At 47.8% G+C, this 541,574-nt stretch overlaps 5 protein-coding genes, 4 long non-coding RNA genes and 1 other non-coding gene across 44 annotated transcripts; 5 read left to right on the top strand and 5 right to left on the bottom strand.

The window, feature by feature from the left end:
* Positions 1–15,105: 15,105 nt before the first annotated feature.
* ZBTB34 (zinc finger and BTB domain containing 34) lies at positions 15,106–41,661 on the top strand. Its single transcript, XM_086325122.1, has 2 exons — positions 15,106–15,429; positions 35,113–41,661. Exon 2 carries the CDS (start codon positions 35,123–35,125, stop codon positions 36,641–36,643), a length of 1,521 nt encoding a protein of 506 aa, XP_086181248.1. The 5' UTR covers positions 15,106–15,429; positions 35,113–35,122; the 3' UTR covers positions 36,644–41,661.
* A 16,235-nt stretch (positions 41,662–57,896) lies between these two features.
* RALGPS1 (Ral GEF with PH domain and SH3 binding motif 1) lies at positions 57,897–356,896 on the top strand. 18 transcript variants are annotated; one of them, XM_086325105.1, is made up of 21 exons: positions 57,897–58,127; positions 71,274–71,352; positions 90,799–90,920; positions 94,576–94,683; positions 106,754–106,804; positions 161,303–161,386; positions 176,821–176,910; positions 179,777–179,869; positions 198,513–198,639; positions 306,033–306,170; positions 308,525–308,618; positions 313,084–313,151; positions 331,653–331,779; positions 333,016–333,173; positions 335,314–335,365; positions 347,340–347,420; positions 348,722–348,827; positions 350,615–350,707; positions 350,886–350,991; positions 351,583–351,674; positions 356,149–356,896. In XM_086325105.1, the coding sequence occupies exons 3-21, from the start codon at positions 90,864–90,866 to the stop codon at positions 356,176–356,178; spliced, it is 1,755 nt and encodes a 584-aa protein (XP_086181231.1). In that variant the 5' UTR covers positions 57,897–58,127; positions 71,274–71,352; positions 90,799–90,863; the 3' UTR covers positions 356,179–356,896. The 18 variants fall into 18 exon arrangements, with proteins under 18 accessions (XP_086181231.1, XP_086181225.1, XP_086181232.1 ...); XM_086325099.1 differs by having other exon boundaries at positions 347,337–347,420; XM_086325106.1 differs by having other exon boundaries at positions 57,897–58,189.
* LOC147362518 (uncharacterized) lies at positions 100,606–101,329 on the top strand. The gene is made up of 2 exons (XR_015136322.1): positions 100,606–100,716; positions 101,140–101,329. It is a non-coding gene; the product is annotated as an uncharacterized LOC147362518 (long non-coding RNA).
* ANGPTL2 (angiopoietin like 2) lies at positions 217,335–253,259 on the bottom strand. Its single transcript, XM_086325120.1, has 5 exons — positions 252,890–253,259; positions 239,113–239,978; positions 223,417–223,610; positions 221,512–221,782; positions 217,335–219,038 (listed from the first exon to the last, which is right to left on the bottom strand). The coding sequence occupies exons 2-5, from the start codon at positions 239,927–239,929 to the stop codon at positions 218,839–218,841; spliced, it is 1,482 nt and encodes a 493-aa protein (XP_086181246.1). The 5' UTR covers positions 239,930–239,978; positions 252,890–253,259; the 3' UTR covers positions 217,335–218,838.
* On the bottom strand, positions 306,440–308,693 carry LOC147362516 (uncharacterized). 2 transcript variants are annotated; one of them, XR_015136320.1, is made up of 3 exons: positions 308,560–308,693; positions 308,126–308,210; positions 306,440–306,577 (listed from the first exon to the last, which is right to left on the bottom strand). It is a non-coding gene; the product is annotated as an uncharacterized LOC147362516 (long non-coding RNA). The 2 variants fall into 2 exon arrangements; XR_015136321.1 differs by having other exon boundaries at positions 306,555–306,692.
* Positions 322,015–324,079, bottom strand: LOC147362515 (uncharacterized). Of its 2 annotated transcripts, none has more exons than XR_015136318.1 (2): positions 323,829–324,079; positions 322,015–322,567 (listed from the first exon to the last, which is right to left on the bottom strand). It is a non-coding gene; the product is annotated as an uncharacterized LOC147362515 (long non-coding RNA). The 2 variants fall into 2 exon arrangements; XR_015136319.1 differs by having other exon boundaries at positions 323,799–323,923.
* A 5,782-nt stretch (positions 356,897–362,678) lies between the features above and the next one.
* Positions 362,679–527,416, top strand: GARNL3 (GTPase activating Rap/RanGAP domain like 3). 13 transcript variants are annotated; one of them, XM_086325052.1, is made up of 31 exons: positions 362,679–362,858; positions 381,518–381,636; positions 381,985–382,155; positions 409,127–409,196; positions 438,150–438,224; positions 451,747–451,846; positions 453,453–453,571; positions 462,227–462,291; positions 464,656–464,719; positions 465,705–465,731; positions 475,826–475,901; positions 476,541–476,639; positions 477,706–477,809; positions 484,218–484,326; positions 486,468–486,513; positions 487,507–487,613; positions 488,631–488,746; positions 490,917–491,021; positions 492,173–492,247; positions 494,768–494,879; positions 503,630–503,728; positions 504,083–504,199; positions 504,760–504,935; positions 506,435–506,593; positions 512,761–512,827; positions 518,270–518,377; positions 519,595–519,713; positions 522,082–522,220; positions 523,233–523,448; positions 524,902–525,028; positions 526,947–527,416. In XM_086325052.1, exons 2-31 carry the CDS (start codon positions 381,611–381,613, stop codon positions 527,122–527,124), a joined length of 3,171 nt encoding a protein of 1,056 aa, XP_086181178.1. In that variant the 5' UTR covers positions 362,679–362,858; positions 381,518–381,610; the 3' UTR covers positions 527,125–527,416. The 13 variants fall into 13 exon arrangements, 9 of the variants coding, with proteins under 9 accessions (XP_086181178.1, XP_086181180.1, XP_086181183.1 ...); XR_015136313.1 differs by lacking the exon at positions 381,518–381,636 and having other exon boundaries at positions 512,777–512,827; XM_086325054.1 differs by lacking the exon at positions 381,518–381,636 and having other exon boundaries at positions 381,990–382,155.
* On the bottom strand, positions 431,517–431,623 carry LOC147362513 (U6 spliceosomal RNA). The gene has a single exon (XR_015137529.1). It is a non-coding gene; the product is annotated as a U6 spliceosomal RNA (small nuclear RNA).
* Positions 527,417–527,728: 312 nt separating the features above from the next.
* Positions 527,729–530,592, bottom strand: LOC147362511 (uncharacterized). The gene is made up of 3 exons (XR_015136317.1): positions 530,027–530,592; positions 529,808–529,917; positions 527,729–527,917 (listed from the first exon to the last, which is right to left on the bottom strand). It is a non-coding gene; the product is annotated as an uncharacterized LOC147362511 (long non-coding RNA).
* Positions 530,593–530,784: 192 nt separating this feature from the next.
* Positions 530,785–539,747, top strand: SLC2A8 (solute carrier family 2 member 8). Of its 4 annotated transcripts, none has more exons than XM_086325095.1 (10): positions 530,785–530,871; positions 530,967–531,129; positions 531,384–531,590; positions 533,408–533,507; positions 534,938–535,137; positions 535,857–536,000; positions 536,099–536,207; positions 536,938–537,111; positions 537,528–537,605; positions 539,141–539,747. In XM_086325095.1, the coding sequence occupies exons 1-9, from the start codon at positions 530,816–530,818 to the stop codon at positions 537,584–537,586; spliced, it is 1,212 nt and encodes a 403-aa protein (XP_086181221.1). In that variant the 5' UTR covers positions 530,785–530,815; the 3' UTR covers positions 537,587–537,605; positions 539,141–539,747. The 4 variants fall into 4 exon arrangements, with proteins under 4 accessions (XP_086181221.1, XP_086181220.1, XP_086181223.1 ...); XM_086325094.1 differs by having other exon boundaries at positions 537,460–537,605; XM_086325097.1 differs by having other exon boundaries at positions 530,967–531,249.
* The last annotated feature ends 1,827 nt before the right edge of the window (positions 539,748–541,574 follow it).

Here is a 541,574-nt window from a genome sequence, read left to right as displayed (position 1 = left end):
ACAGGAGTTCTGTCTAAAAGGTGCTAAGCAGTTCTGCTAGAAACTTTCAGAAGCATCTCAGGGCAAATCTTCTCAATCTTTTCAAGTAGAAGGATTTTTTTTAACTTTATTCCTTTTTTCGGCTGTGCCATGTGGCATACTAGATCCTAGTTCCCCAACCAGGGATGGAATCTGTGACCCTTCCAGTGGAAGTGCAGAATCCTAACCACCAGACCACCAGGGAATTCCCAAGATCTTTTTTTTAATATTAGAAAGATTTGCAGAGCCCCCTCCCACCATGACAATCGTTTATCAAGAAAAATTCAAAATTGCAAAACACTATTATGAATTTTATTGTATGTAAATGTATTTACATTTATTCTTTGTAAAGTGTGTGTAATTGAAAAGTATTAATGCAAACGTGGGATATCTCAAAAGTAGCTTTATATCCTTCCAGGGTCTATTCTTTGGTTTATTCATTTGCTCATTTATTTACCAAGTATTTATCAACCACCAGCTCTGGCCCTAGACTGAGCCTCCAGATGGTGATTCCTTGCCTTCAGTTCAGTTCAGTTCAGTCACTCAGTCATGTCCGACTCTTTGCAAACCCATGGACTGCAGCATGCCAGGCCTCCCTGTCCATCACCAACTCTCAGAGTTTATCCAAACTCATGTCCATTGAGTCAGTGATGCCATCCAACCATCCTATCCTCTGTCGTCCCCTCTCCCACCTTCAATCTTTCCCAGCATCAGGGTCTTTTCAAATGAGTCAGTTCTTTGCATCAGGTGGCCAAAGTATTGGAGTTTCAGCTTCAGCATCAGTCCTTCCAGTGAATATTCAGGACTGATTTCCCTGCCTTCAGAGATTGTGAAAAACACTCTGGGAGATGAGGAAATGGACATTTCAGGATAGGTCCTTTGCTGTCTGTGTCATTAGAATTGGTTAAATCTTAATGAATCCAGGCCAGTAAATAAGATTTTACCATCAATTTCAAGAGAATACTTCTCAAACAAACCTAGCTGTGGATGTGGTCAAAGCCACTGACCTTAATTCATCTGTAAGACAAGACCCAAGTTACAGCCATTTCCTGTAATAGCTACCCTCAAAATCAGTTGCTTCTCTGGGTTTTCTGGGTTTTAACTCATCTCTCTCATCCTGAGGGTAAAGAGGGCAAACCTTCCTCATCAGTGATTCCTGTTTCTGCCTCCCAGGATTTTCCCATTCCCCACTTTTGAACAGAGTCCTTTTCTCCTAGTTTGTCTGCCACCGTTCAGGACACTGAATTCACAAGGATAACATGGACACTATAGAATAAATCATATCACAGGTTCCCAAAAAGCACACTCTAGTGAGAAGAGTCATGCTTAAAAAATAAACCAACACTATGTGTTGTTCTGGATGCTGGGGATATAGCAATAAACAAAACAAAATTATTGCGGCCCTCCTGGAGTTCACATTCTAGAGGCAGGTAAGACTAGTACCTCTCGAAGTACCACAAACTCCACACAGGAACAGGATGCCAAGGGACATGCACGAAGCCTTCCTAGTGCCATCAGCATCTGAGCAGGGCCTGAAAGGATGGGTGGAATTCTGGCATGCAGATCCATGAATAAGAGTGAAGAAGAGGCCAACTTACCCAGAGTGAAAATATAAAGAAAGGCAGAGGGGGGAAGTGAGAAAGGAGCTGTGGCAATACAGTAGGAAAGGTAGGTTTGGGGGGGCCAAGTTGTTACTATGGTGATGGATGTCAACCATCCAGCATTTACTGTATGCCAGGCTCTGCGCTACATTCTTTACGTGCGATACCTCTTTAGATCTTTACTACAACCTGGCTTCAAAGGTAAGGGGAAACCAAGGCTCAGAGAGGTTAAATAAGTGGCAGAGCCAGAACTCTGAACTAGGTCCTCTGACTCTGGAACCCAAGCTCGCAGCAGTTACACCATATTGGTACTCAAGGTCATGAAGGACCACGGATCCTAGGCTGAGGATCTGATTTCATAGACAATGATCAGAGCTGTTAGGAAAATGAACCCAATGGAATGATATGACCCAGGACATGGTATTTGTGCTGCATTCCCTATGTGGGTTGAGTGACAAATAATAGGTTTGCCAGTGTGGCCTCCTGGGTGTATAGCAGGTATCTGGTGGGAGGAGCCAACATGAGCCCAGGTAGGTCAGGTTCAAAGTCAGTGATACAATGGGGTAGGCTGGACTCCTAGCAGCCTACTGAGGGGCTGTTGTTAACCAAGGTAGGGTCATCTGAGAATGAGAATTGCAGAGGCTCCCTCTACACTTGCTTTTCTTCCATGGGATTTTGGCCCTTGGCACTGAGCATGCACCCTCCTGCCTTGTGTGCCAGTGAAATTCCAATTAGCAATTCCTTCAATGTAATTCAACAATTGCTCCACCAACATCCTCATGAATGGGCAACACCTTCTTCCTTACATGAAGGTCACGAGGGGAAGGATAGTTGGCAGGGAGTCTCAAGAACTCCACCCACACATATACTCAATTAAGTTCAATTCTTTGAAAGGACTTCTGTGGCAGTCCAGTGATTGGGACTTGGTGCTTTCATTGGCGTGGCCCTAGGTTCAGTGGCTGGTCAGGGAACGAAGATCCTATAAGCCAAGCAGTACAGCACCAAAAAAAAAAAAAAAGTCCCATTTGTTTAAGGTTTGGAAGGTGACTGTCCCCACCATCGTCCTCCTCGTCTCTCACCTCGATGACTGCGCCAGCCCGCTGTCCCCACTCCACTCCCTACACACACCCATCAACCTCACTGTTCCCTCAGGTGACCACACTGCTCTGAAACACCCCCAGGGGTCCCCGATTCCTACCACAGTTGGTGCATCCTCTCCAGACCTTAGGCTTCGTCTCCGTTTCTGGTTTGTTTTCACTGTTTCTCCTGCCTATTTTACTCTCAGGCCAAATCCCACATTCCCTTGAAATTGCTCTCAGCTTCCCTATGACCATGAGGATTACTGAGACTCCCTCTGCCACCAATTCCATTATGTCCTCTCGTTTTGACAGAATCCTGCCCATTACTCCTGCCCCAAACAAAGCCCACTTCTGATGCCACCCCCCTGGACTTCCTTGGTGGTCCAGTGACTAAGACCCTGCGCTCCCAATGCAGGGGGTCTGGGTTAGATCCCTGGTCAGGGAACTAGATCCCACATGACACGACTGAGAGTTTACATGCCGCAGTTAAAGATCCCGCAGGCTGCAACTAATTAAGACCAGGCACAAACAAGTAAAAAACAAAATAAATGCAAATATAATGCCACCTCCTCCAAGAAGCTTTCATTTTTTCCATCTCAGTATCATCTGTTCTTCCTTGCTGCTGCTAAGTTGCTTCAGTCATGTCCGACTCTGTGTGACCCCATAGATGGCAGCCCACCAGGCTCCCCCATTCCTGGGATTCTCCAGGCAAGAACACTGGAGTGAGTTGCCATTTCCTTCTCCAATGCATGAAAGTGAAGAGTGAACGTGAAGTCGCTCAGTTGTGCCCGGCTCTTAGCGACCCCATGGACTGCAGCCCACCAGGCTCTTCTGTCCATGGGATTTGCCCCCAAAAAACTTACAAGGTGTCACCCCTGCAGACATCATTTGTATGCACATTGCTAAGCTCTGTGAGGCCCAGAAGGTTGTAGAGACCTGCTTGTGTTTGTTCATTACATGTCTGTGTGACAGCAGAGGGCCTGGCACCCAACCAGTTCGTTCAGTTGAAGTCAGAGCCGCCTCCTACAGTCTTTAGCAAGTCTTGAGTGTCAGTAGCAAGATGAGAGACTGGAGACTCTGGAATATTCACTTGAGGTAGATACCAAATACCAAATGAGAATGTATGAAACTGTAAATACTGGTTGAATTTCCTCTTGTAAATTCAGTCATCTTGAAAGTGAAAGTGAAAGTGAAGTCGCTCAGTCGTGTCCAACTCTTTTCGATCCCATGGATGGTAGCCTACCAGGCTCCTCCATCCATGGGATTTTCCAGGCAAGAATACTGGAGTGGGCTGCCATTTCCTTCTCCAGGGGATCTTCCCAACCCAGGGATCGAACCCGGGTCTCCTGCATTGCAGACAGACGCTTTACCGTATGAGCCACTAGGGAAACTTACAATCAGTCATCTTACAAGGCAGATTTTTTTTATTATACAATCAGCCACCCCAAGCCAGGAACTGCCTCAGAAGTCACTGGCAATTGAAGGTTGGCTTGGCCACATTCAAGTTGCTCCCTTCCTGGTGCCTGTGATGTGCCGATTCACTGAGGGGACCCTGCTGACCTCCAGCACCCATGAGCAGCTATCACAGCTTAGTGCCCAGGACAGGAACTGAGCAGCCCAGGAACCATGGTCACACCTGCAGCCGAGCTGCTTCTGCTCCTTGGGGGGTCTCTCAACCCTCTTTACAAATGGAGGCCGATGGTAATTCAGTTGTATTCTCTTTTTGAATTTAGGTAAATGACTAGCTTATCTGACTTTAAGCACAGTCTCTTCCTTGTTGTATGAGTCACCAACTGCTCCTTTCAAAAGTCCAGACCCCAAAGAATCATCCTGCCTTGGGCAACATGAAAGTCAGCTTATTGTTCTGCAGAATGCCTGGGAGGCAGCTTGTCCGGTGATCAGAGTGGCACTTGGGGGAAATTCTTCAAGATGGCAGGGCAGCCTCAGACTCTGTGGTTGGAAGCCCCTCCCCACAAAAGATCCTTATCTGCTCCAGGGGAAAGTGTTACATGTCTTAAAGATCTTTTCCAGACAACAGCTATACTTTCTAGCAGCTGCTGACCCCTGGCCTCCATCAGAACTCATGATACACAGAACTTAACAGAGAGTGATGGAGGAAGACAGCCTGGGTGAGGGGTTCTCTCCTGTTCACTAGGAAAGGAGAATTTCCTCTTGGTAGAGTTTAATGACCCCAGTGTTCACAAGAAAGCTGGTCGGGGTGTGCTAGTCTTTTCACTGCTCTGTGAGTGAGTTTAAACTTAAATTTACCCCAAGGCTTTGCATTATCATTGTGCGGTTCAGTCCTGGACCTCAGGATTTCCTGCTGGCCATGTGCATTTTTTATTTTTTATTGGTAACTAAAGTATGGTCAAGCATAAAATAAAAACACAAATCATAAATATACAACTCAGTGAATTTTCACAAAATGAATGTACCCATGTCATCAAAAAACATGAGGCTGAAAACTCCCCTCCTTCCCTTCCCTGGTGGCCCAGTGGGTCACTCCAAGCTCCCAATACAGGGGGTCTGGGTTCAATTCCTGGTCAGGAAGCTAGATCCCACGTGCTGCAACTAAAGATCGCATGCTACAGTGAAGACTGAGAGTCCCACGTGCCACAGCTAAGACCCGGCACAGCCAAAATAAATACATAGATAAATAAATGTGGTTTAAAAAAAAAAAAAGCTCCCTCATTCCTCTTCCCACTTCCTGACTAGTAGCACTGTAGATTAATTTTGCCTGTCTTTGAACTTTATATGAATGGGTCGTATATTGGTCACACTCTTGTGACTAGCTTCTTTGGGTCAACATTATGTTTCTGAGCTTTATCCACTTGTGTATGATCGTAGTTCCCCATATTCATTTCTTTATTCATCTGTTCTGTAAATGGGATGGTCTCCAAAACTGCAACTCAAACTGCATCAAAGTGCCATTCCCTCCAGCACACCATTTCAGCTGTGAGCTAGATTGTCATACAGAATCCTCTCCTCCTAGAAACAAGCAAATGATGGATATATGGAGGGACTCCTGGGCCAACAGTATAGTTTCAATTTGACTGAGCAAAGAAAGGGCCATGTTTACATTTTTTCCTCCAGTTCTCAGTTCTTGGGTCTCCTGAGAGAGGGCTAAAGTCAGGCTGTCTTTGGAATGTGCTTTAGAATTCAAGAGGGCCTTTCTGCTGAGGGCATTTAACTGGGAGAGGATCTAGAGGCTGAAGTTATCAGTAACCCTTAAAGAAGAAGCGCTCTGCACAATTCATTGAAAGGAATGGCTGTCTAATGGGTGGGTTTTTGGAACACATTGTTGGTACAAGATGGTCGATGTATTGAAGGAAAAAGGTTTTCTGAGACTATGGATTCTCCCACTGGGAGAGGGAGCTGCATCAGCTACACACTTCACCTAGCACCTGGAGCTTGCTGTTGCTCACTTCTTAGAGGTAAGCTCTGCCTGTCTCTCAGCTCTGTGGACAGGCAGGGTGAGCAGCACTTTTGAGAGGAGGCTGAAGTGAGGACCAAAGAGGGCTGGCATGGTAGGGGATGATCGCTGGGCGCTGCTAATCTGTATTCCTCATCCTGAACCATCTCATCCTCGTGGGAGCTAGCTAGAGCCTGACCTCTTGATCCTTCCTTTGTTCCTTGGTTTTAAAACATTTATTGAGCTTGGTGCTAGGCGCAGGGATCACAGTGGGAAACAAGACCGTGTCCTTGCTCTCAAGTCACAGGAAGTCCCTGACAACAGGAAATGCTGGTAACTTCTAAGAACTGTGTGAGAGCCAGACAAGGTCCTTGTCGTTAAGCTGCTTATGACTGGCGAATCAGCAGATAGCCAGGGTTCAGTGTGTGATAGCTTCCAGGTAGCCAGACACGATAGAGAAGCCTCAGCAGGAAAATAAGACTTTTTCCTTACAGACTTCACCGTGGACATAGGAGCTTCTGGCTCTTGCTTGTTTATCACTCATGAGGCACTTTGCGAAGTACATTACAATCTTTATCTCACTGTACTGCTCCCCACCACCCTTTCGGATCAGAACACTTATCTCCATTTCACAGATGGGGAAACAAGTTCAGAGAGGTTAAGCATCTTAACTTTGTTCAGTGAGTCTTTTTTTTTTTTTTAATGAGCTACTCATCACCCAATAAATTTGTCTTTATTTTTAACTTTCTATGTCCCTGGTTTCTGCAGTGAGCTTTCTTTTTTTTGGCCTTGAGGCATGTGAAATCTTAGTTCCCCAACTAGAGATCAGCTTGAGTCTTAATCACGAGACCACCAGGGAAGTCTTTGTTCAGTGAGTTTTGACCATAGAAACTGTGTTCTTAATTTATCACTTGACCAGAAGTTGAGCCACCCCTAACAAGCCTTCAGGCCCCAAATTTCTGCCAAGGAATCCAAACAGATGAGCATGTCCAATTTGGTCAAACTCAGGCAGCTCAAGGAAAAAGAAATGAGAAGCTCATTAAAGGAAGAGGAGAATGGGTAGAGGTTACTCGCTTATCTGCACGTCTTGTGAGCATGGGGAGCGGGTTAAAAAATAGGCATTGTTACAGTGTAAACTGTAACTGTCAGCTGGGCCAGGCTTCCATGCTGGGAGATAACAAAGGGGCTTTGATTCTCATCCGGCAGAGATCCTCTCCCCAGAGGAGGACCCCGGACAAACTAACCCACTGACTAGTTTGGCCGCGAGTGCATTCAAAATAAAGAAAGGTCTAAGATAACCCCCATCTTCTTGAGTCTTGACTGACAAGGAAGGCATCATCCCCTTTGAACAGAGACTGTTCTTCTGGCGATGACAGTGGGAGGGAGGGAGCTGATCAGTGGGAAAGTCTTTCTCATTAAATGGCCAGAGGCAAAGATTCCGTGGAGCTAAACTTGGTGATGAAAGGGGAGCCAAGAATGACAGAATGTCAGGGGTTGGGGGAGGACAGGGGAGATGCAGAGGAGGCCGGGAAGGGGTGCAGAAAATGAAGCCAGGGCGCACCCCCACTCTGCGCTGCCCCCTGCCTTGCTGCCATTAGCTCAGTCCCTCTTGCATGAACAACTCCGGCTGATTCGGCACCCACTAAATGCAAGCCTCTGAAAACCACTTTGCATCTACTGTCTCATGAGATTCCCCTAACAACCATCTGGGACAGGTGCACTATGACCATGCCCATCTTACAGATGAGAAAACTGAGATTCAGAGAGTGATTAACTGGCCCAGGTCTCATGGTCTTTACTACGGGATCCACTCTTAGATGGTGAAAAGGGGCAAGTGTCTAGTAACAGTGGATGCTCTGAATCTGAAAGCAAAGCCAGGCCAGGGACAGTGGGCAGGGCTACAGAGATGAGACCAGGGGACAGAGTAGACACAGGAGCTGCTGAGGAGCAGATCCTCAAGGAGCGCAGCAAAAGAAAATTGACCAGAGCAGGGCAGGTACAACAGGCAAACCCCAGCTCAGGGTCAGCAGGGGGAAAAGATTCAGGTCAGGAAGGCAGGTAGAGATGCCATTTGCCCCTGCTCACCCAACAGCTGTGAGGATCCTCTGGTTTGATACAGAAGTCAGGCAAGAATTTCGAACTTGTATGAAGCTCTGTCATCGAGCCCTTTTTACCACCTAACATGCTATATATAACTTTCTCTTTTCCTGAAAGCACGTATGTTCCTGAAGGGCAGGGATTTTTTTCCCCCCTGTCCACTGCTACATCCCCAGGGCCTAGAGCAATGCTGGCACTTAATTAGCACTCAAGAAGTACTTGTTGAATGAATAAATAGATATACAACAGTTATTGTTGTATATCTCCCAGGCACTGTGAACCTCCACAGCCCCGCTGATCTGGCCTGAGTATGGTGAATTCACCTCCTCCTAATAATTCCCCTCTTCCTGTTAGGGTTCCATCCCAGTCACTGATTTCTGCAGTGTGAACAAGCAGGGCAAGAATGCATGGGACTCTAGGAAGCAGGATTAACACCCAGATGCTGAGTCCCTTGTTTGTGCTGCTACTGCTACTGCTAAGTCACTTCAGTCGTGTCTGACTCTGTGCAACCCCATAGACGGCAGCCCACAGGCTCCCCCGTCCCTGGGATTCTCCAGGCAAGAACACTGGAGTGGGTTGCCATTTGGTGGCAGTTAACAGATGTATTTGTTGTTGTTTAGTTGCTAAGTTATGTCCGATTCTTTGTGACCCCCTGGACTGTAGTCCACCAGGCTCCTCTGTCCATGGGATTTCCCAGGCAAGAATATTGGAGTGGGTTGCCATTTCCTTCACCAGGGGATCTTCCTGACCCAGGGATCAAACCCAGATCTCCTGTACTGGCAGGAGGATTCTTTACCACTGAGCCACCAGGGAAGCCTGTTAACAGATGTATACATTGACCAAAACTCAATTTATCTCATTAACATGGACTCTCTTCTTTGCTCTGCAGTGCCTAGAACCATCCCAGGGAGTTGATTCCCAAAGGGCTCCCCTCCATTCTGACTCTGTTGTAAGAAGGGAAAAAGAGAGATTAAAGAGACACCGTGTCTCCAAATCCTCATATTTGAAATCTTTAGTGAAGCGATCAAACAATCAGATGCCCTGGCTTTTATTTTTAAACAGCTTTCAACTCTAGAAAGTGCCAAACTCATGTCTAAGGTCAGGGGAACTATTTTTTCTGGGGAATTTTACTGAGGGGAAAAGGTTCCATCTCCCCGTGCATCCTTTTTTAAAGAGTCTTGGTCATCAAAGTCATCCTGCAAAGCCCTCTGACTTCTGAGGGAAGGGGAGCAAAGCTTCTGGTCTAGAGTTTGATGGACAGGATGTGGGCTTTACATTAAACACATGTGGCCGCAAGAATGCTCTTCACATGCAGCTTGCTCACTTCATTGAAATCCAAGGCATGCCTGGTGGGTTTGAGCCTGGTTTAGAGCACTTAGAGCTCAGTCACCTTTTGAAACCAGCATACATCTTTACAGATGTCTTCATTTTACCAAGTTTAATCAGACATCTGCCTGTGAGAAAATGTGATGTGAGTTGCCTCAGTCCACCTCAAGACATAGCTTTCAAGAAATGCCACTGATTTTGAAATATACTCTGGATCTACTGACTGAGTTTGAGGCAAGAAACCCAACCAGATTAAATATACTTATTGATTGTAAGGTATCTTCTGATTGCAGGAATGTCTAAATGTAAACAAGAGTGTTTATTAAAAGAGGAAATTCAGGAATGTTAGGCCCCATTGTCCTATGAAAAAGTAAAAAAAGAAAAAGGTTAAGTAATTCACCCAAAGCAACTTCTTGACTTCTTTCCTGCTCTTGACCAAAGTCTCCTCCATTCTCTTGATCAGAAGTCAACACTGCCAACCACAGTTTGCATGAGTGTGAGTGTGCATGAGCCATTAATAGCAAAGTATGAAACTTTGCTATTAATGGCTTTGATGAAAACTGGGAGATAAATGCACAGGGCCAACAAGTGGTGTGGATCTGTGTAACTTCTCCTGAAGGGTAGCCACCCTTTTTGATGAGGTAGATGTGTTCTCTGCAGGAACTGGGGTGGGTTTCCTGAAAACCTTATTTTCCAAATGAGAACTCCCTACAAATGTGGAAGAACTTTCTCTTCTCACCTGTTCTCCCTGTGGATCAAGGGATGGTACAAGATGAGCTGTTCAGCACCATTCACACTGACAGGGTGTTAACCCAGTCCAAGCTCGCTCTGCTCACCACATGACAGGTCAGTGGATCAGAGGGATCAAAGAAGAGGTATTGAAGCAAGGAATTCGACTTTATTCAGAGAGCTGACTGATCAAGACGACAGACTAATGTCTTAAAATAACCATTGTTGTGGTCTGTGCTTGGGTTGGAAAAGAATTTCCAGACAAGAGGCAGAATGAGAGGAGAATAAAATTTATTAGAGGGGGAGAGGCTATTAGAACAATGGGCCCACTCAAGGGAGAGATGACCCCTTTAGTGGGCTAACTGCCAATTTTTATAGCCTCAAGACGGAGAAAATTCCTAGTGGAATGGTGGCATTAGGTGATTGGTTAGGATGATACAGGGTGGGTAATAGGGTGAGTATTTTACCTAATATGGATTCAATGAACATGAGTTTGAGCAAACTCCAGGAGATAGTGAAGGACAGGGAAGCCTGGCAGGCTGCAGGACATGGGGTTGCAAAGAGTTGGACACGATTGAGCAACTGAACAACAATATGGCATCAGGGAACTGGCTGGTTTAGATCTGGAGGCTCATGGCAACAGTTGCTGTGGGGCTTGGTCAGTTCCAGAGTTTCTTGTTCTGTGGCCTTGGTATAGGGTTCCACTACCATCTTATCGGGGGTCTGGCTGCCAGGTTCTTTTATGGGTCAGAGATGGGGTAATGTGAAGAAACAAAGTCAAAAGGATGTTAATCTTGCAAATAGCTTCTAAAATGGCAAGCCTCAGGCAGGGGATATGTTAATGTCTTCCTTCCTGCCATCTACAGATGTACAGGGTTCCGAACAAAGGCATTTTTAACAGTCAGGTAGAGGGGCAGGATTCTCTGAGGTAGGCTATTATGATTACACTAATAAAAGCAATGAAGAGCAAATCAAAGAAACAATTCCAACACAGAGTCAGAATTGACTTCTCCCTGCAACAGGGGGACTTGGCCATGATACAGGGAAAAGGGGAAGAGAAACAGGTTCATTCTCTCAGTTCCTCCTCTCACTTACTCATGCTTTGTTCCCCTCAGTAAGTCTTCACTGCTGCTCATTTAGTGCCAGATTCTCTGCAGGGAGCAGAGGAAATGGATCAACTAAAAACAGCTCATACCCTCAGAAAACAGGAGCAAAAACTGGTAACTGCTTGTTATCTATTAATTCAACAAATAATTATTGAGTACCAAGCACTGGGGAAAGAGCAGGAAAGAAGTCAAACACAGTCTCATCCTCATGGAGTTTACAGGCTTGTGGTGAGGGACACAGATATTACTCATCATTGTACACATCATTAATTAATTGTCATCATGGCTACTACACAGGAGAAGTAGAGAGTGCCAGGGGAGTACGTTACAAGAGGTGGTGTTGGGAGAGTCAGCAGGAAAAGGAGAGAGCAGATGAGGAAGAAAGAGACAGGAAGGAAGGACTCCAGAGGCATCGCCCGGACCCAGTGGGCGTCATGACGCACAGCTCAGGTTGGGCCCACCCAGAGACTGGACAGGGGAGACAGGAGGAGGGGAGAGAGCAAGCCCTCTCTCTAGGAAGTGAGAAAAGGCTCATGGAAATGGGTGGAGTCTTGAAGTCAACCTTTCTCCCTTGCTTTCTTGCTCACCAAGAATAATAATTGAGGGTGCCATGTTGGAAGCATTCTATGATCATATTTACCACTGAGGTCACTGTCATCACTCTCTATACAGATGAAGAGGCCAGAGCTCAGCAGGGTGAGTGCCTGGCACCCCCTCAGATCACGGTGCCCTATGTGGGTGAGTGAGGACCAGGACCGGATCCGCCTCACTGCTCAGCCACAGCGCTCTGCTGCCCGCTCTTGGCTGTGGGAGGGGAGACTACAGCTGAATCACCATTTAACAGATGAAGGAGAGAGGCTCCTGTCACACAGGCAGTGAGGACCAGAGGAGTCTCCCAGGAGTGGCCTTCCCGGATTGGGTGGAACACCCACTCTACCCTGGAAGGTCTGCTGCGTGCAACCCTGACCCTCCAGAATGCTCTAGAAGTCAGTGGACACCTTGGGACTGTTTGGAGATGTGGACGCCCCCTGCTGGCCCAGAACGATTCAGGTGGTGAGACAGGTGGAAGGGGCACACCAGTGGGTCCTGGTGATGGAAGCAAGAGTGAGAAAATTCTAAAGAATTCATCTAATTTTGTTGTTGTTTAAAGGATATTCATGACTTATGTCGGAGAAGGCAATGGCACCCCACTCCAGTACTCTTGCCTGGAAAATCCCATGGATGGAGGAGCCTGGTAGGCTGCAGTCCATGGGGTTGCTAAGAGTCGGACACGACTGAGCGACTTCACTTTCACTTTTCAATTTTCATGCATTGGAGAAGGAAATGGCAACCCACTCCAGTGTTCTTGCCTTGAGAATCCCAGGGACGGGGGAGCCTGGTGGGCTGCTGTCTATGGGGTCACACAGAGTCGGACACAACTGAAGTGACTTAGCAGCAGCAGTAGCAGCATGACTTATGTCGTAGAAGGCAATGGCAATCCACTCCAGTACTCTTTCTTGGAAAATCCCATGGGCAGAAGAGCCTGGTAGGTTGCAGTCCATGGGGTCGCGAAGAGTCGGACACGACTAAGCAATTTCACTTTTCACTTTCATACCTTGGAGAAGGAAATGGCAACCCACTCCAGTGTTCTTGCCTGGAGAATCCCAGGGACTGCGGAGCCTGGTGGGCTGCCGTCTATGGGGTTGCACAGAGTCAGACACGACTGAAGCGACCTAGCAGCAGCAGCATGACTTATGTGTGTCCTGGAAAGACTCTGACAGGTAAAAACAGACAATAAGCTTTGCCAAACTCTGGGGATTTCAAAGTGGACCTGAGCTTTGGCAGAAAGGGTCCCGTTGTGGAGCTGGAAGGAGGAGAGGCTGGGATCAGAGAACCTGGCTAACTTGTCCAAGTGCTCAGGAACGGCACAGATGAAGAGTGGAGATTTGGGCCCTATTTGTCCAAAGGAGGAAGAGGAAAAAAGAGGGGGAGCAAAATGAACTTTTACAAACATTTTTACCTGATCTCAATTAACACATGATATGAAAGATATGTTTTAACTGTGTGCCTTGGAAGAAGGGAAGGCAAAACACCGATATTGCCTGACACCAGGTGCCACTGTTGCATACCTTCATTACGGCAAAACCTTCCTTGACTGGATGAAATGTGAGTTTTATCATTTCACAAATACTGCTAGGGAGCCTGGGCAACTGTGAAAGAAGGCCCATACATCACCCTCTAGGCTCATTTCGGATTTCAAATAGGCAAAGTTAAGTCATTAAAAAATGCCACAAAGATTATAGGAAAACAGAAAACATGTACCCTAATTGTGAAATGATGATTTTTGAACTAAAATAAGTTAATAGAGACTATGACACATAATCAGGCAAATGACAAGGAAAAAAGCAGGGCACTGGAAAAAAGTATGAGTTGAGTGAATCAATGAGATGAGGGAATAAACATAAATCTATGAGGGAAATAGTGTCCAATGGACAGATGGCTAATAACTTTGACACTTGGCACAGAGGTTAAATACTAAGGAACATGTCAGTCTGTATAATCCTTTCTATATTACAGGTGAGAAGACCCCAATTTAACAAAAAGCAGTTAAAGTGATAAGCCCACAGCTGGTCTGTGGGGAAACAGGAACTCACTTATGTGGTGTGTGAATCCGCCCAGTGTTCCTGACGAAACGTGGGCTGACAGGATGATACCTTCCTATGCCTCTGGGCTCACAGACCTCACTTTGGGGGGCAAATCTCAAGGAAAATAGCTCAAGAAGAAACAGCAACTAGAGGGCAAGATTCTCTACCCAGGTGCCTGCAGTTAGGAACCGGTTACCTAAAATTCTGTTCAGAATAGTCCATTGCTACAAAAAGTTCCAGTTTGTGGTCAGAGGGACAAGGGAGATCATCCCAAGTAGACATTTGGCTGTGTGACTTTAGATTTGACACTTAACTTCTCTGAACTTCATTTAACGTCCCTCCTTAATAAACTGGGGATATCAACAGGTCACTACCTCCCTGGGTTGTGTATTAAAGGAGGTCACGTCTCGAAGTGTCTACACAGCGCCTAGCCGGGTGTTCAACAAGGGGTGGCCGTCTCCATTGGAAGGTGACTACTGGACGGGGCCTGGAGAGTTCTCGCCCAGAGGCAGGATCAGGGCGTCTAAGCTTTCTAACTTGAAGAGGAGCTGGTTTCTTTGACTCCTAGCTTTTTTTAATTACAAAGTCAGAAAAAGGAAAATAAACCTCTGCCACAACTTTGCAGGCGTCCACCAAAATGCAAAGGTCTTCAAAGGTGTTAAATTCACCTGAAACAGAAAAATGCTGAGCGAGGCTCCCACTCCCACCGGAGTATCAAGATTGGGCGCCCTCCAAAGATCTGGAAATGCACGTTTTTTGGAGACTTGGTCTAGGACAGGAGTTTCATATTCCCGAAAGTTCGGAATTTTCATCTCCTCTTTGAGGGAGATATCTGCCCAAGGTCCCAAGTTAAGTGACCCGGTCTGGCAGGGAGTAGTAACCACCGCACGGACGACCCATGCGCGGCCCGGGTGAGTGGAGGGCATCATAAGGGCTGTGGGAGCCGGGGTTCCGGAAGCGGAGGCTGGGCGCAAGTCCCCGGTGACGGTTGTGGGTCGAGCGTCCTGGCTGTCTCACCCATTCCGCTCCGGGAGCCCCGGGGCGCGCCCCGCGGAGCAGCCCTCCTCCAGCCAGCAGGGGGCGCTGAGGAGAAGGCGGGTGGGGAGGTCGCGGTCCGAGGAGCTGCCACTCCCCGGTACTCTCCCGGAGTCGGGACCGAGGCTGCAGCTCGCCCATTCGTCCGCAGCTAGGCTCCCGGAAGCGGCCCAGGCGGGATACGGGACCCGGAGTCCCGGAGAGAGGTCCCGACCGCGTCCGCAGCACCGCACTCCGCGCTTGCCCGGAAGCGCAGGCGCCGAGGGGGCGGGGCCGGGAAGCGCTTCCGGGGGCGGGGGGCGCGGGCTGGGGCGGCAGCCGGAGCGGCGGGGACGGGCCTGGCGCCGGCGGCGGCGGAGGGGGCGCCGCGGGAGGGCGATGTGAGCGCGGCGCTCTCGGCAGGTGAGGCGCACCGGCGAGGGGGCAGCGGGCAGCGGGCGAGGCGCGGGCGTAGCCGGCGGGGTCGGCGGCAGTCCCGGGCCGCTGTCCGGCTCGCTCTGGGCGCGGCGGGGCTGGAGCCTCCGCGCCTGGTCAGTCCGGCGGGTGGGCGGGTGGCGCGGACTGGAGCCGAGGCCGGGCGGGGTCGGGAGGCCCCGGGCACCTGCTCCGGCCAGGCGCGCGCCCCCGACGGGCCAACCCTGCTTTGGCCCCCGGTGTCGGGAAGCTGCTTGCGGTGCTGAGGGTCGAACTCAGCCAGCTGCCCCGGACTCCCCCAGCCTCCGCCCTGGGCGTCTCGGGATCTCCTGCTTCCGGGCTCCTCGGCCCCGGGGGGCGCTCCCGCTTTGTACCGGGAGGCCGGATGGTTAAGTCCCCTGGACAGCCGTGCCGGGCCGTGGGGTCGGCCCTGCTGGTGGCTGCAACCGAGCCCCTGCCCCCATGCCACCCCTTTTCTCCAGGTAAACAGGCGACGGCGCGTTGTGCTTGGCCCTGGACGTCTCCATGGTCACTCTTGCCCTCGGAAGGTCCTGCCGTTACGGAGGGCTGGGCTGGCCTGAGGGGGGTGTCTACAGTGTCCTTCTAAGCTAGGCGGCTTGTGCCTTGGGGCGTCGACAGTCTGCGAGTCTCAGGCTTGAGGTTTCAGCAAGCCTCTTCCATGTTGGACCTCAGATTCCCACTTTGATCAGTGAGGGTATTTAGATGAGCTCTCTAGAGACGCTTCCAGTACTGTCAGTCTATATATGTCTGAAATTGGAAGGGCTGTCCCTGGTTCAAGATACTGGGCAGTTTCACCGAAGAGTTTGCAGATCTGGACTTTTTAGCCACTTAATACACTTGGTTTCAGACAGTCTTTAAAATGAATCCAAGAAGCCTTTCTAAACCTTGCCTTATCGTAATTCATCCCTCGCTTTTGTTCCTGGCAGGAGTCAGTCACGTCCTGCAGAGTTTTTGCACGCACAAAATTTTTTGTTGTTTATATCTGCCCATTTTCCCTTTGTTCCCTAGTCAGGCCCTCTTTGCTTGACATCTGGATTATTGCAACAGCTTCTTAACCCGTCTCAGACTTCAGAAGTACCCCCACCTCCCCCACCCTTCCTTTATGCTAATGCCAAACTTAATGTTGGAAGTCAAAAAAAGAGTTGAGTGCTTGCTTATTAAATGTCAAGACGCTGTTCCATGTGGTGGGGTAAAGTCGTGGAGGCACACTTACAGTATCCAAGCAGCTTTACATTGGGTGCAAAGACTCTACCTGTGCAAAGGTGACTGATTTGATGAGAAAAGCCTGTGAGCTATAGAATTAAGAGGGAGGAGGGATGTAGGTCACTGTAGGCTAAATGGTCAGGGAAGGCTTAGTGAGAGTGGTGGTTTTGAGCTGGCTGTTAAAGGATGAGTAGGACTCAAGTAGGAAAAGAAGAGTCAGGTCCAGTGATCCTATGGAGTTAATGAATAGACCAGTCTCCTTGTGGAGAAGGGTGCATATAGGAAGGGATAAGAGGAAAAGATTGTCTGGGCTGGTTCCTGAAAGAACTTGAGCACTAGGCCAAAGTTGAAACCATTCTGAAGTCAGTGGTGAGAGGCCAGAGACTAGAGGTCATGATCATTTGCAGGAGGGGAAGGGAGAGGCTCAGGGCCAGGACATCAGCTAAAAGGCTATGGTATTTATACCACTTTCAAAGTCGTCTGCCTGCCACATTGTGTCCAGTCAGTGCCCACCCTGTCTTTTCAAGGCTCTCCTTGATTTGGCCCCTGGTCGCCTCCCTGGACCTTATTCACTGCTTCTCCTCCCTGTCTGTCGTCTGTCTCCTGCAGAAGCGAGTTTGTGACTGCCTCTAGGGCCTTGCTCCTCTAGTTCCCCCTTCTGAAGTACCGGCCTCCTTTTTCTTCTCTGTGTAAATTCTCCATTTCACTTCCTTCAAGCCCCTGCTGAAGATATACTTCCTCCAGAGGGTGTTCCCTGACAGCCCTACCCCCATCCATGCCTTTGTGGCACTCAGAATCTAAAGCACAGGACTCAGCACTTGTTCCTTGGTTATTGAACTTGCTCTTGTCCCAGTTGGAATGGGTGTTTTTGGAGGGCATTTTGTCTTAATACTTATCTAATATTGTAGCTGTACTTTTATAACAGGTATGTAAACACTTAATGGTTTTTGTTGGTAAATGACTTATAAACATTTTTTTGAATCCCCTCTTTTTAAGGGAGACTTTTATTATCAGTTTTCTCTGTCATATGTCATTGATGTCTAATGCTGCTATTTAAGGCAGGTGTTTTCAGCTTTCCTTCTTTGAGTGCAGATAACATAAAACAAATCTTTGAAACATTAAAATATTTGCTCTTGATTATGGGAAAAGAAAAAGTCATGTAATTCTTCAGTGGGAGGTTGTGGAGAAAGAACATGAGCTTGGGCATCAGGTCTGGATTTGAATCCCAGCAGGGCTCCTTACTAGCCATGTGAGCTTGGACCATTTATATAATGTCTTTGACTCTCTTGTTTTCTCGTTTGTAGTGTGGGGATAATAAAAGCCATTTCCTAAGGTTCTGTGGATTTTGAAATGAAGAAAAAAAGTATGTGAAGGAGGTGGCAAAGTTTATAGCACTTGGTAACCGCTTAGTAAGTTCTCATCATCATCATTATTGTGAGGTGTAAATGTGTCAAGGTGGGGACATGCCAGGTTGCTGACCTTCAGTGTGTCTACTGAGCTCTGGGTTTCTGCATGTCTCTGGATCCTCATTCTACCTTCCAGCTGAAGTAGTTGTCAGAAATGTCTGTATCACGAATCTGGAATGCGTCATTATGTTTTATTCCCATTAATTTCCATCTTTCTCAAGTGTGAATTCTGCTTCATGTTTTTCAGACTTCTTGATTGTGTCCATTTAATGTTTTGTAGCTGACAAACTGCTGAATTTAGCTTAGTGAAGCTCAACTGATGTCAGTTTAATTTCTAATGGTTATTTTCTGGTTGTATTCATGGCATGGAAAACCTCATGGAAGAAAGCGATTCAAGGTGAGCTTTTCTAATCCTTTCAGCATAAGAGGTTCGGATTTAATCTATTTCCCAAGTCCAGTGCCCCTTGACATGCCAGCAGCGTGCAGATAAGATGCAACTCTTTGACTTGATTGGGGTCTTTGCCCCAGGAAGGCATATTTATTCGTTTTTCTTTTCTACTTTTATTTATTTGTCTGCATCGGGTCTTAATTGTGGCATGGGGATCTTCGTTGTGGAGCTCGGGCTTCTCTCTAGTTGTGACGAGGGCTCTAGAGCTCAGGCTCGGTATTGGCCATGTTTGGGCTTAGTTGCCTTGCGGCATGTGGGATTTTCCTGGACCAGGGATTGAACCCACGTCCACTGCATTTCAAGGCGTATTCTTAACCACTGGACCACCAGGGACGTTCCTTATTTATTCCTTTAACTGAAACTAATGTTTCTATTTCATGATAGGATTTTAAACATCTAATTGCCCGCTTCATAGAAGTAAAAATAATGGACTTTATGCAGAGAAATGGCTGCAAAGTACAAGAAATTGTAACCCCTTAATTATTACTGTGTTGGTGTAATGGTGTAATGATACAGCCTTAAGTGAGAATTTTTTTTTTTCCACTCATAGGTGATCAGTAAGGCTCTAGCTCCAATAAAACCCCTAATTCTCACCACTGTGCCTGGATTAAAGTTTTCCTGTTATAGGAGAGAAGAATCCTGGTTTTGGAGACAGTCAAATCTAGGTTCAAATCCTGGCTTAGCCATTAGTGAGTTGGGATGAATTGGGATAGGGTCTTAGTTTCTCTGAGTGTTTTTCCATCTGTAGAATGGGTGCAGCTGCAGAGTCTGTTTCATGGAGTTGTCATGAAGATTCGGTGAGCGGGTAGAGAGCTTACTTAGCGTACAGTACACAGGTGGAGCTCAGTGACTGTTATTGCCAGGCAGGTTACAGAGTGCATTCCTACCTTGCTTGGAAAGCTCAGAAGAAGCTTCTGATGTTTTGTACTGACTGAAAGACAATCCCCACTGTCAAAGCACACTGAGCTCTCAGAATTAGTGTAGCTGAGCAGACTTGGAGAATGTTAGCGCCTTGGTAGGAAATCTCACAGTTTGGATAAAAATGTTCTTTCAGGCTCACATGAATTAATGCAGTAAGAACTCTAGACTTGTTTTCTTTTAAATTAGGATGAGTGCTTCATGAATATCCATCACGGAATGCCATTTTATTTATTTTTTTTCCCTTGCGTTGGGTTTCAGTAGCACCACAATGTTTCAGGCAGGCCTGGTGTTTTTCGGCTGCTACTTTCTGAAGGATTAGATTGTAATTCATGACAGCTCAATTTTAGTTTTGACCTAGACCCAGGCAGAAATACCTAGGAAAGTTATTTTTATAGTGTTGTTACTGCTGTTTCCATGCCTGTTGTCCCCAGTGCTCCCATCTGCAGTCTTTTTAATGACTTTTTGTTTAAGAATGAAAACTAGGGATCTTCAGGGTCTTCAGTGCCTGATGAAGTCTAGCTTGAGTTGTGTCTCCAGTATCAGCAAGTGACTGAAGCCAGCAGGTGCGAATCTGGGTTTGGAATCATGAGCATCTTGATGCAGAATAATGGTACCTCCTGGTGCCTTAAACAACTTCCAAATTTGTAACCTTGCTTTCCTTTCTTGGAAGTGTCACTGGGTATTTTTAAATGAAGTGGAGCAAATGAGAGTGTTTATGGGTTAGATGGGAGTGAACTACCTTGCTAGATTTTTCCTGCTGGTGAGACGATCCTACATCTCTTGGGTGTTCAGCGGGAAAAGTTGAAAGCTGAGCCACCAGCTTGGTTGGGGTTGCTGAGGGCCTCCCTCTGCTAGACTCTGGGCACACAGTCACTGACCGCAGAGAGCTCACCCCCGGGGGCGTGCACTCAGCAGCACAGCCGGCTCAGAAATCAGCACATCGCAATTGCTTAGGTTTTACACTTTTACTTTTGTTCATGTTGTCATTATGGGGAAGCAGTTCCTGGACTTTACCCAAGGATTTTGTCGAGGGGATTTCAAGACTCATGTGGGTATTTTGCCCAGGTGATGTGCAAGTGTCTTTTCTTATCTTTAGGTTCTCTTTGGAATGGGTTAGCACTGTGGGAAGATGGCACTCATCTAGGTTCTGGTTTTCATCACTCAGTTTCCTTACAGCTTAACAAAGGGCATGATGCAGAATTGTGCTAGTTCAGTGAAATGGCGTGTTGGAGGGAGGATAGATGTGGATGTTTCCTCTTTCATGAGATACCGTGTTACAGTAGGAGCAAGTCTGTTCTCAACTGTCTTGTCTGTTTTCTCTGTCTGAGTAACCACATGTTAGCACGTGGGTCCTTGGCTACTACAGTTTTGGTTTACTCCCAAATGGTTTATTGGTCAACTCTGTTCAGTTGCCCAGAGGGCAGCCTAAATGCAGCTTGTCTGAGGCAGAGCTAACTTGCCTTCCAAAGTGGATAGCATCCCTCAGTCTCCAAGTCCTACTGAGTCCTTCTTTGGACTCGTGTTCAAATTGGCAGCCACCAGGATCCAGTTTGAGATTTCCAGTCTGGTATTCAGGGACGTCCATGTTCCCACCGTGGCATTCCTCGTTCCCTGGTCACTCCTTGTACCTGGGGCCTGCCTGGCCACTGCCCCAGACACCATACATTTTCGCCCCGCTGTTCTTTGATTCTCCCAGACTTCTGCCTGGAGTCTTCTTCCTGCCATTTGAAATGCAAAGTCCTGTTCAAATATTGCTTCCACCATGAAGTTTTTCTTTTTCTGTTGGATTAAAGATTTTTCTTTGGTCAAAAGTAATCAGTCTTTTCATTGCTCTCTCAGTTCTTTGTTTCTGCCTCTGTAATTGTCTGCTTGATACAGTAATTATCCATTTGCAGCCTATCTTTCTCTAGATTCTTTGGTTTTAAAAATTACATCTTTTTAGGTAGAATCCTATAATGTATCTTAAAAAAAACTTTTAGTGAGACTAATACAGCTATATGATAAAAAATTCAAAAAAGTATAAAAGTCTGTTCCCCTTTCTTCTTCCCAGTCTGTAGTCCTCATTCCCAAAAGTCACCAACATCAGTGGTTTCATGCGATTCCTTCCAAAATCGGTACAACAGCATATACTTGTTCTTTTAAGAAAAGTACGTGAAGGAAATCAGATATGTACATACATATTTTTTAATATCTTGTTGTTCAGTTGCTCAGTCGTGTCCCATTCTTTGCGACCCCACCATGGACTGCAGCATGCCAGGCTTCCCTGTCCTTCACCATCTCCCAGAGTTCGCTCAAACTCATGTCCTTTGAATCGGTGATGCCATCCACCCGTCTCATTCTCTGTCATCCCCTTCTCCTCCTGCCTTCAATCTTTCCCAGCATCAAGGTCTTTTCCAAGGAGTCGGCTCTTTGCATCCGGTAGCCAAAGTATTGGAACTTCAGCTTCAGCATCAGTTCCTCCAATGAATATTCAGGGTTGATTTCCTTTAGGATTGACTGGTTTGATCTCCTTGCAGTCCAAGGGACTCTCAAGAGTCTTTTCCAGCACCACAGTTGAAAAGCATCCATCCTTCGGTGCTCAGCCTTCTTTATGATCCAACTCCCACATCCACCGTTTTGGCTAAATATTAGAACTCCTTTTCAGGTCAAAGGATACAGATCTGTCTCCTCCTTTTTTTTTTTTTTTTTTCCTGGCATGTGGGATCTTCCCCAACCAAGGATCGAACCCATGCTGCCTGTAATGAGAGTGAGGAGTCTTAACCACTGAACCTCCAGGGAGGTCCTGTCTATTCTTAATGTCTGGGTAGTGTTTCATTGTTGATTGGGTTTTTGTTTTTTTTGAACCAGTCTTCTCTCCATGAATTTTGAGCTCCTTTCCCCTCTTTTTTTTGCTACAGTGAATAAAAATGCTCAGCAGACATCCTTGTTTCATATATCCTAATATGCTATTGTAAGTACTGTGTATTTGTAGGCTTAATTCTTAGTAGTTAATTGTGGACTAAATAGTAAATGCTTCTTATATCTTGATCAGTGTTACCAGATTATCCCTAAGGATTACACCTGCACATTTTTTTTTAATTAATTTTTATTGGAGTATAGTTGTCACACATTTAAAAATGTGTGCAGGTCTGATGGGCTAGGAATGGTATGTCATTTTTTCTTTTTGTAATTCACATTTCTCGATCATGAATAAAACTAAACATCTTTTCATATGTTTTTTGATCACTTTTTCTCTCAACTGTTCATATCTTTTGCCCCTTCTTCCATAGGATTATCTGTGTGAGCCCAAATCTCTTTGAGTTATAACATAAATTAAGGAATTTGGAAAGTAGCCCTTTGTCAGAGGTGCGTGTACTTTCCCTCAAAATGTCGTTTATCGTTTGGCTTTGATGGGGAGGGGGGTTATCATGCATTTCTATGTTGTCAGATGTATTTGTGCTTGTCTTTGTTGCTTCTGGGATTTATGTCATGCTTGCAAAGGCCTCTATGTCTTTATTGTAAATAAACTCACCCATGCTTTTCAGTTAGTTATTTTTCGGTGGTAGTCACGTCTTTAAAAACTGTCATACTGGGGGCGGTGGGGAGGGGAGGGGAAAGGAGGGTTAAGGAGTTTGGGCTGGACATGTACACACTGCAATATTTAAAATGGATAACCAACAAGGACCTACTGTATAGCACAGGGAACTCTGCTCAGTGTTATGTGGCAGCCTGGATGGGAGGGGAGTTTGGGGAAGAAGGGATATATGTGTATGTATGACTGAGTCCCTTTGCTGTTCACCTGAAACTTACAACTTGTTAATTGGCTGCACCCCAATACGAGATAAGTTTAAAAAGATATTGTCATAAGACTGTAATGACATTAAATGGAAATAATAGGGCCCTTCTTACATGCCCTAGTGCTGTATAAGAAATGGATAAGGGTGCAGTACCTTTGGAAACTTGGGGAGCTGTATTTTCCATGAATCAGGCGTTTTGTGTGAGCCTGTAGTGATCACAGAGAAGCGCACTCATGGCCCTTTCACCTCATTTGCTCACACTCAGTGGACGGAGCAGGCTGCGGGGAAGAGCAGAGTGGTGATGAACGGGTGTCTGTCCACCCTTCCCAGGGTCAGCTGTGTCTATTAGATTATGGTCGGCCAGTTTCCCTGTCTTTGTGAAGTGGCTCTTTTTAAAGCTCCTTCAGGTAAAATGTGTGTATTCCTAGTGAGCTTTGGACTCTTGATTAGGGGGTATCATTCCCTTTTTTGTAACATTTCAGAACAGCCTCTTGTCCTGATGCCTGGATGTGGTCCTGTGTTCCTTTTTTGGGTGGGAGCTCGAAAAGATTTCAGGCAGCTTTACTCGCTAAGCCTTGTTGTCATATGGTCTTGCATCAGATTTTTGTTTTCTTTTCAGAGCGTGCGTGCACATTTATTTCTAGGATCCCTCTCCTTCACCTTTTACTTCCAGCCTGCCGGTCGAGTCTCCCTGGCTGACTTGAATGGTAATTGATGGGCCAGCACCTCTCCCCTGTGGCTTGTGCCCACATTGCCTCGCCGAGTGAATGGCCTCCCTTCTCTGGCTCTCCAGTCTGTCCTAGCTCCGCAGCCTGTGGTCGTGGGCTTCGAGCCTGCCCACTCTTGGCCCCGCGTGGTTCTGCTTGCCCTGGCCTGCGCTGGCCTTGCCACTCCCTCGGTGCTTTCAGAGCTGGCTTCCTCACAACTTGGTCAGTCCTGGGTAGCCCCTCACACCCTGCTTTTGCTTTGCTTTTTAAAAAAATGTTCATTTATTTGGCTGCACCAGGTCTCAGTTGCAGCACACAGGCTTCTCTCTAGCGGCGGAGCGCAGGCTCCAGAGCTTGTGGGCTCGGTAGTTTGTGGCTCCGGCTTACCTGCCTGTGGCATATGGGATCTTAGTGCTCCAGCCATGGACCGAACCTGTGTGCCCTGCGCTGGAAGGCGGGTTTTAACCACTGGGCCACCAGGGAAGTCCCTGCTCTTGCTTTTTGAAGTCCAGTCTCAGCGCTGCTTTGCATTCTGTTGAACTTGGGCTGAACTTGTGTCTTCTTGGCAGCATGTGCTCTCTGTGACTTTCACCCTGGAATACCAGAAGGATCGCTGACTTGAGCCCGAGATCCGTGGGTTCTAACGAACAGAGGCTTTAGCATATAAAGATAGCTGTTTATTTAAAGCAGGTTAAAATCAGCCAGGGTGCAGGGCTCTGATGGGGAAGAGGGAGTAAAAGCTGTAAGTGTGGAGGGCATAATGTACCGCAGCTGGAGGGCCACCTGGGACTTTTTTTTCTGCTCAGGGCCCTTCCTTCTACTCATGGCTTTGATCCAGAAAAGAGGGAGATTTTGATCTTGAAAGAGGGTGCTGTCGTAAATTCCTAGAACTAAGACTGCTCATTCACCGGGTACGTGCACTTGTAAGTTTGGCAGGCGTTACTAAAATGCGCCCCTTTGCCTTCTCCACCTCCCTCCTCTTCACAGAGGAAGGAGTCAGAGCCCTGGGCAGCAGTGGGAGGATATTTGTCACCTGCCACTATCCCTTTCTCTGGCCACCACCCTTGGGCAGGAGTGTAAGCTAGGTCAAGCTTTCTTTTCCTCCTGCCTTTTCCTCAACTCCCCTGCCTCCCTGAGTGGTCCTACTGTTACCCTTGGGAAAATCAAACAAGGATAAGGGATTATTGTGTAGGGGCTCTAGATGGCCAAACTTTGCAACAGTCCTGAAAAAGTTAGCCTCTTCGAGCCTCAGTTTCCTCACCTCTCAAGTGAGGGTGATAGTACCTGCCTTCTCGTGGAAGGTCAGGATGATTCAGTGAAGTAATACACATAAGGCCTTTACAACTTGCTCAGCATGTATGGAGTATTCAGGAAACGCTGGTTATTGATAATGGTGGTGACGGACTTTCCCAGGTATCGAGGGGAGGCTCAGAAGTGTGGTGGAAGATGGCAGGGATTCCCTTTTACAGTTGCCGAGGCTGGTGTGGGGGTGGTTGGATGGATGGCAAGGGTGCCCACATCCTTCCCAGAACCCACTGTTTTGACCAGTGGTGGCTGAGTCTCCTCAGCTGGCTGTGGCAGGGGCTGTGTGCAAGGTGAGAGCTGCCTCCAGAGGTGTGAAAGGATTCCAGTGAAGGTGGAGAGCAGAAAGGTTTGTGTATCCATTAGTTGAATGAGCAGAAGAGGATTATGAAGAAATAGAGGAGCTGACAATTTTGAACTTTCCAGCAGACCATTTTAACTAATATCCTCTTCAGGTATGTTTTTAAAAAGAAGTATTTCACATTCTTATCCAAAGTATAATTTTACAAACAAAACCAAAATAAGTATTGTTAAAATTAAGTGTTAATGGTATTGAAGAAAAATATCCAGTTTATATATACTTGTTTTTTAATTAAAATATAGCAGCGTAAATATCTAATTGGGGGTGGTTTTGTCATGTATGGATGTGAGAGTTGGACGATAAAGAAACTGAGCGCCAAAGAATTGATGCTTTAGAACTGTGTTGTTGGAGAAGACTCTTGAGAGTCCCTTGGACTGCAAGGAGATCCAACCAGTCAATCCTAAAGAAAATCAGTCCTGAATATTCAGGACTGATGGAAGGACTGATGCTGAAGCTGAAATTCCAATACTTTGGCCACCTGATGCAAAGAACCGACTCGTTGGGAAAGACCCTGATCCTGGGAAAGATTGAAGGTGGGAGGAGAAGGGGATGACAGAGGATGAGATGGTTGGATGGCATCACTGACTCAATGGACATGAGTTTGAGTAGGCTCTGGGAGTTGGTGATGGACCAGGAGGCCTAGTGTGCTGCAGTCCATGGGGTCGCAAAGAGTCAGACACGACTGAGTGACTGAACTGTAATGGGACAGAAAGAGCTGTGATAAATCTGCTGAGTGAAAGAATACTGATTCTGATGTATTTGGTGAGTGGCATAATCAAATTCATTATTGTTTTCTGTAGCAGCTGCAAACTTAGTCTAAATGAAAAACAATATAAATCACTCCTCTGCATTATCAAAAATGAATTCCATTCCCCTATCTCTCAGAGTTGGGAGGAATCTGCAGTAAGCCTGTAACAAACTACAAGGCTGGGACTCTTATTTATCTTTGAATTCCCTTTGGTCATGTGCATGTAGAAGATTGAAATTGAATATTTCCTATAAATGTAGAAAAAGAATTTAAATTCCCAGTCAGTATGCCATTTAGTGATTGCAATTAAATCTAATACTTGCAGCACGTTTGACAGAAGGCTGATTTTCTTAATTTGTAAAGAACTCTGACAATTCAGTAAAAGAGTCAGATATGGGCAAAGGAGATGAGCAGAAAGACAGACAAATTGCCATTGAACACCAGAATAGATGATCTACCTCACTTATAATTAAGTCACAGCACAATGAGATGCCACTTTTAACCTGTCAGCGTGGCCAAAGTGAGAAACTTCGATACTCGTTGTTGGCAGTTATGGGGGGTACAAGCACTTCGTGCGCTGTTGGTGAAAGGACAGTTGCTGCTGCCTCTTGGGAGATGAGTTGGCATTATCCATGGATGTGAAACTAACCCAGCACTCCCTCTGCTAGGAGGAAATGCTGTGACCATTTAAATGGTTTCCTGCTTTTGGCATCACCTGGGGACCGACTGAGCACATGGTGACACAGCTATCCATGGAATACGAAGAAATCAGAAAAGAGGATGAAGTCGATGAATTTGCGCTGCTGTGAAAGGATTTTAAGGAGTATCAGATACTTTTTTTTTTTGGCTGCGTTGGGTCTTCGTTGTGGCACGGTGGCCTTTTTCCTGTTGCTCAGCACAGGCTCCAGAGCACTCGGGCTCAGGAGCTGTGGTGCATGGGCTTTGTTGATCCTGTAGCACGTGGGATCTCAGTTCCCCAACCAGGGATCGAACCTGCATCCCCTGCATCGGAAGGCAGATTCTTAACCACTGGACCACCAGGGTAGCCCCTTAAATACATGATTAAAAAGCAGCCTACGGGACAGTTTATGCTGATATGTGTTTATAGTTTTCTCTGAAAGAACACCCGCAAATGCTTCCCAGTGGTTATCTTTGGAAGAAGAGACCAGAGGAGAATGAAGATGCCCACTTTATATTTTTCTGTACTATAGTTTGAAGTTTGACCATATGCATATATGTTACTTTAAAGATAAAATTAAACGTTGATCTAACTTAGGTGTGGGCCCGCTGTCATCCCATTCACAGGAGAGGTCAAGACCCTCGAGGAACCAGTGATTAGCCCATGCTGGGAAATGGCTAATACAGAGGATACAGAGGAGTATGGAGGGTTCTGCTTGAATTTGATGTCTCTCTAAGAAGTTCTGACTTCCGTTGCTTCCGGACCGCTGGACCTGATAAGTCAGGCCTGGGTGTAGACTTGTGATTAGTTATGCCTTTACTCCCTTTAACCTGGTAATGTGACTAGGACTTAAATTCCCTGTAATTTCCTTGTGTGTCAGTCTCTGAGAATCTTCCTCCTTGAGTGTTGGCTTGTTAGCAGCTTGAGGCTGGACTCTGAATGTCACTGTCACAGCCGAAAGGAGGTGTCAGTGTCAAGGAGAGAGTGGAGCACTTCCTTTCTCATTTTGCAGAAAAATGGAATTCCTCTCTTAGGTGTTAGTCGTGGTCTTTTCATTTTTCTCTTCAGTGATTTGCTTTCGAGTGCAGTTCTCTGCTTTCTGAGAAGAAGAGAAAAAGCCACGTAGAGGAGGAGGAAGCCTCATTGTGGAGCTGTTTTCAGTTTTAGACTATTTCAGAAATGCTTTTTTGTTTTCCTTTTTCTACTGGTTTTTGCCCAGGACTCTGTACCTTTTAAAAGCCTGAACCCACCTTCCTTTTGCCCTTTAATTCCAAAAGTCACTGTTTACACATCCTGTGTGTCCTGAAAATGCTGTAATGAATAGGTAACATTTGACCACTGGCAGGTGCCAGGCAGTGGGTGTGTTCTAGAAAGCAGTCTGGTGTAGTTATGAGCCTGACCTCTGGCTCCAGACTAAGTTCATCCATTAGCACTGGGACCTTTGGCAAGTGTCTTAACTTCTTTTCTTCAGTTTTTTCATCTATAAAATGGCAACAATCATAGTATTCCCCTCAGATTGATAAGAGAAGTTAACATATGTAAGATGTTTAGCACGAGATAGGCACTCATTATACCTAAGCTATTGTACTCATTCATCGCATGAATTTCCTTCATTCAATTTTACATCAGTCGTGTTGGGTAATAGTTCTTCCACAAGCTTTTCATACAGAGATCAGAGTTAACTGATTTGTCTGCTGCTGCTAAGTCGCTTCAGTCGTATCCGACTCTGTGTGACCCCATAGACGGCAGCCCACCAGGCTCCCCCGTCCCTGGGATTCTCTAGGCAAGAACACTGGAGTGGGTTGCCATTTCCTTCTCCAGTACATGAAAGAGAAAAGTGAAAGTGAAGTCGCTCAGTCGTGTCTGACTGTCCGCGACCCCATGGACTGAAGCCTACCAGGCTCCTCTGTCCATGGATTTTCCAGGCAAGAACAGATTTGTCTGAGGCCACATAATTATTTAAACGTTCATTGTTTTTATTTTTACTAGAAAGTAGCACAGCCAGGATTCATAGACAAGTCTAATTTCAAAACCAATTCTCTTTGTTACACCATCCTGTCCCCTAAAAAAAGTCTCGGTAGCTAATAACATTGATTGCCGTGTGCCAAGCATCCATGGTACAGATTGCTTCTTACATGTTTTCTCATAACAACCCATGAGGCAAAGACTATTACCATTAAAAAAAAAAAAAAAAACTGAGACTTGGAAAAGTTATAAAGTACCTTGCCCAAGGTTTTATAAACGGAAATCCGGCATCGTTTGAATCCACATCTGACTCCAAATTCTTCCAATGAATATATTATGATCTTATTTTTTTAAAACTAGATGAAGTGCCTTAAATTTTTTTTTAATGCTACCTGTTTTAGATAAGTAATACATCCACATGGCTCAGAAATGTTAAAAGTCTACAATGATTCACTGAGAGCTAATGGGTCTTTCAGCTACTCTGTGATTTCCCCCTCCCAATAGGCTGTTTGTTTTTGTGCATCATTTCGGAAATATTGTGCTCGTATCTGTATATGTTGACACAGGTATATGTGTTTTCACTTTGCTTTGTACAAATATAGTATCATATATACTGCTCTGCATCTGATTTTTTTCATTCAGCAATATATTATAGTGATGGTTTCATAACAGTATGAAAGGGAAGTCGCTCAGTTGTGTCCGACTCTTCTCGACCCCATGGATTGCAGTCTACCAGGCTCCTCCATCCGTGGGATTTTCCAGGCAAGAGTACTGGAGTGGGGTGCCATTGCCTCTTCCTTATTTATTTTTTTGTTTGTATAGTAGTCTTTAGTATGGACATATCATAGTTTATTAGTCAGGCTCCTCTTGATTAGAATTTAGTTTGTTTCCAGTCTTTTGTCATGAACTATGCTGTAATGAATTCCTAGAGCTAAAATTGCTCAGTCATGGAGGATCATTTGTAATTTTGCTGGATACTATTGAAATGCCCTCCATAGTGTTTGTACCATTTTATATTCCAATGTCTGTCAAATTATCATCTAGTTGGGATTTTAATGTATGTGTGTGTGTGTGTACACATATATATATATATGTATATATATATGTCATTCCAAGAAATGCATGTTCGCTATAGAAGTTTGGATCATACAGAAAAATACAAAGAAAGTAAAAACATCTTGACTGTTTCATTAATGTAAATTTTTTGTATATATTCTTTAATATTATCTATGTTTATTTAATATTTGTAAATACACACATACTTTTAGAAATACCCTTCTTTATATTCTGTGATCACCTGATTTTTGTGACAGCTTTGTTGAGGTATAACTTACATATAAAAATGCCCATCTTAAGTGTACGACTCAGTGACTTTTTAGTAAATGTAAAAAGTTGTCAGACTGTCATCGTAATTCAGTTTTGGACTATTTCCATCACCCATGAAAACCCTTCCTGGCCATTTGCAGCTGATCTGGTTTTTTGCTGTGTCACTGTATATTTATTCAGCACATTTTTACTGAGTATCCACCATGTGCCAGGCAGTTATCTGGCAGATGGTTAATATAACAGGTAAAAATTTCTACCCTCGTAGTACTTGTATTTTGTGGAACTCTGAATTCTTCTTTAACATCATTTTAGTAGTGACTTGGTATCTGGTATATAGGTGTGTCGCACTTTAATAATCCCCTTATTGAACGTTTATTCAGGTTGTTTCCATTATTTGCTTTGTAATTGAATGTAGTTATGAGTAAATTTTTGTGCCTTTATTCATGACTTTTTTTATGGTACAGAGTGCTAAGTCGAGAGAAATTCCTGTTTTAAGGCTTTTGTTTTATTTGTTTACCAGAGTATATGAGAGCATCCCTCTTCCTATAATCACTGCCTACTGAGTTGTGCTTTTAAAAGCCTGGGCAATTTGAGAAAGAAGAATTGTGTCTTGTGTTAATTTTTATGTTTTGGCTTATTGATGAAGTTGTTAAGCATTTTATCCCTACGTTTAAAGGCTATTTTAATTTTTTTTAAGCATCTGTTCATATTCTTTGCTCACTTTTCAGTTGTCCTATTTGGCTGTTATTGATTTGTAAGAGTTTTATAATTCTCTGCCATGGATGTTATATATTTTTCATAATTTATCTCTTTATGATAAAAATATATTTTTTAGATGTAAAGAAGTTTTCTATTATACTTAAATAGTTAAATCTCCCTTTCTTCTGATATCTGTCTTTGTGTGCTCAGAAACGCCTTCTCAAAGTTATTTTTGAGTGTGTTATGAAGAAGGGATCTGACTTTATTATTATTTATTCATATTATCCCAGCAGCATCTATTTCCAGAAACCTTCCTCTGTCACTGATTGAAAATGGCCCCTGAAGGCCATCCTGGTCTGATTTCTGCCCGCCTTGGTCGCCCCACGTGTCCTCTGCCCTTGCTCCTCGTCCTAGCTGTGCTACTGTGCTCCAGCACTTCTTTCCTTCCCGACTCAGCCTCTCCTCCTCTGTGCGTGTGACTCCTCCTGTCTGGAAGACTGGAACGTTTCCCTGCAGCACCCCCCAACATCTGGCTAACCTTTACTCTTCCTTGAGGTCTCAGCTGAGATATCATCCTTCTATCCTCCATTATGAAAGATCTTACAGCTCTTACCACAGTTTACAACAAAAGAATTGAAGCTCACCTGGGTCCCTAGTGGCAAGCATACTTTTATACAGTGTATAAATACATACACTCAGTGTATATTTACAAGATGAATGAATTATAGCTTACTCATCCATTTTGACATCTGTGTGTTTGGCTGCAGTTTTCTTTTTCTATTATTTTTTCAGGATTTATTCTTCTAGATCTTTGCTGCCCAGTATGGTAGCCACTGCCCATTTATGGCTATTGAGGACTTGAAATGTAGTTATTCCAAATTGAGATGTGCTATAAATATAAAATATACATCATGCTTCAATGACTTAGTATGACAGATATGAAATTCTAAGAGTGTTGTGGAAATAGCTATGTAACCTTGAGTAAGACCCTTCTCTTGTATCTCAGTTTCCTAATCAATAAAATGGAAATAATAATGGGAAAAAAAAGACTTAGTGTGGAAAGAGGAATATAAGATATCTCATGAATAACTTTCTAATGTTGATCTTAAAATGGTAATGTTTTAGCTATATTGGGTTTAAAAAATGGTTTAAAGTTTATATTTTTACTTTTAAACAATGTTAACTGCTAGAAAACATTACACATGGCTTACATTGTATTTCTGTTGGACAGCAATGTTCTAGATGAATTTTAAAATCATTTTGTCAGATTTCTAATAAAATACCCCATTGAACTGCATTATATTTATAACCTAACTTGCAGGAAATGTGTTCATCTTCATAGGATCAAATCTTCCCACCAGAAGCGTGTGTGTGTCTTCATTTGTATGTGTTTTTGTCTTATTTAAGAGCTAGCGTTTTCTTCTTGTAGATCCTATTTTTTGTTTATCCCCCAAGTGTTTTATAGTTTTTGTTACTGTTGTTGGTTGTAACTTGTCATTAGCTTACCTAACTGGTTTTTTATGAATAATAATTTTTGGAATCCTCCTGTTATTAGATCCTGATTCTAACAGATTTTTTTTCAAGCAGTTCTTTTGTATTTTCTGTGTAAATAACCGTATCTCCCTTGAAAAGTAATTTCACCTCCTCTTTTCTAAAGGCTATATGCCTTAGTTTTCTCTTTTTGCTTTGCCTGGAACGTCAAGAACAATGTTAGGTAAAAGAAGTAGTGGGTAGACAACCTTCTAGCTTTGCAGGCATTAACAGGAATTCTACAAAAGTGTTTACCAGAATGTGTGCCCGGGAACACTGATTCTTTGGAATATTAATATGTGTACCTTGAGAGAAGAGCTTCATGGTTAAATAAGTTTGCAAACTGCTGAGTTGAATAGAATTCTTGTCCATAGGACTTTGCAGATGGGTTATTATGCTAATATTTTTAAGTCCTAGGAGGTTGTGATGGTGAGCTTGGGGCTTATGTTCTACTGAATACATATTGGGAAATGCAGATGTGTTTCCTTTTTCAAGGTGATGTTGCCATTGGTTTGCAGTAGACACTGTTTATTATATTAAGAAAATATTGTTCTTGCTTTACTAGCTTACTGAGTATTTTGTTCCTTACTTTGAAAGTAATTTAACTTTCTAAAATGCATATTCAACATAGAATTGATACGGCCATATGGTTTTTCACCTTTGACTTATTGAGATTGCAAATTATATTTGTGTATTTCATAATATATAGCCATCCTTGGAGAAGGAAATGACAACTCACTCCAGTATTCTTGCCTGAAGAATTCCATGGACAGAGGAGCCTGGCAGGCTGCAGTCCATGGAGTCGCGAGACTCGGACACAACTTAGCGACTACAGAGAGCCATCCTTACACTTGATCATAATATATTATTCCTTTAATGAGTTATTTTTGCTAGTATTTCCTTTAGGATATTAAAGAAAGTCTGTTTAGTGAAGTCTCTTTACTGAGGTAAAGTTGACAGTCGTCTTTATGCCGTTTGCCATTTCCTGGTATCAGACATATGCCCTATGAACAGAGATGCTTTACCGGTTTGAGCATGCGTCTAGAACAGTGTGAATGGCCTGAAGGTCATTTGTGCTTTAGCACTTCTGTTTCTTTTTAATTTAATCCTGCCAGTTTTTGTTATCCTAAAAATATATTTATGCCACTCAGATTTCAGATTGATTTCAATCATAAATCTAGAATAAATAAGGGCACAGGATTCCTCTCTAAAATGTTTTAACAAATTCTGATGTGATTAAAAAATATTCTAATGTGATTTATCACACTGATGGATATTTTTCTGAAGGAGTCTTAAATTTAGTTGCACGTTGTCTTATCTTAAAATTTAAAACTTTGTGATTAAATACTCTTCTATATTACTTTTTTGTTTCCTTTGGATTTAACTTATTGTTCCTTTTCTAACCTCTTAAGTGATTTTATTTTTATTCTTCAATGGTAAAAGTGTTGTAAGGCATTGATATTGCCTGTTAAAATTTGTTATTTGAGAACCCCAGCATTTCATTGTGAAAAATATCAAGCATACAGAAAAGTTGAATTTTATTATACAACAAACAACTGTATACTGAATCTAGATGCCACACTTGTTAACATTTTGCTCTGTTTGCTTTATCACATATCTATCCAGTTCTTTTTGGATGCATTGTCAACTAAGTTGGACATATAAATAAATTTCATTCCTAAACCCTTGTTACTGCAGATTTGATGTGAGTTTTCTTATTTTCTAAACAGCTTTATTCCTTATTGATTTTTCTCTTTGATTCAGTACTTATTCAGGAGGTGTTTAAATTTCTATTGATTGGGCTTTAAAAACAGAAATATAAATGTCAGATCTAATTTGGTTGTGGTCAGAGAATGCAGCCTGAGGTCTACACCTTCTGTAGTTTTGAGTAATCAGAGCTGTGGATTCTAGGCAGGGGGGCAGTTAACATCATAAGCACTGGCAGAGGATGATACACTCCTGGTATGTCCATCACTCTTGCTCCTACCCTCTAAAACCTCTTCACTGAAAGAGATCGAGCATTGCTCTATGAATTACCGACCCCAAAGGAGATAAAGGTGTGTAGAGCTGAAGGGGAAAAAATGTACATCAAGACAGCAACTCAAATTCTAAACTCAAAAGGGCTTATGCTCCATTCAGTGTATCCGGTGTGCCGTATACTTGAAAAACACCAGTTGAAAGTATGCACATAAAGCAGAACATTTTAAAAAATGAATATACTTATCTTTTACAGAGTACAACTCCTCAAAGGTAGGTGAAACAGGAAAATATGTTTCTCAAAAGGATACCAAGTTCTCAATTAGAGCAAAGATGGTCCTACTATATGCAACATGTTTTACTTCTATCAAGATGAAAGGCAGCTAAGACTCTAGGCTAATTGATCATTATTTAGCTTTAGGTGAATTAAATGAAGACATGAAGGACTGAAAATAAGTAAGAGGAAAATTGCTCAGGCATACCCTAAGATATACAGTAGCTACAGTGATGACGGTGGTGGTCTTTTTTGTACATTTGTGTTTATACGGCTTGTACTTAAGTGAGGAGTCACTGGTGAATTATGAAACTCTCTCTTTCCTCAGATTACGCTTCATGTCAGTAGAAATGGACAGCAGCAGTTTTATTCAGTTTGATGTGCCCGAGTACAGCAGCACCGTCCTGAGCCAGCTAAACGAACTCCGCCTGCAAGGAAAACTATGTGACATCATTGTCCACATTCAGGGTCAGCCATTCCGAGCCCACAAAGCCGTCCTCGCGGCCAGCTCCCCCTACTTCCGGGACCATTCAGCACTAAGTACCATGAGTGGCTTGTCAATATCAGTGATTAAAAACCCCAATGTGTTTGAACAGTTGCTTTCATTTTGTTACACTGGAAGAATGTCCTTGCAGCTGAAGGATGTTGTCAGTTTTCTGACGGCAGCTAGCTTTCTTCAGATGCAGTGTGTCATTGACAAGTGCACGCAGATCCTAGAGAGCATCCATTCAAAAATCAGTGTGGGAGATGTGGACTCCGTGACCGTCGGTGCAGAAGAGACCCCGGAGAGCCGCAACGGAGTGAAAGACAGCAGCTTCTTTGCCAACCCGGTGGAGATCTCCCCGCCATACTGCTCTCAGGTACGGCAGCCCACCACAAGCAGCGATCTTCGGATGGAGACCACACCCAGCAAAGCTCTGCGCAGCAGCCGTTTACAGGAGGAAGGGCACTCGGACCGAGGGAGCAGTGGGAGCGTCTCCGAGTACGAGATCCAAATCGAGGGGGACCATGAGCAAGGGGACCTGCTAGGGAGGGAGAGCCAGATCACCGAGGTGAAAGTGAAGATGGAGAAGTCCGACCGGCCCAGCTGTTCCGACAGCTCGTCCCTGGGAGACGACGGGTACCACACCGAGATGGTTGATGGGGAACAAGTCGTGGCCGTGAATGTGGGTTCCTATGGTTCTGTGCTCCAGCACGCCTATTCTTACTGCCAGGCAGCCTCACAGCCGGCCGGTGGTGTATCTGAGGCGTTCGGAAGTCTGAGTAACTCCAGCCCCTCCAGATCCATGCTGAGCTGTTTCCGAGGAGGACGGGCCCGCCAGAAGCGGGCCCTGTCCGTCCACCTGCACAGTGATCTGCAGGGCCTGGTGCAGGGTTCCGACAGCGAGGCCGTGGTGAGTAACCCGGGCTTCGAGAGTAGCCCACGGGAGAGGAGCGCGCGAGGTCACTGGTACCCGTACAACGAGAGGTTGATCTGCATCTACTGCGGCAAGTCCTTCAACCAGAAGGGAAGTCTTGACAGGCACATGCGACTCCACATGGGAATCACGCCCTTTGTATGCAAGTTCTGCGGGAAGAAGTACACGCGGAAGGACCAGTTGGAGTACCACATCCGGGGCCATACCGATGACAAGCCGTTCCGCTGTGAGATCTGCGGGAAGTGCTTCCCTTTCCAAGGCACCCTCAACCAGCACCTGCGGAAAAACCACCCCGGCGTGGCAGAAGTCCGCAGTCGCATGGAGTCCCCCGAGAGAACAGACGTGTATGCGGAACAAAAACTAGAAAACGATGCCTCGGCCTCAGAGATGGCCCTGGATTCCCGGATGGAAATTCACACGGTGTCCGATGCTCCTGATTAAGATGGTAAAAAAAAAAATAGTGCACCCACGCAAAGCACATTAATCAATGCCTATTTGTGATTTGCTTTGTTGTCATCTTTGGTTTTCCCAACCATCTGCAAATCCCTTGGTCTCTTGGCAGTTTTTCTAAGGTTTCTGGAAGGAACACTCCATGGTGTTTATCCTTTCCCGCCCCCCGCCCTCCCTTCCCCAAGGAGCTCAAAGCATGAAGGGCAATGTATCCAGGGAAAACAGGCTGACAGTATTCCTCTTTGGCCGAACTCTTCATCCAAAATCTGCCAGTGATTTAGCTATGCCAACTGGTCGACCCTCCGTCTCTGCCAAGAGGCATACTCTCTCATTGTGTGCACTGGCGCCAGTGCATTTCCATGGAGAGAGACTGGGATGCCGTCAGCTGATACAAATGGGTAACCTTTTCTAATTTAAAATTACTTTTAGGGGGTAGTTAGACAATTTATATATATATATAATAAAGCGATTATTATATATATAGTATATATACATTCTCAAATTTGATTTTATTCTGGTTGAGGTGAATGTAAGAGGAATATATAATTTAATACAATGTGAACAGGGCTTTGGACTCTGTCTCGTCCCTACCTAATATGTTAGGGTTTTGCCCCTTTATTTCCCTTATGAAAGAATGTTAATAGGTTTTCATATATATATTAATCATTGTGTCCAAAAGCAAGCAAAGCAAATCACAGTGTTCATAGCTCTGCTTCATAACAAACACATAAACCAAATGCCATAAAACGTATTCAACTCTAGTTGGAAACCATTTGGAATTTTGTTAGTTGTCCAGTTAGGTAAGCTGGATGACCCGTGGTGCTGACCTTTTTACATAATGTAGTGTTATATTAGCCAACCCCAAAGGAGCAGTGGTTTTCAATGTTTTTACTGGCCTCTGAATCTACCTTCATTCCGTACTGTAGAAACACACACACCAGGTAACTAAATCGAATCACTCTACCGTGAGTTAGTACTCGCAGTAAAGGAAAGGAATTTGTAGTTCTGTCTACAAAACTCTCCAAGCAGTGTTGTGGTTTTTTGTTTTTGTTTTTGTTTTTAAACCTTCTTTCTCTTTTCAAACAGCCAGTTCAGGTGCACAGCAACTTTTTCTACATGCAGTTCCCAGGGAAACTGCAGAACTTGGAATTTGTACTTTTTGTAAAGATATACTCTATGGGAATTGCAAGCAATATATCTATCTTAGTATTGTGTGTGCTGACAAGAGCCTCATTGGCTCCCCCACTCTCAGTGTTTCCTGCTTAAAGAAACCAACAGTTAAAAAGCCCTCTAAGATACTCTGTGTGTCACCAAATCTCTGTGTGTCACCATTTTTTTGGTCACGTGGTGCTATTTTTTATGTTATGTATCTTTTAGGTCAGTATAGTTGTAGAAAATGTGAAATGTAATGGTAAAAGTGAATTACAATTTTTTTTTCCCCTTTCCTGAGTTTATAGCTTGAAAAAAAGACCTCAAAAGCATGTGCTGGCAAACACATTACTGTATTAAAAAAAAAAACCCGAGTCCTATTTGGATACTGTTTTATTAGTGCTTGAGGAAATGTCGTGAGTTTTATATTTTGTTCACCCATGTGCTTCTGGTATACAAAACAGGATCTATAAGATTGCTCTGGTACTGTATACTCCAGCAGAGAGTAACGTGAGCAATTTAGCGTTGAGTTTGTGCCATGGGCCGCTGGTAAGATATCAGCACTCCAGACTCTTCTGCTTTGAGAACCTTGGCCCTAAAACTCACAATCAGTGTGTCTCCCCAGGAGAATAGCACAAACCCCCTAAGAGGAAAAAAAAACAAAAGTGAAACCTCAGAAGCAAGGAGTTAAAAGGAATACAGAAATAGATGTTTGCCGGTTTCCCATGCTTTTTTGGCTCTTAAGATACCAAGAATGGAGTTGGGGTGGGGGAGTGTTTGGGGATTTTTGTTTTGTTTTGTTTTTTGGTTCTGGGGGAAAAAAAAATCATTCAGGCCCTTGTGTGTGACCGCCCCCCAGGGTGGTAGCTGTGCAGTAGCGTCTCTTCAGCACAGGGGGTCTGTCCACACGGCGTGAGCCACCACCCTCCACATCAGTGTTACTACGTCCAGACACACGCGAGTCCTGCTGCTCGAGGAGCGGCTTCTGCTACCGGGTATATAGTATGCCTTTTCCTGTCAGGCTGCCTAAGTCCGGGGCCTGTTCTCTCCCTGAAGCACTTGTTCAACTCCTATGAAAGCCCTGTGCCTCGAGGGGAGGCTGGACCCCCTGTGTTTACCCACTTAAATATGTTCTGGGGTTTCAGGTAAATGTTTGTAATTTTTTTTTCCTTACAAGTTTGGTTTTGATTTTTTTTTTTTCTTCAAAGAATTAAATGCAAAAAATTTGTGTTGTGATACAAATTAAAGTTTGTGACAAGAAACACCCAAATCGAGGACACGAGAGGTCAGGCTCAGGGAAGGAACCTCCTTTTCACTCAGGCTTGGGGCCTTCCTCCTGAGAGGTCTCCAGAGCATTCTGTGATACACGAGACAAGTGAGGAGGGAAGGCACTTGGGGCAGGCGCCTCCAACGTCCTGGTTCTTGTCACCGTGTCCGTCTTAACCTTATGTACATGGAGTTCTTCGTGTGTGTAAATTTGTTTAACTGGTTTGAGTTTACCAAAGAGTGACTTATCCAAAATTGTCTTTGACAAAAAAAAAAAAACTACATTGCTTTGATTGTACAGTTCAGGTTCAGACATTGTAATGGGACTGTTAAGGGGCAGAAAAATTGATTGCGTTTCTCTCGAGTAATGATTCCACATTTTGCAAGTTCCACTTGCTCCCATTCACGTTGCTAACACTTTACCTTCTCCACTGCTAGCAGTGCTCAGAATGAATTCTCAAGCCATAACCCAGTACTGTAAGGTTCCACAGGGCTTCGCGGGAGGCCGCGCGCAGGCCAGCGCAGAGCTGGGCGCCGTGCTCCTCGGTGTGCACGGCCAGTGAAAGCTCAGCTCCGTTCAGACCGGGCAGCAGCAATTAATTGTGCCTTGTCACATGAGGATGTGCCAGGAGGATTGACGTGACCACACCAGAAACATTCCCTCCCCGAAGTTCACTTCACGTCTCCACAGACGAAGTCCGCTGTGTAACTCTTTAGAGCGACTCTTTTTTTTTTTTTTTTTTGGAAAGCGAAATCCCTATTTCTGTACAGTTTTAGGTTAGATGTTTCACTTATAACAAATGCAAAAACTTAAGACAAAAGTGATATGTGAAGAAGTCTTTTACAGTAAAATATATCCTGAATCCATATAGGTTCGTTCATAATTGAGTCTCTTCTTGAGCTACCTTTTCTAACACGTAGACAATGTGAAGACAGTGACAGCGTCCTTTTCTAGAGGTGTTTAACCTGTTCTTACAAACTGTGAAAACAAAGAATTTTCTACTTTACTAATGTTTGTGGTTTTAAACAGTTATTTTCATTCTAATCAGTTCTCTACCCTCTAATTTCTACTAAAACTGTAAATACATTTAGAAATGATATTTGTAAATACAGTATATGAAGTCAAGTTAATTTTGGGGACAGTGGAGAACCTCCCAATTGGCTCTGCCTTGGCAGTTTTGTTTTTTGTTGTTGCTGGTTTTTTTTTTTTTTAAACAGCAGAAAGGATACTGTCGGTTCACTGTTAAGCAGAATATACTGTAGAGCTAAATTGATAACTTCTAAATCTTCCAGAGCATGACTAGATGTCTTTTCTAATGATATCAGTTATATAACCAAGTCTTTATTTGTCCCTTAGCCCAGACCATAGGCCTGCATATTTTTGTGTGTGGTTTTGTTTTTACTTTTGTTTTTATAGCCTCTAGGAAGAGTTTGCAGGAACACAAAACAAGGGCTGGGATGGGGTAAAATCATCTATGTGAACGAGCTTTACTTTAAAGAAATCAATGTATTTTATTTTAACAATGTTTCCATTAGTTACTGTGATTTTCTGTTTTGTTCTTTTGTTGTTGTTGTTGTTGTTATTGTTCATTATTGTTAAAATTCTGTAATGGTTTCCTGTGAAGCCTCCACTGAAAGGGACTCAAATATGCAACACCTAAACTATTTTCCAAGGGCACATGCCCCTTGAATGGTGCTTCTAGACTGGTCAGGGTTATTTATTAAATTTTATATATGAAAGTATTGGGGAATTATGTAAATTCTTTATATGAAACTATCTAGTTCATAAATCATAGATTTCATATTACTCAGTGCAACTGAACTGAAAGTTCAGAAGAGTCATTCACATTGTTCGAAATTTGTAATGGTTGTCACACATCACGTACGTCTTTTCAGTAAGTGCCAGAGTCTTTGCACTGTTTCTGCCCAGTGCTTGACTCCTCGGCCACAAGAGACCCTTTTCTCTCTGGTTCCCTTGGGTCTGGCACAGACAGGGCTGGTGTAGTTCTCGATCAAGTCCTGGAGTAAGCCTTGCAGCAGATTCAGTAAACAGACCTCTTGCTGCCCCCTCAGTGACAAGTATGCTGTGAATTCAACCTTTGGACTTGCTGCCCAAGCCTTTGGTTGCTGCCCTGACTCTAGTAAGAGGTAAGCGTATAGTTCGAGAATGACCATTTTCCTAATGTGAAAACCATCTCTCTCACCACTTTGATTAGTAGGGCTAACATTTTTTTCCGTTATAAATGGTTGAGCAATTTGAATGACTTAACACAGTGTCATTATCTTGCAATATATAAACTGGTAACCTCACAACTCCACACTTCATCGCCATATGAAGTAAATGAAGCTAGCTAAGCGGATGCTGTATCAACTCGTAACTTGCCATTAAGGATTATTTTATAGCATGAATTTAAGACTATTTATTCAAATGATATTTTACTCTTGTATTCATTTTGTTTTAGATTTGTGACATTGAATATTTCAGTGCTGCTTAATTTTGTTCTGAACTCTTGCTTCTTGCTTGTAAATGGCTTTTTTATGGTATAAAGTCAATGGAAATTGCTGTTTGTAAATAAAAATGCTGCTAGAGCAAACGTGCTGTGGTCTCCGTCTGCATCTGCCCCTTCTGGCCTCCTGAGTTTCACTGGCCCTAACAAACATCCGCTGGTGTCACAGTTTCTGTAACCACTGTTTTTGAAAGGCTAGAATTTCATAAGAAGCTCTTGTGCCACTGTGGTGCTGGAAAGAGAAAGAAGCAGATATCTCTCTGACCTTTCTCACGTGTGGCAGAGACTGGATTGCCAGGGGGCTGAGGTCTGCTCCCGAGATATCCGGTGAACTCTTTTTTCCCCATCTTCCTGCAGAAGTAGGAAGTGTCCACTCCCAGCACAGAACTTTGAGGTGCACACACCCTGTCTGCTGCCTCCAGCTGTTGCAGGAAGGGGGACCCCTTCCACGGCCCGGGAGTGGGCTCCTGTCTAACACTGAAAATGAGTTGTCTGAGGAGATATACGTGCTGCCAAAGCATTTATTGGGAAGGGGCACCCGGGTGGAGAACTGCAGGTAAGGGAACCAGGAGAACTACTCTGCCGAGTGGCTTGCTATCTCAAGTTTTATGGTGATGGGATTAGTTTCCTGGTTGTCTCTGGCCAATCATTCTGACTCAGGGTCCTTCTTGGTGGTGCACACATTGCCTGGCCAAGATGGATTCCAGTGAGAAGGATTCTGGAAGGTGGTAGGGCACATGGCATGTACTTTGGACCTTTCCTCAGTTCTTCCTGTTGATGGTGGCTTGTTAGTTCCCCGTTCCTTACCAGGACCTCCTGTCGTTAAATAACACACAAGTGGTTTCTGTGGTGCCTGGTCAGGGTGGGCGGTTTCAGTCTGTTTCTCTTAACACAGCTATCTGAAACCCAATGAGACCCTGTGGGGCCCTCCTGGATACAGAAGCCTTTCCGTGTCCCCTGTTTCTTGTTTACAGGAAGAAGGCTTCAGCCTCCAAGACTGTCCGCAAACACCAAAGTGCGGATTGAAACATTGCTGATCACAGAAGGGAAGGATTGCAGTAACAGGAGCAGTCAAGAAGCCAGTGCAGCTACCAAGAGTTCTGGTTCCTCTAGGAATATACATAACAATATATACCTTTCAGTTCTGCGGAGCTAAGGCCCCCACCCAGGTGGAGGACTTCAGGCTAAGCACCGGAGTCCTGGATTATGGGCTGCCATCTATGGGGTCGCATAGAGTCGCACACGACTAAAGCAACTTAGCAGCAGCAGCAGCACCAACCAATCAGAAAGAAATCACATGCCCTGCAGCCCCCCCACCCCAATTTTGCCTAAAAAACTTCAGGGAAGTTGGAAGTTTTTGAACACGAGCCACCCATTCTCGCTGCTTGGCCCTAAAATAAACCTTTCTCTGCTCCATACAGGCTTCCCTGATAGCTCAGTTGGTAAAGAATCCGCCTGCATTGCAGGAGACCCTGGTTTGATTCCTGGGTCGGGAAGATCTGCTGGAGACGGGATGGGCTACCCACTTCAGTATTCTTAGGCTTCCCTTGCGGCTCAGCTGGTAAAGAATCCACCTGCAATGCCGGAAACCTGCGTTCTATCCCTGGGTTGGGAAGATCCCCTGGAGAAGGGAAACGCTACCCACTCCAGTATTCTGGCCTGGAGAATTCCATGGACTGTGTAGTCCATGGGGTCGCAAAGAGTCAGACACGACTGAGTGGCCTTCACTTTCACTGCTCCACAGTCTGTCATTTGGCCTACAAACTTGGGTTCTGTAACAGATCTTCCTCAAAGCCAATTAACTCCTCCGCAGTTATAGCTCAGGCCTTCCTCCCTGCAGCAGCCCTTCTAGGTCAGGCCCCTTTAACAGAGCCGCTCATTGAGCTGTGATCCTCCTGCCCTTCAGCGTAATTCATTGCTCTGAAAAAATTGGTAATTGTATATTGATTAGTGAGATGATTCAATTAATGTTTCTCCTAGCCTGCAACCTCCATGACAGCAAGGATCCTGGGCTGTTCCCTTACCTGTATATCCCTCAGCACATGGCCTGGAACCCCAGCAGGCGCAGTTGGGATTGAATGAATGAGCAAACACATATTCTGGGAGGGTCAGGCAGGACAGTGGACTGGGAAGCAGGCCAGGATGAAACTTGGCTTCTGTGCTAATAGAGCTGACTTGTTCCTTGCTGTAAAACAGGTTCTCACCTTTACAGTCAAGTGGGCAGTGCGACTGCAGCTGGTGTAAGAGGTCCACCTAGGAACTGGCTTCCTTGCCAGCTGGGGACCCCACATTAAGGGTGTGAGGGAGAAAGTGCAATGTCTTCTGGGAATCTGGAGGTCTAGCTTTTAGCCATACCTTTGCCTCACAGCCTCTTTTGCTGCAGTTTGTCTAAAAACTGATGGAGTTGGACTTTTATGGCTCAGGTAAGTTGTGAGGTAGTGGCTTCTGTAGGTTTGCTTTTTTCCTTTTGGGCTTCTCCAGTGGCTCAGTGGTAAAGAATCCACCTGCCAAGCAGGAGATGCAGGTTTGACCCCTGGTCTGGGAAGATCCCCTGGAGAAGGAAATGGCAGCCCACTTCATTATTCCTGGCTGGGAAATCCCATGGACAGAGGAACCTGGCAGGCTACAGGCCATGGGGTTGCAAAGAGTTGGACACAGCCGTGGCTGAAAAAGTTGCCCAACACGAAGAATTGAGCAAGCCTCTTGGCAGAGTCGAAGGAATAATCCCAAGGGGACGTGGTCCTGGAAATGGGAACACCACCTGAAGCAGAGCTGACTTATTGGAAAAGACCCTGATGCCGGGAAAGAGTGAGAGCGGGAGGAGAAGGGGGCAACAGAGGATATGGTTGGATGGCATCACCAACTCAATGGACATGAGTTTGAGCAAACTCCAGGAGATGGTGAAGGACAGGGAAGCCTGCTGTGCTGCAGTCCACAGGGTCACAAAAGAGTCAGACACGTGTGAACAACTGAACAGCAACAACCTGAAGCAGATAAACTGAGTTGGAGCAGATGTGATGTAGACAGCATTGAGCTGCCCTGCCGGCAGAAGCCATTGGCAGTCGCTGGCCATTTTTCGTCCTGAAGTCACGATCTGTGCTCACTTAGGTTTCTTCCACTTGTAATTCATAATTCTCCCCACCTGGCTTCAGGGATGTCTGTGATGTCCTTTACCATGTCAGTACCCACCAATCCCCTGACCATTCCTTGAAAACCCATCAAGCCTCTGTGACTCATAATTAAATATTTCTGTGACATTTTCCTTTTGTTCAGCAGGGCAGGCCTAACTAGCATAATTTTGGCCAGCAAACAGGGCTCCAAAGTTCAGAATACAAAGTAAATGGCCGAAGGAGGCCACCTCAGAGGAAACCAGTGTCGCAGAACCTACCCTCTTGGGGTAATGCTGGGGAATGCTCCCTGGGTGACTGCTCTTCTCAACGATAGGTGTACAACAAAGCTTGCTGCTCTAGCTTTCATTGGTCGAGAACATGTTACGATTCTAAAGTGGCAGCTGTGCGGGGAGGTATGTACTTAAATTAACAGTGGATTATAATGCAGTCACGCATGGGGCACCCTGCCTGAGTCTGTAGAGACAGAATTGTATCTCTTTCCAACTCAGATAGCAAACAGGTGCCCCTCACCTCATCTTTCTAGGAGGTCATTTATTAGGGCTTCTCTTGTTCCTGCCTCTGTCCTAAAGGAGCCCTTGAATCTGATCAGACTGGCTGTGAGAGCTGGACCATAAAGAAGGCTGAGCACTAAAGAATGGATGCTTTTGAACTGTGGTGTTGGAGAAGACTCTTGAGAGTCCCTTGGACAGCAAGGAGATCATACCAGTCAATCCTAAAGGAAATCAACCCTGAATACTCATTGGAAGGACTGATGCTGAAGCTCCAGTACTTTGACTACTTGATGCAAAGAGGTAACTTATTGGAAAAGACTTTGATGCTGGAAAAGATTGAAGGCAAAAGGAGAAGGGGGCGACAGAGGATGAGATGGTTGGCTGGCATCACCAACTCAATGGACGTGAGTTTGAGCAAACTCTGAGAGCTAGTGAAGGGGAAGCCTGGTGTGCTGCAGTCCATGGGGTCGCCAAGAGTCGGACATGACTGAAAGACTGAAAAACAAAGGCTTCTAGGGACTAGGGACATCCCAGTTTGTTTGTTTGGGGCAGCTAGCTAGGTGTCACTACTGATCAGGCTGTCCCCTGAGGCTATGCAGACAAGCCCACCTCCTTTGTAGTGGTAACAGCAAGATTGCTGGCACTCAAAACATGTCTTCAAAACATCCCATTTGGGGATTTCCTTGGCAATCCAGTGGTTAAGACTCTGTGTTTCCAATGCAAGGGGCACAGGTTCGATCCCTGGTCAGGGGAACTAAGATCCCACGTGCCGCACAGCACGGCCAATAAATAAATAAGTCTTGGTAATTCCCTAGTGGTCCAGTGATTAGGATTTGGTGCTTTCACTGCCGTGTGCCTGGGTCAAAACACACACACACACACACACAAAGTTAAAAAAAAAAAACCCTGAATCTTAAATAAATCCTGAATCTAAAAAAAAAAAAATCCTGTTCAGTTTCAGCCTTGGCACTGGTGAGCCTTGGGCCTCTTCTTTGTATCCTGCCACAGGATTTTCCCTGTTGTCCTTCCCTGGACTCCCTTGGACTCCGCTAGTGGCTGTGCATAGCCTGGGCCTTTGAGCTAGGATGGATCCTGGAAGCTTGCGTGTAGCACTGTGAGGTGCCTTGGAGCAGCTGGGCCCAAACACCACAACTATTGAGCCTGTGGTCTAGAGGCTGGGAGCTGCAACTGCTGAAGCTCTTGTGCCCTAGAGCCTCTGCTCCCCAACGAGAGAAGCCACCACGAGAAGCCTGCACACCGCAGCTAGAGAGTAGCCCCCACTCACCACAGCTAGGGAAAAGCCTACCCAGCAAGGAAGATCAAGCACAGCCAAAAATAAATAAATAAAATTATTTTTACAATTCTTAAAATGTGCAAATCAGAGGATAAGTCATTTCAAGTTCCTCCCCCTTCCCCACCCTTGCCCTCTCTTAAGAATAGGAAAGCCTCCCCCACTTCCCATCTATTCCCCGCCTCTCAGGACCAGGACTCCTACCCCAGTCCTTGTAAGTAATCTCCAGTTTCTACTTGCTTGTGGGAACTGGCTGACTCCCTTTGACAAACAACTTTCTAGAAAGTCCTTCCTTATCCTGAGCCCCAAAACTGCTTCGCTGGAGTTGGCCCTTTGGCTCTTTGTTCCGCTCTGTAGATCACAGCCTCCCTGACTCCCTCCAGCCCCCTCTTTGGGCTTCTCTAGGCTGAAAGTGACTCTGAGCTATTTTCTCTAGAGTCTAAGCCATGGGAACAGTCTTCCTCTTTCTGTCTGCCCACCTCCTTCCACTTCAGGGCTTCAACAGATATTATTAGGAGGCATGTTTCTGACAATTTTGTTGGAACTGAGGAATCCATAACTTGGAAGAACACATCTTTGGCAAAAGAATTGCTTTTGTGGGACTGTTAGTTTAACTAGCCTGTCTCTGCCAGATGTTCCATTCATCACACATCTGGGTCCCTGGAGCTATTTTCAGCTGTGTGTTTTGTTTTGATTTTTGTTTTACTCCCCAGCTCCTTCACTCTCTCCCTTTACTTCTCCAAATATTAATGTGAGAATCAAAAGCTGCCTTTCATTTCGTAGATGTGGGCTCTGAGGCTGGACCTTTGCACCTGAACTTCCCGGGAAGCCTCACACTGCTGCCTCTGACGACCTGCTCTCCCTGGGCCTGCTGACTCTCCTGGGCTGGGTGCTCAGGCTGTCTGAACCTCACAAGGGCTGGTGCTAACACAGCCGGAGCAGGGCATTCCTGTCTTGCATGTCTCATCCTTGGGAGGGGAGGCACGGGTCTGGTTGCTGGCTTCACTCCGCTTCCTCTTTGCCGTTTTCAGCACAACTGCATCCTCCCCGAGGGGCCCTCACTCACTCTTTCCTGCCTGCTGGCCCCTGGCCAGGCTGGTGGTCGGGTGCGGATGCTATCAGTGTTCACTAACTAAACCGCTAGTCCTCTTTCCGTCTTCTGCATGGACCCTCTTTCCCCAGAATAGGGCTCCAGGGACCTCCTGCCACCAGCTGCAGTCCCTGTAACGACTATAGACTTCCACCCTGAAGTAAGTCCAGTGCCTTTTTGCTTAAGATTTTTCCTTGTGGAAGTGTTTCCCTTTATCAAGTGTCAGTTGCTATCTGGATATACTGTCCTAAGCCCAGCTGGAAAGAATTGAGTGGTGTCCTTCCTGGGAGTCTGTGTGGATAGCTAGAGCCTCACCAACTCCCCCCAAGAGAGCCAGCAACAGGGCCTGGTAGCCTTGAGAACTCTTGGAGGGCAGAGGACAGGGTATCCTGCACGTTTGCTCTGGGCACTAACACGACCACTCTCTCAGGCTTTGGATGGCAGAACTCAGGTGCCCCGATCTTGATTTCAGGAAACCACTCCTTTCTACTGTCTCTGAAAGGACCACAGTGTCATGAACTTTGCCAGTCCTGGTGCGCTGCAAAACAGCATTGAAATGCTGCTGCTTCTGCATTGGATATAAGTTGCATTCACTGGTTGGAGCCAGTGGATATTTTCTGTAAATAGAGACTTCAGCTTTAAGGCTAAAACTGCCTGTGAGTAATTTTGAGCTTCCTTGAGAAGCCATATCCTGCTGGTGGGAGTGGGGACCTGGACAGACTTAGTCTGAGTGAGGAGGCCCAGCTAAGTGAAGAGCAGGGAGACCAGAAGCAAAATTCAGGTGAATTAAATAGTTAATTGTAGAAAAATGCACCCATGAGAAAATTAGTTTTAAAACAAGGAGGTGATGGTTTATTTGCTTTTGCAGTGGGGAAGATTTTCTTTAGACCAAAAAGAAGAAATCCTAAAAAAAAAAAATTGGTTTGACTATATACAGTGTAAAATATGTTCAATAAAAGCAAAACAAGAAAACACACTACAGGTTTAGAAGAAAAAATTTTGCAACATATTGAACAAGAGCTTTTTAAAATTAATAAGAAAAAGGTGAATGGTCCAGTTTTAAAAAGAGAAAGGACCTAAAGAAAGAACCACAGAAGAAACACTCAAGGCTAATATGTACAGAGTAAAGATATTTTACATCTGCAGAAAGCATTCAAAGCAATAACAAGAGACTGCTTTTCTATTATTTTGTTGGCAATACCCAGCATTGATGAGGGTGGCGGAAAATTGGGCACTCACACCCTGATGTTGGTTTTATAAGTCAGCATAACATTTCTGGAAGATAGTAGTTGGTACCACGCTTCAAAATTTTAAGTGTATATTCCCTTTGGCACCGTGGTACTATTTTAAAGAATTTAACCTAAGAAGATAGTCTAACAAGTAACAGAAGATGTATAAATATAAATATCATTCATCCCAGTGTTAATTATAATACTGAAAAGTTGTAAGCCCTTATAAGGTCTACCAGTAACTCTGATACATTCCTACAATGCTATTGTAGAGAATCATCTAAAATGATGATATAAATGTGTAAAACCTTTAAGGCATGGAGAAATAAATACCCATGACATATTGGTGAGTGTGGGAAAGCAACTTACAAAAGAACATACATTGTGTGAGACTACTTAGGTTAAATACACACATGTATATACAGCATATGATATTACATAATAACATGTACATACTGATCTCTGTATACATGCAGATATCTATATTTTTGAATGAGATCACATATTTGATGAGATGAATCATAGTAAATGTTTTGCGAATGCTAACAATTAGGAGATGAGTATAAATAGGGAGCTAGATCTTCAAGTATATTTTATTTCAAGCTAACAAATTTGGATTTTTACCCTGTGGCCATGGGGAGGCAGTAGAACTCAGTTCAATGAACATTAATGGAGTGTCTATTACAGAAACGCCAAAGTTGAAAAAGGCTTTTTTATAGAGAATATTGCTGAAGATGTTGAGGTCTGTATCAAGGGAAAGTCAGCCAACTGGGCTTCAGGATAGATGGTCTGGGGACTCCACCAAGGTCTGGAGCAGCCCTCAGCCTGGTCCATGTAGAAACCTGATTTTGGAATACAGGGCAAGTGGGTCTGAATCTAGCACTGACTCACAGTCACTAAAGATCTGATGTCTAGAATTAGGATGCTCCTATGTTATATTTTAATGAGATCAAACCAGTCAACCCTAACGGAAATCAATCCTGAATATCCATTGGAAGGACTGTTGCTGAAGCTGAAGCTACAATACTTTGGCCACCTAATGTGAAGAGCCAACTCATTGGAAAAGATCCTGATGCTAGGAAAGATTGAAGGCAAAAGGAGAAGGCGGTGACAGAGGATGAGATAGATAGCATCACTGACTCAATGGATTTGAATTTGAGCAAACTCCAAGAGATAGTGAAAGACAGAGGAGCCTGGTGTGTTGCAGTTCATGGGGTCGCAAAGAGCTGGACATGACTTAGCGACTGAAAAACAACAATGGGTAGGTGACTGCATACCTGTAACAGCCTAATCCTGCTGTATGGCCTCCTCTACATCAGTCTCGAACTCTGCCTGTGCTGGCACCCACTAGCGGTGGACTGCTGAAAGATCTCAGCCATTGCAAGAGATGGTGTAAAGAGAAATCCTCCCAGCGGATGATGCATTTGGTTGCCCATTTTTTTGTGGACAAGAAGTACAGGTATACATAGACTCATGGGCAATGACTAACGGTTTGGGTAGATGGTCAGGGATTTGAAGGAAAAGGACTGGAAGATGGTCACAAAAGGACTTTGGGAAGAAATATGAAGACTGACCTCTCAGAATGCTCACAGAGTGTGAAGATATTTGTATCAGTTTTCTATTTCCACATAACAAACCACCCCCAAACTTAGTGCCTTAAAACAATAATCAGTTCATTTCCTCATGATTCTGTGGATCAGCTTCATTGGGCTCTTAGGTTCTGATGACTCAGAATCTTTCTGTGATATTGTGATTTATAAGAAATATATATTTGATCTTCGTCCATGATTCCTAGCTCACAGCTCCACAAACCCTAGAATTTCCTAGGCAATTAGAGCAATTGTAGCATCTTTTGTGAAACTATTTGGTATCTTGTCTTCAGTTTCTGGAGGGAAAAAAATGCTTCAGGGCCATATAGATGAAAGATGAAGTGGACATCATGTTATCATAATGATAACATTAGCAACTGTTATATTAATAAGGTAGCTTTTGGGAATCCTCCCCAAATAGGGGGCTGATTGCCAGCAGAACCAACGGATAGAGGATTGGAACTTTTAGCCCCACCCATCATGACTTCTGGGGAGGAAAGAATGACTGGAGGCTGAACTAGTCACCAATGGCCAATGATTTAATCCACGGTGCTGATGTAATGAAGCCTCCATGAAACCCCAAAAGGGTGGGGTTCAGAGAACTCACAAATTAGGGCACTAGAAAACTTCCATGTGCTACCATGGCAGGCCCCAAACTCCACGAGGACAGAAGTTCCATTGTTCAGGACCTTGCTCTATGAATCTCTTCAAATGGCTATATCTTTTAAAATAAACTGGTAATCTCATGAGCAAACTGGTTTCTTGAGTTCTTGTGAGCCACTCTAGCAAATCAATCAAGCCCAGGAGGGGGTTGTGGGAACCTCTGATTTATAGCCAGTTAGTCAGGAGCAGGTAACAATCTGGGCTTTCGATGGTGGCTGAAGTTGGGGGACATTCCTGCGGGACTGATCACTTAACCTGTGGGATTCGATGCTATCTCTGGATAGACAGGATCAGAACTGAGTTGTACTGTAGGACACCTGGATGGTGTTGGAGAAATGCCAGTTGGTGTGCGAAAAACCACACCCCTTCCCACACAGTTAATTGGTGATGAGAACCTTTACTTTCCTTTGTCCCTTCAGCCTTGGGAACCGGAACTGCTTCCTTCCATCATTACATGTTTCCTCAGGGTCATTAGGTCCTTACCCTGCATGAGAAATGATGTAATAGTATTTGAAGATAGACTCTGAATAATTATCATAATATTGGAAAACTTAAGGCAAACATGAGATGGTTAGATAGCATCACCGACTGACTGGATATGAATCTGAGCCAACTCCGGGAGACAGTGAAGGGCAGGGGAGCCTGGCATGCTGCAGTCCACAGGGTTGCAAAGAGTTGGGCATGACTTAGCAGCTGAACAGCAACAACAACAAGGCAACCATTAACATCTTTTTAATGTCTGATGATTTAACCTACTCTACTGGCTTGTCTGCAGCAACTTAGAATCATTCCCTGCTTCTTCTATACCCTCCCCTCTATCCCAGGGTCTGGATACTTATGAGAACTACATTTCCCAGCATTCCTTGCAAGAAGGGTTAATAGACTTTACTCGTGAGAGGTATAGTTGATCTATTATTCTCAAGGGTTATGCCCTATAAAGTCACTGAGAACACTTGAGTTAGTGAATACCGAACCACTGCTCCTAAGGGAAACACAGAGTTAGGTTCTTTTCGAGTCAATATTTTTGCCAACCAGTCAATACATATCCTTGTTTTATGTGTCTTTCTGTTTAAAGGCACTTTATATGATAAATACTGGTGATCTGTTCACAGGAAACTCATGACCAGCAGACTGTATCTCATGCCTGAGCCAAATTCATCTAACACATCACTTTCTCAGTATGGCACATCACAGCCTTCCTGTGCTTAGAACCCTGGACAGCACTTCAGCACTATTCCTGGGGGCTACTTTAAACAGTAAAACCACTACGAAAGAGTACCCAAAAATGTGAAAAACGTGGCACTAAGTAGACTGTGAAAGGGACAGCTGTTTACAGCGTGAGAACTAAACAAGAAGGCAGTGTTACCTGGTTTGACCTCTGCCCAGACACATATTGGGTGACTCAGATTTTTGCCCATCTGCAAATGACCTTGACAGCACTATGAGTGTTGATTCTGGATTGCAAATAAATTTTAGCAATAGTCTAATTCACAAATATGGAGACCATGAATAATGAGGATTGAGTGTATGTTCATTTCAGCACAGCCACTCCTTTTACCATCTTCCAGGGCAACTCAGGTATTTCCACTTCCCTGAGAATTGGTCACTTCCACCCCCCAACCCTCCCCAGGCTTCTAAGAGCCATTCCAGTAGCTTGGGTCCTTGTTAGGGCATTAAATCCCATGTCCTGAGAAAATATCCCCAAGTCAATAAATTCTTGTTTATCTGGTCTTACATTCCAGCTTCCTTGATCAAGCCCTCTCAAAATTCAACCCTAGGGGTACTCCCCTGGTTCCTACCCGTACATGTTGGCTAATTCTTGCATCCTCTAGGCATATCATCTATTTCTTCCCTTATCAGGCCCTGGGCATCAACAGACAGATTATGTTGGAATTTAACTCTGATTATCAGCCTGGCCCAGAGAAGGCAATGGCAACCCACTCCAGTACTCTTGCCTGGAAAATCCCATGGACAGAGGAGCCTGGTAGGCTGCACTCCATGGGGTCACTAAGAGTCAGGCAGGACTGAGCGACTTCACTTTCACTTTTCACTTTCATGCATTGGAGAAGGAAATGGCAACCCACTCCAGTATTCTTGCCTGGAGAATCCCAGGGACAGAGGAGCCTGGTGGGCTGCCGTCTATGGGGTCGCAGAGTCAGACACGACTGAAGCGACTTAGCAGAAGCAGCAGCCTGGCCATGTGGAGAGGAGGTTGGGACAACACTGCAGGTAGGAGCAGTTGTTGTCCGCAGGGAAGGGCTTCTATAGAACCAGTAAGCACAGTAGTAGCTCCAGTCCTTACTAAGGAAAAGTGTCCAAGCCCAGAGGGGCCTGAACTGCATGTTGAAGAGTCAATATCCTCAGAAACATCCATCCAAATGTCTACACTCCATTACTCAGAGTCCCAGGTTTTCCCCACCAGGGCTCTGACCTTCACCAAGCAGACTTGCTTGGCTGAGCATTCAAACATCTCTGGAGCTCTGGACTAACAATCCAGTTTTCGGCCTCTGTTCAATGTGTCTTTCCTTTCACTTCCTTAGGTGATCAGAGCCTTTTTGTAAGCTACCTCCAGAACACTTTGGCTCACACTCTCACTCTTAACCATTATCTTAATATCTTCTGACAGAAGCAGAAGATATTAAGAAGAGGTAGCAAGAATACACAGAAGAACTGTACAAAAAAGATCTTCACGACCCAGATAATCATGATGGTGTAATCACTTACCTAGAGCCAGACATTCTGGAATGTGAAGTCAAGTGGGCCTTAGGAAGCATCACTATGAACAAAGCTAGTGGAGGTGATGGAATTCCAGTTGAGCTATTTCAAGTCCTAAAAAATGACACTGTGAAAGTGCTGCACTCAATATGCCAGCAAATTTGGAAAATTCAGCAGTGGCCACAGGACTGGAAAAGGTCAGTTTTCATTCCAATCCCAAAGAAAGGCAATGCCAAAGACTCATACACTAGTAAAGTAATGCTCAAAATTCTCCAAGCCAGACTTCACCAGTATGTGAACCATAAACTTCCAGATGTTCAAGCTGGTTTTAGAAAAGGCACAGGAACCAGAGATCAAATTGCCAACATCCGCTGGATCATTGAAAAAGCAAGAGAGTTCCAGAAAAAACATCTATTTCTGCTTTATTGACTATGCCAAAGCCTTTGACTGTGTGGATCACAATAAACTGTGGAAAATTCTGAAAGAGATGGGAATACCAGACCACCTGACCTGCCTCTTGAGAAACCTATATTCAGGTCAGGAAGAAACAGTTAGAACTGGACATGGAACAACAGACTGGGATCATGGTCCCATCACTTCATGGCAAATAGAAGGGGAAACAGTGACAGACTTTATTTTTTTGGGCTCCAAAATCACTGCAGATGGTGACTGCAGCCATGAAATTAAAAGATGCTTACTCCTTGGAAGGAAAGTTATGACCAATCTAGATAGCATATTCAAAAGCAGAGACATTACTTTGCCAACAAAGGTCCATCTAGTCACAGCTATGGTTTTCCAGTAGTCATGTATGGATGTGAGAGTTGGACTGTGAAGATAGCTGAGCACTGAAGAATTGATGCTTTTGAACTGTGGTGTTGGAGAAGACTCTTGAGAGTCCCTTGGACTGCAAGGAGATCCAACCAGTCCATTCTGAAGGAGATCAGCCCTGGGATTTCTTTGGAAGGAATGATGCTAAAGCTGAAACTGCAATACTTTGGCCACCTCATGCAAAGAGTTGACTCATTGGAAAAGACTCTGATGCTGGGAGGGATTGGGGGCAGGAAGAGAAGGGGACGACAGAGAATGAGATGGCTGGATGGCATCACTGACTCGATGGACATGGGTTTGAGTGAACTCCGGGAGTTGGTGATGGACAGGGAGGCGTGGCGTGCTGCAGTTCATGGGGTCACAAAGAGTCGGACATGACTGAGCTACCGAACTGAGCTGAACATAATCACAAACATCGAAAAATCTTTGCCTTATTCTACTGATTGGAAGTAAGTCAGGTCCTGCCTACATTCAGGGAAGAGGATCCCACAAGCCCATAGACTTGTGAGGTGAGGATTATGGGGGCCACCCTGCTGCTACTGCTGCTGCTGCTAAGTCGCTTCAGTCGTGTCCGACTCTGTGCGACCCCATAGACGGCAGCCCACCAGGCTCCTCCATCCATGGGATTTTCCAGGCAAGAGTACTGGAGTGGGGTGCCATTGCCTTCTCCGGGGGGCCACCCTAGAGTCTGTTTATACAACTTCCTTGTTGATCAGCAGCTCTAATGAAAAAATCTGCTTGAACTGTCCCAAAACTTCACTCTGCATGATATACAAGCCTATGCAGAGGCAGCTGGCCTGGCCTTGGTGATTTTTCCAGCCCTCCTTTCCTCCCCTAGCTCCAAAGTTCCTTCCCTTCATTGAGAGCCCACTTATTCCACCAGCACATCACACTTTCACTGTAGGTGATCTGAATCCGAGCAGATGCAGTCAGGATCTTCTCTACATCCTGTTACATGGTGTTTGAGCATGAGACTGACATGCCTGACCAGAGTTTCTGATAACTTGTAATAATAGTTTTACTATTATAAATTCGTATACTATATAATTCATGCATAAAAAGTATACAATGCAATGGCTTTTAGTATATTCACAGAGTTGTGCAATCACTGATTTTAGTATATTTTCATTATCTCAAAAATAAAGTCCACCTGCCTTAGCCATTACCCTCAATTCTTGCACCACCCCCCACCGAGCCCTAGACAACCACCAACTGTTCTCTCACTATATAGATTTGCCTATTCTGAACATTTTATATAAATGGAATCATATGTGATCTGCCTTTTTGACTTACCATGGCTTCAAGGTTCATCCATGTTAATCGAAGTATTGGAATTTCATTTCTTTTTATATTCCGTTGTATGGATATACCACATTTTATTTATCCACTCATCAGTTAATGGACACTAGGTTATTTCTACTTTTTGGATATTATGAACATTTGTGTACCAGTTTTATACATGGACATATGCTTTCATTTCTCTTGGGTATATACCTAGGAATTGTTGGGTCATATGGTAACCCTACGTTTACCTTTTAAGGTACTGTTTTATAAAGTGGTGGCATCATTTTATATTTCCACAAGCAGTGTTTGAGGGTTCCAGTTTTGCCATCTCCTCACCAGCCCTTGTTATTGTCCACCTCATTTGTTATAGCCATCCTCATGGGTGTGCAGTGGTATCTTATTGTGGTTTTGATTTACATTTTTCTGATGGCTAATTATATTGAACATCTTTCCACATGCTTATTGGCATTTGGATTCAGATCCTTTTCTCATTTTAAATTTGGGTTTACAATAACTTTTTGATATATTACAAAAGAATCTATGTTAATTGAAGAAAACTTAGAAGTTATGCATAATCATTTTAAAAATAAGAGATGCCATTTAGCAAGCATATATTACACACACTGTGCTGAACTTCCACGCTTGCCCTAAGTCACACAGGTAGAAATAACAACAGCTAATGTTTACTGAGCTACTGTTAGGTACTAGGGCTTCTTCCACATGTCATCTCATTTAATCTTCCCAGCAGTCTTTCTGAAGAGGGTGCTATTTTCAGCACACTTATTTTTCAAGAAAGAAACCGAGGCCCATAGACAGTAAGTAAAGTGCTAATCTACACACAACTTGCTGGTGGCAGAAGCAGAGTTTGGACTCAGGTAGTCAAAAGTTCCCAGCTTTAGCACTCAACCCCCACCCTGTGCATTTCTGAATACAGAGGTTCTGAGCAGAATGAATCATTGCATTGTATTGTCTCCTGTTCTCTTTCAGTAAAATAGCTAAGTAGCTTCTTTGACAATTATTCTTATCTTAATGCAAGATGGCAGAAATTTCCCTTGGAGATCCCTGAAGATTTAGAAATGCATTAATTTCCACTGACCCTGTTTCTCTTCTGTTCATTTGTTTCTCTCTTTTTCTTCCATCAGCTATGGGAAGACAGTAACAAATCTTTTCATACTCTGATATTACTGCAGAATGAATTCGAAAGTTGTCAGAAATGACTTATACTACTTGTTTGTGCATCCAAGAATCATTCAGAGTAACGTAGGACATAGAGCCTCCATTCTGTGGGAGGCAGAACAGAGATTTTCTGTGGTTCTGACTTGCAGGGCTTCACAGAACTGGCTTCCGCCGCCTTTACAACTTATTATCTCGGGGGTCTTTTGATCAAATGACTTAACCTTTCTGCTCATCTCATCGTGCGTGGCACAGAGAAAAGGATCTGGGAGCCGAAAGATGAGACAACTCCATTTCCCAGCTTTGTACTTGTGTGGTCTTGGGCAAGTCTTTTTACCTCGAGAGGCCTAATTTTGCCCAGATATAAATGAAATGGATTGGACTCGAGGCTCCCGAAGGTTTCTTCTGGCTTTGATGTTCTGTGTTCTGTGCCTACCTCCGAGTCATAAAGAATGGGCATTCAGGTGATGTTTCTCACAAAGCCATTTTTTTGTTGTTGAAAAACAAATGAATCTTAGGTAGGGATTTCAAAGGGAAACTGTATGAGGCCTGGAAGGATGTATGGGGAATAAGATGCACTGCTATTTCTAGGAAGAAGATGGGCGTGGCGGGGCGCTGATCGGAGTGTGCAGGCTGCAGAGCATCCTTGCAGGCGGAGACCGCGTCTGAGGGCTTCTAGCGGAGGCCGAGGCCAGGGAGGACCTGGGTTGCAGCGGCTGCGCACTGGAGCGCCCAGCCGGCCGATTTGCGTGTCTCTGCCTCTGCAGTGAGCTGATTGGGGAGAGGAGTCCGATTCCGCGCGCCTATTGGCTGAAAGGCCCGCCGCTCAGACCACCCCCCCCTCCAGGAGCGGACGGTTCCTACTGCGGCTGGGCACCGGCTCTGCTCCCGCGTCGGCCCGCGCTCCAGCTGCGCCCGGCCCGGCCCTGGCCCGGCTCGGCCCGGCTCCAGCCTCCGAGCGAAGTCGCCGCTGCCGCCTGGGCCGTTCCCAGGGCCATGAGGAGGCGGCGGCAGCCGCTGCGGCCCGCGTCAAGGTGACCGGCCAGGACTGCGGCGGCGAGAGCGGGCGGTGAGAGGAGCGGCCGGCGGGGCGGGGCGGGACCCTGAGGGCCGGGCCGGAGAGAGCTGCAGGTGCGAGGGGCGGGACCCTTAGGCGGGGGTGCCTGCCGCCGGGCAGGGGTGGGGCCTTGGGGAGGGAGGCGGGGCTGGGGGGTGGTGGTGGTGGGGTTGTTTCAGGCGGTCTGGGGGGCACTGGGGCCGGGCCGGGGGGCTTTAGGTGCGTGATGGGGATGGGGGTTTTGGTCTGGGGGACGGCAGGTGTGTGTGTGGAGGGGCGGGTTTGGAGTTGGGGAAAGGCCGCAGGTGCGTGGGGCGGGGCTGGAGGAGGCAGTTAGGAAGGGCTGAGGGGCTGCAGGTGCGGGGGGGGCGGGGCCAGGTGGGAACCACAGGTTTGCCAGGGGGAGGGGGCTGCGAGGTGAGGCCGAAGCGGCCGGACCGGCCGGGCCTTGAGGACACCACAGGTGCAAGGGGGGCGGGGCCGGGGAGACCTGCAGGGGTGGGGGGGGGGGCGGGGCCCCGAGTGGTTGCAGGTCCGGAAGCGGGGGCCCCAGGTGAGCAGCGGCCAGAGGGTGAGTGAGGGGTCGCGGGGAGAAGGGAATGCTGCTTTCTCCTCTGCCGGGATTTTTTTTTTTTTTTTTGAGGGGAAGCAGGAGCTTTGGGCTTTCTGAGGATTCTGGAGGCTTCGAGGGTTGCCGCCGCTGGGCCGGAAGGGCCAGCTCGGCCTTGCCTGTGCTCCTCCTGAGTCGGACTTGGGTCTCAGCTGCCCTGGTTACTAGGCCGGCGGCTTCCCCTATGCCTCGCAGTGGCCTGACGTGGGGCGCACTGGTTTTCAATCTCGGGGAGGCTTTTTCGTGTCGCTGTTGCAGGGGGCATGCCTCGATTGGGGCGGAGTGGGGTGGGGGCCGCCCGTTGGCTTTCATTCTATCAGCTGTTGAGAAATGTGTGTGCTTGAAGAGTAGTTAGTGTGAAGCTGGAAGGGTGGAAGGGTTCTTGGCCGACTGGCTCCTGGGACCTGGAGGCTGCTGCAAATCTTAACAGTGGTCGTCTCCAGAAGATTGAAGTGGCAGCCTGGTGAGGGGGCAGAACAGGAATGAGGGTTCAGAGGCTTTTGCCTCTTTGTTGCCTGGGACAGTCTCTCACCTCTGAGCTTTGTTTCTTCCTATGCGAGGTGTGCATCCTGGTACCTGCCTTGTGTTCCCCTCAGGGGGCTTGTGAGGGTGGGACAGACTGAGGACATCTTTGTGTAAAGCTATGAGTCTGCTGCCTCTGTGCTAGTGGGCAGATTGTGTTTGGAAACTGAGGGTCGAAAGAGGAGGGGATTTTTTTTTTTAATTTAATCAATCAATTTAGTTTTGGCTTTGCTGGATCTTCATTGCTGTGCAGGCTTTTCTCTAGTTGCAGCGAGTGGGGGCTACTCTTTGTTGTGGTGCGAGGGCTTCTCATTGCTGAGGCTTCTCTTGTTGCAGAGCATGGGCTCTAGGGCGTGCAGGCTTCAGGAGTCGTGGCTCTCTAGAGAGCTGTGGGCTCTAGAGTACAAGCTGTCATTGGGTTGCACGTGCTTAGCTGCTCCGAGGTATGTAGGATCTTCCCAGATCAGGGATAGCACCTGTGACTCCTGCAATGGCAGGCGGATTCTTTACCACTGAGCCACCAGGGAAGCCTGTGGAGGGGATTTCTAATCGGTAGACCGCTTTCTTGTTCGAGGTGGGGCTGAGGTAGGTAGTGGGGATGAGGTTTGTGGTGGGATGGTGACTCCTGCTTCCTATGAGGCCTGTGAGGCAGCTGTGGCAGATGGAAAGCACCAGAACATTTAATTGTTTGCTGACCTTTAGACCCCAACTCCAGTGAAGACTCTGAATTGGAACACGAAGCTCAGACTTGAGCCTTATGGAATTTCCCTTCCCCATCCGAGTATGAACACTGATTTTTATCACATTCCAGAAGGAAGACACCCAAAAGAGGGGAATGCCAAAACTTGGTTAGGTTTCCATGTGATGGAGAGAGGAAAGCAAGATGATGGGACTCCCTCCTATTTGGAAGAGTATCCCATAGCCAAGCGTGTGACCTCATTGCCTTTGCTCACCAGCAGTGTGACCAGTTCGTCCCACCTGTGTTGCATGGACAGAAGAGCGGCAGGAGGAGGCTTCTCCTGAATGAACCTGCACTTTTCTTCGTTTCAGGCACTGGGACTTTGGGGAACCAACTGCCATGGTGCTGGCCTCTCTCACTACCATTTGGTGTGGCATGACCCAGTGGCATCATGGGGATGTTGTCTCAGATGTGGGTCCTTACTGGGGTCTGTGCTCGTGTGGCAGGACCCAGAGGCTCTAAAGGCATCCCGTACTGTCCCAGCAGAAACTATGTAAATGACTCAGAGAGTGCTGTGCTCTGGGTAATGATCGTGCTCTGTGGGTTCAAAGGAAAGCCCAAACTTGGTGGTCCACGAGAGCTAGAAAATGTATTGGGTAATGAGAGAATTGGCTTTTTGGTTGGTAGTGTTTGAGTGACCGCATCCAAGGTTGAGAGAGAAACTTCATTAATGAAAATATCGCATCCAGGGTTCTCCGTGATATGGCTCCAGTCTACCTTTTAAACTTGATTTTCCTTTTCAGCATGGAGGGTAAGAGCTCTGGCTCGGAAGTCAGACAGAGCTGCCTTCGAAGCCTCACACACCAGTTTCTTGACTTCTCAGAGCTTTAGTCTGCTTATTTATAACACAGGGATAATCATGCCCACCTTGAGAGGTTGCTGTGAAGAGTACACGTGGCTAGATACGTGAAGACACCTGATGTATTAGGCCTTTGTTGTTAGGGTCTGTTTCTGCCCCTCCCTGACCACCCATCTTTCAACACAACAAAATAGAACGTCCTATGTAAGGAGAGCAGGACTGGTCATTGTGAGGCCTTCGCTTCTCGTGTGACCTCTATCAGGCCTTCCCCTGTCCAGGCCTCAGTTTTCTTAGCTGAGAGAGGATATGTGAACATCAGGCAAGAGTGATCCTAGCTCTGGCATTCTGATGAGCATGTTTTCCCGCAGGGCAGGAGGGAGGACACTGATGACCCGTTACTTAGTTCTTCTTTTAAAAATACCTGTTGAGTGCTTTGCCTGGCACATAGTGAAAGTGAAAGCCGCTCAGTTGTCCAACTCTTTGTGACCCCATGGACTATACAGTCCATAGAATTCCCCAGGCCAGAATACTGGAGTAGGTAGCCTTTCCCTTCTCCAGGGATCTTCCCAACCCAGGTCTCCCACATTGCAGGCAGATTCTTTACCAGCTGAGCCACAAGGGAAGCCCAAGAATACTAGAGTGGGTAACCCATCCCTTCTCCAGTGGATCTTCCCAACCCAGGAATCAAACCAGGGTCTCCTGCATTGCAGGCAGATTCTTTACCAACTGAACTGTTTATCAAAAAATACCTGTTGAGTGCTTTGTCTGGCACACAGTAGGTGCTCATTAAATACTTGTTGAAGGGACGAATGAGGGACTTTCAGAAGAAGGTGTGGCATCTTATCCCTGCTGCTTATATGGATGTTGTATCTGTACCTTCAAAGTGCATTTTGTTTATTGAAGAAAAAAAAGTTGCAACAGCTTTATCGTGAAATTAGTGAAGCTCAACATGAAAGACGAAAGTTATTTCACAGTCCTCTTTCACTACAAATTAAGTTCACTCCAATTTTCACAAACATACAAGTTTTTTTTCATGGTTGCAGTCATATGTACGTGAGCATTTGGAAAAGGCTTGGCAATAAGGAGTTTCTTTAAATGATGTTTTTATCTTATTTTTTTTAAGAATTAAAAAAAAATCACACATAGATTTTTTTTTTTTTCTAAAAGATAAGTATTTCAAGGGGGGAAAATTGTAAAGTAAGTGTCTTTCTTGTCTCAAGCTTCCAGTTCCCAGTCTTCTCTCTAGTGGTAACCACTATTATCATTTTCTTGTTTGTTATATATTCTTTCTCTTACGCAAAGAATAGCATCCTATACATACTTTTGCTCCTGTGTTTATTTACTTGATTTCTTTTGGAAAGTGTCCCAGCATTGGAAAATGTTCTAATTGGTACATACAGTTCCTCTTTAATAGATGTTTTTTTTCACCGACGCCTTGAGCACAATTTTGTGTCTCCACTCTCCCCCACTCTCCCTGATGTTTACTCAGTAATGGTCAGCAGTCATTGTTTAGAAGACTAACAAGAGACAGCCCTTGTTTTTCTCGAGGGAAGAAAAGGCTCCAGTTCCAGTGAACAGTAGACTAAAGGGCAGTCCATGTATCTGGATGCAAGGCAGACACAGAAAGAGAAAGGAAAAGGGATTTGTTCACTAGTAATTGAAAACTGGTTTTCCCTTCAGCCCATGATTCAAAGTCCAGCCCTGTCACTTACCAGCGATATGACTTGGGGCAATTTACCTAATCTTCCTTCCTTTCAGTTTCCTTATCTGTTAAATGGATGGTGATAATAGGATCTGCCTTTGGGGGCTTTTTGTGAAGAAGAAACGAGATCATGTGTGGGAAGTACTTGCAGGAATAGGTCTTGGTAGATGCTCCACAAGGGGTAGCTGCTGGGTTATTAATAATCTTTGTTAGCAGACACTTACTGGGCGGTGGAGGGTGAGCCACAGGAGATGCTCAAAGTCCTTGCCCTCATGAGGTGCTCACATGCTCTGCAGGGAGACTGGCACACAGGTCACTGAAGCTAGAACAGGGCCCAGGGGTGCGGAATTGGGCAGTGTGGGGGTCACGGAGGCAGGAAACAATGACTTCTCCCTTTGTGGTTTGGGAATGGCTTGCCACCTCCTCTGTGAAACCCACTGAATTCTTCTGCAAGTGACCACTCCTGTCTGCGCTCCCTTGGCATTCTTGTGTGAGTAACCTGGATTGGAGCATACACCTCGCTATTGCACGCGTTGTTTTATGCCCGTGTCTCCTCTGCACAGGGAAAGTCTCCTACTTTCTTTGCTCCCGCGTTTCCAGGGTAGACTCTTGGTGGACCTCGTGATGGACCTCTGCTCAGACAAGTCATGCTACCAAATGCTGGCACACTCTTCTCGATAGGTCTTCAGGTCTCTGATGAAACCCAGACTCTGGACTCTGTTGCTTCATTCTCCAGGTACTTGAGTGCTGACCGAGACACACACAGCTGTCTGCCAGCTGTAGGTTTTGGGTCTGAATGGTGGTACTTGTCCTACTGAGTCTTGGGAGAGGGAAGAACTATTTGCTCCAGATAGTCCAGGACAAGACGGGGAAACAGAAAGAAGGATAAGTCTGAAAATGAACTGCTCACGCTTGCTGAAGCTCACCTCCCCCTTCCTCAGAAGCGTGGCTGCTGAGGTGGGCTAGTGGAGGAGCAGGCCGCAGGGAGCTGAGTAGGTGGTCTGTAGTTGCTGATGAGGGATGGGGAGCAGTGGTTGGGTTGGCCTCCTCGAGGGGCATCCTGAGGCATTTCTGGGGCCACTTCCTTCCTGTGGGCATTCATCCACCAGCCTTGCTGTGCTCTTGCTTTGGGCCCAGCTCTTTGCTGAGTGCTGGCCACGTGGAGATGGAAGAGTTGTGTCCTACCCTCGGAGCTGACGGCTAGTGGAGGAATCAGGTGCAAACAGAACGTGACCAGAAGGGGAGTGGTGACGACAGAGGACCCCAAGTGATGTGGCCAAGCAGATTCCAACTCTGGCGCTAGACCTGGGTTCCGATTCTGACTCATCCACACACAACCTTTGTAACCGTGGGCAAGCGTCTTTCCCATTGTTAGTCTCAGTGACGATAATGGGAATGGCAGGGTTACCTGCCTGGAGGCTGTTGTTGGAGATTCTGTGAAATAATGCTGTGGGTTGCTCAGCGCCCTGCCTGACAGAAACTTATGCTTACAGAGTGCTCATTGTACTTGATTATCCTTAGTGTTGGGGCAGCACCAGGAAGCACTTGTTTGGCTGTTTTCTCTGGGTTCCAGTGTAGCGGTGATGGTGCCAGTCAGTGGTGAAGGTGAAGGTGATGGCCACGGCGTCTGAGAAACCAGCTCTGAGGTCATAGAGTGCTCGAGGAGTCCTTGGGGCTTTCCTCACGGGCCCACAAGTGATTCTTCTCCCTTTTCTGCTTGGGGCCTTCTCACAGGTGGTCCCAGCCCAGCACCACCCCGAGCCCCTTCTCTTTGATCCCCTGCACTGATCAGTTCCATGGCTTTTCCGCACGGGAGGCATGAGTCCGGCTTTTCTCACCTGCACTTTCTGAGGAGAGCAGACTGTGCAGACCCGGAGAGGCACATTCCCCCCACCCCCATTATTTTGCAGAGCTTTCAGGTCCATTGTGTTCTTTACAGGAGACACCGCCTCAGTGTCGGCGAAGCAGACAGGGCAGCACTTCTAGCAGACCTTGAAGTCAGGCTTGTGTGGGTTTATGTCCCGGCCCCACTTGCTAGCCCTGTGGCTTCAGGCAAATGACCAATGCTCTGTTTGCTAATCAACACGGGAAGCACAATGATACTTACCTCCCCCTGGTTCTTACCTGACTTTAAGGAGATGAGAGGAACAGGGCTTAGCATAGTGCTCCACGTCATGAACATTCAGTCAGGGTGAGCTCTGTTAACCTGTTGACATCCAGGGCTGTCAGGATGCCTGTTTGGGGGGATGCTCACTTATTGCCTATGAGTTATGTGAGTTATTGCATGTGGAAAGTGTGGAGAGGGTGGCAGGCTGCTGGGAGCACCCCGGCTAGCAGGCAGTGCTCAGCCTGCCTTGGGACTGTGCACGCAAGCCTGGACCCCAACAAAAGCAGAAGATGCTGGTGCATGGGAGGATGGAGTCAACCTCGTGGGTGGGCCTGTCTCAGACCCGTCCAGGAACTGAAGGCTGGTTTCCCAAGTTCTTGCTGTCCCCCTGTTCTGTGATTCCATGTGAATAATGGGACTTTAGTATAAACTCATATATAATATAAACTCATGCAACATTATACTTTTCCCTCATTAGGATTTAAATGTTTTTATTATCTGATTGTATTTTAAGGTTAAGACAGTTACTTGAGTAATCAGAAGAAAATGTAAATATTTGGCCTCAACTGTCAAAAGTTTCCTTGAAAAAAAAAGTTCCCATGAAAATCATCTTATTAGAGACGAAAGAATGATGAATAATTAAGTTCGTATTTATTGGATACAGTAATTCTCACCCACTCTTGTATGAGCTTGATAAGTAGGTCAGGGGAAATCTGTGCTTTTGATACATTTCTGAGTTACTAAATATTTATGGAAAACAAATTAGTGAATTCTGGAGAATTTGGTGTGTCTCTTTTTGTGGCAATCAAGTCTGTTATGTGGAATTAGGGACTTTCACTATGTTGATATTTCTTGTTCTGTGCCCTCTCTGTAGCTGTTTTTTTCCCCCCCCCCTCTCTAGGCCCCGTATCTCTAGCACTTTGAGTCCACTGGTGTCTAGGGTTGTTCCCACTGGGTTCCCACAGCGCCCTGGTGTAGCGGGTAGTAACACTGTGTGACCGGCCTCAGCTTCCTCTCACCCCGATTCCAGACTTTGCAGAGTCAGTCTGCATTTTTTCTCCACGTTCAGGGCCTAGCCCAGGGCTAGTAACCGGCAGCCAGAACAATCTGAGTGTGGTGTTCCCTCTGCTTCTGGTTTCTCTCAGAAAAAAGCCAAATGGTTTACGTGGCCCGCAGGTGTAACAGCTTGCTCTTCAGCGTAACTGTGAGTCCCCCGGTACGGTGTGTGCCATCCTGTCACACCACGGACTGTGGCTTCTCTGCCCACCATCCGGTCCTCCGTGCCTGGCGCAGCTTCCGGCACGGAGTAAGTAGTCCATAAATGTTTGTTACAGGGACACATGGAATAAAGGGCGAGAGCCCAGTGACTGATCTGAACCTGTAAAACGAGAAAGCTGTTGGATCTGAGGTCCCTTCATCATAAAATATTTGAGCACTTTACAAAGTCTCGACACCTTGTTTTTTAGCCTCATATTGATTCTGCGGGGTAGGTGGGGGTCGACTTTGGTCTTTGGAGGAGAAAACTGAAGCTCAGAGAGGGTGAACAGATTGCCCAAGATGGAGCTATGGGAGACACAGAGGGCTCCTCAAGTGTCTTTTCTCACAGCCCATGCTGCCTTGAGGTGTGGTTTCTGACACACATTGGAAGAGCCACAGGTGAGACAGGTAAATAGATTCATGGAGAAAAGGTTCTTGCAGCAGTTCCTCTTGGTTTTAGTTGTTTTTTCCTGATAATTTGAAAAGTTGAGTTCAATTTGGGACGATGGCTTTAAGGTCTGAGATCAGGAAACACTGATCTTTCGTGTACACAACGAAGGTTAAGGATTGGTGTATGTGCTGATTGGTCGGTGACTAAGATTAGAATTTGTTCTTTTTGGGAAAATTTTTGGTAAGAGTAGAAGTTACTTGCTGACTGATATGTAGCGTTGTTGTCATTGTTTAGTCATGGAGTCTTGTCCGACTCTTTGCGACCCTATGGACTGCAGCACGCCAGGCTTCCCTGTCCATCACTAACTCCCAGAGCCCACTCAAACTCATGTCTATCGCATCAGTGATGCCATCCAACCATCTTACCCTCTGTTGTCCCCTTCTCCTACCCTCAGTCTTTCCCAGCATCAGGGTCTTTTCCAGTGAGGTGGCTCTTTGCCTCAGATGGCCAAAGTATTGGAGCTTCAGCTTCAGTCCTTCCAATGAATATTCAGGATTGTTTCCCTTTAGGATTGACTGGTTTGATTTCCTTGCAGTCCAATGGACTCTCAAGAGTCTTCTCCCGCACCGCAATTCAAAAACATCCATTCTTCAGCGCTCAGCCTTCTTCATGGCCCAACTCTCACATCCATATGTGACTACTGGAAAAAACCATAGCTTCGACTATGTGAACCTTTGTCAGCAAGGTGACATCTCTGCTTCTTGATACACTGTCTAGGTTTGTCATAGCTTTCCTTGCAAGGAGCAAGTGTCTTTTAGTTTCACAGCTGCAGTCACCATCCGCAGTGATTTTGGAGCCCAGGAAAAGAAAATCTGTCACTGTTTGCACCTTCTGTTTGCCATGAAGTGATGGGATCGGATGCCAGGATCTTAGTTTTTTGAATGTTGAGTTTTAAGCCAACTTTTTCACTCTGCTCTTTCGTGATTGTCAAGAGGCTCTTTAGTTTCTCTTAGCTTTCTGTGACTTTTTATGACCCTATGGACTGTAGCCTGCCAGGCTTCTCTGTCCATGGGATTCTGCAGGCAAGAATATTGGAATGGCCATGCCTCCAGGGGATCTTCCCGACCCAGCAATTGAACTCTCATCTCTTACTTCTCCTGCTTTGGTAATCAGTTTCTTCACCATGAGTGCCACCTGGGAAGCCCTGATATGTAGCATTATTTTGATGCTTTCAAAAGATGCTAATTGCTTCAGTTAGCCTGTTTTTCTAATTTATCTCTGGGTGTACCTGCCTTGGGCTCTTTTGCTGTGAGCACTGCTGCAGACTTTGTGCTTATCAGATACAGTGTCAGTCAGATCTGAAGGTGAGAGGTCATCAGGGCTGCTCTTCCTGCTTTCCACATGAGGGTGGATGGACTTTGCCAGGGTTTTCAGACTCAGGCGTCCTGATTCTCCACCTGTAAAACCTGTGGACTTCCATCTGTGTGTTGCAGTCTCTCAGCAGCTGCCTGCCTCTCATGTAGTGTTGCTCATAGACCACGTCCATCAAAAGGCAGTTTCCAGTGAGGCTCTGTGTGGTGGGGGCATGATGGCTGAGCCAGCTGCCCAACCAGGAAAGATTATTCTCTTTGTGTGTGTGTTAGTCACTCAGTTGTGTCCAACTCTTTGCAACCCTATGGACTGTAGCCTGCCAGGCTCCTCTGTCCATGGCTGGAGTGGGTTGCCATTCCCTTCTCCAGGGGATCTTCCCAACCCAGGAATCAAACTCAGGTCTCCTGTATTGCAGGTGAATTCTTTGCTGTCTGAGCCACCAGGGAAGCCTACTTAACGTATAAAATTGGGAAGTACTAGCATTTGAATGGGAGAAGGCAATGGCACTCCACTCCAGTACTCTTGCCTGGAAAATCCCATGGACAGAGGAGCCTGGTGGGCTGCAGTCCATGGGGTCGTGAAGAGTCGGACATGACTGAGTGACTTCACTTTCACTTTTTACTTTCCTGCATTGGAGAAGGAAATGGCAACCCGCTCCAATGTTCTTGCCTGGAGAATCCCAGGGACGGGGGAGCCTGGTGGGCTGCCGTCTATGGGGTCGGAAAGAGTCGGACATGACCGAAGCAACTTAGCAGCAGCAGCAGAGGTATGTAAGTGTAAAAATAAGTCCAAAATAAAACAAATAAGTGTTGGAAAGGTTAATTAGAGCACTGACAGTGGCTACAAAAGAAGAGTACAAGGTGCTCAGAGGCCATAAGCCAGATGGCTTTACCTGGCTGGGCGATCAGAGATTGCTTCCCAGAGGAAAGAGGAGTTGGGGTTAGCCAGGAGAAGAAGTGGCTGCAGGTTGCAACAGTAAACTGTTTGGAGTCAGAAAACCTTGGTTCCTGCTCTGAGTCGCTTAGTTTTGTGAGCCTCGAGAGAGGCACTTAATTTCAGTCTTCTTTAAAGGTGATCATAATACTGACTTTGTGATATCTTACTGATCAGGGCCACTAAAATAATAATAATAAAAAAAGAAGACTATTTCAAGTGCTGGCACAGTGATAAAAAAATCCACCTGCCAGTGCAGGAAATGCGAAAGATGTGGGTTTGATCCCTGGGTTGGGAAGATCCCCAGAGAAGGAAGTGGCAACTCAGTCCAGTGTTTTTGTTGTATGTTTTGTTTTTTTGGCTGCGAAGCATGTGGGATCTTACCTTCCCAACCAGGGATCAAACCTGCACCCCCTGCATTGCAAGGCGAAGTCTTAACCACTGGACCACCAGGGAAGGCCCTCATTCCAGTGTTTTTGCCTGGGAAACTCCATGGACAGAGGGGCCTGCAGGACTGCAGCCCGTGGGGTCGCAAAGAATCAGTTGATTGGCATGCAGCTGAGCATGCCAGCACTTCAAGTGCTAGCAAAGATGTGGAGCACCAGAATGCTCACAGCCTGCTGCTGGGTGTGTAGATCGGTTTAGCCAGTCTGGAGAACTGCTTGCCATCATCCAACAAAGCTGAACATTTAATCAGCTATGACCCGGTAGTTCCACTCTTGGGTGTCAACCCAGCATGAAGGCATATGAATGTACCACATGGCACCACTCAGAAGGCTTACAGTAGCACCCCTGTGATGGCCCAGGCTGGAAACAGTCCCAGTGTCCGTTGGTATAGAGTGGACAGGAACGGTAAACTCCCACAGTGGGAAAACAGTAAGTGAACAACCATGGAAAATCAGGATGCATTTCACAAACATAATGTTCATTCAGGCACAAAAGATCATGTCCTGTATGGCTCCATTCATAGAAAGTTTAAATAGGCAGATGTAATCTCTGCTGTTGAAAACCAGAGTGGTGGCCACCCGTGGGAGGCTGGTAGAGATGGAAGGAGGTGTGGTGGGTTTTTGGAGGGGATCATGGTGTTTTCGCCCCATCCGGGTGCTGTGACCTGGGTGTGTTCACTTTGTGAGACCCCTTTGACCTGTGCACTTGCATTGTGTTCCTGTATGCATTCTTCTGCACGCATGTTGCATTTCCATGGGAAGTTTGTTTAAAACGCTGACGGAAGGAAGCTTATCAGTCATGTTCCACTCAAATTATGATTAATGGTGAGAATGGAAGTTTTTTTGTATTGATGAGTAAAATAATCATTTTAACATACTTCATCTTTATCTCTTCCTTTGATCTTTGCATTTGTTTTGTAAGGTAACGAACATATCAGTACCTTAGAACATATATTTAATTTACAAATAAGCTTATGTATGTAAGAGGTACTTGCTCAATGCATGTTCAGCTGTTAGTAGTGAAGGACTGGAGAGTTTGATGAGCTGTAGCTCAAGGTCATAACAGAAGGGGCAGCCCAAGCAGGGGCCTGGCTGCGAGAAGCAGGTGGTAAGGAGGGAGCCTCAGTCGGTTTGGGTCAGCAGCCTGTGTTTGGGTTGTTTTCTTGCTTCTGGAACACGAAGTGTGGGCTGCGGTGGGGGTGGCCTGAAGCCAGAGAGGGAAGCAGAGCCTGGCCTCTTGAGCACCTTGGGTCCCAGGGACCCCAGGGGAAGGGCTGCGAGGAAACTCTGGAAGTGGGAGGACTAAGGGAAGGGGGCAAGCAGAGGAGACAGGAGGAGAGGGGGAGAACGAGGTCGTTATTGAGGCTGAGAGATGAGGGACTGGTGCACCATGTTCAAAGCTCAGCTGTTAGGTCCTGCTGACCTAATGGGTGGTGGGAAGGTGGTGTGGTGCGGGGAGGATGAGGCCTGGAGCTCAAGGACCGAAGCTGTTTGAAAGACTGGGGAGAACTTCGGGTGTTCTCAGGCATGGGGAAGGATCAAGAGAGTGGAGGAGGCTGAGGGTGCAAAGTGGGCTGCCGGAGGGGAGGTGGCGGTGCCCTGGGTAGCCCTGGGTCTCAGGCGGACACCTCTTCCTCAGAGTTGGGAGTCGGGTGCCAGGAGACGATGCGGAAACTTCAGGTTAAAGGAGGGACCCAAGGGAGGTGAAGTCAGCTTTCCTCAGTGGAAGAGGTCATGAGGTTGCCCTCCTGGGGATGGTGGAGGATGCGGAGAGGGGGTGCTCTGTAGGAGGGAAGGCAGACTGGCCCCAGGGCCCTCTGCAGCGGCTGTGCGGGATGCCTGTCCTGTGCCACGTGGTCTGCCTCCCTGACCACTTGCTCTGAGGGTTGGGGTGTTTGTGCCAGGTACTCCTGAGTTTTCCCCATGGGCCCCTTCCTGAGGTCTTGGCCGGGCTTTGCAGCTGCCAGAATGCATCTTCCTGTGGAGTCTCCTGGCAGACCCTCCCGTGCTTCCACCAGCGTGTATCCAAAGCATGATGGGAAAGGAGAATAGTGACCACAGAGATTTAAGTTAACTTTGGTGATTTTAGGGCAGGCTTTGCTACCCAATCGGCTAAATGGTATCGCATATTGATCTATGGGGAAGGCTTGTGACATTTCACAGAACAGGCTCAGAATCAGATCTTGTTGTACTATATTTGGTCTGACCTTGTTGAGTGTCGAGAAACAAGTCTCACCATCTGGAACATCGTGTAAATCGAATTACCCCCCTGCTTTTTCAGAGGCTCCTGTTTGGAAAGAGACCTGCTGGGACGGTTTATCCTGTTGGCCTGGGATTATGAAGCCCAACACGTGTTCCTGGTAAGTGGGTTCACTGACCCTGGTGCCCTGTGCCCTCTTGAGCAGAGGGCCAGGGTGTGGCACCCAGAGGTGCGGCTGGTTTGGGTGTGAGGTCAGAGAACCTCCCGCCGCGAGCCTGTGGGGCCGTGGAGGGCACAGGGGCTTCTGGGACTCGGGTGTCCTCAGTGAGCCACACCCAGAGACTTGGGCTCTGGGGTTTTCACTCCTGACTCTTGGATCAGGGTTTTTTCCTTCCTCTCTCTCCTCCTCGTGCAAAAGCTCTTGTTGCCACACTGTTTTGGTGTCATCCTTTTGCTCCTGTTGGTCAGAAGACGAACGTTCTGTGTCATGCTCCCTACAGTTGGGGTGACTTGGGTGATCTCCTTTCTCCAAACCTCAGTCAAGTCCTTGTCTCACCCCACAAACCTCTGCCCCCTCTCTCTCAGTTCAGCTTCCCTCCTCACTTTGGGCTAGCCTTGCTACAGAGCCTTCGTCAGAAAGGGCCAACCGTGGTGTGAGTCACGCTTAGCCCTGGGAGGATGGGGGAGGGAATACGAAGGTGAGTAAGACATGATCGTGGTCTTCCAGAGACTCTAATCTACTCGTCAACCCCTGTCTTCCTGCCCACTTCCTCCCCCCCGCCTCGCTCCCTGAGGTTCTGTCCAGCCTACCCGACACCTCTTCTAAGCATGCTTTTCTGCTCTCCTGACTCACTTAAGCTTTCCTTCTTTTAAACTGTCATGACACTTGTCATGACACATGTCATATCAAGGCCTCTTGTGGCCTTGGCCACAGTCTGCATCGCAGTCTGCTTTTTTTTTGACCTCCCCCTTATCTCCTTGACTAGACGTCAAGCACTTTTAAGGCAGGGGCTGTGTCTGGCTCATTATTGTGTTCCATGCAGTGCTTTGCTCCATGCCTTACACACAGTAGGTGCTCAATAAGTGTCACCAGACGGGAACCAACGTGGACTCGCTCATGGTTCTCAGCACCCATCCCCTCTGCAGCCATGGTTCTCAGGTCTTGAGACAACATATGACCACAGGGGAATATCTGCCTAGAAGAATCCTAGGAGATCTTATTCAGATTGGAGTAGTCACAAAAGTGTTAAAAGCTGAAATATTACAATATTTTTCAGATTCTTCCTAGTACCTTACCCTTCTGTCAAGCTACTCTCACAAAGTGGTAGAAGGTAAAGTTTCTGATGCTTTCCTGCCAGGGCCCTAGGCTTCCTTGATTACAGTACAAGTAATTCATACAGTGCTTAGAAGAAGCAAGTTCCCTGAAACTTATATATCAGAGGGATTGGTTCCTTTAAGGAGGTTGCTGGAAATACTTGGTTTAAAGGTAAGAGGACGTGAGAAAACTGAGACTGGGAGATAAGTCATTTTCCCAAGATCACACAGCAAGTAAGTGGCCGAGTTGAGTTTTGACTCTAGGTTAGTCTAGTTCTAGAAATGGGGTTCCTCTTTTCTGTGCTTTTGAGTCGGATGAGAAATGGATTCCATGGGCAGGGCTGCAGCTACCTACTTGCTGCCTATGCCCTCAGAGGGACTGCTCAATTTCACAGATCCCAGGGGGTCTGGGCAGAAATGCTCCTAGCCCCTGTCATCACAAGGGGACCAGAGGGCAGGGGGTCCTCTCCGCATGTCTCAGCAGGAAGATCACAGTGTGCCGGCCCATTTCACGTGGGTCCCCTTGAACAGAGGCTGGAGTTGTCCAGGCTCACCAGTGCCGCTGTAGCTCGAGCAGTCTGCCGTGAGCATGGGCTACGTGAACCTGCGCCCTCTGGGAGGCAAAGACACATGACAGCTTTGTGGGGACCTGGCCAGTGAAAGAGGGGAGCCAAGCTTCACACTTGGAGCAGTGGGTCCTTTGAGGCAGGATAGAAGGAGAAGATGTATAAGAACTTTAGAGAATTCTGACGAGGATGCAATTAAAGTGTACCAGAGGCTTGCTGGAACTAAAAAACATGGCTTTAATTGGTGGTTTGGAAGGTCCAGTAGAAGAAAAGCCTCAAAACCCAGAAAAATAATAACAAGAAATGGAAATAATGAACTAAAATGTGAGATGCTGTCCGCAGGGAAAGGCCTTGGAGACCTTATCCAGGGGACCTGGCATGGAGTCATGGGAGTTTCAGAAGGAGAAAAAAGAATAGATGGAGGAGTAATAGGAAGACAATAGAAGAAAATGTCATTGAATTGAAGAAAGATTTGATTCTTCAGATTAAATGGATCCTTTCATCCCACACAAAAACCAACACTCAGACCTACTTTCTAGTAAAAGTCCTAAACTCTGAGAAGAGAGAGGAAAATCTTAAAATTTTTTAGGAAGAAAGAACAGATTGTTGTCAAAGTAGAGAGAATTAGGCTGACATTGGACCTCCTATATGCAGCCTTGGAGGCTGGAAGACAGTGGCCCGGGGTCTCCAGACTGTTCAAGGGAGAGGGCTGCAGTCCTTGCTGTGCCCATTGAGTTGTCACTCATGGTCATTCTGAAAGAAAGGCATTTCACACATGTGAGGACATAAAGCATAAGTCATCTGGTAAGTGTGCCTGAGGGAAATGTCCAGCGAAGTTCTCTAGCCTAAGGACAATTAGAGCAGAGTTCCTGGGGTGGGGGATGTGGAGACTGAGGGGGCAGTGAGCGGCAGTGCACCCTTTGGCTCATAGAGACTAATCTCACAGGATATTGCTACTGTGACGTGGAATTTTTATTTTGTGTTATTAAGAACTTTTAAAATAGAGGAGAGCTGTATGAGAAAACATAATAGACTGAAAATTCTAAACCATCTCTGTAAAACCCAAGCCTGTGGGAGAATGGATAGGAGAGTTGGGAAATGAGTGTTCCACTTTTAAGAGACTTAAATAAACATAGGGAAAATAAAAACCAAGGCATTGTTATTTATGTGTGTTACAGAAAGAGAAATAAAGGCTCAGTTTTGACTTGGGGATCAGAAGGTGTGTTAGGACTAGATTTTGTCACATGTAATAGATAACCCCAGAATAACAATGACTTAAACATGTAGGAGTTTATACTATTTCATGAAAGAGTAGAGAGGTTGGAGTGATGGAATCAAAGTCACCACAGAGCCAGGTTCCTTAATGTCTCGATGCTCTTGCTGCCATAGCAGATTGCCTCCTGACTCAAAATGGCTGCTTGAGCTCCAGTCATCACATTTGCATTCTAGAAGCCAGAAGGAGAAAGAGGAGAAGAGGCATGCCCTTTCACATACTTCTCAGAAGTCTCACCCGGCACTAACATTTACATCTCACTGAGTAGAGCTTAGCCACACCGAGCTACAAGGGGCCATGGGGTGTGCTTAGCTAATAGGAGTCTTCTTGCTGGAGAAGTAAAGGAGAAAGAAAGAAGTTGGGACTTTCTGCCTCAAAAGATCATCACTAGCAGAATGCAAATAAAAATAGTTCTGTTTTACCTTTTTAAGTGGCAAAATGTTAACAAAAATTGATAAAACCAATGTTAGCAAGTGACTGAGGGAAATGAGTGCTCCCTTACACTGCTGTTGGGAGTATGAATTGTTCTAACTTTTGGGGAATATAATCTGAAAATATCGAATGAGTATTAAATATCCATATCTGTCAGCTGAGTAGCAAGACCTGCAGAAGCCCCAATGCAAAAGGCAGTACAAAGCTGTTTTCTGCACCACTGTTTGTAGTGGCAAAAAGTGGAAGGGATGGGAACCCCCATCAGCCACATATTAGGCATTTATTAAAAAGCAAGAAGAAGGCTGAGCGCCGAAGAATTGAAGCTTTTGAACTGTGGTGTTGGAGAAGACTCTTGAGAGTCCCTTGGACTGCAAGGACATCCAACCAGTCCATTCTGAAGGAGATCAGCCCTGGGATTTCTTTGGAGGGAATGCTGCGAAAGCTGAAGCTCCAGTACTTTGGCCACCTCATGCGAAGAGTTGACTCATTGGAAAAGACTAATGCTGAGAGGGATTGGGGGCAGGAGGAGAAGGGGACGACAGAGGATGAGATGGCTGGATGGCATCACTGACTCGATGGACGTGAGTCTGAGTGAACTCCGGGAGTTGGTGATGGACAGGGAGGCCTGGCGTGCTGCGATTCATGGGGTCGCTAAGAGTCGGACACGACTGAGCGACTGAACTGAACTGAACTGGAAAAGCAACCAGATCTCTCTCTCCACGTTGACGTGAGGGAAGCCCGTGATACATCATCAGGTTTAAAAAAAACAAATTGCAGAATAATTTGTCTCCAGCAGTGGTTGCAAACTGGTGACCAGTAGTAGTGTGTCCCAGGCCAGTGCAAAGTGCTTTTTACATAATTTTCTTCTCACCGTGAACTGACAAGGAAGGGACTATTGGGTCACCTCTTTTCAAAGGAGGAATTAGAAGCACAGAGACTAAGTGACTATCTTGCGGTCACCTAGCCAATAGGTACAGGGCTCAGGAAGTGACCAGGCCTCCAGAGTCTAAGCTCCTCCCAACTCTGCTACCCTGCCCAGGAGCACTATCTAGTCTGCCTCTCCAATGCTTTTATGGCTTTTATGGCCAACTCAGTGTTTCCCAAATGTTCAAAATGGAGTGGTGCAGTTAGCCACTGGACCCATCTGTCCTCATTCCAATACACCTGCAGCTTTGCCAGTGACACAGTCTGCTGGGCCCCACAGGCCTTTGTGGTTCAACCTTGGCTTCTGGTCTGAGTCCCACTTAGTTACATGTATTTATGTTGCTTGGCAGAGAAGGCAATGGTACCCCACTCCAGTACTCTTGCCTGGAGAACCCATGGACGGAGGAGCCTGGTGGGCTGCAGTCCATGGGGTCACTAAGAGTCGGACACGACTGAGTGACTTCACGTTCACTCTTCACTTTCATGCATTGGAGAAGGAAATGGCAACCCACTCCAGTGTTCTTGCCTGGAGAATCCCAGGGACGGGGGAGCCTGGTGGGCTGCCGTCTATGGGGTCGCACAGAGTCGGACATGACTGAAGCGACTTAGCAGCAGCAGCAGCATATTGCTTGGCACAAAAACTTGGAGGAAGACACTCCTGTCTGCCCAATGGGATTACCTTAGTGTGTGGAAGGGGGTTGGCTCTGGGGGAGGGTGGTTTCATGGCTTTTTATTTGTACACCCCTGTTGGGTTTGGCTTATGGCAACAAAGATACATTATTTTTGTAGTTTAAACAAAAGTACAATAAAGTTTAATTTAAAATGATGAAACATCAAGAAACAACCCAGATAAATTACTACACTTTCCTTTTTGTCGTTTGTTTCTTTTGAGGTTGTCTTTATAAACGCCTGAAAGCAAGGAGACTGGAGTTTTTCTTTTTTATAAGATGAAGGTTCAGGTCATCCACTGTGTTTGCTTCTGACACCTTCTGTGTTTGAACATCTCATTCTTGAACCAAAACATTATAACAGGAGCAGCAGTGGTCCTCCCTGATCAGGAGGAAGGCTCTGCCCCGTTGTAACCTCAGAGTCAGACATGGGAAGCATGTGGAGGGAGGGTGCTCAGGAAAGGGCTTGTGAGCCCCAGAAGCCGTGGGCTGCTCCTGATGCTGCCGGCGTGACCCTCTTGCTGGACATCTTGGGGAGGCAGCGGAGCACGGCCACAGCTGTGACGCACCGGGAAGGATGAATGTAATTTAAGACAAATAGGATGAGTGCTAAGAGGCCTGGGCGCTCTAAAACCCTGTAAGAGGAGGACGCAACACTGGGGTCCCAGCACGGGTCCCAGAGGAAGTAACATTGAGAATGAGACTGGAAAAGAGAGGAAGGAGGAGAAGGAGGGACAAGGAAGGTCCAGGGAGAGAACCAGCCCCTGAGCACACCTGGCTGTGGGGGACAGGGTGGGGTGGGGGCTGCGGAGTGTGGCCACCAGTCTCCTCAAAACCCTTTTGGCACGTGTTCTAGCCTGCACGTCCTTGGCTAGAAGCCACTTCCAAAAGGCCGGGTCAGGGAGGGGTGGCAGAGGGCCTGCACACGCCCAGCACCGAACACGTCCTCCCCACCCCAGGCAGAGCCTGTGACTCTAGGTAGGTTGGGCACCTGTCAGCCCCCCTCCTTCCCTCATACCAGCTTTTCTCAGTGACCTTGCCTGCTGACCCTCTCCTGGCAGGACCACAGCCCTGGCCACCTGGGATCAGAGCTGGAGGGATGGTGAAGGCAGGTCTCAGCCACTTTTAACCTGACACCCCTCTGGGTGGTAGCTTCTGCCTGAGTCCTCCGTGAGCCGAACCAAGCCCAGAGTGATGCTGCTTCCCCTGCCCCCACCCCAGGAGTTGGCATCCCTTCTCCCTGCGTCTCCCACCCTCCTCAGGCTAGCAGGGATCTCTCCTTGAAGTCCACTGTGAAGTTCAAGTGTCTGTCCCAGCGGCCTAAGCATTGCAGTCTTGCCCGGACCTTGCACCTTCCTGAAGTAGACTAGGGTGGGGGAGTCATTTCTTCATTTCTACTGAGAACAAGGCAGACTGCTGGGTACTGTGCTGGGGACTGGGAATAAAGTAACAGTGTTTAAGCTCTTACCCCTGCTAGGCGCTGTGATCAACCCTCCACAGAGAGGACCTGGGTTCAGGAACTTAAAGCGTATAAAACGCTTAGACTGCTGCCTGGTACCCACTGCTACTCCTGAGTGCCAGCTGGTGCTGTTCCTGGTCCTCATCATAGCCACACGGGGGGGCGGACAGTCCTGTATCCCCACTTTACAGAGGCAGAAACTGAGGTTTAGAGGGGCACTTGCTTGCCATCACGTAGGATTCAAACCCAGGTCTCTCCGAGGGTGAATGAGTGGATGTGACTCTCACCTTCCAGGGCTTATGGTCAAGCAGGGAGATAACCCGGAGAGAAGATGTCCTTGCCAGAGTGATGGGCGCCACAGCTGGTTGAGCAGAGGGCTCACGGAGGGGCCTGGGGGTGGGGTGGGAGAAGGCCAGGAAACCCATTCCATGCAGCACCCTTGTTGAGGTGGGGAGATTGTCACTTCCTCCCACCCATGGGATGCACCTTAGTTTCCCCGGGGCTTCAGTGAGGAGGCACTAGTTTGGTGGTCTGTGTACATGCTCAGTTAGTGGTTAATCATCTGAGGGTCCGAATGTGGCTTCCCCTCCCAGCCAGACTCCTGGGACCTTGTCCCCCAGGTGGTCCCATGGGGAAGACCCCTCTGCCTCCAAGCTCAGTGTGACCTGAGGCCCTGTCCCTCTACTTTATGAACCCCCAGCCTTCCTGGGGACATATGTGCAGATGGCCTGGGTTATAGCTCTGAGTTGCTTACCTCACCTCTCACTCCATTCCTGTCCCTCGAGTGAGTATGTTCTGCTGCCCCGTAGAAAGGCTCCGTTGCAGTCAACAGAAAGGAATAAAACACCGTCATAGAACTGTGATTGAAAATCCCAAGCTACATAAATCCCACCATGACCCTGACACCCCAACAAAACTCCTTCTGTTGCCCATTTCCTTTCCAGTTCCTGTCCACAGGGCAGGTGGGTTTTTACACAGTTATTATGCATCTTGCCTCTTTTTTACCTTGAGGTGGTTGGTTGGAAATGAGATTGCTCAGTTAGTAGATGACCACCAGGTGGCACCAGAGCACCAGCACCATTGGACTCCAACCTCCCATGTCAGATCCCTGTCATTGGAGCATCCCCGAAGTGCTTGTCTGTGGAGGTTCACTTTCAATTTTCCCTCCAGATGCTGTGTTACTCACACATGCGTTGCCTACTTATTTTAGAAGAAGTTGGATGGTACTGGAGTGTACAGAAAGCAGAAAGTAGCAATGCCATACAGTGACGCCTGTGAGCACTGACGTTAAGACGTGAGCGCACGAGTGCGTGCTTTGTTGTTCGGTGCTTAGTCGTGTCCGACTCTTTGGGACCCCATGGACCGCAGCCCACCAGGCTCCTCTGACCCTGGGATTTCCCAGGCAAGAATACTGGAGTAGGTTGCCATTTCCTTCTCCAGGGGATCTTCCTGACCCAGGGATCGGACCTGCGTCTCCTGCATTGCAGGCACATTCTTTACCACTGAGCCACCAGGGACGCCAACGACTTGAGTACATAACCTTCTGTACTTTCGTATGAGTGTTCAGATGTAGATATAAGTATTTCAAAACATGTCCAGATGTCATTTTCTCAGTAATCCCTTCTCAGACCACTGCCCCCATTTAAAATTGTAAACCCACCCCTTCCCCACTCTGTCTGTACCTGCTCCTTGCTATACTTCTCTCTCTTTTATCACTAGCTTATGTGCCATATATTTTACCGAATGCTTTATTTATTGTCGGTTCCCCCCCCTCCACTAGAATGTCCCAGGGGATTTCTGTCTGTTTTTTATTGCTTTATGCCCAGTACCTAGAATAGTACCTGACACATACTAGACTGTCTACCAAATACTTGCTGAATGAACAAATGAGTAAGAGTGAATATGTCCTGAATCTGCGGGCATCTTTCTGTGTCTGTAAATACTGCTCTACTTGCCCAAGGCCGCTCTGCAGAGCGTGAGCCAGAGCTCCTGTGGAGCTTCTTTCTGTTTTAAAGATTTTTTTTTAATGTGGCACATTTTAAAAATTTTTTATTGAATTTGTTACAGTTATTGCTTCCGTTTTTTGTTTTAGTTTTTTGACAGAATCACGTGGGATCTTACCTCCCCCATCAGGAAGAGTTGGGGGCAAAGTCTTAACATTGGGAGGCAAAGAGTTGGGGGCAAAGTCTCTGCATTGGAAGGCAAAGTCTTAACCACTGGACCTCCAGGGAAATCCCATGGGTGGCTTCTTTCTGTATTAACAGGACTTCATCATTTCATGCAGCATTTCAGAACTGTATCCCATTTACTGACTGACTGTGATCTCTTTCTTGATGTCTTTTCCTATACAAATGTTTCAATTTTAAACATAGTTAAATCTGCTGATAAATTCCTTTATTTTCTAACTTTTTATCACCCTAGAGAGGACTTCTTCACCCCAGGATAATAATAATAATAAAAAAGCATAATGATTTGTGTTTCCTTTGGTATTTTTCTGGCAGTTAATCTTTATCCAAACTATATGGGCTTCTCAGGGAAGCCTGGTGTACTGCAGTCCCAAGGGTCACAAAGAGTGAGTGACTGAGCAAGAGCAACAGCAGATGCCGGGAGCAAGAATCCTCTTGGCAATGTAGGAGATGTGGGTTCAATCCCTGGATCGGAAAGATCCCCTGGAGGAGGAAATGGCAACCCCCTCCAGTATTCCTGCCTGAAAAATTCCATGGACAGAGGTGGGCTATAGTCCTTGGGGGTGACAAAGAGTCAGAAACGACTGAGCGCACACACACACATCCTTATAAATGACATTGATAAAATTTTAAACAAATTCCCTCTCAAGTGAATAGCAAATTGCCTCATCAACATTTATTGAATAATCCATTCTTCCCCACTGTTTGAAATGCCATCTTGACCAGATAGTAATTCTCATGTATAATTGATCCTATTTTCTGGACTAAGTTCTGTCCTGCTGACCATTTATCATCAGTGTGGCTTCCTGGAAGGACAGGTCCCTTTTCATTATAGTTTTTACTTTTTTTGAAAACTTCTTGGCTGCTTTTAGTTATTATCCAGATGAAGTTTTAAATCAACTTGTTGAATTCCAGAATGAGTCCCCTTAGGATTTAGAATGAACTTTCATTTTATTTACAAATCAACTGGGGAGAATTGATGTCTTTATAATATCTTCTCCTTATTCGGAAGGAGTGAAATGTCTCTCCTTTGATTTAAGTCTTTTTTTTTTTTTTTTTTTGTCTAATAGTAAAGTTTCATAATTTGCTTCAAATGCTTTTTGTACCTTCCTTTTACAGTTTATTTCTATGTATTTTCTTTCTTAGTAGACCCTTGTGCCATTACATTTTTCTAGCCAGTTATCGTTTGGATAGAGGAGACAGTTGGGTTTGTGGCCATGTGTCTAATGTTCATAGCTTTCTCTTGGATCTGATTCCATTTGCTTCAAACTTTCTAGGCACTTTTAATTTCTGGTTTGTTGTTGTCATCATTCTCTGTATTTCAATATTATTAATACAACAGATTTCACATTGTTTCTTGTGTTCTCATTTTGGCAAGATTAGGAAAAGTAAAGTCCACAAGTGTGTGAACCTCGTTCATTGTCTTGAACCCATATAGTTTGATGTGAAGGTGTCATTTTCTCCATGCCCTTTAGCTCTCCCCCTCCCACCTGCCTTTGCCCTTCAGTGTTCTCCACAGAATGTGGAAGGCCCTGGAAGATGACTTAAAACTCAGGGGGTGTTTCCCTGAAGCCCCAGCTCACATCGCACTGAGGGATGAGCCCTCTGTTCCTTGTAGGCTTCATCCCACCGCCACTGCTATGCCCGCCCCTCTTCTCCAGCCCTGTCTTGCCCGCCCTGGCTTACTCTCCGGAGACAGTGTCCTTCCTAATCTGGTGGGAAGCGCCAGGCTGTCCATGATGGTCAGGACTCAGTGGTATTTTTCAGGAAGGACCAAGGGTGTGGGTGTCCTGTCCCGCCAACCTCCTCCTCACCTTGAGCTTCTGAGGCACCTGGTCAGAGGGGAAACAGCAGCAGAGGACAAAAGACCCTCTCTGTGAACCGACCTGTGCCTGGTACCCACTGCAGGGCTCTCTGGTCAATGCCAGTTGAAGCAAGTGATGGGCTCCCAGTTGCTTGGGGTCCCTCCCACACTCCTGAGCTCGCTCCGTGTCGTGGACTCTCGCCTTCCTCTGGCACTGCAGTGCTCAGGGCCTTACAGGTGGGAGTCAGAGCTGGCTGAGCCCAAGTGGAGCCCCATCCACCCGTGGATCCCAGAGCAGCAGTGACAGGAGGGGGCCCTGAAGAGGCGCACCTGGCGATGCTCCTGACAGACGGGGTCCAGTCAGTGACCTGGACGGTCCCCAGCCACACCAGTGCTTCCTCTGCCCTTGGCAGGTACTAGGAGGAAGGCAGGGTCCCGCTGCTCCTTACAGGAAACTGCCCTCCATCCCATCCTCTGTCAACCGTAGATGGTGTGTGTTTGGCCCACACATAACAGGCGTAAAATACCCAAACCTCCATGCCCCAGAGCGCAACCGTCAGATCATGGTTTGTGTGGGCAATGGCGAGTCCCTGGCATCAGGCCTGGTGGTGGAGCTTATGTGTGTGCGTTGAGGGGTGGCCTATGGGGTGGGAGGTGAGGGTGTAGGATCCCTTTTTAAATTTATCTTTTTATTTTGAAGTAATTTTCTACACAGAAATTTGCAAAACTGGGCAGAGCACTTACACATACCCTTCACCCAACCTCCCTGTTAACTCACGTAACCACAGTACAGTAATCAGGTTAACCTGGTGAATTAGTTTAGGTACCACACTGTGAACCGACTGGCGGCCTTTTCCAGGTTTCATCATTCGCCCCCATTGCATATTTTTCATTCACACTCCTCCCACTGCCTTACCCTCGGGGTGATTTCTCGTGTCTCATACTGAGAGCATTATTGCCCTCGCCCAACCCTGCCCCCAGGAGAATGACAGTGGCGGTTGTCGTTAAAGATGCAGTGCCACGGCCGCTTCTCACGTGCAGCGTTCTGTGCATCCCTTCAACCGTCTGTGCCCTCGGCACCCCGGTTCTCCCCATTTCACAGATGAAGAAAGTGAGGCTTGGCCAGGTCAAGCAACTTGTCCAGGGCGCAAGGTCAGTGATGGGTGAGAATGGAGATCCTGGTTTATCTGTTCTCTAAGCTACAGAGGTGACCTACTCCTTCTCCCGCCTGAGAGCTTGCTCTGTAGCCGTCCTGTTCTTAGCTCCTGCCGGTCCTACTGTGGTTGTAGCTTGTCAGCCTCTTGGAGGTGGGGCTATTGAACCTCAGGCTGTGTACACACACACACACACACACACACGTGTCTATCCGTGTGTGGCTATGTACACAAGTGCTGCCCCATACTGTGTGAACATGTTAACTCTGGGGGACAGGAACTAGGGGTGGGTCATGGGGACTTTTCTTGTTTATTTTACCCCTTTTTATCCAGTTTATGTAATTTTAGTGTGCACATGTATTACTTTTATGTAGAGAATTCTGGAAGCCCTTCTCCCTGCCAGGAGGGGGCATTCCTCGGCTGGACTTTCTGAGGACGGATGGCCCTGGTTGGTTTCTGCCACCCTGGTCTTGGCACACAGCGTGTGAGGGGTGGGAGTCCTCAGTCCGTGCTGTCGTCTTCCTTTGCGGGGGTGGCCCCATGTCAGCTCCGTATATGTAGGGGCTGCCCTTCCCTAGGGGGACGCCCTGCCTGGTCCTTTTCTCCAGGTTCGCTCAGTTTCACAAGTTTTCTCTCGTTTCCGTCTGTCTGCGGACTCTCAGTCTGGAATCCAGCCCTCTTGCCCAGCACGGCCGCTTTCTCTCCCTGCCGGGGGCTCAGCCGTAGTGGCCCTGGGACACAGCGGTGCCTCCTCAGCCGTCTGGCTGGCCCAGCCCACTCTCTGCCCTCAGCGAGGAGGGGAGATGTGGGATGTTGAACATGTGGTGGTGGCTTGAAAGGGGTGGTGGCGGGTGCAGGTGGGACATGGGAACCTGGCCCAGAGGGACGGCCTCTCGAGCCTCACGTGCTCATGTAGCCAGGGCCTCACTTTGAAAGCCGCCAGACAAAGCTGCTGGCCAGGAGGAGGCTGGGCCAGCTTGGAGAGGGCCGGGGCAAGGGAGCCATAGTGCTGCCAGCCCTCACGGGGCACCTCTCCTGGGCTCCTGGCAGGTGGTCCAGCTCTAGGATGATGGTGACCCCAGGGGAGACCTCTTGGTAACACAGAACGGACGTGCTGAGGCGTCCGGAGAGAGGAGAGAGGGAGAGCACACACACTCGTTGCTCCTGACGTGGCATGAACTGTCGGCTGTGGGCACAACCCTCTTTGCTTCCGTCCCCTGCATCTTTGGTTCAGACACAGAAGATGGAGTGGCTGTGGCCAAGCCTGCAGAGGAGGGCAGGGCGGTCACGCGAGGAAGCGGGCTTGGACACGGGGCTCAGGGTCTGCCTCTGAGCTTGTCCGAAACAGTTGGAAGACAGCACTCTCTTGTTACCGAATGTTCCCGGATGTGTGTATTTTCTTTGAAACAGCCTCCACACGCTCAGGAAAAAGTGGTTTTTCTGCCTTCTCCCCAGTGGTCTGCAGCAGACTGTCTCCTGTTATTTCCTTGGTTTTCTGAACCTGAGACGTTGAAGCCTGGAAGGAAACCAACCTCCCATATGGGACTTGCCCTTCCCTCTTTGAGAGCCCACACACGCGAGACCGGAGTCTGTCACACAGAAACCAGAGACGCGGGCGGTTCTGTGGTTCTGATTCAGCTGCCACGTTCCTGCGAAGTTACATCATGAGAACCGCTTTTCCTGCCTGCAGTGCTTTGTTTCCAGGGAGCTTAGCTAGTGAGCGAGCGTGTGTGCATGCGTGTGTGAGTATGTGTGTGTAAGAGGTGAGGGAGGTACAGGGAGGGTGGGGAGATTGGGTTTGTCTGGCACAGGTCAGCCTGGCCAAACTTAGCAGGGTGGTGCCCTTCCCTTGGAGAAGGCAATGGCAACCCACTCCAGTACTCTTGCCTGGAAAATCCCATGGACGGAGGAGCCTGGTAGGCTGCAGTCCATGGGGTCGCTAGGAGTTGGACACGACTGAACAAGTTCACTTTCACTTTCATGCATTGAAGAAGGAAATGGCAACCCACTCCAGTGTTCTTGCCTTGAGAATCCCAGGGACGGGGGAGCCTGGTGGGCTGCCGTCTATGGGGTCGCACAGAGTCGGACACGACTTAGCAGCAGCAGCAGCAGCCCTTTCCTTGACGCCAGACTGCCTCCATGTCCAGCAGGGGGCGCAGGCAGGCAGCTGTGTGAGAACGTAGCTCTAAGTCACAGCATAGTTTCTCTCTCTGAAACTCCGTTTTCTCATCTATAAGATTTTTTTTTAATGCATTTAAATCCTTAGCCAAAGCTTGAAACAAAGTAAGTGTCTAATAGATTGTCAGGATGACAGCAGTCAGACTGCAGTGAGCTCCTTGGGGGCTGGTCTGACTCCCCTGCACAGGGCTTGGGGAAGGGGTCACCAAGTTTACTGAAGGATCAAGGGAGTGACCAGGAGGCAAGATGCTGTTCCTGTGGCTGTAATCTTAGGTCCATCTGTTAAAGCTGACTCCATGGGGACCACTGCCTGGCTTATTACACCCAGGTTAGTCTAGGATGGGCAGGGGCTGGAGTCAGGTGAAGCGGGGGGAACCTGCCCCCTGTGCTCCTGGCACTCTGGCATCTCAGTGTTGTTTCACACCTCTGGGCTTCTGCACATGCTCAGAGTGTCCACGGCCCACCCGTGTCTGAAAACACGCCTGCTCATCCATTTAAGACCAGCGCATTTGCTCTTCTCAGTGGTGTCTTAAGCCCCCAAGGTGAACCTGTCTGTTACACCAGGTATCCTGAGAGTAGCTCCCTGCTGGTTTTCTCCCCCCACTACCCTGCAGGACCCTGGAGGGCAGGGGTGCGCCATCGTCGACTCTGGTCCCCAGAATTGGTCCTCCAGGTCTCAGTGGGGGGGTGTTGAGCCAACGAATGGATGGACTTCTGAGCACTAGGTGGCTCTTGGGCCACCATCTATCTGTTCATAAGGGCTCCAGAGGTAGAAGTCATTCGTCCTTGATTCCTCTCTTTTCCTCTCCCCTCACGTGCAGCCCATCAGCAGGTCTTACCTGTCTCACGTCCAGAACCCCTCCCAGATCCAGCTCTTTTCCCTGGGGCCAGCAGTCAGAGCAGTCCCATCTCTTACCCCAGCTGGGTTTCACTGCCCATATTTCTGGCTTCCCAGACAGGTTTTTTTTTTTTTCCCCAGCCAGTTTTCTGCACAGTAGCCACTATGATCTTCCAAAACAGTGAGATCGGATCTTGTCAGTCGCCTGCTCAGAAACCATTCCCAGGCCTCCAGGTAAAACCCAAACCCCCCACCATGGCCTGCAGGGCCCAGCCTCTCCACTGCCTCCACTGACGACCCCCCAGCTGTGGCTGTCTTTCTCTGTCACAAACCTGCTGAGCTCCTGTGCATCTCACGGGCTTTGCGCTCGCTGTGGCCTCTGTGAAGAACACTCTGACTGGTTTTTATGGCTGACTCCTTCCTAGGACTCCAGCTCAAATGCTGCATCTTCAGAGTCCTTCCTTGACCACCCTGGCAAATACCATCTTCCACCCTATTTTATTCCTTGAAGACCCTCAAGATCTGAGTTGCCTTCTAGGTCCACATGTGGTTTCTGACTTCTGCGCTGGGATTTGAGTTCTCAGGGAGCAAGACCTGTTCACTTTGTGTTCCCTGCATCTGGAACAGTGTTCTTGACCAGCTTTCCTTGAATTTGGATGGGAAAAAATGACATTTTTATTTTCCCTGACTTTTAACTGAAGTTTAGCATCTCCCTCAGTTATTAACATAGATAATAAATCACAATAATATTTATAGTACCTGGGACTTTGTCACCAATAAAATCATAGCTACTTCCATGAAGTGAAGTGAAGTGAAGTGAAATCGCCCAGTCATGTCTGACTCTTTGCGACCCCGTGGACTGTAGCCTAACAGGCTTCTCCATCATGGGATTCTCCAGGCAAGAATACTGGAGTGGGTTACCATTTCCTTCTCCAGAGGATCTTCCTGAGCCAGGAATCGAACCCGGATCTCCCACATTGCAGGCAGACACTTTAACCTCTGAGCTACCAGGGAGCTACTTCCATACCACGTAGTTATTGTGGGCACGCACCTCAGAAGCTCAGGAAACTGGGCTTCCCTGATAGCTCAGTTGGTAAAGAATCCGCCTGCAATGCAGGAGACCCTGGTTCGATTCCTGGATTGGAAGATCCACTGGAGAAGGGATAGGCTACCCACACTAGTATTCTTGGGCTTCCCCTGTGGCTCAGCTGGTAAAGAATCTGCCTGAAATGCATCCAGGTTTGATCCCTGGGTTGGGAAGATCCCCTGGAGAAGGGAAAGGCTACTCACTCCAGTATTCTGGCCTGGAGAATTCCGTGGACATATAGTCCATGGGGTCACAAAGAGTCAGACATGACTGAGCGACTTTCACTTCACTTTCACCTCAGAATATTTATGCTTGTGACTACTTTGAAATTAGGGTTGTTATTAGATCCACAATAGATCTTGCTATTTAATACAATGATATATATATATATATATATACATAAAAAACCTTACCTGAAGAAATATATATATTCCTACATTATAAATTGCTTTGAAAATAATAACTGAATTTTAATATAATTTGCTTCATGCATAGTCATGTGTATACTTGGTTTCCTGTGTAATTTTATTTTATTCATTTAAGAATGTCTCTGTGAGAAGGGGCCCATAGCCTTCACCAGATGGCCAAAGGGGTCCAAGGTACAAAAAATGGTAGGAACTCCTGGCTAGAACAAGGTGCACACGGAGTAGGAGCTCAGTGAATGGATAGATGGACGGGTAAATGGATGGTGCCATCTTCCCTGGTGAGGATGAGCCCCTGTGTGTTTTCAGGGCTGGGTGTCAGTGGCTTGGCATGAAATTGTCCTAACCCTAACTTTGAAGCCAACAAAGGTCCGTCTAGTCAAAGCTGTGGTTTTTCCAGTAGTCATGTATGGATGTGAGAGTTAGACTATAAAGAAAGCTGGGCACTGAAGAATTGATGCTTTTGAACTATGGTGTTGGAGAAGACACTTGAGAGTCCCTTGGACTGCAAGGAGATCAAACCAGTCCATTCTAAAGGAGATCAGTCCTGAGTGTTCATTGGAAGGACTGATGCTGAAGCTGAAGTGCCAATACTTTGGCCACCTGATGTGAAGAACTGACTCATTTAAAAAGACCCTGATGCTGGGAAAGATTGAAGGCTAGAGAAGAAGGGGATGGCAGAGGATGAGATGGTTTGATGGCATCACTGACTCAATGGACACGAGTTTGAGTAAACTCCAGGAGTTGGTGATGGACAGGGAAGCCTGGCGTGCTGCAATCCATGGGGTCGCAGAGTTGACACGACTGAGTGACTGAACTGAACTGAACTTTGAGGAAAAACTTACCTGATCAGTCTTTTCTTTCTTTCTTCTTTCTTTTTTAGTATGAAAATTATCAAGCGTTCAGGAAAATTGAGAGACTGATACAAAGAACTGTTGGTGAATGGCAGTTGTTAACATTAACATGTATTTTACAGATACATTTGAAAGTATGTTGCAAATTCACTTCACCTCTAAATTGTCAGGTGCATCACTTAAGGATAAAGCCCTTCTGCTCCTTACCCTCCATATTGTTATCACTCCAAAGAAAGTGAGTAGCAGTTCAGGGTCATCTAATATCCATATTCAGCTTTCCCTAGTTGAGCCTCAGGTGTCATTTATAGCTCAGCTTAGTTCTTTTGAGTGTTCTGGGATAAAGGAGGGCAGGGAGGAGGCCCACTGGCTGTGGTTGAGGAGATGGTGGAAGAAGAAGATGGAGTGGTTTGGGGACGTATGGGGACAGAGCCCGGGTTGCATTGACCTCCTCTTTTGATTGTTGACTTGTTTCCTGGTGGCACAGGGCTCTGTGATGGGCTGAGGGCTCCGGGATGATAACAGGCAGTCCAGATTGGGCTGGTACTTTCTTCTTTGTGATCTACCCCCAGCCCATCTTTCCCAGAGACTTCTGGGTTTGACTGTGCTCCCCAGAATGGGTTTTCTCATGGGCAGCACAGATTCAGCATGTCCTAAATCAGATTCATCATCTTTTCTCACAAACCTGCCACACCGCCTCTGTTCCTTTTCTCGATGAGGCGCACAGCATCCTCTGGTACCTCGAGCCAGAAGTCTTGCGTCCTCAGCTGGTTCTCTCCTCCCCCCATCAGTGTCTGTTGTGTTTCTGTCCTTACTGCCTCTCAGCCTGTGTGCTTGTCTTTGACATCACTGCTGCCACTTTAGCGCAGAGGCCCCTTGTCACCTGCCTGATAATTGCAGTTGGCTTCCAGGCGGCCCCTTTGCCTTCTCCTTTCCTGCCCCCATTATGTCCTGGGCTCTCTCCTGCTAAAAAGCTGGTGGTGGCTGCAGTGCTCTGACATTTGGTGATGTGATAAATGCCCTACTAGGGGCATGCGCTCATTGGCAGGTGAACAGTGGTTCTGGTTTGAGTGGCTCAGGTGTGATAACCAGGGGAAATGATGCTGGACATTTGAGCTGGGTCCTGAATGATGATGGTTTGGTGGGATATCAGGGCACAGATTATTTAATCTCTCTGGGTTTCAGATTCCCCACATGGAATATGGGAGTAGTAGCAAGACCCACCCGAGGATGTCGTGAGGGTTAGAGGAGTTACTGGAGGTAAAGCGCATGGCCCGTGGTGAGACTTCTGCAAGTCTTAGCCAGTACTCATGTTGTTATTGATGAAACACTCTGGTACATAGGGAACATGGTAGATTCAGTTTGTCTTCGTCACCTGTCTTCTTGTATAAACATTTTATTTTAATAACAGTCTTTATCACTTCAGTTTACATCATTCCATTACAAAAATGTTTAATTGAAGAGAGGCTGTTTCTTCAAAAGTCTGAATAAGTAGAACATTATCAATTAAATGTACAGCGATACAGCCTTTAGGACTACATAATTCTTCCATTTTACAATAATGCTTCCCCTTTAAAAATTTGTCATAGTTTGTCACAGATTTAAAGTACGAGGCACCTAATGCTGAGAAAGGATAATACAGTGTACGTAATGTAAGTGAACCAGATCTTTTCTCAAATATCGATTCTTTCTAAAGCCCTCCCAAATTTATGTGAACATATTTGTTTCATAAATTAAACATTTTTTTGTGTTGTTAATTATTAATATTCTAAAAAACTTAAAAATATATTCCCTAGCTGTTATAAGCAGCTTATTTTAGCATTTCACCTGTAAGAAACACTGATCTGTATACTTAAAATGATTTCTTGAAAACATTTTCATGATATAGTCCAACATTTAATAATAAGTGTGAAAATAAAGTCTCCAGTATATTAAGATTTTATCCCTTGATTAGTTCAAGTTATTTCATCAGTTGAATTCCTTGAGATGTGTAAGGTGGGTTGGTCCTTTAGAGGACAGTAGACTGAAACAGAGGTCACAAACTGGCACCTAGCAGGGCCAGGCAGGCTCCCAAGTGGCCGCCCAGGCCAAGTGCAGTCTGGAACGCCCCTAGGAAGCCCTTCAGTACGAGGAGCAGCGCTGCTCAGTCCAGCTGATGGCCATCACGCAGGAAAGTGGACCCAGTGCCACCAGGAAAGTCAGAAACCCAGAATTCTATGTGAAACCTTTCCATTTTAAGTGTTGGTGATTAATTTCAAAAAAATTCCTAAAACCTGCACAAGCCTAACAGACCACATTTGTGGGCCATATTTAGCCTGAAGACCACAGCTTGTAACCTTTCTTTGAGGGTATCCTCTGGGGTCACGTGCTCGAGTCCAGCACAGCTCTCTCCCAGGGTGGGATTAGGTTGGATTTGAAGGCTGGTTTTTATGCGTGCCTTTGCCTTGCAGGACTTCTCCAGACAGGTTATGTCACCGACAGAGGCTGCCCTGAAGCTCCCTGTGGCCTGGAGACTATGTACAAGAGGAATGGTCTGATGGCTAGCGTGTTGGTCACCTCCGCCACTCCACAGGTACGGCACTGGGAGGACGGGGCTGGCGGGGAGGGAGCTGTGGGGAGGGGCCCTTGCATCTGACCCAGGCCCCCTGAGTCGAGGCCTGGGGGCTGCAGGGCTCCGTGAATGCCACCATTCTTAGCCTTCCTGAGGCCTCGGCCACGCCAGACGTGAGATTTGGGAGGCAGTCAGCCTTGAGGATCAGGGTGTTTTCTGAAGTTGTTCTCTTCAAAGAAAAGCAAATACCTGCCCCGTCCAGTTGTAGCAAGTGCCACATTCCATTTTGGTGGCAAGAAGGGATCAGACCTTCCCCAGGCCAAGCTGCGGCTGATTATAAGTAAGTCGCACATTCCAGGATGAAGTCAGACAGAAGGGTTTCCAGCTGGCCCTGCGCTCATGTTTACCTTGCTTAGGAGGAAACGGCCGTAAGGGCTGGTGGTCGAGAGTGGCTTGGGCTCCGGCCCCTGCCCTAGAGGTTTGGGAGTTTGGTTTTCAAGTTCCATAATGGACCGGAGGCGGGCAGAGGGCGGGGTGTCATCTGAGGCTCGGGGAGTCCGTCGTGTCAGATGTGTATCGCCAGGCTCCTGTGACAAATGGGCAAGAGGGGAGCTCTGAGTTCTGCTCTCATTAGGCCCTCCCAGTCGAGTTGGGCTTTTGAAATGAGCCTGTGCAATCAGCTAGAAGTCACAGGGGTTAATCCATTGCTTATCACCCTTTTAAAAAAATTCCTTAGTTTGATCTGTGGTTCTGAAAGCAGACTTAAGGGTACCTGTTAAAATTCCCAGATGGCGCCAATATAGGTTTAAATAAAGTTACTGCATCATCATCACCACCACCACCATCACCACCACTGAATGTATCTGGGGCAGCTTGTGATAAATAAGGCCCCTTGTATGAGTGTGTGTGTTTGGGGCAAGTGCAATGGGGTGTTACAGGAAAGTTATAAAACCTGAAATTCCAGGAATGGACTCTGTTTGGTAACTGGAGGAATTAGACTTCCATTTTCATTTACAGTTTACATTCCATCTAGAGTAAAACTTCTTTCTTTTCTAGTCTCTGTTTATACATATGAATCGGAGAAGGCAATGGCACCCCACTTCAATACTCTTGCCTGGAAAATCCCATGGATGGAGGAGCCTGGTAGGCTGCAGTCCATGGGGTCGCTAAGAGTTGGACACGACTGAGCGACTTCCCTTTCAATTTTCACTTTCATGCGTTGGAGAAGGAAATGGCAGCCTACTCCAGTGTTCTTGCCTGGAAAATCCCAGGGACGGGGGAGCCTGGTGGGCTTCTGTCTATGGGGTCGCACAGAGTCAGACACGACTGACGCGACTTAGCAGCAGCAGCAGCAGCATACATATGCATCCATACGCATATAAGTGTAACCACACACATACATGCTGTATATGTGTATATATATATGTATCTATACGAATATGCACGTACAAGTGTATCCAGAGAGTGGTGAGTGCTCAATAATATGTGTCAAATGAACCTATGAACGAATACATATCTTATTGAAGTGCTCGATACATTTTGGTGACTGAGTGACATATTTATGCAGATACCCACCCATGATTTAGTGCTTACTATATACCGGGCGGCTGTATTACTATATTCCCTGGTGGGTCAGACGGTAAAGCGTCTGCCTGCAATGCGGGAGACCCGGGTTCGGTTCCTGGGTTGGGAAGACCCCTGGAGAAGGAAATGGCAATCCATTCCAGCACCCTTGCCTGGAAAATCCCATGGACCGAGGAGCCTGATAGGCTATAGTCCATGGGGTCGCAAAGAGCTGGACACGACTGAGGGACTTCACTTTCACTTTCATATACTGGGCACTTTTTTGGTGCATTCCACAGGCATGATCTCATTTAATCCTCACAATAACCCCAGCAGGCACAGGCTGTTGTTTGACCCCCAGTTAATAGGTGAGGAAACTGAGGCAAGGAGTGGTGGATGAACTGACTTCAGATCACACAGCTGGCGGAGATTGACAGCCAGGCTTCTGTGACTTTGGAGCCACTGGTCCCAACCACGATGACACGACACTCCCTGGAAGAAAGTCAGCTGCGTCAGCTGCTCCAGGCTGCTCTGTGGGAGGGGATCGTGGGCGTGCAAAGAGGTTTATCGGTAGCCGCCAGCTCAGAGTTCGGAGTTCGTGAGACTGAGCGATCGAATAGACGGCCAATTCCAGAAGCACTCAGGATTAGTCTTGATTACTTTTCAGAAGTTCAGCACACTTCTTCTCAGGGGAGAATGTCCCATCACAATGGCCGTCCCCTCACCCTCCACTCCCAGGTCCCTTGAAACAGTGTCACCCAGGGAGGGGATCCTGCCAGCTGCTTTGTAAGCTGCATTTTATACAAGTGCCACAGCCCGGGGAGTAGGTTCTAATGGTGCCCTTTTACCGATGGTCGCTGAGGCACAGCGAACTGAAGAAGTCAGACTGCAGCTTGCTTGGAGCTGGCATTCTAAGCAGGCCTGTCTGATTTCAGAGCTCAGAGCATCTTAAGATCATTTTAGAGATTTTGGTATAGTAGACTCATTTGTAAGCCTTTAAATGACACAGGACTATTGAAGTCTACAGGTTTAAGTTTCAGCTCCTCCTTGTAACCTCACATTTTCAGTTGTTGACTATTGGTTTCCCTCCCTGGCCTAAAAACCCTCTAGTTTCCAGTAAGATTGCAAAGTTTTTCCAGATATAGCCATTTTGGAAAGAGTGAAATAAAGGGGAATTAATAAAAGCATATTCTCTAAATCTCAGTCCAAGATGTTGAGGTTAATGGAAACCACAAAATCCCTCTTCACAGGTTGAAACGAATAAAAGTGTTTATGAACAGGGCACAATTTTGGGGTGGTAAGCTCGACTGGTTCCCCAAAGTAGAATTTGGTGAAATTAAATAAAATTGAAAGGAAGGTATGTTCAAGGTTCTGGGATCCCCGCGGTGTTGGGTTTCATGAAACTGGCCACATCTGGGGAGTTTAACTTGCTCTTTAACGGAAGACCTTTCCTTTACATGCCGGCCTCTCGGTGTTCTTCTTAACAAGGGGCTCTACTAAGTATAACTTTCACGCCATCTCCAAAGCCAGCGTTACCTCTCACCTCATCAGCTAACAGGCTTTGAATTCCAAGTGGCCCCTACGTGAAACAAGCCTTGAGAGCCAATTTGACATTTTGTATAATAATTTCCTGCAATGAACTTCAAGTAGAAAAAATAAAGGTGAAAGCAGGTGATGTTTAAAAACACGTAACAAAACAGGTGATCCCCTCAGGCCTCCTAAGGAGTGAAGGCTGGGCTGTATCTTTCAGCCGTCACCCCACAGGCAGCCGGAAGCAGCTGGGGTAGAGTGACTGAGGGAGACTCGCGACTGGGCTTGCCTCTGGCTCTTCACTTTCCTGGCTGAGATATGCTGGGCAAGGGGCATGACCTCTACTTCCTTATCTGTAGAATGGTACTAATAATAGTGCATCATCAGAGAGCTGTTATGAGAATTAAGTTAGATTATGCACATGAAGGGCTTAACACAGTGCCTGGAATCGAGTACAGCACTGAACAGCAGAAGCGCTTATCATTGTTCCGTCCTGCCGCTCTCACTTCTGAGGTGTGGGCGTCAGTGATGGTGGAGTCAGCCAGACTGCTCAGGGGGCCCCATCTCTCCCTGTCCTCCGCAGGGCAGCAGCAGCTCAGACTCTCTGGAGGGCCAGAGCTGCGACTATGCCAGCAAGAGCTACGACGCCGTTGTCTTCGATGTCCTGAAAGTGACTCCCGAGGAGTTTGCCGTAAGTGTCAGAACAGATGTGGGAGGCTGGGCACCGCCACAGGAAGCTCGGGGGTGGGGGGTGGGATGGTGATGACCACTCACAGTTGTTTGCTCAACTTGGAAACAACCCAAGTATTGCTGAATAAAGTGTTCTTTATGAATACTTCATGAATCCCATGGAGCATTAAAAAAGGATGCTATCTGGGTGGGCGGGGGGAGAAATTAAGGAAAATTCCATAGACAGAGGAGCCTGGCGGGCTGCAGTCCATGGGGCTGCAAAGAGTTGGACACAACTGAGCGCACACTGTATATAAAATAGATAATCAGAAAGGACACCCAGGGAACAATACTCAGTGTCTCAGATTAACCTATAATGGAAGAGAGTGTAAAAAAAGAATGTGTGTGTGTGTGTATAAGTGTAACTGAATCACTTTGTTGCACACTTGAAAGTAGCACAGCATTGTAAACTATATTTCAGTAAATATTCTTGAAAATTTAGGTGCCTATAAATATTTTCAGAAGATGTATTTTAATACCTGATTTGGAAAAATTGTTTGAGGAGAAAAACCTTTGTTTTTCTATCTGTAGAAAAACCTACATATATACCTATCTATATACACCTATCTATCTATACACCTATCTATCTATACCTATCTGTATACAGAATTAATTTGAATACTTGTTGCCTTGGTGTGAAGATCAAAATTAGAAAAAGAAATAAGGAAGAAATGTATGATGCATATTTTATACAATTATATAAAAGCAAAATAATAAATGGCTTTGAAAGAGTTAAAAAAAAAAAACAAGGTGAAATTTAATCACCTTGGAAGGCTTATACAATACATATGAATAGTAAGTGAAAGGAGCCAGTCAAACCCTGGCTAGCCAGTCACACCTTTCCTAAAGGAAATCAACCCTGAATATTCATTGGAAGGACTGATGCTGAAGCTGAAGCTCCTGTGCTTTGGCCACCTGATGCGAAGAGCTGACTCATTGGAAAAAATCCTGTTGCTGGGCAAGATTGAAGGCAGGAGAAGAAGGGGACGACAGAGGATGAGATGGTTGGAAGGCATCACCACCTCAATGGACATGAGTTTGAGCAAATTCTGGGAGATAGTGAAGGACAGGGAAGCCTGACGTGTTGCAGTCCATGGGGTCGCAAAGAGTCAGACACGACTGAGTGACTGAACAACAAAAGTTAAAAGCAGCAGGTTACCACACAAGTTATAGAGAATAGTGCTGTTTTTAAAAAAGCATGCACAACACATAAATATTTATATTTGCATAAGAAAATATTTGATGTTTACATATTCACAAGTATCTGAATATCTATATAGCCAAGCATATTACTGACTGTGGTTTCTGGTTGTTAAGAGTCTAGAAGATTGGAATTTAATTTCTTTTTATTGTGCTTTCTATATTTTCACAATGACTGTTCTCTACAATGATAGACAATATCATTTGAATGGATTTTGTAATTACACATGTTTCAGAATCGTTTTCCCACCAGCCAGTGTGTTGCTGCGGGTCTGGCCGTGGGGCTTCGTGTCAGAGGAGCAGACCAGGCTCCTCATAGAGCTGTGACCTGCTGTCTGCCTTTTGCACTGTGAGGGTTGTTGGAGGACGCTGGCTCTGGGGTGACCCGACTGCAAAGTGCTGACTCGCGCTGCACGTCTCTGGGGAGCCACCGGTGTTGCTGACCATGGCCGCTTATTCCAGGGCCCCTTGCTCTGACAGGGTTGTGCCCTCCTGGGGCCTGTGGAGCCAAGTGTGCCACATCTCTTTGCTCTGCCATCACTTGCTCCTACGTTTACCTTGTTGCAACAAGGCAAGCCCCGCGCTGAGCCCCACACGTGGGTCGCCTCTCAGTGTGTCTGAGGGAGCCTTTTAGAACCTGTGTGAAACTCTCTAGAGGTCCGCTCGTACTAGGAGACCTGGCCTTCCTCTCAAGGCCCCCGGTGCCCCGGGGTCTGGCCGAGCCTCCTCTCGTGCCCCTCCTTGCTATCCAGCCACACACTGGCTGCAGCTTTCTTCTCCAGGCTCACCCGACATCCCCCTGCCCCGGGGCCCGGTGCTGCTTCTTCCTTCTGTCCTAATGGCGCTTTCCCACACGTCTCACCATCTCTCTTAAGATGTCAGCCCTGGAAGAGGCATTTTACCCGCTAAGGTAGCATCTCTACAGCTCTGCCCTGACCCTGCTCTGTTTCCTTCGTATCTCTCCAGACATTACATTCTGTAATAGTGTTTCACATGGCCCTTCTCCACTAGAATGCCAACTCCCAAAGAACAGGAACTTTATCTGACTTCTTCACTGCTCTCTCCCCATTGCCCAGAACGGTGCCCCACTCATAGTAGGTACTCAGTAAATACATGTTGATGAGATGAATTCAGTCCTTAGAACAACTCAATAAGGCAGATTATTAGCTCCTGACTTTCTAAGAAAGAAATAGAGGATCTAAGAGATTTTTTTTTTAAACCTGGATCATAGAACCAGATGTGGGCAGAGCCAGGTCTGAAACCTTCATCTTCTGGTTTCTCACATGATGCTAGGTGATGATAACAAGGGCAGCTTCCACTTTGGAGCACTTGCTTTGTCTAGGTCTTGTACTAAATGTTTACATGCATTAATCTAACTTAGTTTTCACAACAGGCTTGCAAATTAGGTCTATTTATTATTCCCTGTATATTGGTGAGCAGGTGAATACGTAGAGAGGAAAGTCACCCCTTCACGTGAATGGTAAGCGGCACTGTCTGTCTGGGCTTTAAAACCAGGACTTCCGGCATCCTGTGTGTGTGCTCAGTAGCTCAGTTGTGTCCGACTCTTTGCAGCCCCATGGACTGTAGCCGACCAGGCTTCTCTGTCTATGGAATTTTCCAGACAAGACCACTAGAGTGGGTTACCATTTCCTCCTCCTGGGGATCTTCCTGACCCAGGGATCGAACCTGAGACTCTTGCATCTCCTGCATTGGCAGGCAGATTCTTTACCACTGGCACCACCTAGGAAGTGATTTCTTAGACCAGCCTTTGATTTCTTAGACCAACAGAAATACAGTCTGAGTCACATATGCAATTAAAAAATTTTTAATAGCCACATTAAAAAGGTGAAATTGTTTAAAAAATATTTTTTATTTAACTTAGTATGTCTAAAATGTCACTTCAATCTGTAAGCAACATGAAATTATTGAGGTACCTTGCGTTATTTTTTCACATTAAATCTTCAAAGCTCAATGTGTCTTCTGAAGTTGGCGTGCTGGCGACACTTCAGATGCTCAGTAGCCACGTGTGGCCAGTGAGCACTGTATTGGGCGGTGCAGAGCTAGTCTGTCCTCTCAGGCATCAGGCTGTAGTGCCTTTGTCTCCTCTAGAAGACGTCATGGACCTTGCTGGCTGATGGCGTAGCTTCTATAATCTATTTGCTTTTATTTGCTTGTTGTATTTTTGATTATTTTTTTTTCCCTTGCTTCGTGAAAAGGACGAAGTAACAATGAGGTTTAAAAGTCCCTTTGCTTGGGAGTTCCCTTTGGCCTAGTGGTTAGGATTCTGGGCTGTCGCTGCTGTGGCCCATGTTCAGTCTCCCAGCTGGGGAACTGACATTAGGCAAGCCGTGCAGCACAGCCAAACAACAACAAAAAAATCCCTTTGCAGTTACTCGCCACATGGAATAGCAGAGAAGGGGCTTCGCAGGTGGTGCTAGTGGTAAAGAATCCACCTGTCAGTGCAAGAGACTCAGGAGACTCGGGTTCGATCCCTGGGTTGAAAGCATCTCCTGGAGGAGGAAGTGGCAACCACTCCAGTATTCTTGCCTGGAAAATTCCACAGACAAGAGGGGCCTGGTGGATGCATGGGGCCACAGGGCCGCAAAGAGTTGAACACAACTGAGCGACTGGGTGCAGGCTGCACCCAGAACAGCATTGTCCAGCAGGACCCCTCGGCAAGACTGCGGGCCCGGTTTTCTAGTCTCAGCCCTAGAGTGTTGCTCCACCTGCCCCAAGCTGGGAAGACTGAAGGGAAGGGCGGTGAGTGCTCTGAGAGCTCAGTGTTAAAAATTGGCTGCTCCTGCCAGAGCCAGTATGTCCTCAGCTTAGATGTGAAGCCAGGTCCCCTGGAGTCTTTGGTCTTTGGGGAAGCATTGGAGTTGCCAGGTGTTGGAACTGAACCAGACCACCTGGTATTTAGTTTCCTGTCTAATAATACGAAAGAAAGAAAAAAGCCAGTCCCAAGAGTCCAGTAAAAAAAAATCACTTGAGTGATTCTGGGAAGATGGCAGTGGCAGCAGCATAGTTCTTTATTCTCCCTGAATCCCCACATAAAAACATCCATAACAGCTAGATAGCAAACCCTCAAACCCATGAGCAGTATTTACAGTAAAACTGGGTGTTAAGTTATCCCTATCAAATCTCAAATACCAGTAGCTTGAGGATATGCCACTGGTGTCAACAAGCCCTGCAGAGCATCAGCTTCAGTCTAAAGAAAGCAGAAGTACGTACTGGGGCATTTGACAGACTAGGGGATAGAAGAACCCCAAAATTTCCAACGGGAATTCACCGGAAAGTTCAGCAGGTCAACGTGAGAATAGCAACTGAAATTGAGAGGAATTTTGACCACTCAGATAATGGACGGCTAGAAGGGATCTGTGAACCAACCCTTAAGAGCTCTTGAAACCAGTCAGCCAGGGCTTACTTCCAGAACAAGGGTCTGTACCAAAAAGGAATTCAGCTTGGGAGTAGACCAAAGATGATCAGGATAGGGAAAGTTACAGTTAAGGAAAAGGGAGGTTTAAATGAATTTGTGTTTGTGTGTGTGTGGAATCTCAAAAAGCAGCTGCCTGTTGTTGAAGATGACATGAAAGTAAAAGAAAAGCTATATGAAGTTCGGAAAGCTACCGAAAATTACTGATGTCAAGTTTTTCAGTTATTACAAGAAAAAAAAAGAGTAAGGAGAGAATCCTGTAGATAATGAAAGCTTGCCAGAGAGACATGCCACAAAACAGATGAAAACTGTAACTTTCTGTTTCAAAATTAGCTAAGAGAAGAAGTTAAGATCACACTGTGAGTCATGAACAACATAAATCTGACATATATAAATTTCAGAAATGAGGTGGCAGAGTTAGGAAAACACTGGAAATAAAACTTATTTTGAAAATGAAAGTTGAGCACAAGAATAGATAAACATAACAGAAAATGCCTTAAGGGAGGAAAAAGTTTAAGATCAAAATAAATGAAGAGATAAGAAGACCTTGAAAAATAGCGATAAATATTAATGATAGGCAAAGAAGACCCAACATCGGATACATATACCAACATACCCAACATAATATAAATCCCTGAAAGAGGAGAATAAAATACAGGGAAACTGAACAGGTAATTAAACTATAATTTAAGAAGATGGTCACAAAATAAAAGATTCAAGCCTACGTATTGAAACATTATACTATGAGGCAACCTGGAATGGTCAATACCAATACCAAGTAGTCTTGGTAGACTACTTGGGTGATAAAATTATAGAGGAACTTGAGGGAAGTCAAGATAGTGGTTACTTTTCACAGGAGGGAGGGACTTGTGATTGGGACAGGGCACATGGAGGAACTCTGGGGTGACTCCTCTTTTTTTTCTTAATCATGGAGAACTATATGTAACACAAACATGACCATCTCAACCATCTTAAGTGTACGGTTCATTTGTGTTAAGTACATCCACAGTACCATGCAGCCCATCTTCAGAGCTGTTTTCATCTTGACGGCCCCAAACTCTGTACCCCTTAAACAACTCTTCATCCCCGCAACCTCCACCACTTACTTTCTGTGTCTGTGAATGTGACTACTGCAGGGTTCTCACGTAGATGGAACCATACAGTGTCTTTTTGTAGCTTATTTCGCTTAGCATAATGTCTTTGAGGTTCACCTATATAGTCGCATGTGTCAGAATTTCCTTTCTCTTTTAGGTCAAATAATATTCTGTTGTGCGTGTATAACACACGTTTGGGCCCATGTATCCATCTATTGGAGTGGCTGTTTCTTAATGTGGGTGGCGGTTTTAAAGTGTTCGCCTCGCAGTAAGTCATCAAACCATGCATTTGTTTAGCGTGGTTTTCTGTTAATGTGTCATTTTACAGTAAAAAGGGTTAAACTCCTTTCGGAGGTTGTAGTTGTTCTAGTGGGGGTGCTCTGTAGCTAGATCTCAGGCTTTCTCCCCAGTGGCTGAAAGCTGAACAAAAAGCAGTGCTGGAACTTGTCTTTATTATCAATAGATCGTATGTATAAATTTAATCCTCTGTTCTTAAGGCTGCATAGTATCCCAGAGTCTGGATGTACCATAATTTTTTCCAAAAAGTTCCTTTTTTGATGGTCTTTGAGATTACTTGCATATTTTTACTACTACAAATAATGGTTCAGTAAACATCTATATTCATCTCTGTATCTAAATGTAGATCTTTCTCCATATGTCTTCTTATAAACCAGTGCTTTTCTTTCTGTAGGTGTTGGGATTGCTGAGTTGACAGTATACGCATTTCACCTTATAGGAGATAATATCTAAACATAATGCTTGATCCTGGATGAAGAAAAAATTGCTATAAAAAACAGGATTGGGATAATTTGAAAATTCTGAATGTGACTGTATATTAGATAATACTGATGTAACAACAATAAATTTCTTGAGTGTAATAATCTTATTATGTAAGAGGGTCATCTTGTTCTTGGGAAATCAACTGCTGAAGGATTAAAAGGTGAAGAGTCATAATAGCTGCATTTTACTCTCAAATGGTTCAGAAAAAAAAATTATATACTTATATAATTATGTACATAAAAATAAAGTAAATGAGGCCAAATGTTAATAAATATCAGTAGTGAAGCGAGGTGAAAGGTTATAGAGTTTATCATGTTATTCTTGTAGATTTTTTCTAAGTTTGACATTAAAAATGAAATTAAATGTTAATGTTTTTAATGGGTTACTATCAGATTACTTTGCAAAAAGAACAGAGCAACTCATAGCCCCATTAGTTGTGATGGCTGTTGGACCACGAATGGTGTCTTCCTCTTTAATTTGCATTTCCTTGACACAAGATTCTAAAATTGTCAGACACAGCAGTTCTAGGAGGAGAGGCAGGAATCCATCTTTGCAGCCGATTGCTTTTTGTTCCCTGAAGCCATCCTAAGGCTCATTCGGAGTGATCTCAATGCAAATTTATAGATATTTTTTATTATAAGACAGCCCACTGTTTCTGCCAACAACGTTTTTGTTTATTTGGACCCAGTGTGGGTGGAGCAGGGAGCCTTCCTTGTACTAAGCTTGTGGCTGGGAAGAGGGGATTTAGTCAGCCACCATTAGAGGGAAAACATACGTTCAGCATATGTAGAAACCAGTTTGTTTTCTTTTTGGCTGATTTGCTGTCACTTATCTACAGAAAACCACCTTGCTCTCTTGCTTTAGGGCCATATTGTGATGGACTCTGCTAGGTCTCTTCGTCCTGAAGGCCGCATCTCCAGAGAATTGTCCTGTAATATGTGGAGATTGGCCGTTTCTTTAAAAAGCCTGGATTTCTAGGGCCCCTGGACTAGGAGGAAGGAGATGGGGGAAGGGGTTAGGGTGAAGGAAGTTGTTGCCAGGCGACCAGTTTAACTGGACATCCTGTTGCTGTTGCTCAGTCTGTCAGTCATTCTGACTCTTTACGACCCCACGAACTGCAGCACGCCAGGCTCCTGTCCTTCACTATCTCCTGGAGCTTGCTCACGTTTGTGTCGGTGATGCTATCTAACCTTCTCATCCTCCGCTGCCCTCCTTCTCCTTTTGCCCTCAGTGTTTCCCAGCATCAGGGTCTTTTCCAGTGAGCTGACTCTTCACATTAGGTGGCCAGAGTGTTGGAGCTCCTGTACTCTGGACATCCTGTTCAGTTCAGTCAGTCAGTCATGTCCAACTCTTTGCGACCCCATGGACTGCAGCACACCAGGCCTCCCTGTCCATCACCAACTCCTGGACTTTACTCAAACTCATGTCCATTGAGTCGGTGATGCCATCCAACCATCTCATTCTCTGTGATCCCCTTCTCCTCTCACCTTCAATCTTTCCCAGCATCAGGGTCTTTTCAAATGAGTCAGCTCTTCGCATCAGGTGGCCAAAGTATTGGAGTTTCAGCTTCAACATTCGTCCTTCCAATGAACATTCAGGACTGATTTCCTTTAGGATGGACTGGTTGGGTCTCCTTGCAGTCCAAGGAACTCTCAAGGGTCTTCTCCAACACCACAGTTCAAAAGCATCAATTCTTCGGCACTGCATGAAGTGGACATCCTGTATGAAGGCTTTATTTTCAAAAACAAGGAGAGGCCATTAAGAGACTTGTCATGAGACCTGTGAGATGGTGATGTGTGTTCTCATCACAGGCACATGCTCCCATGACAGCAGGAACCAGAGGGCCTCATTGTCTCCTGTTCCTGTCGAGGCTGTGCCACACTCCTAGGAGCCTGGGGACTAGCTGTGAAAAGGGATAGGACCCTGATCTTGCCCTGCAAGTCCCCACTCCTACACACACCCTTCCCTTCGGTAAAACTACCTGCCTTGCAGTGCTCCAGCTTCAAAGGGAGGATTACTCAAAACCTTACTCAACCTTGCTACATGTGTTCGGCTTTGTAGTAAAATGACATGTAATTTATACCCCAATGATGTTACCTATCTATCAATGTATTCTTGCTCTGGACACTGCATCCTTTTGGGCCAGAACTGAGAATATAGAAATGGGAGAGCTTCTTCTGAATAGTTTCTGATGGTGTGTTTGGGACCAACCAGTCTATTTTCAGCCTGGTGACCTCTGTTCTGGTTTTTCTGGTTTATCTTGAATGAAATAAGCACATTTTTGACTGATGGTCTGAGCAGGGATAATAATATTTGAAACTTGAACCATCTGAAAAACTATGAAACGTAAAGTCACTGTTTTAATACATGATTTGGAAATTCATGTAGCAAACCCTAGAACTGATGGCAGGATTGAAAGGAAGTTTTCTCATTTTCACATTAGCAGACTTTTGGTTCTTTTTCTAAATGACACTGCAAACATCCTGCCAGTTCTTCCAGATTGGGAGTAAACTTGAATTGCGGGAGAGATTTCCAAGGCCCTCTGAGCTCTCAGCTCAAATCTTATGTTTTCACGAGGTCTTTCTGCTCCCCAGGATGGCAGAATTAATCCATGTGTGAGGAGCACTTGGCCAACAATCTCCTTGAGTCTGGCAGGAGAAATGCCAGTCTGTTTGCACCTGGGATGGAGCCCTGGGCCCTGTATCTCTGGTTCAGACACACAGGCCCGCAGGCTTCACCAAGCAGTAGTCACTCACTCTGTGCTGATGTCCACGGCTGGCTTGCTTTCGGTGGATGGACCCAGAGGTGGAACTGCTTGGACTCTGCGTTGCCATCCATGTCACTACTGAGCTTCCAGTAGCGGCAGCATTTCACCTCAGTGCCCGTGACGAGCCCCAGCCCCTTGGGGGAACAAAGCCACCTGTTTATTTTCATGTCCTGCTCAGCCCCGGGGATGGTATGCTTTGGGATGCATCCCATGCTTCCCAGAAATCTACTGATCTTGGGTCACCTTTCAGTTGTGCCAAGAGGTGACCAGAATTCTACCTAAGCCCTGGATTGTGGTTACAGTTGACATACCACGTGTGTTGCTATTTTTCTCCAATGTATTCTTGACATCAGGGCTTCCCTGATAGTTCAGTTGGTAAAGAATCTGTCTGCAATGCAGGAGACCCTGGTTCAGTTCCTGGGTTGGGAAGATCCACCGGAGAAGGGAAGGCTATCCACTCCAAAATTCTTGGGCTTCCCTTGTGGCTCAGCTGGTAAAGAATCTGCCTGCAATGCGGGAGACCTGGGTTCAGTCCCTGGGTTGGGAAGATCCCCTGGAGAAGGGAACATCTACCCACTCCAGAATTCTGGCTTAGAGAATTCCATGGATTGTATAGTCCATGAGGTTGCAAAGAGTCAGACACAACTGAGCGACTTTCAAAAAAAAAGAAATTCTTGATATGAGGCTTTTTTCTCATGACAATATAACAGCCTCCTTTAAATATTTTTTAGAGCAGCTTTGAGACATGGATGTTCAAACATGTTAATAGTCCATTATTTCCTATCTGGTGTTTTGGGCAGGAACCATATACCAGAACATGAACCCATCTATTTGACTCCCCTTTTGCCAAAAATTATGATACATAAGCATATAAATATATAATCTTTGTGAATATGCAAGACAAGAGGTACAGAATGCCTGGCACCTGTGAACGCACACACACAGTCATATATGTACACACATATACGTATATAGAGAGAGTACCAATTAGGTGCCAGGCATTCTGCTCCTCTTGTCTTGAATTCTCACAGTGATCCTATAAGACAGGGATGGTTGTCACCATTTTCTAGATGTGTCAGCTGAAACCGGGAGAAGTTAAAAGTCATGTGTCAAAGAGAATGTTGCTGTTAAGTGATGGTGTCCAGACACACGCTGAGCCCTGTGAATTCCAGAGCCCACATCTGTTCACTGCACTGTGTCCTCCCAGATGCCCTGTGGACAGTGGACAGGTGTCTTCTCTCATTCATGGGCATCCGGAGCTCTCAGCTCTCCTTGCCCTGGCCTGTCACAGAAGCGTCTGTTGACTGTGTCCTGGCTTCCCACGTGGCATCTGGAGAGAGGTATAGGCCATGTGAAGGCAGCCCAGGCCATGCCTTGGCCTGCAAAACTGTCAGCAATGACACCTTCTCTTACCATCACCTGATGAGCTTATAGCGATAGGAACAGCCTTTTAACTAGATGTGTGTTTTCTGTGTGGACAAAATTAGTGCTTCTTAGTGTGGAGAAGGAAATGGCAGCCCACTCCAGTGTTCTTGTCTGGAGAATCCCAGGGACGGGGGAGCCTGGTGGGCTGTTGTCTCTGGGGCCGCACAGAGTCGGACACGACTGAAGCGACTTAGCAGCAGCAGCAGCAGCAAGCTAGGTTTGATAGAAGACCAGTTTCTTTTCTTTCCAGTCAGTAGTCATGAAGGGACGTGAGAATTGGACCATAAAAAAGGCTGAGTACTGAAGAATTGATGCTTTTGAACTGTGGTGCTGGAGAAGACTCTTTTAAGAGTCCTTTGGACAACAAGGAGTCAGACTAGTCAATCCTAAAGGAAATCAAATCTGAATATTCAGTGGAAGAACTGATGCTGAAGCTGAAGCTCCAGTACTTTGGCCATCTTATGCAAAGAGCCAACTCATTGGAAAAGACCCTGAATCTGGGAAAGATTGAGGGCAGGAGGAGAAAGGGATGACAGAGGATGAGATAGTTGGATGGAATCACTGAATCGATGAACATAGGTTTGAGCAAACTCTGGGAGAGAGTGAAGGACAGGGAAGCCTAGTGTGCTGCAATCCATGGGGTCGCAGAATTGGACATGACTTAGCGACTAAGAGTGAACAACAGCAAAGGACTAACGCTTTAAAAATATATATAACAAAAATGTCATGGGGATCGCTATAAAAGTTTCCAAATGCTTGCTCTCAAATTCTGTAGTTCTCTCATTCTGGGCTGGTGGAATAAACAGTTTGTGATCCAACACTGGTCTGTGGGGGCGTCTCAAATGGGACTCCACCATATAATTTAGAGGTGGCTTAGGCTTCAAAAGAAATGTACACTTTCTATAAGCCACAATTTAAAAAAAAAATCACTTTAGAGTAATAGAGAGTGTCTCTGTTTAACATTCTAACTTATAATATTGTGTCTGCAACTTTTTTTAAGTTGTAGAAGTAACTTAAACTTGAAACAAAAGCTCAAATAGAATGAAAATATCCAAACTAAAAAATGTACCCTCCAAGCTACTATTATCAATCCCTAAATTGGGAGTCCATCTCACATTCAAGAAGGAAGGGTGTGGATCAAGATTTATAAAGAAGGAAGGGATGGGAGAGGTGTTTTCAAAGTCTACCCAATTTTTTACTTTATCTTGATTTTTATTTCAAGGGGGAAAGTGTGACTTCTCAGAATGTGTTATTATTCTGTAGAGTTTCAAAGTCACATGGCAGCTGTTTTTGGTTTCTAGTGTCTTCTAACCCCAGTTCTCTTTTGTTGCAGAGCCAGATCACGCTAATGGACATACCCGTGTTTAAAGCCATCCAGCCGGAGGTCTGTACTTGTCCTGTCCTCTGTACTAGCAGTGCTCGGGCGGGGAGGGAGGATTTTGTCCCATTAGAGGGACTAAGTTTCTTGGTTTCTCTCTTGAAGTCTCTATAAACGCATGTTATCGATTTAAGCCCCCATCAAAGAGAGCATCCAGGAATCCCATTCTCGAAGGGGCTCATCCTCTGAGCCTGCTGTTTGGATTTTTCCAGAGGATGGCACCGTGTCTGGCCCTCTCTGTCAGGGCTGGGGGCAGTCAGTGCCCACGGCTGGGGGCAGTCAGTGCCCACGGCTGGCCTCCATACCTGAGTCTAAGGCCTGGCCTTCTCCCGGGCAACCCCTGCTGGAGACACTCACTGTTCAAGATGGAGATGGGAAGGAACATTTCCTTAAGGAGCTTTCTTTCTGTTGACCCCAAATTCTGGTGGTTGCCTTGTTTCTGATTTTGAAGCCAGTTGCTGCAGCAAAAATGTATACGTATTTACGTTAAAAGCATACATATATTTTTAGAAACAGCATATTCAATAAAGAGAAAAAAAGTTGAATTTAGTCTTTCGAAAAATTCCTGGAAATGTCTAGCAGTTGATAACATGGCTTTACAGTTATTTTAGTCCCAGTTCTGGTTTTGTTATCAAGTGATAGAAATTCATTTCAAGTAGCTGAATAGGCAGAGGAAGAATTTACGAGCGTAAAGGGGACACTTTCTGTACCTGTGGGCCTGGAGTTCTGGCAGCCTACAGAGCCGAGCAGGACGCAAGCTCTCTCCCTGCTTTCTGCCTCGCCTCTGCCTTCCCCTCTCCCCTCTCTCCTGCCCTGTTCTGTCTGCCCCTGTGATCCAACCTGGCCTCTCCAAAGGGCCCGCATTTGCGCAATGTCTGTGGAAGCCACCTTCCAGATCGGGCCCAGCCCGTCTCAGTCCAGCCCTGCTGAGTCCCGTGTCCAGAACTGGTTCAGTGACTCAGCTCAGGAGTGTGTGGCCAGGACGAGCGCACACAGCTGAGCGGACCCAGCTTTGTGAGTGGGGTGCAGATTTCAGAGAAGAGGGGTGTGGGTCGGGGGACATGTCGAAACCACGGTATGAATTCCAGAACACTCTTTAATTATTGATTTGTTGATTTACCTATTTATTTTTGGCTGGGTCAGGTCTTTGTCGCGGCACGCGGGCCCTTTGCTGTGGTGCACAGGCTTCTCCTTAGTTGCGGTGTGCAGGCTCAGCAGTTGTGGCGTTTGGGCTCAGTTGCCTCATGGCATGTGGGGGTCTTAGTTCCCTGACTAGGTATCGAACCTGCATTCCTTGCATTGGAAGGTGAAGTCTTGTCCACTGGGCCACCAGGGAAGTCCTCAGAACACTCTTAACAGGATGCCCTTCTTCTGACAGTGTGGTGTTGTTAAGACTTTGAGAAAACAGCGTATTTTAATACAAAGCCAGACAAAGGATCCAGGCCTTCCTAGAGCTGGCGTCTAACCCACTATAAATCAAGGGGAAAGTAGTATTGCTAGCTGTGCCCAGCACTTGTGTGAGGACGTGGCAGTGATTTGTATTTGTGTGTGTGTGTTTTATTCATTAAGTTGGGGGGGCAGAACTATGTTTGATTTTTTGAACTGGCTGACTTAAGTCTTTCTCTATTTTCTTCTAATGTGGGGATTACACATTCTTTCTAATTAAAACAAAAACCAACACCCACTCAGCGCACTACACCCTGGAGCCTGTTGGGGGAGTAGTTGCTCGACAGTTGCCTCAGCTGAATTATTATTAGCTCTCTGCTCACGTTCTCTGCTTTGGCTTGACCTGGAGCTGTGTAGACGTTCGGAGCTTTATTCTCTGCCCTGAACATCGAGGAGGGCCGCCCAGTCTGCGGTGAGCCCAGGGATGCAGGCATGGCTGCTCGGGCCGATTGTAGGAGGGGAGGGGTGGGGGGCTCTCAAGAGGCAGGGCCAGGAGCGGACTGAGACTTTCCCCAGCGCGTTGCAGTTCAGAAGGTGCCTCATCCAGGACAGATCTCGTGTCAAGCTGTGACAAGACATTAAGTTTTGCTTTCACGACGCACTTGGAGCTGTGGTTCTCAAGCACAGCCGCGCATCAGAATCACCTGGGCAGCCTTGGAAACACTGGGTGCCTGGACTCCAGTTCAGAAGGTGCTTCATCCAGGGCATATCTCGTGTCAAGTTGTGACAAGACATTAAGTTTTGCTGTCAAGTTTTGCTTTCAAGATGCGCTTGGAGCTGTGGTTCTCAAGCACGGCTGTGCATCAGAATCACCTGGGCAGCCTTGGAAACACTGGGTACCCAGACTCCACCCTAGACCGTGGAATCTGAGCCTCTGGGTTAGAGTCCAGAACACGGTCAGCCCTGTTTTGTAGAAGCTTACCAGCTGATTCTGCTGCCAAGTGAGGATTAAGAATGATCTGCTGCGAGGTATCTGGAGAAACCCCAAACTTCTCCGTTTTAGATCTGTGATATGTTAGCTAAAAACAGAAGTTTTTTCCTCATTGTCATTGTCAAAGCCGTGGTTAAAAGGAGCACCCTGGGAGCTGTCCCAGCTTCTCTGCTCTTGTTATTGTTGTCAGCAGACTGAAAACTGGAACCTTTCCCCTTGATGATGTCTGCCACGTTACAGCTGGACCACCCCAGAGTCGGAAGCAAAAGAGTAAGGGACACGTGTCAGTGTGATGTAGATGAGACTTTGCAGGGAGCAGAGGCTGGCACCTGATAGTGAGATGGGCACCCTGGGTGATCTGGATTCCCAGAAGGTCAGGAAACGTGTGCCTTGCAATCCTGGTTGTGCTTCAGAATCAGTTGAGAGCTCCATAAAAAAAAAAAAAAAAATCCAGATGCCTAGCCTTTGTGCCTGGAGATTCTGATTCCATAGGCTTCGGGTGGGGCTGGGAATCCCTTCAGTCAGTTGTATGCATAAATTGTTATTCCATCGCTGAGTTGTGTCCGAGTCTTTGTGACCACATGAACTGCCACTCACCAGGCTCCCTTGTTCTCCACAATCTCCTGGAGTTTGCTCAAATTCATGTCCGTTGAGTCAGTGACGCTATCTAACCATCTCATTCTCTGCTGCTCCCTTCTCCTCTTGCCTTCAATCTCTCCCAGCATCAGGGTCTTTTCCAATGAGTTGGCTCTTCACATCAGGTGGCCAAAGTATAACTGTATAAAGTATAATGCGTAAATTATCCTGTCTTTAACCAATGGGAGCCCTTTCATGTCATCTCCTGTATCCTTTTAACATGATCCCATTATTTTTTGAGAAATTCCTTGCTCCTTGATACAAGATAAACCAGTTTCCTGCTGAAGACCTGGAGTCAGGCAGTCCCTCAGGGGTCCTGGTTTCTTTTAGTGGAGAACAGTGTTTAGAAACCACAGCCCCGGGGGGAGAGCATTTTCATTGCGATTGGACTGCCGATGCTTTTAGGCCTTTTTGGTGGGTGGGGCTAGGAGATATTTATTTTTTAAAACTGAAAGTCATGAGTTCATGACTGGATGATTGGACGGGCGATGTTATTCCCTCCTCATCCTTATCATGGCTTTCCTGCTGGTGGTGTATATTTCCCCACCCCTGGACTTTGGGCCACACTGGTGACGTGGGCACAATTGATGGGACGCCAGTGGTGAGCTGAGCCGCTGAAAGTCAGGAAGCTTCACCAGCCCTCTCAGAATTTCCACTCTCTCTGAGGGACCCATTGCTCTTGTGCTTTTAGCCTGAGTCCCCAGATGAGGATGTGGAAGGTGACATGACCCCGACCCAAAGCCCGAATTCCAGCGCAACTTGGTACAGCCCGGTGGTTCCAGCAGAGATCAGCTGAACTGCAGTCACTCTAATGACCTGCTTGTCACCGTGAGCCTCTGAGGTTTCAGGATCGTCCCTTAGGCCACTGTATCCGGTGGAAGCACGACCAGTACGGTGTTGGTCTTTCCAGTTCAAACCTAGCATTCCGGGATTGTTAACTTAATTCCTTTGATTTTTTGGTGTGTTTTCTTTTACCCTGCCAATTTTGGATCCTAACAACATTAAATAATTATTTTTATTGTATTATTCATCTCTCTCTCTCTCACACACACACATATACACACACACATATGATAGTTTTAAAATAATAATATCAGTATTACTGTTATTATTTAACAGACTGCTACAGTTGAACATTTAATTGCAGTTCTATTTGTCTTTAGTTCCTTTTCTTCTTATCTTCTCTCCCTCCTACTACTTACACGCCCAGGTGGGTTTCCTTCCTTGGCCTCCCCGCAAAGGTCTTTAAACACACCAGGGCAGAGAAAGAGTTTATGCTCACTTGGTTCTGGAGGGTTGCATCCTGAGAGACCCTGTTGTAATCCCCACGCCTGGAACGTACTATCTACACAATAAATATGTGCTGAGTGAGTGGAGCATGAATGAATGAAGGAGAGACGCACCGAAGCGGAACAGTATCTGGCCAAATGCAGGCATGTTGCCAAGGAGGGCGTACCAAGGAGGGGAGGTGGTTACCACGGTGCCTGCTCTGCGGTGTAACCACTTCCCCCAAAGCCAGGGTTTTGCCTGGTGAGCACAGTCTTTGAAGATTCACATTTCCAAATGCTGTTGATAACTGAGGGTAGAACTGCGGCTTTGCTCGTTTCTGCCAGCGGGGCCGCAAGAGCATCAGCCCAGGGCTCAGAGGAAGCCAGGCAGACAGTGAGTTAAGGATTGGCAGAGAGCAAGGAAAATGGAGGTTAGCAAATACGGAGTCATAACTATTCTCTGGTGACTCCAGCAAGTGACCAATTTTATCAAAACCTGGCAGGTTAATGCAGATACAACCTTGCAGCATAATGGCTCTCAGCCACATTTGCCTGGCTAGCTGTGGCCTAGAACCCCCTCCATGCCATGGTGGATTGGGTTGCAGGGATGGGTGGATTCCTGGCTGCTGCTGCCCAGGAAAAGGGCTGCATGGTGAAGGGGGTCTTTCTGGGGGGGGGCGGTCGCCATGGCAGCTGCCTTGGAAGAGGGTACCTTTGGCAAGGTGGCATTTTTGTCTCCGCCAGCCTTCCCTACAGAATCTGCCTGTCCTTATGCCCACCTCCTGGCCTGTGGAATCGAAGGCCCACCGGTTTCTCAGAGACCAGTCTGAAGGTCGGAACTGTTCCTGTTGTTAGTTTTAACATGAAGCACCAGTGGATGAACTGCTGTAACGTGCACGCTCTGCTCTGTGCTTGACTCAGCCCAGGTTCTGCCCAAGTCCAGCTTCTGGGCCCACTGATCGTGCTTGGGGTGCTAGACAGCATGGGCTCGGCCTGGCAAGGCTGGGGTGCAGTCCCAGCTTCACCCTTCCCAGCTTGGAGTGTGAAAAAATTACTCATTCTCTTTATGCTTGGGTTTTCTAGTGTGTAAAGTGAGGGAAACCATAGTGTTCACCTCACGTGAAAGAACTCGGTGCAGTGCCTGCGTGTGGGAAGTTCCCAGTCACTCGAGGCTGTAATTCCTCACCAGCGCGTGGTCTGAATAGGTTCTGTGCATTTTGGATGTGAGCTCATGCTCAGAAGAGCATTCAGGGATGCCCGGGTGGGAGCCAGTGGCCCAGAGGAGGTGATGGTCTGAGTAGCAGAGCAGTGAAGAGCACTGTGTTCAGAATCCTTCAGACCTGAGTTCATATCCGAGCTTCCCAAATGGTGGGGAGGCTGAGGTCTGGATGGAGACACATCCCACGGTGTCCTGGGGCCACAGAAAGACTTGCTCTGCTGTTGTGTTGGGACACTGGCTTCTTGGAAAGAAAGCTGTGATGAGCTTAGCGTATTAAAAAAGCAGAGACATCACTTTGCTGACAAAGGTCCGTATAGTCAAAGCCATGGTTTTTCTAGTAGTCACGTATGGATGTAAGCATTGGACCATAGAGAAGGCTGATCACTGAAGAACTGATGCTTTTGAACTGTGGTGTTGGAGAAGACACTTGAGAGTCCCTTGGACAGCACGGAGATCAAACCAGTCAATCCTAAAGGAAATCAGTCCTGAATATTGGAAGGACTGATGCTGAAGCTGAAGGTCCAATACTTTGGCCACCTGAGACTCATTGGAAAAAACCCTGATGCTGGGAAAGATTGAGGGCAAAAGGAAAAGGGGGAACGCAGAAGATGAGATGGTTGGATGGCATCATCAACTCAATGGACCTGAGTTTGATCAAACTCCGGGAGATAGTGAAGGACAGGGAAGCCTGGCATGCTGCAGTCAATGGGGTCTCAAAGAATTGGACACGAATGAGTGACTGAACAGTAACAACAATAGCAACTGGCACTGAGCCTGGAAGGCTGAAAGGGATCCTGTCTGATGGGTGATTCAGGGAATGGGATGGGGTTGGGAACGACATTTCAGGCAGAGTGAATAACTCACTGCAAAGGCAGATGGTGTATTTCCCCAAGTTTAACAGTATTTTTGGTACCTAGTGTCTGGGGAGAAAAAAAAGTGAGTAGTTGTTCTCCGGGTCCTGTGCTCCTAAGGGACGTCCTTGCAGGGGGTGTGGGTGTGCTGGAAGCTCCCCAGAGATCAGTGTGTCATTCTCTTCCCGTCTGGCAGCCGGGGGAGCACAGGGTCACAGAGGCGCATGGATGGGTGTCCAGAGACCCGACTGTGATGGAAACGAACTGCAGTGGGTACCAGACTCAGTGAGGTGGGGAGCTTCTCCACGCGCCTGTGTTTCTTCCAGTCCCGCTGCCCCTGCCGACGTTGCTCCATCCCCCCTGCCAGATTTCTCACTCATTGACATCTTCATGAATTGGTGAGCCACATGCTGGAGAGACAGAGGTGGAGGGGCCGTGGGCACATTTCTGCAAGAGTGAGGGGCAGATATGGAAACAGACAGTGCATTTGGGCTGTCGGGGCCTTGAGCAGAGAGTGGCTGGTGGAGAGGAGCAGGCAGCAGAGCTTTAGCTGGCTAGCCTGGGGATCATGGGGGAGCTTCACGAAGGGAGTGATGGGCACAGATTTGTATTCTAGGGACTTTGTTCTAAGTGGGGAGACAGAGCCGACTGCACTCAGGGAGACTGGTCTGGGGGCTGTGCTGCAGTGTGGGGAGGCAAGGGTGGTCTCAATGGTGGGGAGGTGCCTGGCCCCGGACTGGGTAGGGGCCTGCCCTGAGGGCTGAGGCAAGAAGACACAGGTGACAGAGGGGTGCACTTTGAGTTTGGGGAGCAGAGGGCAGAGGAAGTGGCCATGGATGCAGGAAGAGGCTCAGGGAGCCCAGCGTCCCGATGCTGAGCAGGGTAGCGGGCAGCATCTTGTCTGGGCGAGGGAGGCCAGGAGGTCCGGAGGGAGAAGGATTTCAGAGTTCAGGGTCAGAGCTGGGGTCGCTCTGATGACTGTGCTGGACGGGGTGCTGGCTGCGCCTTTGGGTAGCTGAGGTGGAGGGGGATAAGGTCTTTTGGGGGGTGGTTGAGGTACAGTGTGACCCAGAAGCACAAGGGTACCACCCAGTGGACTGATGTCCTCAGATGATGGTGGGAGACCGGGAGGAGACTGTGAGCCCCTGCTGAAGGTGAGAGCATCCTGGGGCGAGGTGGGCAGGATGTGGAGGGGAGACGGAGGGCCGGAGGGGTCCCTCCCTGAAATGGCTCAGAGGAGAGCTGTGGGCATAGCCTGGGAGCCTTGTGAGGGATGGGGCCAGAGTGTCACCAGCAGCTGCCACTTGGGTTTGAGGCACGGGCCAGGTGGAAGGCAGGCGGGGGGCTGTTCCGGGTGGGCATGCAGCCTGGATCCTTGCTCTTTTCTTCCCTGTGGCCCTGGGGCAGGGCAGATCCGGTGAGGAGGAGGAGGAAGAGGTGGGCCTCATTTACAAGTGTTTGGAGACAGTGGAGGCGGTATCCAGATAGAGCTCTGGTCCCTGGGGGTGCCCACCCTAGAGAGACTCGGTTTCACCCTCCCGGAATCAGGGCTGAGCGCTCAGGCCTGGCTGGTCCCCCTGTCTGCTGCTGTGCTGAGGGGCGGGCCTGCAGGCCTGGGAGACTCCCTGCCGAAGCACATGCTTTGCTCGGGGCCACATGACACGTTGCAGTTCAGGAAAACACTGCCTGTGGGTTCAGGAACCTGACCCTCTGGCCTTTTGTCTGGATGCCGTTTGCTTGCTTGCTCTGAAGAAGCGGGCATTCCTGAAAGCAGAGGTCAGTGTTGGATGGCGGACAAGCCCTGTGTGTCTTTGCTGCTCCTGGAATCAGAGCATTTGGCCCTGGGAGAAGGGAAGAGCGCCGCCAGCAAGGCAGTTATTTGTAAAGAGGAGATCGGTTTCGCTGACATCATTAAAACCCCTTTTTCAGGTCACATGCTGGGCCATTTTCTCAGACCTTTTCCTTCACTGCCCCAGCCTAGCCTGAGTCACTGCTACCCATCTTCCGATCACATCTCCGCATGGTCGGTTCCCTCCCACCTCCCCCCGACAACCTCCTCTCTGTATTCAGAGACATCTTTCTAAAGCCAAAATCCCACTGTGTCTCTGTCCTGCCCAGAACCCTCTAAGCCTCCCCACTGCTCTGAGGATACAGACCTGCCCCCTTTCCCGGCCAGACTCTGCACAAAGGGCGGCAGCAAGCCCACTGCTCTGTGCTGCCCCATAGCCTTCCCTGGTTTCCCTGCCATCTCAGCAACCTTCCTGCAGACTGCGCCCTCCATCGGGGTGCCCTTCTCGTCCCCATCACAGGCGACTCTTCCTCCTGCCTCAGGAGGTGGGGTGAGCAGCTTAGAGCTTGGGCTACAGCAGGCTCCCCTCTGCTCCCTCTCAACCTCACCGTCTGCCGTCTGCCGCTGCTCATGTACAGGCCTTTTCACCACTGTGCTGAACCGTCATGACTTTGGAAAGCCTGAATAATTAGTGTTTCAAGTCTGCCTCCCTCCTAGATTATAGACTGCATGGCCACAGGGGTCATGCCAGAATTATTCACCCCATATCCTCTGACCCAGCACAGTGCCTGATGTTACTTGTTGAATATATTTAGGATGTGGTAGTAAAAATAATAACAGTAAAGCCCCATTGAGCCCTCCTGACGTCTACGCTGTCCTGCTCCTTCTCTGTTAAAAAAAACTGAATTAGGTAGTAGGGGGTGGGCCAGGTGCCTCCAGTGGCCCAGGCATGGGGGAGGCGGCTCTGCGTTTCAGTGCTGATGCTCTTTAGCACCGGAAGCCCAAGCAGCTGTCTCTCATCTGTTACTGCGTTTGTTATTTGCTTCTCATTTCCTAGTAATTGCTCTGTCCTTTGTAAGAATTTCTTGTCACAGTGGAAACAGAGTGGGCTTCCCCTCACAGCTCACTCCCTTCGTGATGGAAACAGAGGTTGGAGAACTTCTCTGAGCCCCAGAAAAAGACCTGCCTGGAGAGTGGGGAGAGCTGGCTGGGTCAGGAGTCCGATCTGGCTACAGACACAGGCCAGCAGCACATTTGATCCAGTAAAACAAACACTTTGCAATTTCTAGACTCATTTTTTTTTTTTTCCCTCTAACTTCTTGAGTGTGGCTATGACATTTGTGCTGGTTAGAAACCAAATTTCCTTTTAAATGAATTCATAGCGCAAAACAGAATGTTTGGTGAACAGCTGTTCTGGTCCACAGGGACTTGGAACCTGGTTGTGATTTTTGTCTGTGAGGAAAACAGGGTTCATTTGGGCTCTTGCTGCTAGAGCAACTGCCTGACTTGCTGGGACGGGAGAAGGAAGATCTGGCTCTGCAGCCCTCCAGCTTTGTGATCACGGCAGGTTCTTTCACCTCCCTGGGCAGTTTCCTTAGCTGTAAAGTGGCAGCGATACCCATCTCATAGTGTTGCGATGCTTAATGGCGATTGCATGGGCAGCCGGGAGGGAGGCAGAAACCCAACAAGGTGTTTCTCTTCTTTTGAGAGATGTCAGTATGTGAAATAAGGAGAAAAGCAATGACAGACTAATAAGTCAGCTTAGAAGGGCCCTGGGCCCAGCAGTGTGTCAGATTCTCTGAGGAAGGACCTTTTGTCACTGCTATGTCTCTTTACTCCAACCACAGTGGCATGTCATAGGATCACTACTTATCTTTAGTTGAATAAATGAGAAGCAGGGAGAAGAGCCTTTCTTCCTTGCTCAGGTGTGAGAGGGATAGGTTGGTATCTGTGTGACCACGCTTAAGTCGCTTTATTACTCTAAGGTTCAGTTTACACATTTGCACAATGGAGCTGATGATATGATGGCCTCAAAAAGTTGGACATGAGGACCAAATGAGATTTTTTTTAGCTTTATTGAGGCATAACTGACATATAATAAGCCACACATAAATGAAGTCAATGATTTGATGAGTTTGGATGTATGCATATACATGCAAAACCATCAGCAGATAAAAATAATAAACATACTATCCACCCAGAAAATTTCCTCATGCTCTTTGCCATCCCTCCCTCTCCCTACTCCCCGCCTTCACTGTCTTCTTAAAATCAGGTAATATAAGTCCCTAAAATGTGTTCTTCTGTTTCAAAATTGTTTTGGCTATTGTCCTCTGCATTTCTAAAGAAAATTTAAAATCAGTTTGTTAGCTTTTATAGAATCCCCCAGGCTATGACTGTGACTGGGTTGAATCTTTGGGTTGAATCTGTAGATCAATTTGGGGAAAATTGATATCTTAACAATATTGAGTCACTGGAACCATGAGCATAGTATGCAGTTCTGTGTACTTAGGTCTTTTATAATTTATTTCAGTATATGTTGTATACTTTTCAATGTATAGGTCTTAGATATCTTTTGTCAGACTAATTCCTAAAATTTAGTTTTCTGTGCTGTTGTAAATGTTATCTTATTTAAATTAAATTCCAGTTGTTCATTACTGAGATATGACTGATTTTTGTAAACTGATCTGTATCCCACAACTTTGCTGAACTTTCACTTATTCTAGTAGCTGTTTTTGTAGATTCTTTAGGATTTCTACACAGATGATGATACCTCTGTGAATGTACTAAGTCACTTCAGTAGTGTCTGACTCTTTGTGATCCTGTTATGGACTGTAGCCCACCAGGCTCCTCTGTCCATGGGATTCTGTAGGCAGGAATACTGGATTCGGTTGCCATGCCCTCCTCCAGGGGATCTTCCCGACCCAGGGATTGAACCTGCATCTCTTAGGTCCTCTGCAGTGGCAGATAGGTTCTTTACCATTAGCGCCACTTGGGAAGCCCATCTCTGTGAATAACAGCAGTTTAAGTTCTTTCTTTCTAAACTAGATGTTTTTGTTTCTTTCCCTTGTCTTATTAACTGGCTATAATCTCTAGTACCCTGTTGAGCAAAAGTGGTTAAAGCAGATCTCCTTGGCTTGTTCTAGCCTTAGAGGAAAACCGCTCTTCCGTTTTTCAGTATGATGTAGCTATTCAGTTCAGTTCAGCCGCTCAGTCGTGTCCAGCTCGTTATGACCCCATGGACTGCCGCACACCAGACTTCCCTGTCCGTCACCAACTCCCGGAGCTTGCTCAAACTCATGTCCATTGAGTTGGTGATGCCATCCAATCATATCATCCTCTGTCATTCCCTTCTTCTCTTGCCTTCAATCTTTCCCAGCATAGGGTCTTTTCCAGTGAGTTGGTTCTTCGCATCAGATGGCCAAAGTATTGGAGCTTCAGCATCAGTCCTTCCAATGAATATTCAGGACTGATTTCCTTTAGGATTGACTGATTTGATCTCCTTGCAGTCCTAGGGACTCTCAAGAGTCTTCTCCAACACCACAGTTCAAAAACATCAGTTCTTTGGCACTCAGCTTTTTTTATGGTCCAACTCTCACATCCGTACGTGACTACTGGAAAAACCATAGGTTTGACTAGATAGGCCTTTGTCGGCAAAGTAATGTCTCTGCTTTTTAATATGCTGTCTAGGTTTGTCATAGCTTTTCTTCCAAGGAGCAGGCAGCTTCTAATTTCATGGCTGCAGTCACCATCTGTAGTGATTTTAGAACCCAAGAAAATATAAAGTCTGTCACTGTTTCCATTGTTTCCCCATCTATTTTCCATGAAGTGATGGAACCAGATGCCATGATCTTCATTTTTTGAATGTTGAGTTTTAAGTCAGCTTTTGCACTCTCCTCTTTCACTTTTATCAAGAGGCTTTTTAGTTCTTCTTCATTTTCTGCCAAAGGGTGGTGTCATCTGTGTATCTGAGGTTATTGATATTTCTCCTGAAAGTCTTGATTCCAGCTTGTGCTTCATCCAGCCCAGCATTTCGCATGATGTACTCTGCATATAAGTTAAATAAGTAGGGTGACAATATGCAGCCTTGACGCACTGCTTTCCCAATTTGGAACCAGTCCGTTGTTCCATGTCTGGTTCTAATTATTGCATCTTGACCTGGATACAGATTTCTCAGGAAGCAGGTAAGGTGCTCTGACGGTCCCATCCCTTGAAGAATTTTCCACAGTTTGTTGTGATCCACACAGTCAAAGGCTCTGGCATAGTCAGTAAAGCAGAAGTAGATGTTTTTTCTGGTATTCTCTTGCCTTTTCTATGATCCATGGGATGTTGGCAATTTGATCTCTGGTTCCTCTGCCTTTTCTAAATCCAACTTGAACATCTGGAAGTTCTTGGTTCACCTATTGCTGAAGCCTAGCGTGGAAAATTTTCAGCATTACTTTGCCAGCGTGTGAGATGAGTGCAATTGTGTAGTAGTTTGGACATTCTCTGGCTTTGCTTTTCTTTGGGACTGGAATGAAAACTGACCTTTTCCAATCCTGTGGCCACTGGTGAGTTTTCCAAATTTGCTGACATATTGAGTGCAGCACTTTCACACTTCCTAAGACCCACTTGACTCACAGTCTGGGAAGTCTGGCCTAGACACCTTCCAGGATGTCTGGTACCATGTGATACCATCGTGGTTATCTGGGTCATGAAAATCTTTTTTTGTGCAGTTCTCCTGTGTATCCTTGCCACCTCTTCTTAATATCTTCTGCTTCTGTTTGGTCCATATTGTTGTTGTCCTCTATTGTGCCCATCTTTGCATGAAACGTTCCCTTGGTAGCTCTAATTTTCTTGAAGAGATCTCTGGTCTTTCTCATTCTATTGTTTTCATCTATTTCTTTGCATTGGTCACTTAGGAAAGCTTTCTTATCTCTCCTTGCTACTCTTTGGAACTCAGCATTCAGATAGATATATCTTTCCTTTTCTCCTTTGCCTTTAGCGTTTCTTTTTTTCTCAGCTATTTGTAAGGCCTCCTCAGACAACCATTTTGCCTTTTTGCACTTCTTTTTCTTGGGGATGGTCTTGATCACAGCCTCCTGTACACTGTTATGAACCTCTGTCCATAGTTCTTCAGGCAGTCTGTCTATCACATCTAATCCCTTGAATCTATTTGTCACTTCCACTGTATAATCGTAAGAGATTTAATTTAGGTCATACCTTAATGGTCTAGTGGTTTTCCCTTCGTTCTTCAATTTAAGTCTGAAGTTGGCAATAAGGAGTTCATGATCTGAGCCATAGTCAGCTCCTGGTCTTGTTTTGCTGACTGTATAGAGCTTCTGTATTTTCGGCTGCAAAGAATATAATCAATCTGACTTCAGTATTGACCATCTGGCGATGTCCATGTATAGAGTCATCTCTTATGTTGTTGAAAGAGGGTGTTTGTTACAACCAGTGGGTTCTCTTGGCAAAACTCTGTTAGCCTTTACCCTGCTTTATTTTGTACTCCAAGGCCAAACTTGCCTGTTACTTCAGTTATATCTTGACTTCCTAGTTTTGCATTCCAGTCCCCATGATGAAGAGGACATCTTTTTATGGTGTTAGTTCTGGAAGGTCTTGTAGGTGTCATAGAACCGTTCAGCTTCTTTGGCATTTGTTGTTGGGGTACAGACTTGGATTACTGTGATACTGAATGATTTGCCTTGGAAACGAACAGAGATAACTCTGTCATTTTTGTGATTGCACCCAATACTCATTTTGGACTCTTTTGTTGACTATGAGGGTTACTCCTTTTCTTCTAAGGGGTTCTTGCCCACAGTAGTAGATGTAATGGTCATCTGAATTAAATTCACCCATTCTGGTCCATTTTAGTTCACTGACTCCTAAAATGTTGATGTTCACTCTTGCCATCTCCTATTTGACCATTTCCAATTTACCTTGATTCATGGACCTAATATTCCAGGTTCCTATGCCATATTGTTCTTTATAGCATTGGACTTCCATCACCAGTCATATCCACAACTGGCTGTTGTTTTTGCTTTGGCTCGGCCTCTTCAGTTCAGTTTAGTCACTCAGTCACGTCAGATGGTTGGACATGATTGAGCAACTGAACTGAGCCTCTTCATTCTTTCCTGAGCTATTTGTCCACTCTTCTCCAGTAGCATATTTGAGTACCTACCGATCTGGGGAGTTCATTTTTCAGTGTTATATCTTTTTGTCTATTCATACCCTTCATGGGTTCTCAAGGCAAGCATGCTGAAGAGGTTTGCCATTCCCTTCTCCAGTGGACCACATTTTGTCAGATCTCTCCACCATTTTAAAAAATTTATTTATTTAATTGGAGGACAGTCAGTTCACAACACTATGATGGCCCCTGCCACAAATCAGTCACTGGCGCACATGCGCCCCTCCCCCACTATCGGGAATCCCCCCCACACACCTCCCTCCCCACCCCATCCCTCTGGGTTGTTGCAGAGCACCAGCTTTGAGTGCCCTGCTTCATGCATCAAACTTACACTGGTTGTCTGTTTTACATATGGTAATATGCATGTTTCAATGCTATTCTCTCAAATCATCCCACCCTCGCCTTCTCCCATAGAGTCCAAAAATATGTTCTCTACATCTGTATCTTTTTTGCTGCCTTGTATATAGGATCGTCATGACCATCTTTCTAAATTCCATATATATGTGTTAATATACTGTATTGGTGTTTCTCTTTCTGACTTACTTCACTCTGTATAATAGGCTGCAGTTTCATCCACCTCATTCAGTTTAGTTCAGTCACTCAGTTATGCCCGAGTCTTTGAGGCCCCATGGACTCCAGCATGCCAGGCTTCCCTGTCCATCACAAACTCCCAGAGCTTGCTCAAACTCATGTCCATCGAGTCGGTGATGCCATCCAACCATCTCACCCTCTGTTGTCCCCTTCTCCTCCTGCCCTCAATCTTTTCCAGCATCAGGGTCTTTTCCAGTGCATCAGTTCTTCACATCAGGTGGCCAAACTATTGGAGTTTCAGCTTCAGTTCATTAGAACTGACTCAAATGCATTCTTTTTTATAGCTGAATAATATTCCATCGTGTATATGTACAACTTCCTTATCCACTTGTCTGCTGATGGACATCTAGGTTGCTTCCATGTCCTAGCAATTGTAAGCACTGCTGGAATGATCATTGGTTTACACATGTCTCTTTCAGTTCTGGTTTCCTAGGTGTGTATGCCCAGCAATGGGATTGCTGAGTCTTATGACAGTTCTATTTCCAGTTTTTTAAGGAATCTCCAAACAGTTCTCCATAGTGGTTGTATCAGTTTGCATTCCCACCAACAGTGTAAGAGTGTTCCCTTTTCTCTATACCTTCTCCAGCATTTATTGTTTGTAGACTTTTTGATGGCAGCCATTCTGACTGGCGTGAGATGATGCCTCATTATGGTTTTTTATTTGCATTTCTCTATTAATGCATCACAAATTGCTGACAAAGGCCCATCTGGTCAAAGCGCTGGTTTTTCCAGTAGTCATGGATGTGAGAGTTGGACCATAAAGAAAGCTGAGTACCGAAGAATTGATGCTTTTGGACTGTGGTGTTGGAGAAGACTCTTGAGAGTCCCTTGGACTTCAAGGAGATCCAACCAATCCATCCTAAAGGAAATCAGTCCTGAATACTCATTGGAAGGACCGATGCTGAAGCTGAAGCTCCAATACTTTGGACACCTGATGCGAAGTACTGACTCGCTAGAAAAGACCCTGATGCTGGGAAAGATTGAAGGCAGGAGGAGAAGGGGACCACAGAGGATGAGATGGTTGGATGGCATCACTGACTCAATGGACATGAGTTTGAGCAAGCTCTGGGAATTGGTGATGCACAGGGAAGCCTGGTGTGCTTCGGTCCGTGGGGTCACAAAGAGTCAGATACAACTGAGCGACTGAACTAAACTGAATAATGAGTGATGTTCAGCATCTTTTCATGTGTTTACTAGCCATCTGTGTGTCTTCTTTGAGGGAATTGTCTATTTAGTTCTTTGGCCCACTTTTTGATTGGGTTGTTTGTTTTTCTGGTATTGAGCTGCGTGAGCTACTTGTATATTTTGGAGATTAATTCTTTGTCAGTTGTTTCATTTGCTATTATGTTCTCCCATTCTGAAGGTTGCCTTTTCACCTTGCTTATAGTTTCCTTCGTTGTGCAAAAGGTTTTAAGTTTAATTAGGTCCCATTTGTTTATTTTTGTTTTTATTTCCATTATTCTGGGAGGTGGGCCATAGAAGATCTTGCTGTGATTTATGTCAGACAGTGTTCTGCCTGTGTTTTCCTCTAAGAGTTTTATAGTTCCTGGTCTTACATTTAGATCTTTAATCCATTTTGAGTTTATTTTTGTGTATGGTGTTGGAAAGTATTCTAATTTCATTCTTTTACACGTGGTTGACCAGTTATCCCAGTACCACTTGCTAAAGAGATGTTAGCTGTAAGATGTAGGTTTTTCATAAATGGCTTTTATCAGATTTAGGATTTTTCCTCCTAATCCCAATTTGCTGAGAATTTTGATCTGCAGTGGATATTGCATGCATGTGCTCAGTTGCTCAGCGGTGTCCAACTCTTTGAGACCCTGTGGACTGTAGCCTCCCAGGCTCCTCTGTCCATGGGATTTTCCAGGCAAGAATACTGGTTGGGTTGCCCTTTCCTCCTCCTGGGTTTTGTCAGATATTTTTTCCTGCATTTATAGAGATAATCATATGATTTTTCTTTTTCAGTCTGTTGCTATGGAGAAGTCACAAGATTGATTTTTGAATGTTAAGCCAACCTTGCATTCCTATGATAAACTCCACTTGGTCATGATGCAGAATCCCTTTTGTATATTGTTGGAGTTGATTTGTTAAAATTTTGCTAAGAATTTTTTGCATCTGTGTTCATGATGACAAATACTGGTCTGTGTTTTTCTTTCCTTGAAATGTCTTTTTCTGGTTTTGATATCAGTGTAAAGCTGACCTCATAAAACAAGTTAGGAAGCATTCTTTCCTTTTCAGTTTTCCAGAAGAGTTTATGTAGAACTGGTATGATTTCTTTTGTAAATATTTGGTAGATTTCACCAGTAGAGCCACCTGGACTTGGAGTTTTCTTTGTGGAAAGGTTTTTGTCCTTTCCTTTGCTGTGAGCAGTTTTAGCTCACAGCAAAATTGAGCAGAAAGTAGAGAGTGTTCTCATATACTCCTTTCCCCCTTGATGCCCACAGCAGTTCCCCACTATCAGTGTCCACATCAGAGTGGATTACATTTGCTTTAATGATGAACCTACATTGATACCTCATTATTACCCAGCACCCATAGTTTAATTTAGGGTTCAGTCTTGGTGTTATACATTTTATGGGTTTTGACATATGCATAATGACATGTATTCACCATTATAGTATCATAAAGAATAATTTCACTGCAGAACTGTACAAAGAAGATCTTCATGACCAAGATAATCACGATGGTGCGATAACTCACCTAGAGCCAGACATCCTGGAATGTGAAGTCAAGTGGGCCTTAGAAAGCATCACTACGAACAAAGCTAGTGGAGGTAATGGCATTTCAGTTGAGCTATTTCAAATCCTGAAAGGTGATGCTGTGAAAGTGCTGCACTCAATATGCCAGCCAATTTGGAAAACTCAGCAGTGGCCACAGGACTGGAAAAGATCAGTTTTCATTCCAATCCCAAAGAAAGGCAATGCCAAAAAATGCTCAAACTACTGTACAATGATTTTGCACTCCTCTCACACAATAGTAAAGTAATGCTCAAATTTCTCCAAGCCAGGCTTCAGCAATATATGAACCGTGAACTTCCAGATGTTCAAGCTGGTTTTAGAAAAGGCAGAGGAACCAGAGATCAAATTGCCAACATCCGCTGGATAACTGACAAAGCAAGAGAGTTCCAGAAAAACATCTACTTCTGCTTTATTGACTATGCCAAGACCTTTGACTGTGTGGATCACAATAAACTGTGGAAAATTCTGAAAGAGATGGAAATACCAGACCACCTGACCTGCCTCTTGAGAAACCTATATGCAGGTCAGGAAGCAACAGTTAGAACTGGACATGGAACAACAGACTGGTTCCAAATAGGAAAAGAAGTACGTCAAGGCTGTATATTGTCACCCTGCTTATTTAACTTCTATGCAGAGTACATCATGAGAAATGCTGGGCTTGAAGAAGCACAAGCTGGAATCAAGATCGCTGGGAGAAATATCAATAACCTCAGATATGCAGATGACACCACCCTTATGGCAGAAAGTGAAGAGGAACTCAAAAGCCTCTTGATGAAGGTGAAAGTCGAGAGTGAAAAAGTTGGCTTAAAGCTCAACATTCAGAAAATGAAGATCATGGCATCTGGTCCCATTACTTCATGGGAAATAGATGGGGAAACAGTGAAAACAGTGTCAGACTTTATTTTTGGGGGCTCCACAATCACTGCAGATGGTGACTGCAGCCATGAAATTAAAAGACGCTTACTCCTTGGAAGGAAAGTTATGACCAACCTAGATAGCATATTCAAAAGCAGAGACATTACTTTGCCAACAAAGGTCCGTCTAGTCAAGGCTATGGTTTTTCCAGTGGTCGTGTATGGATGTGAGAGTTGGACTGTGAAGAAAGCTGAGTGCCAAAGAATTGATGCTTTTGAACTGTGGTGTTGGAGAAGACTCTTGAGAGTCCCTTGGACTGCAAGGAGATCCAACCAGTCCATCCTAAAGGAGATCAGTCCTGGGTGTTCATTGGAAGGACTGATGCTGAAGCTGAAACTCCAATACTTTGTCCACCTCATGCGAAGAGTTGACTCATTGGAAAAGACTGATGCTGGGAGGGATTGGGGGCAGGAGGAGAAGGGGACGACAGAGGATGAGATGGCTGGATGGCATCACCGACTCGTTGGACATGGGTTTGGGTGAACTCAGGGAGTTGGTGATGGACAGGGAGGCCTGGCGTGCTGCCATTCATGGGGTTGCAAAGAGTCGGACACGACTGAGCGACTGAACTGAACTGACTGAATTTCACTGTGCTGAAAAATCCTCTCTATTCATCCCTCTCTCTCTCCTAACCTTCAGCAACCAGTGATCTTTTTTAGTGTCTCCAAGCTTTGTCTTTTCCAGCTTGTCATAGAGTTGGAATCATACAGTTTTATGACCTTCTTTCACTTAGTAATATGCATTTAAAGCTCTTCCATGTCTTTTCATAGCTTGGTTAGCATTTCTTTTTTTTTTTTTAAGCATTGAATAATGTTAAATTATCTGGATATACAACAGTTATCCATATACCTGTCCTACTGAGAGACATCTTGGTTGCTTCTAAGTTGGGGTGACTATGAATAAAGCTGCTGAGACATCCAAATGCAGTATTTTTTATGAGGCTATAGGTTTTCATCTCTTTTGGGTAAATATAATGGAGTGCAATTACTAGATTATTGTGGAACATTTTTTAACTATGAATATAATTTCTCTAATAGATATGGAGTATTCAAGTAGTCTGTTATTTTTTTAGTGAGCTTTGGTTGTATTTTTCAGTGAGTTTGTCTATTTTATCTAAGTTGTTAAATTTATTCCCATGAAATTGTTCATAATATTCTCTTATCCTGTTACTATCTATGGGATCTATAATGATTTCTATTCTCTCATTCCTGATGTAAGTTGTATCTCCTTTCTTTCCCCACCCCCACGCCCGCTGATGATTTTGGCTAAGTTTATCAATTTGGTTGATAGCAAAAAAGAGCATTTGGTTCCATTAGTTTTTTTCTATTGGTTTTTTGTTCTCTAATTCATTGATTTATGTTCATATATATTTTTAATTGGAGGATAATTGCTTTACAATGTTCTGTTGGTTTCTGCCATGCAACAGCATGAATCAGTCATAAGTATACATATGTCTCCTCCCTCTTGGACCTCCCTCCCGCCCTGTTCACATTTTCATTTGCTTTCTTCCACTTACTTTGGGTTTAATTTGCTCTTCTAGCTTCTTAAAGTGGAAGCAGAGGTCAGTGATTTGAGACTTCCCTTTGTTTCTGATGTAAGCATCTGGTGCTGTAAATTTCCTTTTAAGTGTTGCTTTAGTTTCATTCCACACATTTTGATATTTTGGGCTTTCATTTTCATTCAGTTCAAAATGTTTTCTAATTTTCCTTTTGATTTCTTTTTGATCCATAAATTATTTAAATATGTGTTATTTCATTTCTAAATACTTGGGGATTTACTAGATATTTTATACTATTGATTTCTGCTTCTGTTGTGGTTAGAGAACATACTTTGCATGGTCTGAAATTATTTAAATTGATTGAGATTTATGTTATGGCATAGAATATGGTCAATCTTGGTACAGTTCTGAGTGAATTTGAAAAAAAAGTATATTCTGGAGTTTCTGCATAAAGCATTCTATTGAGGTAAGTGGGTTAATAGTATTATTGAAGTCATCTGTATTCTAACTGATTTTCTACTTATTTGTTCTCTTGATTATTGAGAGAAGAGTATTGAAATCTCCCATTATATAATTGTAGACTTGTTGATTTCTCTTTTAATTCTATCAATTTTGCTTTAATGCATTTTGAAATTCTAGTATTAGCTGCGTAAGCCTTTACAACTGTTATGTCTTCTTGTTGAATTTATCTTTCATCATTATGAAATGACCCACCTTCGTCTGGAGCTCTTCTTTGCTCTGAAATCCACTTTGTTTGATAATATAGCCATCTTTCTCTTGACCAGTGTTAGCATGTGCCATGGTCTGACTGTACCTCCCAAATTCACATGTTAGAATTCACACACCCATGATAATGCAATTAGAACATGGGGCCTTTGGGCAGATCCCTGACGACTGGCATTAGTGCCCTACTAAAAGAGACCCCAGAGAGCTAGCTTATCCTTGCCAGCATGTGAGGACACAGTGAAAAGGTGCTGTCTGTGAACCAGGAAGTGGGCTCTTACCAGACACCAAGTCTACCAGCATATCCTCTTTTCTCTTCTGTCAATAATCAAGAGAACAAATAAGTAATCAGTTAGAAATAGATGACTTCAATAATACTATTAACCCACTTACCTCAGTTACATTCATAGACTGCTCTATGCAGAAGCTGCAGAATACACCTTTTTTTTTCCAAATTCACTCAGAACTTTATCAAGACTAACCATATTTTATGCCATAACATGAATCTCAATCAACTTAAAATTGGACTTCCTGGCCTTCAGAACTGTGAGAAATAAATTTCTTGTTTATAAGCCATTCTATTTGTGGTATTTTTGTTATAGCACCCTGAACAGACTAAGAGAGCATGATGTAGATTTTTAATCCTGTTATTTTCAACCTATTGTGCCTTTATATTTAAAGTGCATTTGTTGTAAGAAGCATATAATTGAGTATTGCTTTTTTATCCAGTCAGACCATGCCTGCCTTTTATTTGGGTACTTAGACTATATTAAATGTAATTATTGATATGCTTGGATTTAAATCTATTCTTCCTTTTCTTCTGATTTCTTTTTAAGTAACTGAACATATTCCATGATTTCATTTAATCTCTTTTGTTCAGTTCAGTTGCTCAGTCATGTCAGACTCTTTGTGACCCCATGGACTACAATCTCTTTTACTGGCTAACTATAATTTATTTTAGTAGTTGGTTTAGGATGTATAATATACATCTTTAACATAAAACTATTCATTTCCAAGCGATAATATATCATTTCATATATAAGAACTTCAGGCTTCCCTGGTGGCTCAGACAGTAAAGAATCTGCCTGCAATGCAAGAGATCCAGGTTTGATCCCTGGGTCAGGAAGATTCCCTGAAAAAGGGAGTGGCTACCCACTCCAGTATTCTTGCCTAGAGAATCCCATGGACAGAGGAGCCTGGTGGGCTACAATCCATGGGGTCATAAAGAGTCCGACTCAACTGTGGCTAAACACGCATGCATAAGAATTTTACAATAGTGTACTTCTATTTCCTTCTCTCCCATTCTTTGTAGTATTGTCATGCATTTACTTCTACATATGTAATAGTCTCAAGACATTGTTCTTGTATTTGCATTAAATACTTACCTGTTAAAGTCCATTATATTTAAAAAATTTTATTTATTTTTGGCTTTCTGGGTCTACACTGCTGTTAGGGGGCTTTCTCTAGTTGCGCACAGGGGCTACTCCTGGTTGCGGTGTGTAGGCCTCTTACTGCTGTGGCATCTCTTGTTTCAGAGCATGGGCTCTAGAGCACTTTGGGTTTCGGTAGTTGCAGAGCTCGGGCTTAGTTGCTCCACAGCAAGTAGGGTTTTCTCAGACCAGGGATTGAACCCATGTGCCCTGCATTGGCAAGCAGATTCTTTACCACTGAACCACCAGGGAAGTCCAGTCAGCTATCTTTTAAAGAGATTTGTAGAAGCACATAAAATGCACAAGTCTGAAAAATGCAGCTCAATGCATTTTTACAAAGTAGCAAACTATGCAGCTGCCACTGGATTAAGATACAAAACATACAAACACCCCAGAAGCCTACCTCCAGACCCAAGTTATGATCACTATTCTAACTTCTATCACTACCAGTAGTTTGCCTGTTTTTGTTTTTTAATTTGTTTGCTTATTTGGCCATACCATGCAGCATGTGGGATCTTAGTTCCCTGACTAGGCATCAAGCCTATGCCCCCGAGCATTGGGAGCATGGCGTCTTAACCACTGGACCGCCAGGGAAGCCCGAAGTTTATTTTTGAATTTTATATAAATGGAATCATATTGTGTATTTGTTGTTATTTAGTTGCTCAGTTGTGTCTGGCTGTGACCCCAGACCCCATGGACTGCAGCAGGCCAGACTTCCCCGTCCTTCACCATCTCCTGGAGTTTGCTCCAACTCATGTCCATCGAGTCAGTGATGCCATCCAATCATCTCATCCTCTGTCGTCCCCTTCTCCTCCTGCCTTCAATCTTTCACCACATCAAGGTCTTTTTCCAGCGAGTTGGCTCTTCACAGCAGGTGGCCAAAGAACTGGATCTTCAGCTTCAGAATCAGTCCTTCCAATGAATATTCAGGGTTGGTTTCCTTAAAGATTGACATATTGTGTATACTTTTTGTCTATTTTTACTTAACATTATATGCATGAGGTTTATCATGTTTGTGTGTAACAGGAGCTTTATCCTTTTTCATTTTTGTATCATATTCCATCCATTTATGTATAGATTTAGTTTTATTTGTCTTTTTCAGTGTTGATGGATATTTATTTGTCCTTTCCTGGTTGTTTCCAGGTTGGGGCTTTTATGAATAATGCTACCACAAAAGATCCTTGAACTTGTCTTTCGCTGGAAATAAGCACCCTCTCTCTTTTTTTTATTTTTTTATTTTTTATTTATTTTTTTATTTATTTTTAAAAGAAAATCCATCCTGAACCCTCCTCCCTCCTCCCTCCCCATACCATCCCTCTGGGTTGTCCCAGTGCACCAGTCCCAAGCATACAGCATCGTGCATTGAACCTGGACTGGCATCTCGTTTCATACATGACATTTCACATGTTTCAATGCCATTCTCCCAAATCTTGCCACCCTCTCCCTCTCCCACAGAGTCCATAAGCCTGTTCTATACATCAGTGTCTCTTTTGCTGTCTCATATACAGGGTTATCGTTACCATCTTTCTAAATTCCATATATATGCGTTAGTATACTGTATTGGTGTTTGTCCTTCTGGCTTACTTCACTCTGTATAATAGGCTCCAGTTTCATCCACCTCATTAGAACTGATTCAAATGTATTCTTTTTAATGGCTGAGTAATACTCCATTGTGTATATGTACCACAGCTTTCTTATCCATTCATCTGCTGATGGACATCTAGGTTGCTTCCATGTCCTGGCTATTATAAACAGTGCTGCGATGAACATTGGGGTACACGTGTCTCTTTCCCTTCTGGTTTCCTCAGTGTGTATGCCCAGCAGTGGGATTGCTGGATCATAAGGCAGTTCTATTTCCAGTTTTTTAAGGAATCTCCACACTGTTCTCCATAGTGGCTGTACTAGTTTGCATTCCCACCAACAGTGTAAGAGGGTTCCCTTTTCTCCACACCCTCTCCAGCATTTATTATTTGTAGACTTTTGGATCGCAGCCATTCTGACTGGTGTGAAATGGTACCTCATAGTGGTTTTGATTTGCATTTCTCTGATAATGAGTGATGTTGAGCATCTTTTAATGTGTTTGTTAGCCATCTGTATGTCTTCTTTGGAGAAATGTCTATTTAGATCTTTGGCCCATTTTTTGATTGGGTCATTTATTTTTCTGGAGTTGAGCTGGAGGAGTTGCTTGTATATTTTTGAGATTAGTTGTTTGTCGGTTGCTTCATTTGCTATTATTTTCTCCCATTCTGAAGGCTGTCTTTTCACCTTGCTAATAGTTTCCTTTGATGTGCAGAAGCTTTTAAGTTTAATTAGGTCCCATTTGTTTATTTTTGCTTTTATTTCCAATATTCTGGGAGGTGGGTCGTAGAGGATCCTGCTGTGATGTATGTCAGAGAGTGTTTTGCCTATGTTCTCCTCTAGGAGTTTTATAGTTTCTGGTCTTACGTTGAGATCTTTAATCCATTTTGAGTTTATTTTTGTATATGGTGTTAGAAAGTGTTCTAGTTTCATTCTTTTACAAGTGGTTGACCAGATTTCCCAGCACCACTGGTTAAAGAGATTGTCTTTAATCCATTGTATATTCTTGCCTCCTTTGTCAAAGATAAGGTGTCCATATGTGCATGGATTTATCTCTGGGCTTTCTATTTTGTTCCATTGATCTATATTTCTGTCTTTGTGCCAGTACCATACTGTCTTGATAACTGTGGCTTTGTAGTAGAGCCTGAACTCAGGTAGGTTGATTCCTCCAGTTCCATTCTTCTTTCTCAAGATCGCTTTGGCTATTCGAGGTTTTTTGTATTTCCATACAAATTGTGAAATTATTTGTTCTAGCTCTGTGAAGAATACTGTTGGTAGCTTGATAGGGATTGCATTGAATCTATAAATTGCTTTGGGTAGTATACTCATTTTCACTATATTGATTCTTCCAATCCATGAACATGGTATATTTCTCCATCTATTAGTGTCCTCTTTGATTTCTTTCACCAGTGTTTTATAGTTTTCTATATATAGGTCTTTAGTTTCTTTAGGTAGATATATTCCTAAGTATTTTATTCTTTTCATTGCAATGGTAAATGGAATTGTTTCCTTAATTTCTCTTTCTGTTTTCTCATTATTAGTGTATAGGAATGCAAGGGATTTCTGTGTGTTGATTTTATATCCTGCAACTTTACTATAATCATTGATTAATTCTAGTAATTTTCTGGTGGAGTCTTTAGGGTTTTCTATGTAGAGGATCATGTCATCTGCAAATAGTGAGAGTTTTACTTCTTCTTTTCCAATTTGGATTCCTTTTATTTCTTTTTCTGCTCTGATTGCTGTGGCCAAAACTTCCAAAACTATGTTGAATAGTAATGGTGAAAGTGGGCACCCTTGTCTTGTTCCTGACTTTAGAGGAAATGCTTTCAATTTTTCACCATTGAGGATAATGTTTGCTGTGGGTTTGTCATATATAGCTTTTATTATGTTGAGGTATGTTCCTTCTATTCCTGCTTTCTGGAGAGTTTATCATAAATGGGTGTTGAATTTTGTCAAAGGCTTTCTCTGCATCTATTGAGATAATCATATGGTTTTTGTTTTTCAATTTGTTAATGTGGTGTATTACATTGATTGATTTGCGGATATTGAAGAATCCTTGCATCCCTGGGATAAAGCCCACTTGGTCATGGTGTATGATCTTTTTAATATGTTGTTGGATTCTGATTGCTAGAATTTTGTTTAGGATTTTTGCATCTATGTTCATCAGTGATATTGGCCTATAGTTTTCTTTTTTTGTGGGATCTTTGTCAGGTTTTGGTATTAGGGTGATGGTGGCCTCATAGAATGAGTTTGGAAGTTTACCTTCCTCTGCAATTTTCTGGAAGAGTTTGAGCAGGATAGGTGTTAGCTCTTCTCTAAATTTTTGGTAGAATTCAGCTGTGAAGCCGTCTGGACCTGGGCTTTTGTTTGTTGGAAGATTTTTGATTACAGTTTCAATTTCCGTGCTTGTGATGGGTCTGTTAAGGTTTTCTATTTCTTCCTGGTCGAGTTTTGGGAAGTTGTACTTTTCTAAGAATTTGTCCATTTCTTCCTCGTTGTCCATTTTATTGGCATATAATTGTTGATAATAGTCTCTTTTGATCCTTTGTATTTCTGTGTTGTCTGTTGTGATCTCTCCATTTTCGTTTCTAATTTTATTGATTTGATTTTTCTCCCTTTGTTTCTTGATGAGTCTGGCTAATGGTTTATCAATTTTATTTATCCTTTCAAAGAACCAACTTTTGGCTTTGTTGATTTTTGCTATGGTCTCTTTTGTTTCTTTTGCATTTATTTCTGCTCTAATTTTTAAGATTTCTTTCCTTCCACTAACCCTGGGGTTCTTCATTTCTTCCTTTTCTAGTTGCTTTAGGTGTAGAGTCAGGTTATTTGTTTGATTTTTTTCTTGTTTCTTGAGGTGTGCCTGTATTGCTATGAACTTTCCCCTTAGGACTGCTTTTACTGTGTCCCACAGGTTTTGGGTTGTTGTGTTTTCATTTTCATTCGTTTCTATGCAAATTTTAATTTCTTTTTTGATTTCTTCTGAGATTTGTTGGTTATTCAGCAGGGTGTTGTTCATCCTCCATATGTTGGAATTTTTAATAGTTTTTCTCCTGTAATTGAGATCTAATCTTACTGCGTTGTGGTCAGAAAAGATGCTTGGAATGATTTCTATTTTTTTGAATTTACCAAGGCTAGCTTTATGGCCCAGGATGTGATCTATCCTGGAGAAGGTTCCATGTGCGCTTGAGAAAAAGGTGAAATTCATTGTTTTGGGATGAAATGTCCTATAGATATCAATTAGGTCTAACTGGTCTATTGTATCGTTTAAAGTTTGTGTTTCCTTGTTAATTTTCTGTTTAGTTGATCTATCCATAGGTGTGAGTGGGGTATTAAAGTCTCCCACTATTATTGTATTATTGTTAATTTCTCCTTTCATACTTGTTAGCATTTGTCTTACATACTGCAGTGCTCCCATGTTGGGTGCATATATATTTATAATTGTTATATCTTCTTCTTGGATTGATCCTTTGATCATTATGTAGTGACCTTCTTTGTCTCTTTTCACAGCCTTTGTTTTAAAGTCTATTTTATCTGATATGAGTATTGCTACTCCTGCTTTCTTTTGGTCCCTGTTTGCATGGAAAATCTTTTTCCAGCCCTTCACTTTCAGTCTGTATGTGTCCCCTGTTTTGAGGTGGGTCTCCTGTAGACAACATATGTAGGGGTCTTGTTTTTGTATCCATTCAGCCAGTCTTTGTCTTTTGGTTGGGGCATTCAACCCATTTACGTTTAAGGTAATTACTGATAAGTATGATCCCGTTGCCATTTACTTTATTGTTTGGGGTTCGAATTTATACACCATTTTTGTGTTTCCTGTCTAGAGAATATCCTTTAGTATTTGTTGGAGAGCTGGTTTGGTGGTGCAGAATTCTCTCAGCTTTTGCTTGTCTGAGAAGCTTTTGATTTCTCCTTCATACTTGAATGAAATCCTTGCTGGGTACAATAATCTGGGCTGTAGGTTATTTTCTTTCATCATTTTAAGTATGTCTTGCCATTCCCTCCTGGCTTGAAGAGTTTCTATTGAAAGATCAGCTGTTATCCTTATGGGAATTCCCTTGTGTGTTATTTGTTGTTTTTCCCTTGCTGCTTTTAATATTTGTTCTTTGTGTTTGATCTTTGTTAATTTGATTAATATGTGTCTTGGGGTGTTTCGCCTTGGGTTTATCCTGTTTGGGATTCTCTGGGTTTCTTGGACTTGGGTGATTATTTCCTTCCCCAGTTTAGGGAAGTTTTCAACTATTATCTCCTCAAGTATTTTCTCATGGTCTTTCTTTTTGTCTTCTTCTTCTGGAACCCCTATGATTCGAACGTTGTAGCGTTTAATATTGTCCTGGAGGTCTCTGAGATTGTCCTCATTTCTTTTAATTCGTTTTTCTTTTATTCTCTCTGATTCATTTATTTCTACCATTCTATCTTCTAATTCACTAATCCTATCTTCTGCCTCTGTTATTCTACTATTTGTTGCCTCCAGAGTGTTTTTAATTTCATTTATTGCATTATTCATTATATATTGACTCTTTTTTATTTCTTCTAGGTCCTTGTTAAACCTTTCTTGCATCTTCTCAATCCTTGTCTCCAAGCTATTTATCTGTGATTCCATTTTAATTTCAAGATTTTGGATCAATTTCACTATCATTATTCGGAATTCTTTATCAGGTAGATTCCCTATCTCTTCCTCTTTTGTTTGGTTTGGTGGGCATTTATCCTGTTCCTTTATCTGCTGGGTATTCCTCTGTCTCTTCATCTTGTTTAAATTGCTGAGTTTGGGGTGTCCTTTCTGTATTCTGGCAGTTTGTGGAGTTCTCTTTATTGTGGCTTTTCCTCGCTGTGTGTGGGTTTGTACAGGTGGCTTGTCAAGGTTTCCTGGTTAGGGAAGCTTGTGTCGGTGTTCTGATGGGTGGAGCTGTATTTCTTCTCTTTGTTCAGTCGCGCTCCTTTCGAAGAGTTGGATTGCTTTTCTGGGTGCCTGATGTCCTCTGCCGGCATTCAGAAGTTGTTTTGTGGAATTTACTCGACGTTTAAATGCTCTTTTAATGAATTTGTGGGGGAGAAAGTGTTCTCCCCGTCCTACTCCTCCGCCATCTTGGCTCCTCCTCCTGCTTCACATATTTTAGATTCTCTCTCTTGAATATAATTTCCAGAAGTGGAATTGTTTAGTCATAAGGAATGTGTATGTTCACTTACTAGGTACTGTCAAACTGTTTTCAAAAGTGTTGCACATTCCCATCAGTGGGAGGAGTCTAGTTGTTCCCCACCTTTGCTGGTACTTGGTATCATCAGAGGATGCAGTAACAGTTAAGACAGAGCTCCCCTCAGGGCATTTCCCTTCTTTCTGGCATCTTGGGTCCTCATATCCTAGCCCCTTTGGTTGCTCTCTGAGATGGTTACATAGCCATGATTTTGTTGCTGTTATTTTATCCAATTTTTATGGTTAATCTGATATTAGTTACTTTGTCATGAAAAGAAGAAAGAAAAGTGCTTGTGTGCTCAGCCCTGTCTGACTTTGCAACCCCATGGACTGCAGCCCACCAGGCTCCTCTGTCCATGGGATTTTTTTAGTCAAGAATACTGGAGTGGCTTGCCATTTCACACGCCTGGGGATCTTTTCAATCCAGGAGTCGAACCTGCATCTCCTGCCTTGACAAACAGATTCTTTACCACTGAGCCACATGGGAAGCCCTTACTTTGTCATGCTGCTACTGCTGCTAAGTCACTTCAGTCGTGTCCAACTCTGTGTGACCCCATAGACAGCAGCCCACCAGGCTCTGCCGTCCCTGGGATTCTCCAGGCAAGAACACTGGAGTAGGTTGCCATTTCCTTCTCCAGTGCATGAAAGTGAAAAGTGAAAGTGAAGTTGCTCAGTCATGTCCGACTCTGTGCAACCCCATGGACTGCAGCCTACCAGGCTCCTCCATCCATGGGATTTTCCAGGCAAGAAAAGGGGTGCCATTGCCTTAGAATCAAAACTCTCTTTCTTTATTTTGAAAATTATTTTTTATTTTAAAAACTGTCTTCTGCAGAAAACAGATATTTTTCTCAAATCATATTAAGGTATCATTCTACTCCAAAAGTGTGTAGGTTGGCATGAGATGCGTGCGTCTGGGTAATGAGTTTTCATTGTCACTGTGTTATGTTACCTAATATTTTTCCTTTGAAAGGAACTTATGAAAGTGTACTTTACCTTTTGATTACTGTACTATATGTCTGTTTGTGTTAGCAATGATCCTAGCTTAAGTGGAAAAAAAAAAAGTCAAACCAAAAGAGAGCAGTGAAGCTTAGATTCTTTGGTCTTCCTTTCATAACCAGAGGTGGAGGCTGCAGGGATGGGACCCTTGTCAGTGATCACATGACACTTCAAAAGGGGTGGAGTACCCACCTCCAAAGGTGCCTGGAGGAGGGGAGACCTTCTGGGGGAGAAGAAGTCTTGCCTTGGAAAGGCTGGACATTCTCCAAAACTCAGACTTACTGCAACACAAAAGCCTTGTTTTGAAATACCCTTCAGGACTGCTTATTGCATTGCCATGCAAGAGAAGCCAGGGTGACAGGAGAGAGCCGGGTGGAGCTGCATAACCTGGACCTGGCTGATCTGTGCTGTGGCTCAGGGCAGAGGAAGGAGATTAAAGCAGTTCTTATGTCAGATGATATCATTTCTAGAATAGCTGACCCATCTTCTGGTATTTTTAAGTAGGTCACGGAGGAAAGCCGTAACTTTGCCGTGTTTTGTTTTTGTTTTCTTTGAAATTCATCACACAAACTGCTAATGATAGTCTCAGAGCAGCCAGCTCCTATTGCAGCCTGTTACCTGCGTGTGGTGAGCATCCAAGAAGAATTCTTATATTGCAGACCTCTTTGAGAAACTTCCAAGTCTTCACGAATGGCAAACAGTTACCTTGCCAAGCTAAATTTTGACTGAAAGGAATGTCAAGGCTATCTGTGCATGGATGAAGCATCTGCTTTGTCTGGCAACACATCTGGTTTTGTAGCTTTGATGAAGCAAGAAGGCCCACCTGCCCCTGTGGCTGGGCTCTTCTGTGCCAGTGTGTGTTGATGTCAAAGGCTGCAATGGTTCTGAAAGCCTGCTTTGAAAGCCTGCAGTTTCATCGGCGCTGGGGCCTTGGGTTACTGCCTCCTCAGGAGGTTTCGCTATGAAATGGAGCAGAACGCAGAGCGACTTCTACTGCCCAGGAGTTTGCTGGCTCTCCGAACGGCAGGTCTTGGAGTACTTGAAGTTCTATTTTTTTCCTTTGAAAGTAAAGGAAAACACACACAACAGAGAAAGAGGAATTTATTCATGACTTGGCTTACTTGCTAGATATTTTTGGCCTTGTGAATGAGGTAGACCTGTTTAATTCCCCATTAGAGATGTTTCTGGAAAGTGGGGCCATGTTGGCCATGCTGCCCTCTAGAAAAGGAGACTGGGCTGGATGAGTCTGTGGCCTTCCTACAGCCGGGGTAGGGGGGAATGTTCGTGTAGGCCGGGAGTGGCAGAGTCACACTAAGCCCTCAGCAGCAGAAATCTGGAGCAGCCTAGAGCTCTGCACATCTCCCTGGAAAGAAAGGGAAGTCTGGACTCAAAAGTGCTTCCTTGGGGGCCACCCGTCGGTGAAGGAGACATTGAAATCGCTTTACTCAGTGGGTTGAGAGAGAAGAAAGCGATGCAGCGTTGATTCAGTCGGCCAGCTCTTGGAGAACAGTGCTGGTCCTTGACGTTGAGCACTGGCTGACTCTCGTCCGTGGGCCTCGGGAGTGACTGTCTGGTGCCACTGCCTTCCCCTGGGAGTCAGGGTTCCACATCTGTTGGTAAACCAAGACATCAAGTTGACTGAGCATCAGGGTGTCGTGTGTCGAGGAGCATCGTGTGTGTTGGGTGTGTATTTCTTGTGTTCAGTAATAATACCTATACCTGTAGTTACTGAGAGCAGGCGGTGTGTCATTCACTAACAGGCATAGGAGGTAGGCACTTTTATGATCTTTATTTTCCAATGAGAGGCCAGAGAGGTTAATCAATTTGCCCAGAGTCCCAGGTCTGGCCAGTGATAGACTCAGATTTGAATGCAGGTGGTCTGGTTCAAGGGGCCACACGCTGACCCCGGGTGATTGCCTCACGAACCGGACTGCAGCAGGATCCATGGGGCAGTCTTATCGGCACAGTTTGGATTTCTTTTAATTCTTTTCAGGAAGTTGGTGTTAATTTTTGTGGGGGTTTTTTTGGCTTGGAAAAAATAAGAGAAATGATCTCTGAAAATCAGATCTTTTTTCATTTAAATTTAATTTAAAAATAGTGTACATAATTTCACATAATTTTGTGACTCGCATTTCACTGAGGAGGGAGCCTGTAGTTTTCATTAGGTTCCAAAGGACCCTGAAACACAAGCCTCATGTATCTTGGTGCCTCAGATGCTTGGCGTGGTGCTGTTCACGTAGTTCCTGTTGAGTAAATTGTCATTGACTCACTGACTGAAACCTGCTGTGCTGAGAGAGTTGAGCCGCCACTCAAAAGTGGAACATTCATTTTTTTTTTTTTTTTTTTGGTCAAATCACTTTACTTCCCATGGGTTGCTCCTGGATGCCACTAACTCAGTCAGCAGTTAGTTATTTGGCACCTCCTCTGGCCGGATTCCCCCTCAGGATCCAGACACACAGAGGTGAACAAGTGAGGTTCTTAGGTGCTATTCCCGTGCAATGCCGATGGTCTAGGGAGGGAAGACGGAGAAGTCAACAAGCGCCTGCATACAGAACAGTCTGGGCTCCTGTCAGGGGCCTTACTTCTTCCATAGGAGGCTTAGAAGGAGCATCCAGCTTGGCTTCGGGTGGTGTGGGGGCTCAGGGAAGCTGGTCTGAACAGATGGTCTATGAATGGTGTGTAAACCTGGGGCACGAGGTGGAGGTGTCAGGTGCTAGGGAGGAGGAGGAATGTTCCTGACAGAGGGGGCAGCTTGCACCAAGGCCCGAGGTGAGAGGCCAGGCCAGGGAGGACAGGGCACTGAAAGAAATCTCCCACGTGGCTGGCTCACACAGCCTCTGGGCACCTGAGTGGCTGGCAGAGGACACGGATGACATAGGGTGGGCACTTGGGGAATTTGGTTTTGTGGGTGTTGCATTTGGGGAGCTTATGAGACATCCACAGGAGATGCCTGGCGCCAGGAGCATGACAAGGCAAAATTAGATCACTTCTTTCTCAGAAGGTCTAAGTTGGGCTCTTCTGTGGACTAATCTGCATGCCCTCTGGCAGATTCTAGATTCCAGGAGCTGCTGGTCATGGTCCTGCCTCGAGGAGGACCCCTAGGCTTGTGGAGGGATGTTGAAGGCTGACTTGCCCCTGGAGACTCATTAGGGGTCAAAGTGTCATTGGAAGTTGGGACAGTTGGTGGGATCTGGGAAAAGAAAACACCTGAAGGGGCAGCCTTGAGAGACGTGGCCCTAGTGACGGCCAGAGCGCCAGAGCGGGGTGCAGCTCAGATACGATCCCTGTTTGCCTAGAGCCTTCCAGAAAGGAAGCGCAAGAGTCAGGGCTCAGGCACCTACTCTGGGAAGACCGTGTGGCCTACTGGTTAATAGCATGAGTTAAGTGGAAAATTCTGCAAGAGATGGGAATACCAGACCACCTGATCTGCCTCTTGAGAAATTTGTATGCAGGTCAGGAAGCAACAGTTAGAACTGGACATGGTACAACAGACTGGATCCAAATAGGAAAAGGAGTACGTCAAGGCTGTATATTGTCACCCTGTTTATTTAACTTATATGCAGAGTACATCATGAGAAACGCTGGATTGGAAGAAACACAAACTGGAATCAAGATTGCTGGGAGAAATATCAATAATCTCAGATATGCAGATGACACCACCCTTATGGCAGAAGGTGAAGAGGAACTAAAAAGCCTCTTGATGAAGGTGAAAGTCGAGAGTGAAAAAGTTGGCTTAAAGCTCAACATTCAGAAAACGAAGATCATGGCATCCGGTCCCATCACTTCATGGGAAATAGATGGGGAAACAGTGGAAACAGTGTCAGACTTTGTTTTTCTGGGCTCTAAAATCACTGCAGATGGTGACTACAGCCATGAAATTAAAAGATGCTTACTCCTTGGAAGGAAAGTTATGACCAACCTAGATAGCATATTCAAAAGCAGAGACATTACTTTGCCAACAAAGGTTCGTTTAGTCAAGGCTATGGTTTTTCCTGTGGTCATGTTGGATGTGAGAGTTGGACTGTGAAGAAGGCTGAGCGCCGAAGAATTGATGCTTTTAAACTATAGTGTTGGAGAAGACTCTTGAGAGTCCCCTGGACTGCAAGGAGATCCAACCAGTCCATTCTGAAGGAGATCAGCCCTGGGATTTCTTTGGAAGGAATGATGCTAAAGCTGAAACTCCAGTACTTTGGCCACCTCCTGCGAAGAGTTGACTCATTGGAAAAGACTCTGATGCTGGGAGGGATTGGGGGCAAGAGGAGAAGGGGACAACAGAGGGTGAGATGGCTGGATGGCATCACTGACTCGATGGGCATGAGTCTGAGTGAACTCCGGGAGTTGGTGATGGACAGGGAGGCCTGGCGTGCTGCGATTCATGGGGTCGCAGAGTCGGACACGACTGAGTGACTGATTTGATCTGATCTGATGGTTCAGAGAGAGCTGAGTTGAGATCCTGCTCCATCACAAACCAGCTGTGTGGATTTGGGCAGGTTCCTCAACACCTCTAGACTTTTGTTTTTGCATCTGTAAACTGGCCATGATGGTCGTATCCCCTTCCTAGGGCTATTGGAGGATTTGTGTGATAATGCATTTGAGTCCTTACTTAGCACTCTGACTGCAACAACAGCTGTGCCCAGCAGGTGGCTGCTGCTGGTGTTCCTCCTCGCCCTCATTTTTATTTTTTGGTTTAATTAATTGATTAATTTTTGGTTGCACCAGGTCTCCTTTGCTGCTTGCGGGCTTTCTCTAGTTGCAGTATGCGGGGGCTACTCTTCGTTGCAGTGCGCGGGCTTCTCATTGCGGTGGTTCTTGTTGCAGAGCACGGGCTTTAAGTGCACGGGCTTCAGTAGTGTGGATCCTGGACCCTAGGACGTAGGCTCAGTAGTTGTGGCACATGGGCTTAGCTGCCTCGAGGCATGTGGGATCTTCCTGGACAGGGATCGAACCCATGTCCTCTGCATTGGCAGGCGGATTCTTAACCACTGGACCACCAGGGAACTCCCTCTTTTTGTTTAAATAGTTGTCATTATCACAGTCACCCAGATGTCTCTCTGAGATGGATACAAACCTGTCTTGAATCTTGAATCCCAACCCTGTAGATTAAGGAAGGCCACGTCTTTCTCTTCAGGTCTGTGTAAGTCCCTGGAGGCTTATTCCTAACACATACATCAGTTCTGCCCTGAGCCACAGTGATGGGGCAACAGTTCTGCAGATTCCCCCCGCCTGAAGAATCTGCGCGCAGCGTGCTAGGGAGCCATGGAGACTTCTTGGAAAGGGGACTTTGGGAGCCACACTAACAACTTGAGCAGGCGCTGTAGCCATCACACTCTCTAAAATACCCATCGGCTGCCCCATCGCTGTGGGCCCTCAGCTGATCCCAGCCACTTTCCAGCTCTTTGTTTCCCTCCCAGGACCATCCATGTCCCTTGACTGCACAGAGCAGTTCAGCTCCCCACTGCCTGAAATCCAGTGTGCAGCCTCAGGTCCACTGAGGTTCTCAGTCAGACAGTGCACCTCCATCCAACAGGCCCATCCTTCGTTGAGGACTGAGACTGTAAATAACCCCTCTGGTGGGGATGGGAGAAGAGGTACAATTTCATTCTTCTTTTTATTGAGGGTCACAAATGCTGCTTTGCTCTTGGCCCCAGGAAAGGAGGACTGGTAGGTGAAATCTCCCGAAGGGGTGGAGCTGATACCATGGAGGTTGGTGTATGGCCCACCTGGGTTGAACTGGCCTCATGCTTGCTGCTGTGTGGCCTCAGGAAATTTCACTTCACTTCTCTGAGTCCCTGAACTTCTGAGCCCAGGCTAGCTTTTCCTTCCCCAAAACTCCACACCCTGGGGCACACGTCACCCTGGAGGCCTGTGTGATGGGATGTTCTCTTCACCTCCACCCTCCCCATTTCTGGGGTATTAGCTCACAGCCCTGACTCCATTGACCTTAGCTCTGTGACCTTTCTGGAGGGAAGCAGGAAGCAAAGCCTCACATCGGGAGGGTCAGCAGAGTCCAGACTCCCTGGGAACCAGAAACCAGGTCCCTGGCCTCTGGTTCCTGGCTCCTGATTCTCCCAAGGAGGTCCCTGGCCTCCCATTTGACCTGTTTCCATGAGAAAGGGGCTTTCTGAGACTTGGCCCCTGTCAGGCTGTGCTCCCGCTTCCTCACCTTTTCTTCATTGAGGCCACCCAGGCTGCTGGGCTGTGAGAACAGAACAGTGGGAGACCAGGTGATGTTTTTAGTCTCAAGTAACAGAAAACAGCACAAGCCAGCTTGACAAAGGGGAGTTTGCCAATAAAAAGGGGAATTTGCTATAAGCCTTAGGGGTATCTCCTAGAACCCGAAGCGGAGAAGAACTGGAATCTGGGCTTAGAAGCCTGACCAGACTCCTGTCCGTCCTGTCTCCTGCATCCTTCCTCAGATCCCTCTCTCCATGACTCCTTGGTTGGCACGGAGCGGGGGGTGGGGGGGGTGGTGGGGGGGCGGTGGAAGGGCTCGGGATGCACAGGATGGCTGTAGGCTGCAGGCTGACTCTTTTCCCTCTCCCTCCACCTAGAGCCCAAATTCATACACAGGGAATTATTAATGGCCCAGTGGAGGTCAGGTTCATGTCATTCAAGGTGCTGCCCCTGTGATGAGGTTGCAGGCATGATGCAGTTCCCAGAGAGGTGGGGATGGTCAAGAGCAGGGCAGACACTCCAGCGTGTGAGTAATGGGGAACCGGTGTCCTTCAGTGTCTCCTTGCCCTAATACATCGCCTGCCTCTTGGGGACCTTCTGGCGCTGAGACCCTGTCTGCCCCAGTCAGCGCTGTTGCTGTTTGTACTGTGCAGGCTTCTGAATGGAGCCTGGGGTTGGGGGGTTTGGGGGAGCAGTGAGGGCCTAGGGGGGGCGCAGTTAAATGAGTGATGGCTTCTGCCATTGATGCCCTCAGACAGCCCATGTTCAGACAACCTTTATTTGCACATGGCTTAGGTCAGATGTGGGACACTTGGCCATTAAGAAGTGAACGCTGCATAGCTATTTGAGGTTAAGAAAGATCTCCTTATGTAGGAGCTCACTCTGCATGTTAGTAACTCTTCCTGTGGTTTGTGATGTGTGTCTCCTTGGGGGATGAAAGCCGGCCTCTGGAGGACTCAGACAGCCAGGGGCCAGTCTGGGCCATCTGGGTTATGTGGCGACTCCTCGAGACCTCCTCGGGGTGGAAGGAGTCCCAGAGCCTCCGCGGTCCCTTCCCCCTGGGTGGTCACTGCGGTGTTGCCAGGAAAGGGTCTCTGCCTTAGATGGGCACTGAGGGGTCTGCCCTGGGGGCTGGGAATACGCGTGGTGCCCCCAAACCGACTGCCTATTTTTTATGGAAGTAATTTTCCTCCAGACACTTAGAATTCAGTAGTGTGTATTAGACAAATTATATACCTGCCTAGAAAAATCTTAAGTGTATTTTAAATCCTTGATTTATATCTGGCTGATATTAAAAGAAAAGCCATTTTGGTCACTTCTGACTAGGTTGTTACCTGTATGCAACTGAGACAGTTAAATTGATGTTTAAAAAAAACATAGTGTTTAATAGTACATAGTGTTTAATAGGATTTTGCATGCCAAGATTGAGGCTGAGTGTCAGAGCATAAAAATAGGTTTATGTGTAATGGGGAGGCTACAGGCAGTCCCCTGTACCCCCGGCCCCCTCTCACAGAGTGGTCCTGGCAGCCCCTTCCTGCCTGTAAATATTTGGGGTTGCCTCACTGGCATGTCAGCATGGGTGAGAAGAAGCCAGATGATTTTATGAACTATAAACGCAAGTACCAGACATGCTCCAAAATTCATTAATGTTTGCTTGTCATTACAAATAGCCTGGGTTGTTTGCCTTCCGACTAGACGGGCGGACAGTCAGGGCCCGCCTGCAGGGCGTGAAGGGCTCTGAAGCTCTGGCTCTCTGGGGAAATGAGAGTTTAAAGCCGGCCTTTAATTTATGGCTGGAGAGCGTTTCTTTCTCTTGAGTGTAGGTCTTGAAAAGTTTGACTCTAGATGTAGGTTGGCTTTTCCTTCAGTGGAAAATATGAGATTCTTGGATGAAAACGGCTCGTAAAATGAGTTGTGATCTCTTGTTTTTTCCCCTTTTCCTCTTCTGCATCGTGGATAAACTTTTTAGAGAGGGCAAGCCTCTCAAAATGTTATGCCCAGACACTTCTGTGTGCAGCTGGATTTGGTCATCTGTCTCTAACCCTGTGCCTCTCTTTCCCAGCATCAGGGTCTTTTCCAATAAGTCAGTTCTTTGCATCAGGTGGCCAAAGTATTGGAGTGTCAGCTTCAACATCAGTCCTTCCAAAGAGTATTCAGAACTGATTTCCTTTAGGATTGACTGGTTGGATCTCCTTGCAGTCCAAGGGACTCAAGGGCCACACTAACGAGAGCAGACTGAGTACCGTCTGGGCGTGGGGCTGATACGTGTAGCCGGGGCACGGACACGGCACCCCCAGAGGGGTCTTGCTTGCTCACGGCCTGGAGAAATCACTGTGGTCTGGACACAGGACCAGAAGAGAGGGCATTTCAGGTGGAGGGAACAGCTTGAACCTGGTAAGGTGGTTGGGAAGAACATGGCCATGTACAGGGACCAGTGAGCAGATTTGGTTGGCCAGAGCAAAGGAGAGGGGAAAGGTGCCGTGCAAAATTAGACTAGAGAATGGGGTGTTCCCATCGTGGAGCCTTAGACACCATGCCCAGGGCTCTTAGGACTTGGTTCTGTAGGCAGAGCTGTGCTTCTTCCAAGAAGTCGTCGGTGACTCCTCTCTCTTGTGTTCTCTGCTCCTAGGCAGTCCCCCGAGCCCTGTCCCCACTCCTTCCACCTTTCTCTGTCCCCAGAGTCACCTCCCAGGTAGGCTGTCCTCTCGCCTCCTTCTCACCTACTCCTCGGGGACGTCTCCATACCCGCTTCTGTCCCATCCTGCTCTGTTGCCCACCCTGCAGTTTTTAAATCTCTAACCACCTCCCCGAGTGTCTTCAAGATGTCCACTGGTTTCCCAAGTCTGCAGGCCCCGTGAGACCTGGTTTATCTCTTCCTGTCCAGCCCTCCCCACCCACTGTCTGCTCCCCCTGCCCTGGCTGCCTCGCAGGCCCTCGGATCCACCGCCAGGCCCGGGCACTGACTGTTCACTGCCCGGCAGGCTGCCCTCCATGCCCTCCTGTCCCAGTGCCCTGGCTCAGTGCCAGGCCCCCTCTCCTTAGCTGTGAAGCCCCTCATTACTTCCTTGCCTCACTCTGCACTTGTCCTCAGGCCCTCAGCAGCATGTTCTGAATGAATGCTGGTCTCCTCCACTGGCAAGGGCAGGAGGCAAGTGCCGTGTCCACCGTCCGAGCCCCCAAGCCTCGCCCAGAGCCTGGCACAGACAGGGGAGGCCCTGGTGGAGACTACCCGGTCAGTGTTCCTGGTGAAATGGGGCTGCAGACAAGAGTTGAGGGGCAGCCAGGCCCGAGGCGGGGATCGAAGGAAGCCATGGCCTTACTCCCCGTCCTACAAAAGGTGGTTTCACACCTCAGAGGCTGTTGGCTCCAGAGTGCGAAAGGCTTCCTCACACTTCTAATTCCAGCAAGTATCCTCATGTAGATCAAACGTGTGAAAAGTGGTTCTTGTTTCAGCTTCTCAGGAGAGGAAACAGCTTCTCTGAAAGAGCCGTTCCTCCCGGTCCCCATGCACTGGCCGTCTCTGGTCGCGGTCAGACTGTTCCCACGTCAAACCCGCCTCACTCCTGTGGTGGATCCTGCTGCGGAACCACCACTGGAGTCTATCAGGAGTCTCTTGTTGTTTCCAGAAATCCTGCTCTGTGCGGGGGCTTCACGGTGCTCACTATCAAAAAGCGAGTTCCTGGGATGTGGGAGAGGAGGCTGAGTGTGCTACATTGAATGAAACGGTGACTTTGATGACTGGAGACACCGTGTGGCCCCCTCCTGCAGCTCCAGCGGAAGTCAGGCCTGATACACGGCGCGGGGGTCAGGGGATATCCTTAGGGTAGGACAGCCTGGAGCCCCTGTGCAACCTCCAGCCTCACGTTTTCTACAGCTACCTCCCCACCCCCACCCCCTGGCGAGGTCAGCCTTTTCTGAGTGAAGTCGTCCACTCCTAGGCCCCCTGTCCGGTTACCTTACCTCATACCTCAAGCCCACCTCTGGGGCCTTTCTGTATTAAAAGCCCAGGCTGTGGTGTCTGCCATTTACCACCTGGATAAACTTGCATGAATGACTTCATCTCTGTGAGCCTCAGTTTTGTCATCTGTAAAACTGGAACAGTAAAATCTACTTCGCGGTCTGGCTTTGAGACTTGAGCACAATAGAGTAGCCGCACGTTGTTAGTGCCTGAGGTGTGGGAGACACGCAGTGCCTCGCGGCTCTCTTCCTTCACCCTTTTGTTCACTCTTAACCCCTACAGTGCCATCCACCAGGCAGGCACAGTGTTGTTCAAGATGTTGGTGAAAAATCATGGCAGTAATGCTTGACCAGGCTGCAAGCACAGTGGTTAAGAGATTAGGTTTTAGAGTCACACAAACCTGAGTTTGAATCCCAGTTTTGTCATTTATTTGCCGTGGGACCTTAAGCAAGTGACCTATCCTCCCTGAATCTCAATTTTACTTGTGTGTAAACTGGGGGCAAAGAATAGCTCTTCCTGGTAGATGCCATTGTTAACAGATTAAAGGATGTAATATAAGAATAGTGTTTAGCCTTGCCTGGCCTGTAGTAAGTAAGCTGTTAGCTGCTGCTGCTGCTATTTTATTCTCATCGTTATTGTTATTTGCAGCCTGGGGACAGGACTGGTTTGTCTGCTCACCTCGCAGAAGGAGCAGGAGCCGTGGGGCTGGCGGTCGGTTGTCTCCCTGCCCTCCCCGCCGTGCTCTCCTCCTGGCTGGTGTGCTGAGGGGCACACGGTGTGGGTCTCAGCCTCCCTGAATGGGCCCCTGGTGTAGGGTGGCCAGTGCTGTCTCTTTGGCCTCTGACCAGGTCGTGTCTGCTCCTGACATGCAGACCTTCAGAGGCCTCTGTTTTTGGGGACACAGACAGCCTGTGGGGCGCGCCACGTGAGTGGCCACTGCTTCTCTCTCCAAGCTCCTCTCCCACGCCCTGGACAGCAGGCTGCCCCTTCGGGGCTCCCCACACCACTCCCTCCCTGCCCTGCTCCACCAGGGCACCCTCTCCCCTCCCTGGTCCCAGTCCACGGATTCAACCTCGAACACCTTTGGATGCATTTCTTTCTTCTCTCTTTTCTCCCCTGTTCTTTCCTTCTTCCTCCCTTCTCCTCCGTCCTCTCCTCCTTCCTTCTCCCCTCCCCTCCTTTCCCTTCCCGTCCCTCTTTCAGGAACCTCAGTTGTGTTTTCTCTGTTCGTCTGCCCCCACCTTCCTCCCCTGATCTGGTTCCTGTCTCCTGCCTCCCCGGGCTGTCCCTTGGAGCAGCGCGGTGCCCCAAAGCCCCCGCCCCTTCCTGACTGTGTCTCAGGCTCAGCCTTTCTGCGCCTCTCAAAACACTGGGAAAGAAAACTGCCGCCATCACGCAGTCTCCGGGGGCAGGTATTACTTAATCGGGGGCAGGTATTACTTAATCGTGTTAAGCTACACGTGTGACCTCTGCTCCTCGAAGGCTCACAGAATGGGAGAGCTGGGAGGACCTTAAGGACCGTGGAGGGCCCACTGTATTTTATAGACAGGACGCTGGGCCCCCTTAACTGGGAAGGACTGGCCCAAAGTCTCAGAGGGCGCTCAGGGCACAGCTAAGATCAGAACCCAGGATTCCTGGGTTAGGAAGTCCCCATGAAAACGTGAAATCACAATGTGAATGGCACATGTCTTTCTCCATCTTTTTTGAATGTATTTCTTTCCATCTGCTTGATTGCCCTCCTCTATTAGTGCAGTGACAAGCTCACCTCCCTTTTCAGGGGGCAGGGGAGTGGAGGTAGGGACAGACCTTCAGCAGCAGGGTCACGAAGAACCCATTACTTGAGATCAGTCATGAGTGGGTACCTCGCCTGGTCTGTCTTCCTGCTTTCCCCAAGCTAACTTTCCTCCCTGGTCCTCGACTGACTGCCTTGGCTCCCCGCCGGCCCCAGCCCTGCTGATGGGGCTTCTGGGCTTATCTTTGGTTGTCCTGCCTGACCTCTCCAGTTCGGTAATTCTTTCTCATACTTCAGGGTCTTGCCTTTGTACCTTGGTTAGAGCTCTGTTGTCCAAGACGGTGGCCACATGTGGCTATTGGACCCTTGACATGTGGCTGGTCCAAACTGAGGTGTTCTGTGATTTCAGAGACTTAGTACAAAAGAATGTAACCTATCTCATGAACAATTTTGTATATTTTATATTGATTACAGGTTGAAAAGATAATATTTTGATATGTTGAGTTAAATAAAACAGTTGAAAGTAATTTCACCTTTTTTCTTCTTTTTTTAAACATGGCTATTAAAAAATTTAGAACACATGGCTTGCACTGTATTGCTATTGGCCAGCACTGGGGTATAGGCCTTTTTCAACCAGGGGTCCATGAGAGAGTTAAGCCTGGTGCCTGAAGGTCCACTGTGTTTACAAGTGTCCTAGCCTCAGGAGGGTTAAGAAAGTCACATCATTTTCTGTGTTGTGCAGTTCAGATAAGGAACCTTGTTGAGAAAGGTCGCACACCTGTTGTTTGTAATTCAGATTCCTGTGTGTAGGGGTCCCCAGCCTCCGGGATCTCATGCCTGTTGATCCGAGGTGGAGCTGATGTAATAATAGTAGAAATAAACCGCACAATAGATGTCATGTGCTTGAATTGTCCCCAGATCATCTCTCCACTGAGGCTGTGGAAAAACCATCTTCCGCGAAGCTGGTCCCCAGTTCCAAAGACGCTGGGGACCACTGCTGTAGTTCTCCTCTTGTTACATTACATATTGATGGCTGTTGGTTTGAGATAGATATTACTAAGCTTCTAAGTTCTTTTTTTCTTTTTAGAAATCCCATCAAACGTTGCTAGTTACTTTTCAGTATCTGAGAGGAAAGTGACCCTTTTCCTTCTTTGATTTACCCACTCCAGTACTCTTGCCTGGAAAATCCCATGGACGGAGGGGCCTGGTGGGCTGCAGTCCATGGGGTCGATAGGAGTTGGACACAACTGAGCGACTTCACTTTCACTTTTCACTTTCATGCATTGGAGAAGGAAATGGCAACCCACTCCAGTGTTCTTGCCTGGAGGATCCCAGGGACGGGGGAGCCTGGTGGGCTGCCGTCTATGGGGTCGCACGGGGTCGGACACGACTGAAGCGACTTAGCAGCATGCTATTATAATGTTAATAGTTTTCATAATATATAGCTTATCCTTACATTTAAAATTATTTATTTATTTATTTGGCTGCGCTGGGTCTTCGTTGCTGCACACGGGCTTTCTCTAGTTGTGGCGAGTGGGGGCTTCTCTCGTTGTGGGGCACAGGCTCTAGGGCGCGGGCTTCAGGAGTTGTGGCTGGCTCATGGTTAGCTGTTCCGAGGCAAGTGGAATCTTCCCCGACCAGAGTTGGAACCTGTGTCCCCTGCTTTGGCAGGCGGATTCCTATTCACTCTACCACCAGGCAAGTGCCTTACATTTTTTCAGACAAACCCACCAGGCCATGTAGCATGATTTTTTTTCCCCCATTTGTTCTGATTCCTTAGGTGTTCAGGTTTGGGGCTTATTTCCATCACCTTTTGTGCCTGGAATAAATTATTTAGCGTAAGAATTCGGTATTACTTAAACATCTAATGATGAAGTCTGATCAGACCCACTGGTAAAATCACATGGCCCTGGAACTTCTGAGTTCACTTTTCCAGTTTCCGACATGGTGTTTAGCATACTCACCAGACATAGAAAAGTTTGAGTTGGCCAAAAAATAGAAGGCAGTGCAAGGGCTAGGTCAGAGCCTGCCCGCCCCATGAAGCAGGTACTCCCAGAAATTTCATCTTGGTAGTGTCGTGGACAAGTGCAGTTTGCAGAGATCCAGATGGAGAAGGGTTGAATTGTGTGGGGGGCCGGGGGTGGTGGGCGGTGGTAGCGGGGAACGTGATTACCAGATTTAAATTGCAGTGGCAACAGTGAGCAGCGAACCAACTATTGCAGAAAACCGAAGGAGAATTAAATGACAGACTGAAATTTCCTCCTAGAGCTAGGAAAAACAAAAGGACACAAATACGATGAATTGTTTTTAGGAGATGTCCTGTGTGTCTGAGGAATCCTATGAACGGAGAGTGGGGCAGACGTGAGAACATGTGGGAAGGACGGAACCGCACCTACAGTGTGAGTTTCATCGGGAGGGTGAGTGTGTGCCTGCGTGCAGCCCTCCTCCTCCTCCTGCCCTGGGATTGGGCAGGGGTCCCTGTTCTGGACACAGACACCCTCTGATGCCAAGGAGGTCAGGCTCCTGAGACCTGCAGACTCAGGTTTGAATCTTGGCGCTCATATCGACCACATAAGTGGATCTCAGCAAACTGCTTAACTCCTCTAACTAAACTTTCATTTCTTCCATCTGCAAAATGGGGCAGTCATAGTACCCATCTGCAGGGTTGTTGTGAGAATTCAGTGAGCAATGGATACGTGTGTGTAAAACACTGGACATGGTGCCTGACCCTTAGTAAGCGTTCAGTGAAGTTAGCTGTTGTTGTTTCTGCCATTATTATTAATCGAATGTGAATTCTGGTTTCTCTGGGTGTTAGGCTGATGGGTGACTTCAGGTCTCTTCTCTGGGCTTTCTGTGTTGTTTAAGTTTTCTGTAGTGAACACGTGCTAGGTCCCTGATCAAAAAAAGCCAAAGTGTACTCTTTTTAAAAAGAGAACATCTGAATGATGTTATTTGGAAAAATATTTCCCAAGACTATGGAGAAAGGGGGTTGAGCACAGTCCCCAGGGTGAGAGTGGGAAGTGAACGTGTGGCCCCGTGGGCCTCGTGACCAACCTGGAATCCGGGCGGCTGTGCTGCGGGCGGCTCTCCGCGCTCTGCTCACGGGGCCCTTTCCCCGTCACATGGACTGGAGGCGGTCCACGGGGCTGCACTTGGCCGCTGCCCTGACTGGACAGCTGGTTCCAATTGTGCCGAGCTGCACAGCCCTGGGGCTGGAAAGGTTTGCATCATCTTCACGACCCTCAGTCTACATGTTTGCTCAGCAGATGGTAGTCTGAGGACTTGACGAAACAGTAGCGACTGTGAACGTGTGGCTCTATCGAAATGCATAGAAGCTGAAAAAGCGGATTCCTTCTATTCAGTCAGTGACCCCTGCCCTACACATGCACCCCGGTTCCGCAGAAGGCACTGGCGACTCTTCCCCACTCTGTGGTCTGTCTGGCCAGGGCTTCTGAGCCCTGCAGAGGCCCTCGTGTGCCTTCCTCCCCGGCCAGCCTCCTCCTTTTCTCCGCACACAGCCCCCAGCAGGTGCTTGATTCATATTGCTAAAGTGACTTGCTCTCACACGAGAAAAGGATGTTGCCTGTGTATGAGGCTAGACTGTAGCACAGCACAGGAGCCCCTGACGGGGAGGTTGGGTCCACTGCGCCACCACCTCGTGGGTAGAACCCACCCCGCGTGCCACGTGAGGCTTGGGGCTGCTCTGCTCAGGCCCTCCGCCGTCCTTCCGTCCCACTCAGAGTCAATGCCAGTCTCTACCTGCCCTCCAGGCCTCTACCCCCTTCCTTCGCACCCCGTCTCCTCCCATCTCCCCAGGCTCCAGCAGCTCCAGCCTCAATGCCCACCTTGCGCTGTCAGAACTTCCAGGGTCTTTACACACATGCTTCCTTCCTGGAACTCTCAGCCTGGAACCCTCTCCCGGATCCTCCGGAGCTTGCTGCCGACCTCGTTCACGGTCTCCGCTCCAGCTGGTTTACCGGCCAGGCGTCCCGAGGCATCTGCTCCAGTATTCCATTCCTGCATCCTGGTTAACAATTTTTTCAAAGGATTTATCATCATCTGACTTACCACAGATTTCTCATCTCTCTTCCCTCCTGTGGAACATAGAAAGCAAGAGCATGTTTGTTTCGTCCTTTACTGTTTTGTTTGGTCCATTGCCAGTCCTTTAACTCTGATATCAGATGAGTATAGATGCGTTTCATAGACCGTCAGTTACTGTTGTCTCTTCCTCTTCTCTTTCTCTTCCTTCTTCATCCTTTCTTGTCACCCTCCTTCCCCTTCTTTCTCCCTCTTCTCCCTCTCCTCCCAAGAAAGAGCTAAAGATGCCTCTCTCTCTCTCTGCTGACGTCACTCAGGAGACTCCACTCTAGGAAAGGCTTTTAGGGCTTCAGCCTTCAGAAACAAAGCAGGAAAGTGCCGTCGCCCTTTGTTGTCTTGAGTTGTGGCGATTTGGGTCCCTGTTTGTCTCCCGTACCGGCCACTCACTAAGCTCCTCGAGGCCTCAGCTTTGGTCCTAGAGCTGCTTCCAGCACGGGGCCTGCTGCTCAGTTGGCTCCCCTGCCCTCCCTTCTTCCCTCCCCTCTGCCCTCATCCCTCCCTTTCTCTTCTCCTTTCCTTCCTTTCTTCTGTCCTTGCCTCCTTTGGCCTTTCCTCGTCCCCTTTTCTTTTCCTTCCATTTTTCATCACAGCTGATTTTGTCCCAGTGAGGATTTAAGGCAGCAAGGCAGGAGCCCCATTGGTGGAACCTTCCCGCTGCCCCAGTTAGCAGCTCTCTCCTCTGGGCTTCATTTGGGTAAAGCTCTACTGTTTCCTGTAGGACAGACATGCTTCCTGAAGGTCCAGATGGTCGTGATTTGATAGGCACACTCCTTCAGAAGGTACAGGTCATGTGAAAACTATCTGTTGTTTATGTTGACACATTTATGTCATAGATGTTGACCCTGACTGGTTATCAGCAGGTTATGAGTTTATAAAAATTTTGTAATTTGAGTGTTTACTCAACTGTTAAAATTTTATTTTAGAAAGTTTACAGTGTGTAATATTGTAACATGTCACCTATTAAAGTTTGTTTCAGAGTCATCATTTCTTGATATTCTAATAGTAGAGAAGAACTAATAAAGCCAGGCTTTGATCTTTTACCCCAGTCCTCTCCCCAGAGGATTCTCTTCCCCTGGTTATTTTTGGAACTTTATTTGGTGCGCTGAAACCTCTGTTTCTTGTTTCATCAGCTTTATATAGTGTCCGTTGACTGCTCACTTCCTATGCTTCTCCTTTTCGTCTCCACTGACCACCTCTGTCAGCTATGTTTACATCGTCAAGTCAATTAAATTAACATTCTGACATTTTGCAGCTGCACCAAGTCCTTCCGTCCTTCCTTAGGTTGACTTTAAACGTTGCAAACCAACAGGCAGCATCCATTTTTATGGCTGTGTAAATGTGAATGTGCAGATGTCATTTGGGGCCAAGCCAGGTGGCGTGCCAGTGTTGCGTTAATTTTCTAATGACCCAGCGCTATTCAGGAGAGAATATGCCTCACGTCAAGGACCCATAGATTCTCTTTTTATCCATCCATTGTCTAATATTGGAGAAAAAATAAAATATTTAAATGTGTGCAACTATTAAAACATATAATATGTAAACATTTTAAATACACACTATTTAAATGTACATATACTAGTTAAGAGCTTCCCAAGTGGCTCAGTGGTAAAGAATCTGCCTGCCAATGCAGGAGACTTGGGTTTGATCCCTGAGTCGGGATGATCCCCTGGAGAAGGAAATGGCTACCCACTCTAGTATTCTTGCCTGGAAAATTCCATGGATCGAGGAGCCTGGCAGATTACAGTCCATTCGGTTGCAAAGAGTTGAATGCGACTGAGCAACTGAGCAACCTAATACCTCGTTCCTCCATATCCAAGATTCTGAATCTGAAGATTCAACCAACTGCAGATCATGTACTACTCTATTACTTATTGAAAAAATCTATGTCAGAGTAGACCTGTGCAGTTCAAACTTGTGTTGTTCAAAGATCACATGGACTATGTTTTTTCCCTATGCTACATACATACTATGATAAAGGTTAATTTATAAATTAGGCACAGTAGGAGATTAACAGCAATAACCAGTAATAAATAGAACAATTATAACAAGATGCTGTACTAAAAGTGAGGTGAATGTGGTGTATTTCAAAATCTTGTATAGATTTACTGTCTTTTCCATCTTAGCTAAGCGCTCACCGTGCACTGTGGCTATATCTTTTGTAGTTTGAAGGGTGACAGCAAAACTAACCTGAATTTCTTCTTTCTCCTTCACAATTCCACAGCTAGATTTGTTCTTACTGTAGGTCTTAGCAACCTCAGTGCATTTTTTTTCTATCTTTATTAAGTCAAGAACTTTCACTTTTTCATTTAAATAAGAAGCACTTTACAGCTTCTTTTTGGTGTATCCCAATTGCCAACATCACTCCTCCTGTGCTCTGGGGCCATTATTATTTTTTTTTTTTCCTTTCCCTTTTTTGGTTGCACCACGTGGCATGTGAAATCTAAGTTCCCTGGCCAGGGATCGATGTGCAAGCTCAGAGTCTTAACCACTGGACCAACAGGAAGATCCCTGGGCCATTATTAAGTATAAGGGTTACTTGAACACAAACCCTGCAACACCACGACAATCAGTCTAATAACTGAGCCCGCTACTCAGTGACTAATGAACGGGCAGGACACGGTGGACCAAAGGATGATTCATGTCCTGAGCCGAGCAGAGCTGGAGGGCATGAGATGTCATCACCCTTCAGAACGGTGCACGGTTGAAAACATGTGAATTGTTTATCTCTGGAATTTTCCATTTAATATGTTCGGATCTGCAGGTAACTGAAACTGCAGAAAGTGAAATTGCGGATGCAGTAGGCAGGACGACCATTTTCTCACGGGGCCACCAGGCCCCAGGGTGAGAACTCACCTAGCCCCTCAACACTTCTCTGTGCCCCATTCCCTGTGCCACCGGCAGTCGGTGATCTAGTTTCTGTCCCTGTAGTTCTCACCTTCCTCAGAATGTCGTAAAAGAGGAATTCTATAATATTTTTCTGTTTGGTTCCTTTCACTTAGCATAGTTTTTGACATTCTTCTGTGCTGATGTCTGTATCAGTAGTTCATACATTTTATTGCTGAGTAGTGGCTGATTATAACAGTGGATCACAATTTGTTTTCCCCTTCACCACCTGATAGAAATCTGGGTTGTTTTCAGTTTGAGGAAATTGAGATAAACGTGCACATGTTTCTTTTGTGTGTGGACAGATGTTTGCTTTAGTGAGATTGCTGGGTCATTTGCTAAATATATGCTTAAAATGAAAAAGAAACTGCCAGGAACTTCCCTGATGGACCAGTGAGTAAGACTCTGTGCTCCTAATGCAGGGGGCCTGGGTTCCATCTCTGGTCAGGGAACTAGATCCCACATCCTGCAATGAAGAGTTTGCATGCCAAAACTCAAGATCCTGCATGCTCCAACTAAGACTTGGCACACACACACACACACACAAAATTAGCCAAACTGCCCTCCCAAATGGCTCTACCATTTTGCATTCCCAGCAGTGAGGTATGAGAGCTCTGAAATGTCTTGTTCCTTAGACCCCCACTGCCAACCCACAAACTGGTGCTGTCTCTCCCCACTACCTCAGTGGGTCACCCACTCCTTAGGGTGTTTCTAAAACTCCTTTGACTAGTGCATGACTGTCCCGCCGGTTCTTCTGAAGATTGTCCCAGAGGGCAGGATGGGAGGAGTGGGGAGAAACATGGAGAGAGGAAGAAGGGGAAAAGATTGCCATTGAGCAAGATGGTAATGTGATGTCACTGGCTGGTGCCGCCTGGTGGTGGTCCCTGAGGTCAGATTTAGTGACCTTCCCTTGAAGTGGTACATTTTCCATGTGGGCATGTTTTAGGAATGTAATTTGGAGAAGATCGTAGATAGAATTAGCTCATGCGTGGAAGGGCCTTGTGTGGCTGCCTGTGGCTCAGTGGCTTAGATCCTGTGGGGGTCTTCTGGGAGAATTTTGTCCCCTTTCCCAGATCGCCTCTTCCAGGGCCTTACCTCACTGACCCCAGACACAGTTTGGTCAGGCCTTTCTCAGGCCACCTCAGGGCATCTGACTCCTAAAACCCTAAGCACAAAGCTGGTGGCCAGAGAAGCTTCCAGGGTGAGCAGAGACCAGTGTTGACTCTTGTTCTCACCCAGGAATGCTTAACAGATGGGGATATTAAGACAAAATTGTTTTTACACTGGCAAGGATTTTTTCCATGGACATTTTTGTTATAAACACTGTCCTTTGTTTGATTGAACGTCTAAGTGATTCTCTTGTCTTTAGGTGTTCTTTATTTAAGGCAGCTGATCAGACACCCTTTTGGTTCTGGGCCTTCTGATTTTAGGGTGTTTGTGGGAGGCCAAGGAAGGTGTGGCCAGCAGGGGGCTGACTCTACTGGTCTGGAGTCAGAAGAGAAACTTGGGCTGGACATGGGTATGTGCTGGAAGCCATGGGGAAGTGTGATCTTCCTGGAAGGGATGCAGACATCTTCCTGGAAGGTGACCTTGGACAGGTTTATGTGGGGCTTGGGAAACATGGGGAGCTTCCCTGGTGACTCAGATGGTAAAGAATCTGCCTGCAATTCAGGAAACCTGGGTTCAATCCCTGAGTCGGGAAGATCCCCTGGAGAAGGAAATGGCAACCCACTCCAGTATTTTTGTCTGGAGAATTCCTTGGACAGAGGAGCCTGCTGGGCTACAGATCATGGGGTCGCAGAGAGTTAACCCCATGACTGAGTGACTAACACTTTCATTACTTGGGGGACATGGGTCAGAAAAGAATAAAGCAACTGAAAAACCACTCAGAATTAGGGGCGGGTGTGGCTCAAGAGGCGAGAAGACAAGCAGAAGAATGCAGAGCTGAGGGGCGAGGACAGAGAGAGGAAAACAGAGGGGTTCCCCTGCCAGGGGATCAAGAAAGAGGCAGCCAGGAACGCTTTCAATAGATGTGCCTGAAAAGGGAAGAAAGAGTGAGTGAAAGCTGGAGGAGCCGGAGGTCTGGAAAAGATGGCCTTGGTTATTACTGTCAAAGTGATATGTCATCACCATTATTATTATTTGCCGGAGAGGCTTATGTTAAGCGTCTTAAAATGCTAGCAGGAAAGAAACTGGAGAAGAAGAGGTTTGAAGATACAGGTACCAGAAAAGGCATCAGAGCAAGAGCTCTGAGCAGGGAGGGCAAGGGAGCCAGAGCCCAGAAGATGGGGCCTATGAAGACAGGACCTGCCTTCCACTGAAGCCCGAGGAAGGGAGAGGAGGCAGCTTATTTAGTGGCAGAAAGTTTCTCCCGGATAAACCCAGGGCAACAGCCGCATGATGGAGGAGAGCTGCTACAGGAGGCTGGGAGGACTGACCGGGTTCTTCCTGTCCTTTCATGTCCAGTGGACCTCGGCAGACAGCTCAGAACCAGGGGCAGTCTGGGCAAGACCAGGGCCCCACGCAGCCCGGGGACAGCAGCCTGGCTCTCCAGCATGGAGGCTACAAGGGCCTTACTAGCCTCAGCCCAGCCCCTCGTCTCTCTTCCAGAACCAGCCCCGTCTCCTCTGGTCAATTTTAACTGAATTATGCTCAAATCAGTTCCGTAGCGTAGACCTTTTTTAGGCACTAGTGACTGGAAGAGTGTTGCTCTATTACTTCACATTTTCCAAACCCGCTTCACACAGATGGAATCTCTTGTATTCCAATAAGGCCAAACACAGAAGAGGAATGGTGCCAAAGAGGCTGGGCCCAGGACTTGTTTTAGTGCAGTTAGAATGGTCTTATTTCGTTTGACATCTTGATAAATCTCTCTGCACCAGATTTGGGAGATTTCAGCCGTGAGGAAGGCTCATGCCCTGTGCATTCCCCAGATGAATCCGCTGTGAGCCAGGCCTGTGCCCTGCATGTCCTCTCCTTTGTCGGGCTTTGTCTCTCTTGGTCTCCACCAGAGTTCTGTGGAGTTAGTCTCAGCATCCTTCTCTTCCTCCGTCTCGATGAAACTGATGCCGGGAAAGTGGTCCCCAAGGAAAAGAGTGACAGGCTTGGGATTCGCAGCAAAGAAAGGACTCTCTCTCTTTTATCAAGGGATCGCTCAAACATAGTGTTTTACCCTGTTGAGGTTTGAATTCTGAATGTGACATGTCTTGTAGCATGAAAGGGTCCAAGAATTGCACATAGTTGTTATTTATTTATTTATTTTTAAAATTATTTATTTATTTGGCCACGCTGGGTCTTAGTTGTGGCATGTGGGATCTAGTTCCCTGACCAAGGAGGGATTGAACTCAGACCCCCTGCACTGGGAGCACAGGGTCTTAGCCATGGGACCACCAGGGAAGTCCCTGCATTCAGTTTTTAAATCAAGTTCTTAGGAATGTTCAAATCAAGCAAATTTGGGGCAGATGTGTTAAGTACCTGCTTTGGTTCCTGCCTGCATGACATCAGCAAAATGAAAAAGAAATAATGGTAGATTTTTGTTAGTAATTCAAGACAGCAGTGAGAGCACATGTAGAATAAAGAAGGGAGTGTTTGGAGTTAAAGTCATGTCTGACACCACGTGGCCGATGCTGGGAAGAGGAGTGGGGCGACCTTTATCAAGTAATTGCTGCATACCAGGTGCCCTGTGTGTGCTTTAAGCTCACTTACCTGTTCTCAAGATGGGTAAATATATCATCATAGCCATTTCAAGATGAGAAAATTGAGGTTCTTCTCAGAATGCAGCTGATATGTGGAGGGCAGACTCTGACCTCGGTCTGTCTGTCAGGTCCACACTGCTCCCTTTGAGAATGCCTTCCTACACGGTGTGAAAATAAGACCCAAGCACTGAATTAAACGAGCACTTACAAACATGCGATGTGCACCGCCCCCATGGATATGTATATAACTTCTGTTTATTAAAGAGTTCAGGAAAAAACAAAGAGGGGAACAGTCACCAGCAATTGGGCAACAATCAGTCCTTGAACATCAGTTTTACAAATTCTCTTTTCTATCAGATTATAGTCCATACATTTCAGAGATGGCTTTAGGAGAGAAGGAAGAGAAGCTCTTGCCTTCACAACTATACTTCAAAAGGGCAGTGATGCACATCTGCAGACTGATGGAAGCATGTGTTCTAAAGTGGGTGGTGGGAGGGCTCAGTGGCGCAGAGGTGGGTCAAGTATACATTTGGAAAGAAACCCAGATATACATTTCAGAGCAAGGAGAATCATGGTAAACAGAGGTAAACTCTGCGGCTCAGACTCATGTCTACTTGTGAAAAGAAAGGGAACAGAATGGGGGCCAAGGCTTCCCTAGTAGCTCAGCTGGCAAAGAATCCACCTGCAATGCAGGAGACTCCGGTTAGATTCCTGGGTCGGGAAGATCCTCTGGAGAAGGGATAGGCTACTCACTCCAGTTTTTTTGGGTTTCCCTGGTGGCTCAACTGGTAAAGAATCTGCCCGCAATGCGGGAGACCTGGGTTTGATCCCTGGGTTGGGAAGATTCCCTGGAGAAGGGAACAGCTACCAAATTAATGGACTTCCCTGGTAGCTCAGCTGGTAAAGAATCCTCCTGTAATGCAGGAGACCTGGGTTTGATCTCTGGGTTGGGAAGAGCTGTTGGAGAAGGGATAGGTTTCCCACTCCAGTATTCTTAGGCTTCCCTGGTGGCTCAGCTGACAAAGAATCCGCCTGCAATGCAAGAGACTCCGATTAGATTCCTGGGTTGGAAAAATCCCCTGCAGAAGAGAATGGTGAATGGCTACCCACTCCAGTATTCTGGCCTGGAGAATTCCATAGACTGTATAGTCCATGGGGTTGCAAAGAGTCGGACACGACTGAGTGATTTTCAGAGCATTCATTCAGGAGGATGAGTAGTACTGAGCCCTCTTCTTCTTTATTAAAACTGATATGGTGAGAATTCTGTGAGATAAAAAGTGAGGCTTCCTGTTCTCTGCCCACACATAGCGGGGGTTCTTGGTACCAGCCTCACTGATAGGTAATATTTAGGTCATTTGATTCTTCAAATTATAATGCTAAACTTGCTAGGAAAAAAGAGACAAGGCTCCTGAAAGAGATATTAAGGGCACCTCTCCTCCTGCCCCTCTTTGCTTGTGTGAGAGATAGGAGAGGCCAGCTTCAGGAAAGAATCCAAGGTCATCCAAAATATTCTCTGATAGCAATGGGCTTGGCATGGGATGTTCTCTGATTCCAGGAATGGAGGATGTCCCTGGGCCAATGAGAATCTTCAGCCAAATTTTAAGTTAGCCCTGGGAGGGGGTGGTGAATCCTGCTTATTATAACATTATACCCTCTATCAGACAGTCTTCAGTAAGAAGGGACTTCTAGTCCCAGGGAGCTGGCAGAGTGGCCTTGTCGGGTTGAGAATAATTTGGGCACAGAAGTCCCGAGAGATGTGGCTGGGGTTGTGGAGATAAGTAACCTGCTTCTCACCCTCGCCTCTGGGGGTCCCAGGATGGCCCTCTGCCTGTGGACCCAGCCCCTTTCTCCAGAGGAGGAGGAGACTCTCCCGCACCCTGGGAGGGCACAGATGGCCAAGGTTTCAGCCCTTCCCCACCTCTGGGCCCACCTTCCAGGTAGATGCCCGTCTGTATTTGCATCCTCATTGGAATCACTGTTTGAAATTGACTCTGTGCTTCCTAGGAACTAGCCAGCTGTGGATGGAGTAAGAAGGAGAAACATAGTCTCGCCCCCAACGTCGTGGCCTTTACCCGGAGGTTTAACCAGGTAAGAACATCCCATGCACATGCGCGTGCAGATAGTAATCTGTTGTCCCCCGTAGGCTGGGAGCCCCTCCAGGCTTCACTCCCAGGCGCTGGCCCGAGTCCAGACCCCTCTTCCTGAACCCCCTACCTTTATCCGTGCTTGTGCTATCACAGTCCTTTTTCACACAACAGATGGAATTGAACACATCTTGTCTGTATCTAAATCATTTCAGTGGCTTCCAGTTCCACTGAAGCTGAGGTTCTCTGAGTACCTTAATGTGCTCTGCAAGGTCCTGCACGGGGGTCTGGCTTCTGTCCCCTCCTCCGACCTCATCTCATCCCTCCCCTCTACTTTGTGGGCTTTGGCCTTCCTGGCCTCCCCCCTCTTTCCTGCTGCATCACGTCTCAGTCCCATGAGGCCCCCATTTGTGCTCTTCTCCCTGTTCAGCTCCTAACTTGATCTCAGCCAGAATGTCACCCTCTCCAGGAGTCTTCCATGAATCCCAGCCGGTGTAAGGGCTCCCCGTCACATGTGCCCTCATTGCTCCTCTGGGTCTCCGTGTGGCCCTTTCCCCGTCTGGCCGAACTTTGTGTAGCTCTTCAGTCTCCATCTTCCTTGCCAGTCTGTGGGCTCCCTGAGGGCAGGAACTGTGTCTTGTTCATCTCTGCTTCCCCTACCACCTTACCCAGTGTCAGCTGTATTCAGTAAGTATGTGTAGCGTGTAAGAATGAGGTGCTCAATAAATGCTCCTCGAATTGAATTTCTCTGAGTTCCTGATGACCTGGTCACTGGCCCCACCCATGCTACTACTACAGACCGGCGAGGCTCACTCAGAAGCTTTGCTCCAGGTATGAAGCTGCATCCCCACCTAAAGGAATGTTATCAGAGACTTGGACCAGTCGAGCCAGGGGGTTGGGGGCGCGGGCTTCTGATTGCTCAGACAGACCTGCCAGAACATGATCTTCGGTAGAAAGTACCCTGCAAGACCCCCTTGAATAGACCAAACCTCCAAATGGGACTGTTGACAGCCTTTCCTCTTTGTTCTGTTTTTCTGGTTTCAAATGAGGACAGTGGCCTAGAGGTTGCACAGCCTACGTGACTGGAGCCTGGAGTGTTGGGCCTGGGATCCCTTTGGGCCTTCCCTCCAGCTGGGCCACCCCTCTCGGAAATGCCGGGTGCTATGCATCACCATTATTCAGCCTCTCCAGCCTCAGCTGGCTACCACCCCGAGCACAGCGGGAGCCCTCAGAGAGGCACCAGCTTGTAGTCAGCTGATCAGGGCTGGAGTTCACGTTACCGTTGTTTTATGAGATACAGTAGGAACTACAGAAGGCCTAGCTGCATCTGTGGTAGGGACTGTACATCGTTTGTTTTGAAAAGAGAAATTCTGAAGCCTTTTGTGTTTTTGTGTGTGTTTTTTTTTTTTACTCTTTATTTTCAAAATCTTTTCCTTTTCAACTGAGCTTAGTCTTTTAAAAACAACCAGATGTGTACACACTATCAGGGGATTCATAGTTTCCTTAGCAAAACTATTTGGAAGCCAGCCGAGTCCCACCTCTGATCAGCCACAGTGGTCCCGGAGGAGGGCCACTGGGGGCTCTGATGTAATCTGCTTTGCACGCGGAGGCCAGGTCAGCTTGGCAAAGGGCAGTGCGGCTTGTTCTGCAAACAGTTGTTTCGTGTCCAGCTCGGACCAAGCGGGTGAAGCAAGCCAGAAGTAAAGCTGCCTTTTCCCAAACAGGATGCTCTGAGAGATGGTCTTACTGCCGGCCTGTGAGCCGCTTAGAGAGCAGTTCCTAGACGTAGCCCTGGTACCAGCTCTGGCTTGAAAACTGGCCCATGGCCAGGCTGTCAGCCACCAGAGCTGCTTTCCCTGAGATGAACTGATTGGTATCCATCCCCTCCTGGCCAACTTTCATATGTGTCAACCAGGCTGCTCATCAGACTCCAGCTAAAGGCAAGCAGGTCACTTACCTCTCTGAGCCTGTTTGCTTATCTGCAAATGAAAATCATAGTAGTACTCACTTTGCACAGTTGTTTCAAACATTAAATGAGATGATCTAGGTAGAGCTCTTAGCACAGTGTCTGTGTCTAGTAGGCATTCAAGCATTTTTTGGCCAGGGCGGGGAAAAAGAAAGATTAGCTGATTGGAAGGAGGTTGCTGGGGAATCTGAGGCTCCCTGTGGCCAAATCAGAGCCAGTGCTCTGGTCAGCCCCGGAGGACGTGGCTGCTCCTCCATGGGGCCTGCATCCCTTAGCATTTGTTTATGGAATGGCTGGGACGGAAGAGCTGGGCTGAGTTCCCTAGGGGTCTGTTATGGGCCAGGCCTGTGTCTTGGCCCCAGGGAGTTTATCATAAAGCCAGAAGTTCTCAACCCTTTTTGAATCATGGGTTTTTGTTTTTTGTTGAGAATCTGATGTATCACCAATGAACCTGCCCTTAGATAAATAGGCACATGTATACATTTGCATTTAAGTGAGTGCATTTAAGTTAAGTGACTGGATTTTCTGCTGGCCCCCCACAGCCCCCGAGTTTTTGCATGAATACCTTAGAGGACAGCAGGCTGAGAAGCTGTGGTTGTGTGGAATCCAACAGACTGGAGTGTGCATCTTAGCTGTATGACCTGTTACGTGTATGATCTTGACATGTGTTTCAGCCTCTGACCTTCCTCATTTATGAAATAGGAAGAATCATTTCAAGTGGTTTTTGAAGATCAGATGAGAATCATGGATGTAAAAGGTTTAGCTCAGCACCTGACACACAGTAAACAAATCAAATTAGCTTTAAAACAGGTGGTACCATCATGGGCGGAGAATGCAATGGCACCCCACTCCAGTACTCTTGCCTGGAAAATCCCACAGACGGAGGAGCCTGGTAGGCTGCAGTCCATGAGGTCACGAAGAGTCGGACACGACTAAGCGACTTCACTTTGACTTTTCACTTTCATGCATTGGAGAAGGACAGGGCAACCCACTCCAGTGTTCTTGCCTGGAGAATCCCAGGGACAGGGGAGCCTGGTGGGCTGCCGTCTGTGGGGTCACACAGAGTCGGACACGACTGAAGCGACTTAGCAGCAGCAGCAGCGTCATGGGAGCTACAAGCTGAAAGGAAGGTTAGTTTTGGGCCCAAGTGCTGGTGGTAGGGTGGGGATTGTGTCCTGAAGATGAAGAATTTGGAAGAAATGGACAGGGAATTGGGAGAACTTGGTTCCAGTCTAGTCTCTGCTGCTAACTTGTTCTAAGGCCTGGACAAGTCCAAGTGTGGGTCATAAGATCCTTACATATTAGTAGGGACTGGACAGGGCAGAGGTTCTCAACGCTTTGCCCGGGAGGGTGGCTTTCACTCTACTCAGGACTGATATATACACATAGTTCCTAATGACGGAAACCCCTACTGGCTCACGGAACAAATCCAGGGAGAGGTTAGACTTAACGTATTTCTGGGGGGCCTCAGGCGGTACTGCCGTCTCCACCTGGAGGTCCCGCTTTCCTCTGCGCCGGCTCCCCACAAGCAGCTTCCTCCTCTCTGGTTCCCGGCAGCTCCCTGTGAGGGCAACTCCCGCAGCAAAGACCTGCCCCTCTTCCACTCCACGTCCTGGACTGGAGACTCCGGGTTGATGGCCGTGGTTTGGATCCTCTGCTGTGCACCCTGACCTCATGGCCCTGACAGGAAACAGGAGGCCCTGGCTGGCCAAGTCTCAGAAGCAGGCCTTCCGGTGGAGGCAGGGAGTGAGACTGGAGGACCGGCAGTTCCTCCAGGAAAGTCGGTGCTCGGGCAGGAAGTGGCTGAGAGCGATGGCAGGGCCCCCACAGACCCTCTTCCCTCTTGCACTCTTCCATCCTGCTCGGAGCTTTCCTGCTGATACCCCATCACTCTTCTAACTGCCCGCTTCCCCCCTGCCCCCAACTCCCGTCATTAGCCTAACCCCTGAATGTTCCCACTCCTCCTTGGCTTTAATCAAGACTCTTAAAAAAAATGTTTATTGAACACTTCGGCTCAACTCACCTGAGTTAGACACTGTACTGAGCATTTAACCTGCATTTGATTCTGTTTTCACAAAGCCCACTGAGGCTGATATTTTAAACCCATTTTATGAATGAGAAAGCTGAGGTTCTGGAAAGTGAAATAACTTGCTCAAAGTCACATAGCTGGTGAGTTTCTCTGTTGAAAGGCCTCCCCTATTTTTCTGAACATGACTCCAGTAGATCCCCCTGGTTCTTCCAGACCTCATTTATCACAGAGCTGGGAGGCAGTGTTAGCATTTTCCCTTCCAAAAGCTACTTCCAAACAACTGTTCTTTCCTCATTGTATAAACCCACTTTCATTTGAGGCTCATTGCTTCTAGTTACATTCATTTATTTATTTAATAGGTATTGACTGAGCATGTCCCAGGCTCTGTCTTTGGTCCAGGGTGGTCAATAGTAAACTAGATGTAGCCCTTGCTCACAGTCTAGCTGAGGAGACAGAAGTAATGGAGGGGCTGACAGTCCAGGAGAATCAGCATTAGGATGGGAAAACCAGAGGAGAGGTGTGGGCAGTAGGAAGGGAGGCCAGGAGACTGGATTGGAGTCTGTCCCATTCATCCAGGTGAAGAATAGAGATGTGAAGTGGCCGGACTCAACAGAATATTGAGACCAAGTGGTAGCTCTTGGTGATTGATGAGACGTGGAGGGAGATGACAGGGAGGTGCAAGGAGGGCCCCTTTGGTCCTTGGCAGCATCTCTCTTTGAGATAGTAAGCACAGAGGAGGAGCAGCTGTGAGGGAGGAGATGAGAAGGGTTTGGATGTGTGAGTTCAGCTGTGCAGCAGGTATCAGATGTTTGCGTCTGGGAGTCAGGGGAAAGATTCAGCATGGAGATGCAGGTATTGAATCAGCCGCATCCGAAGCACAGGAGTGGATGGGATCACCCTGGGAGCAAGAGAAGTCCCTGTGAGAGTGGGAAGGGCAGAGGAGAGGGGGCTGAGAATGAGCAGCCCGGGGATGAGAAGATCCCCCAGAAAAAGTGGTGTTTGGAAATCAGGGTCTCAAGGATATGGGGATGCTACAGAATGGGTCAGTTAAAAGGACTGGAAAGAAAGTCTTAGCAGCACGGCGGTGGTGAGCTCAGCAGGAGCTGTTTTGTGGGGATGTGAAATAGAAGCTGGGCTGTAGCAGGCTGAGCCATAGGAGGTGTGAGGGAATGGAGAGAGCAGATGTAGGCGATGCTCCCAACAAGAAAGATGAGGAGTGGCTGCAGGGACTGAAGACGTTCAGGGAGGTAGTAATAGTCCTTTTTTCTTTTCAGCGGAAAGAGCTTTGGGGATGTTCTTATTTTGAATGAAGGGAGCCAGTAGGCCAGGAAAAATTAAAGATGAGAAGAGAGCAGGTATACGTAATGAAGTGAAGTTCCAGCAGAGGTGGGAGAGGCCGGGACCTGGGCACCCTGCGTTGTAAAAGGCGAGTCTGCAGAAAGGAAAGATACAGACACAGGTCTGCTTGTAGGTGTGGTGCGAGGAGGTTCGTGGCTCCTCTTTCCTCATGGAATTGGAGGTGAAGCTGGGGACACAGCAGGGAAGCTTGAGGGAGCTGGGGAAAGCTTGAAAAAACCACCCAGGGAAAAGAGAAAACTGACCCTGGAAATATAGAAAGACTCATGGGTAGAGCCAGTGGACCAGATAAAATAGAGATTGTGGCTTTTAAAGTGACCCCAGGGCATGAGGGTGGATGGTTTTATTCTAGTTGCACTTGGCAGCCAAAAGAAAGGGGCACAGGAAGGTAAGTGGTTGGATCCATCCACAATTAGCAAAGCAGATTCTTTTTGAAGGACCCTAGGGCAAGGGACTGAAGTGACAAATGATAGAGGATCTGTCTGCTTTTAAGAAGGGAAGGGTTTCCAGGGACTCCAGAGTCTGGCGAGAGGGAAGGGTGGGCACAGGGCTGGGGGTGGACTCAAGGAGAAAGTAAGGACTAGAAGGGTTAAAGGTTATGGCCCGAGACTGGAACTTCAGGTCTCTGATGCAGGGCAGTCCTTGGTAATTAGGAGAAGGAGGTGACTGGAGTGGTGGGTGGTAATAGCTGCCGAAATGATAATGTGACCTTGAGGCCATGGTCTCAAGGTGATGGTCTTAGGTGATATTGAAGTTGCCCAAAGAATAAGGCAGGATTTGCTATGGAGAGGAAGGTGGTGGTCCAGATGCTGATCTACCTGCTATCTCTAAAGCTTCACTTTTCCAGACTCTGAAAAAAAAGGGGACGCATATATATGTAGCCTTTTCAGACTGTCTTTTCACTTAGCCACATGCATTTAAGATTCATTCATGTATTTTTATAGCTTGATGGCTTTTTTTTTTTTAAGTAAGTACTATTCAGTGTTTGGATTTACCAGTTTGTCTATCCATTCATCTATCAAAGGACTTCCAGTTTTTTATAATTATGAATAAAACTGCTATAAACATTTGCATGTTGTTTTTTTTGGTGTGTGGACATAAGACTTCAGATAAACTGGGTGAATACCTAGGAGTAGTTACTGGATCCTGTCTGTGCCATTTTGCATTCCCATCAGCAATGAAGGGAAGCTTGTGTTGCGTCATATTCTTGCCAGTAATTGGTATTGTCGTTTTTTAAGAAATTTAAATTAAAAGTTTAAACTAGAATGGCTCAGTTCTGATAGGTGTGTGATAATCCCACTTTACTATGCTTTATCCAACCACTCCTAGACAGTTATGCCTGGACCTCGGTGCCCCACGTGAAGACTGGGATGTCACAGTGATCAGAGGGTCGGAGGGTGAGGGGAAAGAAAGCATGTTATACAAGGATCAGAGGAAGGATCTAGGAATGTGAAGACTTGGAGAGGAGGTAATTAAGGTTTTCAGGTAATTGAGGGGTTCTTATGGGGAAACGGACTGAATAGAACCTATGGGGCCTAATCAGTAAGTGCAGGGAGCAGGGGATAGAAGTGGGTAGGCGGTTGCTTTCTCCTGATACAGGGTGGTTCCCTGCCCATGGAGGCTCAGGCAGAGACCAGACAGTGTTTTATTGCAGCGCCAGAAATCTAGTGGTGGGAGCAGGGAGAGGCTGGGACCTCTGCTTTCCCATCTTACTCCAGGTTTCTAAGGAAACCATGAGTGGGCTTATTGAGAAATTTGGAGCAAAAGTCACTTTCTTGTAAGAAAAGATAGCATTCTAAAACCTGGATTTTTCTTTACTTTATGCTTTGATTGTTTTCATTTGTGGTTGATTAGCTAAAGCTCTTTGTGTTCATAACTGTTCTGCTTTATTCACTTCTAATACTGCTGTGAAAATTCCCAGAGGATATCTTAGTCCCCAGTGCCTTAACTCCAGTGCTAGCTCTACCACCAAAACAGTAATCGTGATCGTAATAGCTTATGTGTTTTACAAGCTTACTAGCACCGTGACCAAGAGGCATTTATTCCATGTGTGCATGGACTGATTCAGCAGTTGAAAATGAATTAATGTAATCCACTGCATTAACAGGCTAAAGAAGAAAAAGCATAACATCTTATCAGTTGACCCAAAAAAAGCATTTGACAAAATTCAGCATGCATTCATACTACAAAGAAACTCTCAGCAAATTAGAAATAGAGGGGCAACTTCCTCAACTTGATAAAACACATCTACGGAAAACCCTACAGCTGACATCATACTTAACGTTAAGACGCTCGATGCTTTCCTTTAAGACTGGACGTGCTCTTTCACCATTGCCATTTAACATCAAACTGGAAGTCCTTGCTAGTGCAGTAAGACAAGGGAATAAAAAGATACTCAGACTGAAAAGGAAGACTAAAACTGCCTTTATTCAAAGATGACATGATTAGGCCTTCCCTGGAGGTCCAGTGGTAAAGCCCACCTCGCAACGCAGGGTACCTAGTCAGGGCACTAAAATCCCACATGCCTTGGAGCACCTAAGCCCACATGCTGCAACTGTTGAGCCCTTGCACCACAGTGGACGATCTGTGCTGGAACTAAGACCCCACGCAACCAAAATAGGTAAATAAAAATATTTTTAAAAGGATGACATGATTGTTTGTGCAGAAAATCCCAAAGACATCTATTTTTAAAACTTCTGGAACCATAAGTGAGTATACCAAGGATTCAGGGCACAGAATCAATATAAAAACGTCTCTGTGTACCAGCAATGAGGAATTGGAATTTGAAATTAAAAAATAACACCACCATTTACAGTAGTGTGTGCACACACACACACAAGGAATACTTAGGTATAACTCTAACAAAGTACGTACAGGTTCTATATGTGAAAAACTATAAAACCCTAATGAAGTCAAAGTAGATTGAAATAGATATTCTGTCTTCATATATTAGAAGACACGTTATTAAGATTTCAGCTTGTTCCGTAGACTTGTTCCATTTTCTTGATCTGTAGACTCAATTCAACTCCAGTCAAAATCCCAGCAAGCTGGGCTTCCCTGGTGACTCAGTGCTTAAGAATCCACCTGCCAACACAGGAGACACAGGTTTCATCCTTGATCTGGGAAGATCCCACAGGCCACGGAGCAATTAAGCCCGTGAGCTACAGCTATTGAGCCTGTGCTCTGAAGCCCAGGAGCCACAGCTACTGAGCCTGCATGCCTTAGAGATGGTGCTCTGCAATGAGAGAGGCCCCCACAAAAAGAAGCCCACGCACTGCAACTAGAGAGTAGCCCCTGCTTGCCACAACTAGAGAAAAGCCCGAGCGGCACCAAAGGCCCAGCACAGCCAGCAGTAAATAAATAAATAAACTTATTTTTTTTTAATCCCAGCAAGCTATTTCATGTGCTGTGTGCCGTGCTCAGGTGCTCAGTCATGTCCAACACTTTGTGACCCCATGGACTGTAGCCCGCCAGGCTTCTCTGTCCACAGTATTCTCCAGGCAAAAATCCTGGAGTGGGTTGTCATGCCCTCCTCCAGGGGATCTTCCCAACCCAGTGATTGAACCCCCATCTCCTGAGACTATTTCATAAATACCAACAAGCTGATTCTAAAGGTTATATGGAAAGGCTAAAGCCTTAGAATAACCAGAAAAAGAACAAAGTTGGAGGACTCACTCTGCTTGATTTCAGGACTGATTGTAAAGCTATAGTAATTGAGACAGTATGGTACTGGCAAAAGAATAGATACCTAGGTCGATAGAATAGAGAGCCCAGAACTAGACCCAGACAAATATAGGCAACTGACCTTTGACAAATGCATGAGGGCAGTTAGTGGAGAAAGGGTAATTTCTTGAACAAATAGTACTGAAACGGTTGGAAGTACTTTTGTGTGTTTGAAAAAATGAACCTGCAAGACTTTAGGCCTTCCGTAAAAATGAAATAAAAATTGACCATAGACCTAAATGTAAGACACAGAACTATAAGACTTAGGAGAAAACATAGGAGAAAATCTACATGACTGTTGGTGATGAGTTATTAGATATAACATCAAAGCTCAGTCCATGAAAGAAAAGAATTGGTAAGCTGGGCTTTATTAAAATTAAAATCTTATATTTTGCAAAAGACACAGTTAGGAGAATTAAAAGACAAAGCACAGCCTGGGGAAAATATTCATGAAACACACATCTAATAAGAGTTGAATCCAAACTATATTCTTAAAACTCAACAATAAGAAAGCAAGCCAATTAAAAAAAGGGCGAAAGATCTGAATAAATACTTTACCAAAGAAGATATACCAAAGGCATATACACATATGAAAAGATGCTCAGCGTTATTTGCCATTGGGAAAATGCAAAACACTACAACCTTTTAGAATGCCTAAAATACAAAAAGAAAAAAATCCTCCAAGCCAAAAAAACAACAAACAAAAACCTACACCAAACCTGGCAATACCAATTCTCGGCAAGTATTTGGAGCAATATACACTCGCATTTGCTGCTGGTGGGAATGAAAAAATGGTACAGCCCAGAAATCGCATTCTTCGATATTTATCCCGTTTATTTGGAATCTTGAGTCTACCTGTACACATACACGCAGATACACACAGTTGTTTATAGCAGCTTTGTTTGTAATGGTCAGACACTGAAAGTAACTAAGATGTCCCTCAGTAGGTTAAAGCATAGACAGATTGGTAAATTCATACAATGGAATAAATAGTATTCATTCAAAAAAAAAAAGGAAAGAATACACTCTCAAGTCATAGAAAGTCATGGAGGAATCTTAAATACATATTACAAGGTGAAAGAAGCCAGCCTGGGGAATTCCCTGGAGGTCCAGTGGTTAGGACTTTGTGCTTTCGTTGCCAAGGGCACAGGAACTAACATCTTGCAAGTAGCCCGATGTGGCCAAAAAAAGAAAGAAAAGTAGTCTAAGAAAGCAACATAAATGTGATTACCTACCCCATTTTTTTAAAAAAAAGTTCGGGAAAATGTTGAAAAAAATTCTGCAAAAGGTAAAACTGTAGAGATGGTAAGCAGATCTGTGTTTGCCAGAGGCGTGAGCAGGGGAGAGGGTTGAGTAAGTGAAGAGCAGGGGGATTTTTAGGGTGGAAACTGCTCTGTACGATGCCATGTGTTGGGTACACGCTGCTGTGCATTTGTGGAGACACATAGAACTTGACAGCACTAACAGTAAACCTCAGTGTACGCAGATTTTAGAAAACTCATTGTGGAGATTGAGGGGTCCTAGGATGGAATGTAGGTACCCACTCCAGTGTTCTTGCCTGGAGAATCCCAGGGACGGGGGAGCCTGGCGGGCTGCCGCCTATGGGGTCGCACAGAGTTGGACACGACTGAAGCGACGCAGCAGCAGCAGCAGCAGGATGGAATGTAGAACATAGCGCATGAGCCTCACTGGATTATAAATGTATGAAACAACCACGATGAGAAGGGTGAGGGGAGAAGGTGCAATCCTAAGAAACTCTGGAATTGAAGGGAGCCTGAGAGACTAAAGATGAAAGGACCTGTATGTAGTCTTACACTCTAGTAAAGGTGTTTCCCAAATGGGGATGGGCAACAATTCTGAAGCCATTATGCGTGGACACTGGAACTGAACAGTTAAGGAATTGGGTGGCAGATGGCGGGAACCCGGTTTCTCCCACCTGCTGGAGTGGGAAGTTACAGGCAAACAGGAGGAGAAGGCTAGAATGATCCATATGGTGATGGATTAGAGTTGGAGACATTAGTGTGTGCTCATTTAGTTTAGTATAGATACAGATGGTTAGATATAGAAATGTTTATAGGCATGTGTATATACAAGAGTTAGTACGTGCACAGGCACACACACACACACACACACACACACACACACACCTCCTTGCTCTGCCATCTGAGAGGACCTAGTAACAGTGATATCTCAGTAGCTCAAGCGTATATGCTCCCAGATTTTGGTTTCTAATTCCATTATCTAATAAAAGGAACCAAGGCTCCTTGGAGAAATGGCTGGTTTCAGACTGGGACAAGAAATGTACAGGATGAACCTGTAGCATTTTTTAAAGTTAATTAATTAGTTAGTTAATTAATTTTGGCTGTGTTGGGTCTTTGTTGCTGTGCTCTGGCTTTCTTTAGTTGCCATGAGCGGGGACTATTTTCTAATTGTGGTGCACAGGCTTTGTTGCCCCGCAGCACGTGGGATCTTCCCAGACCCCATGTCCCCTGCATTGGCAGGCGGATTCCTCACCACTGGACCACCAGGAAAGTCCCGTAACATCTTGTAGTTGCAGAGAGTAAAAAAGTGCTCAAACCAACCAACCAGTGCTGAGGGCATGTCAAAGCCAGCTGTCAGTAGCTGAAGCTGCAATGGCTTTGAGTATGAAATAAATAACATAGTTATAAAATAAATAACATAGTATCATAACCCAAAAGTATAAAATAAGTATTCATGAGTCCCTTTAAACAAATGATGGAATAAATAAATGGAGGTGACTAGACAAACCTCCTATGCAGAAGAATTCCAAATAATCCTTGTAGATAAACTGTCTCTTTCCTTCCATGACAACTTTCTTCCAAAGTGTGAGGTGATGGTGTTACTTATGCAACCTACTCCCTGTTGGTGGGCCTGTTCCTTTGCTTTATAAACAGTGCTTCGGAGAACTGGAAAGCACATATCCCTTTACATTTCTATATTTTTGTAAGATAAATATTCTAGGGAGATTATAACTTTAACGGCTTGAGAGACATGTTCAAGTTGTTCTTCAAAATGGCCCTTTAAGTTTTATAACCTCCCTCCCAAACAGCGTATAAGAGCACCAGTTTCTCCACACTCTTGGCACACTGTATGACTCACAAAGGGGTGATGCATTCACTTTGATATAAGAGACCTTTTACTAACCAAGAGTTAGAGGACAGGTGTCCCGATAGAAAGGTGGCTGGAGGACCAGAGCACATAGTTCACAGGCAGATAGTACAAATGGCTGATAAATGTTTGCAACAAAAAGCTGAGAAAAAAAGTGCAAGAAAAAAAAAATGTTAACTGAGAAATCATGAAAGAAATGCAGAATACGGGCAATAAGATGTTAGTTTGTCCATTATGTTAGTAAAGAAAAAAAAAGAACCGTAATAACTGATCTTGGCTCGTGTAAGGGAACACAACTCTGCTTCAACTTTGATGGATCAACAAAATAAACCTTGTGGAGGCCAAGTTTTTTTAATACATACTTCTGAAAAAAGGTACACATATTTTAATTCACCCCACCTTGAAAGAATTTATCCTCAGATCTTCATTAAAAATGTATAAAGATATATGTATAATTATATATATATATATGTATGTGTGTGTGTGTGTCTGTCTATCACAGCAAAAGAATTCGAAATAAGCTACCCAGCAGTACGAGGTTCCTTAGAGATGAGACAGCCCTGAGATGAATCACTTGGCAGCTACTAAAAAAAGAGTCAATATTCTTTTTCTTCATTTATTTTGCATTTTTAAAAATGTGATGTCCTTATTTATCTTTGGCTGTGCTGGGTCTTCCTTGCTGCGCCCAGGCTCTCTCAGGTTGCAGCGAGCAGGCTTCTCATCGTGATGGCTTCTCTTGTGGAGCACAGGCCTAGGGCACGCTGTCTTGGCAGTTGTGGTGCCCGGGCTTAGTTGCCAATGGCATGTGGTATCTTCCCAGACCAGGGATCGAACCTGTGTCCTCTGCATTGGCAGGTGAATTCTTAACCACTGGACCACCAGGAAAGTCCTTGATAGTCTTATTTGCTTATAAACACCCTTGTGATAGTATGATTAATATATACCAGTTTAACTGAAAAAGAGAAACAGGTTCTATGACTAGAAGGACATATGTTCTGTGACATGACAGGACACATATCACAGTGTTTATAACAGGGGGTCTGTATGTGAGAACGATCTTGCAAATGGCTTCTGTCTTTTGTGCTTATCTCTGTTCCTTTGTTTTCTGCATTAAGCTTCTCTTAAATTTTGTAGTTAAAAACAGAATTATAACAGTTTAAAACTATGCTGATTCTCCCTTTGAAATGCCCTTCTCTTTCACTTCTTCCCCCCATCTCCTGCAGCATGGCCCTAGCTCGAACCTGCCATCTCTCATTTAGACCCTCATATCAGTTTCCTGATGGGGGTCCCTGCCCCTACAAAAGGGTCTAGGCTGTCATCCCTGTGCTCAGAAGCCTCTGGAACTCTGCCCATGCAGCACAGTGTCCCCTTGTTGCTCCTGACCCCGGCAGTCTGGCCCTCGCTTCCCTTCCCTTCTAGCTTCAGCTTCCCTCCTACCCACCCCCACCCCTACCCCCCCAACCCCCCACCATGGGGCACCTACAACACCAGTCCTGTTGGCCCACTCAGCTCTCCCTGGTCTCCTTACCTGCCGAAGGTCTGCCGATCTCTCAAGGTCGACCTTCTCTAGGAAGCTGCCTTCTGTCATTGCCTTCTGCACACTCCAGTTCACTTGGTCTGAACGTCTTAATGGCCACAGCCACCAGCTGCCTTTTAACACAGTGACTTCTGGAGGATCCTGCCTCCTCCGGTATCCTCTGTGTCAGGCAAGGGCAGACAGGTCTGGGACTCACAGTGCCTGGAGCACATAGTAAGGGCTTTGTGAAAGTCTGCTGAACTGAGCTGATCCAGAGTTGCCTCTGCACACCATGTGCTGCAGATCAGAGCCAGCTCTGCCATATTCTGTAATTAAATATGTGTAATTTTTTGGCACATAAGCATCTATTAAATTCTACATATAAACGATCATACTTGAGATTTATGTGGCATAAAAGTATGCATGTATTAAAATATAAGGTTTATGGGCATATCATTTAGTATCAAGAAAATCTTTCTTCCGTAACCGGCTAGTAAACATTTGAGTCTGAACTTAATTTTAGGCAGTTCCTTGGAAAAAATGATTCTATGGAAACCCAGGCATGTCCTGGGGGCAACCACAGATGATTACGGAGAGAAAACTTTTCTATAATATTCCTGCTTAATATAAGAAACCAAATTCTGATTCTTGGTTAATCCTTTCTTGTTTTCTCACTGAAAAGTTAACAGTATTTCAGTAAAGAGAAGGCATGTGGTCGCAGCAGTAAACACGCCTTGTTAACTCTGGAGTATTCCTATTTGATTCTTTGTACAGTGTAGAGGTTTTAGATGCCTAGTTTTCATTCCATGCATCCCCTGCACTCTGTCCATCTCTCCTTTCTTTGCGGTGCTGTTGTTGCTCTCTTGGGCATCCAGGTTTCACAAAAAAACTGTTCTTATAGTCGTGAAACGTAAACAGGAAGACAAACCACTGCCCAGTGTTTCTTGGCATGAAAGGCCTCCTGTTTCATTGAGTCAACTAGACACTGGTGGATGACTTTCTTTTTCCCACCAGAGGATTCAGGGCCTCGGGGATGGTCAAATGTGAATGATATTCTGAAGCAAAAGTACCAGTATATCCTTTTGGCATATGCTGTCTGCAGAAAAATGTGTCCTTTAAACTGCATTGCTTTACGGAACTTTGAGAGATGCTTTTGTATCACATAAATAATTAGGCAAACCTCTTCTGGAAAATTAAATTGGTTACAATTGTTCGTATACAGCTGAGTCCTTCTTGCCTTGGGTCTGGCTGGGAATGTGGATCTCATGGATGGTACTGCCAGCATGCATATCCCTTTGTCTGCCATTTGTCCATTCATCCATCCAACCATCCATCCATCCATCCATCCACCCATCCATTGTTCCTCCTGAGCAAGAATCCTGTCTGTTTCATCTCAAAATTCCCTTCACCTCCTTCAGGGAGACCCATGTGTCATGCAGGCCCAGGAGGTCCCCTGGACGAGGATGGACATACTTTCTGCTCTCAGCATCGCTGTGTGTGTTGGAGAGCTGGTGCTGACAACAACGACGCCCCCCCTCCACCGGCCCCTGCAGGGTTGGATGTCATAGAGAGACCCTGAACCTCCTCAGCCCTAGGGTGTGTTCTCCCCACCTCCTGGAAGTCCCACAGAAGTGGTAGGCAGGGCAAATTGGGTGGCCTGTCATTTAACAACGTTTTTGGTGTGTGTGTGTGTGTGTGTGTCTGTGTTTGACTCTCCAGGTCAGTTTTTGGGTTGTACGAGAAATTCTAACAGCACAGACTTTAAAAATAAGGGCAGAAATCCTGAGCCATTTTGTGAAAATAGCCAAGGTAAGCTGTTTTGTTATTACTTCTTTCCTTCCTGTCCTATCTCTTTTTGTCTCAGAAATGTGTTTCCTTGGTACTTCGGGAGCTAGTTCGCTCTGGACCTGCGGGGCAGGGTTCAGACCAGCGGCAGTGACCTGACTTCCCCAGGCAGAGACAGCTGCAGGACCAGCCTGACCGCCTGCGTGGCCTCCCAGCCCCTGTGTGCGCACAGGCAGGTGCCCTCTGCCCTGTGATTTTGGCAGCCAACCACCCTTTATAAGCTGGCCTTTCACAGACTCTCCCTGTGACACCAAGGGCTACCCCTGGGATCTGTTCCCCTCCTATTCATATCCAGGCAGTGCTGGTGGCTCTCAGCATCAGTGGTTGTGATACCATCACATCCTGCACAATTTGTCCCCAGTCAGCAGAACTCACCGCACCCCATCCTGCGCTCAAGGCCTGGCCTGATGACCTCTCTGCCCCACTCCCACCTCCCGACCCTGCTCAGATGGGATCAGTCCTGGCCAGTGTCTGGGCACCAGGCTCACGTCTCCACCCCACATTTCCCCTCCTCTTCCTTCATCTCTGCCAGCCCAGGATGCGATCCCATGGGCCTTCCTGGACCACACTCATCACTTAACACGGTCCTGCCAGCTCCTCCCAGTCCACCACCCCTGACCACAGGGCTTGCCTGCCTCAGCAGAACATCATTCTGTGTGGCTCACTGCCTGCTTCCTGTGTGTGCTGCTGTCTTCCCAGGCGGGTGCTAGGCCAGCTCACTTATATGCAGCCCCTCTCTGGCCAGGCCCCATAGAGGCTGCTGTACAGAAATAATTGCATTTGACACTCACATTATTATCATCCCATTTCCAGAGGAGGAAGGGGAGGCTTAGAGAGGTGGGTGTCCATGCCGAGGCCCTCAGAGTCAGTCGGAGCATGTCTCTGTTCTTCACAGCAAGGTTAAGTGCGTCCGGCTGTAAGTATGCAGGGGCACAGACACTTTTATGTCCTGAAGTACCTGGAACCGCGCTGGGCTTAGTGGTACTTGTTGCTGTCGATGAGTTCTTGCTGGGCCACGAGAGAAAGTGGGACAGAGTTCCAGCCCACCTGGTGCTTTCAGTTTGAAAGTTTACAGTCCCCACCTGAGGAGCCCGCAACGATTCCTCCTTAAGCTCTGCCATTTCCCGATGGCGGACCATCGTGCTGACGCTGTGTGCCCCGGGTGTGTCTGGTGTGAGCCTCTCCTTTCTCTGGGCCTTGGTTTTCCATCTATGCAATGAAAGGAGTGGATTAGATAATCTCCCAGAGGACCTTCAGCTCTGAAAGGAATCCTGTGACAAGCACAGCAATTCAGATACAAAGGATGAAAAGCTCCCTCAGAGGATCTATTATTACCCACAGGAAGCAGTTAGGGAGTATTACAGATGTGTGAAATGCAGCAGTCACTAGTGCGGTAAGGGAGAAATCCCTGGGTAGGAACAGCTGTGAGAACCAGGCATAGTCCTCCTCACGTATTTGCTCATTTACTAGGTCCTGCTCTGTGCTGTCCTAGGCCCGAGGGCTGTGATGGTACAGCCCACTTCACCCCTGATGAGAATCCACTCTCATCTGCCCCTCTCTCACCCGGGACCGTGTGTTGTCTGAGAGCAGGGGTGAAGTGGGAGCTAACATCACAGCCCTCGGGCCTAGGACAGCACAGAGCAGGACCTAGTAAATGAGCAAATATGTGAGGAGGACTATGCCTGGTCCTCACAGCTCTTCCTACCCAGGGATTTCTCCCTTATAGGTGTGTCCTTTGGCAAGTTCTGCTTGACCAGAACCTGGCATCAGGAACAGCATACAGTGCAGTGTGGGCTGCCCGTTCTCCGTCAGGAAGACTTGGCCCCAACCCCTACCCCTTCCTCGTCACTTGTCGTGGGTGCTTCCAAGCCCTGGTGCCGCTCCCTCTAGTATGTCTTTCCTGACCATGCTCCCAAGTCTAGGAGGTAGAAACCCCCACCTGTGTGTTCCCAGGGCGCTGAGGAGATGTACAGGCTGCTGTGGGAACACAGGTTGGGGGTTCTGGTCAAGCAGGTTACATGCACAGCCCATGCAGCAGAGGCTCCTCGTTTTAAGTCTGAAGACGTGGAGGCTCAGAAGGCGTAGGTAACTTGCCAAAGGACACACCTGTAGTGGGAACCGGAGTTGGCCCCAGACCTCTCGGTCCCATGGAGCCAGCCGGCTACACAGCCTTCACTGACTCCCGAGAGTGAGAAGCGGAGCCCAGGTCCTGATCGCAGGTTTTTCCCCAGCGTAGAACCAAGAGCAGAGCAATTACATTTTTCTGCGCTTACCCTCACTCTCGTGGTGAGGAACTTGTCTGAGATGGTATTAAATCCAAATGTTCTCACTCATTTGGGGTCTGACTCAGGGGAGCATGGTCCGTGTCTGGGAAGCCAGAGCTGCGTGTTCCCAGCAGATTGATAGCATCTCTCCTCAGCCTCCCTCATGCCGGGTGTGAAGGTGATCACAGAAGACCCACGCTGATATTGTTGGCACAGCGGGGGTTCCAGTTTACAGAAGCCTGCTGGGACAGTTGAGATTCATCTAAAAAAGGAGCAGGAAGGACACTATCAAACCTCATCCAGGCCACGTTTCTGTCCAGCAGCCAGACTAGTCAGCTTATGCAATTTGGCACATGTTTCAGATGCACACTCACCTTTTGACAATTTGAAAGAAAAAGAGCATATGGTTCCTATGAACTTCCTAGAACTATATTTTCTACATGAGATATTTTTAAATGTAATTGAATTTCATAAATATGACAGCATTTGGTAACACTTCAGCATGTTTTTGTTCTGTTGTTTATAGCAGCAGAGTAATCAATTCCATATCTTTTTTTTCCCCCCAGAAACTTCTAGAACTCAACAACCTTCATTCTCTCATGTCTGTGGTGTCAGCATTGCAGAGCGCACCCATCTTCAGGCTGACGAAAACCTGGGCTGTAAGTTAATCTCCCTAAGACTGTTCCTTCCGTCTGGGCTGTCATTTCTTGGGTGAGGTTCTCCATTCCTGAGGCCCAGAAGCCTTTCTCGGTCTGCTGTTTGCCACCAACACAGGATGACTGTGGGTTAATTGTGTCCCGTGGCCACACTCTCCCCTTCAATGACCTCGACCCAGTTCTGGGACAGGGAAGCTGTGAGGATGCTGGTGTGGCTGGGGTCAGAAGGGCCCCTAGAGTGGCCCCTCCTGGACCTGACAGCATCACATATGATGGTGGGGTCAGTGGCGTGATGTTTGCTCCCCTGGCCCCAAACTGCCCTGGGGAAGTCCTCCGGGCTGATGGTTTGCAATTGCCCCAGGGCTGCTGACTGTACATCTCAAGAGTTTCTCTGGAGAAACCTGTGACCTTCATGTAGGGAAAAATGATTTTTTTTTTCCTGAAGGCCATGGATAATTTCAGCTCAGAGGTGGAGTCTGATCGTTATATAATTGAGTCTGTAGGAAAGTTTTTCTGCTGTAAAAATACTTTAAAAATATCTCAGGCCTCTTTATCCTCCCGAGCTTGGCACCATGCCTGACAGGGGGGAAGTCATGGCTCTCCACCTCTCATTAGCATTCACCTCCTGGCCCACCTGGTCCGGGGTCTCACCTCCTAGTCTGGGGTCTCACCTTCTAGTCCGGGGCCTCAACTCCTGGTCTGGGTCTCTCACGGCCACACAGCCCCAGCCTTTCAAGACCTATTTATGTCCCACAGAACTGAAGGAAAGTGTATGGAACCATCAGCTGTGCCTCTGTAGCTCATTTCCGAACTTCTCTCTGCCAGCCTGCGGGGCTGGGCTCTGTTTCAGACTTGGCTGGTTCAGGGGCCTATAAAATACTTAGGGATTATGTTGTAGGTGATCAGAAGTGAGCCTTGTTTCTTTAAATTGCAATTTTCCATAGATGAAGCCACAGCAAAGTGGAACGAGAGGTGTTAGCCCGGAATCAGAAAACCAGGTCTGTGTTCAGGCACCATCTGTGCAGAGTGATTCTGTGGGTCTCGTCTCCTTGTGTCTACTCAGAGAGCTTGGCCTGAATCTGTGGTGTTCCATCAGTGCTTCGGGGAGCCCAGGGGCTCCTTGGAGCTGCCTCAGGGCCAGCAGGGCCTGGGGCAGAGGCGGGAGGGAGTCCAGCAGGCCGCCTGGGCACGATTCCTGCCAGAGCGGCTCGGCTATATCAGTTTTACGTCTTGGGCTTCTGGGTGAACTTGAGTTGAGCAATGGCTTTGGAGGTTAGAAGCAAGTTTGGAAGCCACTGGTCTCTGTGGTTGCTGCCAGCCCTGTGATTTCCCCGAGTGCATCTGAGCCCTGAGACTTTTTTCAAAAGTTGCTTGGAGATTCTTTCTCAAATGAATTTTCCATCATTTAGGTGCTGCTATTGTTTCTTGGACTGCTGGGAGCTATGTGTGGGCCCTGAAGAAGGAATGATGATTCTCACGGTGCACAGAGCTCACTGTCAGTAACACAGGGACTCTCGGTGGCCCCTGTAAGTGGCACAGTCAGTGAGAGCAGCAGGGGGTCAGCGCACGAGGGACCAGGGTGGCTCCAGCACAGAGATGCCACCCAGTCATGAATGGGCAGGGCCCGTCCATGGAGCTTTGACCAGCGTTCTCCCCAGATGCCGTGCCCAGCCCTGGATGGTGGCAGCGTCAGGCCAGAGCAGCCCCCAGGACCGATCGCTGTGGCTCGACAGAGCCCTGTGCCACGGTGGCCAGTCATCACGGCTGGGTATGAAAACAAATCTCCCACAGCTCCCCAGGGAGCCAGGAATGAAATATCCACCCAGGACCCATTTGAAAACCTGAGCTTCCTCACCTAACTCCCTTCCAGGCCACAGGGGTCAGCTGTTCTTCCTTACAGATCTGCCCAGTGCTGCCCTAAAAGCTTTCCCTGTATTAACTCATTTCCTCTTGACAGCTCCCTGTCGAGGCTGCCACTGCTGTCAGTGTTCTCAGTTACAGATGAGGAGACGGAGGCGCAGGGCGGTGGGAGGACACGCAGGGTTCCCTGGCCTGAAGGCAGAGCAGAAACCAAACTCAACCGTCTGTTCCAGAGTCTCCGTGCTTCCCCAACACACCCCACGGAGCTCAGCAGGAAAGACAGCACCCACGGCCTCTTGGCACTCAGAACAAGAGAGGGGTCCTGTTTTCTTGTCCCCTTCATCCGCAGCGCTCCGATAGGACCCTGGAAGATGAGATAAGCAGACTGTTGGTGCTACCCCAGGCCATGGAGCCTCTGTTCTGGCTGCCGCTGCTACTGGCTAGGCCACAGCCTCTGGGGTTCATCCTTCTTTTGCCATTCATTTCTGGTAATGAGATTAGCTCGGGAAATGTTGCCAGGAAAGAGCTGTTTTCCTTCTCCCTGCTTGTCCCTTGATCTGGGGAAGGGAAGTCAGAGGGCCCCAGGGAGGAGACACGCCAGTGAGGCAGGGAGCTGCAGCCAGGCCTTGAAGGCCGCCTTTTGGTCACTTGCTGCTGCTGCTGCTGCTAAATCGCCTCAGTCTCGTCCGACTCTGTGCGACCCCATAGACGGCAGCCCACCAGGCTCCCCCGTCACTGGGATTCTCCAGGCAAGAACACTGGAGTGGGTTGCCATTTCCTTCTCCAATGCATGAAAGTGAGAAGTGAAAGAAGTCGCTCAGTCGTGTCCGACTCTTAGCGACCCCGTGGACTGCAGCCCACCAGGCTCCTCCGTCCATGGGATTTTTCCAGGCAAGAGTACTGGAGTGGGGTGCCATTGCCTTCTCCGTTTGGTTACTTACTCCTTGGTTAGTCCATGGCTTCAGCTGCCTACTCCCCCGCAATCGCCTGGAATTGGCCCTGACTTTGACCTCTCAGTGGGCATCTAGCTGGTGGGAGCTAGGGACAGGCCAGGAAGCTGAGTTTGTGTGTCACCGGAGAACAGGGACCCAGGGCAGCAACAGCTGTTATTTTTCTGAGAAATCTCCCCATGGCTTCCTAAGGACTGAGGACCAGGACTGTTTTCTTGGTTACACAGGGCTGCTTACCAGGGTAAAAGAGAGGGAGATGCAGCTTCCTAGGAGATAAATATAGCAGCCGCCAGCAGTTGTGTTGGGGAGAGAGGAGCTGATCCACTTGGGGTGGATCACAGTACAACATCTCCAAGGCCACGTGTGGGGAGCTGTTTGCTCTGGGCAAACCCGCTGTTCAGCCTTTGTTTCAGACCATTCTCTCCCCTTTCGCCCACCTGTCTTGTTAGTCCAAGGACAGCTGCTGGTGCAGGGCATTTGGGAAGTGGGCCAAACACGCCATCTTTCTCCTTCATCCGTATCCACCCCCAGCCCAGTGGAGTTGGCGATGCCACAGTATTCCTGACACTCTCTCCACCTGTCGGGACGGAGAACATGGGGCGTCTGTTCTGCAGTGCTGCCCACAGGCCGGCCTCCCTCTTTGACTGCCTTCCTTCTTGATGAAGTTGGATATTTGCTCTGTATCCCCAGTGCCCAGCTGAGTTTACAGTGGGTCGTTTGACTTCTATGCATTTGTTGTGTTCATTTGCATCCTTCTTTTGCTACTTCTTTTCCTGCTAATGAGATTAGCCATTGAAATTGCCCCGAAACTGCTGTTTCCCTTCCCCGCACCTGTCCCTTGATATGGGACTGGTGAGAACACATGGGCCCACAGGGCAGGGGGAGCAGACACACCAGCTGTATGAGCCCCAAGGTCAGCGCTTTAACAGGCTTCATTGTGCAGAGACGGAAGCTGAGGCTTCCTGTGACCTGCCCAAGATCACGGAGCTGGTGAGAGCCAGCGCCAGCACAGCACAGCTCTGCCTCATGGGACACTCGTCCACATCCTTGTCCGTTTGCCGGATGACCTGTCTGTGATAGAACTTGATGTTGGAGTCAGGCCAGGCACAGGGCAAGGAAGAGTGGGCACCCATGCTGCCCGGGAAGTGAGGCTGGAGATGTGAGATTGGCACACTGGCCCTGGCGACAGGGTGTGACCAGCTCCCTGAGTGCTGTCCCTGGGTTGCCCTAAAACCCTGGCTATCTGGGAAACCTGGGTGGAAGGGGGTTACAGGTGTGAGAAGAGACCTGCCACTTGATTTCCCCATGGACAGCCTTCAGTGAGGGCCAGCTGGTCATTACTGGGTGGGCAGGGCAGCCTGTCGGCCTGGCTGCTGAGCACCAGTGGCTTGGTGGTCTGTGACAAGACGGAGGCTGACCTTGCGCGCAGGCCCACACATACCAGGCCCTTCATAAATGCTGGTTGGTTGTGCCAACAGGGACAGAGTCACCTTCTGCTGGCCTGGGAAAGTGCAGACAGGGTTTGATTTATCCCAGTGCTAGGCCCACTTTGGAATATCAGCGGCCTCAAAGCCACGAGACCTAAGCAAGAAGTCCTATCAGCCAGCTCTGATTTCCTGAGCACACGTACCATATGGCTCTTATTCATTTCTGCAAATCAAGTATTTATCAAACTCTCCCTTTCCCGCTCCATGCCAGGCCCTTAGGCTATGGTCAAAGCCCCTGTCTCATGGGCTTTTATGTTATCCAAGGGAGATACTGCCTATGTATGGATGTGAGAGTTGGACTATGAAGAAAGCCGAGTGCTGAAGAATTGATGCTTTTGAACTGTGGTGTTGGAGAAGACTCTTGAGAGTCCCTTGGACTGCAAGGAGATCCAACCAGTCCATTCTGAAGGAGATCAGCCCTGGGATTTCTTTGGAAGGAATGATGCTAAAGCTGAAACTCCAGTACTTTGGCCACCTCATGCGAAGAGTTGACTCATTGGAAAAGACCCTGATACTGGGAGGGGTTGGGGGCAGGAGGAGAAGGGGACCACAGAGGATGAGATGGCTGGATGGCATCACTGACTCGATGGACGTGAGTCTGAGTGAACTCCGGGAGTTGGTGATGGACAGGGAGGCCTGGTGTGCTGTGATTCATGGGGTTGCAAAGAGTCGGACACGACTGAGCAACTGAAGTGAACTGAAGCACATGCGGGAAGTGATCAATAAATGTGTGCTGAATGCATGAAGTAATGAACCAAGAGCTGTCAGATGGGAATAAAAGTGATGCTGAAGACCCAAAGAGGAGGATCGGTAGGAATCAACTGAGTGTCCAGGGAATGCCTCTCTCAGACCTGAGTGACAAGAGGGAGCCAGCCGCGCCAAGAAGTGGGCGCAGCCAGCACAGAGATCGCGGTGGAAGAAACTCCACAGCCAGTGTGGCCGGAGCACAGTGGGCCTAGGGGACGCTGTGAGCATACTGTGGGCGGGCTGCAGGGCCGCTGGGGAGGGGCTCAGCCTGGAGAGAAGTTCATACAGGAGACAGACACGATCTGGTTCACAGCTGCTTTTTGTGTTTTGTTTTTTAAAATTAACGTTTCAACTCTGTGGCTTCCCACGTGACACTAGTGGTAGAGAACCCACCTGTCAATGCAGGGGGTGGTTAAGAGACTCGGGTTCTATCCCTGGTTGGGAAGATCCCCTGGAGGAAGGCATGGCAGCACACTCCAGTGTTCTTGCCCAGAGAATCCCATGGACAGAGGACCCTGGTGGGCTACAGTACGTAGGGTTGCAAAGAGTTGGACATGACTGAAGCAACTGAGCATGTGTGCACTCTGTGAAAGGCAGATTGCAGAGGAGGTGCAGGGGGGCAAGAGTGGAAATGAGGCTGGGTTAGGGCGTTAGGGCAGAATCCAGGAGTGAGCCAGTGCTGGCTAAACTGGGGCAGTGGCAGTGCATGGGAGAGAAGGAAAGTGAGAGAGGAGGGATTCTGAAGACAGAGGTGGCGGGATTTGTGAAGGATGGGATGTCAGAGATGAAGCAAGGAGGGGCCTGGAGAGTGGTTCCTAGGTTTGAGGCCTGAGCAGCTGGGAACTCAGGTCTAGGGCTAGAGAGAGATTGGGATGAGCTCAAGGAGGCGGCCACCACTGGGGCATGGAGGAGAAGATAGATGGGGCTCTCCAAGCCAGGGAGACCCCACGGGACAGGGGTCTGTCTAGAGGACAGGGAAGCCTGGCATGCTGCAGTCCATGGGGTCTCAAAGAGTCAGACACGACTGAGCGACTGAACAATAGCAACAACAGCTGGGACGAGGGTGAGACCTTTTCTCAGATCAGAGTGGTCCCAAGAGGAGCTGGACTTAGACAGGAGAGACCTGAGGGTATGGAATTCCCGGAGTATGGGTGAGTCACTCTTTAATTACAGTCATGAGCTACACACACACATTCTGCTTGCTGTGTACATGTTCTATTGTGATTCACACACACACACACACACACACACACACACACACTGCTTGCTCTGTACACGTTCCTATCGTGATTCGCTCTTTCCTACTGAATTGATCCAGAGAGTCTGACCCATCTGCAGCAGCAAAATGAAAACTGAAGAACTTGGCCGGGAGGAAGTCACAGCCGATGGGTCAGGAGGCCTGGTCTGCAAGGCAGTGGTCTGGAGGGGACCCGCCTGGGAGCCGGACTCTCACTTCAGGCATCTGGGGGTGCAGGGTCGTTAAGCGGGTTTCCCAGGAAGGTGGATGGGTGGTGGCATTCGTGTATTTCAGATTTTCATCTTTCATGCGGGAGGTGCCTCTCCCCTCTGTGTCTGATGGAGTGCCCCCTTGGATACTGTGGAGGACATCATGATGGGCAAGGCTATCCCAGGCTTTCCTGAGCCATGGCTCAGGGGGGAGGTGAGGTGGGGGAGGAGAGGACATCCCTTGATGACTCATCACCGGTCCCTCCCCTCGTCTCCATTCTCAGGAGTTCTGCTGATGTCTGCACCCTCGTCTGCCTTCACTTTGCCACAACATCTGTCACCCCCTTCCTGAAACATCTCTCTTCACGCAGCTTATTCCCTTCCCCACCCCTACCCCCACCGCATTCTGACAGCTGGCTCCTCCCTGACCACTTTTGTCCCTCTCACCCACGGGCTGTAAGTGTCTGGGGGGGCTCTGGCCCAGCTCTCACCTTTCCTGATCCAAGTCCTGTCCCATGGGGTCTTCCCAGCTTGGAAAGCCCCATCTTGCCCCTGTGGGGGCTGCCTCCTCACACTCATCCCAGCCCCTCTCTCTAGCCCTACACCCACGTTCCCACACCGGCTCCACGAGCCCTCTTCTCGCGTGTTTGTCTGACAGCTCACCACTGGCGTGTCTGAAATCAAAGTCTGGTTCCAGAAAGTGCTGGTTAGTTCCAGGCTTTCTGAGTGGACCTGTTTGGACTTTGAGGCAATATGGTAGACTGGGCAGATGAGCAGTAAGCCCTTTCTTCTCTCCCAATCACCTGCTGCAAACACACATACAAATAAACTAAATTATAAACCAAGAAGCAATGCTGAGCCAGAAGCCAGGAAAGGGAAGTCACCATGTGCTAGAAACAGAGAATGCTCTGAGTCAGCGCAGGGGGCAGAGCGCAGAGAGCTTACTGGATGGAGACCTTGCCAGCTGTCAGGGGGCAAGGGTTCTGATGCCCGCTTATGGCGGGCTGGAACTCAGCTACTCACAGGAATCAGAGAGCCAGCAAGTGTCCCCCAGTGGAAAATCTCGGACCAGCCTGGGGGAGCCCCAAGGGAACACAGGTAGAAAAAGTCCCTATGAGAAAATGTCACCTTAGCCTGTACTTCAGGTAGGTAGCTCTTGGCTCTCAGCCCACATGACCAAGAAATGAGGGGTAGTGTCCTGTGGAGGTTAGGAGTGTAGACTCTTGAATCAGACTCCCAGGCTCAGCCAGCCTTGGACCTGCCTCTTATGGTGAGGGTTAAATGTTTCGAACTATGCCTGGCACACAGTAAGGGCTAGATAAGTATTAGCTGCTGCTGCTGCTTTTATTATTATTTTCAACTTTTCTTTGACTGTTTTCAAATAGACTGGCAGAGACCACCATCCCTGTAAGCCAGGTCCTCTGATTTATAACCTGATAACATCATCATCTTCTAGTGGTTCCCTTGCTTCTCATCTCACTCCCTTTCTCATGCTGTTCATTCATGGAGTGATCGTCCTACGACACAGCTCTGGTGTTTTCACTTGCCTGATTAAAGACAGTTTTTAGCAACCCCCCATCCTTTGGGTGGGGGGTGGTCTCTACCCACCACTGCTCCAGAGCAGGATGCTCTGATGTAACCGTGTTTTTCTTTTTTTTTCTTAAGAAAGTATTCCAGCAATTTTATTGTATAATTAGTGAACAAGTTAACATAAAATTGCATGAGACTTTTTCTTTTTTTCTCCCCCTCTCCCCACCACCTCTATCCCCTTTGGTAACCATGAATTTGTTTTCTGTGTCTGTGAGTCTCTTTCTGTTTTGGAAATAAATTCATTTGTATCAACTTTTTAGGTGCCAAATATGAGGGATATCATAGGATAATTGTCTTTCTCTGGCTGACTTGCTTCACTTACTGTGATAATCTCTAGGTTCATCCATGTTGCTGGAGATGGCATTATTTCATTCTTTTTATGGCGGAGTAGTATCCCAGTGTACATATGTACCACATATTCTCTGTCCATTCATCTGTCGATGGATTCTTAGGTTGCTTCCACGTCTCCGCAATTGTAGATAGTGCTGCTATGAACATGGGGGTGCATGTATCTTTTCAAATTAGAGTTTTTTTCTGGGTGTATGCCCAGGACTGGGATTGATGGATCATATGACAACTCTAATTTTATTTTTTTAAGGAGTGTCCCTGTACTATTCTCCATAGTGGCTGTACCAATTTGCATTCCCACCGACAGTGTAGGAGGGTTTCCTTCTTGCCACACCCTCTCCAGCAAATTTATTATTTCCCTACAAATTAGTTATTGGTAGACTTTTTGGTGATGACCATCCTGACTGGTTTGAGGTGATATCTCGTTGTAGTTTGGTTTGCATTTCTCCGATAATTAGTGCCATTGAGCATCTTTTCATGTGCTTGTTGGCCATTGGTATGTCCTCTTTGGAGAAATGTCTATTTAGGTTTTCTGTCCATTTTTTGATTGGGTTGTTCATTTTTTTTTTTTTTTGGTATTAAGCTGTATGAGCTGTTTTTGTATTTTGGAAATTAATCCCTTGTTGGTCATATTGTTTGCAAACATTTTCTCTGAGTTCATAGATTGTCTTTTTATTTTGTTTATGGTTTCCTGTGCTGTGCAGAAGCTTCAAGTTCAATTAAGTCCCATTTGTTTATTTTTGTTTTCATTACTCTAGGAGATGAATCTAAAAATATATTGCTATGATTTATGTCAACGTGTGTTCTGCCTAGGTTTTCCTCTAGGAGTTTTATAGTATCTGGTCTTACATTTAGGTCTTTAATCCATTTTGAATTTATTTTTGTATATGGTGTTAGAGAATGTTCTAATTTCATTTTCTTACATGTAGCTGTCCAGCTTTCCCAGTACTACTTATTGAAGAGACTGTCTTTTCTCTTTTGTGTAGTCTTGCCTCATTTGTTGTAGATTGATTGATTGGCCATAAGTGTGTGGATTTATTTCTGGGCTTTCTATCCTTTTCCATTGACATATATGTCTGTTTTGTGCCCGTACCACACTGTTTTCATTACTGTAGCCTTGTAGTGTAGTCAATAGTCAGGGAGCATAATTCCTCCAGCTTTGGTCTTCTTTCTCAAAATTGTTTTGCCTATTTAGGGTCTTCTTTGCTTCCATACAAATTAAAAAAATTTTTGCTCTGATTCTGTGACAAATACCACTGGCAATTTGATAGATATTGCATTGAATCTTTAGATTTCCTTGGGTAGTATGGTCATTTTAAGTATTGATTCTTCCAATCCAAGAACACGGTATGCCTTTCCATCTCTTTGTATTATCTTCAATTTCTTTAATCAGTGTCTTACAGTTTTCAGACCACAGGTGTTTTGCCTCCTCAGATGTGTTTATTCCTGGGTATTTTATTCCTTTTGATGTATGTTGTAACGATTTTGATGTTGCTCTTTTTAATCCATCATTTTAATTTTCATTGCACTACTTCTTCAATGAATATTCAGGACTGATTTCCTTTAGGATGGACTGGTTGGATCTCCTTGCAGTCCAAGGGACTCTCAAGAGTCTTCTCCAGCACCACAGTTCAAAAGCATCAATTCTTTGGTGCTCAGCTTTCTTTATAGTCCAGTTCTCACATCCATACATGACTACAGCCTTGACTAGACAGACCTTTGTTGGCAAAGTAATGTCTCTGCTTTTTAATATGCTGTCTAGGTTGGTCATAACTTTCCTTCCAAGGAATAAGCATCTTTTAATTTCATGACTGCAGTCACCATCTGCAGTGATTTTGGAGCCCAAAAAAATAAAGTCTGTCACTGTTTCCACTGTTTCCCCTTCTATTTGCCATGAAGTGATGGGACCAGATGCCATGACCTTAGTTTTCTGAATGTTGAGCTTTAAGCCAACTTTTTCACTCTCCTCTTTCACTTTCATCAAGAGGCTCTTTAGTTCTTCTTCACTTTCTACCATAAGGGTGATGTCATCTGCATATTCATTGGAAGGACGGATGCTGAAGCTGAAACTCCAATACTTCGGCCACCTGATGCAAAGAACTGACTCATTTGAAAAGACCCTGATGCTGGGAAAGATTGAAGGCAGGAGGAGAAGGGGACAACAGAGGATGAGATGTTTGGATGGCATCACCAACTTAATGGACATGAGTTTGAGTAAACTCTGGGAGTTGGCGATGGACAGGGAGGCCTGGCACACTGCAGTCCATGGGGTTGCAAAGAATTAGACACTACTGAGCGACTGAACTGAACAATACTTCTCAGGTGGCGCCAGTGGTAAAGAATCTGCCTGCCAGTGCAGGAGATATAACAGATCCCTGGCTTGGATAGTTCCCCTGAAGGAGGAACTGGCAACCCACTCCAGTATTCCAGCCTGGAAAATCCCATGGACACAGGAGCCTAGTAGACTCCAGTCCATGGGGTGGCAAAGAGTCAGACATGACAGAGCATGCACACTACTACACTACTTCTAGTTTTATAATAATGAATATTTTCAGTTAAGTTTTAGCTGTCATTTGGATTTTTAACTCTAGGTTTCAGTGATCGCTTCGAGTTAGGGAAGATACTGAGCTTAGGTGATAGAGGGATTTTGGTGTGTTCCAGTGGGTGTTTCTCAGGACAACTTGCATTTGGGAATGAGGCATTTGAGGAGAACCTTTGGGTAGGGAGATTCTTGCAGGGTGCAGAGGACATAATAGAAGCATTTTGGCAATGGCAGCAAATACCAAAAGTTTTCATACCTACTTCACACCTACTTCCTTGCCCTGAAAAACAAATCATAAACCTTTCAGCTGTGGCCAGTGGAACATCTATTGCCACCAGCAACATAGCAACCCAGAGCCCCAGGTCACGTGCGGAAGAGACGCAAGAGCTGGCTAGAGGAATTTCCTGCTCAAACACAGCCACAATCAACTCATTCTTTCCCCTTTGATTAGTATTCAACTGTTCATGCTTAGCCGCTTGTGATTTGCACCCTGTTGGCAAGTTGAGTTGAAAGATCTGGAAAAGGAGAATAAGCTGTCAAATTGGCCATCACATGTCCACGGTATCCAAAATGACCTAGTCAAAAGCATACTTTGCCAAATGGTGAGTTTCCATCTCTCTCTTACCTTCCCAGTCTTGTCCAAGGCAACACCTGCCTACAGTTCTGCCAAACTGCTGCTCCCTTGAGCATCGCTGTGTGTTCCCACTGCCAGCCCACTGCTCATACTTTCTTTGGCCTCTGGGGCCTCTCCAGCCTCATCTCTGCTAGTTGAAGCCCAGCAAGACTAGTTTCCAGGATCACCTTTTCCTGGTTCCTCCTTCCCATAATGGAGTTTGTTCTCTCCTTCCAGAGCCCTCTCATAGTGCTTCTGACTCTCCCATGCCTTAGCCAGCCCTTTCCATGGCTCAGCCATGCAGACCAGCTCTGGACCCAGGATGGACCCTTGGCAAACTTCCATTCAAGGACCAAGGTCATCCTCCTGGCTCTACTCTTGGGCTTTTTGGGAATGTCTCTTGGGGTTGCCATGAGCATAATTTATTTAAAACTTAGCAAAATTACTGGAAACGTGATTAAAGTTGATCTACAAGATTATACATTGTGTATTTATGTTTGCATGTATTTATGTATATGTGCATATAAACTGTCAAAGAATTGTTTTTTTAAAAGATAAAATAATGACTTATACAAGTATAAAATGATTATTTGTCAAATATTTTATTTTAACTTATTAATTAGTGAGAGATTCAGTAAGATATTCAGTTCAGTTCAGTCACTCAGTCGTGTCCGACTCTTTGCGACCCCATGGACTGCAGCATTCCAGGCCTCCCTGTCCATTACCAACTCCTGGAGTTTACTCAAACTCATGTCCATTGAGTCAGTGATACCATCCAACCATCTCGTCCTCTGTTGTCCCCTTCTCCTCCCACCTTCAACCTTTCCCAGCATCAGGGTCTTTTCAAATGAATCAGTTCTTCGCATCAGGTGGCCAAAGTATTGGAGTTTCAGCATCAGTCCTCCCAATGAATGCTCAGGCCTGACTTCCTTTAGGATGAACTGGTTGGATCTCCTTGCAGTCCAAGGAATTCTCAAGAGTCTTCTCCAACACCACAGTTCAAAAGCATCACTTCTTCAGCGCTCAGCTTTCCTTATAGTCCCAACTCTCACATCCATACATGACTACTGGAAAAACCATAGCTTTGACTAGATGGATCTTTGTTGGCAAAGTAACGTCTCTGCTTTTTACTATGCTGTCTGGTTGGTCATAACTTTTCTTCCAAGGAGTGAAGTGAAAGTGAAAGTCGCTCAGTCGTGTCTGACTTTTTGTGACCCCCATGGACCATACAGTCTGTGGAACTCTCTAGACCAGAATACTGGAGTAGGTAGCCTTTCCCTTCTCCAGGGGATCTTCCCAACCCAGGGATCAAACCCAGGTCTTCCTCATTGCAGGCGGATTCTTTACCAGCTGAGCCACAAAGCAAGCATCTTTTAATTTCATGACTGCAGTCACCATCCACAGTGATTTTGGATCCCCCCAAAATAAAGTCTGTCACTGTTTCCACTGTTTCCCCATCTATTTGCTGTGAAGTTATGGGACCAGATGCCATGATCTTAGTTTTCTGAATGCTGAGTTTTAAGCCAACTTTATTTCAAGAGAACTGAGAATACTTTACTTTATGGTCAGTTGAAGAATGCTGAAATCATCTTTAAAATGGATAGAAAATTAGTATTCCCAGAATGATGATCAGTGGGATACTATGGGACATCAGTTGCCTTTATATGGACTGGAATTATTTGCATTACTACATTTTCTACAGGTTAACATCTATTTGTACAGAATTTAAAATAGCCTTAGTCAAAGACAGATATGGATAGCTTGCTAGAACACTTATTAAATTTCAGAGTCACAGTTTTCCCTCACATTACTTATAATAGTCTCCATTGCATCTACTATTTTACATTAGTTATATGGCTTTATAGTTTGTTTTTCAGAAGCCAGTAGTTCATATCTGAAGAATTTAAGAATTACTCTTTTGAAGTGCCCTTGTTTCATTCCTTTCTCATTGCATCTTCAGTCTGTTGAATCCATTGATCCATAGATTATCCACAGCACTAAAAATTCTTTCCATACCAACAGTAGACACTGGAATTGAAGTAGGATTTTGAGCCAGTTTTAACATATTTGGAGCAACACGTTCTTTGTTGAAAAACATTTCCACGTATCAAGAACTGTTTCTCTCAAGACAAGGGAACAAGCTACCAACGTCCTCATAAAGAGGATTTGGAGGACTTTTTTTTATTCCATGGAGCCTACTTACCAGAAGAGGGGAATTTTTCATCATTAGTCAAATATAAGTGCCACATACAGGCTCTCTAGCAGCATGATAAGGGGCATTTCCAAAAGCAACGCACTTCTTCAGGTATCTGACCAAGATTCGTGATCATCCTGGCTTTTAACCCGTGATTGAGATGTGCCATTTATCCCTTGCAGCAGATGTTTGTCACCATGTAAATTATTTAAAATCAAAAGGCTGGGATTTATTTTTACCTTGTAATTTTAATTCACTTTCTATACGTAGCTATGCCCATTTCTCAATCTTAATGTTGCATATTTTTTCATTTTGCCTTACTTCATAGAGGTTTTGCCTGTTTTATTGCTATTAATAAAATTTAGCTCTTGGGTTTAGTTATCATGTCTATAGTTTTAGTGTTTAGTTTTATATTGTATGTTTTAAACATGGTTTCTGATTTTATCTATATTAATCAATTTCTCCTACTTCACCCCTCCCTCGAATTTCCATAGCTTTTTGAGTTGAGTGTTAAGCTTATTTATATTCATATTGTTTAGTTATATGAATTAAAAACCATGCATTTTTTCCCTCTCAGTACACTTTTGACCTCATCACATAGTTTAACATATCATGATCTGTATGTGCTTTATGTTTCTGGTTTATAAATAGTTCATTACCCTCGCTTTTATTTCTTCTTTTACTCAAGAATTATTGGAATATTCAAAAATTTCCAAAGAATTGAATTTTTAAGTTGTCGTTAGTTTTCTTATTCTTTTTTTTATTCAACAGATTTTTAGGCAGTGTTTTCTCTGTGTCAGGAACCATAATAGATGCAGGGTATTGTGGAATGAATATAACCAGCATGGTCACAGCCTTCATGGGAGTCATCCTTTGCTGAGTGAAGCACAGATGTCATCGTTTAAGTAGTCACAATTATAATAAATGTTATGGAAGGAAAAAATCTCAGGGTGGCCCAGCACTTCTAAAATTTACTAGAAGTACAGTTGCCTGTTGTATTTAGTGAGTATTTCCTGTATGTTGTTTAATCTTGTTTCTCCTTTCCTGAATGTGAATGCTTTTAGTGTCTGTTTGACTCAGGCAAGCAGATAAGTTGTTTTCTTGCATGTAGTTCTGATGGTTTCTTCCTGAGGCTTCCTGTAAACTCTAAAATCTAAAGGACCCTCAATGCATATGAGGTTTTCAGTTTATGGCACTACTTGTAATAAAAGTTTAGAACAAGTAAATGCTGTTCTTTTTGAATAAACAAACCCTATATTAAAAAATTAAATCTTAAAATAATTTTTCAGCATAATACGTGTGCATGAATTTTAAAAATCACTAAATACTGAAAGGCTGAGTGAAGCAGCTAACACTCCTTGCTCCATCTCTGCATAACCCAGTCACTCCCTAGAGGCAAACACTCAGTTATTTAGCAGTTTCTTCTGATGGTTTCTGCCATGTTTCCATCGATGTGTTTTTGCTGCAATTTCTCGATCCACTCACTTTGAACAGTATATGGTGACTTCTTTGTAAGATGGATGTTGGTTTAGTTTTCCTAAACCGTCTTCCCTCATTCTTCAAAAACACTCATGTTACCATAATTACATCACTTTAGTTAAATGAGTGTTCTTGTTTTAATTATTAGGAATGTGTAAGTATGGTTTTCCATAAATGGCTCCTCCATACTTAAGTGGTTAAGTGTGAATAACATGTTCTTTCTGGAATATCCCTTTGTTTCCCTGGCATTTCTAATCCCCTTTTAAGGAAAAATTCTTACTCTAGCTACTGCTTATCTACCAGATATTTTATATGTATACGTAAAATACACATATAAACATATGTAATATTATATAATATCTTACCAGGCCTTATGTATATTATACATAAAATCTTTAAATTATTTTATTTAATTTTATTTTTATTATACATAATAAATTATGTCCATTCCCTTCCTCCACCCCACCAATGTGCTATCCCATTGGGTTTTCTGTCGAGTCTTCTCTCTCTCTGGAGGCCTCTTCTGGGGTAGAAGGATGTAGACTAGCCTTTCTTTAGCCTTGCTGCTCATCTGTCCTCTCCCTTTACTACTGCTAGTTTGGATCCACTGTTTCCTACATCCCGTATCCTCCTGTCCTTGGTTTATTCTTTCATTTTGCTAGGGGAAGTTCTCAAATAGTATGCATATTACTTGGGAGATAGATGTTCTTTTTCATGTCTTCTAACATCCTGTGCATTCCCGCTGAGAAATCTGATGCCATCCTGAATCTCATTTGTGGCCACAGAACGGAGCAGATGAGTGAAGTTAACTAGACCCGGCCATTCCGAATGTGTGTGTGTAGGTGGGGTGGAGGGTGCGTAGGAAGTATGTGTGCAGACAGACACAAGGTTAACAGAGGCAGGTGTGGTCTGGAGAAGCCTGGTTTTAAATTTGGGAAGTGTGCAAATGTGGCTGCCTTTGGTCGGCCCACTCCACTAAAGAATTCCAGTTGTTGGTTGGAGGTCAGTCTGCAGGGTGATCTTTAGGGACATCCTCCAGGACTGTGATCATGTTGGCCTCGTGTCCATGTCAGGACACAGATGACCCCCTGATCAGCTCTGTGGTGCCATGCATCGAGGTACTTGACAGTCTAGGCAGATAGACCAGACGTGCCAGGGGACATGGGCAGCCCCTCAGCTGGGTCCAGAGACCCAGTGGAGGCAGACTTAGGCTCCAGTTTGGCTCAGCGGCAGTGTGTATGAGGACGACATAGGGATTTGTTGAACTGCTGGATGAACATGGGTGACTGCCACAGGATTCAGTGGGCTTCTAGGTTGTATTAATAAAGAGATGACCTCCCAGCCAAGAGGGTGAGGGGCCTGCTCAGCTTTACAATGGGGCCATTCACAACTAGAGGATCTGGTTCTGTTCTGGGTATATGTTGTTTATTTAGTGACTTTCTTATCCTTAAACATTCATTTCAAATGCTTCTCTCTTTATATCTTCCCTTGATGCTTCCCTTGCCCATAATTTACCTACTGTTGGTCTGAGTTCTTATCTCTACTTACTTACTTACCATGTTGCTGTAATATACATGTCTCTCCTCTACTGAATCAAGTTTCCCAAGGGTGCTCTGACAAGTCACTTAATCCTTGTGATTATGAACCTGAAATAGCGGCAGTCATCCTGGCTCCATCTTCGTCCCTGGGCTTTGTAAAGATCAGATGAGTTGTATGTTTTGGTGCTTTACAGACAGCAAATGGGAGATGATGGTGTTATTTCCTGTCCGTTTGCTAATATGATGAATAACAGCCTTAAATTAACAAGCTGGTTAAGCAGCCGTTGTTCCTCGCATCTGTGTAGCATCCCCTGATGTGTCCTGAATTTCTCAATGAAAAAAAAAAAAAAACCTCACTGTTTATTCTCCAACTTCTTCATTACTGGGGACGTCCTTTCAGCTTTTTCTTTTGCCTCTCCTCTCTGAAGTCCTTAAGCTGTCACTGCTCAGCTGGGCTGTTGCACAGCTGCATCCTCTGTGACTCCAGAGGCTGAGGATCAAGGAATTAGCCAAGGCAGCCTGAGTTCCCCGATGCACCAGACATGGCCTCAGCCTGGGATTTGCAGACTTGGGTCCCAGGAACCCAAAAGGCCGCTTCAGTTCGAAAGGCTGGCTTCCCCTGATGCTGGGGAGTACTGCTCTCCTTCTCTCTGCTGTATGATGAAACTGTTGGCCACTGGCCTACGTTAGTCTAATGGATGTGGCAGGGTGGCTAGTCCTGGTCCTTGCACAGACCATGGGGTCTCAAAACCACACTTCACCAAGGATGCTCCTGGCCTAGGGTCCCTCTCCACTTATGCTCCTGGGCTCAGCCATGGATCTCAGATCCCAGAGGCACTGGCCCTGGAAGCTAAACTTGGGGGTTTCCAACATCAGCCACGTGCTGTGCCAGAGCCAACCCTCTCCACTGACCCTTTCCCATATCCTCTTTTCAAGCCTGCTCTCGGCCTAGATTCCTTTCCTCAAAGCCATTTTATTCAAGGAGCCTCATTGCCATTTTCTGGCACTGGGCCTTGATGTAGAACTTGCGGGATGACCACAGCATCAGGTCTGGAGAACCAGGATTCAGTTTCTATTCCTTTCTTCCAGGAAGCCTCCTTATGAACACAGAGCCATCCTTTAACTGGTGACCAGCTTTACATACCAGAGATCTCAGTCATAAAAGATCTTACTTCTCTAATCTCTGGGCTGTGGGTATCTGCTTATCCTTTAGTTGCGTAACTAAATCACCCCTTAGATGACAGCATGTAGAAAAAAGGTGTAGCTTATTTTGACTAAAACACTGTAGCCAGTGTAAATAAGACACAGCCATGGACCACAGGGGATCTGGAGGAGATAGCCCTGATTGGAGAGATGGCCTGGCTAGGTGCACAGAATGTGCAGGCAAAGTGGGTGACATTTTGAGGGGGCCTTCAGTAATGGCAGAGATGTTGAGGAGGAGTAAGAAGTTGTGGACCCAGGGAGAGAGACATAATGGGGCTGTGAAATAGCTCTGGGTGACCTTGAGGAATTTGCTTTACTCTCTGAGCTCCTCGTTGTTGTGGGGTCTGTGCACCATGGTGTTGGTCATTATGCAGAGGATTCTAGTCTCGGACAGAACAATGGACTCGGTAGCTCTGGAGGGTTCCTTCTAAGTGTAAGGTTTTATGAAAAATGACCAAGTTGAGCTGTGAAACGTTTCATCTCCACAAGACACAGCTTCTTACAATGCTTAGTTGCACCCAGGATTCCGCAGACCACAGACATACCATTTAGCACGTTTCCTTTTAGTTTTTGTTCACAGTTATCCTTTCTCTTTAGCTTCTTCTAGTTTTTTTGCCTTCTCTCTCATACTCTTTTTTTCTTCCACCAGCTTTTGAATCGAAAAGACAAGACCACCTTTGAGAAACTGGACTACCTGATGTCCAAAGAAGATAATTACAAGCGGACTCGGGAATATATCCGAAGCCTGAAGATGGTTCCCAGTATTCCCTATCTAGGTAGGAGTCTGAATAGGATTATTGTTTTTTTAAGAAACCTACTCAGTGCTAGATGAGATGTTTTTACAGTTTCTAGTTGAGAAAGTTCCACAAAGCAGCATGGGTCATGGATAAAAAGGTGATTGGTAGGCTCTTCAGGTTAGAACAGGCTGTTGGGACTCCCTGAGAATGGGGACTTCCTGAGGAGGGTCCTGGAACAAGGGATATTCTGCTGCTGATACAGATGCCCAGTGAATCCCAAGCCTCCGCAGCCTGTAGCTCAGAAGGATCACGAGACTCTTACTGGTCTATCCCCGTCCTTCTGAACTGGGGGAGTGTGTCAGTTGCTCAGTCGCATCCGACTCTGCGACCCCATGGATGGGGGCCCCCAGGCTCCTCCATCCATGGGATTTTCCAGGCAAGAATAGTGGAGTGGGTTGCTATTCCCTTTTGCAGGGGATCTTCCTGACCCAGGGGTCGAACCTGGGTCTCCCACATTGTCAGCAGACTCTTTACTGTTCTGAGCCTCTAGGGAAGACTGAACTGGGGGAACTCAGGCCCAAACCCCTGTATTCTGGTTCTCTGGGCATTAATAATATATTATGTAAGATTTGTCTCAATGAAATTATTATAATGATTATTGATTTTACTGATTCAAAAATAATATGTGTTTATTGAAAGGAATTAGGAATAGATAAGAAGATTAGTATCATTTGTTATCTCATCCAGAGATAAACATTATTTGCTTCAAATCTTTTCATTCATTTGGGTGCATATAAAATCTGTATGTTTACTCTATTGTGAACATTTAATGTTATTACCTGCATTTCTATACTGTGACTCAGTCCCACTTGGATTTGTCCAACTGAAATCTGCTCTCTAATAATGACATATAAATTGTCTCTACATTTTTGCTATTAAAATTCTGCAGTGGCCATCCCTGTTGGATAAATTTCCTATGTGTAATTATGATTATTATCTTCTAAGAGATTCCTGAAAGTGTGATTATTGGGTCAAAACTTGATGTGAAATTTTATGCCTTTTCATATATATTTTCAAAACGCTCTCCATAGAGGTTGTAACAATTTATGTTCACATTAGAGGGCAAAGAAATTGCCTATTTTCCGCATGTGCACAAATGCTTTGTGTCTTCATGTGCTTTTTTTCCTTTATCATTCCTTTTTTTCCCTTTGCCAGTTTGACAGGTGAAAAATACTTCTTATAGTTTGGTTTTCACAGTTATGCTAATTTTATGATATAAAATAATACTAAGAACAAGGGAAATTAAGATTTTATGGATATGACCCCTAATATTTTCAGAAATCTAGTGCAAGTTTTTTGAGATAACATTTTTGACAACTTTTAAATGTCCTCTATGAGCATTGTGTATTCAGTTTTTAAATTCCTTTAAAACTAATTTGGAAAATTAAACTTTAGTAGAAAATTGTTCATTTGATCCAAGTTTTAAAAATGATTAGCATAAAGTTTTTCCTCAGTTTGTTTTGACTGAAAAGTTTTGTGTAACCGCTTATACATTTTAACCTCCCGTGTATATGGGGTTATATTTGCTTTGCATTCCTAATAGCGTGCATTTTCATTTTCTCTTTCTTTTTTTTAATTTGCTTTGCCAGAGGTATGTCTGTTGGTCTTTCCTAAGGATTAGACTCTGTGTCTGTGTATCAGTCCACTGTCTTCCTGCTTTCTAATCTGCTGTATTCCATCAGTCTAGGATGTGCCTTTTCCCTCCGCATTTTTAAACCTCTCAAATTGGGATGCATCTTTCAACTGGTGGTAACAAAGCATTGTGATGCTGGTTAATTGGCAGCAGTGTTCCTTACGATACATAAAATAATGGTGCATCCTAAATTTGTAATAGATGACATCCTAAATTTGATGAAATATGGAATTTATTCTTTTGTCTCTTACAATTCATCTCTTCTGCTTTCCTTAAAGTTGTTTTGTTATTGTAAACAAATTATTGGCTTATTTGTGTATACATTATTCTTTCCACTTTCATTGGAAAATAGTTACTGGTATACATTTCCCTCTAATTGATGCTTTTGTTGTATCCTACGTGTTTAAATGTATAGTATGCTCACAATAGTCTTAAAAGTGTTCAACAATTATAGTTTCAATTTTTCTTTTATGCAAGTGTTATTTAAGGTAGTGATGTTTTAAATTTCCAAGGGCTTGAGTTTTTTGTTTTTGGTTTTTTTCAAATGGCTTTATTGAGTTGTAATTCATGTGTCACCCATTTAAAGTGTACAACCAATGGTTTTAGAACATTCACAAAGCTCTGCAACCATCTGCAAAATCAATTTTAGAACATCTTTATCACCCCAAAGAGAAACCCCGAACCTGTTTCTAGTCACTCCTTTTCCTCTAGCCACCTCCCTTCCACCCCCTCACCTTCAGCCCTAGACAACTGCTAATGTACTTTCTGGCCTCGTAGATTTGCTTATTTGGGACATTTCATATGAATTGAATTGTACAATGTGGTCTTTTATGACTGGCTTCTTTCCCTGAGTGTTATGTTTTCAAGGTTCATCCATGTTAGAGCATAATCAGTGTTTCATTCCTTCTTATTGCCAAATAGTATTCCACTGAATGGATGCTCCACGTTTTATTCTTTAAAACTTTATTGATTTTATTTCTGGCTGTGCTGGGTCTTTGTTGCCATGTGGGTTTTTCTCTAGCTGCAGAGAACGGGGCTACTCTCTGGTTGCAGTACACGGGCTTCTCACTGCAGCCGCTTTTCTTGTCTCAGAGCATGGACTCTGGAGCACCTGCTCAGTAGTTGTGGCCATGCGCTTAGGTGCTCCGCAGCACGTGGGATCTTCCCGGACCAGGGATCGAACCCGTGTCTCCTGCATTGGCAGGTGGATTCTTTACCACTGAGTCACCAGCGGAGCCCCACCACATTTTATTTATCTGTTCATCATTTGAGGGACGTATGAGTTGTTTCACTTTTGCGTTACTGTGGATAACACCACTATGAAGGGCTTTGTTTTTTAAGAACAGTCTTCTAATTTTTTCAATGTTGGTTTTAGTATATGACCCATATGCTTTTGAGGTTTTTAAAAATATGTTGATATTTATCTTGTGGTTTAATATAAGATCAATTTGTGTAAATGTTTCATGGGTGCTGGAGAAGATGTAATCTCACAAGTTACTCTTATAATTACATTATAACATTCAGATTTTCATTTTTGACAACCTGGTCGATCAGGAACAGAAATATATGTTAGAGTCACTTTACATTTCTAATAGTTTCTGCCTTACTTTATTTTGTATACAGTTGGCCCTCCATACCCCTGGGTTCTGCATTCATGGGTTCAGCCAACCCTGAGCTGAAAATATTTGAAAAAAGAAATCCACAAAGTTCCAAAAAGCAAAGTTTGAATTTGCCATATGCTGGCAACTATTTACATAGCATTTACATCGTATTAAGTATTATAAGTAACCCAGAGATGATTTACAGTATAGGGGAGGGTGTGCGTAGGTTGTATGCAAATTCTATGGCATTTTACATAAGGGACTTGAGCATCCCTGGATTTGAGTATCTGCAGAGGTCCTGGAGCCAATCCCATGTGGATATCAATGACTGAATAGATGTTTTTAACAGTTGCAGATTTGTTATGAAGGGTCCCATACAAAATGATCTTGATTCCATTTGTTATTTGCTTTTATTTCATCGATGTTGATTCTGTGAAATCTGATTTATTTTTCCTTTGCATTCATTTTATAAATCTTTGACTGTATTTTTCATTTTGATATTTTAAGTTGTCTTGTCTTAAGTGTGATCCTTGAAAATCATATTTGTGTGTGCTTGTCTGTGCTTAGTTGCTCAGTCGTGTCCAACACTTTGTGACCACGTGGACTGCAGCCCGCCAGGCTCTTCTGTCCGTGGGATTCTCCAGGCAAGAACACTGGAGTGGGTTGCCATGCCCTCCTCCAGAAATCATATTTAGCTGGGCCCAGTATGAGAGATCTTGCCTTTTAGTAGGGGAGTAAAAGTCTTTCCGTGTGTTTAGACTTAAGCAATGTTATTGAATTATCATTTTTTTCTTTTACACTTTCTTATCCTTTCTTTGTTCTCATCTTATAGCTTGCTGTAAACTTAGTATCCTTCCACCTAGGTGACCATGGGGGTGAATCACCATCTCAGATATGTAGATGGTTGGGCATGCCCAGCTGCCAAGCCCATTCCCGCCTTGCCTGAGGCTGATCGATCTGAAAATGGGTTGGTGGCATTAGGGTGGGGGCAACCCCTGGTTTAACTAGCACAGGTGCTCCAGGGTTAAGGATGGCCTCTTCTCTCTCATAAAATGATCACTAGAACTGCTGTTGATCCCCTGCTTCCTCTGCGCCTGGCACTTGGCTAGGTGCTTTAATGCATCAACTCAGTGAACGTTCACCATGGCCCAGTGAGTAAGCAGGTGCTGAGAGGTTGCCTCGGGTCACATAACAGGAGCACGGCAGAGCCAGGCCTCGGCCCAGATGGCCTGGCTGTCAGCCCTCGGCTCTGACGCTGCCCTCTCCCGACTCCCCACCTCCACTGCTCGGGTCGTTATCCGCCCTTTCAATTGTCACCTGTATGTCCTCTGCTATTTATGACTTGTGGATGGTCTCCATCGGGCACTAGTATGGTGGGATTAATAATACACTTGCGATTAATAATACGGTGGGATTAATACACTTTATACAAGTAGGATAAATTGTCTTGGCACTTTGCTGTGACACTGCTCGTGGACCACAAAGCAGTGCGGTCTTGGGCTTCTGAGGGATCGGTCACTGGACCTCAGCCGAGGGCAGACTGGACCAGTACCGTCTCCCCTTGCTAACCTATGTCCCTTCTCATCAGACTAAGCGTATGCTTCCAGACCCCTCCCCTTCAGATGAGTCCCCTGTTCAGACCGCTGGCCAGATGCCCCTCATGAGTGACCACGTCAGGCCGAAGGACAGGTCCGCTCTTCCAGCGGACACATAGCCTGTGCCCCAGTCCAACGCCACTGAGTTTCTGGACGGCCCCCTCTGCTTGTCCTTGGTCATCGCATCGCAGCTGCCTTCCTGGCAGGTCCTCCCTGAGAGGTTCCGTGTGGGCCTCTGTTCTCCTGGAAGACCCTCCTGCTGGCCCCTGAGTGAGTCCCGCTCCATGGCCTGCTCCTGCCCCTTCAGCCCCACGAGGCCCTCCCTCCCCTCTTAAGCCAGCTGGGCTGCGCTTCTCATCCTTGCACCAGAACGACTCCTGACACGTACACGTCAGATGGAAAGAACAGGAGGCGGATCCACCGTGCTTTCCGTCCTCAGGACGCTGTGTGAGGGTTTACGATGGGGTGTGGGGGTGCACGATTTCATTAAAAAGGATGAAACGAGACCCCATCCTGAGGGCAGCCAGGGCCTCGCTGCCCTCTGTGGCTGTGGAGAGACCCTGCCCAAATGGAGGTTGTGGTTGTAGTACTAGATTCCTCTTGAAAACCCAGCTCGTCCTAGGGATGGATTTGTTTATCAAAAGAGGAAAAGTTACATAATTCCTGGAAAGTACAATATAGGAAAAAATGTCTGAAACCATTTCTTTTTCCCCTGGCAACATCCTCACTGTAGGTCTTTCCCTGGGGGAGAGGGAGTTATTCTTTGGGAGGAACTTGAGGTCAGTCCTTGATATTTCCAGCTGCTGTGTTCGTTTAGTTCCTGCTTGAGAACTCGAATGCTGCTTCAGTGGTTATTCGCCTCTGATAGCAAGTATGGGTTTTCCTTTGGTAACGATTCTTTTAAACCGCTGTGGAAGGTTCAACACCGCCTGGTTTCCAGGGACCGACCGTTCCCACCCGTGTCGCTTACTCCATGTAAAGATCGCCTCATGTAGTGCTAGCCGTTGTTATTAACCGTGTGGGTGTGTGTTCCAGCTCCTTTCGATGCAAATTTTAGAGCCAGTTGGCTGCACTTTGGTGCACTGTTTCTCGTGAAACATAATTTAAAAAACACGGAGGGAAAAACTTACTGCATTTTAAAAATAAGACTCTCTTTGTCTCAAAAAGTTTATTCCCGTTTACTTCAGAGTGCAAAAACAGTGGTGAGAAATAGTCGAGTCAGTTATTTGTAGCTTAATTTTATCTGATAGCAACTCCTTGTAAATACCCAGTTTGGGTCAAAATAATAACAGAAGCAGGCTGTGAGCTGTGAAGAGTAGCTAACAGCATTTGTTTCTAAGCAGCCTTTATTGACTTACAGGGTGTTTGGTTTTTAGTACCTATAATTCCCTCCAGGAAATAGCTAAATCAAATTAGGAATGTAATGGATTTTAAAAGGGTTAGAGCCTGATTCTAAAAGTAACTATAGGCAATGTGGAAAATGGTGATCTCTCTCAAGGAACAAAAACTAGGCATCCTGACAGTTCTGAATAGTAAAGAGAACATTTAGATTCTTGGTAAATTTACCCAAACTTCTAATATGTGAAGTACATTTCTAGAATCTAAGCTGTTCCTTCAAATAAGCAAACCCTTCCATTTTTTTAAAAAAAGTAAGGCTTTATTTTCAGATAGAGACTCTGAAGTTTAAAATAAAGGCAAGTTGTTTCCAGATTCAGAGTATAAAGTTAACAGACCTAAACTGAGGGATATCTAAAGGACTTTGGAAAAGAAGTAGTTATCGGCCAAAAAGAAGGATTTAATCCCGATGCCCCAAAGCCCCCAGAACAGGTGGCAAGAGAGGGGCTCCCGCTTTGGGCCTGAGGGCAGCACACACCAAGCCCTTTGCAGAGTGGGTGTCGGACTCTGGTTCTGCTCCCGTGGAGCTCATGGCCCAGCTCTGATCACCGGCAGCGCACTCTAGAAACCAAATGAGCTGAGCACCGTGGCGGGAAAGGCAGAGGAGCAAATAAAGGGGGCCTGTCCCAAGCTGGGGGCCGGAAGCCCTAAAAGATAAGTGAGCTGGGTGAGGAGGTGGGATGCGAGCATCCCAGACAAAGAAAACAGCTTGTGCAAGAGCCTCGAAGTAGGGGAAAATGACGTTTGTTGGAAAAACTGGCTGGAGAGTAGTGAATGCTGGGGGCACAGGGCAGGAGGGTCGTGAGAAGCAGCTGGAGTGAGAGGGAGGTGAGGTCTCTTAGGGCCTAGACACTGAGAGTGGGAGGCTCAGGGTCCAACCCCCACGAGCAGTGGAGGATCAGGAGGGTTTAAGAGTACGGGCGTGCCTGGCTTGGGCTTGCCTGGAACATGGGTCTCCTGGCCGACAGCAGATGCCCGGCTTAGAGAAAGTCAAGCTGTAAGGGGAAGGCCGGGCTGGTGACCATGCAGAAGCCTGTGGCACATCACTGTATTTCAGAAACTGTTGGAGGTGGGAGAGGGAAAGCCCTTTTGAAAGCAGCTCATTTTTTAGCAAAACCTTGGAAAGACCTAAAACAGACTTCGGTGAGCATGTCTGCCTGATGGAGATGCATCATCAGGATGAGGGAGATGGTGTCTCCCTGTACCTGGGCTTTGGGGATGAAGATGTGTGTGCATTCGAGCAGAGACGAAAGGGCACGGACATAACGCTCTCTTGATTGTTCCTCCACAAGGCAGGAGGGCTTGAGCTGAAGGATGCCAGCAGAGCTTCTGCTTCCTCCTTGGTGGGGGCCCCCGCCACACCAGGACCAAAGTTGGGTGGTTCCCAAGTCAGGGTGACCACAGTGTTATCCAGCTGTCCCCAGGCTTGTCAGCATTAAGGGCAATCCTTTCCTTTAATGCCCAATTGAAAAAATTCCATTCCACATGCAGGAAATCCAGTCTTTTTTCCCTTCAGTTTCCCCACCCCACGTGTTTGCAAGAATCCCCAAGGAATACTCATTTGTTCCACAGATCCATCCTGGTCGTTCCTGGAGCCTCAGCCTGCTGCCTGGCCGCAAACCTCTGATCCCTCCCTCCAGTCATCTCCTGCTTTCCTACCCTGTCTCTCCAGCTGAACCCGTGTGGAGCCAGGCTCCTCCTTCCTTAGCCGGGGAAGCACAGCTTGGGGCTGGCTAAGGGATGTCGAGGCCACAGAGAAAAGCCTGCGTTCTAGAAAGCCTGCTCCTGGAGCCCAGGGCCATGCTCCTTGCCTTCTCTACCCGATAGCCACAAGCTGCAGGCCCTGACCTGCTGCCCTCCCTCCTGAGCCCGGAGAGCCTTAGATCAGGTCTCTTCTTCCCCCAGATCAAGGCATCCACCCCCTCAGTGGCCCAGCAGGCAGGCGAAAGCTGTGTGCTTCTCAGTCAGCAGAGTCACACAAAGACACAACGCATCTGCACAGAAGGAATCCTTTCCCATTATTTTGTCTAGTCCTCAGCTGCATATGATCTCAGACCTCTCCCTTCCAGACAGGATTTTGCCTTTACTTTTGCAATCTCAAGATTTGTTACCTGAAAATCCACCATTTATCTGGGACTTCACAGTCCTGCTCAGTTTTTACAAAAAGCTATTGGATGCGGCTTCCTTGGTGGCTCAGTGATAAAAAAAAAATCCACCTGCCAATGCAGGAGACACGGGGTCAGTCCCTGATCCAGGAAGATCCCACATGCGGAGGGGCAACTAAGCCCATGCACCATGATGACTGAAGCCTGCGCACCGAGAGCCTGTGCTCAACAATGAGAAGCCACCTCAATGAGAAGTCCATGCACCGCAACTGGAGAGTAGCCCTCCGCTCGCCACAACTAGAGAAAAGCCCGAGCACAGCAACGAAGACCCAGTGCAGCCGAAAATAAAGAAATTAATTAAAACTTTTTAAAAAGCCAGTGGATGTTTTTAAAACCCCCATTTTGCAAATGAAGGAATCCCTACAATTTCACTTATGACCTACCAAAGTCGTATGCCAGCTGGATACCAAGTTTAACTCAAGACTTCTTGTTCACGGCTGGGGTTCCACCCACCTTAACTTATGCATCCTCTGTTTATCATCTCTGTCTCCATGGAGAGAAACAATGTGGGAGGAAAACACGCTGGAGGGGAGGTTTGTTTCTTCCATGCTCTGTGGCCCAGAGCTGAGCACCTTGTCACACTGGTCCCTTCTGGGGCACAGGAAGGACTTACAGTCAGGTTTTCTCTGGGTCAAGCAGTTTTGTGTGATCCCCAGAAGGCCGTGAGAGCATGAGGCCATTTTTGTGCCAGCAAAGGTGTGTTTTCCTAGCAGGAATCGGTTAGAGTCATCAGGATGACTGCTCTCCTTTGACCTTTAGTCTTTGAGTGTCTAATTAGAAGCTGACTAATAATAATGAAGACCAGAGCACACGTTTTCCACCATGTGGCAGGTGTTGCACCAAACATTTTACACACATTGTTTCATTTAATCTTCCCAACTCCTCTTCCTTTCAGGGAGGCACTTTTTTTTTTTTTAACTTATTTACAGCTGCACAAGCTGAGAAAAACTCACTAAACTTTCACCACTTACTAGTGCCGCTTTCTAATGGTGAGACCAGTTCTCAAACCCCGGTCTGACCCCAGTGCCTGGTAACCTCAGAAGATGCCGAATGTTCCCGCTAACAGCCCTTTACCCTCTGGGGAAACCAGAGAGTGGGTGGAAAAGAGGAATGTTGCCAGGACCCTCCTATGTGGTACGGGGGGCTCAAGATGGGAGATGGAGGGCCCTGCCAGGGTCAGCCAGCCCTGAAGAGGTGAAGGGTTAGGGATGCAGAAAAGGCTAGAGTTTCTCCAGCCTCAGGACTCACCTGGGGCCGTTGGGGTGTCTCTTTTGGAGGGAAAGTAGCCCTGAGAATCTGAGAGATTTCACGTGGTGGACAGCTTGTAAGACAGCGCCCCGTGATTCCTTCTGTAGCCCCTCCCCTGGAGCACGGCGGGACACACTGACTTGCTACCAGCAAGTTGAGTGTGACGGAAGTAACGGGACATCTCTCCAGGCTTCGGTTATTAAAGGACTGTTTCTCTGGGGGGTGTTGCTGTCTTCTTCCTCCCTCTTGGTGCACACATCCATGGGGAATCCAGCTGCTCAATATTTGGCAGTCCTGTGGAGAGGCCAGTGGCGAGGGTTTGAGGCCTGCCAGGAGGCACGTGAGTGAGTTCAGAAGCACATCCCGCCCAAGCAGAGCCTCCAGAGGAGACACAGCCCCGGCCGACAGCTTTACTGCAGTCCCACGGGACACGGCCAGAGACACACCCAGCTGAGACACACCCAAACACCTGACCCACAGAACTGCAAGATGGCAAATACTCATTATTGTAGCTGTTAACTGGCGTGGGGGGCGGTGATGCGTTGCACAGCGATGGATAACCAGTGCACGGCCCCACCTGTGTCACTGCCTCCTGTGTGTTGCTTTGTGGTTTCCTCATCTGTGCTGGACCAAAACGAGCTGCAAAACTCAACACACAAACGACTGTCAGGGTCTCAGTGTTGAAAAAAACAGACTTGAACTGCCTGAAGTGTAGTCATTCATCCATTGCACACATATTTTGTATGGACCCGCCATGGGAATTCAAGAGATGCTGCAGAAACAGAGGGCAAAACAGTGTCCTCAAGGTACCCACGGACTTGCCGCAGGAGACACAGCAGGCCCCGGGACTGCATTAGGAGCAGGTTACAGTCAGGGCCAGAGAGAGACAGAGAGGCAAGTTCTAACTGCAGGAATCAGGAAATGCTGAGCTACCCCACAGGGCGGCCTACATGATGGTGGAGCGAGCCAGCAATTCCTGTATGTATTTTGGGTTTGCTGTATCAACGGAAGTCCAGAGCTGAGACCTGCTCCTTTGTGGAGGTAGGGCCGACCCAGAAAAAGGACGTGATTGCTGTTGACAATCTCCCAAACAGAGCAGATGCCTCAGGCTGAACTCCAGACTATGGAAAGCAGGCTTTAGGGAGGGAAAGACTCCTTTTCTCCCTCTCTCTGGTCTTTAGTCTCTGGGGTCTGGGCTTCTAGTGGTGAAGATGGAGGTGTGTACCCTTGGGCTGTGGGTGCTGAGCTGATGTCTGCAACGAGGGACTAGTGCAGGGGCAAAGAGGAAGGAATTACTTCCTACCTGCTCTTGACTGTTTATGGAGAGGACTCTGTGAACCCATAAATTCAGGGCAAGCCACTGATCCTCAGAGTCCTTAGATGTATGCTATTTTCTGTTTACTTTTTGGAGACAGTATATCAGAGTAGTTAAGAGCCAGGGGCCTGCTGGCCAGCCACTTTGTTTTAGGTCCTGACTCCACCGCTCATTAGCTGAATAATCTTGGAAATGTTACTTGCTTCCCCTCTGCCTCCCTCCATGGTCTTTAAAATGTGAATAATCACAGGATTTACCTCATGGGGTTGTTGGGAAGGGAAAATTGTTGCATGCAGCGAACCCCAGATAATCTTCTACACGGAGTAAACAATAATTGTTTGCTGTAAAATATTTATCGTTAAAAAAAAAAACTCAATAAGAAAAAAGACTGTCAGATGGCTCTCTGGGACAAGCAGGAAGTTCTGGGTCCCTCTCAGAAGCTATTTTTGAGAGGAGGAAATCCTCTAGGGCAGAGGTGGTGAATTCCAGCTGCTCTGTGAGCAAGAAGGGTGCCTGAGGACAAGCTGATGAGGCCCGAAAGGTCCCAGGAAGTTATCCTCAGAAAGGCCTAGAGTAAGGCATCCAGGTCTTCAGTGTCCCACGAGTGCCTGTTCAGGGCTGGAGTGCTGGGGGGCAGTGGGGGCGAGAGCTCCACTTCGTGCGGCCAGGAAGGCTGTGCCCAGTGGTGCCGTTCTGCTCGCACTGATCGTTTCCATTTGTTGCTGTTGTTCAGTCGCTAGGTCGTGTCTGACTCTTTTGTGACCCCCCTGGACTGTAGCCCGCCAGGCTCCTCTGTCCATGGGATTTCCGAGTCAAGGATACTGGAGTAGGTTGCCATTTCTTTCTCCAGGGGATCTTCCTGACCCAGGGATCCAACTCTCGTCTCTTGCATCTCCTGCATTGGCAGGTGGATTCTTTACCACTGAGCCACTCGGGAAGCCCACTGATCCTTTTACAAACTCTTAAAATGACAGAAGTAACACATTGTTTGTTGTAAAACTTATTTACCTTAGAAAGTCTCTGCTTTGCAGAGGCGGCCAGTGCTGACAGGTGGGTGTGTCCTTCTGGGCACTTGAATCCACACATACAAGTATCTGGGCACGTGGGGGTGTGTGAAGAGTCTTGCCCTTTTTAACCAAACTGGGGACATTTGGGTGAACAGCCTGTTTTGCACCTTACTTTTTGTTCCCCTTGCAGGGCAGTGGGTATTGTTCAGTGGCAGCAAGCGCCTGACTCCTGCATTCTTCCTCGTGGCTCCGTGGCACCCATGGCCACGTGGTGGCCTGTCAGACTGGGGCCTGGACATGAGTCGATTTGTTTGGCCCCAGTTGATAAACACTTAGGTCGTTTATACTTTTCCCCCTGGACGGATGCTGCGGCAGAGAACACCTTTGTGCGTGTGTCTTTGCTCACCTGCCAGGGCATTTCTGAAACACTGTGAGCGGAGGTGGGACTGCTGGGTGAAGACGACGAGTGCTGCTGGTGAGGGCCACTCCGGGCTGCGCTGAGCTCCCACCAGCCGTGCCCGCCCGCCTGTCTTCTCCACTCCCAGCAGCGCCGGCCTTTACCTACCAGTGACTGACGATGAAATGACAGGGGAAGGAGGGCCTGTAGTTTGAATACATATTTCTCCACCCACAAGTTCTTTGTGCAGATAAGCTCTGCTTCCTGCTTCAAGGCTGTGGTCCCTGGGCCTGGGCTAGGCAGCCAGGCCGTCCGGCCTCCCACCCGGCTGTCCCTGCTTCCTGCCTCTCGCCCTGAATGTCCTTCCTTAGTCCCCCTCCCCGCATCCCCAGCACAGCTCTGCGCTGCCCTTTGGAGAGGCACTGACAGACGTCCACGCCCGGCACACTCGCCTCGGGCTGGGTTGGCTTCCCCAGCTCCAAGGAAGCTGTGTAATTCTTCTAATTCTCCCACTCTCTGAGGTGACTGGGGTGTGGGCCTGTGTCTAAACACAGCTCCAGAGGCAATTCTAATTCCATTCCCTCTTAGCTACTCCCTCTGGACTCCTTAGCCACTTGGGAGGGGCTCTGCTACGGGTCAGGGCCAGTGTGGCCAGTTCAGCCTTGCCCAGGGAGCTGTCTTCCTCATGTGAGACGTCCCTCAGCTCCAGGAGGGCACACGTACCACCTCAGGCGGAAGGCGTCACCCCTGACCAGCCCGTGGAGACAGATGTATCATGACCATTGGCAAGCGGGGGAGGTGCTGCTTGTGGAAGTGCTTGGGGGAGGCTGCACAGATGGGAGGGATTATCTGTGTCTGGGCTCCCATGTGTGGGTGAGCTGGCCTGGGATGCCCCAGGTCAGGAGAAATGGGAGTACCAGAGTGCCCCAGAGATAGTAGATACCAAGACATGTGTTCACAAGTGGCAGAATCCCAGACTGGGGCTGATTCCGGCCTCACTGTGAGATCTGAGAGACTAGCCAAGCAAGCCCGGGTCCTGAAGCTGCGGAGATGGGAGACAAGCCAGCACAGTGGGGACCCAGTTACCAGATGGTGCAGACCAAGGCTTGGATGAGATGGAATTGGTGCACGAGGTGATGGCCGGACCAGCCACAAGCAGGACACTCCCCGTGCCAAAGGGTGAGGCTTAGTCCATAGATTGTCTGACAAGAGAAAAGGAAAAAGGCAGGGCCAGCCCCGTGAGTCCTGGCAAAGGACTGGAAGCCCCAGGAAGCTGAGCAATGTCCTCCATCACTGCCCTTACTCTTCTCTGCCGTCAGCATGGGGCTAAATTGGGCAAACAGCCCTAGCCTGACTTCCTGACGCCTGGGGCCCTACCGTCCATCCGGCTGCTTCTGCACAGGCAGGCTGGCCAGCCATCTCACACATCTGCTTCTATGGGCAGCGGACTTCATGCCTCATGATCCTCAGACATACAGGGACGCAATGATGGAGTGAGGGAGGAGCCTTAGTGGTTTCATTTCATCTTTGGGGACCGAGATCTAATCCTCCCAGAAGCAGGAGCTCAAAAATCAGACAAGCTCAAGCTCAAACCCTGAGTGTCCCAGGCTACATGTTCTCAGGCCAGTCACCTAGGGCCCATGAGCCTCAAGTTCTGTTATGTCGAAGGGAGGCTAATTGTAGAACCCACCTCACAGGGTGGTTGTGAAGGTTTAGAGAGATGCACATGGTGCCTGGCGCATGGAAAGCACCCGCCCACAGGTGGTGGGTGGCATGAGTGTTATCTAGAGGAAATAATACCTGGAAGAGCCCAGCAGCAGGGGACTCGTGGCCTCCTGTATCCATGGAGGCTGTTGAGAAACTCTGCGTATCCAGGAAGGGCAGGAAGAGCCCCATCTGGGCACAGCTGTGTGTCATGCTTAGTGACACAGCTGAGCCTGGGAGGGCAAGCGTCCGCAGGGGAGGAGCTGGTAGGACACGATGTAACGAGTAATGGACAGAATCCATCTAGCTGGCAAAGTGCGGTCTCCAACCACAGCTGGAGTATCGCCTGGACACCCTCTCGGGTACAGCGCCAGCTTTGACCTCTCCTCCCATGGGACCGTGGGAACTTCCCCTACTCCTTCCACTGCCTTGAGCACCAGCAGCCGTGTGCCTTCCACGCAGCTCTGCTTTGGAGCCCAGTCCATAGAAGTGAGGTGGACGACCAGCTGGAACGGACCAGTCAGGTCCCCTGGCTGGGAGCTAGTCGGGGAGGAGAGGGCTTTCAGGTCTTTGCTGGCACTCAGTTGGGGAGGACACATGAGCTCAGAAATTCCGTGCTGGGAAAAGCAGATCCTCTCAATGAGAAACAGAGACCCTGCAGGCAAGGGGAAGGGGAAGGAAAGGGAGAGAGGCCGAGAGGCGGCCGCCTGGCCTCTTAGAAGGCCTTCCAGGCAGTTTCTGGTTCCTGGCCTTCGTGAGGCCCAGCTGCGTCCCTGCTCATGGACTCCGGGAGATACCTCGTGTCCTTATGTAACCAGCTTATTAAAGGAGCTGGACTCAATCAGGTGTAAGAAGAAACCGACTTTATTTTTCCCCAGTGTCCTTTCCAGCCTGCTCTGTGGATTAGCTCTTTTCCCAGTCAACCCAGGGAACGCAGCAGGCCCCGAAGTCTCTCTGCTGTTAACAGTCACGTCCCTGCAGACCGTTCAGGGTAGAGCTCAGAAGCCTGGGCTCCCACAGCCTGGCCAGGCAGGAGGCCTGGAGTGGGGAGGCACACGCTCAGTCCACCAGAGCCCACCTCCCTCCGGGCCACTGAGCTTTGTGGCCCTCGGGGTGGGAACAGACGTGACAGACGAGGGGGAGGCAAGGGCCCATCTGATGTGGCCCCTGAGGTTGGAACCAGAGCTGGCGCCCTGTGCGCGTGCCCATTGCCAGCACGCACGCTCTGTCTTTTCTTCACTTTGCTTTCCTTTCTCCCTCTTTGCTGCTGCTTCTTCAGAATTTCCATCCTGGGCACCTCTGACTCAGCTCCCTTTGTGGGAGTAGTGCCCTTCCTTGGCCCCTGGGCCTCCAGCACTGCCCCCTCCCCTCCATGCAGGCAGCCCCCTGGTTCCTAGGACCCATGTCCGGGCCTCCCTACCCCCCACTGTGGTCCTGCCCTTGGCTCGCAGTGCAGTACCGCTTCTCATTGCTTCCCGCCCCGGCCTGCAGACTTGAGACATGAGTCAGATGGTAGCGCTGACGCTCACCCACGCCAGGCTCCTGGAATGGTCCCTGGAAGCTCCTCTCACTAGACTTGAGTAGGGTGGGTGGGGAGCACCCACCCTCCCTGTGGTGGTGGGGAGCATAGCATGGGGACAACTCATCCTCTCCCCCTCGCCCACCCCGACTCCTTGGGATGCACTTTCTGAGCCTCCCACATAGCCCACAGATGGGCAGTCAGCTGATGCTGCAGAACCATTGTGGAGCCACCCCCTCACAGGGATGGTCCTGCACCTTGCTCCAGAATGTTGGAATCTTTGGCAGCTATTATTTTGTCCTTAGCCTTTCGAGCCTCAGGTAAAACTGAGGCAGAAAAAGTGGCTGTTTAACATTTTGTTACACTTAAAAAATGTTCCCTTTTCTGTTTAAGCCAGCTCTCTAGCTTTCCCTTACTGCAACTGAGAGTCTTTCCCAGACCATATACAACGGATGAGGTGCTCCTGGGAGATCAGGGGACCCTTGAGTCCCCACAAAGCACCTGTGGATTATGAGTGTCGTGGATTCCTGCCCCATGTTTGCAGCAGTTCAAAGGTTTCTGTTTTCAGTCTTGGCTCAGATCTGCTTGGTTCGGGGGAGGGGTGCCATTCAGCGTCACTCTCTGTCTTCCCGCCATGTTCCCCGCAGGAGTCCAGGAGGCGGGTGCCCTCCATCCACCAGCGTTTCACTGACTTCCTCCTGGGTCTGTCTGTGGATCCGCTTACCATGGAGCCCTTAGTAGCAGGAGGAGCCCTGTGACTGTCCCCTTAGAAGTCCCTGGGTGGGATGGGGGAGGAAGAGGGGTGTGGATGTGGGTTTGGTTGGGCCGAGTGCTGATGGGCTGCAAGCTGGCCGGGGAGCAACTCCCGGGGCACCAGGAGCTGTGCTCTGAGCACCGCCCTTTCCTCTCCCTGTTCTCTTCTTTGATGCTGTTGGTTTGGTAAACTGCTCCCCTTCCACCGTTTTACCCCAGGGAGAGTGGATTTCGTAGTCTCTGGTGCGCTTATTCCTTCCTCTCCTTCCATGTAGCTGGGGTATGATTTGACCAAGACTCAGTTTTAGGTATCAGGGTGAGTGGGGCTTGGTGAGATGGTCGGATGGCATCACCGATTCAACGGACAGGAACTTGGGTGAACTCTGAAAGATGGTGAGGGTCAGGGAGGCCTGGCATTCTGCAGTCCATGGGGTTGCAGAGAGTGGGACATGACTTAGCGACTGAATGACAACAACAGCTTTGGGTATTGGGGTGAGTGGGGCTTGGAGAACGGTGGTGTCATGCCCTGCTTTTGTTTGATTCCCAACCAGTTGAGAAAAAAAGTTGCTACTCTTCATCCCCCTTTCCCGAGCTTGCAGCTCCGGGGTTTGTACAGATGACCAATGACAGGTTAGGTTAGGCTCTGTCTTCCTCTATCTTCCATCCCTGCATGCCACACACTCCACTCCAGGTATCCAAGGGTGGGGTGGGCATGGTCTGGGTCAAAGTTGAGGAGCCTTGGAAGTGTCCAGATTCCACTGTGACCCCCACCACTGACTGGGGGTTTGGGAGAAGGGAGTTGAGAACTCTTTCCTTAGAGCCTGACTCCAAGAACCTTCTGGAATAATCCTGCAGGTGCATTTTTACCAGGACTTTGGCTGCAAGCCCCACTTTCTCCCCTACTGTGGAGTGAGAACAATAGTCCCTCCTTCACAGGCTGCTGTGAGGTCGCATACATGGACACAAGTCCAGTTCCCAGCACTCAGTAAGCTTCAGTGAGCATCAGTCTCTCCACACAACAGCTCTGCCAGAAAAGGCTGTCGTATGGCACCATTGCTTGGTTATCACGAAGAGAGATTGGTGAGTCCAAAGGTTTCAGTGCATTTCAAATGTTGATATATACATTGCCAGACTGCTCTTCAAAAGTATTGAATCCGTTTATACTTCCATGCAGAGTACACGGAGTACGTGTTTCCTCTCTATTCCCTTGTCAACGTGGAGACTGGCCTTTTGTCGTCTTTGCCAGTCCGCCAGGCGCGTGTGATGGTCTCTGCTTGATTCAATGCAGCGCTCTGGTGATTACTGAGGTTGGCCTCTTTTCTTGTCTGCTGGCCACTTGTGAGTCTTCCACTGCGTTTGTGTGCTTCACCGAGTTTTCTGTAACAGTGTTTATATCTTTCTTCATAATTCGAAAGAGTTCTTGGCACAGCATGAATGTCAATCCTAAATTTTTCTCTCATTTAGTATTTGCTTTTCAATCTTGGTCATGTTTTATTTTGCTTTGTTTGTCAGAGGGCAAAAAATATGGTATTTTCTTTAATCCTATCCCTTGTCTTTTCCTTTATGGTTTGGGGTTTCCCGTCATGCCCAGAAACGCCTTCCCTGTCCACCGAAGATGGTTCTGGCAGCTTGTGTGGGAGTCATTTTGGAACGAGGAAGGCGAAGGCACAGGGCTTCTGGTCTGGTGGGGAGCCTCAGTCAAGGGGAGAGGGGAGGAAGGCCTATACCAAGGCAGAGAAGAGGCCTTGCGCGGAGGGATGGTGGACCACGGCCAGGGAGAGGGAGGAGTCCTTGCTTCTGGCCCGAGCAGTTGAGTAGGCATGCCTGCTCAGTTGTGTCTGACTCTTTGCAATCCCATGGACTGTAGCCCCCCCAGGCTCCTCCGTCCATGGAATTCTCCAGACAAGAATACTGGAGTATTCCAGATCCCTATTCCAGGGGATCTTCCCAACCCAGGGATCGAACCCAGGTCTCCCACCTTGCAGGCACATTCTTTACCATCTGAGCCACTAGAGAAGCCCAGAGCAGTTAAATAGATGGTGCTATTTGATGAAATGGGACCAGATCTGGGGAAGGGTGTTTTAGGGGTTGACTGCACTGCCTGTATCCATCAGAGACATCCAGAATACAACTGGACTTAAGGAGGCGGGACTCCAGAGAGCCTTCGTGGCCTGAGGTTCTGTCATGGGACTCCTGAGGGCACGGGTGGCACCCAGGGATAGGGAGAGTGGAGTGTCATTTAATAGATTTCAGTGGACGAATCTCTTCCTGGTGTTACTCAAAGAGGCTGTGGTGTCGGAGGCCCCAGGAAGGCTTTCTAAAACAATAACACACAATATAGATACATCCAAATAGCACAAATGGCTTTTATTGCAGATGTGTTATTACAAGGATAATCTGAGAATATATTAAAAAAAAAAACCCTCCCTTTTATATACACAAAACGTGCTACATGGTACACTTGTGAGACTGCTGAGGTAATAGGCACACAGCCGGACGCAAACAGTACCAAACGTTCCACCGTCTCACCCGCCCGCCCTGACCCATGCGCCCTCCAGGAGGGTCTCACCTTCTTGTTCGTCCCTCACTCCCTGCTTGGCAAGAGTCCCAGCAGTACCGAGCCTGATGCTTCAGGGCCAGCAACGTGCTGACCGAAGGCTCCGTGGCCCCTGGTTATTCAGTAACTCATGGCAAGTGGCCAGTTCTCGTTTTTGAGGCGCCTGGTCTCTGGGGAAGTGTAGTCTGGAGACGAGATGTGGACGCCAGTCGGCCTGAGAGCTCGGCACCTTTGGTCTGTAGCCGTTTGGGGCCCCCAGCAATTGGATGATGCTTTCTCTTCAGTTGAGCATCTTCTGGCAAGGTAGGCTGTTACTTCTGCGGAGGTTAAAATGACAGGTAGGCTAATTGTGACTGGAAGGTACGAGACTGAAATTAACCATTGTCCGTGTGGTCGAGAGCGAGCTTTGGGGCCTGACTTTCCCTTTCCTGACCACGTGGAGTCCAGACTGTTTCCTACTGAGAGGCTAGGGAATCTTGCCCGGGAAGAAAGCACAGGGGGACAGAAAAGGTGAGGAGTAAGTCGGCGAGGAGAGGAGAACAGGAAAGGTGCCTGGAACTCGAGCGGCTGGGACTGGAGCGCAAAAGGCACTTAGTGAACGGGGTGGAGTGAACACGCGGGCGGGTGGGCGGCTGGCTGGCTGGGGAGGTGGCGAACTGTCCTGAGAACAAGGAGAAGGCTAGAAATAGAGAGGGGAGGGTATTCTGAAACTGGGTTAGGTGCCAAGGAGGATCTTAAGCAAGCAGGTTGGGAAGCCCGGTGTGAGAGGGTAGCACTGTGGCCGGCCCTCGGAGCGGCCAGGCACGGGCACACCAAGCCCTGCTGTTGAAACTGGAGCGACACGGTCCGCGACGCGCCCTCAGACTCAAGTAACACAACACGAACGAAGTGCTCTTCTCCTAAGAGCAGAGCTGTCTTGAGCAGCCCTCAGCGTCTGAGAGTTGAATATACACGTGTTTCAGTATATACGGCAAACCTATATATATGTATCTAGATATATGGCACGGGTATATATCTAAACGCATATATACGCGGCATACACACAGGTGCACGAGGTTGGCTCACACACGTGTATATTACGAAGGTACTTTGCAGGTGTGTTTTTATTGTAGGGACTTAATTTACTTAAGGAAAGACTTGTGTGCAGTCCTGTCCTGTCTGGAAACACGAAGGGCTGTCCGAGGTGGAGAGGAGTAGTAGGGACAGAGATCGGTCGCATTTATCTGCTGCGGTGACTCGGGGAATCAGAGTCCAGCGTCCCGGTCCTCACGGCCCTGAGGGGGGCCGGCCTAGTGGAAGGTGTTGGGGTTGGGCCGGATCATCATCACCACCTTCTTGAGCGAGTAGGAGCCTCCACGGAACTCAGCCCAGTAGACCCCGTCCTGGTAGCGGCTCCGGTAGTGGCCCCCGCGGTACCAGACCCCGTTGAGGTTGGAGTGGGCGCAGGCGTTATACCACCAGCCGCCCTTCTGGTAGTGGGCACAGTTGCCTGCAGGAGAGAAAGAGCGAGAAGATCAGGGAGGAGGTTTGACCTGTGTCCGCTGTTTGCTCTTGGGGGGCTTCCGAGGGACCCCTGCCCATTGGGGGGCATTTGGAACAAGGATGCCAGAGAGGGCACGGGGCCTCAGACCTGCTCAGACCTTCCCTCTGACTGGGGCTCTGTGATCTTGGGTGAGCAACCTAACCTTGGTGAACCCTCGAACACTCCTTGTAAAACAAGGATGAGGCGATGCCCCCGCACAAGGTAGGTAGGACCCACCTGGGAGCTGAAGGAGGCCGAGTACTAGCCCAGGGCTAGCTGTGGAGCAAGCACCGGGGAGGGCTCCACACCCCGGGTTTGTGCAGGAAACGGAAATCACCCAAAGTGGGCCGGTTGAGAGCCAAAGATTTTTTCTTAGGAATTCCTTTTTCGTTGAAACTATTAGATCAAGAGTCTTTCAAGAGTGACAAAGGAAGTGTTTAAGATGAAATGTTCCATTATTCCTCCCTAGCCTGTCATCCAGCCAAATTTTTTTTTTTTTCTCACAAAAGCAAGATATTTTCATAAAGTTTCTGGCACCCTCATATCATGCTGGATTGTGCTGCCAAGGACAAGCAGTTCGGAACACCAGTAAAAGTGAGGGCAGGGCACAAGTGGGCATGCAGGGGCATTGCCCTTCCCAGGAGTGGAGATGGCACTGTCAGGCCCGGGAGGCACCCCACTCAGGGAACGGGCTGCCTTATCAGGTTTGTGGGTTTGGTGACCCAGCGGGGCTGGCGGCTCCGCTCCAGAAGCTGCCGTGGGGTGAGGTGAGGAGGGAGCAGGCTGGCTGAGGCAGAACGCGGAGAGGAGTCCCAGCGCCAGGCGCCCAGAGCCCCGGTAGCCCAGGTCTTCCCAGAGTTCTCCTCTGGCTCCTTTGGGCTACGACTCGAGGTCACAGACTCCAAGTGGTTGTGTCGGATTCAGAGGGCAGGGCCCTGGGCATGCCACAGCCCAGCCTTCCCTCAGCCAGCGGACGCCCCTCCTAAGCTTGCCCCACACGCCTCCAGGGACAGGGAGCTCACTGCCTCGCGTCCAGTGACGCTGTTGCCGGACGGGCCTGACGGTTGGGGTCGCAGAGCAGCCTTCTGCTGCTCCCGATAATGGCTGTAAGCCAGCCTTCTGTCCCCAGTGTCCGACCAGCTCAGAGGGTTATATCTTCCTGAAGCCTGGGCAGCCCCGGTCTCAGCAGACACACCGCCTCCTGGGGGCCCCTGCGACAGGGTCAGCTCGGCTCCAGGGAGTAGGTGGAGGTGTGGGCGTGTTCCCGTCTGCCGCCTGGGGACCTGGGGTGGGGACCCTCCTGGGGCGGGGGAGGCAGCTGGGCTTTTCTGAAGAGCAGGGAGTTCCTGGGGCTCAGTCGCTCAGTTGTGAACAACTCTTTGCGACCCCCTGGATTATAGCCCACCAGGATCCTCTGTCCGTGGGATTTTCCCAGGCAAGAATACTGGAGTGGGTTGCCATTTCCTCCTCCAGGGGATCTTTCCAACCCAGGGGTCGAACCCGCGTCTCTTGAGTCTCCTGCATTGGCAGGCAGATTCTTTACCACTAGCGTCCTCAAAGCGGGGAGTAGCCTGTAGCCTGGGACTAAGGGGCCAGGTTCGCCCACGAGAATAGATAGCCTCGGCCTGAAGGGGGGCTCAGCCCCTTGCAGAGGAGCCATGAATTCTGCCACCTGACAAGGGCGCAGGGCCCCTCGTCCCCAGGAGCTGAGGTGGAGCCTTGAGATGCACGCGGGGATTTGATGTCTAGCCCCGGGGCCGGGCTGTGTGTGCTTCTCACAGTTTTCTGTTTTCTCTCTTGCTTTTTATTTACTAAAGATCTGGCCCTGAGGCCTGCACTCTTGGGCAGGTGGATTCGTCCCTCCTGCCCGGTTTCCTCTCAGTAGCTCCCCACAACGCTGCACTAACAGAGCGCCTGAGAGACTGTCCCCACTCAGAGCCCAAGTCTCCCAAGTCCCAGGCAGAGCACTGAAGGCACATTCTCACCTTCTCACCCCTTTCTCACCCCCTGCCCGGTAGGTATGTCCTCATTTCCAGATGTGGAAACAGGCCCAGAGGAATGGGGAGGCACGCCCGAAGGCTCAGGCGTGTAGGAGGCAGGGCAGCCTTGTCCGCAGGCTGTGTGGCCCCGACTCCGGTGCTTAGGCAGGGAGTGACGCGGTGCACAGCCCAGCGCAATGTCCAGCTTGGCCCAGAGTGGCCCTCCAGTGTGTCATTCGGGGACCTCTGGACCTTCCCCTTTCCGTAAAGGCCATGCTGACCCAGCATTGCGAAGGGGATCTGTGGGCAGAGGGCGGAGGAGTAGACCTTCCGGGGATAGGAACAGAGTTGGGCAGCTGGGCCCTGGGGTGGTCTTGTTCTCAGGCCCGGGAGTCAGAGGCTGGGCTTTGATTGATCCCTTTCCCTGGCCCTTCACCTGCCAGTGACCCCACTGCTCCTACCTGTGTAGACATCGTGGTCTCTGTCCAGGGTGGTGAACTGCTTGCCGTTGTGCCAGGTGAAGGAGTCGCCAGCGTTGCCATGGTAGCGCCCCAGCCGCAGCTTGTAATACTCGCTCTCAGGCTCCAGGCGGAAGCTGGCATACTCTGCGAAGACCTTGCGGCCAGACCAGTCCTCCATGGTCACCAGCAGCTTGTAGTTGCCTTGGTTCGTCAGCCAGTAAATGTTCTCCAGACCCAGCCAGTACTCGCCGTCAATGTTCCCAAACCCTTGCTGGGGAAAATGCGGGAAAGCATTAGTGAGGAATACGCAGTGTGCTCAGCCAGCTGGGCCCAGCTGTCGGCTGCTCAGTGCCGGATACGGGGTCTTGGAAGCAGGCAGAGCAGAAGGCAGGCCTGCGTATAATCCCTTGCTTTCCCCACCTGGCTGTCACTTGATGAGTCTGCATGTTCCCAGCCTCAGTCAGGCGTCACTCAAGACCACTGAGAGAGCGCCTGTCTCGTGCTAGGCAGTGTGTGAACGTGGGTTCCTCTTCATTACCCATCCTGCAGGGTTGCTATAGGGACACACGTAACCTGGTAAATTGAGAGCCTCGCACACAGTAGGCTTGCAACATGAGTTCCTTGGGCAATTCCCTTACTTTCTCTGAGTTTCCGTTCCTTTCTCTGGGGAGGGGCTGTGTGTAAGGGTCTCTTGTAAACTAAGGCACAGGTGTGAGCTCTGACAAAGGCATGATCCCTCCTAGATCTAGAATCCAGTGGATATATTACCGTTTTTCCATATAGTTTTAAGAGTCATCGGCCAAGTGGTGGCTGCTTGAAGTCTTGGAAATAGCTGAATTCGTTAATGATAATAATAGCTAGTGTTCAGTGAGCACTTAATGATGTGCTAGCACTCTTATCAGAACGTTTCATAGGTTATTTTCTTAATCCTCACGGCAGCTCTGTGAGCGGGGTACTCTCAGTGTCCTCCCTAGAGTGGGTGGATTGAGGCCCAGAGACGCCAGAGTCACAGAGCACATGAGCCAGGATTTGAGCCAAGAGCCCAGATGTAACCCCTGTGCCAACTGCTCTGAGGAAGGGAACGTGGAAAGGAGGTGGAAGGAGTTAGGGAAGTGAGTCTTCAAGAACCTCTCAGCTAGGAGGCAGTGGAGAAAGAGGGGGAAGCAAAGGGCACAGGCTAGTCAGGAGGCGGGTTGGAGGACAAGCAGGGCAGGAGTGGGGCCCGCGGAGCCTAGTGTGGGTGCCGTGGTCCTGGTGCTGGTCTGCGTGCGGGCATCGAGGCTGTGCCTCGGCTGTGTTTCACTGCTCTGCCTGCTCCTGTCTGAGCAGACGTTCATCCCTAAACTGGGTCCAGGCCAGCCTCTCCCCACCGGGGCTGACCTGAGAGTAAGGAGGTGATGAACAGAAGCACCTGCCTGTGGTGCTTCTTTGTTCGGCCTCTTTGTTCAGAGGAGGAAGCCAGGAGTGGGCGGAGCCCTCAGCCTCTCCTCCAAAAGGAGGAGCGCTCAGCTCCCTGGCAATTGGGAGCCCCGAGGCTAAACCCTGGGGTTACAACCCAGTATCTCCGCAGTTCCCTCCACCCAGGGCCCTGGAGCCTCAGGCCCTGCCCTTTCTGGGCTTTGAGGGCAGGTCTTCCCCTGGGAGCCCCAGCCGGGACCACAGTGCTCCCCACATCAGGATTGGGTTCCAAGTTCCCTCCCCGTCCGTGGAGCTTTCGTGGTCGGGACCCCTCTCTCTGTACCCCGCTGCAGTTGTTGGTGGGGCAGGGGAGGAGCAGCCGGTCCTCCCCACCTGGCGGCTCTGTCAGGTTCCTCCTTCCTCGGGGCCACACAGGCCTCATGGGCAGCACCTGGCTCCCTCCGAGGGCCCTGGCGCTCTGTGTGTGTGTGGGGAGGGTGTCCTCACCTTATACGTCTCCCAGTTCCGGAAGAAGTTGACTGAGCCGTCCAGGCGCCTCTGGATGACCGTCCAGCCCCCGGGGTCATGTCTCTGATCGCACCACACCTGCATGAGGCGGTTGGTGTTCTCTGGCTTCACCAGGTAGATGGAGCTGGTGTCATGGCCGTCTTCCAGGGCCTGCAGGCAGTCTCTCCATGGGCCTGGGGACACAGGTGTGCATGCATCATGGACTGCCCTGTCACCTGGCCCCCGAGTCGCGTCCTCCCCTCCCCCCCACCGCCGGCTGCACCCGGAGCAGCACAGCCTTGGGCCGGGCTCTGACTGGAAGCCACAGGCCTGCAGGGCCTGCTTTGGGTTTGTGAGTTTGAGAAGTAATGTGATGTAAAGACAAGAACGCAGGACTTGGGGGTCCGGACACTTGGGTTCTGGGCACACTTTCACCCCTGACTGCCACACGGTGTGGTTGGCCGAGCCTCCTTACTTGCCAAGCCCTCTGTTTTGCCCTTCTGTAGAGGCAGCTTATGTTTACCTCATGGAACTGTATGGATGGCTGGGATATTTGTGTGCAATTCCGGGAGTGATTTTTCTAAGTTGTTTTATTGGCAAAAGGATATGTGAGCCTGCTGAGGGGCAGCAGCGTCTGTCAGCACCTTGTGGGGCTCCGCCTGGCCAGTGAGCCTGGCTTGCTGCCCTTCCTGGCCTGGCTGACTCCACACCAGCCTTCCCAGGGACGGTGCTTGGGGACAGTTGCTGCAGTTTTTAGTAAGTGAGCTTCTGTTGGGTCACAGGGGCCCCATTGGTGCCCAGAACCTGTAGCCAGAAATTTTGGGACATTTCTGGGATTCAGACAGTGGCCTCCAGATATTTTGAGGGGACTTAAGTTTTTGTTCATTGCTCAGTTGTGTCTGACTCTTTGCGACCCCATGGACTGTAGCCCCTCAGGCTCCTCTCTCCATAGAATTTCCCAGGCAAGAATACTGGGGTGGGTTGTCATTCTTTCTCCAGGAGATCTTCCCAACCCAGGGATTGAACCCAGGTCTCCTGCATTGAAGGCAGATTCTTTACCATCTGAGCCACCAGGGAAACATTGGAAGGACTGATGCTGAAGCTCCAACGCTTTGGCCACCTGATGAGAAGAGCCAACTCTTTGCAAAAGACCCTGATTCTGAGAAAGATTGGGCTTCCCTGATAGCGCAGTTGGTAAAGAATCTGCCTGCAATGTAGGAGACCCCAGTTCGATTCCTGGATCGGGAACATCCCCTGGAGAAGGGATAGGCTACCCACTCCAGTATTCTTGGGCTTCCCTGTGGCTCAGCTGGTAAAGAATCCGCCTGCAATACAGGAGACCTGGGTTCGATCCCTGGGTTGGGAAGATCTCCTGGAGAAGGGAAGGGCTACCTACTCCAGTATTCTGGCTTGGAAAAGTCCAAGAACTGTATAGTCCATGGGGTTGCAAAGAGTCAGACACGACTGAGTGACTTTCACATTCACATTCTTTCTGGGGAAGATTGAGGGCAGGAGGAGAAGGGGGTAGCAGAGGATGAAATGGTTGGATAGTATCACCAACTCAATGGACCAAACTCTGGGAGACGGTGAAGGACAGGGGAAGCCTGCCGTGCTGCAGTCCATGGGGTCACTAAGAGTCCGACACGACTCAGCAACTGAGCAACAACAAAAACATTTCTGTTTAGCTCTGTCAGTATATTCTAGAGCAAGCTCACCAAGGGCCAAGGTACTCAGAGCTCACGTTTCAAGGTCCTTGAGCTTTAAGGATGGTGTCCAGCCCATCCCAATACGTGGCTTTTCTGAAACTGAGACCAGAAGGGTTCTGTGACCTGTGACTTCCCTGAGCTTGGGCAGCCGGGTCAGAGTAGGTGGGGTCACTGTGAGAGGTCTTTCACCCCTCCCCCACCCCCGGCCGTGGTTTCCCATGCTTGAACGTTAGTCCTGTCCGCAAGAGGGCACAAACCCGAGTCACTAGGAGCCAAGTAAACTGGATGCATCCTAACTGATCTGAGGAAACTTCAGATATTTTTCAGGACCTAGCCACTGAGCTGTGTATTTTTAAATAATATCACCACACACAGCTTCAACTTGTCTTCAGAGCAGTCCTAAACTGAAAGTGGTCCAGACCAAAAGTCCTAAGGAAACTCCGTCTCGTTCCGTTTGTGCGTTTGTTTGTTCGGCAACTGTTAATGTTGAGTCCTGGGCCCAGCAGGTCCTGTGCTGGGCGGTGGAAGCCTTCTCTCGACCTGCGTTCCCGTGGATCCAGTCCTTTCTGCGCGTGGGGGAGGGGGGTGGACAGGCACAGGCAGCAGGTGTAAGTAGCTTTTCCTCCTGGCAGTGATGGGGCTGGATTAGTCCTCTGTGATGGTTAAGCAGGGTGAGGTTGGGGGTGGTCTCTGTCGGACCCCTCAGGTGGGCCTTTCCTGCGTGAGCATCCCCACCTGGAACCTGATGGCAGGGCACGGGCTGCCTTTTTCACTCTCTGTGCTGAGAAGCAGCACCAAGAAGAAAGGTGGGCACTCACCACTGACTGCTGACCCCCTCCCTGCATCCTCCAGGGAGCGGCTGCTCACCCATTTACCCGCCGGCCAGCCCTCTTGGTTCCAAGCACCCGCCCTGTAGCAGATACAACACAAACAGCTACCTCCTTCTTTGCCTGTGCCTCTTCCATCCCGAGAAGGGGAGCCCACACCTCCAGAAAGAACATTCATGACGGAGAAAAAGAAAAAATGGGTTGTGTTCGGCCCCCAGCCCCGGAGACCCAGGCAGAGAATGGGAGTCTGTCCCCGGCAGCTGGAGCGGAGCGCGGAGCAGGGGTGGGAGGCCTCCCAGCTCAACACCGAGTCAGACGCGCAAGAGAGCCTGCTGGACGCGAAAGCAGGTGACAGAAGGTCCAGCAGCCTGCAGAACAGCACCCACGGAAGATGAGCAGCCGGGCCTCTTCCTCTCCCTGCAGAGCTGCAGCGGGTCCCATGGATCGTCAGGCTGAGAGGCCAGCTGGGAAGGCGGGGGTGCCACGCGGGGAGAGTCTTTGAGGCCCAGGGGGTGGGGGCAGTCAGCCTCATGGCTCCCACCTGCGCTACCTGTCTGGGTTCCAGGAGCGGTTCCAGCTTTGCCTTTGACATTTCTCCAAAAGGCCGTTTTTTTTTTTTAAGAAGCACATGTTTTTAAATGTTTTGGGGCCACCAGTCCTTTTAAACATTTGGAGGATTCTCCAGATCCTCTATCCAGAAAGACACACAATTCTGCTGATAATTAGAAGGTAAATGAACCTCCAAACCCCAGATTGTAAAACCTTAGAGCTAAGAGAGGCTTGACTGGAGTGAAAGTAATACTAAAATATTCCTACTAGCCACCACTGCTGGGTATTCACTGCGTGCCCCATCCATGCGTTCACACCTGAGATCTTCCTGACACACCTGCCAGGTGGGCTCCCCCTTCCACAGATGAAGACACTAGAGCATGGGACCTTGGGTGACACTCCCGAGGTCACGTGGCTGGTAGGGGGAAGGTGCGGTACCTGCACCCGGGTGGTATCCAGAGCCCACATCCGGAAGTCCTCTTCCTGCTCCTTGAGCAGATTGGAGTGCAGGGCAGGGGCCTGGCTGAGTTCTCTCTGTGTTCCTGCTGCTGGTGCTAAGTCGCTTCAGTCATGTCCTACACTTGTCTTAATCGTTGCCCCGCAGCCAGGCTAAGAAAATAAGAACTTACAGTTCTTCTTTGTCAAAGTGTTGTGCCTTTTAAAATCTTCCTTGATTTTTCTTCTGTGCTTACGTTTTGGTGTCCTTTGCCTGTTTTATTTTAACTGTTTCAGTGTTTCTTATGACATACCAGCCTTCCTTTTCTTTTTTAAAATGTTTTTTGTTGATTTATTTTTACCATTAAATTTGTGTTTATTTATTTGTTTATGGCCACACTGGGCCTCCCTTGCTGTACTCGGGCTCTTCTCTGGTTGTGGCGAGCAGGTGCTGCTCTCTAGTTGCGGTGCTCCGGCTTCTCACTGAGGCGGCTTCTCTTGATTCGGAGCACAGGCTGTAGGGTGCGAGGGCTTAATGGTTGTGGTGCATGGGCTTAGTTGCTCCATGGCATGTGGAATCTTCCCGGACAAGGGATTGAACCTGTGTCCCCTGCATTGGCAGGTGGATTCTTAACCACTGGACCACCTCCTCTTCTTTAAAAAAAGGCAAACCTAGCAATTCTTTCCTTTAAGTCTTGTAGGTATGGCATGCTTTCTAAAGTCATGGGGTAACTGTGAAATAGTGTAGACATGTTTAGTATTTTCTGCTGTTACTAAAATAGATCTCCATGTGTCCCCTGCGTGCTGCACTTCACATGACCCTGAGGACCTCCCATCCTGAGTGTGGACCTCCCATTCCAAACAGTGATTCCTCAGACACCCCTGCAGAGCTCTAGAAGAGCTCCTGCATTCAAGCACATTCCCTTTTCTTCTTAAAGGCGCCAGGGCAAGGGTCAGTAAATTAAATGGTGGACGAAAATTAGTCGGGAAAATACTTGGCATTAAAATGTTGGCAGCAATAAAATGATAAAGTAGCAGAAAACAGCAGCAGGGAGATTGTCAGGCAGCTGCATTAAAATGACAGAGTCAAGACACCCGCCTCTGATGAGAAACCTGTAACTGGTACGTGTGCGTGGTATCTGGAGGAGGACGTGGCTCCCACTCCAGTGTTCTTGCCGGGAGAACCCCAGGGACAGAGGAGCCTGGTGGGCTACAGTTCATGGGGTCGCAGAGTCGGACACGACTGAGCGACTGAGCACATGCGTGACATCGTGGTGAAGGACTCAGTGAGGTGTCGGACTTTGACTCAGAAATCTGTGTGCCTGTGGCGGGACCCCAAACTTGGAGTCAGGAGCCCTCGGCTCAAAGCTTGGTGGCCACATCTCCTCACTGTGTGACTTTAAGCAGGTCCTCACTGAGCCTCCGCCTCCTCTTCTATAATCAGAGAGAAAAGACCTTACTGTTCTGAGGGTCTCTGGAAGACAGTGCCCAGCACAAGGCCGACCAGGGCAGCTGCCAGAGACGGTTCGAGTTTCCTTTCCTTTGACAGTTGAAAGCTGGTAGTTTTAGAGCTGTCCACCACAAACAAGCAATTGGATTTGCTTTTTTGATTCCCAAGACTAAGCGTAAGCTTATTTACTGATAGACGTTTTCCATAAAGGCATATTGTAAAAGTCAGAATTTCAGTGGCAAGGGCCACAAAGAAGCATTGGGATGAAGAATGGAAACCTTTTTTTGTCAATGAAGCTGCATCTTTGGCGTGCGGCGGGCGGGGCTCTCCTTAGAGAGCGCAGAGTGCCCAGCGGTGTTTCACTTGGCACTCCTTCTGAAAGGGCAGCCCTGCCCGGAGTGCCAGGCCAACACTAACTCGGCGGCACCAAGGCTCTGAGTGCAGGGAGCGCCCCAGCCTCCTCTCTATAAAGACCATATTTACACTCTCGGCGGAGCTGCGACCAGAACATTCCACGTGAAGAGAAGTGCCGTGGCTGAGCAGAGTCTGTGTGGTTCCCTGGAGGAGCAGCACAGGGAGTGGAGGGCACACGGGCCCTGGAGTCAGGAGGGCCTCGGGGAGAAGGGATGTTGGCCATGGGAGCACAGAACATACAAGTCTTGGGCCCCCAAGTCCCAGGATCTGGCGAGCATTGGAGGTCTTCAGGTTTGGGGCCCTAAGTGCCTTCCCACTCCCTTCCTCCTTGTTGGGATTCCTCACCTCCCAGGAAGCCACCAGCCACATATCGCTGGCCCATCTGGGGCTCAGCACCCCCAACGGCGGGGCCTCTCTGTGAAGCTGGATTTTAGCCCGCAGTCAGCCGGGACCTCCAGGTGACTTTAGTCCCAGTGTCCTCCCTGTTGGTCTGAGGCAGCCCAGCTTCAGCCCGACTCGCCCACCCAGACCCCAGTGGAGAAGTGGGCTCACCACCTGCATCAGTTTTCAACACAGTCACCCCTCCACTAGGGAAACACGGCCTGTGAAGATCTGACCAGCCGACCAGCTGAGGCCACAGTCACCCCTCCACCAGGGGAACACGGCCCGTGAAGATCTGAGCAGGCTGACCGGCCGAGGCCAGGAGCTGAGACGTGGGTGGACCTCAGACCTCTGTGGCTCTTCTCTGTGGTGCCCTGAGGCTTGGGGAGAGGGCAGAGCCCTTCCCGGCCGTGAGCTGGCCTAGACCACGCTGCCGGCCCACAGCCTGCCAGGCGTCTTTACCCCATGTCTCCAGACTGGGCCACCTGAGCCCACGCAGAGGAGCCCGTGGCCTGAGGGGAAAGTTCTGGGGTGTCTTAGTCCATACGTGGGCCCTGGGGAGGGGCTTCTGTGGCGTCGCCAGGAAGCACTGCTCTTACGTGAGAACCATGTGCCGGTCCCCGTTATCCTCACAGACGGTCTGCCTCCAAGTCTTTTGGCCACTCTCTGAAAACAGTTTTCTAACAGGAGAAATGACTAGTTGTTGAAATTGGATCTGGAATATTCCACTCAAATCAATCGTCTGAGCGCCGGGGCACGTGGACTGCTTAGGTGTGAGTCCGGTGCCCGCACAGTGTCAGGACCTGTCTGCGTCCCAGGTGAGGCCGGAGAGCTGACACCTGGATGTGGAGAGGGGGTGCTGCCCAAGTCTCATGCATGCAGACAGCTGGGGAGACCATACTTTGGTTGTGAACATCTATATTCTCCATCAGTCACCACTTTTGGTGATCCAGAGCACAAAACAATGACCTAACACAGAACAGCTGGTACATTCCCAAAGCCATCTTGGCCAAGCTCCTGCAGCACCCGCCCCAGAGGTGACCCTCTGAGGATCGTTTCTGGTTCTTTTAGGGAAAGAGTCCAGATGCTTGTGCCTGCTGTTCAGGCCCTTTGAGTCCTCGGACACACAGCCCACTGCCTAGGGCTGACATGCTTTTCAGGAGCTTATGAAAAGCGTTTTAGGCCTAAAAAAATGTGTTAACTCTAAAATATGGGGGGAAAAAAAGGGCTAAGTCCAAATTTATAAGCATATAATTAAATTTCTACAAAGTGTAACATCTTGTCAAGTCCATTAAATTTAGTCTTCAAAAATGTTATTACTTTTGAAAACAATTTGTAGGTTAGCTTTTTCTCACTTCCCAAGAATTCCTCAACATGCCTGATGTTTGCCGAGGACTCAGAGCCAACTATAAATTAATTGTGCTGCTCTTGGCCAAATACTTTCAAATGCTAAATTATTAAAAAATTTCCTTTCAAAATTTTTACAGTAAAAGTTACACTGGATGTGCAAGGTGGGTATATTTCAGTGTACTTGGTACGTTCTGAGACCTCCCCTAACGAGAGTCCCTGGGGCCCAGGAAGAGCCTGAAGGGATTCCATTTCGCCTGTTTGACCTCAGGATAGACAGATAAGCAGCACTGCTTCCCAGAGAACACTTGGGAAAGCACAGCGTCCACTCCTGGGCGTCCACCAGTACCCTCGGGCAGGGGACAGATGGCGACTTCAAATCGATTCAAAAAGAAAAGAAGTCAGGTTAGGAGGGGCTGCGGGGGGTTCTCTGGGTTCAGAGCAGCTCCTTGAGGCTCCCCAGACTGGTGGGGTGAAGCTCTGGACCCTCTGGCTGCAGCGATGAGAGCCTTTTCAGGGCACCTTGTGGAGAAGCTCTGTAGACCCCTGCCTGTGACCCCGCAGGCCCTGGCTGGGCGCCCTGTTCCTATGGTTGGGCACCCTGCTGACCCTTCCCAAGAGAGGGAATCAGTTTACAGGCTTGTTCCTAGAGAACCTTGTTCGCTTTCATTGATCACCTTTCACTTTTCCCAATGCCACGCACCCCTCTTCATAAACTTTTCTGTGTGTAATTTCACTGGGGTTTGACCACAGGCACGCAATTCTAGTACTTCATCCTTTTTCCTCTTTCTGAGCACAGGACATCCGCTCAGCATCAAGCCTGATCTTCCTGGTTTCTTGACGATGGGGGCAGTGGTTCCGAGAGCTATCTGCCTGGTCCTCAGCCCTCCTCCAGGAAGCCTGCCCCCACCTCTGGAAGATCTACTCAGTCCTCGCGGTTCCCATAGAGCCTTAAACGTCTGTCTTTACTGGAATATAGTCAGAAGGATGACTGCCATGGATGTAGAGCCTTTCACTTGCTGGGTGCTTTACACACTCTTATTTTAGACTCACGAGGCCCGGTTTGGAGCAGTCCCACGACTGGGAAGTGGAGGATGTGGGGATTCCACATCTGCCTTCCATGCCCTGGTTCTTCCTACTGCCTTCTCAGGGCAGTGATCATGTGCTGACCCAGTTTAGCGCCTAGGTTCACCTCTCGCCTCCCTCACCTTTCCCTGCCTCCTGTCTTCTCACCATCGTGAGCTGTGTTCCCTTTGTCATCTTCATTCTGTTTTTTTTTCCAGCTTGAGAATCAGTAATAATAAATCCATCCAGTTACAGGGACCGCTCCACAGCAAAGGACAATTAGCATCCAGATCAAACCTTGAGAAATGAAACCTGTTTTCTGGGGAAGCCTAGACAGCCTAAAATAGGATGCCTGCACTTCATGCTCAGGATGGTGGTGGTATTCGGTTGCCAAGTCGTGTCTGACTCTTTGCGACTCCATGCACTGCAGCACACCAGGCTTCCCTATCCTTCACTATCTCCCAGAGTTTGCTCAGATTCACACCCATTGAATCAGTGATGCTATCTAACCATTTCCTTCTCTGTCCCCATCTTCTCCTTTTGCCTTCAATTTTTACCAGCATCAGGGTCTCATCCAGTGAGTGGGCTCTTGGCAGCAGGTGGCCAAAGCATTGGAGCTTCAGCTTCAGCATCAGTCCTTCCAATGAATATTCAGGGTTGATTTCCTTTAGGATGGACTGGTTCGATCTCCTTGCAGTCTAAGAGACTCTCAAGAGTTTTCTCCAGTACAATTCGAGATGCTCAGCTTTCTTTATGGCCCGTCTCTCACATATGAGAGTACATGACTAGGGCCAGGTGATTGGATTTTCTGTTCTTTTGGATGTTACTCTAGCGTGCCACCTAAGATTGCTTGATTTCAACATTTGGAAATTTTTTTTTTAAAAAAAGCTATTTTATCTGTCACTTAAACTATAACTTTCCTAGCAAAATTTCTCTCTGTGTGTACAGTAATTTTAACAAATTATTAGAAAAATCTATTCTGGGAACTTATTCATTTGAAAAAATGACATAAAAGCATTCCAGGCCTTGCAGCTTATTGGCTCATCTTGTGATGAAAGACCAGGATCCAATGTGTTCTTCCTCCAGAGTCATCTCAGGGGCATCTGAAGTGCTGCAGGGGAGGTGGGATAGTAGTCTCGTTGTCCCTGGGGCAGTCTCAACATCTGCCTTCCTTCCTCGATGCTGACCAAGACCACTGGGACTTTTATAACAGTGCTCGACCCACTGCATTCAACAAACCTAGCCAGCCTTGTCTTAGACACTGTAGTATGATGCTAACTTAATTCTGCCTCCTTTATAGTTTTTTTTCTGGGGGAGCATCCCAGGGTTACAATGCAGTCCACCGCATAAATCTACCAGAGCAATGCTTTCCTGTGACTGGTGAGCTGGCCAGAGAGCTCTGAGCTCCAGGATTTTCTAGATTACATTCATTCTGCCAAGTGCCAAACTGTTGGGATTTCCAGGCCGATGGATGCCAACTCACCACTTGTAACAATAACAAGTTGATGGTTTATCTCCCAGGGCTGTAAACCGCCTGAGGATTTAGCCGAATGTCCTCCCTGGAACATACCTGAGTAACAGAGGAGAGCTTGCCATGGTGCTGTGCTCCAAGGTACCCAGGAGGAGAGCACACATGCTCAATTGCTCAGTCGTGTCTGACTCTCTGTGACCCCGCGGACTGCAGTCCGCCAGGCTCGTCTCTCCATGGGATTTCCCAGGCAAGAATACTGGAGCAGGTTGTCAGTCCCTTCGCCAAGTGATCTTCCCAACCCAGGGATTGAACCCACGTCTCCTGCATTGGCAAGCAGATTCTTTACCATTGAGCCAGCTGGAAAACCCCAGGAGGAGAGCAGAGAAAGCAAAGCTGGGAGGAAGATGACCCCACTCGAACTCAAGTGGCATCTGTTTATGAAGAAGCTAGCAAAGAATGCTCTTTGAAATATCACTGGATGACGTCTTTACTAATAAATTTGGGAGTCTTATGTTGTTTAACAATAACATTCTAGAAACAAAACAGCACAGGCTCTGGAGGCGAGAGAGCCAAGTTGGGTTTTCCCGCAGCCTCTGTGCCTCTGAAGACCACGTGCCAGGCAGCCACACCCTCACCATCCTCACAGTGCCTCGCTCCAGCCCTCCACCAGGCCTCCGGCACATGTGGGACCAGCACCCCTCACCGGAGAGACCATTGCTTGACCTCCACAAGGAATGGAAGGCACGAGTGACCGATCTCGTTCTCTGTTTTAGACCACAACCAAACGTACACATTTCCTGCCTCGTAGGGGGAAATAAAATATAAAGGGAGGGGACTTGCCTGGCGGTTCAGTGGTTAAGAGTCCATGCCTCCAATGCAGGATGCCCAGGTTTGATCCCTGGTTAGGGAACAAAGATCCCACATGCTGCAGGGTGATGTTAAAATGGCCTTTCTCTCTCTGTCTCTCTCTTTGTCTCTCTCTCTCCATATATATAAGAAATCCATCTAGGAAAACAGTCTTGTTAGGGTTGTCTGTGGCTCCATGGCCAGGGAGTATCCATTGTGAGGGATGGGTGATTTCTATGTGTTCTCTGTGAAGCAGAGTGATTGCCACCTGTTGTGGCCCCAAGAACAAATCATAGCTACTGAATTTTATATATTTAGGGTTAACATAGTTAAAGAAGTCAGGACTTCAGACTAGGCATTAAAATGCTGAGTAGAAGTAACCCCGGAAAACTGGCCCAGACTTGGTATCGACAGCTCCAGCTGGGTCCACTGATGGCGAGTCAAGTGCATTTCGTGTTTTCTGTGGGAGAACTCAGTTGTTTTAGAAACTCTGTAGTATGAGGCTGGCTTAGGTCTACTTCCTTTATCCTATATTCACAGTGATGATGTCTCTGTTATCAGAACCATGAGAGTTCTAATAACAGACCTCACAAATCTAGCTGATCTTTTACGGGGAGCTGTCTGGAACCCGGTACATGAAGTTGTGATGGAGCGTCAGGTCCCAGGCAGCTGGCACTGGAGGTCAAGTCAAGCATCTACAGAATGATGTTCACACCAGTTCCCCCCAGGCTTTCCATGGCAATTTCCAGTATCCCAGAGTCATTAAGACAGACTTGGGTCTGAACTTTGGTTGAGCCAAGGCTGTGTAGTCTTCCCTAAGTTGCTTAACCTCTCTGAACCTTAATATCCTGGAAGTTACAAGTCCCGGGACCAGCGTTGGCTCTGTCACCGACAGACTCCGGAACAAGCAGGCTATGCCAGGGGACCCAAGAAGCTCCTAACAAGCTCCAAAATTTTATGATTTTAAGGTTCCTTCTCTATCCACTGAGAAAACAAACCAAGCTGATTATGTTTTTCTCTGGAGAGAAAACAGCTGGAAATGCCTACTCCTTTTGACTTTTAAAGATGCATTTTAGACATGGCTTCCCTGTGGCAGCTGGAAGCCACACTCTCTTTTCTTCTCGGTACCTAGGATGGCGCTGTGGCAGGAGGGCTGGCGTGTGTGTGGCGGTGCCCAGGCTGGGCTGAGGGGGTCATGTCCCAGGCCTCGCAGGACCACCTTGAGAGCAGGCCAGAGCCGAGGCTCCATGCTGTCCTTTCCTGGGACTTTTAGAGAGTGACCCCTGCAGCCTTCTTCCTCTTTAACAGATCTGACTGACATGTGTGCAGATCTGACTGACGTGCATGCACAGGGCATGCAGGTGAGGAAGAGGTCAGGGACTCGTGAGTGTGAGGAAGAGTGGCGGGGAGGGAGAGGAGGGAGGGCGGCAGCCACCCCAGGACTCCGCTGGCAGAGGGCCATAGGACTCCCCCCGCCCCCCGCCCACCACCGGGGGAAAGGGCCACAGGCAGGGCCACTTGGCCCAGGTCTCGTCACAAATGTCACCCTCATGGAAATGCCCTTAGGTCTGGCCAGACAGAGACAAGACAAAACCCAAGTGAGGCGCCAGGGAAGCCAGGAGCTTGCCTGGGCCTCATCACTCAGGCTCCCAGCGGCCTGGGTCTGGCCTGGAGCCAGCCTGTTACTGTCTGGCCGGGAACAAGCTGGTTAGTGCAGCGTCAGATAAGTGGCCACGGCAGCCTCAGCCCCCTGGAGAGGGGCGTGCTGCGGATGGAGCGACTGGGACAACGAGAAGAGGCGGTGGCTCGGAGGCTGTGGAATGAGAGATTTAGAAGCTGCCAGGGCGCGAGTGCCGAAGTGCTTAATTGCAGAGGTGTCTGTGGCTGTGTGATGTCTGTGGGCCTAAGGAACTGTCAGGCCAGAGCAAAGAGGGAAGTTTCCTCTACACCAGACCCTGCTCCAAGCTCTCAGCACGGGCGGCTCGGAGCTCTCTGCCGATTGGCTGGAGAGACCTTCTGCCTTTTCCTCCTGCCCGGTCCAACACCAGGAAAGGAGAGGGCCTGCAGCCTCTGCCCTCCCCTTTCAGCTTCTGCAGCCAGGTGTTTAGTCTGGGGAGGATGGGGGATGTGCCTCATGTGGAAAGCTCAGTGGTCAGATGAGTCACGAGAAAGCAGTTACCAACAATCAGTACCAACGTTTGGGAGAGCTTTGCTTTAAAAAAAAAAAAGTTAATTATAGTGCATTCCAATGATCTCCATGATAAAATCACTGCTGTTCCCTCCATGCTGATGGGCTTCCTTCAGTGGGAGGAAAAGGGGTTGGTCACACCCAGGAGCCTTGGAATGCACATAGTCTGGACTGAATCATGCATGTGAAGAAGCAGTGGAGCTGGGCCACTTGAGGGGCCTAGGATAGGGCCAGGCCCTTGGGTCTTTGCACAGACTTATCTCCACAGGGGACCCACTTGTAACTCAGTTGCCCAACTCCTGAGTCCACTTGGTAAACTCTTACAGATCCTTCAGGAGGCAACACCGCCATCCCCAGCTCTGTCCAACTTGTCCCTTCTACTCCACGCAGACTCAGTCATGCCCCACTGTAGACCTAGTGCTGTAGGCCCTCATCCGCCCCTCTGTGGTCACCCAGCACCCCGTAGGGCTACCATGGTGACTGCACAGTCCATGGTTTTCACTGCATTCCTGATTTCAGGTACTCTGCTATGTTGGTCCCAGAAGTTCTCACAACATTCTGGAAATGTTGGCTTTGCAGGTGCTCCCTCTCAGCGAAATCCCTTGTAAGATCTGAGGTGCTGATCTTGGAGTTGAGAACTGGTAGGCAGCAGACGTGAGGTCGCGAAGAGTTGGACACGACTGAGTGACTAAGCACAGCACACAGCACAGATGGGTTCCAGTGCATTCATGAATCTGCCACCTCCCTCCAGACTAAATTCCTGAAGGTTAGGACTGTCATTTTCACACAGTCCAGCACTGTGACTGGCAAAGAGGAGGGACTCAGCTGTTGTTGGCTGCCCCTACACGATATATATCATATGCCTGATTGCATTGAGTTTCCACAGCAACCCTGTGATGTTATGACTCTTGTCCCCATTTTACAGAGGAGAAAAATAAGGCTCAGCGGAGTTAAGTAACTTTCTCAAGAGCAAACAGTTAGCAAAAGGTAGACCCTGGATACAGAGTTAGGTCTTTGTTCCTCCACTGTGTATCTGCCAGCTTAGTTCAAGCTCAGAAATGTCTTGGGATGGTTGAGTCAGAAACCAGAGATGCTTAAGCTAGAGGAGGTCTGTTGCATGAACATTGAGGTCAGCTTGCCTCATGTCAGAATTACAGTGCTCAGCTGAGCCTTCATGTGGTGCCCATGGGCGTGTTCTGTCAGGTGTATTAGCATACTCTGCCCTCTCTGGTGGAACTTCCTGGTGGCTCAGTGGTAAAGGATTTGCCTGCAATGTGGGAGATGTGGGTTCAATCCCTGGGTCGGGAAGATCCCCTGGAAAAGGAAATGGCAACCCACTCCAGTATTCTTGCCTGGGAAATCCCATGGGCAGAGGAGCCTGGCAGGCTGCAATCTGTGGGGTCACAGGAAAGTCGGACTTAGCAACTGAACAACAACAAACAATAAATGAACCAGTCATCAGCTGTAGAATGCAGAGCTAAATATAGACTGTCTTTTATTAATAAATTTCAATCTCCTGTTTCAAGATAAAGAGACCAAGATCAGAGGAAACTCATAGTTGCCATGTAATGAAACTTACCATGGGCCCAGAACTCTGCTAACCACGTTTTGCAGTATTTCATTTAATCCTCAGGTAGGCACTATTTAAACCCATCGCCAATTAACAGATGGGGAAACTGAGGCTCTGGGGGGCAAAGTGACTTGCCTAATGTCCTAGAGCTGATCAGTGGTAAAACCAAAATTTGAACCCAGGTCAGTCTGCTCCAGAACACAAGTCCTCAACCTGCACACCCAGTAGAGGGCTTTGCTGTGAGTAAGATGCCTTGCTCCTACATCTCCCCGACACCGACTCCACCACCCTGGACCTGCAGACAATGCCGCCCTTGTCTTTCGCCTGGGCCACCCTCCTGCACTCAGGTTCAGTCCCTCTCTGGAATTAGCAAGAAGCTGCTCTTCCCAGTACTGGTGGTTATTTTCAGAAGTGTGAAATAAGTGTAAAACAGGATATTTTCAGTAAAAATATCTCCCTGCTTATATAACGAAGTGGTACAAATGTCACTGACTGAAGCAGATACGTGGTTACTTTCTGCAAAGACGGATGTAGTCCTCACCCACCAGCCCATTTGGAAGACTCACAGGTCTTGGATGAGTAACCCCGGGGGCTGGACTCGTGGTCCCCCCGCCCAGGGTGCAGATGCCCAGGGTCCTAGTGCACAAGAGGGGTCAGCCCCAGCTTTAAAGTGAAAAGCCTGAATTCAGACCCAGCGTGAGCAAGTCACCCATCCTCTCAGTTAACCTTCCATAAGGAGCCGCAGGGGTTAAAGAGGTAACATACACCGAAAGTGCCCAGCGTCAGTGTCTGGGTCAAGCTTCAGAACCTACCAACAGCCCCATTCCTCCCCCATCACGATATTCTGAGAATTACCATATTTTAAGATGAAACACATATTTAAGAGTATGTGGAATCATCACTGAAAATTCTAGACTGCAGCAGACTCTAGGAAATGTGTGGGCTTTAGAAAGTGCTTCTTCCTAGGGAGGGGAGTAGGCCTCTCCCTACCACGTGTTCATCCTACTTCTGCTGTGATAACACTTTCTCTTCCTCTGATCTGTTGTTTCTTCCATCAACATTCACTGAATGCCAGTTCTGTGCCAGGCACATTACGAACACTCATAGGAGCACTCATCCTATCTAGTAGCACAGAGCACCTCACGCACAGCCCAGAGAACTCAGGCCTGGGGTTTTTCCTAGCAGAAGCCAGAAAGTATCTGCTGTCTTCCGACACTTCCGTTTCCTGGTTCTACCTTGGGGCTTCCATCTGAGGACTGCAGCCACCCTCTCACCCTGCCGGCTCCAGCGGCTTGGCCCCAGGGACCGCTGGGGGATTACACAGCCTTTGGCCCGGCTTCAGCTTACCGCTATTCCTCCCCCGCTTGCGGTCACAGCCAAGTGAGGCCCGGTGCCCAGCTCCGAGGCCCAGATGTTGCGGGTCTCCGCAACGTCGGGAAGGACTTACCCGATGGCTTGTCTGTGGAGGACGGGAGGCTGGTGAGGGTGGGCATGGTGGGCAGAGGGGGCGGCAGCACTTTCAGGTTCTGGTCACTCTGGATCTCATTGGTGGAGATCTGGTTGATGATGCGGTTGTAGGGGGGTGGCTGGTAGACGCGGGGTGGGGTGGCGGGGGGCGGCTGGGGCACAGGCCGGGCGGCAGGCACCCGCTGGCAGTGCTCCTCCAGCTGGGCAATGATCTCAGACTGGTTGTGGGCCAGCGTGGCCAGATGCTGGTACTTGTGCTCCAGGTCCTTGTACTTGCTGGCCAGCTGCAGCATGTCAGCCGTCTGGTTGAGGATGCGGTTCTCCAGCTGTGAGAGCTCGAGCGCGTTGTCCCGCTTGCGGATGATCTCGTGCAGGAGCTGCATGTAGAGCTGGGTGACCCGTGAGTTCATGTTGCGGCTCTCCTTGCGTAGCAGCTTCACCTCGCTCACGATGCCGCCGTCCACCTCCACCAGCTGCTGCAGCGTCTCAATCTGCCGCTTCTGCTTGAGCAGCTCGTTGTTGAGCAGCTCCAGCTCCTGCTTGTGCACCCTGTTCTCCAGGAGCACCTCGGGCTCCTTGGAGTTGACGCAGATGGCGCCCGTGACCCGCTGCTGGGGCACGATGAAGGTGTAGGTACACTTGTCTGGGGACTCGCCGGCTCGCTTGTACCTGTTCAGGTAGACGAACTCGCCAGGTGAACCCTCCTCGGTGCCCTCCAAGCCATCCTTCTGGCTCGCCACTGCTCCCAGGGCAGCCAGCAGTCCCAGCCACCAGCACGTCACACACAGCGGCCTCATGGTCCTTGCACACCAGGGGTTCGTCTTTGCGAGCAGAGCCTACGAAACGCTGAAAGTAAACAGAAGAGCAGACTCAGTAATGGTTACGTCACGGCCAGCGGCCAGTGCCATAAATGAGCTCAGCCTTCTCGTTGGGCAGCTGTTTCCAAAAACGCTGCTTCAGGAGGCAGCCCTTCTGGGAGCCGCAGAAGGGGACAGGAGGCCTGGCAGAGGCGGAAAAGATTCGGGAGGGGACCGGGGCATGTGCAAGGCAGCAGGCCAAGGCCCCGCCACTCCTGGGGCTAGCCAGTGCCCACGGCCCTCTTGTCGAGCACCTGGCCTGGAGCCCAAGAACCATAGGAGGCAATTTGAAGCTGGGAGGGGAGGCATAGGAAGCTTGGCCTGTCTCTCTCCTCCTCTGCCTCAGACTGTTAAGTCTCCCCCTGGACGTGCCCTTTGTAACACCCATCACGCATGAGATGAATCTGAACTCTGTGTGATCTCTTCATGGATCCGTGCTCCCTGATGGCCAGCACTATGTCTGTTTCCATCCTGTATCCTCAGGATGCTGCACTCAGGAAGCTGTCTGCAAATGTTTGTTAAGTGAATGATTCGCTAGATGTGGTATGCGATGTGTTCGGTTTATAGTGGACAACGTCAGTGGAAAGATGTGTCCAGTCATGTGGCTTCAGTCTCTGTGTTAGCCAAGCTGCAGAGCAGACAACTGAGCTCTGCTAAATGCACCTATTTTCAACAGGCAGTACCCACACTGTCTCCATCATCGCAACATGATTTAGCCAGGTGGGAGCAGGAAAGAGACACGTGTCACCAGATTGGTTTCAATTCTGTTCTTAGACCACTTGTTCCTTCCCCAGATATCCATGGAACACCTGGGATATGCCAGGGAGTGTGCTGGCTACTGGAGATGCAGCTGCAAACAGGACAGAGCCAGCCCTGCCCTCAGCAGGCTTACCCATCATCTCAGAGCCCCTGAGTGCCAGGAGGCAGACGTGGTGAATGTGATGGGAGGGTAGAACGGAGAACTGACCTAGCCAGAGGGGTCAGGAAAGCTTCCCTGAGAAAGTGACCTTCGTGCTGACCCCAGAGGGATGAGGAGGAGCAAGCCAGGCCAAGAGGGAGGGGACGGACGGACGCAGCTCACTCCTCTGCCCACTCAAGGATGTGGCTCCGTCCACTCTTCCCCAGCTCCCTGGCGTGATCACTTTTTCCCTAGATCATGATTTCTTTCAGCTTAAAGAAAATCCTCTCTTGACCTCATGTCCCTTCTCCAGCTACTGTTCCATTTCTCTGCTCCCCTTTTTAGCAAAACCCTCTGAAGAGTTACCCACACCCTCCCTCACCATTTCCAGAAAGTTCTCTCTTGAGTTCATTCCCGTCAGGCCTGCCCCCTCCCCTCGGTTCCGAGTGTCCCGAACAGGATCACCAGGGGCCTCTCTTCCCAGACCAAAGGCTCAGTTCTTGGTCCACGTGGATGTTTCGCCTCTCAGCACTGCTGGACATGGCAAATCACTCCCTCCTGGGACTTCCTTCCCCAAACACCACCCTTTCCTCTCATCTCATTGGCTACTCCTCAGTCTCCTTTGCTGGTTCGCCCACCCCCCCCACCCCCTGTCCAGTCCTATCCTGGGTGGGGAGGGGGTGGCAGGGCTCAGTCCTCAGACATCTTCAGTGATCATCTTCGGTGATCATCTTCAGTGATCTCATTGTCTAGTCTGAGGACTTCCCCCTGCCCCTCTGAATCCAGACTCATATGTCTAACTGCCTCTTTGACATATGGGCATCTCAGCCATAACTTATCCAGAAATGAATTCCTGGGGTTCCCCAAGTCTCCATCCCAACCTATTCATCCCAGTTTTTCCCAGGTTAGCAAATGGCGACTCTGTTCTTCTGATTGCTCAGCCAACAAACTTGAAGTCGTCCTTGACTCCTTTCTTCCCATCATACCCCACATCTAAGTCACCACCAGATTATCACAGCAATATCCTGGGACTATTCTCAGGATCCTACGGCTTCTCCCTGCCTCCCCTGGTACAGCCCACCTTCACCTCTCGCCTGGACCAGACTGGTCTCACTGCTCCTGTCCTTGTCTTTACAGGCTGTCCTCAACCCGGCAGCCAGAGTGAGCCTTTTAAAAAAGTCAAATCAGGTCAGTCTGCTGCTCAAAGTGCTCTGGTGGCTCCTCGTCTTGGAGAAGCAGCTAACAGGTCTCTAAGGCCCCCAGCTCTGGCCCTGTTTCCTCCCTGACCTCATCTCCAACTCCTCTCATCCTCACTCACATGCTCCAGCCACGCTGGCCTCCTGGGTGTTCTTCAGGCTCGCTGATGGCGAGGGCCCTTTGCACTTGCTCCAGTCCAGAACACTCAGCCGCTTCCTTGATGGCGGCTCCCTCACTGCTCTCAGGTCTTTGCTGAAATAATCACCTTCCCAGTGAAACTTTCCCGGCTTACTTAAAATTGTGACCTCGCCACCTTCTCCCTCCAGAGTCCATGTCACCATCAGACATGTGGTGCCGTCTACCCATGCCTGTGAATGAAAGCTCTCTGAGGGCAGGGGGCTTGTCTGTTTTCATCACTCCTCCCCCACCCCCCGCCCCCACAGCGCCCAACACAGGGAACATTTGTACGCTGAATGATAAGCCACATCCACCAACAGTCGCCACGCAGTGGGGAGTGCTAGGAAGAGGGGCACACAGGGCCAGAGGAGCCCAGGGCAAGTGACTGCCTGAGGGTGCGGGGACATGCACAGGAGACCGTGACTCACATTTACTACCACCGTCCCTAACATCCACTTCCTGAATGCCTGTCGTGTACCTCACCCTGCACTCAACGTTTTGCAAGGGTTTTCTGCTTCATTGAATTCTCACAATGTCTTTTTGGTAGATACCATTGTTATTTCCATTTTACAGATGAGGAAACCGAGACTCTGTGAGGCTAAGTGACTTGTTTAACCTCACACAGCTGGAAGGTAGCAGAACCAGGACTCAGCCCCAGCCTTATGTACTCAAACCTTCAAGTCTTAATGACTACGTAGAAATTTTCTTAATCTGGTTTCTAATAGTAAAGTCACGACTTTCTGATTTCACGATAGTTTACACTAAAATAACCACAACACAGAACCGGAAGGTTTTGTCTTCCCCAGACCCCTCTGGGGGCTTCTCTGGTGGGCAGCCTGGACAGCGGAAGGTTGCAAAACAGATCCTGTGCTCCCCAGGGCCACAATGAGCTGTTTTCCACTTGACTGAGAAAGCCCCAGCTTGGTTCCGAAGGCCAGTCCAGGCCTTTTGGGCTAGGCGGAGAAAGGTGTTTGAAGCCTCTGGTTTGGGTTGGGCTGTGGGGTTAGGGCTGCAGTGACGTTGGTGGAAACCGGGCTGAGTTTGTGAGTGTTTGCCTAGTTTCCAAGCTCTTTAGCTGCTCCTGTGCCTGGGCCACACCCAACCCACAACAATGGGGAGGAGCCGCCCTCCCAGCCTGGGCGGCTCACCTGCCTCTCTCTGCTCTGTGATGCTGACTGCGGATGCCAGCGAGGGCTCCCCTTGGCCAAGAAACTGCCATGGTCCCAGGAGACAACTTGGCTCCAGGCCTCGAGACCTGGCGGGGTAGCAGTGTTTACCGTTGAGCTCTGTCCCCTCCCAAGTGTGGGCTCGCACGGCTTCCCTGGGCAAAGCTCTGTGCCCTTGGACTTAAGATCCTGAAAGCAGAGCCTCTTCTATGAGATGGGGTGATCCAACCCCTCTCCCACACTTGGTGAGGGCCACGGAAGTGCTTCCGAAACTAGAGGTGAAGATGTCATGATAGCCGTATGAGAGCTCCAGCTGACTGAACGACAGTGTGTGTCTGCCAGCACACACTCATGGGCTGTGTGTCCAGCACGTGCACCATCTCCTTGGATCCTACCATTCCCCCACCCACCGCCCAGGAGATCCCACGACCAGCTGTCTCATTTCACAGAGGAGGGCCTTGTTCTATGTAGCAGAGCTGGGCCTGCCCAGGAGGTCTGTCTGGCCTCACCTCCCAGCCCAGTGGTTAGACTGGTCCTGGTTGTCACGGTGTCCGTAGCCTCTCACATGGCGCTGGGCGCAGAGCGAGGAGGCTCCAGATGAGCAGACGCAGTCAGAGACTGCAGTCTTTAAAGAGCATTTCTTGCAGTTGTTCAATTAAAAAGAGAACCAAACTTGATGGTTAACACTCGTTCAGTTTTTAGGTTCACAAGGCCCCTCGCGTAACATATTATCTCATGGAATCACCACGACATTTGGAGCTGGTTAGTAATATTCTGCCCATTTTGAGGGTGAGGAAACTGAAGCCCAAGAGGGTGTCAGGTAGCTTGCTCCCTGTTGCATTGCTGCTGGTGGGAATAGTCATGAAGCTGCACAATTTGGGGTCTTACTGTCACATTTCCATGAGGCGTGGGCTTGGCAGGAGTGACGCGGAGCCAGTCGGGTTAGAAGAAGGATGGAAGGAACCAGGGCACTGTCTCAGGGAATCCAGCGAGACTGGTTCTCCCCAGGTTTATAAAGGGGGGCAACAGCACCCAGAGGGCTAAGTGATTTGCTGGGAGCACATGGCAGACAAGAGCCAGTGCTGACTCTGTCAAGAGCTGGGGTCAACCTGATGCCAAGGGCTGTGCCCCCTCTGCCTTAGAGTAATTGACTTTCCTTCAAGGTTCCAGCCCCCTTCCTTAGTTTTTTGCAAGTTTGGCAGGTCTTAATGGGCAGTAATGAGTTTGCTTACTTTTGCTCTCCTGGTATTTATTCAACTAATTGCATCCCAAGAGAAGGAACTCCACCCCCTACCCCATCCCCCAGCATTCCAACTGTCTTAGGCCTGGAGAAGAACTCGACTCCAATCAAAGAGATGCTCCTCAGTTTCTTCCTATGACCAACCGAGGAAAGCAAATCCAACTGTTTTCCTTGGCTTCAAAAGGAAAATAAAAGCGATTCTTGAAATTGCTTTTCCACATTGTATTGTGAGGAGTTTCCATTATACATGGGTTTCCCTCCCCACAAGCGGGGCTGGTGTGACCGAGCCACGTGACGGGCTCTGCACGCAGGGAGGCCACCTCCCCAAGGGCTTGGGTCCCACCCAGCCTCCGGTGGGCAGCTCTGAGCGTCCCTGCTTGGCCTGCTGTGGTGGGGCCACACACCGTGTGTCCACGTCCCCTTTAGCACCACGGCTCAGGTGAGGGGCCACTCTGTGGGAAGAATTGTTTTCATAAGACAGAGTTGTGGGTCCTACCCTGCTGCAGAAGTTACTTTCCTGAGGTCACCGCAAAGGGTAGGAATAAGACAATTTCAAAAATAATAGTGACAGCTAATTATCACTGTGACCCAAACACTTTATAAGCATTGCCTCACTTCATCCTCCCAACAGGCCCGGGAGGGAAGCTGTTATTCGGGTGGCCATGCATGGTGACCCAGGTTGTGTACTATGCAACTCTAGAGAGCACAGCTCACATTCATAGTCTTTGTGGTTTTGTATATTTAAATCACAGCAGTGTTCTAATTCTCACAAAGATGCTTTTAAGACTAATGGCAGAGCTGACAGTTGTTCCTGTTGCAGGCAAGGAAGCTATTAAGATTCAAAGTCCATGAGTCATTTTGTCCTAAGTCATCAGCTTAGCCAAGTAGCAGTCGGTAACAGAATCCCAGTATACATCTGTGTTGAATGCATAAAAGTGACAGGGAAACTCAAGAGAGATTGTTCCCTGACAGCCACGCCCCCTCTAAGGCAAGGAGGACAACAGGAGAGCTCTTGGGACCCCCAGGACTCCTGACCCCGAAGTGAATCAGCTCTCAAGATGGTGTTTCATCATTAGTCCATGTTGAATTCCTGCCTGGGGGCTCACAGAGCCTGTCCCTCTCTCTCCAGCCTGCCCTGCCCCATCACTCTGTGATCACAGATGGAAGCCAGGTAGGAGTCCAGGCCAGAGGCCCTGCAGGAGGCCTGGGCAGGGGGCCTCTGCCAAGGCAGCAAGGGCATCTGGAACTGCCCCCTGGCCCAGTGCCCAGCTGGCCCCTGACAGGAAGCCGGGAACTTGAGCTGTGCTTGAGTGAGCTTGGTGGACCCGAGCATGAATCATGATGTTAAACCAGCATCAGGACAGAAAAGAAAAAAAAAAAAAAAATCGAAACTTCAAAGTTGATGAACGGTTTTTCCTGCTAAAGCTGGTTATGAGATACATGATGTGTCAGTCAGGCAGTACCAAGCCAACTGGTAATCTGGGATGAGAGGGATCCAGATAAAGGAATATTCCAGAAGATACTGCCCTAGAGGGCCCAACTGACCACATGACCAATGGGATAGATGATAGCAGCTGCCATTTGTTTGTCATAGATGACCAGTGTGCTCAGCCGTGCTCTACCTCATTAACAGCCTTATGGGTAGGGGACTGGGCATGCTGGTTGGCCCCCCTTGAGGCCTGTTGTCTTATTAATTATTAATAGCACCCCATTTTATTCTCACAAGTGTCCTCATTGGGTAATAAACTATTTGGTCCCTTACCTAGGAGACAGGCATTACTATCTGCATTTGTAGTAGAAGAAACCCAGGTCCAGAAACGTTAGGTCACTTGCCTAAGGTCCCTTGAAGGAAACATCTGGACTGGGAAGTCCATGTCAACTGCAAGGTCTGTGCCTTCACTTCGATCAAGAGCATCTCTCCAACCTGTGTGAATAATAGGTGCCTGTCTGTTTGCTTAACGGCCGGGATGCAGATTCCCTCTTAGTCATTCTTAACTGACAAGGTAGAAATGGCTTTCACGTCAGCACAAGGGTGAGTCTTGTTGGATGGTGGAAACAGCTGCTTGATCATCCAAGTGGTGAGACCCCAAAGTGGACATCTAGAATGTGCAGCGGTGTCCTCACCTTAGAAACCCTGGGGAAGGAACTGTGCATCGCTTGTCCTGGTGATTCACCGCCAGCCTGGAGGCCAGGGAGGGAATAACCACATCTCCAACTGCCGTCCCCTCCCAGCCCGGGAGCCTGTGAATCATCCCCGCCAGAAGGCAGTGTGGGCACCCAGGGGGTCTGGAGCTGATTGCCAGACCCTGCCAGTCCAGCTCTCATAAGACCTTCGAATGAGCCGTCTGTCCAGCCAGCCAGCCCTCCATCCATTTAGTCTTCCCAGCCAACCAGCCATCGTGTGTTGCTATAGTCAGGGTCCAGGCCTGTCCTGAGTGCTGGGAACACGGGCTCAAGCCAGAGAAGCAGGAAGTGTAGGACTGTACATATTTGCTGGGAAGAGCGTCAGTGGAGGGTCGAACCTGCCTGACACGCCTGCCCCTGGTGCGTTGCTGGCTCCGGGGCAGGGCTGAGCTCATGGAGGAGGTGGGTTGTGGTCATCCTGTGAGGTCATTGTGTTAGGAGAGGATGTGGTTCAGCATCGGGGAGCGGGTTTCCTTTGCCGGGGGATAAGGATGCCACTGTTCCTTTTCCGTACTACATTATTTTGGAGCCATCTTGAAAGGTCCCAAAGCCTGCACACTGATCCCTCAGGTGCCAAGAGCCCTGGCCAGCAGAGCAGAGGCGGAGAGCTGCAGAAGCCATTTCGGAGCCCAGCTCCTGAGTTGGCTGCTGCATTTCCGGCCGTGCCTCATGTGCTCTGGAGCTTTGGATCTGGGGGAAGCCCCTGACAGCAGGGAGCAGCTGGGGACCAGGTGGACAGCGGTGCCCTGGGGCGACTTCCCAGGAAATCCAAACCTTGCCTGGGGCTGCTCTTCCGGCCAGGCTGAGTGTTTGGCCCCACGACCACCTCGGCCCTGTTGCAGGGCTCGTCCCCAGCACAGGGATGATGAGCACGTTGTGCCTCTGTCCCGGATCCCAGCAACTCTGAAAGGCAGGGGCCGTGAGAATCCCTGTTTCACAGATGAGGAAACAGAGGTAAGGGTGGAGCCTTGCCCAGACATCAGAGCTCCGAAGTAGTAGAACTGGGCTTGGAACAGATGTATTGACTCCAGAGCCAGCTTCCTTACCCACACGGGCCTTGCTGGCCTGCCTACTGCTGCAGGCCTATCTTTCTAAACCTCACAGCTGGCCCCGTCAGTGTCCTGCTGGAAGGCAGAGCCTGTGTTGTCCTGCCTCCCTGCCCCTGCAAGTGCTGTTCTTTCTGCCTCGGCACCTTCCCCATGTCCTGCCTTCCTTGCTCAGTTGACCTTCTCGGTGAAGCCGGCCATTCTCAGGGAGGGGTCCCCTCTCTCCTCTGCTCCCAGGAGCAGCCCAGGCTGCTTCTATCACAGCACCCAAGACCCAGCTTGTCCTCATCTGGTTCTCTGCCCAAACTATCAGCTTCTTAAAAGTGAGGTCAGGGTGGTTTCCCCCTCTGAATACCCAGTAGCCAGGATGGCACCTGGATTATTAAATAGGAAATTCAAGGCATTCCCTCAATGAGCAACTTCCTAAACATTTCTCTGGTGCCAGCCACTGTGTTGGGGACCAGATAGAGCAGGAGCAAGGGAGATGCCTGCCCTCAACGGGCCACAGGAGTAGGTGAGACAGAGAGCAGGTGCTGGTGACACTGGGTATCAGGGCCCCCACAGGGCGGCTCAGGGGACTGGGAGCACAGCCGGGGTGGAGCACCATAGCAGCTGGAGGCAAGAGGCTCCTTCGTCTGGGTCTGCGGCTCCCTCCTTCCTTCCCTCCCTCTTTCATTCATTCAGATCCCTTCCCTGCCTGTCCCTGAGTGGGTCCTGGAGGTGAGCGGTAACTGAGAGATTCCACCGTCCGCTTGCAGAGGCTAGAGGGGGACCATCTCCGGCAGGACTTTGGTCATTCCTGGAGCCAGGCAGGTCCTCAGGCATCTCTCAGAGACAAGAACCAAGTTCCTTCTGGGCTTTCCTGAGGTGGTCTTGGGCGTGCCTTTCTGGGGGAGGTTGGGGGGCTCTGGGGCTGCTGGCCTCTAGAAAGGCTGGTTTCTCCAGAGCATTGACCCGACACAATAGCTTGATTGTGAGAGGCCTGGCTCCCCCCACCCAGCACGTTAACATGTCTGTGATCAGAGTGTGTGCTTACAGTTGATGTGTACGTGGAACAGGACATTGTAGCGCTTTAGCGCCGCCCTCCCCCCCGCCCGACCCAAGGCTGTTATTAAGGCAGTCGTATGGCTTGGAGTTGTGTGGGAATGTGGTTTTTGTCACAGAAACTACCGTCAGAACGAGGTTCTGCTGTGACCCTTCTACCACCGCAAACTGCTTGCTGCCAGGGTCTGAATGACCCCTCTATTTGGGGTGTTTTATATAAATTCACAAAAAAAGAAATGCTATTCAATGAATTGATTCATTCTTGAGATTCCCGCAGTGTGTTTGTCCAGGCTGGCAGTAGGCTGGGGCGGAATGGGCCCAGATCTGGGTTTGAATCCTCGCTTTTTTGGCTCGCCGGTGGAGAGACCGTGGCAGAGGCGCTGTACCCTCTGACCCTCAGTTTCCTCTTCTGTAAAATGGGACAGTCTCTCTCAGCACCACACGCCTCCTCCCTACGAGTCTCCCACTACTGTGAATTAGATTCACCTTCTGCCTCTTCCCACTGGGCTGTGGGCTCAGGCAAGCAGAACCCCTCCTCCCCTGTCTGACTGCTCTCAATCGAGATGGGTTCGGGTGAAGTGGGCTGTGACTCAGAGAGAGGCCAGAAGCTGAATGTGCTTGCCTTGGGCGGGGCTGCTGCCTGCTCTGTTTGTTCTGCTGGAGCTGCCAGTTGCAGCTCCTGGGTCTTTTCTCTTTGCTCAAGTGTGGCCGGTGCAGGCCGTGAAGACCCAAGCTCAGGTTCTGCAGCCCTTGGAGTCTCTAAGCAGAGACTCAGGAAACAGTCCCTGGATGACTGGGGGCCAAAGCTCTGCCCCCTCTGAACTGGTGCAGTTCCATGGTGCTGCCGTGAAGGGTGGTTGGGGGGTGAGGGGCAGCCACGCAGATCACCTATCTGTGAATCTGCAGGGTTCAGAGCTAAGACAGTCTGGCTTGGAATTTGTTCCCACCTCTCGTTAACTGCACTACCGCAAGCACGCTATGTAGCCATGATGAGGCTCAGTTGTAAGAGGGGTGGTGATGAGGCCTGTACTGTCTCAGAGGTAGACTTCTAGGACAAACAGATGGTGCACCCGAATCAGGTGAGCACGTGGCTTTCAGATGGAGTGGTACAGTGTCTCTAGGACACCAGCCAAACCAAAGGCCGTGAGATGCTCTGAACAGGCCAGTGAAGTGAGGTGGGGAAAGGCATGGTCTGCAGAGCCACAGCGGCCGGGGTTCAAGTCCCACAGAATCACCAGCTGTGTGCCCTTGGTGCTCAGGCTGCTCACCATGTCTGAGCCTTTGTTTTGTCCTCTGTCAAATGGGACGCTAAAACTGAAACATACCTCCTGAGGTTGTAGCGAGGATGAAATGAGATATGTGTGTGCCTTACTTAGCCCAGTGGTACTTGGTAAATCACTGTGGGATGGAGGAGTGGAGGAAGAGATGGCTTAGTTGCTTTTCCCAGTAGGTTGTAGCAAAAACCCCTCCTGGACCATGTGCTTCACACATCTTTGCCTGCCTTTACTGAGTAATGAATAGCTCACTCATGTTAGACCCGTGAGGTCAGTCAGAGCCTCTGCTTGGCCCAAGCTGTCCAGGTGGCACTAGTGATAAAGAACCTGCCTGCCAACGCAGGAGACATGGGAGACACGGGTTCAGTCCCCGGGTTGGGAAGATCCCTTGGAGGAGGGCATAGCAACCCACTCCGGTATTCTTGCCTGGAGAATTCCATGGACAGAGGAGCCTGGCCGGCCATAGTCCAAAGGGTCGCAAAGAGTCGGACACGACGGAAGTGACAGCATACATGCACGCCCAGAGAGCAGAGTGAGCTGCTATGGATCTAGGCTTGAGCCAGGAAACCTGCAGCTTCCACAGCCCCAGAGGCCATGTGCTGGAGAAGTGTCTGTTCGATGCCAGCTTTTCCAAACGCTTCCAGGAGTTCAGGGACCACTGAGAGCTCTGTGGCCACAGGAGGGAAGCCACTGTCATGGGCTAAGATTCACCACTGTTGGCCGGACTTGGCCATCTTGTGGGCAGATTTGGTGATTGGGATGGAGACTGGGGGAGGGGTCGCTGCCTCTCCTTTGCAACCCCAGGACAGGCCTGGCATTGGTCCTCCTGCTGTGGACCCTGGAGCAGTGCGGCGGTAGCTCACTTGCCTCGCCCACTGGTTCAGGCGAAGAGACCAGCAGGCAGGAGAACAGTGCCCTGCGAGGGGTTGGATGCTCTTCCTGTAGGGGTGGTATCAGAAGCACCCAAGATCCTTTTGTTGGTACATCTGCACTCCTCCTTCCTGTGAACTTCTGGGACTTGGACATGTGGCCCCAAACATGAAGCCCCCCTCCAAAGGCTCCTGGGAGGCCCCCCAGTGTGGGTGGAAGTAGTGGTCATAGCCTTGGCTGGGCCTTTCGGAACTTCCTGACAACCCCAGCAGGACGTATCCAGAGTCCGGGTCTCTGCTCTTCCCTCTGTGATTCTAATAGTTATGGCTCATAATACTCAGAGGTTTTCTGAGGCTTTGCCACACACCAGGCACTGTGCTAAGGCCTTCTGGGTCATGCTCCCCTGTGCTCCTCCTGGAGAGTAATGGTGTGTAGCTCAGAGTGCTGGCTCAGACGCTGGTGCCGACACTAACCGTGTGGCTTTGGACACAGCACTTAACCTCTGTGCCTCAGTCTCCTCACCTGTGAAATGGTGATGACTAACAAGTACCTGTGTTACAGGGTAGTTGTGGGGGACTCTACCAGTTGGTGAGCGCCATGTAAGTGCCCTGAGAGAAGGGCACTACTGTTACCCCATTTTACAGATAAGGAAACTGAGGCTTAGAGAGGCTAAATGATCGGCAAGCGTCACTTGGCCCTAGGTAGAAGAGCTAGGGTCTGAGCCTAGCTTGTGAGCCCTACCTCCCTCTGTCTCAATTTAGAAAAATACATGTGGGGAGCATTTGGCCAGCTTCGGAAGTGGCATTCTCAACTTTCCGCAGAGCCCCGGTGAAAGGAGATCCTTCTCTAAGTAACCGAACTGGCCTCTGGGAGCTCTCCTAATCCACAGCAGAGGCAATTGCTGACCCGTGACACACATATCACAGAGAAGGGAGGGATCAGCGAAGAATTTCTGTTTGGAAATGTTATCTAACGAGTGCTTTCAAGGGACTCGGAATGCGGAGCCTGCGCTGTCCCGCTGCCTGGTGCCGGGAAAGCCTCATCCTCCCGGGTCCTGGCCAGCCCACGGACAGCCCACCGAGACCCAGGGGCCTGTCCCGTCCCACCCCCTGCGAGGAGGGTCCAGGTGTCCTGGGACGCGCCCGGAGACCGGGGCAGTGCGGAGTCACAGCCACAGGCTGTGCCTCCGGGCTCCGGATCCCTCAGCTCCTCTCCTCCCGGGCAGGGGCTGGAGCGGAGTTTGCTCAGCCCCCGGGGACCTTTCTGAACAAGGGCTCCTGGCACTTGCAGGACAGCATTTGCTTTTACTGTTGCCGCGGCAGAGTTGCCAGCCAGGGTGCACAGGAACCCGAAACAGAAAAACAGCTTCTCAAGTCCTTGGGCCAGCCCGGCCAGCCGCGATGCCTGGGCCCACTGGCCCGTCAAGGGCACCACTCCACACAAGCTCACAGCTGCGCACACACCCCGCACCCGGCGGCCGAGCCCTGCCGGGAGCCGCCTACCTTCACCCTAAAGGCTCTTTGTCTGAAGGAGAGTGAGGCTTACTGATGAAGCCCTCACAAGCCCAGCCATGACCTCACGGTCCCCCAACCCCACCCACCCCGAACGCCCCCCACTGCCCAGGTGTCCACAGGTCCTGTGCCGGCAGCTGCCGTGTTGGGCTCCCAAGTGAAAGCAGGAGGGCCCAGCTGCAAACACCCGCCTCCCCAGCCGGAGGGGTCAGGGCTCTTGAACCCAGAGACCCGGGGCCAGCTGCTGCCTCTCACCCACTGTCCCTCGGGGTGCCATAGAGCCCGCCCCTTACCTCGTCCCTCCTGCCTGGCTCCGGGGCTGCTCCTCACATGCTTCACTCGGCCGTCAGCGGGGCAGCCTGGCCATGGCCTCCAGGAGGGGTCCCCAAGTCACAGACCGAACCCGGCCGGCCGCCGAGTAGCCCTGCCTCACTGGCCTCTGCTTGCTCCGTAGCGGGGCTCCAGCCAGGGGATGGGGCTGGCTGGGGGTCCTGCCGTGTGGCTCACAACCTGCCTTCTCTCTCGGGGGCAGGCTGCTGCCCCAGTGCCATGCTCTGCAGGTCCGGGGCTCAGGCAGCACCGCTCAGGGTTCAGGGTCCATTCTCGGCTGTGGGCAGCAGCCTCACTTGAACTCCCAACTCCTTTGTGGAGCCTTTACATGCTGCCGGAGGAAACTGTGAGCACAGCCTGACCCTGGTTGGCTGCAGGCACTTCTCTCCACCCACCAGTGCAAGAGGATCCCCCAGGCCCCAGAAAGGCTCCGGGCCTCCCCTCAGCCCCAGACAGAGGCGGGCCGCCCGGTGATGTCACACTAGCTCCGGCCCCAGCTGGCCCGGCCCCTCCTGCCCCAGCCTGCTTTGGCGGCCTCGCCGGCCCCCTCCTTCCTTGGCATGAGCAACTTGGCCAGCTCTGCTTGCTGGCCCAGCCGCTCCCAAAAGCCTGGGCAGCCCCGGGTGCGCTCTGCCGAGGCAGAGAGCGTCCCCTCTGACTCAGGTAATGGATTTAGATCCGCCCCAGCTGTGCAGGCAGCCGGGAGCCGGGTCCTCCCCCTGGGTCGCTTCCTGTCCCCTGCTCTGCCCTGCAGAGCCCCCGGGTGTGTGTGTTGGGGGCGGGGCAGGGGGGGTGGCGTGTAGGCAGGGCAGTCCCGCACAGACAGCCTCTCCCCATCAGCCGCCCTCCTTGGAGACTTCCCTCACCTCTGAACCCTGGGGGAGGAGCCCCAGGCTGTCTTCACAGAAGTCAGCAGGATCCACGCTGTGAAGTTAGAGAGAAGCAGTGGCTCAGGACAGGCTGGGGGTGGGGAGGCGCCAGAGAGATGCTCTGTCTCTTCCCACCTGAGCGGCCTTGATTAAGTCACTTCGTCTCTCTGGACATCCCTCTCGTGCATCAGTAAGTGAGCTGAGATGAGTAATCTATCTCCAAGGGCAGCGGAGACGAGCTCGTGAATGTTGGTAGGGTCAGAGCAGGAAAGGAGACAGCCCCGGACTCCATGAAGTGAGCGATGATACAGACTCGTGGGGTGGGCAGGCCTGCTGGGGGGCACCAAGGCAAATCCTGCAAAGGGGCGTCCAGGGGCTGGTTTGTCCTCTGCCTGGACAACAGCCATGTGCAACGTTGGTGGTAACTCTTCTTTCCTTTTTAAAAAAATTGATTGATGGTGGTGGTGGTGGTGATAATATTTGGCTACCAGTTGGGAGAGAAACTTTAATGGGGTTCTTCACACCCCTAGGCACAGGGTGTCATGTTCCTGGTCCAGGGCAAATGGGTCCTTCGAGGTCCTTGCCTCCCTGGGATCGCCACTCTGGTCTTTGCAGGGAGCAGACTTTTCTTCTTGCCTCGGTTTCTCCTGTCCTGCTTAGACCTTCTCCCTTTTCCATCTCTCAGTTCCATCCCTTTTTAGAAAGTGAGTCTTTGCCAGAAGACCCCAGCATCTTGCAGGCTACCTACCCCATTAGCCAGACAGGTGGATGGCACAGAGACCCTCCGCATAGGGACTATGGGGTGAAGGTGCCACTCACTCTGTGGGTATTCTGAAGGGCCTGGAGGGTTCTGGTGGAACCCTGGCAGTGGGGCCAAGGAAGGCTGGGATGCGCCTGAATTCTCCTGAGCGGCACCCTTGACAGCCTGTGTGCAGGCATGTTCCCCTCTCTCTCTCCCTCCTCCTCTCTCCCTCCTCTTTCTCTCTCTCTCTCTTTGACTCTCTTCTCCAGAAAGTTTTTGTGTTTTTTTTTTTTTTCAGAATCTGCTCAGGCTTCTCTGGTGGCTCAGATGGTAAAGAATCTGCCTGCAATGCAGGAGACCTGAGTTCGAGCCCTGGGTCGGGAAGATCCCCTGGAGAAGGGAATGGCTACCCACTCCAGTATTCTTGCCTGGAGAATCCCGTGGACGGAGGAGTCTGGTGGGCTACAGTCCATGGTGTTGCAAAGAGTCGGACATTACTGAGTGACTAATTCTTTCACTGAGCCAACACCAGAAAGGCAAAATTCCTGTCCTCACAAAGCTCGCAGGCAGGAGGGGAGGCAGACAGACAGACTGAGGCACATGAGAAGCACTGGGCACACGGAGTATCTGAGCAGGAGGCCTGAACAAGCAGTCAGGGCACGTAGTACAAAGTGGTGCTGAAACCTGAAGGGTGAGTCAGCAGGTGGTGAGTTTGGAAGGACGACGGCCCATCAGTTGGAGAGAACAGTGCGTCAGGTTCAAAGATGGTCCCGGCAATATCTCCCTTCTGCAGTGAGACCCTGACACTCCTCCCATTGAGAGGCAGGGTCTCTGCTCCTTCCCCTCATATCCGGGTGTTTCTTACTTGCTTGTAGAAGCAGTGGGGGTGGCACCGCCTGACTGCCAAGGCTGGGTGAAAAAAGGCAGTCTGTCTTGTTTGCTGGCACACTCGGTGTTGGAGCCATGGGCCAGGCTGGACCCGGAGAAGTCCAACTACCCAGAAGCTGCCGCGCGAAGACCACATGTGTTGTAGGTCCCAGCTGGTAGCCGGCACCAACCCCAAGACACGGGAGAAAGAGGCCCCTCGCCACTGAGTCATTCCCCAGCTAGAGAGTCTTCCTGCTGAGACTCCAGGCCACCGGAAGCAGAGAGAAGCCATCCTGGTGTTCCGAGTCTGAGTTCCTGACCCACAGAACCCACGGGGGAAGGAAATGGTTATTTTCAGTTCAGTTCAGTTCAGTTGCTCAGTCATGTCCGACTCTTTGCGACCCCATTAATCGCAGCACGCCAGGCCTCCCTGTCCATCACCAACTCCCGGAGTTCACCCAGACTCAGTCCATTGAGTCAGTGATGCCATCCAGCCATCTCATCCTCTGTCGTCCCCTTCTCCTCCTGCCTCCAATCCCTCCCAGCATCAGAGTCTTTTCCAATGAGTCAACTCTTAGCAGGAGGTGGCCAAAGTACTGGAGTTTCAGCTTTAACATCATTCCTTCCAAAGAAATCCCAGGGCTGATATCCTTCAGAATGGACTGGTTGGATCTCCTTGCAGTCCAAGGGACTCTCAAGAGTCTTCTCCAACACCACAGTTCAAAAGCATCAATTCTTCGGCACTCAGCCTTCTTCACAGTCCAACTCTCACATCCATACATGACCACAGGAAAAACCATAGCCTTGACTAGACGAACCTTTGTTGGCAAAGTAATGTCTCTGCTTTTGAATATGCTATCTAGGTTGGTCATAACTTTCCTTCCAAGGAGTAAGCGTCTTTTAATTTCATGACTGCAGTCACCATCTGTAGTGATTTTGGAGCCCCCCAAAATAAAGTCTGACACTGTTTCCACTGTTTCCCCATCTATTTGCCATGCAGTGATGGGACCAGATGCCATGATCTTCGTTTTCTGAATGTTGAGCTTTAAGCCAACTTTTTCACTCTCCACTTTCACTTTCATCAAGAGGCTTTTTAGTTCCTCTTCACTTTCTGCCATAAGGGTGGTGTCATCTGCATATCTGAGGTTATTGATATTTCTCCCAGCAATCTTGATTCCAGCTTGTGCTTCTTCCAGTCCAGTGTTTCTCATGATGTACTCTGTATATAAGTTAAATAAGCAGGGTGACAATATACAGCCTTGACATACTCCTTTTCCTATTTGGAACCAGTCTGTTGTTCCATGTCCAGTTCTAACTGTTGCTTCCTGACCTGCATACAGATTTCTCAAGAGGCAGGTCAGGTGGTCTGGTATTCCCATCTCTTGAAGAATTTTCCACAGTTTATTGTGATCCACACAGTCAAAGGCTTTGGCATAGTCAATAAAGCAGAAATAGATGTTTTTCTGGAACTCTCTTGCTTTTTCCATGATCCAGCAGATGTTGGCAATTTGATCTCTGGTTCCTCTGCCTTTTCTAAAACCAGCTTGAACATCAGGAAATTCACAGTTCACATATTGCTGAAGCCTGGCTTGGAGAATTTTGAGCATTACTTTACTAGCGTGTGAGTAGGCCACAGAATTTTGGTGGTGATTTGTTACACTGCAGTAGCAACAGAAGCAGACCCTGAGGCAAGAGCGACTGTGAGGGACTGAGTCGGGTGCAGTTTGGAGGAGAGAAGGGGAATGTGGTGGAGGACAAGTCCTTGTCAGAGGGGGACTTCTTCCCAGGGGCAGTCAGGAGCCACTGAAAGGTTCTGAGCAGGGCAGGGTTCCGGCCTGCTGTTATTTTTAAGGCCATGATGGCGTTGAGCACAGACTGGACTGACAGGCCCTACAGTTGAGGCCCCAGAGCCGCTGGGCAATGGTGGAGACACTCTGGAGAGAGAGGTGACTGGGAGGCCACAGGACCCCTGCTGCTGCTGCTGCTAAGTCACTTCAGTCGTGTCCGACTCTGTGCGACCCCATAGACGGCAGCCCACCAGGCTCCCCCGTCCCTGGGATTCTCCAGGCAAGAACACTGGAGTGGGTTGCCATTTCCTTCTCCAATGCATGAAAGTGAAAATTTAAAGTGAAGTTGCTCAGTCGTGTCCGACTCTCTGCGACCCCATGGACTGCAGCCTACCAGGCTCCTCCGTCCATGGGATTTTCCAGGCAAGAGTATTAGAGTGGGGTGCCATTGCCTTCTCTGCCACGGGACCCCTGGGGCAGGGGGATTCCTAGGTTTTCCCGCCCCTGGGAATAGGTGTAGCCCAAGTCCCTTGGTTGCTAAACAGATTTGCTTTCCCAGTTCTAAGTTGCTAGGGTCCCATGCAGTGGGGGAGAAACACTAGGGTGACCTCTCAGTGAGCGCCATCCCTGCATTTCCACCTGTGTGCTGGACCAGTGTCCTGTGACTGACGCGTTTGAGGAGCAGGGAATCTTTCTTTTCCTTTTTTATACTTTTTATCAGAATGAAAGAAGAGTGTGACATTTACATGGTGGCAGAACACCAGCAATCTTAATTGTGTCCCACAATTTGTATAAATGATTTCATGGTTTTTCTATCTTGTCACATTCCTGACAGTTACAGTTTTTTTCTTTTTTTGTTGGGAATGTTGGGATGGTCTACTGAGATAACCTTGTGTGTGGGGTGGGGGTGGGGTAGGAGTGCACGAATGATGTGGGTGCTTATATAAACAGGGGTGCTTGGAAAGGGGCTTTGCTGTTTCTTGCAGCCTCAGAGTCTTACCTTTTAGCAGGATTTCAGGCTTCATGTATCCCAAATTGATGTATCCTTTCAGCAAGCACTTTTGAAATCCCTTTCCATTGTCCTCTGGCTTACATTGTTTCTAATGAGCAGTCAGCTCTCTTCCTGTGTAGTCCTTCCTGTGTACATGGAAAGGGGGTCTTTTCTCCTCTAACTTCTTTTAAGATTTCTCTTTATCTTTGATTTTCAGCAATATGATGATGATGTAATTTTTTTTTTTTTTTGTATTTTTTCTACATGAGATTCACTGAGCTTTTCAGATCTGTGGGTTGGTATTTTTCACTGAATTTGGGAATGTGTTATGGTGCAGGGGAGGTTGGGGGCCATTATTCTTTTAAATATTTCTTCTGTACAATTCTCTCTCCCCTCCCCTTCTGGAACTCCCCTAACACACTTGAGTTGTTCCACAGGTCACTGAAGCTCCATTTATTTATCTTTTTCAAAAAAATCTCTGTGCTTCAGTTTGGATCATTTCTATTACCTGGCTTCAAGTTTGCAGATCCATAATTCTATAGTGTTTAATCTGCTCTTAATGTCCAAATTATGTTTTCCATCAGGTGCTATATTCTTTTGGTTTTAGAATTGCCACTTGGTTTATCTTTATGGGTCCCATTTCTCTTCTGAGATTCTCTATCCACTCATTCATTCTGTCCTTCATTTCCTGAAAATCCTGTGCATATTTAAAAGTAATGCTCAAAATTCTGCAAGCCAGGCTTCAGCAATACGTGAACCGTGAACTTCCTGACGTTCAAGCTGGTTTTAGAAAAGGCAGAGGAACCAGAGATCAAATTGCCAACATCTGCTGGATCATGGAAAAAGCAAGAGAGTTCCAGAAAAACATCTATTTCTGCTTTATTGACTATGCCAAAGCCTTTGACTGTGTGGATCACAATAAACTGTGGAAAATTCTTCAAGAGATGGGAATACCAGACCACCTGACCTGCCTCTTGAGAAATCTGTATGCAGGTCAGGAAGCAACAGTTAGAACTGGACATGGAACAACAGACTGGTTCCAAATAGGAAAAGGAGTATGTCAAGGCTGTATATTGTCACCCTGCTTATTTAACTTATATACAGAGTACATCATGAGAAACGCTGGACTGGAAGAAGCACAAGCTGGAATCAAGATTGCTGGGAGAAATATCAATAACCTCAGATATGCAGATGACACCACCCTTATGGCAGAAAGTGAAGAGGAACTAAAAAGCCTCTTGATGAAAGTGAAAGTGGAGAGTGAAAAAGTTGGCTTAAATCTCAACATTCAGAAAACGAAGATCATGGCATCTGGTCCCATCACTTCATGGGAAATAGATGGGGAAACAGTGGAAACAATGTCAGACTTTATTTTGGGGGGCTCCAAAATCACTACAGATGGTGACTGCAGTCATGAAATTAAAAGACGCTTACTCCTTGGAAGGAAAGTTATGACCAACCTAGATAGCATATTCAAAAGCAGAGACATTACTTTGCCAACAAAGGTTCGTCTAGTCAAGGCTATGGTTTTTCCTGTGGTCATGTATGGATGTGAGAGTTGGACTGTGAAGAAGGCTGAGTGCCGAAGAATTGATGCTTTTGAACTGTGGTGTTGGAGAAGACTCTTGAGAGTCCCTTGGACTGCAAGGAGATCCAACCAGTCCATTCTGAAGGAGATCAGCCCTGGGATTTCAGCTAAAACTGAAACTCCAGTACTTTGGCCACCTCATGCAAAGAGTTGACTCATTGGAAAAGACTCTGATGCTGGGAGAAATTGGAGGCAGGAGGAGAAGGGGACGACAGAGGATGAGATGGCTGGATGGCATCACTGACTCGATGGACGTGATTTTGAGTGAACTCCGGGAGTTGGTGATGGACAGGGAGGCCTGGCATGCTGCAATTCATGGGGTCGCAAAGAGTCGGACATGACTGAGCGACTGAACTGAACTGAACTGAACTGACACATTTTAAGGGGCTTCCTTCTCAGGTGGTGATAGTGGTAAAGAACCTGCCTTCCAGAAGATGTAAGAGAGGCAGGAGACCTAAGAGACGCAAGTTCGATCCTCTGGGTTGGGAAGATCCCCTGAAGGAAGGCATGGCAACCCATTGCAGTATCCTTGCCTGGAGAGTCCCATGGACAGGGGACCCTGGTGGGCTACAGTCCGTATGGCTGCAAACAGTCAGACATGTCTGAAGCAACTTAGCATGCATGTCTCTGGGATTATCCAGGCAGGAATACTGGAATGAGTTGCTGTGCCCTCCTCCAGGGAATCTTCCCAACTCAGGGACTGAACCTGCATCTCTTAGGTCTCCTGCATTGGCAGGTGTTTTTTTACTACTAGCACCACCTGGGAATCTCAGCACATACACACTCATGCGCCCACACACACACTCACATACACACATTTTAAAATCCCTTATATAGGGATATACTAATTCCAACATCTGGGTCATCAGTGGGTCTAATTTTATTATTTCTTTTGATCATGGATCATATTTTCTTGCTTCTTCACATGCCTATAATTTTTAAATCATACGCTGGACATTTTGGATCCTATGTTGAAAAGACTCAGCATGTTACTGTCTTTCTCTCCAGAATGATGTGTTTTGTTCTGACAGGCAATTAAATTACTGGCGTATTACCTTGCTTTTGTGCAGGCTAGGTTTTTAGGTTTTTTTCAGGTAGGTTTATTTTGATTTTGCCCGTAATCCTAGAGTATAACCCTTAATCCTGGGTTTAATAGTAAGGCATGGCCTTTCTAGGATTAAATTGGGAGCCATAAGTGTTGGCTAAGCCCTTTTAACTTGGCAGTGCTTGAACTCCAGACTCCATCTTTCAGGCAGCTGCTGAACTTTCTGCCTCTCAGTCACTGCTTTGTTTTGGGCTCTATGAACTCTCTCTCTCTCCATGTGTACAATTTAGGAGTCAAGTAAGGATTCAAGGGAACCTGTATGGTAATTTTGGAGCTCCTCGTTCTGTGGCTATCTCCTTTCTAGTGTTTTCCCCTGCAGTTTCCATCCACAGGGTCCAATGTCTTCCTCTTCTTCCCAGCTGGTAACACTGCTGCATTCTGTTTCAACACTCAGTGTATCATCATGAAGAGGGAAATACCTTAGTGTGCTTCATGTCTTTCAAGGACCGTATCCCTTCCAGCTTCTATTGGTTGCTTCTTTGAATTGCTCTCAAGTGCTTTCAAGCAGTTGTCTTTTGTATATTGTCCAGCTTTCATCATTGTTACTGATGAGAGGGTTAATTCAATACAACCTACTCCTGCTTTTCAGGAACTGGACCTCTCCACATCCCAGTGGAATTTGCCTTCTCACCCAACCTTCTGTACGCCTGCTTTTGTTGGTGTCCTACCATACACGAACCAGCTGGTGGGTGTCCTTAATTCAGTTGTCTGCCCTCCCTGTTCTTTGTCAGAGTCTTTTGGGAAATATCAGCCCCAGTAATTTGTAGGTTGCTTCAACTCAGTGTACCCACCAGGGCACTAGAAGATAAAAGAAATGTGTGTCCTCAAACGCCTTGTTAGAGTACCTGTGAACACCAAAGATGATGTTCTTTTCATTGCAGGGGACTGGAAAGCAAAAGTAGGAAGCCAAGAGATACCAAATTTGCCTGGAGTAACATGCAAATTTGGCCTTGGAGTACAAAATGAAGCAGGGCAAAGGCTAACAGAGTTTTACCAAGAGAACGCACTGGTCACAGCAAACACCCTCTTCCAACAACACAAGAGACAACTCTATACATGGACATCACCAGATGGCCAATACTGAAATCAGATTGATTATATCCTTTGCAGCCAAAGATGGAGAAAGCCTATGCTGTCAGCAAAAACAAGACTGGGAACTGACTGCGGCTCAGATCATGAACTGCTTATTGCAAAATTCAGACTTAAATTGAAGAAAGTGTGGAAAACCACTACACTACTCAGTTGAGTTCAGTTCAATCTCTCAGTCGTGTCTGACTCTTTGCGACCCCATGGACTGTAACATGCCAGGCTTCCCTGTCCATCACCAAATCCTGGAGCTTGTTCAAACCCATGTCCATTGAGTTGGTGATGCCATCCAGCCATCTCATCCTTTGTCATCCCCTTTTCCTCCCACCTTCAATCATTCCCAGCATCAGGGTATTTTCAAATGAGTCAGTTCTTTGCATCAGGTGGCCAAAGTATTGGGAGTTTCAGCTTCAGCATCAGTCCTTCCAATGAGTTTTCAGGACCAATTTCCCTTAGGATTGACTGGTTGGATCTCCCTGCAGTCCAAGGGACTCTCAAGAGTCTTCTCCAATACCACAGTTCAAAAGCATCAATTCTTCGGTGCTCAGCTTTTTTTATAGTCCAACTCTCACATCCATACGTGACTACTGGAAAAACCATAGCTTTGACTAGATGGACCTTTATCAGTACCTTTACCAACAAAGACCATTCAGGTATGACCTAAGTCAAATCTCTTATGATTTTATACAGTGGAAGTGCCAAATAGATTCAAGGGATTAGATCTGATAGACAGAGTGCCTGAAGAACTATGGACGGAGGTTGGTAACATTGAACAGGAGGCTGTGATCAAGACCGTCCCCAAGAAAAAGAAATGCAAAAAGGCAAAATGATTGTCTGAGGAGGCCTTACAAATAGCTGAGAAAAGAAGGGAAGCTAAAAGCAAAGGAGAAAATGAAAGATACCTCCATCTGAATGCAGAGTTCCAAAGAGTAGCAAGGAGAGATAAGAAAGCCTTCATAAGTGACTAATGCAAAGAAATAGATAAAAACAATAGAATGAGAAAGACTAGAGATCTCTTCAAGAAAATTAGAGATACCAAGGGAACATTTCATGCAAAGATGGGCTCAATAAAGGACAGAAATGATAGGGACCTAACAGAAGCAAAGATATTAAAAAGAGGTGGCAAGAATACACAAAAGAACTATACAAAAAAGATCTTCATGACCCAGATAACCACGATAATGTGATCACTCACTTAGAGCTGGACGGACACCCTGGAATGCGAAGTCAAGTGGGTCTTAGGAAGCATCACTGCAAGCAAAGCTAGTGGAGGTGATGGAATTCCAGCTCAGCTATTTCAAGTCCTAAAAGAAGATGCTGTGAAAGTGCTGCACTCAATATGCCAGCAAATTTGGAAAACTCAGCAGTGGCCACAGGACCAGAAAAGGTCAGTTCTCATTCCAATCCCAAAGAAAGGCAATGCCAAAGAATGTTCAAGCTGTTGCACAGTTGCACTCATCTCACACGCTAGCAAAGTAATGCTCAACATTCTCCAAGCTAGACTTAAACAGTACATGAACTGAGTAATTCCAGATGTACAAGCTGGATTTATAAAAGGCAGAAGGCACCAGAGATCAAATTGCCAACATCCATTGGGTCATAGAAAAAGCAAGAGAATTCCAGAAAAACATCTACTTCTGCTTCACTGACTATGCCAAAGCCTTTGACTGTGTGGATCACAACAAACTGTGGAAAATTCTTAAAGAAATGAGGATACCAGACCACCTTACCAGTCTCCTGTGAAACCTGTATGCAGGTCAAGAAGCAACAGTTTGAACATGGAAAAACAGACCGGTTCCAAATTGGGAAAGGAGTACATCAAGGCTGTATATTGTCACCCTGCTTATTTAACTTATATGCAAAGTACATCATGTGAACAGTCAGGCTGGATGAAGCACAAGTTGGAATCAAGATTGCCAGGAGTAATATAAATAACCTCAGGTATGCTGATGATACCACCCTTATGGCAGAAAGTGAAGAGGAGCTAAAGAGCCTCTTGATGAAAGTGAAGGAAGAGAGTGAAAAAGCTGGCTTAAAACTCAACTTTCAAAAAACTAAGATCATGGCATCTGGTCCCATCACAAATAGATGGAGAGACAATGGAAACAGTGACAGACTTTATTTTCTTGGGCTCCAAAATCACTGCAGATGGTGACTGCAGCCATGAAATTAAAAGATGCTTGCTCCTTGGAAGAAAAGCTATGACCAACCTAGACAGCATATTAAAAAGCAGAGACATTACTTTGCCAACAAAGGTCTGTCTAGTCAAAGCTATGGTTTTTCCAGTGGTCATGTATGGATGTGAGAGTTGGACCTTAAAGAAAACCGAGTGCCAAAAATTGATGCTTTTGAACTGTGGTGTTGGAGAAGACTCTTGAGAGTCCCTTGGACTGCAAGGAGATCCAACCAGTCCATCCTAAAGGAAATCAGTCCCGAATATTCATTGGAAGGACTGATGCTGAAGCTGAAGCTCCAATACTTTGGCCACCTCATGCGAAGAACTGACTTATTAGAAAATGCCCTGATGCTGGAAAAGCATTGAAGTCAGGAGGAGAAGGGGATGACAGAGGATGAGATGGTTGGATGGCATCACCAACATGATGGACATGAGTTTGAGCAAGCTCTGGGAGATGGTGAAGGACAGGGAAGCCTGGCGTGCTGCAGTCTATGGGATCACAAAGAGTCGGACATGACAGAGCAACTGAACTGAACTGACTGTAGGTACTGTGATGTGCCGGGTAACAAGCTTAGTATTTTACAGGTATCTTTTTTCTTCTCTTGAAACCCTATGAGGGAAGTTTTACTATTTTGTTCTACTAACAAGAAGAGTGAGGCTTGGCAAAGTGAGGTTCCTCACAGCAGACCACACTGCTAGGCAGAAATGGGACCAAGATAAAGACTTACATCAGGAGCACTACAGCAGGCAGGCACATTATGGTGTTGTCCTGGAAACAAATTGCATTTCTTTGATTCTAACCTTTTAATGCTTTTTTCTTGTTTTTGAGATCTCTGAAATCAGGGGGCATCTTAAAGGTACTAGCATGTCAGGGTTTAATTGGCAGCACTTTCTTTTTTGCTAGAACACGACCCATTTAATGGTTGACGACTTCTCAGATTCGAGGAAAGGTGGCAGTTTTTAGTGATCATGGCTACCGTGAGGTTGACCCATGGGTGAGGGATTGAAAGGCAGGGCCCCTCGTCTCCCGGTCAGCTGGTCTTGGGAAGGCCTAGGGGAGTGTCTGAGCATCGGCAAGGCTGTGAAATTGCCAGAAGCCTCCATCCATCTGATTCAATGAAACAGCTGCCTCTGAGCTGAGAGTGGGCCAGCTGGTCCCCTCCTCTCCTGGTGGTGTTGGGGTCGGGTCCTATGACTTGCTGCCTCGTGCTTGGCAGGGTAGCCGTGTGTTTCCTGCTGAGAAGTTAGGGGGCTTCATTTACGGGAAGATTCTAAGGCAGTGCTCCTGTACCGCCCAGTGTCACAGAGGCTGTCCAGGCACACGGAAAGCCCTTTGAGGTCACTGTTTCTGTTAAGTGCTTGCCAGGTCAGTCTATGCAAATGTCAGCACAGGGCACATGCTCAGTTACAAAAGCAGTTTGAAGAGCCTGTTTTCAGCTTGCGTGAGTCCCATCTCATTCCCGACTTGTCAGCCCGCCTGCCAGAGGACAGAGTCAGGGCAGCACCTCTCCTCAGGCCTGGACATCACCTGCCAGTCCTAAGGACGTCACCTGCCATATCCGCTACCTTGGCAACAGATACTTATTAAGCCCCATCTGAGCACCAACTGTGGGCTCCAGGTCAGTTTGCCCAGAGAAAATTTGCTGAGACTTTAGTTGACGAGTTTCATCTTGTCTTTATAATGATATTTTAGGGAATGTTCGTTTGTTTGGTTCATCGCTGCCCTCTCACCCTGTTGCTTGACATGGGGCTCATCCCCAGGACGGGAGACCGAGGAGCAGAGAGAGGAGAGATTTAATTTTAGCATTCGTTGGTTTTCTTTTGTAGCTTCATAACAGAACCTTCACAGAAAATTTCCAAAGCTGTTTAAAATCATCCCCATCTTACATAAACAATTTAAAAACAGTTGCCTCTGGAGCATTGTGGTCTGTGTCAGCAGGACCTTTGTCCTATCAGGAAATGAGGGGCTGGAGGCAGCCTTCCAGTCCATGGGGGAGGACCCCAACCCCCTTACATACAGACACCTGCTGAAATTCTCGTCCCTAGGAGCCGCTGAGCTGATGCTGACCTGGCTGATTGGTCCTGGGACCCAACAGGGCAGCAGAGCAGATAAATGAGGGCTTCTGGTAAGAGACGGGTAGAGTGAGCTTCCCAGGCATGAAGTCAGGTGGGGCCACTAAACAGAGATGCTGGTGCTGGCAGGGAGATGGGCTGGTGTCATCAGAGAGATCCGGGGGCTGGGCCTAGGGCTGCCTCGGTCTGGGCTCTGGCCTGAGCATCTCACTCAAGGCCTGGTGTGTGGAAGCACATGATTGATGTCTGTTGAATGACTGCAGGGGAACACTAGCCTTTTAAAGCTCATCCCGGGTTCCTGACTCAGGGTCTTAGGGGTGAGGGCAGCATGGACCCCCCCATTTGGGAGTCTATTTAGGAGGAAGAGGGTGGGCTTCCCAGATGGCTCAGTAAAGAATCCCCCTGCTGATATAGAAGCCTCAGGAGAGAGGAGTTTGGTCCCTGGGTCGGGAAGAGGTCCTGGAAGAGGAAGTGGCAACCCACTCCAGTATTCTTGCCAGGTTAATCCCACGGACAGAGGAGCCTGGCAGGCTGCAGTCCATGGGGTTGCCGAGAATGGGATATGACTGAGAGACTGCGCACGCTAGGAGGAGAGTGGGGAGGAGACTAAGGAGAGAAAGACAGCTGCCCTGACATAGCAAGGCTGTGTCTAAACCACTGACGGACTGCCCTGGGTCCGCCCCAAGCTGGCTCTGGGGGTCCTGGGTGACTCCTCCTCCACTGATGTGACTCCTGGGTGCCCCGCCCCAGCCACGCCCTCCCCGCTTCCCTGCTCTGTCTGCCAGGCTGGTACAGGAAGGAAGGCAGGACCTGCCATGGGCCTTTCAGGGCCACCCTGCCAGGTGCAGGTGGGCAGCAGAGGGACATCCCTCGCTCGAGTTCCTGGTCCAAGTGGGTGACGGTTGTGTCCCCAGTCCTAGCTCCTCTCCTCTGCATGGCATGGCCTGTCCCCAAGCACTTCGGCATTTGTTGTCTCCCTTGAGACTCACAGCACGCCTGGGGCTGGAGAGGGCAGCAGATACTCCGTTTCACAGATGAAGGAGCAGACTGGGAAAACCTTACGATTGCTATGACCGTCATCATTTATTGTTCACTACGTATCGGGCGTCGTGCCGGTCTGTTCACTGGCCTCATCTCACTCGGTCCTCCCGGGGTCTGTGCGGGTGGTGCCCGAGGTGGGACCCAACTCCTCCCCCGACCCCCGCCCTGGGCACTCTGTGAGCGCCTCCCCCACTACAAATACTAAAAACCATCTTCTGTGACTGTGTTGGTGTAAGGAGAAATACATTAACATTATATATTGAAGCATTTTCTGACCTAAAACTTCACTGTTTATTCTCATTTTGAAAGAAGTTAGAACATTTTGGGGGGCCCCTGATAGTGTCATGAACCCCCAGCCCTGTGCCTACTGCACCCGATGGATAACTCAGCCCTGACTGAGGGGCCACACTCCCTGCTCCACAAATTCAGAATCCCAAATCACGGTAACAATAACCCTGTATACGAGACAGCAAAAGAGACACTGATGTATAGAACAGTCTTATGGACTCTGTGGGAGAGGGAGAGGGTGGGAAGATTTGGGGGAAAAAAATTTAAAAATTAAAAAAAAAAATTCAGTTTATAGTCTACAGGAACTTGAATAGAATTTATATCCTACTGTTGTGTGGAAATTGTGTAAATCGTTGAATTGGTTCATGGTGCTTTTCGGGTCTACCATACCCTACTTTTCTATCTATTCATTCTATTAATTTCTGAGAGTTTGATGTTGAAACTCCAACTAAAAACTTATATACTTAAAAAAATAATTGCAATATATAGTGGAACTGTATGTAAGTTTGTTCTGTGTTTTTCAAGTCTCCTATAAATGTGTTATCATACTTTCATAATTTAAAAAATAAAAAAGAAAGAGAAAAAAAAAAAAAAACAAAGAAACAAAAAACCCAGCAAGCCTTTTTTTTTTTTTAAAAGAAGTTTGGCACACGTTCATTTGGCGGTAAAAATCCATCTTGACTCGACGTGAGGTTCTGTGTAGTATTTGGGCAGCGTGTTTACAGCCCCCAGGGCCTCCGCTCAGTGCTAGCCACCACCCCCTCCCTCACTCCTGCCTCCGTGGTCGTGTTCACTGTAGATATGCCCTCCTGAACAGCAAGTTCCTCAGGGATAGGGCGTCTCTGTGGATACAGATGTTAAGTATTTCTCTGTAGATCCATGATTCCCTCTTTCTCAGTGAACCCTAAAGTTATCAGAACTAGAGTCCAAAGTGATGAGCCAGCGCTGCTGGTGTGGTGGTGGCGGGGCGCGTGGTATCTCTGCTCTAGCAGGTATGAGGAGGACAGTTGCTGTTGGGTCCTGGGAGGAACGCATGGGGGCAACATCATGGCACCTCGTAATGGAGACGACGACACGACGTGAGCGTTGGCCCAGTGCCGGGCACTGAGCTCAGGGTTACTGTGAATTACCTTGTTTGTATTCACAGCAGCTCTGGGCCGAGGAAAAAACAAGGTGTAGGCAGGTTCGGTGGCCTGCCTGAGGGCGTACCAGGTGAAGTGATGGAGCAGAGACGCAGACCCAGGCACGGGGACTTCTGGTGCCACCAGGAAGGGCCTGAGTCTGGCCTGGCCTCCAGAGGGCAGCCTGAGCTCCGGGCAGCGAGGGCTGTCAGCAGAGGCAGGAGGGGCTGTTTTCACTACAGTGGTGGTGAGGCTGGGGCTCAGGCAGTGCTGAACTGTGAGACTCGAGGCCACAGGTCTCCGCACGAGCCACGGAGCAGAGCAAAGGGCCAGGCCGCCGCCCTCGTAGGGGACGTCCTCTCAGTTATTCCACAAGTCTCTGCAGTGCCAGGTGCTGGGGACACAGCAGTGAACAAGACAGACATAGCCCCTGGCCTTTTGGAGTGCGTCTCTCTTTGAGGAGGCAGACAATGAAGAGATGAGATAATTTCCAGACTGATAAAACCAGTTACTGGAATAGGAAAGATGGGGGTGGGAAGGAGGCTGTTTTAAACAGGGTGCTCAGGGAAGGCTTCCAGGAGGGAGGCTCACGTGAACCAAGGCCCAGAGACCTGAAGGAGGCAGCCACGCAAAGGAATAGCACATGCACAAGCAATGGGATGGGAGTGAACTTGGCCTTCTGAGAAATGAAAGATCAGTGTGGCCCAGCAGAGGGGCTGAGTAGGAGAGGGGAGGGAGGCAGGCGGGCCCCTCCTGTGGGCCAGAGGAGGTCTCGGGGTTGGATGCAGACTGCAGTGGAGGCCTCTGGGGGGTTGCACACAGAAAAATGAGGTGCACTGTTCTGTATTTTCTCATTGTCCCTTCTGGGGCTGGGTGGAGAGTGGTCCAAAGGGGAATAAGAATGGAGCTGAGAGCATGGTTCCATTAGGAGACTGAGAAGCAAGGGGCCTGCCACCAGGGCAGAGTCAAGGAGACAGTGACCAGTGGTTGGACTAGGCTAGGTTTTGGAGGAAGAGCTGACAGAAACCCACATGACTCTGATACGGTAAAGATCAAGCTGCACTGTTTAGCACCCAGAAGATTTACTACGTAAGAGCCATAGAAATAGAGTTCTGGGAATTGAGGTAGTGACCCACACTCATGACCGCCCTATCTAGTTGGGCAGTGCACACCCTGTGCAGCTGTCCCTGGCAGCCCTGACCACAGCCAGCTCTGACAGCTGAGTTGTGTTGGGCACCAGCCTCTGGGAGGGTAGAGAAACAGATACCAACAAGGAGCTAGAGTGAGGAGACCCCAACCTAGACACTGCAGAAATAACTGGGGGAACTTGGGAATGAGGGTGAGGTGCTATGGATATGCTCGTGGGGGTCTAGAAAATATGTCTGAATTGCTGTTAATGTGATCCTGTGTCCCCTCAGACTGACGTGGACTGGAAAAGTCCATTTAGTTACCCCACTCCTTGAACTGGTTTGTTTTCATCCTTGAGGTAGCTCCTGAGATAGATGCTCACGAGGTTACTGTCTAGAGAGACGTGGACAGCTCAGGGTCCTCTTGGGCTTCCTGAAAATTGTTTTCAGCAAAGATTCATGGCTCTGCTGCCCCAAAACCGGAAGGGGAACTTTGTAGCAGGCCCTATCAGGGGGAGGCAAGAAGTTGTGGCTGTGGCCTTTGAAAATCAGGGTGGATTGTTTCTCCCTCTTTTTGGGCTTAAGGCTCCCAGACCTACCCTGATTTCTCTAGCAAATAGGTTTGGGGTGGGTATCCCAGGGGCCCCCACACAGGCCCTGCAGGGAGTAGGGACAGCTGGCGTGGAAGGCTTGCTTCAGCCCCGCTAAGCCTGCAGACCACCTCACTGCCCTCCCTCCTGCCCACCCTGGGCCAGTTCTGCGGCTGAAACCTCGGAAGGCAAGGGGCAGGCTTCACCTGTGCTGGGTATTTTCCAGTTGCCATCTGGATCTTCCCTTCAGCATCCTGCCCTGTGCCCCGAGGCTGACCTGTCTGGATGGCCTCCGTGGGCTCCCTTGCCTTCTCGTTTCCGGTTGGGTTTGGCCAATGGCAGGTACCAGCAGTTGATGAGAGGGTGGGAAGAAAGTGAGGACGGTGTATATGGCCAGCTCCCTCCCTCTGGACCGTGACTGTCGTGATGGCGTGAGGGCAGTCGGCCACGCCTGGTTTGAATTCTATGTCCACCTCTTAGTAACCACGTGCCTTCTGAAAGTTACCTGTCCCCCCTGCATCTCAGTGTCCTCATTTAAAAACTGTGGATGGCAACACCACCTTCCCAAGATGGCTGGTGGGAGTACGTGGATCCATGTGAGTGCAGATACCCTAGCGTGACGCCTGCTACACTGTGGGCACTCAGTAAATACTGGCTCTCCTCCTTCAGTAAGGAGCCCTGTTACCCTGGGTTTCTAACACACTGGGACTTCAGGAGAGCGCTGGTCATTTGGTGTCTCTCCAGATGGCCTCTTTCAGTCTTCCCTCTTTGCTTTGCACGTCCTTCGGTCCCGAACCACTCCCGCAGGGCGTTGCAACCAGCAGTCCTTTTGTCATGAAAGTGCCTCCCTGCCCCTGCCTTGATCCGCAGCCTGCATGTGAAGTCTGCTTAACCAAGGAAGATAATCCTTTTCACCTGGTGGGAAGCAGGCTCGTGGGCAGTGCACATGTGCACACGCAGACGTGACCTGTAACATTTACTGAGGGCTTGTCGATCCCCATGAGATTGGTTCCTTTATTATTACTCAATTTTCAGTTGAGAAATAAGAAACTGAGGCTTAAGGGGTTCCTTGACTTGTCCAGGGTCAGAATGGTTACATGGTGGACTGGTCTTGAACTTGGGCAGTTTGGTGCCAGGAGCCTGGCCTTTCAGACTCTGGTGACCTGCCTCTGTCACAGGGAAGCCTCTGCTCTCCAAGCTCCAAGGACCTAGCCATTTTAGATCATCAGGGTGACCAAAAGCTACCAAGTTATCTGTCGAAACATCCAATGCTTTGAAATTTTTATCCATTCTCAATTAAGCTTTTCACACAGACTTCCCTCAACAGATATACACACACACACCGCCCACTAGCATCTGAAAATCTTGGCTAATCACACTCTGCCTGGTGACTCAGTCATCCTGAATAGCCTGACTTTACTGCCTGTAAGCTCCAAGCAGCTGTGTTTGTTGTTACTTTTCTAGCTCTCCTTTCCATGGCAGCAGTCACCTTCCCTTCCCACCTCCCAACCTTCTCCGGATCTGTTGTTTCTCGCCAGCCGATGTCCCAGAAATCCAATAGGATTATTCCTAAATAAGAGTAGCAGGGCGCTGCCCTGGTCTAAAGAGCTCTCTTGCAAGTGAAGTACATGAGAGTCAGTGCCTGTACTTGATCACAGCAATTGTGGGGGCTCAAAGGCCTTCAGGGCTTACGGGGTCTGTGCACTCACAAAACATCTGCGTCTGCCATGCACTCACAGTGTGCCTGGCATGGTGGGAAGCCTTTCACATGGAGCATTTCACTGAATCCTCAAAAAGAGAACCTCCCAGGAGAGGTTTTATTTACTGTCTTTTGTTTTAAATGATAAACATAGGTCAAACACAGAGGGGTTAGGGAGTCGACCCACTGCCACACAGGATCTGGGCCTGTCTGCCTCCCAAGTCCACAACCGTAACAGGCTTTATGCTCTCAGCCACTCAGCAGCACGAGGATGGGCAAGTTAGGGAAGCTCCAGCCCTCGTTGCTTCCCTTGTAGGATAGCGCTGTTTGTGCCCAGAGTCCCTCGGATGGTTGAGATGTCACATCCTCGACACATACTAGGCAGTCAGGGAGTGCTGGGTCTGTGGTGCACATCATTTCAGCCCCTCCCAGCTCAGAGATTCTCAAGCTTTGGCAACTTCAGAATCATCTGCGAGCTTGTTAGAACAGTTTGCCAGGCCTCACCCCTCACCCCACTCCGAGTTTCTGATTCTGTAGGTCTGGGGTAGGGCCTGAGAGTTTGCATTTCTAAGAAGTTCCCATGTGGACCGCACTGTGGGAACCACTGCTCAGGGTCGACAAGCTTGCCAAGAAGTTGCGTCCAGGTGCCGAGCTGAGACCATCCCCACTTCTGATGGCCATTTCACGTGTGCGGGCCCTGGTACGCGCCACGCCGGGAGAGTGTGGTCTGGCTTTTTGCAACCACTCCTGGGAGCCAGCTCGTGGCTTTGTCACCCTTCCCTTCTCCTCCACCAAAATGACCTGGGAAAATGTAGTGTTTAAGCAGAAAAGTGGTGTCTGAACTGTGAAACAGGGTTCATTCGACCAATTTTATTAATGTTTCTCTGACTTCCAACTGCTTTGCTGGTACAGAATAGGAAATAAAGGTGCATAAAAAAATCATCTTGTAGAAAGTACTCTTTCGTAATAATTTTTATTTATTTATTTTTGACTGCCCTGGGTCTTCATCGCTGCATGGTCTTCTCGCCAGTTGGGGTGAGCGAGGGCTACTCTCTAGATGTCGTGTGTGGGAGGGTGTGGAGCACAGGCTCTAGGGTGTGGGGGCCTTAGTAGTTGCGGCTCCCGAACGCTAGAGCACGGCCTTAATAGTTGTCACGCATGGGCTTAGTTGCTCTGGGGCATGTGGGATCTTCCTGGACCAGGGATCGAACCCATGTTTCCTGCATTGGCAGGTGGATTCTTTACCACTGAACCACCAGGGAAGCCCCCAGAATTAACTTTTATAAATTATCAAACACCCCTCCCCCCTCATTAAAAAAAAAAAACAAACAGCCTTCTGAAGTGTTACTCAGGGCAGATACACTTTCCTTCACACTTGGAACTTTGGGTGTATTTGTTCATTCACTGTTATGATTGGTGTTCTCACTTCCCCCAGCAGGCTCTAAGGGTGGGGCAGTCACCTCGTCACCCCTGGGTCCCCAGTGCTCAGCACACAGCAGTGGGTGCTCAGTTGGCGTTGCTGTTGGGTGGGTAAGTGAAGGGCTTGGTGGCACAGTCGTGGGTGCTGGGGTGAGGGGGACCTGGGTTTATGCCCAAGGCCTGTCCTCCCCGGCCAATGGCCTGGGGTGAGTGCCTTACCTTCTGCGCCTTCATTTCCCCCTTTGTAAACTGGGGATAGTAAAAGCGATACCTAGGTTTCGTTGGGTTGTCGTGAGAATCAGATGACATGAGGCATCCAAAGTGCCTGCCATGTAATAAGTGCTTTAGTTTTTCACCATCATCATCCTACCCGTGTACTTGAGCACCTCATGTCGCCCCTCTGTGCCTCTGTGTCCCCATCTGCAAAGCAGGCATTCCCAGGCACCCATGTCGCAGAGTTCTTGTCACCAGCGAGGACGCACACATGTAAGGTGCTTCCACGTCTGCAGGGCCTGTGGAGCGGGCAGCCTGGCCCCACGAGGAGGACACGGGGCGGCGAGGGTTGGGGGAGACACAGCGCACCCCGAGGGGGAGGCCCGTCCCCCCAACACCCACAGCCCAGGAGAGAGATTAGCAGGGGAGTGTGCCTGGGTGGAGAAACCTCCCCGGGCTCCTGCCACTGGAAACCCCTCTTCCTGGCAGCCCCGGGGCGGCGCGGCTCCGCCTCAGCTGGTTCTGATTACCCTCACGGGCTCCAGAGCGTGCTGCGGTGGCGCCCCCTCCCCTCCGCAGAGCCGGCCCGGCCGGCAGACGTCACCCCGCTTCCCGCTACCTGCCAGGCTGGGCTGCGCGGGGGCGGGTGCACCGACAGGGACAGCAACCCCCACCCCGCCCACTCGCCAGCCTGCTGTGGCCTTTCTTCCTCTGCCAGGCTCCTTATGGGCACCCCCGGGCCCGGCCCTCCTCCCTGGCATTGTCGGAGCAGCTTTCAACACCTCGAAACCCACCCTCCCTGTCCCCTCTACTATGGAACCCAGACCAGCCGGTTTCTATGTGTGCAGATTTGGTAAACAGAATGCTTGAGCCCTGACTTGCTGGAAGGGGCGATTCCCAGCTGACAGCCCAGACGCGCGCAGCCTATTTTCGGCCTCCTCTCCCCTTTTCTCTCCCCCGCCAAGGTCTGTGGTCACTGTGTTCACGTGGGCTCCCTGCCTCCTCCACACCAGCACCCACCATTACGCCCACCATTGCGGGGGGTCAGAGGAGGCAGGAGCGGGTTTCAGGTTCTTTTCCTAGCCTGGGCCCCGCCAGGTCCCCAGCCCCCTGCCGCGCCCCCCTCACCCATCCACCAGGCTGCACCCGCGGATGCCTGGTATCCGCTTAGCAAATGCTCTTGTCCCCGCTCCCCCCTGTGAATGCCGTGATTCAGCACACACAGAGAGGAGCTTCACTTAAGAAAGAAAGCATTCACGGCCGCCCTCCAGCTCCAGCAGGCGCCGGGAGTCAGCTGCTGGCTCCGCCCGCCACCCTCCACACACAGAGGGGTCTCTCCTCCTCCTCCTTTTTTAATGACCCACAGTCTCTTTTTGGTTGCTGGACCAAATGCAGTTTAAATCTGTGTTCAGAGCACCTCGTTAATAAGTAGCAGATTAATAGTCTCCTGGAATCAGGAGAACACCACCCAGTCCATAAAGTGCACACTACAGGCCCACGTGTGCCCGGCGCTGGGCTGGGCTCCTGAGGACACCGAGCCAGCCGCCTTGGGATCCCGTCCGCGCTCAGGACCCCTTCCATGTCTCTCCTTCACTCTGCGTTTTGAGAACTCATGTAAATGATCGTCGCTGCCGTGTGTACTGTGACGTTCGGGTCCCGGGTGAAGCTCTTTATCACCTCAGGGAACCCATGACTCCTTGTCATGAACACGATGACTCTGATCTCCACCGTGTAGATGAGGAAACCGAGCCTCAGAGAGTCAGAAGTCTCGCCCAGGGTCACCGGGGGCCAGGTCTTGTCCCCCCAGAACTGACACAGAGCTCCGTTTCTTTACTGTTGCAACACAGGCTGTCTCTGTGAAACACGCTGCTGGTGTTTGGTGAAAAGAAATGCCTCACCCTCTTGTTAACAAGCTCTACCAGCCCTTCCAACCCGGCCGGCCGGCAGGGAGTAACTATAGGATGTTTGTCGAACAGAACCGAGGTGGTGGTTTCCGGTCCCACCTCCAGTCTCAGCTGCCTCCCCACACCCACCCCGGTGACTCTTGGGGGTGTCCCAGAGGAGGGAGAGTCCTGGATTCGCAGCAAGGGTGGTTTAAGATGAAACGGATGCTTCTGTTCCCCAGAGCCAAACCAGGAGGCTCTGGGTGAGTCCTTTGCGAAAATCAGGTGCCTCCTACAGTGGAGGGACCAGGTACGTGAGAACCCTCAGCCTACCATGGAGCGTAGTAATGCCCCCGGCAGCTGAGAGTAGGGGGCTGCGTCCTTTTCAGCTCCCTTCCCTCTCTGGGGAAGAAGAGAAAGAGGGTGATTGACATACAGCCCCCAAAATCCGGGTCACCCTGAACGTGGAAGCTGGTGCCTGTTTCTGGTGTGATGGTGGTCGTGGTGGTTTAGTTGCTCAGTTGTGTCCGACTCTGCAACTCCATAGATCGTAGCCCTCCAGGCTTCTCTGTCCATGGGATTTCCCAGGCAGGAATACTGGAGTGGGTTGCCGTGCCCTCCTCCAGGGGATCTTCCCGACCAAGGGATTGAACCTGGGTCTCCTGCACTGCAGGTGGTCTCGTGCATTGCAGGTGGATTCTCTATCGACTGAGCCACCAGGGAAGCCATTATTTCTGGTGTAGAGGTTTCTTGAGGGGGCATGTGTGGGATCACCAGGCTCAGAGAACATGGGTGTCTGGGAAGAGATGGGTTCACCTCCCACTCGCATTGGCTCTGGCCCTCCCAGGATGCCAGCAGCCGCCCCAGACGTTACTGTGTCTCCAGGTGAAGGGGGGAGAGGCTGGCAGTTGGGCAGGAGCTGCGGCCACCCAGATGACCACTGCACTAAGCAGTGGGACACTCAGCCTAGAGAAGGGTCGGGACACACGGCCCTTGTGGCAGGGTAAGGATGCCTGGCTTCCTTTCAGCCATGGAGGGGTCAGGCTGGAGAGCCAGATCACCTGCATCAGAGGGACCAGACCAGACCAGCTGTTCCCAACAGTGACAGGTGGACCCCGTGAGTGTATCTCACTATCCCCCGGCAGAGAATGGGCCCAGGGAGGTCTGTCGGAGTCTGAAAGGTGTTGGGGAAGGAGGTTCAAACAAAGAAGATGGCCTCGCGGAAGAGCTGAACCTTCCATTCCATCCCCTCCAGGCCCCCAGGAAGGAGGAGGGAGTGAACAAAGATGAGCTTTGAATTGAGTTTGAATCAAGTCTTCAGATAAACAGAACCCACTCTTAAATCTTGAAATGCAACTATGCTAATAATGGGAAGTGGCTGCAAAGCTATAGAATCTGGCCCAGATTTCATTGAGGGACCAGGTGCCCAGAATTGGAAAGGGCAGTCAACACAGCACAGTCGGGCAGTGGGTGTTGAAGAGAATAAAGCATTTCATGTCTGGACCCCAGTGGACTCCAGTTCTGCAATAACCTAGTAATGATAACCTCAGTCATCCAAGGACCCCAGGTTGGGAGTCACCAGTCTGGCCACCTGAACTTCCCACAGATGCGCAGAAGGGTAGGGGAGGTGCTGTGTCTATACGGGATGAGACCCGCTGGGACTGCCAGCCAGGGGCGCCCTGGCAGCAGAGGTGAGTGGTGAAGAGGGAAGAGAGGGATGCAAACAGGAGGAGGGTCTCTGGAGCGTTACTGAGCTCTGTCCTCTGCCCGGGGCTTTCACAAGCTTCTTCCTCACCCACACCTGAATCTGGTCCAAGCACAGCACGTCAGCCCCCAGCCCGGCGGGGTGGAGGCTCTCACAGGCCAGTCAGAGTTTCTGCCTGTTTGTCTTGTTATGTTTCTCTGAAGCCAGGGACGAGGGATCTCTCTCCCCTGGTTGCAGCATGGTCAGATCCTGACACCACTGCTCCCAGTGGCCTCACCTCTGGCCCATGGAGTGTCTGAATGACTGAGGCCGGGGCCTGAGGCTCAGCAGCACGAGGGGTGGAGAGCGGGTTGTGTGCAGGCCGCAGGCGCCCACTCGGGCCACCGCCCCCAGCGGCACCCATTCTGGGGTGCAGCCCCCTGGTCCTGTGAGCCATTCTGGGATTCTTAAAGTCCTTCCCCCTTTAAAAGCTGGTTTCAGGCGAGTTTTTGTCACTTGCAACTGGGGTCCTGACTTACACATCTCCCCCTCCTCCGCCCCATCACCTTTTTTCATTTAAGAACTAGTTCCTGAGTGCCCGAGGTGAAGCAGAGCAGCCGTGGTCCCCGGCCCTGGGGCTTGGAGCCTGGAGGGGGCAGGCGTCCAGTAATCAGCACGTTGGGCAGATGAGGCGTTAGACTCCACTCTGTCCCTTGCTGTCCAGGTGACCTTAGACGGGTTGTTTAATTCTCTGAGCCCAGGCTGCTCACGGTTTCAGGAAGATGTGATGTAGGGCTGGCCACAGGCCTCGGGAATGTGAAGTCGCTCAGTCGTGTCCAACTCTTTACAGTCCAACCCATAGACTGTAGCCTGCCAGGCTCCTCTGTCCATGGGATTCTCCAGGCAAGAATACTGGAGTGGGTTACCATTTCCTTCTCCAGGGATTCTTCCCAAACCAGGGATCAAACCCAGGTCTCCCTTACTGCAGGCAGGCTCTTTACCATCTGAGCCACCAGGGAAGCCCACGGGAATCCGCCTCCTTTAATCACAAAGGGACTGATTGTTACAGAGGAGCAGCCGGAGGTGGGAGGGGGGCTCTGCAGGGAGTGCAGCGTGAGCCTCAAGCTGCAGAATGAGTGGATTGTGTCCAGGCGGTGGGGACAGTGCTCATGTGCTCATGTCCACAGCCTTATACTCCATGATACGGTGTATGTAGCACACTGGTCTTTGCAGAGTCAAAACCTTCTTAAGTATCAGAGCTAGGAGTTCCAGCCCCTTAGCTCACAGCTGAGGTTGCGGGGCTGCAGGGATGGGGCTGGGCTGCTCGGAAGGGGCAGGGCTGAGACAGGAGCCCAGAACCCCAGGCCAGCAGCTGGGCCAGCGCTTGTGGAGCACCCCGGTCATCCAGCTGCTGGGAGAACTGGGAGCACGTCCCGGGAGCTGGGAGTCCTGATGAGAGAGGGCGGACCGGCACCTGTCATACCAGGCTGGTGCTAGAGGGGAAGCCGGGACCACCCTGGGTGCAGGCTCACCCCGCACAATAGGTGTCTGACAAGCTCACAAATTGCCGCCATCCTCAGGCTGTCAAAGAGGCCCCAGAAAATAGAGCCCTTCGTGCCAGCCATCAGCCCACAGAGCGGCGTGTCCCATGGAGTTCGGCCACTGAGAGATGGAGTCTGGATCCTTCTCAGCTGTGTGACCTCGGGCACCCCTGTCACTCAGTATCCACACCTCTAAAGGGGGCGTAGTGCTGGTAGCCCCCTTAGGGAAGCCCAGTGCTGGACACCCACCAGGCGCTCAGCCAGGAGGACTTGCTAGTTTATTAGTGCAGTAGGGTCACAGTGAGTGGTGGGTAGACAGTACTTTTATCAGCTGTGATTTGTAGCTCAAACCTACTCTGAATTCTTCGTATCTGTTCTGGTGCTGGCAGAGCTGAGCCATTCCCACAGGATGGCTCTGTCTCCCGCTGGCCTTGCCCTGCACCCCAGTTGTCTGTCCTTCCAAGGGATGGAAGGTGACGCTTCCGGGGATGTGTGTTCAGGCCACAGGGCCAGCAGAGCCTTGTCTGGACTCGTCCTGCCTCAGAGAAAGGTCTGGCCAGAAGTGGGGTCACACAGCCCTGCGCTGACACGGTGCAGGGCCTGGTGAGGCAAGCCCACAAGCTGCCCTGTGCCCCCGGGCTCCAGGAGGCTGCGGGTGCAGCCCGGGGCTGGGAGAACTCTATAGACCTGCCCTGCCTGGGTCACTCCGCCGAGGGAGGAAGAAGCTGTGCCTTCTGGGTGGTGGCAGAATTCACCCATCCATGCCACCCAGCCTTCTACCCTGGAGGGGTCCCTACTCGGCGCCATACAAACACTCCTGAGCCCAACCTGACGTGTGCCCAGCTGTGCTGGCCACAGAGGCTCCTCCGGTGGACAAGACTGGGGTAGACCTGCGGGGAGATAGACGCCGAACAGCCATCTGGGTCGTGTGACCCCTCCAGGGCCAGAGCTTAGAGAATGTGCTTTGTGAGTAGCGGCTGGGTCAGCAGAGCGAGGGCGAAGGGGCGGAGGAGCTGAGGCATCCTCAGGGGGGGACCGGGACCATGCAGGCTCAGACCCTAACCCCAAGTCACCGCTCCGTGGGTGCCCGGACCCTCCCCAGACCTTGTCGTCCATGGAACAGCTGCTGTGATGATCCGAGACAATACAGTGTATCCCCACGACCATCTTCACTAATCCTTCTAATACTCTGGCTCAGTTTTCTCTTTAAATCTGCTTTATTCTTCTCTGTGGTATTGAGGGTCTGCTGTGCTACAGCATGCTAAAATAGACACAGATGTCCACGCCTGGACCACTGGTCCCCTCAGTGGAGTGTGTCCACACGTTGGTGAATACCCGTGACACATGTTGATTCCTGGTCTTGAGGCTCGGCAGGTGGTGAGCTCTGAACACAGGTCAGCTTGTAGGCTGTTACCACTGTGGTTGTTGTTCCCATCGTCACGGCAATAAGCCTGTGGGAGGGAAGGAGGAGGGAGCTTGGGCCCTCTGGTTACTGCAGCCCCTCTTCTCCACCCCAGGAGATCTGTCCTCTTCCTCCTCCTCCCACCTTAAGTGTTGGCTTTGGAGCACTGGAGAAGGTGGTGAGGCAGAGAGGGCCTGACTGACAGGGTCAGATGTGTGCATGTCCACGCCCAGACCCTGGTGCGGGCCAGCACCTGTGTAAAGCCGTAGCTCTGATGTTGGGCGCGGTCGTGACTGGGCTGGACAGGGCGTGCCACGGGCTGGCAGCGGGGCTTGGGGCCTTCCCGGAAGGCATCTGGAGCGTCCAGCACAACACAATGCCTCGGAGCCTATCGGGGTTGGGACCTTCCCACTTCCACTGCAGAATGAGTCCCCTGGGCCTTCTACCAACAGAACCATCCACCAGAATCTCCGGGCGGCTTGCGGTCGGCTTGTATAGAGGAGTGTGTTTATGTGAAGGACACACCTAAGTCCCAAGAGAGCTTATTTCACAACAGTGTGGTTACAGGCAGTTATTTTTCTCATCAGGCTTTTCTGTTTTCTAGGATGAACCTAAATTCCCTTTAATCAGAAATGAAATATTCTTTTTTTTTAAACCTTAAAAAAAAAGAGTATAAATAGGGAGCATTAAAGATACCTAGACAAGCGTGGGGTCAGTCTGGGAATCCCTGCTGGCAGAGGTGGAGGGTAGGAGGGTGGAGAAGGCATGCCGGGCAAAGGAGGACAGAGCAGGAAGCCAGGCCTTCACTTAGGAGGCTGGGTGCCCCCAGGGAGGGACAGTGGGCCTGGGGGTAGGCAGCCACTGGGGCAAGCCAGCCACCAAAAGAAACAAGAGAAGCACCAGGGAGGGGCAGGACTGTGGGGTACCGTGGGGTGGGCCTGGGGTCCTGCTGAGGTTGCAAATCGGGTGTCTGGACTGGCTGGGGGCCTCCCGCAGCATCGGGCAACCTGCACTCACCTGGTCGAGGAGGGGTGCGGGGCTGAGGCCCCAAGTAAGACAGGGGTTCAGGTGCCAAGCCTACAACAGTACGTAAACTCTGACAGGAAAAAAGAGGTGAGCTCAGTCGCTTGAGATATCGGTGCCAAGTTGAAATTCCTTCTTACTCAACCTTCAAATATTTTCTAAGTTTGCGAGATCCTGCAAGATACGAGCCACCTCCCTGCTGGCCGCCTTGGTGGCCTGAATCACTAGCCACCCTCCGGGGTTTCCAGCATGGGCACCCTCCGAGCCAGCCACCGGGCTGCGTGCTGCTGCTGCTGCCAGAGACGCACGTGTGCGCTCATGCCAGTGGGTCCAGGCTTCAGATTTCATGGGCACAAAGAAAAGCTTAGAGACTCTCACAAGGCTGCCAACTTTTTTTTTTTTTGATGGTGAATAAAGAGAATATTAACTATCATCGTTGTTTCCCCCAGGAAGAACATTTTAATACCAACAATGTAAGCAGGCCATAATCTCAGAATAAAGGATTTTTTTTTTTCCCAAGTAAGAATAATTTCCAGCCTTTTGCTGACACGATTTTTTAAATTTTTTTTTAAAAAAATGAATTCTTTAGTTAAAATGTTTTGAATATGGAAAATTACAACATAAATTTTACTGCATGCTTCTGCCTTATATGTAAATGTATCTTTGGTAAGGATTTGTCATTTTGGAGTCTGTGTTCAACAGCCCATTCCAGGACTTGGCGTTTTTCACAGCTGTTTGCAAAAACCCAGCTTCACAGAGGTCTATTGCTGAAAACAGGAACAGCCTTCTGAAATGCTCGTTGCTCCGTCTGGAACATTCTGGGAGAACATGGGCCTGGTGCCTTTTCTTCTGCCTTCTTCTCCCCAGGTGCTGGGAAGTAAATCTCGGTGGCAGGGCGGGTTTTGGGCTAGCCAAGGCGGTGGTCATCCTACCTAGCAGTGACAAAAGCCCAGGGCTGAGCATCAGAGGCCTGGTCACCTTCCACAGAGCAGGTGGAAGAGGGGCTCTAAGAGGGGCTCAGGGGCCAGTAAGGACACGGTCCTTACAGACAGGCCCAACATGCAGGTGTGTGGGAGCCTCTGTCTCAGGCACCCAGAGTAGAGTGTCTGATTAACAGCGGTTCTGCAAGTTCACGAGCGAGTGCCAGCCTCCGTTGCAAGTGTGGGCCTGAGATGCTGGGCGGAGTGGTCCCACCTAACTGCGTGGGTGAAGGCTGGTAGGGCAGCAGGAAGGGCAGGCACTGCTTGGGGACGGCAGGAGCCGTCCTGGAGGGTGGAGTAAGGTCAGCAGGCCCGTCTGCAAGGAGAAGCTCCCAGCTCTGTGCCCCTGGCTGCAAATAAGCTCCCAGAGTCACTGCAGGCTTACCAGCCTTTCATGTGCCCCACGGGATGGTTGACCAATTAAGTAAGTGAGAAGAGGGGAGGGCATGAAGTCTCCTGATATTTGGGGGGGGAAACCCCAAAGTAGGGAACTTGTTGACTGTTCATGTTTACATGTATGTATAACAAATACATGTGTTTGTTGTTGCTTTGGTGAGCAACAACTGACAATAAATAACTGTGATTTGAATAAAGTTTTATCTTACTTACAGATGAATGCATTCCTTTTAAAAATGCACTGACAACCAGGTGACTCTTGCTTTTTAAAAGCACTGAAAACCCTACCAGTTCCAGCACTTATGTTTCCATATTTTTATCCTGTCATTCATTTTAATTTCCTTAGGTATTTCCCTAGTTTGATATCAAAATGCTTCTTATTTTTGCTGTTTTGTTTTGCTTGTAACCACTGTAGATGTCCCTGCAGTGGATACCTTTGTGTGTGTGCAAGGTTTCCTCTTTCTTTTAAACCTATTTCCTAAAGAATATGTTCCTACAAGTGGGATTACTTAGTCAAAAGGTATCCAAATTCTTCTGGCTTTCTAATCCCTAATGTTTTGCAGAAAGGTTGTACCATCATACCCGACTGCCAGCCATGTATGGGTTTTCCCGTCTCACCACAGCCTTGCTAGCTGGCAGCATCAGTCTTATTTTAAATATAATGATGTAATGGATTTTAAATGGCAGCTTTTATTTGTTAATTTACATTTCTGTGTCCACTCTGTCTCTCTGCTCAGAGCCCCTGTGCTCTTTCTGCACGTTCCCCTGCCACGACTTGATCGCTGGCGACCCCCAGGCATGAATCCCCAATGAATGAATGACTGTTGGGGCTGGACTTTCTTCCTGTTTGTACGGGAACTACCTCAATCAATTTTAAGGGGGAAAGACAGTGGAAAGATGTTTAAGCTATAAATAGATTTGGTGACACCTCTTATTTGGTTAAGGTGGTCCCAGTAATGAATGCAGACTCTGTGCTTCTGGGAGTATGTTTATGTCTCATCTGAATTCCAGAAGACATCAGAGTTAAAATGTTAGCGCATGATGTGTAATTTAAGTCCGAGATGAAAGAGCCCCCATCAAAAACAACCTCTTCTTTCTAGGGGTCCCGTAATTACCAAAGCCAAGTCTCCAAGAGGGGCAGGACTCCGGGAAGGAGCCTGTCTGAAGGGAGCTCCAAGGCCAGCCCCTGCACTTGGCCTCACCCTGTCCTCCTGGCCCCCAGAGAGTCGGCCTGAAGAGCAACCAATGGAGGACCGGACAGCCTGTGACCAGCCCCAGACCCCTCCTGGGGCTTCGGCTCTGCAGTCATCTTTGTTGCTGCTGAAATCCCAGGCCATCCCCACCCGCCCCCCTGCCCCAGACCACCTCCTTCTCTCCTCTGGGCCCCGTACTCCCATGACTCCAGGGGCTCGAGGCTTACCTCTCAGGTCTGATGCTGCCTCTCTGGTTCTGACGCCTGGCTGGCGCCCCCCACCCCCATAGTGCTTTAGACCCATCGTGTAACCAGTGCATCCAGCCTGGCTTCAGGTCCCAGGATCCCACCCCACAGTGCCCAGAGCTGCCAGCCTCATGGATGGTAGGTGAGGGGGTTCATGAGCTCTGAGCTCCCCAGAGTGTGGACATGCACTGCTTGTGGCCTCCTCGTTTTATTTAAGAACTTTTAAAAGATGTATTTACTTGGCTGCGCCAGGTCGTAGTTGAGGCACACAGGGTATTTGATCTTCGCTGGGGCATGTGAACTCTTAGTTGTGGCATATGGGATCTAGTTCCCTGACCAGGGTTGAACCCAAGCCCCCTGATTCTAGATGGCTTGTAGATAACCCCTCTTACTTTGATAGGGCTTCCCTGGTGGCTCAGATGGTGAAGTATCTGCCTGCAATGCAGGAGACCCAGGTTCGATCCCTGGGTCGGGAAGATCCCCTGAAGGGAATGGCAACTCGCTCCAGTATTCTTGCCTGGATAATTCCGTGGACAGAGGAGCCTGGCAGACCATAGGCCAGGGGATTGAAAAGTGCTGGACACGACTGAGCAGCTTTCACTCACTTTGATAGCTAAGTGTCATTATTAGTGTGATTAGCAAATTAAATTCAAGATTTCACTTTAAAAAAATAGGTTAAAAATATATAGTAACCCAGCAAATCCAGTCCTTCTTATATTCCCAAAAGGACTGAAAACAGGTATTCACACAAAAACTTATATGTGAGTGTCCATAGCAGCACTATCACGGTAGTGAAAGGGTGGAGACAACCCAAATGTCCAGCAACTAATAAACAGATAAGAAAATATGGCACATGGACACAGAAGGAGAAGGGGATGACAGAGGATGAGACGGTTGGATGGCATCACCAACTCAATGGACATGATCTTGAGCAAACTCTGGGAGACAGTGAAGGACAGGGAAGCCTGGTATACTGTAGTTCATGGGCTCGCAAAGAGTCAGACATGGCTGGGTGACTGAACAACAGCAGTACAGTGGGGTGTTATTCAGCCATAAGAAGGATCACACGGGGGACCCTTGAGCACAGGATGCTAAGGGAGAGAAGCCAGATACAGAAGGCTGCATGTTGTATGATCCCACTTGTATGAAATGTCCAGAGCCGGCAAATCTATAGAGACAGAGAGTAGATGAGTGGTTGCCTAGGACGGGGGATGGGGAGTAAACTTGGTGTAGGATTTCCTTCTGGAGTGAGGGAATGTTCTGGAAACAAGCCAGCGGTGGTAGGTTGTGCAATACTGTGATGGTATTGTTACTCAAGGTGAATTTTGTGTTTACTTACACCAATAAAGGGAAAGGCTACCCACTCCAGTATGCTGGTCTGGAGAATTCCACGGACTGCGTCGTCCATGGGATCACAAAGAGTCAGACACGACTGAGCGACTTTCACTTTCACCCCAATAAAAAAAAAATTATACTGTAGATGTGCTCTGCTGGCAAAAATCATGAAGGTGATATGTAAATAAATGAAGTTAAAATAATATTGCAGTAAATAAAGCACACCAAGAACCAGAGCTCCAACCCTCCACCTTCCAGAGAGGTCTGTTTCATCACTGAAAGCTGCTCGCTGCGGGGGCAGGGCCCAGCTTTACCCTCAGTGTCTGCGTACCTTGGTCTCTCTGCAGCCTCACGGGCCTTCCAAGGAGGTGCCCTCATTCCCCTCATGTTACAGACCTGGCCAACGGCAGAGCCAGGCAGGCACGCCTCCCCTGCCGCTCCAGACCCTGCGGCGGCCCGCATCTTCTCACCGGGGCTCCTTGGGAGCCGCCCAGTTGGGGTGTCACCTACTGCTGACACCCGCTACCATTAGTTGTCAACAGTCAGGCAATTTCTTTCCTAAACTCATCTGTCAACTATAGAGTTCCTCCCTCTGATGCCTTCCCAGGAGTGAGTGACCACCCCGCCCCCAACCCTGGACAAGCCCTCCCTTTCTGACTGGGGTCGGAAAGGGCCACAGGTCACAACGGAGAGTCAGCTAAGTCATTTTGCTCTCAGGCTCTGGTTCCACCTTGGCTATGAGCAGCGGCTCTTAAACGAGAGGAGGAGCCCTGGGAGCCAGGGGGCTCTCTGTAGGTGATCTCGACGCACTGGTGCCGTTCTAGGCATAATAATTCACTGAATGAGATGCGGGGCCCAGCTCTGCCTCTCGCCAGGTGTGTGACCTCAGACCAGTTGCCTCAGCTCTCTGATCACTAGTTTTCTCATCTAGAAAATGTATGAGATGGCATTAACTCTGAGGACTGTACGTCTCCTTTTTTGTTCTTATCATCACAGTTTCAGTTGACAAGTTTATAGGTTCCGTTCCTTGTTGACTGTCTGACCCTCCTCCAGGCGGTCAACCCTATAGAAGCAAAGGCTGTCTCGGGTGTGTTCCTTGCATTTCCCTAGCATCTCATCTAGCATTTTGATAGACGTTTGTTGAACAAAAGGATAAATGAATGCCTGGGAGCACTGAACACAACACTTGCTACATAATAAGTGCTAACAGAGGTTAGCTGTCATTAGTGTTGTAATTATCGTTACTGTGGGCTTCCCTGGTGGCTCAGATGGTAAAGAATCTGCCTGCAATGCAGGAGACCTGGGTTCAATCCCTGGGTTGGGAAGATCCCCTGGAGAAGCAAACGGCAACCCACTCCAGTACTCTTGCCTGGAAAATTCTATGGACAGAGGAGCCTGGTAGGCTACAGTCCATGGGGTTGCAGAGAGTCGGACATGACTGAACAACTTCACTTTCACTTTTTATCACTTGTTCTGGGTAACATAGTAAATGCTTTCATACAGTAACTCTGATCCTCAAAACAAGGTTGGAATATGCTCCTCTTGCAAAACTGGAAATCAAGACTCAGATAAAAGTAAATAATTTGCCCAAGTCCCCTAGAACTGTTGACCCGACCACAAAGCCCACAGCCTGCCGCTTCCCTGTATTCTTTGTCAGTAGCTACAAAATGCCGAGTCGTCTTGTACAAGCTGGGAACAGTGTATGTGATGTACGGTTATACCTGTTTAAGCACACGTGTCTGAGAAATAAAGCAGACATGAAATAAAGAAATGAATTCTATGGGAAGCAGGGAAGTCCTCAGAAGTTACAGTTACTCAGCCGTCCTAGGGTCCTATCCCCGAGTACAGAAGGGCTCTCCCACTGTGGACCACCGACCGGGGCTCTCTCTGCTGGTCCAGTAGTGGCCAGCTCCCTGCTGGATCCAGGGTCTCGGTGAAAGAGGGAGCCCCAGAATCCACTCAGCGCTTGGTCATCAGGCCCAGGAGGGCAGGCAGGCAGCACGTCTGGTTTTTCTCACTGTAGTTACCCTGGAGCCTGGTGCATAGATTGGTGGAAACAGTGCTCAGCAACTTTCCAGCGAATGAAAAAGTGAATACATGCCTGACTGAATGAACGATCGAACAAGTGAACAGACAGACGAACCACCTGCTGTGTGTCGGACACTGTGTCGGCTTGCTTACATTCTCTTGTGCGATGCTTGGGTGGACCTGTGAGGTCAGGGCAATTGAGATGAGAGATCCAGGGGCCAGGCTGGTTCACCTGGGGTTATCCGAAAGGCTGGGTGTTCAAACCTGGGTCTCCCTACTCCATGTACCACTCTGAAGGGTAGAAAGGGTTCCCTTTCCCTAAACAAGAGCACCCCTCACAGCCCTGTGGTAGAGGTGGAGCCCAGAGAGGAGGCAGAAGCCAGGGACAAGATGTTCTCAAGGTGGCCCCATCCTTGTTCAGCCCTTGCCATGGAGGTGACAGGATGTGGGGCGGGGTAGGGGGCGGGCACTGGCAGACAATGTGAAAGGGTGGAAGGTGCAACCTGGGTCCTCCTCTCTCTGTAGACTGGATCTGCCACAGAGTCATTTCTGCTGATGTCATCACATCACCCCAGCCTTGATTGGGCAGTGACCTTCTTCAGGGGGATAAACATCCCTCACCTGGTTCATCCCACCTCCACTTGAGGAAAGTTAGTCTCTCAGTGTCCAATTCTTTGCAACTCCATGAACTGTAGCCCGCCAGGCTCCTCCGTCTGTGGGATTCTCCAGGCAAGAATACTGGAGTGGGTAGCCATTCCCTTCTCCAGAGGATTTTCCCCAACACAGGAATCAAACCTGGGTCTCCTGCATTGAAGGCAGAATCTTAACCATCTGAGCCAGCAGGGAAGCCCTCCGCTTGATGATAGAACCATTAGAGCCCCGTCCCCTGCTACAGAGGCTGGAACTCAGCAGCTGAAAGGCTAAGGAGCTTTTCTGAGACAACCGAGAGCAAGTCAGTGGCAGAGTTGGCCCTCCCCACAGACTGCCTGGCTCCAGAGCCCCCACCCTGCGTGGCACCCCAGGCTACCTTCCCAGGCTGGCCTCCAGGGGACCACTAATCCCCGGAGCCCAGGTCCAGGCGCCATTTGGAGTGTGTTGGTGGGCCACAAATCAAACTCTCCTGCCTGAGCCCTTGCTAATCCACTTGGAACTAAGTCCTGTTCTGGCCTGGAGATGTTTCCATTTCCCAGAAGGACAGCTGCCCCCTCTGAGGACAGGGCCATGACTCAGCCCTCCAGTCCTGGGCTAAGAATCTCAGAGGGCATTGACCATAGGGCTCAGGTCCTGACATGAAACAAAACGGGAGGATCCCCCCATCCTCCTGTTGAACACAGATTGGGACCAGCCAAACCTGGATTTCAATCATAGCTTCTCCATCTACTGTCCAAGAGACCTCTGGAGAGTCACCCTACCATCCCGCGTCTGTTTCCCCATCCGGGTGATGGGGGTGATGATGCTTTCCTGGGAGCCCTGTTGGTAGATGAACTGAGGAGATGTCTAAGCCCCAGAGCACAGGGCCTGGCTCAGGATCACCCCACAAACGCTAGTGTCCCCACCCCACCTTGGCAAGCTTCACACATTCATGCGTTGTCCTTTGGGGCCGGGACGAGGACGGGTGACTGTCAGAGCCAGACTCCAAAGTGAGGCCTGGGGTGCATCCTTGGCTCTGCCACGCATGTGCTGTGTGATCTTGGACAAACAACTTAGGCTCTCTGAGCCTCACTTCCTCTTCTGTTAAATAAGGACTCCTTGAGGTTCCGCAGATGCGGCAGCTCTTAGCCCAGAGCCTGGCGCACAGTAGGAGCTCATGACCATGGTCGTTGATCCCAGCTCTCGCTTGCTTGAGGCTCCCGTCTCCCACCCTGTGCCCAGAGGCAGCCTCCTGTCCCAGGAGCCTCTTTGAACTCCCCACTCCTGGGTCCCTGTGCGTCAGCAGGTCACCTGAGGGTCTTGCTGAGAGTAAGAGCCAGGCCAGATTGCTGTCAGGAAACCCTGATGGAGGGAGTGGAGTGGGCCTTCACCCAGAGCCATGCCCACTGCCCCCCAGGAAATAGGACATTTGCAATAAATTCTTCCTTCACTGTTGCCGTGAGGCAGGCTTTCTGCTTTAGCTGAGATGAGCTTTTTTCAGCCTCCTTCTTACTGGTGTCCCCAAGCACCCTCACCTCCCGCTCAGCCCACCTCCAGGTGAGTGCAGGCTCCTGCTTCCTGGGTGCCAGGCGCTCCGGGAGTCGTCGGCAGGAAGCACCCTCCCCACACGCACTCTCGACTTGACAGAGGCGCCTCTGCCTGTGCTGTTACAGTCCCTGCGCAGGTGACCTCTCCGCCGGGGCCCCGAAGAAAGGCTATTCTCCGTGGAGCTCGCCTGCACCCTCCACATCCGACACAACCATACAAGTCGCCAAGCGGGCGCCTGCTGTCTGTCCCAGCCCCTGGGCAGCGTCTGCAGGAGGGGTTTCTGGGCTTCACAGACTGCTGACGAGGGAGTGTGGTCAGAGCACATGTGATCTGCTAATAACACTTCATCCAAAAGTCTTCGTCTTCTCCTCCTACCCTCAGTCTGCGATGGTGAAACATTCCCATCAACTTATGGAAAAAATGTGCATTGACCAAAATGTCATGGCATCCAAAATCACATATCCTCTCTTTGGGTCTTTATACTTAAGTACCATAATTAAATAGGAGAAAATATTTTTCTTCTTAAAAAAATGAAAGCAATTGACAGAACACCAGATGTTCTGACATTTCATGAATAAACAGTCCCTCCTGCTTTGAGAAGCTCCTCCTCCCGCAGGGAAGCAGTTGGGCAGGCAGTTACCATACATCATTGCTAGTCATTGTGGTGGAAGGTCGGGTTCAACTAGACCCAAGCTAAAGGGGCCCCTACGACTCACTTAAAGGGTCGGGGTCACTTCTGTGGTTTTTTTTTTTTTCCTTTGGGGGAGTTCTGTTTTTGTTTTTTGCAGGAATTTGTTTGTTTGTTTGTTTGTTCAGATATTTATCCAGGGTATGTCTAGGGAGGGATCTCTTTCCTGGGATCTGGGACACACTCCTTGGGAAGATGCCCTTCCCTAGGTCAGCTCTCTGTCCTCAGGCCCCCACATCTGTATGTCCTTTCTATCCTTTAGAACTGAGGAGAGTGGCTAAGGCAGGGACCTTCCTGTTTCTATCTCACATACCACTGGTTCCTCTGGGGTCTCCCATGGGAACCCAAGGATAATTGATAATTACAAAGTAAGCCTGTACTAGAGTATTATTTTTTTAAAGCACTTTTTTGCCCTTAATTATTTGTATGACTAATGCCTCTGTTGACTGTTTCTGCCGACTTGTACACATCATGATATCGGGGACCATGCCTGACTATATGCCTGTGTCTAGAATGTGGGATGTGTGAAAGTCACTCAGTGGTGTCCGACTCTTTGCTACCCCATGGACTATAGTCCATGGAATTCTCCAGGCCAGAATACTGGAGTGGGTAGCCTTTCCCTTCTCCAGGGGATCTTCCCAACCCAGGGATCAACCCCAGGTCTCCCACATTGCAGGCGGATTCTTTACCCATTGCAGCATTCTTTACCAACTGAGCTATCAGGGAAACCCAGAATATGGGAAGCGCTCAGTAATATTTGTAGCATGAATGCCCTTTCATGCTGGACGTCGCTGAGTGGGCTGATCTCTAAAGCGCGTCACCCTGTGCGCTCACAGCGTCCTCTCCCCACGGCTACCTGCCACCTTCCTTCTTGCTCCCCACCACTTCCGATCTGTCAGCAGATGTGCTTCCGGGCCCCTTCGGCTTCTCTCTTCCCAGAGGGTGTAAAGCACCCTCTGATGATGTAGCCAGGAATGAATGTCTCAGTAAGGGTAGTGTTCCCAGGTGGCTCGGTGGTAAAAGAACCCGCCTGCCAATGCAGGAGGTGCAGGAGATGCCAGTTTGACTCCTGGATTGAGAAGAACCCCTCGAGAAAATGGCAACCCACTCCAGTATTCTTGCCTAGAGAAGCCCATGGACAGAGGAGCCTGGCAGACTCCAGTCTATGGGGTTGCAAAGAGTCAGACACGACTGAGCAACTGAATTTGTAAGGGCAGCGTTGGCCCCAAACCCTGGTAGAACGGCAGTGCCCTGTAAAGAAGAGGAGAAGGCAAGACTGAGAAAAGCTGGTGCTGCAGAACCAACCAGAGTAGAAGTCTGGGTCTCATAGAGGTGACCAAGAGCCCAGAGTCATGGGGTCGGGTTTTTGGAATCATTTCCCAAGGGTGTTGAGTCCGGCAGGCAGGAGAGAGGCAGCACACAGAGAGTAGATGTGGGTGGGCTTTCCAGTCTAATGCCTGACCCCAGCCAGTGGCAGCCGCGTTCCCCTCCAACCTCCCTTCCCACCCAGCAGGCAATCCCAGAACTAAGAAAGGCATGGCTACTTCCAGCGCCCCCTGCTGGTGGGGGCAAGTGCTTCGCGTGCCGGGGTAAGATTGGCTCACTGGCTTTGTTGGGGTAGCGCCCCCTACAGACACATACCGTGGCCCAGGACTGGGAAGGGCCTGGCTGGCCCTGGACCTGGCTGGGCCGAGGTGGATCATATACACAGCGTGACCTGGAGAAAGGCACCATAGAGACAGCCCCCAAGGTGGAGCCACAGGAACCCCTGCTCCCGGAATGCTGTTTCCCAGGACAGGCCTACAGGACTCACATCCTCACATCTCCATCCTTATGAAAGGCAGGGAGAGATCCAAACACCTGGGCTTGAAAACCCCAAATAAATTCTTAGTCAGATGCCTCCTTTCTTCCCAAGGGGCCCAAGGAGAGTCTTTCGGTATTTCATTTCAGCAGAATCAGAAAAGAATTTGCTTTCAGAGAGCAAAAATCAGTTTGGATCTACCCAGCCCTCCACAAATCTGTTGCTCCTTTCCCAGAGAATGCAGGGACTGGTGATTGAGGTTTACAGTGTCGTGTTTTGTTACACAGTTTCCATCGAGTAATGACTGAATCTGACAGCTTTGCCTCTGCCTCCATGATTTTTTTGTTTTGTTTTGTAATACTTAAAGACTAGGTGAAGTGTGGTCACAGATGCTGTGAGCGCATTTGGGGAAGTGGAAAATACTTCGGTGATTGAAGCAGCCGTCCGTGAGCTCACTCTCTGGCCGGGATCCTGGCGGCCTCGGACGTCCAGGGAGCTTTTCCGTGCACAGTAGCGCAAGTCCCTGAGCCAGGGTTGGAAAGACAAGCTGGAGAGTGTTTTGCTTGGCACGTGGGCAGCCTCGGTTCTACCCAACATGAGGCAGGTTTCCGAGGCTTTCACTGGGGGAATCATCTTGCATTTCCTTTTGGTGACGTTAACTACTCTGGAAACCCTTTCCAGTCCTGAGAAATACGGGTATTTAGCTTGGAGACACCAGAACTACAGGGCTGACCTTAATAGGGTGGCTGTGGAGTGGGTGCTTGGCAGCCACAGCCACTCCCATCCACCAAGCAGTGGGATAGTGGTGGCTGGAATGAAGAGCCACGTATGTGCAGATAAAGACTGGGCATCCTGTTTGGTCATCCCCTACTCTGTGCTGCACCCCGAGAAGGCAGAGATGGGAAAGACAGGACCCTGGCCCTTGAAGAGTGTGTGATAGATGCCGTAATGGCGGGAAGGGTGCCGAGTCTGAGAGTCTAAGAGAAGCCCGCTAACAGCCAGGAAAGGAGGCCGAGTGGGCCAGGGGAGTCCAGGGCTCTGCCAAGCTCAGAGGCACGAGGCAGAGGGCTGGTCCCGGGAATTGCAAGGGGCCGGTGCCCAGCTGGAGGATCCCGTGAGTGAAGGGTGGAAGGGGAGGCCAGAGACACAGGCGAGGGATGGACCCCAGGAGCCATGAACACCTACCCACTGTAGCAGGAGAGTCCTTGGGTAATTTTAACTTGGAGAAGGGCATGGTATGATGGGGTTTTAGAAAATCACAGGGCAGAATGGATTGGAGGTGGAGACCAGTGGTAATAAAGAAGTGTGAGCGATGGCCTAGAGACAGATTGCCGGCAGTCAGTAAAGGTTTGTGGCCTTTATATCGAAAACTGAAGACAGGGTCTTCAACAGGAGCCTAGAATGCTTGAGAAACCTTTGGGTCTACTATTACATCCCTTCTCTGGCCAAAAATGTGTTTGCTTTTTTGAGGAAAGAGAGAGACAGTGATCTTGTTCTTTTCTACTTCCAAAAGCAGTACATTTTCATAGCTAAAGACCAAAAAAATATACAATTGTATAAAACAGAAAATAACCCTAAAATTCAATCTCTGAAGATGGTTGCCATTAACAGGACAAAATATTCTCTCTATCATATGTGTGTGTATGTATAGTCACTCATACCATATTTTTTTCACTTAAAAACACCTTATGGGTATCATTACATGTCAGTGCTTAGAGATAGATATTTAATCTTTTTAATAGCTACATAATATTCCCCTGTTTGGATATGTAGTTATACATGCACACATATATTCATTCATTCATCTAAACCGTGAAATCTTTTATAATTATAAATAACAATGGTGCAGTGACTATTCCTTGTTTATATTTGCCAACTTGTAGGAGTATTGGTCAGAGAAGGCAATGGCACCCCACTCCAGTACTCCTGCCTGGAAAATCCCATGGACGGAGGAGCCTGGTGGGCTGCAGTCCATAGGGTCGCTGAGGGTCGGACACGACTGAGCGACTTCACTTTCACTTTTCACTTTCATGCATTGGAGAAGGAAATGGCAACCCACTCCAGTGTTCTTGCCTGGAGAATCCCAGGGATGGGGAGGCCTGGTGGGCTGCCGTCTATGGGTCACACAGAGTCGGACACGACTGAAGTGACTTAGCAGCAGGAGTATTGGTATAGAATAAATTTCTGGAAGTGGAATTACTGTATCCTAGAAAATACATATTTGAAATTTTTGATAAATACTGCCACATTCTCCTCCCCAAAGTTTCTATCACTTTACAACCTTATTGAAGAGTGACTATTTCCATGCACTCTGGCCAGCATTAAGTAGTACCAATCTTTCACCTGGATAAATGGAGAAAAAAATTCTTGTTTTAATGTGTACTTCCTCGATCACTAATGAGGCCTGAGCATCTTTCACGTCTTTACTAACCATCTTCTATAACATTGTTTGCCTTTATTGTGAAAGCTCTTGATATTTTGACTATTGACTGTCTTATAAATTGAAAATATTTTGCCTATTTTCAGCCTTGCATATGATCTGGTTTTTTGATCATCCCAAGTGTGCATGTGTATGTGTGTGTGTGTGTATTTAATGTAGTACAATATGTCAGTCTTTTATGGCTTTTGGGTTGCATGTCACACTTAAGCCTTTGTATACCCCAAGATTATAAAAAATTCTCTTTTGTTTTAGCACTCTTCTTAACTATTTAGATTTCAATCCTAATCATCTGGAATTTATTATATTTTAAGAAATGAAGTAGACAATCAGCTTTACATTTTCCTAAATGAATAATCAGTTTTCCTAGTACCATTTATCAAAGGACTCATCCCTTCCCTATTGACTTAATATGTTTGTTGTTCAGTCACTTAAGTTGTGTCTGAGTCTTTGTGACCTCGTGGACTGCAATTCACCAGGCTTCCCTGTCCTTCACTATTTCCCTAATTTTGCTCAAACTCATGTCCATTGAGTCGGTAATGCCATCTGATCATCTCATCCTCTGTTGTCCCCTTGTCCTCTTGCCTTCAATCTTTCCCAGCATGAGACTTCTTTACTAATGAGTCAGTTCTTCACATCAGGTGGCCAAAGTATCGAAGCTTCAACTTCAGCATCATTCCTTCCAATGAATATTCAGGGTTGATTTCCTTTAGAATTGACTGGTTTGATCTCCTTGCTGTCCAAGGGACTCTCAAGAGTCTTCTCCATCTCCACAACTTGAAAGCATCCATTCTTCAGTGCTCAGTATTCTTTATGGTCCAACTCTCAGATCCATACATGGCTACTGGAAAAACCATAGCTTTGACTATATGAAACTTTGTTGACAAGTGATGTCTCTGCTTTTTAATTCATTGTCTAGGTTTGACATAACTTTTCTTCCAAGGGGCAGCATCTTTTAATTTCATGGCTGCAGTCACTGTCTGCAGTGATTTTAGAGCCCAAGAAAAGAAAATCTGTCACTGTTTCCACTTTTTCTCCTCTATTTGCCATGAAGTGATGGGACCAGATGCCATGATCTTAGGTTTTTGAATGTTGAGTTTTAAGCCAGCTTTTTCACTCTCCCCTTTCACCTTCATCTTGAGGCTCTTTAGTTCCTCTTCACTTTCTGCCATTAGAGTGGTTTCACCTGAACATCTAAGGTTGTTGGTATTTCTCCCGATAATCTTGATTCCAGCTTGTGATTCATCCAGCCTGGCTTTTTGCATGATGTATGCTGCATATAAGTTAAATAAGCAGGGTGACAATATACAGCCTTGACATACTTCTTCCCCAATTTGGAACCAGTTTGTTATTCCATGTCCAGTTTTAACTGTTGCTTCTTGACCTGCATAGAGGTTTCTCAGGAGGCAGGTAAGGTGATCTGGTATTCCCATCTCTTGAAGAATTTTCCAGTTTGCTGTGAGCCACACAGTCAAAGGTTTAGTGTAGTCAGTGAAGCAGAAGTAGATGTTTTTCTGTAATTCCTTTGCTTTTTCTATGAACCAGTTTATGTTGGCAATCTCATCTCTGGTTCTTCTGCCTTTTCTAAACCCAGCTTATATGTCTGGAAGTTCTCGGTTCATGTACTGCTGAAGCTTGGCTTGAAGGATTTTGAGCATTACTTTGCTAGCATGTGAAATAAGTGCAATGGTACGGTAATTTGAACGTTCTTTGGCTTTGTTCTTCTTTGGGATTAGAATGAAAACTGACCTTTTCCAATCCTATGACCACTGCTGAGTTTTCCCAATTTGCTGGCATATTGAGTGAAGCATTTTAACAGCATCATCTTTTAGGATTTGAAATAGCTCAGGTGGAATTCTGTCACCTCCACTAGCTTTGTTTGTAATAATGCTTCCTAAGGCCCACTTGACTTCACACTCCAGGATGTCCAGCTCTAGGTGACTGACCACACCATTGTGGTTAAATGAGTCATTAAGACCTTTTTCATATAGTTCTTCTGTGTATTCGTGCCACCTCTTCTGCTTCTATTAGGTCCTTACCATTTCTGTCCTTAAATGTTACATAGTTTTTCTACCAAATAAGTTTTATTCATATTGGTCTTACACATGTTTTTTTAAGTTTACTCCCAGGAATTTTATAGTTTTATTTTTATGCTAAATCACTTTTTTTTAAACCATTTTCTAGCTGATGATTGCTGATACAAGAATATTAGTGACTTATATAATAGATGGGGAAACAGTGGAAGCAGTGTCAGACTTTATTTTTTTGGGCTCCAAAATCACTACAGATGGTGACTGCAGCCATGAAATTAAAAGACACTTACTCCTTGGAAGGAAAGTTATGACCAACCTAGATAGCATATTCAAAAGCAGAGACATTACTTGGCCAACAAAGGTCCGTCTAGTCAAGGCTATGGTTTTTCCTGTGGTCATGTATGGATGTGAGAGTTGGACTGTGAAGAAGGCTGAGCGCTGAAGAATTGATGCCTTTGAACTGTGGTGTTGGAGAAGACTCTTGAGAGTCCCTTGGACTGCAAGGAGATCCAGCCAGTCCATTCTGAAGGAGATCAGCCCTGGGATTTCTTTGGAAGGAATAATGTTAAAGCTGAAACTCCAGTACTTTGGCCACCTCATGCGAAAAGTTGACTCATTGGAAAAGACTCTGATGCTGGGAGGGATTGGGGGCAGGAGGAGAAGGGGACGACAGAGGATGAGATGGCTGGATGGCATTGCCGACTCGATGGACATGAGTCTGGGTGAACTCCGGGAGTTGGTGATGGACAGGGAGGCTTGGCGTGCTGTGATTCATGGGGTCGCAAAGAGTCAGACACAACTGAGCGACTGAACTGAACTGATGTATACCTATTTTGAACTTAATTGTTATTTAGTTGTAATATTTTTTAATTGACTTTCCTGGATTACTTAATTACATAACTGATTTGATGATTAATTATATAGCCTAAAAGTGATGACAGTGTTTTGTGTGTCTTTAATATATACACCACATTTATTTGTCTTATCTCATTGATTTGTTCATCCAGAATAGTGTTAAATGACAGCAAGATGACAAGTATTCTTGTGTTAGTGTTTCTACCATGTATCTTTATCATATTAAGGAAGTCTGTTCCTAGCTCAGTGCTGTATCAGGAATAGATATTGAAATTGTCAGTGACTTTTCAGCATCTCTCAAGATTACTTGTTGAAATATCATTGCAATCCTGTAGTAAACCTATTTGCTTTATTGTTCTTCGATATACTGCTAATTTGATTTGCTACTATTATTATTTAAAACACTGGTAAGTTGTACTTGCCAGCATTTTATTTGGATCTTTATTAATGATATTGGCCTCTTTTTTTTATTCCATCTCTGCCAGGTTTTGGTATCATGGTTATACTCAAGCCATAAAAAGAACTGGAAATATTTCTGACTTTTTCTGTGCTCTGGAACAGTTTAAATAACATTCAGTTTTTCTTTCAAGGTTTAATGGATGGGTTCCATGAAACCATTTGGATGTTGTACTTTTTAATCATGGTCTCTTTCTTAATCTTGTCAATATTTTTCTCTTTGTTTGGTTAGTTGAGGGGTTTTGCCTCTTGTTGAGGCAATTTTGGGAAAATAGATTTTCCTAGTAACCACACGTTTCAACTCCATGTTCAAATACATTGGCATGAAAATCGCACATACTACTATTTTAACATCTTCTCCATATTTAAAATCATATCCCTTCTCACATCCCTATCATTGCACATCCATGTTTTTTTCCTTTCTTTTTTCCCTCCATCATGCATACCAAATGACTGTCTACTTTATTGACTTTATCACAGAACTAACTTGCAGTTTTATTTATCACTCTACAGGACTTTTTTTTTAATTCATTATTTCTGATTTTATATTTTTAATTGCTTTCTTCTACTTTCTTTTGCTTTGTCTTATTCTTCCTAGTTCTCTATAATGAACAGTAAATTCATTTTTTAATATTTCTTCATTATTAATAGAAGCATTTGAGACTATGAATTTTTATCTGAGTTAGGTGATTTGACTGCATCCTATCTGTAGACAGTTTGTGATTATAATTTTTTATGAATTATTTGCAGTGTTTCTTTTCCTTTCCCAAATGGTTCACTTTTAAATTTTGTTTCTACCCCCGGAGCAGGGGATGGAATGAAATTGCCCCAGGCTTACCATGTGAGTCACAAGTATGGGAGGTATGGTTTCCACAAAGGAAAGGTGAAGGCTGTTTCCCGAAGAACTGGGAATAGGTGTCAGGCAGACAGACATGCCAGTTTCTTCTCTACTGCCGGTAGGGTTGCTGGAGGATTAAATTAGATAGTACCTGTAGTTTACTTAGCACTGTATCCAGCACAAAACCAACTGAATAATAATCACCAGGATAATGCCCTCTGTCCTGCCCTCCTTTACTGCTGGTCAGAATCCCAGCACATGGCACGCAATCCCGCAGCTCTACAGAACCTTTGCAAACAGTAGGTCATCCCATTGTCCCTGCAGATCACCAGGTAGTCCCCAGGGCAGGGGGAGGCTGTGGTTGTGCCCTCACTGGACTTCGAGCCACAGGTAATTCTGCATGGGCTATAAGACTGTGCTCACATGCCTTTGTGATTCACAAGCCCCAACACCAAGAAAAGCACACGAGGCCACGCACTCCTCTAAGAAACATGGTCTCTGACCACCTGACACGAACCACCTGGCCCTACCCCTTTTCTGCAGACCCAGGAAACATTTGTCTTCATGTCAGCCAGCTTCCAACACCTTTCACTTGAGGAATATTCTTTCCATGAGGATTTGTTCTGAAGTCCATGTTTTACAGGGTTGATACTAATTAGTGGGCCCTAATTAACACTCAGAGTCTTCTCCATCAGATAGGGATCCTAAGCCGCCTGCTGAGATCTCCTTTTGCAGTTGATGGCATTGCTTTGGGCTCTCTTTAAAAAAAAACAACCAAAAACTCTAATGAGCTGCTGCTCTGTTATTTCATTTGAAATTTATCAGGACAGTTTATGTGATCAAACCACGCAAGTATAGTTCTGGGTGCCAGCACTCTTCATTTCTGAAGTTTGAAAGTGCTTTTCAAAGCAGAGCAGGAGAACATGGAAAAAAGTCTTTCATCTGAAACTTTGAAAGAGAGAGAGAGCAAAAATGGAAAGCATAAGATGGAAATGTGGCATATTTTTATGCTGCGGAGGGTTTTTTTTCCCCTCAACGCAGCAGAATTTTCCTCATTAAATAGATAGCTGTGTGAGAAAAACCAAAACCAGACTCGGGATGGAAGAGAGACGGGTGGCGATGGAAGGAACAAGAGAGCAGTGACTTTCTGGGCTGGTGGTGAAGCCCGGTACCAGCCTCGGGCTTTGGCTCTGGGAGGCTGGGAGCGCCCAGCTCCGAGCAGGCTCCACGCCACCGAGCCTGGTGTCCGTCAGCCTGAGAGAAGTGTCTGTTCAGGAGAGCACCTCCTTTGTCAGCATGACACCCCCACTTCAGGGCCGGGGCGTCTTGTGGACACCCCCGGTGGGGGAGCCTGGATTCACCCTCAGGAAGAAGGTTTGGCCACACGCCCCTGGGATTGGGACCAGTCCAGCTGGGGAGACGTCCACAGGAGAGCCAGCCAAGGGCTGTTCACCCCGGCCCCTGGGGCCGTCTGCCTCACCACAGCAGGCTGGTTGGCACCCCTGTTGCAGCCACCGCAGTGTCACCAGGCCCTGGGTGGGGCATGGCAGAGGGAACAGAACATGTTCTGGGTAACTGTGCATCTCCCAGGAGGTCGAGTCTGCAGCCAGGCAAGCCACAGGGTGGATACTGGCTGCCAGTGGTATCCTTGGGTGGGCGGCAGGCCACAAGAGGGGTCCTCACAGCGCCAGCTCTGACTCTGGGACCCTCGTCCCTGTGCCAGCCAATGCCTCCCAGCTTTCAGCATCCATATCCCAAAGCTTTATGGGGTCAGGCGGCCTGAATTCAGATCCTGATTCCCGCCACTTGTAAGCTGTGTGGTCTTGGACAAGTCACTTTTGCTCTCAAAGCTTCCATTCCCTTATCTGTAAAATGAAGAAATGAGTACACCTATTGTGCCCTGCCAGCTGCTGTGAGGTTGCAGTGGAACAAGCAAAGCCGGCCCTTTCCTGTCGCAGATGGTGGCTGTTACCCTTGTGGTTGTTCCTCCAGCGCGTCTGTACCTCCCAAGGGTGGCTAGCCTCCCCCCTGCCCGGCACCATTCAGCCTCATGGCTGCCAGGACCAGTGGCTGATCCAGTAACTGTCCATCTTAACAAGGTCAACAACACAGTGTCCTCTGCCGCCGTAATGCTGTGTAAATAGGAAAGGAGCTGAGACAGCCCAGCTGTGCTGTCCCAGTCGAGACAATAGCTCCCAGAGCTGGCCGTCTGAGGTGGGTGGCCACACGCGGTCAGCATCTGGGCGCCATCCACGGTTTATGGCAAACCCAGCTGGGCGCATCTCACCCACTCCAAGTGGGGCCTTGCCGTGGAGACAGGCTCAGCTTCAAGGGCACCTCAGTGGTCCAACCCAGAGCTGAGAGGCTCTGACAGCCACTGTCATTGCCCCCGGTCACTGTCAGGGAGGTGGAAAGGCTTCCCTGAGGCCACCCAGCTGGTTGGTGGCAGGGCCAGGCTTCCCAGTCTCCTGGCTCTGAGCCTCACACTCTCCACTTCCACCACAGCTGCATGTCACGTGGCAGAGCTGGCTGGGCCCTCAGCCTGTAGTGGGGCCACCGGCGATGGGACCTAAGACAGATGTGCCACCACGGGAGGAGTGGACAACACGGCCACCCTGTAGCGGTCAGTCCTCCTGGAGAATGTTGACTACAAGGGGGATACCGGGCAGGGAGAGCCATGGACAGGTTGCCTCTGGGTTCAGCTGTGCCCTGTCCTGCCTCGCCTGCTGCCGGGCTCCAGAGGACCCGGGCTGGGGTCAGAGAAAGACTGACAGTATGGCCACCTGCACCGACTGACGTGTGTTCGAATCCTGCCTCTGCCACTTCCCAGCTGTGTGGCCTCAGACAAGCAGTGCCGTGCTCTCAGCTCGTTTCTTCCTCTGTAGAAATAGAGTGAGTGAAGCAAAGTTGCTCCGTCGTGTCCAACTCTTTGTGACCCCGTGGACTGTAGCCTACCAGCCTCCTCCGTCCATGGGATTCTCCAGGCAAGAGTACTAGAGTGGGCTGCCATTTCCTTCCCCCAGGGGTCTTCCCAACCCAGGGATCGAACCCAGGTCTCCCACGTTGCAGGCAGATGCTTTACCGTCTAAGCCACCAAGGAAAGATATAAATAAAGCCTCCCTGAAAACAGAATGGTTATTACAAATCAACCAACAGGGCTAAGCTCTTAGTTTAGGAGCTGGCACATAGTGAGTGCTCAGACTCAGATTATAATCATCAGTTGACTCCCAGTGTCTCTTTCTTAGCTCCCAAATGAGGATAAGAATGTACTTCATAAGGTTATCTTGTGGACTGAAGTAGGCTTGCATTCATACCTTCCTTCTTTCAGCTGATGTTCACCAGGCAGCTCCTATGTGCTCTGTTCCAGCTGCTGGGACTTGAGCTCGTGGAGCAAGACATTTCCTCTTCGGAAAGGTTTACATAAAGTCTGAAGCGGGCATCAGACAGCAGATACAGGAACAGTCCCAATAAGTATCTAATTGCGGTGAGCACTGGCCCAGTCCAAGTGGGCGGGGCTATTCTGATGATTTCATCACAGTTTAGGCTTTTAAATATTGCCAGTTATGGACTGATGACAATACTGAGAATTTTCCTGGACTTACGCAGTATTAACTGTAGATTTCCTGCTTGGAAGCAGTTTTTGTTGCAGCAGTGATGAGCCGTTTAGATGCAGACTGTCAGGTGGTGCCGAGGTTTGGGGTCTGGTCAGGGGGCCTCCTTTGGGAGGTCCTCTCCACCTCACATGTGGTGGCCTCGGCCTGGACTGGGGGAACGGATATGTTTCGTGGAGTGAGGAACAACTGTACAGTGGGGTTTGCTCCTGTGAAGTAATGAGCTCTCCTTGCCCCCAGGAGACAGGCAGGGGCTGGGTGGAGATGGTGTTCAGCTTCTCCTCGCCTCTGTTTGCAGAGCCAAGACCTGAGAGGATGCAGAGAAGCCAGCCCTGGTCCTCACAGGGCGGTGGAGGGCGAGCCTTCCCTGTGAGGGTGTTATTCAAGAAAGGGTGACTAATTCCGCGACCAGTGAGTGAGTTGGAATAGGCGCTGGAGCCAGAGAGACCTGGGTTCGAATCCAACACACTCCTGAGGCCTTAGGCCAATTTCTTAATCTCCCTGAACTTTACTTTGCTACTCAACCCTCACCATGGGGTTGATGGGAAGATCACAGGAGATGAGGAGGTTCCTGTCTTGTAGCAGATTCCTAGGAAGCATCGTTCCTCTCCTGTCTCCTATATCCTGCTCCTCAGGGCCTTGCTCCTGAGCCGAGGTTCACTCTGCAGCTCAGAGCCAGTGGGTTTGGTCTGCACAGCGTGTCCCTTATCCCCTCACCTCCTGCTCAGCACTAGGGGATGCTTTCTGTTGTGGTTCAAGCCTTAATGGAATTTTCAGGATCGCCGTTCCCGAATCCTTGGGGAGGTAACCAACTTAGATTTTCAAACGGGAAGAGGGAAAACACAATAAGAGAAATCATGAACCTGTGAAGTTAAACCTTCCGAACTTGGAGCTTCCATACAAGGGAGATGATTTCTACTTTTTTTAGATTTTGGAAACATGGTGCCACTAGAAAGAAAGGAAGTGGAAACGACTCCTAGGAGAAGTACTAGCATATGTTTCTGTGATTTAACAGTTTCCCGTAAAAAACGTGTAGCTATTTTAAAAGCAGACGAGTGACTCATGGTATCCAGCAGCAGCAGTCCACTGTGATGGCAGGAAGCATGTTCTCTGGGGAGGCAGGCGTGGGTTCAGCTCCCACCCCTATCGCTTACCAGCTGTGTGACCTGGAGCAAGTTATACATGCTCTCTGCATTTCCTTTTCCTCCTCTGTGAAATGGGTTTTATAAAGACAAATGACACAGTGAATGTAAAAATCAGTGCAGTGCTGTCCAGCCATGCAGAAAACCCACAACTTGCCTATTAAGTACCTGGTTAGTTACATTTGTTGCAATTCTTAGTAGTTTAATAGGAAACTTCTAAGGCTATAAATTTTCCTCTGATTACCACTTTGGTCTGATCTCTTAAATTTTGTTACATAGTGTTCTTATTGTCATTGCATAGTCTTTGCATAAAGTTTTTATTTTAGATTTCTCATTTTTTCTGTGCGAGTTCCTTATGAGTGTGTGTTTAACAAATGGTTAGAATTTTTTCTATATTTTTTATTAAATCCTAGATGTAAGGTCAAAGAGAACATATTATGGCATTTATATTTTGGAACGTATTAAGCTTTTATTTTTAATAGACTAGCATATAATCAGTGTTTATAAGCATTCCATGAGTATTTTAAAATAATTGTCTTTTTATTTATATAACACCAAGCTTTTAATTGTTACTTCAGTTCAGTTCAGTTGCTTAGTCGTGTCCGACTCTTTGTGACCCCATGAATCACAGCCAAGCCTCCCTGTCCATCACCAATTCCTGGAGGTCACTCAGATTCACGTCCATCAAGTCGGCAATGCCATCCAGCCATCTCATCCTCTGTCGTCCCCTTCTCCTCCTGCCCCCAATCCCTCCCAGCATCAGAGTCTTTTCCAATGAGTCAACTCTTCACATGAGGTGGCCAAAGTACTGGAGTTTCAGCTTTAGCATCATTCCTTCCAAAGAAATCCCAGGGCTGATCTCCTTCAGAATGGACTGGTTGGATCTCCTTGCAGTCCAAGGGACTCTCAAGAGTCTTCTCCAACACCACAGTTCAAAAGCATCAATTCTTCGGCGCTCAGCTTTCTTCACAGTCCAACTCTCACATCCATACATGACCACTGGAAAAACCATAGCCTTGACTAGACGGACCTTTGTTGGCAAAGTAATGTCTCTGCTTTTGAATATGCTATCTAGGTTGGTCATAACTTTCCTTCTAAGGAGTAAGTGTCTTTTAATTACATGGCTGTGGTCACCATCTGTAGTGATTTTGGAGCCCCCCAAAATAAGTCTGACACTGTTTCCCCATCTATTTGCCATGAAGTGATGGGACCAGATGCCATGATCTTCTTTTTCTGAATGTTGAGCTTTAAGCCAACTTTTTCACTCACCACTTTCACTTTCATCAAGAGGCTTTTTAGTTCCTCTTCACTTTCTGCCATAAGGGTGGTGTCATCTGCATATCTGAGGTTATTGATATTTCTTCCGGCAATCTTGATTCCAGCTTGTGCTTCTTCCAGCCCAGCATTACTTAGATACGTTCATATAGAACACATACATACATATATCTATAGATACATGTATATGTATATATTTTTGTATGTACATACATATGTGCACACACGCACACACACATTCTGGAAAAGACATACCAAAAGCCACCTCTATAGTTGTGGCTTTGTTGAATCCACTTTTGATTTTTGGCACTTTTTTGCTTTGTATATTTTGGTGCAGTATCACTTTGTGCATAGAAGATAGTAATCATTAGCTCTTCTCAATCGCCTATGCCTTTAATTAATATCAGCCCTTCCTCTTTGCCTCATTCAGTGTGTTCTGCCTTCAGTTCTGCTTTGCATCAGCACTTGTGCACTTCACCAGTGTTATGGGTTTAGTGGCAGTACTCTGGAAGGGGGCTGCTGGAAGGCCATGCCGCCGGTTGTCCACGCACACCTCGAGATTCTGAAGTGTGGCCCTCAGCAAGCCAGTCAGCTGGACCACGCTGCACAGCCAGTCCTCTTCGCTCGTCTCTGGTTAGTCAGCTTGCCCCCAGTTCCCCTTGGGGTGATGCCCTGAGGCTGTGCTGAGGCTCCCTACTGGCCTATCACAGCAATGTTTCCACATCACACGTTATTTTCTTATTAAGCACCCTTAGCAGGAGAATTCTCTGTCTAGCCTTACTTCTTTGTACCAAGGACTATTGCTTTTTTGATTTCTTCTTTTGTTCCTTTATTTATGATTTGGGGGTGGGGTATGTGTGTGTGCACGTAAGGAAAGATAGATAAACAAATAGACTAACAGTTAAGTGAATAAATGAAAACCTGAATTCAAACAGTGTTCTCATGGGTATGACACCTTAGACCTATTAAACAGCAGTGGTTGGTAAAACACAAGTATTCATTCATCCCTTTCATGTCCTGTTATTTTCCAGCTGGGTTACAGGGACTAACCCTTGTTGCTGGAAGAGTGTAGGAACTCAAAATGCTAAAATCTTGCCAGCATTCATTTTGGTTGTTGCTCAGATGTTTGATTTACAGTTGAGCAGTTTATGTGAACAGTTAGTAGTCGGGATTGGAATTGAAGTCCAAATCATATTGCAGTTTTCCATAATCACCGTGTACCTTCTAGCAGAGCAGTTCTGTTCTGTGCCATTCTGATAAATGAACACCTTCCATCATTAAATATCTTCTTTGATTTTAGGCATCTATCTTCTGGATTTAATCTACATTGATTCTGCGTATCCTGCCTCAGGCAGCATCATGGAAAACGAACAAAGATCCAATCAGATGAACAATATTCTCCGAATAATTGCTGACTTACAAGTTTCCTGCAGCTACGGTTAGTCCCCCTGGTTGTTGGGATTGTGAAATCTTTTGGGTGCAGCACATTATCAGTGAGAAAGTTCTAGAGACCAGGTAGTCCCCACCCCAGGCTCTTCGTTTTGATATCCTGAGCATCAAATGCATGCTGGATCCATTGCAAGCATGTTTGATCATCAAAGACTGTGCAGACTAGACGTTACCATCCCTGTATCACAGATGGGGAAACCGAGGCTGAGCATACTGTGGTCACCTGTCTAAGGGCACACACCTAGTCAGTGGCAGAGCCAGGTCTCATCGATGAAGAGCTCTGTGGGCAGCTCCTGGGTGGCTCTCCTCCAAGCAGATTCTGGGACTCGGGCTCCTCTATCATGTGGTTCCACCATGTCCCACGGTGCCAAGTCCTCCACGGAACTCTGCATCCAGCTGGCAGATGCAGAAGAAGAGAGAATCATATAAGAATGGGACTTCTGGGTCAGACTTGCACATGGCACTCATTGCTTCTGTCCAGGGAAGGTAGGAATGCAACATAGCTGTGGGCCTAGAGGGAAAAGAGCATTGACTTGGTCAACAACTAGCCAGGCTCTCCCACAGGTGACCAAATCCAAAGGGTGACCCTGATGATGTGCATCTGAGATGGATGGAGGAGATATTGATGGAGACGCCGATGGGCCAGCCACGTGGACACGGGGGAATAGGCTCAGCCAGGAGTCAGGTACCCAGGTCCTCCAGGAATGGGCCTGAGTGACCTGGGCACCATGTGGCAGAAGTCACAGGGAAGAGGGGAAGGGTGGTACAGCTGCGGTAATGTGTCTCCGTGGAGCAGAGCTTCACAGGAGGGGGAGGAGTAGAAGTCAGGAAGCAGCAAAGCAGGAGGAGAAGAGACCAACCCTACCTCCAGCACACGGGGTGGGAGAAGCCAGCTGCCTCCACGTGGGAAGGCCACTGCGGGGGGCGGGCACAAAACCCAAAGGTTCGCTCAGGAGTACCCCCTCAACAAACACTGCGGGGCGGGGGAGGGGGAGGCCGCACTTGTAGACCAGCTTTCCTTCTGCACAGAACGCAGGAAGAGGCCTGAGTTCCCAGGGCCCTTTCCACTTCCTGGGGGCTCAGCACTGGTCATGCTGGCCAGCAGAGCAATTACAGGCTTGGCTTCAGCGTCAGAAAGATGCGGCTTCATGTCTCAGCCCTGCTTCTTGAAAAGTCTGTCTCCTCTGAGGTTTTCTCATCAGTGACAACAGGGAGGTGTGTGTGCCAAGCCCTCGCCCCAGCCTTTCATCAGAGCTCAGGAAACGCTCACTCTTACCGCTGTTCTGTGTACCTGTATCTTCCCCCTCATCAGCATTGTGAAGCAGGGGTTCTTATCCCCATTTCAGAGACCAGAACACATTCAGAAACCGAATGACCCGCTGAGAATCTCTCAGTTACTGGGCAGAGTCATCAGAGGCTCATCTTGGCACCCAGATGCACTGCCAACCCCCTCACCCCTGCCCCAGGAAAGCAGCGGCCCTTCCCCACCCTATTTTCTGCTCCTCTGCAAGGCCTCCTCCACTGCCTCCACCTCCCTCCTCAACCAGTTCTGTCCCAACCAGTGGAGAATGGCAGAGAGGATCAGGGAGGGTGTGGGGACCCCTCAGAAAGAGTGCAGTGACCATGATGGTCTGAGGAGAGCACTTGACATGAATCAGCCTGGGCCAGAGAGACAGACAGCGCAGTGTGGCCGAGGCCACAGGTGACTCGGGTCAAAACTTCTCAGTGGAGTGACCTTGCAAGTTATCGTGGCTTCCTCCTCTGTGCAGCTTATTCCTGGAAATGAGGCAGGTACAAAGGTTGAGGCCAGATGGCTTCTAGAAATCACCCAGTGCAGAGCCTGGCACAGAACAGGTGCTCAAGCATCGAGGCCCCTCCCCATCTTCTCAGGGTGCAGCAGCCAGGCTCTCAGGCTGCACCCGAGTCTGGGTTTGGGTTGCTCACCAGGCTGAACAGGATCCATTCATTCTTGTCACATGGAGCCGGTGGGGTGGGTGAGGGAGACTGGTCCAGTTATTCCAGTGGAAACCTGTTTGAGGGCACGCATCTGGCTCTGGTCTTTGCTGGAGGCCATCTTTCCCCACCACACCCCCCGCCAAGACCCATCTTTGCTCAGCCAAGGAACCGTGGTGACCTTGGGGTGTGGGGTCTGTGGCCCAGCCATCTGGGGGGGCATGCCTCGAGGATCTGTGCCCAGTGCCCAGCCCAGGCCTGGCCCAGGGGATCATCACCAACTGTTGAAAGACTGCCTATATGTCTCAGTCCCGTCTCAGGTGGGGCCCAGAGACAGGGAGAGACAAAGACGGGGAGAGACTGAAGCCTCTGGGTCTTCTTCTCCTGCAGACCACCTCACCACCCTGCCCCACGTGCAGAAGTACCTGAAGTCCGTGCGCTACATTGAAGAGCTCCAGAAGTTCGTGGAGGATGACAACTACAAGTGAGTGCCCGCCCTGCCCCGGCCACCTGTGCAGCAGCATCCATGCCCCCACCCCAGCACGTGAGTGTTGGGGGCCCTCGGACCCCACAGAGCCCAGAGCGGGGCTGCTGAGCGTCTCCTCCCACACCAGTCCGCCCCCATAGGCCCCTCCGGACAGAGGATGGTGTTCCATCAGCTTCTCGGCGTGGCTTTTTCCAGTGGGGAGGGTAAAATTGGGGCTCCACGGCGGTGTGTGGTGCAAGCTTCATGCTCCAGGTTCTCATGACAGACTCCCCACTCAGAGCACTGAGCGGAAGGGCAGCTTTCTAGACTCATCTCCACGCTGCCAAACAGAGTTCTCAAGAGCCTGTTCACGGACGAGGCAGCTCCCTGGGGCCCCCACTTGCTGCTGGACTCTCGCCACCTGGCGCTGGTGGAGGCTCCATCTCCATTCCACGCAGCCCATATAGAATACACCCAGTTCCCATGAAGACCCCGGTGGGCCCTCTGGCCTCGTCTCCCACTCACCTGCTCTGGCTTTCAGTTCTCTCTTCATCTGTGGCAGCTGGGAATTTATCCAGCATTTCTATGTAATTAAAGGGAGAAGGAGGACTTTTCATGCTGAGTCTGTCCACCGTATTTTTTTTTTCCTGCTGAATTGTTATTGGAGTATAGTACCTTTACATGTCCCCCATATTGATTGGACATTCTTGGCTCATTTTGAGCTTGAGGTCATCTCAGAACCTCAGGGCTTTTCACACGGCCTATTATCAAGGCTAGTCTTGGACATCATGTAATTGATTGATTTCCCCCCTTAGCGCCAGCTTTGCATGTGTTCTTTTAAATCTTGTCTTATTGGTTGCGTCCAGTAAAGCATGCATAATCTCTTTGAATCCTGCTCTCCAATATATTTTTTAATCTTTTCCAGTTTTACATTTAAAAATGAGGTCAGCTTGATGATTTGCTCTTCATCTAAGTGGCTGGAAACTGTGGCCACTAGGGGCACCTTCAGGTTACCCGTTTTCATTCACCAAGCCCTTGGGAATGGCTGTTGAAGTAACACCACCCCCGCCAGCTCTGCGGTAGTGGATTTCAGCCCTGGCCGTGGGCCAGAGATACCCAGGAAGCCTTCTAGCTTCCCAGATGTCTGGGATGGGGCCTGGAAATCTGTATTTGTTTCCAAAGCTCCCCACATGGTCCTCCTAGTGGTTGGCTGTCTTTAGAAATATAGAGGTGATACCTTTAGTTGTTATTGTACAATATTTTGTTAAAATAGAATGTAATACATTTTGATCTGTTACATAATCGTAACAGCAATAGATCAGGGCCAGAGATGACCATTCAAATTATGTTTGCCACAAATTGCTCATTGTTACTGACAAAGCATTTGCTGTTCCTGAAAAGAGTACCCTAGAGTGGGAAATTATTCCCAGTTAGGTTCTGGGATAACATTTTCCATTCGTGTGCCAATAATTTTATTAAAAAGACAGTAGTTTTTCATTAACACTAATATACTTTAAGGAGAAAAATGGTCCATAAATACTTCTAACCATGAGCTAATCCTTGGACAAGCTGCAAATTGTGAGTAATTACGCCTTCCATTCTGAAGGACAATGAACACCCCTAGCACTTAATGCCTGGATTTCACAAAGGCTTTTTGTTGTGGTCCAAGTGGGCACACCCAGGAAGGAAGGCTGTGTTCTTGTCCCGGGCCCAGACCACTGAGGGGGTCCCTTCGTAGGAGGACCCTGGATCGGAGTGACAAAGGATGCCTGGGGCTTGTGACTCTGCTGGAGGGACCCACACCCCATGGCCCAGTGCACACCCAGCGGCTTGATCCCCACCTCCGAGGACACAGGCTTCCTCTTACCTTGAAGACATTGTGCCAAGGAGCCCAACCAGTGTTTTGTCTTCTTCAGTCTTTCGTCTATTTTACTTTATTTAAGAAAAATTCCCCAAATTCCGGCCACTTGAAAAGCTTGACTGTTGGCATTAAATGAGCATTATTCTGAGCCTTCTTCTGTGCATAGAAAGTGCATATATACACATGGAGAAGGATGGATAGATGGATGGATGCAAGAATAGAATTTATTGAAATTGGATTATACTGCACTTGCTATTTTTTAATTAAAACAACTTCAGTTTTACTTTAACCAGAAAAAGGAACTGAAATAAAACATAAGGAATTGCCACTCTTCAGATAAACATTTCTCCACAATAGATATTATTCCCTAAAAGAGCCTTCTAAGATTAACAGAAGAGGTCAGCAAGAACATGACGAGGTTGAAGTCCCTAAGTTCTGTTTTAACTGGATTTCCATGGTGAGCAGGGCCCATTGACTAGGTCATAAAAGATGAGCTCGTTAGCAAGCTCCACCTGCCTCCTTCACCTCTCCTGTACCACCTTCCAACTCCTCCTTAGTTATCTTGTTTCTCCAAGTTTGTAACACACACATCATGTTCAGGAATTATGATTCCTACTCTTTAGGAATCGTTTTAGTTAAACGTTTTCAGTTCTTATCACCTGTCGCTTCTCCATTCCTGGAGTCTTTATTTTAACTCAGTCCCTTATTTAGCTGGGTTTCATCGTGAAGTAGGTTTGCTCAAGTCCTGCACACTCTGATGCACGTCTTTCGTGAAAACATCTGCCTCTAACTTGCTGGGCTCCTTGGTTTCCCTCCCGCAGGACACAGAGGACCTGCCCCATTGCCGTCTGGCACTGGGTGCTGCTATAGACAAGTCTCAAGCCAGTCTAGATTTTTCCTCTTGTAAGTGACTTGTTTTGTCTACCTCGTGGGAAGAATTCCTTAAAGTTCAAAAGCCTCGCAAGGGGAATGCCTCCTAGTGGAGCTTTCCCTGGAACGGCATATGCTCTTTCTTCATCACAGAGGAATTCTTTTGGTTTCTATCTTCGACCACTTCTTCTGCGCCATTTTTTGGCTTTTCTCTCTCCGGCATTCCAGGAATCCATACACTGGATGCTATCTGCCTTTCATCTCCATGGACTTCTTTCTAATGGCTGTAATCTCCATCTCTTTCATCCTCAGTCACTGGGGTTGATCTGTTTCTCCTTTGGTATCCCTTCAGTCCTCTTGTTTCTGCCCTTGGTTTGTTCCCTGGGGTCTCCAGTCTCCCCTTTCATCTTTTGTGTTCCCATCTCAGTTTCCAGGTTTGGTTCTATACAACCCAGAGTCTCAAGCACCTGGGGGGATTTCCCCGTGTCCCCTGGGGCTGCCCTCTGGGCCAAGCGATCTGGACAGTGCTCTCTTCTCCCTCTGTCCCCTTTTTCTGTGAGGATGTTTGAGTTGGCCCCACTGTTTCTTTCTGTTTTGCTCCCACGTGAGAGGCTTCCTCTGGCTAGTCCACGGCTCTGATGGAAGGAGGTGCCGTCTGGTTCTGCTGCGCTGTGTGGGATGGGCTGGTTTTCCTTCCGCTGTGCTGAGAGGCACAGGGGTTCTCATTCTCTGCCCTCTGTGTGGCCTGGGGGCACTCAGGGCTCCAGCTCCTTGGAGGCAGGGAGCAAGCCATCTGTTCTAGAGAAGGGGACTCTGTTAAAAGGCCTTCATCAGTGTTTCCTCCATCTAATAGGGGGCTGAATCCCATTCCAGAAAGGGATACCCTCAGGTTTCAGATGATGCACCCCCACCTCCCCCGCCGCACCATGGAGACTTCATTTCCATCAGAGCATCCCCCAGGCCGTCCACCCACCACCCCATCCGTGTCTCTCCCAAATCTGGAGCCGTTCAGATCCCCTGAGAAGTCCGAGGTCAGGATGGGAGCTGGGACACACGATGGCTCTTGTTCAGCTACACGATCCGCTTTTTCTTTCCCTGGCTACAAGTTCTTGAAGTTCATGCCCCCTCCCTTGTTAAGCAGCAACTGGGGAGCTCTTTTACTCCTGAGTGTTTGTAATTGTTTATTGGTCTTGTTGGGTGAGGGAAACTCTGGCATCCAGTTTCACTCTGTCATTTTCAGCCAGAAGTTTCTTAATCGATGCTTTAAAGAAAAACAATAATAACTACTATGTCATGCCTCTCTGGAGGCATCTGAGAATGCAGTGTAATGATTAAACCCCCTGGCTTGGGGTCAGACAGCCCCGATCCCCTGCTCGGCCAATTGTTAGCCCCGCACATCTGGGGGGAGCTGTGTGACCTCACTGCCCCTCACTTTTTTCATCTACAGGATGGGGATGGTGTTCCTAGTTCATAGTGTTGTCTTGAGCAGGAACACATCTGTGCCTGGCAATAAGGGGCCATGATTGCACTATTTACTGTGTCTTCCCTAGCCATCATTTCTTGGTCATGGAAATCCCCCGGGGACCTTGGAAAGCTGTGTCTGTGATCTGGAGCAGACCTCAGAGCACTGCTGGCTCCATGACAAATAGCCCTTAGCAGCAGTCCAGTTTCCCAGTTCCCAGCTTGCACATGTCCGGTTCCCCCTCTGACACCCTAGAGCCCATCTAATCCTTTGAAAATCTTTGTTTTCAGACTGTCACTCCGAATTGAACCAGGAAGCAGCTCCCCGAGACTAGTCTCTTCCAAGGAAGATCTTGCAGGTATCGTAGCCCCTAGGGTGGGGGCAGACTCACCAATGGCCCAGATGTGGCTGCCAGGGTTGGCCTTGCCTGTGGAGCCAAGGACCAGAGTCCAGTTTGCTGGCTGGCAGCCTCAGCATCCCTGCTCACAGCCGCCTCCCCCACCCCACGCAGCCTGCCCAGGCTTCTGATCACACTGGGTTCCTATAGGGCACCTCTGGGCTGGGGGCTCCCTGGGAGAGTCTGAGACCCAACAGAGGCAAGATCAGAGCCCAAGCTGGGGGCCTGCACTGGGTGGAGAAACCCAGGACACTCTCCAGGTCACCTGGATGCTTGTCATCAGGCCTCCCACCCAGGCTTGGGGTAACAAGCCCCAGAGGGGTGCACGGGTTGCCTGGGGCGTTTGGTCCCACCACACACACAGGGCTCACCTTCCTGGGGCATCAGTTTTATTCCCATATTTGGGATGCATGTGGCGTCCCGTAGAGATAAGAGGCCCAGGCTTTGAAGTCAAACTCGAGCTGTGCTGCTTCCAGCTCTGTCACCGTACCTCTCCGATCCTCAGTGGCCTCATCCACAAAGTAGAGGTGGAACCAGCTCTCACCTTGAGGGCTGGGCCACTCACGCTTTTAAAGCACTCTGCCCACGTGTACACGATGTTAGCTGCTTCAGAGGTGTCTCGAGACAGTTTCCTTTTGGTTGTTGTTCAGTCGCTAAGTCGTGTCCGACTCTTGCTGGGGCTGCTCTCTGCTGCTGTTCCGGGCAGGATCAGATTGCAGGCTGGGGTCCAATCGTACTTCCTCCTCCTGGTTTGAGCTTATGTGACACTCACCTGGGTGCCAGGCCACTACAGTCTTGGACAAGCAACTTTACACCCTCTGGGCCTCGGTTTCCTTACCCATAAGATGGGGATAATAAGCCTCCCATCCCAGAGTCACTGGAATATCAAAATTGAAATGATACATCTGACAGGCGGTTAGTGAGTGGTGAGGAGGTGGCTGTCTCAGGCTTCTGCCTGGTGTCATAGCCCCTGCCCCCGACCTGTTGACCTGCTAACCAACCACTCACTCCCCTTTCTGGAGCCAGGCTGGTGCAGCGGTGCTGCCGTGTCAGGACCCTAGGGCCGCAGGAGGCTATGTCACAGCCTCTCACTGGCCCCACCAGGCAAGGCCTCTGCCCTGACTCCGGGGTTTCCTCCAGGCGCCTTACCTTTCCCAGCCTCTCCAGCTCCAGTGTGTAGGCTGGACCCTGCCCCTAGCCCACCCCCAGGGTCCCACGGTAACTTAGCAGAGAGACGGAGATGCTGGTTGATCCACACAGCTTGGGGATGCTGCTGTCTACACCTCAAGAGACAGAGTCCTGGCCTAAACTTGATCCTCACAGGGTTCCATGAGCCCAATAGGAAGCTGTCTCCCATGGTCTCCTTTCACGTCCACTGCCTTCTGCACACGGCAGATGACCCACCAGCAGTGACCAGAGAGAAGTTTCTAGCGCTGGTCTCGTCTCTGCCTTCTTGTTTTAGAACCTTCTCCTGCTTAGTCAGCCGTGTTCCTTCCCGATGCTCACATACACCCGACCGTGGGTGGGGGTGGAAGGGATCCATCAGAGGGGTGTAGGAACACTAACCACTCAAGGCTTTTTGTTCCGGAGGGAATGCCAGGGTTCTGGAGCAGAGAGTGGGCTTGGCTACAGAGGGTTCTGCCCTTCCGTCTCCTGATCAGTCTGAGTAAGAGTTCCCTGCACCCTGTCCGGTTAGCACACCTGAACGGGATGAGTACATCTCAGGCCTCCCCCAGGTGCCGTCAGGTCCCCACGGCCCGACAAGCTGGAGGATTTATCTGTCTCCAAGTGCCCCAGGTGGAGACAGGAGCCAGGCACAGGAAACTTAACACTGCTTCTGGGGGCCTCCAGAAGCAGACCACTCCCCGAGCCCTGGGGCAGGAAAGGAGGAGCTCCGTTCACTTTTTAACAATATGATATGTGTGTCTTTGGCTGCACCGGGTCTTAGGTGCAGCACACGGGATCTGTAGTTGCGGCATGTGGGATCTAGTTCCCTGGCCAGGGATCAAACCCGGGTCCCCTGCACTGGGCATGTGGAGACTTAGTCACTGGACCACTGGGGAAGTGCCTACACTCACTTTTGAGCCCTGCCTAGGATGGAAACCGGTACCAGGGCCGGATCCCGGCCCCTGTCCAGCCTCCTCGAGGTTCAGCCCTACTCTCCTTCCATCCCATCCCCCCTCATCCCCACCTGGCTCCGGTGTTTATTGGCCTTATTGGCCTTGTGAAACCAGAAGCCAGCCAGTTAACTAACCTCCAGCATCAGTCAGAGTCCTGCCAGGAAACAGAATTGCCCCCAGATGACTCACCGGAAGAGACTTAATGAAGGTGAAATGGGAATAGGAATAAATACTTTACACAAGGACAGCGGGGTCCCCAGCACCTCTAGGCTGAAGGACTTGGGGAAGAAAAACTGTTACCAACTCCAACAAGTGCTGAGTCGCAGAGGACAGGTCAGCTCAGCAGGAATTGTGGTAGCCAAGGGTAAAGGAGGGGGAAGGGCGGAGCTGAAATGCCCTGCCGTCTCTCTCCTCCGCCCTCCCACCGTATCTACAGCTGGAGCCTCCCGTCAGCCAAACCCAGCTGGAAGCCTGGGGTGAGGGAGCCAAGAGATGCCTCTTGGGTCCAGCCTCCCAAGGGCACCAAGTAGGGTGAAGGACTCATCTGAAGGGTCGGACAGAACACCCCGTGTACCCACCGAGCCTTGATTTCTCCACCTGTAAAGTGGTCATAGTAATACCTCCCTCAGAGAGTGGGTGTGAGAATTTATTAAGATCACGTGTGCCTGACACAGAACACACCCTCATCAAATGTAACTTTATTAGGATGATGTTATTACTGTCAATGTTATGATTCTGCCTCTGTCGCTGAATCATCACTCGGGTTTGGAGAAATCTTTCCTCCTCTCTCTCCTCCCGCTCCCCGACCAGGTCAGGTCCGCTGTTACACTGGGGAATGACACACGTGGCTCTGATGCAGACCGCTCTGGTTTGTATCCAAGCACAGCCACACAGCCGTGGATGCACTGGCTACTTGCTTGCTATGGCAGCAGAGTTGAGGTTGAGACAGAGACCCTGAGGTCTGCAAACCTAAAACATCCACTACCTGCCAGTTTCCAGAGCCTGCTGACCTTGAGTTACACCCTCTTGCAGCTCTCCGTGCTTCAGGGTTCTTCCCTTGTGGAAACTAGACAGCTTTCTGTGCTTCCCTGTCCCGTGTCTGCCTTCCCCAGGCCTGGAATTCCCAAAGCCCCGCATGTGGGGTGCTTGATCTCTGGGCTCCCAGCTGGGCCTGTGGGCACCTGGTTCTCCGGCTGCCTGCTGACTCCACACTCCTCCCAGCAAAGTGCTGAGGCCAGCAGACCTCAGTACCCAGGCGCATCTGCCACTGACTTTCCACAGCTGCGGCTCCAGCCTCGAAGCAGGGTATTAAGGTTTTCATGTACCATCAGAGGGCCCAGAAGTGTCTGGAAGGCTTTAGATGCACTCAGGGATCCCGGCTTCCCAGCCTCGGCTTCCAGACAGCAGAGGGGACCTGCGGGGTCCCTTGCAGGCAGGACAAAGGGCAGCTCCAGGGAGGTCTTCCATGTCTGGCAATTAGATGGGGCTGCATGGCAAGAGCCCGACCAGACCAGGGACAGGAATGTGCCTCTTGCAGTCCCAAGAATGGGAGGAACGCAGCCTCCCTCAGCTCCTCAGGAGGGGGCTGGGGCTACAGTCCCAGGCTCTTTCCAGCCAGCAAGCACCCCACACCTGCTGAGGAAAGGCCCCAGGAGAGTCTGTTCACTGGAGGCTTCACATGCCAGGGGCCGACTGTGAGCCAGGCCCCCTGAGGAGCCTGGAGAAGACCTGCCCTCGTGGGCTTCATTCTCGCCTTAGCTGGGGAAGCAGGCAGCAGACAGCGTGAGGAACTGATGGGTGCGGTGGGGGGAACAGCAGCCCCAGGAGGCCAGTGTGAGCTGCCTGACCCCGCTCTGTGGCTACACTCGCTCCCCCTCTCAGCTTGCCGGCCCTGCCTGGGAGACACAGGCTCTGTGTCGGACGCAGCCCTTCTGTGAGGTCTCTGGGGCCTCGGTTGGTATCAAGGTGGTCCCCCGAGCTGCAGCTGCACCCTGCGTCCCTCCGATGCCCCCACACCCCCCTCTCCACTCCCCGGGAAGCGGCCGTGCCAGCAGCTCCACACCAGCAGATGGACAGACTGTGAGAAAGGAAGTGGAGAAACCTTCTCAGTTTCTGGTCTGGGGAGAAAAAAGGCCAGGAATGCCACGTTTTCCATTTCCCCCCATATGTAATGTTTAGCTTATATAAATGAACTAATATTTTCCTGGAGAGCAAAAATCATAAAGAACGTTGACCCCGAGAGAGGGCAGTTGGTGCTGTGTGTGCCTTGGAACCGGTGAAGACATTTCCAGATCTCGTGAGCCCCGCCTCCATGTGGCTGAACCAGCTGACAGGTTTCCTCTGAGATTCTTTGGCAGCAAAGCAACTCCATGGAGAAGCTCAGGCTGGCCGCAGGTTCCTGTACCTTCAGGACTGCTCGCCAACATACCTTTCTGTCTTCCTTCTGTTGCCCAGTGGGTAAAAGCCAGGCAGATCTTGGAGTCGGGCCGACCTGAGTGCAGGGCCAGCTCCAGTGCTTCCTAGCTCTGGGACTTTGGGTGATCGGCGTGGTCCCTCTGAGCCTTGGTGTTCTTATTGGTGAAATGGGAATAGGAATAACTAAACACTTTGGATAAGGAAATGGCAACCCACTCCAGTGTTCTTGCCTGGAGAATCCCATGGACAGAGGAGTCTGGCAGGCTACAGTCCATGGGGTCACAAGAGTCGGATGCGACTTAGCGACTAAAGCACCATAAATACTTCATGTAGGCTTATTTCATGGACTGTGGCTGGGCCAGAAAAACCCTTAGGCAGTGCCTGGCACACGCTTACCACTCAGGAATGTTCGCTCCTGACCCTAACAGATAGGCTCTGATGCTGACCAGATGGAGGGACAGCATGGCATGGCCAATGGAGCACTGGACGGGGACACCAGGGGGCCCTCACGTCAGCTCCAGCTCACACTCAGCAGCTGTGCCAGGTACTCTGGCTGCATAACTTGCCCCTCCAGGACCCAAGTGGCACAAAGCGGCTGTATTATTACATGCACAGACTTTTGGGCTAGGAGGTTGGACAGGGCACAGCCAGGGTGGCTTGTCTCTGCTCCATGACAACTAGGGTCTCAGTGGGAAATACGGGAAGGCTGAGAGGGACTAGATGTTGGGGCTGGAACCGTCGGGACATGTGTGGCGCTGGCTGTCAGCTGGGGCAGAACCCAAAGGTCCACATGGCGTCCAGTGGATGCCCACATGGGCTTCCCTGATGTATGGGAGCCTCAGAGTCATTGAGCTCTTGCATGGTATTGCCCTCCAAGAGCAGAGGTCCTCAAAGCATCATGCCATCTGTGTGACCCACCTTGGAAATCATTTAACCTCACTTCTGCCATGCTCTGTAGGTCAGTTCAGTTCAGTCGCTCAGTCGTGTCCGACTCTCTGCGACCCCATGGACTGCAGCACACCAGGCCTCCCTGTCCATCACCAACTCCCAGAGTTCACTCAAACTCATGTCCATCGAGTCGGTGATGCCATCCAGCCATCCCATCATCTGTCATCCCCTTCTCTTGCCTTCAATTTCCCAGCATCAGGGTCTTTTCCAATGAGTCAGCTCTTCACATCAGTGAAGGTGGCCCAAGTATTGGAGTTTCAGCTTCAGCATCAGTTCTTCCAATGAATATTCAGGACTGATTTCCTTTAGGATGGACTGGTTGGATCTCCTTGCAGTCCAAGGGACTCTCAAGAGTCTTCTCCAACACCACAGTTCAAAAGCATCAATTCTTCGGCACTTTGCTTTCTTTCTGTTGGTCAAGGCAGTCTCAAAGGCCTGCCAGGCCCAAGGAGAGGGCAGGGAGACTGAGCCCTCAATGAGAGTGTCAGAATTTGTGGACCTGTGTTAAAACAAACCACACCAGCTGGTCCACAGGTAGGGAAACAGGTTAAAGATAGTAATAGCTGACACATACTGAGCGAGTACTCCCTGCCAGGCACTACTCTAACCCCATCCCGTGTGCTTGCCTGGTGAATCTACACCTACCTTGTGAGGTAGGTATACCTGCCCTATAGGCGAAGGCTCTGGGTTGCTCCCCCCATCTTGCACCTGGAGGAAGGGGCAGAGCCAGTTGCTGAGCCCAGGGGTCTGGACTGGTTGTTGCCTGAACGCAGCACAGGGAAGAAGCAGGATGCACCAGAGGGCCCCGGAGTTCCCTGGGCTTCCCATCATTGGTGCACTGTAGGAAGCGCCCTGCCCTGGGTGACCACCTTGGCGCACCCATGATGTTGCCACTGACACTGTGAGTGGCATGCTGTCCCAGCATGGTCCTCAGAAGGCTGGGTCTGTGTAAGAGTAGATCCTAAACATGCTTTGGCATATCCTGTCCTCCTCTTGCCTTGTCTGGGACTTCCCACAGTGGCTGCGGAGTGGGGGTGTTGCCATCCCCCCATTCTGGACTTCCCTCTACCTTCCTCGGCTGGCTAACCTCAGGGTCTGGTTGCCAAGAATGGTGCGGGCTGAGTGCCGACTCCGGGTGCTGTTTCCTCTCACAGGCGCTTTCATGGGTTTTCCGGCGACCCCACAGCCCCGTGACCTGAGCAGATGCAGATTTTTTCTGGGGGTGAGGAGGCACTGCACGGGCCCTCAGCTGGTGCCCACCACGTTTCTTACTGCTTGAAGTCCCCTCCAGCCCTCAGCTCCACTCACAGGGACCACCTTGGTCCAGGAGAGGCCACACCTCTCCTGGTCCGGATGAATCTGTGAGTGTAGCTAACCCTGGTGTGGCCACAGCCATGTGGACTCTAGGCCTGAGGGAGGCACTCAGAGTCCCCTGGGTCTCCCAGCTGCTGGGGACATATAGCAAGTTCCTCGAGTGGCCTGGAGACCCCTTACTGTGGTTGAGAAGAGTGAGAGAGCACCCCCATGGGTGAGGGCAGTGACCCCCTCTTTCTGCCCTCATATTCTCAGAGTGGGTAGAGGACCCTAGGTGAGGGACTCAAGGGACAGGGACCAGTTTTCGCTGGTTCCCTCTGGAGTTCGCGTCTGCTTTGTCCTTGGAGTCTCCCATCCTAGTAGCCCTTAAGGACAAGGTCAAGCAGAGGGACCAAGACTCAAAGCTGCTGCTCTGCTGCAGCTGGGAACTTGGACCTCTGGCTGTGAGAAGAATGCGTCCGGGCCTCACTGCAGTTGAAAGGTGATTGGATGCCATATTTCAGAAGGAAGTGAACCGGGGCAAACTGAGTGACGTGTGAGATAGAGCCTGGCTCGCAGTAAGGACCCGTAAGAGTTGCATGTATGAGAAACAAAGAACGCATGTGAACATAAAAGTCACCGGCTCCCAGGCTCCACCAGGAAACCTGGCCAGAGAAGGCTTTCAACACAAACAGGCTTTCCTCTGCAGAGGGGCCCCCGGGGCCCAGAGAGCTCAGGGCTCTGGCAGACCCGGTGAGAGCCCCAGTGTGGGAACAAAATGAAATGGAGAATGAATGAAACACAGGAATGAAACGGGGAGACACGGAACCCCTTGCAGTTGGGAGGGATGTGGGCCCCGTGCCCCAGACGCTCAGGCTGGTGCTCTCGAAGCTCCAGATCGCAGCAGTGGTGATCCTGGCCTCCAGGGATGATGTGGAGGCTCAGAGCCGGAGGAGAATGGACCCCAGCTCCCTGCTCAGCCCAGGGACTTGGCTGGATGGAATGCGAGTCTTGTGACTCCAGATTGAGTCGTTTCCCTCCGACACAGCTGCCTCCCATTAATCTCCGATGTGCGAGACTTGGAGCGCAGCCCGTGAGTGGCGGCCGGGCTGCCAGGTTGCTTGAATCGGGCAGCGCTAACCCAGGGCAGGACTGCTCTGATGCCGCCGGGACCCGTGGGAACGAGGCTCCCCTATCCGGGTGCGTGTCCTCCTCGGCAGAGCCGTGGGCACCATGCCGGTGCTCTCGGCACATGCTGCTGGTGCTCCAGCTGCCCACCAAGCCCTGTGCTGGTCACTGAGACACGGTCCCTGCCTCCTGGGGTGGGGGATGGGGATGGACAGTCAGCAGGAAATCACGCACAACTACTTAGCTTCGGATGAACAGGTGCCATGAAGGCCGGGCGTGGGCCATGTGCACCCAGAACGATGGGGTGTCACCCTCTTTGTGAGAACTCCCACCCTCGGGGCTGTGAATCCTGCACCACGCCGGGCTCTGTATCTCAGTGAGGGTCTAATTTAACCCCTGAGGATGGGAGGGGCCTCCAGTTCTTTCCCTCCATTTCTTTCTCTTCCAAGAGAAATGTACAGGAGGCACTGGGGGCGTTTCAGATCTGTCTCCTGTGACCCCCGTGGGTGGGCAGAAGAGGCCCGTGGCCCCCACAGTGTCCCAGCGCTGGCTGGCTGGCCAAGGCCACCTCTGAGAAGAGGAAGTGACGGCCGAGACCGAGGCTGCCGAGGTCAGAGTAGTGTGTGGCTTCTGAGCTGCCTTCCTTTAGAATTACAAGCGGAGCACAAGGCCACTGTTTCCCACCGCTCACCAGCCCCTCACCCCGGCAAGCTCCTGAACCCTTCCAACTGCAGGTGCCACATCATAACGTTGAGATGCCGCCAACAGGGCCTGCGAGGCAGTGTTACTGTGACGCTGACATCAGATCCTCTGTCCAGAACATTTAGCACAGTCTCTGGCCCCTGGTAGATTCTCAGTGAGTGTCACCCATTACCATCGCCAGCCCTGGCACAGTTGTGATAGTTATCCAAGTGATGTAGTTACTGCTATTATCATATTTCTTTATTTTTTCTTATCAAAGCAGATATCTTTCCTGGGTGTAATTATCTGGATGCTTGTCTCTGTCCCCACTTGACTGTGACTCTGTGAAGGCAGAGTGTCAGCTCTCTAATTCAGAGTGGCTGGGGCGCACGCCCCCTGTGTTGTTAGGAAGGAGAGAGGCCGGCGCTCTGTCTTTTTATCCTCACCAGGGTGCCACCAGGCCGGCTTAGTGCCCCTGTCTTGCAGACGTAAAATTCACTCTCAGAGGCGCGAGGTGACTCGCCCAAGGTCGCTCAGCCAGGGGGTGGCAGGTACCAGTCGGAGCCTGTCTGCCTTTGGGTCCCACGTTCTTTGCTGTAGCCATTCATCATCCTGATCCTGCCCACTCCAGAGCCTTTGTTAGAAGGCTCTGTGCTCTTTTCTCTTCCAATCAGTGAGTGGTCTGCTGGGCAGCATGTTGGTTTCTTGAGAGAAGTGTAATGAAAACCAGATTTCGTTCATGATATCTTGTTCCCCAATGACTGTCAGTTCTCATATGTTCCAATGAAACTGCTAAAGAAACAGCCACTTAAAGATTATTCATGGAAAAATTATGCTGAGGAAAAATAGAGCAATCCTCTGAGATAGTCAAGCCGCGTGGTCAGTTTTTCCAGCTGCTCGTGCCATATCGGGCCGGGCAGCGGGGACCACACTCTGCTAGGGCAGGCCAGAGCCCCAGCCCATTATCACCGCCCCCGCCCCCACCCTGAGGACACAGAGGAACAAACTTGTTAGCACCCAGCTCCGAACCAGTCCCAGAAGACACGTGTCCCGGGTGCTGTCACATGACGCGCCCCCTCTCCCCCCGCCAGGCCTGGTGGGGCTGGCATGTGAGGCCTTTCAGTAGCAGAGTGTCACTTACTGGCAGAGAGGCCACCCCCCCACACACACCCCAGGTCCCAGCTGAATGGAAATTCTTCTGCTTCAGCGTCAAAGTCCTGCTGTTGGTCCACAGTGCAGGGACGGGAGTGATGGAGACCCAGGGCACTGAGACCAGCATCAGCTCTGACCCTGGGCCCAGGAAGATCACAGCCCCCCACCTTCCCCCAGCTGAGTTCAGGGCCATCTGAGGCCAGGCCTGCCTCCCATCCAAAGCAGCAAGGAGAAGGGGGTGGATCCGCGCCTTGGCCTGGAGGGAGAGTCAGGAGCTGAGTGGAAGCGACCAGGGGCGAGTCCAGAGGCTCAGGAGAGCCTGACTGGGGTCGGAGCCAGGGCGCAGGAACCTCTGGGCAACAAGTGGGGAAGGGAGTGGGTGAGGAGAGAGCCGAGGCCAGGGAGGTTCCCAGAAGAGCCTCTGAGTGTCCACTTCTCACTGCACACGCGGCTGGTTCAAGGAGCAAACCCAGCTCCCCTCGGCCACGTGACCTGGGGGCGGGGAGGTCTCCACAGGACGGCTGTAGGAGTGTTGATGGCTCGCGAGTCACTGGACTCAGCAATGGAGTGTTTATACAAGCCTGGCTCACAGCTGGTGCACAGTAGGTGTTAGTCTCCCTCACCTTCCCTTCCTCCGGAGCAGCAGTGGGACGTTTATCCACCACACGTTTCCTTCAAGAAGTGCCTTCTGCTTAGATCAGATCACCTCGATGTGTCGCCGTGTTCCCCCTTCCTCAGGTTTCCCCTAATGCCTGACCTCTGAACTGCTCGAGCTCCTTCCCCGCCATGGGCCACCCCCCACGCCCCACCCCCTTCCCCTGGTTCCCGGAGAGTGGCGCAGGGCCCAGGTCCTGCTCACGGGCTCTCTCACCTGCAGAGCTGGCCTCCTCCGAGTACTCACCTTCTGGGCGGCAGCACCACACCCAGCCAGAGACCAGGCCCGCAGCACTCAATTATCACTGTTATTAATGCTAGGACACCACTGGTTCCAACCACGGGGAGGAGCCAGGCGATATGACCTTTACAAAATACTTTCTGAGCCCGGGGTGGGAGCCAGAGTGACTCAGGCATCGAGACTGTGATCCTGCGTACAGGCAGCTGATAAACAAGCCACATTCCACCCTCCGCACGGATTCATTTATTGAGCAATATGTACAAAACAGAAACAAAGCCTGGTGCTTCCACGCTGCCCTTCCTCCCGCGGCAGCTACACGAGATGTCTCCCCTGGGACAGAACTTGCTTTCATCCCTGTGCTTTGAGCAGAAGTTCTTCACGGGGTGCCCATCAGAATCACCCGAAGAGCAGCACCCCTGACCCAGCTGAGGCCAGCAGAACTAGACCCTCCTGGGCTGGGCCCAAGAAGCTCCGATTCTCACACACCCTCCAGATGCTTCTGATACAAACATGCCCTGGTTAAGAACGAGTCTCAGAGAAGCTGACGGCGACGTGGAACCCCTCACAGGAAAGTACAAGCGCACACAAAGCTTAGCCGTAGTCCTCGCCAGCTCCCATGGACCCTCCCAGGGTTGGCGAAGTCCAGGCCACAACTCTCTGACGTCATTGTCATTGGTTGGTCTGTCGGAGCCCCAATTCTTGAGATGATGCCACATGCAGGCTGGAATTGGGACCTCAGACAGCGCCCCCTCTTCTTATCAAATTAAGTCTTTTGGATCCCCCTGCTCGGCCCGAGCCTGAGTTCTCTGTCTCGGTAGAGGAGAGTTTTACTCCCATTCAGGTCTGAGTGGGCAGATGACAGAACAGAAGCTGAAAGCAGCGCAGCAGCAGCTTTATTCAGTGGCCAAAGAATGGAGAAAAGGGAACTAAATTAACAAAGACAAAGGGATGAGCGGTGAGGCTGATAATGGGGAGGCAGATGCCTTAGTCCCCCGGGGGAGGGATGGGGCTTTTGCAAGGGAGTAGGGTGCCACCCCCTTTCTATCCTTCTTTGGTCCTTAATGTCCAGTCTTGGCCACCAGTGGATATGTCATTTAATATGCTAATGTAGTCAGATGGAGGTACAAGGAGACTCAGGGTCTGTTGGAAATCACATTCATCGCCATCTTGGGCCCAGCTGGTTCCATCTGGTTTTTTCTTTGTGTGTGTGTGCGGTTTCCTTTCCTATCTCTGGACCCTTTAACGTAAAGATTTACATTCACTCCTGCTAGAGGTGGGAGAGTTGACAAATTTTAAGCAAGGACACTTCTGCTAACAGTGGAGGTTGATGGGTTTATTTTTCTTAACTTTATTTATTTGACTTAGCCAGGTCTTCTTTGCGGCACATGGGGTCTAGTTCCCCAGCCAGGGATGGAATAGCTCCCAAGAAGTCCTGGTTGATGGGTTTTGAACAAAGACCTGGAGCATCTCTGACAGCACTATCTCCTGCCACCTGGCCCAGGCAACCAGGCAGAAGGGAGCCCACTGGCCAAGGCCCCATCGTGCAGCCCCCAGTTCCTGGCACAGGGTGGGGAAGGATAGACCTGGATTCCAGCACAGCCCCTAGCACGGCACCTGGTACAGAGAAAGTTGCCACTCATTTTTCAAGTCTGTTCATTTTAAATCATGAAACCTTTCTACAAAGAGAATATCTATGGTACCTCCCACCCATGTTTAACAGAAGCGAACATTTTGCCATATTTGCTTTACATCTCCTTAATTGTTTACAGATTGATTACACCCCATCCTTTCCCTTTCTTCTGTATGGAGGTATCTACTGTCCCCATAGCATTTTGTGTTATTCCTGTGTGGATTTTTGTATTTTACTACACGTATACCTATATATGGGCTGCCCAGATAGCACTAGTGGTAAAGAACCTGCCTGCCAATGAAGGAGACATAAGAGGCCCAAGTTCATTCCCTGGGTTGGGAAGATCCTCTGGAGGATGGCATGGCAACCCACTCTAGTAGTCTTGCATGGAGAACTCCCATGGACAGAGGAGTCTGGGGGTCTATAGTCCATAGGGTCCCACAGAGTTGGACATGACTGAAGCAACTTAGCATGCGCACATACATATAAAAATGTATACTAGTTTTTAAAAATATTACATAAGTGGCATCATGCCATTCACCTAAACATTCATCTGCAACTTGCTCTGCCTGCTTACCATATGTTTCTGTCATATGCATTGTATCCACACGGATACCTGCAGATCCAGTTTCTTCATTTTTTCCTGCTCTGCAGAATTTGTTGAATGAATGAACTGCAGCTCCCTTATCCATTTCTCTACCGAGGGGCATGCAGGTTGTTTCCACTTGGAACGTCCTTGGAAAGGAAATGTGTCCCCCTTGTGCACAGATGCACGTTTCCTGAAGGCAGACACCCAGAATTGGAATCCTGAGGTCACGGTGATGCCATGAAAGGACCTTTACTCAGCATTGCTAATTGCTTTTCAAGTATTGGACACTCAAATGAGCCCTTAACTAGCATTCACATTTGATATTGTCAGGCTAATCTTTTTTTTTTTTTTAACAATCTAATAAGTTGAAAATGTATCTCAGTTTTACTGTAATTTGCATTCCCATTATTACCAGTGAGGTTAAGGCATCTTTCCATATAGTTATTGGTCATCGAGGTCATTTCCTCTTTTGTGAATTTCCCATTTGTTTCCTTTGCCCATTTTCTTGGGGCGTAGTTTGTCTCTTTCTTACTGGTATTTGAAGTTCTCTGTAAATCTGAACCGTAACCCTTTGATGGTGATGTGGGTGACATATTGCTTCTCTCAGACTACACCTTGCCATCTAATGTTGCTTTTCCTGTCTTTTGTTTATTGGCTTGATTTGGTACAGAAATGTTTAATCAAATTTTTTTCATTTTTAAAAATTTATTTTTTAATTGGAGGAAAATTGCTTTACAATGTTGTGTTTCTGCCGAACAACAGCACAAATCAGCCATAATTATACATATATCCCCTTCCTCTTGAGCCTCTCTCCCCTCATTTTTTTTCCTTGAAGGTTTATGCCTTTTGTTTCTTTCCTTTCGCCAAGGTCATAAGGATTGTCTCCTTTTTCTTTCCAGTAGTTTTGCATTTCTGCTTTTCATATATATATATAATTAATCCACTCGCATAATGTAAGGTAAAAGGACTCAACAACTTCATCTTTCTCCACGTGGAACCTAATGGTTCTAGACCCATGTACTGAAGACCCTGTCTTCCCTTTAACTTGTAATGCCGCCGCCACCATGAAGAAGTCTAGACTCTCACCTGTGATTCACTGAACAGTTTCTCTGTCCACGTGCCAGCACTAGACTGTTTGAGTTACTTTTGTCTTGTGCTTTGGTCTGATAACTGGTAGGACAAGTCCTGTGCTGTTCTTCTCAAAATTTGTTGCGACTACTTTGTCCCTTTCTTCTTCTTCAGGATTTTAAGATTAGCCAAAATGACCAGATATAACAGGATTTGAGCACCATGCCCCTGACAGTTTCAGGCTTTTCACTTATCAGACTTTCATGAATCTGTATGATGAGAAGTTTAGACTGGCTGCAGGAAGAAGAGAAAGTGTGGTAACTCAGACCAGTCAGTGAGAAGAGAGATGGACAGGGAGGGGGTGTAGAAAACCTAGGGGTCTTGACGATTGTGTGTGGCAAGTAAGAAGAGATGGGGAAACAATGGAAACAGTGAGAGACTTTATTTCGGGGGTCTCCAAAATCACTGCAGATGGTGACTGCAGCCATGAAATTAAAAGACGCTTGCTCCTTAGAAGAAAAGGTATGACTAACCTAGACAGCATATCAAAAAGCAAAGACATTATTTTACCAATAAAGGTCTGTCTAGTCAAAGCTATGGTTTATCCAGTAGTCATGTATGGATGTGAGACTTAAACTCTAAAGAAAGTGCCAAAGAATTGATGCTTTTGAACTGTGGTGTTGGAGAAGACTCTTGAGAGTCCCTTGGACTGCAAGGAGATCCAACCAGTCCATCCTAAAGGAAATCAGTCCTGAATGTTCATTGGAAGGACTGATGCTGAAGCTGAAACTCCAGTACTTTGGCCACCTGATGCGAAGAACTGACTCATTTGAAAAAACCCTGATGCTGGGAAAGATTGAAGTCGGGAGGAGAAGGGGGCGACAGAGGATGAGATGGTTGGATGGCATCACCAAAGTGATGGACATGAGTTGGAGTAAGCTCCAGGAGTTGGTGATGGACAGGGAAGCCTGGTGTGCTGCAGTCCATGGGATTGCAAAGAGTCGGACACAACTGAGCAACTGAACTGAACTGAGTAAGACGAGAAAAGGCAAGTCACAGTCTTGGAGAAGCCAAGACGACTGCTCCTTCCAGGCCAGGTGACTGAATGGCCAGCAGGGCCTCCAGCCAAGGCTGGAAATACAGGAAGAGGGTTCAAGTTCAACCTTGGCTGAACTTACGATATCTTAGGAAAGCTCAGATGAAGGGATCAAGCCAACAGAAGGAAATGCAGGTCTCAGGCTCAAAAAAAAAAAAAAAAAAAAAGGATGGCTGGAGACTTCCCTGATGGTCCAGTGGCTAAGACTCCTTGGGCTCACCATTCAGGGGATCTGGGTTTGACCCCTGGTCAGGGAACTAACTTCCACATGCCTGCAACTAAAGATCCTACACGCCACAATGAAGACCCAGTGCAGCCAAGTAACTAAATAAATATTAAAAAAATAAATAACTATTGTGGATTTCCATAAGCTCCCTTGCTCTTTAAAACAAACAACAACAACAAAAAAGGATGGCAGTAAAGGTTTAAGAGTCATCAGCCAACCCGCTGAGTTAAAATCAAATCAGAACCAGGAGCCAAAGAGGGAGGCTTGTATAGACAATACCAGCCACTGGGGGATCAGGAACCCATAGAGGAGGCTGAGTGACAGCGATCAAAGAGGTTCAGGGAGAAGCAGGAGGGAGTGATATCACAGGCACCCAGGAAGCAGAGGCTTACGAGGAGCCATCACCTGCATCACCCACCAAGGGCGCTGGTGAGGAAGCCAATGAATGCTCGACGATTTGGCCCAAAGGAGGTCAATGGAAATGTCATTAGGAAATGGAAACCAGATTTAGTGACTTGAAGAGTGAGTGAGGGGGCGGCAGCTGGTTTTTGAGGAAGTGTGGCGCCTGGGAGGAGAGCTGGGCCAGGGGACCTTCTTTTGCAGAAGGTGGGAAAATCAGAGTGTATGCATAAACTGGAATGGACCGAGCAGGAGAAGGGGAAGTGGTGCAGTGAACTCCCACTCCCAGAGATCGTCCCACCCCCCTGTGCCTCCTCCACATCCCATGTGGTGCCTGGGAGGAGAGCTGGGCCAGGGCACCTTCTTTTGCAGAAGGTGAGAAACTAAGAGTGTATGCATAAACTGGAATGGACCGAGCAGGAGAAGGGGAAGTGGTGCAGTGAACTCTCAGAGGGAACAGGAGGTTGGGTCGGAGGTTCCTGTTCCTCGGGGGCCTGGCAGGAAGCCTGGTGTCTCCGGAGGTGCACATGGCGATTGAGGGCAACCAAACCCAACAGGCACCGTGTTCTCGTGGCAGGAGAGTGGCAGCATTTTGGAGGGGAGAGAGTCTGATAGTTGTGTAGTGGGGCTGAAGGAGGGGTTGACACCTGGGAATAGTTGTTGAAGGGAACAGCGGAGACCTAGTGCAGGGCTTGGTGGTGGGGCCTCAGGGAAGTGAAGGAGAGGATGTGGAGGAGGCACAGTGGGGTGGGACGATCTCTGAGAGTGGGAGTTCAGAGCCCGAAATTTCGTGAGTTCCTTGCCTCGGGAACCCTCTTAAGTGCCAGAAGCTGGACTTCCCATAGTGCACAGGCTGCGGACAAGGGTCGTTGTTTTGCACGCCAAAATAAGAATGAACCGAGCGTGCTGGGGGACACGGGGACCCTTAGGTCACTAGTGGATCTGCAGCATCTTCTGGTGGAGGATCTGGAGCCCTGGGTGGACCTCTGGCCTCACAGGCCCTCCAGGATGTTCCCCAGCACAGCCAGGCAGTAGCCCCCTGGTTTGCCCCACATTCGATGTGCTCTGCAGGAAGTAACCGAGCCCCTTTGCAGAAACCCTGGCTCCCATTTCCGGTGTCTGGCCCAGGTAGCTATGGCTCAGCTATCATCTGGGGTCACCTCCCTTTGACATAGGTTGGGACCTGGGGCTCTTTACTGCTTGCACCTGGACAAACATTTGAGCAGCAGATACAAAGAAACTATGAGGGACTAAAAATAACCGCAGGCATATGCAGTTGGGGCAAATTTCAAACAAAAGGGTCAAAATCCAACCACCATGTCTGAGGTGCCTGGAGCAGGGTACTGTGCGTGATCCCTTCGTGCAGCACCACCAGGGGGTGGGCAGACCACCTAGGCCGCCCCTCTGGCCTGACCCACTGATCTGCACCTACCCTCACTCCACTCAAGGAACCAGATCACCTACCCACAGGGAGCAAGCAAGGGAACCTGTTACTTGTTTTCGCTCCCTTGTGAGCCTGATTAAAGCCTTGCCTGAATTCCTCGTCTAACCTCTTATCTGTTTCTGTTGATTCGAGTCCAAGAACCCAGCTTGGTAACACCTTAAGACCTCCCTTCCCAAATCACAACCACAGAAATTAAAGAGACAGCAGTGGTCTAGACCATGCCCCACAGAAAATAGCTGTGAATGTGGCTAACATGAAGGGCTCAGTCTCTCAGCACATGCTGCTCAGTAGGGTTTGTGACCCCAGCCCCCTGGCTTTGATGACCTTGCATTGGCCCCATAATTGGGGCTGAGGAGGACAGGGTAACCTAATCATAATAAAACCAGAGAGAGCACTAACTGAAACTCTGCGTATGTTACCCCAAGACCTCTCCCAGCCACCTGCAGGGTGAGTGTGTTGTTCCCACCTTTCAGATGTCGGAAACTGAGACTCAGAGAGGAAGCAACCCATCCGAGGTCACCCAGGCAATAACGGATGGGCCTGGATGTCTGACACCCTGCCTGCATGGCTGTGCTGTCTCGCTCAGTTAATCCACTGCCCCCAGTGAGCCCTGCACACATCCCTTTTGGTTGGACATGTGCTTCAGAAGAGAGTCTGGCCTTGGAAGGGCACAGGGGTATGGGCCCTGGACCTGGACTCAGAAGTCACACTGCTGCTGCTGCTGCTAAATCACTTCAGTCGTGTCCGACTCTGTGTGACCCCAGAGACGGCAGCCCACCAGGCTCCCCCATCCCTGGGATTCTCCAGGCAAGCACACTGGAGTGGGTTGCCATTTCCTTCTCCAATGCATGAAAGTGAAAAGTGAAAGTGAAGTTGCTCAATCGTGTCCGACTCTAGCGACCCCATGGACTGCAGCCTACCAGGCTCCCACGTCCATGGGATTTTCCAGGCAAAAGTACTGGAGTGGGGTGCCATTGCCTTCTCCGGAAGTCACACTAGTGAGGCTCAACTCTGTCTCCCAGCGGGGTGGCCATGGAGAAGTACCACCCCAGGGAAAACAGGCCAGGCTGCCGACCCCTGCCTCCACCCCTGCCCTGTCCATCCATGGCGCTCTCCTCCACGTGAGCAGTGGGGCTGTCGGGCCAGGGACACTGAACAGCAGGATGCTGGCCATCCTGATGGCCTGTTATCAGGCTTATTATGTGTATCACAATGTGCCTGGCAGCTGGGGGTGAGGGGTCAGGGTCTCGTGAGTAGACAGCTATAGGGCTTGGGGAACCTTGCCCCCTCCTGTCAGCCGAGCCAGGGATCTCCCTGCAAACCCACCTCCCCTAAGCCTCCCCAGCCCCTCGCCTCACTCTCTGTGCTCTGTTCACAGGCCCGTCCAGTGGCTCCAGTTCTGCAAGGTTCAGCCGGCGGCCCACCTGTCCGGACGCCTCTGTGGCCGGCAGCCTCCCCACACCCCCGGTCCCGAGACACAGGAAGAGCCACAGCCTGGGCAACAAGTGGGTGACCGCATGAGCCCCCGACATTGGGGTCGGGGTGGGACTCAGCATGGGGCAGGGGCTGAAGAGCTGCTGGGGATGCCAGCCCACCCAGGCCTCCCCTGCCTGTCTAGGAGCTGCTGATGGGCGTTCTTGGTCTTCCGGGCTGGTGCCCCCTCCTCAGGCTGGCATGGGCTCAGGAAGGGCAGGGGTGGTCGTGGCTGCATGGCCCGTGTACTGGTGACAGGTCTCTGGGGCTCAGCAGCTGATGGAGGAGGCATGCAGGAAAGGGCAGGGAGGCAGTGGTGGGCTTCTAGCTGGTTTGCCCAAACTTGGTTAGTGCCTCCTCGTAGAAAGAAAACCCCAGAGTCCAGGAAACACCATGATAGTCCTCCAGGGAGCATGTGATATCTCATGGCACCTGTGTGTCATGGCTCAGCATCTCCACTTGCTAAAAGTTGCAGAAAGCCTGCAGAGCCCAGAGCCTGCTGCAGGTTCCCCCGGCTCCATGGGGCTGACCAGCTGGGGGACATGTGTGGTCCTTAGCATGGCTGGGCAGATGTGCGCATGTCCCCAGGATGTTGGGCACAGATCCCTGAGCAGTTGGGTCCCTTCTGCCCTCTCTCCCTCCCTCTCTCTCCTTCTCTCTGTTCCTTCCTTCCGTCCTCCTACCGTTAAGACACAAGCCTCAGCCAGCACAGGCTAGCCCTGGAGAAGAAAAGCCTTGCTTCTCCGAGAGTTCGGGGCTTGCTCGGTGCTGGCTACACTGTCACGTGCCTGGCCAGCATCCTCTCACTGGGCCCCTGCAGGCCTCTGGAGTACCTGCCTGATTCGTGTTGTAAGAATGAGGCCAGGAGGTCCAACAGGGGAAGCACCTGGCAGTGGTGGGTAAGGCTGGAGCAAGGACTTGGACCAGGTCTATGACTCCAGAAGCAGACGTGCTGACCACGAGGTCAGCCATCTTTTGGCTTGTTTGGCCCCATCACTCGAAAGCACCATCCGCTCACTTGAGCTTCACAGTCATCCTAGGAGTCGGGCAGGGTGAGTAGCGTGAGTCTCCATTTGCCAGAGAAACTGAGGCTCAGAAGAATGATGTGACTTGCCCAAGGTCACGCCATGGGGAGATAGGACCGCGGTTCTGGATGAAGGTCTTTGTCCTGCAGCGGTGCTGTTCTGCTCAGGCCCCCGGGGCAGGTGGAACCACTGTTGCTCTGTAGATAAGGAGCTTTGCCTTCTTTCTTCCTTTCCATTTTCCAGTATGATGTGTCAGTTGAGTGTAGTTGAGAGTAAAAGCGCGACATTCCCGTCGGAGAAAGCGAGGCACCTGCTGGATGACAGTGTCCTAGAGCCCCGCAGCCCCCGCAGGGGCCTCGCCCTTGCCTCCTCCTCCGCCGTCACCAACGGACTCTCCCTCGGTAAGCGTCCCCGGCCTGCACACGGCAGCGGGTGGGCCACGGCCCGGCGTGTCTGTGTCTGTGTCCGTCACTGCAGTGCCCGGGGGCCCCGCACCCCACCCCCGCATAGAGGGCTCCCTACAGGCGTCGCCAGGGCCAAAGAGGCCTTTGCTTCCCGGTCTCCACTTCACAAAGGGCCATGGGTCCTCATCCTGCCAGTGGCTCTGAGAGGGGCAAGAAACAGGGGACAGACACGTACCTGAGACCCACTGTCCTTGGCAGGCGACTGCCAAAGCCTTGTGGCTGCTGCCCCCGCGGGGCTCCGTCCCTGGGGAGCCACAAACCCTGGCCCACAGGGCAAAGGAGGAGATTCTGCCTGGGGACGGCAGCAAGGTGGCCCCGGGGTGCTCCCCACGCGCTTGTCTTCATACCAAGAAGCCAAAATAAGGGAGGATGAAAAATTGACCTTCTGGGATGAAAATGTATGTCTGAACTCCAGCCAGAAATGGTGCTTATATCAATAGAAAGACAGAGGCTGAGCTGCTGGGGCCAGGGTTGGCAGGGGTGGTATCAGACCTAAGGGTGGCAGTGAGCTCTGGTCACAGGCCCAGCCCCTGTGGAGTCCAGGCCACCTGGTCATTTCTGCCGTCAGACAGGTGTACTGTCCACTGCTGTCCTGTCAGTGTGCCATGCTTCTGTAGTCTGTGTGTCCATGTGTCTGTCCTAACAGGGAGCCCTCCCGGGGCTGGCAGCAGGTTAGACAGAGGCCAGTAGGGTGGAGGGCCCCAGCGCATGGGAAAGAAGAGGTAATACAGGCAGGAAAATCATGCGGGAATCTCGCATCCCGTGAAACGGGGCCAGTCTCTGAGGCAGCGTCGCCGCGAGGGGGCACCTGGCTCCCACTTCCTAGAAAGCATGTGACAAGCAAGGCCCGTGTCTGCTGTCCGTCCAGGGAGGAGATCCTCTCCTTGGACCCGGCCAGGGGTTTCTGCCAGCTCGGGACAGTGTAGCCCAGGCTTCCTAGGTGCGCCTGGGGAGGAGAGTTCAGGGTCTGTGAGTTGGGGAAAGGCTGGATTAAACCAGGGCAGTAGGTCTCTTCCCAGAGACTGGACCATACTGATGGGCATCGTGGGTCTCCCGGGAGGCAGCTGAGCCCGAAGGTTCCCACACTGTCTGGGCCGGAACCCTCCTCCTTGGAGAATCCCATGGGGTGGGGTTCTGAACCTGCGTGGGAAATGCCGGCCCGAGAGCATTGGGCTGGGCAGTAGAACGGCTCTTTCACATCCAGGAAACTTTCTGAGCTGTGCCTGAGCCCAAGCCTTGCTATTCCTGAGACAGAAACCGAGTCAGACGCTGTGCTGTCCGGCATCCAGGCGGGAGATCCCCAGGCACTGCGGCTCTCAGCTTCTCCACTCCGAACACTCAGAGGTTTTTCTGTTTGGAGCTGGAGCCTGGGAGCTCGCTGCCCTGTGTGCCTGTGCCCTGCTTGAGACTGAACTGATCCTTGTGTCCTGGAACTGCCAAGGGGCCTGGGACCTCCCCCTCTTTCTCCCCACTCGCACTGCCCGGCTGTGGTGCCAGCAAGGCAGCCCAGGCAGAGAGGGCAGAACCCAGGCGCCTCCAAGGAACATCTCTCTGCTTCCTTGTGGCTGAAGCTGGGCCTTGGTGAGTCCCAGTCAGCCTCGGGGTGCAGGCCAGGGGAAAGCTGAGTCCTCTGTGTGCACACTGCCCCGGGCTCTGAAAGGGTGCTCCGTGGGGGCCTCTGTCCAGTGCTAGGTAGCTGCTCCGTGGCCCGCATTTAGTCCAGCCCTGACCTTTGGAGGGAGAAGTTGTCATCTGGCCCCTGGAGGGCAGGGGTGGAGCCTGTGGAAGACAGAGTCCTAAGGGTCCTGATCCCAGGGGACTGGTGTGTGGGCAGCCGCAGCGCTGAGCGGGCAGGGAAGGGAGAGGAGGGCCCACCTGGGAACCGTGGGATGGGGTGGGCCGAGTGTCAGAGCAGCAGCAGAGCAGAGCCCAAGCCACACTGACACCCCCGGGGTCAGGCGGTGTCCCTCCAGCATGTTCGTGCAGCTTGGGGCCTGGGCCCGGCGGAGAACAGGCCGCTCTAGTGGCCCCACTCCTGCGAGGCCGCCCCGCTCACTGATCTATGTTCCTTTTCCAGGCAGTAGTGAGAGCTCAGAGTTTAGTGAAGAGATGTCTTCAGGGCTGGAAAGGTGAGTGTGGCCTGGGCTGGGCCTCCCTCCCGGGGGAGTCGCTCAGGGGGGGCCCAGGGAGCTGGAGACCAGCCCCACCCTCCTCACCCAGCCTGTCGGGGGCTGCCCCATGGCTCCATAGGTCAGCGCAGCCCAGGGGCAGGGAGGCTGCCCAAACAGGATGGGCGTGGGGTGGTGGGTCCCGCCCCTTGCTCTGGCAGGACCCCTCATCCTCGGGTCCAGAGTTGTCCCAGGAGCCTCTCCCTCAGGCCGAGCTGCCAAGGAGACCTCCGAGCACAGATACCGTCTGAGATGTGGGTTCTCGAAAGCAGAAGCCTGACAAATGGGTCTGGAGATGGACATGTGGCTCCGCCTGGTGGGGTCTGAGAGCATTGCACCCCTCTGGCCACGGGCTGATACCCACCTTCCTGGGCGCTGGTGAGCCAAGGGGAGTCTGCCCAAGGTTCCCTGCAGCCAGTCCATCCACCCCAGGAAGTCCTCCCTGTGCCTCCCTCCTCTACATGCTGGCACTTTCTCTGTGCCATGCACCAGGTGGGCTCTGGGAAGACAGGGACCCTGGGAACGGGGAGCTCCTGCAACCTTGGCACCGCCGATGGTGACGGGCATTGTGGGGACTCAAGTTCTTGGGAGAGCGGGGGGCATCCAGTGACACAGAGGTAGGCTTGCATCGTCCTGGAAAGTAGCCCCTCCTCTAGCCTGTGTACACAGGGGTCCACATGCACAGACAGGCACACCCTCAGTTATACACAGCCACACCCACGCCCCTCCCGTGGTGCTCAGCCCCCACAATCATAAATGGTCAGAGAGGAGGTGCAGCCCACTGGCGCGGGGCGGGGGCACAGGGCAGAGGGATGGGATACGGGGACAGTGAGCTTTGTTGAGTGCTCCCCATGTGCCAGGTGCTGTCTTGGTCTCTCCCAGTCCTCAAGCCCTCCGGCACGGGGGTTAGCTGTAAGATGTCCCCGTTTCATATCTGTGGACAGCAAGGCGCAGACAGGTGGCGTGGTCCTGCCTCACCCGCCCCTGCGGGGCAGAGCTGACCCACGTCCACCTCCCCCAACTGCAGGACCCACCTGGTCATCACCATGCCTCATCCAGAGCCTCTGTGACACTGCAGGGACTGGCCCCACGTCAGTCAGCCTGTCTGTCTGTCCTGGTGATACCCTAGGTGGGTGGCTGGGTTGGGGGAGGAGCTCCTCTTTCTGTCCCTCCCCAGGCCTCCTGGAGGGACATTTGCTGGGCTCTGATTTGGGGAGCATAGGCCCCCTCTCTGTGGGCCCACTGCCCTCTCTCTGCCCACCCCAGCGGCGGGGCGAGAGCCAGACAGATAGCAGGCAGACATCAGATCTGACTGGAGGAAGTTTGACTCTTCTCAGCGCCAGTCAGGGGACTCCTGGGGCAACCCAGCGTCTCCCCAACCACACACAAGCCAACGAGGCGACAGTTATCCTGAATAGCACCCAGACCTGGACCTGCTCATGGCTCATTCATCCCTTCGGTCATTTACCCGTTCACTCATTCATCCCTTTGTTTACTCATCCATTCATCTGTTCATTCATTCACTCCTCCACTCCTTCATTCATTCCTTCATTCACTCCTCCATTCGCTCACTCATTCACTCATCTGTTCTTTCCTTCGCTCACTCATTCATTCAAAGCTGTGTATTAAGCAGGTGCTCCCTGCCAGACACCTCATTAGTCTCTGAGGGTGGCGGACATGGTTCCTGCTGAGCCCCCATGACTGAGATGGGAGCTGCCAGGGAGGAAGGGGGTGAGAGAATTCCTGCCTCAGGGACATAGTGCCGTGTTCCACTCAGAGGGGAACTCCACACGCTTTGGTGTTTCACTTCTTTCTCTTCCACTTGGGATTTAGCGGTAGATTCAACTTAGAGCTTAGCGGTGGATTGACTCTGCATCTGAGTGTCTCTAATAGGTCATTTTGGAGAGCTCCCTGGCAAGCACTGTCACCCACGCAGCCCGCTGTGCAGATGCTCAGCCTGCCTCCAGGGCCCTCAGAACAGCACCCCACCCCCATTTCTCATCTACTTGGGACCCCGCTCTCAGTCCAGCCCCTCCTTCCTGAGGGGAACAGGAGACCACCTGCTTTAGAGATTCAAGGTGACCCTGATGATCCAGACACCAGGTGCCCCCCCACCCGCCGTGGCCCAGCCTCCAGCCTCCACTGCTGTCCTGCACTGGCCTCTTCTCATGTCCCCCAGAAAGAGTCCACTCCCTCAAAAGCATGTGAACATTCGAGACTTTCTTAAAGACCCCACGGGAGAGTTGGAGAAGCTTTACCTCACCTTCGAAATCTTTGCAAAACATTGCTCTTTCTCTCACAGTGCAGTGACCACAAGTTCCCCTGGGCTCTGCCTACCTGGAGCCCAACCCACCAGACCCCCCTCCACCCTGGCCTCCCCCATGCCACTTTGTTCCTGCTCATTGAAGGGGAGCGGATTCCCTCTTCCCCAGGAACCAGACCTCACTCTTCCTGGGCCCAGAGGCCAGCAGGTGCACCCACAGAGCCTCCCCTCCTGGACCCCCGCCTGCTGTTCCCGGCAGACGCTGTAAGAATGCGCTCTCCCTGCATCCTTATACCTGTGTGAGGAGATAGTGACCTCGGAACCAGAGACAAGGGTGCAGGAGAGGGCTGGGCCACAGGGGAAGAGGTCCTAGTTCTCCAGTCCCCAGAGGCAAGGCAGGGGCTGGAGGGGAGGCACCTTGCCCCACAGCCCTGAAACTTACAGGGTACAACCTTCAACTCACTTGCCCACCAGTCCCCCAACCCTAGTGACAAACTTGGCCTTGGCTAGGGAGACACATGGAAGCAGATGTGAGGATGCATGGCAGGGAGGCCCAGGCCAGTGACCACCCCACCACCACCAGTACATACCCCTCCATTGGTCTGAGGCCATATCAGTCAGCCTGGAGGCCATGTGAACAGACAGGCAGGATGGTTCTTATTGTCTGGCTAAGGGGGTGGTCATGTGGCCCATTTTGTGAGTGTCTCTCCGGGTTGGGTCACACTCCTGGATATTTCAGCCTCGGGGCCCCAAGGTGCCCTTGGGCGATCCTCTGCAGTCCAGAGCTTGGACTGAAGTGGCCAGTCTTAAAGAGCAGGCGTGTTGGAGCCCCCAGTATCCTGGGGACCCTCTGGGCTGCTCTCTGTGGGAGTGGGCCAGGTGTGGCCAATGGGTCCTGTTCCTGCTGGGCCTGTAGAATGGGGGTTCAAGGGTCACTTCCGAGCTCCGCTCACCTCCTGTCCCTCATCCAGCTCAGCCTCAGCGAGTCACAGGCTTGGGTGCTGGGGAGGGATGGGAAGAAATGAGAGCCCGGAAGTGGTCAGACCCTGGGTGGTGTGGGTCATTTCTTAGCCCTCAGAGACCCCCAAAGACCCTCCCCTATCGTCAGGGCCCAGAATGAGGACAGAGTGGTGGTCCTGGCTCAGGGAGCTCCAGGGAACCAGAGGCCAGAGAGTCACTGGGGAGGGGGCAAGCGTGGGACCCAGCTTATGTCCCAGACCTGCTGTTCTCTCACCTCAGGCATCCTGGGAGTGGGACAAAGGCAAGAGAGCCCCGCATCACCTCTGCCTTCCCAAGGAGGGAGGGGGCGGCCCTGGAAGGCATTTTCAGCGCAGCAAGTCCTTGATAAATTGAAACTCCTTGATGAATTGAAACGTAGGGGCTGTGGACATTGCCCCAGGCTGGCCTCGAGCCAACCTCAGGCTCCTCACGGAGGGGAAGGAGAGTGGGATTGTTAGGCAGGCCTGTCCGGAAGGGGTAACAGCTGCTTCTTTGTGCCTGAGTAGAACAAGAGTATCAGCCCAGGAGTTAAACATTTTAAGTGAGGCTTTTAGAGAAAGCAGAGTGGATGACAGGGATGAACACGTGTGTGTGTGTGTGTGTGTGAGTGTGTGTGAGAGAGAGAGAGAGAGAGAAAGTGCATGGGATCATTCATCTTGGTTATCTCTGCTTCTAGAGTTATTGAGTGAGTTTCTTTTATTTTCTTTTTCTGTAGTCTCTAAATTTTCTACAAGTGGTAAATGTTTCTCTTTCACCCAGGAAAAAGTAACATTTAACTTTTTAAAAACAGGACATGATCAGAAAGGCTTATGGGTCACCTTTTAAGGAGTAAAATAGGAAAGCGCGTCACAAAGTTCATTACGAAATACTCAGCCTCCTGTCTCCTCTAGCCTGTGAGGAAGAGCCTTCTCACGGGACGAACTGGCCAAAAAACGGGTGGTGGAAAGCCTGGGAGGCAGAGGGGCCCTTGGAGGAAGCCCCCTCTGGAGGGAGAGGGAAAGGGAGCAGGTGAGGAAAGTGCACCGCCCCTCGCCCCCGCCCCGGCCTCCCTCCCAAACCCCGCCCCGGCCTCCCTCCCAAACCCCGCCCCGGCCTCCCTCCCAAACCCCGCCCCGGCCTCCCTCCCAAACCCCGCCCCGGCCTCCCTCCCAAACCCCGCCCCGGCCTCCCTCCCAAACCCCGCCCCGGCCTCCCTCCCAAACCCCGCCCCGGCCTCCCTCCCAAACCCCGCCCCACCCCGCCCGCCCGCCCAAACCCCGCCCAAACCCCGCCCCGGCCCCACAAACCTCCGCCCCGCCCTCCCAAACCCTGCCTTCTAGGGGAGGGGGAGGCTGCAGCAGGGGGCTGGTCACAGCTCACGGCCAGGGTGGGAGACAGATTTGGTCGACACGCCAAGTACACAGAAGGTCGGGAAGAGGACATGATGGCAAAGTCTAGCAGGGGGAATCGAGTCAGACGGCGGGTTCAGGGGTGACTTCTGTAGAGATGATGGTTCAGCAGAAGCCCAAGGACACCAAGTGAAAAGGACTAGAGTGGGCCCTCGAGGGCGGGGGTCGAGGGACCTGAGGAGGCTGCGAGGCCTGAGCCATGTCCTGGGAGGAGAGGTGGCCCAGCGATGCTGAGCATCCCTGAGTCTCTGCAGGAGCGGTAGGGCCCGCGATGAACCTGGTCTCTGGAGTTCTGGGTGTGCCTCTGCAGGGGGAGGTCATGGTGGCTTCTGGATGTTGTCAGCCGTGTTGGGGGAGGGGGAGGCTGAGGTCAGGGCTGCTTGCGCTCTCGGTGACCCTGGGCATGTCTCTCAACCTCTCTGAAACTTGGATTCCCCCAACTCTACAGGGAGGATGCTCACAGGAAGATCTGGGCATGTAGGTGCAGTTGCTCCGTCAGGGAACTTACTTTGGGATGTGTATGAACTTCACTCGGTAGGAACCTCTTGCCAGCAAGCAAGCGATCCTGGAGTCTAAGACTGGGTAGGGCGAAGAGAGAGTCCCCCACGTGGCAGTTCAGTCATCCTGGGATGGATGAACTGCAGTGAAGGCAGGTGTCCACATGCCTGCCAGCCTCTAGGGTGACCAAACTGTGGGGAAGGCACTTGTAAGAGGGAGCTGTCGACACTTGGGCCCACAGGTGCTCTGGGGTGTAGAGGAGATTCGATAATGCAGATTCTGCCTCTCTCTAGCCTCTGTACTCTCTTTAGCCTCTGAAATCTCCCAGCATCCTCTGGGAGGTCCCAGGAAAATGGAATCATGGCAGCAGAGCCCCAGGCCTGCCACTCCCAAGGTAGAGCCTTTGAAAACAGTCCTCTCCCTCCTGGAGAAGGTTAGGGGACTCTGGCAGATGCCCTGGGATGGGCCAGGGTTCAGGGGTGCCTCTTGGGCCCCAAACTGCCATGTGTTGGGAAAGGGAGGCAAGGTTCTGGGGGGTGATCCTGGAGGCGAGGGGTTCACTTCGACTGAAGTGCAAGCATAAGGGTGATGTTTCAGGATGACTCTCACCAAGGGCCTCGCTGCCCCACCCCCACCCCACCCCATCCCCCTGTGGCTAAGGCCCAGGAGCCCCACCCCGAGGCTCGTGTCCCTCACCTGCCCACCCCTCAGTCTGGTTTCCCAGGCCCATCCCGCTCTGTGCCTCCATTCTGCTGCTCTGCCTTGGGTGGAAGCCCAGCTGGGTGATGGGCCAAGCTTCTGCTTTTGGTTCCCCCCAAAGGCGCCATCGCTTGCCTTGCTCTCAGCGTCAGGCACTGAAGTCTGGCAAGTAAGTCTCCACCCAGGAACTCAGGCTCCTCTGGGAGAGAAGAGTGGGCACAGCCCCTGACCTTTTGATTGACCCTGTCCCTGGGCCCTGCCAGCTAGCTGCCACGGCTTCCCAGGTAGCTGAGAAATCTCTGCCCACGACCTCTGTGTCCAGCACCTAAAGTCCCTCAGGGTCGGGACCTGCAAGGTGGGCAGGCCCCTCCTTCCATCTCAAGTTACTCTTCTCTGTGCATATCTACTGTGCTCTCTGCTGTGTCTGCAGCCCAGATTTCTAGACCTCTCAGATCACATTAGGGATGATGCCTCTTAGCTTCCAAATTTACATGTTAGAGCTTCACTGAGCTGCAGAGCCTGACTGTCAGCCTCTCCTATCTGATTCCTCATTGCCAGAGTTAAACCTGATTGACCTGGCTTGGATCAGGGGTTGTTCTGTCCCCTTACTTAAGCATCCAGTACAAATACAGCTCCTAGGGACCCACTCAGTGGATCAGGGACACTGCCTAGAGAAGAATTTGACTACCAGGCAGCAAAAGTCCTTTAACAAAAACTACTGGAAGGGAGTCCCAGAGGACTCAGCCTGGACAACAAGTGGGTGACCTTGTGAGCCCCCGACACCGGGGTCGGGGCTGGACCGAGCATGGGGAGGGGGCTGAAGAGCTGCTGGGGATGCCAGCCCACCCGGGCCTCCCCTGCCCGTCTGGGAGCTGCTGATGGGCATTCATGGTCTCCTAGGCTGGAGCCCCCTCCTCAGACTGGCACGGGCTCAGGAAGGGCAGGGGTGGCCATGGCTGCGTGGCCTGTGTACTGGTGATGGGTCTCTGGGGCTCAGCAGCTGATGGAGGAGGCATGCAGGGAAGGGCAGGGAGGCAGTGGTGGGCTTTAGCTGGTTTGCCCAAGCTCGGTTAGTGCCTCCTCGTGGAAAGAAAACCCCAGGGGCCCGGGAACACTGTGACCATCATCAAGGGAGCACGAGGTATCTCATGGTGCCTGTGTGTCGGGGCTCAGCATCTCTGCTTGGTGAGAGTTGCAGAAAGCCTGCAGAGCAGAGAGCCTGCTGCAGGTTCCCTCCAGGGGGCTGTTAGCCAGGGGACATGTGTGGTCCTTAGCATGGCTGTGCAGACTCAGGGAGGCAGCTTCCTGCCTGCAGATGAGGATGAGTCATTAGGAAGTGGCCAGGGCCAAGCTCTGGCCCAGTGGGCAAGGCTTTGCTGGTGCAGGTGGACACTGCTGATGGACAGCATCGTGTGGACCCTTCCACAGGACACCTGACCAGGGTCTCTGTATGTAAGATAGAAGAACTGGGGAGGCGGTGTGCTACTTCTGCTAAGACAAGATTACTGAGGCCTCAATGTGATTATTATCCAAGGCTCCTCCCTGCTACCCATTCCTGGACCAGCAACAGGGACTCAGAGCTTTATGAAATTTAACCCCTGAGATACCTAACACCTAATGTGTGTTGAGGGAAAGCTGCCTTTCAGACCTGTCTTGGCCGCTCTGAATTCTCAGGATACTCTTGGTCCAGACAGGCCCCTGGCTGCTTCCACCTCATTGGCACCTCCCATCTTTCTCTTCCCAGTGTTGTGACCTTGGGCAAGTTACTCCACCTCTCTAAGCCTCAGACTCCTTATCTATAAGGCGGGGATAAGAACAGTGCCTGCCCCTCAGTGCTGTGATAAAACAGGATAATGACCCAGGACTGCTTAGCATCTGGTACTCATCATCCCATCATCACCATCATCCCATCATCTTTATCCTCCTCCTCTTCATGTCATCTTCTTGAACACCCTTTGGAACTGAGGTTCTGCTTGGTTGTGAGCCCACATCTTCCCCCAACCAAACTTCCCATGAGGAAGGTGGCCAACTGCAGGCCTCCACCCCACCAAGATCTGTCCCCAAGAGGGGCCCGTAGAATGGCCTTCCTGAGATGCATTCTGTTCAGCCACTTGTTCCCAGCGTGCTGCTGGAAAAGGTGTCTGTGATTCTAGAGTTGGGAGCTCCCTGTGTCAGTTGGAGAGTCCCATGATTTCTGGAGTTCACTAAATACCTCTGCCCACTGGTTTTGCATTTTCTGGTCCTGAACATTCAGATAACATTCTCAGAGCAGGGATGTGATCAGATGGTCTGGTTCCAGTGGCTGAAGATCCTGGCTCTTCTGTACTAGGCCTAGCCAGAGCCAACCCACCTGTCACAGCCCTCCTCCAGCCTGGCAAGGCTTGTCTTGGGCGGAAAGGCCAGCCAACACCCTGCCTCTAGTCTCCTAAAAGCTGGCCTTGGCAAAAAGTCACCATTCCACTGCCCTTCAAGGCCAGGGTCATTCCCCAGGCTCCAGGCAGAGTGGGCTCTGACCCCCGCCCCCCCAACCCCCCGACTTGGAGCAGCTTGACTGACAGGGGCACTCGGCTTCCTGTGGGAAAGACATCCTCCCTTTGTGAGCACATGTGTCCCCATCCCTAATGACAGGCCAGTAGGTGGCTACCCCTCCTGGAGCCCGTTTCCTCATCTAAGACAGGGTGAGAACAGTGCCCTCTCCCCCCACGGAACTGGGAGGAGCAGGGTGAGAGAGCACTCAGCCATCTCATGGTAAGCAGGTGATCGATGGCAGCTGCTCTTAAGTGCCAGGCAGCCCAAACCACCAGGAGAAGACTGTCGGGGGGTCAATGGACCTGGCAGGTGGCCCCACCCCAGGAGACCCAGGGTCTAAGAATCTGTGGTCATCCCGCCTCTCAGACACTGACAGAGCCCGTTCACCGTGTGCTGTGGCAGAAACCTGCAAGAAGGGTGCCTCTGAGAACAGAAGGCCAGGGAGCCACCCACAGGATGCTGGCTCCAAACGCGACCCAGTCCTCCTGGCAAACTCCTCCAAAGGTGACAGCTCAGCCTGGCTCCCACCCTGAAAAGTGTGGAAGGAGCCTGGAGAGCTGGTCAGACCTGGGTTCAAACCCTGGCTTTGAATGTGCCTCAGTTCAGTGTTTTCACATAACTGAGCCTCAGGACCCCGTTCGGCGATGCTAAAACAAAGCTCCCCTGAGATAATCAATGGCCTGATGCATAGCAGCGGTCACTCACTAGTGACTCTCCCACGAGCTGCCCCAGTGACCCCCGGCATCCCTGCACATCCCACCAGTCCACTGCACTCTGGGTCACCTCACTCCTTCAGGAAGAACAGGAGGAAAGACTGCTTAGAAGGCTAGACTGGTTGGAAGATGCAGATCTTAAAGTAGAAAGAAAAGTGAAGTTGCTCAGTCGTGTCCAACTCTTTGTGACTCCATGGAATGTAGCCTTGGGCTCCTCCATCCATGGGAGGACAGAAGTCTTTAAAGCCCTCTATCAATAGTCAGTCCTTCCAGCCGTGGATTGTCTCACAAAAGAGGAGAGGAGGCGGCAGCGCCCACCACCACATGGCCCTGTCTTGGAACAGTCCACTGTCGTCATACATTTCCTGGGATGCCGGGAGCAAAGATTCATGAGAAGAAATGTGGAGAAGAAGGGGCCAGAGGATCCAGCTCTGCAAAGGGAGGCTCCATCCTCAACTCCAGAGAGATTAGAGCTCAGAGCAGCAATGCACATCAAACCAGGAGGCATCCTCTGGGCCCAGGAGTGTTGCTGCAGAAAAGTTCACTGTCAGACCCTGCCCTGCTTCATAAGGGATCCTGGCCATGGCTGGGAGAGAGGCAAGCCCGGAGGCAGTCTCTAAGCCCCTGCGCTGCCTGCTCAAGCACAGGGCTGTGACATGCCATGGTGTCACACCCAGTTGTGAAGAAAGAGAGGAGGCACTCTGGCCTGTGTGCCGGGGGTTGAAGGTGCCAGGGCCTCTGAGTGCACGGTGGGGGCGGGGTGGGCCTGCAACCATCATATCATGAGGGTTGGCTGGGGAAAGGGCTGAGACTTGTTACGCTTGAGGACTTGGGGGACCGAGCACGTGCTGCAGCTCTTTGTCACCTACAGAGGAGTGGCTGACGGACGAGAAGGACAGGGTCCCAGGGCAGTCGACCTGGATGACCATCAGGCTCCCACCAACCTTGAGCTTGGGCCTCTGGAAAGCAAACCCAAGATTGTCGTTAAGAACTGTTCCTTCTTGAGCAGAGGATGGAGGGGCAGGGAGCAATGCAGCCACCCCTAAGAGGAACCTGAGCTCAGAGATGGTGTGATGCACCTGCGGTGATGAATGAGGACGTCCCCATACCACCCAGGTGTCCAATGCCACAGGGCAACGTGCAGGAACCTGGGACTGGCAGTGGACAATAGAGGGAATAGTTGAAAAGAGAGTGTGGACCTTGTCTGGCTTTATAAATTGAGTTGCATCATTGTTTGGCCAATGGAGGGTTATAGCCCAGGGACAGACTATTAGTGAAACAGTTTAAATAAGATAGGAGTTACCTATTGGGCTTCCCTCATAGCTCAGTTGGTAAAGAACCTACCTGCCAAGCAGGAAATGGGGGATCAATCTCTGGGTTGGGAAGATCGCCTGGAGAAGGGAATGGCAACCACTCCAATATTCTTGGCTGGAAAATCCCACGGACAGAGGACCCTGGTGGGCTGCAGTCCACAGGGTCACAGAGTCACGCACAACTTAGCAACTAAACAGCAGCAGCAGCAGACCCCTGCAGAGGTCAGAAGAAGACTGAGAACCAGGTAGACACAGGAAGTCATTCTGCTAAGAGAGGAAAGGGCAAAGAGAGAGAGATGGAAGCCTGACCCCCAAATAGGTTCAGCTCCCTACCTGCCCTGGACGCTACACCTTCCCCTGGAAAGGCTCACTGCAGGGGAACTACGGGTGAGAAAGAGGCCAGATGGGAGCCCACGGAGGGTTCTGGAGCACCAACTCTTAGACCCTGAAACGGATCACAGAGCAGGTTTGCTGGGGACCGTCTGGGGCCAGCAAGGAGCCTGTCTGATGGAAGTTCAGTTCAGTTCAGTTCAGTCGCTCAGTCGTGTCTGACTTCTTGCGACCCCATGAATCACAGCACGCCAGGCCTCCCTGTCCATCACCAACTCCTGGAGTTCACTCAAACTCACGTCCATCGAGTCGGTGATGCCATCCAGCCATCTCATCCTCTGTCGTCCCCTTCTCCTCCTGCCCCCAATCCCTCCCAGCATCAGAGTCTTTTCCAATGAGTCAACTCTTCTCATGAGGTGGCCAAAGTACTGGAGTTTCAGCTTTAGCATCATTCCTTCCAAAGAAATCCCAGGGCTGATCTCCTTCAGAGTGGACTGGTTGGATCTCCTTGCAGTCCAAGGGACTCTCAAGAGTCTTCTCCAACACCACAGTTCAAAAGCATCAATTCTTCGGCGCTCAGCTTTCTTCACAGTCCAATTCTCACATCCATACATGACTACTGGAAAAACCATAGCCTTGACTAGACGGACCTTTGTTGGCCAAGTAATGTCTCTGCTTTTCAATATGCTATCTAGGTTGGAACGGAGGAATTCAGTAGCACCTGGTAGATACTGATGCTGCACATGCCCCGCCCCCTCTGCCCTGGACCAACACGCAGGACAGCCCACAGTTCTGTGTCCATAAGTGTACACGTTTAATTGGATTGACCATGGAATATTGGGACTTTACAGGCATGACTGAGCGACTTTCACACTCACTCAGTGTTTTCTCTCAACCTCACACTGGGATGAGGGGTGTGCCCAGATTTTAGTCATCCCCTTGTCACTGGAAGAAAGCTGAACACTTAAGGCTGAGGAAGCACTTACCTGGAGACTTGGGGACCCGCACTGATGGAGGCTCCAGGGGTGTTGTGCTCCAGGTGTACCCCGGATGTGTTGCAGTGTGAACGAGGAGGCCAGGGGAGGAGTTGGGGCTGAGGTTTCTGGAGCTCATGACCACACAGTCTGAGATGCCCTCGCCTCTTCCGGAGGGGCTCGTTTTCCCAGGCTGTTGCTAAAACTCAGCTCCTTTCCTCTGAAGCAGGGGACGTCTCTATGCCACGCTGGGGCCCAACTGGCGCGTTCCAGTCCGGAATTCTCCCAGAACCCGGAGCTGCGTCTACAGGTACTCATTTACTCATCTGATCATGTACTTGACAAGTAGTTCCAGGGCGCTTGCTGGGCGCCAGGCGCTGTGTTCAAGGCTGCCGACGAGACGGATACAGCCTCTGCCTCGGTCCATGGGGCTGAGAGAGAAATGGAATAGAAAATCATGGGTGCCGCTGGTCCAGAGAGGAGGCTAACCTGGAGAAAAGACTGGAAGACTGATAGGAACTAGCCAGATAAAGGGAAGGGAGGCGTTGGGGTAAGAAGACCCACAGCCTAAGGATAGTCCATGGGGCCAGGAGGCAGGAGGAGCAGGGTGGTTCCAGGAGTGAAGGAGAGTCCAGGTTGTAAGAAGTGAGAGACGGGAGAGGGCGCCGGGTGAGGCCAGAGAGGTGGACCAGAGCCAGGTCCAGCAGGCGGTGAGGAGGGTGGTCGCAGAGGCTCTGGAGGGGTTGCATGAGGGAGGGGGATGGAAGGGGTGAGGGATGGAGAGGGAAGGGAGTGGCAGGACCCAGGTCATCCTGGCTGCGGTGTGCAGAGCGCATGGAAGTCAAGAGTGGACGCAGGGAGGCCAGAGGAGAGGGTCGGGAAGTTGCTCAAAGGATGACCAAGTTCTGCTGTAAGGTGGGGGGTGGGGTGGCTGAGCTGGGCAGTCCTGCATATTTAGGGCATGAGATCAGTGATTCTGGGATGCCGAGGGAGAGCAGCTTGGCTTCGGTGGGGCGTTGAAGGAGGTGCCATCCAGGGAGCCAGGGAGCCGAAGCCAGGGCTTCGGAGGGAGGCCTGGACCGGCGCCGCACTGGCCCTCCTCACCTGCAGGTGGCGCCCTAATCCCCATGGCAGAGTGGGGAGAGAGGCGTCCTGAGGCAAAGGTGCGAGGCATGGGGTTTGGGGTCCCCCCATCCCCTTCCCTCCTACTTCCTCACTGCTCCTCCCAAGCTCCTGCCAACACAAGGAGGAGCGGGTGCTGCACGGTCCCAAGATCCGCAGCGGGAGAGGAAGCAGGATGCGGTGTGGGTGACGCTAGGAGCTGGGTTACAGGGAGCGAGCGTGGTCCCCAAGCCTAGAGCTGCTCAGCGCTCAGAAAGACAAGGGCGAGGCACGTTCCGAGCTGTGGGCAAGCCCAGAGCCATCTTCCTTCAGGCTCTCTGTGGCCACAGAGCCCTCCCTCCCGGGCCTGGCCCAGCCCTGTTGAGTTCTCAGTCTGTGGTGGCATCCTGGACCTGGCAGTGGGGGGCCTGTTGGCCCCATGGGTGAGAGGGTGCCTGACCCCAGCTCCTCTGGGTGATGTCTGACCCATGTTCTCCCCCCACTGCCCAGCCCCACCGGTCCATGTATCTGTACACTGGGGAGCTCTGCGGCGGCCCCCACCATGGAGGGGCCTCTGAGAAGGAAAACTCTGCTCAAGGAGGGACGGAAGCCCGCGGTGAGTGCAGAGGGGAGGGAGGGCGTGGGTTCCAGAGACAGGCCAACCAGGGTCCCAGCCCTGGCTACGCCACAGGGTGGGCAGAGCCTCAGTTTCCACATCTGTAAATTGGAATAAAATAGTCCCTACCTCCTGGAGGACTGGGCAGGAAGGTCACGTGTGTGGCCCTGCACAGAGCGAGCAGGCAGTGGACGTTGCCGTGTGATTATCTTGAGGGCAGGTGGAAGCCTGGAGGCCCCGGGAGTCAGGGTGGATGCTGTGCCTGAGATGGTCAGCACGGCCTGGGAAGTGCAGATCCCCTCCCCGCTCAGCACCATCATGAAACATGTGGTGGGAAGGACAGGGACCAGGGATCAAGAGGCCTCTCAGGCTCCAGCACTAGCCGCCAGGTGCCAAACCCAGAGACCCCTGGCTCCATGACCCCTCAGCCCCTTGCAAAGGCCTCTTTTTTCATTCTTTGGGACACCCATGACTGGCTGCCCACAAACCTGCCTGTGAGCTGAGTCTCCAGGCTTCGTCTGCCAGTGTCCACTCTGGCCTCCCTCTCCGTCTCTGGTTGCTGTTTGCCTTCATCCACTGCCCATGAGGCCACTTGGAGATGCCCCCTCCCACTGATGCCCAGTGTGAAGATGCCAGGCCCGTAGTCTGGGGTCTGGTCTAAAAGCTCCCCATCTTCAGGTTCCAGGCAGTTCTCGGATGAGGAGAAGCATCTTCACCCCAGCCCTGGGCCACTCTCTGCCCCTGGACTCAGTGTCACGCAGCACCCTGCAACATGAGGCCCTGTACCTGGTCTGCTGTACAGACCTGCTTGCCACCCTTGTGTACCTACATCCAGGCCCCAGTTATCCTGAAGCCAGAGCGAGGCAATATCCTAAAAGCACTGTTGTCCCAAATGCTGGTTGGCCCACTGGTAAAGCGATGAAGGCAGTCCAGGGGGTCTTGACCCATAGTTTTGAACAGAATAGACTGGAAAATGTTGGAGTTTCTTACACATAATAAAGACGAGTATGGTTTCATGAAGCTTCTTTTGGTCAACACACAACACCATGCTTGTGTGTCGTACACACCTGGCGGGGGTGTCGTCAAAAAGGTCTGAAAGCCACTGCTTTCATCATCTGAGACAACGCAGCACCCCGGCCCCTACCAGTGTGAAGAGGAGCCCCCCAGGCTGTGATGCAGGGCAGTCTGCTGAACCTCTGTCCTTCCGCGATGGGATATTTGCTTCGCTTTTGCAGAACTGGCTTTTCCAAACCAATGAGTGGAGCCCCAAACCAGGGATTCCAGGCCTTATGCCTAGAGAAACAAAAGCTACACCAGCAGTTTGGCCCTGCTGGGCATCACCCCTTCTAGCCATAAATGCTTTCGAGGTGCTGCCATTCACCCTCAGCCAAGAGTGCCCATCACAGACGTTCCAGTTCTTCCACGCTGTGGTTTCCACTTGTCCATTTTTCCCCAGGACGTTCTTGGGTTCAGGTCACCCAAACTCACAGAAGTTATGCCTTGGCACTAAACATGGTGGGAAAAGGAAGGGCTCTGGGAGGAAAGGAGCCAGGGAGGGGAGGCAGGGCTGGGGCTGACGATCTGCTGAGGAGTCTCGCTGGCTGCTCGGGGCCCTGGAGGCGTGGCACCGAGGGGTGGAGGGCAGGGAAAAGAGGAGGCCTACACTGGCCCCGCTCAGAAGAAGGGGCCACCCTTCCGCCCATGTGCCTGCGTCTCTAATCAGGCAGCCTGGGGACTCCACCCCTGCCACTTGCGACATTGTCACTCTGCCTCCCCTTCCTCCCTAGCTGTCTTCATGGACCAGGTACTGGGTCATACTCTCAGGATCCACCCTCCTGTACTACGGAGCCAAGTCCTTGCGGGGCACAGACAGAAAACATGTACGTTCCATGAAAGAACTCCCTGTGCTGGGCCTTCATGTAGTGTGAACTGCAAGGGGTGTGGGGGGAAGGTGGGGAAAGGTGGTGGGGATGGGAGGGAAGCTTGCCTGGCCCAGGTGGGCCTTCCTAGGGGAGTGGAAGGCACGGGCCTCCCAGCTATCCTGTTGTTCCCCTGCAGTATAAATCCACACCTGGTAAGAAGGTCTCCGTCGTGGGCTGGATGGTGCAGCTGCCCGACGACCCTGAGCACCCGGACATATTCCAGCTGAATAACCCCGACAAAGGTAGGTGGCAGGCCAGAGCTGGTGCCTGTAGCCTCTCTCTGCCTTGTTCCTTCTGCGGCTAAATGTGCGTTTTGAAATGCACAAAAGTAGGAACTTTTGAGGCTGCTGCTTTCCCTTCACGTTAGGTACTGATGTTCACAGGGTCCCATTAGTCCCTAAAAGCTGCTTAGACCGTGGTGGGCGTGTCCAGTGAGCAGTGCGCATGGCAAGTGGCTGCAGGAATCCTTTTCACCTGTGGCTGCTGGGGCCCATCTCCCCTGGAGCTGTGGCTTTGGGGTCTTGGAATAAATAGCATCGTGCTGGATGAGGCAGTGACTTTGAAGCGGGAGGAGTCTGTTTTATCTTATGCATTTGACACATTATTCTGAGAAGGATCCACGGGCTTCACCAGAGCCCAAGACACCATGGCGGGGAAAATGGTTGAGAGAGATGGGGGCGGGAGGGGCACAGAAGCCTCCTGATCCACGCACCCCGACCTTGGCTGCTCCTGACCTTCCCCAAGGCAGTCACCCAGGTTCCCGCTTATCTTCACACCATGGGCAGACCCTCCCATGTGACCTTCCTCTCAACCAGTGGCCTTTCCACCACCAGGCAATGTTTACAAGTTCCAGACTGGCTCCCGGTTCCATGCAATCCTGTGGCACAAGCATTTGGATGATGCATGTAAAAGCAACAGGCCTCAGGTAAAGTCACCAAACTCCTGCTTGTCACCTGAAATACCCTCTGCCACCCTCGGGCAAGGGTCCACAGAAAACACACCTTCCTCCTTCCCCCAGAGACTATCAGCGAGGCTCCCAGGGACTCTCTTTTGATCAGCTTTTCCCCATGAGACAGGGCACCCCCCATCTGGCTTACAACTAAGCCCAGCTTCAGACTAGAACTTTGAACCTGTCTCCCGTGTCTTTGCTACTAAAGGAAACACCACAGAAACATCCCATCAGAGACAGGTGACAGGTGGGGTACTGCCCCATGGCTCAGGCTACAGCATCTATTGAGGTCATCCCCCTGAAAGTTGATTTTTGGGCATCCTCCAACCTGACCAAAGGGTCTCCCTGCCCCCCACAGCCTTTAGGAATAAGGATAATAGCTAACTTGTTGAGAGCCAACCATGGCTGTTGGTGAGTGGGGCTCCCCACTCCTTGGCATATTTGAACCAATGGGACTGCTGGTTTGCCAGGCCCTGGCTTGAGGCTCGCTCCCACCCCGATGCCACTGCTCCCAGGACCAGGCTTGAGGCGAGATGCTTTACGTGTAGGAATTGGCCGAATCCTCCCAGCATCCCTGTGGGGTAGGTTCCCGAATTGTCCCCATTTTATGCTGAGGTCACTGAGGCTCACAAAGTGGTAGACCCTGGTTTAGGGCCCCCTGGTGAGTGAGGTCTCACCCCCTCCTGCCTGACAGCAGAGTCTAGACCTGCCACCCCTGAGCTCTTCCACCACAGGCATCCCCAGGGCCCCTGACTTGCTCAGCCTCCTGCCATCGAGCTAGAGGCCTGGAAGCAGAGACTCCGCTGTCCAGGCTTGTGAGAGAGGTGGCCGCCCAACCCTCACACCAGCCCAGGCAGCGTGTGGGCCTCTGGGACCAGAACCAATGCTCCCGGCCCTGAACTTCCCTGACCTATTCCCCAGGATGAGCTGGAAGAGGGTGGGGGTGGAGGAGCTTGGTCCCTCTCCTCTGTCTAGAGAGCCAGCATCGGAGCTGGACTAGAGGGAGGCAGCTTTGAGGAGGAGGATGGTGGTGCGGAGGCCACACCAGACGTGTGGGGCCAGGAGGGCCAGGGCTTCCGTGGTGCTGGTCGCAGCTCAGTCACAGACTTCTCAGCCCCCAGGGTGGTTCTCACGAAGCAGAGGGAGGTCTCTAGTGGCATGTCCCGTGATTCTGTGTTCAGTGTGGGCTCATTCAGGATTTTCATCTGTAACATAGATGTGGACATGTATGACAAGCTGATCAAATTAGACATGATAAGAAGCTCGATGGCAGAATTAGCAGAAAGTCCTCGACAAACTAAAACAGGAGGGCAAGACTGACACAGGGATAAACTTGAGGCCCCACAGGGAAACTCAAGATAAATTGCATTTGACACGACTGAGCGACTTCACTTTCACTTTTCACTTTCATGCATTGGAGAAGGAAATGGCAACCCACTCCAGTGTTCTTGCCTGGAGATTCCCAGGGACGGGGGAGCCTGGTGGGCTGCTGTCTATGGGGTCGCTCGGAGTCGGACACGACTAAAGCGCCGTAGCAGCAGCAGCACTCACTTGCTAGGAATTTGTCCCTGGGCACATGCTCACACATACACACACAGGCTTGTGGTCAGAGTGTTCACTGCAGCATTGTCCTTAATAGAAAGAGAGAAAGAAAAGCCACTGGAAACCTTGCTGACCCTCAGTATGTCCCTACTGTGCAGCCCCTGATGTGTGTGTGATTACCTAAAAGCTGCTGCAAGTCACAAGTGAGAAAGCTTAAGTGTAAAAATGCATGTCAGGATGATCTCATTTGTATTAAAACACACATGCATATTTATCCTATGCATGGTGGTGCACGTAACGTTAGTGAAAGAGCATACCGGAGACTACACTTTTGAGGTTTCTAGAGCATGTTTCTCACATTAAGCAAATGTAACTGCCCGTCCCCGTGATGAGGAGACCAGGGTCCTGGGTTGACAGTCACCTCAAGGTGATAAACAAAGTGCCACCTCAGATCCCCTTAGGAGAGGAAGAGCCTCCTGCCCCCTTCTGCTCTGGTCACACAGTGCCTGCAGGGCCCCTCCTTGGCTCTGAGGGCATGGCGCCTGGAGCTCACCTGTACCCAGGTGGCCCCAAGGAGTGACAAGAACTGAAGCCCTGAAGTGGGCCCCACAGTCGGTGGGGCGGAGAGAGAGGCAGGCCCTTCCTCGGTGTCTGCCCCACGAAGACAGTCGTGCCTCTGAGGAGATGGGCAGTCAGGAGCGGGATGGTTGCCCTGAACAAGAGCCTGTGTCCTGATCTGGGGGCTGGGGGGCAGCCTGAGGGAGGCAGCAGCCCCGCAGCGGGTAGCTGGGACCTGGGTCAAACCCACTTAGCAGGGGAAGTGTTTTGTGTGAAGGACAAATGGATTGCATACCATGTCTGGCAAGTGCTGTCTTCCCGCAGCAAGGTTTTGCAACATTGAAGTATTTTTGTCCAGTTTTTAGACCTAAGGGAGAAGGTCTTCTATTTTTTAATACTTTTTATCTCTAATTTACTTTCAATGAAATATTCCTGCTGTCTGCTGTATGTAATAAAAATGGCAACATCTAAATATTCCACAGCAGGGGATTACTGAAACAAGCTACAATACCTGCCTGCGATGGCATGTGAAGGGGCTGCAGAGAAGGGTGATACAGAAATGTATCTTCTCCCGTTGAAACTCTCAGTGCCTGAATGACTTTTTTGTGGAATTGCATTTCTTAAAATCGTCTGTGGTAATAGGGAATATGTGCGTTCGTGCGTGTGTGTGCTAAGTCCCTTCAGTCGTGTCCAACTCTTTGTAACCCTATGGACTGTAGCCGGCCAGGCTCCTCTGTCCACGGGATTCTCCAGGCAAGAATACTGGATTGGGTTACCATGCCCTCCTCCAGGCGATCTTCCTGACCCAGGGATCAAACCCTCATCCACGTCTCCTGCATTGCAGGTGGATTCTTTATCGCTGAGCCACTGGGGAAGCCCAATAGCGAGTACGCTTAAACTTACTGATGGCATGTATATAAGGTGTAAACCACAGCAATAAAGCAAATAACCATGTGCCCCCGACCCAGCCTAATGGCAAGACTTTCCAGGCCTCAGAACACCTCCCTCCCAGGGGGGTCTTCCAAGTTCTCTCTCTCCCACCCACTTGCACCCCATAACCGCATTCCTGATTTGTTTGTTTACTGTTGCTGTAAAGCATTAGCACTTATATTTGATTGCTTTATGTGTTATCTGGGGCGCACTTTTAATTTTTTTTAATGTTCACTATTCATTCATTGATTCATGTGTTTATTTGGCTGTGTCAGGTCTTAGTTGCAGCACGCAGGATCTTTCGTTGCCGCGCACAGACTCTAGTTGTGTTGTGTGGCTCAGTAGTTGCAGCACACAGGCTTAGCTGCCCCAAAGCCTGTGAGATCTTAGTTCCCCGGCCAGGGATTGAACCCATGTCCCCTGCATTGCAAGCCGGATTCTTCACAGAGCTATTACTGCATAGCTTCTTCTGTGACCTGCTTTTCTCCTACAGTATGATCCTAGGATTCCTCTGTGTCAGTGTGTAGCTGTGATTCGTTTGTTTGTAATTTCTTATCACTTCTCCTGTCCGTGATCCCAAGAAGGATTTCCTGCTTCTTGCTATTTTGAACAGTGCTGCCACGACCATTCTTTTAACTGTCTCCTGGTGCAAGGAGATGCATTTTTTCCAATTCATCATTTTGACCAAATTGACACCAAGATGGATTTGTTTCTGATGAAATTGCCTCTCATCAAATTTCCTGGAACCCCACGGCCATGCTGGGGAGGAGGCCTGGGGCTGGGGGCATGTCAGCAGCTTTGAAGGGAAGGAGAAGCACCGTGATCTTGGGGCTGAGGGTCCCCCAGTAAAGGGAGCTGGGATCTGGTCCTGGGGACACAGCATGGGAAGGTCTTGGGGTTCCTGACATCCCCAAACTTCCTCCTTCTGCTTGTGCTTCTACTTGCCAACTCCTACCATCCGCTAACCACCCCTCTTCTCTCCAGAGGCATGGGCTTACCGTACAGGCTCAGTCACCTCCTCCTGCAAATGCACTTGTGCTTTGACCCAAGGATAGTGGTTGAGAGCGTGGGTGGTGATGTCACAGCCCTGTCACTCACCCTCTGTGTCCTTCACCTCCTTAAGCCTCAGTTTCCTCATCTTTATAATGGGAATAATTCCAGTACTTGCCTCCTGGGGTTGTTGTGAGGACACAGGACACAATACTGATGGGGTTCTCAGAGCCCTTCCTGGCACATGGTGGCTCCTTAACATATGGCAGCTGTTACTATTGCTGTGTCCTCTCCCCATCCCCACCCACTCATTCACAGACTGACTGGGAGAGGCCTGAACCCTTCCCTTAGGGACCCCTCCACCACCCCCCAGCCCCAGCCCCTTCCAAAAGGTCGGAACTTTGACAAGAGACTGAGCTTTCTCTTCTAGGTACCTGCAAACCTTATGTCATTTGAATAAGTCTCTGCAGGACTTGGCGTGACTTCGGAGGCCTCTGGGAGCCCAGCCTGGGACTGGTGGCCAAGCGCACATCGGGGCACAGGCCGCTGGCAGGGTGCTGGGAGAGTCAGACCTGGACTTGAGGGGACACGGCCTCACAGTCCGGAGGGCTCTGCCGGTGTGGGGTCCACCTGCCGATCCCCAGCCATCCTCATGCCCCTCATTCTGCAGCACCACCTCGCAGGGCCTTGATCGGTCCGCAGACTGTACACCCTGCCTGCCCGCCTGCCCAGCCTGGGCCCGTGTCTGTCCACCAGCTGCTGCTGCGACCAGAGAGCACCCGGCCCACGTTGGGTCCCCAGGGCTTTCTCCTGCACAAAGAGTGGACGGCGACCCCCGTGTGAGGGCCAGAGGGACAAGACAGGCTGGGGACTGGCTCTTTTCACCCCAGCGCGTGGGGTCGCTCGCCCACAGGGCTGCCTCAGATTTTGTATACCCGAAGCGTCCTCTGCGTGTGCGTGCCGTGTCTGTGTGCGTGCAAGCGAGCGAGCGTGGACTATCCGAGAAACATGCATTTTGGCACAAGACTCGTGACATCACACACTTCATTCTCTCTGAGGCCCTGCTTTCACCTTAAGCGATAGACTCATCCACCGAGGAAGGTCAGAGTGAGAGCCCAGTTTCCTCCTGTGTTAAGGGTCCCTCGCATTCTTTTACTGTAAACAAACAATGCCTTAAATTGTGTCTTGTTTTCTGTTCCTATGGGTGCTATTCATCCGGAAGGCCTGCTCCCTGGGCCCGCAGGCCCTCCCAGGCCTTGTTGCGGTCGGCTCTTCTGAGATAGGACCCGGCTTCGGAACCATGGACTGGGCCAGCCGCTGGCCTGCTTGCTTCCTCCCAGCCCCCTCCCGCAGGGTCTGAAGGCGCCCCCCAACCCCCACTTGCTCCTCCCCCCTCCCCCCACCCTGCCCTGTGCCAGCATGGGAGCCGCTTTCTGCCAGCTTCTCGAAGCCAGCTGTGCACGGTGACCTGACCCGCTGCACGGAAGCTACTCTGCACCAACCTCTCCCCACAGGGCCAGGCTTTCGCTCCCCCCCTCCTCATCTCTCTGCCTCCACTGCCAGGGCGGGGCCTCTGGGATTCCTGATTACACTGGGGAGCCTGAGTGACACTGAGGCCTTAAGCTCCCCGATTCTTGCCCCCAGACACAGTCACCAGCAAATTCTCCATCATCCAAGTCCAAGGGCACAACAGTTGATGACCATGGTGACGAGAGAACAAAGCCCCGGGGAGCAGACAGTCAGAGCTCTGGTTTTGGCTGAGAGCTCTTCAGGTGAACAACATCCTTCACCTATCACTCCTTGTCATGTTTTTAAGTGACTTACTTTGCACAAATACATTTTTATTTAAAGTCATGAACAAAGATTAGCTTTATTTATGGTAGCTTTATCACTGTAGCTTCTCCCCTCAGCCCTTTTCTGCCCTCTCCCCTCCCCTCTTCCTCCTCCTCTTTCCCTCTCTCTTTTTTCTAATCTGGGTGTCCTGATTCTGAGAAGGAAACCTGAATGATTTTTTGAAAGAGACTGGATTTTTGGGTCCTTGTCACTCTCGTGGTTTCAGAGCTCACACTGATCAGACAGCAAACTACTCTTAAAAGAGTTTCTGGGCAAGATGCTTCAAAACAACACCTTAACCACTAAATGTAATAGGTTGATTTAAAAACTGCCAAAGAACCCACCCCTGTATTTTGATCAAAAGGTGACCACTTTACCGAAAATTCAGATGAATTAGTGAGGAAAGTGATTGTCATCGGGGTCTTATTTTGTGATGGCACCTTACTGTGCTCAGTAACTAACTTCCTTTGGAACAAGGTCTAGAATACTTTGGTGGTGGGAGAAACACCCAATGGGGAAGTTGAGGCCATCAAACCTTGTCCATCAGTGTTTCGCACACCCTCCCACAGCTGGGGTCAGATGCATGCACCTAATTCATACCAACAACTACTCAAACTAGCATCTGGAGTCTGAATGAACACACCAGACACCCCAACACCTCTCACCAGAACCATGCAGTGTTAATGCTTTAACCGATTGTCTCTGATTCTACCTGCTAATTTTTTTTTAAAGTCTAAAGTTTGAACTACTTTCCTTGAGTTTCTGTACTCCTCAAACTGTCCTGGTTTTTCCATCATGAGATATCATAGAAGCCAATCCAAAAACCTTTAAATTTCAGGCTCCACTAAATCAGATCATTCCCTGCCCTTTCCAGATTTTCTTTATCTTTCACAAATGTTTTCTTCTGAGCTCAATTTTGAAATAGCACAATTGCAGTTCTTATCAAAGTGTTTAGTCTTCTCACTAGTTGAAATTGATCCCATGTCCCCTCCTGGAAACATTCTTGGCTTGGACTCTCCATAGAACTGGTAAGAACCTTGAACTTACCAGAAGAGTCCTGCGGATGAAGCTATAAGGCTCCTGGCTCTCCCAGCAGGGGCTCAGGGCCACGCTTGCTGTCTTCCTAACATTGGTTTGTCCTTCACGCCACCAGTCTTAGCAAGCCAGGCCAGAGGGAGGGCTAGGCACAAACCCCAAAGGGGAAAGTCCCCAGGTGGGTTCTCACCCTGGAAGGAAGCATTCCTGGGTCTTGCTCTCTGACTCACCATTGTGCACAAGTGTCTGTGAAAACACTGAAGGTGGTGTCTCTTGCATGCGTATGTTGCATCTTTTTTTTTTTAAGCAAAGAAATCATGGCACCCCTGAATGAAAGTTCTAGAGTGCTGTCTACGAACCATGGAGTAGATGGCTAGTATCATCATGTTGCCATGCAAACGGCTCACTCACCTCTCCCCAGGAGTAATTTTTACTCCTCTCCGTCAAACGCATTCTGTAACTCAAGGTCAACCAAGTGCATTCTGACAACTGAAAGTTTGTGGAGGACAGATTTGGTGGAAAGCTGTAGAAATTTTGATCTGAGTGTGCCCAGTGGGACAGTGCGGCCTGCCTCCCTTCCCTGGAGAAGCCAGTTCGTCACCCAGTCCCCTGTGGACCCTGAACAGAAGGCATTGAAGGGGTTCTGCTTATGAAAGAGCCCACTCTCTCTTGCCAACTGAATTTATAAAGTTTTTTTTTTTCCTTACTAGTGTGGCCAGTATTTCTTTCATTGTCTTCCTCCCACCTTCCAAGCCCAAGAAGTGCGTCTTTTAGGATGCCATTTGACAGGTGGAAGATGGTTCACGAAGCAGGAAGCCCTTACAAGCAAGCTCTGCTTTCATTCCACAGGTGGAGAGTCTAGAGTTCTGGACCCACATTACTGATGCTGAGAATCAGGTGAACAGTGCTGAAAACACAGCCTGACTTACCTATTGTGACTTGGTAAATCACTTTAATCAGTCCCACATCATTCTGACATGTTGGGTAATTTCACGTTTTAAAGAGAAAAAAAAAAAAAAACTACAAGAGTCCTTTTGAAATAACAGACCCTCTGTGTAAAGCCACCCATTTGTCCATCAATTATCATCTCTAGTGAGTGCTTCCTGTGTGCCAGACTCTTCCCTAGGATCGAAGTGCCCGAGAACAAGATAAACCTAAGCCCTGCCCTCATGGAGCTGACCTCTCAACGAACAAATAGTCCTCACCACTCCATTTCCTCTCTCCCAGTAAGATCCTGGCTCCCCACCCCCCACAACCCCCACCCAGCACTGGGTAGAAACCCTGTGTGGATTCCTCCAGAAAGGCTTCGAAAGGCTCAACAGATTGAATAGTCTTCAATTTGCGAGTCCAGTTACTGTCCGAGTGGCCGGTTGGCACAGGACAGCCAGGCACAGAGCTATGGCTGGACACAGTGAGGATTCCGAGGTGGAACGAGAGAGTCACATCAGAACGCTTACAGTATTTACTTCAGAAGTTCTTTGGTTTTAATTTCAATGTTAAATACAAGTACAGCTTGAGCGAGAGCTGCTTTCCCTTGGGTGTCGAGAACTTGTCCCACGGACCACCTCACCACTGGTGCTGCACAAATGTGTGTGCGCCACGGGCAGCCCCCAACCCCCTGCTCGCAGCAGCAACGATGGAGCATCTGTGAGTTCTGTAATCACTCATCTCTTTATCCGTTTCTGAATGACTGTGACCATTCAGTAACAATAGTGATTAATTTAGTGTGGTAAAATCTTCAATAAATTTTGTGCCAAAATGCATGGTTTTTCACTTAGCATTCAAAATGTTGCATAGAGAGTAGTTTTCAATTTCTTACATATTCCTCCAAGTAAGTTGAAAATCAATTTTTACATTTCAATTCATTTCTTGTTCAATCTGTTGCACTCTCCCGAGCTGTCTTTTTTTTTCCAGCAGACCCCCCTTGCATGCAGTTGTGTAAGGACTTTCCCTAATTCTTGTGAATTGTCTCACCCGCAGTAACCACTGAACATCAGCCCTCTGTGGGATTCTTTAGATTTTTGGTGAAGTATTTTGTTACCTCAGTCTTGTATCAAGTCGCTGTATTTTTCAGCTTGTTACGCGGATAATAATTGTTTCACTAATTAAGTACTTCAGTGTATAAACATTTTTGTTTACTTTGAAATTAAATGTGTTTTCCAATGAATATTGCTCAGTTTTTTAAAGTCATGTGCATTCCTTTAGCCAACAGTTGCTGTGCCAGACAGACGTGAAGAAGGTATGGGCACTCAGATAAGAGATTACTAGAACATGAATGACATACAGGAGCAGTGCCCTCAGGGAGGAGCAGAGTTAGTGCTGTTGCCACTCGGGGGCAGGACACACAGAATTGCGGCAAGCCTTAGAGAGAGGGCAGTGCCATTTGCAGATTCATTTCAGAGATAGCTGAACACGTGGTGGGCAGGAAAGGTGGGAAGATGCAAGAGGAGAAGGAAAAGGACAAGGTTGGGGAGGCAGGCAACCCAGTATCGCTGAGTCAAGGATTTGGGGGTGTTATGGGCTCCAAGACTGAAAAAGTATGTTGGAGGAAGTTCATGATGCTGCACGAAACCCAGAAACCCACTCTCACTTTGCTTAAAAGGAAAGTGGGGTAGGGGAGACTGTCTTACAAGGATTGTCTCATAGGAAACCTGAGGGGAGGACCAAGTTGGAGTCTCAAGGGGCAGGAAAGAGAAATGCGAAGTCCCTACATTTTGTCCTCTCCCCTGCATTCTCCAGACTGACTTCTCTGCTGGAATATGCGGCAGTGAAGGAGTCCAGACCTGGGAAAGCACCATGAAGTTGTTGAGGGAGTGTGCACCAGGGGGTAACGTGATCCAAGCTGATTGTGGGGACCCCTGGCCCCACCTGCCACAGTTTCCCAGCTAGCGTCTTCCAAGTTCACGCTTCCCACACACACACTCCTCAGCGTCTGCTCCACCAGTTCTTGGCCAGCATGACCACACCTTCCTCACTATGACATGCCCCCCTGACTGAGGGTCCCTAGCTCACCTCCTCCTCACTACTTATGTGGTACGATGACCGCCAGCTTTACCCGGATAGGGTCGCTGCCCTCAGATGAAGGACATTGTTCGAGGGCTCTGAGATGGATGCATCTGACAGTGCAGGAAACTAAGTCAAGACTTGAGCCCACAACTGGTAGCCTGCAAAACTCCAGCCCCTCGGCCTCACTGCGACAGGCAGGCAGGCAGGCGTCACAAATGCCACCTGCAGACAAGCAGTACTCTTTTTTTGATGGATGGCGAGATCCGCGAGCTAACGCAGACGGTAAAGTAGAATCCCTATTGAGCTTCGATTTGGTACCCAGAAATGTAACCAGCCAGCCAGGACCTGGGTACCCGCGGAGGTGAGGGGGAGTAGGCAGGGGTGTGGGCGGGGCCTTAGGGCTGGGTTGAGGCGGGCCCAGAGCTTGATTTGGGAGACCTCAGTCCCGGGCTGGGGAGGTGGGGTTGGAGGTGGAGGGTGCTGGAAGAGAAAAGGCAAGGCCTTGCCTATGGGTGGGACACGGGGAAAGGCGGCCCTCGGGGGGACGGCGCTATATTAGAAAGAGCTGAGAGGTTCTTGGACGTGGAGGGAAGACTCTAAGGAGCAGATTCTTGGGGGTGAGGGCAGAGGCCTCGACCAAGAGCTCAGTAGTGGGAAGGTAGGTGTGTGGGGCCTGGGTCTGTGCTGAGGGCCACCGAGCGGGAGCAGCGAGGCCACGGACCGTACGGAGTTGGGGACGGCATGGCAATGTTGGGCTCGTGGGCCTAGACGAGGTGCTGACAGCCTGCCTCGCGAACCCCGCGGGATTCTGTGCGGGAGGGGCGTGACTGGAGCGCGGGGCGGAGCTGGGGTGGGCCTGGACCCTGCAGACAGTCGCTGAGTGGGCGGGGGCTGCAGCTCGGGGCGGGGTTGGGCGGGGTCTGAAGCGGCTGAGGGGCAGAGAATGGGTGGGACTCAGTCTCGGGGCGGGGCAGGGGCGGGGCCTAGACCCACCCCCACCCCCACCCCAATCGAGGGGCGCGGACTGGACTGAAGTTTGGGGCGGGGCCTAGGCCGGGCTGAGGCGCGCGGGGCGGGGCGTGGGCTGCGGCGCGGTAGCCGAGCGGCCCGCCGAGCCCCGCCGAGGCCCGAGCCCACCCGAGTGCGCCCGAGCCCGCGGCCCCCGCCCGGGGCGATGGAGCCGGAGCCCGGCGGGGCGGCCGCTGCGCTCCTGCGGCAGAAGAGGGCGGCGCTGCGGCGCAGGGGGTGCAGCTTCGAGAGCCCCAGGTACAGCGGTCCGGGAGGGGTGAGGCCGGGAGGGGCGGAAGTGGGGAGCCAGCCACGTGGGGGGTGGCGGTCTGAGGGGACCGAGGGCCGCGAAGCCGCGGCTCGAGGAGGGGTCTCGGCGGGGGCTGGGTGAGTCTGAGGGGAATCCGGCAAGGAGCCTGAGCCCAGCGGCCGGGAATCGAGGGGGGCTGGGCCTCCCGAGCGGCAGGTGCGGGAGAGAGTCGCCTCAGAGAAGCGCCTGACGAGAATCCCATCCCGACGAGACGCCCCCAAAAGCGTCGGTCCCTTGGCAGGCCCCGAGCAAAGCCGTTGGCTGTATGCAGATTTCGGGCTGTCCGCCTCTTGTAAATGCTCAAGGACAAGGTCGGGAAATAGCCCCCCTAACGTCTAAGGGAGGAAGGTCTCCCTCCACCGGGGGAGTTCCTCTGCGCCGCCCCAGGACCCGGGCCAGCTCCAGCCTCCCCGCCTGGCCCCTCAGGTAAGCACACCTGCTGCCTCTGGGCCCCGCCCATCCTGGCCGTTGGCCCCGAAGTGCCCGACCCCTCTGACCCGCCGACGCCTTTCCTCTGCCAGGGCTGCCTTGCCCCTCTCGCCCGCGCCCCTGGGGGACTCGCCTGAGGTGTTCGGGTCCTTCTCCCTGGAACCTTGCCCCGCTGACACGCGCTCCCCCGCCGGCCTCGGTGGCGCTCCGTCTGCCCGGCTAGATTCCTTCCCTCGGAGGGCATCTTCTTAACTTAGAGTGCCTTCTCTCCCGCTCTGACGTCGCTGAAGTGGGCCCTCCCGTTTTTTCAGTTTCTGGCCTCTTCTGGAATACTCTAGCAGCCCCCCAACTACACTTTTCTGTCTTTATTCTTCCACCTCTCTTTATTTTAAACAAAAAAAATTTCCCCCGTGGCTGCACCTGGCATTAGTTGCGACAAGCAGAATCTTCTATCTTTAGTTGTAGCATGTTGGAATCTAGTCCCCGGACCAGGGATCGAACCCCCAGCGCTCTTGGATTGGCACCACCAGCGAAGTCCCTCTTCCACCTCTTAAATCCACATCCTCGCTGTCCGCTGGAAGAGCCTTACCACACTGTCCACTGCCCTTCCCATGCCTTACCCCTGCTCCCCACTCCTGAGAGTTCTCCATCCCCCAGGGCCTCCATCTGGGCTGGGGCAGAGAAAAGGGAGAAAGAAAGGAAGTGGGACTCTGGCCCTCCTGTAGAAGAAAAGCTAGGATAAAGAAACCAACAGGACCCTGAATATGAGATGCCAGGCTCTTGGGCACCTCACCTCACCCTTGGTGCTCCCACAATACTGGATAAGAGTGTCAATCTCCTGAGAACAGGGACTGTAGCTATTCACTGCTCTGTCATCAGAGCCTGGCTCAAACCTAGCCCATCACAGACGTTTACTATCTGTTGAGTAAATAAATGCCTGACCAGCTGGTGATTCTTCCCCTATGCTGTGCTGTCTCTCATCTGTGCCTTGACTCATACCATGCTCTTAGAATAAATAGTCTTTTCTTTAGTCTTTGGGTAATGCCTTTCCCTCCTCCTCTGGGAAGTCTTCCCTGAACCCCAGGCTGAGCTCTGTGCTGTCTCAGCAGTCTACACATTGATCTACTATTCCACACATCACTGAGGATAATTACTGGGATATTACCTTTCCCTGAGCACGAGGCAGGTATGGTTTTTGCCCTTCTGATGCTTACACGCTTGCTGGAGCACGAAGGATGGGAAGTGTACCAAGAAATGAGGCTGAAGAGATGTCAAAAGCTGGATCCAGGCCTGCGGTAGAATGTTTAGAGCAGCTCTGTCCAATAGAACTTTCTGTGATGATGGAGGCATTCTATAATCTGTGCTGATTCTGTGGCCACTGGCCACCTGTGGCTATTGAGCACTTGAAATATGGCTAATCCAACTAAGGAAATGAATTTGAAATTTTATTTCACTTTAAATCTCCTTTGCCCATGGGATATCCCAGGCAAGAATACTGGAGTGGGTTGCCATTTCCTTCTCCAGGGGATCTTCCCGACCCAGGGATTGAACCTGGGTCTCCCGCATTGCAGGCAGATTCTTTACCATCTGAACCACCAGGGAGTCCATTTAAATAGCCACCTATGACTAATGTTTCCAATATTGGACCACACTGGTTTAGAAAGTTTCTCTCTTCCTTTGGAATCTCACTTTTACTCCTCCTTTGTCTTCATGACCTTATACCTGAAATGACTTCACAGCCTCCAGAGGTTTTTCCCTTTATTTAACACTCCATGATATTATCATATAAACCTTAGAAATAACAATTACCATTTTTCTGATTATAAAAATAATTTATTGGAGGACAATGTATTTAAGCCACGCTTTATTATTGTACATGCAGTTTATTATCAGTTTTTCACTTGTACTAAAGACGCATGGAATGCACATGCATTTGTCTGTATGTGAGTCTGTAAGAGGTTATCATCTTCAGAGAAATTCATAGCAGTGATGGAGATTATTGGACCCAAGAAAATGAACATTTTAAAGGCTTTGAAGCATAAGGCCAAAATGCTGGAAAGTTGTGGCAGTTTACAGTTCTCCCAAGAGCATATAAACATTCCTGTTTTTTTTATCTTCAAATGCTAGGCATTATTTATAAGGCATTACTATTTATAAATATTTGCCAAAGTGGTACCTTATTTTAACTTGAATTCCCACATTTAGTAGTGAGATGAAACTTTTTTCTCACATTAACTCATAATCTGTATTTCTTTTTCAAATGAAATACATATCATGCACATTGTCCATTTTTCCTTGGGAATATTTATCCTTTCCTTATTGAAATACTTTATATTTATTAAGGGAATTAATTTTTTGGTCACATATGTAGCAAGTATTTTTATAGTTCATTATTTGCCTTCTAACTTTCTTTACAATGCTTTTAGACAATTATTTTTTTAAGTTTAGTCAAATCTATTAATTTATTCATCTTGTTTATTCTTAGTTACCAAAGGCTTCCCTGCCTTAAAACAGTTAAAGGTTTATCTACAATTTCTCCAGTTGTTTTTGTTCCTTTAAGAAAAAATTACCTCTTTAACGAGAAAAACAAATATACTATATTAACACATATATATGGAATCTAGAAAAATGGTATTGATAAAACCTATTTGCAGGGAAGGAATGGGGAAATGGCAACCCACTCCAGTATTCTTGCCTGGAGATTCCCCATGGACAGAGGAGCCTGGCAGGCGACAGTCCACGGGGTCGCAAGAGTTGGACACGACTTAGTGATTAAACCACCACCAATGGGGATGCAGGTGTAGAGAATGGACTTTTGAACACAGTGGGGGAGGGTGAGAGGAGGACAAGTGGAGAAAGTAGCATCAACATAAACACACTCTCAGGTGTAAGATGGCTAGCTGGTGAGAGGCTGCTGTGTAGCACAGGGAGCCCAGCCCGGTGCTCTGCAATGACCTGGAGGCATGGGATGGGGCAGGGAGGCTGGGGAGGAAGGGGTATGCTGTATAATTATGGCTGATTGGCGTGGTTGTACGGCAGAAACCAACACAACACTAAAAATTTTAAAAACAAACAAAAAATTACCTCTTTCATGCAGTAATCCAAATCATCTCACTTTTAAGTGAGACTATGAAGAGCAGTCTTGTACTGGACTGACATCATGGACTTTTAGGGCCAACAGAAGAATCACCTGTGAAACATCTTAACCAAACAGGTGTGTGGGTCCCTCCCCCCGGCCTGTTGTTCCCAAAAGTCCAGGATGGTGATGGGGTGTGGGATGCAGATGACTGTGATGGAAAGCCAGGGGAGAGAGCCTCCGTCTCACTTCTGGGTGTGTTGCAGGTTTAGCCTTCCCTACTCCAAAGTCCTCTACTGCTTCTCATTTCCTGTTGTGTCAAGTTTAAATGATGGTGCCTCGTGTTTAGGGCCTTTCAGAATCTGGTTTGACCGTATTTATTCATTCATCTTGGTGATATCATGGCAAAGAAGGCATTACTTTCAAGATGTCAGCTATCTTTGCTGACTCTGCCATATCAGCGCCAATAACTACGGGCAGACACAGCTCATAATGGATTTAAAGGAGCAAGGAGGGGCCCAGGCGTGAGGGCTCCTAGCAGGTGGCAGTGAGAAGGACTAGCTGGGAAACCCAGTGCTGCGAAGCCGCTTGCCCTAGATGTGTTTGTCCTCGTTGGTAGGGAGGCTTATCAGGCAGTGTTCGAGAACAAGGACTTGGGAGCCACACAGACCCAAGTTCAGGTTTCTAACATCTCACCTGTATTGTGTGTGACCTTGGACAAGTTGCTTAACCCCTCTGAGCCTCGGTTAACTCATTTGTAAAATGACAGTTAACACCGCTCTCACAATATTGATGTGAGCTTTAAGTGAACTGATTTATGCGAAGTGCTAAAAACAGTGTCTGGCACAAAGCGTGACTAAATCATAACTGTTACGGACAAAAATGATTAATGTCTACGTGAAAGTTCTCAACCTTTTCCTTCCCATGCCTCATTAAAATTCTAGCTTTGCCTGTTCAGTTTTTCCTCCTCCCCTGCCCTGAGAGCAGGGTCCTGCCCAGCATCTTTGCAGTTTTTGAAGCAGTAAATTTAGGAAGAGAGGGACTGAGGCAAAGGACAGTGGGTCCACAGGGCACTGGTTAGGACTGCTCGAATAAAAGCCTTTAGGAAGCGTTGACCAGTCAGATACAGAAACACCTACTTTGTCTGAGGGCAGCTAGTAGGTTTCCCTATCGTTTTTGTTGCTCTAAGTTATATTTTAAGAAATACATCTGTTATCTTTTGTGACTTAGTGATGAACCTGAGTTATTTTAAAGTACTCTTCTACTGCTGAGCTGTGTCATTTTGGCGGCAACACTGCATGGAGCCAAACCACACATGAACCGAAGCGTTAACAGGGTCGTGCAGTAGGACTGGATTTGCAGCGTCAGTCCTCAAGATCAGAGAATCTCAACACTGAACGGAACTTCAGACATGTCTTAGGTCACCCTCTCAAACAGTGGTTCTCAAAAGTGTGGTCCCTGGACCAGCAGCATCAGCATTATCTGGGAATTTGTTAGAAATGCAAGTCCCCAAGTCCAGCCCCGAATTTACTCAATCAGAATCTCTGGGGATGGAGGCTTAGGAAACTGAGAATCAGTGCTCTCAAGTCTAATAATGTTCTCAAACCTGACATATATGAGAATCACCCGGAAGGATTCCTTTCTTTTTTAAAAGAAAAATCATTTATGTATTGGCTTTGCTGGCTCTTTGTTGCTGTGCACTGACTTTCTCTAGTTGTGGAGTGTGAGGGCTACTCTCTAGTTGAGGTGCACAAGCATGTCATTCCGGGCCTTCTCTTGTGGAGCACATGCTCTAGATCATGGGCTCAGTAGCTGTGATGCACGGGCTTAGCTGCTCTGTAGCGTGTGGAATCTTCAGCTTGAACCAGTGTCACCTGCATTGCTAGGTGGATACTTAACCCCTGGACGATCAGGGAAACCCAAGTTCAGTTCAGTTCAGTCACTCAGTCATGCCCGACTCTTTGCAACCCAATGGACTGCAGCACACCAGGACTCCCTGTCCATCACCAACTCCCGGAGTTTACCCAAACTCATGTCCATCGATTCAGTGATGCCATCCAACCATCTCATCCTCTGTCGTCCCCTTCTCCTCCCACCTTCAATCTTTCCCACCATCAGGGTCTTTTCCAATGAGTCAGTTCTTTGCATCAGGTGGCCAAAGTATTGAAGTTTCAGTTTCAACATCAATCCTTCAATGAACACTCAGGACTGATGTCCTTTAGGATGGACTGGTTGGATCTCCTTACAGTCCAAGGGACTCTCAAGAGTCTTTTTCAACACCACAGTTCAAAATCATCGATTCTTCTGCACTCAGCTTTCTTTATAGTCCAACTCTCACATCCAACCTTGACTACTGGAAAAACCATAGCCTTGACTAGACGGACCTTTGTTGGCAAAGTAATGTCTCTGTTTTTTAATATGCTATCTAGTTTGGTCTTTCCTTCCAAGGAATAAGCGTCTTTTAATTTCATGGCTGCAGTCACCATCTGCAGTGATTTTGGAGTCCAAAAAATGAAGTCTGTCACTGTTTCCACTGTTTCCCCATCTATTTGCTATGAAGTGATGGGTCCGGATGCCATGATCTTAGTTTTCTGAATGTTGAGCTTTAAGCCAACTTTTTCACTCTCCTCTCTCACTTTTATCAAGAAGTTCTTTAGTTCTTCTTTACTTTCTGCCATAAGGGTGGTGTCATCTGCACATCTGAGGTTATTGATAATTCTCCCAGCAATCTTGATTCCAGCTTGTGCTTCATCCAGCCCAGCATTTCTCATGGTGTACTCTGCATGTAAGTTAAATAAGCAGAGTGACAATATATAGCCTTGACGTACTCCTTTTCCTATTTGGAACCAGTCTGTTGTTCCATGTCCAGTTCTAACTGTTGCTTCCTGACCTGCATACAGATTTCTCAGGAGGCAGATCAGGTGGTCTGGTATTCCATCTCTTTCAGAATTTTCCACAGTTTATTGTGATCCACCCAGTCAAAGGCTTTGGCATAGTCAGTGAAGCAGAAATACATGTTTGTCTGGAACTCTCTTGCTTTTTTGATCCAGCAGACACTGGCAATTTGATCTCTGGTTCCTCTGCCTTTTCTAAAACCAGCTTGAACATCTGGAAGTTCACGGTTCACGTATTGCTGAAGCCTGGCTTGGAGAATTTTGAGCATTACTTTACTAGCATGTGAGATGAGTGCAATTGTGTGGTAGTTTGAGCATTCTTTGGCATTGCCTTTCTTTGGGATTGGAATGAAAACTGACCTTTTCCAGTCCTGTGGCCACTGCTGAGTTTTCCAAATTTGCTGGCATATTGAGTGCAGCACTTTCACAGCATCATCTTTCAGGATTTGAAATAGCTCAACTGGAATTCTATCACCTCCACTAGCTTTGTTCCTAGTGATGCTTTTTAAGGCCCACTTGACTTCACATTCCAGGATGTCTGGCTCTAGATGAGTGATCACACCATTGTGATTATCTGGGTAGTGAAGATCTTTTTTGTACAGTTCTTCTGTGTATTCTTGCCACCTCTTCTTAATATCTTCTGCTTCTGTTAGGTCCATACCATTTCTGTCCTTTATTGTGCTCATCTTTAGATGAAATATTCCCTTGATATTTCTAATCTTCTTGAAGAAATCTCTAGTCTTTCCCATTCTATTGTTTTCCTCTATTTCTTTGCATTGATCACTAAGGAAGGCTTTCTTATCTCTCCTTGCTGTTCTTTGGAACTCTGCATTCAAATGGGCATATCTTTCCTTTTCTCCTTTGCTTTTCGCTTCTCTTCTTTTCACAGCTATTTGTAAGGCTTCCTCAGGCAGCCATTTTGCCTTTTTGCATTTCTTTTCCTTGGGGATGGTACGTCACGAACTTCTGTCCATAGTTCATCAGGCACTCTACCAGATCTAGTCTCTTAAATCTATTTCTCTCTTCCACTGTATAATCGTAAAGGATTTGATTTAGGTCATACCTGAATGGTCTAGTAGTTTTCCCTACTTTCTTCAATTTAAGTCTGAATTTGGCAATAAGGAGTTCATGATCTGAGCCACAGTCAGCTCCCAGTCTTGTTTTTGCTGACTGTATAGAGAGGGCTTCTTAAAACAGTTTCCTGTCCTTCCCCCATCCCCCCTTGAGATTCTGATTCTCTGGGTGAGGATGGATCTGTGGATGCATTTGTAACAAGCTCACAAGTAACGCCCGAATTGCTGGTCCAAGGACATGTTTAAAAACCAGTCCTCTAGGATAACACAGGAATCTTTTCTACAGAAACACTTGGAGCTGGTCATCCAACTTCTGCTTATTACATCTAAGGTCAGGGAGCCCACAACTACATTTGTTATCAGGCAGCTTTATTATCTTTCCTTAATAGTGAAGTCAAAGCTTGCCGGCCTATTCTTACCACCCATCATTTATAGTAATAATTCTGCTTTTATTGCCACTTGGAGTAGCAATGCCTGTGGCTCTGATACCAGGTGAAAACTGGTGGCTGGATTGTGGTCAAGTAATTCGTACTCCTGGCCTCTTGGTTATAATCACCATTGAACAGTTGTCCTTCAGCTACAGGAAGGACTAGTAATACATCACACTTTTTCTGTTTAGTACCTTAGCACTTTTTCAAATTTTTTTGAGATTATCAAAGGCTGTAAATGGCAAGCAGAGGAGAATCATCAGCTCATGAAACTGCAAAATGCTGGGGAAGACCAAGCTTTAAAAAGTGAAAGTGTTAGTTGCTCAGTAGGATCCCACTCTTTGTGACCGCATGGACTGTAGCCTGCAAGATTCCTCTGTCCATGGGATTTTACATACAAGAATAATGGAATGGGTTGTCATTACCTTCTCCAGAGGATCTTCCCAACCCAGGGATCGAACCCATGTCTCTTGCATCTCCTGCACTGGCAGGCATATTTACCACTGGTACCACTTGGGAAGCCCAGACCAAGCTTTAGGAAAGAGTAGAACCAGGTGCTCAAATAATGTCCTCAGGAGTCTTTTTTCATTTTCTGGATTGACTTGATTCTCAAAGTCTTTCCACCTGGGGACAAAGAAAATGAGCGATTCCAGGCTTACTTTCTATCAGTGAATTATCCCAGCAGAAAGATATTATAAGACCTCCTTCTCAATGGTTCTAGAACACGCCCCAGGCTTGACATTCTTTGGATCTCTTGGGTTCTATGCTCATCTGTGAATCAATCATTTTGACCAGAGGGGATAACACATGCTAATTGGCTGGGCCTGGGTCCTGTGCCCAAGCCAGTATTGGGCAGGGTTGGGGCGGGGGCGGGGTTAGATCACTTCACAAAGACCATGAAGTGATTGCCCAAAGGAAAAATCACAGTGCTATCATCAGAAGAAGGGGAATGGATACTGGATGGGCGTCCCTATCCAAAAAAAAAAAGTGCGATTAAATTTGGAAAGCTTTCCAAATTACAGATTCCCAGATGTCACCCTAGAGTCACCGAATGGGGATTTCTGCATTTCTTAAATACTCATTGTAAAAGACTACCTTAGTTGAGTGGTTAAATTATGCTTACTAAGTTTAGCCACAGTGAGAAAAGAGCCCTACATAGACAGAAGATTCTGAATTACAAATAGAAAACATATTTTTCACTTTCCCAAATACTGCTTCCTACAGAGTGACTTCCTTATTAGTAATGCATAGAGCCCACGCCTTGTGAGAATAAATTTGATGCCAAGACAAATGCTTTCTTATTCCTGAAGATGGCTTTCTAGGCCAAGACAGAATCAAAAAAGAACAATTATCCATTATGCATTTGCTTGCCTCCTTTTCTTCTTCCTTATGTTTCCCCTGACTCTTAGATTCTTTTTTTTTTTTTTTCAGGAGAACTTTTTTTTTCCAGGTAGTGTAAACAAGCATTTTAATGTGAGTTGTTTTCACAGCCTTTATTCCTCTATATTATGTCATTATTCTTTTTATGTCAGCCCCTTAAGTATTTAATCACAAATAAATCTGCCACTGTCAATTTTCTTTTGGAAAAATAGCAGTCTTCCTGGGAAAGGCTATTAAGAGCTGTCTTGTATCGGGTTGACATAATGAGCTCTTAGGGCCAACAGACGAAAATTAATTTTCATATTATGTCTGTTCCCCTAAGAGAAGGGAAAAAACAACTTTTATTATTCACTAAAGAGTTTAAGTTAATATAAACCAGCTTCCTTTCTTGGAGGAAAACAATAGTCAAATTAGTTTTGCTTTGGAGGGTTAATATGAGAAATTATATTTGGTTGTCTGGTTTCCAGAGCTGAAGATCTGAACAGAGATGAAGTCTGACAAACAGCGCTATAGGAAAATTAGGAGATTTAGCTTGTACAGTGAGGCTCACTGCTGGTTTTCCTGGGGAAAAAAATTCTGAAGCAGCACGCAAGTTAGAGATGTTGTAAAGTATAAACCACATATCTGGTTGTCTCCAGAGCCAGGATCTTAGAGGACAGGAAGCAAATATGAGTTAGCAATGAGGCGTGACTGCCCAAGGAGGTGTATGCAAAAGGCTGTTTGCTGTAGGATTGCTTGTAGAAGTGGGGAAAAAAAAGTCCATCAGGAATGTATCGGTACAATACTAATCATCTGTTAAAAAGATTAATACCTATCTGTATTCTGACTTGGAAAGATAACTACGATGTTCGTGGTTATTTAGTGAAAAGGAATAAGTAGCTTCTAGTAATAGCAAGTATGTAAAATTACATATGGAATTTCAGATTTTCTAGTAGCCAGATTTTACTTATGTGTTTATTTATGGCCGCACTGGGTTTTTTGTTGCTGTGCAAGGACTTTCTCTGGTTATGGCAAGCAGGGGCTCCTCTTGAGGTGCGTGGTCTTCTCATTGTGGTGTCTTCTTGTTGCGGAGCATGGGCTCTAGGTGCACGGGCTTCAGTAGTTGTGGCTCGAGGGCTTCATTGCTCCTCGGTATGCAGAATCTTCAGAGAAGGCGATGGCACCCCACTCCAGTACTCTTGCCTGGAAAATCCCATGGATGGGGGAGCCTGGTAGGCTGCAGTCCATGGGGTGGCTAAAAGTCAGACACAACTGAGCGACTTCACTTTCACTTTTCAGTTTCATGCATTGGAGAAGGAAATGGCAACCCACTCCAGTGTTCTTGCCTGGAGAATCCCAGGGACGGGGGAGCCTGGTGGGCTGCCATCTATGGGGTCACACAGAGTCGGACATGACTGAAGCGATTTAGCAGCAGCAGCAGCAGCAGCATGCAGAATCTTCCTGGACCAGGGATTAAATTTGTGTCCCCTGCCTTGGCAGGCAGACTCTTATCCACTGTACCACCAGGGAAATCCAGTAGTAGCCATATTTTAAAAGGTAAAAAAATAATAATAATAAAATTTAATTTCAGTAACTTATTTTATTTAACTCAGTATACCCCAGATATTACCATTTTAACATATACTCATTATTACAAATAATTAAGGTAATTTCCTTTTCTTTTTGAAATCTGGTGTATATTTTCTGCTTCAGCATTTTAGTTCAGAGCGGCCACATTTTAAGTGCTCCAGAGCCGTGTGTGGTTTGTGCATGCCTTACTGGACAGTGCAGATGTGGACTCTCAGGTGGGAAAGCTGTGAAAGAATGCATCAAGGTTTTTGTTTTGTTCTGTGAATCGCAGAGAAATAGGGAAAGGTAAAGACATTGTGAGAAAAATGTGTGGAATACCAGGAGATTTTAGGAAAAGGGAATCGATAAACAAACTTTATTAGTGAGAAGGATGACTCTGATTTGATGGACTTAGCTTAACTGTTCACATAAGCCCCAAATAAAAGTTAGATTTTGAGACTTATATGTGAAACCACTGTGTAGCATGGCTACACGATCTAATTTAATTTGGGGGAAGGAGGAAATTAGTGTAAATAAATAGTTTTGAAAAACAGAAAGAGGTTATGATTTTTCTGTGTCAAATGTTGCTGCTGGGTCATCCAATGAAGAGCCAGGAATTGACCATTGGCTTAGCATCATGTGGGTCACAGATGGCCTTTGACAAGAACTGCTTCTTTAGAACAATGAGGGTGAAAGTTGCACTGGACTGGCTTCAAGAGACAATGAAAGGACAGAACTGGAAACAGTGAGCCCAGTCAACTCTTTGCAGGGCCGGAGGGGGTGTGAGTTGAAACTGTTTGTTTTTTTGTTTTGGTGTGTTCTGCTTTTGTTTAATAAAGATATTTATGTCTGGTGGGAATGATCCAGTAAAGAAAAAAAGATTCTTGGGCGGGGGAGGGGGAGGTGTTTTACTTGAAAGAAAGAAAATTCACAGAGGATATAATAGCTGCCCTCTCACATTTGAAAGGATGTAATATGTATGGATGTAAGAGTTGGACTGTAAAGAAAGCTGAGCGCTGAAGAATTGATGCTTTTGAACGGTGGTGTTGGAGAAGACTCTTGAGAGTCCCTTGGACTGCAAGGAAGTCCAACTAGTCCATCCTAAAGGAGATCAGTCCTGAGTGTTCATTGGAAGGACTGATGTTGAAGCTGAAACTCCAATACTTTGGCCACTTCATGCGAAGAGCTGACTCATTTGAAAAGACCGTGATGCTGGGAAAGATTGAGGGCAGGAGGAGAAGGGGACGACAAAGGATAAGATGGTTGGATGGCATCACCCACTCGATGGACATGAGTTGGGTAAACTCTGGGAGTTGGTGATGGACAGGGAGGCCTGGCATGCTATGGTTCATGGGGTCGCAGAGAGTTGGACACGATTGAGCAACTGAACTGACTGAACTGAATATGAACAAGGAATTAGGCCCTCTATCTGCATGACCCCGGGCTAGACCTAAAATCACAGTGGGTACAAGGGATAATAAAACAGACTGGATTCAATACACAAATCCAGTGGCCAGTGCAGCCTAAACTAACATGACGACCTCGAGATGTAGTAAAGTTTTTATTGTGGAGACATTAAACCATCTATCCTTTAGCCTGTGTGTGTGCTCAGTTGTTTCGGTCATTTCCAACTCTTTGTGACCCCATGGACTGACTGTAGCCCACCAGGCTCCTCTGTCCATGGGATTCTCCAGGCAAGAGTAATGGAATGGGTTGCCATTACCTTCTCCAGGGGATCTTCCTGACCCAGGGATGAAACTTTCCTCTTATGTCTCCTGCACGGGCAGGCGGGTTCTTTACCACTAGTGCTACCTGGGGAGCCTGGGAAGCAAGCCCATAGGATAGACTGGTATTTCTCAACTCTTCTGTGATTTCGGTACACTTCTGGATACAACAGTTTTTGGTGACACACCTGGAAAAGGCTGAAGACAACATGAAGCAAGTTGCGGGGAGTGATCACAGAGTCATTGCTCTGGAGTAGCAGTGACTTTAGAAGTGTCCACAGTTAGTGCGTGTTCTTTTGGTTGCCTTTTAGCACCTCTTTGCTGATTGGAGCAGAAAGGCCTAGTGCTGTGAGCAAGCTCTTTTAAATTCTCAAGGCCAAATGCCTATGTTTTCCCTTCAAAGTACACAGTTTCTTTTTCTTGCCCACTGGAGATTGTACCATTGCTCCCACCTGAAGACTGTGCATACTCTGCACTCTGCACAGGGTCACATGAACTGTTAAGCTCAAAACCCAGTGAGACACACATCACTATGTAAGGCCTATCGGTCAGTAATCTGTTGCAGACAACAGAACCCACTCCACCTGGTAGAAGCAGAATGAGATTTAATAGCAATACAGGAAATTAAGTGCTTACAGACTTGTTGGCAGGGCCGGAGAGCAGACTCTAGCCTGAGCTCCCAGGCACAACTCCTGTCCCCAAAACCACTGTGCTCTGCAATGACCAGGGAGGCTGCCACTGCATAACAAGAAGCTGATCCATCAAGAAGCAGCTGCCACCAAAGCCAGCAGCAGAACCAACCCGGCTTTGATCCCCAAAGCTGCCCCTGCTCCCTCAGAAACCCAGAGAGTCAAGACGCTGCTGACTCTAGGACCACACCAGCTCTGTCATGATCTCCAAAAGCAAGCTGGTGCCCTGTGTCCTCTCTTTTCATCTGCCCAGCTCCGATCGGTCTCTCACGAGTGCCTCTGACTTAGAGTGTGGACTCTAAATCACATCCAGAACCCTAAACTGCCAAGCAGGTTAAGAAATTATGTCTCAGCCTTCCAACTTTTGCGATTGTTCCAAAGTATCTGCCACTGACAGCATCTTTCTTCAATCACAGCAAATATAAATAAGACACACTGATCCAAAGTTGGTAGTACACACTGGTGTGCTGCTGCGTAGCTGGCACGCCAGTCTTGGAGCCGTCTTAGTGGGCGAGGAGGTAAAACTGGGAAATCAAGCCTCAGATGACTTTACAACCGTTAAATGTCAGTGATTCCATAGTTTTAATACAAATGAAAGCTAGGACATAAATTCCTGTCTCACATTTTATGACCAGAGAGAAAAGTGCCTTTAGAAGCGCTGCCAGCCATTAAGGCTTTCCTAGCATCAGTGCCATACATCAGGCCTGGTTGATGCCTGGCAGATGGATTCCTTTTGCTCCCTGCACTTGTCACAGTCCTCACGGACCAGCTGCCTGTCAGAGATGGATAAAGAAATAGAGCAGGTCCCACAGTGCTCTGACCGGGGTCACCAGTGACCTCATTCAAAAAGAGCCAAAACAGCCCCATGAAGTCTCTCTATTCCGAATGAACTCGTTCCACATATTTTTACATTTTCTCATAGCCACGTATTCATTCAACATATATTTTTCGAGCCCTTCTCTGTGCTAGGCACTCGGGGTACACCATGAACAAGGCAGATGGGGCCCTGTTCTCATGGAGCTAACATTTAGTGGGGGGAGTGGTGGGAGGCAGACAGGGTACCAGTAGCTGGGATGACTCCCAGGGCACTGAGTGCTGCAGAGGAAGAAAGTGGCAAGATGGGGAGTGACTGTGTGAGAGGAGACAGTTTCCTTCAGGATAGAAGTCTCCTCGGGGCCCCCAGCTCTGTGGGAATTACTGCTCCTTTGGCTGCTGAGCCGGCTCAGACCCCAAAAGCTGATCATGGTTTTCCGACAAGCAAGAATGAAGACTTGTGCAACTAAGGTTGTCTTCAGCCAACAATCTGAACAGGAAATAAGATACAAGATCAAGAACGTAAGGGAAGGACTTCCTGGCAGTCCAGTGGGTAAGACTTCGCCTTCCAGTGTGGGTGAGGCAGTTTCAATCTCTGGTCCGATCCCTGGTCAGGAAGCTAAGATCCCATATGCTTCCTAGCCAAAACCCCAAAACATGAAACAGAAACAATATTGTAACAAATTCAATAAAGACTTTTAAAATGGCCCAGATCGAAAAAATAAATAGAACACAAAGGAGTATGTGTGGCTTTCAGAAGTTTCCCATGTTCCTTGTGGAATTATGGGTGCAGCTCAGGGACCCATGCAGCTGCACCAAAGGAGCTGTCATCCCTGTGGAAGGAGCCAGAACTGAGATGCTGTTGCCTTGTGTGCCACATTGCTGCCTTCAGGGGTCCACCTCCCAGCGTATGAAACAGCACTCGTGCCACAGTTGTGTTGGATGGCATCACCGACTCAATGGACATGAGTTTGAGCAAGCTCTGGGAGATGGTGAAGGGAAGCCTGGCAGGCTGCAGTCCATGGGGTCGCAAAGAGTCGGACACAAATGAGCGACTGAACAACAACAGCAATCCCTTTAGACTCATGATACGGATGCTTGAGTCGTCCTAAGGGCTTGGGAGTCACAGAGGAGAAGACTGTAAGCTGTGTGCATCTGAGGACCATCCCCAGTCCAGGAAGAAAGCACACACATACACAGCCCCACGCAGGAGATTCACTCACAGGCACCCTCATTTCCTCCCCTTCAGGCCCACTCCCCTCCCAGAAAGCACCTCCACACTGTGAACCAACCCCTTTCCTGCCACAGTCTGGGATTTTTACTAGAACCTTGAAAAGTCTGTCTATGGTATCATCTGATCTTTTGTTTTGAGTTCTTACTGTCTCTCTCTCTTTTTTTTTTTTTTTTTTGAGAAAACCAAGCTATTGTTATGTTTCCTTTGATTTCTATTTAAAAAAAAATCTTCTCATCTATACTCTTATCTGTCTTTTATAAACCTCTTTTCACAGGTCCTGTGCTAGTTTTCTCCTGCATGTTCATCTTGGGTAGAAGCACCTCTGTCTGGGTCTGCATTTACCCACTGATAATATGGGTAGATTAACCTTGACCCCAGCTTCTCTGAGCGATGGTGCATCTTCTCTTTCAGAGCTGGTGCTGGAGGTCTGGCTTTGATGTTTCTTGGGAAGTGGGAAGGGGACAGAGGCAATGGGGACATGCTGTCTGGTTTTACTCTCTCCCCACCCTGTCCTCCTGTCTGCAGAGTCCCCTGTGCCTGTGGTATATGTGACCCCATGGCAGGTCTTCCCTTGAATGTTCAGCTCTCCATCCTCTACTCACTTCAGGGCAAACAGGCTCCTCCAAAGAGGGCCTAGGTCAGTGGGGTTCCCCATGGTTCACGGGCCTTTGTTTAGTGGGCTCAAATGTACTTGGGTAATATCTTTTGAGAGGTTCAAATGGCTCTTAAGATGTACTCTTCCTTCTCTCCTTCAGCCTTTCCTCAGATTAGGCCTCCGCTTCTTTTTAGAAAGCTGGGCCCATGAAAAAGAAAAAAGAACAAACACCTTCTGCCCAGTGCTGCTCATGCTTCCGGGCCTCATGCCTCCAGATCAGGCACTGTCGGCCTTTAGAACGTTCTTGCCCATACAGCAGATCTTCAGAATTACAGCATGGAGTTTCTCCCTTCTCTTGTTCCAGTAGCTTTTCTTCTGTGTATTGGGCTATTTTTGCTCATTTCCATGGGTTCCAAGGAGTTATGCAGATGAGCACTTCCTCTGCCATCTTTCCAAGAAGTTCTTCCTCTGCTGAATATTTTAAATAGTGAGACAAGAAAGATAAAATAAGTCAGACGATTAAGAGGAACGTACATTTTTTTATATTAGAAAATTAAGACTAGAAAAGATAACAAATGAGGAAAGGATTAAAATTAACAGTGATGAGACAGCATCTGAACAGTTAAACAATGAAGCTAAAAAATTAGATGAGAGTATAAAAAACTCAAAAACTCAAAGAGTAAAGTTAGGCAAAAAGACAAAATTAAACAGTGGAAAAGGTTTAAAAGAACTAACATTTAAGTGTTTCTAAACATAATTTTAAAGATGAAAGGGCTAGACATGCTAAAACAATGAAAAAATCTTAGTATTTAAAGATTAAAAGAATATAATAAACATAGGAGGTATTTCCTTCTGTAATGTTCCATGTTAAAGATGTATCTGTATTTACTGATTTACAAAGATATCCAAGACTGGATTAGAGAGAAGAGCAAATTACAGAGCGCTATTATAGTCTCAGTACATATGTCACATAAAAGTTGTGAATATGTAGACAGAGGAGTGATGGGAATCATACCAAACTGAACTGGGAGAGGTAAGGGATCGGAAGTGGGGGTGTCATGCATACCATCAGATCCCTTCACCATTTCTGGAATCTTCTCCCCTCCCCTCTTCAGTGCACTTTTGCCCTACCACCCACACCTGGGTGGCCACCCTTCCTAGGTGGGCTACCCTCGCGCTTACTGCAGCTGCTCTGCCCACCTGTGCAGAGAGCACCACGTGCCTGGAGTTTACAGCCCCCACCCCGTGACCCAGGGCCCTCGGCTCCTCGTCGCAGGTGGGACAACTCTGATGCATAACCGACCTCAAGCAGATTGAAAAGCCAGCTCTGTATGTGATTTTACATTTTCTAGCCACATTAAAATCCATACACTTTTATCTTCAACATGTAGTCAACATAAAAATTATTGAGACAGTCTGCATCCTTTTTTATTCGTACTAAGTCTTCAAAGTCCGGTGTGTGTTTCACATGCGCATGTCTTACTTTCCCTGCCTGCATTTCCTTGCTCAGTGGTCACATGTGGCACGATGCTACTGCATGGGACAGCCTGCCTCCACTTGAGTTGAAGCTGTTCCTTCACAGGACTTCGCCTGACAATGAAACCTCACCTCCCCATCCGGCTTCCTTCATTCCCTTATCGGTTTCTTACAGGAGCACTCTCTTTCCTTTTTAAAAAAAACCTTGCATAATTGAGAAAGGAACATTTTCTTAATAAATCTTTTGCATACAACTGTTATTTTTGTAATTTAGAAAAATCTATAGAGGGTTCAAAGAAAAACTGTGCCTCTCACCCAGAACCCTGCTTCATTATTTGTTTGTTTATTGCTAAGGCAGCCATAACCCCTAGGACTCTGGGTTTTGGAAGACTTGAAGTACCAATGAGTAAAGAATAACTGACAACAAACATACCAGAACCTTCCCTCCTTGCCATTTGTCGTACGTGGAAGGCTTGAGCCTTTCGTGTCTGTTGAGCTGCTTCCAAGATAAGTGGCCTGAAGCCAGCTAGGGTAAGATTATCCAGCAGTCTGGGTCAGGTATGTAGCTTGTGTTCTCAGACCCAGGCAAGGTGATGGGGGGAGCTGGGTCATCACTTATAAACTTGGCAAGAGTGACCTTTTTTCTTTTGCAACATGCCTGCAGCCTATAATTGGTACCACTGTAGCAGCTTGGGAGTGGGTAGTGCCCATCTGGCTCCAAACACCCAGGCTGTGTGGAGTCACTTCTCTTGGCATCTAAACCCGGCAGCAGGATGGGGGCTCCCTGTCAGAGGCCTCTTCCTCACTAATAAGACCACCAAGGCTCTTGTCTTTTGCCTCATCACAGCGTTTATTGAGAAGACAGTATAAAGAGTCCCTTTTGACATAAGTGTTAGCTAAGATTGATTTTTATTTTTCCATTTCCAAGTAGTTGGATTTTCTTTGCTTTGGATTTGTGTGTCACTTTAGGTAGAGATGAGGGAAGAATGCTGTTGATTGGCTCAGAAAATAATTCCAATCAGAAAAAGCGGGATGCTTACATTTCCTAACAAAGCTGACCTCTTTTGTCCCAGAATCACCTTCCCACCTTCCTCACTGTGTCACCGGAGAAAGAAACAGGCTTGTTTCAGCAATGCATTTCTCAATTTCTTCCCATAAACCATCCATTCGTTAATTCAACAAGTGGTTACTGCTTACTTCCTCTATGCCATTACTCTTGAAATGTGACTTTGGTCCTTTTGACTACAGCGTTGTTGCCAGCATAGGCTCTTTTTATGGCTCTTCTTGGCTGTTTTAATTGGAAGTTGGGAGATAAACCAGGCACTCCTGGACTAAACACCGATGGCTATGAGGTCCATCCTCTGCAGGTACTCCAGACCGAGCTTTCCCTTCCCCAGCGGATGCTGCCTTTTTCTAAATAAGTCTGTGATGGTTCACATACTCACTGTCCTCCTTGTGCCTTCGACTCCACTGCCTGGGAGTGTGGAGGCCTCCACTCATTGCTAAGGGATGTGATAGGATTTGGATGGTTCTATGGCCGTGATGTCACAGTGTGCAGTAAGGGTTTGGTGCAGTCTTGGTGGGGCACCTGGATCTTGGGAGTGTCTTGTCTTCACCCCTTATTACTGACGGGCTGGCCCCCAGGGAGGGAACAGGCCAGCACTGGCCCGTGTTCTACTCTGTCCTCAGTGCCTTTCCCAACCCCTCTGCTTCAGTACAGCACTGCAGCCTCCAGGCCCCCTGATGGACCCTCTGACGAAAGGGCCCTGCGGGAATCAGATGGCACAGACCCTCATGTGGAAAGCCAAGTCCTCTCTGTCCTTTGGCATCCAGCCCCTGCAGACGTGGCCGGCTAAAGACCCTGAAGTAGAGGCCCAGGTCAACCTGTAAGTAAGTAAGAGAAGCATCATCTCAGTTGGGGCTCATGCTCACTCTAGCTTGAAACCCTAATGCTCAGGAATAAAATTATCTTTGGGGGGAAGAGTATGGAGGGAGAAGGGAGTGGATATTTGATTGGGAGATTTCATTTCTGTTTCTTAATGGTGCCTTATATGCATTTGTGTATTTACTTAGCCATGATCATTGAACACCTACTCTGGCCAGGCCTTGTGTCAGGCATGGCAGGCAAAATAGATTCAGCTCCTGTTCTCAGGGGATTTATAGCTCATAGAACAGATAGTCATTAATCAGATAATCACACAAATAAATTGTGACAAGTGCAATGAAATGTGGTACCTTGATTCAATAAACATTTACAGGATGTCCTCAGTGTGCCAGCAACATACTCAGGATATAAGGAAATAAGATATCTCCTCACCTGTGGATATCGAATAGTATCTAGAAGGGGAAAATTCCAATTATTATTCAGAAGAAATGATAATAATAACTATGTTATAACTAATATATTAATAGATTCTAGGTCCCAGAGGGTGGTAACTATGTTTTATTAAATTTACTCCTGAGTCCCCAGGGCTTTGTTAGGGTGTACACTATTTGCTGGATGAATGAATAAGTAATGAATGAAGAAGAGGATACCTCAACACAGGGGTGCTTAGCTTTCCAGGGGAATCAAAGGCAACTAGCTGCAACAATATGATTGCCTTAAGAACAAGAGATACTTCATCGATTCCATGCAACAAAAATTATCAATGCTTACTGTACCTGGTGCTTTTGCGAGCCTAAATTCCATTGAGGGTCATGGATCAGAATCACCTATCAGGCTTAAGAAATAGCTGATGCCTGAGGCCCACCCCAGAGATTCTGACCCAGGGACAGCCTTTCCAGGAAGGCAGAAAAGTAACCAAATATTAATAACTCCATTGCCACTAGAAAAGGAGCATGTAGAAAGTGCTACAGGAGGAAGGAATCTGTTGGAGGACAGGGAGGAAAACGAGAAGCAGTTGCACTTAGCCAGTCAGGATGACCGGCAGCCAGGCAGGAAAAGGAAAGAAAGCCACTTGAAACAGAGGAAACTGAAGAGCAAAGGCTCGGATCCGTGGAAATGGGTCCCAGCAGTGTTGACAGGCAGTAAACTAGTGATTCTCAAACCAGGGGTTCTGCAACCCTGGTTGCACAAAATCAGCCTGGGAGCTCTGAAACAGAAAGCCGGCACATTCTACCCAAGATTCGCAAGTCAGGGTGGAACACAGATACCAATATTTTATACAGCTCCCCAGGGAATTCTCATATGCAGCAAATGTTGAGAAATGTTAAATGTAACATCAGTTACATTTAACATCAGTTCAGTTCAGTCGCTTAGTCATGTCCAACTCTTTGCAACCTCATGAACCACAGCACGCCACGCCTCCCTGTCCATCACCGACTCCTGGAGTTCACCCAAACCCATGTCCGTTGAGTTGGTGATGCCATCCAACCATCTCGTCCTCTGTCATCCCCTTCTCCTCCTGCCCCCAATCTTTCCTAGCATAAATAAATACAAAATAGCTATGAAGCAACTTATATGCCTAGCTAAAGTGAAAGTGAAAGTCGCTCAGTCATGTCTGACTCTTTGCAACCCTGTGGACTATACACTCCATGGAACTCTCCAGGCAGGAATACTGGAGTGGGTAGCCTTTCCCTCCTCCAGGGGATCTTCCCAACCCAGGTATCGAACCCAGGTCTCCCACATTGCAGGTGGATTCTTTCCCAGCACAGCCACAAGGGAAGACCAAGAAGATTGGAGTGGGTAGCCTATCCCTTCTCCAGGGGATCTTCCTGACTGAGGAATGGAACCAGGGTCTCCTGCATTGCAGGTGGATTCTTTACCAACTGAGCTATCAGGAAAGCCCTGAGGGGTATAAATTTTTATATCTCAGGCAATGGGGAGCCACTGATAGCTTGCATGATTTTAAGCGACAATACAGTTTGAAATAGACAAAGTTCACAGTTCAGTTCAGTCACTCAGTCATGTCCAACTCTTTGCAGCCCCATGAATTACAGCATGCCAGGCCTCCCTGTCCATCACCAACTCCTGGAGTTCACTCAAACTCAGGTTCATCGGGTCAGTGATGCCATCCAGCCATCTCATCCTCTGTTGTCCCCTTCTCCTCCTGCCTCCAATCCGTCCCAGCATCAGAGTCTTTTCCAACAAGTCAACTCTTCACATGAGGTGGCCAAAGTATTGGAGTTTCAGCTTTAACATCAGTCCTTCCAAAGAACACCCAGGACTGATCTCCTTTAGGATGGACTGGTTGGATCTCCTTGCAGTCCAAGGAACTCTCAAGAGTCTTCTCCAACACCACAGTTCAAAAGCATCAATTCTTCTGCACTCAGCTTTCTTCATAGTCCAACTCTCACATCCATACATGACCACTGGAAAAACCATAGCCTTGACTAGACGGACCTTTGTTGGCAAAATAATGTCTCTGCTTTTTAATATGCTATCTAAGTTGGTCATAACTTTCCTTCCAAGGAGTAACAGGGTTTGGATAAATTCAGGATTGCTAGTTCTGCAGTGGGTTCTTCCAGGAAATCAGAGAAGTCTGGAGTCACTGCTGGCTTTTCAGAGCTGCCCCCATTCTTCCCACAGTGGCCCCGTAGGTCCATTTATGAGAATGTGGGAAATGAATGTCACCTCGACTGTAAACTGAAATCTAAAATTTCAGTGAATGCTGAATTGTTTGACCGAAATGCTCCTGTTTCTTGGGAGGTGGCTGGTAACTAGCGTCCAGGCAGGCCCAGCGCTCTACGCTGGAGAGCAGGGAAACCTGGGCTTCATCAGCCAAAGGTGAGATGGGGGAATGGCGCTCTTCCTTCCTCCCAAGCTCCAGGCCAGAGTCACAGCCCTCAAAGTGAACCCTGCGGTGGGCGCTGCTTTTGTCTATACTACAAGCCCCACAGTACACCGAGCAGATGACGTAGTCAAAGGGGCGGGCAGAGCTGCCGGGAAGCCTATGAGATGCAGCGGCCGCAGCCCGAGGAGGGGCCTTCCGGGATCTATTGGAGAATACGTTTAGGGGTGGGACCGGTCCTGGTGATTAGCGGCCGCAGGGCTGGCGAAACTGCAGCGGGAACAGGGAGGGCGGGGTTTGGCTGCACCCCAGATTCAGGGGCGTCAGGGCTGGACTCACTGGGAGCCAGATGTTGGGTTTTCTGGAAAACGGACTAGAGAGATGTGTCTTTAAGAATTGCTGCCATTCTACGGGCCGTTCATTCACTAACTCATTCATTCAACAGATTTACTGGCTACCTGTGCCAGGCACTTGTGCAGACATACCAAATGTGTTTTCTCTTTTTAGTCTTCACCAAAAAATCCAACGAGGTAACAACTGCTGGCTCCATCTTACAGATGAGGAAGCCAAGGTCCAAAAGAGTTAGAAACACGTGTTCAGAACACACACTGCTCTGTAAGTGATGGAGCAGAGATTTGCACCTGTCTAGTCCCAGTGCCACTCTCCTAACCTCAGCTGTGCAAGTAAGAGCAAAGTGTTTATGGCATGTCAGTGTCCACAGGGTATCTTGCTTCTGTGGAGTGAAGAATACAGCAGGACCTGACTGCACATCAGTAAAGCTGACCAAGCACAAAGTTGGGCCTTATGTGAGGTACCATGGTTATCCAAGGCCTGCTTTCTGCCAGAAAGTATTCTGATATCTTTGTTGTTGTTCACTCTCTTCAGTCATATTGGACTCTTTCCAAACCCATGGATGGTAGCACACCAGGCTTTCCTGTCCTTCACTATCTCCCAGAGTTGGCTCAAACTCATCTCCATTGAGTCGATTATGCCATCCAACCATCTCATTCTCTGTCGTCCCCTTCTCTTGGCCCCAGTCTTTCCAATGAGGGAACGCATCAGGGTCTTTTACAATGAGTTGGTGCTTCGCATCAGGTGGCCAAAGTATTAGAGCTTCAGCTTCAGCATCAGTCCTTCCAATGAATATTCAGGACTGATTTCCTTTAGGATTGACTGGTTTGATCTCCTTGCAGTCCAAGGGACTCTCAAGAGTCTTCTCCAACACCACAATTCGAAAGCATCAATTCTTTGGCACTCAGCATTCTTTATGGTCCAACTTTCACATCTGTACATGACTACTGGAAAAACCATAGCTTTGACTATATGGACCTTTGTCATTAATGTGACATCTCAGCTTTTTAATATACTGTCTAGGTTTGTCATAGCTTTTCTTCCAAGGAGCAAATGTCTTTTAATTTCATGACTGCAACACTGTCCACAGTGATTTTGAAGCCTAAGAAAAAAAGTCTGTCATTGTTTCCACTTTTCCTCCATCTGTTTGCCGTGAAGTGATGGGACTGGATGCCATCATCTTAATTTTTTGAATGTTGAGTTTTAAGCCAGCTTTTTCACTCTTTTCTTTGACTTTCATCAAAAGGCTCTTTAGTTCCTCTTTGCTTTCTGCCATTAGAGTAGTATCATCTGCATATCTGAGGTTATTGATATTTCTCCCTGCAGTCTTATTCCAACTTGTGCTTCATCCAGCCTGGCACTTCGCATGATGTACTCTGCATATAAGTTAAATAAGCAGGGTGGCAGTATATAGCCTTGACAAACTCCTTTCCCAATTTGGAACCAGTCCATTGTCTGGTTGTAACTGTTGCTTCTTGACATGCATAGAGGTTTCTCAGGAGATAGGTAAGGTGGTCTGGTATTCCCATCTCTTGAAGAATTTTCCACAGTTTGTTGTGATCCACAAAATCAAAGGTTTTAGCATAGTCAATGAAGCAGAAGTAGATATTTTTCTGGAATTCTCTTGCTTTTTCTGTGATCCAGTGGATGTTGGCAATTTGATCTCTAGTTCCTCTGCCTTATCTAAATCTAGCTTGTACATCTAGAAGTTTTCGGTTCATGTATTATTGAAGTCTAGCTTGAAGGATTTTGAACATTACCCTGCTAGCATGTGAAATGAGTCCAATTGTAGAGCACATTCTTTGGCATTGCTTTTCTTTGGGATTGGAATGAAAACTTGACCTTTTCTAGCCCTGTGGCCACTGTTGAGTTTCCCAAATTTTCTGGCATATTGAGTGCAGCACTTTCACAGCATCATCTTTCAGGATTTGAAATAGCTCAGCTGGAATGCCATCACCTCCACTAGCTTTGTTCATAGTGATGCTTCCTAAGGCCCACTTGGCTTCACACTCCAGGATGTCTTGACTTCACACATCCTGGATGTCACCAGGATGTCTAGGTGAGTGATCACAAATCAACTTACTGAGTACCTGTGTGCTGCGCTGGGCCTTGTTCTAGGCACTGGGCATGCAGAGGGAGCATCTCCTTCCAGATTAAGCTGGGGCTTGTGGAAGTGCTGTTACCTAGGGAAGTCCAAGGAGATTTCTCAGTGGAGGGACTACCTAAAGGATGAGACCTTTACCAGGCAGAGGCCAGGGAGGCGTTCCCAGACAGAGGGGACCATCTGTGCAAAGGCCAGCAGCATTAAAGCACTCAAGATTTGAGGGGAGCCACAAACAGTCTGGTCTGGCTGGTGCTTCTTGGGGAGTGGTGAGCAATGAGCCTGGGATGGCAGACAAAAGCCAAGTCACTGGGCAGTGGGGGGCTTAACCGCCTTGCTAGGAAATTTGGTCTTGACTCTCTTAGCTAGAGCAGAGCATGATCAGATTTGCATACTGGAACGATTACTGGTGTCAGTGGGCAGCTAGATTGCAGAAGAAAAATGTTGGCAGCTGGGAGACCTATCGGAGTGGCTGGGTAAGAGATATTAAGTGTTCTGATGAGTGGCAGGAACAATGGGATTGGGTTAAGGAATAATTAAGAGGAAAGTTAGAGTGGACCTGGTAAATGCATGGGTGGTGAGGTGAGGAAGTGACCCTCAGAGTTTTGACTCTGGCAGCTCAGTGATGGTCTTGCCCTTAAAGAGAGGGTCTTGAGATGAGGCAGCACAGAATCTGAGACAGAATGAGACAGAGATCATTAGATACTGCTGTTGGGGCAGGCTTCAATAATATGTGAACCGAGAACTTCTAGTTCTGAGGAGGGATATAATTACATCTTTGGAGGCAGGAAGTTATTAGAAGAGTCTTCTTAGAGTAAAGTGAAGTGGATCTTGAAAAAGGAGGAGAACCTTCCTTCTTTCCTTTTTCTTGAATAGATTTTAATCAGCAGAGGTAGAAGGGTGTTCTGGATGACCAGATCCTGACTTGCCACTTGTATGCAGTCTGGAAAGTCAGACGGGGGGACATATTGTGAAAGGTGTTGTACTTAATCCCAGGACAGTGGGGCACTGAGTGGTTTTTGAGATAGACAGGCGATGGTTTGGGCTCTGATTTTTAAAAGTTAATTTCACTGATGTGTGCAGTGAGGAGGCCAAGAAACCAACTAAGAGATGAACTGTGGAGGGGCTTGTTGGTTGTAAGTGACAGAAACCCATCTCAAAATAGTTTAGGTATAAAAGGAGAATGTGTGGGTTCATGTGACCAAACTAGGGAAAGGGACAGATCGTGCCTCAGGGTCAACTGGATCCAGGAGCAGTCAGTCCACACCCTCAAGCTCCCACTCCTTAGCCGGCTTTCTTTCTGCCTGTTGACCTCCATGTCTCCTACCATCCATGAGTTTTCACCACTGCAGTGAGTACGAGATTGGGCAGCGTGGGGTATGTTCTCAGACTTGCAACTTGAGAGGACAAATCTTCCCCATTGACATACGTATGAAAGTGAAAGTGTTAGTCACTCAGTCATGTCCAACCCTTTGTGACCCCATAGACTAGCCCCCCAGGCTCCTCTGTCAATGGAATTCTCCAGGCAAGGAAACTAGAGTGGGTTCCCATTGCCTTCTCCAGGCAATCTTCCCGACCCAGGGATAGAAGCCGGGTTTCCTGCATTGTAGGCAGATTCTTTACCATCTGAGCCACCAGGAAAGCCCTGGTATATACCTATGGCTGATTCATGTTGCTATATGGCATGTTGTATGTATGCTGACGCATGTTGATGTATACATGTTGATGTACAGCAGAAACCAACACAATATTGTAAAGCAATTATCCTTCAATTAAAAATAAATTAACTAAAAAATATATTTTCCCTTCAGTTAGAGGAACCCTGGGAAAGGACTTGAGTTTCCCAGCCTGGGTCACATTTCCATTCCTAGTTCTGGGGGAATGTCTGTTACCAGGGGCAGAGGAGGCAGTTCTTGCTTCCCTGGTGAGCAGTGGGAGGGCTCAGGAAGTAGAAAAACATAATTTGAAGGGGTCAGAAAAGCCAGAGGGGCAGTTTCAAAAAGGAGAGTGCTCTCTGACCAATCACAAAAATAACTTAGGAAGTTTTTAAAAAAATATGGATCGTGGAACTGATTAAATTAGAATCCGTAGTGGTGGGACCCAGGCCTGGGGCTGAAGGTGTTGAATATAACAGAAAGTTTGAAGATCGAAACGATATCTTCTGTTGAGTTTGATGATTCAGGAAGCCATGGGGCTCCTCTGAGAAAGCGGTTTCAGCTGGGAAGGGAGGGCAGAGGCACACAACAAGTCTCTCTGCATCCTCGTGTCTCCTCATTCATAACCTCATTTCAGGGCTGTGTCCGACCCTACAAGAAGCAAAGTCAGTCAGTTTAGTTGCTCAGTCATGTCTGATGCTTTGCAACCCATGGACTGCAGCATGCCAGGCTTCCCTGTCCATCACCAACTCCCAAAGCTTGCTCAAATTCATGTCCATTGAGTCGGTGATGCCATCCAACCATCTCATCCTCTATTGTCCTCTTCTCCTCCTTCCTTCAATCCTTCCCAGCATCATGTTCTTTTTCAGTGAGTTCTTCTCATCAGGTGGCCAGAGTATTGGAGCTTCAGCTTCAGCATCAGTCCTTCCAATGAATATTCAGGACTGATTTCCTTTAGGATTGACCTGTTTGATCTCCTTGCAGTCCAAGAGACTCTTAAAAGAGTCTTCTCCAACACCACAGTTCAAAAGCATCAATTCTTGGGTGCTCAGCTTTCTTTATGGTCCAACTCACATCCATACATAGACGCAGACGCCTCTCACAGGCCGGATGCCTCTCACTGGTGGATGTGAGGTAGGGAGGGTTCCAGCTTCGGCCTCCAGGCCTCCGCCGCTGCTGTGTCTAGTACCACCACCAATACTGCCGCCTCCGTTGGAGCTTTGTATTTCTAAAATGGCACCCCTGGACTAGGACAAGTACGTGGAGATAGTGCGGCTATGCAAATACCTACTGGAGAAGGACTTGAAGCAGCTTTGTGACTACGTTTGTGACCTCCGCTTGGAAAAGGAGCCAGTATCAACACCAGTAACAAGAGGCACAGTCTCTTCGTTAGCTCAATATATTAGGAAAAGACAAAGGAAACCTATAGAAAAGATGGTTATTCAGGGCCATTCTGCCTTAAAAGGATGTCAACCAGGACCTGAGGAAAGAAAGTTTGAAGAGTTTTTAATCCCGTCTGAATTATCTGCCCACTCTTTAAAAAAAATATTTATTTATTTCTTTATGTGGTTGCCTTGGGTCTTAGTTGCAGCATGTGGAATCTAGTTCACTGACCAGGGATAGAACCTGGGCCCCCTGCATTGATTGGGAGCTTGGTAATCTTAGCCACTGGACCACCAGAGAAGTCCCTGCCTATTTTTTTTTTAAACCATCAGTCCTTCCTATGATTAGTTACAATATCCTAGCAACAAGTGGATTTTTTTTAAAGTACAATTCAGATTCATTTCCATCACTAGGCTGAATTAGCAGTGGTTTACTTGTTGATCTTTTGGAGAAAGTTGTCATATTTGAAAGAGTTTATAATCAAGGCATTATACAAATTTAGGCAATTTCATATTTAAACATGGGAAGATCCCCTGGAGGAGGGCGTGGCAACCCACTTGTGTATTCTTGCCTGGAGAATCCCCATGGACAGAGGAGCCTGATGGGCTACAGTCCATGCAGTCGCAAAGAGTCAGAGACAACTGAGCAACTAACCACAGTACATATTTAAACACTCTAAAATAGCTTTCAAAAGCTATTTAAAACCTAGTTTGCTCCTGAATAAAAGTCTACTTGGTTTAAAAACACAGAGCTGGAGAGAAAGCCTCTGGGTTTAAATGAGGGGAAGTAGTAGGAAGCCCAGGTGGCTGTTGGTCTTGGCCACATTTGCCAGTGAAACTCCAACAATAAGGAAATTGATGTTTCAATTTCCATTTGCCTGACTCCTGTCACTAATTTTCAGCTGATTCCAAATACAGAGAAGAGAGCAGTTTGATTTATTAAAAGCCTCCTAAAGCTCAGACAATTGTGAGGCAGGCTAGGATTTGTATGGGTCTGGCTAGAAGGAGGTTTTATTGATTTATTTTTATTTTTATTATTTTTTTTTCCAGTTTTGTTCTGTTTTATTTCATCAAATACTAACCCTACTCTTGTTTCACCTTCTTTCTCATATCCATCTTCATTTGCATTATTATCAAGCCCACCCGAAATAGGGCTTTCATCCCCTTATGTATGGCTCACCCTCCACCAACCCAACTTAGCATAATTTTAGATTAAGTTCCCCTAAACACTTTTTAAGACATGGTCCTCTACTCTGATCCCAAACTTAAAATGCAAAGGAACATCGGGAGTCCCCTGGCAGTCCAGAGGTTAAGACTGTGCTTCCACTGCAAGGGGCACGGCTTTGATCCCTGATGGGGGTGCTATGGTCTCACATGCTTCAGTGCTTTTCAGTGTTATTCAAATGGCTGAAGGCAGTAGTTCTAAATGGAGAAGGCTTTGCACTGATCTTCTTGGGGGATTCTCAGAGAGGCCCGGCCATGCCCCAAACACTCCTGACCGCTCCGTGTCCGCTTGCCATCTCGTCCCCAGGCTGCGCACGCTTGCACCGCTGCGTGTCGGCTTGCCGTCACGTCCCCGTGTTTGTTTCCCTTGCAGATTTTTTTGGATTTGGGGCAGAATACTGATTTGCCGGGGACCAGCCCCGGCTGATCCAGGGTATTCGAAGGAGAGACGGCGTAGGCGAAGATCAGGAAACAACTGCTTAATTAAACGTTAATTAAGGATATAAAGAGTAATAAAATGAGGATAGCTCAGTGAGGAAATTCAGTGGAGAAAAGAGGCTGAAATAAGGATAGCTCAGTGAGGAAATTCAGTGTAGAAAAGAGGCTGAATAATTCAGCCAGAAGGTAAGAGAAAGAACGACACGGTGAGACCAAGTTTCGGTAAACAAGGCCCCTGATTTATTTATTTATTTATTTTTTTTACATACAAAGTTTCCATTTTTATTGAAATCTTGTGTTAGGTATCAAACAAAATTTGCTTTCTTCAGATAAAAATATTCTCTCAGATGTATCCAGGTAACTGCTAAGCCTAAATTGGTCCTCCAATGTCTTGTTTTTACTGTCCTCGTGAAATGTTCATATGCACTTAGGATGTTCCCAAGAATATTTATCGTGTAAAGGACTGTACGTGGCGACCTCTACCGCTGCCTCCACTAACAAACTTTCCTCTCAAGCCTCCACTGCCGCTATTTGCACTTGCCCAGGAAGGCCCAAGCCCCCCACGACCTCTGGAAGCACGGTCACGAGGGCTGATTTATTTTTAAAATTTCTTGTTCTTCTTGGTCTTTACAAAGTGTCTGACACATAGAAAGTGCTCACTAAATATTTGTTGGGTCAGTTAAAGGTTATACTTTGGCCACCTGATGTGAAAAACTGACTCATTTGAAAAGACCCTGATGCTGGGAAAGATTGAAGGCGGGAGGAGAAGGGGACGACAGAGGATGAGATGGTTGGATGGCAGCACCGACTCAATGGACATGAGTTTGAGTAAAGTCTGGGAGTTGGTGATGGACAGGGAGACCTGGCATGCTGCAGTCCATGGGGTCGCAAAGAGTCAGGCACGACTGAGTGACTGAACCGAACTGAAGTTAAAGATAATAGAACAAAGATGCCAATTAGGAGCCTTCTGCAATGATGAAGGTCTAAGCTAAAGCAGAGAAAGGAAATGAAAAGGAGAAGGAGGACAAAGGACTACGAGACATGGTATAATTCTGGAAATATCCTCAAGTGCAAAATGGCATGTACAGGTTATGCATTGCAGTTTATTAGTAGTAGCAAAAGGTTTAAAACCATTTACCTAGGAAACTGGTTAAATAAAATATGGTGTGTCTACTCAATGGAATAGTATGTAGCCAAAAGAAAAAATTACAGGGGCTCTTTTGGTACTGATTTGGAAAGCTTGTCAAGGTACATTAAATGAAAAAATAACAAAAAGAATGGAATTGTGAATGGTTTACTACTGATGTATTTACCAAAGACAAAAAGGAATATATGTTTTTCTTTCTTTGTAAGTGCACACAGCATCTCTGGCAGACACACACCAAACAGTAGAGGCTACTGATGGGGAGAGGAAATGGGAGAGGGGGGTGGGGCCAAGAGGGAGGAGACGAGAGACTTTCTCCTGTATGGCCCTTTGGACTCTGTGAATTTTGAAGGAAGTGAGCTTTATCTCTTCAAAGAATGACATATAGAGTACCGGGTTAAGCTCCCTGTGACAACCTAGACAGGTGGGATGGGGTGAGGAATGGGAGGGAGGATTAAGAAGAAGGGGATATATGTATACTTATATATGTATACTTATGGCTGATTGACATTGTAGTGTGGCAGAAACCAACACAACATTGTAAAGCAATTATCCTCCAAATAAAAATAAATTTTAAAAAGGACACCAAAAATATGCATGACTAAAATTTTTAAAAATAATGAAATACAAATTCACACATACAAACATGCACCAGTCAAAAGCAACACTGTGCAGGCCTGTACCGGGGCTTGGAGACTGATTAGATGTTGGATATGGGGGAAAATCTGGGTGATGACCCTGAACTTGAACCTCAAGTGAGTAGGAAAAACATGGCAGTGCTGCTGACCAAGATGTGAGTGAGGAGTGGGAGTGAGGGTGCCTGGGGGCATGTTATGTTTTAGGGGCTCCCAGGGGGTTCACAGAACCACGTCCAGCAGTTCGAAGTCAGAACTTGCACTTGGAGAAAAAGTTTTGAGTTGGAGATTTGCTTTGGGTTAGCATAGAGGCAGTATTTGAAGGTACAGGAGTAGGGAGGTCCCCAGGGAGGTGAGTGACTCAAATGGAAGGGAGACGAATGTGGACCCACATTCACCTTTCAAGGGTGGCTTAAGGTTCAGTGCTGCCTTGCTGCTCTGTGTGATCTAAGTCAGGGAGGAGTATGGTGTCCCTCTGCCAGGATGTCCTGGTCCTTTTCTGGGAATGGAAGCTGCACCACTGAGCCCCACATCCCCTGGAGGAACAGTCACTAACAGCAATCATTTTTCCTCAAGGAGGTTATGCCATTACTAAAAATTTTATTCCTTTGACTATTCGCATTTTCTATTCTTTCAAATTTTACAGTCCTCAAGGGCCAGCAACCCATTTTTGGTGCTCACCTCATCTCAAAGTACAGTACAGTACACCATGAGGGCACACTATAAATAGTGGTAGATAGTAGGACTCTTTGTAATCATTGATTATAAGAAGCAGAAGGAAATAGTTCAGGCTGCCATGCCCTAAATTCACCTAAACTAACCCTCATTTTTATAAATCCCATTTGGCTTTGGATGGAGGCTGGTTGTTTTCCTGTCATCTCCTATATTAACAAATGTTCTTGGTTAAAATCCTTTTGCCTTCTATATTTCTGTGAATTTGGTCTATCTATTATTTTGCTATTTTGCTTTCTTTGAAGAACATTCCCCCCCCCCCCGCCCACCCTCTCTACTCTCTCATCCTTGGTCTCAAAGTCTCATTTTTGTAGACTGTCTCAGGATCAGAGTACCTTGGTGAAGTTAACATTTTAGAAAATCTTTCACAAATATAGTTTGACCTTAAAAGCACAGAGTAAGCTGCTTTTCTTCCAGCACATGGTCTGAATGTATCTGGAGAAAAACAGAGCACAAGTAAGTATGGAGTAGCCACCTGATGCGAAGTCAGCTTGTTGGAAAATACCCTGATGCTGGGAAAGATTGAAGGCAAAAGAAGAAGGGGACGGCAAAGAATGAGATGGTTTGGTAGCATCACCGACTCAATGGACATGAATGTGAGCAAATTTCAGGGATAGTGGAGAATAGAAGAGCCTGATGTACTACAGTCTGTGGGGTCACAAAGAATCAGACATGACTGACTAAATAACAAGGGACCTAAATTGGTCCTAAAAATTAGAATAAAATACAGAGGTCATTTAAAAAGCAGTGGGAGGAGCCTTCCCCCTCTCCTAGGTTATTTCAAGGGAAAATTTAGTCAGTTCCACAAGCATTTACCTCTACATTTGAGACTAAGAATTTTTCACATATTGATAGGGGCTGTAAAGCAGATGAAGATACACCACCCCAAAAATGCCACTTTGGCATAAAGATTATTTTGAGCTGAAAGAAGCTGAGAAAAGGCAGATATAGGAACTGTCTGTCCTCCCCCATCTGCCTAAAAGCAGGGCATTAATTTCTCTATGTGAAGGTACCCCCTCCCCTCTCTTTACGAAGAGGAGGAGAACAGCCCTTGCTACCAGAGACAGAGACTGCACAAAGGTGAGTCTACATAAACAAACCTTTCTAAGTAACCCTATCTATCATTGCTTTCCCCCATGTGGCTCCCTTCCCATGACTGACCCTCCCAGAATCCCCAAATTTGGCCCCCTTTTTTATGTCTAGTCACTTCTCCATAATTTATTGCCCTTTGTTTAAATGGTATATGAGTCTCTGAGTCTAACTGCTATTTGGGGTTTTCTTTTCTGTGCAGCCCTTGTGCATGTAAAATTAGAAATAAAATTTGTATGCCTTTTCTTCTGTTCATCTGTCTTTTGTCAACTTAATTCACAGGCATCAGCTACAGAACATAGAAGAGTAAAGGGAAAGTTTTTCCTCCCTAACTGCTATTTCTTAAAGTTAGAGCATTTTTGATCACAAGAGAGCCTAGCTTATCTCTGGATTTCCACAAAGAGACTTTTTTTTCTTCTTTGTATTGTTCAAATGCACATACCTTCTTGCTAATGAAAGACATGGATGCACAATCTCTGTTTCTTCAAGTAGTTGTTGTGCTCAGACTATTCACCATGCTAATGTGTGTTTTCTCTTTAAATCCAACAGCCCCATGAGGACTGTCCCATGTTTATCAGTATTTGTTGAATTAATTCATAAATCAAGCCCCATTTTACAGCTGTAGAACTGAGGCCCCATGAAAGGCTGTTTCTTGCCAAAAACCAGGCAGTAAATGAGTGGTGGGTTATCACAGGGCTGAGTAAATATCAGGCAACCCTATGCACATGGAATTTCTCTATACATACAGATGTTAATTTATTTAAATTTAGGATCAGAGTTTCTTTTTTACTCTGTATAACATTTTTAAGTAATTTCTTATTGTACTATAATTTACATGCAATAAAATGCAAGAATCCTAAGTTCACAGTTGGATAAGTTTGACACCTGCAGCTGATCCACTTTGTAATGTTACAGTGTGATCTGTTGCACTTAATTGTATTACCTGTTTATTGAAGGATGCCAGCCACTAGACATAGGAAATGCCAGCCTCATCGTCAGCTAATGGCTAGTGAATGATGTCACAATGTATTCACTGTGATGGCCCCCACAGCATTTTCTTTGTTTGCTCATATTACTGGCATTGTATTCACTTCTGAAGTAAATTTATTGAGATTAACCTGTGGCAACATTTACAGTATTTTCAGGTCTGACTCAGAAATGAATTTCACAAACATGCTGTACAGTGCTGCTCACTTCCAGCAGCAGCCGACAGCGGACTTGTGAGCGCCTGGTGGTGTCTCTCCAGGCCTGATCCTTGAGGAAGCTATGACGTGGTCCCTGTGCTCGCCCTGCCTCTTCTCTGGGTCCCTATCCGTATGGCTGGTCTCACCCTCCTGTGTCTCTCCCAGCCCCTTGCAAAGAAGGAAAATCCTAGGGGACCTGGTGGCTTTCTTTAGACATTTGAAGGGCTTTCCTGTAGAAGTGATCTTGTTTTATGTGGCCCCAAAGGATTGGCTGGCTGACTATTATTCACTCATTCACTCATTCATTCATAATTCAATAAAACCCCACTAAGAGCTAATATCTGTGCCAGGAATTATGTAACATGTCAGGATTTTGCACTGAACAAAACCAACAGAGAACCTGTCATTGTGGATGCTTATATTCTAGTAGGGGTGGCAGATGTTAATCCAGTATCCTCTTTGTATTAATAATTTCTAGTCTGGGGAGTAGGGGTAAAGTCCAGAAGAAGAAGCAGAAGAGGCAGTTTGTAGACAGCTTTCCAGGTCCTAAGATGAGAAAATGCTCAGCAGGCTAAAGGAAAGGAAGAAGGGCAGTGTGGCTGGATTGCTGAGATGAGGAGAGAGTGGGCCAGACAGGACCACTGACCGGGGTGTGGAAGTGATCATAAGGAAATTAAGAAGAAGTGAAAGGGTGAAGACATAGGACCAACTGGTGGCAATTAAAGTGTGATGGATTTCAATTCAATACAGAAAAAAAAAAGAAACAAAATTGTTTGACAGGGAGAATGGAGTGCCCTGGGCCTTGTGGGCTTCAGTTCATGGGGTTGCAGAAGAGTCAGACATGACTTAGAGACTAAACAATAACAACAACGATAGCGTGTAATTGAGACTTGTTAGCCATATTTAAAGTATCTGGTAGAGAATACACTACCATAGGTGGCAGGTTGGACACCAAGTGATCCTTGAGTCTCTGGACCTGAAAGTCTCTGGACATTTCTGGAAGTCTCTTCCACCCTAAAATTGTATGTTGAAGTGGCTGGAAGACTGATGAGGCTGTTATAGGAATCTGGACATCAAATAGTGAGGACCCATGAGATGGAAGGACTTGGCTGGCTGAGTATGGGAGATGATCACTGATGAAATGTCCAGCTGTAAGAGAATGGAGGATCAGTGGGATATTGACACAGCAGGAGGCTACACAGCACTGTGAGTCAATGACTAGAGTTATGGCTATCAACGTGTACAAACCTCAAAAGCACAGTGTTCAAAGAAGCTAGTTGCAGGGAGATAGTCATGGTTTGATATACAAGTGTATAAAATTTAAAGTCATGCTAAACAATACTGCAAATGGTTTATGACTACATGGTACAAATGTCAAAGATAAGTAGGAAGTATGAACCAAATTGTTTAGTCAAATTGTGTCAAAGGAGAGAAAGATGAAAATGAGATCAAGGACAGGTACACAGGGGTTTTCAGTGTATCTATACTGTTCATGATATTCATTTTTCTGCATCTTAAACCATTTCATAATAAAACAGATGAAATCCAGGTGAGTCTGACATACAACTAGGTTTGAGAACCAGAATCAAGTGCTTCTCAAAATTCAACATGCATTTGAATCCTCAGGGGATCTTGTTAAAATGCTGATTTTGTCTCATTAGGTCTGGGGTGGGGCCTAAGAGTCTGAATTTCTAACCAACTCAGGGAAAATTATCCCTCTGAGTAGTGAGGATGGGAGATTCCCGTTCTCTAGGATTCCTGCTAGCCAGGGTACTGCTCAGAAATGCTGCTCTGGACAGCATGCCTGCCTTCAGAGTCTGGGTACAGCTGGAGGCACAGTTTGGCAATCTCAGAAGAGAAGCTTGGAGAACCTAGGGAGACAGACTTTGGAGGGATTTCCCCAAAGAAGTTAAATCTGCAGGTGATCAAGGCAGGTCTGCAGCAACATATGTTGTCTGCTGATTTTTTCTTCTTAAACGAGTTTCTGTTTAACGCTTTGTGGTCATGCATGTATAGGTGTCCTGTGGAGCAGTGTTTCCCTAACCAAATTATACTCAGCTGGAAATCCCTTCAGCCTTGACCTTATAAGAAAGAATCCAAGGTCACTAGAGAGTGGAGAGGGAGGGAGCAGACGTGTGGACATTACACTTTGTAGGAATCATTTGTAAGTAGCAGCTCCCAGGTTTTCTGGATGGTGGGTCTTTTAAAAAATTAATTTTGGTTGTGCTTGGGTCTTCGTTGCTGTGCAGGCTTTCTCTAGTTGCGGTGAGCAGGGGCTATGCTATAGTTGCGGTATGTGGGCATAGTTGCTCTGGGGTATGTGGAATCTTTGGGGATCAAACCCATGTCTCCTGTATTGGCAGGCAGATTCTTATCCACTGTGTCACCAGGGAAATCATGGATGGTGGGGCTTGAGCTGAGCAGAATGACAAGCCTTCAGGCTTCTGCTCTGCACACCCACATCCCAAGACGACATATGCTACTTAAGAAGGGGACAAAGGGGACTGTTGTACAAGTTACCAGCTTTGCTACCCACAGGTGTGATGTGCTTGCACACTTTTTGTTCTGTGAAGTCCAATGTCCTTTATATTTTCCCACTGAACCGTAAGTGCTATGACTGTGGGGACCACACATCTTGGGTTTAGCACCTGGCCCAGTACCTGGTACATCTTAGGTGCTCAGATCAGATCAGAGATCAGATCAGATCAGTCGCTCATTCGTGTCTGACTCTTTGCGACCCCATGAATCGCAGCACGCCAGGCCTCCCTGTCCATCACCAACTCCCGGAGTTCACCCAGACTCACGTCCATCGAGTCAGTGATGCCATCCAGCCATCTCATCCTCTGTCGTCCCCTTCTCCTCTTGCCCCCAATCCCTCCCAGCATCAGAGTCTTTTCCAATGAGTCAACTCTTCACATGAGGTGGGCAAAGTACTGGAGTTTCAGCTTTAGCATCATTCCTTCCAAAGACATCCCAGGGCTGATCTCCTTCAGAATGGACTGGTTGGATCTCCTTGCAGTCCAAGGGACTCTCGAGAGTCTTCTCCAATACCACAGTTCAAAAGCATCAATTCTTCGGCACTCAGCCTTCTTCACAGTCCAACTCTCACATCCATACATGACCACAGGAAAAACCATAGCCTTGACTAGACGGACTTTTGTTGGCAAAGTAATGTCTCTGCTTTTGAATATGCTATCTAGGTTGGTCATAACTTTCCTTCCAAGGAGTAAGTGTCTTTTAATTTCATGGCTGCAGTCACCATCTGCAGTGATTTTTGAGCCCAGAAAAATAAAGTCTGACACTGTTTCCACTGTTACCCCGTCTATTTCCCATGAAGTGATGGGACCAGATGCCATGATCTTCGTTTTCTGAATGTTGAGCTTTAAGCCAACTTTTTCACTCTCCACTTTCACTTTCATCAAGAGGCTTTTTAGTTCCTCTTCACTTTCTGCCATAAGGGTGGTGTCATCTGCATATCTGAGGTTATTGATATTTCTCCCAGCAATCTTGATTCCAGCTTGTGTTTCTTCCAGTCCAGCGTTTCTCATGATGTACTCTGCATAGAAGTTAAATAAACAGGGTGACAATATACAGCCTTGACGAACTCCTTTTCCTATTTGGAACCAGTCTGTTGTTCCATGTCCAGTTCTAACTGTTGCTTCCTGACCTGCATACAAATTTCTCAAGAGGCAGATCGGGTGGTCTGGTATTCCCATCGAAGGTGTGATCACTGACCTAGAGCCAGACATCCTGGAATGTGAAGTCAAGTGGGCCTTTGAAAGCATCACTACCAACAAAGCTAGTGGAGGTGATAGAATTCCAGTTGAGCTATTCCAAATCCTGAAAGATGATGCTGTGAAAGTGCTGCACTCAATATGCCAGCAAATTTGGAAAACTCAGCAGTGGCCACAGGACTGGAAAAGGTCATTTTTCATTCCAATCCCAAAGAAAGGCAATGCCAAAGAATGCTCAAACTACCGCACAATTGCACTCATCTCACACGTTAGTAAAGTAACGCTCAAAATTCTCCAAGCCAGGCTTCAGCAATATGTGAACCATGAACTTCCTGATGTTCAAGCTGGTTTTAGAAAAGGCAGAGGAACCAGAGATCAAATTGCCAACATCTGCTGGATCATGGAAAAAGCAAGAGAGTTCTAGAAAGGCATCTATTTCTGCTTAGGTGCTCAGGAACTGTTTATGGGATGAGTGAAAGAATTTCAACTCAGATACACGTGTTTTTAAACTTAACCTTTTTATTTTGAGAGCGTCATAGATTCTTATAACGTAGTTGTCAGAAAAACACAGAGAGATTCCAGGTATCCTTTCCCCAGTTTCCCCCAGTGGTAACATCTGGCATAATAACATTAGTGCAGGATCAGTCACAACCAGAAAATTGTCACTGATACAATCTGCTGGCCTTAGATTTCCCTGGCGTCACATGCAGTTTTGTCTTGGGTAGGTTCATTTATTTATCATCACAGATGACAGACACAGAATGGCTCCATCACTACATACCTTTTTATAAGCCACCTCCCTCCTCTATAATTTTTGAGAATGTCACCTCAAGAATGTTGTGTGCTGGAATCACAGCAGTATGTAACCTTTTAGCGTTGGCCCTTTCCACTCCGCACGACTTCCTGCACCTTGTCCAAGCTGCTGCATCTGTCAGTGTTGTGTTCCTCTCTGGGCTGAGGGACATCCCAGTGTGTGCATGCACCACAGGTGCTTTATCCATTGGCCCTTCCAAGGATTTCCAGGCTTTTTCCAGTTTAGGGCTATCATGAATAAAGCTGCTGTAAACATTTGTGTATAGGTATTTTGAATATATATTTTCATTTCTCTGGGATAAATGCCCAAGAGTGCAAATGCTGGGTCATATGGTAACTGCATGTTTAATCTTACAAGAAAATGCTAACTGGTTTTCAGAGAGGCTTGGCTTACCTTGCACATTTCTACCCAGAGTTTATGAGTGGTCTGGTTGCTCTGTGTCTTCGCCAGTGTTTGGTGTGGTTGCTGTTTTTTAGTTAGAACTCTAAGGACACTGGTAGAGGTCATTATTGAAAGGAAACTTGCAGTGAATTACCACAAGACTTTAGTAATAGCAGAGAATCCAGTAAGTTCTGGGGACACCTGTCTGTGTCCAGAAACTTAGTGGGCACAGAAATACTGTAGGAGGAATGCATTTCATAATATTACAGAAATGAAGATTAAAGTGAGAAAGATGGCTGAATAATGGTGGAAGTAGCATCAAATATACCGAAAGAAATGTCAGAATATCCAATGGCAGATGGATGGTGGAAGAGGGAAAGGGGGAAGGGGGCAGGAACCCATCTGCATTCAGCAAGAGCAAAAACCAGCAGAAGTGAAGTGAAAGTCACTCAGTCCGAGTCTTCGTCACCCTGTGGATTGTAGCCCGCCAGGCTCTTCTGTCCATGGAATTCTCTAGGCCAGAATACCGGAATGGGTAACTGTTCCCTTCTCCAAGGGATCTTCCCAACCCAGGCATCAAACCCAGGTTTCCCATGTTGCAGGCGGATTCTTTACCATCTGAGCCACCAGGGAAGCCCTAAGAGGTTATCATTAATTCATAACTCATTAATGCAACAAGTATTCATGGAGCAGCCTGCTCTGAACCAGGCACATGGGGCATGGTCATGACCAAGGTAGGTAAGGTCCCTGACAGTTAGAATAGCTAGCTTTTATTTATGTGTCAGATGTGCTAAGCACCTTATGATATCTTTTAATCCTCCCACAGAAACAGATTATTTTAAGCCCATATTACAGATGAGGAAACAGGCTCAGAGAGGATAAGTAACTTGCCAGGGGCTACAGAGCTGTTGTGCCATGGAGCTGACATTCAGATCCAGGCATGTCTGACCACTTTATGATTGGTGGAGTTTGCTAATGGATGTTAAACTTAAGATCAGGAGTATGTGATGCTGGGAACCCAGAACCTCAGTGGAGGGACAGGATGCTGTCTGGAGCAAGAATCCAGGGGCTTAGATTTTTCTGAGACCCTAACATTCCAGAAATCCTCTTGCTTACTTCCTACTTCCTGGTGTCTGAAATCTTTTCAAAAGAGGATGAGATTCTTCCATTTCATCATTAGAAGTTAATGTATAATTGCAGCTCTGCTTTTTTGTGTCATTATCTCCAGAAGGAGAGACAACTGCTCCCTTATGTGCAATAAGCTATTCTAGTACCTGTTGTTAGGAGGCCCTGCTTTCCCTCTAAGCCTCAGTCTGTCAGCTGGCACATTTTTCAGCTCCTCTGTCCCTCAAATAGGGGGATCCCTTCCATCTGTCTATTACTATCTGTTTATCAAGGGGGTGGAGGTGGTGCCCTGGCACTCTTGACATTGAGCTCTGCTGTTAGTAAGCCTGTTGCTTTTCACTATTTCTTTCAGCTGATCCAGGAAGAATCTCATTCTTCTGTTGGCTTTAACTCTGCCAGCAGGGCTGGAGATGACTGAGGCCTGGATTAGTGGGGTCTGGCCAGTTGTTAGGGTCAGTCACTAATCTCCGGGCCACTTGAGTAAGGAACTATATTGCTGAGTTTCAGCTTCCTTTCCCCACCCTGCCTTTTTCAGTTTCCATAACATCTACTCTTTGCAGGGGATTGTCCTGCTTTCTGGGATCCTGATTTACATAATGGTCATTTCTCTAGCTTCTGTGTGGGGCTGGAAATCTTTGCTCTCATCCCAGGCCTTCTTTAGAGACGTAACATGCTTGCAAATCATGCTTGCAAAGCGTGATCCGGCATCCTCACACGTTAATTTGCTAAAACAGAAGTTCTATTTAGAGCCAGACCACCTTGTCTATGAGGAACTTGAACCCACTGGTTCTTTTTTGCACCTGCCTGTTCTGGTGACCTGCTCTCAGGCCCAAGGATTTTCTAGGTGAGGTCGCACTGCTAGGCCAACACTTTCAGGAAGGGGATGGTCTGCTGGGCTGTGATGCTGCCCTAAGCCCTGCCCTAGGGGGCTGCTTGGCCCCAGATCTCGCGTTTTACCACAGCGGGGAAAAAACAGGCATCTTGTTTTAAGTTCTTTAAAAGTTATTAATAGTAATCATGTAGGCTGCAGCCACTTTCCAGGACTCTCTAACAACCAGAGAAGAATTCATACTAATAAAAAGAGCAATAATAATAGCTAACATTTATTGAGTAGTTTTCATGTAATAGATATTATGCGTAGAATAAACTTTTATCTGCTCTTTTTAGTTTATTCTGTATAACCCTGTTAAATAACTGATATGATCAGCCACATTTTATACACATGGGAACTAATGCCCAGGGGGCTTAAGAACCCCTGTCTGTGACTGAGGCCCTTGCCCTGAGGCACTATGTGACATCTCCTCCCATTCAGGGAAAACTTGATCAAGGCCTTGTCCTTCCTTATAAAAATGCCACAGAATGGCTAACAGGTTTCCCAGGGATTCCAGAGTCATCTGGAAAAGCAGTATTTTTCAAAACACTGTCTGTGAACCACCTGCATCACCACCACGGCTTATTAAAATCTCAGTCAGGCTGAATCACAGCCTCTGGGAAAAGGGCCAGGGAATCTGCATTTCTAGAAAGCTCCCCCAGGGATTCTGATGGACTCTAATAAACACTGCTATTTTCATTGGCATCCTAATCACAGTTTATGGGTAGAGCTGATACCAGCAAAAGGGATTCGTGGGTCTATGGGCAGGGGTTGGGCAAACTTTCTGGGAAGGGCCAGAGCATAAATGATTTGGGCTTTGCAGGCCCTGCAGGTCTCTGTTGCAAGTTCTCAGCTCTGCTACTGAACCATGGAAACAACCACAGACAGCCTGTCACCAGAGGGTGTGGCTGCATCTCAGTAAAGCTTAGTGTTCAGCAGGGGAGGCCACAGTGTGCTGACCTCAGTAGTTGTCCTGGCCCACCAGCCCTCTGATGACCCCTTTTTTGTGGGACTTCTTTTCTTCTTAATTGGAGGAAAATTGCTTTACAATGTTGTGTTGGTTTCTGCCATATGACAGTGCAAATCAGCCATAATTATACATATATCCCCTCTCTCTTAAGCCTCCCTCCCGTCCCCCATCCCACTCCTCTAGGTCATCACAGAGTGCCAGGCTGGGCCCCTGCATTATATTGCAACTTCTTACCAGCAATCTGTTTTACACAGGATAGTGTATATATGTTGATGCTACTTTCTCCATTCGTCCCACTTTCTCCTCCCCCCACTTGTCCACAAGTCCATTCTGTACATCTGCGTCTCTGTATCACCATATCTTCCCTACAAAAAGGTTCATCAGTACCATTTTTCTAGATTCCATATATATGCATTAATATATGATATTTATTTTTCTCTTTCTGACTTACTTCACTCTGAATTACATGTTCTGGGTTCATCCACTTCACTAGAACTGACTCAAATTCATTCCTTTTAATGGCTGAGTAATATTCCATTGTATATATGTACCATACCTTCTTTATCCATTCATTTGTAGATGGACATCTAGGTTGCTTCCATGTCCTGGCTATTGTAAATAGTGCTACAGTGAACACTGGGGTAAATGTGTCTTGTAGTATTGTAGCTTTCTCAGGATATATGTCCATTAGAGGGATTTCTGGGTCATATGGTAGATTTATTCCTAGTTTTTTAAGGAATCTCCCTGCTGTTCTCCATAATGGCTCTATCAGTATACATTCTGTGGGGCTTATTCTTACAGTACTTTCTGTTGCCTGTGGAGAGCTGTATCTATGAAGATAAAATCACCTGTTGTAACAGATAAACCTTGAATCTTTGTGACTTAAAGCAGTACAAGTTCTGTCCTCTCATCTCACAGCCCAGTGAGAGTCTGCCTACTTGGGTTCTTCTGTGTTCTTCATTTAGGGACCTGGGCTCCTTCATAGTGTAGCTTCATCCTTCTTGGTTCTCACAGCCATCCTCAGAGCCAGTGGACGAGGAAAGAGAGCCAGGATTATTCATGGGAAACCTGTATGGGCCTGGTCTGGAAGAGGTGCCCTGCATTTCTACCCATACTTTACTGGCCACAATTCTCATTGCGTGGGGTCCTGAAACAGCAATTTCTCAAGGCTGTGAGGCCCTTGGTCTCAAGACTTTCTCTAGTCCCTTCTATCTTTGCTTGAAATACATCCACTTCTAACCTGGGCTCATCTCTTCCTTGTAAAAAGCCTTGCTAAGGTCAGTCAGTAGGAGCCAGCCCATGGCCTCACTCTGACCTGTCCAGCTACATTCCTTAGGGCTGCAGGCTCAGAAGGCACAGATCCACCGCCTCAGTTATTGTAGGTGTGAGTTTTATCACCTAGTTTGCTACTGTGTAACCGAGATCTCCATTTCTCTAGGCTCTGAGACCATTTCCTCCCTGGCTGCTGCCTGCCCGTGAAGCCTGCACCACATATTTTAGGTTGTTGCCATGGTAGCACCCCAGTGCAAGATACCAACTTCTGTACTAGTCCAGGTAGCACAGAGGCTTCACCAGGTAAACCCCAAAATGTGTGTGATGAACACAACTAAATGTTTATTTCTTGCTCACATCACATTCTAATACAGATGTTCTTGGAGGCATGACCTTCCATTTGGTCATTCAGAGACCTGGCTTTTTTCCATCTCGAACCTCTGCCTTCCTATGGGTCCTTGTGGTCCTCTCTTGCTGGCCACGGGGAAGGCAGGCAGGCTTCCCATGGGAGCCCATGGCATATCACTTGGGTCTGTATTCTCTTGGCCAGAAATCAGTCACATGGTCACACTCCCTGAAAGAGGGGCTAGGAGATGAAGTCCAGTGACAAGTCCCAGAGGAAAGGAAGGAGGTTTTGGTGTGCATGTGGCCATATCTGCCTCTTGGGTCAGGACTGTCTGGACTGATGGAGTGACATCCAGGGGCTTATCAGGGAGAAAGTCAATAGGTGGCCTGCCTCAGTGATCACTAGGGGCCCTATCAGGCAACAGCTAGTGAGATCCGAAAGATGTGTGAGTAAACAACAAACGTTTACTGCGTGTCCATTCTGTGCCTAGCAATGGGCCAGACTCTGGGGACCTGGAGGAGAACCAAGCTCCTCTTAGAGCTCTGGGTGATCCTCCTAAACACAACCCTTGTGCTGGATGCCAAGGGGCCAGGGAGTTGGGGAAGAGAGTGGGTTTTCTACTACGGCTGGTTTGAGTGCCTCCTGTAGCCCTAGAAATGCCTCCCTTACAGTTGTGCGTGGCCCTGTCATCAGCAAGCACCCTCTCTGCGGTGTACTGGACGAAATGTAATTAGAAGGGGAAAAGGGAAGCCCACAGCAGATATTCTGTTTATCTCTCTCGGTTGTTTTCCTAGGACATCGTCTGCCCTCAGTGAGGCTTCTAAGGAGGCGGTTGCTCCAGATGTAGGGTCATCACCCTGTTTTCTGTGTGTTTCTGGCTGTTGGCATTGGCAAAGTTAGGAAGCTGGCACTGTCTCGGAACCCCCTCTGTGGTTCTGAGGGCGGCACAGGGAGGGGCCCAGATCCCCACATCCCTGCTCTCTTCATGTTTTTGGCCATTTGGGTTAGAAACCGCTGCTGCTGCTTCTGTTGATGACTGAGTCACGGGCCCGACTTAACTGAAGGTGTTGGCTGAGGTCCAGGCAGACAGCTCTCAGTCAGCCACCATTGAGCATCAGCTCTGTGCCCAACCCCTGTTCAAGAGCGTGGATGCACCCCTTACAGGAGCCCACTTGCTCTTGGTAACTCAGGGCTGCTGGAGAAGGATCTTGAAACTGTTATGTAAGGCAACAGCAATATTCTCCAGGAGGGTTTTCAAAAAGGGCCAAGAAAATGGGCGTAGAGGACATAGCTAACCTTGGAGCTGGCCATGGAGGGAAGCTTTTACATCTCTTTCAGAGATTTTTCAGTAGAAAGTCATGTCACTAGCAGCAGGAAGGTAGCTTAGGTAAGTATCTAGGACACCCTTCCAAGCTGCCTTCATTAATTTGTTGCACGGTTTCTTCTAAGGCAGTGAGGACTACAAAAGGTTAAATCTCTCCTATACGATGAACTCAGCCATCCCCGTGAAATGGAGGAAGCGGAATACCATTAGACTCTCTAATCTCATTTCTCTCATGCTGTCCTTCTTGGAGCCTATCAAACAGTGTCCTGGCAGAGAGTCAGTTCTGTGGCCGTGAAGCATCAGAGTCAGTCTCTTTCTGAACATGCCAGAAGGGCTGTAATTTAGAAAATGTAGCCTACCTTTTAAGGAAGGATGAAAAGGTACTAAATGCACCTTTCTATGCATGTTAACTCCCAAATATTTGGGATATATTAAATGTGTCATTCCTGGGAAATTTTATTTTCTGTTTTATTAGAGTTATTTGCATGACATATTAGAACAGAACTTATAAAACTGTTTGTATTTGTGGATCTCTGGTGGTTTCATGAGTACTGCTCAGGGCCCTCTCTGTACCAACTATTCAATAAGATATGTGTCTTTTGAGTGTGTAACTGTGCATTCAAGATGCAAATGCAGTAACAATTTTGCCCTGGTTTTAATTGTTTTTCCTCAAAGACGCATGTGATTTTTCTTATCTGATTTAAGCATTTCTTAAGGGGAGGGGGTAGGAAAGTATTAGCTACTGCCACATCAAAAAAGCTAAATATAATTGGAAGTTAGATTTTGAGATTTTTCTGTTAGTCCTAGTCTTTTTTCCATATTGTGATGTTGTCATAAAGGGGAGGGGGGTGGGGCCTACCAGAATTTTGAAGTTTTTTTTTTTCCTCCTATTTAAAGTTTATGTCTCCTAGATAGCATCCCATAATGCTGGTTATTTTTATGCAGAATATTTGGGACAAAGAGGCTCTCTTTAAACGAAAGATAATTGCAAGCTTTGTCTCTTGCCTCAAGTTTACTGCAGGGTTTCTCTCCCCTCTGGTTATACAGAAATGAAATTATAAACCACCAGTAGCCTGGGAAATGTCAATCGATTCCAAATGACTAAATATTTAATTCAATCATTGCCTATACCTCCAAGGATGACTCGGGTGTTTTTCTTCTTACTGAGGGCTCCATGAAAGCCGGGCTCTGCAATGGCTGCTGAGGACTGTGTCTGTTGCAAGGAGGCTCCCCTGCAGTGAGGAGCTGGGCAAGCCTGTTCCATAGCAGCCCTTTTTGCAAATGGTAGTGGATTTTTGCAGAAGGTTTGTGGCCAGATCGCTATGTATAATACTGATGAAGCATTTTTGTTCCAGCTCTGTCTCGGAAGACCTAGGCTGTAGACGTGGGGATTTCAGTAGGAAACATTATGGATCTGTGGAGCTGGTAAGTTTACACTGTCTGTTCAGTGGTAGTACATTGATTTCGATTTAGAGAGGATCGCCAAGCTCTTCAGATCTTTTGTTGTATATTTACCGTTAGACCATGTGGGTACAGTATAAGGGCTGGATGGGAATGAATGACTATTGAAAGGCTGTAATATCGATCATCTTTATCTGTTGTGTTTTTACTGTTACGTACTTTTAATCTGTGCCTTTCAGTGTGTTAAAAATATGTTGTGGCTTGGTATTTTTCCCTGTTCATGGTGTTATGTAATTAAATAAAATGATTTATGTATTAGGAAAGGTAGCATTTAGCTTTTATGTTATCTTGTTCCTAAAAGTTTCTAAATCTGGTTTTTGAGGTTTAAATATTATTATAATACATATTCCAATTTTTCTGTACCCTTCATCTCTGGATATGTGATAGGAGTTAGAATATCTGCGAGCTCTTTTTTCCCCCCCTGTTACAAGTATATGTGTTGGACTAGATAAATGTCTGTGTAGGTAATAGATATCTGGATTGAAAATATTCATATTTTTCTTAATGAGAGAGATTGGGGTTTGTGTTATGATTTTTTAAAAAGGGTATGCTTTCATTTTAAAAGAGGAATAGTGAAGATATATCATAGCCTCATTTTTTTTTTATCATAGCCTCAGTTTTTTAAAAGACAGAATTGTGAGTTTTTTCCCCAGTTACATGGAAATTTGAACTAATTTTTAGGAAAATATGCTCATAAAATTCTCTTGGTTAATATTTAACTATTAAAAACATTAAATTTATTATTTCTGTCTATTTACAAAAACTGAGTTGATGGGATCCATTTGTAAAGTATTAATATAAGCTACATTAATTACAGGTTTAAAAAGTAGAAAAATTTATGTACCGGAATCATGTACAAGTAGCATTCTACTTGAATTCAACTATATATTACAGATTTGACTGTGTACCTGGCCCAGGTATATTCTTGGAAATATGCATTAAGTAAAAGATTAGGTCCTTGTTTTTAAGGCTCCTACTGTCCTCCTGCTGGGCAGATAAGATACATAATATATCTAAAGAATGAATTTAGTCACATAAAAGACACCCTGGTTGACTTGGTTAGTGTGTGTTCTATGTCAGTCACTGGTGATACCATGCCAACACCACCTCTACTGAAGAAGCGTGTGCATAACTAATTCAGAACTGGTAAATATTGTGAGAAGTGCACAGACAGGGCCTGGTGGGGGTTGGAGAAGGAGGGAGCAACCCCTTCTGGCTAGGCATCTCGGGGAAGCAGCCTGGAAGGCCTTCTGGAGGCTGTGGGATGTGAGTTGGCGACAAGGAAGATAGAGGATATTTGCAAACAGCATGATTCTTGGCAACGATGATTTGAAGGGCAATGAGCACATGGTCCTGCCCAGCAGAGAGTATAGGGCTAAAGAGCTCAGTGGTTACACAGCAGGTAGGCTTTGAAATCAGACAGGCCTGGCTTCATATACCAGTTCCCTTACTTATTATCTCTGTAAACATCACTGAACCTCAGTGGTGCCTAAGAGTTTGTGTTTGGAAGTCATTCTTGTTCCAGCATTTACTAGTTGTATGACTGGCCTCAGTTTTCTCATCTATGAAATGGGGTTTATTAGTATTATCTATTTTATAGGATTGTCAGGAGGACTGTGTGAGGTGATGCACAGAAGCACAGTCCCTGTTAACTACCCAAAGTAGGAAAGATGAAATTTGATAGCACAAGTAGGATGTTGACTCTCAGGTGAAGGCTTTGAACCTGATCTAGTAAGTAGTATGGAGCGCTTATAAATAGTGAGAGTGGTGTTTGGGGGAGACAACATAGGTGTGTAGGATGGACCCTTTATAGACTTGTGGAAATCACAGAATATCAGACTGGGAACATACATGAGAGAAGTGCTTTCAAGCTTGAACAGGCATCAGAATCACCTGGTGAACTTATTAAAACAAATTGCTGGACCCCATCCCCAGAGTTTCAAATACAGTGAGTCGGGATTAACTCAAGTTCCCAGGTAATGTTGATGCCACTGTTGCCAGAACCACCCTTGGAAAAACCCTGCTTTACAGAATCCCCAACTGGTCATCAGTTATCCCCAGCTTGATGAGGCAGCTCATTGACCAGCTCAGTTTGTGTGTGTGTGTTTATAACTGACTTTTTAAATATTTTAAAGTAAATTTTAAATACATTTTAAAATTCTATGTATAATTTCACCACCTTGCAGCAAGTATTTTCACCTGCCTTTGATACCTTCCAAATTGTATAGCTATAAGTGCTATTTCTACATGGTTGTAATCAAATTATATATTTACTCTTGCATGCCTCCTTTTTCATTTAACTGTGTTTTATAAGTATCTTCTTGTTATATAGTTACCATTTTAATCCATGTGTGATAGATAGACCAGTAAGGTGATCAACAATGATCTGTGGAACCATTTTCCTCCCTATGTAAAATCAGGTCATTTCTAGTTTTCCCGAGTTGGAAATGACGTGTACTAGAGGTTGCAAAACTTCAGGAGATGGTTGAGGGGCAGGAGGCCTGGCGTGCTGCGGTCCATGGGGTCACAGACAGTCAGATATGACTGAGTGACTGAACAACAATAGAGGTTGCAAGGGTTGGGAATGATGCAGTGAACAAGTTCCAGTTTTGCCGTGTGAGGATCTCTTGAGATTCTGACTCCAGTGTTTTAAGGAAGGAGATGTTTTCTCCCATCTATGAACACAGAGTATTATCAAATTAAAAACCATATTATGTGTCCTATGTTCGTGAGAAAGCCAGTTCAATTTTTCTTACACTTGATTTGATGAATATTGTTGGGAACCCAGTCAATCTTGGGTGTTTGTAGAGGGGTCCTTGGGATTCTGTAAAATTGAAATTTTAGCATAAACTTCTTCTGATGTTCAGTGAATTAGATAGAAGTCCTTGTGAAGAGTGAAATTGACCATTCAAATCAGCAATGAGGGGGATGCAGGGGCTTGGTTCCCTAGGTTTCAGTTGAGTATACATTTGGTGAGAGACCATGGCGCTCAGACACCTACTCTACAGACTCACAGGTGAGTTTCTCAGCCCTAATTCAACAGCTGTGGGTCGAAGGCTCCCACCATGGGGCAGGCATGGTGCCTGACACTGAGCGGGGAGGAAAAAGCCAACTGCTCTGCTCTCCTGGAGCTGGAGGTAGTCTGGCTTTAGAATCCAGCGGCCTCAAATTTTGAGTCTCCAGGCTGCATCTTAGCTGTGTTCCCTGCCTGAATCAGGGATGGTTTCCTTGCAAGGGATGGAGATCCACTCAGTCCAGATCCAGTATAACGTAATTCGCAGAACGGGTGTGGGAGAATCTCGCCGGAATGCACTGCAGGAAGCACAGCTGGGCTGCATGTGACTGGGAAGCCATTAAGCAGCTCTTCTCGTTTCTCTCGGCCCCTGTGGTTTCTCAGCTTCACTTTGCTCTGCATGTCAGTACCAGTCTCCTCTCTGCACACCAGCTTCCGTGACAGCACAGTTGCCTCTCTCCAGTCCATTTTCTCCCAGCAGCAGTGTTTGTTTGTTTTTTTTAATACTTCTTTTTATCATGGTGAAATATTCACAAAATATAATTTACCATTTTTAAGTGTACAATTCAGGCCCATTATGTATATTTGCCGGGTTATGCAACCATCAGTACTATCTACTTTCAGAACATTTCTCATCATTCCAGATAGACACTGTATCCATTAAACAATGACTTCCCATTCCCCCTGCTCCCTTGCAACCTCTGTTTTATCTCCTGTCTCAATGAATTTGCCTATTCTATGTGGGATTATACACCTTTTGCCCTTTTTTGTCTGATTTATTTCAATATTTTCAGGGTTTATCCATGTTGTCACATATATCAGAATTCCGTTCCTTTTTCTGGCTGAATAATATTCCATCGTGTATATATACCACATTTTGTTTTTCCATCCCCCTATTGATGAATTCTTGGGTTGTTTCCACTTTTTAGCTCTTATGAATAATGTTACTGTCAACATTGGTATACAGGTATGTGCTCAAGAGATGTTTTAAAATGTTGACAACATAGTATCTTTTCTTTCATAAATCTCTTCTGTGGCCCAGTGCAGTGCAAGCCCAGACCCTTTACAAAGCCCAAAGAGATCCTTCATGGTCCCTGTTCTGCCTTCCTCTCCCACCTTCCCACGAGCTGCTCACTCACTGTGCTTCGGTGGTCTGATTTTCCTCTCTAGAACAATTAGAGTTCCTACCTGTCCTTTGCATGTGCTCTTCCCTCTTCCTGGAATGGGCTTTCCCAGCATTGCTCACCGCTGATCTCAGCTTAAATGCCATCTTCTCAGGGAGGCCTCCTCGATCACCCTGGCTGAAGTCATCCTCCTCATTATGGAGGTCTCTAACTCAGCATCCTCTTTATTTACTTAATGGTGTTTATCACAATCAATATTTGTTTACTAACTATCCTCTCATCCACTAGAGGGGAGGGTGGAAACTGTGTCTTTCTTGAGATTTCTAGGCCCTGGCATATACTAAATTCTCATTCAGTTTTTTTAAAATTACTAAATTGATTTCTAGTCCCCCACCCTATCCCTAGTCTTGCAGTCCCTGTGTCCACTGTAGTCTATTCATTCTTGGACCCTAATTTCAAATTCCAAAAAGAATGCTATGGATTGGTTCCGCAGGTCCAGTTATCTATCCCTGATTCGAACAGTTGAGTTCAAGGTAGGGTGGTGGTTTGGGGGGGTGTCATGTGGTATAAATGTGGCCTCCTAGACCCCCTCAGCAAAGTTTGTGGGCAGATTCTCTTTGGAAAGGATATGGGGAAGAGTCAGTTTCAAAGAGCATGAGCTGAGAAGGGAGCTTCAATATGTCTATAATATTTCCTCATAGAGCAGATGATTTAAAAGCTCCATCTAAAAGCACCTGGTTAAAATGTCATCTTCTGCAGGTGGACTGTTATCCCTGGCACTTTTTTAAATTCCATAAACAATGATATGAATTATAAACCCTCTAAAAACAGGAATTAAGGCTCTTGATTTACCACTGTGTCCCTCATACCAACCACAGTGCTTAGCTTTAGTTACTTAGTAAAAATTAATTGAATGAATGAATGGTTCAGTTTGGTTGGAATTAGAGAATAGCCTAACCCATCAAAAATAAAGAAAGAAAAGGAAAAACAAGCTTCTATGATTTCCCCCCTCCCCAATATAGTTAGACTCATCAGTTTGCAGTGCATTCCATCTGAAATGTTTGCCGTTTTTCTTCTTGATGAATTGAAAGTCTGGTCTCTCGTGGCAGCATTCTAAGCAAGGCACAGCTATTACCCCATTGACCATTCTTCATCACTTCATATCGAAATCTGTCAGGAAAAGCATAAGATTATTTGTAGCTTTTATTGATCTTTTCTTGGCCTTTGACTCAATGGGTAAGAAACTGATGTGTTACAAATGATGAATGGTATGGGCACCATATGGGCCTCTCCTTTCCAAGCCCAGCTGCTGATCCTCACATAAGCCCACATCTGGGTAATTCTAGGGAAGCCACGATCTGCAGGTAATTTCAAATCCAGGATAAAAGAGGAGGGTATGTTGTCCATTGGGCTTCGCAGGTGGCACTAGTGGTAAAGAACCAGCCTGCCAGTGCAGGAGATGTAAGAGACTCAGGTTTGATCCCTGGGTCCGGAAGATCCCTTGGAGGAGGGCATGGCAACCCACTCCAGTATTCTTGCCTGGAGAATCCCATGGTCAGAGGAGACTGGTGGGTTACAGTCCATGGGGTCACAAAGAGTCAGACATGACTGAGGCAACTTAGCACACATGCATATTGTCCATTCCTTTTTAAACTTGCACTCAAATGAGTCAAGCCTGCATTTGGACCAGCTGCCTGCTCCCCTGGTATATCAAAAAGAAATGTATAAATGTCTCTCCGTGAGGATAGCATGGTTTTGTTGTTTTGAACTCAGAGTGGCCTCAAAGGATACCTGGCTATACTGAGTACAGCCAGAAGAAAGGTTTGTCATGAACTTGATTGGCATCTGCAGATTTTAATATCTGAGGTTTTGACTGTGTGACAACTTTTGAAGTCTAATATATAGTCATTTGTATTTTTGCTCAGGCACGAACTTGAATTACGCCTGTGGGACTGTTGTGTTTTAGATGATTCTTGGCTAATGAGTGATTTAGCTGCCTGCCCAGCATCCCTAATACAGCACAGTTTTGTTCTCTATTCAGGGTTGAGTAGGCTTTTTGTTTTCAGAGGCATTCTGTGGGAGAATTATATTCTATGTAGTATCACCAAATTGAGAAATGAGTGAAGGTTCCAGAATATCTCCCCTAGGAACATCAAAACATCACGACTTCTGTCTTCTACAACTAGAATCATAATTTTGGCAGATGTTCTCTATTTAACTGGCTTATATCTAAGGCTTTGATAGCAGGTTGACTCATGTAGGTACCGCAAGACATAACATTTATCTTGGAATTATCAATGAGCTGGGGCTTCCCAGGTGGTGCTAGTGTAAAGAACCTGCCTGCCACTGTAGGAGACAGAAGAGACTCAGGTTCAATCCCTTGGTCAGGAAGATCCCCTGGAGGAGGATGTGGCAACCCGCTCCAGTATTCTTGCCTCAAGAATACCATGGACAAAGGAGCCTGGTGGGCTGCAGTTCATGGGGTTGCAAAGAATGTGAAGCAACTTTGCACATATGCGTGCATCAGTGAGTTAACATGGTTAGAAACTATGGTGCTCTTTTTGATATTTCAATGCCTTTGTGGATGATTGGTAATGCTTACATTGAACATTTTCCAGGCTAAAATTATTGCAACCATTTTTAGTAATGCAGAACTTTGAGACCTTAGTCATGTTTATGTGTTAGAATGGAACTGGAAATCTTTTATTATGTTTATTAGTTTTGCTGTTTATTGAATGTTTACTATGTGCCAGTCAATGAGCTAAACACTTTTGATTCATTTACCTATTCTCCCAAACGACCATCGGCAGTTTTTTATTTCATCACACACTGTGGCTGCTCAGGAAATGTTGGTGGACATTGAATGGATTCCCATTTATCAGGTGATCTCAGAGAGATCCCACAGCTAGTAGAGGTAACACTTAAGCCCAGATCTGTCTGACTCTAAGAGCCCCTGTACTTAATCTCTCAGCCTATGAGCCTAGGCTGTTTTATAAGGAAATTGGGTTGATTGTTAGAGCACACATCTCTGCCCTTGGATGCGTGCGTGCTAAGTTGCTTCAGTCGTGTCCGACTCTGTACAACCCTATGAACTTCAGCCCCTCGGGCTCCTCTGTCAATGGGATTCTCCAGTTGAGAATACCAGATTAGGTTGCCATGCCCTCCTCTAGGGGATCTTCCTGCCTCAGGGATCAAACCCATGTCTCTTACGTCTCCTGCATTGGCAGGTAGGTTCTTTACCACTAGCACCACCTGGGAAACCCATCTCTGTCCTTAATCAACAGCATAGAGTAGCTCTGCTTTAAGTCTTAGCTGAAATATATAATTTCAAACTCTCTTAGGTCCAAATCTTAACAAATGTTTGATTTTAAGAAGAATGTTCAAAAAAAATTACCTAAGAAATGTCTGTGCGATAAATGTTTTAAATTTAATTCCTGGTTTAGGCCCAACCATAACGTAGCTACAAACACTTGGCCCGCACTTTAAAGGGACCACTTTTCTTGGCCCCTCTTAGAAAAGCAAGAGTTTTTCTTGATCTGTGCCCTTGTGTTATGCCTTTAGCTTGCACTGATGGGCATATCAGAAAAGAGCCATGTGACTCTGGAGTGTGTTGCTTGCAAGGAAGCTCTTGAGGATTTCTCGGTCTGTCACACAGTGTCTCCTTTAAGAAAGCCTGTGAGAAAAGTTCTCCCAGGACCAAAAAGCAGCTTCATTGTTAACCTTTTATGCAATGGAAATCCTCTAAATAAATGGACTTTTTCCTCTTTGCTCTGGCCTCTGGGATGCTCAGGACCCTATTTATGGCTTGCCTTGAACAGCCTTAAAGGACTCTATAACAGGCAGCCTAATCTTATTCTCTTGTTTTCAGTTTATTTACCCACACCTAATTTTCCCTTGTTCTAAATTTGTTTTGTATCTAATTTTCTCCTTTGAGTGAGATATCTCAGTAAGATGCTTTAAATCTTTTCTAAAAAGTAAGGTAGAGCATAAAAATATATTTTCTGTGTTCAGCTTCTAGCTCTTAACAGCACATCCTCTGTCCCCCATTGAGGGTAACCTAGTTCACAGAATGGTTTTGACCCTTGTCTCCTCCCTCCCCTACTTTTTGATCAGGGACCTATGACCTATTTTCCTAGGATCAACTACACCTGGGGAGAATTAGCATCCCCTGCCCAGCTATTTGGTGACTGCCTTAAGCACGGAGCCGTGTGTTAATTAGGGTCCAAAAGTCTTCCAAATCAACTAGCTAAACACATACCGTAATAAGAATATCAGACAAGTCCTCCAAGTTTTTCCAGGCAAAATCAACCCTGGAAACAGCCACTCCAGGGATTTTTGGCACCAGTGTGCTCTCTAGTTTCAAAACTAGAACTGCAAACGCTCCACTCCCTCCCTCCGCAGGCCTGGGCAGCTCATGCCACGTTGCTGGTGGCCACACAAGTCTCCCATTCCTGTGTGCCCCACGTCCTCCTTGGGGGTGACCCTCCCTCCTGCCACTGCAATGTCAGCTCAGCTCATAATGTCTGGCTTCTGCACCCTCTGCTGGAACCCTGGGGTCTTTGTTCTGTGACTCCAGTGGTCTTCAGCTGGTGGGATATAGGTCCCTGGTGCACTATAAAAATACTGTCAGGACTTCCCTGGTGGTCCAGGGGCTGAGACTCTTTGCTCCCAACGCAGGGGGTCTGGGTTTGATTCCTGGTCAGGGAACTAGACCGCACATGCCACAACTAAGACCCGGAACAGCCAAATAAATAAATATTTAAACACAAATAAATACTTTCAAATTTTGGTCAGTGTTTAATACAACAGTTTATATTTTGTGTAACCAGAGATACAAACTGTTGGCATACTGTTTATTGGTTAATTCTTCACAGCAAATTGAGTTTTCTACCTGTGATCTCTTGTATACTATGGAGGAAAACTCTCACGTGTGTCTCAGACACCCAGTCTTTCTTGGTGCCTGCTTGATAATATCTATTGCCTCTCACTTCTCACTTGTGCCAAAGTGACCTCTGCCTTACACCAGGTCCTGTCATGTGCCCACCTCAACTTTTAGTACAACAAGCCTTGGTGGTATATATCATCAGTTGTAGCAAAAATAAAATTTAAGCTTGAGCAAAAATATGATATCACCATCTCAATGGACATGAGTTTGAGCAAACTCTGGAAAATAGTGATGGACAGGGAAGCCTGGTGTTCTACCGGCCATGGGTCGCAAAGAGTCGGACACAACTGAGTGAACAACAAATACTGTTTTTATGAATACAAGGTATTTCCTTTTCTGGAAGGTATTTTTAAGAACCAGTATTTACTTATTTATTTAGGCAGGTCTGTGATCAAAGACTGAAGAAGGGAATGGCAACCCACTCCAGTATTCTTTCCTGGAGAGTCCCATGGACAGAGGAGCCTAGCAGGCTACAGTCCATAGGGTCACAAAGAGTCAGACACAACTGAAGCGACTTAGCATGCTTGCATGCATGATCAAAGATGTAGTACTTGGGATTCCTCTGGTGATCCAGTGGTTAAGACCCCAAGCTTCCAATGCAGGGGCCTGGGTTCAATTCCTGGTCAAGGAACTAGATCCTGCATGCTGCAACTAAGACCCAGTGCAGCCAAATAACTTTTTCTTGATGTAGTACTTGGCAGCCATGAACACACACCCAAGGATCTGAAAGCCACCCTTTTACTTCTTTTTGTAGTATTACCTTGAAAAGGAATCTTACCTTTTTGCCAACCTTTCACCATATGGTCTCTGAACATTTATAGCTCTTTGTTAGACCCTCAGAACTAAGTCTAGAACTTTTAACTTATTAGCTGCCTCCTGGCAGACAACTTGGGACAGATTTCCCCAGGGCTGCGGGATCCAGAGTATCTGAGGCTTCATTTGAGTCTCAGCAGCCCCAAGCTGAGACCCTTGCCTTCAGCTTTCTTCTGTCTCAGGGCAAGTCCTGTTTCCTTCCTTCCTACCTTCCATCCCCAGGTGGCAGCTTCACTCTCTTGGTAGAAAGAGAGAAGATCTGTTAGGTCTAAAATTTGCTCCCCTATTCCCCCCACTGGGTGAATTTAGGGAAAATCATGCCCAAACCCAGTGTCACCTGCTGTGACCAACTTACCAAAAAGGGCCTCCAGTTTCATGCCACAACTAATATTCTAATTTTTTTATATTGAAGTATTTTACATATTAAAGCCGTTACTTTGGGCTCCTTTATGTGTAAGAAAAGGATCGTATGTTTTTTGGCCTCAGTCTTTTAATTGGTCTTTTGCCGTTATCTTTATGTTGCAGTGTTTTAAAATATAATCTCAAGCTGTGTTTGCTGAATAGCTGTGAAGACTTTACCATTACTTTAGGAATACATTTCAGCCACTCTAAATTCCCTTTTCGATCCCTGCGATAGTTCTACAAATTCCCTTCTTAATTCGCCTTTGAACGCTCTCCTTTCTTGTTCCCACTAAGCCTGCACTTGCCAAGGTCGCTAAAGACCTTCCTGCTACCAAGTCTAGGTGACGCATCCAGGCTTTAGCTCACGGGCCGCTCTGCGCATGCGCCCTCTTAACACGTTCCCCTCCCCCAGTGTCTGTGCCTCTGCTCTCTCGTGTTTTTCCTCCTGCATCTCTACTATACCTCCTCTGCTTCTTTTAGGGAGTCCTCCTTTCCCGTCTGGTCCTCCCATTTGGATGCTTCTCAGGGCTCTCTCTCAAGACACCTTTCTCACCTGATCTACTCTTCCTCGTGATCTTTCCTACCCTCATGGTTTCAGGTACCGTCTTCTGGCTGGTGACTCACAGATCCATATATTCTTTCCAGGTCTCTATCAACAGCATCTAATGCCATCTGTTCATATGCCCACAGGACATCCCTGTGGGCAACTGAACCTTAAAAGGCCCACTACTGAACTCAGTCATCCCTCTTTACCCTCCCACACCGCTAGGGAATGGCTTTACCTTCTTGCTGGTGCTGCTGCTGCTGCTAAGTCGCTTCAGTCGTGTCCGACTCTGTCCGACCCCATAGACGGCAGCCCACCAGGCTCCCCCGTCCCTGGGATTCTCCAGGCAAGAACACTGGAGTGGGTTGCCATTTCCTTCTCCAATGCATGAAAGTGAAAATTTAAAGTGAAGTTGCTCAGTCATGTCCGACTCTTAGCGACCCCATGGAACGCAGCCTACCAGACTCCTCCATCCATGGGATTTTCCAGGCAAGAGTACTGGAGTGGGGTGCCATAGCCTTCTCCGTTTACCTTCTTAACCATTGCTAATTTCAGAAACCAGGAAATCACCCAAAGCCCACATCCAGTCTCTTACCAAATCCTGTTGGTTTTATATTCTTAATAGATTTCCTGGCTAAGTTTCTCTTACATTGATGTGCGTGTACAATGCCAAACAGTCTTTTGAGAAAAGAGAGAGATAGACATAGATTCATATATATGTATGAATGGAAATATGTATTATGTATTCATGGGACTTCCCTGGTGGCTCAGATGGTAAAGAATCTGCCTGCAATGCAGGAGACCTGGGTTGGATCCCTGGGTCGGGAAGATCCCCTAGAGAAAGAATGACTACCCACTCCAGTATTCTTGCCTGGAGAATTCCACGGACAGAGGAGCCTGGCAGGCTACAGTCACAGGGTCACAAAGAGTCGGACACGACTGAGCAACTAACACTTTCACTTTTCATATGTACTCATATGAATTTCACAACTACCTGATAGTTTTATAGATACTTTTGTTACCCCCATTTTATAGATGAGGTTACCAAAGTCCAAAGAGATGAATTAACTTGTCCAAAGTCACACAACTTGTAAGTTGTTGAGCCTGCCCCTCTCCCATCTTATGCACAGTAAGTTGTATTTATTTAAAAGTTCTGTGATGTCCCCATTGTTACAAGCTGTGCTCCAATGCCCCTTTGTTGTCATCATCATGTGCGCATGCTCAGTTGTATCCAACTCTTTGTGACCCCATAGGCTGTAGCCCACCAGCCTCCTCTGTCCGTGGGATTCTCCAGACAAGACTCCAGACAATACTAGAGTGGGTTGCCATTTTCTCCCCCAGGGGATTTTTCTGACCCAGGGTTCAAACCCATGCTGTCTCTTGTGTCTCCTTCATTGACAGGTAGATTGTTTACCCCTGCACCACCTGGGATGCCTCTAGTACCCCTTACTGTGCATAAAAATCACTTGCGGAATTTATTTAAGATTCTGGCTCTGATTTGGCATATCTGGAACGAGCCAAATAGTGTGCTTTTTTTCCCCCACAATCTTCCATTGTGAAAATGACTGAACTTCTTACAAGTTTATCATTTGACATCCGGGGAAGTCCAGAGACTACTTTGTTTTTAAGTAAAGAAGAACAATAAAGGACTTCCCTGGTGGTCCAGTGGTTAAGACTTCCCACTCTCAATGCAGGGGACCCAGGTTCGATCCCTGGTCAGGGGACTAGATCCTACACGCTTCAACTAAGAGTTTCCTTGCTGCAACAAAGATCAAAGATCCTTAGTCGGACGCTACTGAAGCGACTTAGCATGAACACAAAAATGGCTTAAAACAACGGAAATTTATTCTGTCATAGTTCTGGAGGCTAGGAGTCTGAAGTCAAGATGTTGGCAGGGCTGCACTCCCTCTGAAGGTTTGAGGGAAAAATCGTCCCTCGCCTCTCCAGCTTCTGGGGTTGCCAGTAATCCCTGACATCCTTAACTTGTAGCTGCATCACTCTAGTTTCTGCTCTGCATCACATGGCCTCCTAGCCTGCATTTCTGTATCTACATCACCCTCTTTTCTCTTATAAAGATAGCAGCTGGGACTTCCCTGGTGATCCAGTGGTTAAGACTCCGAGCTCCCAATGCAGTGGGTATGGGTCAGTCTCTGGTCAAGGAACTAGATCTCACATGCTACAGCTAAGACCTGGAGCAACCAAATTAATTAATTTTAAAAAAGAGAGAGAGACACCAGCCATTGGACTTAAGTCCTACCCTAATCCAATGAACTCATCTTAACTTACCTAATTACATCTGCAAAGACCCTCTTTGCAAATAAGGGCACATTCTGAGATTCAGAGGGTAAAGCGTCTGCCTACAATGCGGGAGACTCAGGTTTGATTCCTGGGTCGGGAAGGCAATGGCAACCCACTCCAGTACTCTTGCCTGGAAAATCCTATGGACTGAGAAGCCTGGTAGGCTACAGTTCAAGGGGTCGCAAAGAGGCGGACACGACTGAGTGACTTCACTTTCACTTTCACTTTCTGAGATTCCAGGTGGATGCAAAGGTGTTTGGGGTGGGGGACGAGGATTGGGGTGGGAGCACAAGGAACACCATTCAAGCCAGAACAGTTCCTTTCTGCCTTTTAGTGTTCAGAAAGAAGCCTGTGACAGTTTAGTTTATTTTCTTTCTTGGTAACTTTTCCTATTTTGATCTTTCTCAGACTTTCTTCTTTTATTTTTAAAATGTTTCCCATAGTTTCTCTATGTCTTCTCAGCAATTTTGCCTAAAACATTGCATCTTTGTGATTCTTCGACCCAGGTCTTATGTCATGGATGAATATTTTCTTCAGATGTAAATTTGTTTATTTCTCATTTTCCCTCTTGAAATAGTAAGGAAGGTCTTTTTCTCTGTCCTCTATCACTGCCTTTTCTTTCTCATTATTTTATATTTTGTTCCTCTTCATTCTGGGAAGGCATCTCAAATGATAAACATATTGCTATCTCTGTTTTGTACAATAAACATTTTGCTTTCCTCCTCCAATGAGGATTTTTAATTTTGATCCTACATTTGCATTTTTTGGTCCTCATTTATCTTGCCCACTTTCACAACCTTTACCCACTTATTGTAAAAATTGTCCTCTGTCTTACTGAGGACAACAGCTGCTTTTTAAATCTTTTATTTTGGTTTCATAGTAAAAAATGATGTGCTTCTTTTTTTCAGTTTTCAGGATCATATGTAGCATTACTTTAAATAACTCCTATGTTTGTGATTTTTTTTCCTTTTTATAATACAGAATCTTGAGACAAACACAAAGAGTTATTCAGACTTTTTATTGTCAACAGACAAAATGTACAACTGACCCTGAGCTCTCGTCCTTTTGGGTCCCGCAGCTTTTCTGAACCAAACGTCTGGATGGCTGGTGGTTATTCAAAGCTCCCTGATCACTGTCCAGGGTCTAGTTGGTGTTTCTCTAGTAAAGCTCTGCTGGAAAGGGATAGGATGTCCTCCATGCTTGGCTTTTTGCTTCTCTGAACCGGTGGCTCTAGAATTTATACATATAGCCAGGACTTAGAGGGCTATGGGTAGCAGTCTGGTTGGAAGAGGAATATTAATGTTTGCCTAGCTGTTTACATAAACTTGAGAAGACACCATCTGTGTAAAGAATTGGTTGGAGATTACCAAGGTGAAATCCCCTCATACGCAACCACACTTTGGTGACCACTTGCTTGGCATATTGACAAAACTGTGTCCCCCAGGGTGCTCTGCTACCAGGACCCTTCCTGTCTCTCTCCCTGCCTATGGCCCTTCACTTATGAAGACTGCATTTTCTTTTTATCTGTTTATTTGGTTGTACTGTGTCTTAGTTGCAGTACTCGAGATCTTTGATCTTTAGCTGCAGCACACAGGATCTTTAGTTGTGGCATGTGGGATCTAGTTCCCTGACCAGGGATGGAACTTGGCCCCCTGCATTTGGAGCACAGATTCTTATCCACTGGACCACCAGGGACGTCCTAAGGCTGCATTTTCTAACATAGACTTTGTCTCTCTCCCTGCCCCCATCTTACCGGATGTTTTCTTAGAGAGGAAAAAGAGGTGCTGGAGTGGCTAGAGCTACCTTAAAATGCAGTGCTCATGCAGTAGAAAGATGACTTCCAGTGTTTTATTGTTATTCTTTATATAGATCCAGGGTTTCTTAGCCCAAAGGAGATGGGGAAGAGAAAATAAATTGCCATCCAGCTTTCTGTGATGACCAGAGATTTGTTCTGTTTCAGCTAACAAAGTCAGTGACCAAATAGGTTTCCCAGTTATTCTCCATTGGCCATAGAATAGGTAAAACATGTCCTAATATTCTGGCCATAGGTTGGGAAGTCAGTCTCAGATTCATGAATTGTCATCTTTTGTGCTGAATCTTCCCAAATATTTTACTGGGAATTTGAGTATCAGAGACTGCTAGTCAGATATTATTTTAATGAAGAAGCCAAGATGGATAGATATACTTCGAGATGAAAGGTTAGAGTAGAATACTTGTGCTGACTTACCTCAGATTTCTCAATAGAACAGGTGGAAAAGTCACTGCTTAGAAGAAAATGTGTTTCTGGAGTGATGACTTGGTGATTGCTAAGTCAGGACCAAGATGGGAGATATAATGGGAAGTAAAAAAGAAATGGGTAAAAGAACTGGAGAGTGGTAGTGAGGATCTAGCCATGGTCAAGGAGCATGAGCTTGTCGTAGTCCTAGCCACATGGAAATTTGTTTCTTTGAACAGAGAAGGAGAGAGTGAGAGTTTACTTAGTAGGGGGTGATTGAGAGCTGGGATTTGACTCAGGGGATTGTAAATGCAGTGTTGACGTGAATAACCATAGATCCCCAGCTAACATGTATACCAGAGAGAGCCAGAGTGGGTTTATGTCAGGTACTATGATGACAACACTCTACTAGTGTGGGTGAGAATGGGTTTGGGGTCTTGGGAATGGATGACAAAGTCATGAAGTCAAGTGAGGTCATTAGATTTGAGAAAGCAGAAGGGTGCGAGCTCAAGACATCAGAGAGATCACTGTGATGGATATAGAGTTTGCTGAGGATGGTGGCCAGAGATGTGGATGATAAGTCTGAGCCCAGATCCAGGACCCTGCTGGTTCTTCAGTCAACGTTTATTGTCCTAGTTGGAGACTCTTCTAACTGATTTGGGTACTCTGACACGCACCCTGGTGCTCAGCACTCCAGCCACCCAACCTCCCAAGTCTTTTCCCCGCCCCTTTGCACGGGCAGAATAGGATGAAGGAAAGAGTGGGAGGAAGAGAACACCTGCTCTGACCTCTCCCTGCAGGCAGTGGAAGTGACCAAGAGTCACCAGGAGAAGGAATCCAGTCAGGGGATGGCTGTTTCCACCCATGTTCAGGCGTTATCTCCCCACCTTTTTTTGATGCAAACATTTTGAATCTATTTCTTCCCTTCTGAGTATTTCTAAGTCAGGTGTGTGTGTGTAGGTGTGTGTGTGTGTGTGTGTGTACATGTCTGATTTGCATATGCAGATGGTCTGCTTGACCAGTATTGGTAGTTTTTAAAATCTGCTTATGTTGGAAATCATTTCTTAAAGGTCCTATACATCTTCTAGAATAAATTGCATTATAGTGGGACTTCCCTGGTGGTCCAGTGGTTAAGACTGCGCTCCCAGTGCAAGGGGCCCAGTTCTATCCCTGATCAGGGAACTAGATCCCACATGCCACAACTAGAGTTTGCATGCCAAACTGAAAAGATCCCGAACGCCACAACTAAAACCCTTCACAGCCTAGCAAATAAATAAGTACATATTTTAACAATAAATAAATAAATTGCATGATAGCAATGAGACCTTCAGCTCCCCCAGGCAGTTATCCCTGCAGCATCTGACCTCCCCGTGTGCTCCGTACTTTCTTCTGTGCCGTGGCATTTAACCAGGTTGTGTGTGATTTATCTGTTTACGTGTGTGTATCTGTCTCTCCCACTAGGCTCTGTGCTCCTCTAGGGTACAGATCATGTTGCATTTGTCTTTACAAATCCAGCAGTTAGTACAGGCCTGGGGAAATAGGTTCTCAATAATGTTGGAAGAGCGACAAACATTTAAACAGACTTTCCAAGAGTTTAAATGCAGCATTGAAATGTTTTACTCATACTAGCAATAATCAGGGCCTTTTATATTAATCATTACCATACATGTTATTAAAATACATGTTGTTATAACATGATTGAACACATCCTATGTTCAGGCACTATTCTAGGATCATTCCATGTTTTATATTATTGAATTCTCTCCCCAAACCTAGAAGTGGCTACAGTCATTGTCTTCATTTTATTTTTTGTCCTCATTTTAGAGATAAGGAAAATGAAATTTAGGGAGGAAAAATCAAGTGATTTGCCCAAGGTCACGCAGCTAGTAAGTGTGGAACTGAACCTGATAAGTTGGGTGCTAAAATCCACACTTGTAACCACTCATGTCAAAGAAAGGAGTTGGGGATGGGGGATAGAAATCTGAAATCTTATTTTTAAAGATATAACTTACATAAATGTTAAAAGATCTTTCCCTAGATTAAAATACTGTTTCTGTGACTTATATATACCTGAATGTCAAGTACCCAGTGTGTGATAAGCAGAATCACAGGGAATCCTAGCACTTCTGTAGGTGTGGAAACAGACACCAGCCCAAAGAAACAAAGCAATTCAGTGGAGAGAAGAGCCTTATGTTTCTGAAATTTTATGTATTTGTATTAATTTAGGAAATATTCTCATCTAATTGCCTCTAAAATTAAGCTAATAATACTTTTATTTATAGTACTTAATGAATACCACTTTATTATTCCTGTTTTTAATTTTTTCTTTTACGTTAGTTTGTTGAATCATACAGATGGTTATAAGTGCTTGGAGATTACTTTTTACCAGAAATAAAACATCTAAGATATTAAACACTGTTTAGTGTTCAATGAATCAGTTTGGCTGAGATTGAAACAAAGCCTCTACTGCAGATACTAAATTACATGAATTTCCACCATTTTTAGTGTACTCAACTAGCTGAAGGTGATTCAGCCTGAGAAACTGAATTGATCTTGGTCACCCTGAGTTGCATCAAGGTCCAGCATGTCACACAGTCCTGTCCATTAGAACTTTCCACGACTGTGGAAATTTGTCATTTGCTCTGTCCAGTGTAGCCACCACCTGGGGCTGCTGAACACTTGAAATATGGACAGTGCCACAGAGGAACTGAGTGGTTTTTACTTTATCTTAATTAATTTAAAATTAGATCTGAATGGGGCTAGTGGTCCCAGTACTGGCCAGTGCAGGATCTCTAAAGGAATCCCTTGCAGGGCTGGGCAGAGCCTAACTGATGATTTGCTTTTTCCCTTTTCTCTCTTAGGCTCAGTGCTCCCCAGCACTGAGCCTTTGGTGTATGTGGTGTATGACCAGATTAGAGACGTTAGACAAAACAAAGTAAAATAACATAAAGAGCTTGTCTTTTCTTCTTAACATTACTGATGTTGAATATTTGTTAAGGGACTTCCCTGACCCTTGGTGGGTTAAGTCAGTGGTTAAGACTTCGCCTTCCAACGCAAGGGGTGAGGGTTCGATCCCTTGTCAGAGGGCTATGACTTCACGTCTCATGGCCAAAAAAAAAAAAAAACCACCAACAAACAAACCAAAACAGAAACAGTATTGTAAAACATTCAAAAAAATTGTCCGCGTTAAAAAAATACATATATATGTACATTAATACATTTCCCTGAACTTGTGTACCAAAACAAATACAAAAGAACTCTGCTATTTGCTTCTTCTCTAGGGAAACTGCATTACTATGAGTGAGGGTATGGCTGGCAGGTGAGGACAGGACCCTTCCCCTCCTCAAAGGCTCTCTGAGCCAGGGCTGCCTCTTTGGGGCAGACAACCTCTTCAGTTCTATAGTTGCTAGTATATTCAGGTTTCTTTCTCCTTTTTCAAATAATCTTCTTTATATGTATTTTCCTAGAAATTTTCCATTTCACTGAAGTTTTTGGTAATATTTGCATAGTCTCATATTGTATTCTCTCACATCTTAAAAAAATCTCTTTTCTTTTTAGCAATTATATTTTATTTATCAATCCATATATTTGTGTTTTTCTTTGCTTTTTATTTTATTGAAATATAGTTGATTTACATTATTGTGTTAGTTTCAGGTGTACAGCAAAGTGATTCAGTTATGTGTATTCAGTTCAGTCGATCATCGTGTCCAGCTCTTTGTGACCCCATGGACTGCAGTACACCAGGCTTCCCTGTCCATCACCAACTCCCGAAGCCTACTCAAACTCATGTCCATCGGGTTGGTGATGCTATCCAACCATCTCATCCTCTGTTGTCCCCTTCTCCCGCCTTCAATCATTCCCAGCATCAGGGTCTTTTCCAATGAGTTGGTTCTTAGCATCAGGTGACCAAAGTATTGGAATTTCAGCTTCAGCATCAGTCCTTCCAATGAACATTCAGGACTGATTTCCTTTAGGAATGACTGGTTTGATCGCCTTGCAGTCCAAAGGACTCTCAAGAATCTTCTCCAACACCACAGTTCAAAAGCATCAATTCTTTGGCACTCAGCTTTCTTTATAGTCCAACTCTCACATCCATACATGACTACTGGAAAAACCATAGCTTTGACTAGATGGACCTTTGCTGGTAAAGTAATGTCTCTGCTTTTTAATATTCTGTCTAGGTTGATCATAGCTTTTCTTCCAAGGAGCAAGCATCTTTTAATGTCATGGCTGCAGTCACCATCTGCAGTGATTTTGGAGTCCCCAAAAATAAAAGTCTCTCACTGTTTTCATTGTTTCCCCATCTATTTACCATGAAGTGATGGACTGGATGTTATGATCTTAGTTTTCTGAATGTTGAGTTTTAAGCCAACTTTTTCACTCTTCTCTTTCACTTTCATCAAGAAGTCCTTTAGTTTTTCTTCACTTTCTGCCATAAGGGTGGTGTCATCTGCATATCTGAGGTTTTTGATATTTCTCCCGCCAATCTTGATTCCAGCTTATGATTCATCCAGCCTGGAATTTTGCCTGATGTACTCTGCATTTAAGTTAAATAAGCAGGGTGACAATATACAGCCTTGACGTACTCCTTCCCTGATTTGGAGTCAGTCTGTTGTTCCATGTCCAGTTCTAACTGCTGCTTCTTGACCTGCATACACATTTCTCAGGAGGTAGGTCAGGTGGTCTGGTATTCCCATCTCTTTCAGAATTTTCCACAGTTTGTTGTGATCCACACAGTCACAGGATTTGGCAAAGTCAATAAAGCAGTAAATGTTTTTCCAGAACTCTCTTTGCTTTTTCAGTGATCCGACTGCTGTTGGCAATTTGATCTCTGGTTCCTATGCCTTTTCTAAATCCATCTTGAACATCTGGAAGTTCACAGTTCATGTACTGTTGAAGCCTGACTTGGAGAATTTTGAGCATTACTTTCCTAGCATGTGAGATAAATTCAACTGTGTGGTAGTTTGAGCATTCTTTGGCATTGCCTTTCTTTGGGATTGGAATGAAAACGGACCTTTTCCAGTCCTGTGGCCACTGCTGAGTTTTCCAGATTTGCTGGCATATTGAGTGCAGCACTTTCACAGCATCACCTTTTAGGATTTGAAATAGCTCAACTGGAATTCCATCACTTCCACTAGCTTTGTTCGTAGTGATGCTTCCTAAGGCCCACTTAACTTCACATTCTAGGATGTCTGGCTCTAGGTGACTGGTCATACCATCATGGTCATCTGGGTACTGAAGATCATTTTTGTACAGTTCTTCTGTGTATTCCTGCCACCTCTTCTTAATATCTTCTGCTTCTGTTAGGTCCATACTATTTCTGTCCTTTATTGTGCTCATCTTTACATGAAATATTCCCTTGATATTTCTAATCCTTTTGAAGAGATCTCTAGTCTTTCCCATTCTGTTGTTTTCCTCTATTTCTTTGCATTGATCACTGAGGAAGGCTTTTTATCTCTCCTTGCTATTCTTTGGAACTCTGCATTCAGATGGGTGTATCTTTCCTTTTCTTCTGCCTTTACCTTCTCTTCTTTTCTCAGATATTTGTAAGGCCTTGTCAGACAACCATCTTGCCTTTTTTCATTTCTTTTTCTTTGGGATAGAATTGATCATTGCCTCTTGTACAGTGTCATGAACCTCCATTCATAGTTCTTCAGGCACTCTATCAGATCTAGTCCCTTAAGTCTATTTCTCACTTCCACTGTATAATCATAAGGGATTTGATTTAGGTCATACCAGAATGGTCTAGTGATTTTCCCTACTTTCTTCAATTTAAGTCTGAATTTGGTAATAAGGAGTTCATGATATGAGCCACAGTCAGCTTCTGGTCTTGTTTTTGCTAACTATATAGAGCTTCTCCCCATCTTTGGCTACAAAGAATATAATCAGTCTGATTTCTATACTGACCATCTGTTGATGTCCATGTGTAGAGTCGTCTCTTGTGTTGTTGGAAGAGGGTGTGTGCTATGACCAGTTTGTTCTCTTGGCAAAACTCTGTTAGCCTTTGACCTGCTTCATTTTGTACTCCGAGGCCAAATTTGCCAGTTACTCCAGGTATCTCTTGACTTACTACTTTTGCTTTCCAGTCCCCTATAATGAAGAGAACATCTCTTTTGGGTGTTAGTTCTAGATCTTGTAGGTCTTCATAGAGTTGTTCAACTTCAGCTTCTCCAGCATTACTGGTCAGGGCATAGGCTTGGATTACCATGATATTGAATGGTTTGCCTTGGAAACGAACAGAGATCATTCTGTCATTTTTGAGATTGCATCCAAGTACTGCATTTCGGACTCTTTTGTTGACTATGATGGCTACTCCATTTCTTCTAAGGGATTCTTGCCCACAGTAGCAGATATAATGGTCATCTGAGTTAAATTCACACATTGCAGTCCATTTTAGTTCACTGATTCCTAAAATGTTGATGTTCACTCTTGCCATCTCCTGTTTGACCGCTTCCAATTTGCTTTGATTCACAGACCTAACATTTTATGTATATATATATTTATGTATATATTTTTTTCATATTATTTTCCATTATAGATTATTATAAGATTTTGAACATAGTTTCCTGTGCTATACAGTAAATATTTGTTGTTTCTCTGTTTTATGTACAGTAGTGTGTATCTGGGAGAGGGCAATGGCACCCCACTCCAGTACTCTTGCCTGGAAAATCCCATGGATGGAGGAGCCTGGTAGGCTGCTGTCCATGGGGTCGCTAGGAGTTGGACACGACTGGGCAACTTCACTTTTGCTTTTCACTTTCGTGCATTGGAGAAGGAAATGGCAACCCACTCCAGTGTTCTTGCCTGGAGAATCCCAGGGACAGGGGAGCCTGGTGGGCTGCCGTCTATGGGGTTGCACAGAGTCTGGACACGACTGAAGCGACTCAGCAGCAGCAGTGTGTATCTGTTAATCACAAAGTCTGAATTTATAAAGATATGGAATGCTTCACAAATTTGCATGTCATCCTTACTCAGGGGCCATGCTAATCTTCTCTGTACTGTTCCAATTTTAGTATATGTGCTCCCAAAGTGAGCACTCTTTGCTTTTCAGGATCAGGCTTCCTGGCCTGATGTGTTTATTGATTCTACTGTCTTTCTAAATCTGTAATTTCTGCTCTGATCTTTTATTGATTCCTTGCCCCTGTTTCCCCTGGGTGTATCTCATTGTTCTTTTTGTGTCTTCTAGAAGTTAATGCTTTAGTTTATTGTTTTTATTCTTTCTTGTTTAACAATGAAATCATTTAGAAATATGAATTTTCCTGTAAATACAGCATCTCTCCCATTATCTGTTTTGGTAGGTACTGTTCTTATTGTTGATGTCTGGATAGTGTCCTATCTTAGTTTTCCTACTTGACCCAAGAGTTTTTTCAGATGTATGCTTTAAATTCCCTTTCCGTATCCTTTTGACACTGATTTCTCATTTAGTTGCACTGTACTAAAAAATCATCTGTACAGTTTCTATTGTCGAATTTATTCATGCTTGTTTTCTATCCAGTATTTGGTCAGTTTTTACAGCTTTAATAGACGCCCTTAAAAGGTATGTCTTTTCTGTTTGTACCTTGATAAATTCTGTATATGTCTACTAAATCATGCTTATTCATTTTATTATTTGATTTCTCTGTAATTTCATACTAGTTTTGCTTTGACCTATCAGAGAAAAATATACTAAATCCCCTATTATAATTATAACTTTAGAAACTCCATCTATTTATAATAGTTTTGTCTTAGAATGAGTGTCTATAATTATTATATGTTGGGAGTGAGTAGATCTCTTTACCCATGTATCATTACTTTTAAAATTAGATACTTTTCTCCTAAGTTCTACCTTCTGATTTTATTATTCTCTCACCATTTTCCCCACAACTTACCATGAATACTTATTACTTTGCCTTTCTTTTTCATAATTTATTGTCTTATTGTATTGTTCTATTTTGTTGCTTCTCGCAGCGAATTGGGTTTCATTTATATTCCCAACCCTTGAGTCTTTTCCTTTACCAGGGAGAGTAACCTGCTGATATTTATTGTAGTGTCTGTGCTGTTTCTCTAATGACCTCTAGGAGGAGTTCCGGTCGCCTCGTTAGCCACGTCCTCATTTTACCCCTCTACCTCATTCCATCCTTCAGGAGTTTGGATTTTTATTGGATTGATCCAATAAAAAACATCTTAATGGTCACTGAACTGGTCAGCAGAGCACTTGCAAAGGTCAGAGCATGCTTGGGAATGTCCTTTTTGGACCTTTCTCCCAAAGAATAACAAAGAGCCAGATATATTCCTGTGTGAGGAGACTGGCCAGCTCCCTTCTCTCTGCTGGCCTCCGAGGGGCGAGACCTCAGGCTGCCTGCTCTCTGCTTTGTGTCTGAACCTCTCAGGCTGTTCTGCAGCAAATAAAGGCGTTCTCTAGTTGTGGTCTAGCTCACTAGTAGGGGACCTTACCAGAGAGAGTTGGTCTAGGTAATGATTTAGTTAGTCTTGTGTTGTCTACCCAAAGACCATCTTAATAACACCTGGGTCCATTATTCCTTGCATTTTCCTCCCAGGTATGTTCTCTGTGCTTTTGCTAATCATTTTTCTCTGTTTATCTCAAACTGATATTCTAATTTACTTTTGGGGGGGGCATTTTCTTCTCAGTATCTAATTTTGAATTCACTGTAGTCCCTGTGAGATGCGGTTTCCATTTCCGAATTCAGAAACTGTGCTTTACATCTGAAAGCTGATCACAGATCGTTTCATATTCATAGATCAAGTATCCTCCCAAATTATTACAATTAGCTATGGCCTCAAATTTCCTTTGCTTTTTGTAGTTAATATATTTTCTAGAACATGTGTTCGTATACCTCAGCTCAGTTTCCACATTTTAAATTATGGACTTGTCATAGGTTTAATTATTTTTTTCTTTGTTGTTCCTTGATGGTTTAGAATATCAAAATGCAGTTAAAAACAAGCATATTTATCTGTCACAACTAGCCAAGCATTTTAAGTTGTCAGATGCCTCTGTCCCACATAGTCATGCTTGGAATGAACCCTCTGTCTTCAGTGTGGGCTTGGAGATCTCTCTGGTTTCACCATTGAGGTTTAACCATGGAGATAGAAAGAGCACATGGCAGGGGGCACCCCCTCTCTGAAGGGCTGGGATTCCTGCATGCCTCTGAGACTTTGACCCTCCTGCAAGTGGGGAGATGAAGTCAGATGGCCACCTTGAGGGAAATGTAGTCTAGCTATGTGTCTGGCTACAATTCCGTTACTGTGGAAGATGGTGAGAATGGATTTTGGTGGCAGCCAGAACTCTGTACCACGTGGAGAGCCTCGGGGGAGGCTCCTTGGTTGAGCAGTACTGGACATGTAGATGGGTTCTGGTAGATGTTGTGTCATTCCGAAGTCCAGTCTCCTTCCAACAAGTGGAAGAGTTTGTAGATTTTAAGTTTTAACTGGCCGGATCAGAGGCTTAGGAGGGGTAATAGAAGGGTAACTACTGAGGGAAACAGCTTCTCTGTCATATTAAAAGGGTTTATTTTTCCCCTGCGGTGTTATTTTTTTCAACCTCTCATTCACTAGAGCACTGTCTCCTTTCATGTCAGCTGCTGGACCAGTCCCCATCCGCACCAGCCTCCACGGCACCCTTGGCTTTTTTTAGCCAGCTACCCGAGCCCACTGTGAGGTGGGGGGTGGGTGGCAGGGCAGGGGAGCTCTGGGGCTGCCATTCCATGTGCCAGCAAGAGTCACTTCCCCAGTGGGACTGGTAGGTCCCCTTCTCACCTGCTGCCTGAACACCTGCCCTCACGGCAGATAGGCCTTGGCAGTGTGAGCTCAGCAGCGTCAGTCCGACCTGCCGAGTTGGACTGTTGCTACTCAGGCTGCCTTTCCCTTGCACAGCCTTGTGATTTGGTCTGTCCTTCCCTTTGGTCTTTCTTTCATGACAGACTGGGTAGAATCTCTTTGAAACCGTGTATGTGAGTAACGAACTTTCTTTGGTTTCCGGGACTGGAAGTGCTCTTGCCACCAGTCTTCTATCCCTTTGGTCATTTCCATAGGATTTAGCATTCATCTATTGACGGGTTTCCTGTGTGATAAATATTTATTATCAGTACTGTGTCAGGCAATGAGCATAGCTCTGGGGATACAGCGGTGAGAAAATAGTCTTCCTGAGTTTCTCAGAGGGAGTGAGGAGAGACAGGCATGAATCTGGTAATGGCACAAAAGAACGTCAACCAGGACCCTGAGCACCCCCTAAGCCTTGCTGGGGGTGTTTTCGTGGGCATTGAAGTCAGGGAAGGGGTCTGAGAAGTGGGGACTGTGGTGGAATTGAAGGATGAGGAGTTCACGAGGGGAAGGTGGGAGAGGAGGACCTTCTAAGTGAGGGGTTCCCATGCGTGTTTGTCCTCTGGTGGGAAAGAAGGGGCTGCCAGGATGGAGCTTGGATCACGGGGCAATCAGATTTGTAGATGCCAAAATCCCTGCTCTTTGGTATGAAGTGTGGTTTGGAGAAAAGCGATGGTGGGGGGTATTCAGGCCAGTTAGGAGGTGGTTGCAGTCACCCAAGGGAGAGATGACAGCAAGCTTATGGAGATGGTTGGTGGTAGGGAGAGTGACGGTGATAGCGTTATATGTGTTAGATGGAGGCGGAAGTTCAGGGTCTTCAAGAATTTTGTGATGATTGTTCAGAGGGAGCTGAATTCTTTCTAACCATCAAATCATTCAATATTTCCTCCCTTTCTTCTTCTTGAACCTTTCAATCAAGATGAGCAATAAGCTTCTTGTTCTAATCTCAGCCAAGGAAAAGGTCATCATAGCCTGTGCCCGGCAGTGTCTGGAATACAGTCCACCACTCTTTACATTTGTTATGCGAATGAATGAGTGAATCAGTGAATGATGATCAGCCCTTCTCCCAAGCTTCTGAGTCCCTGATGAGACTCGCTGCTAGAGTGAGGAGTATGTCTACCAACCTCTAATGCAAGGATGTGTGCATCACCCTCTCTCTTTATATACCAGTGGCAGACATTAGTAATTGATTGCAGCTCTCTCCTCTTGCCAAGGCTTCCCTTGTGGCTCAGCTGGTAAAAAATCTGCCCACAATGCAGGAGACCTGGGTTCGAGAAGATCCCCTGGAGAAGGGAAAGGCTACCCACTCCAGTATTCTGGCCTGGAGAATTCCATGGATTGTATAGTCCATGGGGTCACAAAGAGTCGGACATGACTGAGCGACTTTCACTTTCTCTTGCCAAATCCAGATGTGACCTCAGAGTGTGCAGAAAGCTGTTAAGCTCACTTACTGTTTATTACAGCAAAAGATTAAAATCAGCCAAGGAAACAAACACATGGGACAGAGCCTGGAGAGTCCAAATGCAGGTCTTCCAGCTGTCCTCTCCCATGGTGTCATGGTCAGCATCAACACCTCCTGGCAACCGTGTGTGATCTGCACGTGGAGTAGTGACAACCAGGGAAGCACATCTCAGTCTTGGTATCCAGAGGTAGATCTGATACCGAGAGACCCAACGCCCCCACCATACTCTCTCGTGTGGCTCAGTAGTCACCAGAGAAACAGACACTCATGTAGGACATTCCCAGGGCTTAGAGATCACCTCCCAGGAGCCGAGAATAAAGGTCAGAACAAAGGTATTGCTCTCTTTAAAATAAAAAAAAAAGTATGTATTTATCTGGCTATGTTGAGTCTTAGCAGCAGCACATGGGATCTTCATTGCAGCATGCGAAATCTTTCATTGTGGCACACGGGCTTCTCTGTCTAGTTTTGGCCCTTGGATTCCTGGGTGTGCAGATCTGTAGTTTGCAGCACCTGGGCTTAGTTGCCCCGAGGCACGTGGGATCTTAGTTCCCTAAGCAGGGATCAGACTCGAGTCTCCTGTATTGGAAGGTGGATTCTTAACCACTAGACCACCAGGGAAACCCCCAGACTTCTCTCTGGGTAAATTAAATTCTTTACTACAAAGCCTCTATTGCCCATTTTCAGTTTATCAACAGTGTAATGATCAGATAACATCAAAGCTAAACATATACATAAATCTTCTTCATGTTTTTTTTTAAAGTTATTTTGCAGGATATAGGTTAAGTATAAAAACTGTACCTTATTATGGACATTCCATGGAGGATGGTTAAGTAGGGTAGAGGTCAGGGGAGAACAGGCTTCTGGAATCTGACTGCCTGTGTTCACACTGCCTGCCTACCACAGACTAAATGTAATCTTGCCTAGTTATTTTAACCTTCCTCTGCCTCAGCTTCCTCACTCATAAATGAGAATAATGACAGAATCTACTTTGTATTATTTTATGAGACTCAAATATTAAGGCCAGAGGAATATATGGTACATAGTAGCTCTCAGTAAATATTATATTCTATTATTTTTGTATTTATCATGGGAAAAGTATATCAGTCATTTTCAAACAAACAGGTTTCCTTGAAGATAAGTGAAAAATTTCCACATATTTTCACACCTTCATGTCTCTTAAACACAAGTTAGAACATGAGATAATCATTCTTAAGAAACCTTGTATCTTTTCACTGAGTGAGTCTTGCATTAGAGTGGTGAGAAGTGCCCCTCTGGGCAAGCATGTTCTAATGGGTCTGGGATATGGAAATCGTTGGCAGATCTTTGCTGCAAATTTGTGGGAAGATTTTAAAAGTTGAAAAAAAGACATGTCATTCTCTCAAGTTGCTACTGAGAAATTCAGACAATTTAGGAGAAAGTAAGTTAAATCTTGAGTCAGTGATTTGAGGAATGATGCCCAAGGCCTGATTTCCTCTTAACTCCTGGGCTTCCCTGATGACTCAGTGGTAAAGAATCTGCCTGCAACGCAGGAGACACAGGAGACGCAGGTTCTAGCCTTGGTTCTAGCCAGGGAAAATCCCCTGGTGCAGGACATGGCAACCCACTCCAGTATTCTTGCCTGGAGAAAATCCCCGTGGACTAAGGAGTCTGGTGGGATACTGTCCATGGGGTCGAAAAGAGTCGGACAGGACTGAAGCGACTGAACACAAGCATGTCTCTTTCTGGCTTCGAGCTCCTTGAATGAAGACTATTTGCAAGAATCACATTGCTGGAGCTAAAATACAGTCTGCCTGCCTTGGAAAGGGCTAATTGGCGTTTTGGAAACTGAAACTGAATGAAGCACAAGAGCTGTCTGTGATGTTAGTAGAGCCTTGAGTTTCTGCCAGCCATTAATTGTTTTTTAGGCTTTCCTGTGAAGGCAGATGAACTTGAGACTTGGCTTTCCCTTTTGCCATCTGTGAGCTGCTCTTGTCCGCCTATGACGCTTATTAAGGTTGATTTTCAGGGAGCGTCCTTTCAGTGCTTTTCCATGTTGGAATATGTTCAAATTTAGATTTGATGCTCTTACTGTCCACTCTCGTGGGCTAGGTGTTCCTCACTCTTCAGCTTCCTAAAGACTATGGGGCCACCTGTGTGAGAACGTGATTGACAGCTTCCGAGAGACTGTCAGTTTCCAGGTTGGTCCCTCCAGCTCTTGCTGGATCTGACTTACTTCTAGGCAGATACAGACAGATGGAAGGGGCATTGCAAACAGCTTCCTAACTGAGTCCTCTTTTGTTCCCCAGCTTATTTCCAGTGATGCCGATGGAGCCATCCAAAGGGCCGGAAGGTTTAGAGTGGAAAACGGCTCTTCAGATGAGGTAAGGAGGCCTGTACATCACTGAGCACCTGATCATGGCACCTGAGATACAGCTGTGAGCAGCCTGTGATCCTCATTTCCACAGAAGACCTGCCTGAGGGGAGCCCGGGAAGGGTCAGTAGGGCTCTTCAGAGCTTTGCTGGAAGGGAAAGTACCATTGTTCTTTATATGGAAGGTGCTATTAATAGGGTGAAGGTACCCTTTGATAGATCTGTAATAAAGCCAGGGAGACACAGGAAGATGGTCTGCCAGAATGGGGCCAAAGACAAATTCACATAATCCTTTGTGAACGGTCCCCGGAACCCTAGCTCTTCCCCTTTCCTGGACTGGTCAGCTTGGCACTGCCATGTGAGCAATGCCAAGGTCCAGGAGAGAGAGGCAGAATGACTGTGATTACAAAACGTTATCTTTATTCAGAGGACAGCAGGAAAGGAGACCGTCCCTGTCTGCCACTGCCTGAGGCCCTAGCCTTCTTCCTAGGCTCTGCTGGTCATCCCTGCCATAGGCCACAGGGCCTTGCCTCACTGGCCTTTCTCTGTTAAAACTTCCATTGCCAAACTCCCCTGGTGGTCCAGTAAAGAATCTACCTGCCAATGCTGGAGACCCGGGTTCCATCCCTGGCCTGGGAAGATCCCACATGCCTAGGAGCAACTAAGTCCATGTGCCACAACTACTTGAGACCACCCATGCTCTGCAACAAGAGAAGCCACTTCAATGAGAGGCCTGTGCAGAGCCATGAAGAGTGGCCCCTGCTTGCCGCAGCTAGAGAAAGCCCACGTTCAGCAACAGAGACCCAGCACAGCCATAAATAAATAAATTTTCCACTGTCTGCTCCATCCCTAAATGCCTACCCCCAGAACTGCAGAGTGCTAAGCCCCCCAGCTTTTTCTTCTTTGCTGCCTCTCTGAGAGGTAGCCCACTGCAGTGCTTCAGCAGCCCCAGCTTTGGCATCAGGCAGGCCTGGGTTCACATGCCAGCTCCCCCGTCTCCTAGTTGTGTGACCCTTTCTGAGCCCATATTCTTCATCTGGGAGAAGGAAACAGTCTTGGGATTGTTGAGAGGATTCAGCGAGCTGAGCTTGTAAAGCCATTAGCACTCTGCCCGGTATACAGTGAGAGTTCGGTGAGTGAGAGCTGTAATAGTAATCATGGTTGTTGTCGATCCCACAGATAGTGCTGGGTGGCCAGCCTTGCCCTCCTGACTGCCTCCTTAATCATGTTCTTGGTGATGGGCTATGAATTTAACTTGAAAGTCACAGCATTCAGTAAGTTGTTGCTCATCTTCACCTTTGCCTTATCTTAGCAAAGCCCTTCACCCAGACGTGGTAACTTGCCTTTACTGGGAGGCAGAAGGGGTAGTCCCCACTTGGGCTAAACCCCTGAGTAGCTGCCCACATACTTCTTGACCAGAATGATGTCAGCTGACCTGCATAGAAGAAAGAACTCCCAGGGAAATTTGCTTCTGAAACTTGGAAACAGCCATCGCCTGGTGGTCCTGCTCGTGAGACAAGACAGTCCTATCCTCACAGAGTCAAGCCACCAAGGGTGTCCCAGGAGCTAAGTCGGGAGAAGAAGCCTCAAGTGCTCTTTATCCAGTGCTCAGAAATCTACTGGCCACCACACCGAGTATCTACTTGGAGAACTTAAGTCCCAGAAAACCCAGAGGTTACTATACCACAGCACATCTTTCTGCTTCCAACATTTTACAGAACTTCAGCCCAGCCTGAAATGAACAAACTGCATTGGCTTGTCCCATCAGACATAAACACATCTTTGGCCCCAAGAGAGGAAATGGCAACCCACTCCAGTGTTCTTGCCTGGAGAATCCCAGGGACTGGGGAGCCTGGTGGGCTGCCATCTATGGGGTTGCACAGAGTCAGACACGACTGAAGTGACTTAGCAGCAGCAGCAGCAGCAAGACCAGTGTCTAGAGGAAATCCATACCTCCCCAGAAAGACCTAAATGGAGCCTTCATGTGGTCCTAAGATCACCACATACTTTGGTTATCAAACACTCCTCACCTGGCCCTGTCTCTTGGCCATGCCTCACACCAGAGGACAAGGTCAGGGACTGCAACTCACCTATGGTGGATCATGGGCAGCAGTAGTTCTAGAGTCAGGCTGCTTGGGTTCAAATCCTGCCCCACAATTCACCAGTAGTACAGCCTTGGGTGGTTCACTTAACATCCTTGAAACCATTTGGTGGAGTTACTGATTTAATAAATCCTTGTCGTCTGTTGTGTTTAAAACACAGTCCCGTCTCGGATTGCTTCTGTGGGAAATACGATACCAAGGCTCAGCTATTGTCTTACGTTTTGTTTCCACCAAAGCCATGAGCGTGAGTGCTCTGTTGGAGCCCCTTGGCTGGTTTTATATGGCCACAGGCCAGCCCTCCTGTAATTTGCAGCTCCATCCTGTATCACCTGGGTGGTTTAAAAAGTCTCAAGCTGGTCTTCAGTTAAAAGCGCTGGACAGTGCTAGCACCCTGCCTGATAAAAGATCATGGAGGAACCTGAGACTCAGAGGGAAACAAACCTGCAGGCTCTGAGTTTGTTAAAGCAGTTAGTGCTTTAAAAGGCTCAGTACAGCTGTCTGAAGTTTTTCAAGCTGGTGAACAAAAATTACAAAGCAATTTCATTATTGAGTTATTTTCCTCTTATTATTACAATTTAAGAGTTCTCGATACAGTATGGATACTAGGGCTTTATCAGATATGATTTGCCAAAATTTCCTCTCATTCTCTAGGTTGTCTTTTCACTCTCTTGATTGTATCCTTTGAAACATAAAAGTGTCTTAATTTAATAACATCTAGTTCATCTATTTTTTGTATTGTTGCTTGTGCTTTTCGTGTTGTATCTAAGAAACCATTGCCTATTCTAAGGTTTTTTTGGTCACTTTTTATAGTTTGCTCTTCCCTTCAGTTAATGTCAAATTTGTTTTTTATTTCTTTAAACATAGTATAATGGTTTTATTATCTATGGCTGATAATTCCCATATGTGAGGTTTTTGGTGACCTTCTGTCTGTTAGACTTTTCTCCTGGCACACGCTCATGGTGTACTATTTCTCTTTGTGCTTGGCTGCTGGAGAATCCCAGGGACGGGAGCCTGGTGGGCTGCCGTCTATGGGGTCGCACAGAGTCAGACACGACTGAAGCGACGCAGCAGCAGCAGCCTCATTGTGTGCTGTTTGTTGTTCTTGAAGATGACTTTTTAGGGATAATGGAAGGTGTAGGATGAGTTGCCCCTTGGTAGAGCGTGTGATACTGCAATTTAATAATAAGAAATATATCATTTGGTCCTTGAGCTTCTTCCTGGCACAGAGCTCCTGAAACCCTTGGGATTTTCTAGTGAGGGTGATCGTGATGTCTTTAGGAAAGCCCCTAAGTTTCCTAAGGATGGGGGCTGGTCACTAGAGCCAGCCACGTGATTAGAGGGTTAGAACTTTCAGTTCAACCCTAACCTTCTGGGAGGGCAGAGGGGCTGGAGATTGAGCTGAATCGCCCATGACTAATACTTTAATCAATTGTGCCTATGTGATGCAGCCTCCATAAAACTCCAAAAGGACAGGGTTTGGAGAGCTTGCGGATGCATGAACAATGGAGATTCCAGAAGAGGTGCACACTTGGAGAGCATGGGCGCTCCACGCCTGCCCACATCCACATACCTTGTCCTGTGTGTCTCTTCTATCTGGCGGCTCCTGAGTTATGTTCTTTTATAATAAACCAGCAATCTAGGTAGTACAGTGTTTCTCTGAGGTCTGTGCTCTAACAAATTAATCAAACCCAAGGGGAAATTTGTCAGAACCTTCAACCTACAGCCAGTTAATCAGAAGCACAGGTGACAACCGGGATCTGCAATTTGCATGTGAAGTTGCAGAGAAGAAGCAGTCTTGTGGGACTGATCCCTTAACCTTCGGGATCCGACCCTATCTCTAGGCAGACAGTGTCAGAATTGAGTTGAATTACAACTGGTAAAGAATCTGCCTGCAATGTGGGAGACCTGGGTTCGATTCCTGGGTTGAGAAGATCCCCTGGAGAAGGGAAAGGCTACCCACTCCAGTATTCTGGCCTGGAGAATTCCATGGACTTATGTATAGCCCGTGGGTTCACAAAGAGTAGGACATGACTGAGCAACTTTCACTTTCACAAACAACCCAGGCCATGTGGGGAAAAACCACATATTAGAATCACTCTCAGAATCAGAGGAAGGGTTTGCTTTTGCTTTTGCCAGACACCTTGAAACTAAATTCCCAGCTCGAGACTTTTAAGCCACCCAAGTAATACAGAATGGAGCTGCAGGTTTACATGAAGGCTGGCTTGTGGTCTCAGCACCTCAGAGACACTCCACTCAGCACAGTGGCATCCTTCCTTGAAGTCTTTGGGAAAGAGGTGGTCCTTTCTGGTTCACTCTTTTTTAAAAAATGGTTCTTTTTTAAAAATATGTATTTGTTTATTTGGCTACATCCCCTAAGACTTGCTGTCCACTGCTGTCGACTCCATCACAGACTCTTGGCACATCAGCACAGTCCGTGGACCATACCTTCCTGCTCCAGAGTTCAGCTAAGCCCATCCCCCACCCAAGGCATGAATCCCTGTGACAGCTTTGCGAACAGTCAGCTCATCTGTCCCTGCCTGAATATATACTATCTCCAGGAATGGAAACTTGATCTCTCCTTGATAGGTTTTTGTTCTCTCTGGATACCAATCAGTTCCGACACCAACTGAGTCGAGTCTCCTACAGTTCAGTTCAATTCTAACCCTGACAACCCAGAGCTAGCATCAGACTTCATGGGCTTCAGGCTCAGTTCCATCAGCTGCCCTCACTTTAGACACCAGTGTCAAGTATTGGGTCCCCACACATCCGTTTGACTTGACTACTAAGTCAGAGGTTCCCATAACCCCCCTCCTCATGTTCAGTAATTCACTGAAGTGACTCTCAGAATTCAGGAAAGCACTTTACTTACCATACTTATTCATTAGAAAGGATACAACTCGGGAACAGCCAAACGAGAGAGATTCAGAGGGCAGGGGATCGAGGGTGGGGCATAGAGCTCCTGTCCCTCTTTGAGTCCACCATCATCCCAGCACCTTGATGTCACACCAACCCAGAAACTCACTTAGGTTTAGTTGATTAAATCATTGGCCATTGTTGATTAACTCGATCTCCAGCCCCTCTCCCCTCCCCAAAGTTTGCAGCGTAGGGCTGAAAGTTCCAAGCTTCTAATCAAGCTTGGTCTTTCGAGCTGCCAGCCCCATCCTGAAACTAGCTGGGTGCCCACCAAGAGTTGCCTCATTTGGACAAAAGATGCCCATGTCACCTTTATTACTCAGGAAGTTCCAAGGGCTTTAGGAGCTCTGTGCCAGGAACCAAAGACCAAATATATATTTCCCATCGTACCACAACTCTAAAGTTCATTACGTTTTTCGGCATCTCTCTTTGCTAGAAAGTTCTTTCTATTGAACAGCATCCATCTGTCTTTATTTTCCACTCAGAGTTTCTATTTATAGTTTCTGGAGCCTTTAGTGTAAGGCTGAGCCTTCTTCCACATGACAGGCTTTCCAGCATTCCAGGACATCTGCTGTTTTTCTCCTAAGACGTGGACTCAGTTCCACTTATCATCACCCTTGCCACTGCTCCTTGACACATGTGAGGAGCATGTTAATGGATCTTTTAGGGGGAAGTGCTCAGGAATGAGCAGCTAGCTCCGGGCTCGCCCCACACTGCCACAGAGGCTGACTCCTTCTCTTCCTTGCTATGCACACGCTCCTCTTTTCACGAAGCCTGAGGACTCATTAGGCACCTACAGTATACTAACCCCACCCCTACCCCACCCCAGTCTTTTCCATGTGTGCTGTTATTTCACTGTGAGGCAACTTCATGCTGCAGTGGAGATGTATTGGAGTCAAACAAACCTGGGTTCAGACCTCAGCTCCGCCACTTACCAGATAAGGATTCAAGGTTGCTGAGCCTCCATCGCCTGCTGGATAAAAAAAAGAGAGAGAGATTTGCTACTTTATAGCACCTGGCCTTCTCCACCATGTACTTGTGTAATTTGTGTTTGTACCTAAGTGTAGGATTTTACAGTTGTCCAGGCTGAATTTAATCTTATTCATGTGTCCCATAATTGCTAATTATCAAATTTTTTTTGACATCTTGATCTGTCATCTGTTAGCCAATAGGCTTACCCCCCTGAGAATCTTGTATTACCTTCAGATGTGCTTATCCTGCCATCTGCGTACTCATTCAGGTTATTAATTAAAATGAATTTGACCCTCGGGTAGATCACTGGAGACCTCCCTTACAGCTCACTTGTGTGTAGCAATTAGTATATGATGAATCAGGGGGACAGTCTTTCAGCTTTTTACAGTTATCTTCCTTAGCACGGGAATGGTTCTCTTACACACTGCTGTTGTTTGTCACTAAGTCATGTCAGACTCTTTTGGGACCCAGTGGACTGTAGCTTACCAGGCTCCTCTGTCCATGGGATTACACACTGTTGGGGGACATGTAAATGAGTTCAATCCTTTGGGAAGGCAATTAGTAATTATTAAAGACACATATACTGAAACTTCCCTGGTGGTCCAGTGATTAAAACTCTGCACTGTCAATGCAGTGGGTGTGAATTGGATCCCTGGTTGGGGAATTCGGATCCCACATGCCACATAGCATGGCCAAAATATAAAAGAAAAAAAAGAAAAAGAAAAAATTCATATGCCATTTGGTCAGCAGTTCTACTGCTAGGATGTGCATTGAAGCTTTGTTTTAAAATAGGAAAAAAATAACCAGGAAACAACCTCAGTTTCCATCAGTAGAGGAATGATTTTGAAAATCATGATACATTTATACAATGGAATGCTTAGTAGCTGTTAGAATGAAGTAGCGGTAAATGTAATACCGTAGGAAAACGTTCACCATACAGCACTAGACTTAAAGGCAAACTCCAGAATGGTTTGTTTGATATCCCATTTCCTTAAAAACAAACAAAAAAGGTAAGCATGCTTGCCAATATGCAAGAAAATTTCTAAAGGGACACCTTAGAATTTAATAGTAATTGCTTATGGAGTGGAAATGGGAGGTCAGGGAAGAAGTTAGAGGACCTTAACTTTCTACTTTAGGCCCTTTTATGTTTACATAGGTTTTGCATCTATACTCAACTGAAGTGTTTAATTTTTTTAAAAAGCTATGTAATCGTTAAAAAGAACAAGGTAGATCTGTAGGTACTGACAAGAATCTAAGATTTTTTCTTAGTGAAAGAAGTTTTAGTGTAGTATCTATAATCCTGCCCCACTTATGAAAGTGGGTTATGTGTGTCTATGTTCATATGTGTGTATGTGAATGTGTGTGCATACGTATAAACACATTTTTGTAAATGCATAAAAGGACCTGAGACTATCCAAACCAATCCGATGACATGGTTATTGTAGGCAAAGAAAGTAGATTAGGACATGGGGGTTGGGAGAAAGAAAGGATTTTAATTTCATGTGATTTCACTTTCTTCAACCAGCTTATATTTATATTTGCAAGTTGACATTTTTTAGTTTATTATTTTAAAGATCCATCTTTTTATTGCCAGTGTTCTTTTGCAATTTAGCCTAGAAAGTGAGGGCAAATCAGTTTTAAAACATTTGCTCATTAATTAAACTCACTCTAGAAAGAACTCTGAAAAATGACAGGCATCACATGAAACTGTGGCTCTCATTTGTAGTCGGAGTGCTTGTGTTATGTGGACTCCCTGCTTAAAGTCAAATATTAGAGAGCATTCAGATAAAATGGGTGTATTACACATGGATTTTTATTAAGTTCTCCTCACAGTATCTTGGCCATGTACAGTCATCTTCCTTCACATCCCACAAGTATATGTGGTTAAGCAAAACAAAACAAGGAACTCAACAAGGAGCTTTTGTGGGTTTTGGAATCTAATGCAGAAATGATTCAGTCTCAAGACTCATTCAACCCTGTGGACGTGTTCAGGCAAGTCTGCAGTATAGAAGAATTTGAGTTAATTGCTCCACAATACCTTCTAGCAAATGATTATCTAAAAAGGGATACAATTAGTATGGGTATTTGCAGTGTTAAAGTTTGGTTGTCTGATAAATGTATTCATCGGAATATTTCCTCCTAACTTTCTTTTTGATTGATATCAAGTAAATAATATTTCATCATCACCTTGAAGTGCTGTAGGAAGTTTCTATATCTTTGGAATCTTCTCTAAAATTTAGGTCATACTTAAAATAGTTAAAATTTATTGTAAAACTAAAACAACAATTGGGTACTACTACACCCATTCCAGGGTGGTAGTGGCAAAGAATTTGCCTGCCAGTGCAGGAGACATAAGAGACGTGGGTTTGATCCCTGGGTTGGGAACATCCCCTGGAGGAAAGCATGGCAACCCACTCCAGTATTCTTGCCTGGGGAATCCATGGACAGAGGAGCCTGGCAGGCTACAGTTCATAGAGCCGCAAAGAGTTGGACATGACTGAAGCGACGTAGCAGGCACACATGCACACCTACTCTAGAACCACTAAAATTTAAAGCACTGAATTGCTCAGAGTTGACCAGAGAATGTGGAGCAATTGGAAGTCTTCTATTTATTGATAATTGTGTAAATTGGTGCCTTCCTCTTAGAGACTGTTGATAATATCTACTCAAACTGAATGTCTGTATCCTCTGGGTCCCAGGATGTACACCCAACAGAAAAGAGAGTTCACTGTGGCTGTATTCTTTTCTGTGTGTGAGTTTTATTTATTTTTTAATTTGGCCATACCATGTGGCATGTAGGATCTTTAGTTCCCTAACCAGGGATCAAACCTGTGGCCCCTGCATTGGAAGCACAGAGTCCTAACCACTAGACCACCAGGGAAGTCCCTATCATGGCTTTATTCTTAATTACCAAAAACTGGAAACCATTCATATGTCCATCAACTGGAAAGTGAATACATGAATTTTGGAGTTCATACGTGGACTGCTGTGTAGCAGTGAGGCAAGGTTGAACTACTGCTTCACTGATAAAGTGGATGTCACACACGTAAGGTCTAAGAACAAAGGACCTGACTCAAATGAATACAGATGATATGATTTGGTTTCCATGAAGTTCAAGAGTAAGTAAAACTAATCTATGGTGATAAAAGCCACAACAGTGCTTACCTTTCAGAGTGTGATTGAGTGTTGACCGGGAAAATGCATGAAGGAGCCTTCTGGGGTACTGAAAAGCTTCTCTGTCTTGATCAGGTAGTTACAAAGGGTGTATGTGCATGCGTGCTCACTTGCTTCTGTCCTGTCCAACTCTTTGAGACCCCATGTACTATAGCCCACCAGACTCCCCTGTCCATGAGATTTTCCAGGCAAGAATACTGGAGTGGGTTGCCATGACCTCCTCCAGGAGATCTTCCCCACCCAGAAATTAGATCCACATCTCTTGCATCTCCTGCATTGGCATGCAGTTTCTTTACCACTAATGCCAACTTGGAAGCCCACAAGGATATATATATATATGTGTATATATATATCCTGCTGCTGCTAAGTCACTTCAGTCGTGTCCGACGCTATGCGACCCCATAGACGACAGCCCACCAGGCTCCTCCATCCCTGGGATTCTCCAGGCAAGAACACTGGAGTGGGTTGCCATTTCCTTCTCCAATGCATGAAAGTGAAAAGTGAAAGTGAAGTCGCTCAGCCATGTCCCACTCTTCACGACCCCATGGACTGCAGCCTACCAGGCTCCTCCGTCCATGGGATTTTCCAGTACTGGAGTAGGGTGCCGTTGCCTTCCCCGATTGAAAATCATTTCACTGTACACTAAAGACTTGTGCACTTTCTTGTCTACTGCTGCTTATTATCAGGAATTGGAACTGGTTTTCAAAGTCTTTCTTCTGGGCTCCAGAGCAGAGGGATTTTTTTGTTTTCTGCTTAGCCTCCATTTCTTTTGTCAGTTCCTGCATGTTTTCTTGTCTTTACTCTTTACACCTCATCATATGTGCTTTTAACAAGGGACAGGAAGTGTCTTGCTCTACGAGACTCACAACTTTTTGGGTGTTGTTTTTCCCCAGTTTAGTATTCTGTGAAGATGAAAGTTAAATAGGTATCTTTTTGATCATTAAAAAAAGAACTCATAATTGACAGTTTGTACTCAATGGAGGTTTGGGGTGTGACACTGGCCAGAGTCCCATCTCTCACTCCCAGGTGCATGCTGCCTCTTGCCTCACCTGTATTACACCACTCCGCTGGTGCCAACACTCAGAGCACTAGGAGGCAAGTCTGCAGATTCAGGGCTGCAGAGGGTCTAGAGTCGGAGGACATTTTCTACGCCTTTGAACCCCCTCCTCAGAATAATATTTTTTTATGCTTTAAACAAGATACATGGAATTATAAAACAGTTGTATTGAAATAGTTATAAAAATTACTTTTAAACCTAATTTATAATACTGTAATATACATGCTTTTCAATGAATATATTAAATAACAAATTCAGCAGCAGATATAACTGTTGTAATTTTGAGCAGTATTTTGAGAGATCTGCACTCACTGGGATGAGTTCTGAAAGTATCTGTGATTTTTCTTTTTTTTTTTTTTTTGGTGACATGGTTATGAAGCCTGTTCCTTCTACTTTTTTTTTTTTTGCATACATTCATAATTGAATGAAATGCTGAATTTTAGTTGAAAGCTGGGGAAAAGAAAGATTTTTTTTTCCTCAACCGAGTTCATGCTCCCTCTGGGTTCTGTTAGAACCCTTGGTATAGAGCATTGATTCTCAATGCCCATCAGAAATCACTGGGGATGCTAAAGAAGCTCTCTGAGCCATGCAAGTGTTGGAGGTTCCAGAGGCTTAAGTGTCCTGGTGACTGAAGAGTTTCCTCTCCAGTCTCTGCTGATGCTTTCTAGGATCCAGGGCCTTGGAACCATGACACACACCATACACTGTGAGTCTGATGGTGTAAGGCCAGTTGCCGTGGCTGGACCCCACCAATGTCTGGTCAGATGATGCCTGAGGCTGACTGCTGGACTCCAGGTGATGTCATAGCTGTGTGCTACATGGTGGCAGAGTGAAGAGAGCTGTGGACCAGGAGCACTGCCCATGGTTTAGGGTTATAAAACGAATAGCTTTTGACAATGAATCAGCCAGAGATTCTATGAGGAACAAAATCCAATTATATGCTCTTCTCGAATCACATCAGAAGGTCAAAACTGAGAGGCAACATTTTGGGCAGATGATCAACATTACTGTCACCAATGAGAAACAGATGGACATCTTGAAATCTGATCTGCTGAGAAGGACAATCCTTGCTTATGTTGTATTCCAACCAAGCACACATCACTTGAATCTAATCACAGAGAAACATCATACAAACCCCAAATGAGGAGTGCTTTATTTAAAAAAAGAAAAAGAAAAATAAGAGGTATGTGTGTGCTACATTCTTCAGAAATGTCAGTGTCACAAATGACAAAGAAAACCTGTGGAAAAGTTCCAGATTAAAGGAGTCTAAAGAGACATGACAATCAAATGAAAATGCTTCAAGCAATACTGTTGAGTCAATTGACAAAACTGGAATACAGATAACAGATTAAAGGATTATATCAAGGTTACATTTACAATTGTTGATAAAGCTGTATCGTGGGTTATGTAAAAAGATATTCTTCTTCTTGGGAAATACACATTGAGGTATTTAAGAATAAAGGGATATTATTTATGCAACTTAGTCTTAAATGGTTCAGAAAAAGTGTGTGTGTGTGTGTGTAGAGGGAAAGTAGTGAACAAGTGGATAGTTGGGTAAAATGTTAGCAGTAGGTAAATCTGGTAAAGGGAAGACAGATGCTTTTTGCACTGTTCTTATTCTTGCAGTTTTTATGTAAGTTTAAAATTATTGCCAAATAGAAAGTTATATATATGGGTGTGGATGCGTGTGTGTGTGTGTTCAGTCATGCCTGATTTTTTGCAACCCCATGAAATATAGCCTACCAGGCTCCCCTGTCTATGGAATTTTCCAGGCAAGAATACTGGAGTAGGTTGCCATTTCCTACTCCAGGGGATATTTCCTACCCAGAGATCAAACCCACATCTCTTGTGTCTCCTACATTAGCAAGCGTATTCTTTACCAACTGGCACACCTGGGTATAAAGATATATATATATATATAGATAGATAGATATGAAATTTTAGCCTACTTTTTACCCCTTGGTAGATTAAAAAGGCAGAACATTAAATAAAGCATGCAGAAGATGATGTAATGGTTAAGATTAAAAAAAAGAAAAAATTCTGACATTGGATTTGATTTGTTTCAGCTCCACTGCTTATTATCTCTGCCATCTTAGGCAGCATAGTTAGCCTCTCTAAGCCTCAGTTTCCTCATCTGAAAGTAGGGGGCTAAAATCAACTCTGTTTCATGAGTTGGTGGAGACACTATGGAGGTGATGTATGTAAAGTGTGTGACCTAGGACCTGGCATGTAGAGCTCTTTCCGTGAATATCAGTATTTCCAGAGCAGTGAGCAAGACAGAAAGCATCCTGACTTACATTATAAAGTAATGTAACCCTGAAGGCATGCCAGAAATACATACAGAAAAGAAACCTATAGATTCATCTACTAAATATGATACATAGCCATTTTTAAAAATCCAACAGTAAGTATATCAGAAGAATACCTAGAAGGGTGTATTTCAGAAATCTAAGAATGATTCAGTATCAGAAGAGCCATTAGGGTAATTCATTACATTACTGTGATTTTCCCCATTTAACCTATTTGCTCAATCATTGCCCAAAAAAAGCTTTCAGTAAAATTCAATATCCATTTCTCAGAAAAGCCTCTTTATAAACTTGGAATTGAAGGGAACTTCTTCAGCATGATAAAGAAAGCACCACTGACCACAAATGTCTAGTAAATCTCTAGAGGCATGTCAGAATGAGAAAAGAATCTGCCAGTAGTCTGGCACATGGTGCAACAGAGATGTCAGTAGAGTTTCAAACTGTACATTCAGTATGATTCCATTTTGCTAAGAAAATGTTGGGAAAAAATTACAAGGAACCATATCAAGTCATTCATAATAATTATTTTTGGACAAATGATTCAGATTATTCATTATGTTTATCCATATTTTCCACATCAATTGAGTTACTTGTGATAACTTTTTAAAATTTTACAAAAAATATGAACACAGATAAGATGCCAGGATATTTTCCAGGTGCAATGTGCCTGTTACAGGGATAACAATCAGAAGGGCCTGCCTCTAGGGGGCACCAGCTTCCAGATATCCTGGAAGCTTCCTACCAGAAAGGAAAAAAACTTTCAAGTTATATTTAAGTTAGAAGTCGCTTAACTCACTGGTTCACCTGGTGTTTTTTCCTCCACCCCAAGGACCTCCAGAAAATTTATATGATGTGGGTTTAGACTGGGTGTCTTTTCTAATAAGAACATGTGGTTACAGCCCTGTTCGTAAGCTTTTAACAGTGACTTTTCTGCTTCTTTGGCATCTGGTTCATTGCTACCTTGTTTACTTTCTAAGTCTCTTAATGGCATAACTTTGTTCCATTACAGAACGCAACTGCTCTGCCAGGTACTTGGCGAAGGACAGACGTGCACTTAGAGAACCCAGAATACCACACCAGATGGTATTTCAAGTATTTTTTAGGACAAGGTAATTATGCCATTCCAGTGGTTGGGAAGAAAAGATATTCAGAATGAAAATTAGTGCCAGTGTAATTTCTGGTACCCTGTATATGTGAAACTTATTGGATTAGAGGATACTGAGCTTAGGGCACTTCATTTCAAGGTCAGTTGTAACCTCTATAGATTTGAGGATTCAATTCCGAGTCTCAGCCCTAGCAAATTTTCTCAGTTTTAAATTTATTACTTATATTTTTAATTTTTTAATTTAATTTTTTGCCAGTTGTTTTTGACCCTGGGGAGTTACAGAGGATTAAGTAGTCTGAATAAGTGATTTGCAAGATGAGAAAAATTTGCAGGGCACAAAAAACTTTAGACTCAACAAAGCCTGTACTCAGTCTGCAGTGGGTCTTGAACACTTGATTCAAGGTAATGAGGAGAGAAACGATTCCCTGAGCTCCAGGGCCAATACAGAACAGAGAGGCATTATGCTATAGGTTCTGGTGACCAGGGTTTATTTGTCACCTGCCATGTGCCAGACACTGTGCTCTGGCAAAGGTAGTTATGATCCCTGCCCTTGGGACTACAGACTGATTCCTGGGTCTGGTATTATCCATATAGGACCCTATACCAGTTACTCCCACTTCTCTGAGTCTTAATTTCCTTATCTTTAAAGCAAAGATGTTACTAATATGTATATGCCTAGGAGGTTTGAACAGAAGTATCAATGAGGCACAGTAAGCCTGGTGCCTGGCACATACCAAGAACTCTGTCATGAATAGTGGTGTACATTTTGACATGAAGGACTCACGTGATGATACATGGAAAGATGAAAACAGGAGCATGGTTAGCAACAGATGGTAGTGAAAATGGTAGAGTAATCACTATGGCAGGATTAGAAATGAGTTGAAGAAATTGCTTGTCAGGCTAACTCGTTAATTTATTTTTATTGATTTATTTGTAGAAGATGTGATACTTGAGCTATTTGATTGGACCCAAATGATATCTTTTTAAAAATCAGACACTGTATTATTCTAAGTTCATATATTTGGCAAGACATATCTCTTTATAAAGAAAGAAATGGAGGGAGAGTTGCTATCTTCCCAATTACTTGAAAGCCTTTGCCTGGAGTAGTGAGAACTTCTGAGAAAAGTGGTGCCATCAGTTTGGATGCCTTCAGTTGCCTCAACTGGCTTAAATTTCAAGGGAGAGAGCAAGAGGCCAGAGATAGGGCAGGCTCTGGGGTTGCTGGAGTCAGAGGCTCAGTGATGTTGTCTGTGCTGGCCCTCCCCAGAGTTACAAGATGGTTGCAATAATTCCAGGCATCATTTCTAGACACCATCATCTCCAAGGGAAAAGGGAAGGCCATCTTCAGCAGTGAGGAAGACTTCTCAGAAACCCCTTGACACACTTCTTCCCTTGTCTCACTGGCCAGAATCGGGTCACGTGTTCATTCCTGAGCCCATACCTGGAAAGCATGATTAGGATAGAGTCGCCAGGTTCTGTCCTGAGCTGGGCTGGAGATTACCATTCTCTGATCCTGTGGGAAGGGCTGGCTTCCACCTGCAGTGCCCACTGCTCTCAGTGCCCAGAGGAGCCAGCTGCGTTTTCACATTCTGAATCCTCCTCTTTTCCAGTCCATCAGAACTACATTGGAAACGATGCCGAGAAGAGCCCCTTCTTCCTGTCCGTGACCCTCTCTGACCAAAACAATCAGCGTGTCCCTCAATACCGTGCGATCCTTTGGAGGAAAACAGTGAGTGTCTGACCTGCACCTGGAGTTTCAGCACCACTCCAGAGTTTAATCAGTGTCGTTGTTGGCTTTTTTCCTACGAGGATTTTTTGAGAGGGCCTATTGAGGATTATTCTGTTCGCAGGAGAGACCTTCATGCTCTGAGTTGAATATCAGCTTTTCCTACATAAGCCACTAAGCAGACATGTACCTCCCCCTCAGTCTCTGCCCTCTGGGAATACAGGACTGTGTTAACCTTTGCTGTTACTGGTACTGAAAGTGATAAGCTGACTCACCTTCAACTAAAAGAAATAAAATTTAGTGGAGTATAATACTGTTACACGGCCCAGTTCCTAGGGGACCCCTGTTTCCACCAGCCAATCTCAACCACTGAATCAGCTGTGCTCCTAGGATTTCTTAGAGGCTTAGCTCCTTTCATCAATATCACGAGGTAGAAAAGCAACCTGAGGTTTAACAAATACCTGCTGCCCACGGTGGGCTCTGGACACTGAGCTGAAAGCAGACTCTTTCAACTCAAGGCACAGGTCTTTCTTTAACACAGGAAAGTTTTTTTATGTTCATTAATGTTGCTTCTTTCCTGTTTTGATTTTTTTTTCTAGTAATTCTTAGATTTGACCTCTGTCTTTCATCTTCTACCTTTTCTGCTTCTCTTGGTCTTTTTTTCTTTGCTTCTCAGAGAAATTTTTAGAGATAATATGGACCCTGGAAAGAGCAAAGCATTGGAGTTAAGCAAAGTAGGGTTAAAAAAAAAAACAAAAAAAAACTCAATAACAAGTTCATCTGGGTTGGATTTGAGAAGATTTCTCATGCCCTCTGAGCCTCCACTTTCTTCTTTGTAAAGTAGGGAAAGTTCTGGGATGTAGCTGACAGAATGATGAGTACTAACAAGACTACATTAAGTGAGATCTTGAAAATTTACCCAGTGTCCCAAGCCATCAAATCTTAAACTGGTTAGATGCCTGAAGGTTAAAACATTTTATTCTTGGATTGGTGAGTACAGCATATAATTTAACAAACAATAAAACAAACCGCACTTAGAAAATGTTAGTTCTCTTATTTGGTATTCCCACTTGATGGGTACCTTTGTTGAAATCCAGTATTTAAATAATCACATGCTGATTTTTGTCTCAGCTACATAGGATATCTAAATTGCTATGTAGATCTTTTTAGAAAAGACACAACAGAAACTTAAAAGAACAGCAATTTTTATATACATATACACACTTTTGCACACATGCATACATAGAGAGCAATAAAGTAGCAACTTCAAAAAGCCCAAAAAGGATTTCCAGTAACCACTACAGAGTAAACTGTGGCTAGAAACTTCTTGTGATGATTAAAAATAGTAATAGTAATAACAGTGAAATCTAACACTTACTGAGCACTTGCCATATGCTAGCTAAGTCCTCTGAATACGTAGGTGTTATTACAGTTTAGGGAGCTTAACCAACATGGCCAAGGCTACATGCCAGTAGGTGGCAGACCAGGCAGAACCCAGGGCTCATGCTGAGCTGTCATCACTGTGCCCAGTTAATCCTAGATGTCATTCTTTGACCCTTACTGTCACTCTCCCTAGACTGTGATCTCCATGAAAGGAGGGGACTTAACTGCTTGGTCCTCAGTATCCCTAGCAGCAAGCCCAGTGCCTGGTACATAGGAGGAGCTCAAAAAATATCTGTTGAATACATTAATGGGATGATTAATGACATGATTAATGACTAACGAAGTCCAGCTTAACCAGTGTACTCTGTTGCTGCTATTTATATAAACATCTATGTTTCAGAAAATTTTAAGCAGATTTAAGGTAAAAATCTGATATAAAATAAAGTTAGATCTTACTCATGAATTATTTCCTGCAGAATTTTGGCCTTACCACTCCCCCGATGCCAGTGCAATTGGGGTTAGTTTCGCCGTCAGCATGGCTGCTCTTGAACCAAGTTTGAATGACAGTTCTATAAGATAGTGCTGGGGGACATGTGCCAGTTTTCCCCAAGAGCGTGCATGATCATCTTTCTCCTTAGCTCCCTACTGAGAAGTGAGGGTACCTTAATCCAAAGCCTCTTATCTTCTGCAGAAAAACGCTGTTTTCTGCCCTCCTCCACTGACTTATTTTATGCTTGCCTACTACAGTATTCCAGTCTCTTCTGGCTTAAACATTCTCCTTGGATGACTATCTCTTCTGGACAAAATCAGCCTTTCGGATTTCTGTCCACTAACCCTGTTCCTCTTGAAGGTGATATTTGGGTGCAATAAGAGAGGGTTTCTGAGACCTCACAGTGGCCGGAGGTCCACCCAGGACCCTCTGGGTTCTTTCTGGTCTCTGTTGTAGAAGAGCAGCCTCTGAGATGTAACTAATCTCCTGGCTTTTAGGGGGTCATTGGAGAACGCCTGTCCGTGAAGTCCTTGTCCTGGCCACTGGCTCCTTGTAGTGAAGTCACCAAATGCAGGAAGCCTCTGACCTGATCTCAGGTCTCTGCCAGTTGCTGGAAGTGCTCCAGCCTCTCGGCCTGGGGCCAGAAGGGGAGGGGCCTGAGCCTTATCTCCAATATCTAATCTTGTTGACCAGCCATGCCTGAAGCTACCCCTCAGGGTGTTCAAACAGGTTCTACCTGAACATCCTCTGGAAGGCCATGTCTGGGAAGTTTGCTAGTCCAGGTGCCTCCAGGCCTTACCTTGATGTCCTTGCGGCCCCTCCACCCCACCCCCATCCAGGTCTGTCCTCAGGAGGCAGGCACCCAGGGCCCCAGGGCCTAACCCCTCAGCTTGCCTGTCTTCCTTCTGCCTTCCTTCCGCCTCCCTTTCAGGAGCCAGGGGTCGTGCCACACTGCCGCTGCCTCTGTCTGGAATAAGAGTTTCTCAATCTGGTCTTCTTCCCTCAGGAAGTAACTGTCCCTTCACTTTCTGGACGGTTGCCAGGTTCTGCGGAGGAAGAGTAGGGCACATGCAAGGGAAAGTTTTGCTTATTTTAATTTCCAAAGATAGTGTCTAGATTACCTTATAAGTTGTGTAAGCGCTTAAAGGAAATGAAGACAGAGAATGATATGGGAGGTTGCCAAAGCAAGCTCGTCCAGGGACGTCTCCTGAGGAGCTGATGTTCAAGAGACCCAGAGGATGCAAGGGAACTGGCCACGTAGAGAGTAGAGGGAGGGGCGGGGGGCAGTCAGAAGGAACAGGAGCCTTCTGGGACGACTCTTGGATGGTGAGAGAAGTCAGGGAGGTGGGATTGAGACCTGGGACCACTGTGGAGTTAGGATGGGCAGGAGCATTCAACCCCCTCTGAGTAGTGCCAGTGCCCAAATCCAGAACTCTTCTCTCAGCCCTGAATCTTGCAGGGCTGGGTAGATGTTCGCTGCCCACTGCAAAGCAGTGAGGAGCTGAACATTTCAAAGCAAGACGTCAGCATGGGGGTGAGTTACTGAGCCCCTGCTGGCCCAGAGCCAGTGCTGGAGGCTGTGGGGAATCCAAAGATGCAGGTGACTCAGCGCTCCCTCCCTCTTCCCTTGAGCTCACATTCTCCAGTTAAACAGAAACACAGCTAAATGTTTAAACCCTGCTCGAAACTGTCTCACGCATCTCTGAATGTGTTCCTTCTAAATGCAAAGGAAAAAAATGATTCACCCTTGTAAAAATTCCATCCAGACAATACAGCAAGTAAAACAGGAGAGGATCAAAATTCAAGTACTCAGAGATAATCACTGCAGTGTCCTTCTTGACATCACACACATACACACACACACACACACACACACACACACACACACACCCCCAGGCTAGGTAAATGGATTGATGTTGACACGCATGCATGTATCCTCCTGTGCTCACTTAGTATAGCTGGATATGCACTTGTACTTGACTCTCCCGTGCGTTTGTTAATTCCACTGAAAACATAGACTGGAAGGTGTTTTTTCTTGGAGAGTGACCCCGGAAAGCCACAAAACAAAGGTGATGGGGAAGAAGAGCTTTACCTCTTTGTCATGAAGAAAAGTACAGAGGCACAATCCCATGAGCCCTGGGCTTTATATCTGTGTTGGCAGCTTGTGGTGATGTTACCAGCATCCAGGCTGGGCTGAATCCTCCCTCCCTATTCCATGGTGCTATACACTTGGTCACTTCAATCATGCCTGACTCTGTGAACCCTGTGGACTGTAGCCCACCAGGCTCCTCTATCCATGGGATTCTCCAGGCAAGAATATTGGAGTGGGTTGCCATTTCCTCCCCCAGGGGATCTTCTTGACCCAGGGATGGAAGCCGTGTCTCCTGCATCTCCTGCACTGACAGGCGGATTCTTTTAGAGTTAAAAAGGGAATTTTACATATGGACCACGTCATAATCTCCTTTGCTAAATAAACGTGTAGTATAAATCCTTTGCAGATTATAAATCTGTTCAGTTCAGTGCAGTTTAGTCACTCAGTCATGTCTACTCTTTCTGACGCAATGGACTACAGCATGCCAGGTCTCCCTGTCCATCACCAACTTCCAGAGTTCACTCAAACTCATGTCCATTGAGTTGGCAATGCCATCCAACCATCTCATCCTCTGTCATCCCCTTCTCCTCCTGCCCTCAATCTTTCCCAGCATCAGGGTCTTTTCAAATGAGTCAGCTCTTTGCATCAGGTAGCCAAAGTTGGAGTTTCAGCTTCAATATCGTCCTTCCAATGAACACCCAGGACTCCTCTCCTTTAGGATGGACTGGTTGGATCTCCTTGCAATCCAAGGGACTCTCAAGAGTCTTCTCCAACACCACAGTTCAAAAGCATCAATTCTTTGGCGCTCAGCTTTCTTCACAGTCCAACTCTCACATCCATACATGACTACTGAAAAATCATAACCTTGACTAGACAGACCTTTGTTGGCAAAGTAACGTCTCTGCTTTTTAATATGCTGTCTAGGTTGGTCATAACTTCCCTTTCAAGGAGTAAGTGTCTTTTAATGTCATGGCTGCAGTCACCATCTGCAGTGATTTTGGAGTCCAAAAAATAAAGTCGTGACACTGTTTCCACTGTTTCCCCATCTATTTCCCATGAAATGATGGGACCAGATGCCATGATCTTAGTTTTCTGAATGTTGAGCTTTAAGCCAACTTTTTCTCTCTCCTCTTTCACTTTCATCAAGAGGCTCTTTAGTTCTTCTTCACTTTCTGCCGTAAGGGTGGTGTCATCTGCATATCTGAGGTTATTGATATTTCTCCTGGCAATCTTGATTTCAGCTTGTGCTTCTTCCAGCCCAGTATTTCTCATGAAGTACTGTGCATATACATTAAATAAGCAGAGTGACAATATACAGCCTTGACGTACTCCTTTCCCGATTTGGAACCAGTCTATTGTTCCATGTCCAGTTCTAACTGTTGCTTCCTGACCTGCATACACATTTCTCAAGAGGCAAGTCAGGTGGTCTGGTATTCCAATCTCTTTCAGGATTTTCCACAGTTTATTGTGATCCACACAGTCAAAGGCTTTGGCATAGTCAATAAAGCAGAAATAGATGTTTTTCTGGAACTCTCTTGCTTTTTCCATGATCCAGCGGACGTTGGCAATTTGATCTCTGGTTCCTCTGCCTTTTCTAAAACCAGCTTGAACATCTAGAAGTTCACGGTTCACGTATTGTTGAAGGCTGGCTTGGAGAATTTTGAAGCATTACTTTGCTAGTGTGTGAGATGAGTGCAATCGTACAGTATTTTGAGTGTTCTTTGGCATTGCCTTTCTTTGGGATTGGAATGAAAGCTGACGTTTTCCAGTCCTGTGGCCACTGCTGAGTTTTCCAAATTTGCTGGCATATTGAGTGCAGCACTTTCACAGCATCATCTTTCAGGATTTGAAATAGCTCAACTGGAATTCTATCACCTCCACTAGCTTTGTTCGTAGTAATGCTTCCTAAGGCCCTTGACTTCACATTCCAGGATGTCTGGCTCTAGGTGAGTGATCACACCATCGTGATCATCTTTTTTGTACAGTTCTCCTGTGTATTCTTGCCACCTCTTCTTAATATCTTCTGCTTCTGTTAGGTCCATGCCATTTCTGTCCTTTACTGAGCCCATCTTTGCGTGAAATGTTCCCTTGGTATCTCTAATTTTCTTGAAGAGATCTCCAGTCTTTCCCATTCTATTATTTTCCTCTATTTCTTTGCACTGACCACTGAGGAAGGCTTTCTTATCTCTCTTTGCTATTCTTTGGAATGCTGCATTCAAATGGGTATATCTTTCCTTTTCTCCTTTGCTTTTCACTTCTCTTCTTTTCATAGCTATTTGTAAGGCTTCCTCAGACAGCCATTTTGCTTTTTTGCATTTTTTTTTCTTGGGGATGATCTTGATCCCTGTCTCCTGTGCAGTGTCACGAACCTCCATCCATAGTTCATCAGGCACTCTGTCTATCAGATCTAGTCCCTTAAATCTATTTCTCACTTCTACTGTATAATCGTCTGTAGCTATTCCCTAGTGGCTCAGATGGTAAAGCGTCTGCCTGCAATGCAGGAGACCTGGGTTTGATCCCTGGGTTGGGAAGATCCCCTGGAGAAGGAAATGGCAACCCACTGCAGTACTCTTGCCCAGAAAATTCCTGATGGCTACAGTGCATGGGGTCATAAAGAGTTGGACATGACTGAGTGACTTCATGACAACTGTATAATCATAAGGGATTTGATTTAGGTCATACCTGAATGGTCTAGTGGTTCTCCCTGCTTTCTTCAATTTAAGTCTGAATTTGGTAATAAGGAGTTCATGATCTGAGCCACAGTCAGCTCCTGGTCTTGTTTTTGCTGACTGTATAGAGCTTCTCCATCTTTGGCTGCAAAGAATATAATCAATCTGATTTCAGTGTTGGCCATCTGTTGATGTCCATGTATAGAGTCGTCTCTTGTGTTGTTGGAAGAGGGTGTTTGCTATGACCAGTGCGTTCTCTTGACAAAAGTCTATTAGCCTTTGCCCTGCTTTATTCTGTATTCCAGAGCCAAATTTGCCTGTTGCTCCAGGTATTTCTTGACTTCCTACTTTTGCATTCCAGTCCCCTGTAATGAAAAGGACATCTTTTTTGGGTGTTAGTTCTAAACGGTCTTGTAGGTCTTCATAGAACCGTTCAACTTCAGCTTCTTCAGTGTTACTGATCAGGACATAGACTTGGATTACCATGATATTGAATGGTTTGCCTTGGAAACAAACAGAGATCATTCTGTCATTTTTGAGATTGCATCCAAATACTGCGTTTTGGACTCTTTTGTTGACCATGATGGCTACTCCATTTCTTCTAAGGGATTCCTGCCCACAGTAGTAGATACAATGGTTATCTGAGTTAAATTCACCCATTCCAGTCCATTTTAGTTTGTTGATTCCTAGAATGTTGACGTTCACTCTTGCCATCTCTTGTTTGACCACTTCCAATTTGCCTTGATTCATGGACCTAACATTCCAGGTTCCTATGCAATATTGCTGTTTACAGCATCGGACCTTGCTTCTATCACCAGCCACATCCACAACTGGGTGTTGTTTTTGCTTTGGCTCCGTCCTTTCATTCTTTCTGGAGTTATTTCTCCATTGATCTCCAGTAGCATATTGGGCACCTACCGACCTAGGGAGTTCATCTTTCAGTGACCTATCTTTTTGCTTTTTCATACTGTTCATGGGATTCTCAAGGCAAGAATACTGAAGTGGTTTGCCATTCCCTTCTCCAGTGGGCCACATTTTGTCAGACCTCTCCACCATGACCTGTCCGTCTTGGGTGGCCTTACATGGCATGGCTTAGTTTCATTGAGTTAGACAAGGCTGTGGTCCATGTGATCAGATTGGCTAGTTTTCTGTGATTGTGGTTTCCGTCTGTCTGCCCTCTGATGCCCTCTCTCAGTACTGGGGTTTCTCTTACCTTGGACATGGGTTATCTCTTCACGGCTGCTCCAGCAAAGCACAGCTGCTGCTCCTTACCTTGGATGTGGGGTATCTCCTCATGGCCTTCACTCCTGACCTTGGACGTTGGGTATCTCCTCTCGGTCACTCACTGCTCCAGTGCCGCGTGGCTGCCACTTTTGGGAGATTATAAAGAGGCTAGCCTTGTCTGTCCTGGGTGCTTAGACATGGGACTGAACCATTCAGGCAAGCCTTCCTTTAGTCCCTTTCCTTCAGCCAGTATTGACTGAGTACTTTCTATGAGATAGTCACAGTGGGTACTCATTCAGAGAGGAAGAAACAGACTTTAAATAAGTAAACACAGAAAAATATCAAAGTATACATTATGAAAACTTGGAAAGCGCCAGATGATTTCTAGTTTGAAAAGTTTTTGACCTGGAGGAATCATATTTGCATCCTATTGAACACATAGAGACTGTTTTCTTATTCTGATCTTTGAGGCTGATCCAGTTCTTGGCTCAGAGACCAAACCCCTTCTCTGGTTTAGGCAGCTCATCTGCTCATCACAATGCCAGAGACACCTGAGACCAGCAGTCCAGATGCTTAAAGCGTAAATGCCTAGGGGTTGGAAGGATGGGGGGTGTTGTTGAGCCTGTGCTGTTGAGCCTGATTAAGAATTTTTCCAACGTAGGATACATTTATTCATATATGTGCCTCTTAAAGAAACATGAACAAGACTAGTCATGGGTTTCTTTTATGTGACGAAGTAAGACTCTTCCAGGGATGGAAATTGCCAAGCTTCTCACTGGTTTGCTGTTTTGACTTTCTAGGGTACTCAGAAAATATGCCTTCCTTACAGCCCCACGAAAACACTTTCTGTGAAGTCCATCTTAAGGTGAGTATGTGTGAGCAGAAACCCAACAGCAGGCAATCATAAATGGGTTTTATCCTATGAGCTTTCTGATGTCAGCTTGCTATTTCTGTGGGCCTTGGCTATATACTAAACATTTTGCTAAGCACTTGGCACACAGTACCTAATTCAGTAGTCACAGTAACCCTGTAGGGCAGGTAGTACTATTATCCCATTTTATAGGTGAGGAAATGGAGGCCTAAGAGGACAAAGCCACAGCTGCTGTGTAGTGGAACTGAGGCTCAAGTCCAGGTCTGGCTGGTTCTGAAATTTGCTGTCAAGCATTTCCGTCCTGCATATGTTGCCTGTTTCTTTCCTGCACGTGTGCAAATACTTTGATTTTGTAAAGAAAATCAAGAAATATTTTTTCCTTTCATTTTTCTTGTTGGAAATAGAAACTCAGATGTCAGCAAATGCTTCTCAGAGAAGAACGTGCTTTTTCTTCACCAAACAGAAAGCTAAATGAATGGAAGGAACTGCTCACTTCTCGGCACTCAGCTGTTTCTCATGCCCCCACCTTTCCACCTCCCTCTATTCTTTCCCCCATGTTGGGTGTCAGCTTCCCCTTGGCAATGTGGCCACTCGGGTCAGCCTGGTGCTTTGTCACCAGCTAAGATGTTACAGTAACAGCAGCTTCTGTTTGTCAGGCACTGTGCTGAATGTTTTACAAGCATTGTCAGGAAATCTTTAAGCCAGCTCCATAAAGTATATCTATTATTACCACCTACTACCACTACTCTACATAGGAGGAATTGGAGCTTCAGAGAGGTGAAGGGATTTTACAGAGATCTCACAGCTGGTAGACCACAGTGCTGGGATTTAAACCTAGATCCGTGTGACTCCAGGGCTTGGGCTGTCAACCACTAATGTCACACACTAGTCCTGTGTGACTCTGAGAGCTTATCCAGGTGGCCTGGTAGTTTAGTCTCTATTCATCTGCAACCAGGTGGTGGTCAGAGATGGCATTTTCCATGTTCCCACCTATTACTGTTACTTGGCAGCATGTCTCTTACAGTGATGAACTTGACTGTCCATTAGTGATTGCAACTGGCTGATGAAAGGGTCCTGAGATTAACAAATAAAACATTTGTATCTTGTTTTCAAGCTTGATTTTGTCTTTGAATTGCAGACCATCTCCCCTCTGCTGTAGGCCCCCTGGTTTTTCTCCTGGCCAGTCTGAAGCCCGAGCTAAGAATGACTCCATGGAGAGGTTAACCTTTTTGTTGAGCACTGAAGTGTCTTGCTGCTTCTAAATCTGAACTTTAAGAGTCATACTTTGAATTATATTGGCCTAAATTTCTGAAAATCCTTTTATTTTCTTCTTCTAAAATGATGTTTCTCCAGCTCCTTTCTTCTGTATATTTAAAGACTGGGGATTTCAATGAATTTTAATTTCATTTAGTTATCTGAGGAGACCTTCACTTTTCGGCCCACCACTCATAGCCACAGCAAGCTGCAGCAAGAAAGTATTTTAAAGTTGCAAAGATTAAAATTTCTACAGTTGCTGCCAATGGAAAAAAAGATATTCTCTGTTACAGTCATCAACTTGAAAACTTAAAAATTAAAATATACATACTATTGGGTCAGATAAGCTGAGTTCAAATCTTGGCTTCATGACTTAACAGCTTTGTTATCCTTAACTAGTTCTTTAACTACTGAGCCTCAATATCCTCATCCTCAACGTGAGGATAAAATAGTACTTGCCTCATAGAGATTGGATGAGATAATCCACGTGAAATATTTAGCAGGGTGCCTGGCATATAGTAAATGCTCTGTAAATATAGCTTTTAGCTTTACCTTTCATTTACAGATATGAGGATTCTTGCTGAAGAGGTCAGGGATCATTTTGTTCAATTACCTTGTTTTGTCCTAGAGGAACTTAGCTCAAGGAAATTCAAGTTGCTTGGTCAAAGCAAAACATAAAAGAATAATCTTGTTAAGAACAACCTTTTGTCCTTAGTGAGAGAGGAATTACCAAAGGAAGAAAGACATGTCAGGTCATCTTAATTACATTTCATCTTATCATTCATTACTATGTAAATGTCAATGGATCTCTTTTTTTGGTAAATAAAGGTAAGAATCATGGAGATTAGCCAGGGTTGCCTACAGCAGGTGCTCCCCACTTCTCCCTTCTCTCTGAGTGTGCTCAGGGGCAGCCTCTGAGGTTGGTTACTCAGATATGTTCCTTCACTGATCGCTCCTTGTTGGCTCCTACCTCCTTTGGCCCCTCTAGAAATCCAGCTATGATCTTCTAGGGTATAATACTTGGCTTTTCTGAGGACCTAAGACTGGCTCCACATTATTTAAGTTTCCACCACACTGCAGCTCACTCTGTCCATTCTATTGCAGTGCCATGAATCTGGACAAATTCGAGAAAGGCCCCAGGGAAATTTTTCACCCTGAGATACAAAAGGTAACTCAGAACTTTGTGCTTCGTAATTGTATAATGTGCCCACAGTGTTAGAAATGGCAAATTATCAGTGATTCTTAGCCTAGGATCCCAACCAGAATCACCAGTGGTTCTCATCATGAAGAACTTCCCACCTGAGAGTCCGATGGGAACTGACTAAGATGGAGGCTGGGAGTCTGTCATTTTCAGAAATTCAGAGGATAGCAGGCATCCAGAAAGCTGTCCTGTTTTCTTAGGACTTACTGTTAAAGGAAATCAGTCTGCCTTGGGAGAAAAATGTTTAGAGTCATAATCAAGGTAATGGTCCATCAGAAGAATGGCAACTAGACTTTTGTCTCGCAGTTGCAATCAATTTCGCTTCTAAATTCTCCCCTTGAAACTCATAAATGCAGCCATCACTAACAGTGTGACAGTTGTGTGTCAGAGCTGAGCTTCAAGGAGCTGGCCTGCCAGGTGGGGTGAAATGGGAAGAGGTTGGAGAGGCAGCCTGGCTGGGTTCTGTCCGGGAGGCAGCAGGCAGCCAGTAGAATCATCCTGCAGAGGAATATCTGAAAACGAGATATAGCAACCTTCTGCCTATTTATGTCATACCTCTATGCCTGTTTTCACCAAAGACACTGTCATACTCTCCCTTTCACTCATGAGCTTCCCTTCTATCCTCTGTGTGTGTCCGTGTGTGTGTGTGTGTGTGTGTGTATGCATGCATGTGTAAAACTTACCAGCAGTAGTTCCCCTGTTGTAATCAGGTGTCTGTAGGTTTCTCTTAGGAAGCTTGAGCAACCAGCTTCCAGCATAGGGAAAAGAGTTCTGACAAATCACTGGATCCAAAAAGTACACAGTATAAGTAAACTTTAGCTTAAAAATGGAATATTTTGAGGTGGAGAAAAGTGGTGTTAGTGACAGAAGATGAAGCTTGGCTTTCACAAAAAGTCAACATAAAATGATCACCATTAATCCTGGACTTGACTTTTTGAACTTCATTTGACAGGACTTGCTGGTCCTTGAAGAACAAGAGGTAAGTAGTGTTGCGAGATGCCGGGTCCTGCTACCCCACCCTGATGTTTGTCAATGAGCTTCCCCTTCACCAGGAACACAGCCTTTCCCTCAGGCACACCTCTCCGTGGATTTGCACAGCGAGTCTCTTATCACTGAAAGACTTGACTGACATATTCTCTCTGGTGTATTTCAGAATTTTCTTTGCAGCTAGCCATAAAGATAGAGAAACAATCAAGCTGCTTAAATCTGCTTGGAATCATTCAAATTTTAATCCCATGATCAGGGTGAGGAATGAGGTTTTCATTTTCGTTCAATTAAAGCTGAGGTACTTTGTTAGCACATTTAGAATGCCATATTATGTGCATGTTTCTATTCCCTGTTGTCCCACTTGAAAAAGAATGTTAGGTTTTACAAGTGCATGATTAACGTAGAGAAATATCTGAAATACTATCACTCAACAGTTGAGTATTTACTCAATGAGAGTGTGTGTACACTGTTCCTGTTGGTAAACGGCAGTATCACCTGTCCAGTTGCTGAGGCCAGACTTGGAAACATCCCTAATACCTCCTGTCTCTCACACCCCATCTAATCCATCAGCACATTCCGATGACACTGTTTCAAAACATACCCCTGACTCGCACGCTTCTCAGTGCTTCCACCACCACCACTCTAGTCCATCGACACCAGTCCCACCATCTCCCACCTGGATTCTGCAGAGCCTCCTGCTCTTCTGCCTGCTTCCTCTCTTGCCCTCTCTTCTAGTTTTCATAGAGCATCCAAACATGGTAAGCCATCTGCTCCCTTTGCTCACAACTCACTGGCTTCCTATCCCACTCAGATGAAGCCCAAGGTCCTCACTGCAGCCTGCTAGGGCCTGTGTAATAAGGCCATCCTCTGCTCCACCCTCGGCTCCACACTAGCCACTGGCCTCCTGCTTCCTCGTCTGCAGGAAGCCTGCTACTCCCACTGCAGGGATGCTCGTCCCAGACGTCTCCTGGGTCACACCCTCTCTTGATTGGCATCTCTGCTCAGGGAGGACTTTCCGGTCCCTTAACTAAAATATCTCTCACCCACTGCCCTTCTACACTGTTTGTTGATCTTCTTAACACATGGATTTCATTTATTCAGTTTTTATCTGTCGCCCCCACTAGAACAGGGACTTCTTCCATTTTTCTTCACTGCTGTATCCTCAGAGCCTAGAATAGTACATATAGAGGACACAGAGTAAGTCTTTGGTTGAATATGTGAATTATTCATTGACTGAGTGAATAATGAAATCGTATGATGCCATTGAAAGAAATGAGGTAGATCTTTATTTACTGACATGGAAAGATTTCCACAACGTAGTACTTACCGAGGAAAAAACAATTTGTGGGGCAATACAGTATAAGCCTAGTTGTTTCTGTAGGCAAAGATTTCTATGTATATTCATTCATTCCTTGATTCAACAAATGTTTACTGACCTCTGACTGTGTACTATTTGAGGCGTTGGGGATACATTGATGAACAAGGCAAGGTCCCTTCTTCATGGAGCTACAATCTGCTGGGCTGAGACAAACTAAGCAAGAAAATAAACAAGCATAAACACAGTCCTACTGACAATTCCAAGAGCTCTGGGGAAAGTAAACAAGATAGTAACACAGCATAAGGAGTAGATTTTACCCACTGGCCAAACAGAAGGTTTCTCTGAGGCAGTGACACCTCATGATTCCTGAACATGGCAATGTAAAGTCGAGGAGGGAGGCTGAGCGGCTGCCCCCCACATTGTTGGCAGGAGTCGCCATGGGCAGGTTAGTGGAAGTGTCGGGCAGGATGTGGCAGAGAATGGGCAAAAGGAGACATCTACATTGTAATCTACCTATTATCCGTGTACAATCATGCTTGTTGCTGAAGAATCCATGAACTCCATGTGTAACTTGTAAAAGGCAAAAGATAAAAGTCATACACATTTCTGATAAACATTTTAAAAATGCAAAAATTAACAAAAGATATAAGCAAAATATCACCTAAAATCACAGAGAAAACTAGTATTGGTAGAGTATCACATTTTGAGATATATTTTCTATATTTTATCTAAGATTAGGGTTATACCATGTATAGTTTTTAGGCTTCCCTCATGTCTCAGCAGTAAAGAATCTGCCTGCAGTGCAGAAGCCGTTGGAGATGTGGGTTTGATCCCTGGGTCAGGAAGATCCCCTGGAGGACAGCATGGCAACCCACTCCAGTCTTCTTGCCTGGAGAATCCCATGGACAGAGTAGCCTGGAGGGCTACAGTCCATAGTGTCACAAAGAATTGGACACGACTGAAGTAACTTAGCACGCATGCATGTATAGTTTTTATGTCTCAAAATTCCTAATTCATAAATATTTACTGCACACCCACACAGTACATGCACCTGCCCTTTGTGACAAACAATACAGAAGTGTATCAGTGGAAAACAGGAAGGAGCTTCTCTGCTGGTTCAGACAGTAAAGAATCTGCCTGCAATGCAGGAGAACTGGGTTCAATCTTGGGTTTGGAAGATCCCCTGGAGAAGGGAATGGTTACCCACTCCAGTGTTCTTGCCGGGAGAATTCCATGAACAGAGGAGCCTGGCAGGCTACAGTCCATAGGATCACAAAGTGTCAGATACGACTGAGCAGCTAAGCACACATACACGTCGGTGGGAAACACGAATGCTCCCCCACTTCACCACTTCCACCCTCTCTTGAAGAACCCCTGTTGCTGTTTGGTTTATTCTCTCGTACTTATCTTTGAACCTCCCAAATTTTGAAAAAGGAGTAGCTCATCTCTTTATTTCTCAATTTTATTTCCTTACCAAGGGCATATTTGCTAGCAGCACCAAGGGCACTCATTATAATGTACTTGAGGAGGTGTGACCAGTGATTAGCATCCTTCATAGCCTCCTTGAGAGCTGTGTGGCCAAGGCACTCTTCTTTAATCTCACCCGCTTCTTGAATTTATCCCGGTTCTTCCCAATTATAGTGATAATCAGCTGCAAAGATGAGCAGGGAAAAAATAAACAACACTAGTGATGTTTCTGAACGGTTGGCTATTTGGTAAAGTGTTGTTGGTGTCCTGAAATCCATTGTGTGGAGAGCCTCCTCTCCCCCCGGCAAGAGAAAACATGGTGTCCCAGGCAACACACATGGAGGGGTTGACAGATGTGTAGGAACATGTGAAACACGGAAATATGGAGGCATTGCCCAGACAAGAGTAACGAGGAGCTGAGGGTATCCAGTGCTGAATTAAGACATCGTATCTTGATTCCAAAATATTCTTTTGGAATCCGTGGGGCTTGTTGTTCAGTCGCTCAGTCATGTCCGACTCTTTGTGACGCCATGGAATGAAGCACACCACCTGTCTTTCGCCAGCTCCCAGAGCCTGCTCAAACTCATGTCCATTGAGTCGGTGATGCCATCCAACCATCTTGTCCTCTGTTGTCCCCATCTCCTCCTTTATTCTTCCCTCTCATACTTCACTTTCCTCAGAAGAAATATAATTCCTAGCATACTATTAATTCCCCAAAATGTGACTATACGTTGGTTTATAATCATGTTGAGTTTTGTCTCATAAAATTTGGAACTTAAAAATGTAAAGTCCCATACAAGTAGGAATTACAAATATGACCTTATCTCTATGGTGAGTGTCTGAGCAGGATTGAAGTCCCGAGAAAACCAGTTCCCACGATTCCCTCCACCAGTCACCTCCCTCCAGGGGCCCGGGTATGGTCTTGAGACTTTGCACTCCCAGCCATCCCGCAAGGCCCCCTGCTGCATGTAGCAGCCAGCCTCATGAAGCACTGATGACAGCAAGTTCAACGCTGTTAAAATATGACCCGTGATGGTCAGGTAGCCCCAAGTCAAGTGATGCCCTCCTCAAATAGCCCCTCATAAAAGCTATCTCCTCCAGAAATACCGTGCATTCTGTTTAGTGATACCTTGATTTCTGGAGATAGGAGACAACTCTGTTAGTCACTGACATCATTTGGGAAGCCCTGGAAACAAAATTACCTAAATGAGACTCTGTAATTTCAAGTGCTTACCAAGGCCTTGCAACACCAGTCTTTTGGGAGCCTCCACCTGAAGTGGAGGCTGAAGTGATGCTGAAGCTGAAACTCCAATACTTTGGCCACCTGATACAAAAAACTGACTCACTGGAAAAGACCCTGATGCTGGGAAAGACTGAAGGCAGGAGGAGAAGGGGATGACAGAGGATGAGATGGTTGGATGGCATCACCAACTCAATGGACATGAGTTTAAACTCCAGGAGTTGGTGATGAACAGGGAGGCCTGGCGTGCAGCAGTCCATGGGGTTGCAAAGAGTCAGACACGACTGAGTGACTGAACTGAACTGAACTGAACTAAACTGAACTTGAAGTGGACGGGGTCCTCTCAGCAAGGATGCTGGTGCCAATGACAGAGAAGCCCCAGAAAAACTTTCCAAAGCTTCAGTCAGTGATCAGGCAGCAATGGACCCTATTTCTGCTTGTAACTCTCAGCTTCACTCAACTCAAAACCATCCTGAGAAGACTGTGGCCCTGTGTTGAAAAGAGCACTGCATCGCAAGTCAGGAGCCCCGACTTCCAGCTCCAGTCCTGCCATCCACTTAGTCCCAGGCTTGGGCACATTGCATCTTCCCTGGGCTTCAGTTGTCCTGTCTGTAAAGTGAAAGCGTGGATTCAGTGGAGCATAGGGCGGTTAGTTCATGGCTCATCATTTCAGTCATTGACCCAGTACTTCTGCCCTTGGCTTGCTAGCTGTCATCCCAGCTGGACATGACCCTGAGCTGGTTGCTTCTGCTGTTTGGGTCCTCCAGTCCAGTGATTCTCAGACAGGGGCCCCTGGGCCAGCAGCATCGCATCACCTGTGGGCTTGTTGCAAATACAGATTCTTGGGCCCTACCCCAGACCTGTGGGATTGGAGGCCCTGGGATTGGGACCAGCAATCTTTATTTTAACAAGCCTCCCAGCTGATACTGATGCCTGTTCAAGTTTGAGAACCACTGCTTTAATCCCTGTGCTGTTATTCTAAGAAGGTTATCTGTCAGACCCCAAACCACTGTAGGTGCTTGTTAAGGGACCACTGAGAGTGGAAGAGGTGTCAGAGTCATGGAGACATATGATCGCTATCATCATTTCCAAAAACAGAGAAAGAAGAGCTACAAAAAAAAAAAAAAAAGAACCCCAAAGTGACAGGGTTCCTTGTCAAAATCCCAAGAAATTTACCAAAAATACATTTATATGGAAGAGGTGACCATTTGGACATCACCAGATGGTCAACACAGAAGTCAGATTGATTATGTTCTTTGCAGCCAAAGATGGAGAGGCTCTATACAGTCAGCAAACATAAGACCAGAAGCTGACTGTGGCTCAGATCATGAACTCCTTATTACCAAATTCAGACTTAAATTAAAGAAAGTAGGGAAAACCACTAGACCATTCAGGTATGACCTAAATCAAATCCCTTATGATTATACAGTGGAAGTGAGAAATAGATTTAAGGGCCTAGATCTGATAGATAGAGTGCCTGATGAACTATGGAATGAGGTTCATGACATTGTACAGGAGACAGGGATCAAGACCATCCCCATGGAAAAGAAATGCAAAAAAGCAAAATGGCTGTCTGGGGAGGCCTTACAAATAGCTGTGAAAAGAAGAGAAGTGAAAAGCAAAGGACAAAAGGAAAAATATAAGCATCTGAATGCAGAGTTCCAAAGAATAGCAAGGAGAGATAAGAAAGCCTTCCTCAGCGATCAATGCAAAGAAATAGAGGAAAACAACAGAATGGGAAAGACTAGAGATCTCTTCAAGAAAATCAGAGATACCAAGGGAACATTTCATGCAAAGATGGGCTCAATAAAGGACAGAAATGGTATGGACCTAACAGAAGCAGAAGATATTAAGAAGAGGTGGCAAGAATACACAGAACTGTACAAAAAAGATCTTCATGACCCAGATAATCACGATGATGTGATCACTGACCTAGAGCCAGACATCCTGGAATGTGAAGTCAGGTGGGCCTTAGAAAGCATCACTATGAACAAAGCTAGTGGAGGTGATGGCATTCCAGTTGAGCTATTTCAAATCCTGAAAGATGATGCTGTGAAAGTGCTGCACTCAATATGCCAGCAAATTTGGAAAACTCAGCAGTGGCCACAGGACTGGAAAAGGTCATTTTTCATTCCAATCCTAAAGAAAGGCAATGCCAAAGAATGCTCAAACTGCCGCACAATTGCACTCATCTCACATGCTAGTAAAGTAATGCTCAAAATTCTCCAAGCCAGGCTTCAGCAATACGTGAACCGTGAACTTCCAGATGTTCAAGCTGGTTTTAGAAAAGGCAGAGGAACCAGAGATCAAATTGCCAACATCTGCTGGATCATGGAAAAAGCAAGAGAGTTCCAGAAAAACATCTATTTCTGCTTTATTGACTATGCCAAAGCCTTTGACTGTGGATCACAATAAACTGTGGAAAATTCTGAAAGAGATGGGAATACCAGACCACCTGATCTGCCTCTTGAGAAATCTGTATGCAGGTCAGGAAGCAACAGTTAGAACTGGACATGGAACAACAGACTGGTTCCAAATAGGAAAAGGAGTATGTCAAGGCTGTATATTGTCACCCTGCTTATTTAACTTATAGGCAGAGTACATCATGAGAAATGCTGGACTGGAAGAAGCACAAGCTGGAATCAAGATTGCCAGGAGAAATCTCAATAACCTCAGCTATGCAGATGACACCACCCTTATGGCAGAAAGTGAAGAGGAACTAAAAAGCCTCTTGATGAAAGTGAAAGTGGAGAGTGAAAAAGTTGGCTTAAAGCTCAACATTCAGAAAACGAAGATCATGGCATCCGGTCCCATCACTTCATGGGAAATAGATGGGGAAACAGTGGAAACAGTGTCAGACTTTATTTTTTTGGGTTCCAAAATCACTGCAGATGGTGACTGCAGCCATGACATTAAAAGACGCTTACTCCTTGGAAGGAAAGTTATGACCAACCTAGATAGCATATTCAAAAGCAGAGACATTACTTTGCCAACAAAGGTCCGTCTAGTCAAGGCTATGGTTTTTCCAGTGGTCACGTATGGACCACTGAGAGTTGGACCAGTGAGAGTTGGACTGTGAAGAAGGCTGAGCACCGAAGAATTGATGCTTTTGAACTGTGGTGTTGGAGAAGACTCTTGAGAGTCCCTTGGACTGCAAGGAGATCCAACCAGTCCATTCTGAAGGAGATCAGCCCTGGGATTTCTTTGGAAGGAATGATGCTAAAGCTGAAACTCCAGTACTTTGGCCACCTCATGCGAAGAGTTGACTCATTGGAAAAGACTCTGATGCTGGGAGGGATTGAGGGCAAGAGGAGAAGGGGACGACAGAGGATGAGATGGCTGGATGGCATCACTGACTCGATGGACGTGAGTCTGGGTGAACTCCAGGAGTTGGTGATGGACAGGGAGGCCTGGCGTGCTGCGATTCATGGGGTCGCAAAGAGTCGGACACGACTGAGCGACTGAACTGAACTGAACTGAACTGTGGAAAATAAGTTGTATCTGACCACTTGTGTTTCTTTCCTCATTTATTACACACAGAGTTGTTCCATGAATATTTATTAACCCTCTCCAAAATACCCAGCATGGTAGTGGGCCCTGGAGATTCCACAGAGAGCAAGATATGTACCATCCCTCCTTCATGGGACTTAAGTTCTAGTGGTGCGTGCGTGCTCAGTCGCTTCAGTCGCATCTGACTCTTCGCAACTGCCAGGCTTAGACTGCCAGGCTTCTCTGTCCATAGGATTCTCCAGGCAAGAATACTGGAGTGGGTTGCCACGCCCCACTCCAAGGGATCTTCCTGACCAAGGGATCGAACCCAGGTCTTCTTCGTCTCTAACACTGCAGGCAGATTCTTTACCACTGAGCCTACAGAGAAGCCCAAGTTCTAGTGGTAGAAACAGACAAATATGCAAGTTCAATAAAAAGAATTACAGAGTGTGAATAGGCCTATTAAGAAGATAAACAAAGGGCCATGAAGGAGAATAACAGTGCAGGGAGGGTGACCATGTTAGGAGATCAGGAAGTCCTCTCTGAATTGACAAGTGAGCTGAGACCCGAATGGTGGGCAAGAGCCCTGGGTGGAGGCACCATCCTGAAAGCTACCTCCCTCTTCCTCACTCTACAGAGAAAACCACTAGATAGAAAATTATTACTACTGATGGGTATGTATCTGTCCTTCAGATGTACTGGGGACAGAAGAATGTTTAGAAGTACAGCCTTAGCCCCTTGGCTTTTCAGAGTTTGAATGCTCCCAGACCAGCCATCCTGAATTCTGTGCTCTGCCGTGACCCACCCACCTCTGACCCATTGGCAATACTTTGTTGTTGTTTAGTCACTAAGTGGTGTCGACTCTTTGCAATCCCATGAACTTCAGCCCACCTGGCTCCTCTGTCCATGAGATTTTCCAGGCAAGAATACTGGAGTGGGTTGCTATTTCCTTCTCCAGGGGAACACCTTGATGGAGAAATGGGCTAAACCTCTCTAAATTTGGTCTTCCCCTAGATGACTTGAGAGATCCCCTGCAAAGGCTTGGGAAGGAGAAAAGTAGGTTAGGTTCTGCCAAAGGCTGGGCTTACCCTGATTGCTTCCCAGGCCTCAGGAGTGAAATGGCTTGCATTAAAAATCCAAGTGGGGTATAGTTTCTTTTTTGGAGGATAGTGTTATTAATTTTTTTGATATTAATTTTCTTTTAATACCAAATCACTATAATACTGTGTCATTTTTAAACATTTTAATCTTAATGGATTCCACTCCCTAGCTGTTTCCAACAGCAACAATCTACAAGGCTAGTTTTTCTACAATCTCAATAGTTTCCACATTCCCAAGGCCAAGTCTACTCATACTGCCCTTGCCTAAGCCCGTGACAGGTTGGAGAAGAGGAATCACAAATAGCCTTCCCTCCTTCACCTAAGAATTGTGCTCTTTCTCTAGGGCCTATTTTCCAGAAGCGACCTCTGAGTTCACAAACGATCTCTGTGAGGTCAAACGGCAGAGGCATCGAAGGATGCCTTTTTCCCGTACGGCCAGCAGTATTCTACTCACCTTTGTTCTTTGTTGGCTCCTTAACTGGCAACTGAGAATCCCCTCATCAGACAGCCTTGCAAAAGTTGGTCTTTTCCTACCTCAGATTTTTGTTTTAATTATGCAATGTTTCAGGCACACAAAAAAAGCATAGACTATATATAATGAAGACCTATGAACCTGTTACTCAGTTTAAGAAAAAATTATATGAAAAACACAATTGCAGTACTTTCATGGTGGCCTAGTGGTTAGGATTCTGGGCTTTCACTGTGGTGACCCGGGTTCAGTTCTGGGTCAGGAAAAATTCTGCAAGGCAAGTGGCACAGCCAAAAAATAAATAAATACAATTGAGCTCCCTGATCCTATTCTCTCTTCCCTGTAGAAGCTGCCATCTTGCATTTGGTATTTATCACTCCCACAGCATCTGATTTTAATCCTACATTTAATGTTGAGGATAGTAGACTGAACATTTATACTGGCTATTTCCTGATTGCCTTTTTCTCCCCACATCTGTTTTGTGACTTCTTGAGATTAAATAGCTTTAGGAGTTGGGGCAAATGAGCTTTTAGACCACATTGTCTTCAGTTTCCATTTCTATTTCTAAAAGAGTCCACGAGTTTTTAGCCTGAGATTGTTGGGTTAAATTTTGAATCACCCTGAGTTCTCTGCTAGCTGGGTTCCAGACTGCCACTGCTGGGCTGATCGGAGCATGGTGCCAGTCCTGTGAGCTCCTGGGGTCTGTTTACTTTGAGCACTGTTTTGCTGCAGAATGGACCTGGCATCCTGCAGGCTCCATTGGTAATGAAATTTCCAGTGAACTCACAGAAGAACACAGGGTTTCCTCATAAGCTATAAAAATCTATAAAAATCAACAAATAATTGTTGTTAATATGGGTCAAAATTGCAATGGAGGGGAGGAGGTAATCCAGCAAGTCGCCACTGAGGTCCCTGTAGGGTCCCTAAATACCAGCACGTCGCATAACTGTGTCTGCTTTGGTGAGAAAATTAAATCCAGCACCTTTTGTTGTCTCATTGTAAGGGCTCTGTGAATTTCAAGTTTGGGGTTCTTTTTGCCAAAGACGGCCAGCTCACAGATGATGACATGTTCAGCAACGGTGAGTGTCTCCCCCTTTTTCTAACAGAAACCCTGCCCCACCTCATTGCAATTTAGACAATTGCAACTCATCTTACCCGCTCAGTCTTTAATGCAAAGAAACAGCCAGTAGTTTTTATGAAGCTGAAGGGTAAATTTTCGGGGTAAATTTGGTAGGACATATGTTTTCCCAGTTTCGTTCATTTGACAAATATTCATTGGTCACTGAATCTGTGCCAAGCACTGGCATGGGGGATTCAGTGTAACTGGAAAATTACATGGGGATTTGTTATCTCAGAAGCAATGGGGAAATTTTTCTCTGTGATTTTTATGCTTAAGAGAATTAGAAAATGGCCCTCTTTTCCTGTTATTTAGCACTTTTCATATTAGAGGCCTGTTCCTTATTAACAGGAGTAGTAATGATGTTTTCCTTCTGCATTACTAGATCCTTGTGACCCCAGCCTGGCAGCACTCAGGTTGCTTAGACTGAGTCTGTAGTTTTTCCTTTCCTCAGATTCTGGGAACTGTGGGCCTCCTGCACAGTCTCCAGAAGAGGGAATGTCCGTGGAGCCTAGTTAATCTTCAAAGGATTTCAGTACATAGCTAGAAACTAGGACCTTGTGGACACTGCACTTTGTTCACACTTGACCTCTTCTTACAGAAATCGGAAGTGACGCTTTTCAAAAATTTTTAAATCTGCTGGGTGACACCATCACTCTCAAGGGCTGGACAGGCTACCGTGGTGGTCTGGACACCAAAAGTAAGCTTGCCTCCTCCTCCATTCTGCTGTGTTTTGTAGAAGTTTTGTTTGCCAGCCTTATCTGAATTTGAATGTATACCCAGGGTGGAGTGTGCTGTCTTATAACTATACAGCATTTATGGGTTTTTTCTTGTGCTTGCACTTCTGTCGTTTTATCTGCTCTTCACAGCCAGTCCTGGAGGTAAGCCAGACAGGTGATGTGAGGCTCACTGGCCTAAATTTGATAAACTTCAAATCAGGTATCCTGAGCCTCTGGGGGCCTCGTCTCTCCACCAGCCCATGCTGAAGTCAATTCACAAATTCTGAATACAGGAAGGTCAGGCGGTTTGTGAGAGCTGCCCTGAGCTCTCCTTATCCACCTTAACTGGTGGATGCTGGGATAAAGTATTCAGCCCCAGTGGTCAGGCCCAGCTTCCCACTCCCATGACCCCCCAACAAGCTCTGTGTGCCCATGGTCACTCCTGGAGTCCATCAGCCTCATTTCCCTTTCCTGGGATAATCTGATAGACACCCCTAGGAGTTAGACACTACTTTTATCTCTATTTGCAAATTTTAAGAAACTGAGGCTCAGAGAAAGGTGAGGTAATGTGTCAGAAGGAACATAGCTAATGAGAACTCGAATCTGAGTCTGCCCAACTCCAAACTCCATGCTATTAGTCAGTATACAATGCTGCCAGGGATATAGCTCCTTTTGTTTTATGGACATGATAATTACTTGTATGTCATCTTGTGTTCATTTTGGCCTGGACACCAGCAGTAACTAGAAGGCAAGGAGTTGTAACATGCTGTCCTTTGGGGCTCGGACTTCTCATGATCTCCTCTGCTCTAAGCAAGGCATGAATGAGACAGCAAGAGAGCTTAGAGGGGGATGAAGAGGCCCCCACGTGGGCAGTAGCCTTGCCTCAGCTGGAGAGGGATCCGTACTGTTGCCTCCACTCAGGTGGATGATCATAGGATCTTTGGAATGTGCTAACTGTGCTGTATTCCTCTAGCCTGCAAATAAAGACTGTTTCCTTACGGCCTCAGAACTCCCTGTGCCCACTAAATGCGTATTGTATTTTTACAGATGATACCACAGGGATTCATTCTGTTTATACCATCTACCAAGGGCATGAGATCATGTTTCATGTTTCTACCATGTTGCCGTATTCCAAAGAAAACAAACAGCAGGTACGTGTGAACACGCAGAACATTCAGCAGTGACCTCAGTGTGGAGAGCACATTGCTAACTTCATAGAACCAGAGACTGTGGATGTTCATACACGAGCTGAATTTCAGGACCAGTTTGGGGATGTTGTTTCCAGTCTGTTTGCTTGCAGTTTCACCAAGGCTTAGGAAGAACTACCCTTACTGGTGCTGGCCCCTTCAGGAGATAAAGGCTCAGACAGTCATGCACCTGTGTGTCTGTGTGACCATGTGTGTGTGCCTGTGTGTGAGTGTGGTTTTCTAGACCCCTGACAGACGGCTTTGCATATACGCATCCTGTGACTTCTCTCCACGTGCCTGTGTCTTGTCAGAATGGTTGCAAGCATTTTTTCAGGTTAATGCAGGAGGTTAACACTGACCATTTCCCCAGTGGCCTGTGCCCCGTTGCGGAAAAAACTACCTAAGAACACTCTGCCACTGCAGAGATTAGCCGTTTCCAGAGAAAACTTGCCCATTTGATGAAATCCAGATATAACAAAAATACATGCTGCTGGTTTTTTAAGGATTTGGGGGGTTCCATTTACCTTTGTATGAGATTCTTATCCTTTTTTTACACATTGAAGGCATCTGTGTAAGTAAATATCACAAACATGAATCGACAGTTGTTCAGCAAAGATTTGCAAGAAATGTGAACCTAGAGCCAGTACGTGAGCGCTAAAAGGGATTTTTTCTAAACACTTATAATCCTTATTTCAATGAGATTCCAGTAGGAGAAAGACACAAAGCAGATGGTTGCGCTAAAAAGTGATGTTATGATCATGAGATGTAGCGATGCTTTGGGGACATGCAGGTGGTGGGCTCAGGAAGAGCTAGTTCTGTTTGATGGTTTGGGGCCTGGAATAAGGAGCTGGTGGATTGTCTTACAGGCAGTGGAGACCCTCTGGAGAATTTAAGCTTGCTCTGATTTTAGAAGGCTAACTGGCAAGGGACAGGCGTAAGCAGGAAGTGCCTCGGCCCAGTAGGCTTGCTTAAGTGTCTAAGAGTTCCTTTCTGCAAGCTTCTTCCCTTGTGTGGCTGAGGTGACCTATATTATCACTACCAGGCTCCACCTCTTACGAGCTGAAGCTCTTAGGACCCTGGGTTCACATGGAGAAGAGAGACCAAGCTGACCCTCCAACTCATCATGAATTATGTTGACCTCTTACATCTCAACAATGCTAGGGAAAAAATTCCACTGAAATATTTCATAACCCTCCTCCTCCCCCAACCCTGACCTTTTCAGCCCCGTACATTCACTAAAATAGCCTGTGTCCTGTGACAAATGACGGCATTAGCCGGAGACAGGAGGAATGAATTTGACAGTTCAACCTTTGCCCAGCTCCAGACTTTAACCTTATCTTTTTGAAGGGGCTGTTAGCATATTAAGAGAAAACAGGCTCACCAGGAGCACTGAAATGTTCCCAGATAAACTCTGGTGTTCTCAACATCTTGGCTGGATCTGTGGGTATGCTTGGGCCTTCCACTTGCCCAGCATCAGTAGATGTGAAGAAAATCACAACTATGAACCTTCTCTCTGTTACCAGAAACATAAAGCAGTGGGGAAGAGAGCCAAAGAAGTGCAGAATGACAGTGAACCTTCTCGGTGCAGAGAAGGACCAATAACCGCAAACCTCTCTCTGTACCTGCCATGGTCTCTTTGGGGCCTAAGGTAACGGTCAGAAAATCTTGGTGGCTCATAAGATCTTGGTGGCTCTTTGATCTCCTAACATCTAAAACACTAGTGGGACAGTCTGAGCCACATCCCAAATCTGATGTAAAGAAACAAACTTTCACAAAGATTTTGTAGATTTTGGTTTTACAATAACTCCTTCATCTCTTTCTTCTATCACCGAAGTAAACCACAGTGGGGGCAAGGAAGAGGGTATTGATATTTGTCTTTCTGGGGCTTATCTTCTCCCTAACAGCTGTGATGTCCTCGCCCCTAACACCCAGTCTCCCAGTGCTCCAGAACCTGACTACAGCTTTCAGGACCAGATAAAAGCACAGGCTCTGTGTCAGCCCTGGGCCCAGCCCCAGCTCTGCCTCAAAGTGGCTCTGGGATCCTGGACTCTTTGTGTGTGATGACAGCCCCAGGGCTCAGTTCCCAGCTCCTTTCTCTTCTCTTTCTATACTCACACACCCATTCATATCCCATCCCATGCCCCAGACACCCAAACTTACATCTCCAGCCAGCCTAGGGGGAACTCCAGACCAAATATGCAGGCTTCTTGACGCCTCCCCTGGGCTCAGCGTCTCACACCCAGTCTGTCCAAAGCTGAATTCCCTACTCTCCTCCAGACCTCTTCCTCCCAAAGTCTTTCTTATCTCTGATGATGGCTCTTCTGCTCTTCCTGTGTGTGGGGCAAAATGACCTTAGAATCATTCTTGATTCCTGTCTCTCCTTCTCATCCCATATTCAGTTTGTCAGGAAATCCTGTGGGCTCGACCTTCAGGTGACACCTGAGCTTTTGTCACACTTCAGTTACCATGCTGAATAAGTTCCTCTCAGCCTCCCTGGTGCCCTGACAAAGTGTTTCTCAATCCACTGGCCAGAGCGATCCTTAGAAATGCACGTCAGCCTCTTCCCAAAGCCCTAGTGCCTTCCGCTTCACTCAGAGTCAAAGCCAGATCCTTAGAGTGGCTGAAGGCCCCTAGTGACCTCCGTACCTCTCTGGTCCCCCCACCCACTGCTCTCCTGGTTTCCTCCCTTCCAGTCATATCGTCTTCCTTTCCTGTCCCAAGTCACCAGATACTGCTCCACGTCATGGCTTTAAGCTGCCCTTCCTTCTGCCTAGAACTCTCTCCTACCTGGTATCTTCTGGCTGACTCACTCACCACCCTCAGATCTACCCAAATGCCAGCTGTTAAAATGACCCCATGACTGAATTAAAGCCACAACCCACCCAACCCCAGCGCCCCCAGCGCCCCCAGGCCCCTGCACGGCTCCTGTTCGTCCATGGCACATATTGTCACCTAACATGACACATATTATTTAGAACACTTGTTTACGTTTACTGTGTAATTTCTGTGCCTACTGCTAGAGTGTGTGCCCCATGAAGGCAGGAATTTTGTCTGTTTTGTTCCTGATATAGAGCAGAAGCGAAATAATTACTTTACAAAATATATATAAAAGCTTTATTGAGACATATTTCATATTCCATTCACTTTACCCACTTAAGTATGTTCACATGGTTATTCAGCTATCATCACAGTCAATTTTAGAATATTTCATTACCCCGAAGAGAAATCTCTTGCGGCTTTGCCGTCACTTCCCACTCCCCGCTGCGTAGCCTCTGGTAACTAGCAACCTGCTTTCTCTTTCGATTTGCCTATTGGGGACACTTTGTACAAATGGAATCACGTCATGTGTGGTCTTTTGTAACTAGCTTCTTGCACTTGGCATTTCAAGGTTTGTCCATGTTGTAGCCTGTATCTGTATTTCATCCCTTTTTATTGCAGAATAATTTCCTATTTTATAGACACATTTTGTTTATCCAGTCATCAACTGATGGATGAGCACTTACTTATTTTCATTTTAATATAAAATTTACAGTTTTAACCACTTCTGAATTTATAGTTCAGTGCCATTAATTCCATTAAGTGCATTGTTGTGCAGTCATCGCCACGGTCCATCTCCAGAACTTTATCATCTTCTCAAACCGAAAGCCCGTACCCATTAATCAGTAAATCCACATTCCTCCCTCCCCCAGCCCCTGGCAACCACCGCACTCCTCTCTGTCTTTATGAATTTGATTATTCTAGGAATCTCATGTAAGTGGAATCATACATTTTTCCTTTTTGTCTGGCTTATTTCACTATCACAGTGTCCTCAGGGGTCGTCCATATTGTACCATGTGTCAGAATTTCCTTCGTTTTTAAAGCTGAGTAGTATTCCATATTTTTATACCACATTTTCTTTATCCATTCATCCATCGGTAGATGCTTGAGTCATTTCCACCTTTCGGCTATTATCAATACAGCTGCTAAGAGCATTGGTGTACAGATATTTGTTTGAGTCTCTGCTTTCAATTTGGGGAGAATATACCCAAAACTGGAATTGCTGGATCATATGGTAGTTCTGTGTTTAATTTTAAATATTTTTCCCAGCAGTGGCTCTGTTTTACATTCCCACCAGCAATGCATGAGTTCCAGTTTCTCCACATTTGTAACAACGTTTGTTATTTGAGTTGTTTTAAAATAGCTATTCTGATGGGTGTGAGGTGATATCTCATTGTGCTTTTTATTTGCATTTCTCTAACCATTAGTGATATTGAACATCTTTTGTGTTTATTATCCATCTGTATATTTTCTTTAAAGCATTGTGTATTCAAGTCCTGTGCTTATATTTTAATCACATTATTTGGGGTTTTTGTTGTTGAGTTTTAGGAGTTCTTTATATATGATTGAATATATGACTTGTAAATATTTCTCCCATTCTTTGGGCTGTCTTTTTACTTTGTTGATAGTATCTTTTAATGTAAACAGAAGTTTTAAATTTTAATGTAGTCAAATTTATGTATTTTTTCTTTCATTGGCTATGCCTTTAGTGTCATATCTAAGAAGTAATTGCCAAAAATCTTTTTGAGTTGAATTGAATTGAAGTGAAATTATCAGAGCATCTCTAAGCCTTAGTTTTTTTTACTTGCAAAATGAGAGTAATATCTAATACGGGTCAGGTAGAGATCCTGTTCTCAGGAGCTTACAATGTAAAATAGGGGACACATGAGAGACCCATGGAGAAAAGTGAATCATTCTCCTTGGCCAGTTGTGCAAAGTTCTTGGACAGGGCTTGGCAAACTATGGTCCATGGACCAGATCCAGCAGACTGCGTGGTTTGTTAAATAAAGTGTTGTTGGAAAACAGTCTTGCCCGTTGATTTATGAATTGTCTACAGCTGCTTTTTGCCACAACAGCAAAGCTGCATGGTTGTAAAGAGTATGATCTGCAAACCCCAAAATACTTACTGTCTGGACCTTCATTGTTGTCATTCAGTTGCTCAGTTCAGTTCAGTTTGGTCGCTCAGTTGTCTCCAACTCTTCGCGACCCCATGGACTGCAGCATGCCAGGCTTCCCTGTCCATCGCCAACTCCTGGAGTTTACTCAGACTCATGTCCATTGAGTCGGTGATGCCATCCAACCATGTCTTCCTCTGTCACCCCCTTATCCTCCTGTTCTCAGTCTTTCCCAGCATCAGGGTCTTTTCCAACAAGTCTGCTCTTCGCATCAGGTGGCCAAAGTATTGGAGCTTCAGCATCAGTCCTTCCAATGAATATTCAGGACTGATTTCCTTTAGGATTGACTGGTTTGATCTCCTTGAAGTACAAGGGACTGCCAAGAATCTGGACCTTCACAGAAAAGATTTACTGACATATACGCAATGGAATATTACTCAGCCATAATAAGGAATGCATTTGAGACAGTTCTAATGAGGTGGATGAACATAGAACCTATTATACAGAGTGAAATAAGCCAGAAAGAGAAAGATAAATACCATAGTCTAACGCATGTATACAGAATCTAGAAAAATGGTACTGAAGAATTTATTTACAGGGCAGCAATGGAGAAACAGACATAAAGAATAGACTTATGGACATGGGAGAGGGGAGGAGAGGGTGAGATGTATGGAAAGAGTAACATGGAAACTTACATTACCATATGTAAAATAGATAGCCATGGGAATTTGCTGTATATATCAGGAAAGTCAAACAGGGGCTCTGTATCAACCTAGAGGGGTGGGTTGGGGAGGGAGATGAGAAAGAGGTTCAAAAGGGAGGGGATATATGTATACCTATGGCTGCTTCATGTTGAGGTTTGACAGAAAACAGCAAAATTCTATAAAGCAATTATCCTTCAATTAAAAAATAATTTTTTAAAAAAAGATTTATTGGCCCTAGGTCTAGCAGATCATTTTGGAAAGGTCAGCTGGGGTCAGATTAGATAGGGGCACTATTCTCATCAAGTATATGCTTCAGAACGAGTGAAGGCATTCATTTATATTTTTAAATATGCATATTTGAGCCCGTCCCCAGGGAATTCTGAGGCAATGCCTCTGGTCTAGGGGCCTTGAACTCCAGGCTAAGGAGATGAAGCAGGAGTGAAGGTGAACCTGATCAGAGCAGTAAAGTGTGAAAGAATAGAGGCAAGGAGACTGTTTGGAGGCTCCTGGGGGAGGGTAGTGAAGATTAAATGCAGGACTGAGTTGGAAGAGGAGTGGAGGAGACTGCCAGATGAGCCAGGAGATGGGCTGGAGAAGTTTGGGAGGCAAGGAGACAAAGATAATGAAGCTCAGGGCTCTGTGAGCATTGGAGTTTGTTTTGCTGCGTTAGTGCATTAACTCTGGGAACGTGCCGTGTGTGAGCGGCCTTCTCAGTGATGCTGTTCATTTACATCCAGGTGGAAAGGAAGCGCCACATTGGAAACGACATCGTCACCATAGTGTTCCAGGAAGGAGAGGAACCTTCTCCTGCCTTCAAGCCTTCCATGATCCGCTCCCACTTCACACGTATCCTGGGCCTGAGTGAACCCTCCCAAGTTAGCCTCGCTGGACCTTAAATGACCCTCAAGCCTGATGTCATGGTGGACTGGCACGTGCTGATTGTTTTGGTTGCTAGACCCTAAGAGCCACTCTCTCTGTCCACTGCAGCGATGAATGGACTTATTTATTCTCAGAGAATTCTTCACTTCACAACTGTTTTTCCTTTCCTCAAGTATCTATGAAATGAAGGGAACTTCCTACCTTCCACTGATAATAAGGGAATTAGAAGAATTATAGGTAGTGAATCCTCTGAGAAATTTGCTTTAGGTATAAAAAACTTGCAAGCTGAGATAAAAAGCCAAAATAATGTGCCTTTGTTGATTCTAAGTCCTGGGAATGGCTGCTGTATTACCATCTCTTAACATTTGAGAAGTGATAGAATTAATCCTATTTTTATTTGCTTTCCCTCCACTTCCTCTCGTGCATCTTTAGCTCACTTTGCCACCAAAGACCTGAAGTTCTCAGTAATGCCCAAGCTCAGTGCACTCAGACAGGCCTGGGGCATGAGCATGGCCAGCCCGACACATCCCCAACCATGGCCCCATTGTCCTGGGCCACTGGCCATGACAGTGAGACCCAGCTGTCATGCTGGCCATAATAAGTAAAGGCAAGTAGTAGTACCTACAGGTGTTTTTCAGAATAAATTCTGGTCTAGTTATTCATATTCCCTGGAGACCCCAGTAAAGATGCTGGGAGCTAGGACCACTGTGACTCATGACATCTACAAGTAGATTGCTCTGCATCCTCTAGCTTGTTCGCTTATGTCCTAACATTATAGAATGTAAGTTTTTCTTTAAATTATTTATCTGGGGGCTTCCCAGGTAGCTCAGTGATAAAGAATCTACCTGCCAATACAGGAGCTGCAGGAGACACGGGTTTGATCCCTGGGTCAGGAAGATCCCTTGGAGGAGGAACTGGCAACCCACTCCAGTATTCTTGCCAAGATAATCCCATGGATAGAGGTGCCTGGCGGGCTACAGTCCATGAGATCGCATGACAGAAGCAACTGAGCACATTTATTTATTTGGCTGCACTGGGTCTTAGTTGTGGAACTCGAGATCTTTGATCCTTGTTGTGGCATGCAGGACCTAGTTCCCTGACCAAGGATTGAACCCAGACCGCTTGCATTGCAAGCAGAGTCTTAGCCACCGGACCACCAGGGAAGTCCCAGTATGTAAGTTTTAAAAGCTGAAAATTGCCATGAGGACAGGGAATAAAACAGGTATGCACATACACATTAATAATAAGTGATATCTTATTCTGGTCACTGGCATGGAGGACTAATATTTCCCCTTTTGTGCAGCAGTTCTTCTTACAGAACAGAAAGAAAATTCCAAGAGGGAGAGGGAGGTGACTCAGAGTAACAGAGAGATCATCATTATTTTTAGAATTTCCTTTCATTATGAGTTTTAGATTTGGGACTGGGCTTGTTTGTTTCTCCAAAGGGACAAATCTAAGAGTGGGAGCACTCTGAGGGATTGAGGAGGGTGGTATTTCAACCCTAGCTAAGAGAAGCTAGGGCTGGGAGATGCTGGGGGAAAAGGAGGAATGGGAGAAGAAAAAAAATGCTGGTGGAGGTGGTACTATTTTAGACTCAACATGCCCAACACGAGCAAAGTAGATTCTGCCTAGAGACTGCCGCCAGCTACACTGGTTTGTTTGGGTTTGTTTTGTCTACTAAAAGCCAGAAGGAGAGAGAGGGAAAGTATACAGTGGATACATTTAAACTGCTTTTCCTTTCAAAATGTTTGAGACGACATATCTGGTTAATTTCATTGGGGATCTTGTATATATTTCCAGGCAAGGGAACTGATCTTTTTGCTCTGGTTTTGCTTTGTTGTAGTGGTTTCATAGCATTATTTACATTGCTTTTCTGACAGATTTGGAGGTGAAGCCCTTTCCCAAAAGGACGAGCACGCAGAGGTCAAACCTGTCTCCCCCGGCTGTCTCTTTTATAGAAGACAAGGTTCCATCTCAACCTAAGGGTGACAGGTGCCCTGACCCCAGGAGAGCAGGTCCAAGATGATCCTGTACCCGGGGTTTACCAAACACAAGCTTTTGACTGTGCCCATCGGGTCCTTAATTGATTTCCTTAACCATCACCACAGATATTTTTGCCTTAGTGAGGTATGATCAGCAAAAGGACAATTACAGGTTGGTAACAACTTTATCTTGATGGCTTGTTCTAATCCTCATGTTTACGTGTTAATTTGGCATTCATTTTATGAGACTCTTGATTTATTACCTGTTTTTTGATTGACTTGAAAGACTGTGTCTTCAGGAAAAGCTTGTCTCATATAGTGTTTTGTTTTGATTTGGGTTTTTTTATTTGGCTGCGCTGGGTCTTAGTTGCAGCACTCAGGATCTTTAGTTGCAGCATGTGGGATCTAGTGCCCTGACCAGGGATCAAACCTGGGCCCCTGCACTGGGAGCGTGGAGTCTTAGCCTCTGGATCACCAGGGAAGTCCCCTGTTTCGTATAGTGTTGCTCTGTGCAGTAGACCCGAGGGTCAGGGCTAGCTTGGAATGTGGTTGTGCTCCACAGAGGGCACAAATGCGATATGTTTGATCTTGCCCAGAGCACCCTCCTTCCTAGGCTACATCCTTGCCTGTTTATGCTTTTGTTCTCAAAAATTAATCTGTTAAAAGCTATCATGATATTGTGAAAAGAGGATAAACTGTGAGGCAAATAGACCTGGGTTGGAATCCCAGCTCTGTCGCTTACTAAATTTGAAGCTTTAGGGGAAAAGTGTTTATCTTCTTGGAGCCTCAGGCTTGTCTGTGGAAGGAAGGTAATGGCTCTACTTTGGCAGGCTGCTGAGAATCAGCGGATACTATGTCTTAAAATACCAAGTATGCTCCCTGTTGTGCAGTGGGTGCAAGTGGTGGTCTTTGCTGTCATTACTGCAGTGGGTGACCTTGCCCACCACTTGGTGGGTTGGACCATGAAGGATCCAGGAAGACCTGATCTTTGCCCTAAAGCAGATAGGACTGCTGCATGGTGGCCAAGGTTCTGGAAGAACAGAGGATGCCTTCCTCCTGTGGAAGTATTCCTAAGACATCACATAGGCAACTGGAGAAATTTAAGATCCAGATGTTGATGATCTTTTAAGAAAAACCAACTAACTCTACAATGTTCTCTACGCAGGCTGAAAATATTTTCAGAGGAAAGCGTACCACTCTTTGGCCCACCCTTGCCATCCCCACCAGTGTTTACAGACCACCAGGAATTCAGGGACTTTTTGCTAGTGAAATGTAAGTTTCTATTTTGAAATGTTTTTGTACCTTGTTCTACATCAAAATACATTTCTTCTAATTCTTGCAAGATACTGTAAAGAAGATATCATCGTTTAAGCATTGATTGCATTCCACGTTCTGTTAATTTTTCATGAGAAACATATTTAGTTTTCTGATGGTGTTTTGGAGGTCTCTCCTGGGTTCTCATCTATACCTAGCATCCTAGCCACCAAATAACTAATATTTATTCAGTTCAATAGGCCTAGCTCTGTGCTCTTTTATGTGTTCTATCACGTTCTTACAACCCCATAAGGAAATATGGTTATATTCATTTTACATAATAGAAAATTGAGGCCCAAGGATCTAAATAATTTGCTTAAGAATGCACAGACAGCAGCACAGCTGGGATTCAAACCCATAACTGCCTCAGCCTCAAGCTCCTAACTACTGCACACTTTGCATTCTGCGCTCTAATGTGTAACTGGACATTCCACTTCATTGACTCTCAGTGTCTGTAGTCCACTAAACCACCAGCTTTTTCTTCCAGAAGAAACTTTCATTGGGCTAAGAATTCCAGTACTCTGCTTAGGCAATGGTGGTGTTATTTTTTCTAACACAATCCATCAAATATATATTTAATCCCATTGAATGGCATCCTATGGTTTGACCCATGTGTTGGATGGATGGGTGAATGGGTGGGTATGTGGATTAATGGATGGATGGATTAGTGGATGGGTGAGTAGGTGGGTGGAATGGTGGATGAGGGCAGGTTTGGGTGCGAGTTAGGTCTTCAAGTAATTAGTTATACCCTCTGCTCAGGAATCTTGTAATCCAACAGGAAAGGCAAGATAGATATACCTATGGAGTATGACTTTGTACAGAGAAATTTAGCAAGTTTTTAAGGATTCTTCCATGAAAGGAGGGTAATAACAGTATTAGGAAATGGGTGGCATTTACTGTGAAAAGTTTCCTTGAGAAGGACATTCTTCAATAACCTAACATTTGTAATTCCCTTTGTAACTTGATTTATCTTAGTAATTAACGGTGAAAAAGCCACTTTGGAAACCCCAACATTCGCCCAGAAACGTCGACGAACTCTGGATATGTTGATTCGATCTTTATACCAGGATTTGATGCCAGATTTGCACAAGGTAACCCTGGGTCCATGGTCTTCTTTCTTTCCCATGGGGTCTGAATTGAGAACACAAGTCCTTGTGATGAGTCCTGGTTAGAAGAGTGTAACATCTCCTGATCCTGGCTGTCAACACTGGACTGTGGCCGCCATGGGCTGGGGCTCTCTCGTGGATACCATGGGAAGAGGGGACGTTTAATGTCCATATAAAGGAGTGCGATTTTCATAAAAATCTTGTAGAGGTCACCATGCAGGCTGGGGCACGAGTGTCAGTCAACAGTCCGTGGAGCAGTAGAGTGCTTTGGGGTGGCTGGCCTTGGAGTACTGCTCAGTGTTGCCTGTGCCGTGGAGCTGATGGACAGGCAAAGTAGGGATTTGGGAGAGAGACTACGCTCTCTTAAGGTTTTCTGGAGATTTAGTGGCGAGTACCATATTTAGGCACTGAAATATGCCTGTGCATTTACTGAAAATCCACTTTGCCCCAGACACTTCCTAGGCTGAAGGTGTATCCACACTGAAAAGACCCAGCACCTCCCTTGAGGAGCCCAGCACCTTGAGGGCGCCACACTCTTTAGAGGCCTCCGGACTCAGTACAAGATCGCCGTGTGTCACGGTGGCTAATAAGTGTTAATGCGGAATGAAATCATCATTGTTTAGAAGCATTTCTCGTATTTAACAAAGAACACAGAACAAGTGGGAACACTCCCCTAGAATCATTGGGGCCACAAACTCCAGCCACAGGAGTTGCTACTGAATGTGAACATAAATGCAGTGTCTGGTCTCAAGTACCCCCCCACCCCCACCCTGGGGAGACGAAGAACATCAGAACACACTGGTGCAGACAAACCGAGTGATCCTTTCCCTTCAGCACAGTGACCACCGCCCTCTTAGAGGTGCCCCTGATTTCCAGCCGGTCTCTACACCCAGCTACTTACAGGGCTTGGGCCAGACCAACCCCAGGGCCCTAAATAGCCAGCCATAATTGGCAATCTGCCCATTTCCTTATTTCCTTAAAGTCAAGGAAGGATGAAGAGAGAGTTATTGTTGTTCAGTTGCTAAGTCATCTCCCACTCTCTGCAACCCCATAGACTGCAGCACGCCAGGCTCTCCTGTCCTTCATTATCTCCCGGAGTTTGCTCAAACTCATGTCCATTGAGTCGGTGATGCCATCCAACCATCTCATCCTCTGTCGCCCCCTTCTCCTCCTGCCCTCAGTCTTTCCCAGCATCAGGGTCTTTTTCAAAGAGTTGGTTTTTTGAATCAGGTGGCCAAAGTATTGGCGCTTCAGCATCAGTCCTTCCAGTGAAGAAAGGGTACCAAGAGAAGTATGTGATGTCTTTGCAGGTCTTAGCTGAAGCATCACTGCCTTAACAGGCTTTCCCCAGCCCAGCTGAAGCCGAGTGCCCCTGTTTAATGCCTCCAGATGCTTTATGTACCTCCCCTTCATAGAAGTTATCCATGTGCCAGTCATGTAGTCAGTTACTTAATCTAGCTTTCCCGTAGACTCTGCTCCATGAGGACAGAGATTGTGTCCACCACATTGCCCAGATCCAGCAGAGCATAGGTGTTCAGCCACTACGTGCTAACTGCAAGCATGCACCCAGTTCTCTGACTGCTGTCTGGAAGAAAACTGACATTTACTGAGTGTGTGCTCAAGCACCTCCCATACATTTCCTTCCTTAGTCCTTATAACACACCTCAGAGACAGGTATTAGCCACACAAAGACACTGAGACTCAGAAATTAAGTTCCTTGCCCAAAATTACCCAGAAGACCACAGAGTTGACAAGTCCAGGGGCCCTGTTCACATGGAATTGAGTGTGTCATGTTCTGGGGGTACCCTCTCTGAGAACGGCATCCTTGGAGCTGTGCAGCGTAGCGGCCAGTCACTCTGGGAGGCGGTTAGTAAGTGGAGCTGCTGGTTTGCTTGCTTTCTGAGCCCCTGCTCTCAGCTCTTCCAGGGGCTGGCTCTTCCAGGGGCTGTCTCTCCCCCTGTTGGCTCCTTAATCCCTTGCGGCTCACACAGACCTGGGCGGACACTTGAGCGGTGCTCCATAGATGCTTATTGAGTGAATGAATAGAGGCGGCAGAAGTAGGACTATTTGGACAAACAGGTTTGTGGAGTAAGAGAAGGCAAAGATGAGATTTGATAACCATCTTTGGAATTCATAACTTGTCTTTCTTTTTCAGAACATGCTTAATAGACGATCTTTCAGTGACGTCTTACCGGAATCGCCCAAGTCAGCGAGGAAGAAAGAAGAGGCCCGCCAGGCAGAGTTCGTTAGAATAGGACAGGTGGGTTTTCTTCTGACATCTGTTGTGCAAGACACAGAGTTGTGAGTCCATCCAAACCAGATGGCCCTTCTGCGAAGAATGTTATGTTTGCACACTCCTGGAGGAGCTCTGTCACTTCTCTTAGGGTCATTGTGGAACCATAAGGAAGATTTTTTTTTAATTTTATTGAAGTATAATTGATTTTCAATGTGTTAATTTCTGCTGTACAGCAAAGCGATTCAGTTATACATATTGATATTCTTGTTCATATTCTTTTCCAATCTGGTTCGTAACAGGATATTGAATATAGCTCCCTGTGCTGTACAATAGGACTTTGTTGCTTATATGAGGAGGGGTGATGCTGGCTGGGAGCAGGAGGCCACAGGGCTCAGTCCCTGCTCCCTCTTGTCAAGGGAGCACATACCATTTGCTTGACTCCTGGGGATTTTCTGAAGAGTAGAGAGCCAATTTAGGGAAAGCACTTTGAACTGCCCCCTGGCAGGAGTCAGCACGGAGGGGGCTGTCCTCGCAGGAGACCCAGATTTCCCCCCTACCGCTTGAAAGCAGTCATCACAGGGAGGTGGCTCCTAGGCATCACCTTATTCCAGGTTTTAGAGGAAGCCACTCCCTCTCTGCCTGGCTCCTTCGTGACATTAGTGTTTCTCGATTCTGGAGGTGACACAGCCTTCTGCCTTGGTCCCATGTCACAAGAGGGAGAAGAGCTGTCTGCTGCAGACAAGATTCTGACCTGAAAGTGGAAGCTAATCAGCAAGGCAATCACAAAAGCTTAGCAGCAAAGATAACCTTTTCCCAAAGCAGGAGCCGTGTCACCGGGGCCTCCAACTTCGGTCCGTGTTCAAAGATAGTACCCCGACTCTACTTTCAGAGAATCTGATTCATCAAGTTTGAGGAAGGACCTTGGGATTTTTTTCAGTACTGGTGGTTTGGAAATCACTGTACTGATATACTGATCAGTTGAAATGACAGAATGCATTTGACATCATTAGATCCAGCTGACTCCTTTCCTTATCTTCAGTGATAGGGCAGCGTGGGAACCTGAAACAAGCCTGAAATTACTCCTGTTTCATTTTTAAAAGTTTTTTTCAAGTCATAACTGTTGATTCTTATGCTTTTACTGCCTGATAAACTGAAAGAGATCTCTGTTCTGTAAGGCACTAAAGCTGAAATCCATCGTGAGAGGGGACGCTCCATCAAGCTTGGTGGCATCAGGGATCTGTAAAAAGGAGGTGAGTTATTGATGCTTTCATGTTCAACTGTGAATGTCCTGTGTCTTCGGGGAAGTTATTGAGATTCTTAGAAAGAGCTTTGTGGGGCAGGAGGAAGAAGAGCTTGTCTGAGGCAGAGTCTGCAGACAAAGCCCCGGGTAAAGTTGGGCAGCATTTAGTGAGAGCCTCCTGGCTTCCATGGTGTGCCTGCACCTTCGCTTAAAGGGGCAGAGCTGCTGGACCAGGCCTGGACAGGCAGACTGAGCTCAGCAGTGCGCCTCAAGCCTTGTGTGTATACAGACCACTGGGACATCCTGACCAAATGCGGGTTCTCATCAACAGCTCTTCAGCCGGGCCATGATCCTGTATTTCCAACAAGGTCTCATGTGGTGCCTGTGCTGCTGACCATGGACACGCTCAACAGCAAGGCTCTAGGGCAGTACTTCTAAAGCTTCAGTGTGGGTTAGAATCACCCCCTAGAACCTCTGATTCCATAGGTCTGAGTGGGCCCTGAGAATTGGCATTTCTCTCAAGTCGATGCTGATGCTGTTGGTCAGAGGACCACAGCTGAGCAATCAGTGCCTCCTCTACAACAGGGCCTGTGTATCTACTCATTTCTACTTCCTGCGGAAAAAGAACTAGGTGGTCATCAAGCATTGAAGAGAAAACATAAAAACAAATCACAGTATCAACTTATTGTTTGCATTATTTTGTATTGTAAAGTCATACCCTACATACTTCATTATATCTATGTTCAGAATATGTAAAAGATAATTAAATGGAACAACTCCACAGACAGTGTATCACTGGAGAAGTGGCCATTGTAAAAGCAAAAGAATTATGAATATATCTATTTTTGCCCTAAAGGTATAGATGATCTATATCTGAACTGTAGAACCTACACAGTTGAAAGTCTGGTTTCAAGAAAATTATGCGCTCAAAATACAACTGGTGCTGAAAACCCACAGCCAATTTAAGACAAAACTGATGACAAAGTATCTTTTCCAAAGGTTGCCAAAATTCCCACTATCTGCTTATTCATTTGAATAGTAGAATTTGTAGTGTTGTCAAGGACTTCATAGATAGCACATTCCAATAAGATTTAGTAACTTTCTTAACAGAGAAGGCAATGACAACCCACTCCAGTACTCTTGCCTGGAAGATCCCATGGATGGAGGAGCCTGGTGGGCTGCAGTCCATGGGGTCGCTAGCAGTCAGACACGACTGAGCGACTTCACTTTCACTTTTCATTTTCATGCATTGGAGAAGGAAATGGCAACCCACTCCAGTGTTCTTGCCTGGAGAATCCCAGGGATGGGGGAGCCTGGTGGGCTGCCATCTATGGGGTTGCACAGAGTCGGACACGACTGAAGCGACTCAGCAGCAGCAACAACTTTCTTAAAAAGTTCTTAGGGAAATGCCACTCCAAGTAATGACCTGCACTTGGGCAGCCCTCTTTCAGTTTATAAAATATCTTCACGTCCTTTGTGTGATCTTTTCACAACAGCCCAAGCCTCATCTCAGCAATGAGGTCGCTCATTTTGAGGCTGGTGGGTTTCATAAAGGTATAGCATGATTTTCCAAGACAGGAATAATTCACACAGTGTTTACCCTCATCCCAAACAGCACCCTGGCAGGTCACCTCAGAGCCATCACTCCTACTTTGAGTGTGCCAGCACGTGCTCACTTAGAACTTACAAACACACCTATGTACACACCTTACACATGCACACAGGCTCTTGTACAGCATCAGGTAAAAGTGAAGATGTAGGACTTCAATTCATCCCTGAGAATCTGTACAGACATCCTTGTCCTTTGAGGCCAAGCCACATGCTTTGGAGGGAAGTTAATGGTTCCAGGCATCAGCCACAGCTCCGAGGGAGCAGTAAGGCAGTGCCAACTATTCCTGCCCCATCCATGTAGAATGAAACCAAGGATGCAGGCTCCATGACATGAACGTGTCAAGTGGGGGAACAGGAGTAGGTTTCATTGGAGCCCTCGACATATTCCTATGAACAGACATTATTTTTTTTCTTGAAGATTTCATAGCCATAAGTGGGTCAATAAGCCTTTTCATGTTAAGATGATAGCAACCTCTTGCATTGTGTATGGTTTAATAGTTTTGCCGAATCAGCAGCACAGGAATCTGACTCTTTTTAGAGAGTTGGGTGGGACTTCCTTTTATAAAGACCTATTGTGAAACCTCCCAAAAAGAATAGGTGCCAATTGGTCCAACTTCTAAGTATTAAAAAGAAACGTTTGGTTAGAAAACATTATTGGTGCTTCCCTAGCCCTTGAGGGCATCATTATAATACAGGTCACAATGCCAGAAACACGTGAGTCAGCCTTTTCCTGTTGCATACATTTCTGGAAGGAGACATTTTTTTTCTTAAGAAAGGTGACTGAGTCAGAGCCCATCTAACTCCCGGGGTTTGGGGGCATCGGTGCTACCGTTTCGGGTGGTATGTGTGCGTTTCCCCCTGATGGGCCGGTGTGCTCTCTCTGTGCTCTTAACCTTCCTACGCTTGTGTTGCCCCGCAGCCTTGGGAACCACAGTGTTTCTGCAGTAACTTCCCTCATGAGGCCGTGTGTGCGGATCCCTGGGGCCAGGCCTTGCTGGTTTCCACTGATGCCGGCGTCTTGCTAGTGGATGGTTAGTGAGTAGCTGCTCCTTTAGCTGTCTCTCTGTGTGAATTGTCATACTTCTAAGATGGGTGACCACTGGTCGGCTCCCTTTGGATACATGTGTCCTCAGCGGTGAGGTTAGCGGAGTCTCATCCCCTTAGAAAACTACCCCATTGTTTTCAACACACAAGCCAGAGGGGGAGGCACCCATGACAATTTCATCCCTTCCTCAAATCTCTGATTAATCTGTGGATATCAAATGATGCAAGAGACACGAGCTCGATCCCTGGGTCAGGAATATCCTCTGGAGAAGGAAATGACAATCCACTCCAGTATTCTTGCCTGAGAAATCCCATGGACAAGAGGAGCCTGGCAGGCTACAGTCCATGGGGTTGCAAGTGTCAGATATGACTGAACACTGAGCACATCAAACGACCTGCAAGGAGAATCTCCTTTGCAGGAATACTTGTGATTCCAATGTTTGACTTTAAATCAACAAGGGCACATGGTATCTCAGGGATATACTCTCTCTCAAAGCACATTTTTTTTTTAAGGTTTCTAATTCAGAACATACTCAGTATCTAAAACAAACAATAAGGATCTTAGATAACCTGTTTGATGGATAGAGAAAGAAAAAGATTTTGACGGGAAGACAGATCTCAACTCACAGCCAGGTCGGTCAACTGCCCCAGGGAGGCAGACAACTCCCTGTCACCACGGATCAGTCGCCAGTAGGTCATGACCTTGGAGAGCATGCCCTAGAGGGAATTCAACTTTGGGTGGGGATTTAATTTAGAGTCAAAGACTGCAGCAGGTCTCTTGGATTCTTCCAGACTCCTAATGAGTGATAAAGGATCTAAAGGATCAGTTCAGTTCAGTTCAGTCGCTCAGTCGTGTCCGACTCTTTGTGACCCCATGAATCACAGCACTCCAGGCCTCCCTGTTCATCACTAACTCCCGGAGTTCACTCAAACTCATGTCCATCGAGTTGGTGATGCCATCCAGCCATCTCATCCTCTGTCGTCCCCTTCTCCTCCTGCCCCCAATCCCTCCCAGCATCAGAGTCTTTTCCAATGAGTCAGCTCTTCGCATGAGGTGGCCAACGTATTGGAGTTTCAGCTTTAGCATCAGTCCTTCCAATGAACACCCAACTGATCTCCTTTAGAATGGACTGGTTGGATCTCCTTGCAGTCCAAGGGACTCTCAAGAGTCTTCTCCAACACCACAGTTCAAAGGCATCAATTCTGTGGCGCTCAGCTTTCTTCACAGTCCAATTCTTACGTCCATACATGACCACTGGATAAACTATAGCCTTGACTAGACAGACCTTTGTTGGCAAAGTAATGTCTCTGCTTTTGAATATGGTATCTAGGTTGGTCATAACTTTCCTTCCAAGGAGTAAGCGTCTTTTAATGTCATGGCTGCAGTCACCATCTGCAGTGATTTTGGAGCCCCCAAAAAAAGTCTGACACTGTTTCCACCGTTTCCCATCTATTTCCCATGAAATGATGGGACCAGATGCCATGATCTTAGTTTTCTGAATGTTGAGCTTTAAGCCAACTTTTTCACTCTCCTCTTTCATTTTCATCAAGAGCCTTTTTAGTTCCTCTTCACTTTCTGCCATAAGGGTGGTATCATCTGCATATCTGAGGTTATTGAGATTTCTCCTGGCAATCTTGATTCCAGCTTGTGCTTCCTCCAGCCCAGTGTTTCTCATGAAGTACTGTGCATATAAGTTAAATAAGCAGGGTGACAGTATACAGCTTTGATGTACTCCTTTCCCGATTTGGAACCAGTCTGTTGTTCCATGTCCAGTTCTAACTGTTGCTTCCTGACCTGCATATAGGTTTCTCAAGAGGCAGGTCAGGTGGTCTGGTATTCCCATCTCTTTCAGAATTTTCCACAGTTTATTGTGATCCACACAGTCAAAGGCTTTGGCATAGTCAATAAAGCAGAAATAGATGTTTTTCTGGAACCCTCTTGTTTTTTTGATGATCCAGTGGATGTTGGCAATTTGATCTCTGGTTCCTCTGCCTTTTCTAAAACCAGCTTGAACATCTGGAAGTTCACGGTTCATGTATTGCTGAAGCCTGGCTTGGAGAATTTTGAGCATTACTTTACTAGCATGTGAGATGAGTGCAATTGTGCGGCAGTTTGAGCATTCTTTGGCATTGCCTTTCTTTGGGATTGGAATGAAAACTGACCTTTCCAGTCCTGTGGCCACTGCTGAGTTTTCCAAATTTGCTGGCATATTGAGTGCAGCACTTTCACAGCATCGTCTTTCAGGATTTGGAATAGCTCAACTGGAATTCTATCACCTCCACTAGCTTTGTTCATAGTGATGCTTTCTAAGGCCCACTTGACTTCACATTCCAGGATGTCTGGCTCTAGGTGAGTGATCACACCATCGTGATTATCTGGGTCGTGAAGATCTTTTTTGTACAGTTCTTCTGTGTATTCTTGCCATCTCTTCTTAATATCTTCTGCTTCTGTTAGGTCCATACCATTTCTGTCCTTTATCAAGCCCATCTTTGCATGAAATGTTCCCTTGGTATCTCTAATTTTCTTGAAGAGATCTCTAGTCTTTCCCATTCTGTTGTTTTCCTCTGTTTCTTTGCATTGATCGCTGAGGAAGGCTTTCGTATCTCTCCTTGCTATTCTTTGGAACTCTGCATTCAGATGCTTATATCTTTCCTTTTCTCCTTTGCTTTTTGCTTCTCTTCTTTTCACAGCTATTTGTAAGCCTCCCCAGACAGCCATTTTGCTTTTTTGCATTTCTTTTCCATGGAGATGGTCTTGATCCCTGTCTCCTGTACAATGTCACGAACCTCCGTCCATAGTTCATCAGGCACTCTATCTATCAGATCTAGTCCCTTAAATCTATTTCTCACTTCCACTGTATAATCATAAGGGATTTGATTTAGGTCATACCTGAATGGTCTAGTGGTTGTCCCTACTTTCTTTAAGTCTGAATTTGGCAATAAGGAGTTCATGATCTGAGCCACAGTCAGCTCCTGGTCTTGTTTTTGTTGACTGTATAGAGCTTCTCCATCTTTGGCTGCAAAGAATATAATCAGTCTGATTTTGATGTTGACCATGTGGTGATGTCCATGTGTAGAGTCTTCTCTTGTTGGAACAGGGTGTTTGCTATGACCAGTGCGTTCTCTTGGCAAAACTCTATTAACCTTTGTCCTGCTTAATTCCATATTCCAAGGCCAAATTTGCCTGTTACCCCAGGGTTTCTTGACTTCCTACTTTTGCATTCTAGTCCCCTGTAATGAAAAGGACATCTTTTTGGGGTGTTAGTTCTAAAAGGTCTTGTAGGTCTTCATAGAACCGTTCAACTTCAGCTTCTTCAGCGTTACTGGTTGGGGCATTGGCTTGGATTACCATGATATTGAATGGTTTGCTTGGAAATGAACAGAGATCATTCTGTCATTTTTGAGATTGCATCCAAGTACTGCATTTCGGACTCTTCTGTTGACTATGATGGCTACTCCATTTCTTCTAAGGGATTCCTGCCCACAGTAGTAGATATAATGGTCGTCTGAGTTAAATTCCAGTCCATTTTAGTTCGCTGATTCCTAGAATGTCGACATTCACTCTTGCCATCTCCTGTTTGACCACTTCCAATTTGCCTTGATTCATGGACCTGACATTCCAAGTTCCTATGCAATATTGCTCTTTACAGCATCGGACCTTGCTTCTATGACCAGTCACATGCACAACTGGGTATTGTTTTTGCTTTGGCTCCATCCCTTCATTCTTTCTGGAGTTATTTCTCCACTGATCTCCAGTAGCATATTGGGCACCTACTGACCTGGGGAGTTCCTCTTTCAGTATCCTATCATTTTGCCTTTTCATACTGTTCATGGGGTTCTCAAGGCAAGAATACTGAAGTGGTTTGCCATTCCCTTCTCCAGTGGACCACATTCTGTCAGACCTCTCCACCATGACCCGCCCATCTTGGGTGACCCCACAAAGCATGGCTTAGTTTCATTGAGTTAGACAAGGCTGTGGTCCGTGTGATCAGATTGACTAGTTTTCTGTGATTATTGATTCAGTGTGTCTGCCCTCTGATGCCCTCTTGCAATACCTGCCGTCTTACTTGGGTTTCTCTTACCTTGGACGTGGGGTATCTCTTCACGGCTGCTCCAGCAAAGCGCAGCTGCTGCTCCTTACCTTGGACAAGGTGTATCTCCTCATAGCCGCCCTCCTGACCTTGAACATGGAGTAGCTCCTCTCGGCCCTCCTGCACCCATGCAGCTGCTGCTCCTTGGACATCTAAAGGATAGTAGCAAATAACCAAACAAAAGAATTTATTTAAAAACAAAACAAAAACAGACCTTGGAGGCTTAGTCTAATCTCTTAGTTTTGCAGATAAAGAAAAGGAGGCCTAAAGAAATTAGGACTTCCCTGGTGGCTCTGTCTACAATGTGGAAGACCCAGGTTCAATCCTGGGTTGGAAAGATCCCCTGGAGAAGGAAATGGCAACCCACTGCAGTACTCTTGCCTGGAAAATCCCATGGACAGAGGAGTGTGGTAGGCTACAGTCCACAAGGGCATAAGGAGTCGGACACGACTGAGCGACTTCAACTTCACTTTTCTTTCAAAGAAATTATGTGACTTGCCCAAGACCACATAGCTAATTAGTGGCATTTCTGGGACCAGAACCCAGAGGTGATTCCTTGTCCATTGCTCTCTCCATTTAGCCAACTACATTTTATTAAAGTTAAATTAAACTCTACCAATGTTACCATCTTTAGCTTGATACAGATTTCCAAAACCATGGTCCTGGACAAATAATTATGAAAAATTTTATGATGAAAAGAATGTCAAATTGTACCTGTTTGCCTTTTGGGGAAAGAGAAATAATTTCATGATTATTTGTAAGACCTGTCTAAAAACAGAAAAAAATTCTGTTTGAGTTGCTTCTTTGTAAATATAAAATCCAAACCAAGATTACCCAAGTCCCTTTATGAAATTTTCATCTTTATGGATACAAAATGTAATGGAAGTGTCAGATAATAAGGATTATTGTGATTGCCAGGAAATCCTGTTCTTTCAAACTTGAGGAACATTGTCTATGCAGGTGGTAGCCATATATATCCACCACCAGCTTGCCTGTATTAGTCAGATTATTACTTTCATGTCCTGATTATGCAGTAATGCTTCCCTGTTTGCTTATGCTGAGAAGAGAATAACCCTTAAGGCTTTCTTTGTATTCTTTGTTGTGCTTTTAAGCCATAATTATCTTGTTATTTCTTTGTTTACTCTGTCTTGCCTACACTTAATTCTATTACAAATTGTTTCCATTAGTGAATCTTCCCATTTCGTTTCAAGGCAAGTTCCACTCTATTCGATTAGCCTCTGCTTAATTTCATTAGACTCATCCCCTTGAGAGTCTGCTCCTTTCAAGGTCACTATTAAAAATTCTTTGCATTCTAAGCATAGCAAAACCTGCTCTGAAGGGAGACCAAGTACTGAATAAATATGCTGTCACCGTTTGTTTTGTTTTGGTAATAGAAAAGCCAGATCATCTAAAAGATGGTTTCTTCATAAAGAGATTACAAGAAGCAATCCACAGTTTTGAAACAGTCATTGAACCCACATCACTTTCTCATATCCTTGCCTCCTCTTCCTTCCTGTGCCATATAGAAACCTATCTAGCCACAGGAGTACGTGAATGCTGTATATTGTCACCTTGCTCATTTAACTTACATGCAGAGTACATCATGAGAAATGCTGGTCTGGATGAAGCACAAGCTGGAATCAAGATTGCTGAAAGAAATATCAGTAACTTTAGATACACAGATGACACCACCCTTATGGCAGAAAGTGAAGAGGAGCTAAAGAGCCTCTTGATGAAGGTGAAAGAGGAGAGTGAAAAAGCTGGCTTAAAACTCAGCATTCAAAAAACTAAGATCCTGACATCCAGTCTCATCACTTCATGGCAAATAGATGGGGAAACAATGGAAATAGTGAGAGACTTTATTTTCCTGGGCTCCAAAAATCATTACAGATAGTGACTGCAGCCATGAAATTAAAAGACGTTCCTTAGAAGAAAAGCTATGACCAACCTAGACAGCATATCAAAACATAGAGAAATTACTTTGCTGAAAAAGATCTGTATAGTCAAAGCTATGGTGTTTCCAGTAGTCAGGGATGGATGTGAGAGTTGGACTATAAAGAAAGCTGAGCACCGAAGAATTGATGCTTTTGAATTGTGGTGTTGGAGAAGACTCTTGAGAGTCCCTTGGACTGCAAGGAGATCCAACCAGTCAGTTCTAAAGGAAATCAGTCTTGAATATTCATTGGAAGGACTGGTGCTGAAGCTGAAACTTCAATACTTTGGCCCCCTGATGTGAAGAACTGACTCAGAAAAGACCCTGATGCTGGGAAAGATTGAAGGCAGGAGGAGAAGGGGATGACAGAGGGAGAGATAGTTGGATGGCATCGCTGACACAATGGACATGAGTTTGAGCAAGCTCCAGGAGATGGTGAAGGACAGGGAAACCTGATGTGCTGCAGTCCATGGGTCACAAAGAGTCAGACATGACTGAGCTACTGAACAACAACAAAGCCACCTGAACATCAGGGCTGTTCCCTTGCTCACCCCATCAGTCCATGGGCATGCAGTGCTGTTTTTAGGTTATAACACCAGCTAAGAGCTCACACTTTGTCCTTGCATGGACTTGAGTTCCACAAGTTCAGGACATGTGCTTCGACAATTTCCTAGCACCTCTGAGCCTCGGATTTCTCATTTGTTAAATGGGAATATTAAGGGTCATTGTGGGACATTTACATTAAATGATACCTACAACACTTACATTAAGGCCTGATATGTAGGAAGCCCAGGGCATAAATGCCTGGCCTTAATGAAATAATCATAGTTATTTAGTCAAATGCAGAGATGGGCACTGAAATGAATGATCATCTCATGGTTTGAAAAAAGGATTCTTGCCCCCACAGAAGCACAAAGAGCCTCAGAATGAATCCACTTGGGAAAGCCTGAGGTATTAGAGGAAGGAGAGTGTTTGATGGGCTGCCCCCATTATGAAGGACAACTAGAGACAAGCCATCTGTTTCATAAGAGCTTATCAGGCTCTGTGCTCTGACAAATCCAGTGCTCTCACTGGGCTGCAGGAGCGGGAGACTCTTCCCCGGGGTTGGGGTGAGGGGTAGGGGTTGTTACTAATCCTAATGACGAAAGTTCTGCCCCCTCCTGGGCACCGTCCACGGAGGGATAAACTCCCAGACAGGTTTCTGGAAGAGTCAAGATCCTTAGGGCCTCCTGCACCTAAATTATAATTAAGGAAACACCCAAACCCACAGCAGAACACTTGAAGACCTAAGTGTCTTCAAAGAATCAGGTAAAGAATCACCTAGACACTTCTGCCTAAAATGTCTATACGTCCTAGGACATCTTTGCCTTGCCCTGATTCTGTGTCAAGCTCAGAACAGACCCTTTGCTTAAAGTGAAAGTGTTAGTCCCTCAGTCATGTCCGACTCTTTGTTCCCCTATGGACTGTAGCCCACCAGGCTTCTCTGTCCATGGGATGCTCCGTGCAAGAATACTGGAGTGGATTGCCATTCCCTTCTTCAGGGGATCTTCCTGATCCAGGGATGGAACCCAGGTCTCCCGCATTGCAGGCTGATTCTTTACCACCTGAGCCACCAGGGAAGCTCTTTGCTTATGGAACTGCCTAAATTCTTTAAGTCCTCTTTGCCCAAGGGACTCCCAAGAGCAAAGTTCAGTTCAGTCGTTCAGCTGGGTCTGACTCTTTGCGGCCCCATGGACTACAGCACACCAGACTTCCCTGTCCATCGCCAACTTCTGGAGCTTGCTCATACTCATGTCCCTCGAGTCGGTGATGCCATCCAAAGCAGCAAAGTAATTGCTAACAATTTAAGATCCCAGTAAGTAAGCTTAAAAACAAACCCAGGACTTCCCTGGTGGTCCAGTGGTTAGAAACCCGCTTTCCAATGGAGGACATGGGTTTGAGGGAACTAAGATCCCATATGCTATGGGGCAACTAAGCCTGTGTGCCACAATTAAGACCTAATACAGCCAAATAATATTTTTAAAAATCCTTTAAATCATCCATTTCCCTGAGATCTTCCCAGATATTTCCACAGAAATTAGTTTTTTCATGTTATTTTGGAAATGTAATCGATATTTCTCTTATTTTTGTCTAAAAAGAAGATTTCCTATTCCTATATGGAGAAATACTGAAAAATGATAGGTAAACTACTATTGATTCAGACATAGGCCATGTTGGAATAGGGTGTTTGTTAAATACAAAAGGAAATTCTTATTTTACTTTCTTGAGAAGTATGCAGAATAACCTAAGATGTGATGTGATTTCAAATATGACACAAAAAAAATCAGAAAATATTTAAGAGAAATGACTAAGTGTATTAGCACTTTTTAAAACTTGGTATTCGGTTCTTTGGAATAATCCCAGCCAAAATTGGGATTGAGAGATGCTGCCTTTTCTTGGATGAACATCGAGGAGAAGACTCTAGCTTCGGGACCCTGCTGTTGCGCTCCCTGTACGAGGTGTGAATGCCTTTGGGAAAGAAATGCCAGTCCTCCCTGAGCTGAGAGGGGACTAGTGCTTGAACTTTCTGTGTCGCCCTTAGGAAGGATCTAGAAGCTGACCTCCTTCCTCACCTAGGGAGAAACGGGGTCCAAAACTACCCATAGGCACATTTTCGTAGGTTCTAGAGAGTGTGAGCTGGGTGTGGCGCTGGGTAACCAGGCTTCTTTTCCAGACGACCTCCCATCAGTGCCCGTGTTTGACAAGACTCTGCCCGTGAAGCAGATGCATGTGCTGGAGGCGCTGGACCTTCTGATCCTCAGAGCAGACAAAGGTGCTACTCCTCCCCGAGGGATGTTCTCTGGGAGGAAGGGGAGCGTGTAGCCTATGGCCAACACAAGGGTCTCGGGGCTCTGGCTGAATCACCGGTGCCAGCTTTTTCTTCTGGTGCCCAGGGCTCAGGTCCTTGGTAGCCCGTTTGTTCTCTGAGGCAGGGATGGTGAGGGAGAGAAGGGGTGGGCGTCCCTGATCACATTGTTAGGTGAAGGCAATGCAGGGCTTCTCCCCAGTTCTGGAACACCTCAAATCCTGATTTCTTGAGTAGTAGTTTTCTACACAGTCCACCCCTTCATTTCTTCCAGGTCATCTTACTTTTCCATCCATCTCCTCCATCTGCTTCATCCCACAGGGAAAGATGCCCGCATCTTTGTCTTCAGGCTGAGCGCTGTGCAGAGGGGCATCGAGGGCAAGCAAGCCGTGAAGGGCAAGTGTGACTGTAGAGAAAACAAGCTCGAGAAAACAAAAGGTGACTCAATTCTTCATATTTTACTGGTTTTATCCAATTAATCGTTTTCTCAGACTGCCAAGCTTTTACTAAAAAAAAAAAAATTTGAGTAGGAATTTTATTTGATTTGTTTTTTCACTTGGAAACATCACAAAGGTAGTATCACTTGTTCCCTAAGAGAAGCTTAAGTTATAGAGAAACATGTTGAGGGCTAGAGGAAGTTTTAGGTCTTATTTGACAAGTTTGGGAGGTGAGTTAAGCTCTGTGAGCAAACTTATGAAAAGAAACTTTTAGAATTTTGTTCCTGGAACTCTGCTCACCTTTCAGTTTAATTCATGTCATGTAGTGGATGTGAATCTAAGTCCACAAACTCTAGAATAGAGGGAATATGACTTCCTTAATTTTTCTGTAACTCAACCTAATTTTTATTTCAAGTCCCCACTTTGCCTCATGGCAAAAACGTCCTTAGTCATTTCACTGTCTTATGTTTAATTTCCAGGGTTCTTAAAAATATCACCAGATTGTCAAAGCTGAGGGCTCCCACCTCTTGTGTGTTCAGCATCATTCCTTTCTCTTCCTAGGCTGCCACCTGTATGCCATCAACACTCACCATAGCAAAGAGCTGAGGATTGTCGTTGCCATTCGGAATAAACTGCTTCTGATCACAAGGAAACACAACAAGCCAAGTGGGGTGACTGGCATGGCACTGTTATCTCCCCTGTCAGAGTCACCTGTTGAAGAATTCCAGTACATCAGGGTAGGTTTTTTCCTTCAAATTGTTTCACTCCTGGCCCAGGTGCCTGAGGCAGACTCCCCCCTTCCATCCAGGGTGTGTCATTCACTGGGGTTGCCCTGCGGTTCAGTAACTAACTGGGGAAGCCCTCACCTGTGGCCCTGGTTACCCCGGGAGACTAAGGCGAACAGAGTTTTCCCGACTCCATCCAGCTCATTCACATAGTAAACACCTAAAGATGCTGCTCTAGGGGGGATCATTTTGAAAAATATAGAAACTTGGAATCATGCTGGGCACCAGAAACTAACACAGCCATGAAGTGAATTATACTTCAAAAACCAACTCACGGAAAAAGAGACCAGATTCATGGTTACCAGAGGCAGGGGTTGAGGGGAGGGTGAAATGGAAGAAGGTGGTCAGAAGGTAAAAATTTCCTATCATAAGATAAATAAGTACCAGGGGTATAATATACAACATGATAAATATAATCAACACTGCTGAATGTTACATATGAAAGTTAAGAGAGTAAATTCTAAGAGTGCTTATCACAAAGGGAAATAAACTTTATTTTGTATCTGCATGAGATGATGAATATTCACTAAATTTATTGTGATGATCATTTCATGATGTATGTATTAGGTTGGCCAAAATGTTCATTATTATTATTATTAAATCTCAAGACAAGGACCGGACATTCTAAGAGCTAACACAGACCACACTGTTGAATCCCTTTTGTAAAATTGTCTCCTGACCTCTCCTCTTTGCAGTGAACAGAGGTCTGAGCCTTGAGGACAGACTGCAGAAAGGAGCAGTCTAACCCATCCCTGCCCCTCTTTTCCCTGCCCCAGTCTGGCACAGGACTCTGCAGGAGCAGAGGGCCTGGGGGGTGGCTGCGTGAGGAAGTGAGGGTGTTGTAGCTACGCATTCCAGGAAAAAAACTCACTCAGAAGGACAATGCAGATAGTGGAGTGCAGTTTACTACACCGGTGGGCCCAAGGCAGAGTCTCCTCTTAGGCCAAGGACCCCGACCAGCATCTGTGAAAATCTTTTATACCCCATGTGTACATGTCTGAACCCACCACTCCAAATTCCTTGAGACTTACATAAACCAAGGAAAATACAATCCCAATAACCCCATCATTCACATGCTATACGCTCATGTACTCAAACAGTCAAACAATTAGCCAATGATCAATAAACCCAAGGTTACACTCCAATAGATACAGAAAAATTTATGGCCTATCTGAAGGAAGGGGTAATTAGTGTATGTTTTCTCTTAGGCGATGAGTAACCTAGATACGATCTTCAAGGTTCCCCTGTCTAGACGGGGTCTTACTCTTCTGTTGTTGTTTTCATAGGCACTAAACACAGAGTGGCCGAGCATGATCAGCATGAACAGGCCTAAGATGGAGCCCAGGCCCTATGAATTCCTTCTTCAAGGGGGCCTTTCCTGGATGGGGGCAGGCAGTGGGGTGGCTGCTCTGTCCTCACCCCTTTCTCCTCCATCCTTGTCCACCACACAGGAGATCTGTCTGTCCGACTCTCCCGCGGTGATGACCTTGGTAGATGGGCCAACAGAGGAGAGCGACAACCTCATCTGTGTGGCTTACCGGCACCAGTTCGACGTGGTGAACGAGAGCACTGGAGAGGCCTTCAGGCTGCACCACGTGGAGGCCAGCAGGGTGAGTCGACGGACGTGGGGGCGAACGGGAACCAAAAAGACTGGAGCTGTGTCTTCTAACTTTGCGAGACCATGATGAGGGTTTCTTTAAAACTGTGCGCTCTTTATCATATCTGTAACCTGTGATACATATTTAGGCTGTACCATGTGAAGCTGCTATCTTTGTAGGTCAAATGCGTTCAATATCATATAACTGCCCATTGCCCTCTTTAGCTTTTCCACACCTCCTCCTGCCATTCCATCCTTCCCTACAGAAGAGGAATGAAGTGTCAAAACTCACTGTAAATAACTGAGTAATGAGAACAGTTGTTTGGTAATTCATGCTAGAAGGGCCCCTGGAGAGTCGGGTTACCCTCAGAGGCCCTGCAGACCCACAGCAAGGGGCTGGAAGGTTGGGGAGGGCACAGCCCAAGTCTGCATTCCCTTAGAGGCGCATTAGGAAAGGAAGATGGGATGAAACACCGCTGGGAGAGAGAGGAAAAGCAGATCGGCGCTGGGGGGTCTACACCTCCTGGCCTGAGCCGCACAGAGGGCAGCCATGTGCTGGATCTGGACAAAACCTGACAAGCAACTCACAGAGTTCTTCAGCCCAGTTATCGCTGGGAACCAGGGCAAGGCCTGATGACAGCTGAGCCCCTGGAGGTTTGCACGGTGCAGGGCCAGCACTCCAGCTCAGGTACGAGAACAGGGCAGAACAAGGATGTCGCCCAGGGAGAGTGTCATTCCTGATGAGAGCTTCCCCCAGTCCTGTTCAGATGTGTCAGAGAGTGAGGAATTTAATTATGTTTTACAAGAACTAAAAAAATACAATTTAAATTTGGACCAGCCCTACATAAATATTCACTAAAGTTGCTAATTACTCTAAAGAAAACACCTGAGAGCAAAATTTGAAGAAATAGAAAAATCAGAAAAAGAAACATCTAGATATACTTAGGAGGCCTACTTATCTTCAGCTGTTATCAATCACAGCTCAGTCTGCCCATTCATGTGTGTATACTGGTAGCACCCAAACTCATCTGCTGTTGAAGTCATCGAGGAACTTCAAAGCTACGGATGCCCTGTGTCCCACCCCCCAGCAATTTCACAGCCTTGGGTGTGACGTGAGCTTTAGAATTTTGGGATGGCCCCCAGGTGATGTGGGCAAATTTGGGAACCACTGGTACACACTGCTCCTCAACTGTGGCTCTAATTGCCCAGAAAGCTTTAAACAGATCAGTGCTCTGACACATCCAGATCAGTTAAACCAGAAGTCCTGGGTGTATGGGATGGGAATCAGTAGACTGTAAGTCTCCCCCAGGTGATGTTACTATAGACGCAAGAGATGGAAGCTCTCCTGACACTCTTCCTAGCAAGGTCAGGAGGGTCCCCTCCATCCCAGCAATTGGGAACCTGTCATCTCTTCCCGCGGCTGACTTCTGAGGACTCAGAGCCCAATCTGGCCTTTAAAAGTTCTTGCCCATTCTTGCTTTTCAAAACTCTGGACAGGGACTTCCCTGGCAGCCCAGTGGCTAAGATTCCACCCTTCCAATGAAGAGGGTCCTGGGTTTGATCCCTGGTCAGGGAACTAGAGCCCACAGGCCGAAACTCAGAGTTTGCATACTGCAATTAAAGATCCCACGTGCCACCAAAAAGATTGAAGATCTTGAGTGCCAAAACCAAGACCTGGTGCAGCCAAATGAATAAATAAATTCTTTTTAATTAAAAAACACAATCTGTACAACCAACCGTAGGAGTCAGAAAAAGCATGGCTTAAAAGATCTTTGTTGAATCAATCCTTCCCTGGCAACTAGTTTCCTAAGACTGAACCCGCTTTTCCTGGAAATTATTGTTATTTACTTATATTTAATACCTTGATAGTTCATGAGTGTGTCTGTGGATTTTTTTCTGTTAAGATTCATGAAGATCCAGGGAAAAAAGAGTTAAAAGCAGTTTTCTTTGATGACTTCTGTGCTTTGTTTTGCTGGAAGGTATGAGAAATTTTCTGTCTTTTCTTCAACATGCTTTGTAAAACAAAGATGCAAAGCTTTTCTCTAAGAAAAAACACTTAAAAACATCTTTGTGTTGTTAAGCACTACCCCAGGGATTTGAGTGAATCAGTATGTATATTCGCACTGAGTTAATCCTCAGTGGCTATGTTTGCTGAGCAGGCAGAGGTGCTGAGACAGTGGCTTGTCTTTGGGTGGAATTTACTGTTTGGTTGGAAAGATACGCCCTAGAGAAATGAGCAAACTAATGAGCGGGTCAGAGAAGGCAATGGCACCCCACTCCAGTACTCTTGCCTGGCAAATCCCATGGACGGAGGAGCTTGGTAGGCTGCAGTCCATGGGGTCTCTAGCAGTCGGACACGACTGAGTGACTTCACTTTCACTTTTCACTTTCACGAATTGGAGAAGGAAATGGCAACCCACTCCAATGTTCTTGCCTGGAGAATCCCAGGGACGGGGGGAGCCTGGTGGGCTGTTGTCTATGGGGTCGCACAGAGTCGGACACGACTGAAGTGACTTAGCAGCAGCAGCAATGAGTGGGTAGAAGCGGCCTGCAGAAACAGGGTTACTTCTCACCGAGACATTCCTGCAGGACAAGCCCTGAGCTCAGTGGAGCAGGAGAGAGGCTGACCCTCCTGGACTCACCGCCAATTAGTGCTTCAAGCAGCCCTCAATGCCTACCTCCTCCGTGCGCCACCATGCAGGCCAGGCTGGCCTGGTTTCTTGCCTCCGCCCCTCCTCTCGTCTCAGCCAAGACCCCTCAATTCCCGTTGCAGGCTTCGAAACCACCTCAGGGTCCAAGACAATTCTAGCTCAAGAGAGGAGCCGTTTAGGAAGCACCAGAGCAGCCTTCTGAAAATCAACACCAAGTTTGTTCTACCAACAGGCCAACTCCGACGTACTGCCCTGGATCCAACAGCCAGCTCTGGCCTCCTTCCCCAACAGAGGCCTCCTCCAGAGGGAGGTAACAGGATCCAGATCTCTGGCTTATTCACTAGGCCCAGGTCCCCGTCCTGAGTGTCTGCCCAGACCCCAGCTGGTCTTCATTGAGAGCTCACCCTGGAATCATGTGGGAAGGTTGGACACTGACCTCACAGTGCCAACCTCTTTCACCTGTTACAAGTCTGTGTTTCGAATTTTCACCACCACCGTATATTACTTTTATTATTTTAAAATGCAATAAGATAAACTATTTTTAATCAAGTAAAAAATGAAAGGCGAATGTCTTTATCCTACCCTGACCTACTATATATCAAGATGTCCAGGAGCAAGAACCCAGAATATGTATCTTTTAAAAGCTCTCCCAGTGAATTCTCAGGTCCTTGCCTGGTCAAGAATGTCTCCTGCATGAATGTCTCCTCTGAGGCCCCTCGCCTGGGAGCTAACATCTATACCAACATCTGTATCAACATCTGTACATGTAACATGTACATGTGAACTGGGCTTCTCCATGCTCAGTGTTAATGAAGGTCTGATGAAATGCGATTGAGGGCCTGAGGAGAGAGTGATTAAGTCCACGCTATGGTCACTGACCCCAAATTTCAGCCCCATAGCCCTGACAGGTAGGTGCTGTTCTCTCCCCGGTTTCTGCAGAAAAGGAGGCTGAGGCTCAGAAAGGAGAAGTCACTTATTTATCCCAAACCACACAGCCAATAAGTAGCAGAGGCAGGACTTGAGCCCAGACTGCCTGCCTCCCAAGACTGCGCCTTCAAACCCAGCACATGGCAGCCACAGCCCCGTCACAGCCCGAAGAGGAGAGCAGGTCCAGGTTACACAGCCGGTGGTGCTCGGCCGCTCCCTCAGAAAGTGCAGAGCAGACACAGCAGCACCCACGAGGGCTGGAAGCCGCTGGCTGACATCAGTGTTATCTAACTGACAAGTCTGGGGACACTGAGGAGGAAGTGATTCAAGTCAGAGTGCTGGGGACGGACAGGAGGGTTCCCTCCAAGGGCCCAAGGGCTGTTCCCTCCCGTGATACACCCCAGTGGTGCAGGTTCCAGAGCCAAGTCATGCCAGCAGCTGACATTTATGGAGCATTTACCGGGCCCTGTGTGACCTCCTGGAATCCTCAGCCCCGTAGAGGCAGATGTTCCAGCCTCTCCCATTTTATCGATGAAGACCCTGAGGTTCCATGAGGTTAAAACCCTGACCACGTGCCCACTGCTCTCGGGTGGCAGGGCTGGCATTTCATTTACATGGTCATGCCTCTAGGTAGCCTGCCCTCTGCTCCTGATACTTGACAGGTCCTGATCCAGGGACTGAGGGGGTCACATGAGCGGAGCAAGGCCTCTGCTTCATGGAGCTGAGAGCCCAGCACGGAGGAGAGTGCCAGCAAGCAAGTGAATCTGAGATGGCAGTGCACGCCCTGCAGATAATTAAAACAGAGGCTGTGACACATAGCGGCAGAGGAAGTATTTGGCATTTGACTCCCAGGTCCTTCTGACCCTAGAATCAACACCCTTGACCTCTAGGACTCACTGTCTCCCACCCCTACAGAGCCTCCGCAACTCATGGTTATGGTATGGGCTCCATTATGACTTATTTTATGTACTTGTAAGCTTTTCTGACATTTTGTTGAGGGGTGAAACCCTGTCCTTTCATTTCTGTGTGTTTAATGGAGACTCGTACAATGCCAGACTGTTCAGAGGAGAAGGCTGAGTTTGGGTGAGAGCAGTGAGGGCCAGCTGGGCAGAGAGCCTGGGGTGGGAAATGGGGAAGTCCAGAGGCTGGAAGGGGCTGAAGAGAGCCTAGCCAGACGGAGACACCGGAGGAGCCCGGAGGTGGGGCCCAGCCCGGAGGTGGGGCCCAGCCCGGGAGGCGGGGCCGAGCCCGGCGTGCAGCAGGGGTGAGATGAGGAAGAGGATGGTCTGGACTTGGGTGAGAAAGGGACCCCCTCCGAGACTTTGAGGGTAGCTCTGCTAAAAGAAAGGAGGAGGCTTGAAAGGAAACTGGTCATGTGAGACCTCCATGGAATGCTGATTATGTGTCAGGCCCTGTGCAACAATGTTTGCCTTGTTTCATGGAATTTTCATGACAATCCAGCAGTGTCAGGATTACTGTTACACCAGTTTACAGATGGAGACCTGGGGCCAGAGGACCGTTTACCACAAACCACAAGAGGCAGCAAGCGGTACTGGCAGCTGGGAGCTGTCTGACCTGCTCCTGTCTGCTCCCCTACCCAGCCCCTTGAGTTCTTCTCAACCTACTGCATTTGAGAGAACAAAAGACTTAGGAACCTGGGCTGGAGCTCAGAATGTGTGCCTGAGGTTGTAGATTTAGAGATTTTGAGCAGAGTAAAATCTGAAGCTATCAAGCTGGGGCTTTTTCTAAATGAGAGAAGAGCCAAGAAATGGAAGAAGAATCTGAAGTGGGAGAGAAGCCAGAGGGAGGAGCTGTCCCCTGTCAGAGGTTGTGAAGATATGGATGGAGAGATGAGCCATGGTCAAAGGCCTTCAGTCTGGAGAGAAGGAAAACTTCTTGGAACTTAAGAGAGGGCAGCGTCCCTGGTGGTACAGAAGGCCAGACTACAGGGCTGAGAAGACAAGTGAGGCAGCGAAAGAAGAGGAGATTTTTAGAGGCTCTGAATTTTGATTGAAACTTGAGAACCATCTTCTCAAAAGCAGAAACCGAGGCTCACCAAAGCCACAGAGCTGGGGCTTCCAGCACCCTCTGCATCTTGTCAAGCCGCCTCCCAGGAAGTGAAAGAAGTAAAAAAGGGAGAAAAGAAGTGCAGACATGGTGGTCTGGAGATTCAGAGACTGTGTTTGAGGCAGGAGGCAGTGTGGCTGAAGTGCAAGGCTGTTGAGCTTGGAAAAGAACCAGGGACCTGGTGCAGATCCTGGCCGGGGCACCTCCTCACTGAGGGACTAGCACGACTCACCTCTCTAAGCCTCGCTTTCCTCATCTGTAAAATGGATGGAATGCCATCTACTTTCCAGGGTTGATGTGGAAGTGAAAGGAATAACCCGCGAGAAAAGCTTGGTGGACTGGAGCCTGCTCTATAAATGGGAGGCCTGCCAATAGGGAGAGTTCTCCTCTATAGAGCTTCTTAAGGCTTTGAAAAGATGATGAGAAAGTCCACACCATGGACTGCGGTCGTGCCTGAGTTTACAGAAACTTGAGAACATCTTTTCCTAGTGTCAGTGTCCAGCCTGCCCACTACCATTGCCCATTCTCATTGCAGGTTAATTTCGTTGCAGCTATTGATGTGTACGAAGACGGGGAAGCCGGTCTGCTCCTGTGTTACAACTGTAAGTAAGGGATGTGTTTTGATCGCCACTTGCTAAAATCCACTGTTGTTTTTTTCTTTCTGGACAATGTACAGGGACTTAGCTTTAGATTTATCTGTTGCATTGTTCCTGGATCCTTAACTGCACTCCAGGGGGCAGCTAAAAATTGCCTTCCCACCTGGATCTCCCAATACCCAGACCTCTCAGTGAGATGGTACAGCAGTTGCCTTGGGGTGTCTCTGGGACGTGGAAGTGATGGCAGGGGCTTCCATCTAGGGAACCCCTACCACGTGACTGGGCTGGGCTCCGTCAGCCCCAGGCACTGCTCACTGACTTCTCAGTTTCCATTCAGTTCATTTCAGTCACTCAGTCATGTCCGACTCTTTTCGACCCCATGGACTGCAGCACGCCAGGCTTCCCTGTCCATCACCAACTCCCGGAGCTTACTCAGACTCATGTCCATCGAGTCAGTGATGTCATCCAACCATCTCATCCTCTGTTGTCCCCTTCTCCTCCTGCCTTCAATCTTTCCCAGCATCAGGGTCTTTTCTAGTGAGTCAGTTCTTCACATTAGGTGGCCAAAGGATTGGAGCTTCAGCTTCAGCATCAGTCCTTCCAATGAATATTCAAGACTGATTTCCTTTAGAACTGACTGGTTGGATCTCCTTGCAGTCCAGGGGACTCTCAAGAGTCTTCTCCAACACCACAGTTCAAAAGCATCAATTCTTCGGCGCTCAGCTTTATTTATAGTCCAACTCTCACATCCATACGTGACTACTGGAAAAACCATAGCTTTGACTAGACGGACCTTTGTTGGCAAAGTAATGTCTCTGCTTTTTAATATGCTGTCTAGGTTGATCATAGCTTTTCTTCCAAGGAGCAAGCGTCTTTTAATTTCATGCTGCAGTCATCATTTCCAGTGATTTTGGACCCCCCCCAAAAAAACTAGTTTCTGTTACTGTCTGTCATCTGGAGATAAGGCACCTGAGTGGTGAACAGACTTTCTCAAGATTGTGTAGCTACAAACGGCAGAGCCCAGGTTCTCTTGACATTTGGGGCCCTCTTGACTCCAGTGCCCCGACAGTTACTCTTCCCCTTTTTGCTATTTCTCAGATGTTACTGAAATCAGCCTCAGCCTGGCATGCCTGGCCTCAGCTGGATTAGTTTGGGTCAGGTGGCAGATGGGTTTCAGGCAGACCAAAGATATCAAATAGGACTTAAGGATTTGCAGTTTTTCAAAAGCTAATGTGATACCACAATAAAAAAGGATCTTTTTAAAAGCTAAAGATAGTGAGATATTTTCTTGGACCCAGGCTATGCAGTCTAACTAAATAAAACCTTTTTTTCAGCCTAGAATTGTATCAGTTTTGAGTGGTGATGCTGGTTATAGCACATGGGGCAGATACATTAATTAAGTAATCTTTGATTAGTAAGAATTTTCCATAGAGAAATTTATTGGGTAAACTTCCTCTTTCAAAATTCGAGATTTATGGGGAATCAGCAAAGAACTTCACCAATGAGTCACTCTTTTAGGATATTTCATCCACAGGTCTGTCAAAACCCTCCTCAAAACAGCAGGTCTTTATGGCCCATCTGATGAGAAGGGCCACACATAGGGTGACCGCAGCAGGCCACGTGCTCCAGCGTGGATCCTCGCTGCCCAGCTGCTGGCGCTCGGAGGGCTGGGCCGCTGCAGCTGCTGCCACCCCCCGCCCCAGGTCTGCAGGGACGAGCAGAGTAGGAGCGCACCTGTGTGCGGTCACTTCTATAAGATGTTAATCTCTTTAAAGTGTGGTCTTTTTACTTTATTGAAAAACCTATTTGAAAAACATATGGCTTTAAAAACTGGTATAGATATTAATACTTCTTTCTTCCAGCTGCTCAACTAGGGGTGATGTTAGGTGGTAAAGAAAAACAGAAAGAGAGCAGGTTTTAGACCGTGAACGTGAGTCCCATAATGAAAGAGGGGCATGGAAACAATGTGGATGGCAAGCTCTGTACACAAAATTAGAAGCCGAGTCAGCAGGCAGTGCTGAGGTAGGGGGTGGGATTTGAGGGGGTGGTCCCACACTGGGCCTCTGGCTCCTGGAGCCCCTTAAAAGTTCCACCTCCTCGGGCTTTGATCACCTCCTGGCTACAGGCCCTGGTTTCATCTCAGGATGTGATCAGCATGTATCTGTTCTCACAGACCCACCGGCCATCAGAAGATGATCTCTGACCTCGGGTGGGTCAGGCCTTGGCAATCCCAGGGGGGTCCCCAAACCTGACTCAGTCTCACCAGACCTCACCACTTCCTTCCATTGCTTTGGGTCAGGCATCTGGCTTTCAGTTTCCATCTCCGTCTTTCTCTTGGCACGTTGGCAGGTACCTGGGGATCCAGGGAATGAGCTGGTTTCTCCCAGTGACCAGCTGACTTCTGTAATTCGTCCCCCACACAGTGCACACCCATCTGCTCATCTCAGTCCACATTCTTGTCTTGGTCACTGACACCCACAGGAAAGGCCCTTTCTAGCCAGGAGCTGTGGAAGGAGATTGTTTTCCCCAAGTTTGAAGCTGATTTTTATAAGTCTGCTTCTTTCTAAAATATAACTTCCAGAAACCCAGAGTTTTCTATACATAAATTTTTCTCTCAGATAAGTTAAAAACGTTTGTATGTGCCGAAAGGGACTTTTCTTCAGAGAAATTTGTTTTAAAACTAAAATCTACATACTGTTCTTCACCAGCTGGATGGGGAAGGTCAAAGTAGGGAAGATCATAGACTGAGCTGCTTCCAGGGCAGTGACTTTCTTAGACTCCTGTCCCCCTCATCCCCATTCAGGGCCCATTTAACTACAAGGGACGGCCCTCTCTGTGCCAGGCCGTGTCAGGCTCTGGAGACACAACAGTGGAAGGCACTGCCAGAGATGCAGTGAGCTCACCCTTCTGGGGCCAGCCACGCATGGGTGCCCGTGCATGGGTGTGAACAGGCTGCAAGCTCTGGAGTTCAAGAAACACTCTTTGCTTCTTTTTTGAATTAGAGACCTGCTGGTCTGAGACCACCAGCTCTCGTCACTGGGAGGGAGACCACTCTGCTTCCCTGGGGCGGATCCCATTGGAAAAGGGGGAGACAGGACCTCTGGACTGCAGTCCAGTCACCTCCTCCAGGCCTGCGTGACCCCCTCTGAGGCAGGCAGGGGCTGGGACAAAAGCCTGATTGCTCAGGTCAGGAGAGCTTGGGAAAGAGGAAGTGGAGCTGGGGAGTCCAGACAAGCCTTTCAAAGAATTTTGCTTTAAGGGAAAAGAATAAGGAAGGTTGCAGCAGCTAGAGGAGGAAGAAAGGGCAAAGGGTTTTGTTTTTTAAAACGTTGAATAAACAGCATGCATAAGCCTGTTGGGAAAGATCCGCTGGAGAAGGGAAAATAAGACAGAGGGTAGAGGGGTGAGCCTACCTCGCACAGCAGGTCAAAGGCGCTGCTTGGAGACCTGGGCGTCCTTTGTGGGCACTTGTTTTCTCAGGAGCAAGGTCTTTGAGAGTGAGGTTTCTTTTCCTCCCCTAGTGAGTCCACTGTAGCAAAACCAAAAACTGACGCTGATAAGAATTTCTGTCCTAATAACTCACTCTGTTAGAAGAACTATGATAAAACAGCATAAGGAAACTGCTTTACAAGGCACAGGGGTCTCATCAAAAGAGCCCCTGAGCCCTGCTGCTGCTGCTGCTAAGTTGCTTCAGTCATATCTGACTCTGTGCGACCCCATAGACGGCCGCCCACCAGGCTCCCCAGTCCCTGGGATTCTCCAGGCAAGAACACTGGAGTGGGTTGCCATTTCCTTCTCCAGTGCATGAAAGTGAAAAGTGAAAGTGAAGTCGCTCAGTCGTGTCTGACTGCTAGCGACCCCATGGACTGCAGCCTACCAGGCTCCTCCGTCCATGGGATTTTCCAGGCAAGAGTACTGGAGTGGGGTGCCATTGCCTCCTCCGCCTGAGCCCTGCCGGATGCTCCAAAAGGGATAGACAGGCAGGGCTTCAGATGGCCGCGGCCACCGCCCCAGCCTGGCCCCACACTGAAGGCCTCCGCAGCAGCTCTGGCTCTGTGACCTCTCCCCTCTCACAGAGGGGCCACAGCTGTTAATTCTGACACTAGGAACAGGGAGAGACTGCTTCATGGGCCTGAAGTTTCTCATTAGGGTGATGAAAATGTTATCAAATCAGATTGTGGTGATGTTATTCAACTCTATAAACAGACTACAGTTCATTGACTTGAATGCTTAAAATGGATGAATTTATGGTATATAAATTATATCTCGGTAAAGCTGTTTTTAAAAATAATTGAAAAACTAGTTTGCATGGCTAAAATGTGGCAGGCTTTTGGAATAAAGGGGGCCTTTGTTTTTCCGTTTGTGTGGATGTGAGAGTTGGACCATAAAAAAAGCTGAGAGCCAAAGAATTGATGCTTTTGAACTGTGGTGTTGGAGAAGATTCTTGAGAGTCCCTCGAACTGCAGGGAGATCCAACCAGTCTATCCTAAAGGAAATCAGTCCTGAATATTCATTGGAAGGACTGATGCTGAGCTGAAGCTCCAATCCTTTGGCTGCCTGGTTCGACAAACTGACTCATTTGAAAAGACTCTGATGCTGGGAAAGATTGAAGGCAAGAGGAGAAGGGGATGACAGAGGATGAGATGGTTGGATGGCATCACTGACTGGACGGACATTGGTTTGAGCAAGCTCTAGGAGTTGGTGATGGACAGGGAGGCCTGGCATGCTGCAGCCCATGGGATCACAAAGAGTTGGACACAACTGAGCGACTGAACTGAACTGGTTTCTTGGTGAACTTTTTCACTCTATGAGGGTCTGAACCACCTGGACTTGTGTTTAAAGCTCAGAGCAGGCCAAGAACCTGATAATTGAATTACCCTGGCCTTACTCTAATGCTGGCATACAGGCATATGGCTTCAAGTTTTCATTATAAAATGTTTCTGGGAGTGTATGAGTCCCACCACATATGTCCTGCTGATTGAGGTTTGGGGAATGATCCCCTGTAGGAGAGCTTCCTCCATCCAGGGGTGCCATCAAGTGCCCCTTCTTGTCTGCAAACCAACCAGTACTGTCCCCCATGCAGGACTTGTGAGGCCGTGGACAAGCTACTTCACCGCCCTTTGCCTTGATTCTCTCATCTGCAAAATGAGCATAATAACAGCATCTACTTCATAAGTTCGTACAGGTTAAATGGGAAAATGTTTTAAAGCTCGGCACCTGGCACATAGTAAATTCTCCCAAAATGGAAGCTGTGACATGTGGCAGAAATATTACTCTGGCTCTGACTGCCTCCTGCCCCTGAGAATCTGGCAGCATGGCAGTGGTTGTGCTGGCTTTCAGAAAGAACAGGTAGATAGGATGCTCTTCTTGTGGCCTGTGTCTCATTTATCTGATTAGTTGCCTGAGTGTCGTCTCTAACAAAAATAAGTCGCTGTTGTTTCGTTGCAGACAGTTGCATCTACAAAAAGGTTTGCCCATTTAACGGTGGCTCTTTTTTGGTTCAACCCTCTGCGTCAGATTTCCAGTTCTGTTGGAACCAGGCTCCCTGTGCGATTGGTAAGGAAACCTTTTGTCATCCTGGTCTTCCCCCAGAAAGACTCATCTGAACTGTTCCATCCTATGTGAGCGCTGGCTTACCGATAGATTTTCCATGAATTCTCTGAGTATAATGAGTGTAAACAGTCTTCTTCTTCTGTAACTGTTTTTCATTTTGCTCCCCTTCGGGGACTGTTGTCTCCCATTGTTCCTCCCAGGTCTCCTCAGTGCCTGAGGATGTGAGCCTTTGCGAGCAATTAAATATCAGTTTTCAGTACTTGGGTATCTTGCAGTACCCTTTCATTTCTGGGCCTCACTTTCTGACTTCTAAAATATGAGAATTTAGAAAGATTCCATCCTTGAACCTCTGACTGACTTGGGAGAGAAGCATAATGCACTCAAGCAGCCTTCTTATACATTCTGAAGCTTGAAAGTCTAGAGTCACAGAAACCCTGGTACTTGACCTGCCACTGAAATGTCAGGACATGCGTGGTGGTGCTTCGTTTCTGTGGTTCAGGATCCACAGCTGGACAATCTGCCTGGCGAGAGTCAGATCAGAGCCACATATATTAACATTATTGTCCTCAAAGTAGAAGCATTTGTTGATAGGTAAACATGATAGAGTTTTAACTGAAGAGTAGAGGGGTGGAGCCAGGTACTGGGAGGACTGGGTTGGCTCGGGTGCAGATTAGTTATGGTAAGACAGAGAGGGGAGGGTTAGAAATGGGTCTCAGGTCTGAGCCACAGCACTGGGGACCCACTGGACAGATCAAGGCTAGAGGCGTGGGAGCAGTAGGAAGAGTCACAGATGAAACCAGGCGAGCAGGAACAAGACGCAGCCCCCGCCCAGACACACACAGGAGGAGCGTAGGGGAGGGTGACTCAGGGACAGGGAATGAAGGAGTAAAGGCCAGGTTCCTGGACAGAAGGCACGTGGGCAGAGGGCATGTCTGGACCACAGAGGGAAGGTCCTGGGGACCCGGATGGGCAGTGTGCCCAGAAGATGAGGTGGAGAACTGCAGTGGGGGAAGCCGGGACAGTGCACTCCTCCACGGGCAGGTGCTCAGTGGCTGAGGGAGGCTCTCCTAGAACAAGGGGACACGCGCCCCCGAAGGAACAGACACAGAGGAGGAAGGGGAGAGCTGGGCGCCGCCAGAGAAGCAAGCTGGGTGTGAGAGGGCCCCAGCAGCTCCCCAGCCGCAGCCCGGGCTGGGCGCTGACACCCCGCTGCCTTGCAGTCTGTGCGTTCCCCTACCTGCTGGCCTTCACCACCGACTCCATGGAGATCCGCCTGGTGGTGAACGGGAACCTGGTCCACACGGCCGTCGTGCCTCAGCTACAGCTCGTGGCCTCCAGGGTGAGTAGAGCTGGGGTTTATTTCTGTCTGAGGGGCTTCGGGTGCCCCCAGCACCACGAGGTCTCAGGCGGGCGAGGACACATTTGGGGCGAGACTGATGATGACAGCACCATATGTGTGTTGAGATGAGAAAGCTGGAAACAGTCCTGGGTTGAGTTTTCCTATGTGGGTTCAAAGCACCTTGGGCTGCAAAATACCCCTCCTTAGCGCTCAGAGTCATCGCTGCTGGTGGTAGCAGGGGAGCAGTGCTCAGCCAAAAACGGAAATCCTCCATGTGAGACTGGGTTGCTGGTCACAGAAGGACAGTCCGAGGCTAGAACAGTTAAGGGCTTGAGGTAGTGCTTTCTTCCTTTGCTGCTGTCTGTCTTCAATTTGAACTTGTGTCCCGCATACATGACTGACAGACGGATTCATGCCTAGTGACAATGTGAGCAAAACCGAGGGATGCAGGAACAAAGATCTTCCCAGGTGTCTTCTACCGCAGGCGCATAACCCACCGGGTCTTGTTCTGGTTCCCTCCTCCGGGTCACCCCACACCCTCTCCGTGGCCTTGCCAGGCCAGCTGGTGCTCCATCCTAACGCGCATCACATTTGGTGGTGGGAGGCTGCATACTCCCCACCCCCACACTGACAGTTCTGTGAGGACAGACCCTAGCATCTTCTGCACTAACGTAGTGCCAGTAGAGTGCTGGTAAGTGTGCAACCACTAATCTTTGGAAAACGGGTATGCGTGTATACACACACTCGTATATATATATGGACATCAGTTGATTATAAGTTTTACTAGTAATATCGTGTATTAACACCTATATATGGAACCTAGAAAAATGGCACCAATGAACCTATTCGCAGGGCAGGAGTAGGGCAGACATAGAGAACAGCCTTGTGCACACAGCAGAGAAAGGTGAGGGCCGGATGAAGTCAGAGAGCCGCACTGACATGGATACGTTACCGTGTGAGACACAGCGAGCTAGTGGGAAGGTGCCGTATAACACAGCGAGCTCAGCCTGGTGCTCTGCGACGACCTGGAAGGTGGGATGGGGGAGGGTGGGAGGAAGGCTCTAGAAGGAGGGGCCGCGTGTGTGCCTGTGGCCGATTCACATTGTTGTACAGCAGAAACCAACACAACATTGTAGAGCAAGCCTCTGATTAAAATGTTTTAAAATTTAAATTTTACTGATTATAAAAACATAAATAGCTTACAATTTATAACTAAAAATAAAATATACAATGCTTTTTATCTCAAAGTCCATTTAGCCAATTGGCTCTCATAAAACACTTTTGTTTTCACTAAGAAGAAGAAAGAATTAGTCACTCAGTCATGTCCCACTCTTAATTTTCACTGATTTTCCTTTATCTATAGCCAACCCCTGGCTGCAGTTCAACCACAATTTTACAGCTGGAATTATATCTTAACCCGTTCATTCTTTTTCCAAGTTTGTTGTCATTAAATCTGACATGTGATCTATTAAACTATTTTTCACCCTCATACAAGTCATTAAACTAAAACTTCTTTCAATTTCAGCACTGGACAACATACTGTTAATTTTAATCTTCATTATTAATGTTATCTCCATCACTTGAAGTCCAGACCATCAACAAAACAACAAATCAACCTCTGGTTTATAGCATTTGCCGATTTCCACAGTGTAAATAGTCCCACCATGATTGATCTCAAGCTTCCCGTGTGACACCTCAGCACATGCATTAGGAGCCACTATTACACAATCTCCCCCCCAACACACATACACACAGACACTGTATAAATTACCTCAAGAGTATGGAGAATTGTCAGTGTAGTAAAATAATGAGGAATGGTTGAATTTTGACATTTAGTTCCTTTGTTCTTTTAACACAATTTAAATTGAATAATGGCCGTGTTTACCAGCCAGCTTGCAAGACCCCTGAAACTCAGTACCCTGAGTCCACAGGAGCCGCCCACCACCAGCCACACACCAGCGCCATTGCCCCAGAGCTGACCCATCGCGGGTGGGCTTGAGTATTTACTGAATCGTGAGTGAGGACCCATGTCCCCACCGGGGACATAGACATAACTAGATTCCAAACCTTCCCCAGTTCTAACCTCTGGTGCCCAAGCTCCCTTTCAGGGAAGTGTATTGTGTCTGTATTTGTGGAAGGCGTGTGGGAAATTGACTATTTTCTATTTTGTGTCAACAAGTAGATAAGAAGGGAGAACTGAGCCCTCAGGAGCCTTCTGAGCCCAGAGCTGGCAGCCACCTCCCTGGCTTCTTCCTGCACCGCAGACCCCGTGGGACAGCTGGGGGTCTGTGCAGTGATGACAGGAGGGCTGGTGGGTGCAAGGCCCTTAAAACTACACACCTCAGAAACGCCTTCTCTTTCTCTCCAGTCGGATATCTACTTCACAGCAACTGCATCAGCGAACGAGGTCTCATCCGGAGGCAGCTCCAAGGGGGCCAGTGCCCACAATTCTCCTCAGACACCCCCAAGCCGAGATACTCCAGTGTTTCCTTCTTCCCTGGGGGAAGGTGAAGTCTAGTTTTTACTGTCTTATGATAGACATTTTTGATCCGTTCTGATTTCTCTGAAAGGTGAAAGTGTTAGTAGCTTAGTCATGTCCGACTCTTTGCAACCCCATAGGCCATAGCCTGCCAGGCTTCTCTGTCCATGGAATTCTCCAAGCAAGAATATTGGAGTGGGTTGCCATTCCTGTCTTCAGGGAATCTTCCTGACCCAGGGATTGAACCCAAGTCTCCTACATTGCAGGCAGATTCTTTGCTGTCTGAGCCACCAGGGAAGCCCCTGTAGTTCATTGTCAAATACTGACATGTGATTACTGTTGAAGGAAACAAACAGTGATTACTGTTTGAAGCCACAAAAAAACTTGCAGTGTGGTTGCATTCTTAAGAAACCTTGTGATAATCCCCACCCCCAAACAATTCCCATTAGGAAAACACTTGTTTCAAAGGGGAGAAGGAAGTTGAGGGTTAAAGAGACTGCAGTTGGCCCCAGCAAGTTATCCTCCCTTCAGGAATGTTAAGGATATAATAGAATTTCATAGCTAAAAGGATATCATCATAAAACCCACACATTACTCAGCATCCAGCTTTCACTCCGTCTGGCTTCGCCCTTGAACCCCACAAACCTTTGCTGTGGTTACTGCCTCACGCTTTTCCTAACTTCTCACCACATGAGTCGTCTTTATGGCTCGCTGCCAGGAGAGCTCAGAGCTCCCGAGCAGGACAGCTGTGCCTTTCTTGCCACCTCCTTTCTCCTGCCCACGCATAACCAGGAGTGGGTGTGTTTTGTCCCGTTCACCCATGAACAGGATGCCGTTAGAGGACAGAGCCAGCGAGTGCCACCACTTTATTGCCCCTAATGAAACTTGGTGGGGCGGGGTCGGGGGGGAGGCGTCAGCCTGTGACATAAATTCTTCTTTCATGCTAATGCTAATTATGTTGAGGAACCAGGAAATATTCTCTCATGAATAACATGAGCTCTTCTTAAAGTCCTAATGTTCTTTTTGAACACTTATTTCAGGTGAAATTCAGTCCAAAAATCTGTACAAGATTCCACTCAGAAACCTGGTGGGCAGAAGCATCGAGCGGCCTCTGAAATCGCCCTTAGTCTCCAAGGTCATCACCCCACCCACCTCCATCGGCATTGGCATCGCGGCCATTCCTGTCACTCACTCCTTGTCCCTGTCCCGCATGGAGATCAAAGAAATAGCAAGCAGGACCCGCAGGGAGCTGCTGGGTAATGGCTGTCCATTCTCGTGTTTGTGATGTTTGTAAAGATACCCGCTGATTTTATCTGCGCATATTGGTTGTGCTTAGTCATGTCTGACTTTTTGTGACTCCATGGACTGTAGCCCACCAGGCTCTTGTGTCCATGGAATTTTCCAGGTAAAAATACTGGAGCAGGCTGCCGTTTCCTCCCCCAGGGGACCATCCCAACCCAGGGGTTAAACCTGCGTCTCCTGCATTGGCAGGGGGGATTCTTTACCACTGTGCCTCTTGGGAAGCCCATTTATGGATATTAATTATCCTCAAATGCAAAGAGCCCTATCATAAGGGATTTATAAAGAAATTATAAACTTGCACCCACACCAAGGAATACTGTACAGTCTGCCCAACAATGATGTGTCAATCTAGACTTATTGGTATAGACAGTGTGCAAACCATATGAAGGGCAGGTGGGGAGGCAGTTTGTAAAACAGTCTGTCTAGTCTGATAACAGTTCTTTAAATATAAGTAATCTAAATAGGTATAATCCTAGAAAAGTGTCTAGAAGGGCTTACAGCCTGCAGCTCTCAGATAACATTTCATATTTATATATCCAAAATGTAAATCTGTCTGGGATTTTCTGCATATTTTTGTTCCCTTTTTTGCATATTTGTGGTGCAGTTCAGTCATCCCCTCTCGAAGCCCCTGGGCCAGGAGGCAGGTCTGTGGGGATGGGAGCAATGTCAGGTCCCTGCTATGCCCTCCTGTCAGTTCACAGGTGAGAGACCAGACCAGAGACATAAAGAGCACCATGATAATCATCAAGAGGCTAGACTGTTGTAAAGGTTTTTGTTCAGAGTTGTGAAAACAAAATGAGGAAAAATGGAGGCATTATGGCAAAACAGTAAGAACTGGTTTAAAACTTGAATTGGCATCTGCATGGTATAAAACTACGAGGACACACACCTGTCCTCTGGCCAAGTCTCCTGACCAGCTGGAGAAGGGGATTCAGATCCCCTGACAGGGCAACCTTGACACTGGCAAAATCGGTTGGCTCTTGAAGTTGGTCCCTTTCACTGAGCTTTTCAAATGTATGTATTGCTATTTTTAACCCATTATTCCCTAAGAAAGCTTGATCTTGCCAACTATTGTTGTATAAACCACTGTGCTTTTCAGAAATTGGACCTCTGAGTTGGCGAATTACAATTTCCAGTGGTAGGACTGTAGATTTTCTTTCCTTCATTAAACTCTTCTGAGTCATTTTTTCCCAATACATATATTCGTTCTAATCAGAAACAAAAGACCTTTTACCAACAAGACAATGAGAAAATCAATTATTTAAAAATACAGACTTTTATCATCATTCTTCCTGCCTCCATCCCCGTAATGTACCAATACCCAACCAGGAGAAAAAGGGCATTTCCTGTCTCTTGGCAGTCTGATGGTAATGACCCTCTGACCTGTGATTCTCCCCTCCCATCCAGGCCTCTCTGATGATGGTGGATCCAGGTCAGAAGGAGCACCAAAGCCCAAGTCAAAGGCCCGGAAGCGGCTGGAAGAAAACCAAGGAGGCCCCAAGCCAGGGACGGTGCGGTCCACTAGCAGTGACAGGTAAAGAGGGACGCAGCCCCTGCTCAGGGTGGTGGCCCCTCAAGTCATGGGACAGCCACAAGGCCCCTTCTGCTGGGTGACGGTGCGTGGCCCAGCCCCTTGGGCCAGCTGCAGCAGAGGGTCAGCGGCCATATCCTCTCTGAGGACCCCCAGAGAGCACAGCCTGCCAGGAAGGGGCCCAGGCAAAGGGGCAACCTCACTAGCAACCCAACAAATGCACACTGAAATACAGAGACGTCTTTTACTCACCAAATTGACAGAGACTTTTTTAAAACAAAAGTGCTCTCCAGTACTTCTGGTGGATCCTTTCTGGATGGCCATTCAGTATCACACATCTAGGAATATTTGTTGAATCCCACTGATTTGTCCCCTGAGGTTCTCTGTGTCCCTCATAAAACACCTTGCCTGCTTCTCTGTGGAGGCCAAGGGGGCATGTGTTCAGGTTCCATTCATTCAGGCAACACAGATTCTTAGAGCACCTGGCACTGAGCTGGGGACATGGAGCTGAACTTCAGGGGCTCATGGGCTGGTGGGGAAGGCCAACCTTCCCCGGAATTATAGAGAACTATACCATTCCAGGGCAGCAGGTGATACAGAAGAATGAGGTGTGCCATTCATTCCACGCCTGGGGTAGAGGGGTCCCAAACATCAGGAAAGGCTGAGCCAAATCTCATAAATCAAGCAACCATTAGCCTGGCCCAGAGAGGAAGGCACTCACTCAGGCTTTAATCCAACACTTTCACTGAGCTCCTACCGTGTGACCAGGCCCCTACCCTCATGGACTTCACATTTTAGTGTGGAGAAACAGACAATAAACCTGTGAACAAGTAAGCAATTGCTATCACTTCCTTTCGTGACCAGCACTGCAAGGAAGTTTAAAACAAAGTGATGGGGGTGGGGTGGATAGAAGGTCTACTTGAGGTGGGGGCTGGGAGTCAAGGAAGGCTTCTTGGAGGAAGTGGCATGGAGCTGAGCTCTGAATGAGAAGGAGCTGGGGGAACAGCCCTTCTGGCAGCTGAACCAGCAGGGGCAAAAGCCCTGAAGAGAGAGAGAAGGAAGTAAGTGGGTCAGCTTGGCACAGATAAGGAGGTGAGGTCAAGAACAACCAGAGGCTGGACCTCGGGCTTTTACAAGGCTACATGAGTCCTTGGTGAACGGAGGAACTCCCTGAATCAAAACCTGGTCAAACTGGTTTTGCAGGTGTCGAGAGTGTGAGCATCCTGAGTGCAGGAGAAAATAGAGGGCAATGATGGGCTGGGAGGAGGCCAGAGGGGTCAGCAGGGTGGGGCCTGTGGGCCTGTGGACAGGTGTTTCAGCCTTGTCCTCAGGCCATGGGGAGCCAGGGGAGGGTTTATCCCAATTTGCCTCACAAACACATATGTGTCACCACTGACCTTTCTTTTTTCCCATTTTTTTTTCTTTTTTCTAATGGTGATTATATAAAACATACTATTTTAACCACATTTAACTGTACAGTTCAGCAGCACCAAATACATTCACATTGTTGTGCAACTTCCACCACCATCCGTCTCCTGAATGTTTCACGTTCCTAAACTGCAACTCTGTCCCCATTAACCACTAATTCCCCATCTGCCCACCCCATAGCCCTACCCCAGCCCCTGGCATCTACCAATGTACAATACCAATGGCATCTACTTTCTGACTCCATGAATTTGACTATTCTAGGTATCTCATATAAGTGGCCTTTAAAACCTGTAACAACCCAGGAGATCGGACAGGCTGCCTGCAGAACACAAGCTCTGTTGGGGCGGGCATCACCCACCTGCACGTGCCCACCTCTCCCTCACAATGGTGGGGGGTGGGAAAGACAGGCTTTCGCATTTAGGGGAGGAGGAAACAGAGTAGCCAGCTCAGTGGTGCACCCCAGGATCTGTTCACTGTGACTTTTCTCCTCTAGGATCACATCGAGCTCCCTAGAAAGTCCTTCCACTTCCGAAGCCAATCCCAATGGGCGTTACCAGTCGACCAGCTCCGACCCAGACCCTGTGGCCGAGCAAGAAGGCAGCCCTGTCTGGGGCAGCTGCCCCTTTCAGCTCACCGCTTTCTCGGATGAAGACATGATTGACTTGAAGTAAACAGAGTCCCAATCGAGTTTGCCATGTTTAATTTTCTTACAGAGGTTTATACTCTTTAGCCAGTTCTGACATCATTTCTCAACAAAATGTGGCTTTTAGCCTGTCCATGATCTATTGGACCAAACCTTCTGCACCCTTGGCCTGTTTGGGTCACTCTCCAATGTCCGGTGCCATCTTTCTTGACCTTTATTTCTTTCTGTTCAGGAACCATCAGTTCCCTTGTAATAAAGGTGGTAGATTTCATTGAGGTTTTAGATTGAAACTTTGAATAAATCAAAAATATTCATTCTTATTTACTGCAACCTTCTCTTATATTTTATATACTTAGATGGAAAAGTTATTTTTTCATTACAGTTTTGTTTTGTCACATAATTTGTTTCTTTTATTGAGATAAAGAAAAGCCATTGCTTTAAAAATGTATTATAAATAAGTTTTCTTTCTGCACCTCTGGCCCCTGTTGCTGTTTCAGTTCACTGTGATTGGAACCAGCTGCATTCCTGCCTATAGACTTTTGAGAAAAGCTGAATTTTTAGATCTTAGAAACTCCTGCTTCTTTCTCCTTGTGTCTCACAAAAAAAAAAAAAAAATAAGGTATAGGAGCCTGTTAAGAGTCTCAAGATTTTGTTTTGTTTTATTGTTACTGTGAAATCATACAACCTAGAAACAGTTACACTTCATCCTCAAAATTATCATTCTCAAATTCCCTCCTCTTGTTCTGGTCTGCTTTGCTCTCTCACATGAATCAAATGAGTAGCCTTCCTCTTATCATGTATCCACCTTCTGTTGCTCCATCCTCAAAGAGAGAAGAAAATGTGAGTTTGGCCAAGTTTGAAGGAAACAGTGAGATATCAGTCTCTAGCCAGGGGAGATCAAAGGAGGAAAACTGAGTTTCACTGACAATTGTAAACTTTTTAATCTGTGTAAAGAAGATAACTTACTTTTGGCTTTAGTCTAACAGATTCCATTTTATTATATCTTGTCTTGCCTATATTACCCATCAAAAGAAACGAGGTCGTTTCCCCAGTTGAAGTGGCTCTGAGGAGTTCTTCTGCAGGTCTTCTCGCTTACTGCAGAGGTCTGTGCTGGACATGACTCCATCTGATAGATCTCAGACCCTACCTCCTTGTGGGCCTTGCATACTGTGGGGAGAGCTCTCCTCTCCACCTGTGGCTCAGAGAGTCCCACATGATACATCTGAGCTGAAGGCTGCCTGGTCCCCTTCAGCAGAAGGCAGGAGGTCAGAGTGCTAAAGACAGTGCTTTTTCAGTGTACCCAGGTGGGGACCATAACCAAAGGAGTCTCCTCACAGTCTTTGCAGCATTCAGTGCTCCTGTTCTTTTGTGTTTTGTGCCCTTTTCATATAAGAGGGGAAAACACAAGATCAACTACATGCTGTATCTTGACCTCACCCAAAGCTTTATGGATTGGGTTTTACTATGTTTGCTTTTCAAATAAGGAAACTGAGGTTCAAAAGGGGGTAGTGATTTGAACCTGTGAGTTCTCTGACCCCAGAACTGTGCCCTGTCCCCTGTCCACCCTACAGAGCCAGGCTGAGTGCCTTGTGTCAGCTGGATCTGGCTGGTGTTTTTTGTGTTAAAATAATTTGTAAGCCTCATGAGCTTGTATGTGTGTTTTTCCTGTCATCTTTTTCTTTCCCCTGAAGTTTCTTGCTTCTCAGCCTGGAATTGAAAAACCAAGGGCTATTTAGACCATTCTTCCAAAGAGACTGGCAGCATCAGAGCCACCCCATGATTTGCAAGAGTCACAGATCTGAGAAGTGGATGTAGAATGGGCAAGGGGTGGGCACTACTAAACAGTTTGATGGACTTAGCTTATAAAAGGAAGGCGGGAGTCTGCTCTGGCAGCAATGTCTGCTTACAAAGGCCAAGTGAATGCTGCACACTCATGGGGAGGGAGATGACCAGCCAGAGGGCAGGAGCAGGTTTGCAACGGTTCATGGCTTGGCGGCCACTCCAGTAGTCTTGCCTGAAGAATCCCATGGACAGAGGAGCCTGGCGGGCTACAGTCCGTGGGGTTGGAAAGAGTTGGACACAACTGAAGCGACTTAGTGCACACGCATGGCTTGGAGGGCTGACTGGCCTTAGCTAGGCTCGCTGGATCACCATGTCTACAGAAGCCTTTCTGCATACCCCTCAGGCTGAACTGCCAAGTAAACTGTCTAGCAGCAGCAGTTTGCCCTTGGAATCTGAAGCATCCATCCCCTCTGCAAACATCCATTACCCACTGTCTGGAGCAGAAGATCATGTCCATTGGGGAAGGGAGAGAAGTAGACAGGTGAATCACAAGCAATGATTAGCGCTGTAATAAGAATTTACGATTGGAGCACAAGACACCGAGGAAGAACCGAGGGATGGTTGCCTATGTCTTGAAAGATAATACAATCTGGTGACTGCACTAATTATACTGCCTAATATTTGAGTTATCTGGAATGTACTTGGTCTTTTTGCCCCTACAACAAACCCTCCTGCAATGATAGATACTATCATTTCCACTTAGAGAAGAAGAGAAAGAGGCCCAGAGAGGGATTAGAAGCTAAGCCTGTTACTCTCTTAGTCCTGGTTCTTGACAGAATTACACAGCACTCCACCGCAGCTGCCTGCACCCAGGGAATGTGGCATACAAATCGCGACATTCTACAGCGCCCTGACTTCTTCATACTCACCTCCACCAATGACCAGGGTGCACACACGTAGAGAGACGCTATTAACATCCGCAGGGGACTCAAAATTGGGAGGTGTAGTATTAAGATGAAGATTCCAAAGTCAGGATTACCTGTGAAGTGAGCGGAATTTAACAAGAGACCATGGGGCTCACCATTTAGGCCCAGATCAGTCACAGCTATGCGGCATGGGGGACCCCGCCCAACACGGGTTCTCAGTACCCGAAGGTCGTGGTCGTCATCGGTCTGTGGCTCCGTAGCAGTCAGCAACCTTGGCTCTCCCGCCCTCACTCCAAGTCTTAACAAGCACAGGAGTTGGGCTGCGGCGCCCAGGACCACGCCTCCCAAAACACAGCTGATCCGAGAACAGACCAGCCCATAACCGGTGTTTGGAGACCTTCCACCCTGCGGCTCTCTGTGGGCAGAGCTGCCCACGCCTCAGAGCAGAGGTTAACGCTGAGCGGTTACTGCAGACCCTAACCAGGGAGGTCAGCGGCGCTGCGCAAAGAGAGGGAGGGCAGTCCCGGACGCCACCCACGTGCCCCGCCTCCGTTCGGCTTCCTAGCTGCATTGGTGGAAGCTAGATTAAGAGGCGGTTCCCGGCGCAAATGTAATCCCCACCCTCCACTCTCATTGGCCAGTGTGGGTCGCGATTTCTTAGATGACCCCGCCTTCGAGCTCGCATCACCCTCCTATTGGGTGGCTGTGTGAGCCCCCGCCATATACAAGCTCCTCCCCTGCCTATACATTGGATGGCCGTCCTGGGGACGGTTCCAGTGAGAGACCCCTCAGGCTCTTTCCTTCCATTGGTCCGCTTTCACTTGAAGGGCGGCACCTAGAGCAGAAGCTAACCCCGCCTTGCGTTCCCATTGGCTGCTCCCTTACCCCGGCCTGGAGCCGCTCCTCACCGTCTGTTGGTTGCCCTGGCTGAAACGTCGGTGCTGGCCGCACTCGCGGGACCCGTGGCAGTTCAAGGCGTCAGAGCCCTAAAAGCAAGCGTTGATCGCGGACATGACGCCTGAGGACCAAGAGGAGACCCAGCCGCTCCTACGGCCGCCCGGCGGCAGGTGAGCGGTAGGGGGAACCCGGGTCCGCTGGCGCGGCCTCACTCCATCCGCTGCGCCCAGGCCTTGCGGCTCACCGACCGCCCCTGTCTCCGCAGCGCTCCCCGCGGCCGCCGCGTCTTCCTCGCTGCCTTCGCCGCTGCCCTGGGACCGCTCAGCTTCGGCTTCGCCCTCGGCTACAGCTCCCCGGCCATCCCGAGCCTGAGGCGCGCCGCGCCCCCGGCCCCGCACCTCGACGAAGACGCAGCCTCCTGGTTCGGGGTGAGGCCTCGGGCTCATCCTCCTGCCCTCCTGGGACCCTACTTCGCCCACCCCTAAGACGTGTGCCAGGACCCTCCCCGCGCTGCCTGGCTTCGGGCGGGCACGGAGACCCTCCGCCGAGTATGTCCCGGCTCCCCTGAGAGGGGTCGCCCGTCTCCCCTGCCCCCGCAGCGGCTGAGGGTGGGGTGGAGGGCGAGGTTGGGCCGCGGGCCCCCGGCGCTCCCTCCCTCAGCCGGCGGTCTCCCCGCCCCCAGGCCATCGTGACCCTGGGCGCCGCGGCCGGGGGCGTGCTGGGCGGCTGGCTCCTGGACCGCGCGGGGCGCAAGCTGAGCCTAGTCCTCTGCGCCTTGCCCTTCGTGGCCGGCTTCGCGGTCATCACCGCGGCTCAGAACCTGTGGATGCTGCTCGGAGGCCGCCTGCTCACCGGCCTGGCCTGCGGCATTGCCTCGCTCGTGGCCCCGGTGAGTGTGTTTCCCCCCAGTCTGGCGCCCTGGGACCCAGGGGAGGGGGCCGAACTCGGGGCCTGATTCTCTCCCTGGCTGCGGCCTCTTGAGTGCCTGACACCATGCCCCTCCCCTGCTCCATCTTCCTTACACTCCCATGGGGCCTTGGAAAGAACTGTTGTTATCCATCCCTGGTTACAGATGAAGCTTAAAGGAACGTGAAGTGAAAGTCGCTCAGTCGTGTCGGACTCTTTGCGACCCCATGGACTGTAGTCCATGGAATTCTCCAGGCCAGAATGCTGGAGTGGGTAGCCTTTCCCTTCTCCAAGGGGATCTTCCCAACCCAGGGATCGAACTCAGGTCTCCCTCATTGCAGGCGGATTGTTTACCAGCTGAGCCACAAGTCCTTGGTTTAAGCACAAAGTCAGTGGTGATGCTACTTCTTGAACCCTGGGTGGTGGCACTTAACAGGGCCTCTCTTTGGCTCTACAAATGAAGTGCCCTCTGTGGATGGTCAACAGAAGCCTCACACGATGGCTTAGATCCCCCTTGGCCTTCAGACCAGTGGCTACAGTTCAGCAGGAAAATCCCACTGTGGTTTGTCCCAAGGGGCAGAGGCTGTTGGGACCTGGTGCGCCCCTTCACTGCTCAGAAAGCGGCCCTCCAGGCGTTCCCCCTGCTCCTCTCTCACCACTTCCTGACCCAGCACTGCCCAGGCTGCCTTTGGAGCTGGACACGTCTGGGTGAAACTGCAGCCCTGGGCAGAGCACCTCTGTGAGCCCTTAAGGTGGGAATGACGGTGTTAGCTCAGGCCATGCCTACACAAGAGCCTACACACACGGCCCTGGCCCTGGCATGGCCGGTGGAAGGACTTGGACCCTGGCAGCTGGGATTGCTGGGTGTCCTGTGACCTGCTCCTGGTCGTGGGCTTGAGTGGTCCACCACCACCCACACCCTAACCAATCAAGACTAAAAGCAGTAGCTCAGAATCCCTCCCTTTGCACCTACCACTCATTTCAACTGCATCTGCTGGATAATAGGCAGCAGCTAGGTTGGATTTTATATCTGGATTTTTTTGGTGTTTTTTTTTTACTGCGCAAAAACACACCTGACTTAGTTGTGGACATAAGATATGGAATAACACAGAAGCGTGGGCAAGCGCTTTCTGGCTGCTGAGCCCAGAGGAAGCTGTGGCAGTCACTGGTGGTGACTGAGGCAGAGAGTTCCTGCTTTCACTCCAAGGGCACCACCCAAAGTGTGGTCCTTGGGTCAGCAGCTGTGTGTCTCCTGGAGGTGGTTAGACAGGCGGAATTGTGGGCCCGCCACACATCTGTTGTTGTTTAGTTGCCAAGTCTCGTATCTGACTCTTTGTGACCCCACAGACTATATCACACCAGGCTCCTCTGTCTGTGGGATTTCCCAGGGAGGAATACTGGAGTGGGTTGCCATTTTCTTCTCCAGGGGTGCTTCCCCACCCAGGGATGGAGCCTGTATCTCCTGCGTGGCAGGTAGATTCTCTACCACTGGGCCACCAGGGAAGCTCTACACACCTACTATGTTAGAATTTGCTTTTTGTCAAGGGTATACAATTAAATGAAAGTGTGAAAAGCTCTGTGCCACCCCCCACACACACACACAGTGTCCACATATGTACCCTTCAAACATGTGCTGTGGATTACATGGTGGGGAGCTCTGATGTCCAGGCACCTGCAGTTAGGGGTCCCCTGGGCCTGCAAGTACCCTAGTCGAGACTCTCCTCAGCTCTGAATGGCTGAGACTTTTCAGTTTTAAGAACTCCTGGACCCCATGTACACTCTCGTCTTAATTACCAACAGGTCTATATCTCTGAAATTGCCTACCCTGAGGTGCGAGGGCTGCTCGGCTCCTGTGTGCAGCTGATGGTAGTCACAGGCATCCTCCTAGCCTACCTGGCAGGTATGGTTTTCTTATTATCTCTTGTGACTGTTCATGGATGTTTGACTATCTTACAGATGTAGAAACTGAAGTTCAGAGAGGTCAGGGGACTTGCCCAAGGTCACACAGCCACTGCCCAAGATGCCACGTTCCCAGACCACTTCCCTGAGAACCCTGGGTCATGTGGGTCTTGAGACAGTATTCTGAGGAGAGCTGGAGAAGGTGATGTCCTCATCTCCCCAGAGCAGAAGCCCATTCTAGGAGTGTAGGGAGGGCTGACGAGTTAGAGCAGTAGCTCCCTGTGCGGTGACCAGCTAGGATTCTGGGGCTGGAAGGAAAGTCTTTAGCCTAAGAGCTTGGAGGGCGCAAATTTGTGTCTCCCTCAGAATCAGTACTGGATTTGCAGCCTGAAGGCAGCAGGTTCCAGAGAACCCGAGGGTCAGCTGGAGCCAGCATGAGGAAGCTTCCAGAAGCAAGAGGAAGCTTCCAGAGGCACCCTGGAATGAACTGGGGTAGAGGAAAGGCAGGCTTCATATCTGACAGCCCTGGATTAGGGGAATATGCCACTTATTAGCTGTGTGACCTTGGCCTAGTCAACTGCCCCTGGGAGCCTCAGGTTCCCTGTCTTCACGTGGAGATTAACTTTACCTAGTCCAAGGCTGCTGAGGGATTAAATTAACTGATGCTGTAAAAAGTGCCCAGCAGCAGGCCCGATAAGAATTGTCAAAGGATGGCCTGAGAACCATGTGGGAATGGGGGTTTGGGGCCAGATGGGCAGTGGCGGGGCCCGGGGCATGTGTCCTCTGGTTCCTCAGAGTGGACAACATGCAGGTCCGTGGTCTTTCCTTTCTGCCCACTTAGCATCCTGACTGTCATTCAGAGTCCTGGCCGCAGTCTAGCTGCCTTGTGGGGCCAGCAGTGTCTGAAAGCCACTGTGTAGACACTGATATTCAGGGTCACGTGGGTGTAGTTACATCTATAGGATTTCCTCCAGGTCATCATAAGCCACACTTTAACTGCTCAGCTTCTATGAGTTCTGATTGACGTTTTTCAGTGAAAAATGCCCCCTTCCTCTCTGTCCCCCTTCTTCCCGGAGGAGCCAGCCTTGCCTGCTTCTCAGTCCATCCACCGGGTGGAGGCCTGTGCACACATGGTCTCTTGCCGCCCCTCCCTGTCAGACCCCTGGTGCCGTATATCACGTATATCTCGGCAGTACAGAGCGAGCACCTTTGTTTAGTGGCTGCATAAACCTTCACTGATATACGCCCCCCCGCCTCGTTTCCACACTTAGCAATAAAACGACAACATCAATGACAAACCCTGGGGAGTCCTGCAAAGACACTAGGGTCCCCACCTTTGAGCAGAGTCCCTGGGTTGGCAGGAGGCAGGCGCTCCCCGAGAAGATCCGGGCTGGCTCACACCACTCTGACATCTCTCCACCCCACCCTCAGGCTGGGTGCTCGAGTGGCGCTGGCTGGCCGTGCTGGGCTGTGTGCCCCCCTCCTTCATGCTGCTGCTCATGTGTTTCATGCCTGAGACCCCTCGCTTCCTGCTGTCTCAGCACAAGCGCCAGGAGGCCATGGCCGCCATGCAGTTCCTGTGGGGCTATGCCCAGGGTTGGGAGGAGCCTCCCCTTGGGGCTCAGCACCAGGTGAGGGGCTGGGAGCCAGCGCGCGGGGAGGGGGACCCGGGAGAATCGCCCCTGAGGTCAACACAGAGCGGCACCGCAGCTCCACACGTGTGTGGTCACACACGTGTACACACGAGGGCCCGTGGACTTGGGAGTGATGTCCTGTGGACCACTACTTGGCCAGACCCAAGTCTGAGCCCCAATCTCCCTGTCCCTGGAAGAGAAGGGCTGGGCCATGTCAGAGGAGAATGCAGGTGGGGACTGGAGGACTCGGAATTTTGAAACAGGGAGCTGTAGGGCCAGGGAGAATGTTGAGTCTCTGCCCCTTACCTGCTGTGTGACCGTCCCATCTTTAACCTGAGTTTCTTCCCTGGTAAAGTGGGGTCATAGCACGTGCCTGGCGGTGGTGGTAAGGATCAATGGGGCCAGGGAAGGTACTTGGCCCAGACCCAGACCCAAGGCTGGTAGGACTCGGGAACCCTGGGTTCTCTGCTCATAGAGCATCTCCGTGGATCCCCCAGCAAATCAGGAAGGGACATGAGGAGGGGAGGATCCTGTCACCTTACTAATGGGGAGGCTACAGTGATGCTGGGACCTGAAGCAGAGGCTACAGGTGGGGCTGGGACAAAATGCAGAGGCTCCCTCGCTCCAGCAGGCCCCAGGATGGGAGGGAGCTCAGAGCCGGGGTGCCCTCAGGAGAAGTAAAGAGAAGCCCTGATGCCCGGTGTCCATCTGAGCAGGACTTCCACGTGGCCCAGCTGCGGCGTCCTGGTGTCTACAAGCCCTTCATCATCGGCATCTCCCTGATGGCCTTCCAGCAGCTGTCAGGCGTCAATGCCGTCATGTTCTATGCGGAGACCATCTTTGAGGAGGCTAAGTTCAAGGTAAAGAGGCCTCTACGCCGGCCTGCCTCACCCGGAGACAGTGTGGGTGGGGCCCGGTCCCAGGGTGTCTGCCTGACCCTCCTGGCCTGTCTCCCCAGGACAGCAGCCTGGCCTCAGTCGTCGTGGGCGTCATCCAGGTGCTGTTCACTGCCACGGCGGCCCTGATCATGGACAGAGCTGGGCGAAGGCTGCTCTTGACCTTGTCAGGTAAGGCCCCACGGGGATGGCTCTGCCCTTGGCAGGACTGGAGGCCCAGGCCAGCCTCCCACCACAGGCTGGAGGGCCGTTGCTGAGGTTACCACGTTGTGGAGGAGAACAAGGGCTGAGTGTCCCCAAGGGCAAGGGCAGGACTTCAGGGGAGCACTGGCTCCAGGCCAGGCCTGCGCTCACTGCTCTGCTGCGGCATGCCTTGACCTCGGCAGAACCTAGGAGTAGGCCCCTCCAGGGCCCGGTTAACAGTGAGGAAACTGACGGCCTGGGGGTGAAGAGGCCCTGAAGCCTGGGCCCTCTCTGGGCAAGTAACTACCTGAGCCGGCTTCCCCTCTGAAACGGAGGTGGAGGTGATGGCAGGCCAAGGCGAGGATCAGCACACAATGCGAGGGAGGCTCCTCGTGGGCATCTGGGCCCTCGGTGCTGCTGGGGAAGTGGGCCTGGCTGCTGGTGGTTGCTCCTTCTTCCTCAAAGCCAGGGAGGGTCTGCTTCCAGAAGCTTCTTGGGGTTGACTGAGTTGTGAGGGCCAAGCCGGGACTGGGAGGGCCAGGCTGGGGCGAGGGTGCCCCGGTGGGGCTCCGCTCACTGCCCCTCATGGAGGAGCCCAGGCCGCCTGCTGGGAACACCATGCACTGACAGCCAGTCCCCTGACAGCTCCGTGCCCAGGCTGTGGTCTGCCGCCTCATGCCCTCCCACTGCCCTGCCGACCGCTGCCCTCCACCCGCAGGTGTGGTCATGGTGTTCAGCACCAGCGCCTTTGGTGCCTACTTCAAGCTGACCGAGGGCGGCCCCAGCAACTCCTCCCACGTGGACCTCCCGGCGCTCGTCTCCATGGAGCCCGCCGATACCAACGTGGGGCTGGCCTGGCTGGCGGTGGGCAGCATGTGCCTCTTCATCGCCGGTGAGTGGGGTCCTGAGGGGAGGTTGAGGGGGCCACCCTGTCGCTGCCAGGTTCCCGTGGCTCCCAGGAGTCCCGGCCTGCTCAGCCTTACCCCTGGGTTTACAGCTCTGACCGTGTGCCGGGCACCGGCTCAGCCCCGCTCTGCTCCTTTCACGTCATCCCCACAAGTGCCCTCCGAGCAGGCCCCGTTCCTGTGCTGTTCTGTAGAGCCAAGGCCTGACGCGTCAGGAGTGAGGGGAGTGACCTGAGTCCCCAGGCTGAATCCGGGCCCCACTTTAGCCTGGGCGGTCTTCGGCGAGCCGAGCGCCGCCCGGCCCCGTGGACCTGAGGCCTTTCCTGCCCTTGCAGGCTTCGCTGTGGGCTGGGGGCCCATCCCGTGGCTCCTCATGTCTGAAATCTTCCCTCTGCATGTCAAGGGCGTGGCCACTGGCGTCTGCGTCCTCACCAACTGGTTCATGGCCTTTCTGGTGACTAAAGAGTTCAGCAGTCTCATGGTGAGTGCAGGCCCTGACGGGCTCCCCCTGCCACAGCCGGCAGAAAAGTGCTTTTCAGAATTACTCTTGTGACAGACTCGGGGTTGGCGGCCTTGCCTGCAGGCTGAAGCCCCACCAGCCTGTGACCCCATCCTAGTTGGGGGTGCAGGGAAGCAGACGGGCTGGGGCAGGCAAGGAACCCAGGCTGTCTGGGGACGACTGGGGAGCCTCCCGGCTGTCGAGGTGGAAGGACAGCAGGACTGACCTCCCCCCTGGACTTTGGGGACTTTGGGAAGCAAGGCTGCGTGAGAACCTCCACCTTTGGAGTCAGCAGGCCTGGCCCGTCCCCACCTTGGCCACTTCCCGCTGTGTGACCTTGGGTGTGCTGCTTCCCTTTCTCTGATCCAGCTTCCTTGGCTCAAAGCGGAGAAGGGGGACAGTGCCTCCCTCTTAGAGCTGATGGGAGCATCAGTTCGGTTCTACATTTTGCCACCAGCTGGCAGATGGGCTGATGCACACATGGTCCCGGCCTCAAGGCCTCCGGTCCAATGCGGGCAGCGCTCTGGTGCAGACAGTCAAGCCGTCTGTTCAGTCGTTCTCCCCCCGCTCCCCCCAGGGCTCCTGGTACCTGCCACGTCCAGGCCTGTTTAGGGCGCCAGAGCAGCAGTGAATGAGATGGACAGGGACCCGTTTTTGACAAGGGCTGGCACGACAGTGGCCAGTGGTGGGACGATGAACCACCAGCAGGCTGGGCTGGGGCAAGAGGAGGCCAGTCATGATTGGCGTGAATGCTTGGGGCTGGCCGGGACCCCGCAGGGCCTGCACTGCTCCAGGGAGCTCATCAGGAAGACCAGAGCAAAACCCTGGAGGGGAGGTGACTTCCAGGAGCTTGGAGGGGACCGACAGTCAAGGAGGGGATGGCGGCAAGGGACCTAAGAGTGATCTGGCCATCACTGAGAGGCCAAGAAAAAGGCTTCAAGGAGGGAGAGGCGGGGTGGCCAGGTGCCCGAGGCAGAGGAGCTGGAAGCGGGCGGCCTTTGCTTCTGGCAGCTGGGATGACACAGGGGCTGGGTGGGGAGGGTGCACCGCCTGTGACCCCGGGCCACTGCTGCCTCTCCCCTCTGCTCATGGGCCCTGAGTATCCCCATGTGTGCACACGGCCCCATCACCACCCCTGAGAGCTCACCCATTTCCTCCGGCACCAAGGAGAGAGACTCCTAAGGCTGCAGGGACCACAGAGGGCAGGGCCAGACCAAGTGGAGAGGGAAGTCTCTAGGCCCTGGAGTCGGACCCTGGGGATGGGAGGCCAGCTGTCACTTGATGGTGGGCCTCTGACCTGGGGGCAGTCACTTTGTCACAGTGAGCTCAGTGTCCCCACCGCACACCATCCAGACGCTTGGACAGTGCTCAGCTGGGCTTCTGGACAGCCCACCAGGCCCTCCTCCACATCCCTGAGCCTGGGTGTGGCGGGGTAGGGCCTCGGCTCCTGGGCCCAGGAGGGCTCCTGACCCAGGAGGGCTCCCGAGTCATTTCACGCCTCGCCCCTGTCTTCGCAGGAGGTGCTCAGGCCCTACGGTGCCTTCTGGCTGGCCTCTGCCTTCTGCATCTTCGGTGTCCTTTTCACTCTGGCCTGTGTCCCTGAGACCAAAGGGAAGACTTTGGAGCAAATCACAGCCCATTTTGAGGGGCGATGACAGCTTCTTCCTGTGAGTGACTGCCCGTCCTTGCTGGACCAGCTTTCAGCCTTGGAGGGGATGGAGCCTACCTGTGACTCCAAACCGAGCCTCAGCTGGGAGCCTGGAACCCCTGGCTGTCCCCAGGGAGTCAGGAGCCAGGACAGCAGCCCCTCGGAGCCTTGTCCTCTGGGGTCCCTCCCTCCTGCCCAGTGAAGCGTGGGGACAAGGTTCCCAGCTGCTGGGTCCAGTTTCTACTGCTGCCCTGTGATTTGGGAGAAGGAACATCTCGGAGACGCTTCACTGTCCTGTGGTCAGTCCTCCACACGCCGGCTCCATCATGACATGAACATGACAGCGGAGGAGGGGGGCTCTTGGTTCCTGGTTTTCGGACACGCTTTGGCAACTGGGTGATGGCCTGTGGTTTCTCCTGTCATGTGGCTGCAGTATCAGGGAGGAACTTTGCCAAATAAATATTTGACTCAGAAAATCAGGTCATGAGCTCTTTGTGTGGGCTGCAGTCAAGAAGGGCATTTTCTTGCCCCTGCTATAAAAGCAGGCCTCCCATGAACTGAGTCTTGCCAAGAACATCTGTGGATCAGCTTCCTCGTGGTCAGCCAGGCTTGCCTTTGGCACTTGGAGGTCATTTCTGACTCCTTCCTCGGGTTCAGCCCCCTGAACCATTAGTCAGCAAATTTGATTGAGTTCCTCCTGCAGAAAAATATTCCTCTCTTCATATTAACTTTAATGGAGCCAGAAGTCTTTTTCAAATTACTTATATTGTCTGTTGTATAATACACGTTTATTATAGGAAAATTAGAAAACACTGATTTCTTTAATATAATTATTTTTATAGCAGTTAACCATCTGCTAGGCACTATTCTATATTAACTACTTTATTCAGATAAATAAAAAAAATTCACACCTGCACCTTTCCAAACAGAACCGCTGTTTAGAATTTGGTTCTGTCTTTAAAGATCTCTCCCCCGACATACACTCTTTCCAGAATCACTACACACAAGGGGTCTTTTTGTTCCAGAACCTGTTTTAGTCCCTTTATTCAGGTTGTGCAGCCCCCATCATGTGCCCATCTTGACACATTAAGTTTAAATGAGACCAAATGAGACTGGAGAGAAGGGCAATGGAAGCGTGGAGTGGTCCAGGGCAGAGCAGTGGAGAGAGCTGAACAAGTCACTTAACCTCCCTTAACCTCAGTTTATCCATCTGTAAAATGGGCACAATGATGCTACCTCCCTTGTGGGATTGTTACGAGGATGAAAGGAGATGATCATGTAAAGCACTTAGATGCGAGGATGGCACTGAATAAGTGCTCAAATCAGTTTCGTGTGGTGGTGGTGAGACCGTGCGGGTGAGGGTAGGAGGCTGTGGTGGAGATGAGAAGAAAAGCGGCATATGAGGCTCAAAGGATGCTTCATAGGAGAATATTTGAAGTCTTTGTAAGTTTTTCTCTTTATTTTTTACCCTATTCCCTCAGCAACCTCTGATTGCTACAAGCACCTACTTATAGTACCAAGGACTATGGACACACGCACTCTTCAGAGGTCCCCTTACATTCCTTGAGGCCTTCCCATGACAGCACGAGATGCTTCAGGGACTAAGGCAGCCCCAGCTGACAGTCCTGTATCTGCCACAGGAACCTAGTCCAGGACCATCCGGCACACGTCCATGGAGAAGTGGGGCAGGATGAAATGTCCCCAGAGGACAGGTGCAGAAGAAGCTGTGCTTTACCTAGCCTGGGATAGAAAAGTGTGCTGCCAACCAACATCCATCCCATCACCCACTAGCACCCCCAGAACAATTTTCAGGAGGATCCTGGCTTTTAAGAACCTAAGGCAAGAAATTCCCTAACGCCATGCAGTGGACACAGCAGAATCGACATCACTGCCAATAAAGGTCCATGTAGTCAAAGCTATGATGTGAGAGTTGGACTATAAGGAAAGCTGAATGCCGAAGAACTGATGCTTTCGAACTGTGGTGTTGGAAAAGACTCTTGAGATCCTTTGGACTGCAAGGAGATCCAACCAGTCCATCCTAAAGGAAATGAATCCTGAATGTTCATTGGAAGGACTGATGTTGAAGCTGAAACTCCAATCCTGTGGCCACCTGATGTGAAGAGCTGACTCATTTGAAAAGACTCTGATGCTGGGGAAAAGTGAAGGCGAGAGGAGAAGGGGACAACAGAGGATGAGATGGTTGAATGGCATCACCGACTCTATGGACATGAGTGAGTAAACTCCGGGAGTTGGTGATGGTCAGGGAGCCTTGGCATGCTGCAGTCCATGGGGTTGCAAAGAGT

This window comes from Bos grunniens, chromosome 11 (assembly GCF_055505025.1).
Source record: "Bos grunniens cultivar Pamir isolate PY7600 chromosome 11, Bosgru_T2T1.0, whole genome shotgun sequence".
Classification (NCBI taxonomy): domain Eukaryota; kingdom Metazoa; phylum Chordata; class Mammalia; order Artiodactyla; family Bovidae; genus Bos; species Bos grunniens.
Note: the sequence above shows the minus strand (reverse complement) of the source record. Positions and strands in the feature narration are given on the sequence as shown.

Excerpts from the sequence above, each read along its gene's own strand:
- ZBTB34 (XM_086325122.1), top strand. The coding sequence starts at position 35,123 with ATGTCAGTAGAAATGGACAGCAGCAGTTTTATTCAGTTTGATGTGCCC.
- RALGPS1 (XM_086325099.1), top strand. The coding sequence starts at position 90,864 with ATGTACAAGAGGAATGGTCTGATGGCTAGCGTGTTGGTCACCTCCGCC. Across the intron at positions 306,171-308,524 it reads ACAAGTTTCCTGCAGCTACG|ACCACCTCACCACCCTGCCC; the intron begins GTTAGTCCCCCT and ends CTTCTCCTGCAG. Across the intron at positions 351,675-356,148 it reads GTAAAAGCAACAGGCCTCAG|GTACCTGCAAACCTTATGTC; the intron begins GTAAAGTCACCA and ends TTTCTCTTCTAG.
- ANGPTL2 (XM_086325120.1), bottom strand. The coding sequence starts at position 239,929 with ATGAGGCCGCTGTGTGTGACGTGCTGGTGGCTGGGACTGCTGGCTGCC. Across the intron at positions 223,611-239,112 it reads CTCCACAGACAAGCCATCGG|GCCCATGGAGAGACTGCCTG; the intron begins GTAAGTCCTTCC and ends CTGTGTCCCCAG. Across the intron at positions 221,783-223,416 it reads GGAACTGGGAGACGTATAAG|CAAGGGTTTGGGAACATTGA; the intron begins GTGAGGACACCC and ends CATTTTCCCCAG.
- GARNL3 (XM_086325051.1), top strand. The coding sequence starts at position 362,767 with ATGGAGCCGGAGCCCGGCGGGGCGGCCGCTGCGCTCCTGCGGCAGAAG. Across the intron at positions 362,859-381,984 it reads TGCAGCTTCGAGAGCCCCAG|TACAGCACTGCAGCCTCCAG; the intron begins GTACAGCGGTCC and ends CCTCTGCTTCAG. Across the intron at positions 451,847-453,452 it reads CAAGTATTTTTTAGGACAAG|TCCATCAGAACTACATTGGA; the intron begins GTAATTATGCCA and ends CCTCTTTTCCAG.
- SLC2A8 (XM_086325094.1), top strand. The coding sequence starts at position 530,816 with ATGACGCCTGAGGACCAAGAGGAGACCCAGCCGCTCCTACGGCCGCCC. Across the intron at positions 531,130-531,383 it reads ACGCAGCCTCCTGGTTCGGG|GCCATCGTGACCCTGGGCGC; the intron begins GTGAGGCCTCGG and ends CCCCGCCCCCAG. Across the intron at positions 533,508-534,937 it reads CCTCCTAGCCTACCTGGCAG|GCTGGGTGCTCGAGTGGCGC; the intron begins GTATGGTTTTCT and ends CCCCACCCTCAG.